Source organism: Erinaceus europaeus, chromosome 2, assembly GCF_950295315.1.
Source record: "Erinaceus europaeus chromosome 2, mEriEur2.1, whole genome shotgun sequence".
NCBI classification, from domain to species: domain Eukaryota; kingdom Metazoa; phylum Chordata; class Mammalia; order Eulipotyphla; family Erinaceidae; genus Erinaceus; species Erinaceus europaeus.
This window is the reverse complement of record NC_080163.1, coordinates 162478289-162958202: the sequence shown is the minus strand read 5'-3', so window position 1 is coordinate 162958202 and position 479914 is coordinate 162478289. Positions and strand designations below refer to the sequence as shown.

The 479914-nt window shown below is 40.6% G+C and overlaps 4 protein-coding genes and 2 pseudogenes across 10 annotated transcripts; 3 read left to right on the top strand and 3 right to left on the bottom strand.

The window, feature by feature from the left end:
* Nucleotides 1–1371: 1371 nt before the first annotated feature.
* On the bottom strand, nucleotides 1372–136005 carry ABCC11 (ATP binding cassette subfamily C member 11). 3 transcript variants are annotated; one of them, XM_060185602.1, is made up of 30 exons: nucleotides 135830–135999; nucleotides 125522–125664; nucleotides 122504–122640; nucleotides 117501–117659; nucleotides 106242–106389; nucleotides 104359–104592; nucleotides 100772–100945; nucleotides 99634–99781; nucleotides 98935–99083; nucleotides 95419–95526; nucleotides 93652–93888; nucleotides 91214–91285; nucleotides 82846–82970; nucleotides 81267–81339; nucleotides 77934–78137; nucleotides 76190–76324; nucleotides 76009–76105; nucleotides 72803–72901; nucleotides 70625–70728; nucleotides 68358–68555; nucleotides 44206–44432; nucleotides 43946–44083; nucleotides 42493–42679; nucleotides 28691–28780; nucleotides 25695–25884; nucleotides 15350–15509; nucleotides 6557–6635; nucleotides 4958–5071; nucleotides 3222–3386; nucleotides 2639–3114 (listed from the first exon to the last, which is right to left on the bottom strand). In XM_060185602.1, exons 2-30 carry the CDS (start codon nucleotides 125618–125620, stop codon nucleotides 3022–3024), a joined length of 4143 nt encoding a protein of 1380 aa, XP_060041585.1. In that variant the 5' UTR covers nucleotides 125621–125664; nucleotides 135830–135999; the 3' UTR covers nucleotides 2639–3021. The 3 variants fall into 3 exon arrangements, with proteins under 3 accessions (XP_060041587.1, XP_060041585.1, XP_060041586.1); XM_060185604.1 differs by lacking the exons at nucleotides 2639–3114; nucleotides 3222–3386 and adding an exon at nucleotides 1372–1601 and having other exon boundaries at nucleotides 135830–136005; XM_060185603.1 differs by lacking the exon at nucleotides 43946–44083.
* LONP2 (lon peptidase 2, peroxisomal) lies at nucleotides 130421–243582 on the top strand. Of its 2 annotated transcripts, XM_007533677.3 has the most exons (15): nucleotides 130422–130808; nucleotides 140996–141230; nucleotides 161470–161601; nucleotides 163795–163917; nucleotides 167476–167639; nucleotides 168695–168789; nucleotides 173293–173551; nucleotides 188500–188641; nucleotides 198671–198821; nucleotides 200415–200541; nucleotides 202307–202440; nucleotides 225284–225426; nucleotides 237784–237991; nucleotides 238404–238594; nucleotides 243168–243582. In XM_007533677.3, the coding sequence occupies exons 1-15, from the start codon at nucleotides 130576–130578 to the stop codon at nucleotides 243387–243389; spliced, it is 2559 nt and encodes an 852-aa protein (XP_007533739.1). In that variant the 5' UTR covers nucleotides 130422–130575; the 3' UTR covers nucleotides 243390–243582. The 2 variants fall into 2 exon arrangements, with proteins under 2 accessions (XP_007533740.1, XP_007533739.1); XM_007533678.3 differs by lacking the exon at nucleotides 161470–161601 and having other exon boundaries at nucleotides 130421–130808.
* Nucleotides 235158–298345, bottom strand: SIAH1 (siah E3 ubiquitin protein ligase 1). 4 transcript variants are annotated; one of them, XM_060185605.1, is made up of 5 exons: nucleotides 259289–259845; nucleotides 255818–256630; nucleotides 254908–254955; nucleotides 245216–245313; nucleotides 235158–235548 (listed from the first exon to the last, which is right to left on the bottom strand). In XM_060185605.1, exons 1-4 carry the CDS (start codon nucleotides 259377–259379, stop codon nucleotides 245237–245239), a joined length of 1029 nt encoding a protein of 342 aa, XP_060041588.1. In that variant the 5' UTR covers nucleotides 259380–259845; the 3' UTR covers nucleotides 235158–235548; nucleotides 245216–245236. The 4 variants fall into 4 exon arrangements, with proteins under 4 accessions (XP_060041588.1, XP_060041589.1, XP_060041590.1 ...); XM_060185606.1 differs by lacking the exon at nucleotides 259289–259845 and adding an exon at nucleotides 298214–298345 and having other exon boundaries at nucleotides 235169–235548; XM_060185607.1 differs by lacking the exons at nucleotides 235158–235548; nucleotides 245216–245313; nucleotides 259289–259845 and adding an exon at nucleotides 298214–298240 and having other exon boundaries at nucleotides 254604–256630.
* On the top strand, nucleotides 275423–276563 carry LOC103123050 (3-hydroxyacyl-CoA dehydrogenase type-2-like; annotated as a pseudogene).
* LOC107523104 (alpha-ketoglutarate dehydrogenase component 4-like) lies at nucleotides 276759–277066 on the top strand (annotated as a pseudogene).
* Nucleotides 298346–466582: 168237 nt separating the features above from the next.
* Nucleotides 466583–477973, bottom strand: LOC107523103 (small ribosomal subunit protein eS27-like). Its single transcript, XM_060185601.1, has 2 exons — nucleotides 475515–477973; nucleotides 466583–466855 (listed from the first exon to the last, which is right to left on the bottom strand). The coding sequence occupies exon 2, from the start codon at nucleotides 466776–466778 to the stop codon at nucleotides 466620–466622; it is 159 nt and encodes a 52-aa protein (XP_060041584.1). The 5' UTR covers nucleotides 466779–466855; nucleotides 475515–477973; the 3' UTR covers nucleotides 466583–466619.
* Nucleotides 477974–479914: the final 1941 nt, after the last annotated feature.

Sequence of the window (479914 nt, the reverse complement as noted above, 5' to 3'; positions counted from 1 at the left end):
TTGTTCAGTACCAGTCTGTTTTGATGATGATGGTCTTATATAGTTTGAGATCTGGGAGTGTGATGCCTCCATTTTGTTTCTTTTCCTCAAGATTGTTTTAGCAGTTCTGGGTGTTTTGTGGTTCCAGATAAATGACTGCAGTTTATGTTCTATTCTCTTAAAGAAGCTTGGTGGAACTTTAATGGGTATTGCATTGAATTTGCATATGGCTCTGGTGAGAATATTCATTTTGATGATATTAATTCTTCCAATCCATGAGCATAGGATGTCTTTCCATTTCTTCATATCAATTTCTATTTCCTTGAGTAGTGACTCATAGTTTTCAATATACAAGTCTTTCAGTTCTTAGTCAGATTTATTCCTAGGTATTTTATTGATTTTGCTGCAACAGTGAATGGGAGTAATTTCTGGATATCTTCTTCTTCTTCAGATTTAGTGTTTGCATAAAGAAATGCCACTGATCTTTGTACATTGATTTTGTAGCCTGACACCTTGCTATATTGCCTATAACTTCCAGTAGTTTTCTGCTGGATTCTTTAGGTTCATTTCTGGCTTTTATTGCTGGAACTTGGTAACTGAACAGCTTCACTCTTCCTGGCAGCATTTTTCTTTCACTTTCTTTTTCTTTTTTATTTGTTTTATTTTGTATTTGTTTTTGTTGTTTTATTTTTTTTTTTTTAGAGTTTTGGTTGTTTGTTTGTTTACCAGAGAACTGCTCAGCTCTAGCTTACAGTGGTGTGGGGGATTGAATCTGGGATTTTGGAGCATCTTTGCATAACCATTATGCTGTCTACCCCTTCCCTTTCCCTCTTCATTTTCTCTTTCTCTCTTTTATTATTTTATTTATTTGCATATGTTATTTATTAATTAATGAGAAAGATAGGAGAGAGAGAGAAAGAACCAGACATAACTCTGGTACATGTGCTGCCCAGGACCAAACCCAGGACCTCATGCCTCAAGCACCTTTGGGTCCAGTGCTTTATTCACTGCACCACCTCTCTGAAAACCTATTTTATTAGTTTTTTAGTAAAGTGAGAAATAGAGGAAGAGGGAAAGCAGGGACACCTGTAGTACAGCTCCACTATTCATGAGGCTTCCTCCCTACAGGTGAGGGCCTGGGGCTCAAATCTGGGCCCTAGGGCATGGAAATCTAAGTGCTCTACCAGGTGTGCCAACACCTACCTCCCTATTTAAATTTTTTTTTAGAATTTTCCATTTTACTTATTTTTAAAATTTTTGTTTATAAAAAGGGAACACTGACAAAACCTTAGGATAAGAGGGGTACAACTCCACATAATTTCCATCACTCTGGAAATTTCCATCACTCCTTATCCCATCCCCTCCCTTGATAGCTTATTCTTTATCCCCCTGAGAGTATGGACCCAGGTTCATTGTGGGTGCAGAAGGTGGAAGGTCTGGCTTCTGTAGTTGCTTCCCCGCTGAACATGGGCATTGGCAATTTGATCCATACTCCCAGCCTGTCTCTCTCTCTTTTCCTAGCTGGGCAAGGCTCTAGGGAAGCAGAGCTCCAGGACACATTGGTGGGGTTGTCTGCCCAGGGAAGTCCAGTTGGCATCATGGTAGCATCTGGAACCTGATGGCTGAAAAAAGAAGTAACATATAAAGCTGAACAAATTGTTGACTAGTCATGAACCTAAAGGCTGGAATATTGCAGATGAAGATTTGGGGTCTCCGTTTTGGAAACAGCTAGTAGGTCTATTTTAGTTATATTACAAAGGTCCCAGGACTATACTAGTTTTTTCCTGAGCCTGACATCTGATACACAGGTGGACCCAAGTTGTTTTCTGGCCTATTTAAATTTCTATAACTAGAGTTGGGCAACAGTGTCCCCGGTTTGAACACACAGGTTACAATGCTCAGCAACTGGGGCTCAAACCTCGAGTCCACAGCTGCAGAGTGAAAAGCTTCACAGACTGTGCATCAGTGCTGTAAGTGTCTCTCTTTCTATCTCCAATTTCCTTCTTGATTTCTGTCTAATAAATCAATAGAATATTAAAAATATACAAGCAGGTAGAGGAGGAGCAACAAATACTCTCCTATCTAGTAGGCATAAATCAACTCTTTATTCTGGTCATCTGTATTCCTCCTACTCCATGAACAAGCATGGGGGACACAGCTGGTATTTGAGACCAGTCCTGTCTCCACATTCATTCTTCCTTCATTTGGCAAACACGCCCCAGTTTTACCGTGGAAAACCACTAGTACCAATCACTCCACAAGATTCAGGGACACTGACCCCACCCAAGTTCCAGGGGCCACTTGTATTCAGCAGGATGGAACATGATTAGCTCAGTTTTTTTTTTTTTTAACAGTGGGACCATAAAAGGAATCCCTGGGGGAAAGAGACCTAGGTGCTAAGCTTGTGGGACAGGATGTGAGGGGAGAGCTGTTGGCTGCCATGCTGGGAAGACCAGAAAGTACAGCCAAACAAAAGAAAATATAACCAAGGGAAGAGAAGTGGTCTACAGAACAGACATCCTTTTGATACCGACAACCAGCCCGGGACTCTTTCTGGACCATTCCTTTGCATGTGTCCCTTTTCCAGAGACAGATGGAGGAAGTTTCAGCTTCTTGTCATTAAAGGGAACCAAAGTAAACAGCAGAGCAAAGAATGTAATCTTTTTAAATGCTTTTATTTTGTACAAAGTCAGTACACCATCTGCAACACTTTTGTCAAATCAGAAAACAATAAGAAGATTTACAATATTATGAAATGACTCAATATATGAGTTAAAAGGAGATCAATGATCATTTGACTCTATGGTCTCAAATGGAACTGAGGCTCTCAGGTTTGGGGTAGCACAGAGGAGCAGATTCCATGGCTTGATCCCTCTGTCTCCTTTTCCATCTGGTCACCATGGCCCATGTCAGTCCTATTTATCAAGAGAAGCAGCAGCTTGGAAAAAGCCTACAAGGCTTGTGACTGTGCTCTGGGGACCTCACTGAGCTCAGTCTCCATCCGCGCTGAGCCTCCATTTCTCCTTAACTCTCCATTTCTCCTTAACTCAGCGAAGAGCCGGCTGTTGCCAGTAGGGCAGCAAAGATTGACCCAGGCCGCTTCCGCAGGACCACAGGGCTATCAAACTCCAAAACCTGGGAAGTAGACAAAGAAGCTGAGCTCAGTCTGAAAGTACTGCAGTTTCCCTGGAGGACTGGCCTGGACATCTGCCCTCCCAGCAGCCCAGGGACGCAGCTCTCACCTTCCCGTTGCCCATAACCATGATGCGGTCACAATTGAGGATGGTGGTGATGCGGTGAGCAATGACCAGCACCGTACAGCCCTGGAAGCCCTTACGGATTGTGCGCTGGATCAGCGCTTCAGTCTCTATGTCAATGGATGCCGTGGCTTCATCAATAAGGATGATCTGGTGGGCACAAAACAGGGGTGAAGATAGCCTCCTCGAACCCCAATCTCTGTGGTTAGTCCTGGTTCTACCAATAACTTATTAAGTCCCTGAATTTGGAAAATGAGAGATCTAAACTGAATTCAAAATCCATTCTGAGTGCATCACAGAGAGAATTTTGGTCAGCTCTCTAGACCAAAGAGCGAGCTATAGTTTATTCAAGAACGTAGTTCTTGAATAATATTTTTTTTTAAAAAAGTTCCAGTGTAAACTTCTTTATGAGCTGCCCATTGCCTGAATTAGCACAGAGTAATACCCCCCAGAGGGTTCATGTACACTGAGGAAAGACATGACATGCTGTCATCAGTCCCTAGGCAGACAGCTCCCATTGCTGTCACTTTTTTGTGTATTTGTCTCATTCAGGATATGCATTGTGAAAATGTAGTTAGCACAGAAGGTATAACTGCACAAATATGACCATGCAGCATGAGAGTATAACTACAAAAATATGACCATGCAGCATGAGATAATTTCTAGAGAGCTTCACAAGTAATTCATAAATGAGGTGGTACACCATAAGGTGACAACATCTTTGGAAAATACAGAGGAAAAAAAAAAACTTCAGCACTAGTGCTAAGGAACTGAAATGAGGAACAGAATGTATTTGTTGCAATTCCTGCCATTCATGTTTCTTAAGGAGCGGGAAACATCCTATCACATCTGACACTATCCTTGCTCTAGCCCCCCCCCACCTGAGACAGTCTACTCTTTGCCTATAGTCTGCACCAACATTGGCTTCATCAACCATTAATGAGCAATGATATGTGTGTGCACATATATGAGTGAGTATGAAGGGGTGAGCCAATACCTATCCGTGTGTGTGTGTGAGAGAGAGAGAGAGAGGGAAAAAGAGAGATGGATGGATGTGTATGTGCCTATGCAGGTACATGTACAAATGTGGAGATACATGAATGAGCATGGAGGTGTGTACATTTATATGTGAGAGTGTGGATGGGCTTGTGTGTGTTCGTGTCTGTATGTATGTGCAATGTGTGCATGTGCAGGAAGTGTGGGGGCTGTGATGCCTGACTTACAAGGGAGATGGCTCAATATTAGCTATCCCAGGTAGTTAGATGCCTGAAATGGCTTGTAAAGTGATTGGAAAACTTTAAGAAGCAGTCAAAGGAAATTTTATAAAAGTATGCAATTTGTACTATAGCAACCAGCATCAGACTCCTAATCCTAATAAAAAAAATCAGAGCTTTATAAAAGCAATTGCACTAGAGGGATAGCTTCCCAAGTATGGCAAGTGTTTCAATGTATGTACAGTCCAGGTATGAGGCCCAGTATTACAAGGAAGTTCCATGGTGTCTCTCCCTCTCTGTCTCTCTACCTGACTGAGGCTATCTATCTGAGGTTCTCTATCTGAGTAATCTGAGAATCCCAGCCTCAGAGTGCCCATCTGCCTTACCCCCCCCCCCCACACACACACACACACAATGTCCCTCTCCTGTGATGGCAGAGGGAAAGACAGCCAGTTTGGGACTCCAAGCTAGGCATTACCCAAGACTTCTCCGCCCCTGAGGACTCACCTTGGGGTTGCGGAGGAGGGCCCGAGCAATACAGAGAAGCTGCCTCTCCCCCACTGAGAAGTTCCTGCCATCCTCCATCACTTCTGCATGCAGTCTCTGGGGAAACTTTGAGATCTGTGACATGAAAAGGAACATGAGCCATGTAAGCTCATTGGGTACACAAGCCACTGTGCAGTGACACCTAACCTGACCCCCAAGGGCCCTTAATGTCACATTTTCTGACCCTCCTCCCCCATCTCTATTCTCCAGGTTCTAGTCTTTCTCCTCCCTGCCTGCTTCTACCCCATCCAACACACACACTTTTCAGAGTCTCAGCATACACTGTTCCTGCTCCGGAATTATTTTCTCAAAGATCTCTAGCCGCTTTGCCAACATTATATCCTGATTCAGATGTCCCTTTCCTTTGAAGGTCATTTCTGAGTATTGACAAGTGACTGCCCCAGGAGAACACATGCATTGCCACATGGGAGTGCCTACAGAGAAGAAGCTTCACAGGCAATGGAGTAGTACTGCTGTATCTCTCCATTTCTCTGTGTCTCTCCCTCTCTCTATCTCTCTCTGTCTCACACCCTCTATCTAGAAGAAAGAAAAAAAATGGCCACTGGGAACAATGCTGTCATGTAAGCACAGAACTCCAATGATAACCCTGGTGACAGAAATAAGTCTTGCATGGAAGCCCCCATATAAAAGATTTGCCCCCACCCCAATGAAGGGGCCTTCTGTCCTATAACTGCTATCATAGAATGTACCTCTATCAGAAAGTATTTCATGTGTTCATTTGTTTGTGCCCTTTTTCTCCCATGGAATAGAAGTAAGGGAGAACCCTATTTGCCTTTTTTGGGTATCCTCAACCTGCAGTCTGACTCACTGCTGGTATTCTAAGTGCTGTCAGTCTTTATTTAAGAATACCAAAGCAAAAAAAAAAAAAAATCCCAAAGCAGGTGGGAGAAGGAAGTGGCACACTGAGTTAAGCACACACAGTATGAAGTGCAAGGACCAGTACAAGGATCCCGGTTCAAGCCCTCAGCTCCCCACTTGCAGGGGGTTAGCTTCACAAGTAGTGAAGCAAGTCTGCAGGAGTCTATCTTTCTCCTTCCATCCCCATCTTCCCCTCCCTTCTCAATTTCTCTCTGTCCTATCCAAAGAAAAAAAAACCCAAAGAAATAATGAATTCACTTCCTTGGCTTCATCTTGGATGGAACTTGAAGGCATTATGCTATGTGAGATAAGCCAAAAAGAGAAGGAAAAACACCAGATGATCTCACTTATAAGTGTATCTTAAGAAACAAGGCTAGAAAAGGAAAACAAAAAGCAAAAGTTGAACTGGGTGGGGTATATTGCACCAAAGCAAAGGACTCTGGGAAAGGGAGTGTTTTGAAAGGGTCTTGTGGTGCTGATGTATCCATGTGTCATTAACTATACTGTGTACCATTAACTACCCCAGTAAAATGAAAAAAAATCCCAAAGCAGCCCATACCAACATTTAATCCATGCCCTAAAGCAGAAATATCCAGAATCCTGAGTGAGGGAGCCAAGAGAACTAGTACTCCTATTGAAGGGCTGGGCTAAGACCAAGAATTGGACCTTAGAGCTACTTACTGTCTTAGTAAGGAAGGTCTTCTCCAAAGCATCCCAGATCTGCTGGTCTGTATAGCAGTCAAAGGGGTCTAGGTTGAATCTGCCAAGGGAGATGGAAAGAAGGCTTCACCAATCACACCGCACCACAGACTGAACACTTGTCCTAAACATGGCAGGTGACCACAAATGGTGATGCCTGCATAGCTGGGTTTAGAGAATCCAAGAAACCACCACACTGGTCATTTCTGTGTCTTCAATTCCCTGTGCTGGCAGCAGTCCCAAAAATTTGTTTAGAAGATACTTGCTCCCAAGCCCTCAATCCCAAATGGTTCACATGGGACTCTACCACAACTCCAAAGTAGAGCAAGTGACTCAGAACTAAGTAAGTCAGTAAACAGCAATCCTTGATCACAGTGATTCATTTGGGAGTGGGACAGTAACCAGGGAGTGTGCCTCAGGAAGCTTAAGGCAGTCATTGAAGAAGAGACTTGCTCCTTCTCATGACTGAACAGCAAAAGCTGCCACCATATTACTTCTTGGTATATGGTAGACTGTTGGGTAGTATGCCACCTCCCCCTGGCTTCTGCTTAACCATATGCCTATATAGGGATTTACTGATCCTATTCAAAGCTTTGGTCTATTTACATGAATCACTTTTACATTTACATAAAGCACTCCCTCCAGGGCATTGGTGGTTCAGTGATAGGATTCTCGCCTGTTCCGCCCCCTCCTTGTCACACTCTGATTTTCACCAGTCACTTTTCTCTCCACCCTCTCTATATCACATCCTGTTTCCACCCTACTTGGAGAGTATAAAAACAGCTGCTCTTCTGATTAAAGACACTTGGAAATTGCTTTCCGGCTCCGAGAGTTCCAGAGTGTATCTCCTGTGGAAGTTAGTGCGGCACGAGTTCCTGATCCCTCTCCCATGCAGCAACCTAGATCGGCTCCAGTTGAGTTCTCTCCAAGCCAGAGAGCACTAGCTCGGGAAAAAGTACCCTCAGGCTATCCCGGCAGTAGACCACCTGGGACCACAACAAAACAGAACTAGAACTACTTTGGGAACCCACCATATCACCAGAGCATTCAGAGACCACAATTCTGCCCAGACCTCTGGCTCTACCCAGTTGAGAAATTTCTCTAAAGAGCAAAGAATATTGTAAGGGGGGTCAAGTGGTAGTGCAGTGGGTTAAGCACACATGGTGCAAAGTGCAAGGACCAGCACAAGGATCCTGGTTTGAGCCCACGGTTCCCCACCTGCAGAGTGGTTGCTTCAAGAGCAGTGAAGCAGGTCTGCAGGTGTCTTTCTCTCCCCCTCTCTGTCTTCCCTTCCTCTCTCAATGTATCTCTATCCTATCCAACAGTGATGACAGCAAATAACAACAGTAATAATAATAACAATGATAAACAACAAGGGCAAAAAAAGGAAAAATGGCCTCCAGGAGCAGTGGATTCGAGTGCAGGCACCAAGCCCCAGCAATAACCCTGGAGGAAAAAAATAAATAAAGAACAATTCCTTATCAAAGATCACCTGAGACTGCAATAAGAGGAGATTGGGACTACTCTGAGAACCCAGCAAGTCACCAGTGAGTGAAAACACGCGTGGCTCATGGACAGAGAGAAGCCTAAGGAGAGATTCCTGGAACTACTCCCTAGTGTCTGGTAACTATCTGGCAGTCTGCCAGTTGAGGAGCCACTTCCAGTCTATTTTTAACCAACAAAAAGACTGAAGAGACTCACCAAATGCAACTGTGAGTCTCCATTTGCTACTGCCCTCAGTGGCTGGAGCAGCAGCAAGGAGGCTCTGTGTTGACATCTGAGGCAGAGAACTAGCCAGGAGAAGATCTACACTGCAGTGGTCTAACAGTGGAGCTGTATAGTAGAAGCCTTTCCACATTGTTCTCCTGATGAGAACATGCTGAATAATTGCATCAGAACCTACAGACTATAAACGGGATTTGCTTAGAAACTCACAGGGCCCAGCAGTTGCTTGGCTTGGCAAAGAAGTGGAATTGAGCCTTGAGCTTTGGATCCTTGGGGTTTGGGGGTCTCTTTACATAACCACTGTGCTATCTCTCTCCCACCCTTCCTTATCTCTTGGACAGGAATGAGTGATTAAGCTAAAAAAAAATGGGAGTTGGGTGGTAGCGCAGTGGGTTAAGCACGGGTGGTGCAAAGCACAAGGACATAAGGATCCCAGTTCGAGCCTCCGGCTCCCCACCTGTAGGGGAGTCACTTCACAGGCGATGAAGCAGGTCTGCAGGTGTCTATCTTTTTCTCTCCCTCTCTGTCTTCCCCTCCTCTCTCCATTTCTCTCTGTCCTATCCAACAACAACAACATCAATAACAACAACAATAACTACAACAATAAAACAACAAAGGAGAATAAATAAATAAATACTAATTTTTTTTTTTAAACTGACTTACAGGTAAAAAGCCCTCAGTCTACCATAGCCTATAGAGAAGAAAAAAACACAAAAGAGGCTTTAACAACCACTTTGCTTCAACTAAGGGACTGAGATAACATTGAAACAACTGTTAATGTGAACTCTTTAAGTACCTTACTTAGACACAAGTCAATCCAGGCAAGAGTAGACTGAAAAGGACTGAGAGAAGGACCTCATACCACACTATAATAATGGTTAAACCAAGGAGAAACATTAAAGAAATGAACAAGTACAAAAGTCCAGCTAGAAGCCCCCCAACAGTAGAAGCATAGAAGAATTAGATCAATATATAAATGTTAAATAAGGAATTAGTCATGGGAGTGAGGAATGAGTTTGAAAGAATTGTCATCAGAAATGCAGAAACAACAGATGAGACTCTGAAAGAAAGCACTAGCTATCTCAGGGTAATTACAGAATGGAAAGATGAGAAGGCTAAGCTAAGAGCACAACTAGCTGAACAAGCTAATACAGTATCAGAACAGGGTAACAAAAAGGCTGAGGTCTGGGGCCCTATTCAGGGAGTCCTGAAATTCCCAAACAGACATGATGGGCCTAGACCTTGAATAAATCCCTTTCTCCATTGTTATCAGTCATCCCTATCAGGAACAACAAAACAGACCCCTTGTGGGCCCCATAGGACCTTGCCCTCAGCTTGGATCAACAACAGTAGAGAATATTCCATCCTCTGAAGGGAGGCTGGACAACATACTCTATGCTACACCTGGAAGATGGGTCCTGATATTGGGGCAGCTTGGAATGTTCCTATTCATGACCACAGAATGTGAGCTCAGATACACAGTGATGCAGAGGTCACATAGTCTCCTAAGCTGAATATGGGCCCCATCTCACATCAAATCAGTGGGGTTTATAGTCAAGAATATTTATACCTCTTTCTCATATTTGGGAGCTACTCTCTTCCCTGATCCAGCTTTCTGGTCCATTTTCCAGCTATGACATCATCTCCCCAGACAATAACTAGGATCTACTAGCATTTCAGGCTCAGGGAAAAAGAAATAATAAATTCTAGTATAGCCACAGGCCCTTTGGAATATAACTAAAATATGTCTACCAGCTTCTACAAAACAGAGACCCCCCCACACACACACACCCCAACCCTTCATCTGTACTACTCCAGCCTTTAGGTTCATTATTAGTCAACAACTTGTTCAGCTTTATATGTTGACTCTCTTTTCAGTCACCAGGTTCCAGATGCTAGCATGATGCCAACAAGACTTCCCTGGACAGACAATCCCACCAATGTGTCCTGGAGCTTTGATTACCCAGACACCTGCCCCACTAGGGAAAGAAAGGGGCAGGTTAGGAGTATGGATCAACCTGTCAATGCCCATGTTCAGCAGGGAAGCAATTACAGAAGCCAGACCTTCTGCATCCCACAATGACCTTGGGTCCATACTCCCAGAGGGTTAAAGAATAGAAAAGTTGTCAGGGGAGGGGATAGGATACGGAGTTCTGGTGGTAGGAACTGTGTGGAGTTGTATCCCTCTTATCCTATCATTTTATCAGTGTTTCCTTTTTATAAATAAATAAATAAATGAAGCTAAAGAAAAAATAGTTGAGTTAAAGAAAACAATAGAGGGGAGAAAAAATAGAATAAATGAGGCAGAAAACTGAATTAGCAAGATTGAGGATGAATTAGAGAAAACAAAAAAAAGAAGCAAGAGACCTCAAAAACAAAAAAAAGAAGCAAGAGACCTCAAAGAGAGATTAAGAGATACTGAAAATAACAACAAAGAGATATGGGGTGACTTCAAAATAAATAATATACGCATTATAGGTCTACAAAAGTAAAAAATAGAGGAAGGGGAAGAAAGCATTCCACAGGACATAGTAGATGAGAACTTCTCTAGTCTAGACAACATAAAAGACATAAAGGTTCAAGATCCTGGAGGGTCCCAAACAGAATTAACCCAGACTTAAAGACACATCATATTTAGACTGGAAAGGAATAAGGATAAAGAAAGGATCCTGAAGGCTGCAAGAGAAAAACAGAGTCACCTACAGAGGAAGCCCTATAAGATTAGCAGCAGATTTCTCCACACAAACACTACAAGCAAGAAAAGAATAGCAAGATATTTGTTGAGGGTTCAATGAGAAAGGCTTTCAACCAAGACTACTGTATCCTGCTAGACTGTCATTCAGACTAGATGGAGGCATCAAAACTTTCTCAGACAAGCAACAGTTGAAGGAATCAACTATCATGAAGCCTGCCCTGAAAGAAGTTCTGAAAGGTCTCCTATAAACAATCACATCACTATACACATGCCATATATCAGAACACTCTAAAAATCTACAATAATGGCATCAAAATATCTTCACTCTATAAAAGTAACAAATGTCAATGGACTGGATTAACCTATTAAACGGCACAGAGTAGGAAGACAAATCAGAAAACACAACCCAACCATATGTTGTCTGCAGGAATCCCACCTAACTCAACAAGACAAACACAGGCTCAAAGTGAAAGGTTGGAAAACAACCCTACAAACCAATGGACCACAAAAACAAGATCAGGAACAGCTATGCTCATATCTGACATGATAGACCTTAAAATAAATAAATTTAAAAAAATAGGGATGGGGAGTCAGGTGGTAGCACAGCATGTTTAACACAGGTGGTGCAAAGTGCAAGGACTGGTATAAGGATCCCAGTTCAAGCCCCTGGCTCCCCACATGCAGGGGGGTCACTTCACAAGTGATGAAGCAGGTCTGCAGGTGTCAAGAGAACTTAATGATTATCAACATCTATGCACCCAAGGAGAGGTCATTTAAATATAACAAACATCTACTAAAAGAGCTACAGCAATATATTAACAGCAACACAGTAATAGTATGGGGACTTAATCACCCCACTCTCTCAACTTGAAAGATCATCCAGGCACAAAATCAGTAAAGAAACAAAGGAGTTAAATGAAGAGATAGATAAACTACAACTATCGGACATTTTCAGAGTACCATTTTCAGTCCATCTTGGATGGAGCTTGAAGAAATCATGTAAAGTGAAATAAGCCAGAAACAGAAGGATGAACATGGGATGATCTCATTCACAGGCAGAAGTTGAAAAACAAGATCAGAAGAGAAAACACTAACTTGGACTGGAGTTGGTGTATTGCACCAAAGTAAAAGACTGGGGTGGGTGGGTGAGTGGGGGGAGTTTATGTCCTAGAACAGGATGGCAGAGGACCTAGCTGGGGTTGTATTGTTGTGTAGAAAAATGAGAAATGTTATGCATGTACAAACTAATGTATTTACTCTTGACCGTAAGACATTTATCCCTCAATAAGGAAAAAAATGGAGTATATGGAACACCCCATGGAAAGAAGCCAAGGCAGAGCTACAGGCAAACTAGGTCACCTTTGAATCTCCAGATGTTGTGAGCAATAGAATTCCTTCAAGCTGGAGCCAGGTAGTGATGCACCATCAGATTAAGTGCAACCATTACCCCATGCACAAGGACTGGGTTCAAGTCCCCAGCCCCCACCTGCAAGGAAGAAGCTTCACAAATGGTGTCTCTCTGTCTCTTTGCTCTTATCTCCCCCATCCCTCTCAATTTCTCTCTATCCTATCAAAGAAAAAAAAAAGGAGAGGTATGGCCCCTGGATTTTTCATTCAGGTACTGAGCAATAATCCTAATGACAATAAAAAAGTAATCAATTTTTTAAAGTCTTTCAAGCTTAAACGATTTGGTGGTGGCGGTGGTTGCATGTGTATAAATACTTACAATTTTGGATTAATTTTACCTATACAATTTAGTGACATTAAAGACAGAGTCCGATGACCATTCACTAAAACTAATCTCCCTTCCTACCTAACACCCAGCCAACCACTCAGCTCTCTAAGTATAAATTTGCTTACTCCAGATACTTCATTAAGTATAATTTCATGATGTTTGTCTTTATGCTTCTGACACTTCACTTAACTTCATGCTTTCAAGGTCTCTCAAGGTTATCACATATATCAAAATTCCATTTCTTTTTACAGTTGGATGATATTCTATCATATGTATAGATCACACTATATTCATTCATCTAGTGGTGGACCCTTGGGTTTTCACCTCTGGCATGAACAAATGTGGCATACAAAACTGGTATGTAAAAAGCTGTTCAAGTCTTTGCTTTCAGTTCTTCTTTCAATTACATACCTAATACTGGAATTACTGGATTATATGCCATTTCTATATTCAACTTTTTAAGGAACTGTTAAATTACTTTCCACAGTGATTGTATCACTTAATACTCCCACTCACAATATTTGAGGACTTAAGTTTTTCCACATTCTCACTGGCACTCATGATATCCCTAATTTATAGCCATCTTAGTAGATAGGAAATGGTATTGCACTATGGCAAAGTGAGTTTTTCTTTCTTATTTTTTTTTAGCATAAAGAATCCAAACTGATAATCCAGACAACTCTTATGCAAGTATCTACCTGGACTGTACACTCATCAGCTTTGAACTTGCACTTGGACTATGCAGCATTACAAACACCCCACCCCCCACCCCACTGTATAGCCATGCAGTTTGACTGAAATCTGTTCTTAAGCTCTGTTTATCATTCCCTGGTCCCAGCAGCCATGCACATTTGGCATGGAGGGCTAGACTATGTTAGAGAGGCAGTAGGTAGAATGTCTTATTTACTTGACATTTTTATTTATTTTATGTTGCCAAGGTTATCACTGCCTGCACAGCTCCACCATTCCTGGTAACCATTTTTTTCTTTTTCTTTCCTTTATTCATTTTCTAAAATTTATTTATGTATTAATGAGGAAAGGGAGAGAGAGAGAACCAGAGAACCACAGCATCACTCTGACACATGCAATGCTGAGGATTGAATTCAGGACTGTGGCTGAACTACCATCTGATCCCAAATATTCATATATTTTGTCACTTTTATACTAAGACACAATATTTGGTCAAGTTCTATATTAACACAGAATTACATCACTGCTATTATATCACTACTTCCTGGTTCTCCCTTAATTTCACCATCATTTTTTAAAACTCTGTGCATATGATGCAGTCTCCCTGAAAAGATTTTCACCATTTTCTGCTAGGCAAACTCCTACTTATCTGTTAAGACCTTGCTCAAATATCATCCCTCCTCTGCTCCTCTGTAAATATTTCTAGACTTTCCCAGGAAGAATTACTGATCCCACTTCTGGACTTCTTAGCTCTTCATATCTCTGATATAGCAATTACCTCCTTGTATTTTAGTTTGCCAAGTATAACACCTCTATAGTCCCCACCAACTGTGGACTGTGGACTCCTGGGCAATGATCATTCACCAACGTGTCCTCAACCCCTAGCACAATGTCTGGACCTGGAGGAGACTCAGAAAAAGCCAAGTTAAAGTAGATGACATGCTGAAGGAATAAGAAATGAGTGGTAGAATGGATAAAATAAATAATCAGATTCTGGGATCAGTCTGTCCTCTAAGAATGTTCCTTAAACATCCCTGAAGTCTAGGGAATCTAGTTTCCATTGATAGCAGCAGTCTCCCTCATTAACCTGGCCCCAGGGTTCTACAAGGTTAATGTGGACTATCAAGCACAAATGCCCATGTGAATGTTCAGTCTCTGAGTTGACTTCTGAGGAAAGAGATGTGTGGAGAAGATGATGGAAGATCCAGTGCTAGCTGCATTGATAACTGAGATACCTCCATCCTTTCTTGATTCTTCACCATTTGGATTGTGTGTCCTGTTAAGTAGCACTTCCAAAGGTCTGTGGGCTTTGTACAATTGAATGGAAAGGAAATAGTGAACCACACCCAGATGCAGAAGAGAATAAGCCACAGTACAAATGCATAACTGAACTGAAATATGACTGAGCCCATCTGATTCTATTTATTTATGTATTTATTTATTTATTTTGCCACCAGGGTTATCACTGGGACTCAGCGTCTGCGTGATTCCACCATTCCTATTGGGCTTTTTATTTTTTTTAATATAGAGGATGAAATACAGAGAGAAATGGAGAGAGAAACTGAAAGAAGAGACACTGCAGGACTATTCCACTACTCTTGAAGTTTCTACCCTGCAGGTGGGGAGAAAGGGCTTAATCCTCAGAGTACACAATTTCATGTGCACTCTACTAAGAGAGCTGCCACCTGCCTCCACCCCTCAGTCCGGTTTTTGTAAAATAGAAATTATGCCTTGCTTTGTCTTAGGACATGGTTGTTTTCAAAATGTTCTTGTGTATATCAAAACCTCATTCAATCCTCAGGGATGCTGCAGTGAGGTGGGTCAGGCTGGTATGTGTGGCTCAGAGTACAAGGAAGATTCTATGGCCCAGAAGTTGGGGTCTGGCCACCAGTTAACCAGGATCAACCCAGACCTATGCCCTGTCACTCACCTGATGGTTCCTGACAGCAGGATGGGATCCTGAGGAATGACCGAGAGCTTGGACCGCAGATGCTCTAGACTGATACTGCAGATATCCACACCATCAATGAGAATCCGACCTGCCCAGGGCTCTACCAGGCGGAAGAGAGCCACCCCCAATGATGACTTCCCTGGAGGGCAAGAAACAAGGCAGTTCAACTTCCTGAATCTGCACAAGGGGCAGCACAGACCATATCATGGATACACTCTAGTTGTATTTCCTCTCCTTTCTGGCTCAATCTTTTGTCATCATGAGCCCTAAGAGAGTTGAAGAGGTCTGGAGTCTCCAGATCAGAGGCCTCAAATAAAGCTGTTGAATTTAATCCAAGACACACAGATTCTTTCTATTTCTCCAGTTGTTTGCCAGTCTTGGAAAAACTGCAAAGGCTCTATGGACCAAAAATGCAAACTTCAGGCTTCTCCCGAAAGTTCTCTCTGAAGCACTACTCTCAGTAGTGCTCTATGCCCCCAAGTGCCGAGTGGAGCTGCTACCTCCAGCCAGAACAGTGCTCCAGTCGGCACCACTTCACTCCCCACCCCATGGTATTACACCCAGGCTCATGGTCCAGTGTAAGACCTCAAAGGCATTTGATTTTTCAACCTCTGGTCTGAAGGATAAGGTCAATGAGAGTGGAAGCTGTGTATCCTGTTCATCTCTATGTTCCCTTTGCCAGGCAGATAGTAGATACTCAATAAATATCTGCTGCTCTGAACACAGGGGTGTTTATATCCTTTTAATTTCATGCTTTCTTGCCTTTAGATAAATGTTTAAGGGTGGTATCACTGGGTCATAAGTTATTTACATTTTTGTTGCATTATTTACAATAGCCAAAAAATATGGAAACCAAATGTCCAGTGAAAGATGATTAGATGTGGAAGATATATGATATGCAAATCAACAGGATACTATTCTGTAAACAAAAAAAAAAAGATAAGATTGTGTCTTCTAGGGCAAAATGGATAGAAGTGGAAGTAAACTTGAAATAAAGCTAAGTGAGGGTGGGGGGAGATAGCATAATGGTTATGCAAAGAGACTTGCATGCCTGAGGCTCCAAAGTCCCAGGTTCAATCCCCTCACCACCATAAGCCAGAGCTGAGCAGTGCTCTGTTGTGTATGTGTGTGTGTATCTCAAAAATAAATACAATTAAAAAAAAAAAGCTGGGGGGCAAAGCCAAGATGGCAGCATGATGACATTTCCTGACTATCTCTCTGCAAAGCAGCTGCTTAAAACCAGGGAATTCTGAGTAAGGGAAAGATTTCCAGGCCAGTGGAGGAGGAAGAATACAGGAGGAGTCAAAGTGGAACCAAAGAGGAAAGCCGCATATAGGCTGGAACGGGCTACAGAAAGGACAACCCACATTGAGCAGAGTAATTGTGAGTTTAAAAGTATCCCTCCTACCCTATGGTTTTGTTAATTTATTCTTTCTTAAATAAAAAACAAATTTTAAAAAAAAGTATCCCTCTGGGATAGAGAATGGGAAAGCTATCAGAGGAGGGGATGGGATATGGAGACCAGATGGTGGGAATTGTGTGGAGTTGTAGCCTTCCTATCCTATGGTTTTGTTAATTTCTCCTTTCTTAAATAAATAAATAAATAAATAAATAAATAAATAAATAAATAAATAAATAAATAATAAAAAGTATCCCTCTGGGGAGTTGGGCAGTAGCACACCGGGTTAAGCGCAGGTGGCGCAAAGTGCAAGGACTGGCATAAGGATCTGGGTTCGAGCCCCCGGCTCCCCACCTGCAGGGGAGTCACTTCACAGGTGGTGAAGCAGGTCTGCAGGTGTCTATCTTTCTCTCCCCCTCTCTGTCTTCCCCTCCTCTCTCCATTTCTCTCTGTCCTATATAACATCAATAGTAACTAAAACAATAAAACAACAAGGACAACAAAAGGGAATAAATAAATAAATATAAAAGTGTACAGCTCCTCCAACTGCCCTCCCAACCCCCTCACTCCAGAGGGATAAGGGAACCAGCTACAGACAAAAGAGGTGTCCTGTGGAGACAACCTCATTCTCAAGACTCCAGGCTCAGCCAGGAGACATCAGAAAGAGTCATTTTTTTGTTGTTGTTTGTGGTCTTTTGTTGTTGATGTTGCTGTTGTTGTTTTGTTTTTTCTATTTCTCTCCTCAAGGGGGCTGGAACTCTTTCTAATTGGTCAACTTCCTTGACGGATCTTTTGCCTCTTCTGGGAATGTGAGAATATTCTGCTTTAGCTATCCTTTCTTCATTCTTCCTTCTAGCTCTTTAGTTTATGTTGCTTTTTGCAATTGTTTTTGCTTTATTTAGGAAGGCAGGGAGGTTTTGGATAGCCAATTTGGAGTAGTTTAAAGAGTAAATTGATCTTTAGGTTTTTTTTTTAATAATTTTTATTTATTTACTTATTCCCTTTTGTTTTTCTTGTAATTATGGATAGGACAGAGAGAAATGGAGAGAAGAAAGAAAGACGGGGAGGGGAAACAGACACCTGCAGACGTGCTTCACCACCTGTGAAGCAACTCCTTTGCAGGTGGGGAGCTGGGGGCTCGAACCTTATGTGAGTTCTTGTACTTTGCGCTTTTTATTGTTGTTGGATTTTTTTCCTTTTTTTTTTTTGTCTGTTTGTTTTGGGTTTTTTTGTCTGTTTGTTTTTTTCATTGCTATTAATTTATTTTCCCTTCTTATTCCTTTGACCAAAATCAGCCTTGGATGTTGGTGCATTGCATTTACTGACTGTGCTCTCTATTGTGGTAGTAACTTTTTTCTCTTTTCTTTCCTCTCTCTCACTCTCTCTCTCTTCCTCTTGTTTCTTTTTTTTTCCTGCTATCAAATTTGAAAAATCTTAGCCTTTGCTTCTGTATTTGCTATATTCACTTGTGCTTATCTGTGACCTATCTTGTGCAAGAAGGCTTACATGGTAAGGTTTTTCTTTCTTTATTTTTAATATTTATTTATTCCCTTTTTTTGCCCTTGCTGTTTTATTGTTGTAGTCATTACTGATGCTAATGTTGTTGGATAGGACAGAGAGAAATGGGGAGAGGAGGGAAAGACAGAAAGGGGGAGAGAAAGATAGACACCTGTAGACTTGCTCCATGGCTTGTGAAGTGACTCCCCTGCAGGTGGGGAGCTGGGGCTCAAACTGGAGTCCTTACCTTACCCGGTCCTTGCACTTTGTACCACCTGCGCTTAACCTGGTGCGCTACAGCCCGACTCCCTGGTTTTTCTTTCTTTATCTCTCTCAATCTCTTCCTTTATTTTCTCTCCATTCCAACAATCTCTTAAATTTTTGCTTGATTTCGGTAATTTTATGTTCTTTCTTTGTATTTTTTTCTATTATTGTTGTTGTTTTCTTTTTTGCTTTTGCTTTGTTTTCTTCTGGGAGGGGAAAATCTTAGCTAACTGATTTTGGTCAAACTGTATTAATTATCACTTTTAATATTGTTGTATTTGCTGAGGTTTATGATCTCAGTTGTAAGATGTCTTTAGTTTAGTGGGGTCTTGCTTCATTCAACACAACAAGTTAACATAAATAGCCAAAGCACAAAGCTATAAAACACACATTTTTTAAAATATAGTCAAACCCAAAGCAGTTAAAACACCTACCGCAATGAATAGGACAGGAGCCAAAAAAAATTCCAAGTAAGCCAGAAGCAACTAAAAATGAGGAAAATATCCAAACACTAATTGACCTACTCATCACAGGAATAGGGACAACTATTGAGGAAAACACACTCAGAAATGGGGAAATGACAGATGAGACCCTCAAGGAAAAATAGTAGCTACCTTGAGGTAGTTAGAGAACTGAAAGCTGAAATAGCAGAGGTAAAAGGGCAGCTAGCAAAACAAGCTATCACTGTAACTAAGCAATGAAACAAAAGACTGAGATCCTAAAAGGATCCTAAAAGCTGCAAGAGAAACAAAAAGTCACATAAAGAGGAAAAACCATAAGACTATCAGCAGACTTCTCCACACAAACTCTAAAAGCTAGAAGAGAATGGCAAGATATCTATTAAGCTCTCAGTGAAAAGGGGTTTCAGCCAGTCCTTCTATACTTTCATTCAGACTAAATGGAGGTATAAAAACCTTTTCAGAGATGCAACAGTTAAAGAGGCAACTATCACCAAGCCTGCCCTGAAGGAGGTTCTGACCAACCTCTTATAAACAAGAAAATCACAAAAAAACTTCCTATGTCAGAGCAAACAAAAAATGTTGAATAATGGCACTGCAATACCTTAAATCCATAATATCAAATAATGTTAATGGCCTAAATTCACCCATTAAAAGGCACAGAGTAGAAAAATGGATCAGAAAACACAACTCAACCATATGCTTCCTGCAGGAATCCCACAAGACAAACACAGACTTAAAGTGAAAGGATAGAAAACTATCAGAAAAGCTAATGGACCACAAAAAAGACAGGAACAGCCATTCTCATCTCTGACATAATAAACTTCAAATCAAATAAAGTAATAAAGGATAGGCAAGGTAATTATATAGTGATCAGATCAATCAACCAAGAAGATTTAACAATTACTAATATTTATGCATCCAATGACCATCTAAATACATCAAACACTTACTGAAAAAGCTAAAAAAAAAATTCATCAATAGTAATACAGTAGGAGGAGGAGACTTCAATATCCCACTCTCACACTTAGAACAACTAAGCAGATAATCAACAAGGAAACAAGGGAATTAATTGAAGAGATGGATAGACTAGATTTCCTGGACATTTTCAGAGTTCTTCACCCATAAAACTGGAATACACATTCTTTTCAAATCCATACCATACATCCTCAAGGACAGACCACATGTTAGGCCACAAAAACAGTATCAACAAATTAAAGAGCACTGAAATCATCCCAAGCATCTTCTCAGACCCAGCTGCATAAAGCTAACACTCAAACAACAAACATAAAATTACTAAAAGCCACAAAATTTAGAAACTCAACAACATACTATTTAATAACTTCTGGGTCAAAGAGGAACTCAAGCAAGAAATTCAAATCTTAGAAACAAATGAAAATAAAGACACAAGTTATCAAAATACTTGAGACAAAGCTAAAGCAGTACTTAGAGGGAAACTCATAACCATATAAGCACACATTAGAGAACAAGAAAAAGCTCAAATAAATAACCTTAAAGACTTAGAAGAAGAGGAACAAAGGAACCCTATAGCAACCAAAAGGACTGAAATCAATAAACTCAGAGTAGAAATAAACAACATCAAAGATAAGACAACCATACAAAAGATCAATGAAGCCAAATGTTGGTTCTTTGAAAAATAAAAAAGGGGGGGGAGAAGACTCAAATAAATATAATTGTAAACAATAGAGGCGATATCACAACAGACACCACAGAAATCAAAAAAATTATGCAAAGCTTCTATGAACAACTATACGTCACCAAGCTAGAGAATCTGGAAGACATGGAAGAATTCTTAGAAACATATACCCCTCCAAAACTGAACCAGGAAGAACAAAGTTTAAATGGACCAATCACAGACAAAGAAATCAAAACAGTTATTAAGAATCTCTCCAACAACAAAAGTCCAGGACCAGGTGGCTTAACAAACGAATTCTACAAAACCTTCAGGAAACAGTTCATACCTATACTTCTAAAGCTCTTCCACAAGATCAAAGAAACAGGAACATTCCCACTTTCTATGAAGCCAACATCATCACCCAGATACCAAAAGTAGATAAAGAGACAACAAAAAAGGAAAATTACAGACCAATATCTCTGACTAACATAGATGCTAAAATATTGAACAAGACCCTAGCCAACCAGATACAGCAGTATATCAAAAAGAATGTCCATCATTACCAATTGGGATTTATTCCAGGAATGCAAGGCTGGTTCAATATACATAAGTCCTTCAATGTCAAAAGCAAAAACCACATGATTGATTCAATGGATGTAGAGAAAGCTTTTGACAAAATCAAAAATCCTTTCATGATCAAAACACTACAAAAACTAGGAATAGATGGAAAATTCCTTAAGTTAATCGAGTCCATATACAGCAAACGTACAACCAACATCATCAACGAACAAAAGCTGAAAGCATTCCCCCCTCAGATCGAGGACTAGACAGGGCTGTCCATTATCACCATTACAATAAGTATTGAAAGTTCTCACCATAGCAGTCAGACAAAAGAAAGGAATAAAAGGAATACAAATTGAAAGGGAAGAAGTCAAACTTTCCTTATTTGCAGGTGACATGACAGTATACATAGAATAACCTAAGGAATCCAGCAAGAAGCTTTTGAATATCAACAGTAAGGTGTCAAGCTACAAAATTAGCATTCAAAAGTCAGTGGCATTCCTCTATGCAAACACTAAGTTAGAAGAAGAAGAAATCCAGAAATCAATTCCTTTTACTATAGCAACAAAAACAATAAAATATCTGGAGTAAACCTAACAATTGAAGTTAAAGAGTTGTATACTGAAAATTATGAGTCACTACTCAAGGACATAGAAAAAGACACAAAGAAGTGGAAAGATATTCCATGTTCATAGGTTGGAAGAATTAACATCATCAAAATGAATATACTACCCAGAGCCATCTACAAATTTAATGCTATCCCCATAAAGATCCCAAACAAATTTTTAAGAGAATAGAACAAATGCTACAAATGTTTATCTGGAACCAGAAAAGACCTAGAATTGCCAAAACAATCTTGAGAAGAGGAACAGAACTGGAGTTATCACAATCACAGATCTCAAATTGTACTATAGGGTCATTGTCATCAAAACTGCTTGGTACTGGAACATGAATAGACACACTGACCAGTAGAATAGAACTAAGAGCCTGAAAGTAAGCCCCAACACCTATGGACATCTAATCTTTGACAAAGGTGCCCAGACTATTAAATAGGGAAAGCAAAGTTTTTTCAACAAATGGTATTGGAAAAAAATGGGTTGAAACATGCATAAGAATGAAACTGAGCCACTATATATCACCAAACACAAAAGTAAATTCCAAGTGTATCAAGGACTAGGGTGTTAGACCAGAAACTACCAGATACTTAGAGGAAAATATTGGCACAATTCTTTTCTGAATAAATTTTAAAGACATCATCAATGAAATGAATACAATTACAAAGAAGACTAAGGCAAGTATAAACCTATTGGACTACATCAAATTAAAAAGCTTCTGCACAGAAAAAGAAACCACTACCCAAACCAAGAGACCCCTCACAGAATGGGAGAAGAGCTTGCCAAACTCAACCACAAGAAAACAAATAACCCCATCCACAAAAGGGAGGAGGACACAGACAGAATATTCACCACAGAAGAAATCCAAAAGGTCGAGAAACACATGGAAAAATGCTCCAAGTCTTTGATTGTCATAAAAATGCAAATAAAGACAATGATGAGATACCACTTCACTCCTGTGAGAATGTCATACATCAGAAAAGGTAACAGCAGCAAATGCTGGACAGGTTGTGGGGTCAAAGGAACCCTCCTGAACTGCTGGTGGGAATGTCAATTGGTTCAACCTCTGTGGAGAATAGTCTGGAGAACTCTCAGAAGGCTAGAAATGGACCTACCCTATGACCCTGCAATTCCTCTCCTGGGAATATATCCTAAGGAACCCAACACACCCACTCAAAAAGATCTGTGTACACGTAAGTTCTTAGCAGCACAATTTGTAATAGCCAAAACCTGGAAGCAACCCAGGTGTCCAACAACAGATGAGTGGCTGAGCAAGTTGTGGTCTATATGCATAATGGAATAATACTTAGCTATTAAAATGGTGACTTCACTATTTTCAGCCGATCTTGGATGGACCTTGAAAAAAATCATGTTAAGTGAAATAAATCAAAAACAAAAGGATGAATATGGGATGATCTCACTCTCAGGCAGAAGTTGAAAAACAGGATCAGAAGAGAAAACACAAGTAGAACCTAACTGGAATTGGTGTATTGCATCAAAGTAAAAGACTCCGGGGTGGGTGGAGGGGAAGAATACAGGTCCAAAAAGGATGACAGAGGACCTAGTGGGGGTTGTATTGTAATATGGAAAACTGGTAAATGTTATGCATGTACAAACTATTATATTTACTGTAGAATGTAAAACATCAATTCCCCAATAAAGAAATAAAAAATAATTAGAAAGGGGTGAGAAATCACTTAATAAATACATTTTATTTATTTTTTATTTAATTTATGTTTTGATAGAGACAAAGAAAAATTGAGATGGAAAGGAGAGAGAGACCTCAGCGGCCAGGCTGTGGTGCACTTGGGTAAGCATACATAATACACAGCACAAGGACTCATACAATGATCAAAGTTTGAGCCTCCAACTCCCCACCTACAAGGGGGTTGCTTCACAAGCTGTGAATTATGTCTGTAGATGTCTTTCTGTTCCTCTCTATCTCTCCCTCCCTTCTCAGTTTCTCTCTGTCTTACCCAAAAAGTAGAAGAAAAAATGGCTACAGGAGCTGTGGATTTGTAGTGCAAGCACTATGCCCCAACAATAATCCTGGGAGTGAAAAAAAAAAGGTGGGGGGAGAAAGAGAGAGAAGGACCTGTAGTGTTGCTTCCCACCCTCTAGGTGGGGGATAGGAGCTTAAAATTGGGTCCTTATAAACTGTACTATGCACTCTCTACTGGGTACACCACCACCTGACAACCTTACTTTGTATTAATAAATAAGTGATCTTTAAAAACTTGACACTAAAAACAAAACAACAACAAAAACAGGAGCCAAGCGATGGTGCATCCAGTTGAATACATGCAGCAATGTACAAGCACCTGGGTTCAAACCCCTGTCCCGACCTGCAAGGGGGAAGCTTCATGAGCTATGAAGCCATAATGCAATTATCTCTCTTTATCTCTTCCTCCCTTTTTAATTTCTCTCTGTCTCTAAAAAATAAAAAAGTATATTAAAAAAACTATAAAGAATGTACTTGTGACCTGGAGGTAGCTCAGCTGGTAGAGAGCAGGACTTGCATGAATAAGGTCCAGAGTTTAATCCCTGGCACTGTATATGCCAGAACAGTGCTCATAGCTTCTCTTCTTTTCCCTCTGTCTCATGAAATAAATAAATAAATATTTTTAAAATATTTTATTTATTTATTCATGAGAAAGACAGGAGGAAAGAGAGAACCAGACATCACTCTGGCATATGTGCTGCTGGGGATTAAACTGAGGACTTCATGAATGAGTGTCCAGTGCTTTATCCACTGCTCCACCTCCCAGACAACAATAAATAAATATTTTTTAAAAGTCAAAGCACTTAGGCTGCAGGGACAGGATTTGGTAGCTGGTGCTGAAAGGAAAACTTTGATTACATTCTTGCCCTGGATCTGTGCCAGTAGCAACTGGCAACATGATAGAACATAAAAACAAAACAACTAAGTAAAAGGGTTTACTAGAAGCTCCTCTCCTTGCAATAACTCGAGTCCTACACAGCATCCACAGAAGCAAAGAATTACAAAGGCTCTTGTCATTCCAGGAGGACCACCTGAAGGAGGCAACTCTGAGCACATGGAGTGGGGAGGCAAGAGCAAGAAGGTCTGAGCAGTGTCTCTGAACAAAGTCTTTGAACAATACAAGGAAGGGGAAAGAGTGGCACCTGGACCATCCTCCCAAAATAATAGGAAAGTAAAGGAAGAAAGGAGTTCAGGGTAGGGCAAAGAGGAGGAAGGTGAAGAAGTGCAGGCTGATAAGAGAGGTTTAAGAAATGGGGAGGAAGACCAAGCAACAGTGTACCCAGTTGAGTGCACATGCTAGCATGCTTAAGGACCCAGGTTCAAGCCTCCAGTTCCCACCTGCAAGGGGAAAGCTTCACAAGAAATGAATCAATGCTTCAGGCATCTCTCTCTCCCTCCCTCCCTTCTCAATATCTCTCTGTCTTGTCAAATAAAAAAGAAAGAAAAAATACCCAAGTAACATCACATAGACACCAAGACCCAGTGACAACCCTGGTGGTAATAAAAAATAAAATAAAAGCAGGGAGGAAACAGGTTCCAGACTCACTGCCTGCACTTCCCCTATTTGAAGATGTTGGCCTCAGAGTCCAGACCACCAGCACATTTCAAGGACCCACCAATCCAGTTGCCCTGTTTAACCATCCCTTTTCTAACCTCTTCCTATAATCATCACATATGTTTCCTTTTCGAGTGACTTGTTTAACATTTATATCCTCTGCTAAAAACCCAAGACAGGAGAACTGTGGGTTCTGTTCACCAGTGGACTAGACTTGGACAAAGTGAGAGCCCATAAACACTGGTGGGGTCAACAAGTAGAACAAACACATGCCCTTCCATAGGCCCTATAGCGAAAAGCCAAAATGGAGAACAGAATGCCTGGGACCCTCAGCTCACCAGAGCCTGTCCTTCCCACGATGCCCACCACTTCCTGGCTGTGGATCTCCAGGTTGATGCCACGGAGGACGACTGGAGTGTTGTCTCTGTATTTCATCTGATAATCCTGGAAGGTAATCTCCCCATGCTGTGGCCATCCAGGGGGACAGCTCTTGTCTTTCATGTGCACAGCAGCCTCAGGGACACACATCTGATATTTTAAAGAAAGAAAAAGAAATCACTAGTCATCATCAATCCCTGCTGATCCACTCATCTCCAGCTGCTAAGTGTGTGACCCACATTGATTTCTCTGCACCATGGTCAAGTCTCCGTGTGACCAGAGAAATAGACCAGACCTCCTCACCTGAAATGCATATACTTTTCCCCCAGAAGAGTGAAAACCCATATACCTACTTCCTTGTTGGAGACCTTGGTATTTTCTTTTTTTAAACCACTGAATTGAGAAAATGATATTTTACAAGAGTATTGTCACAGAAGGTTCTCTTCCCCCAAATCAGGTGTCAGTGTACCTCACCCAACCACCTAGTTGTCGCCACTTTCTACCATTAGGTACTGGGTCTTTAACCTTTTCTAAATCTCCCCCCTCCCCTACTTTTGAGTCCTGGAATCTACTGAAATAGACCAAAGTTCAATGTTTTACTCTGTAGGCCCCCCCTTTTTTATTTGTTAGTTTCCTAAGTCTATCCTATAAGTGAGATCATCCTGTAACCATCATCCTTCTGACTTACTTGACTTAGCAAAATTCTCTCTAGTTCATCAGTTTTGTTTGTTTATTTGTTTGTTTTGTTTTTTGAAACAAAAGAGAAGATTAGAGAATTTACTATGTGAAATACTAAAGAACCAGAAACTAGAATAAGGACAATAAGGCTAATTGAACTCTTTGAGGCATGTTTTAGAGCTAAGACCTACTACCTTTTCCCAAAATGGAGACGCCAATTTTCATCTTGCCTTTAGGTTCATGATTAGTCAACAATTTGTTCTGCATTATATTTTAACTCTTTTTCAGCCACCAGGTTCCAGATGACACCATGATGCCAATCAAACTTCCCTGGGCAGATGACTCCTACCATGTGTCCTGGAGCCCCACCTCCTCCAGATCCCTGCCCCACTAGGGAAAGAGAGAGACAGTATGGGAGTATGGATTGACCTGCCAACATCCATGTTCAGCAGTGAAGCAATTACAGAAGCCGGACCTTTTACCTTCTGCACCCCATAATGACCCTTGGTCCATACTCCCAGAGGGATAAAGGATAGGATAGTGAAACTATCAAGGGAAGAGACTGGATATGGAGCTCTGGGGGGTAGGCAATGTGTGGAAATGTACGCCTCTTATCCTATGGTCTTGTCAATGTTTCAATTTTATAAATAAAAAAAGAAAAAGAAAAAAAGAAGTAAAGGGGTTCAGGCAATAGTGTAGCAGGTTAAGCATACATGGTGCAAAGCGCAAGGACCAGCGTAAGGATCCTGATTTGAATCCTGGCTCCCCACCTGCAGGGGGGTCACTTCACAGGCGGTGAAGCAGGTCGGCAGGTGTCTATCTTTCTCTCCCCCTCTCTGTCTTCCCCTCCTCTCTCCATCTCACTCTGTCCTATCCAACAACAATAACATCAATAACAACAATAATAATAACCACAACAATAAAAAAACAACAAGGGCAACAAAAAGGGAAAAAATAGTCTCCAGGAGCAGTGGAATCATGGTGCAGGCACTGAGCTCCAGCCATAACCCTGGAGGAAAAAAAAAAATGAAGAAGTAAAAAAAGAAAAAGGAAGTAAAAAAAAGAAAGAGGCCACTCGACCACTCTATTCATCCTGAGAGGCAGGCATTTTAGATACACTTCACAGACAAGGAAATACAGACTCAAACAGGTGAAATACCTAGTAAGTTCACATTGCTGATATGTGGGCTCAAGCCCAGAACTGCCTGACCCCAAGTTCATGACTCTGCATCAAGCACAGTTGGGAGGAAAGATCACTGGAGAAGAAGCAGGGTCACCTGTCTCAAATCATAACAGTGTCTCTCAATTGTCACCATGTCAAAGCCCCTCAAATCACAAATTTCCATTCACATAGGAGAAGCAGGAGGCCTGGCTTTAGAGGGTTCTGGCAGCCTCTGGCTATGTGATCTTTAGCAAGGTTTTCAGCATGGTCAAGTCTTAGTTCCCTCTTCTGGCCAATGGGGATAATACTTTTTTACAGGGTCAGCAAAATAGTTCAGATCATATACTATTTGCCAGGTGTGAGACCCAGATTGAAGCCTTTTCCCCCCACCAGCATTGAAGGAAGCTTCAATGCTATGGTCTCTTTCACTCTTTCTCTCTCTGCCTGTCTCCTATATGCATATATCTGTGCATAGGTATATATGTATTTGTTTATACATGTATATATGTGTATATGTATATGATCTTGTGAGTCCACAAGATAACCTACATAAAGAGCTTAGCACAGTGACTGAGCCATAGAAAAGACAAGGCCATAATAAAACTTAACATGATCCAGTTTTTCCATGAACCAGGCACTAGGTAAATGCTTTATATACTATGTCATGTAATCTTTGTAATGACCCAATGAAGTAGATGCTGCCATCTTTCTTATTACAAAGATGGGAGATGAAGGCACTAAATACATTTTCCAAGGTGGCACAACCGATTCAAATGGCAAAGCTATGATTTGAACTTATGCAGTCAAGCTCCAAAATCTGTGTTCATAATCACTATATGATATAAACAGAAAATGATAATAATAACCATTGCTATTAGTATTTTTATCATTTCTTAGAAGGGTAGATTACCCCCTCTACATGAGGGGTGAGTTATTAAGTTTTGAATTACTTCAGAGACATAATATACACAGCTTTTAGAATGATGGAAAAATAAGCCAGGAACTTCTGTTGCCTGTTTGGGGGGAGGGGGTGCTAGAACTGGCAGAGGCCATAGAAGGCCTGTGTGGATCAGGCCTTTCAGAGTTCCCTACATCAAACCCAGGCCAGAGACCCACCTTCATGTACTGTTGTATTTTCTCCACATTTGTAAAGTATGCCTCTGTCTCTGAACTGATCCGGGTAGCAGCCTGGAAGTTGGATGCTAGCTGAAATGAAAGAAAAGCATCAGGATTTTGAGAGGTTCCTTTCTAGGCACTCAGATTCTCAGGACTCATAAAAGCCTTTCCATGCCCCGACACCCTCCCCAAAACCCATATACCAAAGTAATCTCCTTCACAAGAATGGAGCAAGTGCTTCTGGACCTCAGAGCCCCTATATGAGTTTAACTGCAGCTACAGTGACAGTGGGATGTTCAGTGTAAGAGTCCTACCAACATAATTCCACCTCAGGTATTCAACTTAAAATCTTCATCAAAAGTCAACAAAATACCTCACTTGGGTAGCATGTTGGTTTATCATGTGTGTGATTCAGGTTCCAGCCCAGTCCCCACAACACTACATTGAAGAAACTTTTGGCCTCTCTCTCTCTCTCTCTCTCTCTCTCTCTCTCTCTCCAAGCACAGCTTAGAATCACACAAGATGCAAGGCCCTGGAAGCAACCCTCAGCTAATGGAAAAAGTAGTCGGTAGATAAAGGCATGCACCTCTCCACCTCTGGGGGATGATGCAGGGAGCATCCTACATGCCTTTGAAGAGAGCCCAGTATATAATTGACCCTGGGAACAATGACCTCAATAACAGTCTCCAATGCCCATGTTCAGTGGGGAAGCAATTACAGAAGCCAGACCTTCAACCTCCTGCATCCCACAATTGTTGGTTAGCTAATTCTGCTTCTAAGACCCCTTCTGTTGCATTGCTTAACACTGTGCTCTATTTACATAATCACTGCTTTACCTGAGACCCGCCCTGCCTACAGGGCATTGGTTTTATCCCCATTGGTTAGATGCAAGCTTGATACAAGCGCTTTTTCCTTCTCCCCACCCCCTACCCTACGTATTTCCTCCTCTGATCTGACACTTCCGTCTCAGGAGACATAAAGGACAGTATTTTCTAATGAAGGGAGATTAGACAGATTGCACTGCATTCTCGCTCATCAATAAAGATTGAACTGCATCCAGCTCAGCCATGAGTCCCTGGTCGTCTGTCTCCCACCTGACAAGCTAGCCCAGCACACAATGACATTGGATCCATACTCCCATAGGGTTAAAGAATAGGAAAGCTATCAGGGAAGGGGGTGGATACAGAGTTCTGGTGGTGGGAATTGTGTGGAGTTGTACCCCTCTTATCCTATGGTTTTGTCAATGTTTCCTTTTTATAAATAATTTTAAAAAAAGAAAGTACCACCAAAAAAAAAGAAGAAGAAGAAAAAAAGAAAATGACTAGGGAGAAGAAAGAGAAGGTTAGGTTGAATGGGTTTTGGGCCATGGGGTATAATGGTAGAAATGGATCTGCATTGAGGACTAGATTGTTTTGCAGACACTTATCATGGAGAGATGAGAAATTGAAGCCATGTGTCAACAACTGCACTGTATATAAACAAGAAAGCTCCCAAAAAATGACAAGTGTTAAAAAATAAATAAATGAAGTTCGCGGTAAATGGCAGACTGAGAAGCTGCTAGTGGCTTGAGCTCTGACCACATTTCCTGGAAATGGTAGGATTTTCTGTCTTTAGTAGGCCAGTCAATAAGGGGTCCTAGCAGTGAAACCAAGGAGGTGACTATAACTTAATTTGGGTTGAAAAATAGAGTAAAAAGAAAGGGAAAATTTTTTTTTCTTTTAAATTATTATTCCCAAAGCGCACCTCCTCCCCCTCACCCCCCCTTAACCAGTCCCTGGGAACCGGCTCCTAGCAGGCTCCCCTGCTGAGCTTCTTTCTTTAGCAAGATTCCTGTCCCACCAGGGAGTATCATTCATTCTAAGTCTATTCCCTTCTGAAAACTCTGGCCTTTTTTCTTTCTAAATAGCCAACCAGCTGCCTCTGCACAACAGCTCCACTCCCTCCCCCCCATAGCCAATTAAATAATAAAAAATAAATAAATACTATGAAAGGAAAGGTCTCACCCAAGTAATGAAGCTGAAGGGTTGTCATTCCACAAGTGAAGTCTCTGGACACAGTCTGAAGTCAAGCATGTTGAGGTGGCAATCGTTGTGTTGGTTAGGTTGTGATCGACAGATGCAATATTATTTGATATGGATTGGGAGAGGCATACAGGAAAGTGGGCCCTATCCAATGGTTCCAGGACTGGGGGAAGTAGAGTCTCTATAGTGGAGATGTGAGGTTCCTGCTATCTTAGGGTTCAAAAAGAAGATCGATAGTTAATGTTATCATCACATTATTTGGTAATTGGGTTAACTTTGAAAAGTCCTTTTGTTAGGGTTTGCTGTACAGTACCCAGTATCTTGTATTTCCTTTCATAGTATACTCTAATTCCATCTCAGGTGGTTCACTTTCTAACAAAGTCCCAAAACCTAGATATACACCAGTTTCTGTGAGAGAGAGCATATGTTCACACGTATCCGTAAACTACTGCAAAATATATACATGAAAGCAGAAGTACACTAGAGTTTGCAGTGAGTATCCCCCTAACACTTCCTCTCCACTATTCCAAGCTTTGGATCCATGATTGCTCAACAACTTGTTTGGCTTCGTATGTTAACTCTCTTTTCAGTCACCAGGTTCCAGATGTCATCAGGATGCCAGCCAGGCTTCCCTGGACTGAAGACCCCACCAATATGTCCTGGAGCTCCGCTTCCCCAGAGACCCACCCTAGTAGGGAAAGAGAGAGGCAGACTGGGAGTATGGACCGACCAGTCAATGCCCATGTTCAGCGGGGAAGCAATTACAGAAGCCAGACCTTCTACCTTCTGCAACCCACAATGACCCTGGGTCCATGCTCCCAGAGGGATAGAGAATGGAAAAGCTATCAGGGGAGGGGGTGGGATATGGAGAATGGGTGGTGGGAATTGTGTGGAATTGTACCCCTGATACCCTATGGTTTTGTTAATTAATACTTTCTTAAATTAAAAAAAAAATAACTGCTAATTTAGTGGTCTAGGAGATGGTTCAGTGGATAAAGCACTGGACTCTCAGCATGAAGTCCAGAGTTCAATCCCCAGCAGATACATGTACCACTGATATCTGGTTCTTTCTCTCTCTACTCCTATCTTTATCATTAATAAATAAAATCTTTTTAATAAATAAATAAATAACTCTTTCCTTTCACCACTTTTTATTACTGTTCTTTTTCTTATATTTTTTTTTCTCTCTTTTTTTTTCTCATTCTTGTCATCCTTTCTTCCTTAATCCTACAGCTTTCTGAATTCACTGATACACGTTTGGGAATTATTTAGGGGAAGAAATCTGACACAGAGTGGACTCTCTCTGTGAGTATCTCTGCTCAACTTCCTTTCCTCCTTTAGCTACCCCTAGAATAGACAGTGAATAGTAGATTTGAATAACTGTCTATTCCTGCTATCCTTGTCTAGTCCTGAGGGTTTTTTTTTTTTTTTGTCTTTCTTATCAATCAGCTGCCAATGCTCAGGAGGCTTAAGGCAATCTGGGACAGGTTTTTTTTTACCCTGCTCTATTTTATTATTAATATTATATAAAGGCATATATCATATATCCCTCACCTTTAGGTTGATCAGAATTAACTCTTAGGGTATCTTTCATTGCTAGGGTAGTGGGCATCTTATCTATTGTGAGAGGAACTTGTCTTGTTACTCCTGCTTCCTCTACAGACTCTCCCCTTCTTTGTCCTCCTAGCTAATTAAAAAATAAATAAAATAAATAAAATAAAATAAAAAGTAAAGTAATCAATTAAAAAAAACTTTCCTTTCACTGCTCTTTAATTAGAGCTCTTTTTCTTATCTTTTTTCTGTCTCTTGTTTCTCTTTTTTTTATCTTGTCATACACTTCTTCCTTCTTCTTTGCCTTTCTGAATTTGTGAATTATTTTGGGGAAGAAATATGACTCAGAGTTGACTCTCTATGTGTGTCTCTGCTCTACTTCCCTTTTTCCTCTTGTTACCCCTAGAATATACAGTGGATAGTAGATTTGCATAACTGTCTACTCTTGCTATCTCTTCTTTCTTTTCTCTTTCTTCTTCACTTGGACTTGGTTGCTATTTTATCACGGACTGGAGACATTGTTTCACTAACTGGTAGTAATTAAACTGCTTCAATACTTACTTCAGTTGCTATTGGAATTCCTGAGGTTGGTGAGTGCAATTGTCATAAAGGTATTTAGTACAGTGTTGCTTGTACTCAAGACACAACAACTGAGGAACAACAGAGCATAAAAATAAGAAACACATAAATAAAAAAAAATGGGTAGATCAAAAACAAATAAAACTGCTACTCCAATGAATGAAGACAAGAGCCCAGAAGAAACTACAAATCAGCCAGAAGTAACCACAGATAAGAAAAGTATGCAAGCAATAATAAACTTATTAATCACAGAAATGAAAACAACATTGGAGGAAAGGAATGGCAGTATTAGGGAAACAACAGTTGAGATCCCCAAGGAAAATACTAATTATCTTGAGGCAATTAGAGAACTGAAAGCTGAAATAGCTGTAATGAAGAAAGAAGCTGAGGCAAGGGAAAAAAGACTAACAGAAGGAGAAAACAGAACTAGTCAGACAGAGGATTAGTTAGAGAAAATGAAGAAAGAGGTGAAAGAGCTTAAAAAGAGATTGAGAGACACTGAAAACAACAACAGAGACATATGGGATGATCTCAAAAGAAGTAACATTCATATAATTGGCCTGCCAGAGGAAGAAAGAGAGGAAGGGGAAGGAAACATTCTAGAGGAAATAATAGAAGAAAACTTCCCAGACCTGAATAGCAGAAAGGACATCAAGATTCAAGAGGCCCAGAGAGTTCCAAACAGAATCAACCCAGACCTGAAGACACCAAGTAACATCATAGTCACAATGAGAAGGAGTAAGGATAAAGAAAGGATCCTAAACGCTGCAAGAGAAAAACAAAAAGTCACATACAGTGGAAAACCCATAAGATCATCTGCAGACTTCTCCACTCAAACTCTAAAAATCAGAAGAGAATGGAAAGATATCTATCAAACCCTGAATGAAAAAGGGTTTCAACTAAGGATAATATATCCTGCTAGGCTTTCATTCAAACTAGATGGAGGGATCAAAACCTTCTTAGACAAACAACAGTTAAAGGAAGCAACCATCACCAAACCAGCCCTGAACGAGGTTCTAAAAGACCTCTTATAAACAAGAACATCACCATAATACTTGCAATATATCAGAGCAAACGAAAATTTATTTTGAACAACGGCACTACAATACATAAAATCCATATCAATAAATGTCAATGGCTTAAACTCACCCATCAAAAGGCACAGAGTGGGGGATGGATCAGAAAACATAACCCAACCATATGCTGCTTGCAAAAATCCCACCTGTCACAACAAGATAAACACAGACTTAAAGTGAAAGGATGGAAAACTATCATACAGGATAACAGACGACAGAAAAGGGCAGGAACAGCCACTCTCATCTCAGACACAATAGATTTTAAATTAAATAAAGTAATAAAAGATAGGCAGGGACATTACATAATGAATAGAGGATCAATCAGCCAAGAAGACTTAACAATTATTAACATCTATGCACCCAAAGAGGGACCATCTAAATACGTCAAGCACTTATTGAAAGAATTTCAAAAATACATCAATAGTAATACAATAATAATAGGAGACTTCAATACCCCACTCTCACACATAGACATATCAACAATGCAGAGAACCAACAAAGATACAAGAGAATTGAATGAAGAGATTGACAGACTAGACCTCTTGGACATTTTCAGAGTCCTTCACCCCAAAAAACTGGAATACACCTTCTTTTCAAATCCACATAACACATAATCAAGGATAGACCACATGTTAGGCCATAAAAACAGCATCAATAAATTCAAAAGCATTGAAATCATCCCAAGTATCTTCTCAGACCACAGTGGAGTAAAACTAACATTTAACAACAAACAGAAAATTATTATAAGTCACAGAATTTGGAAACTAAACAACATACTCCTTAAGAACCACTGGGTCAGAGAGTCACTCAAGCAGGAAATTCAAATGTTCCTGGAAACAAATGAAAATGAAGACACAACCTATCAAAATACTTGGGACACAGCTAAAGCAGTATTGACAGGGAAACTCAGAGCCATACAATCACATATTAAACACCAAGAAAAAGCTCAAATGAACGACCTTACTGCACACCTCAAGGACTTAGAGGAAGAGGAACAAAGGAACCCTAAAGCAACCAGAAGCACAGAAATCACTAAACTTAGAGCAGAAATAAACAACATCGAAAATAAAAGAACCATACAAAATATCAGTGAAGCCAAATATTGGTTCTTTGAAAGATTAAACAAAATTGACAAACACCTAGCCAGACTCACCAAACAAAAAAGAGAGAAGACTCAAATTAATAGAATTGTAAACAATGGAGGAGATATCACAACTGACACCACAGAAATCCAGAGAATCATGTGAAACTTCTATGAAGAACTATACGCCACCAAGCTAGAGAATCTGGAAGAAACTGAACAATTCCTAGAAACATATGCCCTTCCAAAACTGAACCAAGAAGAACTACAAAATCTAAATGCACCAATCACAGACAAAGAAATTGAAACTGTTATTAAGAATATCCCCAACAACAAAAGTCCTGGACCAGATGGCTTCACAAACGAATTCTACAAAATTTTCAGGAGACAGTTAGTACCCATACTTCTTAAGGTTTTCCATAAGACTGAAGAAACAGAAATACTCACTTCCACTTTCTATGAAGCCAACATCACCCTGATACCAAAAGCAGATAGGGACAGAACAAAAAAGGAAAACTACAGAGCAATATCTCTGATGAACATAGATGCCAAAATATTAAACAAGATCTTGGCCAACCAGATACAGCAGCATATCAAAAAGATTGTTCATCACGACCAAGTGGGATTCATCCCAGGAATGCAAGGCTGGTTCAACATCTCTAAGTCAATCAATGTCATTCACTACATCAATAAAAACAAAGCCAAAATCCACATGATTATCTCAATAGATGCAGAGAAAGCCTTTGACAAAATCCAACACCCATTCATGCTCAAAACTCTACAAAAAATGGGAATAGATGGGAAATTCCTCAAGATTGTGGATTCTATATATAGCAAACCTACAGCCAACATCATACTCAATGGACAGAAGCTGAAAGCATTCCCCCTCACATGAGGGACTAGACAGGGCTGTCCACTGTCACCGTTACTCTTCAACATAGTATTGGAAGTTCTTGCCATAGCAATCAGGCAAGAGAAAGAAATCAAAGGAATACAGATTGGAAGGGAAGAAGTCAAGCTCTCACTATTTGCAGATGATATGATAGTATACATAGAAAAACCTAAAGAATCCAGCAGAAAACTACTAGAAGTTATTGGGCAATATAGCAAGGTATCAGGCTACAAAATCAGTGTACAAAAATCAGTGGCATTTCTTTATGCAAACACTAAATCTGAAGAAGAAGACAACCAGAAATCACTCCCATTCACTGTTTCAGCAAAATCGATAAAATACCTAGGAATAAATTTGACCAAAGAAGTGAAAGACTTATATACTGAAAACTATGAGTCGCTACTCAAGGAAATAGAAATTGATAACAAGAAATGGAAAGATATCCCATGCTCATGGATTGGAAGAATAAATATCATCAAAATGAATATTCTCCCCAGAGCCATATACAAATTTAATGCAATACCCATCAAAGTTGAACCAAGCTTCTTTAAGAGAATAGAACAAACACTACAATCATTTATCTAGAACCTGAAAACACCTAGAATTGCCAAAACCGTCTTGAGGAAAAGAAACAGAAATGGAGGCATCACACTCCCAGACTTTAAACTATATTATAAAGCCATCATCATCAAAACAGCATGGTACTGGAACAAAAATAGGCACACAGACCAGTGGAACAGAATTGAAAGCCCAGAAATAAATCCCCACACCTGTGGACATCTAATCTTTGATAAGGGGGCCCAAAGGATTAAATGGAAAAAGGAGGCTCTCTTCAATAAATGGTGCTGGGAAAATTGGGTTGTAACATGCAGAAGAATGAAACTGAACCACTTTATCTCACCAGAAAGAAAAATCAACTCCAAATGGATCAAAGACCTGGATGTCAAACCAGAAACATTCAAATACTTAGAAGAAAACATTGGTAAAACACTTTCCCACCTTTACCTCAAGGACATCTTTGATGAATCAAACCCAATTGCAAGGAAGACTAAAGCAGAAACAAACCAATGGGACTACATCATATTGAAAGGCTTCTGCAAATCCAAAGAAACTATTAAACAAACAAAGAGACCCCTCACAGAATGGGAGAAGATCTTCACATGCCAGACATCAGACAAGAAACTAATCACCAAAATATATAAAGAGCTCAGCAAACTTAGCACCAAAAAAGCAAATGACCCCATCCAAAAATGGGCAGAGGATATGAACAAAAACATTCACTACAGAGGAGATCCAAAAGGCTAACAAACATGAAAAACTGCTCTAGGTCACTGATTGTCAGAGAAATGCAAAGTAAGACAACACTCAGATACCATCTCACTCCTGTAAGAATGGCATACATCAAAAAGACAGCAGCAACAAATTCTGGAGAGGTTGTGAGGACAGAGGAACCCTTTTGCATTGCTGGTGGGAATGTAAATTGGTACAGCCTCTGTGGAGAGCAGTCTGGAAAACTCTCACAAGGCTAGACATGGACCTTCCATATGATCCAGTAATTCCTCTCCTGGGGTTATACCCCAAGGACTCCATAACACCCAACCCAAAAGAGGTGTGTACTCCTATGTTCATCGCAGCACAATTCATAATAGCTAAAACCTGGAAGCAACCCAGGTGCCCAACAACAGATGAGTGGCAGAGAAAGCTGTGGTATATATACACAATGGAATACTATGCAACTATCAAGAACAATGAACCCACCTTCTCTGACCCGTCTTGGGCAGAGCTAGAAGGAATTATGTTAAGTCAGAAAGATAAAGATTATTATGGGATGATCCCACTCATCGACAGAAGTTGAGTAAGAAGATCTGAAAGGGAAACTAAAAGCAGGACCTGACCAAACTGTAAGTAGGGCACCAAAGTAAAAACCCTGTGGTGAGGGGTAGACATGCAGCTTCCTTGGCCAGTAGGGGGTGGGATCGGGTGGGAGGGATGGGTCACAGTCTTTTGGTGGTGGGAACGGTGTTTATGTACACTCCTAGTAAAATGTAGTCATATAAATCACTGGTTATTTAATATGAGAGGGGAAAAATTAATTGTATGTCTCAAAGTTTTTCAAAACGCAAACTGAGTCTCTTTAATATGTAGGCTGTGTATTTGATATGCGGACTCTCTCAAAAGCTTAGACCAAGTAGATCAGAAGCAACCAATAGCACAGCTATATACAAGATACTGGGTACTGTACAGCAAACCCTAACAAAAGGACTTTTCAACTTTAACCCAATTACCAAATAATGTGATGATAACATTAACTATTGATTGTCTTTTTGAACCCTAAGACAGCAGGAACCTCACATCTCCACTATAGAGACTCTACTTACTTCCCCCAGTCCTGGAACCATTGGATAGGGCCCACTTTCCCGAATGCCTCTCCCAATCCATATCAAATAATATTGCATCTGCCGATACAACCTAATCAACACAATGATTGCCACCTCAACATGCTTCACTTCAGACTGTGTCCAGAGACTTCACGTGTGGAATGACAACCCTTCAGCTTCATTACTCGGGTTAGACCTTTCCTTTCATAGTATACTCTAATTCCATCTCAGGTGGTTCACTTTCTAACAAAGTCCCAAAATCTAGATATACACCAGTTTCTGTGAGAGAGAGCATATGTTCACATGTATCCATAAACAAGTGCAAAATATATACCTGAAAGCAGAAGTACACTAGTGTTTGCAGTGAGTACCCCCTTCCTCTCCACTATTCCAACCTTTGGGTCCATGATTGCTCAACAATTTGTTTGGCTTTGTATGTTAACTCTCTTTTCAGCCACCAGGTTTCAGATGCCATCAGGATGCCAGCCAGGCTTCCCTGGACTGAAGACCCCACCAATGTGTCCTGGAGCTCCACTTCCCCAGAGACCCACCCTACTAGGGAAAGAGAGAGGCAGACTGGGAGTATGGACCGACCAGTCAACGCCCATGTTCAGCGGGGAAGCAATTACAGAAGCCAGACCTTCCACCTTCTACAACCCACTATGACCCTGGGTTCATGCTCCCAGAGGGATAGAGAGTGGGGAAGCTATCAGGGGGAGGGGGTGGGATATGGAGATTGGGTGGTGGGAATTGTGTGGAGTTGTACCCCTCCTACCCTAGTTTTGTTAATTTATCCTTTCTTAAATAAATAAAAATATAATAAATAAATAAATAACACAGTCTTAATAAATAAATAAATAAATAAATAACACAGAACTCTGCCTTTCCTGTCTCTCTCTCTCTCCTGCTCCCTCAATCCTAATTATATGGAGCATATACCAAATAGTCTGCCAGAACCTAAGTCCTTGTTTCAGGTGTTCCTTGAGGGAAATCAGCGTAAGGAATTCCAGGAACTCCTAGAAATCAAAGGCACCACAGATGAGGAAATGGAGACCCAGAGATAGGAAATGATACATACAGAGGCTAGAATACCCCTGGCCCATTATAGGAGAAAACTATGCAAAGGATGCTGGACAAGAACTTTATTTGGTAGTCATTCAACACTCTGATGATGGCCTATGTGCAAGGTGCTTGGGTCTCATATCTCAACATGCAATAAACACATGCCCTGCCCTAAAGGAACTTTTTGTCAGAAGGAGAAACAGGCAGGTCAACTAAAGATGCCTGGACCACCTGGCACCAGTGCTACTTTTTTATTATTGTTGTTCATTTAGTTATCTCTGGCATTCGGTGACTACACCATTCCTGGAAACATTTTCATTCCTTTTTTTTTTCCTTTCCTTTCTATAGAGACAAAAGGAAAAAATAGAGAAAGAGAAAAATAGAGATACCTGCAGCACTGCTTTACCACTCATGAAGCCTCTCCCCTGGAGGTAGGGACTGAGGATGTAAACCTGGGTCCTTACTCATGATATGATAAGGTTTGCACTCTACCAGGTGCACAAACACATGATAGAGCACATACATTTTTTAAGGAGACATAGTATTTAACAGTTTACAAATCATTCAGAAATGTGTTACAAATAGAACGGAATAATGCCCAGAATGTAGGACAATAGCAGGTTGCACTTAGGGCCCTGTGTACCATTGGGCCACATCTGAAGGAAGGTAAGGAAATGCCATATGTAAGTTCAAGAAGGTGATTATGAAATGATACAAAGGCAGAAGAAAGAGACCTAAAGCAGGCTGTGAGACCAGCTTTCTTCCACTCAGTCTATCAGTCACAGGTGACTGCCTAACCTAAGAATGCCCCTGTCTCTCTGCTAGCACACCCTCCACTGTTTTCAGGTATCTGTCAACCTGCTGCTCCAGAGAGGCCTGCTCAGTTCAGACCAATCATGTGAGTTCCTCTCCTCCTGCTTATGAGATTTTTTTTTTTTCACTTATGTGCTGTTACACAATTCTGGCCACTGAGGCATGAGGAAGAGTCCGATTGGGAGTACTGGGACACATATGAGAAATTAGTCCATATTCTTAAAAAGAATATATGGAAATATGTAGCAGCACCTTCCAACTAGATAACTGATAATTTCAGACTTGATGTATACTTAATGTCTAACTCAGTACCTATAGAGCTCTAGTCCCAGTAAGTTATCTGCTTTTTTCCTCAAGCATGCATGGAGTTAAAAGAGTGAGAGTTGTTAGAAGTGATAGCTCCTCAGTTAATCCATAGCTTCTGATATGTGAAGGGAAAAGAATAGCTCACTGAGACACAGTAGCCATAAACATAATGAGATGGGAAAGGGGTGTAAATATTGTTGACTGTAAACCCCATTTATTTCATGTGATCTGGGGCCCATAATCAGTTTAGGAGCCAATGTGACCTCTGCATCCTTCTAGATCTGAACTCACATTCTTTGGTCATGAGTAGGAACATTCCAGGCTGCCCCATTATTGACCTATCTTCCTCAGGTATAGCATAGAGTATGGTGACCATGCCCCCTTTGGAGGATGGAACATTGTTGATCTGAGTTGAGGGAAAGATCCTATGGGGGCACACAAAGGGGTCTATTGTGTTGTTCCTGGTAGAAATGACCGATAACAATGGAGAGAGGGATTTACCCAAGGTCTAGGCCCATCATGTCTGTTTGGGCATCTCAATAAGAAGTGAGTGAGTGAGGTAGAGGTGTGATCAGAGAAGAGAGCACATGCCTGCCAGTCTGCAATTCAGACTTCATACTTTAGGTTTAGCATATAAGAAGACAGGAAGGTCTCTGAAGGTTCTGAACAAGGTAGTAAGATGAGTAAAAGTGCAATCCAGAAGGAGTGAAGGACTGCCTACGGGGCTGGGAGGTTTTTACCCAGGACAGAGATGAAACACTAAACAAGTAGCAGACAGTGACAAGTAGCTAGAATTCAGGGTCCTTGAGGGGCAAATTCATACCTCCATGTAGTGTTTCTTTTTTTTTTTAATTTTTATTTTATTTATTTATTCCTTTTTGTTGCCCTTGTTGTTTTATTGTTGTAGTTATTATTGATATCGTTGTTGTGGGATAGGACAGAGAGAAATGTAGAGAGGAGGGGAAGACAGAGACGGGGAGAGAAAGACAGACACTTGCAGACCTGCTTCACTGCCTGTGAAGGGACCTGCCTGCAGGTGGGGAGCCGGGGGCTCGAACCGGGATCCTAACTCCGGTCCTTGAGCTTAGCGCCACCTGCGCTTAACCCACTGCGCTACAGCCCGACTCCCCATGTAGTGTTTCTTATTGATTTCCTGGAGTGGGAAGACCTTTGAGCAAGTGCCTGTGTGCTCGCAGGACATCCTGGGAGAGATGAGCTTCTGCCCTCTTCTTTCACTGGTCCAAGACAGTTTTATCTCTGATTCCATGATCCCTCCAAACCAAAACCTGCCTCTGACTCTCTATGACTGTGCTCTTGAGCTGGGCCCAGGCCAGTAGCCTATGAAGCTGAGGTAGGGCTGGTGAAGTAACTCACTTGGATAGTATGCTGCTTTGCCAAGTCCATGACCCAGGTTCAAGCCTAACATCAACCACATTGAAGGAAGCTTGGGTACCCATGGTCTCTTTTATTCGCACTCTCTGCTACTCTGTATACAAAATTTTAAAATAAATACATTTTTCACCTGAGGCAAGCACTCTATGTCAAACACAGTCTGAGAGACACTGGATGCCTGCTTCTATAACTGCCTCTCCAGGTAAATCAAAAAGCCTTGACTCCTGAATCTGAGCATGAACAGAAAAGTGAGAAGACACCAAAAAACAGGAAACCAAAAATGTAGCCTTCTTGTCCTAATGCTGCTTCAAACACTGTCAACCTTCCCCTTTCTGGACCTCAGTGTTCCCATCCATATGAGATTAAGGTCTTATGCCTGTGGGCTCCCCTTCAATCCTAATTTTCTATGATTTCCACTGAACACATCTCAACACAGATTTCCTAGTTCAGAAGTGACAACAAGAAAGTAGAACAAATGAGCAAAGTCCAGGTCAAGCACTTGACTCATAAGACCACTGCAAATTGTCAAAACTCAAGGTATAATAAAAGTCTCATGGACTATCTCTGAGTCTGCCCACAATCTGTTCCTCTGAGAAGAGAGTAAGCAAGGAAACCCCCTCATTGTTTAAGAGCCCCTCCCCATCTACCTACCTGCAAAACAATGCTGACAGCCAAGGCTTTATAGGTATAGGGAGCAGAGGAAATGCCAAAAACCACGAACAAGGCCACGATCAAGGTCACCAGGTTGGTTATGAACTCCAGTCTCAATGCCAACCATCGTACGCCAACCAGAAACATGAACATATAGTTGTTCTGTGTATCAGTCAACATTTTATACCTATTGAAGAAAAGAGAAGCTGGAAGTCATTCTCACTTATCTGACCCAGCACCTCCTGGGGTAGACACGGGTTGCCTCTTCCAGTGACTGCCCCACCCCCTTTCCACCAGTATAACCTGACTTTTCTGTGGGAGATGCTACCCCAGCCCTTTGGCAGTTGTGGAGTTGACATGACCCCACTTCTTGGAGCAGATTCTCGTTGGTTTAAGCCAATCAGCACATGTGAGCTTGATGCTTAGGGCATGAATTAAGTTATCAAAATTGAGCCAATGCAAGTATATAAACAACAAGACTTGTGAGTGAAGGGAAAGAAACAGCCCTCCATAGGATCTAATTACCCCAGAGTAAGGCTGGCTATGTCAGTCTTACTGATGTCTTATCCCCAGTGGGTCTGAGCACCTGGTGGGGTCTCAGTGTTAACTAAAGGCACTACACCAGGGTTCTCAGTCCTGGTATCTACACAGGCCTTGTGGGTGCCACAGGGAAAGCTGGTGCTAGGACTCATTCAATAGGCAGATTAACTAAGCTCATGCATTGGCCACACTCAAATTCCTCCCAGGCTTTAAAGTCAGCTTACATTCTTCCTTCTCCCCAAAATTTGCCCTGGCACCCCAACTGCAGTTCATCTTATTCTTCTCTTATAATAGCTTATCTGCTCTTCCCTTGTGCCTTCTACCATAAGAACAAGGGGAAAAAATAAAGCCTCTCTGGTTCTTGTCTTCCACCAGTCACAAGTTCTACATGGCACAGTAAAGACCATGCTTGATGGCTCTTTTAAGTAGATTGGAAAAAACCTGTCTGACACGACTCAGCAGTAATCTCAGGAATTTTTGTCTGTTTGAGTCAATAGATTAGTAAGATGTGAATAGTGGAGGAAATTCTATTATTAACAAAGCTGTTATTTATTTCATTAAAAATGAGGGGACTGGAGTGCTGATGCAGTTATAGCTTTTTTACTATTGATTATATTAATATATGCATGTGCTATCCACAGGTCTTTAAGGCCTGCAAACATGTCCTACATCGCTTTATTATTATTATTATTATTATTATTATTATTATTATTATTATTATTGTGAGCATCATCTTACAGATGAAGTCGTAGAGATTCAGAGTAATAAACAAAATAGCACAAAGTCCTCTCCTTCTGCAGAAGATGACCCTATTTTGAGGTGTTCTGTTTCTTACCTTCCTACTTTCACTCACCCCCAGACTCTCCCTTTCCCCCACCCCATAGCCATGGGCAGATGCAGCAGCAGGACTCACTTCCTGATGAAGCCTTCAGTTTTTCCATAGACATGAATGGAGCTCAAGCCATCCAGAGAGGTGAGAATGTGAGAACATACAGAAGAGAGGCTGTGGTTATCCATCCTCTTAAACACACTGATGGCCCTCCTGAACACCCTGCATGAATGAGGGTGCAAGTGAGTGACCTGGGCCATCCACCTCTGGGACAATCCCATTTTAGGCTGATTCTCACACCCCAAGTTATAAACCCTAGTCACAAGCAAAAGAGGCTAACTCACATATAGTAAATGAGGCCAATAATCATTATTATGGCCATAATCAGCAACATATACGGAGACAACAGAATGACAATCAGTGCAGTGGACACCACCACTAAGGTTAGGAGCAGACACTGTTCTGTAACAATGGGCAACAATTTATCCAGCTCGTCCAAGCGCCCTGAAAAGCAGTTCAGAAGGTGGCCTGTTGGGATTGTGTCAAAGAAACTCATGGGACAGCACAAAACCTGCAGAGACAAAAGGATGTCAGGTCATGATGGTAGCTTTCAGTCTTGCTTGGGACTTTTATCCTTAGGCTCTGAAGAGATGCCAGCTGCAGCCTGAGGAGTACCCTGGAGAGGCAGAGTGAAACTGTCTGAAAGCACAGACTCCAGATTCAATCTGCCTGAGTCTCAGTCCTGCCTGACTCCTCCACCTGCTGTCCTGTTGTTGGGACACAAACGCAGACTCTGAGCATCTTGTCCATGTTTCAAGTCCAGGTTGAAAAATTGAAAGTCCAGGTTGAAATAATTGGCATAGCTGACATCAGCCTACAAACATAGTACAAACTTAACACAAACCCACATGGGACTGTGGGTTCATCAGAACTTACTTAACTGCCAGGATGCCAGAAGTCATTCTCTTTTCCATCCTCTCTGTTCCTGCAAACTCAGCTGAAGCTTTCTTTTCCTGTGTGCTTTCCTTCCCCTTGGACCCTGGCCACGCCACCTCTCCCAGGAGACTGAACATGTGTAGCCAAACTCTGGTAACTAATTTATGAACTCATAGGGCTGGCCTAGTCTATCTCTGTCCCATTGCCTATTTTGCTATATCTAAATAACTGCCATGTAATAAACCTTTGCTTGTCTTAAACCCATGCCAAGCTGTGCCCAATGTATTTTATTTTTTAATTACAATATCCTGTGAACTATGGACATTTACTTAGTCCCTCTGAGCCTCAATATCCTTGCTTGTAAAAAAGGAATGGTAGCCATGTTGTATCAAGTTGTGGTAAGACTTGCACAGTTCTGCACATGTATTGAAAGTCTCTAGATTGCTCAACTGAAAAGGGTAAATTTTATAGTATATAAACTATATAATAATAAAGCTGATACATCTTAATAATATATCTATTTTATAAAAGAAAGAGATTTGTAAATTGGTCCAACCCCTGTAGAGAAGAGCAATCTGGAAAACTCTCTGAAGGCTTGAAGTGGACATACCCTATGACTTTGCAATTCCTCTCCTGGGGATACATCGTAAGGAGTCAAATACACCCATCCAAAAAGATTTGTGTATACCTATGTACATAGCAGCATGATTTGTAATGGCCAAAACCTAGAAGCAATCCAAGTGTCTAACAACAGATGAGTAACTGAGTAAACTATGGTATATATACATAACAGAATATTACTCAGCTATTTAAAATGCTGATTTCCATGTTAAGTGAAAAAAATTCAGAAACCGAAGGATGAATATGGGATGATATCACTCTCAGGCTGAAGTTGAAAAACAAGATCAGAAGAGAAAACAAAGGAACCTGAACTGGAGTTGGTGTATTGCACCAAAGTAAAAGACTCTGGGGGAAGGGGGGAGGGTACAGGTCCAAAAAGGATGACAGAGGAAACTAGGAATACCAAAGGAGACCACCTGGGACCCAAACAAGACAGGACTAGAATGACTTCAGGAACCCACCAAATCACTGGTGAGTGCAAACACATGTGGCTGGTGGACAGAGAGGAACTTAGGGAGAGATTAAGTGGCTGGTAACAATCCAGCAGTTTGTCAGTTGAGACACCACCTCCAGTCTGTTCCACCAACAAGGGGACAGCTGAAGGGAGGAGAGGACTCCACTGAGACTCACCAAGTGCAACTTGAGTCTCCCTTGCTACTGCCATCAGAATCTGGAGCAGCTGCAAGGAGGCCAGTTCTGACACCAGGGGACAGAGAACTAACCAGGAAACTCAAGAGAAGACCTATACCTAGGTGGCATAGCAGTGGGGCTGTGAAAGTCACTTTGCATAACCACTAGATTATCTCTGCCACACCCTGCTTTATCTCTTGCTCAGCAGTCAGTGATTAAGCTAAGAAGCCTAGTTGTAGCTTAAAAGCTTTCAGGCTCCCATAGCCTACAGGGAAGAAAAAGCACAAAGAAGCTTTTAAGCCACTGAGCTCCAAATCAGGGACTAAAATATTATTGAAACAACTATTAACTTCCACAACTGTGAACCCTTTAATTACCCTTCTTGTCAATCCAGGAAAGAGTGATCAGTAATTTGAAAAATACTAAGAGAGGGAACTCATAACATAATATATAAAATGGCTAAAAAACAAGAAGAAATATTGGAGAAATGAACGAGGACAAGAGTCCAGCTAAAAGCCCCCCAAAGGGTGAAGCACAAAATAATGAGGGCAACATCCAAACACTAGCTAAGGAAATAATCACAGGAGTAAGTAATGAGTTTGAAAGAATTGTCATCAGAAATGCAGAAACAACAAATGAGACCCTGGAAGAAAACACTAATTATCTCAAGGCTATTAGAGAGCTGAAAGCTGAAATAGTTGAGCTAAGAACACAACTAGCTGAACAAGCTAAAACAGTATCAGAATAGGGTAACAACACAGATGAACTCCAGAAAACAGTAGAGGGGAGAGAGAATAGAATCAATGAGGCTGAAGACAGAATTAGCAAGATTGAGGATGAATTAGAGAACTAAAAAAGAAGTAAGAGACCTCAAAAAGAGATTAAGAGATGCTGAAGACAACAACAAAGACATATGGGATGACTTCAAAGGAAACAATATATGCATTATTGGCTTACCAGAGGAAGAAAGAGAGGGAGGGGAAGAAAGCATTCTTCAGGCCATAATAGCTGCTGAAAACTTCTCTAGTATAGACAACATCAAAGACATAAAGGTTCAAGAAGCCCAGAGGGTTCCCTAACAGAATCAACCCAGACTTAAAGACAACAAGACACATCATATTAAGAATGGAAAGGAATAAGGATAAAGAAAGGATCCTGAAGGCTGTAAGAGAAAATAAAGAGTGATCTACAGAGGAAAACCCATAAGATTAGCAGCAGACTTCTCCACACAAACACTACAGGCCCAAAGAGAATGGCAAGATATCTATCAAGAGCTCAATGAGAAAGGCTTTCAACCAAGATTACTGTATCCTGCTAGACTGTCATTCAAACTAGATGGAGGTATAAAAACCTTCTCAGACAAGCAACAGTTGAAAGAATCCACTATCACCAAACCTAACCTGAAAGAAGTTCTGAAAGGTCTCCTATAAACAGTCAGACTACCATAAATAGGGCATCTATCAGAACACTCTAAAAATCTACAAGAACGGCATTGAAATATCTTCAATCTTTGATATCAGTAAATATCAATGGCCTGAATTCACCTATTAAAATAAACAAAGTAGGGAGATGGATCAGAAAACACAACCCAACAATATGCAGTCTACAGTAAACCCACCTAACAAAACAAGACAAACACAGACTCAAAGTGAAAGGATGGAAAACTATCATACAGGGCAATAGACCACTAAATAGGGCAGGAACAACTATTCTCATATCTGACATGATAGACTTTAAAATAGATAAGATTAAAAAAAGATAGGAATGGACACTACTTAATGCTCAGAGGATCAGTCAATCAAGAGGACTTAACAATTATTAACATCTATGCACCCAATGAGAAGCCATCTAAATACGTCAAACGTCTACCAAAAGAGCTACAGCAATATATTAACAGCAACACAGTCATAGTAGATAGAGGACTACAATCCCCCACTCTCTCAACTTGACAGATCATCCAGGCAGAAAATCAATAAAGACATAAGGGAGCTAAAAGAGGAAATAGATAAACTAAAACTACTGGACATTTTCAGAGTCAATCATCACATGAAACTGGAATACACATATTACTCAATTCTACATGGATCATTCTCAAGGATAGACCATATGTTAAGCCACAAAGACAGCATCAGCAAATTCAAGAGCATTGAAATCATCCAAAGCATCTTCTCACACCACAGTGGAATTAAAATAACACTTAACAATCAACAAAAGATAAGTAATATCACCAAAATGTGGAAACTCAACAGTAGACTCCTTAACAACTACTGAGTCAAAGAGGAAATAAAGGAAAAAATCAAAATGTTTCGAGAGTTCAATGAAAATGGAGACACAAGATATCAAAATATTTGGGACACAGCTAAGGCAGTATTGAGAGGGAAGTTCATAGCCATACATACACACATTAGGAGGCAAGAAAAAGCACAAATAAACAGCCTGATTGCACATTTTACAGATCTAGAAGAAGAGGAACAAAGGAACCCTAAAGCAACCAGAAGGACAGAAATCAATAAAGTTAGGGCAGAAATAAATAACACTGAAAATAAGAAAACCATACAAAAGATCAACAAAAGTAAATGTTCGTTCTTTGAAAGAGTGAACAAAATCAACAAACCTTTAGCCAGACTCACAAAACAAAAAAGGGAGAAGACGCAAATAAATCAGATATTAAATGAAAGAGGAGATATCACAACAGACACTGCAGAAATTCAACATACCATGTGAGGATTCTATGAACAACTATATGCCACCAAGCTAGAGAACCTGGAAGAAATGGACGACTTCCTAGATACCTATGAACTTCCAAAACTAAGTAAAGAGGAAGTAGATAACATGAACAGGCCCAACACAGCTAATTAAATTGAAACAGTTATCAAAAATCTTCCAAAAATAAAAGTCCTAGACCAGATGGTTTTACAAATGAATTCTACAAAACTTTCAAAGAAGAACTAATACCTCTACTTTTAAAAGTCTTCCAGAAGATTGAAGACACTGGAATACTCCCTTCCAGCTTCTATGAAGCCAACATCACTTTGATATCAAAAGCACATAGGAACACAAGCAAAAAAGAAAACTATAGACCAATATCTCTGATTAACTTAGAGGCTAAAATATTGAACACAATTCTAGCCAACAGAAAACAGAAGTATATCAAAAAGATTGTTCATCATGACCAAGTGGGGTTTATCCCAGACATGCAAGGTACGTAAATCAGTCAACATGATCCACCACATCAATAAAAGCAAGACCAAAAACCATATGGTTATATCAATAGATGCATAGAGCCTTTGACAAAATACAACATCCCTTTATGATTAAAAAAAACTACAAAAAATGGGAATAGATGGCAAATTCCTAAAGATAGTGGAGTCTATATATAGCAAACCTACAGCCAACATCATACTCAATGATGAAAAACTGGAATCATTTCCCCTCAGATCAGGTACTAGACAGGGCTGCCCACAATCACCATTACTATTCAACATAGTATTGGAAGTTCTTGCCATAGCAATCAGGCAGGAGCAAGGAATTGAAGGAATACAGATTGGAAGAAGAGGTCAAACTCCCCCTATTTGCAGATGACATAATAATATACATAGAAAAACCTAAGGAATCCAGCAAGAAGCTTTTGAATATCAACAGGCAATACAGAAGGTGTCAGTGTTAATACATTAACATTCAAAAGTCAGTGGCATTCCTCTATGCAAACACTAAGTTAGAAGAAGAAGAAATCCAGAAATCAATTCTTTACTATAGCAACAAAAACAATAAAATATCTAGGAGTAAACCTAACAATTGAAGTTAAAGAGTTGTATACTGAAAATTATGAGTCACTACTCAAGGACATAGAAAAAGACACAAAGAAGTGGAAAGATAGTTCATGTTCATGGGTTGGAAGAATTAACATAATCAAAATGAATATATTACCCAGAGCCATCTACAAATTTAATGCTATCCCTATCAAGATCCCAAATACATTTTTAGGAGAATAGAACAAATGCCACAAATGTTTACCTGGAACCAGAAAAGACCTAGAATTGCCAAAACAATCTTGAGAAGAGGAACAAAACTGGAGTTATCACACTTCCAGATCTCAAATTGTATTATAGGGCCATTGTCATCAAAACTGCTTGGTACTGGAACATGAATAGACTACTGACCAGTGGAATAGAGCTGAGAGCCCATAAATAAGCCCCCACACCTAGGGACATCAAATCTTTGACAAAGGTGCCACATTACTAAATGGGGAAAGCAGAGTCTCTTCAACAAATGGTGTTGGAAAAAATGGGTTGAAACATGCAGAAGAATGAAACTGAGCCACTATATTTTACCAAATACAAAAGTAAATTCTAAGTGGATCAAGGACTTGGATGTTAAGCCACAAACTATCAGATACTTAGAGGGAAATATTGGCACAACTCTTTTTCTGCAAAAATTTTAAAGACATCTTCAATGAAACAAATCCAATTAAAAAGAAAACTATGGCAAGCATAAACCTATGGGACTACATCAAATTAAAAAGCTTCTGCACAGAAAAAGAAACTATTACCCAAACCAAGAGACCCCTCACAGAATGGGAGATCTTTACATGCCATACATCAGAGAAGAGGCTAATAACCAGAATATATAAAGAACTTGAAAATCTCAACAACAAGACAAAAAATAACCCCATCCAATAATGGGGGGAGAACATGGACAGAATATTTACCACAGAAGAGATCCAAAAGGCAAAAAAACACATGAAAAAATGTTCCAAGTCTCTGATTGTCAGAGAAATGCAAATAAAGACAACAATGACTTCACTCCTGTGAGAATGTCATACATCAGAAAAGGTAACAGCAACAAATGCTAGACAGGCTGTGGGTTCAAAGAAGCCCTCCACAACTGCTGGTGGGAATGTAAATTGGTCCAACCTCTGTGGAGAACAGTCTGGAGAACTCTCAGAAGGCTATAAATGGACATACCCTATGATCCTGCAATTCCTCTCATGGGGAAAAGGAAACCAACACACCCATCCAAAAAGATCTGTGTACACATATGTTCTTGGCAGTACAATTTGTAATAGCCAAAACCTGGAAGCAACCCAGGTGTCCAACAACAGATGAGTGGCTGAGCAAGTTGTGGTATATATACAATGGAATACGACTCAGCTATAAAAATTGGTGACTTCATCATTTTCAGCCGATCTTGGATGGACCTTGAAAAATTCATGTTAAGTCAAATAAATCAGAAACAAAAGGATGAATATGGGATGATCTCACTCTCAGGCAGAAGTTGAAAAACTGTATCAGAAGAGAAACACAAGTAGTACCTGAACTGGAATTGGTGTATTGCACCAAAGTAAAAGACTCTGGGGTGGGTGGGTGGGGAGAATACAGGTCCATAACGGCTGACAAAGGGCCTAGTGGGGGTTGTATTGTTATGTGGAATATGGAGAAATATTATGCATGTCTAAACTATTGTATTCACTATCAAATGTAAAACATTAATCCCCCAGTAAAGGAAATAAATAAATTAAATAAACAAATAAAAACAGTGATTTCACCTTCTTCACCCCATCTTGGATGGAGCTTGAAGGAATCATGTTAAGTGAGGTAAGTCAAAAAGAGAAGGATAAATATGGGATGATCTCATTCATAGACAGAAGTTGAAAAGCAAGATCAGAAGGAAAAACATTTAGCAGAACTTGAACTGGAGTTGGTGTGGAGAGGAGGGGGGTCCTGGATCATAATGGAAGAGGAGGAACTAGGGGGAGTTGAATTGTTGTGTCAAAAACTGGAAAATGTTATGCATGTATAAACTATTGTATTTTGCTGTCTACTTTAAACCATTAACCCCCCAATAATAAAATTTTTAAAAAGACGGGTGGGGGCTGAGGGTTCAGGTCCTGGAACATGACAGATAACAAAGGAGGACACAGTGGGGGTTGAATAGTTATGTGGAAAACTGGGAAATGTTATGAATATATAAACTATTGTATTTTAATGTTTACTATAAACCATTAGTCTCCAGCAATTTAAAAACAAATTATTTTTTAAAAGAAAGAAAGATATATACATAGATAGATAGATAGATAGATAGATAGATAGATAGACGGACGGACAGACAGACAGATACTAGAGCACCACTTCTGTATATGCAATGAACCTGGGACCTTCACCATGCAGCTTCTGAGCCACCTCCCAGTCTCAATTATGTTGGTAATCACAGAATAAAAGAATAAAGGAAGGAAGGGAGAGAGAAGGATGGATGGGGAAATGGAGAGAAAAAATAGAGGAAGAGTTAACGCACTGGAAGTTATCAAAACACTACTTGTCCTTGATATTAATTCTATTAATACCAGCTTTTATTATTTTCTACAGATGGATCAACAACCCCCCTCCCAAGATCACCAAATATTAATAGCAAACAGTTGGTTATAATTGCTTAAGTTGATGTCTTGGGTAGAATTTTTTTATCTTTTTCTTTAATTTTTTTAATATATATAATTTTATTTATTTTTGGGTAGAAGCAGAGAGAAATTGAGAGGGCAAGATGATGAAATACTATGCAGCTATTAAGAACAATGAACCCACCTTCTCTGACCCATCTTGGACAGAGCTAGAATGAATTATGTTAAGTGAGCTAAGACAGAAAGATGTAGATGAGTATGGGATAATCCTATTAATCAACAGAAGTTGAGAAAGAAGAACTGAAAGGGAAACTAAAAGCAGGATCTGACTAAATCTAGAGTAGGGCACCAAAGAAAAACCCTGTGGTGAGGGGGAGGGTGGACATTTGGCTTCCCAGGGAGGCAGGGAGGTGGGGCTGGATGTGTGGGATGGGACACAATGTTTTGTTGGTGGGAATGGTGTTTATGTACACTCCTACTAAATTGCAGTCATATAAATCACTATTTAATTAATATGAGAGACCTTCAACCTTCTGCAACCCACAATGACCCTGGGTCCATACTACCAGAAGGATAGAGAATAGGAAAGCTATCAGGGGAGGGGATGGGATATAGAGATCTGGTGGTGGGAATTGTGTGGAGTTGAACCCCTCCTATCCTATGGTTTTGTTAATGTCTCTTTTCTTAAAGAAATAATTAAATAGTAATAATAATAAAAACTGCTACCATAATGAATCAGGACAGGAGCCCAGAAGGAACTCTAAATCAGTCAGAAGTAACCATAGATAAGAAAAGTATGTAAGCAACAGTAAATCCAATACTCACAGAAATGAGGACAACTATGGAGGAAAGGGCTATCAGAATTAGGGAAACAATAGATGAGACCCTTAAAGAAAATACAAGCTACCTCAAGGTAATTAGAGAAATGATAACTGAAATAGCTGAGCTAAAAGAATTATTATATTAGCAGAACAAGCTAATATTATAACTGAACTGAACAAAGAAGTTGAGGGAAGGGAAAACAGATTAACAGAAGCAGAAAACAGAATTAGCTGGACAAAGGATGAGCTAGAGAAAAAAAGAAAGACGTAAAAGAGATCAAAAAGAGATTGAGAGACACTGAAAACAACAGAGACATATAAGATTATCTCAAAAGAAGTAACATTGATATAATTGGCCTACCAGAGGAAGAAAGAGAGGAAGAGGAAGTAAATATTCTAGAGAAAATAATGGAGGAAAACTTCCCAGACCTGAACAACAGAAAATACATTAAGATTCAGGAGGCCCAGAGAGTGCCAAACAGAATCAACCCAGACCTGAAGACACCAAGACATATCATAGTTACAATGAAAAGAAGCAAGGATAAAGAAATGATCCTAAAGGCTGCAAGAGAAAAACAAAAGGCCACATACAGAGGAAAACCCATAAGATTATCAGCAGACTTCTCCACTCAAACTCTAAAAGCCAGAAAAGAATGGCAAGATATCTCTCAAGCCCTGAATAAAAAAGGGTTTCAGCCAATGATGATATATATATATATATAGACTTTCATTCAAACAACATGGAGGAATCAAAACCTTCTCACACAGACAACAGTTAAAGGAGGCAACCATCACCAAGACTGCCCTGAAAGAAGTACTAAAAGACCTCTTATAAACAAGAACATCACTACAATACTTGCCATATGTCAGAGAAAATAAAGAATTGTCGAATAATGGCACTAAAATGCATTCAATCCATAATATCAATAAATGTCAATGGATTAAATTCACCCATTAAAATGTACAGAGTGGGAGGATGGATCAGAAAACAAAACCCAACCATATGCTGCTTGCAAGAATCCCACCTGACCCAACAAGACAAAGAAAGACTTAAAGTGAAAGGATGGAAAACTATCATACACACGAATGGACCACAAAAAAAGGCAGGAACAGCCATTCTCATCTCAAAAAAATGGCAGGAACAGCCATTCTCATCTCAAAAAAAAGGCAACACCATTACATAATGATTAGAGGATCTATCAACCAAGAAGATTTAACAATTATTAACATCTGTGCACCCAATGAGGGACCATCTAAATACATCAAACACCTATTGAAAGAACTACAAAATACATCAATAGTAATACAATAATAGTGGGAAACTTCAACACCCTACTCTCACACTTAGACAGGTCAACAAAGCAGAAAATCAAGAAAGAAACAAGAGAATTAAATAAACGGATGGACAGACTAGACCTCCTGACATTTTCAGAGTCCTTCACCCCATAAAACCAGAATACACATTCTTTTCAAATCCATAGAGCACATCCTCAAGGATAGACCACATGTTAGGCCACAAAAAGAGTATCAACAAATTTAAGAGCATTGAAGTCATCCTAAGTATCTTCTCAGAACACAGTGGAGTAAAGATAGCTTTAGGCGACCATCAAAAGGCAAGTCTTCATTAGGCCCTTGATAAGGCTGCTGGAAGATAAAGCATGGGAAAGGACCCCATGGCCTTTAATTGAACCTGTAACTTCCCCAGTTATGTCTGCAAACATTAGCAGAAAATTCTGACCTGGCCTTGGCTTTGCTAGCTGCTGAATAAACCCAAACATAGAGTAGGAGTTCATAAACACCAGGTGCTGCTTGAACTTATGTAACCGCTTGCCTATTGTTTAACTGGTGCTGTGAAGTATATATATGTATGCTTAAAACCAAATAAACTCATTGTGTCTTTGGCACAACCCTCCCTGCCCCCAGCTCTCGTTCCTCCTCTCAGGACTCCTGTTCGACCTTGCCCCATGCAGGACGTGGTGGCGAGAGATAACATTCAACAACAAACAGAAAATTACTAAAAGTCACAGAATTTGGAAACTCAATGACATACTGGTTAAGAACCACTGGGCCAGAGAGGCATTCAAGCAAAAAATTCAAATGTTCCTGGAAACAAATGAAAATGAAGACACAAGTTATCAAAATATTTGGGACACAGCTAAAGCAGTATTGAGAGGGAAACTCATAGCAATACAATCACATATTAGAGAACAAGAAAAAGCTCAAATAAACTACCTTACTGCATGCCTTAAGGACTTAGAGGAAGAAGAACAAAGGAGTCCTAAAGCAACCAGAAGGACTGAAATCACTAAAATTAGAGCAGAAATAAACAACATCAAAAATAAGAGAACCATACAAAAGATCAATGAAGTTAAATGTTGGTTCCTTCAAAAAGTAAAAAAGATTGACAAACCCCTAGCCAGACTCACTAAAAAAAAAAAAAAAAAAAGGAAGAAGACCCAAATAAACAGAATTGTAAACAATAGAGGAGATATGACAACTGACACCACATAAATCCAGAAAATCATGTGAGAATTCTGTGAAGAATTCCATGCCACCATGCTAGAGAATATGGAAGAATTCCTGGAAAAATATACCCTTCCAAAACTGAACCAAGAAGAACTACAAAACCTAAGTGCACCAATCACAGACAAAGAAATCAAAACAGTTATTAAGAATCTTCCCAACAACAAAAGTCCTGAACCAGATGGTTTAACAAATAAATTCTACAAAATTTTCAGGAAACAGCTAATACCTAAACTACTTTTTTTATATTTTTTTATTGGGGAATTAATGTTTTACATTTAACAGTAAGTACAATAGTTTGTACATGCATAACATTCCCCAGTTTCCCATATAACAAAACAACCCCCACTAGGTCCTCTGAATCCTTCTTGGACCTGTATTCCCCCACCCACCCCAGAGTCTTTTACTTTGTCGCAATACACCAATTCCATTTCAGTTTCTACTTGTGTTTTCTTTTCTGATCTTGTTTTTCAACTTCTGCCTGAGAGTGAGATCATCCCATATTCATCCTTCTTTTTCTGACTTATTTCACTTAACATGATTTTTTTCAAGGTCCATCCAAGATAAGCTGAAAATGGTGACATCACCATTTTTTACAGCTGAGTAGTATTACATTGTGTATATATACCACAACTTGCTCAGCCACTCATCTGTTGTTGGACACCTGGGTTGCTTCCAGGTTTTGGCTATTACAAATTGTGCTGCCAAGAACATATGTGTACACAGATCTTTTTGGATGGGTGTGTTGGTTTCCTTAGGATATATACCATGAGAGGAATTGCAGGATCATAGGGTAGGTCCATTTATAGCCTTCTGAGAGTTCTCCAGACTGTTCTCCACAGAGGTTGGACCAATTTACATTCCCACCAGCAGTGTAGGAGGGCTTCTTTGAACCCACAACCTGTCTAGCATTTGTTGCTGTTACCTTTTCTGATGTATGACATTCTCACAGGAGTGAAGTGGTATCTCATTGTTGTCTTTATTTGCATTTCTCTGACAATCAGAGACTTGGAGCATTTTTTCATGTGTTTCTCAGCCTTTTGGATCTCTTCTGTGGTGAATATTCTGTCCATGTCCTCCCCCCATTTTTGGATGGGGTTATTTGTTTTCCTGTGGTTGAGTTTGGCAAGCTCCTTATGTATTTTTGTTATTAGCTTCTTGTCTGATGTATGGCATGTAAAGATCTTCTCCCATTCTGTGAGGGGTCTCTTGGTTTGGGTAGTGGTTTCTTTTGCTGTGAAGAAGCTTTTTAATTTGATGTAGTCCATAGGTTTATACATGCCTTAGTCTTCTTTGTAATTGGATTCATTTCACTGAAGATGTCTTTAAAATTTATGCAGAAAAGAGTTCTGCCAATATTTTCTTCTAAGTATCTATAGTTTTTGGTCTAGCATCCAAGTCCTTGATCCACTCGAAATTTACTTTTGTATTTTGTAAAATACAGTGGTTCAGTTTCATTCTTCTGCATGTTTCAACCCATTGTTTCCAACACCATTTGTTGAAGAGCCTCTGGTTTCCCCATTTAATAGTCTGAGCCCCTTTGTCAAAGATTAGATGTCCATAGGTGTGGGGCCTAAACTGCTAAAGCTCTTCCACAAGATGAAGAAACAATAACATTCCCTTCCACCTTCTACGAAGGCAACATTACCCTAATACCAAAAGCAGACAGGAACACAACAAAAAAGGAAAACTACAGACCAATATCTCTGATGCACATAGATGCCAAAATATTAAACAAGATTCTGGCCAACCGGATACAGCAGTATATCAAAAAGATTGTTCATCACGACCAAGTGGGATTTATCCCAGGAATGCAAGGCAGGTACAACATATATGAGTCAATCAGTGTCATTCACCACATCAATAAAAGCAAAGCCAAAAACCACATGCTTATCTCAATAGATGCAGAGAAAGCCTTTGACAAAATCCAAAACCCATTCATGTTCAAAACACTACAAAAAATGGGAGTAGATGGGAAGTTCCTCAAGACAGTAGAGTCCACATAGAGCAAACCAAAACCATACTCATTGGACAGAAGCTGAAAGAATTCCCCCTCAGATTGGGGACTAGACAGGACTTTCCATTATCACCGGTACTCTTCAACATAGTATTGGAAGTTCTTGCCATAGCAATCAGACAAGAGAAAGAAATCAAAGGAATACAGATTGTAAGGGAAGAAGTCAAGCTCTCACTATTTGCAGATGATATGATAGTATACATAGAAAAACCTAAAGAATCCAGCATAAAACTACTGGAAGTTATTAGGCAATATAGCAAGGTGTCAGGCTACAAAATCAATGTACAAAAATCAGTGGTAGTTCTTTATGCAAACACTAAATCTGACGAAGGTATCCAGAAATCACTCCCACTCACTGTTGCAGCAAAATCAATAAAATACCTAGGAATAAACCTGACCAAATAAGTAAAAGACTTGTATGAAAAGTATGAGTCACTATTCAAGGAAATAGAAATTGATACCAAGAAATGGAAAGACATCCATGCCTATGGATTGAATGAATTAATATCATCAAACTGAATATTCTCCCTAGATCCATATACAAATTTAATGCAATACTCATCAATTTCCACCAAACTTCTTTAAGAGAATAGAACATAGACTACAATCATTTATCTGGAACCAGAAAACACCCAGAACTGCCAAAATAGTCTTGTGGAAAGAAACAGAAACGGAGGCATCACACTCCCAGATCTCAAACTGTATTATAATGCCATCATCATCAAAACAGCCTAGTACTGGAGCAAAAACAGGCACATAGACCAGTGGAACAGAATTGAAAGCCCAGAACTAAACTCCCACACCTATGGACATCTAATCTTTGATAAGGAGGACCAAAGTATTAAATGGAGGAAGGAGACTCTCTTCAATAAGTGATGCTGTAAAAACTGGGTTGAAACATGCAGAATAATGAAACTGAACCATCTTAACTCACCAGAAACAAAAATCATCTTCAAATGGATCAAGGACATAGATGTTAGACTAGAAACTATCAAATACTGAGAGGAAAACATTGGTGGAACACTTTCCCACCTAAACCTCAAGGATATCTTTGAGGATACAAACCCAGTAGCAAGGAAGACTAATTCAGAAACAAATCATTGGGACTGATTGAAAAAATTCTGCAGAGCCAAAAAAACTATCACACAAGCAAGAAGACCCCTCACAGAATGGGAGAAGATCTTCACATGCCATACATCAGACAAGAGCCTAATCACCAAAATATACAAAGAGCTCAGCAAACTTAGCACCAAAAAAGCAAATGACCCCATCCAAAAATGGGCAGAGGATATGAACAGAACATTCATTACAGGAGAGATCCAGAAGGGTAACAAACACATGAAAAATTTCTCCAGGTCACTGACTGTCAGAGAAATGCAAATAAATACAACATTGAGATAACACTTCATTCCTGTGAGAATGGCATGCATGAAAAAGGAAAGCAGCAAGAAATGCTGGAGAGGCTGTGGGGACAGAGGAACCCTTCTGCACTGCTGGTGGGAATGTAAATTGGTCCAGCCTCTGTGGAGAGCAGTCTGGAGAACTCTCACAAGGCTAGACATGGACCTTCCTTATGACCCAGTAATTCCTCTCTTGGGAATATACCCCAAGGACTCCATAACACCCAACCAAAAAGATATTTGTACACCTATGTTCATAGCAGCACAATTCATAATAGCTAAAACCTGGAAGCAACCCAGGTGCGCAACAACAGATGAGTGGCTGAGAAAGTTGTGGTATATATACACAATCGAATACTATGCAGCTATTATGAACAATGAACCTGCTTTCTGTGACAGACCCATCTTGGATGGAGCTAGAAGGAATTATGTTAAGTGAGCTAAATCAGAAAGATAAAGATGAGTATGGGATAATCCTACTTATCAACAAAAGTTGAGATATAAGAACAGAAAGGGAAACTAAAAGCAGGATTTGACTAATTCTGGAGTAGGGCACCAAAGTAAAAACCCTGGGATGAGGGTGGATATTTGGCTTCCCAGGGTGGTGGGGGTGGTTGGTGGGTGGAATGGGATACAGTCTTTTGTTGGTGGAATGGTGTTTACGTACACTCCTATTAATTTATAGTCATATAAATCACTATTTAATTAATATGAGAGTGGAAAAATTGATAGTATGTCTCAAACTTTTTAAAGCACAGACTGAATCTTTTTAATACATAGGCTGAGTCTTTTACATGTTGACTCTCTCAAAAGCCTAGACCAGGGAGAACAGAAGCAACCGGTGGCACAGCTATATAAAAATAATGTCAAAGGACATAAAGTATGGTGATGTTGGGCATTATACAGCTAATCCTAACAAAGGGATTTTTCAAAGTTAATCCAATTGCCAAATAATGTGATTATAGCAATAATTATCTATTGTCTTCTTGAACCCTAAGACAGCAGGAACCTCACATTTCCACTACAGAGCCTATATTTCTCCCAGTCCTAGAACCTCTAGGGTGGGGTGCAGTTTCCTGCATGCTTTTCTCAATTCATACCAAATAATATTGCATCCGCTGATCCCAACCTAATTAATGCAACGAATACCACTTCAGCATGCTTCACTTCAGACTGTGTCCAGAGACTTCAGGTGTGGAATGACAACCTTTCAGCTTCATTACTCAGGTGAAACCTTTCCTTTCATAGTATTCTCTAATTCCATTCCAGGTGGTTCACTTCCTAACAAAGTCCCCAAAGCTAGATATAGACCAGGTCCCATAAGATAGAGCATATGTTCACATGTATCCATAAACTAGGACAAAATATATGCATGAAAGCAGAAGTACACAATAGTCTGTAGGGAGTACCCCCCAACACTTCATCTGCGCTATTCTAGCCTTTAGGTCCATGATTGTTCAACAACTTGTTTAGCTTTGTTTGTTAACTCTCTTTTCAGCCACCAGGTTCCAAATGCTAGCATGATGCAGACCAGACTTCCCTGGACAATGTGTCCTGGAACTCTGTTTCCCCAGAGTCCCAACCTACTAGGGAAAGAGAGAGGCAGGCTGGGAGTATGGATCAACAGTCAACACCCATGTTCAGCGGGGAAGCAATTATAGAAGCCAGATCTTCCACCTTCTGCATCCCACAATGACCTTGGGTCCATACTCCCAGTGGGTTAGAGAATAGGAAAGCTTTCAGGAAAGGGGATGGGATACAGAGATCTGGTGGGGGGGGGGGAATTGTGTGGAGTTGTACTCCTCCTATCCTACTGTTTTGTTAATGTCTCCTTTTTAAAATAAATAAAAAAATCAATATGATGGCCAGGCAGATACCTAGTCATGAAGATTCGAAAGAGCTATCAGAGAAAGAATTTAGGATGTCACTGAAATTTGAATACATACAAAGTTCTTGATTTATTATAGAGAAGTGAGTTTAAAAAAGAAATCCATGACCCTCAAAGATTCACTGGATAGGAAAATGGAAAACATAATAACAGAGCTATACGGTGTAAGGGACACTTTGAATTTATTTCAGTATCAAATAGTAAGTCAAAGAGATAGGTTTACCTATGCAGAAGTAAGAACATCAGGAATAGGAGACAAAATGACCATTTTAATGATCATCTTTTTTAATTATATAATTTTCTCTCTGTACTTGTATAAATTCTTCCTACATCTTTTTTCTGTTTTTCTTTTTTAAGTTAGTTATTAATAATATGTTATAAGACTGTAAGATTAGAATGTACAGTTCCACAACATACCAACAACCAAAGTTTAACATCCCCACTCTCCCAGCTCACAAATTATGTTTTTCTAATCCTTCTTATAATATATTATATTTTGAGTTAATTTTATTTGCTATTAATTTCTGAAAATTTTCTATTTACCTTTTTAATTATTTTATACATCTACCAGTACCACTTCTGATTTACTTCTTCCTCTTTTTTTCAATTTATTTATTGGGGAATTAATGTTTTACATTCAATAGTAAATACAATAGTTTGTACATGCATAACATTTCTCAATTTTCCATCTAACAATACAACCCCACTAGGTACTCTGCCATCCATATGGCCTAGCATATAGTCTATCCTTGAGAATGACCCATGTGGACTTGAGTAGAATGTGTATTCCAGTTTCTTGGGATGAATGACTCTGAAAATGTCCAATAGTTCTAGTTTATCTATCTCCTCATTTAGCTCCCTCATGTCTTTATTGATTTTCTGTCTGGATGATCTATCAAGTTGAGAGAGTGGGGAGTTGAAGTCCCCTACTATGACTGTGTTGCTGTTAAGATCTTGCTGTAGCACTTTCAGTAGATGTTTGATGTATTTAGATGGCTTCTCATTGAGACACAGATGTTAATAATTGTTAAGTCCTCTTGATTGACTGATCCACTGAGCATTAAGTAGTGTCCATCCCCATATTTTTTAATTTTATTGATTTTAAAGTCTATCATGTCAGATATGAGAATAGTTGTTCCTGCGCTTTTTAGTGGTCCATTGGCCTGTATGATAATTTTCCATCCTTTCACTTTGAGTCTGTGTTTATCTTGTTGAGTTAGGTGGGTTTCCTGTAGACAGCACATTGTTGGGTTGTATTTTCTGATCCATCATCCTACTCTGTGCCTTTTAATAGGTGCATTCATTGGCATTTATTGATATCAAAGATTGAAGATATTTCAACACCATTCTTGTAGATTTTTAGAGTGTTCTGACAGATGGCCTATTTATGGTGGTCTGACTGTTTATAGGAGACCTTTCAGAACTTCTTTCAGGTTAGGCTTGGTGACAGTGGATTCTTTCAGCTGTTACTTGTCTGAGAAGGTATTTATGCCTACATCTAGTCTGAATAACAGTCTATCAGGATACAGTAATCTTGGTTGAAAGCCTTTCTCATTGAGCCCTCGATAGATATCTTGCCATTCTCTTTGGGCCTGTAGTGTTTGTGTGGAGAAGTGTGCTGCTAATCTTATGGGTTTTCCTCTGTAGATCACTATTTTCTCTTACAGCCTTCAGGATCCTTTCTTTATCCTTATTCCTTTCCATTCTTAATAAGATGTGTCTTGTTGTCTTTAAGTCTGGGTTGATACTGTTAGGGACCCTATGGGCTTCTTGAACCTTTATGTCTTTGATATTGTCTATACTAGAGAAGTTCTCAGAAGCTATTATGGCCTGAAGAATGCTTTCTTCCCCTCCCTCTCTTTCTTCCTCTGGTAAGCCAATAATGCATATATTGTTTCCTTTGAAGTCATCCCATAGGTCTCTGTTGTTGTCTTCAGCATCTCTTAATCTCTTTTTGAGGTCTATTACTTCTTTTTTTAGTTCTCTAATTCATCCTCAATCTTGCTAATTCTGTCTTCAGCCTCATTGATTCTATTCTCTCTCCCCTCTACTGTTTTCTGGAGTTCATCTATTTTGTTACCTTGTTCTGATACTGTTTTAGCTTGTTCAGCCAGTTGTGTCCTTAGTTCAAGTTGTGTTTCAGCTTTCAGCTCTCTAATAGCCTTGAGATAATTAGTTTTTTCTTCTAGAGTCTCATTTGTTATGTCTGCATTTCTGATGAGAATTCTTTCAAACTCTTTACTCATTCCTGTGAGTATCTCCTTAACTACTGTTTGTATGTTGACCTCATTATTTGCTTCAACCTTTAGGGGCTTTTAGCTGGACTCTTGTCCTGGTTCATTTCTCCAATATTTCCTCTTGTTGGTTTAACCATTTTATATATTATGTTATGAGTTCCCTCTCTCAGTACTTTTCAAATTACTGATCACTCTTGCCTGGATTGACTTGTGTTTAAATAAAGTAATTAAAGAGTTCACAGTTGTGGAAATTGACAGCTGTTTCAATATTATTTTAATCCCTGAGTTGGAGCTTAAAAGCCTCTTTTGTTCTTTTTCTTCCCTGTAGGCTATGGGAACCTGAGGGCTTTTAAAATATAAGTATGCTTCTTAGCTTAGTCACTGACTCCTGACCAAGAGATAAAACAGGGTGGGACAGAGATAATCTAGTGGTTATGCAGGGAGACTCTCACAGCCCCACTGCCACTGAGGTATAGATCTTCTCCTGAGTTCCTTCATTCTCTGTCCCCTGTTGTCAGCACAGGGCCTCCTTGCCAATGCTCCAGATTCTGAGGGAAGTAGCAATAGAGACTCACAGTTTCATTTGGTGAGTCTCAGGGGAGTCCTCTCCTTCCTTCAGCCAACCCCTTGGTGAAACAGACTGGAGGCGGTGTCTCAACTGGCAAACTGATGGACTGTTACGAGCCACTTAATCTCCCCTAGGCTCCTCTCTGTCCATGCACCACACATGTTTGTACTCACCAGTGATTTGGTGGGTTCCTAAAGTCATTCTAGTCCTGTCTTATTGCAGTCCCAGGTGGTCTCCTTTGGTATTCCTCTACTTCTTCCTTTTTGACTAACCACCTCTAGATATCTGCCTATCTCTTCCTTAACATATACATTTTTATTTGCCATACATTAATTTACATCAGTTAAAATTTGTATTTTACAATATTTTGTGTTAAATGTTGTCTACTTTGCAGCATATTTTTAGCTTATTTTCTATTTTCTTCACATATTGGATATTATTGCCTATTTTTTTATAACCCATAGTATCTTGCCTAAGTGTGATGTATTCAATTTTTGTATTGCTTACATTTATATGAAATGGTTTTTCTGAGATAACAAATTGTAAGAATGACAGGGTGAGGTGGGTGGGAGGAAACATTAACCAGTATAGCATTTAAAACTTTGCCATATATGAAGGCTTGAGTTTAATCCATGCTACTATAAGAGAACACCATGGAAGGCACCAGGGGAGTTTCATGGATAGTGGAGCAGTGCTGTGGTATTTCTACTGCACCTTCCCTCTCTTTTTTACACTCTCTTCATAACATAAAAAGAAAGGATCGACAATTATGCAAATCTACTGTCCACTATAAATACTAGGGATAGAAAGGTGAGAAAGGGAAGTAGAGAAGAAACACACATATAGAGTCCACTCCAAGTCAGATTTCTTCCCCAAAATAATTCACAAGCGAGTATCAGTGAATTCGGAAAACAAAAGAAGGAGGAAGGAAAAAAAGAATAAAAAAAAAGAAAGAAGAAAAAAAGAAGAGCAGTGAAAGGAAAGAGTTTTGTTTTGCTTTTTTTTTTTTTTACTTAGCTAGAAGGAGGGGAAAAAAGGAGAGTAGAGAGAAGATACAGAGAATAACAAGTTCCTCTCACAATGGATAAGACACCCAGTCACCTAGCAATGGAAACAACAACAATGGTTAATTTTGGTCAACCTGAAGAAGGTGGATGGGAAAGGGACACATGTATAGAACAATAGTAGTAATAAAATAAAATAAAATAAAATAGAGTAAAAGAAACCCCTAACAGTCAGTCTGCAGCTTATACTGCTTGATTGGATGCAGGCAGTCTGAGTAAAGACAGCCAATTTTAGGAAGTATCAAAAAAAAAAACAAAACCCGGGGAGTCAGTCAGTAGCACAGCAGGTTAAGGGCATGTGGCACAAAGCACAAGGACCAGCATAAGATCCCAGTTCGAGCCTCTGGCCCCCCACCTGCAGGGGAGTCGCTTCACAAGTGGTGAAGCAGGTCTGCAGGTGTCTCTCTTTCTCTCCCCCTCTCTGTCATCCCCTCCTCTCTCCATTTCTCTCTGTCCTATCCAACAATGATGACAACAACAACAATAAAAACAACAAGGGCAACAACAAAAAGGAGATAGATAAATATTTTTTAAAAATCTTCAAAAAAAATTTTTAAAAACCTCCAGGTAGTCTTTCCCAGGCAAGGATGAGGCTCTGATTGGTCAGGTATTTTGTCACTCAAATAGAGTTCCAGCCACTTTAAAAAAAGAAAGAAGTTAAAGGAAGAGGCTTAGAATGACACCCCTGATGAGCCAAGAATCTTGGTAAAGAAAACAGCTCAGCAGGGAGCTTGCTAGGATCAGTTGTGCTGCCCCTGTGGGCTGGGGGGGGCAGGGATAGGGCTCAGAAATAATCAAAGGATTTTCCTTTGTCCCCCTAACCTCCCTTTGACAGCCCAAGACAGAGTTATGGGACTGTATTTTGGTGTAACTCTGACCAACCTGTGTTCACCCTCCTATAGATAGCCCAATATCCTACCAGATCCAGGGGATTCTGAGGTTGTAAGCTGCTACCTCTTAGAGATCATGGCAGCTGAGCAACCAGGCAGGAGCAAGGAATTAAAGGCATACAGATTGGAAGAGAAGAAGTCAAACTCTCTTTATTTGCAGATGACATGATACATAGAAAAACAGATACATAGAAAAACCTAAGACATCCAGCAAGAAGCTTTTGGAAATCATTAGGCAATACAGTAAGGTGTCAGGCTACAAAATTAACATACAAAAGTTAGTGGCATTCCTCTATGCAAACACTAAATTAGAAGAAGATGAAATTCAGATATCAATTCCTTTTACTATAGCAACAAAAACAATAAAATATCTAGGAATAAACGTAACCAAAGAAGTAAAAGACTGGGAGTCGGGTGGTAGCACAGCAAGTTAAGTGCAGGTGGTGCAAAGCGCAAGGCACAGCTCAAGGATCCCGGTTCAAGACCCTAGCTCACCACCTGCAGTGGCATCGCTTCATGGGCAGTGAAGCAGGTCTGCAAGCGTCTTTCTCTCTCCCTATCTGTCTTTCCCTCCTCTCTCCATTTCTCTCTGTCCTATCTAACAAGACAACATTAATAACAACAACAATAGTAACTACAACAACAGTAAAAAGACAAGGGCAACAAAAGGGAAAATAAATAAATAATTTTTTTTTAAGTGAAAGACTTGCATACTGAAAATTATGAGTCACTACTCAAGGACATAGAAAAAAACACAAAGAAGTGGAAATATATTCCATTTTCATGGGCTGGAGGAATTAACATCATCAAAATGAATATACTACCCAGAGCCATCTACAAATTTAGTTCTATCCCCATCAAGATCCCAAACACATTTTTAGGAGAATAGAACAAATGCTACAAATGTTTATCTGGAACCAGAAAAGACCTAGAATTGCCAAAACAATCTTGAGAAGAAAGAACAGAACTGGAGGTATCATACTCCTAGATCTCAAATTGTACTATAGGGCCATTGTCATCAAAACTGCTTGGTACTGGAACATGAATAGACACACTGACAAGTGGAATAGAACTGAGAGCCCAGAAATAAGCCTCAACACCTATGGACATCTAAACTTTGACAAAGGTGCTCAGACTATTAAATGGAGAAAGCAGAGTCTCTTCAACAAATGGTGTTGGAAACAATGGGTTGAAACATGCAGAAGAATGAAACTGAATCACTGTATTTCACCAAATACAAAAGTAAATTCCAAGTGGATCAAGGACTTGGATATTAGGCCACAAACTATCAGATACTTAGAAGAAAATATTGGCACAACTCTTTTCCACATAAATTTTAAAGACATCTTCAATGAAACAAATCAAATTACAGAGAAGACTAAGGCAAGCATAAACCTATGAGACTACATCAAATTAAAAAGCTTCTGCACAGAAAAAGAAACCACTACCCAAACCAAGAAACCCCTCATAAAATGGGAGAAGATTTTTACATGCCATGCATCAGACAAGAAGCTAATAACAAAAATACATAAGGAGCTTGCCAAAGTCAACCACAGGAAAACAAATAACCCCATCCAAACATGGGGGGAGGACATGGACAGAATATTCACCACAGAAGAGATCCAAAAGGCTGAGAAACACATGAAAAAATGCTCCAAGTCTCTGATTGTCAGAGAAATGCAAATAAAGACAACAATGAGATATCACTTCACTCCTGTGAGAATGTCATACATCAGAAAAGGTAACAGCAACAAATGCTAGACAGGTTGTGGGTTCAAAGAAGCCCTCCTACACTGCTGGTGGGAATGTAAATTGGTCCAACCTCTGTGGAGAACAGTCTGGAGAACTCTCAGAAGGCTATAAATGGACGTACCCTATGATCCTGCAATTCCTCTCATGGGGATATATCCTAAGGAAACCAACACACCCATCCAAAAAGATCTGTGTACACATATGTTCTTGGCAGTACAATTTGTAATAGCCAAAACCTGGAAGCAACCCAGGTGTCCAACAACAGATGAGTGGCTGAGCAAGTTGTGGTCTATATGCACAATGGAATACTACTCAGCTATTAAAAATGGTGACTTCATCGTTTTCAGCCCATCTTAGATGGACTTTGAAAAATTCATGTTAAGTAAAATAAATCAGAAACAAAAGGATGAATATGGGATGATCTCACTCTCAGGCAGAAGTTGAAAAACAAGATCAGAAGAGAAAACATGAATAGAACCTGAACTGGAATTGGTGTATTGCACCAAAGTAAAAGACTCTGGGGTGGGGGGATGGAGAATACAGGTCCAAAAAGGATGACAGAGGATCTAGTGGGGGTTGTATTGTAATGTTGAGAACTGGTAAATGTTATGCATGTACAAACTATTGTATTTACTGTAGAATGTAAAACATTAATTCCCCAATAAAGAAATTATAAATAAATAAATAAATAAATAAATAAATAAATAAATAAATGGTCAAGGTTGGTATCTGGTCATGCCCAGAGCCCTGGCCCATACCTTGCTGAAGAGCTTGTTGTGCAATGTTGTGGATGCCTTCCTTGTGACCTTGGTGAAAGCTCCAGAAAAACAGACCCCTAAACAGGCTAGGATCAGTATACTGAGGCCATATACCAGTTGGTAATAAGTCAGTTGAGGGTTGTCCAATATGTCACCTGGGTCTGCAGTGGTCCAGTTGCTCTCTTGACTGTTTTTGATCTTTAAGAAAGAACAAGGAATATCATACAATAAGAAAACTATCTGAGGGGCCAGGCAGTGGTGCACCTGGTTAATCATACATATTACAGTGTACAAGGAGCTGGGTTCAAGACCATGATCCTCACCTACAAGAGGAAAGTTTCATGAGTGGTAAAGCTGGGTTACAGGAGTTTCTCTCTCTCTCTTTCCCTCTCCCTCTACTTCTCCCCCCCCCCCAGTTTCTCCATCTCTACCAAATAACAAATAAATAAAAATATAAAAAATAGAATAATAAAAAAGGGAAACTATCTTATTCCCCACCTCCAGTTCCTGGCACAAAATCTCTAAAACCTATGTGACTGACTAAGTGACAGAGTACTGTGAGTATCTCTTGCCCTAGTAGCTTGTCTTTAACTTCATTTCCTAACACACACGCCAGTTCTAAGAGCATTTGAGCCTCTGGTGCAATGAAACTGTCTTTTTGTAGATAAAGAACAGACTAGACTAAGGAACACGGGTGATCACCAGAATGACCAAGCCATGAGACCAAGAAGCTTGAAACATTCAGCCTCATCTTCACCCTCTGGGGATGGAATTGGAGGAGGGATAAAGAAGCTTCCTCTTTTGTAAAATGGGGATGGTGACACTGAAGGTGGTTTTGAAAAGCAACTGATTAGCCCAGCACCTAATATCTGGGAGGTACAGAACTCAACAAAGAACAACTCCATGGAAAGCCCTGCACTAAGAGACTTGACTATGGTTAGGAATAGCTTAACCCTTCACATACACCCCCATTAAAATATCTGCCTGAAAAAGCTCAACTCCTGTCTATTTGTTCTAACTAGCAGCTGCTAGTAGTCCCTGACCATCTGTTGCTCACAACTATGAATACGGGCTCCTTGCAACTGAACAGCACCTCTCATTAGGATCTGAGGACTTTCCCTTTGAAATGTAATCTCCAGGCAGGAAGAACAGGGCCCCAGTCACCCATCTCCCAACTTATACATCTGCCAGTTAATAGACACAGCTGAGTGAACACATTTGTGGGCAACAACCATTTCATTTCAGACCTCCCCACAACCACTGTCCCCTGAGAACATGAAATCACCTCTGCACAAGTCAAAATGGAGGAGGCTCAGTGCACCCAGGTCACAGGTTCAAACCCTGGCTACCAATATGCCAGAGTTGAGTGGTGCTCTTGTCTCTCTCTCCCCCATATCTATATCTTTCTCAAGGAATATATTCCTTGAAAGAAATCTAATAGCTCTTTCTCTTGTGGTCAATAGTGAATAGAATCTGTTTCCCCTGCTCTAATTAATGTTTAGTCTTACTTATCTTGGCATGGCTTCTAGTCCACAAGAAGGAGTGTAGAGGAATATTTTATTTGTTTTTGGTGGCACTAGATTCTCACATGTAAATATGACTATCCTAACATCCACATTTTTATCCTTCCATATCTCAGAGGTGGGGGGAGAGAAAGAGAGACCACAGCACTAGAGCTTCCCTCAGTGCTGTGACTTTCTTGTGTTGTATCAGGATTCAAATCCAGACCTTGTACATGGCAAAACATATGCCCTCCTTCCTGGCTGAACCATTTTTAGCTTCACAGAAGCATATTATTAGTTAGTAGTTAGTTACTAGAACATTGCTCAGCTCTGGCTTATGGTGATGCTAAGGATTAAACCTGGACCCTTTGGTAACTCGGGCATGAAAGTCTTTTTGTATAATCACTGTGCTATCTCCCCAGACCCAGAGGTATATGTTAAATAAAGCAGTGAAAGGCAAAATAGCTTTCCGAGGAAAGTCACCAAGGTGTGCTGTAAAGCATGCAGTAGAAGGGGGTTGTTCAAAGACAGAAATATCTTGGTCTCAGTTTCTCCTGTGAATACAGGAGGCCAAAGTCAAGAGGGAGCCCTCATATTCTGCCCATCAGAGATGCTCTCTGCACAACTTTTGTCAACTCAGCATTGGGAGGCACTGGGCTTGCCATGGGGGATCAAGCCTGTGTTCTGGCCACGTGAACTCTTGATGATAAGAAGCCCCTTTCATGAAGCTCAGAGAAATAGCCCACAAACCAGCAAGGTACTCACCCCTGAGCCCTGCTCCAACCAGTGGCTCAGCCACCAGAAATTGAAGGTTGTGAGGGAGACAATCAGCACCATGAGAAGGAAAACCAAGACAGTGACCATATAACCTAGAAATGAGAGGGAGGCGACATGCATCTGCCACAGAAGGTACACAGCATTTTCTGGGCTCTCCCTGACTTCTATCCTCTTTACACGTCTTGGAGAACTGCAGTCAGTCAGGTTTCAAGGCCAGAGTTTTAGGTTTAGATCCTGGGTTCACAATTTACAGGTGAAGATAGGTGACCCTGAGCAATGTGCCACATGCCTATGACAATCCACTTCCTTCCCTGTGAAATGGTGAATGTCTACCAAATTAATAGGCTGCTTTGAAGACAATGTGAAGTAATATGTGTTCAATGTCCAGCCCAGTGCCTGGCATACATAAAAAAAAGTTCATGCCCCTTATGCAAGCACATAGGCTTAAACCATTTGCAAATATGTACTAAATGTCAGACATCAGGCTTGCTTGTTTTTGTTCCTGCTTCATTTGTCTGGGCTTTTGTGTAGATAAAGACAGAAGTAGAGAGAGAATAAATGCGACCACGGTGGGGGGGCGCGCAGTAGTGCAATAGGTTAAGCGCTCATGACACAAAGTGCAAAGAACCAGATTAAGGATTCCAGTTTGAGTGCCCCCCCGACACTCCCCACCTGTGGGGGATCACTTCACAAGCAGTGAAGCAGGTCTGCAGGTGTCTTTCTCTTCCCCTCTCTGTCTCCCCCCCCTCCATTTCTCTCTGTCCTATACAATATGAAGGGCAACAAGGGTAACAAAATGGGAAAATAAAAATGACCTCCAGGAGCAGCGGATTTATAGTGCAGACATCAAGCCCCAGCGATAACCCTGGAAGCAATAAATAATTAAATAAATAAATAAGATAATAGCACTGAAGTTTCCTTCAATGTGATGGGGGCCAGACTCAAACTTGGGTCTCACACACAGGCATCTGTTCTTGAGTTAAGAATTTCTGTCCCCCTTTACCAAATCTTCAACAGTGGAAAAATTTGCCTGACTTCAAAAAGCTGGTGAATGGTAGATTAGGAACTCAAAAAGTGAAGAATAGGATAGCCCCAGACATGTTCCTCCTCTAGCACTTGCCTCCTGTCCCAACTTCAACCCAACTATCTGTCTGTGTGTTATGTCCATTCTCCTTTCCTGAATTCTAGTCTGCCTTCAAGCCCCACCTCTTGGTTGAAGACATCTGAGATTACACTTGTCTCCCTCAGTATCTGGTGAATATAATTGCTATAATTCTGGTTAGATTCCAGGGTTGGTTCTTGGGTGACTTTATACCCTCTCCTCTCCAGAACCCATTACAGTGCCCCATCCTGTGAAATCTACTAGGTTCCTTGTAAATACAGATCAACTGGCTACTTGACCTTTTAATGCATTTACCAAACAGATACTGCTCCCCTGCTCCTGCCAGGCCCTGGGTTATTCTCTGTAGAGGAAGGTGTAGGGGTGATGATCTTCTATGTACGATCTACCTCTCCTTCCCCCAGACAGGGAGAGAAAGGAACAACTTAAAGAGGGTCCCAAAGTCAACAAAGAACCAGGTGTTTGTAAGAAGTCAAAATTACTTTTGAAAATCCTTTAAGCTACTAAAGCAAGTAGATTACTATATATTTGGTTTTCAACTTACAATTTTGAACCTCTGAATAGCCATCTTCCTTAAGAAATCTGTTTTAATAGACACCAAAATAAAGGGGGCTAAGAGATAGTTCCCGCAGTAGAGCATACAATTTACCAAATAGGAGCAAAAGGTCTAGAGCCCATAGTCACCACATGGGAGTATCATACAAAGGGGAAGCTTCAGTTGAACCCAGGTCCTTTGACATACTAATGATTATGGATCTGCTTTATGAGGCCACTGCCAGCCAGGTCCCCAGATATATTTTAACAAAAGTATGCATGAGAACATGGCTTCTATCATTGACTATGCTAGCAGAGTCACTAGAATAGCTTGTGACTGGATATACAATTTCAGTCCACAAAGGTTTGATGCCTCTCTCTGCATCCCTCAACGTCATGTGGCCTTTTGATGCCTCTCTCTGCATCCCTCAACGTCATGTGGCCTCACACAGTCCAATCTGATCCAGTTTCCAGGGCAGGGATAGTCTGGGGGAATCCCAGGCCAACTGTACCTCCAGCAGACTGGATGTAGTGGTGGTATATTCTCCATCTCAGGGACATATTTTCCATCTTCTCCTTCTTCAAGTTCTGGTTTTCCAACACTAGGTCAGCTAAAAGGAAAAAAGATAGAATATGCCTCCAGTCACCTGCAGCTCCCTCCAAGGTCAAGAGTCCCCCTGCTCTTGATTTTCCAACTTTTACTATATCCTTATTTTCCAGTTGCAGTCCCCTCCCCCACCTTTGACCTAATTCCCAGAGTCCACATAGGAGGATCTCATCTCCAGTCAGTCAGTAAATCCCAGAAAGTCTGAGAACTGGAAGGGCTGAGAGAGAAACAGAAGAAAATGAAGAAGATACAAACTCACAGCTAACAAGCTTCTCAATTGGGAGAAGCTGAAAGCTTTCCCCCTAAAATTGAGAAATACACAAAGATATCCACTGTCAACACTATTATTTAACATAGTCCTGGAGTCCAAGCCAATGCAAGCACACAAGAAAAAGTTATCAAAGGAAGAAGAAAAAAAAATGGGCTATCACTATTTGCTAATGGCATGATACTATACCTAGGGAACCCTAAAGACTTCACCAAAAACTACTGAAAATAATAAACAAATTCAGTAAAGTATCAGGATACAAATAAATACATGTTTGAGTTTTTGTGGCACTTCTACAAACAAATGAGGAGTCAGAGGATGAGGAATTGAAGGATTCAGTCCAATTTACAATAGAATCTTAGGGGCCAAGCAGTGGCACCCTTGGTTAAGCATACACATATTACAATCGAATCCAAAAAGAAAAAGTGCTTTGGAATGAATCTCACAAAGGAAGTGAAGGATCATTAAAATGAAATCTACAGAACACTGTTAAAAGAAATCATGACACAAAGAAGTAGAAAATCCCTTCTTGCTCATAAATTGGAAGGACAAATGTCATAAAATATTACCAAAAGCAACCTACAGATTCAATGAAACTCCTATCAAAATCCCAATGACATTCTTTAAGTAAATTTAGCAATTTATCCAAATTTTGTGTGGAATCACCAAAATTATGAATAATCAATGTACTCCTGAGGGAAAAATAGGGGGGAAGGGAATGAATATATCATGCTCCCCAACTTCAGTTTATACTACAAAGCAACAGTAATTAAAACAACATGATACTGGAATCAAAATGAACGCTTGAACAACTGGAACAGAGTTGAGAGCACAGCCACTTAAAACACACAAGGGGGCCAAAAGGAACCAATGGGGAAAAGAAGGTTTCTTCAACAAATGGTCTTGTTTCACTTTTCTACATCCATATGTAGAAAAGTGAAACAAGACCTCTACTTGGCAAAACTCAGCTCAAAATGGATCAAAGACCTGGAACTATAAAATACATAGAAGAAAACATTAGGGAAACATTGAAGGATCTTCACATCAAAAATATATTTGGAGACTTAACCTTATGAAGGCTTATGAAATAAAAATAAGATCACATAAATGGGGCAATAGCAAACTAAAAAGCTTCTACATATTGAAAGAAAACTATACAAAGATAAGCAGGCAACCCAGTAAATCGGAGAAAATATTTATATTTATACAGCACACATCAGACAAGCAACTGATAGCAAACATCTACAAAGAACAGGTACAGCTCAACAAAAGGATAAAATTAATAACCCAGTAGAAAAGTGTGCCAAAGAACTAAATGACAGTTTTCTAAAGAAGAGATACATCTAGCCCACAGATATATGAATACTCCACTTCACTTATTATCAGAGAAACACAAATCACAACTACACTGAGATTCTACCTCACACCTGTTATAACTGCCTATATCAACAAAACAGGAAATGGTAGGTGTTGGAGAAAAGGGGGCTATTACACTGAGAATGGGAATGCAAACTGGTGCAGTCCCTTTGGAAGACTATATGGAGAGTTCTTAAACAAATAAAAAAGATATGACTTTATGACTCAGCCACACCACTCTTGGGTATTTACCCAAAGGACACGCAAACACTTAACCAAAGGGATATATGCACCCTTATATTGACAGCTGCACTATTCATAATAGCCTAAGAGTGGAAGTAGCCTAAAGTGAAGCACAAGGACCAGCATAAGGATCCTGGTTCGAGCCCCTGGCTCCCCATGTGCAGGGGAGTCACTTCACAGGTGGTGAAGCAGGTCTGTAGGTGTCTATCTTTCTCTCCTCTCTGTCTTACCCTCCTATCTCCATTTCTCTCTGTCCTATCTAAAAAAGATGACATTAATAACTACAACAATAAAACAACATGGGCAACAAAAGGGAAAATAAATAAATATTAAAAAATTGTAAAAGAAGATGAAGAAGTAGTAGTAGTTGTTGTAGTAGTAGTAGTAGTAGTTATGGAATATATGCTCCATTGGATACTACTCTGCAAACTTTGAGACAAAATGGATAGAACTGGGGGATGAATAATGAATATACCTAGCAAAATAAGTAAAAAAGTGAAAGACTAGATGGTTTCACTCATATATGGAATCTAGAGAACTGAAACACATGAACTTGAAAAAAAAAAAAAGAAAAGAAGGAAGGAAGGAAGGAAGGAAGGAAGGAAGGAAGGAAGGAAGGAAAAACAGAAGCTTCTAAAAGGCCTCTAAGACCTTGTGAGAACCAAAGTGGTTCTCATTGGGGAGGTGGGCACACAGAATTTTAGTGGTAGGTGCTGTGTACAACTAAACTGTATAATCTTATAATCTAAACCATTATTAATCACAAGTTTAATTTTTTTATTTGACTTGGAAAAATAAAAATTTTAATTAAATAAAGTTTTAAAATGCAACTTTAAAATAAAATAAAGGTCTTTCTGTTTGGCTAACCTATCTCAGAGAAGAGCAATATTACAAACTCCTATATATCAGTAACTAGGCCAAATTACTTTCTGATTTCCAGTTTCCTTTGTTAACCAATTCATAATGTTCAGACACCTTACAAAGTCTTAAATTTGCATCAATCCAAGCCAAAGGTATCTCCTATCATGATTCTGCTCCACCTCCTCATTTCCTAGATCCTTCATGCCTCCTAAGCCCCATGACCCTCAGTTCCTTGCATCTGTAGCCTGTGAGACAAATATCTAGGATTCTAGATATGAGACACATGGGTCAGTCTGGGGTCTAAGAGGAAATGGCAGACACTGCAGGGAATGCACACAGACAAGCATGTACATGCTCCCACCCTGCTCCCCCAGCATCATTACCAGTATCCTGACTGACTGGCTCTTCCCGACAGGTGATGTGGGGCTGCCTTTCCACCTGCGGCGCATCTGATGTCTGTGCTGTGTCCTGAAATCTGTCCTAAGGAGAAAAAACAGTCCAAGAATGAAGGGGTGCACCTTCCCAGAGGAGTAGGATGGGGGTGGGGTGGGAGGTGGTAATCACCTGTGTGGCTTTCCTAGGCACCTGCTGGATGAGTTGGGCATATCGTCCCTTTTTCTGCTTTAACTCAATGTGAGTTCCTTTTTCACAGATCTTCCCGTCTTCCAGCAAAACAATTTGATCACAAAACTCTAAATACTGAAGAGTCAGAAGAAATAAAGTTTTTTACTTAGTATGCAAAATTCTGGGTGATGATAGGAAGAAAAGGGGACTGTCATAATATATTGGTGGTGGGTGTCACAGATTGATGTAACTGCTCTGAAAAATAATTTGAAAAAGATCTAGCAAAATAAAAGAGTTTTGAATAATGAGGAACTAGTATTAGCTTTGTGACAATTATCCTCTCAAACATATGCTTAAGGATATATGTGAAAAGATACGCACTAAAATATACTGCACATTTTGTTTTTGCTTCTTTAATGTTTGTTTTTTTTTTACTTATGAGAGGGAGGGAACCACTGATCAGCTTTAGCTTATGGTGGTGCTGGGGATTGAACTTGGAAACTCAGAGCCTCAGGTCTTCTGCATAGCCATTACACTATTTACTGCATGTTTTGTAAAAGTGAGAAATAGTGAAACTAACCTAGAGAAAATATTAGTGTGTTCAGGTATTAGAATATTATACTAGTGGGAATGAAAAATTATAGAAAAAATCTCAAAAAGTACCCAATGAGGAGTTTTGGTCTATACTCCCAGAGAGAGATAAATAATAGGGAAGTTTTCAATGGGGGGATGGGATACAGAACCCTAGTTGTGGGAATTATATGGAATTGTACCCCTCTTAGCCTACAATCTTGTTAATCATTGTTAAATCACTAATAATTTTAAAAAATAAAGGAAATCTCAATAAGATAACATTGGATAAACAATGAACTTCAAAAGGGCAAAATACACATAATTTTACAATATGCAAGGACATATTCAGACATGTCATAAAAATATAAAGGCTAGGCATAATAACCAACAATGTAAGAAAAGCAGGAAGGAGAAAACATTATTCAGGAGGGAATAATATTTTGTTTCATCTGGGTGGCAGATACATGGGCTTTTACCACATCATTTTCTATACCCTTCTATGTCTTGAATACATCACACCAAAAAAAATAATAATGGGACAAAAAGATTAATAATAATAATAAATATCGTTGAAGGACTTGTGAGAAGTAATCCCTAGGAGCTAGAGAGATGGCATAATTGTTATGCAAAACAACTTTCATGTCTGAGGCTCTGAGGTCCCAAGTCCAATTCCCAGAACCACCATATGCCAGAACTGGGCAATGTTCTGTTAAGAAGAAAAAGTGAAAGAAAAAGGAGTGGAAAGAGGTGGAGGTGGGGAGGAGAGAAGAAATGGTCACTGCATTGCACTCATAAAATGTTTTAAATAACAGAAACGTTAAATATTGTTTTGTAGAATTTACCAGCTTATCTTTTCCACACAGACAGCTGAAGAAAATTCAAGTTCTTTACAAAAATCTAATGCATAGAGACCTGGATTCAAGTCCCCAGCCCCCACCTGCAGGAGGAAAGCTTCACAAGCCATGAAGCAGCACTGCAGGTGTTTCCTTTCTTCTCCCCTCTCAGTCTCCTTCTGTCTCAATTTTTCTCTGTCTTTATCCACTAAATAAATAAATTTAGCTGCTATCTATAGCACCTAATTTGGGGTGGAAAAGTGATGGCTAGTCTAGAACACAGGGCTGGAGAATTTACATTGTTTGTCAGTCCCAGCCTGGGGCCCAGAAGGCTTTACCTGTAGCTGGTGGGTTACCAGAACCACCGTCTTCCCCCTGAGTGTCTTCTGAATGCACTCCTCAAAGATATGCTTCCCCACATGAGCATCCACTGCCGACAGGGGATCATCCAGCAGATAGAGTTCACGGTCAGCATAGATTGCACGAGCTAGGCTGATTCGCTGCTTCTGTCCCCCAGAGAGGTTGATGCCCCGCTCCCCAACCTATGAACAGGCAGCCAAAGGTAGAGAGTGTTAGAAGAAAGGTATAATTCATGTACTAGAAATAGCTGGGTGGGCAGATGTCACAGGCTGATCACCTCAGTATTCATACCCAGACATGTCATTGCACTTTAAAACTGTTTCAAAGTTTGTCTTCTAAAAGACGAAGAAACTCCAGTTAATTAAAAACATGTAACTCATAATTCAATTATAGTTCATAATAATTGTTGGGAACATGTGTAAGCCTGATAGAGCTTAGGGAGAACCGCCCCCATCTTTGGATGGAGGTCTGAGAAGATAACCTCTTGGTAAGTCTCTCTCAACCGAGGTGAGCATAAGGGGGGAAACTCAGACTTGCTTCTTTCCTTCTTGACTCTCAGGCCCACAGAAACCCCAGTACTTCCCTCCATTAACTGCAGACCACATGGCCGCAGATTCACTTATTCAAAGTCACCTTCTGGTCACAGAAGAACACACCTTATCACACACTTCATCACACACCTCAGACCCCAGACAAGAGAAATTCCAAACTATATGGCTTTTTGACATTCATCTTCTCTCTGTCTCACCCTACGGGTTTAAACCCTATGCTTCTCTCAAATACCTTTGGATAATTAAGTTGCTTGTGTCATGGAAAATAACTGTCTTGTATCTCATCAATTCCTGTCATACCAGCCCCCTATCTTAGGGGCATGCTGACTGTTAAGAAACATGTAATTTCTGACATATTTCAACAATAATTACCTCCATTGCTTTTCTATTTAACTCATGTCCACTTTGCTAATAAACAGACTCTAGGATTCTGGGATTCTAGGACTCAGATTCTAGGCACACTAAGAGTCCCCTGGTGTCTTTTACTTCGTGTCACCCCTGTCGTGAGCGAGAAAGAACCAGCCCGTTATCTTTCCCCTGGAGACCACCCCGCTGGAGAGGGAGAGAGATACCCCCCCAAATAATACAATTTCTTTTTTTCTAAATCCATCAACTTTGCTGTCTGGGAGGTGGCACAGTGGTTAAAAGCCTTGGACTCTCAAGCATAAGATCCCAAACTCAATCCCTAGCAGGACATGTCCCAGAATGATGCTCTGGATCTCTTTCTCTCCTCCTCCTCCTATCTTTCTCATTAGTAAATAAAATATTTTTAAAAAATAAATAAAATCCATAAACTTCTCAGGGGGGGTCTATTAAACCTCTAGCAACTGGGACAATAAAAACAATCACTCATCCCTGAGAAGCAGCACTACCTTCCATCTTATTCAAGTTGTAAAGCTCCCTTGACTGCAATCATCCATGGGCTGGACTGGCCGCCTGGAAGGCTAAGATGATTTATAGTATACACAGATGCTTACCAAGAACAGAGCTGTGAAGGTCAGAGTGAGTCCTACTGCAGCTGTCATGGGAAGGCCAAAAGACACCATATGTCAGAGTCACAGGCAATAACAAATAACCAAAACGACTCTGCAGGGCATTTGGCTCCCCATGAAGCACAGCACTTTCGGCAGATGCATCTCACTCAGTCAGTCTTTGAGGACCAGGAGGCTTGAATCTAAGTTCCTAACTCAGCTCAACCATAAACTCTGCAGGACTCTGCAGAGAAGGAGCTGAGCTTAAGGGCTATCAGAAAGCTATCTTGCCACTGTTTTGCCTCCAATTCACCACTGTGTCACTAGTTACTTGACCAGGCTAAGGCTCCTTCCCACTTACTCAGTCAGAAAATACTAAATTCCTACTGTGTTCTTATAAAGATAAGCTAACACTGACTCCACGCAGGTTTAACATTGCTAGGCAAGGGAAATTCTAGACAGTAAGCACTTTTATATATCAATCCTTCTAAAACTCAAAATAACCGGGTGAAGTCAACACTCTTCTTTTTGATGCCATTTTAAGACCAAGTATCTCAGTCTTCCTGCTGATGAAACAGTCATGAATGAAACAATTGAGCTGTCTGCCTTTAAGGATTTATACCCCATATTTAAATAATAGTAATAATAAAAGTGACCTCCTAGACTTATCTAAGGCTCACCTAAGACAACGCATTCAAGTTCTTGGAGCAGAACTTTACACATAGAAAGTGCCCAGCAAACTCAAGACACAACATTGTGTTTGTCTTAGAAAACTCTTATGGAGAGACAATCTGGGAGTATGGATTGACCTGCCATGCCCATGTTCAGTGGGGAAGCAATTACAGAAGCCAGACCTAGACCTCCCACCTTCTGCACCCCATAACAATCCTGGGTCCATACTCCTAGAGGGATAAAGAATAGGAAAGCTTTCAAGGGAGGGGACTGGATACAGAGTTTGTTGGTGGGAATTGTGTGGAATTGCACCCCTCTTTTCCTATAGTCTTGTCAATATTTCCATCTTATAAATAAAAAAATTTTTAAAAGGCGATTCTTATGGCCAAAAAATGCAAGGCACATGCTAGGTGATCTTACTAATAGGCAGAACTTAAGAAACAGTGACAAAAAGAGAAAACACAAAGTAAATATTGTACTGGGTTTGGTATTGCACCAAAGCAAAGGACTCTTGGGAAGTAGGGCTGGGAGAGGAGGTGAGGAAGGAGAGGAACTTTGAGGTCTTGGTGAATGATGATGGAAATCAACTTACATTAGGGAGTGAAAATATTTTGCAGACACTGATTATGGAGAAATAAAAAATTGTACTAATATATCAACTAATATATCACTAAATTTCCAATAAAATATTTTTTTCTAAAAAAGGATCTTATGTATTAGAAATGGCTGCAGAGGAGGAGAATGAGGAGTTAGTGAAAAAGGCAACACTGAGAAATCAAGTGGATGGTGGTTCAGTAGGTATAGACTCAAATGTGTGAGGTAGATGTGTGAGCCAAAGGGACTGGATAAGAAGTTCTGCCCTTTTCCAGAAAGAGTTGAAGATTATTTCTGATCCTTGTGAGTAAGAAGCCTCTCTTCGAGCTCCCACATTAGATGAGCCCTAACTTCTGTCCTGCCATGGGGTAACTTTGAGGTACCAGCTGTTCAAACTCCCTTGGTGAAAAAGAAGAGCTTCAGTCCTCTACCTACCCAGGGAGATAGATCCCAGAATGCCTCTGCAAAAGCATCATCACGACAGAGCCAGGTGATGCTTGCTTCCTGCTCGCCTCCTACTCACCTCTGTCATGTCTCCAAAGGGCAGAATTTCCAAGTCCTGGTTCAGGGAGCAACAGTGGAGAGCCTGGAGGTAGCTGTAAAGGATAAGGGACAAGGCATAGCACCTCAGACCCTCAGCCTTCTCAAGTCAGAAAGGAAACTTGGAGTTTGTCCTACATTTAGTGGAAAACCACTGGGGATTTTTTCCATTTCCTTCTCTCATTCATTTCCTTTAAGCTCACACAGGCACTTAAGAAATATTTGAACAGAACACAAAAGAAAATACAGTGAAAAGTAAGCTTTTCTTACATCCTTGACACTCAGTAGTACATACTATTACAGTTTTTCTATTTCTTCTGTCTTTATTCAAGAATAATCTAGTCGTATAAGTCTGTGTGGGGTTTATATAAGCTGAATTATTTAACTAGTGGCCTAGTGCTGAACATTTGGGTTATTTGCTACTCTGGATCATGCACTGTAAATACACTTGAAGATGGATTTTTCAGCAATGGGTGACAAGATATTTGCATTAAATTACTAGCAAGTATATTTGCAGAGTTGGAGAGCTAGTGATTTATTTTTTAACTTTAAAATAGTTATTTCAAGATCACTTTCAGTCTGAAAGCAATGCAGTGACAAGATAAAGGCTGTGTTGCACGTGGCTTCCCAGGAAACTGTACGCAGGCAGAATAGAACTGAGCCTAGAAGACTGGAGACAAGGCCCTAAGGGGAGGGGTAGTGGAAAGTTCAAGTAAGAACTCACAAGAATGAAATTGCAGTAGAGATAGAAAAGAAGAAATATGAGAAATATTAGGGGGCAGAAGTGTCAAAAGGTGGTAGCTAATTAGAAGTGGAGGCTAGGAGTCGAGCAGTAGTGCAGTGGGTTAAGTGCATGTGGCACAAAGCGCAAGGACCGGCGTAAGGATCCCCACCTGCAGGGGAGTCACTTCACAAGCGGTAAAGCAGATCTGCAGGTGTCTCTTTTTCTCCCTCTCTCTGAATTCCCCTCCTCTCTCCATTTCTCTGTCCTCTCCAACAACAATGACATCAATAACAACAATAATAACTACAAGAATAAAACAAGGGCAACAAAATGGAATAGATAAATAAATATTTTTTTAAAAAGAAGTGGAGGCTAGCAGCAGAGACGACATCAGGCTTGCTGGAGTGTGCAGTTTTAGGATGACATTCAACTGACTTGGGCAATTTGTGAAGAGAACCAGAAAGGTTGGGAGCTGGACAAGCGGGTTGCTTGGGATTTGGTACTGGACCAAAGGACAAGCAGTTGGAGATAGCAAATTATACACTTCGATGCCCCCCCCCATTCATCTGGGTCTACCTAAAAAATAATAAATAAATAAAATGTTGCCTGAAAGTAATTGATTTCAAATCTTGGTTCTGTTATGTTATTTTGGGGAGTAAATCAGATCACCTCTTGAGGTCCCAGTTGACTCATCTAAAATGGAAACGTGGTGATGCTTGTAAGTGAGCACATGGCAAGCATCAATAGTTGCCAATTTATTAGTAGTATACAGTGATATAGGACCCTCCCCAAACAGGTATATACTTCTTATCCCTCCCTGCCCTTCCCAGAAGCTTACCGTGCCTTGTCATATGGGTCTTCCATGAGGATATTACTCCGGATGCTCCCCTCGATGATCCAGGCCTGCTGAGGAACATAGGCCAGACTTCCATGCACACTCACAGAACCTTCCAGCAAATGCATCTGTAGTAGAGGGAGTTCATCCTCAGGACGAAAGAGGCTAAGAGACAGACCTGGCTCAGCGGTCCCAGTGCTCAGGGCCACAGTGACCTCCAGGACCCTGAAGAATTATCCTATGTAAATGAGACTTCAACCTGATCATGCCAAACCCACCAGTAAATCTGAGAGAATTGCCCTGAGAATATTAGAGCTAATCCAGACCAGTCCTTTCTGTAACTGAACCAAAAGTTTGTACTGCAGAAATCCATACTTGTTTTCTCTCTCATTTCCCCACTCTCAATGCCCAGCAAGAAGTGTTCCCATACTCTATGTGGTGAGATGGAAAGATATAGAACATTTTCACCCTGGACTATATATCACAGGATTATTACTAGTATTCTTAAATATAACAGTGTCATCAAGACTAGACTTTTTTTTTAAAGATGTTCTCATTTTTTGGACATCATGAAGTACTTAGGGAAAGTGCCCTGTCTATAATTTGAAATAGTTATCCAAAATACAAAGCTGCATAGAAAAAACAAATAAGTGAATGTTGTTAGTGGTTAAATCTTAAGTGGTGGATGCATACATCTTTAGTGTCTTCCTGCTTGCCTGTATGGTAAATTTTAAAACACACACAAAGAGAATACTGGAGACCAAGATAATTAAATAGAGAGGACCTGTATCTTATATAACTCATAGGTTTCAGTATACAAGTCTTTAACTTCTTTTGTTAGGTTTATTCTCAATATTGTATTGTACTTTCTGCCCTGATTCAGCTTTCTAGTCCTATTCTTAACGCTTACACCATTTTCCCAAACAATACTTTTAGTCTATCTGCATGTTACCTATCAAACTCAAGCAAAAATTACTAAAGTCATGGCTGTTTGAATCATACCTAAAATAGGCTTCCCAGTTTCTTTCCACACAATTATCTCTAGCTTGGTTTGCTCTACTTCTACCTTTGAGTTCCTGTTTATTGAATAATTTGCTTTATTCTCATACTGCCTTTCAGCCACCAAGTTGCAGATGCTACTATGATGCCATCCTAACCTTCCCAGGCAGACAACCTCAACAATGTTTCCTGGAACCACACCTCTCCACAGTCCTACTTTACTAGGAAAAGATAGAAACAGGATGGGGGATATGGATCAACCTGCCAACATCCATGTTCAATGGAGAAGCGATTATAGAAGCCAGACCTTCCATCTTCTCCACCTCATAAAAAATTCTGGTCCATACTCCCAGAGGGATAAAGAATAGGGAAGCTTCCAATGGAAGATATTGGACACAGAACTCTTATGTTGGGAACTGTGTAGAATTGTACCCCTCTTATCTTACAATCTTATTAATCATTATTAAATCACTAATAAAAAATTAAGAGTGGGGGAGAGGGTTCAGGTCCTGGAACATGATGGCAGAGGAGGACCTAGTGGAGGTTGAGTTGTTATATGGCATACTGAGAAATGTTATGCATGTACAAACTATTGTGTTTTGCTGTCAACTGTAAACCATTAATCCCACAATAAAGAAATTTTTAAAAAATTATTATTAAGAAAAAGAAATAGAGTGGTACACACAGAAATAGAAGAACATTCCTTATTCCTGGATTAGAAAAATTAACGTTATTGAAATGGACCAAAGCCATCGAAATTTCAGTGTAGTCCCTACCAAGATCCCAATGCCATTTTTTCAAGGAAATTGAACAACTTGTGCAAAGACTTGTGTGGAACTACCAAAAACCATGAATAGCCAAAGAACTTCTGAGAAAAAAGGAAAAATATGGAGATGCCACACTCACCAACTTCAGTTTACACTATAAAGCAACAGTAATCAAAGCAGCATGATACTGGAATTAAAAAGCCCAAAAATGAGCCCACACATATACAACCACTTCTAATTACAGAAATGCAAGTTGCAGCTACACTGAGATACCATCTCATACCTGAGAGAATGGCTTCCATCAACAGATCAGGAAATGATAGATGTTGGCAAGGTTGTAGAGAAAAAGGAACTCTCCTATACTGCTGGGTGGAAATGCAAACTGGTACAACCCCTTTGGAAGACTATGGAAAGTCCTTGAGCAAATAAAAATGGTATTACCTTATGATCCAGCAATACCACTCTTTGGCATTTATCCAAAGGAAACAACACTAATTTGAAGGGAAATATGCACTGCTATGTTCATAGCTGAATTATTCACAATAGCCAAAGTATTGCAGCAGCCTAAATGCCCACCAACAGATGACTTGTTAGTGTAGTTATCAAAGGGGAGGCAAAGCCTAGATAGCAGCTTGCAGACAACACTAGGAATGAGTTCTGCAAGGAGGCTGCTTTAAACATGGGAATTTCAGGTGAGGATTTGAGGGCCAGTGGTGGAGGAGGAGTGTGTATGTGGAGGGGTGTCAGGCTGGAACCAAGGAAGGGCCTTATAACCCACCCTTGGGCTGGCAAATGGAGGCCAAAAAGGACAAAGGAAGAAGGGATTGGGGGGGGGGGGGTGTGTGGATTCTGCTATTTCTCTCTGCACTTCTTCTCCTTGCCCCAAGACCAATCCCAATACCAAAAAGGTAAGGCAGCCAACTGTTCCCTATAGAGCTCCTATGGAGCTAGTTTCTTTATCAAGATTCCAGGCTCTGCAGGCCAGTTGTCAAAAGGGGGGCCATGGGGGGGGGGGAGGGAAGAGTTATTTCCCCAGGCAAAGGCTTTTTTTTTTTCCTTCTTCTTTCTGAAGGGGGCTGGAGCTCTGTCTGAGTGCCTTGGTCTTGCATGGGTTAGATTACCTGCCTTTAAGGGAAGAGAGTAGCTCCCAAATATGGGAAAGGTGTATAAATATTGTTGACTATAAATCCCATCGATTTGATGTGGTCTGGGGCCCACATTCAGCTTAGGAGCCTCCGAATCCCTGTAGATCTGAGCTCACATTCTGTGGTCATAAGTAGGAACATTCCAAGCTGCCCCAATATCAGGACCCATCTTCCTCAGGTGTAGCATAGAGTATAATGTCCATCCTCCCTTGGAGGATGGAATATTCTCTACCATTGTTGATCCAAGTTCAGGGCAAGGTCCTATGGGGGCCCACAATGGGGTCTACTGTGTTGTTTCTGATAGAGGTGACCTGTAACAATGGAGAGAGGGATTTATTCGAGGTCTAGGCCCATCATGTCTGTTTGGGAATCTCAGGACTCCCTGACTAGGGCCCCAGCTGATATGGTGTGGCCTGATAGAGACTAAAGAGTCATCATTAAAGTATGCCAGTCTCTTGCCCTTATTCAGCTTTTGCAGTCTTTGCTTTGATTAGGTTAGTTTTGGAGTGAGTGAGAGAACCATAATAGGAAGTAGGTGAGGAGGGTATCTAAGTCTAAGTAGACACTATTTCATTATGAACTTTATACTGACTCACTACAGACTATTGTGTATTTTTGCTTTCAGGTAGTTATTTTGCCCTAATTTATAGATATATGTGAACATATGCTCTATCTCATGGGACCTAGTCTATATCTCGGTTTTGGGATTTTGTTAGGAAGTGAACCTCCTAGAATGGAATTAGAGAATACTATGAAAGGAAAGATCTCACCAGAGTAATGAGGGTGAAATGTTGACATTCCATGCCTGATGTCTCTGGACACAGTCTGAAGTGAAGCATGCTCAGTTGGCACTCATTGTGTTGATTAGGTTGGGATCAGCAGATACAATATCATTTGGTATGAATTGAGAGAAGCATGTAGGAAAGTGAGCCCCACCCCAGAGGTTCCAGGACTGGGGGGAAATATAGGCTCTATAGAGGAAGTGGGAGGTTCCTGCTGTCTTAATATTTAAGAAGACAATAGATAGTTATTGCTATAATCACATTATTGGGCAATTGGTTTAACTCTGAAATATCCCTTTGTTAGGATTTGCTGTATCATACACAACCTCACCATAATTTATGTCCTTATTTCCCCTTTTCTTTCTCTTCCCACTATCTAGAATTTATAGTTGACAGTTGATTTTTGTAATTATCTATTCTTGCTTTGTCTTTCTTCTTTTTTTTTCTTTTTGTTTTATTTGTTTTTGTTTTTGGAGTAGAGATGTTGCTTAGCTAACTGGTTTGGTTGAACTGCATTAATCTTTGCTTCAGTTGCTATTGTTGTACTTTCTGAGGTTTGTGACTTCATTTGTGAAGTTTAGTGTAGCTTATACTCACACAACAACTGAAGGACCACAGGACAGAAACACACAAAACCACACTAGTAAAAAAAAAAAAAAAAAAAAAGTTAAATCTATAGCAACTAAAACAGCTACCACAATGACAGGAGGCCTAAAAAAACTCCAAATAAGCCAGAAGCAACTAAAAATGAGGAAAATATCCAAACATTAATTGATATGTTAATCACAGGAGTGTGTAAAGCTTTTGAGGAAAAGGCTATCAGAAACAGGGAAACTCATGTTAAGTGAAATAAATCAGAAACAAAAGGATGAATATGGGATGATCTCACTCTCAGGCAGAAGTTGAAAAACAAGATCAGAAGAGATAACACAAGTAGTACCTGAAATGGAGTTGGTGTATTGCACCAAAGTAAAAGACTCTGGGGTGGGTGGGGGAGTGAGTACAGATCCAAAAAGGATGACAGAGGACCTAGTGGGGATTGTATTGTTATGTGTAAAACTGGGAAATGTTATGCATGTACAAACTATTGTATTTACTGTCGAATGTAAAACATTAATCCCCCAATAAAGAAATATAAAAAAAGGAAAATAACAGATGACACCCTCAAAGAAAATACTAGCTACCTCGAGGTAATTAGAGAACTGAAAGCTGAAATAGCTGAGCTAAGAGACCAGCTAGCAGAACAAGCTATTATTGTAACTGAGAAAAGTAAAAAAAAAAAAAAAAAAAAAAGCTGAAGAAGGAAACTGAGTGAAGGGAAAGCAGATTAACAGAAGCAGAAGACAGAATTACCCAGACAGAGGATGAGCTAGCAAAAACTAAGGAGGTAAAAGAGCTAAAAAAAAAAAAAAATTTTAAAGAAGTTACCAAACATATATTCTATAACATGGTACTCTGCAATAAAAAAAAAGATGATATTCTGTTCTTTAGGACAAAATGGATGGGATTAGAGGTAAATATGCTTAGAGAAATAAGCAAAGAAATGAAAGACAACTACTGGATGGTTTCACTTCTATGTGGAATCTAAAGATTTGCTACACATGAACCTTATCAAAAGAAGAAAAAGCAAATAAACTGTGTCTAAGACTTATGAGAACTATAGTGGTTATCTTTTGGAGGTGGGAGTATAGGGATACAGACCTTTGATGGTAGGTGTGGTGTTGGAACTATGCACTGCACTCATAATCTTTTACTGTACCACTAATAACAAATAAATAAAATAAAATATAAATAATGAAATAATATGTCTAACAAAATAAATGAAGCTGATATGAGAAAGTTATATAACAATATTATGAGAAACATTTACATTATGAGAATGTCAGAAGGATAAGAGGGAAAGAGACAGATTCTTATCTGTCTATCTTATCTTATCTATTTGAAGAAATAATAGCCAAGATATTCCGCAAGCTAAAGAAGGAGATAGATAATCAGGCCCAGGAATCTCTTAAGAATTTCAGACCTAATAAATCCAGACCAAAGCACACTATACACAAAATAATTAAAATGGCAGTGATCAAAGATGGGGAATTTTAAAAGCAACAAAATAATATCAAAGAGTTACTTGCAATGAAACCCCCATCTGACTATAAGCTTATTGCACAACAGAAACTCTAAAAGTCAGAAAGAACTAGCACAATGTATTCAAAGCTTTGAATGGGAAAGACTGTCACCCAGGAATACTCTATTAAATTAGGTTACCACTTAAGTTTGAAGGAGTGAGGTGACGAAATTTCCTGACAAACAATAGTTAAAGGAATTCATTGCCATTAAACTGCCCTTGCAAGAAATGCTAAAAGGACTTATATAAAAGGAAAATACTGAGTTATCTTACTAATCTGTGGGAAATGAAACATAGCAAGAGAAAACAAGCAAGGGTTATGCAGACAAACCTTTGGACTCAGACTGCAGAACTGAAGTTGCCAAAGGGGATATGTGGGGTGAGGAGCCGCAAGGGTGGATGGAGTCCAGTGGACTTTGGTAAACAGATTTTAGTACTTTGGTTGTGGGTGTTGTGTGGCAACATATTTTAAAGGGATGTGAAATTGTACTTCTAAAACATTCATAGGCTGATAAACCAAGGTTGCCTCAAAACAAGTAAAAGATTTACAAATTAATAAAAATAAAATGGAATAAAAGTCACACATGTTCCTTAAGAAGCAATGACCCACCACTTAGCAGAGGACCTCAGAGCACCATGATCATTTCTCTTTCTTATTTTAAATATTTTATTTCTGATTTGGAACCAGGTTTTAATAAATGATAATGAAACATTAAAGTAACATCCTTTTGAACAGTGTTGGGTTAAATGAGAAGGATGAATATCAGATGGCCTCACTCCTAAGTGGAATTTGGGAGACAGGGACAGAAAAGGAAAACACAAAGTAAAACTTGGACTGGAGGTGGCATACTGTACCAAAGCAAAGGACTCTGGGAAGAGTGGAAGAGGGCATTAGTAGGGGGGTGGGGATCAGTTGTGGTCCTAAATTGGGCATGAAAATATTTTGTGAATACACATCACAAAGAGCTGGGAAGTTATACCCATGTGTAGAAAAACTGCTGTAAATCATTAACCACCACCCCCAATAAAATAGAAAATAAAGTAAAAATGAAATGAACATGTTTTTGTTGTGCCTTATAGGAAGGAAGATGACAAGCCACTGTACACATAGAAAGATAACCTTGAATTGAAGCCACCAGGAAGTGTAACTGTGCTGAAAGGCAAAGTCGTTGCACTGGATGGAGCTAAGTGTCAACCCTGGCTCCCTGTCTATACAACATTAGGCAAGCCACCTCTGGGGCCATCATTTTCTCATCTGTAAACTGGTCCTAATGACTGTCCTTTATTATGGGGTTCTTATAAGGCATAGGATTCTATGTGAAAATATTATTAAGACTATTTTTTTTCAGAATGGATTCTTCTGTCAGTTGCAAAGACATTGGAGCATGTCAGACTGCTGTACAAGGAGATAACTGCTGCTGACATGACCACATTTCAAGAAGGTAATGACTTTGGCTGGATGCATTCAAGAGAACAGACTCAGAGAGGTGCTGAATAATGGAATAGCATTTATTAGCTCTCTCAACAAAGTAGGAAGGAGGAACAATGTACAAAGTAAAAGAGGGAAGAGAAGGTAGCATAATAGTTATGCAAAGAAACATTTATGCCTGAGGCTCCAAAAGCACAAGTTCAATCCCCAGCATTACTATAAGCCAAAGTTGAGCAGTACTCTGGAAGACAGAGAAGAGGAAGAGAGGGAGAAGAGGAGGAGGAGGAGAGAGGAAGAGGAGAAGAAAGGAAGAAAAGAAAAAATGTGAAAAAACCCCGACAGGATGAGACTGGCTGAGAGGAACTGGTAAGAACCCCCACCATCAGCCACAAAAAATGATCATAAACACATAGCAGGACTGATTACTATTTTCCTACTTTAATTAATTAATTTAGAGGCAGAGAAAAATTGAAAAAGAAAAGATAGAGAGGGAGAGAGAAAGAAAGACACCTGCAGCATAGCTTCACCACTCATGATGCTTCTCATCTGTATGTGGGGACTGAGGGTTTGAACCTTAGTTCTTGCACATGGTAACTTGTACACTCAACCGAGGGCACCACCATCTGGCCTCAGGATTGGTGACTATTTTAAGGTGTTATTCATTAAGATGTCTATATCATGTAAATTCTACTGTCCCAAGCTATCTCAGAGAACATCCTCTCCCCTATCCCCTTCCTCCTTTTCCTTCTATGTATCATTCCCAGTGCTGCTGTCTCAATAACAGACACATGCCCCACTCTAGTTTGGCTTCCAAAGTGGTTTCTATTGTCATACTGAATGTTGAGACAACTGCACCTTCATCTTGACAGCCTGTCAATTACCAAGCTGAGTGGGGGAGCACAGAGAACAGGTGGTGCTGGATCTCCAGGTGATTCTCAGATGAGGAGGAAGCACATTTATAACTCATTGCCTCACAACACATGCTCAACCACTTTTAGTTTACAAACATTGTATTGACTCAGAACCCTTTGGGGGGGGGGGGAAAATGATGGTTTACAAGGGGCACTGGAACGTGACAGCATCTGGATGGCCTGTGGCTGGGTATGCACCCGTCACAAGTCACTTACCTCCCCCAGGATGGCTGACAACAGGCTGCTCTTGCCACTCCCTGTGCGGCCACAAATTCCCAACATCTTCCCCTGCAAAGTCAGGATCATAGACAGGCATTGGGATAGTATAACCCTTCCACTCACCTAAAGGGGGCTCTGCCAATTAAACACAAAATGTCAAATAAAAAAGCAAAATAACCACATACCCAAAGGCCCCTCAAAACTATCAAAACTTAAGAAGTAATCTCAACAGAAGAAATGTTCATAGGAGAAATGCAGAGGAGTTCATGGATTGGTCCCTTTGGGCAAGAAATTAAGGTCATATAGTCAGCTAGTCTACTCTATGATCTTAGGCAAGTCACTTAGCCTTCCTATCAGTTTCGTCATCTTTAAAATGGAGATAGTAGAGACAGGTTCACAGAGTCCATGTACACATTCATTCATTCATTCATTCATCCATCCATCCATCCATTCATCAAATAAATGTCTGAGTTTTATATATATATATGTATGTATAATATACATATGATATATATACATATATATATGTCAATAAGCTAACACTCAAGCTGGAGGAGACAAAGCATAAAATAAACAAATAGTGTCAGATAGTAACACATGATATAAGTAAAATGGAATTGGCATGAAAGAGAACTAGAGTTTGGAGTGGGTTGGATAGAGTATACTTTTGCAAGTAGCTGGCATTGCAGCTGATCTCTGGATGGCAAGAGGGAGTCAGATATGGGAAGTCTGAAAAAATAGCCTTACAATCTATGGAAGCAACAGGTGCAAAGTTCCTGTGAAAACAAGGTTTGCTGTCAGTTCTGTAAGACAGCTAGTATACATGGTATAAAGAATCAGGGAAAAGAATCGAAATGTAAGGGCAATGCTCATGGAAACTGAGTTCTATCCTAAGGATGGCAGCCACGTTGCTGAAGGGCTTAAGCAGGAAAGTGTCTTGAAAAGGTGGAAAGAAAGTCAGTAGAGGAATAGGGAAGTCCTGAAGGTGTCTGGGGCTAGTACCCAGTAGTGGTAGTGGGGTATGGAAGGATTGCTTCAGGGTGCAAGGGGAGAGGTGGCTGGTTCAAGGAGAGACAGGAGGGTGAGGACTGAATTGGTGGGAGGAAATTAAGTTTTGACTTCCAGGTCCTTCCCTTCTAAAAGGATGATGGCACCAACTAAGATGGGATGATTTCACCTAATAGATGTGTTTGAAATGCTTTGTAAGCATTAAAAGGATGTGTTTTCAAAGCAGAACTTGGACTGAATTTGGTGTATTGCACCAAAGTAAAGGACTCAGTTGTTGGGGGGGGTATTGTTCAGATCCTGGAACATGATGGGGGAGGAGGACCTAGGTGTTACGTGGAAAACTGAGAAATGTTATACATGTACCAACTACTGTAATTTACTGTATACTATAAGCCATTAATAGAAAATTAAAAGAAAAATAAGTGAAGAGGAGATGTTTGTTTATTTGTTTGTTTTTAAGATTTATGAGAGAGAAAGAGAGAGAGAAAGACCAGAGAAACACTCAGCTCTGACATATTACAGTCAGTTTTAGGAGTTGAATCTGGGGTCTCAGTTATGCAGGTTGTATATTCTAAGACTGAGATATCTCCCAGGCCTTAAGAGAAAAATATTAAATAGGTATTTGAGTCTAGAACTCAGTGGGGATTTCAGCATTATAAAGCATAGTACGGTGGGGTACAGAGATAACATAATGATTAAGCAAAAGTCTTCTATGTCTGAGGCTCTAGGGGTCCAGGTTCATGGCACCTTCAGAGCTGAGCAGTGCTCTAGTTAAAATTAACTAATTAAACAAATTTTTAAAAAGAAAGAATGAAATAGCACAAAGATAAAATTTAATGTCATGGATGAAGTTGGCTGCTAAAGGAGAAGGTATAGACTGATAATGAATATTAGGTACTAGTATATGTTCTTATATAGTCATATCTATTTTAGCCATATCTATAATATTGATCAATATCTATATCATCATTAATATTAACATTATCATCTGTCACAAGATATTAATAGATAACAGAGAAGAAAAGATTGTAGGCAAAATTAGGGCAGAGCAAGGAACCTCTTTGCAAAAATTCATCAGAGAAGGAATGAGATAAGTACAGCTCACAAAACAACCAAATTGAAACATATGAGACAGTGCTTGACACATACTAGAAATTTAACAAATTTTGTTTCCTTCTCTCTTTCCTGTCCAGGCCCTGGAACTCAGCACATATGCTATGCCCTACATACAAAACACACTATTTTGTGTCTTTTTGCTATAAAGTGATTTGCAGTGATCAACTGATTCACACTGAAAGACTTTTTAGTGGGAGATTTGGAAAGTGCAGTTTTCAGTCAATGAAATGGTAGGATATGAGATCACATTCCAAGCTTGAGGCTCTAAGTGTATAATATCTGGCCAGGCTATACAGTTTGGACCAGTCTACCTTTGATACCACCAGATTTATCTTGTGTAACTTTGAACTCAGACAGTTCTCTCTGGCATCAGTCTGAGCCCCGTTCACCCCAGGAGTATGTCCATTCCTCTCTGGCTCTCCTGCTCCATTGGCAGTTCCAGGGCAGATCTTTTTCCATGACAAGGTGGCTTCCTCCAAAGCTAGCACTTTGTTGGGGTCTTTCAACTCCTGAACATATAAAACAGGACTCTGCTGGAGGAAAAATTTCTGTGCAAACAAAAAGAGAGGGAAGGCAGAGGACATGAGTTTTTTAGACCAATAGAAATATATGCTATTTTACTGGCCTACCCTTGAGTTGGGTTTATAAACTTTGCTTTTTAATCGTTTTAAATTTTATTTATTTTTATTGCCACCAAAGGATAAGCTTTGAAAGAGATCTAGTGGTCTGGGATGTAGTCCACTGGATAATGTGTCTATTGAATTTGATTTATTATAATATTTGAGTCAAGGCATGCAGTTATCACTGAGAATCACTTGGGCTCATCTATCCCATTTAATTAGCCGGGAACTTGCTTGATTAGTTGTTTTTAGTAACAGGATGAATATCCATGAGTCTATTACTGAAGTAAAGAGTCATAATTCTACTTACAATGAGATCCCTTTCACATCTCATTCCCCTATTTGGTGTGGCTGAGAACCTCCATGCCCTCCCATACATCCCCCTCAGGTAGCTGCTGTCTCAAATTTTAACTAACAGTTATTTCCACTAATGAAGTATACATATCATAAATATTATAATACTATTAAGTAAAATTTGAGAAGTGCCCTGGCTTAATGTGTCAGTATGGCAATCACACATTTGGAAAGGAGTTTTTTTTTTAATTTTTCATTTATAAAAAGGAAACATTGACTAAACCTTAGGATAAGAAGGGTACAACTCCACACAACTCCCACCACCAGAACTCTGTATCCCATCCCCTTCCCTGATAGCTTTCCTGTTCTTTAACCCTCTGGGCTTATGGACCCAAGGTCATTGTGGGATGCAGAAGGTTGAAGGTCTGGCTTCTGTAACTGTTTCCCTGCTGAACATGGGCATTGACAGGTGTATCCATACTCCCAGCCTGTCTCTCTCGGAAAGGAATTTTTAGTGTGTGTGTGTGTGTGTGTGTGTGTGTGTGTGTGTGTGTGTGTGTGTGTGTGTGTGTGTTTAGCCTTCCCCTCTCTATTAACTATTTAACAGTGTAAGGACATGGAAGAACAAATTCAGAAGGATATATGCCCTCTATGTTTCTATCTGCTTTATTCACAATAGCCAAAAAAATATGTAAACAGTTTAAATGGTCAATGACTAGGTCAAGAAGTATCTACACAATATAACAATGAAAAAAAAAGATGAAGCTATATCACTTGGAACAAATTGGATGATTGTAGGTGATTATGCTAAGTGAAATAAGTAAAGAAGTAAAAGACAACTGCCAGATGGATAGGAATGTTGACAAGCTGGTTTATAAGGGACAAAGACAGGGTATTCTCACTCCTAAAAGCTTTATTAAATTTTCAGTCTTTGATTCCATCTGTGCCATTTAGTGCTTCTTATTTCTTTTTTTTCTAACCAGTAGCACCACAGGAAATGTAGTTTAGAGGCCCTGGCATAGAGTTCATGGAGTTGGCCAATTCCTCTTTACCCAGCCTGGACTCTGCCTTGGTCAGAGTTCACATGCAAGAGGAACACCATGGGGATTGGAGGCAAAAATAGATTAAAGCAAATGGTAGTTAGTTAGTACTCTGACTACTCACCTTGAACCTCTCCATTGCAGACCTGGAATTGGTAAGGCCTTTAACAGAAAAGGGTACTAGGAACACAATTAGTCTCATAGAGTTGTAGATGGCCATCGTGGTAAAGACCTGGATGAGGAGGAGAAGTGGTGGTGAGGGATTGGACCCCTGTCCCACCCCTTCTCATTGATGAAACTCCCACTCCCAAGCCTCAAGCCACAGAACCAGATCCTGTGCCTTGTAATATATACATCCTTCATATGGCAGGAATCAAGTGGTATTTGGGGGAGACTGGAAAAGTGCATATGTCTTAAAGTTTCTACATCTGAAGGTCTCATTGTAGCTTAGCTACCAGGTGATTCTGTGACTTTGAGCAGATCACTTCCTCACCCCATTACCACCCACCACCTCCATAAGCTCAGTTTCTCCACTGACATAGTAACAGAAATCTTGATGTTAGGAGACATTGAGAAAATACATGTTAAGTGGGCCAGGTGATGGCACACCAGTTTGAGTGTACACATTACAGTGCATAAGGACTCAGGTTCAAGCTCCCAGCCCCCACCTGCTTGGAAAGAGCTTCACAAGTGGTAAAGCAGGGCTGTAGGTGTCTCTCTGTCTCTTTCCCTCTCTGTCTTCCCCTTCCTCTCAATTTCTAGCTATCTCTATACAATAAATAAATAGAGATAATAAAAAAAAATTAGGTCTTTAAGAATGACCTACATTAAGCAACAACCTATGTACAGGGGCCTGGGTTCAAGCACACATTCTCCACTTGCAAGGGGAAAGCTTCACAATGAATGGAAGAATAGTGCTGTGGGTGTTCCTTTCTCTCTCCCTCCCTGCCTACTTTCATATCTCTGTATGTCTGTCTGTCTGTCTGTCTGTCTATCTATCTATATTTCTATCTCCCTACCTCTCTATCTCTATCAAAAGAATAAGGAGGTGGGGCAGGAACAGGAGCAGTAGGAAAAGGAGAATAAAAGAATGACAGGAGCAGTGGATTTGTTGTATAGTCACAAACCCCAGTAATAACCTCAGTGGCAACAAAGTGTTGGAAAGGATGTGGAAAAAAACAAATTGTTAAACTGTTGGTGGGAATACAAACTGATACAGTCTCTTTGGAAAAGGGTATGACCAGGCCTTAAACAAACATAACCAGAAATGCTTTATTACCCACTAATACCACTCTTGGGCATTTCAAGACTAATTCAGAAATATAAATACTAATTTGAAGGGACATATATATGCTATGTTCATAGCTGCATTGTTTACAATAGCCAAAATGTCTAAGAAGCCTAACTGCCCACAAACAGATGAATGGCTAAAGAAGTTGTGGGATATATATGCCATAGGATACTATTCTGCAACTATAAAAGATGATGTTGTATACTTCGGGATAAAATGGATGAAACTGGGGATGATTATGCTTACCAAAAAAGAAGAGAAAAACAACTACTGGATGGTTGCACTCATATATGAAATCTAGAGAACTGAAAAACATGAATGTGCAAATACATATATATTTTTTTAAAAAAAGAAAATACACATTAAAAGAGCTTGTAATATTGTTGTGGTAAAGATGATATTTATTAGGGCCATCAGGAGGCTCACATAGTAGAGCAAACACATCACAATGGGATAGCACCTGGGTTTAAGCTCAGGTGCTATATAGGAGCATCTGCGGGGGCGGGCAGTGCTACAAGTATCTCTTCTTCCTGTCTTTTTCTCTCTGTCTCTCACCCTTAATCTAGAGGCAAGAAAAAAAAAGGTCATTAAGAGTGGTGGAGTCATATAGGCACAAGCCCTAGTGGGAAGGGGGGGAGGTGACATTTTTTCTCCCTTGCCTTAGCAGCTCTTTTCTATTTTAATATTCATAATCTCCCTATGCTTAAGTCTAATCCATGTTTTGCTCTACCAGATGACAGCAAACCACATTCAGGTCTCAAAGTCTCAGAATGATACCTCCTGGAGGTACCTTGGAGACATTCTCATATAAATCCCATCTCTACCCCTAACTTCTTCTTATATACTCTTAAGACAAACTACAGAGAAGAAATACTCTGACTTAACCTGAGTAGTGCATATACAGTGAGACCCCAAAATCCCAATGTAAGGTTTCTTTAGACAAGCCCCTGCTTTCACTGACCTAACTCATGGGACTATCTCTGATGCATGTCTGGGCCAAACACAGGTGACCACTGTCTAGAGCATACATGAGCCTGTGGTTGCAGACTATGAAATGCTACAAAGAGAGAGAGACAAAGAGATAGACAGGCACTCTTCAGGCACAGACCCCTAGCCTTCAGAATTGGATTTGAATTCCTCCAAGAGAAGTACCCTGTCTGATTCTCTTCAAAAACGTGAATTTTTTTTCTTTTTTATTAAAGGTTAGAGAGAGAGAGAAAGAGACAGAGAGAGAGAGAGAGAGAGAGTCACCAAGATTCCTGTAGCACTGTTTCACTGCTCTGAAGCTTCCCAGCTACAGGTGGAGACTGAGGGCTTAAACCTGGATCCTCACACATTAGCATGTGTGCTCTACCTGGGCACCACTTGTGCCCCCCCCCTTAACTGTTCAACTTTGGCTTATGATGGTGTGGAAACTGAACTTGAAACCTCAGAGGCTCAGTCATGGGAGTATTTTGCATAATCACTGTACTAATCTCCCCAGCCCAAGAACTGGGTTTCCTAACCTTACAAGGAAGCTGTCTTTTCTCAGGGCCAGGGAAGGACCACAAAGAGTCAGATAGACCTTTTCTGATTTAAAGTATACTTTCAGGATCCCATTTAGGTACCTGAAAAACTTCTCAAGCTAGAATTCTAATGCTCAAGGTACATATTTATTGCACTAAGAATTTAATTTTTTGTTAATATATTTATCAATATGTTTATTGGATAGAAAAAGAGAAACGGGGATAGAAAAGGTGAGAGACATATGTAGCACTGCTTTACTGGTCATGAAGCTTCTTCTTCCCTTGCAGGTGAGGACTAGGGGCTTGAATTCAGGTCCTTGCACACAGGCTCAGTCGGTTGTGCCATCACATGGCCCCACATTAGGGATCTTAATGACACATTCTACCTCCTGCATCCCCAGATTACAAAGTCTCTCTTCCTCTGACAGTTGCTATACAAGGATGTCTGTTTCTCAGAGAGGTTGAGATAAAAGAAAGTTTGAGGACGTACCACTGTGGAGACAGCATAATATTTGTACAAAAGACTTTCATGCCTGAGACTATGGTTCAATCCCCAGCGCCATCATTAGCCAGAACTGATCAGTGCTCTGCTATCTCTCTCTAAGTCTTTATCTCTCCTCTTCATATCTTTTTGTCATTAAAATAAATAAATATTTTTAAAAAATAGAAGAAGAAGATGAAGAAGAAAGTCTGAGTACCCTAATAGCCTAGAAATTCAAAAATCAAATTACAGTATTGATTTGCAAACCTTTCATACCTTTGAAGGAAATGAGCTGGAAAGAAGCCCAGGAGAAAACTACCATCATTGTTAGGAGAAAAAAAAAAACACTTCCAAAAGGCTTACAATTATGGGTGTGAGTTTCCATTGTAAGAATGTGTGGATGAGGAACATCAGTGTGGTGGCCACTGTGGGGGTGATGAACAAGGTAAGAGTGGTCAGGCTTTGGACAAATCCACACTTCTCCAACAGCTTCCTTTCCTCCCTTCTAAGGTCTGGAAGGCAAAAAAGAATGCATTGAAATTTACAAACTTTTCCCTTAGATTTTTCCTTAGATTGAGGCAGAGGCAGAGGCAGAAAGAGAGAGAGAGAGAGAGAGAGAACGAACAACACTAAAGTTTCCTTCAAAGCACTGGAGCCTGGGCTAAAACCTGGGTTGTGCATATGACAAACTAGCATACTATTCCACCTGCCCAAGAAATGCACTGAAACTGGTGCCACAAAGTGGCACATCTGGTTGAGCACACACATTACCATGTGCAAGAACCTGGGTTCAAGCCCCTAGATTCACTCACAAAAGGAAAAGCTTCAGAAATATTGAAGCAGAACTTCAGGTGTCTCTCTCTTTCTATTTCTCCTTCTCTCTAAATTTCTCTTCTATCAGATTAAAAAATAAATAAATAATAGAAATGCACTGAAATTAGCCACAAACACAGTCTTCTAAGAGCACAGAACTTCTAATCACAAAAAGCAGGCTAGAAACTGCCCACAAGGTGAGAAGCATGGTCCACTATGATTCTGAACATAAAACCAGGTATTCCATACCTTTAATTATGGTGGCAAATGGCTTCTCCCACATGTACATTTTAATCAGCTTCACATGAGTAAGCACTTCACTGGTCACACGGATGCGCTGGTCGCTGACCTCAGATGTACGTTTCTGTATGTTTATAGCTATTCTGGTCAGGAGTACCTAGTCAGGAAGCAGCACAGTTTCTTTAGACAAGGACAAGAGAATTCAGCTCTGAAAGGACTCTGAACTAGAAGTGCTTCCAAAGGCAAACTCCAGATGCAGACTGAGTACCTGGATCTCATCCTATGCATGCTCTTTGAGCCCACTCTGGTCCTAAGGTCCAGGTTGGAGCAAATGTTTTCCAGTGGAAGCTTCTCCAGGATACCATACATAGGGAAACCTGCCTTGCTAGTCCTGGGGGGTCTTTCTTTCTTGAATCTCAAGCTAAAAATAGAAATGACTGCTCTGCCATTGAAGCAAGTTAACAATTGCAGTCACCTTTTGTTCAGAATAGCAGTACTGAGGGAGGCAAACATTTGCTACCAATAATTCAAACATACAGGATCCAAGAATCACTGACTGTCTTGCAAAAAGTATACTTCGCTTGAATCTTTTGATAGCAAATTTACTTCCCTTCCCTTGTTTATACTGTTTGTTTTTAGTCAAATGTCAAATGTCAAATGTCATCCAGATTTTTCCTATACCTGATGTCATCTGCACAAGCACATTCTAGTAATGAAATCATTCACAAAAGGGATGATTTAGTGAGGGAGTCCCTTGGAGAAGGTATGAGGTGGTGGCCCAGGAGATATCTCAGTGAATAAAGTGTTGGATTATCAAGTATGAGGTCCCAAGTTGGACACTCAGCAGCATATGTACCAGAATGATGTCTGGTATATCTCTCCTCCCTTCTCTCTAATTAATAAGAAAATAAAATATAAATAAATAAGGAGGCATTAGGTAGACCTCTCATAGCCATCCACCTCTGATTTATTAGGCCAGTGTTATAGGCCAAGAAAAGTTTGAGGCCAGAGTTGAAGCTATATCTTAACCACCATGAATGAAATGAACAGCCAACAGTAGTCAACATTCCAACTCAGAGGTACTGCAGCCTCTAGAGCCCTGAGTTCTGGGGAATGTCCAGCTTCAAAAGGGTGACACAGGGGTTACCTCCATTGGTATAATCAGGAGATAGCATAAAGTGGTAATGAATGCAGTAGGTCCAAGAATCCAGTAGGAAGTGATGCTAGAGGCAATCAGTGTGGAACTGGCCAGCAAGAACAGGGGGCCATAGTACACTCCTTCAAACAGGTAGTTTATATCACTGGTGAAGAAGCTGATGACCTGTAAGACAGCAAGCCCAAGGCACAAGATCACCTGTCAGGTACCCAGAGGAGTGAAATGTGTTGTCACGACTGAACTCACCATGCTTTCCCCTGGCAGAAGGCTTGAGAGCAGGGAAGTAGAGCAAGACACAGCAGATTCACAACTCATATTTTGCTATTCTATTGCTACTAATACTATTAATTTCCAGTTGCTTATAGTGTTCTATTCTACATCTATTCTATTCTGTCCATTCTTCTACTACTACTACTCATAATAACTAAAATTTTTGGTTTAGTTTTGGTGGTGGTATTGGTCACATAAAAAATGCCTAAATTGGGGTGAGGGTATAGCATAATGGTTATGCAAAGAGAATTTCATGCCTGAGGCTCTCAAATCCCAGATTCAGTCCCCCACACCACCATAAGCCAGAGCTGAGCAGTGCTCTGGTAAAAAAAAAAAAAAAAAAACTAAATTATCAATTTTTAACTTTCTTTAGATTACTTTAATTATAGGACATTAAATTTTCTACTCTATTTATTTATTTATTTATTTATTTTGCCAGAGCACTGCTCAGCTCTGGTTTATAATGATGATGGGGACTGAACCTTAGACTTTGGAGCCTCAAGCATGAAAGTCTCTTTGTATAACCATTATGCTATCTACCCCCACCCACAACTGAATTTTTAAAGCAGGCAAGAGCTGAGTCTTTCCTTTTCCCCCTTCTTTTTTACTGTGAATTCTTCCACCTAGTTACTTCCCTATATATACTGTTCAGTTCAGTGTTAAATTAAAACTGATATTCAAAATCAAGAAATCTTAATCTGAAACCCCTAAGAAATAACTTATTCATAACCTTAACCAGACCTCCTTTCAGTGTCCAGGATGATGCTCCTTTTTTAAAATTTATTTATTATTAGTGATTTAATATTGACTTACAAAACTGTAAGATAATATGGGGCATAATTCTATATGGTCCCCACAACCAGCGTTCTATGTCCCTATGCCTCCACTAGAAACTGCAGTAGTTCTCCCAAGTTAACCAATAACTACAGATTCTATAACTATCTATTTATGTCCACATATGTATATTTTTCACATTTCTTAATGGTTCTACCTTCACTTCCTTTCTAAGTCACCCATATACCTATTACCACTTCTGGGTGTCTTTTTTTTTTCCCTTTTCTCCCTTAGATAAGAGAAATAGGCTAAGTCTTTAAAAATGTTTAAAGCAGGATAGGCAGAGAGCATAGTGGTTATGCAAAAAGATTTTCCTGCCTGAGCCTCCAAAGTCTCAGATTTAATCTTTCCATCTTTCATCTTGTATCTCTCTCACTCATTAAAATGAAACAAATATATTTTAGGGAAAAAGCTAAATCGATTTTTTAAAATGTCTGAAACACATTCCGTGGTAACATAGAAACTTTGGTGGCAGGAATGGCAAGGTGTGTGTGTGTGTGTGTGTGTGTGTGTGTGTGTGTGTGTGTGTGTGTGTGTGTGTTATGCTCCTAAAATCTTATAATACTGTAATTTAATACTCAATAAATTAGAAATAGAAGAAAATAATAAAGTTAATCTATAGTTATTAAAGTATTTAGAACAGCAAAACAAGTGTATTCAAGGAGCATAATTTGGTACTTTACAGAGCAGCTGCAGAATATCTATTAAAATTAATTATTGTCTGCTAGCAAAATAGTTCACTTAGTACCTTACTTTGCCATGTGTGTGATCAAGGTTCAAGTCTAGTCCCTAGTGGTGAAAAGTGTAAAAGCAAAGGAAACTTGGTGCCATGGTGTCTTTCTCTCACTCTATCTCTCTGTCTTGCTCCATCTTAAAAAAAAAAAAAAAAAAGCCAATTTGGACTAAGGGTATGGATTGACCTGCCAACATCCATGTCCAGTGGAGAAGTAATTACAAAAGGCAGAACTCCCACCTTCTGCACCCCAAAAAGAACTCTGATCCATACGCTCAGATGGGTAGATGATAGGGGCTCTGAATCCCAATTTCACCAGGACCCAAAGCATTTGTCACGAGGAATCTTGTTTTTGTACCATCATGAAAGGGAAAGAAAATCTAGAAAACACCAGAGGAAATCAGATACTGTTTTCACTTATCAGAGAAGGGGAAAAAAAAAAGAAAGGGCACTGGGAAGTAGTAATGGGTGTAGGTGTCACTTAGGAAGGAAGTAAAGCAGCAATGTAAAAAAAAAAAAAAAAAAAGGCAGACAGATAATTTGGGACTTCAGAGCCTCAGAAAAGGAGGGTCTCTTTATATAACCATACACTATCTACCCCTACCTTGGGTGTTTGGTTTTTGTAATCAATTTTTTAAAATTATAGAACCAACTCTAGAAATATTTATGTGAGCACCTACCTCCATTTCCAGTTCTAAATAGATCATCTTATTGATTCTATGAAATTCTTGAGAAATTGGATCTTATATGCAACAAGTAGTCAGAGAAAAAGTGTATAGAAAAGCATATAGGGAAGCAGGTAAGCATCAGAGGTGAAGGTCTTGTAAGTGAGACGGATATATGCATTGGATTATGGGGCCAGGTCCTGCAGTTTACCAATCATCTGGCTTTGAATAAGTTTCCTGCCCTTTTCTTACCTCCATTTCCTTCCTTGTGACAACAAGAACAGAAACTTCCCCATAAGAGAGACTGAAGTAAGTAAAGGACTTACAATACTGTCTGGTTTAGAGAAAGTTAACATCCACAGTGATGACTTTCCTAATATATTGAGTTGCTGCAAAAGTAATGACACATTTTTGCATAGAAAGATATGTCACAATGACAGCCCAATATACAAGGAGATCTCCCAGTGCCATGGATCTTTTAAGAGCAAGAGGACAGGACAGATCTCATGTTCAATGCCTAGTAGAAATGAATAAAAAATTACACAGTATAACACTCTGGCTCACTACCTTTTTGTACAAGTTTTATATGTACTAACTCATTTAATCATGTGAGAACAATTTTATGAAGTTTTTTCTGATATTATTATTTTACAGATTCAGAGGAACTAAACAAGTTGTGTAAAGTCGCAGAATTAATTAAATGTGTGAGAATGATAATCACAATAACAAAAGCAGTCAATTTCCCATGTTAAAACCAAAGTTTAGAAAATACTCTCACATGACAGCATTGGTTAATTGAGAATATATTTTTGGACATGTGTTTGATAACATTCAGAAGCTAGGTCTCTTGAGAGAGAAGTGTCTCCAAAGAGGGCTCATATTAGAGGGGTGGGCAGAATTGTGGTTGGTAAGGAGTGGAGCTAGAAGATGATTCCAAAGATACTATCATGAAGGAGTGGACATCTGAACTGAGCCTGGAAGGATGAATGGAATTTTGAAAAGTAGAGTCCTGGTATGATATGAGCAAAGCCTCCAGGAGGAAGTCAGGAAGTATACCCACATGCAGCCCCACTCACCTCTCCTGTGGTGATGTGTGCTAAAGACTTAAATTGCATTAGTTTTTCAAAGGCAAAGGAGGAGACAGCTGCCCGAAACCGAATGCCTGTGCGCTGGTTGATGATCCAAGTTGAACATAGACTCAGAGACTTCAGACACTCGATGAAAAAGAGAGCTAAGCAGAGTCCCACTCCATAGGCAACACTTCCCAATTGCTCTTCAGAATAGTCCAGGATCTTTGGTAAAACCAGCATCTGAAAGGAAAACAGGTGTTTAGATCATTCAGACCTCCCAACCCTCCTTTCAAGAAATGCATGTCAAACATGAGCTGTGTGCAAGAGGTCTTTGGGTCAATGTCAAAGGCTTGTTTAACTGTCAAGTTAACTCAAGCTCATTCTTCCATTACAGAGATCTTAGTTCAGTGGTAGAACATTTAGGAGCCTGACTGACCCAGTCTAAATTCCAGCTCCTCTACCTCACAGCTGGTCCCAATAAGAAACAGAAAAAACACAAGAGGTAACTGAACAATTAGTAAAGTGATTATTTACATGAATATAGGCAAAATTTAGGCAATCTAGCAAGGGGTATATGTACAACAGGTAGCAGCAAAAATGCCTTACCCCACCAAGCCCAAAGGAGGATAGGGAGGTGACTAGAACACAAAAGGAGAAAGTTCTAACAGAAATGGCCCCTAACAAGTCTCTTGTTGCTAACTTCCAGTGACAGGGAAGGATGCAATGAGGGAAATTAATATCCTGATCTCTTTTTTGTCTTCCCTCCAGTCCCTAAGTAGTGTCTCCTATGGGTCAAACTCAACCAGAAGCAAGGGCCAAGGAGGACTCCATTAATGTAACTGATGCAGGTGGAGCACTAGATGCATACAAAGTATAGACAAAGGTAGAGAGTAAATCTAGAGGGACAAATGAAGTCTGTCCAAGGCACTCTAACCTAAATTACTTTTTTTTATTTTTCTCCTGGATTTGCACTTATTCTCCTCTTAGCTGGTAAGGGCACTGCCCCCCCCCCCCCAGTGTTCTTCTGAAAAGATTCTCACTTACCCAGCCATTAAAGTGCCCTACTCTTCACAGGTCAACCAGTGAGCAGGAGACCTCAGCTAGGGCAGTCAGACTCATTCCCTATAATCAGAATTTTGAGCTGAGCAACTAGAGAGTGAGAAACAATAAATGCCCATTCACTCTAAGCAAAACACTTTGGGGAGACTATTACTCCCTGCTGCCCACATTCTCAGAGTTGCTCAACTAGTTCTCAAAGCAGCAACCTGTACTGAGGCAGGTCATATTCTAACAGCTTTATGTATTTAACTTATTTATTTAACTTATTTAAATAATAACATTTCTTACCCTGTGAGGTAAGAAAAATCTCCCTCTTGCACATCAGAATTTCCATGAGGTTACCCCTGAGGGTGTCATGAGGTCCCCTAAGACACAGAGAATGTAAATAATGTACCTCAAATACTGACCAATTAAGTGCCAGGGACACTTGTAACCCACAAGTAACTAGAAAAAGCACAGTCTTATCTGTTATTAACTCTACTATACTGTTCCCACAAGATCTTCATTTTTCTTTCTTTTCTTTTTTTTAAGATCTTCATTTTTCTTTCTTTTCTCTTTTTTTTAAGATCTTCATTTTTCTTGTTAGCAGCTAAGAGATGCATATTTCCCCATTCCTTACATGGCCTTAATCAATATCTCTCTCCCTCTCTCTCTCTCTCTCAATGCTGGTCAGCTCTGGCTTATGGGGATATGGGGTATTAAACCTGGGACATTAGGGCCTCAAAGCAAGAGAGTCTTTTTGCAGAACCATTATGCTATCTATCCACCACCCTTGAACATGATAATCTCAAAAGGCAAATTTCCACAAACTTCATTAATCCACTACTTACTGGCCCTAGTACACTTGCCACAGAGAAGCAGCAGCCCATAAACACACCAAAAAGAACTCTGGTTCTCTGGAACCTCAGCATCACTCGAAGCATTGAAGCTTTTTCAGTCCCATGCTTTGAAACTTCTTCTTCCCAAAGTTGGCAGAGCCTTGAAAAGAGGAAAATTGAATCAAGTGAAATCTCCTTGCACCTATTACCCAAAAGTCCTGTCTCTAGCTAGCTTGAAAGTTTGGTACAAAAAAGACCTCTTATAAACAAGAACATCACTATAATACTTGCAATATATCAGAGCAAACCAAAAAAATTTTTTTTAAAAAATGGCACTACAATACATTAAATCCATAATATCAATAAATGCCAATGGCTTAAACTCACCCATCAAAAGGCACAGAGTGGGGGGATGGATCAGAAAACATAACCCAACCATATGCTGCTTGCAAGAATCCCACCTGTCACAACACGATAAACACAGACTTAAAGTGAAAGGATGGAAAATTATCATACAGGCTAAAGGACCACAAAAAAGGGCAGGAACAGCCATTTTCATCTCAGACACAATAGATTTTAAATTAAATAAAGTAATAAAAGATAGGCAAGGACATCACATAATGATTAGAGGATCAATCAGCCAAGAAGACTTAACAATTATTAACACCTATGCACCCAATGAGGGACCATCTAAATATGTCAAGCACTTACTGAAAGAATTTCAAAAATACACCAATAGTAATACAATAATAGTGGGAGACCTCAATACCCCACTCTCACACTTAGACAGATCAACAAAGCAGAGAACCAGCAAAGATAAAAGAGAATTGAATGAAGAGATTGACAGACTAGACCTCTTGGACATTTTCAGAGTCCTTTACCCCAAAAAACTGGAATACACCTTCTTTTCAAATCCACATAACACATACTCAAGGATAGACCACATTTTAGGCAACAAAGACAGCATCAATAAATTTAAGAACATCGAAATTATCCCAAGTATCTTCTCAGACCACAGTGGAGTAAAACTAACATATAACAACAAACAGAAAATTATTAAAAGTCACAGAATTTGGAAACTAAACAACATACTCCTTAAGAACCACTGGGTCAGAGATTCACTCAAGCAGGAAATTCAAATGTTCCTGGAAACAAATGAAAATGAAGACACAATCTATCAAAATATTTGGGATACAGATAAAGCAGTCACTGAGAGGGAAACTTATAGCCATACAATCACATATTAAACACCAAAAAAAGCTCAAATGAACGACCTTATTGCACACCTCAAGGACTTAGAGGAAGAGGAACAAAGGAACCCTAAAGCAACCAGAAGGACAGAAATCACTAAACTTAGAGCAGAAATAAACAACATCGAAAATAAAAGAACCATACAAAAGATCAATGAAGCCAAATGTTGGTTCTTTGAAAGATTAAACAAAATTGACAAACACCTAGCCAGACTCACAAAACAAAAAAGAGAGAAGACTCAAATTAATAGAATTGTAAACGATGGAGAAGATATCACAACTGACACCACAGAAATCCAGAGAATCCTGCGAAACTTCTATAAAGAACTATACGCCACCAAGCTAGAGAATCTGGAAGAAATGGAACAATTCTTAGAAGCATATGCCCTTCCAAAACTGAACCAAGAAGAACTACAAAATCTAAATGCACCAATCACAGACAAAGAAATTGAAACCGTTATTAAGAATCTCCCCAACAACAAAAGTCCTGGACCAGATGGCTTCACAAACGAATTCTACAAAACTTTCAGGAAACAGTTAGTACTCATACTTCTGAAGCTTTTCCATAAGATTGAAGAAACAGGAATACTCCCTTCCACCTTCTATGAAGCCAACACACCCTGATACCAAAAGCTGATAGGGACAGAACAAAAAAGGAAAACTACAGAGCAATATCTCTGATGAACATAGATGCCAAAATATTAAACAAGATCTTGGCCAACCGGATACAGCAACATATCAAAAAGATTGTTCATCACAACCAAGTGGGATTCATCCCAGGAATGCAAGGCTGGTTCAACATCCGTAAGTCAATCAATGTCATTTACCACATCAATAAAAGCAAAGCCAAAAACCACATGCTTATCTCAATAGATGCAGAGAAAGCCTTTGACAAAATCCAACACCCATTCATGCTCAAAACTCTACAAAAAATGGGAATAGATGAGAAATTCCTCAAGATAGTGGAGTCTATATATAGCAAACCTACAGCCAACATTATACTCAATGGACAGAAGCTGAAAGCATTCCCCCTCAGATCGGGGACTAGACAGGGCTGTCCACTGTCACTGTTACTCTTCAACATAGTATTGGAAGTTATTGCCATAGCAATCAGGCAAGATAAAGAAATCAAAGGAATACATATTGGAAGGGCATAAGTCAAGCTCTCACTATTTGCAGATGATATGATAGTATACATAGAAAAACCTAAAGAATCCAGCAGAAGACTACTGGAAATTATTAGGCAATATAGCAAGGTATCAGGCTTGAGAAAAAGAAACAGAAATGGAGGCATCACACTCCAGACCTTAAACTATATTATAAAGCCATCATCATCAAAACAGCATGGTACTGGAACAAAAATAGGCACACAGACCAGTAGAACAGAATTGGTAGCCCAGAAATAAATCCCCAAACCTATGGACATCCAATCTTTGATAAGGGGGCCCAAAGGATTAAATGGAAAAAGGAGGCTCTCTTCAATAAATGGTGCTGGGAAAATGGGGTTGTAACATGCAGACGAATGAAACTGAACCACTTTATCTCACCAGAAAGAAAAATCAACTCCAAATGGATCAAAGACATAGATGTCAGACCAGAAACAATCAAATAATTAGAGGAAAACATTGGTAAAACACTTTCCCACCTACACCTCAAGGACATCTTTGATGAATAAAACCCAATTGCAAGGGAGACTAAAGCAGAAACAAACCAATGGGACTACTCAAATTGAAAAGCTTCTGCATATCCAAAGAAACTATCACACAAATAAAGAGACCCCCCACAGAATGGGAGAAGATCTTCACATGCCATACATCAGACAAGAAACTAATCACCAACATATAAAAAGAGCTCAGCAAACTTAGCACTAAAAAAGCAAATGACCCCATCCAAAAATGGGCAGAGGATATGAACAAAACATTCACTACAGAGGAGATCCAAAAGGCTAACAAACATATGAAAAACTGCTCTAGGTCACTGATTGTCAGAGAAATGCAAATTAAGACAACACTAAGATACCACCTCACTCCTGTAAGAATGGCATACATCAAAAAGGACAGCAGCAACAAATGCTGGAGAGGTTGTGGGGACAGAGGAACCCTTTTACATTGCTGGTGGGAATGTAAATTGGTCCAGCCTCTGTGGAGAACAGTCTGGAAAACTCTCAGAAGGCTAGACATGGACCTTCCATATGATCCAGTAATTCCTCTCCTGGGGTTATACCCCAAGGACTCCATAACACCCAACCAAAAAGAGGTGTGCTATGTTCATAGCAGCACAATTCATAATAGCTAAAACCTGGAAGCAACCCAGGTGCCCAACAACAGATGAGTGGCTGAGAAAGCTGTGGTAATATATACACAATGGAATATTATGCAGCTATCAAGAACAATGAACCCACCTTCTCTGCCCCATCTTGGACAGAGCTAGAAGGAATTATGTTAAGTGAGCTAAGTCAGAAAGATAAAGATGAGTATGGGATGATCCCACTCATCAACTGAAGTTGAGTAAGAAGATCTGAAAGGGAAACTAAAAGCAGGACCTGACCAAATTGTAAGTAGGGCACCAAAGTAAAAACCCTGTGGTGAGGGGTAGACATGCAGCTTCCTGGGCCAGTGGGGGGTAGGAGTGGGTGGGAGGGATGGGTCACAGTCCTTTGGTGGTGGGAATGGTGTTTTTGTACACTCCTAGTAAAATGTAGTCATATAAATCACTAGTTAATTAATATGAGAGGGGGAAAAGTAATTGTATGTCTCGAAGTTTTTCAAAACACAAACTGAATCTTTTTAATATATAGGCTGTGTAACTGATATGCAGACTCTCTCAAAAGCCTAGACCAAGTAGATCAGAAGCAACCAATAGCACAGCTATATACAAGATACTGGGTACTGTACAGCAAACCCTAAGAAAAGGACTTTTCAAAGTTAACCCAATTACCAAATAATGTGATGATAACATTAACTATCGATTGTCTTTTTGAACCCTAAGACAGCAGGAACCTCACATCTCCACTATAGAGCCTCTACTTCCCCCAGTCCTGGAACCATTGGATAGGGCCCACTTTCCCGTATACCTCTCCCAATCCATATCAAATAATATTGCATCTGCCGATCACAACCTAACCAACGCAACGATTGCCACCTCAACATGCTTCACTTCAAACTGTGTCCAGAGACTTCATGTGTGGAATGACAACCCTTCAGCTTCATTACTCGGGTGAGACCTTTCCTTTCATAGTATTCTCTAATTCCATCTCAGGTGGTTCACTTTCTAACAAAGTCCCAAAACCTAGATATACACCAGTTTCTGTAAGAGAGAGCATATGTTCACACGTATCCATAAACTACTGCAAAATATATACCTGAAAGCAGAAGTACACTAGAGTTTGCAGTGAGTACACCCCTAACACTTCCTCTCCACTATTCCAAGCTTTGGGTCCATGATTGCTCAACAATTTGTTTGGCTTCGTATGTTAACTCTCTTTTCACCCACCAGGTTTCAGATGCCATCAGCATGCCGGCCAGGCTTCCCTGGACTGAAGACCCCACCAATGTGTCCTGGAGCTCCGCTTCCCCAGAGACACACCCTACTAGGGAAAGAGAGAGGCAGACTGAGAGTATGGACCGACCAGTCAATGCCCATGTTCAGCAGGGAAGCAATTACAGAAACCAGACCTTCTACCTTCTGCAACCCGCAATGACCCTGAGTCCATGCTCCCAGAGGGACAGAGAATGGGAAAGCTATCAGGGGAGGGGGTGGGATATGGAGATTGGGTGGTGGGAATTGTGTGGAGTTGTACCCCTCCTACCCTATGGTTTTGTTAGTTAATTCTTTCTTAAAAAAGGGGAAAAAATTTCCCAATGTAACAAAAAATAGAACAATACAGGGAGTCTACCCAACTACCAATTTCCCAATATCAAGAACTACTGGGGGCAGAGAAAATAACACAACTGTTTACGCAGTAGATTTTTTTCATGCTTGAGGCACTAGGAGTCCCAGGTCCAATTCCTAAGCCAGCGCTTGTCAGTCTGTTGGTTTAAAAACAAATAAGAGGTGCTTACTTTGGCAGCACATATACTAAAAAACAAATAAGAGGTGGTCAGGTGGTAATGCACCGGCTTAAGCATACATCGTGCTAAGTGCAAAGACTGTCATGAGGATCCAGGTGTGAACCCCAGCTCTGCACCTGCAGAGGGGTCACTTCACAAGTGGTGAAGCAGGTTTGCAGGTGTCTCTCTTTCTCTCCCCCTCTCTCTCTTCCCCTCCTCTCTCAATTTCTCTCTGTTCTATACAACAACAATGACAATAAGAGCAACAACAATAACAGCAACAATGGAAAACGATGGCCACCAGGTGCAGTGGACTTGTAGTGTAAGCACAGAGCCCCAGTGATAACCCTGGAGGTAAAATAAATAATAAATAAAAACAAATAAGAAGAAAGTCGGTGGAAAAGGAAGGGAAGGGGAGGGGGGAGGGGGGAGAGGAAGAAGAAAAAGAGAGGAGAGAAAATGAACATGTCTACTTTTTTCTTAGCTTTTCAGATGAAGCATTTGATGTAAATCTAAGACAGCATATTCATCATTTTATTTCATCTATAAGTGCTTACAATATATATCTTCCAAAGGAGATCTGTAAGCCATAATAACAATAATTCATTGTGACCCTTAATACCCAGTTTGTATTAAAAGCTCTCTAATATTTTGGAAATACAGTTATAAATAGTTGGTCTGAATGAAAATTTAAACAAGGTAAAAAAATGTCTAGTAGGGCTTTTTGCTTTTGCATTTTAGTCTGGAACATATAACCATCCATCCTCAACATTTTCTGTAACTTGTTGAAGAAACTGAGTTATTTATGTTGCAGAACATCCCACAGTTTGTATTTCACTAATTCTACCCTTGTAATGTTGTCTGACATAACTTTCAACCCCTTCTATTTTCTATTAAACTACTAGAGGCCTAACAGAATTCAGTTAGCAAGAACATTTATCAAGTAATGTAGCATACTTCCTCTGGAAAAGGAAAATGGAAAAGATCAACAATGCTTGGTGTCTCACCTAGCAAAGCTGAAGTGTGGGAGGCTAGGAAGTGGTGCATGGTATAGAGCCAAGACATAATCATGTGTGAGGACCTGATTCAAACCCTTGGCTCCTACCTTCAGAAAGAAGGAAACTTCAAGAGTGGTGGGGCAGAGGTGCAGTTGTCTTTCCTTCTCTCTATTTCTCTGTACTACCCTCTCAACCCTCGCCCTCTATCAAAAAAAAAAAAAAGGCAGTCTTGCAAAAGATAAATATAAATAAAGTTGAGGCATGCCAACCTAATATGCCCATTACCAACTTCCCCATCATTACTGACTCTTCCACTAGGATGGGAAAAGTGGGTTTGTTTTGTTTTTTCCTAATTCTATCATTCCTCCTGCATTTAACAAGATGAATTTTTTAAATAAAGAAATGACTTTCCAGGGGCCAGCAGTAGCACAGTGGGTTAAGTGCACATGGTGCAAAGTGCAAGGACTGGCGTAAGAATCCCTGTTCGAGGCCCGGCTCCCCACCTGCAGAACAGTTGCTTCTTAAGAGGTGTCTGCAGGTGTCTTTCTCTCCCCCTCTCTGCCTTCCCCTCCTCTCTCCATTTCTCTCTGTCCTATCCAATAACAACAACAGCAATGGCAACAATAACAGTAAGGACAACAAGGGCAACAACAACAAAAAAAGAAATGATTTTCCTCATCAACTATTTCATTATCCTGAAATAAGTTGAAGGAATAGTCCAGAGTTTTAAAAAATCTCACTTAATGTACAAAATCAGATTCATAAAACCCATAAAGTTGATTCACAAAGGAAAAAGTCAAATCAGAGGAGGGTGCTCAAAAGACATCCCCTTTTGCCAAATAATGCATATCCCTATTGAAAGTGTGTTATTATATCAATTGAAGCAAAACAGGATCACTATGAATCTTTATTTTAGGAAAAAAATACACGATATATTAGTAAAGTATCAAAAATATGATTATGAAAAAAATTAAAACTTTGTTAACTTTCTTGTACTTGTTATTTACTTGAAATATGTAGAAGCAGATATTGTGAGCTTAGGACTTCCAGAGTCTAATCTGATGCTTAGTATTCTTAGAACCCACCCCTTGGGCATCCACAATGCAGTCTATCAGTGTGTCTACTCTTTAGTCCTGTCCAGTTGTGGATGTTTGTGGCAGTCTATAACAAAGGAGACAAGTAACATAAGAATCTTGCTGTCCTCCAGGCTGTTCCTTCCTCCATAAGTTATAAAATGGTCACCACAATCAGATATTCATCTGGGGAACCTGGATCTTAGTTCAACAAAGCAAAAATGTTCCCTTAATAACTGCATATGCGACTGGGAGTATGGACCGACCAGTCAACGCCCATGTTCAGTGGGGAAGCAATTACAGAAACCAGACCTTCTACCTTCTGCAACCCTCAATGACCCTGGGTCCATGCTCCCAGAGGGATAGAGAATGGGAAAGCTATGGGGGGGGGGCGGGTATGGAGATTGGGTGGTGGGAATTGTGTGGAGTTGTACCCCTCCTACCTTATGGTTTTGTTAATTAATCCTTTCTTAAATAAAATAATAAATAAATAAATAACTGCATATGCTAGGGAAAAAATCTTTTCTTACTATGCCAGAGACTCAATCATATACTCTGCTTTACACATGCTCTTAGGACAACCTTTTCTCATACTCCTTTTTATTTCCAGTAGAGAAACACAAGAGAGTGAGAGACATCACAGTGAGCTTCCCAAGGTGCCACTGCATTCCCATGTGGTGGGTACCAAGGGTCAAATGAGGGCCAAACATGTCAAGGTATGCCCCCTACCAAGCAAGCTATCTTCTGGCCATATACTAAAAGATACTATTTATTGCTTGTGGTGTGTAAGCCAAAATGTGAGCTCAGTGCTTACACACACACACACACACACACACACACACACACACACACACACACTACTCCTAGCAAGCTCTAGTGTGAATTCTATTTGAATAATCCACTCAGAGCCTACCACAACTCTCCCAGCAATGCCATAAACTACTGGTTCATGACTACCCGATTCAGAGTAAAAAGAATTTACTTGAATTTTTACCTCTTCCATTCACTACATATGTAGTAAGATTGAGGAAACATCATAACCTGACTCTTAATCTTCAGTTTCTTCAGTTGTAAAATGGAGATTAAAATGTTGGCCCTGATGGGACAGGACACACTCTTTTGGTGGTGGGAATGGTGTTTATGTACACTCCTATTAACTTGTAGCCAAATAAATCACTATTTAATTAATATGAGAGGGGAAAATTGATTTAATGTCTCAAACTTTAATGTACAGACTATAGGCTGAGTCTTTGAAACGTTGACTCTCCTAAAAGCTTAGACCAGAGAGCAGAAGCAACTGGTGGCGTTCTTTATAAGATATATAATCAAAGAACATAAATTATGGTGAGGCCATGTATGATACAGCAAATCATAACAATGGGATTTTCAAAGTTAACCCGATTGCCAAATAGTTTGATTATAGCAGTAACAATCTATTGCCTTCTTAACCCTAAGATAGCAGGAACCTCCCACTTTCTCTTTAAAGCCCAAATTTCCCCCAGTCCTGGCACCTCTAGGATTGGGATCACTTTCCTGCATGCTTTTCTCAATTCATACCAACTGATACTGCATCTGCTGATCCAAACCTATTCAATGCAATGAGTACTACCTTGGCATGCTAAACTTCATAATTCGTCCAGAGACAACAGGCATGGAATGTCAACCCTTCAGAATCATTACTCGGGATACCTTTCTCATAGGACTCCTTAACTCCATTTCAGGTGGTTCACTTCCTAACAAAGCCTCAAAACCTAGATGTAGACCAGAGCCTATGAGACAGGGCAGATGTACACATGTATCCATAAATTAGGGCAAAATATATTCCTGAAAGCAAAAGTGTACAATAGATTGCAGTGAGCCAATAAATGAAGCAGGCAAGTAGAAAGACCTAAAAAGACATCATAAAGTTCATAATGAAATAGTGTCTACTTAGACTTAGATACCTTCCTCACCTACTTCCTTTTACACTTCCCTCAGTCACTCCAAAGCTAACGTTATCAAAGTAAGGACTACAAAAGCTGAATAAGGGCAAGATACTGGCATACTTTAACGATGATGCTTTAGTCACTATCAGGCCACCCCATGAGCTGGGGCCCTAGTTGGGGAGTCCTGCGATTCCCACATAGACATGATGAACCTAGACCTCGAATAGATCCCTCTCTCCATTAACACTGGTCATCTCCATCAGAAACAACATAATGGACCATTTGGGGGGCCCCCACAGGACCTTGCCCTCAACAATGGCAGAGAATGTTCCATCCTCTGAAATGGGGTTGGATAACATACTCTACTTATCACCTGAAGAAGATGGGTCCTGAAATTGGTGCAACTCGGAATGTTCCTACTCAGAATAATCATAGAATGCAAGTTTGGACCTGCAGTTATGTAGAGGTTACATAGGCTCCTATTCTGAATATGAGCCCCAGATCAAATCAATGGAGTTTATAGTAAACAATATTTATACACTTTTCCCATATTTGGGAGCCACTCTCTTCCCTGATCCAGCTTTCTAGCCCTTTTTCCATCCATGACATCATCTCCTCAGACAATACTTTGGGACCATCTGCATGTTAGCTATCAGGCTCAGGCAAAAACTAGTAAAGCCATGATGACCCCCTTAGAATATACCTAAAATAGACATCATCACCATCACAATTCTTCATATTTTTATTGTTTTATAATTATAGGGCATCTTCTTGGCTATTACTACCTTCAACCATCATGAAAGAGTTATAATGAAAGGCTAAGTAACTTGTCTGACACTACTGATATTCTGACCAGTATCTGATATTATTCAATAGGCTCTCTTTGAAATTTTCTTTCCCTCACCCCCACCCCACTGAAATAAGTCTAAGAAGTAATAAGTCAAATTTTAATGAGATTCTATACTTAATGATGAACCAATGCCTTAAAAAAATTAATGTACTTTGTAAATGCCTGAGACTTGACTATAATAGGCAACATTTCATAAACTCCCCCAACCACTGGATGTTATCCCCTGGGATAACCACTTCTTGGGACACACTTGGAAAGAACTCTGGTTACTCTTACAAAGTAGCTAAGGATGGAAGTATAAGTAGCATATCAAATCACCTACTCATTTGGTCTTTGTGAAGTGGGTGGTATAAGACAATTAATCACCCAACTCATTAGGGATTAAGAGCTTGTACTAATTAACCCAAAATATAATGATCAATGGCCTAACTCAGCAAAATCACCGAGCCAGAAGAAAATGTAAATGGAGCTAGAAATAATAACTTTCTTGGAGTCCTGTGCTCATATATAATATATGAATTTTTGTTCTGAAAAATATTCATGTATATTTTAAAAATCTCTATGAATAAGAGAAAGTCCATGTGCATAACACGATTTCAGAAGATACCTGTGCCCCAGGTTAAGAACATACATGCTAAAGAATGTTAAAATGTAGGGGGCCTGGCAGTGGTACACCCAGTTAAGCATACATATCACCATGTGCAAAGATCCAGGTTCTAGCCTCTGCTTCCCACCTGCAGGACTAATGCTTCATGAGTGGTGAAACAGGTTTGCAGGTGTCTATCATTCTCTCTCCATCTTTATCCCTTTCCCTCTCAATTTCTCTCTGTCCTTTCAAATAAAAATGTCAAAGGGAAAAAAGGGGGAAATGGCTGCTGGAAGCAGTTTTACAGTGCAGGCATGGAGCCCCAGTGATAACCCTAGTGGCAAAAAATGGACTTAATAAAAAAATGTTTTTAAAGAATGTTAAGATGTTTTAGAGTATCATTGCTACAATGGAGAAAAACTAAGATTCTTTGGATGTCTGGAAATGAGCCCCACCAACTACTCTTAACCATCTCTGGTCACCAATCTAAAAAGATATGGTCTCTATCCAACCTGGAAACTTGTTCAACTTGACATTTACCTTTGGCCATTTTTGGATGAGGCATCTTGTACTGACAGCTGAGGGATGGTGCATTCATCTAATCTCTTCTGTAAACCTTGAATCATGAATGGGGTAATCCATGATGACGTTAAGTAGGAGAACAGGCCAGCATCATCCAGTGGGTGAGCAGAAGGAAACCTAGCAGAAAAACCAGAAGCAGTGTGTTCACACATGTGACACAGGCTCTTATAGAAAATTAAGTTAAGGACAATATATGGAAAGGATGACTTCATTTGTGTAAAAAAATAAAATGTGTGGAGTACTACTCAGGGAATCCTTGGATCTCATCATAGATATATATGATGGGCCTAGACCTCTAACAAATCCCTCTCTCCACCATCAATGGTCATCTCCATCAGGAACAGCATTGTGGGCCCTCTTGAAGGCCTCTACAGAACCTTGCCCTCAATATGAAACAACAGTAGTAGGATCTGCCACACTCTCCAAAGGGATACTGGTTCAGCATACTCTGCCACTTAAGGAAGACTGATCCTGAAATGATTGCAGCCTAGAATGTTCCTAGCTGTGACCATGGAATGCAAATTCAGACCAACAGGAAAGAAGAGCTTGCACAGGCTCCTGTGCTGAATAGGGCCCCAGATCAGACTGATGAAGTTTATAGTTAGTGGCATTCATATACTTTTCCCATATTTGGGAACTACTCTCTTCCCTGATCCAGCTTTCTAGTCCTATTCTCAGCTCTGACACCACCTCCCCAGACAATACCTTTAGCCACCTGCAAGTTAGCTGTTGGGCTCAAGCAAGAATTAGTAAAGTCAATCTGTAGTTTATAAAGTAATGCTGGAGGAGGTGAGGCTACAGGGCAGCAGCAGCTGTGTTTCTTTATTCTCCTCTCTCAGGTCAACTAGGAATACCAAAGGAGATCCCCTGGGACCGCAACAAGACAAGAGTGACTTCAGGAACCCACCAAATCACCAGTGAGGGCAAACACGTGTGGCTTGTGGACAGAGAGGATCCTTAGCAAAGACTGAGCAGCTGGTAAACAGTGCAGCAGTTTACCAGTTGAGGCACCACCTCCAGTCTGTTTTTGTTGTTAGAGTTCGGGGCTCCAGCTGCCCAGGCTAGCTTCGCGATGGTAAACAGAAACTCGTGGACACACACGGCTGGGCCAGGAAGCTGTATTTCTTTATTCACGAACAACGATTCATAAACTAACCCAAACTAATGACCACACAGATCTGTCCTGCATCCTTCTCCTCTGGCGGCAACGCCAGGATTCTGGAACTACGTAGCATAGGGGGCGGGGAGAAAGAGGGCCCGCAAAACTAGCAGGGGCCATACTACAATCTCCCAGAGGCGGGGGTGGGGGGTGAGACCAAAACCAATGTGAAGCATACAACATGTTTTACCAACAAAAAGACCACTGAAGGGAGGAGAGGACTTCCCTAAGACTCACCAAATGTGAGTCTTCATTGAGACTGCCCTCAGAGGCTGGAGCAACAGGGGAGAGGCCCTGTGCAGACAACTGGGAACAAAGAACTGACCTGGAAACTCAGGAGAAGAATGACACCTCGGTGGTCTAGCAGTGGGGCTGTAGAGTGGGAGCCTTTCCACATTGTTCTCCAGATAAGAACATGGTGAATAATTGCATCAGAACCTACAGACTATAAACAGGACTTGTTTAGAAACTCACAGGGGGAGTCGGGCTGTAGCGCAGCGGGTTAAGCGCAGGTGGCGAAAAGCACAAGGACCAGCATAAGGATCCCGGTTCGAACCCCAGCTCCCCACCTGCAGGGAAGTCGCTTCACAGGCGGTGAAGCAGGTCTGCAGGTGTCTATCTTTCTCTCCCCTCTCTGTCTTCCCCTCCTCTCTCCATTTCTCTCTGTCCTATCCAACAACAATAATAACTACAACAACAAAACAACAAGGGCAACAAAAGGGAATAAATATATATATAAAGAAACTTACAGGGCCCAGCAGTGCTGCCCAGCTTGGCAGAGAAGCTGAATTGAGCACAGAGCATGGATCCTTGGGGTGTGAGAGTCTCTGGCTGCATTGATTTAGTTGAGGTCAGCAGAGGTAGTATGACATGGTAGGGAATAAAGAAGAGAAGCACAAACAAATACAAGCTAAGTCCCAGATGTTCTTGGACTGGGACAAATATAGATTTTAAAGAAAATGAGGAAGGCTCCTTGCTGTCTTAGACTTTAAGAAGGCAATAGATCATTATTATTGTGACCAAGTTATTTGGGAGCTCAGTTTACTTTAAAAAATCCATCGTCAGGATTTACTGTACCATACAAGATCTTACCCTGATTTATATCATTTAGTGTTATTTACACAGAACTATATTTCAGATTCTGACAGGACCAGTTGCTTCTCTTGTCTTCATATCATCCACCCCACCCCCTCTTCTAAATAAGGTAAAATCTTATCCTCCAAGTCTCAGCTAATGTGTCACTCAAAATGGATAGAGTTATCACTTGCCTTTTGTCATTTGGTACCCCCAAACTTTCTAACACAGTCTTCAGTTTATAATACCATGTTTATTTAATGAGCTTACATTACTAGCTTATTGGTTTTTTCTTTTTTTCTCCCCTGTGTGTGGGACACATTTGGGAAAGATCATGTCTGTCTTACTCACTGCTTCATGGACCAGCTAGCAGAGTCCCCAGAACCACAAGTGCCCAATGATGCTTGTTTGTGGGGCTATGTGTAAGCTTGATAGAGCTTAGGGAGAACTCCCCCATCCTTGGATGGAGGTCTGAGAAGATACCCTCTTATTAGTCTCTCTCAACAGAGGTGAGCAAAAGTGAAAAACCATCTCTCAGACTAAGTTCTTCCCTTCTTGACTCTCAAGCACATAGAAACCTCAGTACCCCTTTCCATTAACTGCAGGCCACATGGCCACCTACTTTAAGATTCATTTACTCAAAGTTCACTTCACCTTCTGGTCACAGAAGAGAACAGACCTTATCACACACTCCCTCATACACCTTGACCCCAGACAAGAGAAATTCCAAACTATATGATATCCATCTTTTGATATCCATCTTCTTTTGATATCCATCTTCTCTCTGTCTCACCCTACTGGTTTAACCCCTATGCTTCTCTCAAATACCTTTGGATAAATAAGTTGCTTGCGTCATGGAGAATAACTGTCTTGTATCTCATCAATTCCTGTCATACCAGGCCCCTACCATAGGGGCAAGCTGACCTTTAAAAAACCTGTAATTTCTGACATGTTTGAAATATGTTCTTTGTTTGGTTTTCTATTTAAACTCATGTCCACCTGCCAATAAACGAGATTTGAGATTTGAGAGCACATCATTTCTCCCCGGTGTCTCTACTTCATTTCGTCCCTTGAGCAAGCGAGAGAGAGCCGGTCCATTGCCTTCCTGCTGGTGTCACCCTGCGTGAACGCCAACACTTGTTGAATGACTAAAAGCATGTGGTCACTGTGCCCTACTCCCCATGTGCCTCAGGCTACTCCATAGGTATTTGGCTGTGGTGGTTTATGTGTGGGGATGGAATAACCATGACTGATATCTCACAATGCATAGAAATAGATATATGTGATCTAGGGCCCATATTCAGCTTAGGAGCCTATGTGACTTCTGCATCACTATATATCTGAGCTCACATTCTGTGCCCATGAGGAGGAACATTCCAAGCTGCCTCAATATCAGCCCATCTTCCTCAGGTGTAGCATATAGTATGTTGTCCAGCCTCCCTTCAGAGGATGGAACATTCTCTGCCATTGTTGATCCAAGTTCAGGGCAAGGTCCTATGGGGGCCCACAAAGGTGTCTATTTTGTTGTTCCTGGTAGAAATGACCTGTAACAATGGAGAGAGGAATTTCTTCGAGGTCTAGGCCCATCATGTCTGTTTGGGAATCTCAGGACTACCCAATTAGGGCCCCAGCTTATGGGGTGGCCTTATAGTGACTAAAGAGTCATCATTAAAGTATGCCAGTCTCTTGCCCCTATTCAGCTTTTGCAGTCCTTGCTTTGATAAGGTTAGCTTTGGAGTGACTGAGGGAAGTGCAATAGGTAGTAGGTGAGGAGGGTATCTAAGTCTAAGTAGACACTATTTTATTATGAACTCTATACTGACTCACTGCAGACTATTGTGTACTTTTGCTTTCAGGTATGACATTGATGGGGTTTACAGTCAACAATATTTATACAACTTTCCCATATTTGGGAGCTACTCTCTTCCCTGATCCAGCTTTCTGTTCCTTTTTCCAGCCATGACATCATCTCCCCAGACAATAACTTAGATCCACCTTCATATAAGATTTCAGGCTCAGGGGAGAAAAAAGAAAAAAGAAAAGAAAAAACTAGTATAGCCACAGGCCCTTTGGAATATAACTAAAATATGCCTACTGGTTGTCTACAAATGGAGGACCCCCCCCTCCCCAACTCTTCATCTGCACTACTCCAGCCTTTAGGTTCATGATTAGTCAACAAGTTGTTTGGCTTTATATGTTAACTCTCTTTTTAGTCACCAGGTTCCAGACGCTAGCATGATGCCAACCAGACTTCCCTGGACAGACAACTCCACCAATGTGTCCTGGAGCTCCGATTCTCCAGAACTCTACCCTACTAGGGAAAGAGAGAGGCAGGCTGGGAGTATGGATTGACCTATCAACACCCATATTCAGCAGGGAAACAATTACAGAAGCCAGACCTTCCACCTTCTGTATCCCACAATGACTTTGGGTCCATAATTCCAGAGGGTTAAAGAACAGGAAAGCTATCAGGGGAGGGGATGGGATACGGAGTTCTGGTGGTGGGAACTGTGTGGAGTTGTACCCCTTCTATCCTATGGCCCTGTCAGTGTTTCCTTTTTATAAATAAAATGAAATAAAATAAAATAAAATAAATAAAAAAGAAATAGATATATGACTGCATCCAGACATGATTATACAATGTTTGAATGGGTCTAAGTATGAGAGTATGAGGGTTACAGCCCTCGTGGGTAGTAGGAATAACCTTTCTCACCCTCTCAGGACTCACCTAGATTTGGGACGGAAGGGAATCATGGTTCTCCAGGCTGCCTGGTACTTCTTCCAAGGGGGAATGTTTACCCTCATGGGCACCTCAGGCTTCCTTGCCTCCTGGCTCCTAGGACTGTCTTCAGCAGTGTGTGTTTTCTTAGGAAAGAAAAAAAACCAAAAGAACATTAGCCTCAGGCCCAACAAGCACTGTCCTGAAAAAGTATTTATTAGCTCAAGGAAAACAGCTCTTTCCACACCCAGCTTTATAAAGAATAACTGTTGGGGTCAGATAAAGAGACAAAAAGCCATATGGTCCCATTTATATGTGGCATCTAAAAACATATGGGAAAAAAGTATCACAAGGACTGAGATCAAATTGGCAATTTCAGGAGGTAGTGGAGATGGGTGAAGGAAACTTAAATAAATAAATTCTAGGGAGGGGCTGGATGGTGGCGCACCTGGTTGAGCGCATGTTACAATGCACAAGGACCTAGGCTTGAGTTCCCGGTCCCCAACTGCAGGGGGAAAGCTTCAGAAGTGATGGAGAAGTGCTGCATTTGTCTCTCTGTCTCTCTTCCTCTCTATCCATCCCTTCCCTCTCTATTTCTGGCCTAGAGATAAATAAAGATAATAAATAAATTTTTAAAAATTATATTAAAAAGAGTAATCTTTGAAAAAAAAATTTACCGCTCCAGGTAGCCCTTAAAAATAAATAAATAGGGGCCAGGCGGTAGTGCAGTGGGTTAAGCACACATGGCATGAAACACAAGGACCAGCATAAGGATCCGGTTCGAGTCCCCAGCTCCCCACCTGCAGGGGGCTAGCTTCACAAGCAGTGAAGCAGGTCTACAAGTGTCTATCCTTCTCTCTCCCTCTCTCTTTCCCTCCTCTCTCAATTTCTCTGTCCTATCCAGCAACAACAGCAATGGCAACGATAACAGTAACAACAACAAGGGCAGCAAAAAATGGGAAATAAATAAATAAATCTTATGGATATAACAACATGATAAACAGATCATATTAGTGGCTAAGAAAGTTGTGATATATACACAAAAGAATGCTGTGCAGCTGTTAAAAGTGATGGTGTCATCTCCTTTATCATATCTTGGCTAGAAGTTTAAGGAAACAAGTGAGATAAGCCAAAAAGAGAAAGATGAAAACCTATAGACCTGGCTTCACTGCTTGTGAAGCGATGCCCCTGCAGGTGGGGAGCTGGGTGCTTGAACTGGGATCCTTATGTGGGTCCTTGTGCTTCGCACCACATGCACTTAAGACACTGCTACAGCTCCCCCCCTTTTTTTAACCAAAGCACTGGTTAAGAAAATAATAATAATTCAAAATAATCTCACTCATAGGTGGAACTTAAGAATAAAAGAAAGAGGGGGGAGGGTGTAAGTTGTCTAGAGCAGTTTAGAACTTTGTTCAAAAAATTAAAAAGTATTGCTTAGTTTTCATTTAACACATGGACTTGGGCTAAGTGAGTTCAGATGCTATGCTGGCCTAACTCACTACATGCTCACTACCCACAGTGACTTAGGTAGTGGGTAAAACCAGTGGGCAGATTCAAGAACGTGAGCACTTCCATTTCTCATGTATGTGGTGAACCAGGATCTGTGATAGGAGAAGCTCAGTCCTGAAATGTTCTTTAACACATGAAAATTAAAAAAAAAAAAAGAATAAAAGAAAGAAATGGAAACACAAAGTAAAACTTGGACTGAGTACAACATATTGTACCAAAACAAAGGACTCTGGAGAAGGAGAGAGAAGGCTTTGGGGTCCTGCTGTATGATACCAGAAAAGGACTTACCTGGAAGTGACAGTGTTTTGCAGATACTTGTCATGAGGGAAATGAGAAATTGTACCCATATCTTAACAGCTGTACTATAACCATTAACCCTCCAATAAAATGATTTTAAAATATGCTAACTAATAATACTATGATTTTAAAATATGCTAACTAATAATAATATGATAACTAATAATACTGCATAGCATATTTGAAATTTTCTGACAGCAGTCCTTAACAGTTCCTATCATTAAGAAATATTATTGTTTAAATAGTTGTGTCTTGTGGTGATCATTTCACAGAATGTATAAATGTAGAACCATTATGTTATGCACCTAAAGATGAAATAATGCTGTATGACTATTATACCTAAGTTCAGAAGGAAAAAAAAATGGCTGCTAGGCATATAGTAAGCCCTGGGCAAAGAGACAGAATAACCAGGTCCCATCCCTGGCTCTGAGGTCACCCCACTTTCCTGGACTTCTATGTGTCAATCAGTACTATAAAAGAGAATACAAGGTAAGTCACATTCTGAATATGAGATAGTCATCCTCTGAAGGTAAACCAACATTTAAAAAAAAGGAAGCCCCAAAATAGTTCCGAAAAACTGGAAAACAACAAAAATAAAAACATATCATTTCCAGAATGTCATACAGAATAAATAATAATAGTTTTTAAATATAGCAAGGTCATTACAGGAAAAGATTCAGAATGATTACGTCAGGCACGGAGAGTTCAGGAACATGACAGGGAAAGACTAGTTGCTGAATGTGACTGTCAAGCTCCAAGCTGGTGTATTGGCAATGATTTTTAGTTACTTAATATACTAGTGTAATATAAACAAATACACAGATATATAAGGAAGAGGTGACAGAAATGTGCATGAACTATAAGGGCTATCTAATTATGAAACCTAAAATCCATTAAATAAAAAAAACCTAAAAGTTGAACAAATATAGAGCCAAACTCTTTGACCTAGTTTATGGCTATTGAGAATACACTGTCTTCTTAGTTTGCCATAAATTACAGAAGCCAGACCTTCCACCTTCTGCACCCCATAATGACCCTGGGTCCACACTCCCAGAGGGATAAAAAATAGGAAAGCTATTAAGGGAGGGGATGGGGTATGGAGTTCGGGTGGTGGGAATTGTATGGAGTTGTACCCCTCTTATCCTATGGTTGTTGTCAGTATTTCCTTTTTATAAATATTTTTTTAAAGAAAAAAAAAGGGAAAAAAGAATATCTACTTACATAGCTGAGTCCTGAAACCATGTCATTACCCAAGTCCAACCCTAGATTCACAAGACCACCAGAAGAGCTTAGAGCTATGTCTGTCTTCTTCTTGGTCATTTTCTGTTGTCTTGACAATTTTCAGCTTTCCAGAATCAGAGGATCTGAAAAGACAGCAAGTAAGAAGTACTTTAGATTCAACCCAGAGCAGCCAGGATTGGGGTCCAGCATCCTACAAAGAGTGTGTTGGGACCGTGCAGAGGCACAGGCACAGGCCCTCACAGCACCTGCTTTTTCCTCTGCCTAGAATGGACTGAGTTCTCTCTCTTCTAAACAGGTCTCAAGTCAATAACAATTAGGAATAGCTCCTATAACTGCTAGCCCCACTGACAATTCTGCAACCTTGGGCCAGACCAATATCCTTTGATATATCCAAGGCCTGCTTCTAAAACCATCTTTTCTTTCATAGTCTAGTTGATAACTATCCATTTCTGTAAATTATGTAGAGTTCATTTCCTGCACTGAAGGAACAAGGACAATACCATAGCTGCCTTGTTTTCTGGCTGCCATGAACCAGACCTGGACAAAGACACATGAAGATAAAATTGGCAGGATTGAACAGGAGGCCTTTGGGCTAGGACTGATATGTTCCTTCTAGACATTTCATTCATTACACAAAGGTACCTAGTGAAGGGAATGGGACAGAGGACTGGTAAAAGCAGCAAATTCTAGATTGCAAGTCATGGTTCTTGGCAAGGAGATAAGCCAGTGACTTTCGGATAAGTGTTTGTGATTATGAAGTAATCTTTGGTTTCGGATAGTAAGTAAATATAATTCTGATATGAAGTTGCTTTATGTTAATGATGATAAGGTAAATGAACATCACATATTTAAATATGTTGACTAGATCGTCATTCATTTGTCAATGAATGACCTGAGTAATTCTGCTGAATAATTTTCAAGATGGGGGGGAAGGTGGGAGGGAGTGGGAAAAGGGAAGAGGACAGGAGAGTCTGGGCAGCTCATGATGGAGTATGTTTGAGGCTCTGGGTTTGTTCCCAGTAGTACAGTAAAAAATAATAAGGGGCCAGGTGTGGCGGCACACCAAATTAAGAGCTCACTTTATATTATGCAAGGACCCAGGTTCAAGCTCATGGTCCCCACTTGCAGAGGGAAAGCTTTACAAGTGGTGTAGCAGGGCTGCAGGTGTCTCTCTGTCTCTCGCTCTCCAACTTCCACTCCTTTTTCAATTTCTCTCTGATAATTAATAAAAATTAAATAATAATAAAATAACAAAAATAATAATACAACTTAAAACAATAATAATTAAAATAATAAATATTATTATAATAATAAAAATTAAAATAATAATAATAGGACCAGAAAATATATCAGCCTTAGAACACAGGACTTACATATCTGAGAACTAAGAGACCTTAGGTTCAAATCCTGGCACCACCACATGCTAATTTGAATGGTGCTCTGGTGTCTTTCTTATTTATCGTACAGAAATAATAAGCAATAAATAAATAAGCAAATACATAAATTAAATAATTAGTGGACAGAGTATATGAGATCTTATAATACTAGCCCTAGTTATTTTGTCCTCATTAACTAAGTGCAGGCTCATATGGAAAGCCACTTTCTTTTTTTATTATTTAGCATCATTCTCTTTTTTAATTTTAATTTTTTATATTACAGAATTATATGTCGACAGGGCTTTGAAGCCACACCATTCCCACTACCAAAGTTCTGAATCTTCACTCTCCCCATAGCAATCCATCACCGTTCCCTTAAAGTTTTAGACATGGGCCAACCATCTTCTCTACAACTATCTGTCCATATTTATACATAGTTGCCCCTTCTTTTTTTGATTCAATCTTCTCTGTGACAGGTGGTAACAAGCTGTTACATTGGAACCCCCTTTCTGAATTAGATTTTAAATTTCTTAAGTTTCTCCCTTTTAGTTTTAGGATTTTAGTGTTAAGTTCCTTTTTTCTCTTAAGAGTTAAGCTGTCTACTGAGTGAAGTAGAAAGTCCCTTGCCCTTTCCCCTAGAAAAACAGAGCTTAATCAGTAAACCACAAGCTGGTTGCTAGAAGACCCTGCATACGGGCAAGGCTTATCAGGACCTTTGCACGGAATGTGGTTTACCGGGTGGTCACAGTAGAAGGTGGGGGGATGTGGTGACCATACCCGTCTAAATCCTATTGGATATGTGATCTTGCTATGTTTGAAATAAGCCCGTGCTTTGCTTTGAATGGACCCCGCTTTTTGCTTGGTTTGAAATGATTGGATTCCGCGTTTTCTATGGGATGTAATTGGGTGTAGATTGATAAGGTGATGTGTTCCCCTCCCTGAGTGTATTCTGAATTCCTATAAATTGTGTGGTTTGAGCCCTGTTCGGGGTCGAGCTTGGTAGACTGCTGCCAGTCACCATCTCGGCCCGGATTTGAATTCGTCAATAAACATCTTTGCTTCCTTACAGTGGATGGTAGTCTGAGTTATGCTTGCTAACATTCTCTTTCCCTCTAAGGACTCATGACATCATAACTACTTCCACATGTCCATCTCTTCCTTCTCTCTCTCTGGGTGCTGATGGAGCTGCAGTGCAGAGTCTTCTTATATTCATCCTATCACTTCTTCCCTGCTGGGAGTACGGATCAGGTTGTTTATGAAAGCCACTTTCTTAGAGTAAAATAAGTCAGGTTTTTTTTTGTTACCATGAAGCTGTCAGCTGATTTAAAAACTTGGTTTATTCCCACAGCTACAAAAACATGCAGCAGGTTTCATAGGTATCCTTCTTTTCTAGATGGGAATTTGCCCAGGAAACTCATAACAAGGAAAAGTGAACCAAATGAAAATTAAGAAAAGGCAAATATATATGATGGGCATGTTTACAGAACACAAATTGCTTTTTTTTTTTTTTTTTTACCAGAGTATTGCTCAGCTCTGGTTTATGGCAGTGTGGGGAAATTAAGCCTGGGATTTCAGAGCCTCGGGCATGAGAGAGTCTCTTTGCATAACCATTATGCTATTTACCCTCACCCCAAATTGCTCATCTCAACATAATAAACTCAAACACCAGTTTGAGCCACCTCCTAATCTCTTAGCAACCTCTTCTAGCTCCTTGACAAACTAGGGGAATTCCCTCTAGTACTTCCTTTGACAGCCCTTGAAAAGTTCCCTAGGGGTCAGGCAGTGATGCACTCGGTTGAGCACCCATATTACAGTGCCTAAGGATCTGGTTTAAGTCCACAGTCCCTCTCCTCTCAATTTCTCTCTGTCCCTGTTCAAAAAATAAAATAAAAACATAAAAATAAAAATGTTCCCTGGACTACTAATTTCCTCTTGGGAAGCTTAAATATAAAAAACTCATAAGTACAAATCAAAGTAAAATGTACTGAAATAATTACAAAGTTTACACAAATTAGTGGCAAGGCCATTACTGGCCAGGGTGGAGATCAGAAAATAACTGAGAGCAAAATAGAGAGGCAAACAGATTCTTCCATCCCTGTGTCTTCACTCCTGGGAACAACAGCCATGATGATAAACTTGGTTTTGATACAATTTTGCAGATGGCAAAACAACGCAAAGAGTGGAGCAAGATAAGGGCTTTCTGAAGGAACTTTCTATTTGTTTTTACCACTACCCAGCAGCATATAATGCCAAAAGCCAAACGTACATGTGAGAAGGCAGGAAAGGTGCCCCAGTCAAGTATCAGAAGAACCTGCAAGGCAGGTCCTAAAAAAGTTTAAATAACTCATTCCCTGTGCTCCTTAACTTTTCCTGCTCTTAGATCTATTTTCCTTTCCCTAGTTCCAATACCTTCATCATGTAATCAAAACAAAAAACACCACAAATGAGGTAAATAACTAAGAAAATCATATCATTTCTATGACCTTCCTGCCAAAAAGGAAGGATGCCAATCTTGAGAAAACATCAGATAAATCAAATCGCGTGTCATTCTATAATATAATGGCACCCCATAAGCGCATGTTACCACGTGCAAGGACCCTGATTCAAGCTCCTGCTCCCTCACCTGCAGGGGAGGAAAGCTTCATGAGCAGGTCTGCCTCTCAATCTCCCCTCCCTTCTCTATTTCTCTCTGTCCTATCAAATAAAATAGACAGGAAGAGAAAAAAATGGGGGGCCGGGTGGTGGCATACCTGCTTGAGCGCACAAATTACAATGTACCAGGATTCAGGTTCTCCCTATAGGGGGAAAGCTTTGTAAGTGGTGAAGCAGGGCTGCAGGTGTCTCTCCACTTCTCTCCCTCCCACTTCCCTTTCAATTTCTGACTATTAAGACAACAAAAAAATAAAAAAAGAAAACAGACTTCCTAGAGTGGTGGATTTGTAGTGTTGGCACAGAGTCTGAGGGATAACCCTGGTGGCAAAAAATAAAAACAAAACATGTATATTTATCTGTATATGTATATCAGCACAGTATTCTTCAGAGGCAACAAGATTATAAGAGAAGAGGTTCAGGAGCCCTCAGAACTAAATGAAAATTGGGGTCTTGGACCAGAAGGGGAAAAAAAGAAAAGAAAGGAAAAAAAAGGACATTAGTGCTGTAACTGGGCAGATTTAAGCAAGATTTATAGATTACCTAATCACAGTGATGTGGCGTCGTGGGTTTGAAAATGACTATGATTACACAACATGGTAGCAGGGGAAACTGTGTTAAAGGTACTTGGAACTTCAGGGCTGTATTTTTGCAACAACTTTGCACATCAAACAATCAATCCGAACTAAAAGTTACAATCATTTCAAACGCCTATAATTGAACCCCGATTGTCCTGCCAAACACAGCACAGAGAGGGGCAGCGCTATGCTTTGAGCATATGCTTGGTGACAAGTCCTAGAGAGAAAGATCACAAGCGGGTCGCGGGTCTTCCCCGGCTACTCCGGCAGGGGGTGCTGCGGGGCGCGGCGGCGTCTGGCCCCGGGGGCGGGCCGTAGTGCGGGCCGGAAGCGGCGGCGCGCCGGCGTCCGGGAGCCAAGGTCGCGGGTGGCCGAGCGCAGCCACAGACCCTGGTCTTCGGGAAGCGCCGCAGCTCCGACGGCCGTCGCCATGTCGTCCGTGAGCCCCATCCAGATCCCCAGCCGCCTCCCGCTGCTCCTCACGCACGAGGGCGTGCTGTTGCCGGGCTCCACCATGCGCACCAGCGTGGATTCGGCCCGCAACCTGCAGCTGGTGCGGAGCCGCCTGCTCAAGGGCACGTCGCTGCAGAGCACCATCCTGGGCGTCATCCCCAACACGCCCGACCCCGCCAGCGACGCGCAGGACCTGCCGCCGCTGCACAGGTAGGCCGGCCGCCCCGGCGCGGTCCCGCCTCCCAGCGCCCCTCGCGCGCCCCGCGGGGTCACGCTGCCGCCTCGGGACGTTGACGGGAGCGGCGGCCGCAGGGGCGGGGCGGGGTGGGGGGGCGTCGACCCTTTGCAGCTGTTGGCGATTCGCCTTGCGAGCCCCGCCCCCAGGTCGTCGGACGTCTAGAGCTGGACGCTGACATTCCCAGGCCCGTCTCTGTTTTTTTTTAAATTTTTTTTATTGTTGTTATTATTATTATTGCCTCCAGTCACTGGGGCTCGGTGCCAGCACAACCGCTTCTGGCAGCATTGTTTTCCCCCATTAGGACAGTCAGAGGGGATAGGAGAGAGAGAGAGAGAGAGAGATGGAGAGAAAGAGAAACACCTGCACACCTGCTTCAGCGCTTGCGAAGCCAAGCGGGCCCCGGTGCAGGTGGGGAGCCGGGGCCTCGAACCGGGATCCTTGTACTGGTCCTTTCCCTTTGCGCCATGTGCGCTTAACCCACTGCGCCGGCTCCCGACTCCCTCTGTTGTCCTTTATTCATTTATATATTCACACCCCCCCTTGCTTTCCCCTTCCAACTTTGCTTCTCCTCTCTCCTCACCCCACCCCACCCCTATTTGAGATAGTTTTGCTGGGCCCCATTTCCCTCTTTCCTTTATTTTTCTTATTAGTGATTTAATATTGGTTTACAAAACTACATGTCCACAGGGGTATAATTTCACGCCATTCCCACCACCAGAATCCTGAATTCCACCAATTCCTCCACTGCAAACCACCGCAGTTCTCCCAAGGTTTTGGGACGTGGGTTAACTGTCATCTCTGCAACTATCTGTCTAGACTTGTACATAGTTTTTGAAAATATTTTTACTTATTGGACAGAGACAGACATTGAGAGGGGGAGATAGAGAGGGAGAGAGACACTTGCAGCCCTGCGTCACCACTCGTGCAGCTTTGCCTCTGCAGGTGGAGACCAGAGGCTTAAACCTGGGTCCTTGTGCACCGTAATGTGAGCGCTTAATTAACCAGGTGCGTCCCTGCTTTCCTCCTCGTGGGCCCCGTTTTTTCTTTTTTCCTTTCCCACCCTCAGCTTCACTGGCCTTCCCTTTCCCCTCCACTGCGGGAGACCTGCCTGCGTTCCCGCCCCCCCCACCCCCCCCACCCCCGCCTCGCCTCTTTGCCCTCTGCTGCTAGCTGTTCCACCCCCCCCATCTTTTTGAGCTTCTCATCTTTGCCCTTCTTCTGTCCTAACGTTTATGTTCCTTTTTTTTTTTTTTTTTAAAAAAAACTTTATTCATTTAATTTAATTTGATAGGGTAGAGAGAAACAGAGGCAAAGGGAATGGAGGAGAGAGAAAGAGACACCTGCAGTACTGTTTTCCCACTCATGAAGCAGGTGGGGACTGGGGGCTTGACCCCATGACATGGTTACACATGCACTTAATCAGGAGAGCCACTGCCCAGCCCTTAGTGTTTGTTTTCTTTTGCCCCAAGTTTACCACTAGATTGCCCTACACTGCAGCTTGACTTTTTTATCTGTTATTTCACAATTAGCAACAACGACAGTTAAGTGAAAAAGGGGACCCTGGTGGTAGCACACTAGCAAAGACCTGGGTTCAAGCCCCCTTTTCCCACCTGTGCGGGAGGCGGCTGGGGAAAGCTTTGCCGGTGGTGAAGCAGAGCTGCAGGTATCTCTGTCCTTTCCCTCTTGATTTCTGATTGTCTCTATCCAGTAAATAAAGATGATTTTTTAAAAAGTTAAGTGAAATCATGTGAATATCTACCTGGCCCTATGCTGTCCTACACTGCCTCTCATTTAAAGGCCACAGTGTAGGGCAATTTAGTGGTAAACTTGTAGCCACTAGTCACACTTGAAATGTGGCTCTCCCCACAGTGAGGTACTGGCCTGACCACTTACCTGGGTTTGCTGGGATTCCTCTGATTTTAGCAGTGCAAAGGAAACCCTTTAGTTTCAAATCAGGCTATCTGGGTAGTGTACTGTAATTGTAAAAATGTTTTGTTGATAATGCATTCTATTTACATTAAATATCTAGGGAGCAAAGACATACTCAGTGAATAGGACACATGCACTGCCATGCCTACAACCTTGGTTGAACCCCATCACCACATGAGTGGTGCTGTGGCACTGAGCGAAGCTCCAGTGTTGTGGTGTCACTTTCTATATGAATGAAAAAGTCATCTGGAGTGGTAAAATAGTGCTTGTGCCCCAGTTTCACACACAGACACACAAAAATAAGTATGTTGGAATGGTAATATTTTAACTAGTTTGGGTTAAATCACATTAACATTTCTCCTGTTTCTTTTTTATGAGAGAGACAGAGCACCACTCAGGTGTTGCATCTGTGGTGCTGATGCTTGTACCTGGGATATCAGTCGTGCAAATCCTGTGCTTTAGCATTGAGTATCTCCCGGGTCCATCATCTGCTTTTTTAAAAAATTACTACTAATATCTTTTATTTATTGGCTAGACAGCCAGAAATCCAGAGGGAAGGAGGAGATAGAGAGGAAGAGAGACAGAGAGACACCTGTAGCACTGCTTCACCACTTGAAAAACTTTCCCCTGCAGGTGGGAGACCGGGGACTTGAACCTGGGTCCTTACGCATTATTATTATTTTTTAAAAAATAATTTATTTCTTTATTGGGGAATTAATGCTTTACATTCAACAGTAAATACAATAGTTTGTACATGGTCCTTACGCATTATAATGTCTGCGCTCAACCAGGTGCGCCACCACTCGGCCTCCTAATTCTTTTTTACTTTATAGCTTGAATTCTAAAATTATTTATGTAGCTCACACTGTGTTTCTATTGGACAGTGGTGGTATATATATTATGTATAATATATATGATATATAATATGCATATATTATATATTATATAATAAGCTCTCAAATTTTATTATTGGGGCCTGGCATTGGCACACCTGTTAAGCATACACATTGCAGTGCACAAGGACCCAGGTTAAAGGCCCTGGTCCCACTTGCAGGAAGAAAGCTTCACATATGTTAAAGCACAGTTACAGGTATCTCTCTCTCTCCCTCTGTATCTCCCCTTTCCCTCTCAGTTTCTCTGTCTCTATCCAGTAATAAATAAGTAAAATTAAATATATATATGTTATATTCTTCAAATTCACTTCTCAAAGTACTTGCTTCCCATCCTTAACTCAAGATTTATTTTTTATTTTTATTTTTTACAGAGCCAGAGTCTCGTCCATATGCAGTTTCACCCCTTTCTCCCCCTTAATTCAGATAGAATGAGCAAAATATACCACAATACCGGAGCTTCTTTTAGTACCAGGGCACATCCATGTGCAGTCAGGGCTCAGATTTCTAGAAAGAAATGTGCCTTATCCAGTGAGCTGTTTCTCCAGCCCTGAGGTGTGTTTGATAGAGATTTCCTCATTACATGCAGTTACCATTCTCCAAATAATGGCATCCTGACTCTGAATGGATTTGAGGGTCTAGAAATGCCTTATTTTTTTTTAATTTTTATTTATAAATGGAAATGTTGACAAGACTATAGGATAGAAATGCCTTATTTTGGGGAGCCGGGCGGTAGCGTAGCGGGTTAAATGCATGTGGAACAAAGCGCAAGGACTGGCATAAGGATCCAAGTTCAAGCTCCTGGCTCTCCCACCTGGAGGGGAGTCACTTCACAAGTGGTGAAGCAGGTCTGCAGGTGTCTTTCTCTCCCTCTCTCTGTCTTCCCTCCTCCTTCCTTCCATTTCTCTCTGTCATATCCAGCACCACCAACAACAATAACTACAACAGTAAAAAAACAACAAGGGCAACAAAAGGAAATAAATATTAAAAAAATGCCTTATTTTTGGGAGTCGGGCTGTAGTGCAGCGGGTTAAGCACACATGGTGTGAAGCACAAAGACCAGCGTAAGGATACTGGCTTGAGCCCTCGGCTCCCCACCTGCAGGGGAGTCACTTTACAGGAGGTGAAGCAGGTCTTTCTCTTTCTCTCTGTCTTCCCCTCCTTTTTCCATTTCTCTCTGTCCTATCTAATAAAGACATCAATAACAACAATAATAACTACAACAACAATAAAAAAACAAGAAGGGCAACAAAAGGAAATTCATAAATAGAAAAAAAAATTAAATGCCTTATTTTTAACCCAGAAGCTTCCTGCTACTTTTTTTTGGTCCTCTACTGCCAGGGTTATTACTACTGAGGCTCAGTGCCTGCACAATTCCATAGTTCCTGATGACTGCCTTCTTTCTTTTTAATAGAGGTTGAGAGACAGATGGAGAGAGAGAGAAAAAGAAACACCTGCAGTACTATTCCATCCTTTTATCAGCCTCTCCCCACCCACATATGGGAACCAGGGGCTTTTAGCCAGGTAATATATATATATATCCATATCCCATGGTAATATATGCACTCTGCTGGGTAAGCCACCACCTAGTCCCATCACTACATTTTTTTTTTTTAACAGAGTCCATAATTTCAGATTCTTACTGGAGAAGTGTAGCTTTTTCCACTCCTCCAAAAATAAAACTTTGCATTTGCCTTGCTTTTCCCAACCATGGGAAGCATTTTGACTTCTGATCTTGCTTTGTTTATTGCTTGAGTGGAGTTTACTTTTCTTTTTACTTCCCCCATTGTGATGGGTCATGTGATTTTTTTTTTTTAATAAAAAGATATGTTACAGTTTAGTCAGTAAACTAGCTTGCATTCATTGAAAATTTTATATAAAATTCCAGTATTGAAGACTACCAGACCATTTAATTATCCTATAAATATTTGCTACTTGAAGTCTATTTAGAACTGTTGGGACTGCATTGCTTAGTATTAAGTTTCAATGTGTTTTATTTCAAGTGAGAATTCTTAAATTGAGAAATCAAGTTTACTTAAAAAATAAAAAAGCTTTAAGAGTGCAATTGTTGAGTTGTCCATAACATTTTAAGAACAAATATAGAAATAATCCCTGAAAGCATGGCCTTCCATAACATTCTTTTCCCATACACCAATCTCTCCTTCCCCGTTTACCTGCTTCAGATGGTTGTAGTGCCCCAAAAGGAAGAAGAGCTGCCCTACTGGTGTCTCTTGTCTCTCTATACTGTTCAGGTAACACTGCTTCAGTCAGCTGCAGCAGCTGAAGTAACTGGTTCCTCTGTTTCCTTTACCACACAAAGTAATCTGACTATATGTTGACTTGCCTGAAACATTTATAAGTTTTGAACTGTACGGTTCCTTCCTGCTTATTAGCATTGCACAGTTCCTTCCTGCTTATTAGCATTGGAAGCATTTTGGAGCTGTTTAAAGGAAGAGCTTTGGGATAGCCCTGCAGTGTAGAACTTGGCTTCCAATCTGTATTATTAATGACTCCAGAGTAATCCCTTTTTTTCCTCAGTAAAAATGAATACTATATAAGTAAACACTATCTGTATACTATCCTTTCATGCATTTCAAGATGGCTACCCAGTCTTCAACCTCATAATGTTCAAGGTACATAGCTACATTTCCTCATAGTGCTGATTAATTCTCAGTCCCTTTTCAGTACCTGCTGCTTTGTATCTTGAGTTTTATTGGCACTTATCTAACAAACTTTAAAGTACTTTGCAGTATTACTCTTAAATGTTAATATTCCTAGACATTGAAGAACTTTTACCCAGTAATAATAAAATTTTAGTATTGTACATGAGCAAATATGCAGTAGATATTTCTAAGATTTTACTAAACTGGCACTTAATCTTTTAGAATAAGGGCTATCTACAACTGACATTTCAAGTGGCAGTTCTTAAATTCAGAAATAAAGCACTTTTGCACAAGGATCAGAAATCCTAGGGCAGGTCTGGGAAAATAATTAATCTAGGTAGTGTACTTGCTTTGCCTCTTGTCTGACCAAGATTGTAGCCCGACCTCTACTGCATTGGAGGAAGCTTCAAATAGCCTCTCTATTTGAAGAAGTTGGCCTAGAGCAGTAAGGCTGAGGAGGACCAATAAAGAAAGAAATTCCAAAACAACTGAAACCTTTTTTGCTGTAGAACTTGAGACTATCCTAGTAACTTTCTTTCTAGTGTCTAAGTCACTACTACTCTTGATAAATTTTGCCAAAAATCACAAGTTTTTAAGGTAACTAAGAGAATGAGACACAACTTTAAAAAAAAAAAAATCAGTGGTTCTTCCCTATGTTTGAATTTTGGGGAGTTGGGCGGTAGCGCAGTGGGTTAAGCACAGGTGGTGCAAAGCGCAAGGACCAGCATAAGGATTCCAGTTCGAGCCCCCAGCTCCCCACCTGCAGGGGTGTTGCTTCATAAGCAGTGAAGCAGATCTACAGGTGTCTATCTTTCTCTCCCCCTCTCTATCCTTCCCTCCTCTCTTCATTTCTCTCTGTCCTATCTGACAATGATAACATCAACAATAATAACTATAACAGTAAAACAACAAGGGCAACAAAAGGGAATAAATAAATATTTTTTTAAAAAAATTGAACTTTGGTAATGGCACACTTCGTATAGTGTGTGCACTATACAAAGTATAGTACCTGTGCAAGAATCAAGGTTCAAACCCCAACCCTCCAGTTGTGGGAGGAGCTTCATAAGCAGTGGAGTAATACTGCAGGTGTCTCTTTCATCCTCTATGCCCCCCCATCTTTCTCAACTTCTATCTTTGTCAACAAAAGAAAGTAGAAAAAGGGGGGGGGGGGGGAATGTCCACCAGGTGGTCCGGGAAGTGGCACAGTGGATAAAGCATTGGATTCTCAAGCATGAGGTCCCAGGTTCATCCCCCAGCAGCACATGTACCAGAAAAAAAGTCCACCAGGAGTGGTGGATTTGTTGTGTAAGTACCAAATGCCAGTGGTAACTGTGGTGGCAATAAAAATAGTAATAAATGTAAAGAAATGTGTAGCTTTTATTTCAGAGCCTTGGTGATATCTTCATGAACACAGTGTCATTAAGATGTGAATATTGTACACTAAGTAATAGCTGTGCTTTCCAGGATATCAGCTATTTATAAGTCATCTTTATAAATTGGTATTTTTAATAATTTTGCTGACACCTAATTAGGTTCCCACTGTTATTTAAAATCCTTATAACTCTGAGTAGTAATTCAACTTGCTCACCCTTTTTGAATCAGTTACTCATTTATAGTAAGGAAATAGTGGCTGAGGAGATGGCTAAGGATGTGCAGTACAGGGTTTTTAGCTGTGAGGCCCCATATTCAGTCCTCTGCTTTGCTCTGTTTTTCAAAAATAAATAATGTATTTTTATGGTGAAATAGTGCTACCTTTCTCACAGTGGGGAAAGGCAATATATAATAAGATAATACATGAAAATCTTTTGTAAACTAAAAACAATAAGTCAGTTTGCATTATCACTTCCCAGGTGGATAGTGAGACATTGAGATATTATTATTATTACTGAGTGTTACTGGATAGAGACAGAGGGGGCTTGAACCCAGGTCATTATACATTGTAATGTGTGCTCCACAGAGTGCACCACTGCCTGCCCCTGTAAAGCACATACTAATAATTACAATATTTTAAACAAAATTAACTTGATGTAAAATAATGTTTATGACATAGAAGTAAAGCTTTTGATTAATGGAATATTTATTTTATACCTACTTGTATGTATAAAAACTAGAGTTCAATATGCAGTAGAACTCGTCCAGAGTAACACTAAACAGAATCTTTTTCACAGACTATTCACTGAACATGTCTGTGACTAGGTACTATTTCTAATTTCACTGATATATTTTTTTTATGTTCTTGCTAAAATAATAAAAAAAAATTCTTTACAGTTAAAAGTGGCTTATCAGGTTGTGTGTGTGTGTGTGTGTGTGTGTGTGTGTGTGTGTGTGTGTGTGTGTGTAAAATAATGAATTGCAAGATGGTAAGATTACACACCCACCACCAAAGTTCACAAATCATGTTTTTGTTTTTTTCTTTTTTCCTTTATTGGGAGATTAATGTTTTGTATTTGACAGTAAATACAATAGTTTGTACATGTATAACATTTCTCAGTTTTCCACATAACAATACAACCCCCACTAGGTCCTCTGTCATCCTTTTCCAGGACCTGTACTCTCCACCGCACCCCCCCCTCCCACCCCAGAGTCTTTTACTTTGGTGCAGTACACCAACTCCAGTCCAGATTCTGCTAAGTGTTTTCTCTTCTGGTTACAGATCATGTTTTTCATTGAACAAAATGCAGTTGCAAGTCATTTAAAGTAAAAAGTAATTAGCATTTAAAACATTATGTATTTTATCTTGCTAGGAAAGACAGTTTAAATTAATTTCTCTTCACTTGGAACAGTTTTGTCTCACATTTAACAAAAAAACTTTTTTATTTACTTACTTTTAGCACAGCACTGCTCAGTTCTGGCTTATGGTGGTACTGGAGACTGAACCTTTGATGCCTCAGACCTAAAAAATTTCTTGCATAACCATTGGGCTGTCCCCTCAGCCCATCAAAAATTTCTTATTTACTTTATAAGAAAACTAATTTTTAGTCCCACCTTTACTTGGTGACATAGCCCATATAATTAAATGTCTCTCCTAACTGGAAGATTATGTTTTTCTCCTCTCACTGGTTTCTCCATATGTTCTAGTTCATAAACCGCTTAGGCCAGGGATTCAGGTTTTTTTGTCAGTTGATATTTTGTGTAGGCAGAAACTTGTGATCTCATTCTGCTCTATTGTATTGATAAGAATCATCACATCAATTATAGTCTTAGTTGATCTTTCATCAGTTTAGGTATTTCTAACTTTCTGATGCAGTCTGAATTAGTTTTCTGAAAATGAGAGATAAATTGACTAATGACTAAAAAAAAAAAAAGGCTGCCACAACACAAATAACTCAAAGCAGTAGGTAATTGCCAAATCATCTCAAGCCTTTTACGTTCCTGATGTTTTCACACTGGATTTTCCTGCTACTTAGTAAAAGTTATTTTATTGTTTAGATTGATTTTTTTCCCCTTATAATATAGTGGTAGAGGTAATATGATCAGGAAAAATGGATTTAGCTCAGAGTGAGTGGTAGAAGGAAGCATATTTACACATAATCTACCAAATGAATAAATTCTCATGGATTAATCAAGAATTGTTTGTATATTTAGGTAATCAAGGATAAGGGAGATAACAGCCTGTTAGGGTATGCCTTTAGGTCCCAGGGGCTACAGATTCAGTCCCCAGCTCCACTTTATGAAGGAGCTGAGCAGTACTGTTTTCTCTCTTCCATTCTCTATTTTATTTGTCTAATAATAGATATACTTTTTTGAAAATACCTACTGTATTTTATGTGATTCTGCATGTTTGAATGGTCAAGTGCAATATATTGGTATTACCATTTCAACAGGGTGTTAAGAACTATAGTCACTTTTACTGTAGTTACTTTTCTGAAATTATAACTTTTATGACTGATGGGAGAAGTTACAATTTTAGTTTGGGATATAGAAGTGTCTTCTGAATGTGCATCCATTTTATGTAGCTTTGAGTGAGAATTCCTTTCTGTGATTTAAGTTTATATATGATGTGGTCAGAATTATACATTTTGATAATTAGTATTAAATAAGGTCAGAAGATAACTAGACTTATATGCCTTCTTGATTTATTCTTGAGAACTAACTCAGTAGTCCATAACTGTGGCCTCTGATATGTAAGCTTCACACTTATAAAGTCAATGTATATTCCCAGATTGTGATGAAAGTTTATTATAAGGTTGATATTTAGAAGTTTCATAGATTGGGGAAAAAAAAATGATATGATGCTAGTAGCAGTATAGGTACTGAAAAAGATTTCTTTAATTTATACCATCTGTTTAGGATGTAAATATTCATACTAATAATTTCTCACATGTGATATTGTCTCATTCCCAGTTGGCACAATTAATTTAACCCTTATAACTGTTTTACCTGTTTGCATGCTTAATTAGTCCAATTGTTTAGAATTTCTACTAGAGTCATAAGAGGTGCTGCATAGAACACCATGATTTGCTTTGTCCATGGATGATTTGGTAGAGACTTAACAGACCAGTGTACTTAATGTTAAATTAAACAGAAGTGATTGAATTACACTGCAGATGTTCTTTGTGTAAAAAGTTTCTCAAAAAGGCAATTTTTTTTTGTCTGTTTTGCTTTTGCTTTTTTGAGGCAAGTTTCCATTCCACCTTACTGAACATTTGTAATAAGAATGTTTTGTGTGTTTTCCAGGATTGGGACAGCTGCACTGGCAGTTCAGGTTGTGGGCAGTAACTGGCCCAAACCTCACTATACGTTGCTGATTACAGGCCTATGCCGGTTCCAGATTGTACAGGTCTTAAAGGAGAAGCCATATCCTGTTGCTGAAGTGGAACAATTGGACAGACTTGAGGAGTTTCCCAACACCTGTAAGACTAGGGAGGAGCTTGGAGAGCTATCTGAACAATTTTACAAATATGCAGTACAAGTGAGTTGCTTTTGTTTTATTTTTTCCTTAAATTTTATTTTTCTTTTGTTCCATTGCTGTCCTGAATTGTTATGAATTAGTTGATAATGAAGCTTTAGGGCAACATGTGTCTAAATGATTCAGTCATGTTTATTTCAGTTTGCTTATGTCTGGCCTTGTACTAAAATCATTCTAATTTTTTTATATATATAAAAAGGAAACACTGACAAAACCATAGGATAAGAGGGGTACAACTCCACACAATTCCTACCACCAGAACTCCGTATCCCATCCCCTCCCTTGATAGTTTTCCTATTCTTTAACCATCTGGGAGTATGGATCCAAGGTCATCGTGGGATGCAGAAACTAGTATAGCCACAGGCCCTTTGGAATATAACTAAAATACATCTACTAGCTGTCTACTGAATGGAGACCCCCACCCCAACTCTTAATCTGCACTATTCCAGCCTTTAGGTTCATGATTAGCCAGCAACTTGCTTGGCTTTATATGTTAACTCTCTTTTTAGCCACCAGGTTCTAGACTTGCCTGGACAGACGACCCTACCAATGTGTCCTGGAGCTCCGCTTCCCCAGAACCCTGCCCCACTAGGGAAAGAGAAAGGCAGGATGGCAGTATGGATCGACCTGTCAACGCCCATGTTCAGCACAGAAGCAATTACAGAAATCATTGTAATTTTTGTTGTCTCCAAATCACACAATTATTGAACCTAAATATTGCATAAAATGAAACTAGCTAACAGAAGCCATCTGTCATCAGGATATCTAGGCATAAAATTAGATATTTTGGTGGTTCAGAAGTCTAGGTGACTGGTAATAACTATGAAAGAATAAGTCTGTGGAGACTTGATTTCAAATATGGTTTATCTACAGTGTTAGAAGCAAGCACACGTTAGATATGTATTAAATATATTTCATTCCTTTAATTCTGTGCTTTAGTTTTTGGTTAATTCTACGTTGAAAAAGCAGAAAACTCCTCTCTACTCCATTTTCTTTCAAGCTTACGGAAATATATTATAAAATGTAGTCTGCTTTTTAAAGTTTTTAATATTTATTTATTGGGTAGAGACATCCAGAGTTCAAGAAGGAAGGGGGAGATAGAAAGGGAGAGAGACAGAGAGACACCTACAACCCTGCTTTACCACTTGCAAAGCTTTCCCCTTGCAGGTGGGGACTAGGGGCTTGAACCCTGGTCCTTGCACATTATAACATGTGCGCTCAACCAGGTGCGCCACCACCCAGCTCCTTGTAGTCTACTTATTTAATGTAGTACCAAGGAACTAACCCAAGGCCTCACTTATGTGTTCCACTACTGAATTAAGATGGCCCATTTTTCTAAATACATATGTATATATATATATATATATATATATATATATATACACACACACACACACACACACATACATGTACACTTTGTTGGGTGAATAATGTTTTACAAGACAGTTGTGGTCACATGTACAGTTTCTTATCTCCATGTGAGAAGTGCACACCATACCCACCACCAAACTGACATTTTCCTCCACTGTAATGTACTGATCCCCACTCCCATTTTTGCCTTCTCCAGCCTTCCCACTTTAGAGTCCTTGGATATGCTACAATAGACCATAGTTAGTCTAAAGCTTTACTCTTTATTTTCTCTTTCTTTGTTTCTTAAGTCCCACCTAGAGCATAAGTGTTTGTTTGTTTGTTTGTTGTTATTTAATAACACAAGATAGAGAAACAATTAGAGCATCACTCTGACACATGGGATGCTGGGAATCAAACGTAGAACCTGATGCTTCCAAGTCTGTCCTATTCGCTGTGCAGCCTCCAAAATCTCCAGATTATAAGATTTTTAATTTTTTTATTTTTTGCCATCAAGGTTGTTGCTGGGGCTTGGTGCCTGCAAGACAGCTTCACCTCTGCCAATAGCTATCATTTTTCCTTCTTTCCTTCCTTCCTCCCTCCCTTCCTTCTTTCCTTTTTACTTGATAAAACAGAGAAATGGAAAGGGAGGGCAAAAAGAGAAGGAGAAAGAGAGACACTACTCAACTGCTTGTGATGCTTCCTTCATGGGGACCAGGTCCTCATGTAAATTAATGTGTGTACTTTACCCAATATGCCACTGCCTGGCTGGCCCCTGATTATAAGGTTTTTATGTGGTTTTAGAGACCAGCAAAGCCCAGATTATAAAATAGATTTATGTATTTATTTATTGTAGCTGATGCTTCCCTGCTAACTTTTCTGGCTTTTTTTTTTTTTTTTAGTGATTTACAAAATTTTATGAGATAATAGGTGTCTAATTCCACACTGTTCCCACCACCAGAGTTCTGTCCCTATTCTCTCCATTGGAAACTGCTATAGTTCTCCCAAAATCACAGATATGGGTTGACTATTACTTCTGTAACTGTCTATATTTATATATACTTGGCCATTTTTTATTTAAATATTTATTAGTGATTTAATACAGTTCCCACCACCAGAGTTCCATGTCCCATCCCCTCCATTGGAAGTTTCCCTATTCTTTATCCCTCCCTGGGAATAAAGACCAGAATTCTTTATGAGGTGCAGAGGTGGAAGGTCTGGCTTCTATAATTGCTTCTCTGCTTGACATGGACATTTGTTTGCCCATGCTTTTCTGTGATACTGCCTTCTCTTTCTAAGTCATACCTACACCTATTACTATCCACCCCTTTTTCTTCCTTTTCTGGGTCTTGATGGAATTGGAGTTCAGAGCCTTCTGGTCATCTTCCCCTAACATTTCTCCCTCTCTGGGGTATGGACAAAAATTCTTTTTATTTTTTATTTTTTTATTAGTGATTTAATTCAAGATTGTAAGATAATAGAAGTATAATTCCATACAGTTCCCACCACCAGAGTTCTGTGTCCCATCATCTCCATTGGAAACTTCTCTATTCTTCTTTATTTTTAATTATCTTTATTTATTTATTGGATAGAAACAGCCAGAAATTGAGAAGGGAGGAGAGAGACAGACAGAGAGACACCTGCAACACTGTTTCACCATTCGAAAAGCTTTCCCCCTGCAGGTGGGGACTAGGAGCTCAAACCTGGGTCCTTGTGCATTGTAACATGCTCAGCCAGGTACACCCACCCAGTTCCAAAGCTTCACTATTCTTTATCCCTCTGGGAGTATGAACCAAAAATTTTTTTGGGGTGCAGCAGATGAGAGTTCTGGCTTCTGTAACTGACTTCTGTAATTGCTTCTCTGCTGGACATGGGCATTGGCAGATTGATCCATACCCCAAACCTGTTTCTATCTTTCCCTAGTGGGATAGGGCTCTGGAGAGGTGAGTTCCATGTCCTGGTGAGGTTGTCTGCCCAGGGAAGTCAGGAAGGAATGATAGTAGCATTTGTGATTTGGTGGCTGAAAGACAGTAAGCTATAAAGCAGGACAAAACAATAAAGTTGAACAAGAAAAATAAACCAGAAAGTAAGAACAAAGCAGATGAGAATAGGGATTTTAAGATAGAGAGAAGCTAGGTAGTCTGTTAGTAGTGGGCCATTGCAGTAGACCACAGTTGGTCTAAATTTCACCCTGTTCGCCATCTCCTTTTTTTCCCCTTAAGTCCTTCCTGTGAGTGAGATCATGCAGTACTTACCCTCTCCTTGGGTCTTATCTCACTGAACATAATTCCTTCAAGTTCCATCTCAGATGTGGCAAAAGAGAAGCACTTACAGTTTCTTACAGTTGAATAGTATTCCACTATGTATTACATATACACCACAATTTTCCTGAGGACTCATCTATCACTGGACATTTAGGCTGTTTCCAAGTTTGGACTTTTATAAGTAGTGCTGCGATGAACATAAGTCAGATAGGTGTTTTCATGTTCTGTAGGTGTATTAATAGTAGTAGTTGCTGGTTTGTATGACAGATCCATTTCTAGTGATCCAAGGAATGTCCAAAATACTTTCCACAGGAAAATATATTCCTACCAAGAGAGTAAAATTACTCCTTTTTCACTATCAGTACTTGTTTCAGTCTTTTTTATGTATGACATTATCACAGATGTGAAATGATACCTCATTGTTGTCTTGATTTTAATTCCTCTGATAATTAGCGACTTAGAACTTTTTTTTTTTTTTTGCCTCCAGGGTTATTTCTGGGGCTCAGTGCCTGCACCAAGAATCCACTGCTCCTGGAAGCTATTTTTTTTCCCTTTAGTTGCCCTTGTTGTATCATTGTTATGGTCATTATTATTGTTTTATTGCTGCTGTTGTTGTGAAATGGAGAGAGGAGGGGAAGACAGAGCCGGGAAAGAAAGATAGACACCTGCAGACCTGCTTCACTGCTGTGAAGCCACCACCACCACCACCACCCCCGCAGGTGGGGAGCCAGGGCTCGAACCAGGATCCTTACGCTGGTCCTTGTGCTTCGCACCATGTGCACTTAACCTACTGCGCTACCACCCAACCCCCGACTTAGGACATTTTTTTTCACTCACTGGAGCTTCACTGCTATAAGCCAACTTTTTCATCATAGGATTTTTGTTATTTAATTCTTTTATTTTACTTACATTTATGTATTTCTACATCCTCAAAAATGTACTTCTTTAGTAGCTTCCTGTTTTTCTTTATAACTTGCCTTTATTACTCTTTATTTTTTTATCTTACCATTTTACTGTGGGGGGTAATGGCTTACAGTACAGTTGTTTACATATGGATACAGTTTCTCATCTCTCTGGCATAGAAGTGTGCAAAACACTCTTTTTATTTATTTTTTATTTAAGAAAGTATTAATTAACAAAACCATAGGGTAGGAGGGGTACAATTCCACACAATTCCCACCACCCATTCTCCATATCCCACCCTCTCCCCTGATAGCTTTCCCATACTCTATCCCTCTGGGAGCGTGGACCCAGGGTCATTGTGGGTGCAGAAGGTAGAAGGTCTGGCTTCTGTAATTGCTTCCCTGCTGAACATGGGCGTTGACTGGTCGGTCCATACTCCCAGTCTGCCTCTCTCTTTCCCTAGTAGGGTGTGTCTCTGGGGAAGCTGAGCTCCAGGACACATTGGTGGGGTCTTCAGTCCAGGGAAGCCTGGCTGGCATCCTGATGACATCTGGAACCTGGTGACTGAGAAGAGAGTTAACATACGAAGCCAAACAAGTTGTTGAGACCAAAATCATGGACCCAAAGCTTGGAATAGTGGAGAGGAAGTGTTAGGGGGATACTCACTGCAAACTCTAGTGTACTTCTGCTTTCAGGTATATATTTTGCAGTAGTTTACGGATACGTGTGAACATATGCTCTCTCTCACAGAAACTGGTGTATATCTAGGTTTTGGGACTTTGTTAGAAAGTGAACCACCTGAGATGGAATTAGAGTGTACTATGAAAGGAAAGGTCTCACCCGAGTAATGAAGCTGAAGGGTTGTCATTCCACACATGTAGTCTCTGGACACAGTCTGAAGTGAAGCATGTTGAGGTGGCAATTGTTGTGTTGGTTAGGTTGTGATTGGCAGATGCAGTATTATTTGATATGGATTGGGAGAGGCATACGGGAAAGTGGGCCCTATCCAATGGTTCCAGGACTGGGGGAACTAGAGGCTCTGTAGTGGAGATGTGAGGTTCCTGCTGTCTTAGGGTTCAAAAAGACAATCGATAGTTATCATCACATTATTTGGTAATTGGGTTAACTTTGAAAAGTCCTTTTGTTAGGGTTTGCTGTATAGTACCCAGTATCTTATATATAGCTGTGCTAGCAAAACACTCTTGACCACCAACTTAGATCCATTTCCATCATCATGTTCCAGAGTCAACACCTTCCCTCTCCTTACCCAGAGTCCTTTTCTTTTGTGCCATACACCATACCCAGTCCAAGTTTCACTTTGTGTTTTCCCTTTCTGTCCATATATCTTAAGTTTCACCTATAAGTGAGATCACTTTGTATTTGTTCTTCTCTTTTAGGTTTATCTCACTTCACATGATTTCTTCAAGCCCCATCTAGGTGAAGTAAAGGAAATAATTTCATAATTTTAATAACTGTAATATTCCATTATGTATATCTTCAGTAGCATCCTTTTTTTTTCTTTTCCCTCCAGGGTTATTGTTGGGGCTGGGTGCCTGCACCACTGCTTCTGGAGGCCATTTTTTCCCATTTTGTTGCCCTTGTTGTTGTCCTTATTGTTATTTTTGCTGTTGATGTCATTGTTGTTGGATAGGAGAGAGAAATTTAATGTAGAGAGGAGGGGAAGACGGGGGTGGGGGAGAGAAAGATAGACACCTGCTTCACTGCCTGTGAAGCAACTCCCCTGCAAGTCGGAAGCTGGGGGTTCTAACTGGGATCCTTACGTGGGACCCTGTACTTCGCGTCACATGAGCTCAACCAGTTGCACTACCGCCCGACCCCCCCCCCCCTTCAATAGCTTCCTAACTGGTCTCCTTCTAGATTCTTTTGTCCCTGACCCATCCTTTTCAGTAGGTCTTTCTAATGAAAGTTTGAGTCATATCTCTTCCAGGTTAGACTTCAGTATGTATGGAATAAAGCTCAAATCCTTTAGTATAACTAAGACCCTTGACAACTATAGTTCCTCCCATTTGTACCCATAATTCTAAGCAAAGTATACATCAAAGTCCTTCATATCTTATTATTTTATATCCCAATGGTTTTGCCTTCTGCTCTTGTGGCTAGGAAGGCTTTTCTTTGAATTTTCAGATCAATATACATAGGCTGTTAGTGCTCCTTTGCCAGGGTCTCTGTAATCCCTGATAAATCCATGTTAATCAAAACTTATTAGAATGAATTGAAATTTACTTAGAATCTATTTCCCCTTCCAAATTCATCCCTGCTAGAACCATCTGTACAGAGCAGTATATTCTATCTGGCACATACTTTGTATGCAATGCATGCTTGAGAGTGAATTTTAATTGTAACGAGTCTTCAAATTACATTTTTCCACTTTTCACACATGAACAACTTTATCATAATTCTCTTGACACTAGCCAAGTTATAAGTAAGTTCCTAAATTACAGTGCTTTTTTGAGACATTACTGTTATATCAAATTGTATTTGTTTCTCTAATGAGGATTTAGTATATCATTTTGAATGAATTACTCTTGACTAAGTTTTGCTGTGATGAGTACTAGACTAGAGTTTCATCTCAAAATATGCTTCTGTTATGCTGAGTCAAGTAGAGCAAATGTGGCATACTTCTTTGGTAGTTTTAATTGTCTGCCCAGAAGGAACTGTAAGAGAATTGCTTTTTTACTATAAACCTGGGTCATGAAGCCTGTGACTTATCTCAAATGTTTAACAACAAAGTGTGTATATGTTTAAGGATTTATGTAGAGAGAAGGGGAAAAAGTAATAAAAAGTTGGAAATTGTTGATAATATAATCTGTAGACATTTCTTAACACTGTTACAGTTTTCTATAAATTTAATTATTACATGTAAAATTAAATAGTAAATATACAAAGTTTTGGAGTGGGGCAGTAACAAGTTCTTTAAAAATTTTTTTTTGTTGTTAGTGATTTAATAATGGTTTATAAAATCATAAGGTTAAGGGGTATAGTTACACACCACAGCTCTGTGCTTCCCCCCACCACCACCAAAGATAACTACCATAGTTTTCACAAAGTTTTTTTTTTAATTTCCTTATTGGGGAATTAATGTTTTACATTCAACAGTAAATACAGTAGTTTGTACATGTTTACATTTGTACATTTACCAGTTTTCCATATAATAGTACAACCCCCACTAGGTCCTCTGTCATCCTTTTTGGACCTGTATTCTCCCCCCCACCATCCACCCCTTCACAAAGTTTTAGCAACAGTTTGACTACATTTCCCCCTTTAATAAGTTCATGTATTTAAATTCTTTATATTGAACATATGAATAAATCATTGAGTAGTTGCCTTTCAGTGAAATGCAGGTCATTTGGTAGCATACAAACTATAGCAACAAGAATCCTTGAATACCAAATTAAAGAACCTTAAGTTATTATATATGATAAGACTAGAAAAACTGAAAAAATATAGAGAAAAAATTAAAAAGTGTTAAAGAGAAAATTATATTTTAAAAGATTTAGAGGACTATATGCATGTAAATTTATTATATAGTTTATATCCTGTAAACTATATGTAAATGTATTTAAATGCATCTAAGAGACTCTTTAAACTGTTTTTGTCTCATTGTTCTTTGCTTGAACATCATCGATCTGTTTCTTTCCTTTCATAGTTTAAAGTTGTCTCATGTTTCTGTGGCTATTATTTCTGGGTCTGCTTTACTATCTTTTACCTTGATAAAAGTTACATTTTCTTTTTTTTAACTTTTAAAATTATTTTTGTTTACTGGATAGAGACAGTCAGAAATCAAGAGTTTAGGGGGGGAGAGAGAGAGAGAAAGAGAGAGAGAGAGACCTGCAGCCATCCTTCACCACTTGCAAAGGTTTCCCCCTGCAGGTGGGGACCAGGGGTTTGAACCTGGATTATAACATGCACAGCTTAACTAGGTGAGCCACCACCTGGCCCAGATAAGAGTGACATTTTCTTTGTTTCTTTTTCTGTGGCACTCTTTTCAGTAACTCTTATAAGGAAGGTCTGGTAATGGCAGATTCCTTTAGGTTTTGTGTGTCTTGTAGTGTTTTGATTGCTACTTCATATTTTTTAATTAATTTATTTATTGCCTCCAGGGTAATTTCTAGGGCTCAGTGCCTGCACTACAAATCCACTGCTCCTGGTGGCCATTTTTTCCCATTTCGTTGCTCTTGTTATTGTCATTATTTTTATTGTTGCCATTGCTGTTGCTGTTGTTGGACAAGACAGAGAGAAATCGAGAGAGGATGGGAAGACAGAGGAGGAGAGAAAGATAGACACCTGTAGACCTGCTTCAACGATTGTGAAGCAACCACCCCTGCAGATGGGGAACCAGGGTCTTGAACCAGGATCCTTATGCCAGTCCTTGTACTTCACACCATGTGCGCTTAACCCGCTGAGCTACCACCCAGCCCCAGATTTTTAAGTTTTTTTACTCTTGTTGAGTTAATGTTTTACAGTCAACAGTAAATACAGTATTTTGTACATTTCTCCATTTTCCACACAATACAACCCCCACTAGGTCCTCTGCCATCCTGTTCCAGGACCTGAACTCTCCGCCCCAACCATCCTAGTCTTTTACTTTGGTGCTGTACATCAACTCCAGTCCAGGCTCTGCTTAGTGTTCTCTCTTCTGATCTTGTTTTTCAACTTCTGCCTGAGAGTGAGATCATCCCATATTCATCCTTCTATTTCTGACTTATTTCACTTAACATGATTTTTTCACTTAACATGAGGTCCATCCAAGATCAGCTGAAAACAGAGAAATCACTGTTTTTAATAGCTTAGTAGTAGTATTACATTGTGTATATATACCACAACTTGCTCAGCCATTCCTCTGTTGTTGGGCACCTGGGTTGCTTCCAGGTTTTGGCTATTACAAATTGTGCTGCTAAGAACATAGGTATACACAAGTCTTTTTGGATGGGTGTTTGGTTCCTTGGGCTATATCCCCAGGAGAGGAATTGTAGGGTCATAGAGGAGGTCCACTTCTAGCCTTCTGAGAGTTCTACAGACTGATTTCCATAGTGATTGGACCAATTTACACTCCCACCAGCAGTGCAGGAGAGTTCCTTTGACCCTACAACCTCTCCAGCATTTGTTGCTGCTGTCTTTTCTTGTGTATGACATTCTCATTGTTGTCTTTATTTGCATTTCTCTGACAATCAAAGACTTGGAGCATTTTTTCATATGTTTCTCAGCCTTTCAAAACTATTCTGTGGTGAATATTCTGTTCATATACTCTACCCATTTTTGGATGGGGTCATTTGTTTTCTTGTTGTTGAGTTTGGCAAACTTTATATTGGTTATTAGCTTCTTTTCTGATGTATAGCATGTAAAGACCTCCCATTCTATAGGGGTCTCTTTGATTGGATATTGGTTTTTTTGCTGTTCAGAAGCTTTTTAATTTGATGTAGTCCCATAGGTTTATTCTTGCCTTAGTCTTCTTTGTAAGTAGATTCGTTTCATGAAGGTTCCTTTAAAATTTAGATGGAAAAAAGTTAAGCCAGTACTTTCTTCTAAGTACCTGAAGTCTAACATCTAAGTCCTTGATCCACTTGAAATTTACTTTTGTGTTTGGTGCAATATAGTGGTTCAGTTTCATTCTTCTGCATGTTTCAAACCATTTTTTTCCAGTTCCTATGTTCAAGAGACTCCGCTTCCCCCATTTAATAGTCCGGGCACCTTTGTCAAAGATGAGATGTCCATAGGTGTGGGGGCTTACTTCTGGACTCTCAATTCTATTCCACTGGTTAGTGTTTCTATTCATTTTCCAGTACCAAGCAGTTTTGATTATAATGACTTTACAATACGATTTGAGATCTGGGAGTGTGATGACTCCAGTTCTGTTATTTCTTCTCAAGATTGTTTTTCTAGATCTTTTCTAGTTCTAGATAAACATTTGTAGCTTTTGTTCTATTCTAAAAAAAAAAAAATGTGGTTGGAATCTTGATGGGGATTGCATTAAATTTGCATGTGGCTCCGGGTAGTATATTCATTTTAATAATGTTAATTTTTCTAGTGCATGAACATGGAGTATCTTTTCATTTCTTTATGTCTTTTTCTATTTCCCTAAATAGTGACTCATAATTTTCGGTATCCAAGTGTATCACTTCTTCAGTTAGGTTTATTCCTAGATATTATATTGTTTTTGTTGCTATAGTAAAAGAAATTCATTTCTGGATTTCTTCTTCTTCCAACTTAGTGTTTCCATAAAGGAATATCACTGACTTTTGTATGTTAATTTTGTAGCCTGATACCTTACTATATTGCCAAAAGCTTCTTGCTGGATTCTTCAGGTTTTTCTATGTATATTATGTCATCTGCAAATAGGGAGAGTTTGACTTCTTCTCTTCCAATCTGTATGCCTTTAATTCCTTGCTCCTGCCTGATTGCTATGGCAAGAACTTCCAACACTATGTTGAATAGTAATGGTGATATAGGGTAGCCGTGTGTAGTACCTGATCTGAGGGGGAAATGCTTCCAGTTTTTCACTATTGAGTACGATGTTTGCTGTAAGTTTGCTATATATGGACTCCACTATCCTGAGGGATTTTTCATCTATCCCCATTTTTGTAGTGTTTTAATCATAAAGTGATATTGGATTTTGTCAAAAGCTTTCTCTGCACCTATTGATATAACCATGTGGTTTTTGGTTTTGCATTTATTGATGTGGTGGGTTACATTGATTGATTTATGTATATTAAACCAACCTTGCATTCCTTGTATAAACCCCACTTAGTTCATGATGAACAATCTTTTTAATATACTGCTGTATCCAGTTGGCTAGAATTGTGTTCAATATTTAGCATCTATGTTCATCAGAGATATCAGTCTGTAGTTTTCTTTTTTGGTTGTGCCCCTGCTTGCTTTTGGTATCAGAGTGATGTTGTCTTCATAGAAGCTGAAAGGGAATATTCCAGTGTCTTCAATCTTTTGGAAGAGTTTTAAAAGTAGAGGTATTAACTCTTCCTGGAAGGTTTTGTAGAATTCATTTGTAAAACCATTTGGTTCATGACTTTATTCCTGGGAAGGTTTTTGATAACTGTTTCAATTTCTTTGGCTGTGATTGGCCTGTTCACATTTTCTAGTTCCTCTTTATTTAAATTTGGAAGTTTGTAAGTATCTAGGAACTCATCCATTTCTTCCAGGTTCTCTAGATTGGTGGCATATAATGTTCATAGAAGCCTCACACAATATGTTGGATTTCTGCTGTGTCTGTTGTGATATCTCCTCTTTCATTTATGATCCGATTTATTTGGGTCTTCTCCCTTTTTTGTTTTTTGAGTCTGGCTAAAGCTTTGTCTATTTTGTTTACTCTTTCAAAGTACCAACATTTAGCTTCATTGATCTTTTGTATGGCTTTCTTATTTTCAATGTTTTTTATTTATTCCCTAACTTTAGTTATTTCAGTCTTTCTTTTTACTTTAGGGTTCCTTTCTCCTCCTCCTCCTCCTCCTCCTCCTCCTCCTCCTCCTCCTCCTCCTCCCCTTCTCCTTTCCCCTTCTCCTTCTAAGACTTTAAGGTGTGCAATCAGGCTGTTTATTTGAGCTTTTTCTTGTTTCTGAATGTGTGCTTGTATGACTATGAATTTCCCTCTCAGTACTGCCTTAGCTGTGACCCAAATATTTTGATAGCTCATATCTTCATTTACATTGAACTCTCATAACATTTTGATTTCTTCATTAATTTCCTCTTTGACCTAGTAGTTGTTAAGTAGTGTACTGTTGAGTTTCCATATTTTGGGACTTTTACTAATTTTTTGTTTGTTGTTAAGTTTTAATTTAATCCCTCTGTTGTCTGAGAAGCTGCTTGGGAAGATTTCAATGCTCCTGAATTTGTTGACACTGTCTTTATGGCCTAACATATGGTCAGTCCTTGAGAATGACCCATTTGTACTTTAATAGAATGTGTATTCCACGTCTACAGCCATACTACCCTGAACATGCCTAATCTTGTCTGATCTCAGAAGCTAAGCAAGGTCGGGCCTGGTTAGTACTTGTATGAAAGAGTATATATTCCCAGTTTCTTGGGGTAAATGGCTCTGAAAATGTCCAATAGTTCTAGTTTATCTATCTCTTCATTTAGCTCCCTCATTTCTCTATTGATTTTCTGCATAGATGATCTGTCATGTTGAGAGAATGGGGTGTTGAAGTCCCCTACTATGACTGTGTTGCTGTTAATATAGTGCTGTAGCTCTTTCAGGAGATGTTTTATGTATTTAGATGGCCTCTCCTTGGGTGCATAGATGTTGACAATTGTTAAATCCTCTTGATTGATCCTCTGAACACTAAGTAATGTCCATTCCTATCTTATTTTATTTATTTTAAAGCCTATTGTGTCAGATATGAGTATAGCTGTTCCTGCCCCTTTTTGTGGTCAGTTGGCTTGTATTATAGTTTTCTATCCTTTCAATTTGAGTCTGTTTGTCTTTTTGAGTTAGGTGGGATTCCTGCAGACAACATATGGTTGGGTTGTTTTTTCTGATCTATCTTCCTATACTCTGTGCCTTTTATAGGTGAATTCAGGCCATTGATATTATAGAATGAAGATTTTTTAACACCATTATTGTAAATCTTTAGAGTGTTCTGATATATGGCATATTTATGGTGATCTGACTGTTTATAGGAGACCTTTGAGAACTTCTTTCGGTGCAGGCTTGGTTATAGTTGATTCTTTCAACTGTTGCTTGTCTGAGAAGGTTTTTATGCATCCATCTAGTGTCTGAATGCCAGTCTAGCAGGACACAGTAGCCTTGGTTGAAAGCCTTTCTCATTGAGCACTTGACAGATATCTTTCCATTCTCTTCGGGCCTATAGTGTTTATGTGGAGAAATCTGCGGCTTATCTTGTGGGTTTTCCTCTGTAGGTGACTCTTTGTTTTTCTCTTGCAGCCTTCAGGATCCTTTCTTTATCCTTATTCCCTTCCATTCTAAATATGATGTGTCTTTAAGTCTGGGTTAATTCTGTTTGGGACCCTCTGGGCTTTTTGAACCTTTATGTCTTTGATGTTGTCTATACTAGAGAAGTTCTCAGCTATTTTGTTCTGTAGAATGTTTTCTTCCCCTCCCTCTCTTTCTTCCTCTGGTAGACCTATAATGCGTATATTATTTCCTTTGAAGTCACCCCATATGTCTCCTAATCTCTTTTTGAGATCTCTTGCTTCTTTCTTAGTTTTCTCTAATTCATACTCAATATTTCCAATTCTGCCTCTTTTTTTTTGCCTCCAGGGTTATCATTGGGGCTTGGTGCCAGCACTACGAATCCACTGCTCTTAGAGGCTATTTTTCCCATTGTTGCCCTTGTTGTTACCCTTATTGTGGTTGTTATTGTTATTATAGCTGTTGTTGTTGATGTCTGCACTATGAATCCACTGCTCCTGGAGGCCATTTTTCTTTTCCCATTCCGTTCCCATTCCGTTGCCCTTGTTGCCCTTCATATTGTATAGGATAGAGAGAAAATGAGAGAGGAGGGGAAGACAGAGGGGGAGAGAAAGATAGATACCTGCAGACCTGCCTCACCACTTGCAAAGCAGCCCCCATGCAGGTAGGGACTAAGGGCTTAAGCCGAGATCCTTATGCCAGTCCTTGTGCTTTGTGCCGTGTGCACTTAATTGGATGTTCTGCTGCCTGGCCCCAGTGATTTCTTTCTTGTTTGCCAGAAATTCCAGCTGTTTGCCAATGAAATTTGTTGAAATGTTTTGTCTTAGTTTTGTTTGCTCATTAATGAGATTTTTTCATTTATTTTTACTATTTTTTGTATCTTTTATTAGTGGTTTAATAATGATTGACAAGATTGTAGGATAAAAGAAGTACAATTCCCACCACCAGACCCCATCCCCTCCATTGGAAGCTTCCCTATTCTTTAACCCTCTAGGAGTAATGGACCAAAGATCTCTATGGGGTGCAGAAGGTTGGGAGGTTGGCTTCTGTAATTGCTTCTTCATGGGACATGAGCATTGATAGGTTGATCTATACCCTCAGCTGGTTTCTATCTTTCCCTAGTAAAGAAGGACTCTTGGGAGGTGGGGATCCAGGACTTACTGTTGAGGTCATCTGCCCAGGGGAAGTCAGGTTAACGCCATGGTAGCACCTGCAGCTTGGTGGCTAAAAAGCATTAAGATACAAAGCAGAACAGATTAATAACAAGATATTAAACAGAGATTCTGAGGCTCAGACATTAAAACTTGTGGAAGTCTGATTTTTAAAAATACACATAGTATCATGCCCCGACCAGCAGGGCGGTGAACAGGGGCTAGGAACCTAAAAGACCTGGAATGACAGGGACGCGAGACACAAAAGAATGACAGCAAGACAAGTTTCTGATCAAGCTGCAAAATTTTATTGTGTTCACAGGCATTATAAGACTTTGGGGAAGGAGAGGGAATGCTGGAGGGAGAGGATGGGGAGCAAACTTCAAAGCGGAATGTTCCTTGCAACAAATGGCCGAAAACATGTTTGTTACCACAACTGTGTGTTGACTCACTTGATTACTGATAAATGGTTTACCTGAGGGGAAATGGCCTGCCCAGGGGGGAATTAACACTTGTCTCGAGGGATTCCATTGTTTCAAAGCTTATCACCTATCAAGCAGGGAAATGGCTCCTGGCATATCCTCCCTTTGTTATAATTTAAATTGAGGCAGGAAATTGGGGGTGAGGAGCGGAGACCCTAACAGCAGGTTTGGTGGGCATAACCAGAGGGGAGAAGTATTGATCCGATTCGTCCCGCGGGGTGAATGCAAAACCAATCTTCCCGCATCTTATAAGGCTCTCGGTGTCTTTTTGGGGAGGGGAGGCAGAGCCACGGTTTCTAGGGAAACAATTTTTTGTTGTTGACACCAACCTCCATGCAAATCAGGTTTGCTTCATGGGGGACTCAAAGGCGGACGATAGGGTCCTCCCCCTGCAGTGCTTTGCCTTACACCCCTTACTGGTGTCCTTGCCCTGCCAAGGTTGGATGTCTCGATGCATAATTCTGAGTTTTATGCCATCCGAAAAGGGGGTCTGTCATCCTCAGGTTCAGCCAGGCCTCTATCAGCCAAATCAAGTCTGTGATAATGTACTTGCAAAGGTTTTGATGCCAAGGAGTCAATCTGCCGTTTTATAAAATCAGTAATCTTATTAAAAATAAAGGGTCTTAAGGTAACCATTAACAAAAGACTAGTAAGGGTCCCATAAAGGGCTCTGTAGTGACTCAAGACTATTTGTGGTGGAGTCTATAACCTGTTGTAATTTGTTAGAAAATTCATGGGAGGAATATATAGAGTGTCCTAGCATGCCACCAGCAAGTCTAAGGGAAGCAGTCAGTGGATGTGATGTCCAGGGGAAGAAACAGCACGTCTGGTCTGGTCAGCGCCAACTGATGAAATTTTTCTTCTTCATAGAGGGTCAGCTGTGGAACAAGCAAAACTAGGAGGCAAGGACCAGGTAGAGAAGAATTGACAGGAAAATATAGGATGGTGTTGTACCAAAACACAGAGGAGGTACATACACATTAGAAGTCAAGGTGAGGTTCCTTGAACATCGAGGAATATTTTGAGAAAAGTGAGCAGTCAATAAACATGTAAGGATGAAGTCAGCAGTGGTAGGTCAGCAGAAAGAGAAGACTTGGATAAGCTGGTGAGGTTAGCTAACTATATACTGCATGGCGTCCTTTGTGGTAAGGACTTGCCAACAGGGACTCTGTGGATTTTGCAAGAGCAATAATGTCATCCACCATAATAAAAGGAAAACAAACATGGACATCCAGTGTTGAAAAAAGAGAGAAAGGAAATATGTCTCTAACTGGAAAGGTGGGTGGCTTTGTCAATGAGATATAATAAATGGACAATTAGAATTTTTGTAAATATTAAGAAGGATTAGTATGTTACTTCATTGACACTTTAGCCAACTGAATACTGGGGGGTGCATTTCCCTTCTTTTTTTTTATTAATTAAACTTAAGGGTTTTAGTTTTTCTTGTTTGAGCTATAGCCCACATAAATTTGGAAAAAATACCAACTGAGAAAGAAAAAAATGTTTTTGTTTACTAAACATGGGCAGGTGAATCACATCAATCTGCCAGAGAGCATTGGCTTTTGTCAATGGAGATTAATCTTAAAATTCTGAATAGCAAGATCTTAATTAAACAATGCAGGAGTCAGTAAAGTGCTCTCACTATGGCAGGTCAAGTGTTACAATTTTAAGAGGCTTGTAAAAAAAAATGAGAAAAATTTTAGGATATGAGTGACTTTAGGAGTCATCACACACCCATAAATAAAAAATGAAAAATGTTTAGTTTTAAATCTTACCATGTGAGCAGTCAGTTCTTCATGTGCAGATGTACCTATAATTATTTACTTAGGGAGAGAAGTTGTACCAAGTTAATTGATGATCTAATGGTTAGAATTGGCTTGAGGTTTTTTCATATGATTTTAGAAGGCTCTTTATTAGAATATACCAATATGTTATAGAAAGTCAATACCTAATGTGTTGACATGATAAAATGTTTACCATTTTTTAGCATTATTTTAAACTGATTAGACAGTTTAAGCACACTATTATAACTTTAGTTTACTAAGATCTTTACTCATCACAAGGCTATCATGAGTAAGCATAGATATAAAACTCTTAATAGATTTTGTTCCTTAGAACTCTAATATGGCAACTTAAAAGGCTAAAATAAACCTCATAGTTTAAATGTTCAAAATAATAATTTTGTTAAATCAGGATTTGCCAAAACAAATCTATCAGACCAGAAGCACAATGTATTACCTTAATTTATCAAGAATAAACCTCTGGCAGTGTCTTAAAACAAACCAGTTAATTTTTAAAAGCAGAAAGATATAAAGAGGAAAACCAGAGCAAAAGCCTCTGGCATGTAAATAATTAACATAACCATTGTGTTATCTTTTACTAACCCAAGCCAGTCTTAAACAATTTAAAGTAAAATGTTAAACTTTGTTTGTTAGGATCTTTGTTTATCATAAAGCTGTCACACCCTTAGGGCAGCTATGAACAAGGGTGGGTACACAACTTAATTGATCTTTCACTTTGATTTGGATAGGTAACTTAAAAAGCTAAAATAAACCTTATAGCTGAAATGTGTAAAATAAATTTTTACTGTTAAAGTTTCTTTTAGATGACCATTTTGCACCAAATAATTTTGTTGAATCACATCTGTTGAATGAAAATTTTTTATCAGGCCAGGAATATGTTTAACCCTTTTTTTCCTGGCAAGGCCACTGCTCTACACTGACTGGGTTATTAGAAAGCCAGTTCAAACATGGAATTAACAAATTAACAAACAGTGGCAGTTGGTATTGGGGTGCTGGTAATATTTACAATTCTCACAAGAGTGAGAGAGACTGTAGAGGCATTTTACCCTGCCTAGATATTTCAGAAAATCTTTTAACTAATGAATTGATGCTGATATTAGCTATCAGAAGGACGAAACTGTCCTATATTTTACTTTGGTAAAGGTGTGCCAACTCTATGAGTCGGGATCTTTAAAACCACATTTAGCTTAACTAAATCTTATTTAAAACTTAAAACAAACTTTAGTTACTTAGGGGTTAACACACATTAATGAAAACAAGGTTAGCACAGACTTAAAACATACATTCTTGGTGAAGAGAAGAATTTCCCTTTGAAAAGCGGCTTTTGGATTTCTAACTCACTGCCACCCAGGAGGGGCATTTGTGGCTAGGGAATGATTGACTGGAGTCTTTGCCACTCTGTGGAGCAGGAGCTCTGTGCCATGATTGGCTGTGCGGGCGGAACAGGCGGGCTCAGTTTACCGCCGCGCAGAGAAAAATCTTTGAAATTCTTTTTCTAGGCTAAGGTACATTTTACAGTTTTAAAGAAACAAATCATTAAATTTTTATCAAAAGTGTGTACTGGTTTTTTGACTAATAGTAAGATAATGCCAAATCAAGAGCCCACAGTTCTTTAACTAATTGTATATGTTCTCGTTTTTCTTCTACTAATTATCTAAGGGAAGCTGTTTTTTGTGCTAGTTGAGTTTTAGCCTTGGTGGTCTAATCAGTATTATTGGCCAACTCAAGGACCAGAGCACAAAACGGAGGGGCAGTGGTGTAGGGAGGCAGTCTGGACAAGGAAGAGCATAGGGGTTAGGGTTAGCCAGTGTGAGCCTGGCTCCGAGTAACAGGGAAAGCCAAAACCGGTTTTGATTTGGATGGTTGTTTTAGTTTTAGTTTTAGGGATTGGGTTTTTTGGTGAGGCTAAAAGGTAAGTTCTTCTGTAACTGCAGCTATTTCTTTCATTAATTGAAGCTGCTCTCTCTGGTCAGCAAGGACCTTGCGGAGGGTGGAAATTCCTGTAAGGGCTCCTAAGCGTGCCCGCCTGACGGAGGGATTGTCAAGAAGAGGGTCAGGCTGGAGAGCAGGGGCATAAGTGTTGGGAGGGAGATTAAAGGGAGGAGGACACCAATCGGGATTGTAGTATTTGGCAGCCTCTTTTTGTAGCAAAGCCTCATCCTCCACGGGAAGTGCTTCAGGAGAGGGAGGTTTTGTAAAACTGGATAGAGGCAGGGGAAAGAATGCTGGGTTTCATTCTCATGTGAATTAGCAATAGGAGGGTCAATAAAGGGAACTTTAGTAAGTGCGGAGGAACCTATAGGGAGGGGGACAGGGCTTTTACTTTCATCGGGTTCTGGGAGGCTTTTATTTTGACTGGGTACTGGGGGATCAAGATCAATAATCACAGAAGGGCATGGGGATGGGGATTTTGTCCTAGACAGCGGACTAGAAAGTTGCCGGAGGACCTTTTCACCCTCTGTAATAAGGTTTTTAATATCAGGGTGGTTATTATAAATTTTTAAGATATCATTAATTAAATTCCAGTAACAAAAGGCAGAAACAGGTACACGTTCAGGACCAAAAGACTGATAGTGATCATTAAGACAGTCACCAATTCTCCTCCAAACGTTTCTCATTATAGTGCCTTCCTGGGGGAACCAGGGGCAAATATTTCCAATATAATCTAAAAACTTCTTTCTTTCTTTTTAACCCTAGTTCCTCGTGTCTTGAGTGACTCCTTGAGTCCTTTAATGAATAAATCTTGTTTGCTAAATTCATGTCCCATGGTTTTGCTTACCTCAGCTGCTGTGACACTCTCCTCCAGATGCGACTCACGGTCGGGTATTTCCGTGGCGATCTATACGAGTCTTTGCGTTACCCCCTCGGCCGCGATGACTCAGTGAATTCGGGTAGGCCTACCCTCTCGATCAGCGGAGTTCCTAGGTCCAGAAGGCTTCTTCGCCCCACGTACGGGCGCCAGAATGCCCCGACCAGCAGGGTGGTGAACAGGAGCTAGGAACCTAAAAGACCTGGAATGACAGGGACACGAGACACGAAAGAACGACAGCAAGACAAGTTTCTGATCAAGCTGCAAAATTTTATTGTGTTCACAGGCATTATAAGGCTTTGGGGAAGGAGAGGGAATGCTGGAGGGGGAGGAGGAGGAGCAAACTTCAAAGCGGAATGTTCCTTGCAACAAATGGCCGAAAACATGTTTGTTACCACAACTGTGTGTTGACTCACTTGATTACTGATAAATGGTTTACCTGAGGGGAAATGGCCTGCCCAGGGGGGAATTAACACTTGTCTCAAGGGATTCCATTGTTTCAAAGCTTATCATCTATCAAGAGGGACATGGCTCCTGGCAGTATCACATTCATTAAAATACTTTTTGTTTTCCTTGTAGTTGGTTGAAATGTTGGATATGTCTGTCCCTGCAGTTGCTAAGTTGAGACGTCTTCTAGATAGTCTTCCAAGGGAAGCTTTGCCAGATATTCTGACATCAATTATCCGTACGAGCAACAAAGAGAAGCTCCAGGTACAGTGTTCTCTTCTAGAATGTGAGTTGTTTGGTCATCTTTTATTTGGATCTAGGCAGAAAAATTTCTCCTCCTTCAAAAAAATCTGGCAGTTTACAGAAATAGTTAAAATGCTTTTACACTGGGGGTTGGGCAGTGGCGCAGTGGGTTAAGCGCATGTGGCGCAAAGCGCAAGGACCTGCGTGAGGATCCCAATTTGAGCCCCCGGCTCCCCACCTGCAGGGGAGTCGCTTCACAGGCGGTGAAGCAGGTCTGTGGGTGTCTATCTTTCTCTCCCCATCTCTGTCTTCCCCTCCTCTCTCCATTTCTCTCTGTCCTATCCAACAACGAACGACATCAACAATGGCAATAATGATGACCACAACGAGGCTACAACAAGGGTAACAAAAAGGGGGAAAAATGGCCTCCAGGAGTGGTGGATTCATGGTGCAGGCACCAAGCCCAGCAATAACCCTGGAGGGGGAAAAAAATGCTTTTACACTCAAATTGACTTTTAAAAGTGATTTTTTACATTTTTTGGTATATATAAAATTCTTATTCATATAACCAATTCTATTAGTTTGTAAATTTATGGAAAAATTAGTTAGAAAAGGTAAATATGTATTTAAACACATGGAGCTGTGACTTTTGCCATATATATGGACTTTTATTAGAATTCTTTATGATTGCTGATTGCTATTTACATATATCACATGTATGCTACATTATCTGTAATTTACTATTTCTGTTTCTTTTTCATTTATTTTACACTTGAAGCAGACTTATCAGATAGAGAGACATAGAGACAGAGGGGAAGATACCACAGAACCAAAACTTCATCCAGTGCAGTTTTTATTCCTTTAAAGTGAAATGAGTTTTAAAGATACTTGAAAAACAATCTAAGTGTAGAGTCATCAGTTTGTAGTTTTTCTCAAAAAGAAAGTTTCCATGCTCGCTTAAAATTTTTTTTTCTGCTTCTGGTAGACTTTTTTTTTCCTCCTCAATCTCAGTCTCATAGACAAAGAGGAAAAGAGAGGCAGAGCAACACCACAGCACTTGCTGCTGCTCATGCGGCTTTCCTTTTGTTTGAGTCCTAGGTGCTGCTGGGGGCTCAAAGTCAGGTCTTTACACATAGTAAAGTGTATGCTCTACTAGGTGAGATATCTCTGGCCCTTACAGTATTTTAAAGCAGTCTGCTTCACACTTTTTTTTTAATTGATTGAGTCTATGTGTCTATGGGAGGGAGGCCAGAGTACTCACTGCTCTTGCATGTTGTTCTCTGGCATGTGTAGTGCTGGGGCTGGGGGCATCAAACACATGCAAGTCCTGCATTCTACTTACTGAAACATCTCCCCTCAGCATCTAAGCAGGCTGCTTTATTGAATCTTCCTAGAAAATTCAAGTTAATTTTCATGAAAATAACTCTTTATCAATTTATTTAATATTTAAGTTCAGCAGTTTTAATAGCAGGTGGTACTACTACAAGTTCGGTATAAACTTTCATTTTAACTGTAGAAGCTGAAGAGAACAGAATTAAAGAGTAGTCTGGTTGATGTACTAGCAAATATGTCTTACTGAGAGAATACAGAGCATATTTAATCAGGCAAATTATTAGTGGAGTTGTCATGGGGTGCTTCTATTTACTTACATCTATTTGTATAAGAAAAAATTTAATATTTTAACCTAGAACCTACTTAGACCTATTATGTAATATAGACGTATTCTGAGCATTGAGAATAATTGCCAGAAAAAAGTTGAAGTTATATGTATGTGTACTCTAGCTCTTGGAACAATACGTATAGCTTCATTTTAAAATAAAGGTCAAGATATTTTTTCTTCCCCCAATCTTTTTTGAACTTTTATTATCTTCATTTATTGGATAGAGATAGCCAGAAATCTACAGGGAAGGTGGAGATAGGGAGAGAGACAGAGAGCCACCTGCAGCCCTGCTTCATCGCTCGCAAAGCTTTCCTGCACAGGTGAGGAGTGGGGGCTTGAACCCAGGTCTTTGTGCATTGTAACATGTGAGCTCAAGCAGGTGCGTCACCACCCAGCCCCCCTCTTTTTTTTTTCCCTTTGGGTTTCTGGTGTTTATCCCTAATGACATTACTGATTTAATATAATTAAAGTTGTCTTTTTTTTTGCTTATCAGTTTTAGTTGTGATTCTTTTATTTAGACATGTTTTTGAGAAAGACTCAACTGATTTCCTTAGATTTTAGATGCTGTCAGTCTAGAGGAGCGGTTCAAGATGACCATACCACTGCTTGTCAGGCAAATTGAGGGCCTGAAATTGCTTCAGAAAACCAGAAAACACAAGCAAGATGATGATAAGCGGGTAAATATTTCTTTAAATCTATTTCTTCGAGTCCTCAGTTATTTTTATGTCAAGGCTTCAAAGTCCCAGGTTCAGTCCCCTGCACCATCATAAAACAGAGCCAGTCAGTGCTCTAGTAAAAATTAATTAATTAATTAATTAATTGCAATAGAGAAAAAAGAACAAATTAATTGTCTTATACCACTCAGGTGAATGTAAACACGGATTTTTATTTTCTCTTTAGACCTTCTCCTCCCCCTTCCAATTTAAAAAAAAATGTGAGCATTCATTTTTTGTTGTTTGTTTTGTTCTGGTAATCATCAGGGAAAAATTCACTGCCATTTTTTTTGCTAGACATAGTCTTGCTTTTCAATATTTTAAAAACTAGTGAAGAACTGATGAGTATCTTTGAATTTGACTTTATATTTAACTGCATATAATATTAAAAGCACAATTTACCCACACACACACACACACAAAAAAAAAAAAACACTATAGAAGTGTTCTCTAAAGACTGTTAAGTTGTCAGAAAAGTCATGACATACTTTCTGTGTTTTACACGTAATTATTGATTTATAAAATTATGAGATAATGGGTATAATTTCATAGCATTCCCACCACCAGAGTTCTGTGTTCACATTCCCTCCATTGGAAACTGCAGTGGTTCTCCCAAGATCACAGATATGAATTGATTTATTTCCATAACTCTATATTTATGTATATTTGCCCATTTTTCTATGGTCCTGCCATATCTTCCTTTCTAAGTCACAACTACTATTTTTGAGTGCCCTTCCTTCCCCTCTCCCCCTCTTGTCTCTCTGTATCCTGATGGAATTGGAGTTCAGAGCCGTAACACTCAAAACACTTTTCCTCCTCTGGGGTTATGGACCAAAATTCCTTATGCGGTGCAGAAGGTAAGAGTTCTGGCTTCTATCATTGCTTCTTCACTGGACATGGACATTAGCAGGTTGATTCATACCCTCAACCTATTTCTGTCTTTCCCTAGTCGGGTAGGACTCTGGAGGAGTGAGGTTGCAGGACACATTGATGGGTCTACCCAGGAAGTCAGGATAGAAGCATCTGCAACTTGGTGGCTGAAAGGCAGTAAAGCAGGACAAAATGCTTAATAAGCAGTAACCAAAAAGTAGGAATAGATTAGATGAGAATAGGAATTTTATGATGGAGAGAAACTAGAAAATCTGTTTTAGGTATATTCCTAGGGACCTATGACTTTAGTAATTTTTGCTTGAGCCTCATAGCTCACATGTAGGTGGGCTCCAAATATTGTCTGGGAAAATGGTGTTAGAGTTGAGGATAGGGCTAGAGAGGTGGACTAGGGAGAGAGTAGCTCCCAAGCTTGAATAAAATACATAAATGCCTGTTTGGGCGCCATATGCCAGGCTAGCTTCACGGGCGGGAGACAGGGACTCATGGCTGAGCTGGGAAGCAGTGCAACCAATCTTTATTCATTAGAAAATTCTGCGCTTTATATCTCCTGAGGTGGAAGAGGATGTACATAGGATAGGGGGTGGGTAGAAGGAAAAAGCGCACGAGGAAGTATCAAGCTTCCATCTAACCAGTGGGGATTAAACCAATGCCCTGTAGGCAGGGTGAGTCTCAGGTAAAGCAGTGATTATGTAAATAGATCACAGCGTTAAGCAATGCAAATGAACCTAAGAACATAACATGATGAGCAAAACAGAAGGGGTCTTAGAAGCGGAATTAGAAGCATACCAACACATAAATACATATATATAACTGTTTACCTCATCGATCTGACCCAGGGCCCATATATATTCATATTTAGCACAGGAGCCTGTGTAAACTCTGAGTCCCTGTCAGTCTCAGCTCATAGCCCATGGTCACAGCTGGGAACATTCTAGGCTGCATTCATTTCAGGACCATTCTTCTTCCAGTGGCAGTTTAGGCTGGCCCAGCCTTCTTTTGGAGAGTAAGAGCAGTCCCTAGCATTGCTACTTTATGAGGGCGAGGTCTTGGAGAGGCATACAAGAGGGCTCATGATGACATTCCTTATGGAAGTAGCCAGTGATGGTAGAGAGAGAGAGGCCCATATTATCTATGTGAGAATCCAAGGATTCCTTGACTAGGGCTCCAGATGATAGGGTAATCTAGTATTGACCAAAACAGTGATCAATGAGCTAGTTTCTTGCCCTTATCTAGCTTTTGTAGACCTTTCTTTATTTTAGTCAAATTATTTTTAAGCACTACAGGAAGTTTTGAAATGTGGTAGATTATGAAGAATAAAAATAAAACCATTTGACTTGACAGAGATGGTTACTAGATTTCAAAGAAGAAATTCAGCATGATGAAGACAAAGTAAATCTTCTAAAGTATTTGGGGAGGAAGAAATAATAGTGATTAAAGCCATTTTATGCAAAAGCAGAACATTGTAAGGAGGAAAATAAATAATATAGAAACTTGAAGGTTTGGGATAAGATAAAGTAATTTGAAAGGAGGAAAACCTTTCTATATGTTGAAGACAAAAGAAAATAAAGCCAAAGGTAGAAAAGCTAAAAGTCTTAGAAATTTTGTAATGGGGACCAGGTGGTAGTGCACCTGGCTAAGCACACACATTATAGTGCACAAAGACCCGGGTTCAGGCCCCTGGTCCCCACCTGCAGGGGGAAAGCTTCACAAGTGGTGAAGCAGGGCTACAGGTGTATTTCTGTTTTTCTCCCTCTCTCTTTCCCTACCCTCTCAAATTCTGTTTCTGTCAAATAATAAATAAAATTTTAAAAAAGAAATTTTTAACGTAGAAGGAAAAGTGGAATTTATTCAGTTGTCAAATGGTAAGTAGTAGTATATATCAAGAAAATAATAACTATAGTTATAGCCCAGGTATTATTACCATGTTTTAATTACTTCTAATAGCCAGTTCATTAAACTTTTTGATAGTGTTGTAGGCATGTACCATAGAATTACATCTATCTCATCCTGGTTTATTTTTAAATTCTTCTACTTCTACATATGCATGTGCCTCTTAGTACCATTCAGAACTTAAGTTCCTAAAGATTAGCAGTCAGAAATAAGAAAGTCAGAAATAAGAAAGGCTTATTCAGCACCAATTACAAACTTACACGTTATGGTACTTTGTTTCCCTTTGTGACATATATGCAGGTTCAGTAATTTTTTATTAATGATTTACTAATGGTTTACAAGATTATAAAATTACAGGGTTATAGTTCGACACCATACCCACCACCAAAGTTCTCTGCTCTCACCTTCCCAGTGGTAACCACCATAATTCTCAGTCAGTTGGATTGTCGAAAAATTTATAATGTACTTTTTTTTGCATAGAAAGGACATATGGTTGCCCCCCTTTTTTGTACAAGTTCATGTGTTTCAGTCCTCTTTATTCTACATATAAGGAAACTTTCCAGTTAGTTGTTTTTCACCTCATTAATTCAATAAAGATAATCTCAAGTTCCATCCCGCTTATCCTGTAGAACACAATATTATCTTTGTAAATTGTGGAATAAGTATTTCATCGAGTGTATGCCCCTTAATGTCTTGATCCAGTCATCTGTGACAGTTTTGTTCTGTATTTTTTTTTTTTAGGTTATAGCAATACGTCCTATTAGAAGAATTGCACACATCCCAGGTACATTAGAAGATGAGGAAGAGGATGAAGACAATGATGACATTGTCATGCTAGAGAAAAAAATACGAACATCTAGTATGCCAGAGCAAGCTCACAAAGTCTGTGTCAAAGAGATGAAAAGGTAAATTAAAGAAGGCACAAACTTGTTGGTATGTCCATTTTACTTTTTTTTCTTTTAATATCACTGTTAGGAATGAACTGAGAACTTCATGTATGCACTTAATCTCTAAGAATCTCCCTGCCCCCCCTTTTCTTTTTTCTTTTTCTTTCTGTTGTTTTATTAATGATTTAGCAGTGATTGATAAGATAGTGGGATAAGAATGGTACAATTACATATAATTCCTTCCACCAGAGTACCATGCCCCATCCCTTCCATTAAAAGCTTCCCTATTCTTTATTCCTCTGGGAGTATGAACCCAAGATCTTTATGGGGTGCGGGGTGGGAGGTCTGGCCTCTGTAATTGTTTCTCCACTGGACATGGGCACTAACTGGTCGATCCTTACCCCCAGCCTGTTTCTGTCTTTCCATAGTTGGGCAGGGCTCTGGAGAGGTAGGGTTCCAGGACACATTGGTGAGGTCATCTATCCAGGGAAGTCAGGTTGGTGTGCAGGTAGCATCTGCAACTTGGTGGCCAAGAAGCATTAAGATATAAAGCAAAACAGATTGCTTAATAATCAGGAGCCTGAAAGTAAAAAATAATAGCAGATGAGATTTGAGGTCTTCATGTTGGAAGAAGCTAGGAAGTATATTTTAGTTACATTTCAAGGGGCCCATGACTTTACTGATTTTGCCTGAGCCTGACAGCTAACATGAAAGTGGGCTAAAAAGTATTGATTGTCTTGGTTAGGCTGGGAGTACAGATCGACCTGCCGATGCCCATGTTCAGGAGAGAAGCAATTTCAGAAGGCATTCCAACTTTGGCACTCCATAATTATCCTGAGCTCATACAGAGGGATAAAGAATAGGGAAGCTATCGGGAGGGGATGGGATACGGAATTCTGGTGGTGGGCATTGTGTGGAAATGTTGCCCCTTTTATCCTGTAGTCTTGTCAGTATTTCTATTTTATAAATAAAATTTTTTTTTAAAATATCTGGAGGTAGGGGAGAGGGTGTGCTTGATTGTTCTGCTTTTGTGGAATTCTTGTTTGTGTTTGCTTTATATTCTTTCTCCACAGACTGAAAAAAATGCCTCAGTCAATGCCAGAATATGCTCTGACAAGAAATTATCTAGAACTTATGGTGGAACTTCCTTGGAACAAAAGTACAACTGGTGAGCCTTAGTACCCTGTTACAGTCTTGATTATGAAAGCTTATTTATATCCTATTGAAATACTCCCCATTTTATTACCTTACTAGTATATTAGTTTCTTTTTTTCAGTGCTAGGTTCTCACACATGCATAATTTCACTGCTTCCAACTACTGTTTCATTCAAACAGGCACAGAGCTTCTCCCAGTGTCGTGACACCTCTTATAAGGCATGTGTCCTATCTACTGAGAAATCTCTCCTACCCCCATGTTAGTTTCTGGTTACCTAGGTCTTGGAATCAGACAGGAAAGTAAGGTGCTACATGAAAGTGCCTATTATAGATTTTAAAGAAAGTTAAGATTTTTCTGTAATTGGAGAAATACGTGCTATGCAGTACTAGTAGCCAATTAGACATTACATTGTTGTGGTATGACCTGTTTGTCAAGAGCTTAAGAAAACTAGTGGGAGACGGGCGTAGTGCAGCAGGTTAAGCACATCTGGTGCAAAGTGCAAGGACCGGTGTGAGGATCCTGGTTCGAGCCCCCAGCTCCCCACCTGCAGGGGAGTCGCTTCACAGGCAGTGAAACAGGTCTGCAGAGGCAGTCGGCTGGTAGCACAGTAGGTTAAGCGCACGTGGTGCAAAGCGCAAGGACCTGTGTAAGGTTCCCAGTTCGAGCCCCCGGCTCCCCACCTGCAGGGGAGTCGCTTCACAGGCGGTGAAGCAGGTCTACAGGTGTCTGTCTTTCTCTCCCCCTCTCTGTCTTCCCCTCCTCTCTCGATTTCTCTCTGTCCTATCCAACAACGATGACAACAATAAAACAACAAAAGGGAATAAATAAATAAATAATAAAAATAAATTTAAAAAAAGAAACAGGTCTGCAGGTGTCTATCTTTCCTCCTCTTTGTCTTCCCCTCCTCTCTCCATTTCTCTCTGTTCTATCTAACGATGATGACATCAATAACAACAATAATTACAACAGTAAAAAATAAGGGCAACAAGAGAATAAATAAGTAAATAAATAAAATATAAAAAAAGAAAACTAGTATTCAGTAGATTGAGTTAGTTGGCAGTAAGTGACAAATATAATTACAAAACACAGTACATTTGCTTTTTAAAAAAATAAGTTATCAGGGCCAGGTGGTCGTGTACCTGGTTAAGGGCACACATTATAGTGCACAAGGACTGGGGTTCAAGTCCCTGATCCCCACCTGCAGGGGAAAAGCTTCACAAGTTGTGAAGTAGGGCTGCAGGTGTCTCTGTCTCTCTATTGCCCCCTCCCCTCTCATTTTCTCTGTCTCTAATAAAAAATAAATAAGTAAATAAAACTTTTTAAAAAATAAGTAGTCATATAAAGACAGATTAGCAGTAGAACAATTTCATCATTTGGGGTTTGCATCTTTTCCTTACAAGAACCTAATTAAAATCTTTTAATTTTCTAGGGCCACATGGTGGCGCACCTGGTTGAACACATGTTACAGTGCACAAGGACCTGGGTTTGAGCCCCTGGTCCCCACCTGCAGGGGGAAAACTTTTTGAGTGGTGAAGCAGAGCTGCAGGTGTCTCTCCCTCTCTAGCTCCCTCTAGATTTCTGACTGTCTCCATTCAATAAATAAATAAAGATAATAAAAAATTAAGAAAAAGATTTTTAAAATATTTTAATTTTCTTTTTGTATTTAAACAGAAATTTTCTTTATCAAGAACATTTGATACCAACTTTCCTATGTATTTTCTTTGTATTTTTTTCTTGTGCTAGCAAGGATTCTTTTTTTTTTTAAACTGAATGTTTATTATTTTTGGGTCCTCTTTTGTCATGTTTACAAATAAGGTTTATTGAGTTAAACAAACAAATTGATTACCCAAAATAATATTGGCATGAAAGTAGCTGGCAATAGTTAACTTTTGAAAATTGAACAAATATATTACCCTGGTTAATTAAAATTTCTGTGTTGTTTTTTTTAATGCTAGAGATCTTGAAAATCTCAGGCCAAAAGTACGCATTTATGCCCCACATAAAATGTTATGTACCTGCCAGATTTCAAGATATTGAAAATTTATTATTTAAAAAGCTTTGTCTTTTCTAGTACTGAATAAAAACAAATGTCTTTATGAGGGCCCAGAAAGAAGCATATTATAGAATGGGGAGATAGCATAATTAAGCTATGCAGAAAGACCTTCATTCCTAAGGCACCAAGGATCCCTGATTCAATCTTCAGCACTACCATAAGCCAGAACTGAGCAGAACTCCAGTTAAGAGAGAGGAGAAGGAAGAGGAGAAAAAAGAGAGGAAGAAGGGAGGAAGAGGAAGAGAAGTAGCAGCAGCACAGGGATCAGGTGGTGACACACATGGTTGAGCACACGTGTTACAATGCACAAGGGTTCAAGCCCTCAGTCCCCAACTGCAAGGGGAGATCTTCTCAAGTGGTTAAGCAGTGCTGCAGGTGTCTCTGTCCCTCTCCGTCTCCCCCTCCTCTTAATTTCTGGTTGTCTGTATCCAATAAATAAGTAAAGATAATAAAAAATAAAAAAGAAGCAGCAGCATACTTAAGTAAATGAACTGTGCTGGGGGCAATGTTAAGATAACTTAGCCCCTTTTTAATAAAAAATTTTTATTGGATTGTTTAACATATAAGTTCATATAAGATGAAATTTGCTTAATCAGCTTCCTTTTGTCCCGATGGTCTTCAGATTTCATTTCTATTGCATATCTATTATATGCATATTGCATATAATATTGCATATCTATATATTGCATATTTATTATATCTATTATAATGCATATCTATTATATCTATTATATCTATATCTATTGCATTTCTATTGCATATCTATTCTTAGGTTCTTGTTTTGACTAGTAAGTACATTCTAATTTATACGGATTCTTAAAGACTTCTTTATAAGTTTGCATTTATTCCATTCTCTTGATTATGATTTTGTTTTTTTATTATAGCCTGAATGTTTGTATATATAAAGTTAACCGACTAATTCACATTTTATTTTCTCTTAAGTTCTCGGAATCTGTAAATTTCATTAAAGTTACACTGTCGGGGTGGTGGGCACTGGTATACTCAATTGAGCAACACACATTACCATGCTCAGGGACTTGGCTTCAAACCTGTCCCCCACCTACAAAGCAATTACGCAGTACTTCAGGTCTCTCTCATTCTGTCTTAGTCTCTATTTCCCCTTTTCCTCTCAATTTATCTCTTGTCCTATCAAATAAAAGAGAGAAGGAAAAATAAATATTTTTAAAAGATTAAGTGAGAAAAATAGAGGTTCATGTGAAGACTTAGTTATAGGGATGCACAGTGCAGCATGCTATTTAACTATGAAGGTTTGTAGCCATCATAAATAGTAGTATGGAACTAGTCAAATTAATTTAGATAATTAAATAATATAATACAGTTAGCCACTAAAAGTACATTTGATCCCGGCCTATAATAAGTGAAAAAACATTTTACAAAACTTGAAGGCCTCATATAAACCCATATTTAAAAAAAAAATAGGTAAGCACCTACATATGTAGGTGCACACAAAGAACCTTGAATAATGCATGTAGCACAAAATAACACATACTAAAATGAAGGTAGTCCTGGGGTGTGGGATTATAGCTGACAAAAAAAGTAGAAATTGTGTAAATATTGTTTAAAAGAATTATAAGGATAAATGTAAAATTTATAAAATTGTAAATTATTCAGTTATGCAAAAAATATAAATGAATTTTTACAAATAAGGAACTAGAATATATCTAGAAAATAATTCCAAATGCAATGATTTGAGTTTTTAATTGTGTGGTTACATCTACTTCGAAAGGTATTAAATCCTTTTTTTTTTTAATGTTTTATTTATTCCCTTTTGTTGCACTTGTTTTATTGTTGTAGTTGTTGTTATTGATGTCGTTGTTGTTGGATAGGACAGAGAGAAATGGAAATAGGAGGGGAAGACAGAGAAAAAGGAGAGAAAGATAGACACCTGGACACCTACTTCACCGCTTGTGAAGTGAGTCCCCTGCAGGTGGGGAGCCAGAGGCTCCAACCAGCATCCTTAACGCTAGTCATTGCACTTTAAAGTGCCACATGCGCTTACCGGCTGCTCTACCGCCAGACTCCCTAAATCTTCTTAAGTGGTAAAATGAACTCTTCTTCTCCCTGAAGACTCATAGAGAAGGGTCTGTCCCTGTAACATCTTCTTTACTTTTTAATGCATAGCCGAGGGCTGAAGCCAGGTCTTATTGCTGGGTCGTTTTGATGGCCCAGTTTTTAATTCATATTTTGGGAAGGCAGAGAAACATCAGGTCACCACTCTACCATCTGTGAAGCTATGTCTTTCTTGCTGTTACACAGTTACAGAGCTCAGACCATGAACTCACACATGGCAAACATTCCTCTCATACCATGTGTATCTTCTAAGAAATACTGATGTAAAAAAAAGAAAGAAAAGAAATGCTGGTCTCTTGCTGGGCTTAAAAGGAGTGCTTTACACTTTTTTATTTCCTCACGTTATTTCTGTTGGACTTCTTATGTGACAGACCATCTGGACATTCGAGCAGCCCGGATTCTTCTGGATAATGACCATTATGCCATGGAAAAATTGAAGAAAAGAGTGCTGGAATATTTGGCAGTTCGACAGCTGAAAAACAACCTAAAGGGTCCCATCCTTTGCTTTGTTGGTCCTCCTGGAGTTGGTAAAACAAGTGTGGGAAGATCAGTGGCTAAGACTCTAGGTCGAGAGTTCCACAGGATTGCACTTGGAGGAGTGTGTGATCAGTCTGATATTCGAGGACACAGGTAGAATCTTTCATTTTGACCTCCGATTCTCCTTTTTTAAATTAACTACAGCCCCTGCAAAAATCAAGATTTTGTACATTGTTTTCCTTAAGAGTTATTTGTGGCACCTAGAATAGAAACAATGTTCAGTGTGGGAGTAGATAGCATAATGATTATGCAAAGAGACTCATGCCTGAAGTCCCAGGTTCAATCTTCTGCACCTAAGTAGTGATCTGGTAAAAAAAAAAAAAAAAAAGAAAGAAATTTAAAAAAAAAGGTTATTGATAATAGCTAGCCTAGAACTTCCTGCCATAATGGTGTGTCCAGAGTAACTTTGTTATGTGTATGATGACAATGGATAGTGAGACTGTTTTTTTCTTACTTTGCCACTTTGGGCTGACTGTTTTAGATAGTCAAAGTCAGAAAAAAGGAAAACACCATAGTTCTGAAACTTACTCCGAATTCAGGTGGGGGACAGGCTCAAACCTGGGTTGTTCAGATGGCAAAACAGGCACATAATACAGGTAAACTATTTTGCCAGTCCTAGTTATTATTTTAGCTATGATTTTTCAAGAGGACATATTTAGATCAACAAAATTTACTGTAACTTGTTAGAAAATTCAACCTAATTTTAAATAATCTGTTCTCAGTATGATTATTTAACCTGTGTGGCAGAAATATGGAAAAACATTTTTTTCCTGCTGGTGTTCTTTTGTTTTTTCTTTATTGCCACCAGGGTTATTGCTGGGGCTTGGTGCCAACACTTCAAATCCACTACTCCCTATTTTTTCTTTTTTTTTTCCCCTTTCATTTTTTATTAGATAGGGCAGAGACAAATTGAGAAGGAGGCAGGGGTGAGAGGAGCAGAGAGTAAGATAGACACCTGCTTCATAGCTTGTAAATCATCCCCTATGCAGCTTAGGAGATTCAAACCCAGGTCCTTGTGCACATTAACATGTGCACTCAGCTAGGTGCACCACTGCCTGATCCCCTGTTCGTGTTCTTATAAATGTTGTTGACCTTAAGCAAATCTCTAAAATTTTTACTAATTGAGATATAATTTGTTCATTTTTTAAATGACCATATTTTTGTGACTATTGCTGAAATTGAATTTAAAGAAATAATAATTTCTGTGTATCTTATAAAAAGCAATTTGTGTATTTCCTTAAGAGTGTGTGGGGGGCTGGGTGGTGGTGCACCTGGTTAAGCGCACATGTTATAGTATGCAAGGACCTGGTTTCAAGCCCCCGGTCCCCACGTGCAGGGGAGAAGCTTCACGACTGGTGAAGCAGTGTTGGAGGTGTCTTTCTATCTCTCTCCCATTCTATCACCCCCATCCCTCTCAATTTCTGGCTGTCTCTATCTAATAAATAAAGATAATAAAATTTTCTTAAAAAAGAGTGTGTGTGTGTGTGTGTGTGTGTGTGTGTGTGTGTGTGTGTGTGTGTAACCTTTCTATAAATGTACATAATATGTGATTATGGCTAAAAGTATTTGAGGGGCGGGGTTAGATAGTATAGTGGTTATATAAGCAGAGTCTCATACCTGAGGCTCTGTAGTCCCAGGTTCAGTCCCCTGTAACACAATAAGCCAGAGCTGAGCAGTACTCAGGTAAAAATAGTTTTTTTTTAATTTGCTCCCCCCCTTTTGTTGCTTTTGTTGTTTTATTGTCGTAGTTGTTGTTGTTGATGTCATCGTTGCTGGATAGGACAGAGAAATGGAGAGAAGAGGGGGAGAGAAAGATAGACACCTGCAGACCTGCTTCACTGCCTGTGAAGCGACCCCCTGCAGGTGGTGAGGCAAGGGCTTGATCCAGCATCCTTACGCCGGTCCTTGCACCACCTGTGCTTTTAACCCACTGCACTACCACCCAACCCCCATAAAGTTTTTAAGTATTTGCATTTGTCTCTAAATCATTCTTTGAAACCTGTTTTTTTCATATACTTTACTGATAACTACTTTCTAGTCATCACTGTAGCAGATGTTTTATTAAACATTACAGTAGCCTGGCATTGTGCTATTACTGACTTACTCCCACTTACCCCCTAAATTGTCAGAGCCTGGAGAAATTTGTTTTTTGGAAGCCTCTTGGAAGCAGGTGGAGAGTAGGGTGTGGTGACTAAGGAGAAGAGAGATTGAGAGCAGTGTGTCTGTTTATGTGAGATACAAAGAGAACCAGAGGTGGTGAAAAAAACAACAGGATTTAGCATAGCTTTGGGGTGGAGTTTGTCAGAACAAGAGGTGCCATGTGACAGTTGAGGCATTTTGGAAACACCCAGGTCTTGGCATTTAAGTACTGGTCACATGCTCACAATTAGAGTTCATGCAAAGTTTTGTTTTTCATCAGCCTCTGAGTAGGCACCACTGTTCTGTAGTTTTAAAATAGCCAGGGAAAAACAGAGCTACTTTATATCTTTCTTGCTTTCTTGATTTTCTTGATACTCTGTCACTTACTTTCTTATATTGCCATAAATGAAGCCCCAGCTTTTTGCTGAAAATATCTGTTTATGTAAAGGAAAGTCTTAGTGAATAGGAATTGAATTTTAGAGCTAAATGATAATGAAGTAAAAAATAGAAATTACTGACTTGGTTTATATTTATATCTTAAAATAGGGAAATAATAGTGGTCTTATTAAATTTTAACTGCTTATTTTTCTTCATGTTGATTTTAGTATCTTAAAAAATAGTTATGTTCATGTTTTATATTACCGAATGCAGCATTTCAGTCTCCTCAACAGTTCTCATTTGGGTTTATATCCCATTGGATTTTTTCTGTCCACTTTTATAAGTCATAAAATTCCTGTTCCCCTCAGTTTTTCAACTTGATGTTTGTATATTTAAGTACTATATTTAAATTATTTTAATCAACTCATAGGAACTCAGTATAAAGTAACAAATTTTTTGGCCAGGTGGTGGCGCCCCTGATCCCTGTTTGCAGGAGGAAGCTTCAAGAGAGGTGAAGGTCTGCAGGTCTGAGATAAAAGTAACATTTTTGATGGGGTCGTCTGTCCAGGGAAGTCAACAGATGACCCCATCTATGTGTACTGGACTCCACTTCCTCAGAGCCCCACCCTATTAGGGAAGGAGAGAGACAGACTGGGAGTATGGATCGACCACTCAATGCCCATGTTCAGCTGGGAAGCAATTACAGAAGCCAGACCTTCCACCCTCTTCAACCCACAAGACCCTGGATCCATACTCCCAGAGAGAAAGAGAATGGGAAGGCTATCAGGGGATGTGGAGATCGGGTTATGGAAATTGTGCGGAATTGTGCCCCTCTTATTCTGTGGTTTTGTTAATGTCTCCTTTCTTAAATAAATAAAAAAAAGTAACATTTTTTTAGGATGAAGATTTCTGAAATTGTGTTTACATGATAACTTTTTTTTCTTTTTTTTTAATTATTTTTCATATAAGAAAGGATAAATTAACAAAACCATAGGATAGGAGGGGTACAACTCCACACAATTCCCACCACCCAATCTCCATATCCCACCCCCTCCCCATTCTCTATCATAGCTTTCCCATTCTCTATCCCTCTGGGAGCATGCACCCAGGGTCGTTGTGGGTTGCAGAAGGTGGAAGGTCTGGCTTCTGTAATTGCTTCCCCGCTGAACATGGACGTTGACTGGTCAGTCCATACTGCTTCCCCAGAGACCCACTCTCTGCTTCCCCAGAGACCCACTAGTAGGGTGGGTCTCTGGGGAAGCAGAGCTCCAGGATACATTGGTGGGGTCTTCAGTCCAGGGAAGCCTGGCCGGTATCCTGATGGCATCTGGAACCTGGTGGCTGAAAAGAGAGTTAACATACAAAGCCAAACAAATTGTTGAGCAGTCATGGACCCAAAGGTTGGAATAGTGGAGAGGAAGTGTTGGGGGGGAGGGGTGCTCACTGCAAACTCTAGTGTACTTCTGCTTTCAGGTATATATTTTGCACTTGTTTATGGATACGTGTGAACATATGCTGTCTCTCACAGAACCTGGTCTACATCTAGGTTTTGGCACTTTGTTAGAAAGTGAACCACCTGACATGGGATTGAAAGGAAAGGTCTCACCCGAGTAATGAAGCTGAAGGGTTGTCATTCCACACCTGAAGTCTCTGGACACAGTCTGAGCTGAAGCATGTTGAGGTGGCAATCCTTGTGTAGATTAGGTTGTGATCGGCAGATGCAATATTATTTGATATGGATTGGGAGAGGCATGTGGGAAAGTGGGCCCTATCCTAAGGTTCCAGGACTGGGGAAAGTAGAGGCTCTATAGTGGAGATGTGAGGTTCCTGCTGTCTTAGGGTTCAAAAAGACAATCGATAGTTAATGTTATCATCACATTTTTTGGTAATTGGGTTAACTTTGAAAAGTCCTTTTGTTAGGGTTTGCTGTATAGTACCCAGTATCTTGTATATAGCTGTGCCACCGGTTGCTTCTGATCTACTTGGTCTAGGCTTTTGAGAGAGTCCGCATATCAAATACACAGCCTATATATTAAAAAGACCCAAGTCTGTGTTTTAAAAACTTCGAGACATACAATTACTTTTCCCCCTCTCATATTAATTAACTAGAGATTTATATGACTACACTTTACTAGGAGTGTACATAAATACCATTCCCACCACCAAAAGACTATGTCCCATCCCACCCACCGGCCCAGGAAGACACATGTCCACCCTCCCCCTCACCACAGGGTTTTTACTTTGATAACCTACTTTCAATTTAGTCAGATCCTGCTTTTAGTTTCCCTTTCAGATCTTCTTACTCAACTTCTGTTGATGAATGGGATCATCCCATACTCATCTTTATCTTTCTGACTTAGTTCACTTAACATAATTCCTTCTAGCTCTGTCCAAGATGGGTCAGAGAAGGTGGGTTCATTGTTCTTGATAGCTGCATAGTATTCCATTGTGTATATATACCACAGCTTTCTCAGCCACTCATCTGTTGTTGGGCACCTGGGTTGCTTCCAGGTTTTAGCTATTATGAATTGTGCTGCTATGAACATAGGAGTTGGGTTGGGTGTTATGGAGTCCTTGGGGTATACCCTAAGAGTTAATTCTGGTCAACCTAAAGGAGGGGGGGAAAGAGATACACCTTTATATAATATTAATAATAAAATAGAGCACGGTAAAAAACCTGTTCCAGATTGCCTCAAGCCTCTTGAGCAGAGGCAGCTGATTATTAAGAAAGTAAAACAAAACAAAACAAAACAAAAAAAACGGGAAAAAAAACCACCTCAGGAATAGACAAGAATAGCAAGAATAAACAGTTATGCAAATCTACTATCCACTGTATATTCAAGGGGTAGCTAGAGAAGAAAGGGAAGTAGAGCAGAGATACAGGCTGAAAGAGTCCACTCTGAGTCAGATTTCTTCCCCAAAATAATTCCCAAACGTGTATCAGTGAATTCAGAAAGCCGAAGGAGGAAGGAAGAAAGGATGACAAGAATGAGAAAAAGAAGAAAAAAGAAGAAAGAGAAAAGAAAAAAGATAAGAAAAAGAACAGTAATAAAAGAGCAGTGAAAGGAGTTTTTTGTTTATTTACTTATTTATTATTATTTAATTAGCTAGGTGGGGGGAGGAGGAGAGTAGGTTGGGGGAGGTAGAAAGAGTGAAACAAGTTACTTTAGCAGTGGATAAGACACCCAGTTCCCTAGCAATGGAAAATACACTAAGAGTTAATTCTGGTCAACCTGAAGGAGGGGGGAAAGGGATATGCGTTTATATAGCACTGATAATAAAATAGAACAGAGTAAAAAACCTGTCCTGTCTTCAGCTTGGATGGCTCCAGATTGCCTCAGGCCCCCTGAGCAGAGGCAGCTGATTGTTGAGAAAATAAAGCAAAACAACAGACAAACAAAAAAAAAAACCTCTGGCGGTCTTTCCCCGTCTGAGTAAGGCTCTGCTTGGTGGAATATTTGTAGCTGGAATTGGCCACATAGAAGAAAGGCCAAGGGTTTCAGAAAGGAATAGAGTTGGAATTGGAATGACACCCGCTGGTGGGACAGGAATCTTGGTAAAGAAAAAGAAAGAAGCTCAGCAGGGGAGCAGATCTCTGGCCCCCAGGGACTCTGGACCCCAGGGTTCAGGGGTGTGCTTTGGGAATAATAATTTTAAAAAAATTTTTTCCTTTCTTTTCACTCTATTTTTTTTTTTAAAGATTTTGTTTATTTATTAATGAGAAAGGTAGGAGAGAGAGAAAGAACCAGACATCACTCTGGTACATGTGCTGCCAGGGATTGAACTCATGTTTGAGAGTCCAATGCTTTATCCACTAGGCCATCTCCTGGACCACACTTTACTCTATTTTCTAACCCAAATTGAGTTATAGTCACCTCCTTGTTGTCACTGCTAGGACCCCTTATTGACTGTCCTGCTAAAGGCAAAAAATCCTACTGTTTCCAGTAGATGTTGTCAGAGCTCAAGCCACTAGCAGCTTCTCAGTCCGCCATCTTCCGGAATCCCCCATAACTTGCTTTTCATGAGCTGTTCCTTGATTAAACATTATTGTGAAACATCTCTAGTTACTGCTGATACTAACTTTTTGGAAGGAATAACTTTACTAGCTATATGTTCAGGTAGCAAAAGTAGGTAATTATAAGAAATTCTTGACTTAGTTTTCATATGCATCCTAAAATGGTGATATTTCAAATGAACTGTTTTCATAATTAATCTCTCTAAGGGAAAAATGACTGAAACATTAGCATACTAAACATAGCATTTAGTACTTTTCAGCATAGTGTCCCAAACATATTTATAGATGGCTCACTATCCTCCTTATTGCCTGTATTTAACTTCTCTGCCTTTCTCTTTTGATAACCATTATACTATCTACCCTTGTCCACCTTCTCTGCCTTTTCTAAAATTAGGTCAAGACCTCAATCCAAAGCTTGCTCAAATATTAAATGCAGTCAATTATGACCCTATTTTTCCCTAAACTGGCATCTTATTGTCTGTTGTGTTCTTTAAATGATTAAATAGTAGGACCCCTTGATATTTTAACAAATAACTGTAAAGATAAAAAAAAAAAAGCTGTAAGCTCTGTGGAGTTGGAGCTTTATTTTTCTTTATATCTCTTTGTACCACTTCATGCCATTTAGCAGAGTGCTAAACATGTTGAGTATTCTCTGAATGCTTTGTGAACTCAAGTAAGTTTAAAACATAATTACATTGTAGTATTCATGTAATCCTTTAAATGATTACATCCAGACAAATAAGAGTATAAAAAATCTAGGCATGGGAGTTGGTCAGTAGCGCAGTGGGTTAAGTACAAGTGGCACAAAGCACAAGGACCAGTGCAAGGATCCCAGTTTGAGCCCCCAGCTCCCCACCTGCAGGGGAGTCACTTCACAGGTGGTGAAGCAGGTCTGCAGGTGTCTTTCTTTCTCTCGCTCTTTCTGCCTTCCCCTCCTCTCTCCATTTCTCTCTGTCCTAGCCCATAATGACAACAACAATAATAACTACAACAATAAAACAAGGGCAACAAAAGGAAATAAATAAATAAATAAATATTAAAAATAAATATTTTTTGTGAGGCCCCCATAGGACCTTGCCCTCAACTTGGATCAACAATGGTAGAGAATGTTCCATCCTCCGAAGGGAGGATGGACATTATACTGTATGCTACACCTGGGGAAGATGGGTCCTGATATTGGGGCAGCTTGGAATGTTCCTACTTAAGATCACAGAATGTGAGCTCAGATCTACAGGGTTGCAGAGGTCACATAGGCTCCTAAGCTGAATATGGGCCCCAGATCACATCAAATCGATGGGATTTACAATCAACAATATTTATACACCTTTCCATATTTGGGAGCTGCTCTCTTCCCTGATCCAGCTTTCTGGCCCTTCTGCCAGCCATGACATCATCTCCCCAGACAATAATTAGGACCATCTGCATATCAGATTTTAGGCTTAGGCAAACTAACAAAAAAACAAAAAAAAAAATGAGTATAGCCACAGGCCTTTTGGAATACAACTAAAATATGCCTACTAGCTATCTACAATACAGGGATTCCCCCCACCCAACTCTTCACCTGCACTATTACAGCCTTTAGGTCCATGATTGGTCAACAATTTGGTTGGCTTTGTATGTTAACTCTCTTTTCAGCCCCAGGTTCCAGACGCTAGCAGGATGCCAACCAGACTTCCCTGGACAGAAAACCCCACCAATGTGTCCTGGAGCTCTGCTTCCCCAGAGCCCTTCCCCAATAGGGAAAGAGAGGCTGGGAGTATGGATCGACCTATAAACACCCATGTTCATCAGGGAAGCAATTACAGAAGCCAGACCTTCAAGCTTCTGAATCCCACAAGGGCCTTGGGTCCATACTCCCAGAGGGTTAAAGAATAAGAAAGCTATCAGGAGGGGATGTTATATGGATTTCTGGTGATGGGAATTGTGTGAAGTTATACCCCTCTTATGCTGTGGTTTAGTCAGTGTTTCCTTTTTATAAATTAAAAATTTAAAAAAAAGAAAATTAAAAAAAATCTAAGCATGACTACTCTAATATTTGATTTATTTAGACATATTTTTCTTTATTTAGACAAGACTATTTTTAGTTCTTAAAAGTTATTTTTCTTTTTTTGAGAACATCTAGATTTGTCTTAAGGTTTCTTTTTACAATTTGAGAAATAATAGAGGCTTAGTAGAAAATTTGAGTTTTTTAATACCCTTATGTTTTTCTACCATGTAAAGATAATCACTTTGAATATTTTATTTCCTGACAAAACTTTATATATTATTAAATATTTATTTATTTATTATTAGATAGAGACAGAAAAAATTAGAGGAGAGAGGAAAATAGGGAGAAAGACAGAGAGATACCTGCAGTCCTGCTTCACCACTTGTGAAGCTTTCCCCCTGCAGGACCAGCAACTTGAGCCTGGGTCCATGCTCACTGTAATGTGTGCGCTTAACCGGATGTGCCACCATTTGACCCCCAGAACCTTTTTTTTAATTGCTACTGGGGGGGGGGTATAATTGGAGCTAGGTGCCTGCAGTACAAATCCACTGCTCCCAGTGGCTACTTTTTCCCTTTATTTACTTTTTTTCCTTATTTTTATTTGATAAGACAGATATAAATTGGATTAAGGAGAGAAAGATACAGATATGAAGACTGACCTGCTTCACCACTCCTGAAGCACCACCACACACACACTCTCCATAGGTGGAACGTGGGGCTGGAACCCTGGTCCTTACACTTGGTAATGTGGGTGTTTAGCTGGGTACTCCACCACCCAGCCCTCTTACCAAAGCTTCATAGACAGCTTTTGCCTTTATTTTAAAAGGCAACAGAATTATAATCCTACCTTTTGCATTTAACATTATAAAATAAATATTTTCATATCTTCTTTGCAGATAACATTTTAATAAATTGTATAATAGTCCATAAGAAATCCTTAACTGAGTAGGCATAAAAATTGGTGATATCTTATCTTTTCCCATTTTTTTCCACATAAGAAAAGAAGTGAACTGAGATGCATCTTATACCTGATATTTAGATATTATTGGCAGTGAGTAACTGACCAGCCTTTTAGATTACATTAAATTTGAAGATATTTAGAGATAAGGCAAAATAATAAGAGTGTTAATCACCATGGGGTTATATATATTATATACATAAATATACATATATTAAATGCATGTACATATATAGTGTATATTATTAATTTGCAGTCATTTTTCGAAGTATAAGTCAGACTTTTTCTGGAAAATAAAAAAATGCTGATCTTCTAAATTAAGATTTGGAGCTATGTAAACACACTTTTGTTTTTGCATATCTTATTCAGTAATTGAATAGCCTTGATAAGCTTTGAAATACCTGCAATAACAACCAAAAAAAGTGTAACTGTATACATTTTAAGAATTAGCTTGTGTGCTTCAGTTTTAGGGGAAAATTCTAGGTAATCATCTATTCAGACTGAACAGTAAGTAATTGAAGTAGTATGCTCTTTATGAACATTGCTACATTGTGTTGTGCTTTCTTCCAAATGTCTTGTTATGAGTAAGGACATAGAGAAGGATAGTATTTTGCCCTCAGAAAAATGAGAGTTTACAAAGAGTGCCTGGCAGTGCAGCTGGTTGAGTGTACTCATTTCTATGTGTACACACATTTCTAAGGGCCTGGGATCAAGCCACTGGTCTCCACCTTCAGGGGAGAAGTTTCACAAGCAAGGTTGCAGGTATCTCTTTCTCTCTCTCTTCTTTTAATTTATCTTTTCCTAACAAGGAAGAAAAAAGAATGAAAAGAAAAAAAAGCCACTGGGCGTGGTGGATTTGTTGTGCAAGCATTGAGCCCCAGTATAACCCTTGTGGGGGAGAGGATAAAAAAAAAAATTTAAGTACTGTTTTCATTTATTTCCTATACATATAATTTCTCAGGAGAATATTACCATGTGTTAACTTGTTCTTTAAAAAAAATGTTGCTTTTGTTTGATGACATTGAAAGAAACATTTTATTTAATGCTACATTTTTCACCATTTGATTCATATCCTAACGATTTATTCAGATGGCATTCTGTATTTTGTCAGTGAAATATACGTGCTAGTATGCCTTCTGGCAGAAGACAAACACATTATAAATATTTTTTTTTGTAAATTATAGGTTCTGTGTTATTAGGTGTCCTCTTTGACCTCTACCCTAGTGGTAAACATTTGTGAGAATGCTAAATATGCTTCAGGAACACTAATAGCACTAAAAGTGCTTGATGATGTGAAAAAATATGAGTTGCTTCCTTAAGGCCCTCAGAAACATAAGAGTTGTAAAAAGGTGCTGCTGCTGGTGGTGGTGCTACTTGTTGAGTGTACTCATTACTGTGTGCTAGGACCTGGCATCAAGCCACACTGGTCTCTACCTTCAGGGGAGAAGTTTCACAAGAGATTGATGTATTTATTACCCAAATACAGATATAACTGATTTCTGCTTTTTTTTTTTTTATCTTTTTACCAGAAACCAGAAGTGAAAGAAATGACTGTTGTTAATCATTACAATTAACGTCTTTCAGATGCTTACTATATGTCAGACACTACACTGAGGACTTTACTTATTATGTTCCCTCATATACTCCAAGTGTCTGGTACCTCTTTTGCAAATACTGAAACAGATTTATATAATTTGTCTGAAGTCTCATTCAGAGTCTTGCTTGACCTTAATAGTAATGATAGAATGGTACTTGGGTATGGCATGGTTGATGTAGTGTCCTTAAATAGCAGCAAGCCTGTGTTTGAGGGAAAAAAAAATCTTAGAGCTCTCTACTCTTTTCTACTCTTTAATAAGAGCCATCATACTCTTAGCATCAGAATACCTTCAGACTCCTTAGAGGAGGTATACATTTGATACCCTTGAATAAAAACTAGGTCATAAGTATACATCAGATGAATTGTAGAATCAGTAAAGCTTTAGACATTACATTTATTTAAAAGAGCACTTTGTAAGAGGTGGTTAAGAAGGGGCTGGGTGGTGGTGCACCAAGTTAAAAGCATGTGTTACAGTGCACAAGAAGCCTCAAGTCCCTACGCCTCTCCTCCTCTGTGTCTTCCCTCTCAATTTCTCTGTCTCTGTCAAATAAACACTTAAATATTTTTTTAAAAAAGGGTTTCAGGAAAAGTTTCTTAGAATTACTTTAATTTACACAGGTAGAGACTTTTTAACATGTTTTTTAAATATTTATTCCCTTTTGTTGCCCTTGTTGTAGTTATTGTTGATAATGATGTCATTGTTGTTGGATAGGACAGAGAAAAGTGAAGAGAGGAGGAGAGGGGAAGACAGAGAGGAGGAGAGAAAGACAGACACCTGCAGACCTGCTTCAGCACCTGTGAAGTGACTCCCCACCAGGTGGGGAGCCAGGGCTCGAACCAGAATTCTTATGCCGGTCCTTGCACTTAATGCCACGTGTGCTTAACTCGCTGCGCTACTACCTGACTCCCAGGTAGAGACTATTTTAATGGCAGGAAGGCTCCATATTAACAGTAAAAAAGCATACAGGGAATAGGTTTTTTTTTTTCTTTTTAAAAATTTTTTAACTTTATTTTCCCTTTTGTTGCCCTTTTTTATTGTTGTTCTTGTTGTTGATGATGATACCGTTGTTAGATAGGACAGAGAGAAATGGAGAGAGGAGGGGAAGACAGGGGTAGAGAAAGAGAGACACCTGCAGACCTGCTTCACCACCTGTGAAGCAGCTCCCCTGCGGGTGGGGAGCTGGGGGCTCAAACCTGGATCCTTACACCAGTCCTTGTGCTTAACCTGCTGCGCTACCGCCCAACTCCCTGGGAATAGTAAGGTTTTGATTGTGGATATAACAAGAAAGTAACAAATTAAAAAGTTTTGTAAGGGCTAAATTCCGAGGGAAAGTGAATTCTAAAGGTATTTGGATCTTATTTTGTAGGCTTAGTTAAGCAGTGGAGATTTAGGAGAAAAGTCAGGCTTGCTTATAGTGACTAGTATTCAGAGTTCTATTTCTTAAGAATGGGCATCTGCTTAGAATATCTTCTGTCTGACTTTAGGTCTAGACTTGTCGGTGCATGTTTTTGAAATCTGTCTATCAAAACCACTAAGGAAAGGAACAAACTTAATTACAACAAGAAATAACATTAAGAGGCTTTGAGAGTTTTTAAAAAGCCCCTTACTGCTCTTAAAACCACATAAGATCCTGTCAGGTCTCTAATTTCACTAGAAAAATAATTTCAGAGAATTTACTAATTTTGATTTTTGTCCTACCTGTGTTCAGTTCTGAAATCCTGAATGTGTTAATTCTTTACTGTAACAAAACAGTGTTTGTTGTATCTGGTTCCAGTGCCTTGGTCACTTCCCAGATAAAAGACATTCCCATGATATTTTTTAAAGACTTTCTTTGCCTCTTTAAAGGTCACTCTACTTATTCTGTCCGACTTTCTAGCAGTCATGTGGCAGAATTGAGAACTTCTCCATGAATTGGCTTCGTGCAGATTATGTGATAACTGCTACTGTTAAATACTTATATCATTGATCAATTTCCTCTAGAAGTTCACCCTTTTTTATGCCTGTTCATTAACAACAGCCTTTGCTCTGCACACAGCTTAGACAGCAGGGTTATAATTATAGTTAGTGAGTTGCTGCTTAAGATAAAATTTTACTTTAAAAAAGGCAGATTTTCTTCAGTTTGACAAACATTTGTGTTTTTTTAATATTTATTCCCTTTTGTTGCCATTGTTGTAGTTATTGTTGTCATTGTTGTTGGATAGGACAGAGAGAATGGAGAGAGGAGGGGAAGACAGAGGGAGGAAAGAAAGACACCTGAAGACCTGCTTCATCACCTGTGGAGAGACTCCCCTGAAGGTGGGGAGCTGGGGGCTCAAACCGGGATCCTTATGCCGGTCCTAGTGCTTTGCATAACATGCACTCAACCCGTTGCGCTACCGCCCAACTCCCCAAACGTTTGTTTTTATTTCATCCTACTCTCTTAATTCTATAGATGATTCTTTTCCAGATAAAGCAGCCTCTAACATTTTAATGCACAACAAGACAAACTGACTAAATGGAGATGTCAATTAGATATCAAGAATGAATACAGTTTTATCCAAATGGCCAAAATTCATTGGATTTTGCGAGTTTTATTGAATTCAGATCCTATTACCACAAATACTACCTCTAAAAATGAAAAGTTTGGATTTTTTTGTTTTGTTTATGTTTTAAGTATACATCAGATGAATTATAGGATCAGTGAAGCTTTAGACATTACATTTATTGAAAAGATCACTTTGTAAGAGGTGGTTAGGAAGGAAGGGGCTAAGTTGTGGTGCACCAAGTTAAGGGCATGTGTTACAAAGCACAAGGTTCAAGTCTCGAGTCCCCATGTGTGGCTGATTTTTAAAAATGTTTGTTTGTTATTATTGGACAGAGACAAAGAGAAATTGAGAGGGGGGGAGAGGTAGAAAGGGAGAGAAACAGACACCTGCAGCCCTACTTCACCGTTTTTGAAGCCTTCCCTGTGCAGGTGGGGACCAGGAACTTGAAAATGGGTCCTTGCTTGCAGTGTAGTGTGTGTGCTTAACCAGGTGCACCACCACCCGGCCCCCTTGAGTGACTATTTTAATCACTTTTAATTTCCTTCATGAAGAAGATGGTGCATAAGCCAGATAGTGGTGCACCTGGTTGAGTGCACACATTTCCATGTGCAAGGACTTGGGTTCAAGTTCCCACTCCCCACCTGCAGGGTGGGGGACACTACAAGTGGTGAAGCAGTTGTCTGTCTCTTTCTCTCTGTCCACTTCTCTCTCCTTTCTCAATGTCTCTCTGTCTCATCAAATAAAAAAGAAAAGAAAAAATGAATGCCAAGAGCAGTGGATTCATAGTGTTCTCATTGAGAACCAGTGATAACCCTGGTGGCAAAAAAAAGAAGAGGATGGATGGATGGATGGATGGATGGATGGATGGATGCATGCCTCAGACCAGGGAAATAGAACAATGGTTAAGCAAAAGCTTCATACTTGACACTCCCAGTTTCCAGGTTCAGTCTCCAGCACCATCAAAAGCATGAGCCAAGATAGGAGCTGGGAAATGGAGTCCATGTGTAGACAGCTGTGCTATAAACCATTAACCTCCTCATAAAATAGATTTTATGAGGAGGGGGGGTGATGATGCTTCAACCAACTCTGGGCAGCAATCTCAGTATGTTATAGTTGGAAGTCAGTGAGTGGTATAAACAGGGCACTCTGAAAAATTGAAAAACTGAGAATCAGATTCATTGGTAACTATGACAATAGTGGTTTTCACTTTCTCTAACTGGCAAATATAATATTTAGTTCCAATATCCTTGGTATCTTGTAATCAGAACTAGAAGAAAATCAGAATCGTTTATTTAGATATAGAACTTTAAAAAAATTTTAGTACTTCACTGCTATATTACTGTGATAACTGACTTTTCAATCCTGAAATTTGATTCCTAAATTAATACTGTTCTTTCCTTTTGACATCTCCTTGTTAATTTGCTGCCTGTTCTTTTTATAGGCGCACCTATGTTGGTAGCATGCCTGGTCGTATAATCAATGGCTTAAAGACAGTTGGGGTTAACAACCCAGTCTTCCTACTAGATGAGGTTGACAAACTAGGAAAAAGTCTACAGGGTGACCCTGCAGCAGCTCTGCTTGAGGTAAGGTTCAGAAAAATCACACTTGAAAAATATAGATGAGAGTGGTCCGGGAGGTGGCATAGTGATAAAGCTTTGGGCTCTCAAGTATGAGTTCGATCCCCAGCAGCACATGTGCCAGAGTGATATCTTGTTCTTTCTCTCTCCCCCTATCTTTCTTATTAATAAATAAATAAAATCTTTAAAAATATATATATATATAGATAAGAACAGATAATCATGTCCAAGTGACAGATACATTGCTATGAGTTTAATCATGGAAAAAAGTTTGACAGACTAAAATTTGAAGCAGATTGGTAAAATATCTTAGGATATTTTTTTCATTCCTTCACTAATAATTCCTCTTATTTTGATTTTATTTTTTAACATTTATTTATTCCCTTTTGATGCCCTTGTTGTTTTATTATTATAGTTATTATTGTTGTTATTGATGTCATCATTTGTTGGATAGGACAGAGAAGGGAAGAGAAAGATACACACCTGCAGACCTGCTTCACCACCTGTAAAGCGACTCTCCTGCAGGTGGGGAGCTGGGGGCTCAAACGAGGATCCTTATGCTGGTCTTGCACCACGTGCACTTAACCTGATGCAGTAGCCCGACTCCCATTTTGGTTTTATTTTTACTTTTATTTTTTCCAAATAGTTGAACAAAAATTTTTGTATCTTTATTATTTAGAGATCTTTGATTCCACAAGGTTACTACAAAAACAAATCCTTGGATTCTCCTTTTCTATGCTGTAAACCTCTTTAACTTTTAATTGATTATCTCAGTTTTCAAAATAGCTTAACTATATTAATACTTTATCTTCATTTTCTTCCCTTTATGGGGGAGATTAGCAGTAAAATCCAGTAGTTGGTACATATGTAACATTTCTCAGTTTTTCACTTAACAGTCTAACTCCCGTCTAGATCCTCCTCTGCCATCATGTTCCAGAACCTGAACACTTCCTCCTACCCCAGAGTCCTTTAATTTGGTGCAATACACCAACTCCAGTCCAAGTTCTACTTTGTGTTTTCCCTTCTGTTCTTATTTTTCAACTTCTGTTTATGAGTAGGATCATCCCATAGTCATACTTTTCTTTCTGACTATCTCACTTAACCTGATTCCTTCAAGCTCCATTTAAGATGAGGTAAAGAAGGTGAATTCATCGTTTTTAATAGCTGAGTAGTATTCCATCGTATATACCACAACTTACTCATCTGTTGTTGGAAACCTGGGTTGCTTCCAGGTTTGGCTATTACAAATTATGCTGCTATGAACATACACAGATCTTTTTGGATGGGTGTGTTTGGTTCCTTAGGATATATCCCCAGAGAGAAATTAGATCTTTTTCAGTTTGGGGCATTATCTACTCATTTCCTTCTATAGATGGAAATTTTGCTTCTTTATTCCCTCTGCCCTTACTATATTATTCTTATATACCCAGTCTCCAAAATATTTATCCTGACTTTGTTAATCAGTACTGAGTAATTACATCATTATGATGTATAAGTGTTTTCTCCCATCTTAGTTATATGATCACTACTTTACTGACATAATTTTTTTGCTTTCTGTATACAATTTTTGAAATTATTTTTTAGGTTTATAATTGTCTTGTTTTTTCTGTCTACTTTTACCAGTTAATATAATTCTGTTTGAGACTTTAAAACACTAGTTACTTCATCTTCTGTAAGCCTGACTTTCTTTTGTGTAGTTAATTGAGTAGATAATTGAGTACGTAAGTGAAGTAGGGAATAGGAGAGGAGAATTTAGGTCTAAGTAGTAAATATTGTAAATTAGTGAATATTTCTAAGTAGTAAATATTCCCTAATGCCTGACCTAAGAAATCTTCTGGGGGGTCAGGCGGTAGTGCAGTGGGTTAAGCGCACATGGTGCCAAGCTAAGGATACCAGTTTGAGCCCCCGGATCCCCACCTGCAGGGAAGTCGCTTCACAGGTGGTGAAGCAGGTCTACAGGTGTCTATCTTTCTCTCCCCCTCTATCTTCCCCTCCTCTCATCGTTTCTCTCTGTCCTGTCCAACAACAAGAACAACAATAACCACAATGATAAAACAACAAGGGCAACAAAGGGGGGGGGATCAAATAAAAAAATTAAAAGAAAAAAGAAAGAAATCTTCCTCTCTGCTTTGCAGTTGTGTATGGGGTAAGTACTAAAACATGTCTTCTTTAATTAAACAGATAGTTTGACCTTTCCTTCCTGCCTTGACATAGCCTCAGTATCTACTGGTGCTAAGCATTTAGGGCCTTCTCATGTCTTTCTTAGTCATACTTATAGTCCCATGCAGCCACATGGCTAAGTTCCCAGAATTGTTTCAGATCTTTTTTAGTCTCTTAATTTTTCCTTTTAATTTTTTTCAGCCAGGCTATTGTCAGTCCCAAGCTTCAGGAAACTTTAGTGTTAAATAGTTGCCGCTGATAGTTTTTAACAAATGTTCTGGGGCCAGGGGTGTTTACCCAGAGTGTTCTCTGACACTTACTTCTGCATTTAGTTTTAAAGCTTTGCTTGTCTGAATTTAGCCCTTTTTTTTTTTGTTTGTTTGATTTTCGTATATCTATAAAAATACAGTTTTATAGTCAAGGTTTGTGTCATGCCTGTATATTTTATATTATATGATGTTGAACTGTTTATGCCATACCAGTAGCTATCCAGAGGTTTAATGGAATTAAAGCTAATAAAAATTTTAATAAGATTATATTGGCTTTCCATTGGTTTTCCAAACATTTGATATTACAGCTTGATATTTCAATGTATGTATATGCCTCACCATACCAACATTGCAGTTCTAGTGTCATTCTCATTATTAGGTTAATCCCTTCTGTCTTTCCTCCTCTTTCTCTTTGGTAACCTTCATGCTTTTATAGACATAAGTATTCAATGGAATGCTATTCATCATAATTTAGTATATATCACAAATTTCTTTATCCACTTATCCATTGATGGACATTTGGATTGCTTCCATGTTTTGGCTACTGTATATAATAATGCTGCTAATATCATAGTGATATATCTTTCAAATTAGCATTTTTATGTTCTTTGCTGATCCTATGGCACTACTATTTTGAATTTCTAAATAATATTCAAATAGTGGTTACATGACTGTCCAGTCCCATCAGCAGTGCAGTTTCTTTTTCTTCACACCTCCTCCAACACATGTATTTTTTACATATGTAATTCTCACAGATGTTACAGGCTATCTCATTGTGATTTTAATTGGCATTTGCTTCTTACTTTCGATCTTTTTTTTAATTTCTGTATTGGGGAACTAATGTTTACATTCAACAGTAAATACAAACTGTTGTTTGTACATGCATAATATTCCTCAGTTTTCCATATAATAATACAAACCCCACTAGGTCATCTGTCATCCTATTTGGACCTGTATTTTCCCCCACACCCACCCCAGAGTCTTTTACTTTGGTGCAATACGCCAATTCCAGTTCAGGTTCTACTTGTGTTTTCTCTTCTGAACTTGTCTTTCAACTTCTGCCAGAGAATGAGATCATCCCATATTCATCCTTCTGTTTCTAACTTTTTTCACTTAACATGATTTTTTTCAAGGTACGTCCAGGATTGGCTGAAAATAGTGAAGTCACCATTTTTAATAGCTGAATAGTATTCCATTGTGTATATATACCACAACTTGCTCAGCCACTCATCTGCTGTTGGACACCTGGGTTGCTTCCAGGTTTTGGCTGTTACAAATTGTACTGCTAATAACTTATGTGTACACAGATCTTTTTGGATGGGTATATTGGGTTCCTTAGGATATATCCCCAGGAGAGCAATTGCAGGATCATAGGATAGGTCCATTTCTAGCCTTCTGAGAGTTCTCCAGACTGTTCTCCACAGAGGTTGGACCAATTTACATTCCCACCAGCAGTGCAGGAGGGTTCCTTTGACCCCACAACCACTCCAGCATTGCTGCATTTACCTTTTCTGATGTATGATATCCTCACAGGAGTGAAGTGGTATCTCATTGTTGTTTTTATTTGCATTTCTCTGACAATCAAAGACTTGCAGCATTTTTTGTGTTTTTCGGCCTTTTGAATCTCTTCTGGGGTGAATATTCTGTCCATGTCCTCTCTCCATTTTTGGATGGGGTCATTTGTTTTCTTCTTGCTGAGTTTGGCAAGCTGTATGTATACTTTGGTTATTAGCCTCTTGTCTGATGTATGGCATGTAAAGATCTTCTCCCATTCTGTGAGGGGTCTCTTGGTTTGGGTAGTGGTTTCTTTTGCTGTGCAGAAGCTTTTAAGTTTGATGTAGTCCCATAGGTTTACACTTGCCTTAATCTTCTTTGTAATTGGATTCATTTCATTGAAGATGTCTTTAAAATATATGCAGAAAAGAGTTCTGCTAATATTTTCCTCTAAGTATCTGATAGTTTGTGGTCTAACATCCAAGTCCATGATCCATTTGGAATTTACTTTTGTATTTGGTGAAATGTAGTGGTTCAGTTTCATTCTTCTGCATATTTCAACCCATTTTTTCCAACACCATTTGTTGAAGAGACTCTGCTTTCTCATTTAATAGTCTGGGCACCTTTGTCAAAGATTAGATGTCCATAAGTGTTGGGGCTTACTTCCAGCCTCTCAGTTCTATTCCACTGGTCAGTGTGTCTATTCATGTTCCAGTACCAAGCAATTTTGATGACAGTGGCCCTATAGTACAATTTGAGATCTGGGATTGTGATAACTCCAGTTCTGTTCTTTCTTCTCAAGAATGTTTTGGCAAGTCTAGGTCTTTTCTGGTTCCAGATAAACATTTGTGGCATTTGTTCTATTCTCCTAAAAATGTGGTTGGGATCTTGATGGGGATAGCATTAAATTTGTAGATGGTTCTGGGCAGTATATTCATTATGATGATGTTAATTCATCCAACCCATGAACATGGAATATCTTTCCACTTCTTTGTGTCTTTTTCAATTTCCTTGAGCAGTGACTCATAATGTTCAGTATACAAGTCTTTCACTTCTTTGGTTAGGTTTATTCCCAGATATTTTATTGTTTTATTATTAAACAGAACTGATATCTGAATTTCATGTTCTTCTAGCTTAGTGTTTGCATAGAGGAATGCCACTGACTTTTTTTGAATGCTAATTTTGTAGCCTGACACCTTACTGTATTGCCTGATTATTTCCAAAAGCTTCTTGCTGAATTCCTTAGGTTTTTCTGTGTATACTATCATGTCATCTGCAAATAGGGGGAGTTTGACTTCTTCTCTTACAATCTGTATCTCTTTAATTCCTTGTTCCTGACTGATTGCTATGGCAAATACTCCAAACACTATGTTGAGTAGTAATGTGATAGTGGGCCTGATCTGAGTGGAAATGCTTCCAGTTTTTCACCATTGACTATGATGTTGGCTGTAGATTTGCTATATATAGACTCCACTATCTTCAGGAATTTGCCATCTATTCCCATTTTTGGTAGCATTTTGATGATAAAAGGATGTTGTATTTTGTCAAAGGCTTTCTCTGCATCTATTGACATGACCATATGGTTTTTGTTCTTGCTATTATTGATGTGGTGTATCACATTGATTGATTTAAGTATATTAAACCAACCTTGCAGCGCTGGGAAAAACCCGTTGGTCTTTTTAATATAATGCTACATCCTGTTGGCTAGAATTGTGCTCAATATTTTAGCATCTATGTTCATCAGAGATACTGGTCTATAGTTTTCTTTTTTGGTTGTGTTCCTGTCTGCTTTTGGTATCAGAGTGATGTTAGCTTCATAGAAGCTGGAAAGGAGTATTCCAGTGTCTTCAATCTTCTGGAAGACTTTTAAAAGTAGAGGTATTAACTCTTCTTTGAAGATTTTGTAGAATTCATTTGTAAAACCATCTGGTCCAGGACTTTTATTTTTGGGGAGATTTTTGATAACTGTTTCCATTTCATTGGCTGTGATGGGCCTGTTCATGTTATTCACTTCCTCTTTACTTAGTTTTGGAAGTTGGTAGGTATCTAGGAAATCATCCATTTCTTCCAGGTTCTCTAGCTTGGTGGCATATAGTTGTTCAGAGAAGTCTCGCATGATAATGTTGAATTTCTGCAGTGTCTGTTGTGATATCTCCTCTATAATTTACTATCCGATTTATTTGGGTCTTTTCCCTTTTTTGTTTTGTGAGTCTGGCTAAAGGTTTGTCAATTTTGTTCACTCTTTCAAAGAACCAACATTTACATTTGTTGATCTTTTTATGGTTTTCTTATTTTCAATGTTATTTATTTCTGCCCTAACTTTAGTTATTTCTGTCCTTCTGGTTGCTTTAGGGTTCCGTTTTTCTTCTTCTAGATCTTTAAAATGTGCAATCAGGCTGTTTATTTGTGCTTTTTCTTTTCTCCTAATGTGTGCTTGTATGGCTATGAACTTCCCTCTCCGTACTGCCTTAGCTGTGTCCCAAATATTTTGATATCTTGTGTCTTCATTTTCATTGAACTCTTGAAACATTTGGATTTCTTATTTTATTTTCTCTTTGACCCAGTAGTTGTTAAGTAGTGTATTGTTGAGCTTCCACATTTTGGGGCTATTATGAATCTTTTGTTGATTGTTAAGTGTTAGTTTAATTCTACTATGGTCTGAGAAGATGCTTGGGATTATTTCAGTGCTCTTGAATGTGCTAATGCTGTTTTTGTGGCCTAACATATGGTCTTTCCTTGATAATGACCCATGTGGACTTGAGTAGAATGTGTATTCCTGTTTCTTGGGATGAATGACTCTGAAAATGTCCAATAGTTCTAGTTTATCTATCTCTTCATTGACTCCCTTATTTCTTTATTGATTTTCTGCCTGGATGATCTGTCAAGTTGAGAGAATGAGGTGTTGAAGTCCCCTACTATGACTGTGTTGTTGTTAATATATTGCTTTAGCTCTTTCAGTAGATGTTTGATGTATTTAGATGGCTTCTCATTGGGTGCATAGATGTTGATAATTCTTAAGTCCTCTTGATTGACTGATCCTCTGAGCATTAAGTAATGTCCATCCCTATCTTTTTAGATTTTTCTTTAATTAATTTATTTATTTTAAAAAGGAGACATTAACAAAACCATAGTACAAGAGGGGTACAACTCCAGACAGTTCCCACCACCAGATCTCCGTATCCCATCCCCTCCCCTGATAGCTTTCCTATTCTTTGTCCCTCTGGGAGTATGGACCCAAGGTCATTGTGGGATGCAGAAGGTGGAAGGTCTGGCTTCTGTAATTGCTTCCCTGCTGAACATGGGCCTTGACTGGTCGATCCATACTCCCAGCTTGCCTCTCTCTTTCCCTAATATATGGTGTTGGTCTGCGAAAGTGGAACTCCAGTACACATTGCTGAGGTCGTCTGTCCTGGGAAGTCTGGTCGGCATCATGCTGGCATCTAGTAACTGGTGGCTGATGCTAGAGAGGCTGTGTGGACAGAGGAACCCTTCTGCACTGCTGGTGGGAATGTAAACTGGTCCAGCCTCTGTGGAGAGCAGACTCTCACAAGTCTAGACATTGACCTACCATATGACCCAGTAATTCCTCTCTTGGGGATATACCCCAAGGACACCATAGCACCCATCCAAAAAGATATTTATACACCTATGTTCATAGCAGCACAATTTGTAATAGCTAAAACCTGGAAGCAACCCAGATGCCCAACACCAGATGAGTGGCTGAGCAAGTTGTGGTATATATACACAGTGGAATTCTATGCAGCTATTAAGAACAATGAACCCGCCTTCTTTTTTAATTTTACTGATTTTAAAGTCTATTGTGTCAGATATGAGAATAGCTGTCCCTTCCACTTTTTGTGGGCCATTCGCTTGTATGATAATTTACCATCCCTTCACTTTGAGTCTGTGTTTGTCTTATTGAGCTAGGTGGGTTTCCTATAGACAGCATATTTTTGGGTTGTGATTTCTGATCCATCTTCCTATTCTGTACCTTTTCATAGGTGAATTCAGGCCATTGACATTTCTTGATATCAAAGATTGAAGATATTTTAATGCCATTCTTGTAGAGTTTTAGAGTTTTCTGATATATGGCATATTTATGGTGGTCTGACTTTTATAGGAGACTTTTCAGAACTTCTCTCAGGGCAGGCTTGGTGATAGTTGGTTCTTTCAACTGTTGCTTATCTGAGAGGGTTTTTATGCCTTCATCTAGTCTGAATGACAGTCTAGCATGATACAGTAGTCCTGGGTGAAAGCCTTTCTCACTGAGCACTCGATAGATATCTTGCCATTCTCTTCTGGCCTGTAGTGTTTGTGTGGAGAAGTCTGCTGCTAATCTTAAGGGTTGTCCTATGTAGGTGACTCTTTGTTTTTCTCTTGTTGCCTTCAGGATCCTTTCTTTGTTCTTATTCCTTTCCATTCTAAATATGATGTATATTGGTGTCTTTAAGTCTGGATTAATTCTGTTTGGGACCCACTGGGCTTCTTGAACCTTTATATCTTTGATGTTGTATATACTAGAAAACTTCTCAGCTATTATGTCCTGAAGAATGCTTTCTTCCTCTCCCTCTCTTTCTTCCTCTGGTAAGCCAATAATGCATACCTTATTTCTTCTGAAGTCATTCCATAGGTCTCTGTTGTTGTTTTCAGTATCTCTTAATCTCTTTTTGAGATCTCTTATGCCAGGCTAGCGTTGCCGGAGAGGGAACAGACCAGGAACTCGTGGCTGAGCAGGAACGCAATGCAGTGTCTTTATTGATCAGAGACAGAGCCTTTATATCTTTTGAAACGGAAGTGGCAGGTCGGAAAAGGAAATGGCTAGGAGAGGGAGTGGAGAAAAGAATAGAGCTCGAAGGTAGAAAGCCTCCATAGCAGGTGTTGCGAAGCTTCTAACCAATGGGATAAACCAATACCCTGCAGGCAGGTCGGGTCTCAGGCAAAACAGTGATTATGTAAGTAGACCATGGCATCAAGCAATGGAGCAGAGGGGAGCTAGCATACTGCCCAACACTCTTACTTCTTTTTTTGTTTCTCTACTTCATCTTCGACCTTGCTAATTCTGTCTTCAGCCACATTTATCTATTCTCTGCTTTTATTCTATTCCCTCTACTGTTTTCTGGAGTTCATCTATTGTGTTACCCTGTTCTGATACTGTTTTAGCTTGTTCAGCTAGTTGTGTTCTTAGCTCACCTGTTTCAGCTTTCAGCTCTTTAATAACCTTGAGATAATTAGTGTTTTATTCCAGGGTCTCATTTATTGTTTCTGCATTTCTGATGACAATTTTTTCAAACTCTTTACTCACTCCTGTGATAATTTCCTTAAGTAGTGTTTGGATGTTGACCTCATTATTTTGTGCTTAAACGTTTGGGGGGTTTTTAGCTGGTTCATTTCTCTAATATTTATTTCTATAATGGTTTTTCCTGGTTCATTTCTCTAATATTTCTTCTTGTTGGTTTAACTGTTGGTGGGGCTGTCTGCCCAGGGAAGTCTGGTTGGTACCATGTTAGCATCTGGAACCTGGTGGCTGAAAAAAGAGTTAACATATAGAGCCAAAAAAAAAAAAAATGTGGACTATGAGTTTTTTCTTATAACCTTATTAGTTTGTTCATATGTGAAATTCCCTTTGCAGTTAATAATTTGCATTAATAATGTTTGAGAAAACATATACTAATTATTTTACCTGTTATCTAAGAAAGTTTTGATGCTCTACACATTTTGTGTGTGTGTGTATTCCCAGAGCTGTTAAGATAGTGTGCTAACAAAAGGGAAACTGGTTTTGTAGGATTGGTAACTTTTTTATGACCATTTACTGTTTTATTAATAAATAGAACAGAGCTTGAAAGGGTAGGGCTTGCTTCTTTGTCCTGTTGTCTCTTTAAAACTGATATTGGATGTTGCATTTTTTTAATTCATGATTTATATAAGTTACAAACTAAATAGGGCCATGTTTCATTTGTTTTGTAAGTTTGGGAAATGATGTTTAAGTTTTGGCATTATCTCTGTTTTCCAAACTATATTAAACAGAAATATCAACTTAACTAGTGTTTAGTGTTTTAATTTATATAGCTTTCTGTTTCACTACAATTTGTTAATATTTTCTATTTTCCCATAGGTGTTGGATCCTGAACAAAACCATAACTTCACAGATCATTATCTAAATGTGGCCTTTGACCTTTCCCAAGTTCTTTTTATTGCTACTGCCAACACTACTGCTACTATTCCACCTGCCTTGTTGGATAGAATGGAGATCATTCAGGTACCAGGTACTTAACTCGTTTGTTATTTCTTGCCTTCTGGGTAGAACCCTTTAAAATTGGTGACTTGGGAGTCGGGCAGTGGTGCAGTGGGTTAAGTGCATGTGGCACAAAGTGCAAGGACTGGCGTAAAGATCCCAGTTCTAGCCCCTGGCTCCCCACCTGCAGGGGAGTCGCTTCACAGGCAGTGAAACAGATCTCTAGGTGTCTGATCTTTCTCTCCCCTTCTCTATCTTCCCCTCCTCTCTCGATTTCTCTCTGTCATACCCAACAGTAACAACAACAGTAAACAACTAGGGGAACAGAAGGGGAATTTTTTAAAAAATTTTTTGAAGAATAATTCTCATAATCTAAATACTAATCTGAAATATGTTTGTATTAGTGACTGTTAATTGGAAAACTTAGTTATTTATGAGCCTCACTTTATACATACTTATAAGACTAAAGTGATGAGATATAATTGCCTAGAAATTCCAAATTAAGGCAGAAAATCTGTAAGGTACAGTGATGTGAAGTGAAATAATCAGGACAACTGCTGCAGAGGTGAACTTATGAAGTTACCTTCTCCCTTTAGGATTGTTTAGTTTATGTTACCACTTTTCTGTGTTTCTTTTTATCATTTTTCTGCTTAAAAGATGCCCTAGTAATTAATCTTTGCTTGCTAAATGGAAAAGGAACTATCACTATAGGGGGAAATTTTATACTGTATTTAAAAATAAATCTCATTAAGACTATCAGTAGGAACATAAAGGCTTTAAAATACATAAATTACATATATAATTCCAACATGTGTTGGGGAAATCACACCTAGGAACATCTTAGTTTTTATTTTGCTGCTGAAATAAATAGGATTCTTAAAACAATCCCTTTGCAGCTCTCCCTTTTAGAAATCATAGCTTGTTTGTTTCGGTAACTTTGTCATAAGCTTTTTCAAATATGTCAAATTATCCTTTAAAATAGGTTTATTATTTCCCTACTAAGTAGTAAAATTTTAGCACATTTAAGGAGGCAATTATGCTTCAGGTTTGACTGAGTTTTAGTTGTTTTTTTTCTTCAGATATATCAGTTAATCAGAAGACTTTTAAACATTGTGCATAATAAATGCTTGTCTTAGTTGTAGTAGAGCTGAAAATTTTAACAGTTGTACATTGGAAATTAAATTTCTTATTCTGATTGTTTTCTGAGTTAAAAAAATGCTGAAACTCACCCCAAATTCAATATCCATTGCATCTGCATTTCACAAATTTTATTTCATTCAAAAACATAGAACTGCAGAAGCTTCATGAATAATCAGTTACAGGGGGTTCAGGCAGTGACTCACTGGGTTAAGTGCACATAGTATATGAAGTGCTAGGACCCATGCAAGGATCCCAGTTCAAGCCCCCACCTCCCCACCTGCAGGGGGCGGTCACTTCACAAGCAGTGAAGTAGGTTTTTGCAGGTGTCGATCTTTCTCTCTGGGGTCCCTCTCAATTTCTCTCCTATCCAAAAAAATTGAAAAAATGGTCACAGGAGTTGTGGATTCATACAGCAGGTGCCAAACCTCAGTGATAACCCTGGAGATGAAATAATAATTATAAATTAAGATCACTTCATTTCCAGGGTATACACAAGAGGAGAAGCTAGAGATTGCCCACAGGCACCTGATCCCAAAGCAACTGGAACAACATGGGCTGACTCCTCAGCAGATTCAGATCCCTCAGGTTACTACTCTTGACATCATCACAAGGTTAGTCAACAATCCTAAGGCTTCAATAATGCTTCAGTCTGAAAGGGAGATTATTTTACTGGCAATTTACAGCATATATCAGTATATATTTTCTCTCCCTCTCTTCCCTTCTCCTCCCGTCAAGCTCTTGCTGTCTCCCCTCTACCCTCCCAACATTCACAACAAGCAGTTCCATAACTGCTGATTTACACAAGGCTCTGTGTTAAGCAGATATTCATAGAGAAAGCATTTCCTATATTTTCATAGCTAAGGAACTCAGTTGAGCCAGAATTTAAACATTTCCATAATAGCAGTATAAGGGAAGAACTTGATAAATCAAGACTAAAAACCACAGAAAATATTGAGCTGCTTTTTATACCCAGGATCTTGAAAATTGTTGAGTTCGCTTACGAAGATGCTAGTTTCAGACATCTGTCAAATTACTTGTAGTCTCTTTGAAAGACTATGAATCCTTGGAGTGCTCATCTTTGGAATTAACACAGGCACAATAGAGGAGCATTAGCTCCTGTAGTAAACATTACATAGATTATCTGAGTAGAGTCTGCTTACTCTCATTTATAGCTTGTACTTGAATGGAAAATATGCCCTGTTGAGAATTTATCTCTACAATATCCTCTTAAAGTTTTTCTGGTTCAGCATTACAGATCCATTGCATCATCTGGCAGATTGTGTCAGACTTCCAAACATCCTACATGCAATGCTTTCCCAGTAACTGCTATTTTTGAGAGATAATGATCTCTCCATTTGAATTTGTGTTCCAGTTTGGCCAGTTCCAGAAACTGCTTTTTAATCTAAGACAGAGTTCTTATGGGAGGAAGTTTATACACAAAACAGTAAAACTAAGCCTAATCTGGGAGTTGCTTTTCTTAATGTTTGATTTACTATGTTCATAAGGTTAAGAGAAATGAATAAAGTGGATTATATATTGAAGTGTTCCAGCAGTGTCAGTATTTCAGATAATACCCATAGATGCCTTTTGATAACTTACAAGTCATTTAACCTTTTCGATAGCTTCATCTGTAAATTCATAGCCTATTTGAATGACAATAACAACCCCAAAGACATGTTTATTTGTATTTTTCAGTTTTTGCTTAGAGAACTATTTCTTTTTAATATACTGATTAGTTCAAAATATAAGATTATCTGTTAAGGAAATTTCTCTGAGCAGTTTTAATATTTAAAACATGACAAATATTTGCTATTCCAAGTAAGTTACTGAATTTAGCAGTTTATCCCTTGTTTTTTCTGTTTTCACTGGACTTTCACTACTAGTCTGTTTCAGAAAGAAAAACAGTGAGTAAAAATGAGGGAGAAAGGAAAAGATGCCACAGCACCAAAGCTTCCCACTGGAGCTTGGGTCATGAATGTGGCAAAACAAACACTCTCCTGGGTAAACTGTCTTGGCAGCCCAGTTTTTTACTTTTTCCTGTTTTCATGTAGCCTGTTGTAGTCATATACAGACCCATAATGTTGAAGAGAAGAGGGAATCTTAGAAAGTATATGTATCCTACTTCAATTCTTTTAAGTTTTAGAATGCTTACTCCTGACTGCTCCTTGGAGAGGAAATGTAACTGTTACAAAGATAATCTTTATATTCACCTTCTTATAAATATCTAGTTCTGCCACATCAGAGCACCTGGAATCTAAGTATAATTCTTCATACAGGCCCAACATAAGAAATTTGCTGTCAGGCCCACATCCAATAAATGTTCTCTTCAATACTTTTTACCTGCATATATGTATATCTTTTCTTTTTTAATGACAGGTATACCAGAGAGGCAGGAGTTCGCTCTCTGGATAGGAAATTTGGTGCCATTTGTCGAGCTGTTGCTGTGAAAGTGGCAGAAGGAGAACATAAAGAAGCCAAGTTGGACCGTTCTGATGTGACTGAAGGAGAAGGTCTGTGATCTTGATTTGATGTTCTTTGGCTCGATGGCTAAAAGTGAATGACCAAAAATGTTGGTTTTGATGGAGTTGTATTGGATAGCTCTTGCAGCAATGACAGACATACTATTTAATTGTGTTTTATCAGGAAGAGTGCCTTTTACAAATAGTGTAGTTTTAGTTCTGTGCTAATGTTTTAAGGATGTAGTTAATTTCTCCAGGTTTATAATGGTGATGCACTTTGTATATGGCTTCTGGTGTCTTTCTTTTTTTTCTGATTCTAGATTATATCTTTATTTATAATTCAAAAAAAGCTATTATAGCAGTGAAAACTCTTAAGTTGTCCTTTTGTAATAGCTTCATATGTAAAATTTGTTTTTGTCACATACTTTTTAAAAAAAATTTTAATATTTATTTCCTTTTTGTTGCCCTTGTATTTATTGTTGTTGTAGTTATTATTGTTGATGTCATCGTTGTTGGCTAGGACAGAGAGAAACGGAGAGAGGAGGGGAAGACAGAAAAGGGGAAAGAAAGACAGACACCTGCTGACCTGCTTCACCGCCTGTGAAGCGACTCCCCTTCAGGTGTGGAGCCGGAGGCTTGAACTGGGCTCCTTATGCAGGTCCTTGCACTTAGCCCACTGTGCTACCACCCGACTCCCTTTACTTTATTTTTTATTTGGTAGAGATGGAGATAAATTGAGAGGAGTGTAGGAGGTTTAAAGGGAGAGACAGTGACACCTGTAGCCCTGCTTCACCACTCATGAAGCTTTCCCCCTGCAGGTGGGGGCCAGGGCTTGAACCTGGGTCCTTGTGCACTATAATGCACGCACTTAACCAGGTGTACCACCACCTGGCCCCTCTCATTACTTTCTTTGATAGGTTCACAACTAAAATGCAGTTTAATTTTCTTTTTTTCTTAAGTAGGTGGTGACAGGGAAAGGAAGATGAGTATTTTGATACTAAGTAATCAAATATGGGTGGATGTACCCAGTTAAAAAGATTTTTTTAAAGAGAAATTTGAAGCTAAGAGATAAACTCACCTAGTTGACTGCCATCCTCTTCCTTCTCCGCCTCTTCCTTCCCCTTCTCTTCTCTACCCCTCTCTCACCTCCCACCTCTTCTCCTCTACCTCCTCCATTTATCTTACTTACTTTGGGGGGTGGGGAGAGAAAGCGAACAGACATACCAGAGCATCATTTGGGCACATGCAATGCCAGGGATTTAATTTGGAACCTTGTTCTTATGAGACTAAAATTCTCCCACTGGGCCACCTCCTGGGCTTCCTAGTTAAAATGTTTTAACTTCTTACCTCAGAGCTATACAAAACATGAATTCATCATTCTATGCTGCTTCACAAGTTGCTTTAAAAAGCATAACTTCTATATAGAGAATGATTTTTCTTTCAGTGTAAAGAGATTTCTTAGATGTTCTACCATTTCCACAATTCTTTCTAGAAAACAGTGTGAAGAGCCATAACTATAGAAAAGATGCTTTTTTTCCCCCTCTGTTGCTAAGCAGTAGTACATTTAATAGCTGTATTATTAAAAGACTAAGCTCTCACATAGTACTCCTATCTTCATTGATTTCATAGTCTCCAGAGAATAAACAACCATCTCCTGTTGAAAGACAGATAGCACAGCACAGAAACTGCCCCAGATCCATGGCTCAGGCCTAGACTGCACATATAGTAGAGTAAGTCCCTTCCTGATGGACTTTCTCTCCAACCCTTCCATGTGCATTTTAGAAGTCTCTGTTTTCTAAAATATTGTCGGCATTTCTTATCATTTCTTGTCTTTTTTATTATTTTTGTTCTTAATTGGTTTATGTATTTTATTAATTTCAAAAGAATATAGAGAGAAAATTTAAAGATAAACACAAATTCAGAACACTGTTTCAAAAAATCAGAGTTTCCATAACATTCCTTTGGTTAGTGATCAAGAATGGAGTCCAAGGGGCCAGGCGGTGGCATACCTGGTTAAATGCACACATTACAGTGTGCAAGGACCCGGGTTCAAGCCCCTGGTCCCCATATGCACTGGGAGAGGCTTCACAGGTGGTGAAGCAAGGCTGCAGGTGTCTCTGTCTTTCTCCCTCTCTTTCTCCTCTTCCTCTCTCAATTTCTGGCTGTCTCTATTGAATAATAAATAAAATATTTTTTTAAAAAAGGAGTGTTCCAATCTTTGTTTTAATATTTTTCAGTAGTAAAGTTTTATATCTTTTACTTTATATATGTATATTTTATTGCTTTATCTTTTTATATTTATTATAAATGGAATTTTTTATTTTCTCTTTTTTTTCTTAGCCTATGAGAATACTATACGACCTATATGCATCAAACTTGCCAAGTTGACATACTCATTTTACCTGTAGATTAATTTAGATTCTCTATATACACTACCAGTCTTTCCATATACAAATAATGTCAGTTTTTACTTCTTCCTTTCTGATCACTATGATTTTTAGGTTCATGTAGTCCCTAATGCACTAGGTAAGAACTTTCAGGAAAATGTTGAATGGAGTTGATAACAGTAAACAAAATAGATGAGAATAAAACCTCTGTTGAATTTATCAGCCTGAAGGTCTTTGGGCCACCATTTACTACCTAAGTGATTATTATAAAAGCTGCTTAAGTTGAGTAGGATTCTCAATAGCTCCCTAGTTTGAGTCTAATTTGACTCATAGATCACATCACAACATTCCTTAGTAAATACTATGCCTTGCCTGTTTGTTTTCCAGTGCATAGGAAAATAGGAGCTGTAAGTTTGAAAAAGGACTAAGTGGTTGGGTGTTATGAGTCACAAACAAAATTTGATGTCAGTGAAAACATGCCTGCCCTCTCATGATAAATTCCCTGGAACTCTGGTTGACCACAAAACACTGGACTGGCCGGCCATGGATTAAACTCTGACAGTTTCTACAGTTCAGTCTAAATCTGTTTCACTAGGTTGCATTTTGGTGTGTTTGCCTGGTATGTTTGGCATGTTTGACAGTGAAATCTGCCTAATGTAGTAATGTAGTGGAAGGAAATACATCATATTCTTTTTTTTTCCCCAACTGCTTCACAGCTAAATACATCAAAGTAAACTACTAAGATTTGACAGTACTAGTTCTCTTTATATATAACTTTATAACTCTCCTCCTTCACCAGTTTGGACTATTGTCAAGAAACTGTACTTCTAAAACATATATGGCATTATAAAAAAAATTAACTCAATAAAAATAAAATTATTCTGTTTTTAAAAAATCTGCCGTGGTCCAGGAGGTGGCACAGTGGATTCTCAAGCATGAGGCCCTGAGTTCTATCCCCGGTAGCATGCACATGTACCAGAGTGATGTCTGGTTCTTTCTCCCCTCACATCTTTCCTCACTAATAAACAAATTAATTAAAAAAAAAAAAAAGTCTGCCTGGTGGAGGAAAGGAAGATGCCATGCCACGTAAGCAAGATTATTTAGTACCAATGAGTCAAATGCCTTAGGAGAGAGCAAAGCATATCAAAGAATTTGTATGCCTGCTTCTAACTCAGTATTACGTGTTAGTCACTTCATAGCCCACTTACTTCCTAGGTCAGCTCTTCTCTAAATCTTATCAGACCCAGGCCTCCAAGAGGAATCAGTTTGTGTTGAGCTACTCACTGAATTCTTTGTTGTAGCTTTCTGTCACTGATTTCTCAAACCCATAGCTTGTTTTATGATAGTTATTTTAAGTGTGGCTCCTTTTAATCAAAACAGGAAGTTGTTCCTGAAGGAACTGTGTTTTTTGATCCTTTCAGTTTTGTTCTTTTTTATACTAGTTGTTTCCAATTCTGAAGCTTAACCTTTTTTCTTTTTTCCTATCTTGAACACATTTCTAATGTAAAATAATACTACTGATACATATATTTTAAGAAAGTAACATTTGATTTTTGTTTAACATTTTGTAAATTCTTTTCCCTTTGACTTCTTGGAACAGTTTTTTTTAACTTATTACAGTGTCTGGTATCTCTTATCTTTTCAATTTTACATTGGTTATCTAGTCCTTATAGCCACTTAAAAGGTTACTTTAGAGAGAATCTGCTTCTTGGCTCACTTGCAAAGTTGTCAAGAAACCTTAGTTCTTTGATGACCATTGACCCATAACCCTTAGTTTCTCTCCATGTTTACATCATGGCCACCAGCTTCCCCAGAGAGTGACATGTGAAAGGGTGAAACAGAGGGACCAAAACAGATGCTACAGTCTTTTATAATGATTTTGCCATGTTTTGTTGTCACACACACCAACCCTGGTATGGATGAAAGGTAGCACTACAGAGGGGGTGTGAATCAGAAGGTAGGGATCATTGGGGGCTCATCTTGAAGACTGACTCATAGATTTTTGTCTTTGCTTTAAAAAAAAAAAAAGATTTATTAATGAGAAAGATAGGAGGAGAGAAAGAACCAGACATCACTCTGGTACATGTGCCAGGGGACCGAACTCAGCACTTCATGCTTGAGAGTCCAATGCCATCTCTGGGACCACTGTTTTTGCTTTTTTGTTTCAATAAATTGTTTTAAATATGTAGACATAGAGAGTTAAATAGTGTCATACACTACGTAAAAGAACATGCTGTAGTCTTTTACCGTAATTTTTTTTTTTGGCCTAAACACTTCTGTGTATTTCATTTCTGTGAATATACCTCCCTTTCTGAGAGTTAAAGTAGTTTAGCATTCTAAAGAAAACTTATGATGTGGGTGGTTAATATAGATGGTAGATATTTCTGTGCTGCAGACACAGTTAAGAATAACTGGGAGGTCAGGCACTAACTCACCCAGTAGAGTGCACATTGTATACATGTGTGAGGACCCAGGTTATAGTCCCTGGCCACCACATGGGAGTGGAGCAGTAATGTGGAGTTTCTCTCCCCCTACTTCCATCCTCCTCTCTCTTAAAAAAAATCTGGGAGTCAGGAGGTAGTGCAGCGGGTTAAGTGCATGTGACGGAAAGAGCAAGGGGCATAAGGATCCCGGTTTGAGCCACCGGCTCCCCACCTGCAGAGGAGTGGCTTCACAGGTAGTGAAGCAAGTCTGCAGGTGTCTATCTTTCTCTCCCCGTCTCTGTCTTCCCCTCCTCTCTCCATTTTTCTCTGTCCTATCCAACAACAACGATGACAATAAAACAAGGGCAACAAAAGTGAATAAATAAATAAAATATTTTTTAAAATCTGTCAGGTATAGTGACAACTGCACACAGTTGGGGGGGAGGGGGGTATCAAGGAATGAGGGGGCCTGAGTAGGGGAGGACTATAATACTCTGTTGGGAGGGCCTTGAGGGTTGCACCACAAGCAAATGAATGTTGTTTTTCTGTTTGTTTTTTTACCAATAATTGAAACAGCTTAATTTGTCAGCTTTTAATTTAAATTTTGTTGATGTTCTTGTCTGATTTGTTTTTGGACATAAGATGTTGCTAGCTCATTTTACTGAAGCAAGGATAACTGGGTAGTTTCCTGTCACTTGGTTCGAGTTACATGTAAAAGTTATAAAACATTTTGACCTAAATCTGTCATCTTCCTTTCTGACTAGAATTAGTGTATACACACACACACACACACACACAAAGAGAGAGTAATCTGTGTATGTGAGTCTGAACCTCCAAACCATAGACCAGATTCTATGCCATTTATTTTAGATTGTTATGATACACAGAAATCAGATATTTGTTTTATAAAGACATGGCTTGCGTTTCATGGGGGAGGGGGGTAGGCCTTTGGAAAAAAAATGTGACAATTCACAATGTTGGTATTATTATGTAGTCTGAATTCAAATTGACCTGCATTTCCTGATCTCTAAGCAGTACAATTTTGAAATTATCTGCATATTCTTTTTAGAATTTGCTAATTTAAAAGGCTAACATAGTTTAATAGCTACCCCAGTCTCAGACACTTTAGCATCAGGATTTTCCTAAACCAACGTTAACATTTGTGCTGTTGAGTATCCATTATACTTAAGCTGGTTTCTTTTTTATTATTATTATTCCATTTTGTTGCCCTTGTTGCTTTATTGTTGTAGTTATTGGATATGACAGAGAGAAATGGAGGAGAGGAAGACAGAGGGGGAGAGAAAGACACCTGCAGACCTGCTTCACCGATGAAGCGACTCTCCTGCAGGTGGGGAGCCAGTGGCTATAACGGGGATCCTTACGCTGGTCCTTGTGCTTTGCGCCACTTGCATTTAACCCACTGCACTACCTCCGACTCCCGCTGGTTTCTTATTAAAGGCACAGATTGTACAGATTGGGGTTGGATGTTTGAATTTAGTGTTGTGCTTTTAGGATTTAATGTTATTTCATCTGTTCATACTTTCTTTTGATAGTATTACTGGTTTGGGACATATTATAAGATGTATTTATTTTCGTGAGACAGAGCAATGCTCTAGCATATGTGCTGTCAGGGATCACACCCAGGGCCAACATGCTACTCTTCCCCTCTAACCAGTGAGCCTTCCTTTGACTGCCAAATAACAGCTGTAAATAGTCAAAGGGACTTGGGGAATTAATACATTGGTAGGACACCAGACTTTCATGCCTGATGCACCAGGTTCAATCCCTGGCACTGTCTTTTTGCCTGGGCTGAGCAGTACTCTAGTCTTATTAAAATAAATAAGCAATATATGATCACAGGTGCCAAACTACAAATGTAGTCCATGAGGCAGGTAGATATATGAAATATGTTTAGATGTGGAGTAAAAGCTGTTTTAAGTGCTAAGGAGGGCACTGAATTTATCATTGAAAGCTTCATTATCTGTTGAGTAGATATAGCTTTTTAGAATTACTTTTAGTGCATTGAGAGAAATGGTTATTTACTTATATTTCAAAATTAATTTGAATGGAATAGCAAAAGGAAAAAAATTCTTTTCCTTCCAGGATTATTGCTGGGGCTTGGTGCCAGCACTATGAATCCACTGCTCCTGGCAAGCATTGTTTCCATTTTATTGGCTAGGACAGAGAGAAATTGAGAGGGGAGGGAAAATAGGAAGAGAGAAAAATATCAACTATCTTGCAAGAAATAATAAACACCAGTTATAATTTTAGTATTTCATTTCTTTCAAAGTAAAATCAGTTATGAAATCCTTAGCTGTTCTTAAATGAAAGTCATAGAGATCTTTCTTTTTTCCTTAAAGTGTCACAAACTATATATGCAAAAAATTGAGATGTAAACAGTATTCCTCTTCATTGACTCATGCCAGCTAGGTGTTAATATACTCTTATACCTCTTATGCAAAAGCTCAGTAAACCAGTCTTCAGTTTCTTTTCTTTGCCTCTTTTTTTTTTTTAACCACAGCACTGCTCAGCTCTGATTTATGGTAGTGCTAGGGATTGAACCTGAGACATTGGAGCCACAGACATGGAATTTTTTTGTGTATAATCAGTATGCTATTTATCCAGCCTCAGTCTTCAAATTTCTTTTTACTCCTACTTCAAAACGCAGGGAGCTCAGTGTGATATGGTTCAACTTTCAAGAAAAACAATGTAATCTTTCAGTACTAATTTTGTTGTATAATTAATTTTTTCACTCTCTTTTTTTGGCACGAGGATGGCTTTTTCATTCTTTTTACTTTAAAGAGAGGAAAAGTGAAAGAGACAGAGAAAGGGAGAGACATCATCACAGTACCTCTGCACCACTAGTGGAAGTTTTCCTGGTGCTTTAGTGTTCCCATATGGAGCCAGATTTCAGCCTTTAGGCTTCATATGTGATAAGGCACACACTGTACCAACTGAGCTGTATCCTGCCTCTTTTCCTTTTGTTTCTTAGAATTTATTTATTTTGGGCTGGGGAGAGAGCATGATGCTTATGCAAAAGGCTCTCATGCCTGAGGTTCTGAATTCCCAGGTTCAATCCCCAGTACCACCATAAGCCAAAGTGCTGGGGCTCACATGGGGTGGCTCCAGCCAGGAGGCAGCTCACCGATTCTCCCTCACTAGCTGAAGGGCTCAGCGATTCAGAAAGGAGACATCGGGGAGTATTCTGGTACAAACACTCGTTTATTGGAAGGTGGGTTTGGGTTAATAAAGAAAGTTAAACAAAGAACAAATTACATCAGAATTCACAGGTTTCTTAAAGGTCAGCTTGCCCCCTATGGTAGGGGGTGGTATGACAAGAGTTGATGCCATATATAAAGGTCAAAACAATTAGTCTCCTGATACAGGCATTTAACTATCCAATGGCATTTGAGAGAAGAATAGGGGTTAAACCAGTAAGGTGAGATAGAGAAGGAAGAACAAGGTTTGATGTAAATTAAGGACATCAAAGGACACTAGGAAATAAGATTTTGGGTGCTTTTCACTGTCTTGTGTTAGGGGTGTGTGACAGGATGTGTTCTCCTTTGTGATCAAAAGGTGAAGTGGATGTGTGAAATTTGAGTGAGTGAATCTTAAAGCAGGCAACCATTTGGCCTGACAGCAGGGGGAAACTAAGTGTGAGAGGCCTGTAGGATTTCTGTGAGCTTGAGAGACTAACAAGAAGAAACTGAGTCTTGGAGACATTTCGCTTTTGGCTCATCTCTGTAAGGAGAGAGGCTAACAAGTGGGGTGTCTTTCCAGACCTCCATCCAAGGATGGGGGGAGCTTCCCTAAGCTCTACCAAGCTTTCACATAGTCCCACACCAGAGTGGAGCATTGCTCTGATCGGTCAGTGTCTCTCTCATAGAAATAAATAAAAATTATTTTTTAAAAAGAATTTATTTCATGAAAGAGGCCAGAGTGTGGCTCTGGCATATGCAGTGCCAGGCACCAAACCATACACATACCTGTCGGGAAATTATGAGGACGTGGTAGAGCCTGGCAGGGCTTGACCTGAGGAGTGTGTCTATCCTGTCAGTCTCTCTCTCTACCGAGAGGTTGAGCAAGAAGGGACAGTTGTAACCCCAAAGGTTTGCCCCGTCTTATCAAGACTACCTGCCTCACAGAGCACCCTGCATTCCTGATACTATGGCCTATATACATAATCATTGTTTTGCCTGAAAGATCCCCACCCATTCCATTCCTTTCTACCCTCAAGACCCTCCCTGCCTCCAGGGTATCATTAACCCTACCAGTTAAAACCCTCGCAACAGTTGCTAAGGAAGTTTCTACTTTTCTTTGCCTTTCTCCACCCCTTTCCTAGCCATTTTCCATTACCGACTTGCCATTTCTGGGTCTGCCCTTTAAAAAGCCTTGGTGCTCTGATCAAAAACCAGATTTGCATTGCCTCGCTGCCACGTGTTTGGTTCCTGAGTCATCTCCCTCGTGTCGCTGAGTGAGTAGCAGCCCAGGCTGGCTCCAGTCAAATTCTCTTCAACCCAGAGAGTACATGCCTGGGAAGAGGCACCCCCATGCTAGCCCAGCATTTGGCGGCCGAACATGGGGCTGGTAAGTACACAGCCACTTGGCTCTCTGCAGGCTCACGTTTATGAAGGCACTGCAGTTTTTTTTCTCCCTCTTCTTATTTTCCTGAGAACCCTCTGTCACGGATAACCTTCCTCCTTATCAAGAGGATACCCAAGTCCTCTACTCCTTTTCCACTAGGCACTTTGTCTGTTTCTGGGACATTTTGCTCTGATCCACACCTTGGTTCTTCTTGACCATGATCGCAACTTTCAGGAGATATGCAGGGCCACCTCCCAAAAAGACTGAGGAAGTTCCCCGTAAGACTTCCCTGGCTCCCCCTCCTGTGTCTCCCACAGAGAGTGCCAACTCTAACTTGGAAAATGGCCCCAGTCTAAGGGATCTTGATGCTGCGATCCAAGATTTAAAGGAAAAGGTTATTCTGCTTGCCCAGCACCATACATGCCTTCTAAAGAAAGCAAAACCTCCCGAGCCTGTCCCCCCACCTGCCCCAATCCTGACCCCCCCTAAGCCCTCTGCACTTTACCCAGCAGCTCCCTTTTCAGCAGACACACTCTGGCTGCCCCTGCCACTTCTGCAGCTCCTCCTACTGCGACTCCACGCCCCGCCGCTATGCCGCTGTCAGACACAGAATACCTTTGCCGCCTTCATGATGGAGCTTTCTCTGTGGACCAAGACCACACATTCCCAGTAAATGTTAGCCCCAATAGACAGAGACCTCAGGCGTGGAAACCATATGCCTCCACAGATCTTAAGTAACTTCGTCAAGCTGTTAAATAGGATGGAGTTCATGCTCCATGGACCAAATCTATTTTACTAGGACTTCTCCAGAACCTTAACAGTCCCCAAGACTGGAGGGATGTAGCTCGCTCTACACTCTCAAGCCTACTCTTCCTTCAATGGGAAGCCTTTTTCAGGGATGAATGTCTGCAGCAACCCCACAGGAACAGTCAGAACAAGCTTAAGTGGGATTTTGAGGCCCTTTTTGGAATAGGACATTGGGAGACAGGTCTCCAGCAGTCGGAAGCGAAATTTCCCCCTGGATATTTTGATCAGGTACGCCTCTGTGCATTACAAGCGTGGGAGCAGTTAACACCCACCACGGGAGTAGCCTCAGCTCCCATTCTCTCCCTTCACCAAGAACCTGATGATTCCCTAGCTAAATTCATTACCAGGGTCCAGTCAGGTTTGGAGAGAAAGATTCATGATCCTGACGCCCATTTCCTTCTGCACTCTATAGTCTGGGACAGGATACTTCCTGATTCTGTCAGGCATGCCTCAGTCTTAAAGATGAGCACCCTGGACAGATGGATTGTGGCAACTCAAGAGATATTCTAAAACCCACCAAGCTCTAGCCATGGCACAAGCCTTTGCTGCCTCTTTAGAGAAGCAAAAAGGGGACTGCTTTAGGTGCGGTGCTTCTGGCCATTGGCGGAATGAGTTCCCCAATCCAAGGCATAACTTCTGCCTCCAGTCAGAATCCCAGAAGCTCTGAATGCCTTCTCCTAGATGCCAGAAAGGTTTTCGTTGGAGGAAAGATTGTTGGTCTAAGTTTCATAAAAACAGTAGCGTCCTGCCGCTTTCACCGGAAGTAGGGATGCCTCAACCCGACATCCAAAAGGAACCCAAGACATAGCACTTAGTGCTTTATGGACCACTCCTGTCTTGGAAAAGAGCCATCCTGTGATTACTATTAAAATTGGCAGTGTCTCCTTTAAGTGCTTGACACAGGATCTGATAGGACCATTTTGAAACGATCAGAAGTACCGCCTACCTGGCCACTCCTCCCTGTCCCTCACCTTGCTGGTGTGGGAGGGCACTCCCAGGCTTTCGTAACAAGAGAATATTATGTCTGGGAAAATTCTGATGGTGTTAAAGGACGCATCCTTCTCCTAGTGGTGGAGGTCAGTACCAACCTGTTGGTATTGCTTTGGTCCCCTTCCCCCCATCTCTAGTTGATTGTGGTTTAGTCCTGCTAGTTTTGGCGGGCCCGCTTGTCCCCGCCCCAGGAAGAAACCCCAACAGAGTTCGAGAGTGACAGAGTTCGAGAGTTCTTGGCACCGCCGTGGGGGAAGGAGGCAGGAGAGTTCTGTTTGGTGATTAGTTTGGGTTAGTTTGTGAATCGTTGTTCCTGAATAAAGAAATACAGCTTCCCTGCCTAGCCGTGTGTCTCTGGTCATCTCTGTTACCCACCCGTGAAGCTAGCCCGGCCAGCTGGAGCCTCCAAAAATAAACAACACCAACCTGCTGGGAAGGGATTTGTTGGAAGCTTTTGATGCTGTCATTTCCTATGACGCTGTTCTCCCAGAGTGTCGCTCTGATTTCATAATCCCCCCTAGTGAGCTCACAGCAGATTGCTGCGTTAACACCGTTAACACCGATGAGAAAGAGACTTGTCCCTCCTGGCTGTTACCTAGGCAACACCCCAATTCTTTTAGCCACTGCTCGTAACAAAATTCCCTGCCTTGACTGGCTTTATAATATACCTGTCTGGGTGGAGCAGTGGACCTTAACCAGGGAAACCTTAAAAATTCTAAAAGACCTTGTCCATAAAGAATTATCTCTCGGTCACATCCAACATTCCTGCAGTCCATTGAACATTCCTGTTTTCATCTTCAAAAAGCACTCTGGCAAGTGGTGGCTTCTCCAGGACCTCAGAGCGGTTAACTAAACCATGCAGGTTTGGGACTCTCCCCAGAGGGGCTTGCCTCTCACCACTGCCATCCCTGCTGGGGCCCCCATAGTTGCTATAGACTTACAGGACTGCTTCTTCTCCATTCCCCTCCATCCGCGTGATTGCAGATGCTTTGCATTCTCTGTCCTTTCTGTCAATAACTCAGGGCCAGCTACGAATGGATGGTACTTCCCCAGGGGATGGCCAACATCCCCACCATATGCCAAGAAGCCATTAAAGCCGCCCTTCTTCCATATATTTGTGAAGGTCTTAATATTTACCATTACGTAGATATTTTTATATGGGATAAACCAGACACAGATCCCTCAGCCCTGCGTGACCTTCTCATCCCCGCCTTAATGCAGGCCGGCCTCAATATAGCCCCTGAAAAGGTACAACTAGTTCCTTCAATAACCTTCTTAGGCTCAGAACTCTCTCTAACCCAGGTTCGCTCCCTAAAATCCTGTATTGCATTCCCTTCTGACCTCACTCTTGCTTCTCTACAGAGTTTCCTTGGTAACCTTAATTGGCTCAGGCCATGGCTGAATCTTCCCACTAGTACCCTTCAGCCATTCTTTGATTAAAGGGAGACAAATGTCCAACTTCCAGACGTGCAGTAACCCCCACAGCTTCTTCAGCCCTAGATAAGATTAATCGAGCACTCCAAGACATGTGTCTCACAAGGTTCTCCCCCTCTTCCCCTATAAGCCTCTTAATCTTCAACTCTTCCCCGACACTTGTTGGGGCCCTCTATCAGAGCCACAGTGTGCTTGAGTGGCTTCACACCCCTAAAGGTGGAACCCCTCACCTGATCACTGAAATTGATGCCCTGGCATCCATGATCCATCAGGGCAAAGACGGGTCCACACAGGTTTTTGGGAGAGAACCAGACACCATTGTCATTCCTTTTTCCCTGTCAGATACAGAATGGCTCCTACATCATCATTCCCACTTAAGCCATAAGCTTAATGGGGTTCCCAGGACAATTAGATAATCATTACCCTCCCAACAAATGGGTAGCTTCACTGCCCCTGTTGCCTCTATTGGTGCCTAGACTTCTCCCATGCCCCCATTCCTTCTGCCCCCACAATTTTCACAGATGGTGGCAAGAAAGGAGCTGCTGGCTTAATATATTACCCAGATAATATATGCCCCACACCTCTTTCTGTTGCACTCCCACCCCCTCCCCACTGTATAAAGAACTCTACGCTGTTTTTCTAGCTTTAAAGGCTGTACCTGGACCCTTTAATCTGTTTTCTGACAGTATCTACACTGTCAACCTCTTCCCTTGACTCATCCACTCTTATGTTAAACTGGATAACAACCCACTCTGCCCTCTTATACAAATCACCTCTGTCCTCTGCTATCACAACCACTCACTATACATCCAACATCTCCGCTCTCACAGTCCTCTCCTGGCCCCCTGTCTGAAGGTAGTGCTGCAGCAGACCGCCTTGCCTCCATAGGAATTTTCTTAACCTCCGCCTCTGATCCTGATGACCTTCATTCCCTGATCCATGTCAACCTTAAGGATCTTAGGGCCCAATTCTCTAATGCCCCCCATCACAACTAAAGTGCATTCTTGCCACCTGCTCTACCTGTACACATTGTAACATGTGTGCTCAACCTGTTACACCACCACCTGGCCCCATGAGAAGCAATTTTTAAAAATAAAAAAGGGAAGCAATTAGTGACTATAAATTTTTTATTGATGAATGTACCACAGTTTACTTATTCATATTCTAATGCTGAGTTTATATCAGATGCTAGTTTTTATATCAGATCTAGTTTCAGAGAGTAGATTTATATAGTAACTTTTGTTTGCACTTTTGCTACAAGAAATAGATTTGAATATTTGAAAAGTTTTCAGTATATTTTAAGGTGATTTTTAAAAAGTATTCCCTTTTGTTGCCCTTGTTTTTTATTGTTGTAGTTATTGTTGTTGTTGTTGGATAGGACAGAGAGAAATGGAGAGAGGAGGGAAGACAGAGAGCAGGAGAGAAAGATAGACACCTGCAGACCTGCTTCATCACATGTGAAGCGACTCCCCTGCAGGTGGGGAGCCAGGGGCTCGAACCAGGATCATTACACCAATCATTGTGCTTTGCACCACATGCGCTTAACGTGCTGGCTACCGCCCAGCTCCCGAGTTTTCAATATATTAACAAATGGTTTTCCTGAGAGTGAACCCATTTATATTACCTGGCAACATTGTTTGACACCTCTTCTTTGTTGCTTGGTAAAATGGTTATTTGTGTGTTTTATCACTATGAGCTACAGTTTTATCTCAAGAGAAATGCATTAAAAAAAGAAAGTACATAGTTCTATAATAGTAGAATTTGTGAAAAAATACCCATATTATGTTGAGATGTTTACTTTTTGTTTTGTCTTTCTTTTTTATTTATTTCTTTATTGGGGAATTAATGTTTTACATTTAACAGTAAATACAATAGTTTGTACAGGCATAACATTCCCCAGTTTCCCATATAACAATAATGTTTTGTCTTTCTTGCCCTAAAAATGTTCATCTTGGGAATCAGGTGGTAGCATAGCAGGTTAAGTGCACATGGTGCAAAGCACAAGGACCGGAGTTAAGGATCCCAGTTCGAGCTCCGGCTCCTCACCTGCAGGGGAGTTGCTTCACAGGCAGTGAAGCAGGTCTGCAGGTGTCCATCTTTCTCTCCCCCTCTCTGTCTTCCCCTCCTCTCTCCATTTCTCTCTGTCCTATCCTACAATGCTGACATCAATAACAATAATTACAACAAGGGCAACAAAGGGAAAATAAATATTTTTCAAAATTTTTTTTTAAAAATTCATCCTGGGGAGTCGGGCGGTAGCGCAGGAGGTTAAGTGCAGGTGGTGTGAAGCGCAAGGACCAGCATAAGGATCCTGGCTCCCCACCTACTGGGGTGTTGCTTCACAGGCAGTGAAGCAGATCTGCAGGTATCTATCTTTCTCTCCCCCTCTCTGTCTTCCCCTCTTCTCTCCATTTCTCTCTTTTCGATCTAACAATGGCAAGAACAATAATAACTACAACAATGAAAAATAAGAGCAACAAAAGAGAAAATAAATTAAAAAAAATTTTTTTAAAGTTCATCCTGGGCTGGGAAGACAGCATAATGGTTATGCAAAAGCCTTTCAGTCCTGATGCTCTGAGGTCCCAGGTTCAATCCCAGCTCTACCATAATCCAGAACTGAGTAGTGTTCTGGTATCTCCTCTCTCTCTCTCTATCTTTCCCTCTGTATCTACACTTATAATAATAAACTAAATAAAATATTTAAAAATAAAATGTTCATCTTACTTGAATGTTACTATAAGGCAAAGCCAACAATGAATCCTAGAATCTTTGCCCAGCTTCTGAATTCTTGTTGACTTCTAAAGAAAGAGAGTATGGCACTGGAGTTGAGAATGAAAGCTTATGCACAGAACTTAGTGGGTTCAGCTATATTCTGGATTTCCATAAATGGCATCTATATGAAATACTTTGTTCTGTTTTTAATTGCTTGAGGTAAGGAGTTCCTGGAATTAAACCTAGTGCATTTGTGAAATGTCGGGCAGCCCCCCTGCTCCATCCCCCATTGCTGATAGTATGACCTATTTACATAATCATTGTTTTGCCTGATCTATCTTCTTTCTACCTCGAGACCCGCCCTGCCTGCAGGGTACATTAATCCTGCCAGTTAAAACCCTAGCAACCATTGCTACGGAAGCTTTCTACATTCCCTCTCTTTTTTTCTCTCCACCCCCTTTCCTAGCCATTTCCTTTTCCGACTTGCCACTTCCGGTTCTAAATATATAAAAAGCATTGTCTCTGATCAATAAAGATACATTGTGTTCCTGCTCCACCACAAATTCCTGTTCTCTCTCCCTCGAAGCTAGCCCGGCATTCTGGTGCCCAACATGGCGCCCGCCCCCCCCCCCCCCCCCGTCTTCACACACAAGCAGTAGACGTACGAAGGCACCCCAGATAAGAATACGGCCTTAGCTCTCTGCAGCCTCCTGTTTTACGAAGGCACTGTGATTCATCCCTCTTCTTATTTTTCTGAGACCCCTCTGTCATGGGTGACCTTCCCCCTTATCAAGATGAATCCCAAATCCTCTACTCTTTCTTTGCTAAACAGGTTTTCTGTCTCTGGGACATTTTGCTCTGGTCCTCACCTTGGTTCCTCTTGACCATGTTCGCAGCTTTTAGGAGATATGCAGGGCCCCCTCCCAGAAGGACCGAGGGCAACTCTAATTCGGAAAACAGCCCCAGTCTAAGGGACCTTGAGGCTGTGATCCTAGAGTTAAAGGAGATGGTCATTCTACTTACCCAGCACCATACATGCTTTCTACAGAAAGCAAAGCCTGCCCCAATCCTCACCCACCCTAAGCCCCCTGCATTTCGCCCAGAGGCTCCCATTTTGGCAGACACTGGCTGCAGCCGCCACTTCTGTGCCTCTACACCACTACCGGACACAGAATATGTTTGCCGGCTTCATGACAGAGCTTTCCCTCTGGAGCAAGTCCACACATTACCAGTAAATGTTACCCCCAGTAGACAGAGACCTCAGGCGTGGTACCCATATTCCTCCACAGATCTTAAAGAACTTTGTCAGGTAATTAAGGAGGACAGAGTTCAGGCTGCATGGACCAAATCCATTTTACAAGGCCTTCTCCAGAACCTACACTCCCAAGCTCGATCTTCCTTCAATGGGAAGCATTTTTAAGTGACAAATGCCTGCAGCAATCCCACAGGAATAGTCAGAACAAGCCTAACAGGATTTTGAGGCCCTTTTGGGGGTGGGATGCTGGGAGACAGGACTTCAGCAAGCAGACGGGAATTTTCCCCCCCCGGCTATTTTGATCAGGTACGCCTCTGTGCATTACAAGTGTGGGAGCGGTTAACACCCCCCACGGGAGCAGCCTCAGCTCCCATTCTCTCCCTTCGTCAAGAACCTGATGAATCCCTAGCTAAATTCATTGCCAGGGTCCAATCAGGTTTAGAGAGAAAGATTCATGATCCTGACTCCCATTTTCTCCTCCTATGTTCTATTGTCTTGGATGGCATGTTTCCTGACTTCCGTCAGGCATGCCTCAGTCTTATAAACGAACATCCAGACACGTGAATAGTGGCGACTCAAGAGTTATCTTCTAAAGCCAACCAAGCTTTAGCCATGGCACAAGCCTTTGCTGCTGCTTTAGAAAAGAAAGGGGGCTGCTTTGGGTGCAGCGGTCATGGCCATTGGCAAAGTGAGTGTGCCATTCCTAGGCATGACTTCCGCCCCCAGCTAGAATTCCAGAAGCATCGAACGCCTTGTCCTAGATGCCATAAAGGTTTTCATTGGAGGAAAGATTGTTGGTCTAAGTTTCATAAAAATGGTACACTCCTACCGTTTTTACTGGAAGCAGGACAACCCTCAGCCTAGCGTCCCCAAAAGGAACCCCAGAGTGTCACTCTGATTTTGTAATACCTCCTTGTTCTCTCTGAATATCTTAAGCTTGCTATCTGCCCCCTCTGCTTTCAGTTGTGTTTTGTAAGAGAGTGATTTGAATGACTGAAATTTTTGTATGACCCATTTTTCTCAGAGTACTCTGAAACTTAATTGACTTTATATAAAAATGCCAGCCATGATTTCTGGAGACGTCCAGAAACAGTCCAAAAAAATCTGTTTTTTCCTTTACTGATTTTTTTTTAAGTCTTAGAATAAATGTGAAACATTCATTCTTAAACTGTGTGAATGGAAATGGTTCAAATAAGACAGTGCAGATCTAAATTTGTGTTTGACATGATATGTCTTCTAAACAAAAGTTTTTCTCCTCCTGTATGTTAAAGACTACATGTTTATGTGTGTATTTGAAGTTTGGCAAACATTAACTTTAAGGTTAAAAGTGTAACTTTGAAGCTACGTTCTTTCCAGGCAAAGTTAAATGAAGGAGTTTTCAACACAATTCTTATAAATTAAGTGAATTACAGCTGTCAGGTCTTTACATGAAAAAGCATCTGCTCATATGGAATCCCCGGAAAACCATCTGGACCCCTGCACACTCTGACATCCCCCACTAGATGGCACGACTACAGCGTCCCCTCCCAAACCCAATGATGTGACCTAACATGATCTAAAGAACCTGATTCACAAACTCCAAGGACAGAACTTTCTTACTGCCTTTCTCTCGCCCATCACTGTCTGCCCTTCTTGCTTCTTCACCTGTCACGTTTTGACAGTTTCAGCTCACTCTCTACAGAAAAGCAAGATTCCAGTGGCTGTCCTCCCCCATCGAGATAGACATGTGGCATTTTTTCCCCTGGTCATTGGCATTGGACTGTTGGTTTCTGTTTACCCCTACAGTTCTATTCCCCTGACAGAAATGGTGTCTTTTACAGACATTTACCCATTTAGCTATAGCCATTAAGAAAGGGAGATGTTGGGAAATTGTGAGGATGTGGTTGAGCTTGGCAGGTCTTGAACCTGAGGGGTGCATCTGTCCTGTTAGTCTCTCTCTCTACTGAGAGATTGAGCAAAGAGGGACAGTAGTAACCCCAAAGGTGTGCCTCATCCTATCAGACTCCCCGCCTCACAAAACACCCCGCATTCCTGATACTATGGCCTTTAGATAAAAAGTAAGGGGGAGATGTCGGGCAGCCCCCCTGCTCCATCCTCCATTGCTGATAGTATGGCCTATTTACATAATCATTGTTTTGCCTGATCTTTCTACCTCAAGACCCGCCCTGCCTGCCAGTTAAAACCCTAGCAACCATTGCTACAGAAGCTTTCTGCATTCCTTCTTTTTTTTTCTCCACCCCCTTTCCTAGCCATTTCCTTTTCCAACTTGCCACTTACGGTTCTAAATATATGAAAGTGTTGTTTCTGATCAATAAAGACACATTGTGTTCCCACTCTGCCATGAGTTCCTGGTCTCTCTCCCACGAAGCTACCCCAGCAGTGAAACACACATACACTGCCACTGAGCTACCAATCCCCATGAGATAAACTTTTACTAATTTGTTATGGTGATGGAGTACTATAATCTGTAAAATCTTGTATTCCAGTGGTCAGGCGGTAGCACAGTGGGTTAAGCACACATGGTGCAAGGCACAAGGACCAATGGAGGTATCCTGGTTTGTGCCCCCAATTCCCCACCTGCAGGGCAGTCACTTCACAAGTGTGAAGCAGGTCTGCAAGTGTATTTCTCTCCCTTTCTTTGTCTTATCCTCCTCTCTCCATTGCTCTTTGTCCTGCCCAGCAACAACAACAACAAGGGCAACAAAAGGGAAAAATAACCTCCAGGAGCAGTAGATTTGTGGTGCAGCAAGCCCTAGCAATAACCCTGGTAGCAAAAAAAGAAAGAAAGAAAGAAAGAAAGAAAGAAAGAAAGAAAGAAAGAAAGAAAGAAAGAAAGAGACTCTTATTCCCTTACTCTCACTTTGTGTTACATAAAGTTCAAAGAATAATTATTCTTTTTTTTTCTCCAAATCATCTTAGCAGGAAAGTAATGATTTATAGGACAGTTGTTGACATGAGTATAGTTTCTTACTTCCCCGTGATAGGTGTCTGCACACTGCTCCCACCACCACCTGAAGTCCCTTTTCACCATCCTGTACCAGGTATCCTATGTCTTCTCACCTCTGGCCTACCTCGAGTCTAGAACCTTTTGCTTTACTTTAATACACTACACCCAGTTATACTTTCTTTCCTTGCTTCTTAAGTACCCGCTGCAAGTGAAGTCATCCAGTATTGGTCCTTCTTTCTCCTTCTGACTTATCTCACTTAACATGGTTCCATCAAGTTCCATCCAAGATACTGAAAAGAAGAAAGGTTTTGTCATTTCTTCAACTTAAGTAGTATTCAGTTGTGTCTAAATACAAATTTCTTATCTAGTGTTCTTTTCTTGACTGGAGCTTTACTCAGTTCACTAGGTTTGTGTTCTAATGATGGAAATCTTCAAAGCTTAGCTTCAAAGATTAGCTCTAAATTAAGATTTTCATAACACAACTGCTGTGTCTAAAATCTAGAGTAAATGCCATGTTTTATAAGTTCTAGTTACATTAGAAATATTAGGTTGTTGAAAAGGTCATGATATGTTTTCTGTTTGGTTGGTTTTTGTTTTTTAATCAGAGCACTGCTCAGCTCTGGCTTATGGTGGTGCAGGGGATTGAACCTGGGACTTTGGAGCCTCAGGCATGAGAGTCTGTTTATATAGACATTATGCTATGTACCCCTGACCATGACGTGCTTTTCTATGCAAAAGTGCATTATGACTTTCCTGACAGCCCAATAGCTATCTTTTTTTAAAATTTTCTTTATTGGGGAATTAATGTTTTACATTCAACAGTAAATACAATAGTTTGTACATGCATAACATTCCCCAGTTTCCCATATAACAATACAACCCCCCACTAGATCCTCTATCATCCTTCATGGACCTGTATTGAAAATAAATCAAGGGGCTGGGTGATGGTGCACCTGGTTGAACGCACATGTTACAGTGCACAAGGACCCGTTTGAGCCCCCATCCCCACCTGCAAGGGGAAAGCTTTGCGAGTGGTGAAGCAGGGCTGCAGGTGTTTGTCTTTCTCCATTCCTGTCACCCCTTCCCTCTCAATTTGTGCTATCTCTATCTAATAAGTAAATAAAGGTAATTTAAAAAATTAAATCAAGCCAGATGTCTTTTTTCAATATTTTTAATATATATATTTTTTCTTGTTTTTTTTTTAATTTTATTATCTTTATTTATTTATTGGATAGAGACAGCCAGAAATCGAGAGGGAAGAAGTGATAGGAAGAGAGGTAGAGAGACCTGCAACACTGTTTCACCACTAGTGAAGCTTCTCCCCTGTAGGTGGGGACCGGGGGCTTGAACCTGGGTCCTTGCCCACTGTAACATGTGCACTCAACCAGGTGCACCACCACCCAGCCCCTTTCTTGTTTTTTTTTTTAATATTTACTTATTTATTCATTTTTGTTGTCCTTGTTTTATTGTTGTAGTTATTATTGTTGTCGTCATTGTTGGGTAGGACAGAGAGAAATGGAGGAGGGGAAGACAGAGAGCAGGAGAGAAAGACACCTGCAGACTTGCTTCACCGCTTGTGAAGTGACTTCCCTGCAGGTGGGGAGCCGAGGCTCGAACAGGGATCCTTATACCGTTCCTTGCGCTTTGCGCCACGTGCACTTAACCCCCTGCGCTGCCACCTGACTCCCTATATGTTTTCTTTTTTAAACTTCTGTTCATTTCAAGTTTCTGGCTATACATTGAAGTGGTGTCTTCCTTTACTAGAAGTGATATTACAACAAGTAATATGAAAAGTAGTCAGATAAGTCATCTCAATCTCTGTGTCTGGGTGCAGGCCAGAACAAGTCAATATTTTACTAAGATGGTAGTCAGTTAGGCTTTTAGGTGGGTGAATGAAATAGCTCATCATTACAGGGATTTCAAACAAGGCTTCATATTCTCTTACCTTGATACTACTAATTGTATTTGCTTTTCTTAGAAAGTGATAACCCGGGGGTCAGGCAGTAGCGCAGCGGATTAAGCACACGGGGTGCAAAGCACAAGGGTGGTGTAAGGATCCTGGTTGGAGCCCTCAGCTCCCCACCTGCAGGGGGCTCACCTCACAAGTGGTGAAGCAGGTCTGCAGCTGTCTTTCTTTTTCCCTCTCTGTCTTCCCCTCCTCCCTCCATTTCTCTCTGTCCCGTCCAACAACAGGGACATCAATAACAACAACAATAATAACCACAACGATAAACAACAAGGGCAACAAAAGGGGGGGAAATAGCCTCCAGGAGCAGTGGATTCATAGTGCACCAAGCCTCCGCAATAACCCTGGTGGCAAAAAAATTAATTAAAGAAGAAAATGATAACCCCAAAGTTGAGCTATATGTTAACAGAGGCATTGCTGTATGGGTCTGTTATTTTCTACTATGTGCGCTTAACCTGGTGCACCACCACCAAGCCCTCAGGTCTGTCATTTCTAAGTTCACAATGCCTATCAGAAAATGGCCCAAGGAGAGCACAAACTCATATGCCCAGGTTCTATACCCAGCACTGCATGTGCCAGAACTGAAGCCTCTCTCTCTCCCTCTCATAAAGGTAAATAAATCTTTTTCACAAGAAAGAAAATGAGACACCAGAAGGGACATTTGAAAAAGGAATTCAAAAGTTTGGGTTATGTTGATGTAGTATAATTATAGAAGGCAATTTGTTAACATTTGATTCTTCAGTATCTGACCTATAAAGGCCATTAGTTGAGTAGTGCCAGGCACCACTAATGGTTGAGGGGTATAATGGTTCAGAAGACAGCTGTCAGGGCACTTTTGTTTTATTTTATTTTTGCCTCCAGGATTATTGCTGGGACTCAGTGCTGCTCTTGGAGGCCATTTTTTCCCTTTTGTTGCCCTTGTTGTTTATCGTTGTTGTTATTGTTGCTATTATTGCTGTCGTTGTTGGATAGGACAGAGAAATCAAGAAAGGAGGGGAAGACAAAGAGGGGGAGAGAAAGACACCCGCAGACCTGCTTCACTGCTTGTGAATCGACCCCCTGCAGGTAGGGATCTGGGGGCTCGAACTGCGATCCTCAGCAGGTCCTCAGCACCACCACCCAGTCCCCACTGCTGGCACTTTAATGGAGACAGCAAGCAAATGATTGTAAATTGACAGGGCAGTACATTATATCACCCTCAAAGGGTTTTTGAAAGCTGAATTCTGCCTGAATTCCAGAGATAAGCAAGGTAAATTTTTGTGCCTTAAATACATGAAGATGATTGAATGTTTTTAACTACCCATTGTGTTTCTATTTGATAGCTCTCGCTAAAAAATTTCTTAAACCTGAACATCTCCTGAAATTTCTAAGTAAATTTTTCTCTCTTAGGTTGCAGAGAACATATCTTAGAAGATTCCAAACCTGAATCTATCACTGATGCTACCGAGTTGGCACTACCACCAGAAATGCCAATTCTGATTGATTTCCATGCTCTGAAAGACATCCTGGGGCCTCCGATGTATGAAACGGAGGTGAGTATGCTCACTGCTTTGTTGATACCCACCATTTTATTCTAGTGCTTGCTTACTAAATTAGAGGAAAAGTAGTTTTAGGTGTTTTGACAGTATGAAGTTTGTCTTAAACATATATTTATGTTATTTATTTAATATATGTCTTAAACATATATTTATGTTATTTATTTAATATATGTCTTAAACATATATTTATGTTATGAATTTTACTTTACTGATTTCATAATCTACTTATTTTTGTAGTGTCCGGCTGTGTGTATGTGTGCATATTCCACCACTTTGGGTTTTTTTTTTTTTTTTTGCATTATTTTTATTTATTGGATAGAGACAGCCAGAAATTGAGAGGGAAGAGAGTGATAGAGAGGAAGAGAGACAGAGAAACACCTGCAGCACTGCTTTACCACTTGCAAAGCTTTCCCCCTGCAGATGGGAACTGGGGACTCAAACCTGGGTCCCTGAGCACTGTAACATGCACTCATCCAGGTGCATCACCACCCAGCCCTATTTTATTAGTTTTTTCAAGATAGGTGGGAAAAGGGGGAAGCACCATAGCACCTCTCCACCATCTGTGGGACTTCCTCTGGTGTCTTGGTACCCCCATGTGGTCCTCGGGTTCAAACCCTGAACATGCCATACTGCATGGTAAGGTATGCACCTCACTGAGTGAGCTATCTTCCAGCCCCTGGCATTGAATTTCTCTGTATAATGTAATGGCATAACTATTGCACAGAATAGGAGATCCTCACTATCTGTATCCTCTTTCAGAAGGAAAGACTTTGCCCTCTGCCATCCAGCTCCATTTTAAGAGCAATGTCTTTGACTTTTCTCCTTGGAAATTCTATATTCCTGTTTCATATTATCTGTTGATAATTAATGATCACTGTTCTACCAAAAGCCTGGGATCAAAAGATGAGCAAACAACCTAATACAAAATGCCTGGAAATGTGAGCTTAGCATTAGCTTCCAACTGCTCTAAGTGCAGATACAGATAACATCTTTCAGTAATCTGGTTTTGTGTTAATAGTTGCATCTCAGTTAAACCACATACAGGTCTACCCTTGTTTCCATCTTTATCCCCTGCTTGTACCTCACAGCAGAATGCCAACCACAAAAGACTTGGTTGGGACTGAGTTGAGGCAAAAAGATAAAAATAGGGGGTCAGGTGGTAGTACAGTGGGTTAAGTGCACATGGCGCAAAGCGCAAAGACCGACCTAAGGAACCTGGTTCAAGCCCCCTGCTCCCCACCTGCAGGGGAGTCGCCTCACAGGCGGTGAGGCAAATCTGCAGGTGTCTTGTCTTTCCCCCCTCTCTGTCTTCCCCTCCTTTCTCCATTTCTCTCTGTCCTATCCAACAACGAGGACATCAATAACAATGATAATAATGGCCACAACAATGATAAAACAACCAGGGTAACAAAAGGGAAAAAATGGCCTCCAGCAGCAGTGAATTCGTGGTGTAGGCACCAAGCCCCAGCAATAATCCTGGATGCAAAAAAAAAAAAAAAAGATAAAAATAGATGTTTGAATCTCTGGCTGTTGAAGCATTATGATATACTTCACAGGATGAGCATTTATAGGTCAGTTACTAGAAAGACTTTGTACTAGACTGTTGAACTTAGTTCAGTTTCTTTACCATTACCTCCTTTTTATTAGCTTAAGGGGGGAAAAAAAATCTTATAGTCTTAGAGTTAAGATAAACAGTCCCCAGACCCATCTTGTTTATGTTAGTGCTTAAGCTCTGAACTAGTCATTAAAGCTGGTGAGCTCTTCTCTATGAAGATCTCGGTTATTGAGAGTAGAATCAGAGACATTATTTTGGCTTTTGGATTCTTCAGATTCCATGGGTTTACACTTTGAAGTAGTGAAGAATAGAAGCAAATTTGTTGTTGTTGTTGTTGTTGTTGTTGTTGAAGTAAGCAAAATCTGCCTTTCTATTCAGAGAGCACTCTGATTTTTGTGAGTAAAGATATAAACAAGTTCTGACTCCTCCATGTCCTGTGAATGTTTTTCTCTAGACTTTCCAAAATAGTATATGCAAGTAGTTCTGTGGGAAGTAAAAGTAGAGCAACAAATTTTAAAAAGTGAAAGATTTGATGCATGTTTCTAGACCCGTCCTTCCCAGCCATTTCTGGTGCTCTCAAGTTTGGAAGCAGTGCTGGAATTCTTAGAGCTTTTGGCAGAGAGCTAAAAGAAAAAAATGGGAAATTTTATAAACATTGCTTAACAGCTGTTTGTTAATATTTAAGAAAGCCATGTTGCTTTCTTATAACATCAGAGCTACTACATGTGAACCCTGTCACCAGTACAAATCTGGAAGGTAGACTGCTATAGTCATTTTGCCATGTACAAACATCTTAGCCTGGACTCTACTTCTAGTATACCATCAGGCACAAATTACTTAACCTCCCTCTGCGTACATTTTTTTTTAATTGGAGGAACTAATGGTTATAAGTTGTTGATGCATGTGTAAACTTTTCAGTATTCTGCAAAACAGTCACTCTTACCTCCAGCCTAGGTCCTCCTCCACCATCATCTGCATCAGTTTTTGCATGTATGAAATTAAAATCTGTAAAACATTTTTTTTCTTTTTTTTCAATTGCCACCAGAGTTATTGCTGGGGCTTGACGCCAGTACTATGAACTACTGCTCCCTGTGGCCCAAATTTTCCTTTTTTTTTTTTCTTTCTAACTTTTTTTTAAGTAGAACAGAGAGAAGTTTGAGAGTTGGGGGAAGATGGAGAGAGGAAGAATAAGACACACCTGCAGACCTGCTTCACCAGTTGTGAAGCATATCTCCAGCAGGTGGGAAGCAGGGCTGAAACCCAGTTTTTGTGCTTGGCTGTATGTGCATTTAACCAGGTGCACCACTGCCTAGCCTCCTGGAAAACATTTATTTATTTTATTTTTATATTTTAATTTATTTATCTATAAAATGGAAACACTGACAAGACCATAGGATAAGAGGGGTATAATTCCCATCACCAGAGCTCTGTATCCCATCCCCTCCCCTGATAGCATTCCTATTCTTTAACCCCCTGGGAGTCTGAACCCAGGGTCATTATGGGGTACAGAAGGTGGAAGGTCTGGCTTCTGTAATTGTTTCCCTGCAGAATGTGGCATTGACAGGTCGATCCATACTTCCAGCCTGTCTGTCTCTCCCTACTGGGGCAGGGCTCTGAGGAAGCAGAGCTCCAGGACACATTGGTGGGGTCATCTGTCCAGGGATTCCGGTTGGCAATATGGTGGAACCTGGTGGCTGAAAAGGAGTTAAGATATAAAGCCATATAAATTGTTGATTAATCATGAACCTAAAGGCTGCAATATTGCAAATGAAGATTTGGGATCTCCGTTTTGGAAATAGCTAGTAGGTCTATTTTAGGTGTATTCCAAAGGGCCCATGACTTTATTAGTTTTTGCCTGAGCCTGATATGCCAGTGGAAAACATTTCTTTATTGTCTGTGAAGGTTGTCGTTGTGCTATGGTCCAAGAGGTGGTACAGTGGATAAAGTACTGAACTCTCAGGCATGAGGTCCCAGGTTTGGTCCCCAGCAGCATATATACCAGAGTGTCTGGTTCTTTCCTCCTGTCTTCCTGATTATAATAAATAAATAAATCAGGTTGTCACTGTGCTAGGAGTCTTTCCAAAGGGAAAAAAACTTAGATTACATGAATCATGTAAATTTGTACCATCAAACAAATTTCTTCCCTTTCTTGCTAAAAGAGAATCTGTGGTAGTTTAAAAATGAGGATCTGGGGTGAGGGTAGATAGCATAATGGTTATGTAGAGAGACTCTTTTGCCTGAGGCTTTGAAGTCCCAGCTTAAATTCCCCATACCATCATAAACCAGAGATGATCAGTGCTCTGGTTTTAAGAAAAAGAAAAAAAAAAAGAGAGAGAATCTGCTGTATTCCAGATTTTCATTTATTTTTCTTACTACTAGGCTGCACTTTTCTGAAAAGGGAGAGGTTGACTTGGGCTTCCTTTTTATTGTTTATTTATTTATTTATTTATTTATTTAAACCTTTATTGGATAGAGAGGGAGAAGAAAAGAGACACCTACAGCATTGCTTCACCATTCGCAAAGCTTTTCTCCTGCAGGTGGTGACTGGGAGCTCGAACCCAGGTCCTTGTGCACTGTAACATTGTGCACCACCACCCGACCCCGACCTAGCCTTTCTGACTGCAGATACTTTGGAAGACCCTATACAAATGACACTGATTAACCCACAGTTGTGTTTTTCTAGTAACAAATGGCAAAAAGGGTCAAAGTATTTAAATAATTTGCAAGACACACCTGTGCCCAAATTAAGATTTGGCTACAGGCCTAAATGATTTCAAAGTCAGCCCAGAACTCCAGGATTATTGCTGGGGTTCGGTGCCTGCACTTTGAATCCACTGCTCCTGCAGTAATCTTTTTTTTTTTTTTTTCTGGATAGGGCAGAGAGAAATCAAGAGGGGGAGGGAAAATAGAGAGAGGAGGAGAGACAGACAACTGCAGATCTGCCTCACCACTTGTGAAGTGACACCCCCCCACACACAGGTGGGGAACTGGGGCCTCGAACTTAGATCCTTGGTACAGGTCCTTATGCTTTGCACTATGTGCGCTTAACCCAGTGCACCACCACCAACCAGGCCCCAACTCCATAGTCTCTTCTTTGTGCCCTCCTAGATAAAGAATGATCACTGGGGAATGTTGGGATATATGTTTAAGTAACCAAGGTATCTTTTGGTGTTTTTTTCCCTTTTTGTCATTAATTTATTTATAAAATAAAAATTATCGACAAGACCATAGGATAAGAAGGGTACAGTTTCACACTATTTCCACTACCAGAGTTCCGTATCCCATTCCCTCCCTTAAAAGCTTTCCTGATCTTTATCCCCCTGGGAGCATGGACCCAGAGTCATTATGGGGTGCAGAAGGTGGAAGGTCTGGCTTCTGTAATTGCTTCTCCACTGAACACAGACCTTAAGGTTTCAAATCAGTAACCTAATTGAATTTTAACAGTGGGCTCTTTTGGTTTTTTTAATTTAAATACCTGTATTCTCCATGAAGGTAAATGTCTATGGCCTGTCATTTCTCTAAAAAGTTTGATTCATTCAATAAATATGTAATAAATAACTAATATGTATTACTAACAATATAGCAGTAAAAAGACATGGTATGTTCTCTGCCTTCACAGAGCTTGCTTAGTAAAGAAAAAAAATTAAGCAACAAATTATTATAAAATGATGCAGTGTACTGGGGAAGCAGCATAATGGTTATACAAACAACTATCATCTTGAGGCTTTGAACTCTCAGATTCAATCCCCAGCACCACCATAACCCAGAGCTGAGCAGTGCTCTGCCAAAGGGTGTGTGTGTGTGTGTGTGTGTGTGTGTGTGTGTGTGTGTGTGTGTGTGTGTGTGTGTGTGAAGGTTGCACAATAGTTAAAGCATTAGACTCTCAAGTGTGAGGTCCTGAGTTCAGTTCTGTGCATTTCATATGCCAGAGTGATGCTCTGGTTTTATTAAAAATAAAATACATGGTCTGCAAGGTGGTGCAGTGGATAAAGCGCTGGACTCTCAAGCATGAGGTCCCGAGTTCAGTCCCTAGCAGCACATGTTTCTCTCTCTCTTCCTATCTTTCTCATTAATAAATAAATAATTTTTAAAAATAATAATAAAATACACCTTAAAAAGAAAAGACAAACAGAGTGATACTGAGAATGAGTAGTTATTCTAGGTATATCTGAAATATATTTTAGAAGCATGGTACATTGTCCCTGGGGTGGGGGGAGAACTACAGTATTATTCATGCCCCCAGTGTTTCTGACAATGGCCTCTCTGACACTTTTCTGCCCAGCAAACTTTTTTTTTCCTTTTTAACCAGGGCACTGCTCAGAGCCTTTGCATGAATGAGAGTTAGTTATTTGCATAATCATTACACTGTCTTCTCATTTTTTTTTTTTCTTTAGCTAGAGACAGAAGAGGTGCAGGGTAGGGTAGAGGGGGTGAAAGATCATAGCACCTAAGCTTCTTCAATGTGTTGTAGTCTGAGCTCAATGGAGATCATGCACAGGGCAAAACAGCACACTATCCAAGTTATTTTGCCACTCATTTTAAGACTGCTCTCTCTCCCCTATGGCACCCACCCCAGCTCCCCAGATAAGGACCATTATTTCCTCAGGGCTCTCCGTAGATAAAAACACCATGTCAGTGCTGTGCCCTGTTGTACTATCATACAGGAGTATAATTGTCTCTGCCTGGTGTCCTTAGATGGTTAATCAGTTCTGAGAGAGGTTCACTTTCATGGCCCTCTGATCTGTAATGGAACCTGGTTCAGGTTACTGGGGAAACACTGACAACTGATTGTAAAACTCCAGCTCCCTCTGACAGCAATGCAATAGTAAATAAAATACCACATTGGTCTAGACTTGGAAGGGTCACAAAGATTTGTACTTATTTGCTATTCCAATCAGTTATCACTATAATGCAGAGGAATGAGTGGTGTGAAGTTCAATGATGAGATACACAAACACTGCTTGAACACTGCTGTCATTGGTTGCACTGTAATCAAAATATTTCAGACACTTCCTCAATGTGCACATTCACATGATTGATAGTATTATTACTACAGAAGAAATTGACCATTTCTTCAAAGAAGAGTCAGATAAGAAAACTGAAGTACAGGAATATGCCAGTGGAAAACTGAATGACAAAAATAAATTTGAGAAACTCGTGTTTCACTTTTAACATCACTGGAGAAAGCATTCCAACCTTCAATCTAGAGCTGCCTTGGCTAATACAGTCAACAATTCTAATCCCTAATGAGATTAGAAACTGATAAAACTACTGGCACACATAAACATGAGTTTTGAAAGTACTGTTTTGAATTACTTAAGAAATACTTTAAATATAAATCATTCTATGTGTAAAGGAGTATAAATGGCTAGAAAATGTCTGCATTCAAGAGCAAGAAAGAGGGTGAGTCTTATCTCTTGGATTCCCATAATTTCTGAAGAAAAAATACACAGAAAATAGGTGGTTTGTTTTTAGCTTCAGAAATGTTACTTTTTAAAAAATATATATTTATTTATTCCCTTTTGTTGCCCTTGCTGTTTTATTGTTGTAGTAATTATTGATATCATTGTTGTTGGATAGGACAGAGAGAAATGGAGAGAGGAGGGGAAGGCAGGGGGGGAGAGAAAGACACCTGCAGACCTGCTTCACCACCTGTGAAGCGACTCCCCTGCAGGTGGGGAGGTAGGGGCTCGAACCGGGATTTTTAAGCTGGTCCTTGTGCTTTGCGCCATGTGCACTTAACCCACTGCGCTACCACCCAACTCCCTAGAAATGTTCTTTCCAAGTATAAGAATTAAAAACTCATTACTTTAGATCACTCTGAGCTTATTCTGATAGTAAGCCATACTTCATGCCCCAGGTATACTGTTAGGTTACACAGATTTGTCATTAGCCCTGTCTCCAGGTTAACAGTAGAACATTTAACTATCAAGTTAGAATCAAGTGACTGTGAGCCTGGATTCTTTTGATTAGCAACACTTGATTAGCCATCTCCATGTCCTTTGAAGTAACGATTTATCAGCTATTTCTGCCCTAAATACCAAGACTCTCCAAGAAGGGGGAAGGGGATTTTGGAAACTGGCTTGGTTTCTGAATGCCACATGATAATCATCAGGAATATTACTGATGTTTTGTTGGGGGATATTTTTGGTATTATTCTCACCAGTGAATTTTGAGAATTCAGTAGTTTAAAAAAATGTTCTTATAGCTAGTATAATTATGCCAGTTATGTCTAATGCCTTTTCTATTATTATGTGACTCATCTATTGAGGATTAATTCTCCAGGATTAGTTCACTTAGCCCTAGAAAGGAGCTAGAGGGAGTCAGGCGGTAGCGCAGCAGGCTAAGGAGCACGTGGCTCAAAGCGCAAGGACCGACATAAAGATCCCGGTTCAAGTCTCCCGCTCCCCACCTGCAGGTGAGTCACTTCACAGGCGGTGAAGCAGGTCTGCAGGTGTCTGTCTTTCTCTCCCCCTCTGTCTTCCCCTCCTCTCTCCATTTCTGTCTATCCAACAATGACGACATCAGTAACAACAGTAATAACTACAACAATAAAACAACAAGGGCAACAAAAGGAAATAAATATGTTTTTAAAAAGGAGCTAGAATTAAATGAAGAATCCCTGGCAAATTCCCAACCAATTCCTAATTAGAAATTAATGAAGTATAGACAACTGATTTCCTTTCAAGAAGAAAACAGAGACCAGGCACCTAGTTGAGTATACACATTACCATACAAGAGGACCTGGGTTTGAGCCCCTAATCTCTACCTGCAGGAGGAAAACTTCACAAGTGATGGAGCAGGCTAAAGGTGTCTTTCTCTTTCCCTCTCTTTCCCCCTCACTTTATTTTTGTCTCTATCATAATAAATGAAAACAAGTTACATGAACAGTGTTCTACAGTCATTTCTGTTTTCCTTACGTAGTACCAATTGTATATTACTCTTTCATATTTTCTCTCAAGTAGCATAAGTACCAAAATGAAAAGACTGATGTTATCATTTTTTAAATATTTATTCCCTTTTGTTGCCCTTGTTGTTTTATTGTTGTAGTTAGTATTGTTATTGTTGATGTTGTTGATGTCATTGTTGGATAGAACAGAGAGAAATGGAGAGGGAACGGGAAGACAGAGGGGGAGAGAAACATAGCTGCTTCACCTCTTGTGAAGTGAGCCCCTGCAGGTGGAGAGCCAGTGGCTCGAACCGGGATCCTAACACCAGTCCCCTTGCGTTTTGCGCCATGTGTGCTTAACCTGATGTGCTACCGCCCAACCCCCAGCATTTATTTTTTTAAAGCCACTTTTTACAATAGGCTCTTATGTTCACTGTTAAAAAGTAAGTGCCCAGTGAATTACCAGATAATGTTTTGGAGTAAGCTTTAAGATCAGGAATTTTGGAGCCTGGGGAGGTGGCTTACTGATAAAGGTGCATGGCTGATGTCCTGAGTTCATTCCTTGGCACAATATAGAAACAAACAAACAACAACAACAAAAAGACAAATACCACAAATGGCAGAGTGGTTACTTTCATGCCTCTCTCTCTCTTATATGTGTGCTCACTCACTGTCTTTCTCACTCACACACACACAAAAAAAATCAGAATTTTCTTTTTTTTTTATTTTCCCTTTTGTTGCCCTTGTTTTTTTATTGTTGTTGTTATTGACATCATCATTGTTAGATAGGACAGAGAGAAATGGAGAGAGGAGGGGAAGACAGAGAGGGAGAGAGAAAAACAAGAACCCTGTAGACCTGCTTCACCACCTGTGAAGCGACTCCTCTACAGGTGGGGAGCTGGGGGATCGAACTGGGATCCTTAGGCTGGTCCTTGCACTTCACACCACGTGCTCTTAACCTGCTGCGCTACCACCCGACTCCCCAGAATTTTCTTTATTTAAGCTGCTTGGCCAAGAATAAATATCAGTGACCCAACCCTTTAACCAGAAGTCAGACCACAGACTTTGTGCTTTGCAGTTGGAAGTTACCTGTCAACAAAAAAAAAAAAAGAACCTCACATTTGGTTGGTACTGGCTTGGTATATTGAGCTCAGTTCCTCTGACACAGATCACTTCTATAGGATAAGAAATTGGGAGTTTCAAAGGGTTCAATAAAAATTAGTAGGGGTTTTTTTTGGGGGGGGTAAAAAAAAAAACCAAAGTATATGTGTTGCCTGAAATCAAAGTTGGGACTTCATTCTTTTTTTTTTTTTTTTTATTTAAAAAAGGAGACATTAACAAAACCATAGGATAAGAGGGGTACAACTCCACACAATTCCCAGCACCAGATCTCCGTATCCCATCCCTTCTCCTGATAGCTTTCCTATTCTTTATCCCTCTGGGAGTATGAACCCAAGGTCATTGTGGGATGCAGATGGTGCAGAAAGTCTGGCTTCTGTAATTGCTTCCTCGCTGAACATGAGTGTTGACTGGTCGATCCATACTCCCAGCCTGCCTCTCTCTTTCCCTAGTAGGGTGGGTCTCTGGGGAAGCGGAGCTCCAGGACACATTGGTGGGGTCATTTGTCCAGGGAAGTCTGGTAGGCATCCTGCTAGCATCTGGAATCTGGTGGCTGAAAAGAGAGTTAATACAAAGCCAAACAATTTATTGAGCAATCATGAACTTAAAGGCTGGAATAGTGCAGATGAAGTGTTGGGGGTACTCACTGTATACTATACACTATTGTGTACTTTTCCTTTCAGGTATATATTTTGCCCTAGTTTATGGATATGTGTAAACATAGGCTCTATTTCATGGGACCTGGTCTATATCTAGGTTTTGGGACTTTGTTAGGAAGTGAACCACCTGGAATAGAATTAAGAGAATACTATGAAAGGAAAGGTCTCACCTGAGTAAAGAAGCTGAAGGGTTGTCATTACACACCTGAAGTCTTTGGACACAGTCTGAAGTCAAGCATGCTGAGGTGGTACTCGTTGCATTGATTAGGTTCTGATCGGTGGATGCAGTATTATTTGGTATGAATTGAGAGAAGCATGCAGGAAAGTGCGCCCCACCCTAAGGTTCCAGGACTAGGGGATATATAGGCTTTATAGTGGAAATGTGAGGTTCCTGCTGTCTTAGGGTTCAGGAAGACAATGGATATTGTTATAGTCACATTATTTGGTAATTGAGTTAACTTTGAAATAATCCCTTTGTTAGGACTTGCTAAACCATAGTTTGTGTCCTTTGACATTATTTGTATATAGCTGTGCCACTGGTTGCTTCTGTTCTCCCTGGTCTAGGCTTTTAGTCAACATATCAAAGACTCAGCCTATGTATTAAAAAGGCTCAGTCTGTGCTTTAAAAAGTTTCAGACAATTTTCCCCTCTCATATTAATTAAATGGAGATTTATATGACTACAAATTAATAGGAGTGTACATAAACACCATTCCCACCACCAAAAGCCTGTGTCCCATCCCATCCCTTCCGCCACGTCCGGAAGCTGAGTATCTACCCTCACCCTCACCCTCACTCCAGGGTTTTTACTTTGGTGCCCTACTCCAGATCTTTTTCTTTTTTTTTTTCTGTCTTTTCAATTATTATCTTTTGTATTAAACTATTTGGTTCATCACTTTATGCTTATAATCTTCTATGAGTGACACTCAACTTGAAGTATCATTGGCTCAGCACCATAGGCCTCTGAGCTCATGGGAGCAAGATGTCTAGGCAACTATTTAGTATTTTGTAGTGTCTCTGCAACAGTAGCCAAGAAAGTAAAGATAAATGTCCATGAAGTAAAATGTTTTGACCTCTGAAGCAAACTTTTTTTTTTCTTTTTGCTACCAGGGTTATTGCTGGGGCTTGGTGCCTGCATGGTTCCACTCTTCCCAGTGGCAATATTTTTCCTATGTATTTATTTTAATAGAGTATAAATAAAGCAAAGGAAAGACATCTGCAACCCTGTTCCACTACTTAAAAGGCTTTACCTCTGCAGGTAGAGTTCATACTCAGGACCTTAACCTCTACTGGATGAGGCATCAGACAGCCACAACACTTTTTAAATATGTGACAAAGAAAAAAAGATTTCTACATTCTGAATCACTCATGATTACCTAAAAATAAAGGCTGGTTCTGGAGAACTTGAAAACATGTAACCTAGTAAACATTTATAAAATAAAGAAATAAAATGTCTGGGTTTAGTCCTTTAAAATTAGGCATGCATAACCATAACGAGATGTGGCTTCTTTTTTCTTTTTCTTTTTTTTTTGCTTCCAGGGTTATTGTCGGTGCTCCGTGCCTGCACTACAAATTCACTGCTCTTGGAGACCATTTTTTTCCCCTTTTGTTGCCCTTGTTGTTTTATCATTGTTGTGGTTATTATTATTGTTGTTGTTGTTGCTGCTGTCCTTGGATAGGACAGAGAGAAATCAAGAGGAGGGGAAGACAGAGAGTGGGAGAGAAAGATGGACACCTGCAGACCTGCTTCACCACCTGTGAAGCAACTCCCCCCGCAGGTGGGAAGCTGGGGGTGGGGGGATCCCTACGCCAGTCCTTGTGCTTCGCACCACATGCGCTTAACCCGCTGCGCTACCACCCGACTCCCTAGATGTGGCTGTTCAGAATCAAAATTATTCACACATATTTTAAAGTTGCTTCTGGTAAGTGTCAAAAAGAGTCTGGGGGGGGGGCACAGAAAGCCATATAGTAAGTGGTGTGACTAGATAGAAATCATGTGAGCGGCTAAGTACTTTCAGGTGTAGTATTAAAAACTTAATCCTTCCTTGAGAGAAGCAGATCTTCACATCATAGTATAAGTAGGTTATTCAGCCTGAGAAGACCTAACTCATTTTCCTTCTTTCTCTCAAGGTATCTGAGCGATTGAGTCAACCAGGAGTGGCTATAGGTTTGGCTTGGACTCCCTTAGGTGGACAAATCATGTTTGTAGAGGCAAGTCGAATGGATGGTGAGGGTCAGTTAACTTTGACTGGCCAACTAGGGGATGTCATGAAGGAATCTGCCCATCTTGCCATTAGCTGGCTCCGCAGCAATGCTAAGAAGTATCATCTGACTACTGGTAAGTGGCCTGGCTGTATCTGGGATGCAGTTGTTGGCACAGAACCTCTGGATCACAACCCAGGAAAAATGTCATAGTTCAAAAACAAAGATTAAGGTGAACTTGAAATTATCAATTACCTTCTGTAAAGTGCAAACCTTTGGTTTGATCTCCTGTAAAATTCTCCTCTGCACTGGCTAATACCCAAACTAGAAGCTGACTCCAAGGGTTTGTCTTGTTTTTATTCCTACTGGGAATGAGATCAAGTTATTCTTACACAAACACCTCCACTCTGATTGTACTATCCATTAATATTTTGAAGGATTCATTTACCCAAAACATTCGTTTTTGTCTCTCTGATTTTTCCTTTTTTAGGAGAAAAGGAAAACAGGTTTGCTTTTTCTACATTAAAATCCTGTTTTTCTTTTTAAAGCTTCTGGAAGTTTTGATCTTCTTGAAAACACAGACATCCATCTGCACTTCCCAGCTGGAGCTGTCACAAAAGATGGACCATCTGCTGGGGTTACCATAGTAACCTGTCTTGCCTCACTTTTTAGTGGGAGACTGGTACGTTCAGATGTAGCCATGACTGGAGAAATTACACTGAGGGGTCTTGTCCTTCCAGTAAGTATAAAAATTCTACTTCTATGACTTTAAAATTTTAGCTAATTATATTTTTAATTGAAGTATTGACTTGTCTTCTCCTTAGAAATAACATATATTCTTTTTTTTAAACAAAAAGAGGTTTTTTTATTTATTTTAATAAAAGAGAAAGATAGACCACTGCTCAGCTCTGGTTTATGGTGGTGGTGGGGATTGAACCTGGGACCTTTAATGCCTCAGGCATGAGAGTCTTTTGCATAACCATTATGCTGTCTCCCTAGTCCTCAATTTTTTTACTATCACTAAATCATATGTTTATATTTTTATTAAATAAAACTAATCATTTTTTGGTTTTCCCTTTTGAGAAAGAAGACTTGCTAAGAAAAAAAAAACACATTGTGGTCATTAAAAATATATCAGCTGTTCAAAGATTTGTTCTGGCTAACATATTACCAAATATATAAATATATGGCTTATATTTGAAATGGATAGTGGCTATTTTTTTTTTTCCTCCTCTAGGGTTACTACTGGGGCTTGATGCCTGCACTATGAATCCATTGTTCCTGGAGGCTGTTTTTTCCCCTTTTGTTGCCCTTGTTGTTTATCATTGTTGTTATTATTATTGTTGTTGTTATTGCTATCATTGTGGTTGGATAGGACAGAGAGAAATGGAGAGAGGATGGGAAGACAAAGAAGGGGAGAGAAAGACAGACACCTGCAGACCTGCTTCACCACTTGTGATGGGGAGCCGGGGGCTCAAGCCATGGCCATGATCCTTACACTGGTCCTTGTGCTTCGCGCCACGTACACTTAACCTACTGTGCTACTGCCCGACTCCTGATAGTAGCTATTTTTTTTCTTTTTGTTGCCCTTTTTTTTTAAAATTTTTTTATATTTATTTTCCCTTTTGTTGCCCTTGCTTTTTATTGTTGTTGTAGTTATTATTTGTGTTGTTGTTAGATAGGACACAGAAATGGAGAGAGATGGGGAAGACAGAGAGGGGGAGAGAAAGATGGACACCTGCAGACCTGCTTCACCACCTGTGAAGCGACTCCCCTGCAGGTGGGGAGCCGGGGGCTAGAACCGGGATCCTTATACCGGTCCTTGAGCTTCGCGCCACATGCGCTTAACCCACTGTGCTACTGCCCAAATCCCGATAGTAACTATTTTAAAAACATAGGCCAGTTCTCACTTTCCAAAGTTTTTGTAAGAACGCTTTGTTCTCCTCAGAGGAGTTGGGTGGTATCTTAGATTGCTATAATAGTTAATACCAACTTAGATTGCTATTAACTAGATCTGTAGAAAAGTAACTATTATATTTGGGCTGGGTGGTTGCACACCTGGTTAAAGTGCATGTTACCATGTACAATGACTTGAAGTTCAAGCACCTGGTGCCCACCTGCAGAGGGAAAGATTCACAAGCCATGAATTAGTTCTCTTTCTTCCTCCCCCCTTCTCCCTTTCTTCTTAGTTTTTCTCTTTCCTGTCAAATAAAATAAATTTTAAAAAATAACTAGTATAAAATGGAAACTGTAGTGAAGATTAGTCATGTCTACTTGTTAAGATTTTTTGAAAACTTTCATGCATATGGGGCTTTGTAGCTTCAGTCCATTTCCTGAGCTACTTATAAAAACACTGATAAATGCATATGACTGTATAGGATCGTGTAGGCTTCTAAGTCATTAGTTAGTCTGCCCCAAAATTTTGACAGGTGGGAAATTTTTTTTTTCTTCGTACCTCAATGGTAAAAGTAGATCACAAAATCACCAACTAAGATTACTAGAAGTGCTCTCAATCAGAAACTCATATTATGTGTGTGGGGGGTGCACCTGCTTGAGTGGACCCAGGTTCAAGCCCCTGGCCCCCACCTGCAAGGGAAAGCTTCATTAAGTGTTGCAACAGTGCTGCAGGTGTTTCTCTCCGTCTTCCCACTCTCCTCTCAATGTCTATCTCTACCCAAATAAATAGTCATATTCTAAATCCTACATAGGACTTGTAGAACTTTCCTCAAAAAAATGACTGTTCTTTTGTCTTCATTTTACTCAGAAGCTGTTGCGTTCCAAGTGGCAGTAGAGGTCTGTTAATACTAACAGTGCTACTGAAAGGAAATGAACAAGTTCTGTGATAAACTCTTTCTTCAGTTTCCTAATTCAAGATGGTAGCTGACTAGACAAGGAATAGATTCTAACACTCAGAAATGAGGAGGGTGTTGTTCAATCAGCTTCTGGAAGGAAGAAAGAAGTATCTTGGTTGATGAAACCAGAACTGCAGAAAGAAGTCAGCTTTCAGAAAGAATCTGGGGAAAGCATTAACTTAGGACCAGAAAGTGAGAGGAGCAGAAAAGAGATGGTAAACAAAGGCCAGGGACTCAATGAAATCTCTACAGAACAAATGGTTCTTCCAATTGAGTTGGTCTGCTGCTCTTAGAGTCAGTAGCACTTCACAAGGATTTCCTTACTCCTGACAGAGGAACATAAGCCACAGCTAGATGTAGGAAAGTCTTCAGCTTTATATAAGCATGAGTGAAAGGAGCAGCATTTAAGAGAAAAACTTTGTAAGGGCAGAGGAAAAAAAAATTCAAACACAGACCTCTTTGCCTGGGAATATCTTAGCAGTAGAACACAGGACTTGCACGAGTCCTAGGTTTGATCCCCAACACTGCACACGCCAGGGCTGAATTGTTCTTTGGTCTCTTATAAAAAGTAAATATGGGTTTGGGGAGTGTGTGACCCTCTTGGACTTAAAAGCATGGGCTTGGAGTTGGTCAGACTATTTAGAAAGACAAACTATTTAGAAAGACAGATTCCAGTTGTGGCAGAGAGAATCGGAAAGAGCAAACTGTCAATGAAATAAATCATGGAGTATTACCACAAATCTAGGGTTCTTAGACTGAAAAGGCTCACACCACAACACATTGGACTCTCAAGCATAAGCTTCCAAGTTCCCAGTCCCCAGTGTCACATGTGCTGTAGTGATGCTCTGGTTCCCTCCATCACTCACCTCTCCCATTAGTGAATTAATCTTTTTAAAAAGAAATCACCTAGAAGATTTCATCTCATGACTTTTCAGATCACCCAGGAAAAGCTTTCTCATCAGTGATCCTAAAAGTGCATGATATACTCAAAACTATGAGGCAAAATGATTTTCAATTTAGTCTTGCATACACAACCTTACTGTCAGTCAAGCATGAAAGCAAAATAGGCATTTTCATATATGCTTATCTTCTACTCTTCCTGAAGAGGATACTTTGAAATTGTACTTCAGCAGTGTAAGTTAAAAACCTGGAAAGCTAAGGGCAGTGGGCTACGATGACAGCTGTGCAGGATGGCCTAGAGTGGCCAGTCTGGATTGCGACAGTTGGAGGGCTGCAAGGAGGCTGTCTCCAATAATGATTACATGTCCTGAGTGGTATGGCTGAGAGCTCTTTGTTATCTGTCGCTGCCTAATATACCACACCAAGATAGTAATGCTAATCTAACACTTCTTGTGGGAGGGGAATACACCCAGGTTTTCTAGGACTCTTCTGACTTAGGGTATCTCATCTGAAAGTTCATTGGGACTGGAGTATCTGCTTCTAACCCAGTTCACTCACAGCTAGCAAAAAGTGACCGTGGTTGATAAGAGCCCCCAACTCCTTACCTTTTTGAAGGGACCACTGAGGGCAATTTTTCTTTTCTTATGAAAAAGAGAATGAACGTGGAATGGACCACATGCATATGTGATACTGCTGAACAGCCTCCCAGGCCGCGCACGCGTGCGTGTGTGTGTGTGTGTGTGTGTGTGTGTGTGTGTGTGTGTGTGTGTGTGTGTGTGTGTTTCTGTTGAGAGGCAGAGAGAGACACCACAGCATTATAAGCACCATTCATGGTGTTTTCATGTGATGTTGGAATTCAAACCCAAGGCCTTGCACATGGAGGGCTCACGCTCTACCTTTTGTCTTCTCACAAAACATAGTTTAAAACCACCACAAAAGCCTAGATAATTTTGGAGTTTATTTTCAAGTGACATAGAGATCATTATTTTAAACCTCTCCAAACAAACAGTGAAACAGGTCAGTAGGTGTCTTTTTCCCTATCTTCCCCTCCTCTCAATTTCTCTCTGTCCTATCAAACAATATATATTTTTTTGAAAAAATGGCCACAGGAGCAGTGGGTTCATGGATTCATAGTGCAGGCACCGAGCCCCAGCAATAACCTTGGAAGCAAAAAAAAAAAAAAAACCTATCCAGAAAAAATTATCTTGCACACAGCTGAGCTCTATAGGAATGGTAAATCTGGATAAATGACAGTTCTTTTCCAGAATCAATCTATAGGCAAGATTTAGAATGTAAATATGTTGCCTTGATAGTAAAAGATAAAGGATTTTTAAAAATAGAAGAGATACTCATTCTCATCAAAAATTTAGAACTTCCCCCCCATCAAAAGGTTTAATGTAACACTAACAATGTAAAATGTAGGCTGCTATCTGTTAACTCTTTCAGTGACCTTTTCTAGCTCATATTCTAACAATATGGAAGTTCATTGAAAGAAAGATGGTGGTTTCTTCACAAGCTGAAGATGCTCAGAAATCTTAATAATGTTCTTCTCTCCTTTAGGTGGGCGGAATTAAAGACAAAGTGCTGGCAGCACATAGGGCAGGCCTGAAGCGAATCATTATTCCTCAGAGGAATGAGAAAGACCTTGAAGAAATCCCAGGGAATATACGACAGGATTTAAGTTTTGTCACAGCAAGCTGCCTAGATGAAGTTCTTAATGCAGCTTTTGATGGTGGCTTTACTGTCAAGACCAGACCTGGTCTCTTAAATAGCAAATTGTAGGCTGAAATCTCCACTTTTTAGAATTCTGAGTTAAGAAGTGCCAAAAGGTACTGACATGGTTGATCTTGATTATACCCCCATAAGGGTACGCAAAATGCCTAATTTGTGAACATTAATCACAACAGATAGAAAACTCAGCTGGTGGCTAGTGTTTATTGCAGAATTGTTAATTTAATAAATTAATAAAATTGAAGCCGTCTTATCTTTTTTTTATATTTATTTTCCCTTTTGTTGCCCTTGTTTTTTGTTGTTATTGTAGTTATTGTTATTGATGTCGTCGTTGTTCGATAGGACAGAGAGAAATGGAGAGAGAAGCAGAAGACAGGGGGAGAGAAAGATAGACACCTGCAGACCTGCTTCACCACCTGTGAAGCGACTCCCCTGCAGGTGGGGAGCCAGGGGCTCGAACCAGGATCCTTATGCCGGTCCTTGCGCTTCGCACCACATGCGCTTAAACCACTGCGCTACTGCCCGACTCCCCCGTCTTATCTTTAATGGGGTCATCAGTGTTTCTGAAAAGGTAAAGGACAGTGTAATTCTTGGCATGGTCCCAAGGACAGAAGCATCTGAGAATTTAGAAAGTTAAATTCTCCAAGCCCCATCAAGAGACCTTTGGAATCAAACTCTGGGAAAGGGAACCATAAATAGATTTCAGTAAGCCTTCCAGGTGACTCTGACTCATGGTAAAGGTCAGGAACCATTGTTATGGTTCTGTTAACCCATAGCCTTAACAGGTTGACCTGTAGATTTGCCATCTTGAGGAGAGTCCAGTCCCCAGAGGGAGGCAGCCTTCCATCTTGAGATGGTCTCTGTGCTTGGTATCCTGACTCCTGCCATCTCCTCTTCAGACCTTGTTTGCTTATTTACAGCCCAGACTCTCAAAGCCTCCCTTTTGAGTTATTCAATCCCAAGGATTGAATAACTGTGTAATCAAGCTCTTCTACTCACTAGAGCTAATCACGTGAAATTTGTTATCTGAAGTTTTCCTCATCTGTACCAGCGTTACTATGAGAGTTAACTTAGAATTCAACATAAAACAGCACTGAACTAATTCAGTCAGTAATGGACTGCTGGATCTTTTATTACATGAACAGATACAGTTTTATAATGCACTTGATGTCTTGATTGTGAGTGGGATCTACAAGTTATCCAAAATACTGTCCTCATACTTGTTTCGTACAGCCAGGAAGTGGCTTAGTAGAGTCCAAGTTCTGTCCCCTGTACTTTTTTTAATTTTTAAAAATCTGAATGCATTTGGGAGACCAGGTCCAGACCATCTGGAGAGTAATTTCAGTATTGTGCAAGCGGCATAGAATGTACTTGTGCCTTACCATGCACAAGGCCCTGGACCTACATGGGAGCACCACTGGCAGCATCAATGGAATTCCATTGATGGTGGAGCAGTGGCTGTGATGTCTTTTTCTGAAAGAAAAGAATGGGAAAGTTGGCTCGGGATCAATGAATTAAGCATATGCCAAGGCCTTCACTTTGCAAAACCAAACAAAAGAAAAAACCCTGATGGCATTGCCATCATTGTATATGGAGTACACTCACTGAAACATGAAGTGGCAGGCTAGCGGTGGTGCAGCCAGTAGAGCACATGTTACCATATGCAAGGACTCGGGTCCAAGCCGCTGTGCCTGCTGACGGGGGAAGCTTCATGAGCACTGGAACAGTTCCGCAGGTGTCTTGTTTCCCTCCCATCTCTGCTCTATCAAATAAACAAGCCCAACAACAGTGGATTTATCATGCAGGTGCCCAGGCCTAGATAACCCTGGTGGCAAGAACAGTGTATATATAGAAGTCAATCAGTTAAGATAGCTCACCTGGATAGAGACCCTGCTTTGTCATGATATGACTCTGTTTAGATCCAGCCCCCACTGCACTGGGGAACTGGAGAAAGCTCTGGTGTTGTGATAGTGTCCTCTGGAAAAAAAAAAAAAAAGTTGGCTCATAGTAGAGAAGTCTTGACATCAACCAAAAAAATGAACACATTACTATTCCTAGCAATAAGCTTTTTCTGAGTACCTTATGTAAGTGGATGTATACAGCATGTCCTTTTGTTCTGATGTATACTTCATGTATATGTTTTTTGTTTTTAACCAGAGCACTGACCAGGGACTGAACAGGATCTGAACAGGAACATTGGTAGCTCAGGCATAGATGGTGTGTGTTCTCCCCAGCCCCATGTTGTAGTGAGTTATCAGAATTGCAGTTCTCGATGATTGTATAGGCTGCATTTTACTTACTCATCTGTTGAACACTTGTTTCCACCTCTTCACTATTGTGAACACGTGTATGAATATCTTGAGTTCCTACTTTCAAGTTCTTTGGGGAATATACACATAAATCAACCCGTATCTTGGTTAGTTTTCTTCCTGTATAGTTTTCCACCACAGTTGCACCACTTTGACATACCCATCGGCTCCAGTTTCTCTTATCACCATTGCTCATTGTAACCCAAAGATCCCTTTTATCACACTCAGCTACATTATTTAAATTGGAAATGCTGATTTATATTTAAGTTCCAATTCAGTAGACCCAGGTAAGACCTTAGAATTTAGCAAATTTTAGGAGTCGGGCGGTAGCGCAGTGGGTTAAGCGCAGGTGGCGCTAAGCACAAGGACCAGCGGAAGGATCCCGGTTCGAGCCCCCGGCTCCCCACCTGCAGGGGAGTCACTTCACAGGCGGTGAAGCGGCTCTGCAGGTGTTTGTCTTTCTCTCCCCCTCTCTGTCTTCCCCTCCTCTCTCCATTTCTCTCTGTCCTATCCAACAACAATGACATCAATAATAACTGCAACAACAAAAACAAGGGCAACAAAATAAATTGATTAAAAAAAAGAATTTAGCAAATTTTAAATGGTACATGCTATTTATACACTGGCTTTTCTTCACTATTAAGACTGAAATTTTAAGTGCCTTGGTAATTAAGTTCTGTATTTCAGGCACACTATTTTTACTTTAAACAGGTCCTCTGGTAGTATTAACATGCTAAATGTGTTTTAATGATCAGGGTTAAAAAAAAAATACTGTGTGCAACAGATTTCCTTCTTTCCATTTCTTCCCATGACATTAGCCAATGTTTATCCTCTGATTATAATAATTATAATACTGATTATGAGAGAGAATGAGAATGGGTCCCACTCCAGTGCTATCACTGTGTGGCAGTGGCTACATAAAATTTGGAAGTGGGGGTTGCTCAGGGAGAGGGGGTGGTTCCAAATTTCTCTCTGCTGGATAGTAACTAATGTGTACCACCCTGTGCTAGGTAACTGGTGTATATTTAAGCCTTTTCAAAGTCAGAATGATAGCACTAGGAATTTTGGTGGTGGGTGTGGTAAGACATGCATGTAAAGGTGTGTAAGGGCTGGCCTAGGAGGTGACAGTGGTAGAACTGGATTTGCAAGCTTGAGGTCTTGAGTTCCATTCCCAGCACCACATATGCCAGAATGCAGCTCTAGCCTTTGCAAATCTTGTGTTTTTATATATGAGTTAAATAAATCTTTTCAAAAAAATATTTAAAAATGAACTCGGGGATCAAGCGGTAGTGCAGTGGGCAAAGCACAAGGACCGGAGTAAGGATCCCGGTTTGAGCCCCCGGCTCCTCACCTGCAGGTTAGTCCCTTCACAAGTGGTGAAGCAGGTCTGAAGGTGTCTTTCTCTCCCCGTCTTCCCCTCCTCTCTCCATTTCTCTCTGTCCTATCCAACAACAAACAACATCAACAATAACAATAATAGCCACAAGGCTACAACAACTAGGGCAACAAAAGGAGGGGAAAAAATAGCTTCCAGGAGCAGTGGATTCATGGTGCAGTCACTGAGCCCCAGTAATAACCCTGGAGGCAAAAAAAAAAAAAAAAATGAACTCAGACCTACTGCTGAGCAGGTAGTTCAGCTGACAGAATGCAGAACTAGCACACCTGAGGTTCCTGACTCAAATCCAGATGTGACATGTATAGGAACAATGCTGTTTTCTCTCATGTAAAAAGTCTTTAGACTTTTTTTTTAGCATGTCTGTAGGATTAACTGCAGACATGTTTTTATGAATGAGCTGAAATCAGACAAAGGAACCTGACCTGCAAAGAATGTTGTTTGTTTTCTTCCCCAAATTTATCTTGTAAGTACTGTTAAATGTAAACATCCAAGGTTTGCTTTCAATTTTAAAAGGGAGGGGAATACGAAATTTCAAGGGAGTCAGGCAGCAGCACAGCGGGTTAAGCGCACGTGGCTTTGCAAAGCGCAAGGACCGGAGTAAGAATCCCAGTTTGAGCCCCTGGCTTCCCACCTGCAGGGGAGTTGCTTCACAGGCGGTGAAGCAGGTCTACAGGTGTCTATCTTTCCCCTTCTGTCTTCCCCCTCCTCTTTCCATTTCTCTCTGTCCTAACAAGGACGACATCAATAACAACAATAACTACAACAATGAAAAAAAAGGCAACAAAAGGGAAAATAAAAAAAAAAAATTTCAAGAGAGGAGAAAGACACCTTCAGACCCGCTTCACTGTTTGTGAAGCGACCTTCCTGCAAGTAGGGAGCTGGGGCTCGAACCAGGATTCTTTTGTGGGCCCTTGTACTTCGTACTATGTGTGGTGTGCTTAACCCAGTGCACCAACACCCCTCTCCTCCCCACCAGGTTTGCTTTTAAAATAAAAAACTAGAGAACTAGAGAATCAGACATTCACTGCAAAGGTTTAAATTCAAGACCTCATATTTTTCTTAATATTTATTCCCTTTTGTCGTCCTTGTTTTATTTTGTAGTTACTGTTGTTGTTGATGTAGTCATTGTTGAATAGGACAGAGAGAAATGGAGAGTAGGGGAAAACGGGGAGACAAAGACAAGACACCTGCAGACCTGCTTCACCATTTGTGAAGCGACACCCCTGCACGTGGGGAGCCTGGGGCTAAAACTGGGATCCTTACACTGGTCCTTGCGCTTTGCGCCATGTGCGCTTAACCTACTGCACTACTGCCCAACTCCCAGGACCTCATGTTTCTAATCATGGCATCACCTAGGCAACCCAAATTTTACTTTAATGAAAATCTTTTCACTATTTTGGCAAAAATTCCTCACTTGGATCCTGTGCTTTGACTACATGCACAATCCTATTTCAAGCCCCACCCCCACCCCCACAAAGAAAGCTTCATAACTGGTTTTCATTTTGCATCTATCTAAAAAGCAAAAAGAAAGCCTCATCCTCACGAAACTGCTATTCAGCAACTTAAAATCAAAACTACAAAGTATGTTCATAGCCTTTTTGATGATAATCTAATGCTATGCTAAGAGATCTGCAATGGCCATTGCAGTTAATAAAACATTCCCAGTGGACTCACACACCTGAGTTTGATCCCCAATATCCCGTGTGTCAGTGATGATCAAGTTCTTTTTCCTTCTCTCATTGATAGTCAAGTTTATATTCCCTATGCAAGCCTATGGGAATTCCATTTATAATAATGACATCATCAAAGATAATTCTTAAAAACTATTTTTAAATATTTATTTTAATGAGACACACCAGTGCACTGCTCAGCTCTGGTGATACTGGGAATTAAACCAGAAATCTCAGAGCTTTAGGCATGAAAATTGTTTGTATAACCATTATGTTGTCTCCCCAGGCCACATTTTTTAATGTGCTTTGGTCCAGACCCAGGATCTCATACATATGCTCTGCCCAGTCATTGAGCCACTTCCCAACCCCAATTGCTACCAAGATTAGGGAAGGACACCAAAGCATTGCTCCATTTATTTTTTAAATACTCCCTGTTGTTGCCCTTGTTTTATTGTTGTAGTTATTGTTATTTATGTCGTTGGATAGGAGAAGAAAGAGATGGGAAAGACGGAGAGAAAGATACCTGCAGACCTTCAATTGTGAAGCAAATCCCTTGCAGGTGGGATCATCCATGGCTTTTGTCACTGGTGCTGGGGACAGAATGCAGGGCCATGCGTGGAATAAATGCAATTCTACCTGCTAGCAACCTCCACTGTACAGGAGGAACTAGACAAGAGTAAAGTCACATAAATATCAATAGATACTTGTAGGATAAGAGTTCAAACCTACTTAATTTGAATCTGGGACCACAATGGGACCAGATTTTAGAATGTGCTTGACGTAAGTTAAACAAATTTAGGGGGTACATTTTTTAGAAAAATTAGATTATTTTGATAAAGAGCTAAGTAGCCCAAGGATCATAAGCAGGAAAGCACCAAATAATGCTGCTTGGAAGAATGCACTGGGTAGGTGGAGGGAAGGATAACAAGGATCCCAAGACATAAGTTCTGTGTCTTTCTTCTTAATTACATGCGACTATAGTACTAGTGGGTAGGTCAGACAGTTCATCCTATCACATACTTCTACTCTAGTGCAGCAGTTACAGACTGCCCCCCAGGTGTGTTCAGCTTAACCCAGTGATTTAACTTGGTCACTTATCAATTTTTTTTTCTAAATATTTATTGGAGACAGAATCCCAGAGGGAAGGGGGTGATAGAGGAGAGACACCTGGCAGAACTGCCTCACCACTTATAAAGCATCTCCATCTCCTGTGCAGGTGGAGACCAGGAGTTTGAACCTAGGTCTTTGTGCATAGTAATGTGTGTTCAGTTGGGTGGACCACCACCTAGCCCATTTATCTTCTCAGGAATCTGAATAAAAAACATACTTCATAGCATAATGGTTATGCAAAGAGACTCTCATGCCTGAGGCTCCAAAGTCCCAGGTTCAATCCCCCGCACCACCATAAGCTAGAGCTGAGCAGTGCTCTGGTTAAAAATAAATAAATAAAAACAAAAAAACATACTTCTATCATTACTAGAATCACTGAAGATGTAAACTGAATATAGAGAATTGGGGTGGCTGTTTAGGCCTTAGAAAGTCATACATAGTAAAAATAAAAGGAAAGGCAGGGACAGAAGAGACAGCTCACCACATGAGAGCTACACAGCACAGCACCTGAGGATAATCCAATACTGTGGTGTTTCTCAGATGATGGGGAGTGGTGAAACAGCACATGAGCAAGGTCCCACTTTCACACACAAAAAATAAAATGTATCACTAACATATTAAACTGCCCATGATTGAACAGGACAACTTTAAGCTTAAGAATATAAAAGCAAGAGTAAAGTTCAAGAGTATAAAATCTATTCCCATCCTATACAGACTAAGAAAAGAACAACCTTGGGGGTGTTTATAGAAGAAACAGAATGTTGATAGCAAAGGCCAAAAGACAGCTCGTAAAATCTCAAATGAGCCAAGAATATAGGTATAGATATGAATATCCCTCCAGGCAAAGAGAAGATGATTTAAAATTTAACAGGTTTTTAAATGTCAACCTATTAGCTGCCAAGCCCATAAAAAATACTATCTTATAATATTAACTATTGATTGTCTTTTTGAACCCTAAGACAACAGGAACCTCACATCTTCACTATAGAGCCCCTACTTCCCCCAGTCCTGGAACCCTTGGATAGGGCCCACTTTCCCGTATGCATCTCCCAATCCAAACCAAATAACATTGCATCTGCCGATCACAACCTAACCAAAGCAACGATTGCTACCTCAACATGCTTCACCTCAGAATGTATCCAGAGACTTCACGTGTGGAATGACAACCCTTCAGCTTCATTACTCGGGTGAGACCTTTCCTTTAATAGTACACTCTAATTTCATCTCAGGTAGTTCACTTTCTAACAAAGTCCCATAACCTAGATATACACCAGTTTCTGTGAGAGAGAGCTTATGTGCACACATATCCATAAACTACTGCAAAATATATACCTGAAAGCAGGACTACACTAGAGTTTACAGTGAGTACCTCCCTAACACTTCCTCTCCACTATTCCAAGCTTGGGATCCATGATTGCTCAACAAATTGTTTGGCTTCATATGTTAACTCTCTTTTCAATCACCAGGTTCCAGATGCCACCAGGATGCTGGCTAGGCTTCCCTGGATTGAAGACCCCACCAATGTGTCCTGGAGCTCAGCTTCCCCAGAGTCACACCCTACTAGGGAAAGAGAGAGGCAGACTGGGGGTATGGACCGACCAGTCAACGCCCATGTTCAGCGGGGAAGCAATTACAGAAGCCAGACCTTCTACTTTCTGCAACCCTCAACAACCCTGGGTCCATGCTCCCAGAGGGATAGAGAATGGGAAAGCTATCAGGGGAGGGGGTGGGTTATGGGGATTGGGTGTTGGGAATTATGTGGAGTTGTACCCCTTCCTACCTTATGCTTTTGTTCACTAATCCTTTCTTAAATAAAAAATTAATAAAAAAAAAATACTATCTTAATTTGTGTATATTAGCAAAACATGAGGTCACAATGAAATGGCAAATTCTTCACTTGCTCAAGTGTTCATTGGAACCTCTCCCCAAAATGGTAAGTTATCAAGACCTTTACGTTTTAAAGTATCTTAACAAAACCAGGAAACAGAAATGCTCAGACAGTATAAATAACCCAACTTTTTTTTAGCATAGATAAAGCAAATATTCAACAGGAGAAAATTATAGCCAGTCCTCACAAGTTATCTAATGTGGTGCTTCTCCAAGATTATTAAAATAATGGGCTATTATTTTTGTCATCACCAGGGTTTCATTTCATTGCTTCAGACTCACTTTTTCAGATAAGACAGGAGGAGGAATACACAACAAAGAAGTTTCTTCAATATAGTGGGGGCCAGGATCAAACCTGGGTCACATAAAGATAAAGCAAGCACACTATCTAGGTGAGCTATTTTGCCAAGCCTCATGTAGTGGTATTTTTTTAGTTATATATATTTGATAGAGACAGCCAGAAATCGAGAGGAAGTGGAGAGGGAGAGGGACAGACACCTGTAGCCCTGCTTCACCACTTGTGAAGCTTTCCCCCTGCAGGTGGGGACCAGGGGCTTGAACCTAGATCATTGTGCATTATAACATGCGCTCAAGCAGGTGCACCACCAACACCGGCCCCTGGTAGTGTGATATTTAAATGATCATGTTATGTGTGAAGGTGCAAGGGAGTCACATGATCAAAAATTACCTACTTTAAACCAAATTTAAATATATAGAAATAAACAAAAGACTAGAAAAATTGAAATGCTCTGGACTGAGGAGATTAGTACAAAGGACTCCATGTGGGAATTCCTAGGTTTGATCTCCATCACCACAAACAAAAACAAAATTAATGAGCCACTGTCCAGTCATCTCTAAATTAGATTGCAGATTTCCATTGTATCATTTTCTTTTTAAAAAAAGTTTTTATATTTATTTTCCCTTCTGTTGCCCTTGTTTTTCATTGTTGTTGTAGTTACTGTTTTTGATGTCATTGATGTTAGATAGGACAGAGAGAAATGGAGAGAGGAGGTGAAGACAGAGAGAGGGAGAGAAAAATAGACACCTGCAGACCTGCTTCATTGCATGTGAAGCGACTCCCCTGCAAGTGGGGAGCCAGGGGCTCGAACCGTGATCCTTACACCTGTCCTTGCACTTTGTGCTACATGCACTTAACCCGCTGCACTATTGCCCAACTCCCTGTGTTTATCATTTTCCAACTTTCAGTGTGCACATAAGTTTTATAATCAAAGAAACAATTTAAAATAGTTTAAAAGCAAAATTATTTACTTCTGCAAAATATTTAATATATTAAATGAGGGGGAGTCAGGCGGTAGCGTGCAATGGGTTAAGTGCAAGGACTGGCTCAAGGATCCCAGTTCGAGCCCCCAGCTCCTCACCTGCAGGGGAGTAGCTTCACAGGTGGTGAAGCAGGTCTGCAGTGGGTGTCTATCTTTCTCTCCCCGTCTTCCCCTCCTCTCTCCATTTCTCTTTGTCCTATCATACAACGACATAAATAACTACAACAACAATAAAAGACAACAAGGGCAACAAAAGGGAAAATAAATAAGGAAATATAAAATTTTTTTAAATTAAAAAAATATATATATTAAATGAGGATTCTAAAAAATGATTTTCAAAACACATGCCTACAGACAATATGCCCAACAGTGGACCTCTTTCACCACACAAGTGCTTATACAAAAGCATTATTACCAATTCAAAAAATAATGTGCAAGGGTAGAGATAATGATTATTTCCTTTAAAATGATTACCATAAATAATGTACTATTATCCAGTGGTGGAATAAAGGGGAAGTGAAAATTAATTTTAACTGACTTTTCTAAGTTTAGAATAAACACACACCACATAAAGGCTAGGGAGTAATACAACCAGTTGAACATATGTTACCATGTGCAAGGACCTAGTTCAAGCACCCTCCCCTCCCACCTACAGGGAAGAAGCTTCACTAGTGTTGAAGCAGTGCTGTAGGTCTCTCCCTCTCTCTCCCTTTATAAGTTTCTCCATGTCCTATCAAATAAATGTTTTTTTCAGTTTTTTTTTTAATATTTATTTTATTTATTTATTCCCTTTTTGTTGCCCTTGTTGTTTTATTGTTGTAGTTATTATTGTTGTTGTCATTGTTGGATAGGACAGAGAGAAATGGAGAGAGGAGGGGAAGACAGAGAGGAGGAGAGAAAGACAGACACCTGCAGACCTGTTTCACCGCCTGTGAAGCGACTCCCCTGCAGGTGGGGAGCTGGGGTTCGAACCCGGGTCCTTGTGCTTTGCGCCACCTGCGCTTAACCCGCTGCGCTACAGCCCGACTCCCTCAAATAAATGTTTTTAAAAATTATGAAACACACAAAGTAAAATTATCTTTGGTCATTCAGAGGCAATTTCAGAATCCTGCCAGGTGACTCAGAAAATGAGCGACAACTATATGTGGTGCTGGTTAAAGAAATAATAGCAGCAGCTATACTTATTGGGTGCTTATTTTGTGCAAAGCTTATTGTTCTAGGTAACTTACCTGTACCCCACTTTAACCTTTTGAGGTAGCTACCATCATTAACCCCATTTCATGCACTAGGAAAGTGGCTTCAAGCTAAGAGGGTTGGTTACCAGAGCTAAGACTGGCATGTGGAGCTCTGGAATTCTAGCTGCAGTGCCCACACAATCACTGGACTATACAGGTAAGAGTTTCTTTGTTTTGTTTTAGCCATAACCAGCATTTAATTTAGGCTCCTAACTGCTGTGAAAATCATAATATAAGCAAGAATGAGGAAATAAACAAGACTATGTCTATTTAAAACTTCAAAATACCGTAGCTTGCTTTCTGCTATAAAGTACAAAACTAAAATGGAAAATAATTTTGGATTTTATCAAACTTAAAACTAAAGCAGACACATGAGAATTTTTTAACTTGCCAGATAATCTTTTAATGAGAATTATAAAAGACCAAAAACATTTTTTTTGCAAACTGCCCTTTTTATAAACAAATGATTTGCTTTTAATTACAAATACTGTGTAAGATGATGCCTTCTTTTGCAAAACTAATACAAGAACAAATTTCAAATGTTGATTTGTCCAATATGTTTGGGGTGAGGGAAACTTGATTTTTTTCTTTCAGTGTTTTTTAAAAAAAAATCAGTATCCCCCTTAGCCTTTAAAATAATAAGTCTGAAAAACTCAACTGGAGAAGAAAGACTATCCCATACCTGCTTCAAATAGCATCTGTAAATTCTTCCCTTTCCTTTCTGGAACTCCTATAGTCACAAAATAGCTGAATTTAAAATATTTCTAATGAGCTGATTAAATGGGGGGGGGGGTGTAATGTACTGAACACATGTATAAACTTTACCACAAACAATTATGCATATCAAAAAGACACTAACTTTAAAAAGGTACAAAAAAAAGTGAGGAAAAACCTGAAATTAAGAGAAAAGAAAAGTCAAATTTATTTAATGAAAAACTAGAATAAAAATTAGCAAATACACACAAAAATATATATATATATATACACACACAGCAGCACTATGTATTGACTCACAAAGGGATGAGAAAGCAATGGTCCAAGACCACTCAACATGGCTTGTAAGTTAAGGGGGGAAGAGGGAATCAAACATCCACACTCACACATGCTCTCTCTCTCTCTCTCTCTCTCTCTCACACACACACACACACACACACACGCAATACCCCAATATTTTCAACAGTACACTCAATCTACAACAAACACAAATTCAGAATTATTTTACAATGCTTCCTTTCTTAATACAAAAGATGCCCGTATCTTGGGTGTGTATATGTATGTGTGTGTGTGTGTATATATATATACACACACACACACACACACACATATTTATTTATTTATATTTCAGTGGTTTACTGTTGACTTACTTCTTAAATATATTAGTGTTACTACATGCAACTGTTTCCTGTATTTAACAGCCTTTCCTTTTATTTACCTTCATCTGTCTAGCTTCTTCCTACCAAAAGTTTCAGGCTGGCAGGCAGATGAGTGCCTTATTCTCTGTGAAACTGAATGCAAAGGTTTTAAACACTGGCCAGAAAATGTTTGATTGCCATTTCAACACATGGAAATAGTTACATTGATGCCTAAGTTGCCATTTTCTGCAAAAAGCTGTGCAATGCTGGTGTCAAAGACTAGGCAGTCACTATTCATAATGGCTGTTGCAATTCCCTCATGAATAGATCGAGGAGTCGCTTCCCAAGTCAATCGCCGCCTATGACCATTTAACTCAAGTCGATAAGCAAAATTTTCAGCTTGCTTGCGTGTTCCTATCAGCTGTACAATTGCAAAGAACTGCTGATGACCATCATATTTTTCCTGTTTCTCTAAAACTAACATAAAGTGAAAACCAAAACAGGACTGCATCATCACCCAGTCAACAGCACCAGGAAGATTAATGTCTGTAGCAAGGAAAACGATATCCTCTCCCTGTAGGGTTGTAATGGACTTATGCTGATGCATCAGATGGGGCATTACAGCATCCAAAGAGCCTTGCCATTTACAGGAAGCACCAGGGCACGGGCAGGAATAAGGCCTAAACTCACAGAGCTCTTCATGGTCTGCTTTTTCTGTGTGCGGCAAAGTTATTTCACATCCAGAAGAGGCATATTTACAAGGGAAAAGTACTGAATTGGCCACTTTCTCCATAGCCAAGTTGCGAATGGATCCCAATGGGCCCCGGCAAGTTGGACAACATGTGAGCTTTGGGCGACAGTTGCTACAAACAAGATGGCCACTCTGACACTGAAGAATTGGTGGTAACACATAGTCAAAGCAGACTGGACACTCAAAAAGACTCGCCAAGTCATTGTTGGATGCAGTTGTGCCAGTCAGAGCAGGCACCCTCTGGGATGGTGTACACTTGGAAGTTCCAGTAGGTAGTGCTGTTGCAGTTTGCCGGCTCATTTCTGTAAAAAAAAAAGGGGGGGGGGATGACAAAGTAAATAAATTACATATATACTTGTTTTATTATAATGTTTCCATGCCAGTAATACTTAAGGTACCATGCAAAATTGCTATTAAGAAAGTACAAGGGGAAATAAGAAAACATAAAATTACATGGGCTCTGATTATTACGGGTTGTATAATGGAAATCTCTTCAGTATTACAGAATACATTTAGAATTCTTTCTTTAAAAAAAAAAGTTAACTGTATGGATGTGTTATAAAATCTATACACACCAATGTCCATAGCAACAGTTTTTAATAGCCCAAACTTGAAAGCAGCCCAGATGCCCAACAATGAATGAATGGCTAAGGAAGTTATAGTACAGCACATATACACAATAGAGTACTATGTAGCTGTTAGAAATAATGAGGTCATCTCCTTTTCAATAGCGTGGTCAGAACTTGAAGGCATCATGTTGAGTGAGACAAGCCAGAAAGAGAAAGACCAATACCAAGTGATCTCACTTATAAGTGGAAGTTAAGAACAAAGAACAGTAAGGGGAAACTTGGACTGGGTGTAGCATATTACACCAAAGCAAAGGACTCTTAGCAAAGTGGGTAAGGGTTGTTAGGATCCTGTGTGTGTCCTACACACCAATCATAGAGGGATGAGATTATGTCTATGTGTTAAAGATCATACTGTGAACTATTAACACCCCCAACAGTTTTTTTTTAAGAAAAAGGAAATAAATGCTGAAATAGAAACTGAACAACCTAAGAAAAGTTGTATACATAAATTAAATTCATCAAATTTGTTTTGGATTTCTCCTCCTTCCAAGTGTTCAATTCCTCTACTTGATCTACTTCTTTTCTGAGTCAGTTCTTCATATCCAGTTACAGCTACTCAACTATATATGAACTTTAATTCCTCCAAATGGTGAGCAGTTATCTGTTCTAGTGGGAATGGAGGAGGGTTGCAATGGGAGGCTTTACTGCCACTCTATACTGCCACTCTATCATCGAGTAAGTCCCCTCCTAAGACTTGAACATCAAAATCTTTATAGTTACAAATAGTTACAATCTTGTTTCCTACTTTACAGTATTCCCTGAAAGGAGGATAATGAACCATCCTCAAACATTTTCAGTTCTGCATTTAATTTTATGCAAGAACCAGCATATATTAAGTAAATTATGCGGCCAGGTGGTGGCGCACCTGGGCGCACACATTACAGTGCTCAAGGACCAGGGTTTAATAAGCCCCTGGTCCCTACCTGCAGGGGGAAAGCTTAATGAGAGGTAAAGGAGGGCTGTAGGTGTCTCTCTGTCTCTTTCCCTCTCTATCTCCCCCTCCCCATCAATTTCTCTTTCTATCCAATAATAAAATTAAATAAAAAATTTAAAAAATAATTTTCCACTTCATTCTACAATAAATCAGATATAATATGCAAAGTTGGAAGAAATCAGAAAAGAACAAACGTGATATATCATAACTTTGGGGGTGAATGTATTTAAGCTGTATCAAATATAGTAAGGGAGCTTTTGCCACTAGTTGGGATGGCAATCTGTTGATGCTGTAAAGAATGTACCCCTAAAGAACTATACAAACCTGTGTATGTATAAAATTAAGATTGTAATGCATTCTCAATTATAATTTTGTTGCACAAAGTTTAGCTTTGAAAACAACAATGGTTACTAACATGATCAATGTGTATCTAGACAGACATGTTAAATAGGAATCACTGGTGGAAAAGGGGGGGAGTTATGGAGTTATATTGTCACTGAAAGACTACTATAAAGTTAAAAGAAGACAAGTATAGCAGAATTCTACTATAATATAGCTCATCACAAAAACTTAACATTGATTTAGATCTTTTGATGTCCCCATATCAAACCAGATCTATCCCAACAAAAGAACTATTAAAAAATTGTCGTTTCCCCCCAAGAACTTTAAAGATGATGATCCTGGCACTGGATATTCTTATAAAGGCAGCATTTCCAAAAACACCAATCTGTATGTTGTATGCCTATTCTATGGTTCATTTTGCTGTTCACTTAAATGAGCAACACAATCATTGCAAAGCATTTCTTTGGGCACAGTCTTAAGTCACCAGTGCCATTCAGATCACTAAACCCCAAAAGTTAATCACACTAAAGGGCAACCTAAATTTTTACTGCAAATAACGTAACTTATTAAGCAAAAAAATGTATTTTAATTTCATGACCTAGCAAGGTAGTTGCATATTTATTATCATCAGTAAGCTCAAGCTCATGTTATAATGTTATCTTTAATATTTGTCCAAACACTGTAGAAAATAATTAAGATTCCTATTCGAAGTGTAGTAAACAAGTATTTCTTGTGAATGGAGGTTTTACAGAACAGCAACTGCTATACAGCCCCCTAAAATTCCGAAGATGGAATCCAGCTCTTATCTTCAAATCAAAGAATCACCTCACCATAAAGAGTCCTGCAGCTAGAAAGTACCAGGGACTCAATATTCCTGGACAGCCCTGCAGGAATCATGATGTAAACTGAAGTTTTGTTGAAACTAAGAAAAACAGAGCAACAGATCAAAAGAAACCACAAAGACTTCAATTATGCTGCAGCCTGATCGTGTAAGAGTCCACTGGTTTAACCAACTTACTCCGTTTTCACAGTTTAAGCAACCCAGTTTATAATACCTTTTCTTTTCCTTGTCCCGGATGCTGGTAAACATGTGTGTAAGATGTCCCTCCAGGAGTACAGAAAAGGCAAGGCCGACTTCCCAGTCATGAGAAGTAAAAGTGCTCATAGCCTTTCCTCAAGCAGACAATCTTGTAACTGAAGCTGCTCCTGGCCACCTTCTGTTCCTAAGCATTTCCAAAATAAAGTTTTTTTTTTAAATCAAAGGGCCCTCCATTCACTCCTCAGAAGTCCTGTTTACCAAGACAGAGAAAGGAAAATGTGTTCGAAGGAGTCGGTCTACACTTCCCAGGGAGCATCTCCAAAAATGGTAGCCATGGCGGAGGTGTCCTGTATGAGGCCTAAAGCTTCTTCTGTCTGACGTGTGTCTTCCCTAGAGACACGAGGCGCAGACCAGCTCCGGGAAAGGTCGGGGCTATAGGCTCGGCAGCAGGGGCTGGAGAAGATGCACTCTCAGAGTCAGTTGGAGAAGCTACCAGGAGCTGCTGCTGCAGCGAAGCTGGGAAAACTCCCAGCAGCAGGCCCGCCTGCCCTAGGCTGGCCACACCCAGCACCCAGAGCGGAGACTACATTGCGGGGCGGAGCTGCTGGTGATGCAGGGGCAGGGCTGACATGCTGCCAACCCGCCCCAACAAGCTGGGTGAGGCTCTGAGGCAACACAACTCCCGACACTTTCGTCCGGAACTCTCAGCAAAAGCCCGAAACCTTTGGTCCGACTCTGCAGCATTTCCACCAGCTTACTTTTGGTTGAACATGCCAGTTTTGAAGGCCAAAATAGTCAAATATCTGCAACTTGCTATGATTTCAATCTAAACACTACACAGTACTGTTGCAAGAAATATGGCGGGCGAGCCAGGCACTGCTGCACACAACCTATTTACCTTGTAAACAAGTTTGTAATAGGATGTAATCATTTGCCCAATTCATTTTTTTTTTGTCGAGCTCAACTATTTAATTCTAACCCACTCCTCCATATCTATCCCTGTGGGCATCATATTTTAAAACCCCCCCCTCCTTTTCCTTTGAAAACATTCTGTCTGCAGTGAGAGTAGTAAACACATAGTATTAAACTCCTACTTCAACCTCCAAATTGAGATTGCATTCTCTTCTAACTCTGGGAAAGCCATTTTAAACAGCCTTATTAAACAGAGTAGCGTGTTTTGTTTTTAAAACAAGCATTACCCTTGCCCCATAAAGTTCAGGGCCCAAGATTCGTATTGCATCAGCTAGTGAATTCAGAAGTTTAGCCTGTCATTACAGGGCAGACTATAAATGCAAGAACTGAGATGTGAAGCCTTGCAGGTTACCCACTTTTCAGTGACAAATTTTAACTCTAGCTATTTATCCACTTTATTATATAGTATGCTCAATCACCTCAAACTTATTTTAATACTAACCTATTCAAGAAATAAAAATTAAATGATATAGTCTCTCCCATAGACAAATCTTTCCCACTGAGAGGACTTCAACACTGTAGTCAGTGTTACCTACATTTCTACTTTTCAACACATATCCATTCTGGACAGGTCCCAAGTTTCTAGGTCAGGAAAATGCAAATATCCTAAGCAGGTAAATTCTCCAAACAGAAACAAGACAGAACCCAGATGTATGAAAACAAGAGAATGACTGATTCCTCAAATGAAATAAACTAGGGGGTTGTAGGGGGTTGCAAACTAACAAACTGTACAGAGCCTTACAGCACAATCTGAAAGGCAGGAGAGGAAAAAGTAGCACTGGGGTGTGTGAGATGGTTTACTTGGATACTGTACTTGCTTTATCTGACACAAGTCTCAAATTCAAGCCTGGCCCCCACCTTACTGAATGTTGGAAGCTTTAGTATTTCTTTTCTTTTTAATACATATTTAAAGATTTGTTACCTAGTGGGGGTTGTATTGTTATTTGGAAAACTGGGAAATGTTATGCATGTACAAACTATTGATTGTATTTACCATCGAATGTAAAAACATCAATTCCCCAATAAAGAAATGAAAAAAGAAAAAAAAAACTAATTTCTTTGCAAATATTTTGAATTCTAAAAAATGTTTTAGAAATAAAATGCTGCAAAATGTTAAAAAAAAAAAAAAAAGATTTATTTGTTAATAATAAAGACCCAGAACATCACATTGGCACATGTGATGCCTGGGAACAAACTCTGGAGCCCTTGCTGTAATCACTGTCTATTGTTGTATTGGGTTTGATTTTTGAAGATTTCATATGAGAAATATTACTACTATTAATACCACCTGAGAGGAAGAAAGAAGCTAGAGCAGCACACGCAGCACTAGGAGCCTCAGACAGGTTAATCCTGTGCTCTACCAGATGCACTTACTTCCCCATTTTCAGTGTTTGTCTTTATCTGAGAAAGTAGGCCTGGGGCAGTGAAGCCCTAGTGACAAGAACAATAGAAGCATTATAGTCATCTACACTTTTATTCATATCTATTCTTCACTGTTTGATCATCTTTAAAACTGGGGTATTTCTAGCTTTTTGAATGGAGATGTGTATAACTGTGTATCAAAGATGGTACATATTATAAAATTCACTGGAGACCTCCACAGTTAATTGCCCAAAGTCAACTAGTAGGAGATAACTATATAGATGGATTCCCAATACACTCTTAGAATATGTATCAAGCTGCCATTTAACTAATGTTAGCACATAAATCTTAATATCCCTAAGCCTTGTAAAATACAAGGTTTTAACAGAGTGTATATCAAGTCAAACAAATCCATAGAATCCAACGTTAGTAGTGAAACCCCAAGACTCAGTTAACTATTACCTATAATTTCTAAAGGGATGTCAGCCCAGTCTGATATAAAATTTAAATAGATTTTCATCTAAATAAAAACATTTTAAAAATCACCTTTCCAGAGGGCCAGGTGGCGGCACACCTGGTTACAAACATTACAGTGCACAAGGATGCAGGTTCAAGCCCCTGGTCCCGATCTGCAGGGGGAAGCTTCACAAGTGGTGAAGCAGTGTCTCTCTCCCTCTCTATCTCCCTTCCCCCTTCTCAATTTCTGTCTCTATTCAGTAATAAAATTAAACAAAAATATTTTTAAAAACAGCCTTTAAATACTGTGTCTAGGTAATTCACAGCATTTTCCTTTACCACTTAATATACTTCCAGGAGAAACAGACTTAAACTTTTGAATCTTTTGTGTAGACTTTTGTTTCCTTTCATAGAAAGACTGACCAAGAATTTCTTTGATTAGTCATAATCTCATGCCTGCCAACTCTTAAGTAGTACACAGCAATGTTGTTACCATTTTCCTGTCATTTTCAACTGTTAACCAGAGCAGGTTTTAAAGATGTCCGTATCTTAATGCCTACAGCTGAACCTGTGAACATACTGTTAAAGCAGTCAACAGGAAATAGTCACTTACAAAAGTTTAAAATAAAGAAATGTAGTTTGACACAGAAAAGGAATCAGAATGGACTGTAAAAGTCAAATAGAACATATATGGGAATTTCCATGTGAGAGATGTCCGGGCTTGGATCCCAAGCACTTCATAATGCCAGAGCTGAACAGTGCTCTAGTGTCTGTCTCATGAAATATACACACACATACACATGGAAGGTAAAAGGTTGGAGGAAGGTGCTTGAGAAATCAGGGACACTATACATCAAATAACAAATGGAAGGAGACTGGTGACTTTTAACTACCTTTCTTTACTACAAAGGCGGCAATAAAAAAATTTTAAAAATGAGGGAGCTAGGTGGTGGCGCAGCCGCAAGGGTGGGCCTAAAGTTCCGAGTTCAAGCCTCCAACTCTCCCCCTGTCTTCCCCTCCTCTCTCCATTTCTCTCTGTCCTATCCAACAACAACGAAAGCAATAACAACAACAATAATAACTACACAAGGGCGATAAATAACAAGGGCAACAAAAGGGGAAAAAATAAAAAATAAAGGGGCCATTTCACATACTGTAAACAAAATAATAAAATAACCATTGCACTAAGGGCAAAAGTTAAGTTTACTTTACCTGGATTCCAAAGTAATCCAAGCTGGAGGTGTTCTGTAAGTATCTGGCTTCTGAATAGTCCCTGTGCTGTTAATGTCCCTTTAAAAAAATTAAAAATTAAAAAAGAGACTACTTTATGGGGGCCAAGTGGTGGCGCAGGGGGTTAAGCGCACATGGCATAGAATGCAAGGACTGGCGCAAGGATGCTGGTTCCAGCCCCTCAGCTCCCCACATCGCTTTGCAGGCAGTGAGGCAGATCTGTAGGTGTCTTTCTCTCTCCCTGTCTTCCCCTCCTCTCTTGATTTCTCTCTATCCTACCCAACAACAACAACAAAAAAAATGGGGAAAATGGCCTCCAGGAGCAGTGGATTCGTGGTGGTCACTGAGCCCTAGCAATAACCCTGGAGGGAAAAAGAAAAAAAAACTACTTTATAAAAATTAGTCTGAGAGGGAACTTTGGTAACAAGGAGTCAAAGTAAATAAAACTTGTACAAACAGTGAAGCAGTGCTAGGGGTGTCTATATCTCACTCCTCCCCTCTTAATTTCTCTAGTTCTATCACATTAAAAAAGTTAATAAGTATAAAGACAGAATAAAATTTTACTACTCCTCTATTATTTCTCCAAAATTATTCCTGAAGAGAGAGGGAAGCAGCACATTAGAGCTCGGGACTTGCATGTCTGAGGCCCCAAAGGACCCAAATTCAATGCCTGGTGTCACGATGTGCCAGAGATGAGTCCTGTTCTCTATCTCTCCAGTTCTCACACAAAATGAACTATTTTTTTGAGCCTAGATGATGGTGTACCCAGTAGAACATGACCATGTACTAGGACCCAGTTTCAAGCCCCCCCCCCCGTCCCACTTGCAAGAAGGAAGCTTCACTAACGGTGAAGCAGTGCTGAAAGTGTCTCTCCTCTCTTCCCTTCCCTTCCCTTCTCTCTCTTTCTCTCTCTCTCTGTCTCTCTCTCCTCTCCCCCTCCCTTCTTTACTCCCTCCCCCTACCCTCTAATCAAAAGAAATATGGGGAACTAAGTGGCCACTAGGAGTTGCTGTGCAGGCATGGAGTCTCAATGATTATCTTGCTTAATTGATTAACTACTTAATTAAAAACCAAGGCTATTTGTCATAAAGTAGTTCATGAATTTGCTGCCTGTATCAGGAATCAATGTTACCCACTGACTTTTATTTTACCTTGCCAGAGTGGCACTCTGGTCCCCACCCTGCCATCACCAGTAAATAAACTACTAAAAAGTTAAAAATAAGTGGCCCAGAAGGTGGCACAGTGAATAAAGTGTGAGGTTCTGAGTTAAATCCCCAGCATCACATATGATAGAGTGATGGTCTGGTTCCACCACTTTTTTTCTCTGGGGAAATAAAAACATCTCTCTGCCACTCAAAACATTTAAGCTTTCCTCCTCTTTTGAAAGGTACTTTCTACATTTTACATTATGACAGGAATATGGAAAAACTGGTTATTCAAGTATATTGTTAAAAACTACTTATATTTTGAGATCATCTGGGACCACAACAAGGCAGGGCTAGAATGACTTTAGGAACCCACCAAATCACCGGTGAGTGCAAATACATGTAGCTCGTGGACAGAGAGGAGCCTAGGGAGAGATTAACTGTCCAGCAGTTTACCAGTTACTAACAAAAACAAGGCTGAAGAGAGGAGAGGATTCCCCTAAGACTCACCAAATGCAACTGTGAGTCCCCACTGCTACTGCCCTCAGAAGCTAAAGCAGCAGGGGAGAGGTCCTATGCTGATACTGGGGGACAGAGAACCAGGAAACTCAGAAGACCTTGGTGGCCTAGAGGTAGGGGGGGTGTGGTGGGAGCCCTTCCATGTTGTTCTCCTGACAAGAACATAGTGAATAATTGCCTCAGAAACTATAGGCTATAAACGGGACTTGTTTAGAAACTCACGGGGACCAACAGTGCTGCCCAGCTTGGCAGAGAAGCTGAATGAGCCTGGAGCTTTGGATCCTTGAGATCTGAGTCTCTTTACATAACCACTGTATTATCTCTCCCCAACCCTGCTTTATCTCTTGGTCAGGAGTGAGGGATTAAGCTAAGAAGCCTACTTAGAGTTTAAAAGCCCTCAGGCTACCATAGCCTGCAGGGAAGAAAAATGACAAAAGAGGTTTCCAAAGCCACTGTGCTCCAACTCAGGCATTAAAATAATATTCAAACAACTGGCAATTTCCACAACTATGAACCCTATAAGTACCTTACTTAGACACAACTCAATCCAGGCAAAAGTGGTCAATAATTTGAAAAGTACTGAGAGAGGGACCTCATAACATACTATATAGAATGGTTAAGGGCAGGCGTAGATAGCATAATGGTTATGCAAACAGACTCTCATGCCTGAAGCTCCAAAGTCCAAGGATCAATCCCCTGCAACAGCATAAGCCAGATCTGAGCAGTGCTCTGGTAAAAAAAAAAAAAAAAAAAAAATGGTTAAACCAACAAGAAGAAATATTGGAGAAATGAACCAGGAGAAGAAGAGTCCAGTTAAAATCCCCCCAAAGGGTGAAGCACAGAATAATGATGCCACCATCCAAACACTAGTTAAGGAAAGAATTACAGAAGTGAGTAAAGAGTTTGAAAGAATTGTCATCAGAAATGCAGAAACAACAAATGAGACCCTGGAAGAAAACACTATCTCAAGGTTATTAGAGAACACAACTAGCTGAACAAGTTAAAACAGTATCAGAACAGGGAAACAAAATAGATGAACTCCAGAAAACAGTAGAGGGGAGAGAGAATAGAATAAATGAGGCTGAAGACAGAATTAGCAAGGTTGAGGTTGAATTAGAGACAACTCAAAAAGAGATTAAGATATACTGAAAACAACAAGAGAGACCTATGGAATGACTTCAAAAGAAATAATATACACATTATTGGCTTACCAGAGAAAGAAAGAGAGGAAGGAGAAGCAGAGGAAGAAAGACAGGGAGGGAAAGAAAGAATTCTTCAAAACATAATAGCTGAGGACTTCTCTAGCCTAGATAACATAAAAGACATACAGGTCCAAGAAGCCCAGAGGGTCCCAAACAGAATCAACCCAGATTTAAAGATAACAAGATACATCATATTTAGAATGGAAAAGAATAAGGACAAAGAAAGGATCCTGAAGGCTGCAAGAGAAAAGCAAAGAGTCACCTACAGAGGAAAACTCATAAGATTAGCAGCAGACTTCTCCACACAAACACTACAGGCCAGAAGAAAATGGCAAGATATCTATCAAGTGCTCAATGAGAAAGGCTTTCAACCAAGAATACTATATCCTGCTAGACTGTCATTCAGACCATATGGAGGCATAAAAACCTCAGACAAGCAACAGTTGAAAGAATCAACTATCACCAAGCCTGCCCTGAGAGAGGTTCTGAAAGGTTTCCTATAAACAGTCAGACCACCATAAATAGGCAATATATCAGAACACTCTAAAAGTCTACAAAAATGGCATTAAAATATCTTCAATCTTTGATATCAATAAATGGCAATGGCTGGCCTGAATTCAACTATTAAAAGGCACTAAGTAGGAAGATGGATCAGAAAACAGAACGCAACAATATGCTGTCTACAGGAAACCCACCTAACTCAACAAGAGACACACAGAGTCAAAATGAAAGGATGGAAAACTATCATACAGGCCAATGGCCCACAAAAAAGGTCAGGAACAGCTATTCTCCTATCTGACATGATAGACTTTAAAATAAATAAAATTTTAAAAGACATGGATGGACACTACTTAATGCTCAGAGGATCAGTTAATCAAGAGGACTTAACAATTATTAACATCTGTGCACCCAATGAGAAGCCATCTGAATATGTCAAACATCTACTGAAAGAGCTACAACAATATATTAACAGCAACACAGTCATAGTAGGGGACTTCAACACCCCACTCTCTTGACAGATCATCCAGGCAGAAAATCATTAAAAAATTAGGGAGTCAAATGAAGAGATAAACTAGAAATATTGGACATTTTCAGAGTCATTCTCCCCAAGAAACTGGAATACACATTCTACTCAACTCCACATGGGTCATTCTCAAGGACAGACCATATGTTAGGCCACAAAGACAGCATCAGCAAATTCAAGAGCATTCAAATCATCCCAAGCATCTTCTCAGACCACAGTGGAATTAAACTAACACAATCAACAAAAGATTAGTAATAGTCCCAAAATGTGTAAGCTCAACAGTACACTACTTAACAACTACTGGGTCAAAGAGGAAATAAAGGAAGAAATCAAAATGATTTGAGAGTTCAATGAAAATGAAGACACAAGCTATCAAAATATTTGAGATACAGCTAAGGCAAGTACTGCGAGGGAAGCTCATAGCCATACAAGCACACATTAGGAAACAAGAAAAAGCACAAATAAACAACCTAATTGCACATCTTAAAGACCTAGAAGAACAACAAAGGAATTCTAAAGCAACCAGAAGGACAAAAATAACTAAAGTCAGGGCAGAAGTCAATAGCACTGAAAATAAGAAAACCATACAAAAGATCAACGAAAGTAAATGTTGCTTCCTCGAAAGAGTGAGCAAAATAGACAAACTTTTAGCCAGATGCACAAAACAAAAAAGGGAGAAGTCCCAAATAAATTGGATCATAAAAGAGGAGATATCACAACAGACAACGCAGAAATTCAGTGTAATGTGAGGCAACTATATGCCACCAAGGTAGAAAACCTGGAAGAAATAGACAATTTCCTAGATACTTTTGAACTTCCAAAATTAAATAAAGAGGAACTAGATAATATGAACAGGTCCATCACAGCTAATGAAATTGAAACAGTTATCAAAAACCTTCCCAAGAATATAAGTCCTGGACCAGATGGTTTTACAAATGAATTCTACAAAACCTTCAAAGAAGAACTAATACCTCTACTTTTTAAAGTCTTCCAGAAGATTGAAGACACTGGAATACTCCCTTCTAGCTTCTATGAAGCCAACATCACTCTGATACCAAAAGCAGACAGGGACACAACCAAAAAAGAAAACTACAGACCAATCTTTGATGAACATAGATGTGAAAATACTGAACACAATTCAAGCCAACTGGATACAGTAGTATATTAAAAAGACCAAGTAGGCTTTATCCCAGGGATGCAAGGTTGGTTTAATATACATAAATCAACCAATGTGATCCACTACATTAATAAAAGCAAGACCAAAAACCATATGGTCATATCAATAGATGCAGAGAAAGCCTTTGACAAAATACAACATCCCTTTATGATCAAAACACTACAAAAAATGCGAATACATGGCAAATTCCTGAAGATAGTGGAGTCTTTATATAGCAAACCTACAGCCAACATCATACTCAATGGTGAAAAACTGTCAGCATTTCCTCTCAGATCAGGTACTAGACAGGGCTGCCCACTATCACCATTACTATTTAACATAGTGTTGGAAGTTCTTGCCATAGCAATCAGGCAGGAGCAAGGAATTAAAGAGATACAGATTGGAAGAGAAGAAGTTAAACTCCCCCTATTTGCAGATGACATGATAGTATACATAGAAAAACCTAAGGAAGACAACGCCACCAATGTGCCTTGGAGCTCTGATTCCCCAGAGCCCTTCCCTTATAGGGAAAGAGAGAGACAGGCTGAGAGTATGGATTGACATGTCAATGCCCATGTTCAGTGGGGAAGCAATTACAGAAGCCAGACATTCAACCTTCTGCATCCCACAACGATCTTGGGTCCGTACTCCCAGAGGGTTAAATAGGAAAGCTAACATTGGAGAGGATGGTATACGGAGGAAAGAGAGAGACAGGCTGGGAGTATGGATCGACCCATCAACACCCATGTTCAGCGGGGAAGCAATTACAGAAGTCAGACCTTCAACCTTCTACATCACAAAATGATCTTGGGTCCATACTCCCAGAATGTTAAAGAATAAGAAAGCTATAAGTGGAAGGGATGTTATACGGAGGTCTGGTGGTGGGAATTGTGCGAAGCTGTACCCCTCTTATACTATGGTTTTGTCAATATTTCCTTTTTATAAATAAAAAAATTTAAAAAAAGAAAGAGAAACCTAAGAACTCCAGCAAGAAGCTTTTGGAAATCATCAGGCAATACAGTAAGGTGTCAGGCTACAAAATTAACATTCAAAAGTCAGTGGCATTCCTCTAATGCAAACACTAAATTAGAAGAAGTTAAAATCCAGAAACCAATTCCTTTTACTTATAACAACAAAACATCTCGGAATAAACCTAACCAAAGGAGTGAACGACTTGTATACTGAAAATTATGAGTCACTACTCAAGGACATAGAAAAAGACACTAAGAAGTGGAAAGATATTCCATGTTCATGGGTTGGAAGAATTAACATCATCAAAATGAATATACTACCCAGAGCCATCTACAAATTTAATGCTATCCCCATCAAGATCCCAAGCACATTTTTTAGGAGAATAGAACAAATGCTACAAATGTTTATCTGGAACCAGAAAAGACCTAGAATTGCCAAAACAATTTGGAGAAGAAAGAACAGAACTGGAGGCATCACACTCCCAGATCTCAAATTGTATTATAGGGCCATTGTCATCAAAACTGATTGGAACATGAATAGACACACTTACCAGTGGAATAGAATTGAGAGCCCAGAAGTAAGCCCCCACACCTGTGGACATCTAATCACTTTTATTTATTGGATAGACACAGCCAGAAATCAAAATGATAGGGTTAGATAGGGAGAGAGTCAGAGACACACTTGCAATACTACTTCACTACTTGTGGGGCTTTCCCCTTGCCGGTGGGAGCTGGGGGCTTGATCCTGGATCCCTGCACATTGAACAACAGTAAAGTGTTTCTAATATGTTTGTAATGGGGGTGGGGGTGGGGCTAAAAAAAGAAAGGGTCAGCAAGACAGCTCCCCCAGAAGGGTACCTGTTTTGCCATTCACTCTACCCATGTTCAAATACAACCAACCCCCACCTCACTGGAGTAAACTTCAGTGCTGTGGTGTCTTTCAGTCTCTCCCTCTAACTAAAAAAGTTGGTGTAGAGCAGTGTAAACCAGCAGAAAACAAAACAAACAAAAAAGCAGACATCATAAAGGAATATTCATGAACTTCTCTTAAGAAAACTACCTGGGGGCCAACAGATGGCTCACTTGATAAGGGTCCAAACTTTGCCATGTGTGAGGACACAGGTCTGAGCATCTAGTCATCACAGGTGAGCATCTAGTCATCACATGTGAGCCCCACAGAAAGGGGAAGCTTTACAACAAACCAAGTTGTCGTTCCATCTTTTTTTTTTAAAAAAAAAAGTCCACCCTAGTAAATTCCTGGAGACGGGGGAAAAAACACTAATAACTGATGGGAATAGAAAAATCAGACCAATCTGATGAGTTGAAATAAGTTAAATTTAGATATAATCCTGAGGCGATGGCAATATAATAGTAGCACACAGAATTTGCAGGCCAAGAGGTCCAAGGTTAGCCCCACCATATTCCAGAGTTTTCCTTTAGAAACAGTGGTCTGGGCACCAGGCAGTGGTGCACCCAGTTAAGAACACACATAGTACTAAGCGCAAGGACTCAATGATCCGGGTTCGAGCCCACACTTCCCACCTGCAAGAGGGACAATTCACAAGCGGTGAAGCAGGTCTCCAGTTGTGTCTGTCTTATCCCTCTCTATCTCCCCCTCCCCCTTTCATTTTCTCTCTGTCCTATCCAATAAAAAAGAAAATATGGCCACCAGGCACCAAGCCCCAGAGATAAACTGGGGGGGGGGGGGATGAGATGGGTGGTTCTATTACCAGAAGGATTGACTTTAGTCCACAATAATACTGTTTGAATGCTGGATGGTGACACACAGTAGAGTGCACAAGTTTCTATGGTGATAACTTGGTTTAAGTCAGGTGTACCAGTCCTGGCACAGGACTAGTCCATCCTGGTACCAAGCCCTGAAAACTAGCAGTGTTTCTACAGCCCTTTCCCTGATGAAAGCTTTTTTGCTCTGGATAAGGTAGAGTGAAGCTGGCTTCCTTCTGGATTCTGAGAATTGAGTATTGTGGTTCTTGTGGTGGCTCATTCAACAGAGCACACATTACCATGCGTAAGAACTTGAGTTAAGGCTCTCATCCCCATCTGCAAGGGGGGAAATTTCATGAGCAGTGGGATAGTGGTTATAGGTGTCTCCTCTGTATCGCTCTCCCCAGCAAACAGTGGTCCAGCTGTGCAAATAAAAGTTTTGTATTTAATTTTCATGTCTCTCATTCGAATTCAAGTTTTGATCAATGGTTTTGTTCTTGCTGCTGTAATAATCTCAAGAGGTTCCAAGGTATAAGAGAAAAAAAAATTCCATTAATAATTAAAAAAAAAACTGCTCTACTTAGTAATATGCTGGTGAAGGATTGCCCAAGGACAGCTCAATTTAGCCACTTGATTTCATATTTAAGCATTCTAATGGCCTTCCAGGTTTAACTCTCCAGAGCCTGCTTATAGATCCTGTGTTCCAGAGATGTCCAGTCTCTATGTGGTCCTCTATGTGGGCTTAAATTTGGGTCTTTGAACATGACAACATATGTTCTACCAGGTGAGCTACTACTTATGAACTAAATTAACACTTTTTTTAAATTGCTGGAGCTACTGGGAAGAGAGATGCTCAGCCAGAACAGCATCAGATTTTCAACTAGGATAGCAGATTTTTATGTCTGAGGATGCCAGTTTGATTCCTGGCACTGTATATATTGGAGTGTTATGGTGGCTTTTCTTTCTCTCTCCTCTGCCTCATGTGAAACTCCCTCTCTCACATATAATAAAATATATCTTAGAAGACAAATTTAAAAAATTGCCGGAGGACCAGCAAAGTGCAAGACCCAGGTTTGGAAGGAAGATTTGGTGCTGTGACTTCTTTCACTCTCTCTGCCTGACTTTTATCTAAAATTAAATCTGTACATTGGACTTAAAAACCAGAGAACCCAGAGACGATTCAGTACTAGAGTACATATATTTATGTTAGGCCCTGGGATCACTCCTTGTTGTACCATAGAATGAACAGTATTCTGATCTCTTCAGTTAAAAAAAACTCAAGATGGTAACACCAAGTGATAACCCACACAGTAGGGCTAGTCTTGCATAAGAACACACATTCAAGTCTTGGCACCAAATGGGAATACCACAATAGAGGAAGCTAGGAATTAAGTGTTTCTCCCAGTGTGTCTGTCAGAAATGAAAAGAATAAAAAATGGCAGACTGGAAACAATGGAATCATGCATGAGACCTGGCTTCACTATAAAAAAAATAAAATAAAATAAAGATAAACCACAGAGAAAACATTTCCAAAATGCATACTTACATATAAAAAGAAGCTACATTGTCACTCCAGTAATAAATGGATTAAAATGAATAATTAAGAGCTGGGCAGTGGCACACCTGGTTAAGCACACACAGTATAGTACTCAAAGACCAGAAATCAAGTCCCCATTCCCCACCTGCAGGAGAAGTTTCACGAACAGTGAAGCAGTGTTGCAGGTTTCTCCCTCTCCCTTTTTCCCTCCCCTCTTAATGCCTGTCTCTATCCAAAATAAATTAATTAAAAAACAAAGAAAAGGTTCTACATCCATAGTATATCTGGTGTTGTAAATATTTTTGGATTTGAATAGATGTGTAGTTTTTAATTTGCATTTCTCTGTTTGTTTATTCACTTAATTGCAATAAGATAGAGACAGGAGATGAGGGTCAGAATACTGGTAAGCTCTGGCACAAGGTGGTGCCAATGACTGAACCTGAATCCCTAGGGACCTCTGGTATACATGCTGGTACTTTTACAGGCTGGAATATCTCCCTAACCCTTCAATTATATTTTAAAAATAATAACAGAACAATGTGGTAAGTATATTTGTATGCTACCAAAAAAAAAAAAAAAAAAACAATTCTACACTATCCTTTAAACTTTCCAAATACTTGTTTTGTGATATCAGTGTTCCATATATTTAATAGTAAATACTAATTTCATTTTTTAGTAATGAAATACTTGATAACAACTCAAAAATGCAATGTTTCAAGCTCAAGACATGAAATCCTACTTTGACTCTTCATTTTTATCTGGGCAAAATTACAATATCTTAAAAAAAATTACAATATCTTGGGTCTCAAGTAATACCAGTAACAGATTTTTGGACATTAACGGAGATCAAACATGTGGGAACATGTTTGATGGTATATTAACATACTGCAATGAATTACTAAATAATTCATTCTGACAAATATGAATTTCAATAATTTCATCTGACAAGTACAGTTGGTAGATCTTCACACACATTCAGAATAAAAATGAAAGTATATTAAAATCAGCAAAAAACATGAAGAGATGCTACTATTAAACTAGATGGAAAAGCACAATGCTTGAGAGAGAAATTTAAAAAGTCACATTAGAATCTTAATGATTGATGGCTATTTAGTAAATTTGTAGGAAAATGATGGAATTTAGGGGAATGAAATGATATATTAAACTTATAGGACCTTGTTCAAATTAAATTATATTCCACTGAAATAGTTACCATCTGTGTATACGGAAGCACTGCATTTGAAACTCTTGATCAGGAATCATTGTTCAAGTAAGGATGTAACACATGAATTAGCTTATATTCTATTTTTCCTCAAACTTAGGTTCTATTATTTTGAAGGGTATGTACATTTCTCGCAGGAATTTTCTGTTTTATGTCCCTGTATTCAATACTGCAAGCAACAGCATTAACACGTTTTGAATCCACTAAGTAATGTACCTAAATGGCCTCAATTTGCACTTAATCTCACAATGGCTCCAAGTTGCACTAAAGTGCTCTAATCATGGCAAGCTACGGATAAAGCAGAGCCTAATTCATAAATGATACATTTGTGTAAACAAAATCCAAATGGCATCACAGTTTACACTGAAGTACTTATATGTTGGTGATAAAATTTTTTTAAAATATTTATTTATTCCCTTTTGTTGCCCTTTTTTATTGTTGCAGTTACTGATGTCGTTGTTGGATAGGACAGAGAGAAATGGAGAGAGAAGGGGAAGACAGAGAGGGGGACAGAAAGAAAGACACCTACAGACCTGCTTCACCACCTGTGAAGTGACTCCCCAGCAGGTGGGGAGTGGGGGGCTTGAACCAGATTCCTTACACCAGTCCTTGCGCTTTGCTCCACGTGTGCTTAACCCGCTATGCTACCGCCCGACTCCCAGTGATAGAATTCTGACAGAATTCAGGTATACCATCTGCAGCCTAATGATTTCATAGCCCACACTCTTCTAAGACTTCAATTAAGCAAGACAGTATCCACTACCTCAGTAAATCAAGATTAATCTACAATTGTTTATACTCAATCAGCAAGTTCTACATTATTAGCAGCATCTCACAAGAAGTAATGGCTGCTGACAGGCTTTATTCATTGACTTCACTCTTTATTTTCCTACTTTACCAATTACTCCTCAGTTTCCTGTACTGATTCCCTGCTCTTCTCCCCAAACTTGAAATGAAAGCTGTCAACAGATCTTCTTTTTAGATGTCATCCATATGCCATAGACTTCAATAAATACCCACCACACCACACCCCCAGCAACTTGTATCCAGGTAATAATTAAAACAGTGTTCATGAAACCTATACAATATGGTAATATGTTCTTATTACACTGTCATTTCATTTCCTACTTCTTTCCCCTAACTGCAATAGCCTCCTTGCTCCATAATAGTAGGTTTTACACCTTTGCCTGAAAATATCTTTCTCCTGGGTAGCAAGCAATATAACTATTAATTTCTTCCAAACTTTCTTTTCTTCTCAATAAGACCCATCCTGCCCCGTTTAAAAAATAATGACCACAACTCTGTCCACTAACCCCTCCCATTAAGCACTCCTAATCATTGCCCATTCCACGCCTCTCCATTCTGACAAAATATACAATTCATTTATTGTTTATTTATATTATAGTTCTCATCTGGATTTTGGGGAGGCCAATGATATATATCAAAAGCTTGAAATGACACATAGTAAAGGTTTAATTAATATTGGCCCAGTGAATAAGTAGATCAGAAAGCAAAACAGTTTGATGCATTAACATTTAAAAACTAGATGCATCAAAGCTAAGCTTTTAAAGTACAAAGAAAAGGATTATCATACTAGACTTTCATGCCCAACCAATTTATTCTGAAAGTGTTGAGAGAAGAACAAGGATGCAATGTTTCAAACAATTACTTTGGATAGGCTACTGGGAGGAGAAACTCAATAAAAAGGAATGAACCAAAAGACTTAACAAAACAAAAACAGTTATGTGAAAACTGAGAAATGTTATGCATGTACAAACTATTATATTTACTGTCAAATATAAAACATTAATCCTCCAATAAAGAGATCTAAAAAAAAAAAGACAGAAAAGAAAAGCAGAAGGAACATTGAGAATGATAATGACAACTTTACACTAGAGGAAGATGAGACTTCTAAGAAACTCAAATATACTGTGTAGTGTGAAGGGTCTAGTCGCTATAACAACAGGAGGAACCTCAGGTCTATGTCTGGCCACTGCAGAGCGACTGGTGGGGCAAGGAGCCACTTCTGGACCTGCCTAACTCAAGTGGGGAGGTCCAGGCCAAGAAGTAAGGGAAAAGTTGTGCCTTTACCCCATTGACATGACTTCAGAGAAAGAAGTGTAAGCAGTCCTCAATTTTGCAAAAACAAAGTTTGGCCGTGTGGATGTGGCAATTAACTGTGCTGGCACTGCAGTGGCCATCAAAACATACAACTCAGAGGACTTTCAGCGAGTTCTCAATGTGCATCTTTCAGGTACCTTCAAGGTAATCTGCCTGGTAGCTGGTGAGATGGGCCAAAATGACTCAGACCTAGGAAGCCAAGGTGGAGTCATCATCAACACTGCCAGTGTGGCTGCCTTTGAGGGCCAGGTTGAACAAGCTGCATACTCTGCTTCCAAAGGGGACAAAGTGGGCATGACACTACCTATTGCTCGAGATCTGGCTCCCATTGGCATCTGAGTGATGACCATTGCTCCTGGCCTATTTGGCAGCTCTCTGCTAACCACTCTACCAGAGAAAGTACAAAACTTCCTGGCCAGCCAAATACCCTTCCCTAGCCGACTGGGTGACCCTGCTGAATATGCTCATCCAGTACAGGACATCATGGAGAACCCATTCATCAATGGAGAGGTCATCTGGCTAGATGGGGCCATTTGCCTGCAACCTTGAAAGGTTGCTGAGGCGCCAAATGGGTACTATTTGCAATAAACATAGAAAACACAGCAAAAAAAAAAAAAAGATTAATGGGGCTAGGCAGTGGTGCAATTGGTTAAGTGCATACACATGCATAAGGACCTGGGTTCAAGGCCCTAGTCCACATCTGCAGGGGAAATGTTCCATGAGTTGTTAAGCAGTGCTACAGATGTCTCTTCCACACTAACCCTCTTCCTTTTCAATTTCTCTGTCCTATCAAATAAAGAAATACATTTTTAAAAGAATTAAGAAGGAAGCTTTTCAGGGGGTCATGATGGGCAGCAAGATGGCGTCTGCCAACCGGGTCATTCAGGTAGTCAAGCCACATACTCCATTAATAAGGTTTTCTGATAGAAGAGACAATCCTAAACCCAACATGTCAGAAGCTTTGGAAGCAGCAGGACTGCCATCTCATTCTTCAGTTTCACAGCATTCGAAGGGAAGTAAAATATCTGACTGGTTGATGCATCAGGGCCCACCAGACACTGCAGAAATACTAAAAACATACCTTAGAAATACAGAAAGAAATTTGTGTCTCAAGAAGAAATGGAATATATCCAACGTGGAGGCCTAGAATAATCAATGACATTGTGGCTACTGTTGATCATCAGACAAAAGAACAGTCTATAATAAAGGACTTCCAAAATGACAAATTATACATTAAGCAACTTTAATAAATATTCTGTTAAAAGAAAATATAGGAAATTGAGAAGGACCTTGTACCTCCTAATTTATGTATCTTGGTTAGCTTATCCACAAGCTTACCTAATTATTTATGTACTTCATACTTATTAAAGTGTGCATTTATAAATGTTAGTCTTTAAAAAAAAAGAATTAAGAATTACAAGGAACACCAAAATTAAATAGTACAGGGCAAAAAATAACCTGGTTACTACATGGTGCAAACTGTAAACAGCTTTATAAATATAATAATGCAAACACAAAAATTTGATATTACGAGCAGGAATGGATAAGGTATACATGTAAAATGGGAAGAAGTGCTAGTTCCACAACAAAAATTCAACAGATAAGACCTAAAACTAGAATCTGAAAGTATAACAGTGTTATTTAGAGGTAACAAAGGTAAATACAGAAGCAATATGCCCAAAAAGGTAACGTTTAGAAAGTAGCCTCTGGAAAGGGACACCTGAAGAATAAGGATATGAAGTTTTTAACAAGCCTTATAGAAAAATCTGATTTGAAGTGTGTACATATTCTTTAGGGGGGAAAGGGGGGGTTAAAAAAAAAAGTGGTACTAGATCATCACAAATTGTGCATGTTACTCAAGAAATTAGGTAATTTGTGATCAGAAACTTGACTCCAACTACTGGCAAAGATATGGGAAAATAGATTCTGCTACACTGTTGGGAATACCCACTGTGAAAATGTGCTCTTTGACACAGCAGTTTTTCTTTTGAAAAGTCCAATTTATACACTAGCGAAGGTGTACATAAATAGTGCCTCCAGAAATTGTTTGCAAGAGCAATGAACTGAAAACAGTCCTATGATATGAGTAATTTAAATTATGGTCCACATTTGTAGAAAATATGTGCTTCTATTAAAAGAGACAGGGACAGACCAATTCATCCATACTAACATGTAAGAATCAAATTGTTGAGGGCGGACTTCTGGAGGCGGAGCTTCTCACCTCGCCTTGCCCCGCCCCGACCCGCCTCTCCCAGATCAACTAGGAATACCAAAGGAGACCACCCCAGACCAAAACAAGACAGGACTAGAATGACCACAGGAAGCCAGTAAATCACCGAATCTGGAGCAGCAACAGGAAGGGACACCAGGGGACAGAGATCTAACCAGGAAACTCAGAAGACCTATACCTCAGTGACATAATTGAGGGGCTGTGAAAGTCTCTTTACATAACCACTGGATTATCTCTGCCACATCCTGCTTTATCTCTTGGTCAGGAGTCAGTGATTAAGCTAAGAAGCCTATTGATAGTTTAAAAGCCCTCAGGCTCCCATAGCCTACAGGGAAGGGAAAAAAAAGAGAGGCTTTTAAACTACTGAGCTCCAACTCAGGGATTGAAATAACTGTTAACTTCCACCACAGTAAACCCTTTAATTAACTTACTTAAACACAAGTCAATCCAGGCAATAGTGTTCAATAATTTGAAAAGTACTGATAAAGGGAACTCATAACATAATATATAAAATGGTTAAAACAACAAGAAAAAATATTGGAAAATCGAACCTGGACAAGAGTACAGCTAAAAGTCCTCCAGAGGGTGAAGCACAAAATAACGCATTCAACATCCAAACATTAGCTAAGGAAATAATAACAGGAGTAAATAATTTGAAAAAATTGTAATCAGAAATGCAGGAACAACAAATGAGAATATGGAAGAAAATACTAATTATCTCATGGTTACTAGAGAGCTGAAAGCTGAAATCGCTGAGCTAAGAATGCAACTAGCTGAACAAGCTAAAACAGTATCAGAGCAGGGGAACAAAATAGATGAACTCCAGAAAACAGTAGAGGGCAGAGAGAATAGAATCAGTGAGGCTGAAGCCAGAATTAGCAAGACTGAGGATGAATTAGAGACAACTAAAAAAGAAGAGATCTCAAAAAGAGATTAAGAGATGCTGAAAACAACAACAGAGTCCTATGGGATGACTTCAAAAGAAACAATATACACATTATTGGCATACCAGAGAAAGAAAGAGAAGGAGAGGAAGAAAGCATTTTCCAGGCCATAGTAGCTGAAAACTTCTCTAGACAACATCAAATATATAAAAATTCAAGAAGCACAGAGGGTCCCAAACAGAATTAACCCAGACCTAAAGACACCAAGACATATCATACTTAGAATGGAAAGGAATAAGGATTAAGAAAGGATCCTGAAGGCTGCAAAAGAAAAGCAAAGAGTCACCTACAAAGGAAAACCCATAAGATTAGCAGCAGATTTCTCCATACAAACACTACAGGCCAGAAGAGAATGGCAAGATATCTATTGAGTGCTCAATGAGAAAGGCTTTCAGCCAAGAATACTATATCCTGCTAGACTGTCATTCAGACTAGATGGAGGCATCACAACCTTCTCAGACAAGCAACAGTTGAAGGAAGCAACCATCACCAAGCCTGCCCTGAAAGAAGTTCTGAAAGGTCTCCTATAAACAACCAGACCACCACAAATAGGACATATATCAAAACACTCTAAAACTCTACAAAAATGGCATTAAAATATCTTCAATCTTTGATATTAATAAATGTCAATGTCCTGAATTCACCTATTAAAAGACACAGAGTAGGAAGATGGATCAGAAAACACAACCCAACAATATGCTGTCTACAGGAAACTCACCTAACTCAACAAGACAAACACAGACTTAAAGTGAAAGGATGGAAAACTATCATACAAGCCAATGGCCCACAAAAAAGGGCAGGAACAGCTATTCTCATATCTAACATGATAGACTTTAAAATAGATAAGATTTAAAAAGATAGGAATGGACACTACTTAATGCTCAGAGGATCAGTCAATCAAGAGGACTTAACAATTATTAACATCTATGCACCCAATGAGAAGCCATCTAAATACATCAAACTTCTACTGAAAGAGCTACAGCAATATATTAACAGCAACACTGTCATAGTAGGGGACTTCAACACCCCACTCTCTCAACTTGACAGATCATCCAGGCAGAAAATCAATAAAGACATAATGGAGCTAAATGAAGAGATAGATAAACTAGAACTATTGGACATTTTCAGAGTCATTCATCCCAAGAAACTGGAATACACATTTTACTCAAATCCACATGGGTCATTCTCAAGGATAGACCATATGTTAGGCCACAAAGACAGCATCAGCCAATTCAAGAGCATTGAAATCATCCCAAGCATCTTCTCAGACCACAGTGGAATTAAACTAACACTTAGCAATCAACAAAAGATTAGTAATAGTTCCAAAATGTGGAAGCTCAACAGTATACTTCTTAACAACTTCTGGGTCAAAGAGGAAATCAAGGAAGAAATCAAAATGTCTCGAGACTTCAATGAAAATGAAGACACAAGCTATCAAAATATTTGGGACACAGCTAAAGCAGTACTAAGAAGGAAGTCCATAGCTATACAAGCACACATTAGGAAACATAAAAAGCACAACTAAACAGCCTGATTGCACATCTTAAAGACCTAGAAGAACAACAACAAAGGAACCCTAAGCAACCAGAAGGACAGAAATCACTAAAGTTAGGGCAGAAATCTGAGCTCACAATATTTTCACACTCAATACCTGGGGTCAAAAGGAAACATCAGAAACCCAGAAGGTGACTCAGCAGCTAAAGTGCAGAATTTGTATGTGTCAGGCCTAAAGTTCCATCCCTAGCACAGCATATGCCAAAGAGGGGTTCTGGGGAGTCAGACGGTAGGACAGTGGGTTAAGTGCACATGGTGCAAAGCTTAAGAACTGGCGTAAGGATCCTGGGCCCCTGGCTCCCCACCTGCAGGGGAGTCGCTTCACAAGCGGTGAAGCAGGTCTGCAGGTGTCTTTCTCTCCCCCTCTCTGTCTTCCCCTCCTCCCTCCATTTCTCTCTATCCTATCTAACAACAACAATATCAATAACAACAATAATAATAACTGCAACAATAAAAAACAAGGGCAACAAAAAAAAAGTTAGGGCAGAAATAAATAACATTGAGAATAGGAAAACCATACAAAAGATCAACGAAAGTAAATGTTGGTTCTTCGAAAGAGTAAACAAAATCAACAAATCTTTAGCCAGACTCACAAAACAAAAAAGGGAGAAGACCCAAATAAATCTGATAGTAAATGAAAGAGGAGATATCACAACAGACACCACAGAAATTCAACATATCATGCGAGGCTTCTATGAACAACTATATGCCACCAAGCTAGAGAAACTGGAAGAAATGGACAATTTCCTAGATACCTACAAACTTGCAAAACTAAGTAAAGAGGAAGTGGGTAGCATAAACAGGCCCATCACAGCTAATGAAATTGAAACAGTTATCAAAAATCTCCCCAAAAATAAAAGTCCTGGACCAGATGGTTTTACAAATGAATTCTACAAAACCTTCAAAGAAGAACTAATACCTCTACTTTTAAAAGTCTTCCAGAAGATTGAAGACACTGGAATACTCCCTGCCAGCTTCTATGAAGCCAACATCACCCTGATACCAAAAGCAGACAGGGACACAACCAAAAAAGAAAACTACAGACCAATATCTCTGATGAACATAGATGTGAAAATATTGAACAAAATTCTAGCCAACCAGATACAGCAGTATATTTAAAAGATTGTTCATCATGACCAAGTGGGGTTTATCCCAGACATGCAAGGTTGGTTTAATATACGTAAATCAATCAATACGATCCATCATATCAACAAAAGCAAGACCAAAAACCATTGATATGGTCATATCAATAGATGCAGAGAAAGCCATTGACAAAATACAACATCCCTTTATGATCAAAACACTACAAAAAATGGGAATAGATGGAAAATTCCTGAAGGTAGTGGTGTCTATATATAGCAAACCTACAGCCAACATCATACTCAATGGTGAAAAACTGGAAGCATTTCCACTCAGATCAGGTACTAGACAGGGCTGCCCACTATCACCATTACTATTCAACATAGTGTTGGAAGTTCTTGCCATAGCAATCAGGCAGGAGCAAGGAATTAAAGGGATACAGATTGGAAGAGAAGAAGTCAAACTCTCCTTATTTGCAGACATGATAGTATACATGGAAAATCTTAAGGAATCCAGCAAGAAGCTTTTGGAAATCATCAGGAAATACAGTAAGGTGTCAGGCTACAAAATTAACATTCAAAAGTCAGTGGCATTCCTCTATGCAAACACTGAGTTAGAAGAAATTGAAATCCAGAAATCAATTCTTTTTACTATAGCAACAAAAACAATAAAGTATCTAGGAGTAAACCTAACCAAAGAAGTGAAAGACTTGTATACTGAAAATTATGAGTCACTACTCAAGGAAATTGAAAAAGACACAAAGAAGTGGAAAGATATTCCATGTTCATGGGTTGGAAAAAGTAACATCATCAAAATGAATATATTACCCAGAGCCATCTACAAATTTAATGCTATCCCCATCAAGATCCCAAGCACATTTTTTAGGAGAATAGAACAAATGCTACAAATGTTTATCTGGAACCAGAAAAGACCTAGAATTGCCAAAACAATCTTGAGAAGAAAGAACAGAACTGGAGGCATCACACTCCCAGATCTCAAATTGTATTATAGGGCCATTGTCATCAAAAATGCTTGGAACATGAATAGACACACTGACCAGTGGAATAGAATTGAGAGCCCAGAAATGAGGCCCCACACCTATGGATATCTAATCTTTGACAAAGGGGCCCAGACTATTACATGGGGAAAGCAGAGTCTCTTCAACAAATGGTGTTAGAAACAATGGGTTGAAACATGCAGAAGAATGAAACTGAATCACTGTATTTGACCCACATAGTCAACGACTGCCACCTCTCCAGATTCAAAGGAGGTCTCGAAACTTTACATCAGGCTCAACCTGATGCTGTTGACTGGCTATGGAAGAAGGGCAAACGCTAGAAGAAGAAGAACTGTATTTCACCAAATACAAAAGTAAATTCCAAGTGGATCAAGGACTTGGATGTTAGACCACAAATTATCAAATACTTAGAAGAAAATATTGGCAGAACTTTTTTCTGCATAAATTTTAAAGACATTTTCAATGAAACGAATCCAATTATAAAGAAGACTAAGGCAAGTATAAACCTATGGGACTACATCAAATTAAAAAGCTTCTTCACAGCAAAAGAAAACACTACCCAAACCAAGACACCCCTCACAGAATGGGAGATCTTTACATGCCATACATCAGACAAGAGTTTAATAACCAACATATATAAAGAGCTTGCCAGACTCAACAAGACAACAAATAACCCCATCCAAAAATGGGGGGAGGACTTGGACAGAATATTCACCACAGAAGAGATCCAAAAGGCTGAGAAACACATGAAAAAATGCTCCAAGTCTCTGATTGTCAGAGAAATGCAAATAAAGACAACAATGAGATATCACTTCACTCCTGTGAGAATGTCACACATCAGAAAAGGTAACAGCAGCAAATGCTGGAGAGGGTGTGGGGTCAAAGGAACCCTCCTGCACTGCTGGTGGGAATGTAAATTGGTCCAACCTCTGTGGAGAACAGTCTGGAGAACTCTCAGAAGGCTAGAAATGGACCTACCCTGCAATCCCTCTCCTGGGGATATATCCTAAGGAACTCAACACATCCATCCAAAAAGATATGTGTACACATATGTTCTTGGCAGCACAATTTGTAAGAGCCAAAACCTGGAAGCAACCCAGGTGTCCAACGACAGATGAGTGGCTGAGCAAGCTGTGGTATATATACACAATGGAATACTACTCAGCTGTAAAAAATGGTGACTTCAACGTTTTTAGCTCATCTTGAATGGACCTTGAAAAAATCATGTTGAGTGAAATAAGTCAGAAACAGAAGGATGAATATGGGATGATCTCACTCTCAGGACGAAGTTGAAAAACAAGATCAGAAAAGAAAACACAAGTAGAACCTGAAATGGAATTGGCATGTTTCCCCCAAGTAAAAGACTCTGGGGTGGGTGGGTGGGGAGAATACAGGTCCATGAAGGATGATAAATGACATAGTGGGGGTTGTATTGTTAAATGGGAAACTGGGGAATGTTATGCATGTACAAACTATTGTATTTACTGTTGAATGTAAAACATTAATTCCCCAATGAAGAAATAAATTTAAAAAAAAAGAATCAAATTGTTTAAATGGATGGATTGGGGGGGGGAAAAGCAAAAGAACACAGTATTATTCACGTTCAAAGAAAAACAGTTTAGATAGTAACTAGAAAGGCATTTGAACTGCGTAACGTGACCTGACGGCTTCAAGTCAGGATCATAGGAGAGAGATGTCAAATTATTTAGTTCCAGAAGTCAAGAGAATAGAGACAAGACCTCTGGACTACAAACACACAAAATATCAGGAACTCAGGATACAATACACTGCTTTGCCATGCATTTTGCCATATTCGAATCCAGCTGCCAACACAATAAACCAAGCTTTCGTTCTGTCTCCTCCTTTAAATAACATCAATAACAACTGTAGACAGAGATAGCAAATATCAATTTCATTTAGTACTATAAAGTTCTCACATCTCTAATTGATAATAATCTTATGTGGATTTAAGTCAGACCACGGAAATTAACTGTTTACCATCTGCATAAAATTTTGATGTACCACTGGCTAACAAAACTTTAAAATTTCAGGGTACACAACTCTATGTAAGACCTACTACACCGGGAGTCAGGCGGTAGTGCAGAGGGTTCTTCTTCTAGCGTTTGCCGTGCAGAGGGTTAAGTGCACATGGCACAAAGCGCAAGGACCAGCATAGGGATCCCGGATTGAGCCCCCGGCTCCCCACCTGCAGGGGAGTCGCTTCACAGGCAATGAAGCAGGTCTGCAGGTGTCTATCTTTCTCTTCCCCTCTCTGTCTTCCCCATCTCTCTCCATTTCTCTCTGTCCTATCCAACAACGACAACAATAAAACAAGGGCAACAAAAGGGAATAAATAAATATTTAAAATAAAGAAAAAGACCTACTACACCGACCACCTGATGTTCCAGTACCATCACACTACCAAAAATAAAAATATTTATGGCTATAAAAATAAATGTAAAATACAGAAACTACATAAAAGTATCTATGATAGTAAATTTCCAATCAGATTATGAATAACTGTGAGGGAGGGAGAGTTGCATCTCTTTATGTGCTTCTCAAATATTCCATAAACCATATAAATTGTTTTAGTAGTAAAAAGGTTGAACCTTAAATGTTTAGTGCATAATTTGCACCCTACATGTTCCTGCTAGTGAACTGAATTACATAAGCAAATTGAAACATTAAATCAAGAGTTGATTTGATCTACTGCTTTCCTAAGATTGTTTTAAACAATAAATTAATTTTAAGAAACAGACACCAGGTCACTGTTCTGTCAAGTGTAGCACCAGGGATCAAACCTAGGATTTCATATACACAACACATGTACTGAGTCACCTTACCCAATCACAGATTCATTTTTTCTAAAATGCCTCAAGTAGGCTGATACTTATAGTAGGAATCTTTAAGGATGACTGACTGGCTCATTTATTTGTAACCAACTACACATCAACAGTGAAAATGTATCATAGAGTATCATCCAGAATACCAGTTGTTCTGAATTCTTTTTTTTTTTTTCTCCTCCTCCAGGGTTATTGCTGGGCTCGGTGCCTGCACCATGAATCCACCACTCCTGGAGGCCTTTTTTTCTTTTCCCCCCTTTTCTTGCCCTTGTTGTAGCTTCGTTGTGGTTATTATTATTGGCCTTGTTGATGCAATTCGTTGTTGGATAGGACAGAGAGAAATGGAGAGAGGAGGGGAAGACAGAGAAGGGGAGAGAAAGATAGACACCTGCAGACCTACTTCACCGCCTGTGAAGCAACTCCCCTGCAGGTGGGGAGCCGGGGGCTCGAACCAGGATCCTTACGCCGGTCCCTGCACTATGCGGTTCTGAATTCTTTTAATTCACCTAGCTACCATGTAAGTATGATAACCACTACCCCTAGGTTAAGTTGAGGTATAATGAGCTCAGAGAACAATGGCATGTTGCACCAATCCCAATAGTCGGGTGGCTGCATACAGGTTTGGAGACTTCAGACAGCCAATGCACTCATTCCCCTAATTTATCTTTCACTTACTCCTTTGCCTCATGTTTTAAAATCTTCAGAGCTACTGATCTTAATTAGGTTATTTCAGCCCATATACTCATCAAGATATCCATGTACAGTAAGTAATATAAATTGTCATCTGTGCGCTCTCAGCAACCATGAGAATTTACAATTCATTCCATTAATGCTTGCCTAGATAAGTAAGAGAGAGAGAGAGAGAGAGACAGAGAGAGAGAAAGAAAGAAAATGAAAGGGCAAACCCATGATTCTGCTTCCAGTCTATCAACTTTTGCTCCAGCTGGGTACCTCATGCTCCCCATATGACTCCATGAATTCACTACATCTTTTTCTTACTTGCTCTGCATTGACCCTACCACACCACCAATATGGATACATGCAATCTTGTAAATAGAAATTTTAGTAAAAGTAAAGTCTAGTTCAATATTCTTGTGGAGTATGACAATGTCAGATTTGGGTAGGAGTGATAGTCATTATCCCATACTCTGCTCAGGCACACCTACTTCATGAAGAGCATTACGCAGTCCATCAATGACAAAACACTAAGAATACTATGCTGTCACTGACCCTAAATCTGTTTCTCTACTTGGAACTGAACATAGACTTGACATTCTTCAACAGCCTATACCCAGAGATTCAACCTGAGTTGAATTTGAGTGCTATGAAATTTTCCAATAATAGAAAACAACTCTTCTACTCTCAATACTGGTGTCAATTCCCTGGGCACATAACCTTGTCAATGTGTCCTGGAACCGCATCTCTCCAGAACCCTACTAGGGAAAGATATAGACAGGCTGGGGGCAAGCCAGCATCCAGGTCAGAGGAGAAGCAACTACAAAAGCCAGAACTCCTTCCTTCTGCACCTCAAAAAGAATTGGGGGGGGGGGGGCCTAGATGGTAGCACAGCAGGTTAAGCGCACATGGCACGAAGCGCAAAGACCAGCATAAGGATCCCAGTTAGAGACCCGGCTCCCCACCTGCAGTGGAGTAGCTTCACAAGCGGTTAAGGAGGTCTGTAGGTGTCTATCTTTCTCTCCTGCTCATCTTCCCCTCCTCTCTCAATTTCTCTGTCCTATCCAACAACAATTACAACAATAACAGTAATAATAACAACAATGATAAACAAGGGAACAAAATGGGAAAAATGGCCTCCAGGAGCAACGGATTCATAGTGCAGGCACCAAGCCCCAGCAATAACCCTAGAGAGAAAAAGAAAAAAGAAAAAAAAAAGAATTTTTGGTTCATGTTCCCAGAGGGGGAAAATGTCAGGGGAAGATGATCAGAGGGCTCTAAAGCCCAATTTCACTGAGACATAAAACGTTTGTCACCGGAACACTTTGTTTTTATTTTTTTTTTTTTTCTCTGCCTGCAAGGCTGTTGCTGGGGCTCGGTGTCAGCCCTACAAATCATCTGCTCCTCACATAGCCATTTTTTCCTTTTTTTCTATTTTATTCTATAAAACAGAGAAGTAGCTAGAAAGGGAGATAAAGATAGACACCTATAGACCTGGTTCACTGCTGTAAAGCATCCCTGCTGTGGGTGGGGAGCAGGGGCTAGAACCCAGGTCCTTGCGCTTAACTGGGTGTACCACCACCAGGCCCTGGAATCTTTGTTTTTATACCATCACTGAAAGGGAAGAAAGAATGGACAACGCCAGAGGAAGTCAGGCACTATTTTGCTTATCTGAGAGGGAAGAGGAAAAGGGAAGGACACTTGGAAATAGTAATAGGTGCAGGACTTGGAAAGGAAGTGAAGGCTGAGCCACAGAAGGGAATGAAATTAAACAAAATACAGATAGATATACTCAAGATATAGATATAATATAGTCAAGCCATATCTGTGCCCTCTGTAGAACTACTGCAGTATCTGCTGGAGGGAGGTGGTGATACAGAACTCTGGTGGTGGCAATGGTATAGAATTATAGCCCTATTATTTTGCACATCACTATTAAATCTCTAATTTAAAAAAAAAAAAGGAAAAAATTACTAGTGTCACTATCACACTCAACAAATCTCAGTCTACTTAATGGTCTCTACACAATCAGTGGTTCGAGGTAAAATACTCTTTACAACAGCCTATACAGGGAGTCCGGCGGTAGCGCAGCAGGTTAAGTGCCCATGGTGCAAAGCGTAAGGACCAGCATAAGGATCCCGGTTTGAGATCCCAACTCCCCACTTGCAGGGGAGTCGCTTCACAGGAGATGAAGCAGGTCTGCAGGCGTCTATCTTTCTCTCCCCCTCTCTGTCTTCCCCTCCTCTCTCCATTTCTCTGTCCTATCCAACAATGACCACATCAAAAACAACAATAATAACTACAACAATAAAACAATAAGGGCAACAAAAATAAATTAAATTAATATTTTTTTAAAACAGCCTATATAAGGGGAAGTGAGTCTGTTTAGCTATCTCATAAAACAAAAACTACTTTAAAAAAAACCCTGCATGCTTCCTATGTAGTTTATACTTGTTTAAAATGATACTTATTAATTATAGGAAAAAAATTTTCCTGATGATTTTAGAGGATCAACCCACCAAGTAAAATCAAAATAATACTGCCTGCAGAAATAAGCTCAACTATTGATATCCACATTAACAAAACATTTGAAGCTATCACTAATGAAGTTCAATCAATATCCTTGATTTCCAAACCTTCATCCCTTTACAAAAAAAACAAAAACAAAAACAAAGCCACCTTGAACTTTAGCTAAATTCAAAGTTAATGATAAAACACAAAGGACAAGAAAAGTGGATATTATTTCATTTAATTAAACTGGTCCTTCAAAAGGAGAGTCCTTAAAAAGAAGGAGGTTCTTGTCTGTTTCTGTAGTGTAGTGGTTATCACATTCACCTCACAAAGAAGATTCTACATTTATTTAACCCTACCAACCATCACTGGCTAGATCTATCAATTTCATAATAATGCTAATCAGTATGATACAATATTTTCAATAAATACAATACTGACATTATTTTCTTCTAATTTTTTTATTAGTGATTTAATAATGATTGACAGATTGTGGGATAAGAGGGGTACAATTTCACACAATTCCCACCAGAGTTCTGTATCCCATCCCCTCCATTGGAATTTTCCCTATTCTTTATCCCTCTGGGAGTATGGACCCAGATCATTATGGGGTGCAGAAGGTTGGAGGCCTGGCTTCTGTAATTGCTTCTCTGTTGGACATGGACATTGACAGGTCGATCCATACCCCAAGCTTGTTTCTATCTTTCCCTAGTGGGGCAGGGCTCTGGGGAGGTGGGGTTCCAGGACACACTGGTGAGGCTGTCTGCCCAGTGAAGTCAGGTTGGCATCAAGGTAGCATCTTCAACTTGGTGGCCAAGAAGCATTAAGATATAAAGCAGAACAAATTGTGTAATAACCAGGAACCTAAAGGTAAGAATATAGTAGACAAGATTTGGTATCTTCGTGATGGAAGAAGGAAGTCTATTTTAGGTATATTCCAAGGGGTCCATGACTTTACAAATCTTTGCCTGAGCCCGACAGCTAATATACAGGTAGGCTAAAAGCTGGTGTCAGAGTTGAGAATAGAACTAGAAAGCTGGATCAGGGCAAAGTAGTTCCCAAATATGGGGAAAGTATATAAATACCGTTAACTATATGCCCCACTGATCTGACCTAGGGCCCATGTCTATTCATATTTAGTACAGGAGCCTGTGTAACCTTTGTATCCCTGTCAGTCTGAGCTCACATTTCATAGTCATAGCTAGGAACTTTCTAGGCTGCACTCATTTCAGGACCATTCTTCCTTGAGTAGCAGAGTATGTGACCCAGCCTCCCTTTGGAGCGTGAGGCAGTTTCTACCACTGTTGTTCTACACTGAGACCAAAGCTCTGTAGAAGCCCACAAGAGGGTTTATGATGTTGTTCCTAATCTCTTCTCATTTTTAAAAGAAAATATTTGTCAGTATCTGCTTTGTATAGGTTATTTCTCCAAAGGTTTTCCCTCCAATTTTCTCTTTCTAGTTTCAAATGTGTCAAGCCCCTGATGTTCAAAACAAAACATACAAATGTTCAACTTGAACGGACAATCTCTAATCTAAAAGACAGTCTCTGTCAGTATCATTCTGGTCACTACAGTTCAAGTTCAGAAAAATAGGCCCCAAGTGGGCTATCTTGCCCCTATGTCCTTAATACAGATTCCTAAAGACTCATGGAGAAGAAAAATGTAAAAGTAATGGGGCAAGTGGTTCTTCAGCTGACAACATTGCTAGGGAGAAATAAAACAATAGTGAAAGAGAAGAACTGTGCCATGATAAAGCATTGGACTCTCAAGCATGAGGTCCTGAGTTCAATCCCTGGCAGCACATGTACTACAGTCATATCTGGTTCATTCTCTTATCTCCTCCTCCTCTCGCAATAAATAAATAAAAGTATTTTTTAAAAAGGGGGGAGGAGGTCACGCAGTAGCTCAGCAAGTTAAGCGCACATGGCGCAAAGCATAAGGATCCCAGTTCAAACCCCCGGCTACCCAACTGCAGGGAGCTCGCTTCACAAGTGGTGAAGCAGGTCTGCAGGTGTCTTATCTTTTTCTCCCTCTGTCTTCCCCTTCTTTCTCCATTTCTCTCTATCCTATCCAACAACAATGACAGCAATAACAGCAACAATAATAATAACGACAACACCGATAAAACAAGGGCAACAAAAGGGGAAAAAATGGCCTCCAGGAGCAGTGGATTCATAGTGCAGGCACCAAGGCCCAGTGATAAACCTGGAGGCAAAAAAACAAACAAACAAACAAACAAACAAACTGTGCTGCATCATTCATATAGCGGGCAAAATCAATTAGTGGTAATGAAGTCAAGGGGTAGTTTTCTTACAAGGTGGTAGGAAGTAATTTATATGGAAAAAGGAGGCTTCTGGCTCAAATGTTCTACTGATCTGGGAGCTGGTTACAACAATAAAATTCATCAAGATCTATCTATCTATATACATATACATATGCATGCATTTTTTTACACATCATATGTGGCTATAGAGATAAAACATGCAAGTCCTACTAAGCACAAACACTTCTAATTTGAGCACTTTTCTGTATTTATGTTATTCAATAACTAAAGTCTGTGTTTAGAAGTAACAGTAATTCTTCTCTAGAGAATTTCCTGGGAAGAATAAAAGGCCAGATATCATAATTGGCTAGCACTTCATAATACCTTTCAGCGCTTCAAAGTCTCTTTCACATATTCATAGCACAGTATTCACTAACTATATAAAAATCCTCAATTGATGGCTTCACCTAAGATTCCATGTGAAAATACAAGAAGAATCTGTTGATTTCCTTCACTAGATCCTGCACTTGGGGATTAACCTCAGAAGTCAAACTCCTTTTATTACCTTTCTTATGTTACAAAGATATCTGATTTTCTCCACCAGATCAAGTCCTCTAATACTCAAATATGCCAGATATGTTGATCAAGGTAGAAACCAACTAATTTCTTTCCTTACCTCTTATATTTAATATTCAACAAGTCATATTAATTCTGTCTGTAAAACAGATCTCCGGTTCACCCATCTTCTCTTATCTTCATTACCAACACCTTAATCCAGATAATAACTATTGCCTGGTCAAAAAAGAATGGTGTTCTAACCAATCAATTCTCCAAACAACAGCTGAAACTGTCTCAAAAGTTTAAAGTGAACTGTTAACTCCTTTAATTAGAAAGGTTTGGTGGTTTATCACTCCAATCTAAGATGTTCTACCTTTCATTCTTCAAAGGGTTAGCTCATATTTTTATCATAACTAAAACTTGACCACTTCAGCTAGAAGACTTCCCAGTGAACCTACTCTCCACTCCAGTACTTCTGATTCCTTTGCAGTATAAACCATAATTGGTAACTGTATTTTCTTCACTAGAATGAAATGCTATTCTTTAGAGAAATTAAACTACTCAATTATTCTTTTAACTAAGCATTTCTATGATAGCATGCTTTTAGATACAAAAACAGTATTTCTGCTCTCCTGGAGCTTTAAAGCCACAAACTAAAATAGTAAGTGACAAAGCCAAGTGACAGGTCTGATTCCTGCATGTATGTTCTCTTAACCATGCAACATAACTGGCACTCAACAGTAAAATTGTTTAGTGTACATGAGCTAGCAGAAATCAGGGTTTGGAAAGATAAAGTAGTAGATAACACAGATATTTGTAAGATCAAATACAATCATGAGGGAGTCAGGCTGTAGCACAGTGGGTTAAGCGCACTATGGTGCAAAGCGCAAGGACCAGCATAAGGATCCCGGTTCAAGCCCCCAGACCCCCACCTGTAGGGGGGGGGTCGCTTCACAGGCAGTGAAGCAGGTCTGCAGGTGTCTATCTTTCTCTCCCCCTCTGTCTTCCTCTCCTCTCTCCATTTCTCTCTGTCCTATCCAACAACAAAGACATCAATAATAACTACAACAATAAAACAACAAGGGCAACAAAAGGGAATAAATATATATTTAAACAAAATACAATCATGAGCAAAAGCATAGGAATGGGGGCAGGGGGCCAGGCGTTGGCACACTTGATTGAACGCACATATTACCATGCACAAGAACCCAGGTTCAAGCCCCTACTCCCCACTTGTTGGGGGTATGCTTCAGAGTGGTAAAACAGGTCTTTCTCCATCCTTCTCCCCTCTCAATTTCTTTCTGTTCTATCAAATAAATTTTTAAAAAAGGAAAGAAAAGATGGCCGCTGGGAGCAGTGGATTCTTGGTGCTAGCATGGAGCCCTAGCAACAACACTAGTGGCACTAAAAAAAAAAAAAAAAAAAAAAAAAACTGAGAAGAAAAAAAGAATGTTAAACTACACAGTATTCAAAAAACAAAAAGAATCCAGAGTTTCACTAGACAGAGCAAAGAGAAGATGGAGTTAAAAGTGAAAATGCACATTAAAGACATGGTTTCAGTAATTGAGTAGTATTTACTGAGCACCAACTAAGTGTCAGTGTTAAACTCTAGATAAACATGGGTGATTAAGACAAGGATTTAGCGGAAATTACAGTCTCTTTAGGGAGGCAAAGTAATACAGTTTCGAGGAGTACACATTACAAAGAGGCCAAGCAGAGTGTGCTATGGGAAAAAAAAGAGATGACATCAAATTCAAGGTGGGCAGTCCAGAATGAGCTGAGATTATAAAGCTCAGTGAAAAGAGAAGTTGTTGAAAATGACAAATAAGTAACAAGACCCAGCTCAGAAGGGGCTGTGTATTTACTAAGCAAAGTGAGTATGGACATCCTTACTGAAGGTCAGATTTACATATCAGAAAGCTTCCTTAAAAGACAGTAGCAAAAACTGACATCAAGTTACAGAAACTAAAAGTAGACCACTTAGAATGGAAAAGGAAAAAAAAGTATTGAATACAAATGTAAAAATGGGCAAGAGAAGCAATGCCAGGTTTGAGTACTACAGAAAAAAATCAAAACTTGATGACTAACTGGATGTCAAGGGCAAAAGCTTTAGAGAGCTGAAAACAAATAAGGTTTTAGCTTTTGACAGGTCAATTTGTAATACACTGACAAATAATGTCAGAAAGATGATCTGCCAATACCTGCAGAGATAGTTAAGATAAGCTAGAAAGAGGGTGAGCAAGACAGCTCACCTGGACAGTGTGCCTGCTCTGCCACGTGTACAACCCAGGTTCCAGTTCGGCCTCCACAATACTGTAGGAAATTTCAATGCTTGAGCTTTTTCCCTCTCTCCCACCATCTCTACCTAGAGAGATTTAAAAGGTGGTTCAAGAAAAAAGTTGGGTTTGTGGTCCAGAAGGTAACACAGTGGATTAAGTGTTAGACTCTCAAGCATGAGGTCCCAAATTCAGTCCCAGGCAGCACATGTGCCAGAGTGATTTCTGGTTCTTTCTTTCTCTATCCCTCTCAGTAATAAATATATTTTTTAAAAAGTTGATTCAGAGCAGTGAAGTCCCAATGACAGCAACACCAAAAGGAGGAGGAAAAGGAGAAGAATGGTGTTAATATACACTCCTATTAACTTACGGTCTTTAAAAAAAAAAAAAAAGAGTGGTCCGGGAGGTGGCGCAGTGATAAAGCTTTGGACTCTCAAGCATGAGGTCCTGAGTTTGATCCCCGGCAGCATATGTGCCAGAGTGATGTCTGGTTCTTTCTCTCTCCTCCTACCTTCCTCATTAATAAATTAAATCTTAAAAAAAAAAAAAAGAAAAGAAAAGAAAAGAAAAAGACAAAAGAGAGAAGACGAATAGTGATACAGAGCAATTTTAAGGCAATGAGAGTTATTATGTGCCAAAATAGTGATGAATATACATTACACATTTGTCATAACCTGTTATACACAATACCAAGAACAAGCTATAATGTAAACTACAGCCCCTCCTTGTCAAAAGAAAGGTATCTCTGGTCTGGGAGGTGGCGCAGTGGATAAAGCATTGGACTCTCAAGCATGAGGTTCCAAGTTTAATCCCAGTAGCACATATACCAGGGTGATGTCTGGTTCTTTCTCCCTCTCCTCTCTCATTTTTCTCATTAATAAACAAACAAAAAAAAACTTTAAAAGAAAAGTATCAAGTATATATAAAATGGGCAAGGTGTGTATGGGAAATCTCCACTTTCCTTTCAATTCTGTCGTGAACCTAAAACTGCTAGGAAAAAATACTTTTAAAAAATGTCCCATGGGGTGGGGGTAGATAATATAATGGTTACTCAGAGACTCTCATGCCTGAGGCTCTGAAGTCCCAGGTTCAATTGCCGCCCCCCCCAAATACCATAAACCAGAGCTGATCAGTGCTCTGGTTTTAAAAAAAAAAAGTCCCATACGTGGATTTAGATTTCAACAAGCAAAGTGTGTCATCAACATACAGACAATAGTAATCAAGTACTCAAATAATGTACTGAGCCTAAGCACTGCAGATATGAAAAAAGGGGGGGGGGGGAAGTATACCCTGTGTTTCTGGAGCAGATGCTCTACAGCAACCATAGCTATGGAAAACCAAAAACTTAAAAGGCCTTAGAAAAACTGCTATTAGGGCCCGAAGATAGCTCACCTGGTAAAGTAAATGCTTTACTGTGCCAGAGGCCCTGGGCTCACAAGCTCAGCCCCACATAGAATATAGACACAACAAAGGGGTTTTATGGGTAGTAGAGTAATGCTTCTGCAGCTCTCCCTCTCTTCAAGTAAAAAAATAAAATAAAAAACTGGGGCCAGGAGGCAAGCACAAGACCAAGTTTATTCCCCTAACACTACATTAAAAATAGGAAGAAAAACCACTGCTAAAAAATAAATTACTAAAGATACTTGCTATGAAAATGAAAAATGTATACCCCAGTTGTGGGGGTTGTTTTGGGTTGGAGAGGGATGGAACAGAAAGCCTGGTTTTTGCTTCCCTCTACATAAAGACAGAGAAATGGGGAGAGAGAGAGTCACATACACCAAAGTAACACTGCATCACTCCTAAAGCTGCTGCCCCTACAGTAGCTCCCATGTAGTGTACAGAGCCCAAACCAGGGTCTTTGTGCATGGTAACAGGTGAGCTCTACTTGGTGAGCCACCGGCTAGTCCCTGAATCTGATTTTTCCCATGGATTTTGTCTGAAGTGAAATTAACACCCAAATTATCCAGAATTGAAAGCATTTTACAAAGTGTGTACAGATATTCCCCAATTATAACCAAAAATATGTAGCAATATCTTTAAGCTTTAAACAAATACCTTAATCTTGAGAAAATATGAATAAAACCCTTTGAGTTATCACTCTGCAAAGTCACCAGTCTGTTACCTTCACTGTGTAAGACAAGTTTTTAGAAGACCCATACACTGTAATTAAAATTCTAGTCTTCACATTGTTATTGCTGCCATAGCTAAATATATCCCAATTAGGTTTTACCTAATATTGGTTTTAATTATAGATTGTAGGGTAGCTTTGTAAGTTTTATTTTATTTATTTCATCTGAGTGCAAATGATAGAAAAAGTCAGAGCACTACTTCAGTCACTGGATAGAATCAGGAACATCAGGTATTCAAGTCCAGCTGAACTATCTACCTGTATGTTCCTATGTTGTGACAGAAACACTGAAAACAGAATCACTGGAACCAATTCTACAATGTAAAAAGGAAAAAACGAACAAAGCAAAATTTAGGGGTTCAAAGAATCGGTTCATATCTGCATAATCACTTCAAAATCCAAAACCTAATTGTGATAGAACTCTTACTAACCAAAATCCTCTCTTCCACAATTGACTCTCCTTGACAAAACTGCCAAATCATTACAATTATCACATGACTCTTTGCTCTACAATACTGTCCGTAAGAGATGATGCCATACCCACCTATTACTTAAAATGGACTCATTCCACTATTCTAGGCTAGTTTATACAAGTTCCTTTAACTGCACTGATCCAAAAATGTCAAAGCGCTGAAAGAAAATCATTTCAATCTATTTGATTTTTTAAATTTCATATCACACATCTATTCGTTTGATTTCCTTACTACAAAAACGTCCAAATCCATTATTTTAGAATGTCAACTTATTTAAACCTTTTCTTTTCATAGGCACTAACAAAATGAGCTGAAAGAGAAACTCAAAGACTAACAGACCACAGTATAATTTGATTTAATTTACTCATCACTCCAGAAGTTTAGTTATTAAATAGGAGACAGCAGCTTCCTATGAGCACTTACAAGGGTACTGACCCACGAGTCAAAGCTAGTATCATCACATCAATTCTCCCAACAAGCCTAAGTAGTAGGTAGTCATTACACCCAATTTGTAGATAAAGAAAATGAAGATCAGAGAAGTATCTTGCCCAAGGTCACAAACCGGTATGGCAGGAATGGAACCCATGCTAGGAGTCTAAACTTCACAGTCTATGCTCCTAAACATTCCACTGTTGAGTTAACAATCCCTCCTTGACGCCCGCTTCTCAAAAAAAAAAAAATTAAATTAAATTAAATTAAAATTAAAATTTAAAAAAAAAGCTCAACTTCAAGGAAGCGACGGTGGGATGATCACTCTCCTGTAACCCAGGGGGCTCCCGACTCCCACGCCTTTGACAAGTCGGCTGCACACTCCTGATTTCCCAAGCACACAAACCAGGCTTCTGTGGATGTTAAACCAAAGCCGCATCTTTCCAGGAACACGAAAAGAACCTGCGCAACGCCGTGGCCCGGGTCATTCACATCCCCAAGTTAGAAAACAGGGAGAGTCGAGTCCAGGACCCGAACTGGCCGGCAAACAAAAGCCAGGAAAGCTTCTGGTTACAAGTAATAATGATAATTAATAAATAAAAAGCCGAGGCTTCCCCGGCAGGCCATTCACGCGCTGTCCTCGCTCACGACATAAACAAGGGAGGAGGAGGCTGCATTCTCCCTGCCGCACAATGAAGCCTCACCAGGCTGGGATCGGCGGCCGAAACCAGGCGGCCCGAGGCAGCCGGCAGTCCCCGGAGTCGGGGTCGGGGTCCGGCAGGGGCGGCCAAGGACTAGCGAGACGCCCCGCCCGAGTCCCGGGGGCCGGGCCGGCAGGGCGGGCGGGCGGAGAGGGGAGGGCCGGCCTCTGCCCGCACTCAGCTGACCTCCGCCATGTTGGCCGCACACCCTGGGACCCTTCACAACAAAGGCAGCCACCCCGGGCGCGGGGGGCGCGGGGCCCGCAGGGCGCCTCCCCCGGCCGGGCCCGCCTCTCGGGCGGCGCGGAGGCCCTTCCCCGCCCTCGCCCGGCGGCGCGGGCAGACCCCAGCGGGCCAGCCGGCCGGGGGCGCCGGGGGCGGGGGTGAGCCGGCGAGCCCGGCAGGCAGGGCCGCGCCGGGGAGGGATGGAAGGAGGGGCGGGGGTGGCGCTGGGCCGCCGGGCTCGGGCCGAGACAAAGGCGCCCGGCGCCGGGGGCTGCCCGCGGGGGCCCGGCCCGGCCGCCCTTCCCGCCCGCCGCCATTACCGGGCCCGGGAACCGTCCTCCCTCGGAGCCCCCCGCGGCCGGCTTCTCCTTCCAGCCCGGGCCCCACTTACCTGAGGGCGGAGAGCGCGCCTCGGACTCGGACCCGGGCCCTGGCTCAATCGCGCTCCGTCGCCGCCGCCAACCCCTGCCACCGCGGGTAGCTCCGCAGCCTCTGCCTGGTGCGGTGCCGACTCGGACGGGACGGGACGCCCAGGGCCGCAGCCGCTCGAGAGCGCGCCCCGCAACGGCCGCCCCGGCTCCCCCCGGCCGCCGCCGCCGCTGCCGCCGTTTCGCGCGTCCTCGAGCCCGCCGCGCGCTCCCGCTAAATACCACACACTGCGGCGGCCGCCATGAGGAGGCGCGGCCCCGCGTGCCGTGAGCCTCGGCGGGGCGGGGCTTGGAGGGAGCGCGCAGGCGCAGAGACTGTCGCGCGGCCGGCGGAGAGCGGCGGGAGCATCGTGGTCCCCTGCCGCCCGGGCGTTTGCCGGCACTCGAGCTCCTCGCCTGCGGTTGCTGCCAGTGAGTGCCGCGCGCCTATGCGCGTCACGCGCCGGCCCGGCCCCGTGAGAATCGGGCGCTCGCTCGCGGCAGCGTCTGGGCCCCTCCTTGCGCGGCCCCCGCAGGCCTTTGTTCCGGGACCCGAGGGTCGTCCGGCGGGCGGAACGCGAACCGGCGAATCGCCGCCGTCCCGACTTGCAGCTCCGCCTGTTTTGTTTGCGACTTTCGCCCTGCGCTTCCGTGAGCCCTTCCCAACTCGCTCCCGAAGGAAGAGCAGCCGCGGGCCCGGCCGAGCCGGGCCTCCGCCCGGGACCCCAGCCCTGGGGTAGAAGGGCAAAGCCCCTCCTCGAGTTTTGAGCTGCTCCTCTGCAAAAGCGGGACGAGTTTCTAAGGCTTATTGTGGTTGAAAATTGGAAACACGCCTTGGCCCGTGTGTCCACACTATTCTGGAAGCTCAAGGAGACTCCCGTCTTCATTTCTCTATTTAAAGAAGAAATGCCATTGATGGGCTATAATGGGTTTTGCTGAGTGAGCGCCGATATCTAAAACATTTACGAACTCCAAGTTAGAACCCCTAGAAAAATAGTATTCCACATTTAAAAAGCAAAAAGATGCTTTTGTAAATGAGCATTTTAAAAAACAGTGAACTGTCTACCTCCAGACTCCCATGGAAAATACTTTTTTTTTTTGGCTCGAGTTTTTATACAAGTACTCCACTGAGAACACTCAAAACTCTTCATTTATAAAACAGACACAGAATCAAGAGTTACCTTGGCTATTAATTACAAGCTGCTAATATCTGACTTCCACCAATGTCTAAACAGTTGAAACTTCTACTTCTGTTCCAAATTTGTCGTGAGCAAGGAATAAGAGCAAAGAATTACTCGGAGAGCGTGTCGGGGTTAAGCAATAATTCTTTACTTATTTTAGATGCCAGAGAAAGGTCACACAATTGACACAACACACAGTCAACCCGATACCTCTCCTTAATAGCTGTTTGCAGGTAAGACTCAAAAAGTGGTCACCATCTGTTGTGTTGCCTGACTGAAGGTCCTTCGTTGACCGGATGAGCAAGGGTCTCTGGATGCTGGGGAAGCAGTTACTTAGCATCCCAGTCAGTAACCATGAAGGTGCTTCATCCAGCTGGTTTCTGAGCCTTTACTTATACTTAGCTTGCCTCTGGTTTCAAAGTTACATTTCCATTGGCCAATCAGGTTCAGGTTATCTTATGTGTATACATATGTCTCTGTCTTTATGACACTATGCAGGTGCACTATGGTTACTATAGTTACTAGGGTTACATGTTCACTACAAAATTTCATACTACCTTATTGTATCTGTCCTTTCTTCTGGAACCCTTAAAGGGTGCTTAATCAAAACTGTTTCTTGAAGTCGGGAAATTAAAAAAAGAAAGGGAGTCAGGCGGTAGCACAGCAGGTTAAGCGTAGGCGGCACAAAGCTCAAGGACCCGCATAAAGATCCCTGTTAGAGCCCCGCCTCCCCCACCTGCAGGGGAGTCGCTTCACAGGTGGTGAAGCAGATCTGCAGGTGTCTGTCTTTCTCCCCCCCTCCCCCCTCTTCCCCTCTTCACTCCATTTCTCTCTATCCAATCCAATAATGATGACAGCAATAACAACTACAACAACAATGAAAGACAACAAGGGCAACAAAAGGGAAAATAAATAAATATAAAAAAAGAAAAGAAAAAAATAAAAATAAACCCACCATGTTCTTTGCTTAAGATACAATATCTTGGTCCCCATATGAGTAAGTTTTGTGTCATATAATTATTTTTTTCCCAACAACACTGAAAATTTTAACATGGGCATGCATCACAGTGTGAGCAGAGTATTCATTCAGGAACTAAAATCTTTAAGCATCTTAAAAATCAGCTCAATATCACTGGGATTATTCTGTAATCACTGGTCAGCCAGTGTTTCACTAAGTCGTGGTGGGAGGCTGGTGAGGGGTGGGGGGCCCTCATAAGCTCGGCTCAGAATTAAGGAAGGATCCCACCTCCCTGTCTGGCTTTCCCACTAGCTCTGTCACACACCCCTTCCCCCAGGCATGAACATTTGTTCAGACTTGCTTTCCTTAAAGACTTTTCCTCCAAGACTGCACCACCCAGGGCTCAGTGGACTCCTTCCTGCTGCCAGGATGCTTGGCTGGTGTGGTCAGATCATACAATTATTTATTGTAGTTTTTCGTGTTATCATTTACTCCTTCCACACAAAGGTTCTAAACATGCTCTGTCAAGGACTGTGCCTGGTCATGGAACTGAGGCAGGCAGAAAACATCCATTCATTCTAAAGTTTATTAATTCAGCCAATGCCAGGTACCATGGTAGGTTCTGGGATTACAAACTCATTAGCTTTATATCTATGGAATATGAACAGTCCAGTGAGAGACACTAGCAGACTCACAAGTTTGTCACTCCAGTTGTGGAAAATATACAGAACAAAGGGGAAAAAAAGAAGAAAAGAAACACCTGCTTGATGCTAGAGAGGTGTGTAACTGACCAAGTATATAAAGAGATATATGACTGAGGAACCCACAGGATTAGGGACCCCAAGATAGCTCACTGGGTAGAATGTTTGCTTTCCTAGATTTCAGTCAGAGTACCACCACATGGAGCTTCAGAACACCAACAGAAACTGCAGGAATAGTGGTATAGTACTTCTTGCCCTCTCTCTTAGGAAAAAAAATAATTAAAAAAAAAAATTAACCCTTGCTTAGTACCCAACCTGCCCAATCCCAGGAATTGAAAAAAAAAAAAAAAAAATTGGAACTTGTATTTTTTTTCCCTTTGGAAGAGAAGGGTGAGTGAAGGAAGGAAGTAGGAGAGTAGAGGATATGAAGATGTGATATAAATAATGATGCTGGAGAAATCAGTGGAGTTCAAAGAGTACTATTCTTTATGGACCAAGTCACCCAAATGACATGAAGGCAAGGCCAAGAAAGAATTCACTGAGGGATAAGGCAAAGAACTCAGTCTTTTCTATACAGTAGGTATTTTCCAGGGGAATGTGAAAAGGCCAACTCTAAGTACCCTAGCTGAAGGCACAATCAGAAAAGTATGGTTGTGTCCAAGACTGGCCAAAGACTGACCAAGAAGAACATTCCCTCTGAACAAGAATCATCTGGAATCAGAAGGTGACTCAGTACTAGGGCATACACTAGGCATGCATGAGGCCTTAGTTTCAAACCCCTGCACATTAGAGAGAGAGAGACAGATTTGGTTGGACAATATATGTAGCATTGAAGCAAAGAGCTAGCAGCAAACATGGAAATAGGGTCTTGTAGAGACAACTGGGTCTGGGGTGGAATCAGTCAAATTTAGGGAGGGTGGCTTGTGATTGAGAATGAAGAGCTGAGGGGAGACTTCCGGAGGCGGGGCTATGAGCAGCAGCAGATCTGTTTCTCTTCTCTCCCCTCCTCTCCTCTCCCAGATCAACTAGGAATACCAAAGGAGACCACCTGGAACTGAAACAAGACAGGACTAGAACGACTACAGGAACCCACCAAATCACCGGTGAGTGCAAACACACGTGGCTGGTGACAGGAGCCTAGGGAGAGACTAAATGGCTGGTAACAAACAGTCTGATGCTCTGTCAGTTGAGACACCACCTTCAGTCTGTCCCACCAACAAGGGGATAGCTGAAGGGAGAAGAGGAGTCCCCAGAGACTCACCAAGTGCAACTCTGAGTATCCATTGCTATTGCCCTCAAAATCGGGAGCAGGGACATCGGGGGACAGAGATCTAACCAGGAAATTCAGGAGAAGACCTATACCTCCGTGGCATAGCTGTGGGGCTGTGAAAGTCTCTTTGCATAACCACCGGACTATCTCTGCCACACCCTGCCTTTTCTCTTGGTTAGGAGTCAGTGATTAAGTCAGAAGCTCTCAAGCTCCCATAGCCTACAGAGAAGAAGAAGAAGAAGAAAAAAAGAGGCTTTTAAATCACTGAGCTTCAACTCAAGGATTAAAATACTATTGAAACAACTGTTAACTTCCACTACTGTGAACGTTTAATTACCTTACTTAGGCACAAGTCAATCCAGGAAATAGTGATCAGTAATTTGAAAAGTGCTAAGAGAGGGAACTCATAACATAATATATAAAATGGGTAAACCAACAAGAAGAAATATTGGAGAAACTAACCAGGACAACAGTCCAGCTACCCAAAGGGTGAAGCACAAAATAACGAGTTCAACATCCAAACATTAGCTAAGGAAATAATCACAGGAGTGAATAAAAGTTTGAAAGAATTGTAATCAGAAATACAGGAACAACAAATGAGACTCTGGAAGAAGACGCTTAACTATTTCAAGGTTACTAGAGAGTTGAAAGCTGAAATAGCTGAGCTAAGAACACAACTAACTGAACAAGCTAAAACCGTATCAGAACAGGGAAACAAAATAGATGAACTCCAGAAAACAATAGAGGGCAGAGAGAATAGAATCAATGAGGCTAAAGACAGAATTAGCAAGATCAAAGATGAATTAGAGACAACTAAAAAAGAAGTAAGAGATCTCAAAAAGAGATTAAGAGATGCTGAAAACAACAACAAAGACCTATGGGATGACCTCAAAAGAAACAATATACGCATTATTGGCTTACCAGAGGAAGAAAGAGAGGGAGAGGCATTCTTCAGGCCATAAGAGCTGAAAACTTCTCTAGTCTATACAGCATCAAAGACATAAAGATTCAAGAAGCCCAGAGGGTCCCAAGATTAAAAACCCATAAGATTAGCAGCAGACTTCTCCACACAAACACTACAGGCCAGAAGAGAATGGCAAGATATATATCGAGTGCTCAATGAGAAAGGCTTTCAGCCAAGAATACTATATCCTGCTAGACTGTCATTCAGATTAGATGGAGGCATCAAAACCTTCTCAGACAAGCAACAGTTCAAGGAATCAACTATCACCAAGCCTGCCCTGAAAGAAGTTCTGAAAGGTCGTCTATAAACAGTCAGACCATCATAAATAGGACATATATCAGAACACTCTAAAACTCTACAAGAATGGCGTTAAAATATCTTCAATCTTTGATATCAATAAATGTTAGTGGCCTGAATTCACCTATTAAAAGACACAGACTAGGAAGATGGATCAGAAAATACAACCCAACAATATGCTGTCTACAGGGAACCCACCTAACTCAACAAGACAAACACAGACTTAAAGTGAAAGGATGGAAAACTATCATACAAGCAATGGCCCACAAAAAAGGGCAGGAACAGCGATTCTCATATCTGACATGATAGACTTTAAAATAGATAAGATTAAAAAAGATAGCAATGGACACTACTTAATGCTCAGAGGATCAGTCAATCAAGAGGACTTAACAATTATTAACATCTATGCACCCAATGAGGAGCCATGTAAAAACATCAAATGTCTACTGAACGAGCTACAGCAATATATTAACAGCAACACTGTCATAGTAGGGGACTTCAACACCCCACTCTCTCAACTTGACAGATCATCCAAGCAGAAAGTCAATAAAGACATAAGGGAGCTAAATGAAGAGATAGATAAACTAGAACTATTGGACATTTTCAGAGTCATTCATCCCAAGAAACTGGAATACACATTTTACTCAAATCCACATGAGTCATTCTCAAGGATAGACCATATGTTAGGTCACAAAGACAGCATCAGCCAATTCAAGAGCATTGAAATCATCCCAAGCATATTCTCAGACCACAGTGGAATTAAACTAACACTTAACAATCAACAAAAGATTAGTAATAGTCCCAAAATGTGGAAGCTCAACAGTACACTTCTTAACAACCTCTGGGTCAAAGAGGAAATCAAGGAAGAAATAAAAATGTTTCGAGACTTCAATGAAAATGAAGACACAAGCTATCAAAATATTTGGGACAGTACTAAGGCAGTACTGAGAGGGAAGTTCATAGCTATACAAGCACACATTAGGAAACATAAAAAGCACAACTAAACAGCCTGATTGCACATCTTAAAGACCTAGAAGAAGAACAACAAAGGAACCCTAAAGCAACCAGAAGGACAGAAATAGTGAAAGAGTGAACAAAATTGAAAAACCTTTAGCCAGGCTCACAAAACAAAAAAGGGAGAAGACCCAAATAAATCGGATAGTAAATGAAAGAGGAGATACCACAACAGACACCACAGAAATTCAACATATCATGCAAGGCTTCTATGAACAACTATATGCCACCAAGCTAGAGAACCTGGAAGAAATGGACGATTTCCTAGATACCTACCAACTTCCAAAACTAAGTAAAGAGGAAGTGGATAACATGAACAGGCCCATCACAGCCAATGAAACTGAAACAGTTATCAAAAATCTCCCCAAAAATAAAAGTCCTGGACCAGATGGTTTTACAAATGAATTCTACAAAACCTTCAAAAAAGAACTAATACCTCTACTTTTTTTTTATATTTATTTTATTTATTTATTCCCTTTTGTTGCCCTTGTTGTTTTATTGTTGTAGTTATTATTGTTGCTGTCGTTGGATAGGACAGAGAGAAATCGAGAGAGGAGGGGAAGACAGAGAGGAGGAGAGAAAGATAGACACCTGCAGACCTGCTTCACTGCCTGTGAAGCGACTCCCCTGCAGGTGGGGAGCCGGGGTTCGAACCGGGATCCTTATGCCGGTCCTTGTGCTTTGCGCGACCTGCGCTTAACCTGCTGCGCTACAGGCTGACTCCCTAATACCTCTACTTTTAAAAGTCTTCCAGAAGATTGAAGACACTGGAATACTCCCAGTATTCTATAAAGCTAACATCACTCTGATACCAAAAGCAGACAGGGACACAAACAAAAAAAGAAAACTACAGACCAATATCTCTGATGAACATAGATGCTAAAATACTGAACAAAATTCTAGCCAACCGGATATAGCAGTATATTAAAAAGATTGTTCATCATGACCAAGTGGGGTTCATCCCAGGCATGCAAGGTTGGTTTTATACATAAATCAATCAATGTGATCCACCACATCAACAAAAGCAAGACCAAACACCACATGGTCATATCAATAGATGTAGAGAAAGCCTTTGACAAGATACAACATCCCTTTATGATCAAAACACTACAAAAATGGGAATGGATGGAAAATTCCTGAAAATAGTGGAGTCTATATATAGCAAACCTACAGCCAACATCATACTCAATGGTGAAAAACTGGAAGCGTTTCCACTCAGATCAGGTACTAGACAGGGCTGCCCACTATCACCATTACTATTCAACATAGTGTTGGAAGTTCTTGCCATAGCAATCAGGCAGGAGCAAGGAATTAAAGGGATACAGATTGGAAGAGAAAAGGTCAAAGTCTCCCTATTTGCAGATGACATGATAGTATACACAGAAAAACCTAAGGAATCCAGCAAGAAGCTTTTGGAAATAATCAGGAAATACAGTAAGGTGTCAGGCTACAAAATTAACATTCAAAAGTCAGTGGCATTCCTCTATGCAAACACTAAGCTAGAAGAAATTAAATCCAGAAATCCATTCCTTTTACTATAGCAACAAAAACAATAAAATATCTAGGAGTAAACCTAACCAAAGAAGTGAAAGACTTGTATACTGAAAATTATGAGTCACTACTCAAGGACATAGAAAAAGACACAAGTGGAAAGATATTCCATGTTCATGGGCTGGTGGAATTAACATCATCATAATCAATATACAACCCAGAGCCATCTACAAATTGAATGCTATCCCCATCAAGATCCCAAACACATTTTTTAGGAGAATAGAACAAATGCTACAAATGTTTATCTGGAACCAGAAAAGACCTAGAATTGCCAAAACAATCTTGAGAAAAAAGAACAGAACCAGAGGCATCACACTCCCAGATCTCAAATTATATTATAGGGCCGTTGTCATCAAAACTGCTTGGTACTGGAACATGAATAGACACATTGACCAGTGAAATAGAATTGAGAGCCCAGAAGTGAGCCCCACACCTATGGACATCTAATCTTTGACAAAGGGGCTCAGACTATTAAATGGGGAAACCAGAGTCTCTTCAACAAATGGTGTTGGAAACAATGGGTTGAAACATGCAGAAGAATGAAACTGAATCACTGTATTTCACCAAATAAAAAAGTAAATTCCAAGTGGCTCAAGGACTTGGATGTTAGACCACAAACTATCAGATACTTAGAAGAAAATATTGGCAGAACTCTTTTCCGCATAAATTTTAAAGACATCTTCAATGAAATGAATCCAATTACAAAGAAGACTAAGGCAAGTATAAACCTATGGGACTACATCAAATTAAAAAGCTTTTTCACAGCAAAAGAAACCACAACCCAAACCAAGAAACCCCTCACAGAATGGGAGAAGATCTTTACATGCCATACATCAGACAAGAGTTTAATAACCAACATATATAAAGAGCTTGCTAAACTCAACAACAAGACAACAAATAACCCGATCCAAAAATGGGGGAAGGACTTGGACAGAATATTCACCACAGAAGAGATCCAAAAGGCTGAGAAACACATGAAAAAATGCTCCAAGTCTCTCATTGTCAGAGAAATACAAATAAAGACAACAATGAGATATGACTTCACTCCTGTGAGAATGTCATACATCAGAAAAGGTAACAGCAGCAAATGCTGGAGAGGGTGTGGGGTCAAAGGAACCCTCCTACACTGCTGGTGGAAATGTCAATTGGTCCAACCTCTGTGGAGAACAGTCTGGAGAACTCTCAGAAGGCTAGAAATGGACCTACCCTATGACCCTGCAATTCCTCTCCTGGGGATATATCCTAAGGAACACAACATATCCATCCAAAATATCTGTCTGTGTACACATATGTTCTTGGCAGCACAATTTGTAATAGCCAAAACCTGGAAACAACCCAGGTGTCCAAAAACAGATGAGTGGCTGAGCAAGTTGTGGTCTATATGCACAATGGAATACTACTCAGCTAATAAAAATGGTGACTTCACCGTTTTCAGCCGATCTTGGATGGACCTTGAAAAAATCATGTTGAGTGAAATAAGTCAGAAACAGAAGGATGAATATGGGATGATCTCACTCTCAGGCCGAAGTTGAAAAACAAGATCAGAAAAGAAAACACAAGTAGAACCTGAAATGGAATTGGCGTATCACACCAAAGTAAAAGACTCTGGGGTGGGTGGGTGGGGAGAATACAGGTCCAAGAAGGATTCAGAGGACCTAGTGGGGGTTGTATTGTTATATGGGAAACTGGGGAATGTTATGCATGTACAAACTATTGTACTTACTATTGAATGTAAAACATTAATTCCCCAATTAAAAAAATCAGAAATAAAATAAAATATTAAGAAAAAAAAAGAATGAAGAGCTGAAACTGATAATGATCTGGCAGAAATAGGGTTAGCTGCCATTTTTAAGCATCTATTCCAGGCACATGCATTATCTCTCTGCAGTCCTCACAAAACTTCATAAAGTAGAACCATTATTTTCTCCACTTTTTTTTTTTTTTTTTTTTCCTCCTCCAGGGTTATTGCTGGGCTCGGTGCCTGCACCATGAATCCGCCGTTCCTGGAGGCCATTTTTTTTTTCCCCCTTTTGTTGCCCTTGTTGTAGCTTCGTTGTGGGTATTATTATTGCCCTTGTTGACGCAATTCGTTGTTGGATAGGACAGAGAGAAATGGAGAGAGGAGGGGAAGACAGAGAAGAGGAGAGAAAGATAGACCCTGCAGACCTGCTTCACCGCCTGTGAAGCGACTCCCCTGCAGGTGGGGAGCCGGGGGCTCGAACCGGGATCCTTACGCCGGTTCCTGCGCTTTGCGCCACATGCGCTTAACCCATTGCGCCACCGCCCGACCCCCCCATTTTCTCCAGTTTATATGAGGTAATTGAGGCATAAAAGGATCTAGTATTTTGCCCAGGGTCATACAACAGAGTCAGGATTCATACCCAATTTGTGGCCTCTTCTAGGATTTCTGACTAGGCAAATAGTGATATATTTGAAGCATTTAAGAATACAGGGTAAGGGCTGGGAAGGTATCATAAAGGTTATGCAAACATGCCCAAGGCACCAGAGGTCCCAGTTTAAATCCCCAGCATCACAATAAGCCAGAGCTGACATAATGCCCTGATAAATAAACAAATAAAAATATATAGTGTGAAATCTCAGTGGACTGTAATTTGTTGCAGCAGATCTGGAGACTCCATTGGGGGAGGAAGGTATTAAAGGGAAAGACTGGGGACCTGGTGTCTTATGGTGAAGGAGGGCGGGAGGTTTTTATGCATTGACACTTATCCTGTGGAAATGTGAAACTGTACCCATGACAACAATCCTGTAAATCAACATATGAAATTGGGAAAAACAGAGAGAAAGAGAGAGAGAGGAGAAACATTTAAGGAGGCAAGGTAAATTCTTGTATGGGAAGGAGGAGCTATGAAATGCTTAGAGCACATGCTTAATGCAGCTTCAAATAGTGGTCCAGGTCCTGGAAAGGAGGTTACTAGTTCCTCAAGGGGAAGAAACTATGTAGGACCTCAGAGAATAAGCCCCAGAGGGGAATGACAGTAAAACCAAGTAGTGTTCTTTTTCAAGTGACCATTTTGAGGTTTGTCAATCTTAGTTCAAGACTAGACTTTACAAGCTGTAATTATAGAACACATCTCTGACATTGTAAAGGTCTCAACAAACTGCCAAGCTACAAAAATGAGTAGACATGAAGCAAACACATGGGGCATCCAAATGTGTAGGCCAAAAAGAGCAGTAGCACATCTTGCCAGGTTAGGTTCTGTCCACATAAAGAAAAAAATAAGTGTAATAAAAAATACCCCTGGGTAAAAAACGAAACAAATGAAAAAACAAAAAACAAAAAACATTGCATTGATGACAACATGCACTTGTGCCTACATAATCCCATACCAGTTATATGTATAATTGCCCAGCATATGATAATGTTTACACATGTCATAGTATTCCCAGTCACACTTAAATAAAACAGTAGCTTTCTTCTCACATTGTTTGGAAGAAAGTTATAACTCTTCTATAGATGGGAATTCTGATAGTGTTAATTTCACTCCAGTTTGAAGGTAAATTCTCTGTTTCCATAGGCAATGCTCTACGAATTACCATGTGATCTTGAACTAGACAGTAAAGAATTCAATGTTAACACAGCACTGGAGTGAGATGTTGATATTCCTTGCTTCTCAGAACCTACATACAGTCAACAGACAAAAACAAACAAACAAACAAACAAAAACTTGCAAATATGGCATTAGAGTTTCAAATACTCTGCTTAACCCAAACCACTTTGTGGCCACTCATATCCCAGTCTCTTACCCAATAGCATTCTGTCCATCTGAAAATGATTATCTCTGGCCTATTGCTGACAGAATTCTTGAGATCACTTATCAATTGGTGAATCCTTATAAGCAAAGCAGTAAGGTGCCCAGGACAGAGTGTGCCACAGAGGCTTCACATGCTTGTTGGTCTCCAAGTGTTAGAGGGTATGAGCCACATGGAAGCAGCTTCTGCCTCTGGAATTGTTGCACTTACTTTTCTTGGCCTGGTTTGTGGTCTGTGCCTGCTCTACAAGAATCTAAATCACCTTTTCCTGCTGCCAGCTTCCTTTTATACTAAACTAATCAGATTAATTGCGTCTCCACTAATCTTAACTACATTTGGGAGGAGCTTAATCTGATTTAGCTCATTGTAACTAGAGGTATTAACTGCTATATGCAAGAATACCACTAGTACTACTTTTTTATTTTTATTTTTTTTGTGTGTTTAATTGGCTTATTGAGAGAACCAGAGGGTCACTCTGGCATAGGCAATACTGGGAATCATACCCAAAGCCTTGATGTGGGGGAGGGGGGAAGGTAGAGCACAGGATTTGCATGCACAGGATTTACTGGAGTTTTTGTCTTCTATTTCTGTCTCTCATTTGAAATTCTCCATGTATCTAATATGAAATAAACACATCAAAAAAAGAAGAAAAAGTGTGACTTTAAGTATGGAGGCCAATAGGAATATACATAGCCCCACTGTAAAGTAACTCAACACCAGAGGCTGGGTGGTGGTACACCCAGTTAAATGCACATATTACCATGCACAGGGACCTGAGTTGAAGACCCCACTCCTTACCTGAATGGGAATGCTGTACAAGTGGTGAAGCAGGTCTACAGGTGTCTTTCTCTCTTCCTTCATATCTCCCCCTTTCCTCTCAATTTCTCTCAGTCAATAAAATAGAAAGGAAAAAAGAAAAAGTAACATCTTTCCCTGATTTCATGAAAAGTTTATAGAAAAGCATTTTATAAATTCTAACACCAATACAATATTGATGGATTTTCAGAGCATGTGCAGAAAATATTTCAAGACAGTTAGCCTTCTTGGTCAGCAAATCACAACTCCGTCTAGTCCAATGGACCATAAGCAAAGAACATTCACTTACCAAGTCACATCTTTGGCACGTTATTATACTTAATTTAAGATGCATATGAATTAATGTGTATAATTTGTTTGTATTTGTAAGTATACTGAAATGTATAAATGTTTAAGTTTCATATTGCCCCTCCAATATAATACAGTACACTAAAGTACAATACAATATAATGCTTAGTAACATTATAAAAGCTCATTATAAAAGTTCCAAAAGCTCAAACCTTTAGCTTCATTTAGCATAGCTCTCCCTCCTCCCAATCCACTCTGTTTTCAAAACTCAAATCCTGTCTCTAAGTCCTTGTCCTCCTGTTGCTCTAATTAATAATTTCCTGTGTGGGTCTCCACAGCCCTTGAATTTCTAGAAGACCCATTTCTCAAATTTCTCTTCCATTAAATCTTTTTTTGCTTGATGGATGTGATCGTGCTGTTCAAGTCATACTATCTATCCTCTGTATAGTCAAAGCAAATTTTTCTTTACATGGGTTATTCACAATCTCAGATCATGCTGTTTACATTTGCAAAAACAGCAATCACAATATGGATGGTTTCTGAGTGCCAATACAACAGAAGACCAAACTCATGGTTCATGGGATCTCATACCTAAAGGAGAAAAGGTAGTTCATTAATGTTTCCAGATAATTACAGATCTCTCTTGTCCAGGGAACTGCTGCCCTCTCCTATTAGACTGTTAACACCCTTTTTTTTTTTTCTCTCCCCCTTTCTTTTTTTTTTTTTTTTGTCCACTTTTTTTTTTTTTTAAGAAAGGATTAATTAACAAAACCATAGGGTAGGAGGGGTACAACTCCACACAATTCCCACCACCCAATCTCCATATCCCACCCCCTCCCCCGATAGCTTTCCCATTCTCTATCCCTCTGGGAGCATGGACCCAGGGTCATTGAGGGTTGCAGAAGGTAGAAGGTCTGGCTTCTGTAATTGCTTCCTTGCTGAACATGGGCGTTCGTTGACTGGTTGGTCCATACTCCCAGTCTGCCTCTCTCTTTCCCTAGTAGGATGGGTCTCTGGGGAAGCTGAGCTCCAGGACACATTGGTGGTGTCTTCAATCCAGGGAAGTCTGGCCGGCATCCTGATGACACCCATGTTAACACCCATTTATCATTCAGCTTTGGTGGACAGGTCTGAAGACATTCCCTTTCAAGCTCGGCTCTGCCACCAGCTAAAGCGGAGAACCTTGCTTTACCTGAATCTGAAAGGCACTCCTCCCTCCCAAATAGATTACTATCAGCTTTGCAAAGGAAAAGCAGGTCCCTGACATGTCAGATACGCCTGCAGCAGAGCAGAAACAATGTTTTCTTTATCAGACACACCTAAGCCAGTCATGCACTGTCTAGGGCTGGTAAATGTATGAAACAGCATCCAAAGCAAATTGTACCGAACATGGTAGAAAAATAAACTGGAGATACATTATTACCATCCATGAAAGTGATTGCAGAAAAATTTCAAAGCCCAGATGATCAAAAATATGTATTGGTCATAACCTTTCTTACTCAAATTTAATCTGTTTCATCAGAGAAAGATTATACACAAGGCACTAGATTTTGCAAGAAGCTAGGTACTAGATTTTGCAAGAAGCTTTTGCTCTTTTTTTGCATCTAGATATTTATGTATGTGGTGGTCTGTGTGTATAGGTGGTGTTAATTTTTCTTTCCAAATGTCAGTTTAAGTGATACAACCTTGACTACCCCCCAATACACATGTTCCTAAGAGTACAAATCTCTTAATAGTAATCAGAATTTAGACTTCCAAAAATCTGTATGTTGAGCCTTTTTACTAAAGAATATAGAAATTCCTTTGAAGGCAGGGACATGCCACATTCACTGTTGTTTCCCAGATTAGGCCTAACACAGTTCTGGGCACAGAAAATTCTATACATTTTTTTTTCCACAAATGAGGAAGTAATAAACAGGAGCACATCCTTAAAATTCTGGCTACCTATGAGATCTATTTACAGTGCTTCCTTTTACATATTTTCATTCATCATTTGCAGATATGTATTCTTCCTTTCCTGAAAAGACTAGCATTAATGAACTTCTACCATGTGCTTAACTTTGCAGTTAATTTAAAACTAATAACATGTGATGAAAGGGAGTGATATATAGATAAGAGAGGATAAGTGACTTTCCAAGGACATATATAGTAAATAGTGGAGTGAAAGTTAACGCCCAAGTCTACCTAGCTCTAAAGACTTTCTTCTGAGCTCTTCTCCTTTCAAGTAAGATACACCAAGCTGTAAGGGTTTGTACATTAATCCTTTTTCAGAGCACTCAAGTCTTTTATGGTAATTTTAGTGCAAATTTTAAACATACATTTAGGCAGGTATAAGTAATAAAAGTACATGAGCAACTGCCTACACTCTCAAATTAAAAATTAGGTTGTCGGGAGCTGGGCAGTGGCGCAGTGGGTTACGTGCACATGACACGAAGTGCAAGGACCGGTGCGAAGATTCTGGTTCAAGCCTCTGGCTCCCCACCTGCAGGGGGTTTGCTTCATAGGTGGTGAAGCAGGTCTGCAGGTCTCTATCTTTCTCTCCCCCTCCCTGTCTTCCCCTCCTCTCTCCATTTCTCTCTGTACTATCCAACAATGATGACAGCAATAACAACAACAATAATAACAACAACAACAATAAACAACAAGGGCAACAAAAGGGGAAAATATGAAAAATAAATAATTAAAATTTTTTAAAAATTTGGTTATCTGGTAGAAAACTCAGTGGACAGAGTAAAGGATTTTCATGTGTGAGGTCCTGAGGTTAATTCCCAGAATATGCCATAGTGATTCTCTGGTTCTCTCTCTACCAAGTACATAAGTCTTTTTTTTTTTTTTTCTTTCTCCAGGGTTACTGCTAATGCTCGGAGCCTGCACTAACTAATCCACTACTTCTGGAGGCCATTTTTTTCCTTAAAAAAAATATTTTTATTGGATAGGACAGAAATTGAGAGAGGAAGGGGGATAGAGAAGGGGAGAGAAAGATAAGACACCTGCAGACCTCCTTCACTGCTCATGAAGCGACCTCCCCTGCAAGTGGGGAGCCGGGGGCTCAAAGTCATTGCCTGGGTCCTTGTGCTTCATACTATGTATGCTTAACCCAGTGCACCACTCCCCAACCTCCCATAAATCTTCTTTATAAAGTCAAAAAATAATTGGGGTTGGTGGTGGTTGACCTCATAGAACATTACCAGGCATATCCAGTTTCAAGCCTAGTCCCTACCTGCAAGGGGCACGCTTCACAATCACTAGAGCAGTTCTACAGGTATTTCTCTCTATATATCTCTCTATCTCCTATTACTTGCTTTTTGTTTGTTTGTTTCCTCTTATCCACTGTCAAACACAAAGAAAAAGTAGGGATAGACAGCATAATGGTTTTGCAAAAGACATTTATGCCTTGAGGGCCCAGGTTCAATGTCCAGCATCACCATAAACCAGAGCTGAGAAGTGCTCTGGTGTCTTTATATATATATATATATATCTGTGTCATTAAAATAATCACTTAATAAAATGTTTTTTTAAAAAGGAAAAGTAGCCACTGGGAATGGTGGATTTGTGTAAGGGCTGCAGCTATAACTCTGGTAGAAAAAATAAGTTAAAAAATTGAAAATTGATCTTGAAAAACAAGATCAAAAGAGAAAACACAAGTAGAACCTGAACTGGAATTGGTGTATTGCACCAAAGTAAAAGACTCTGTGGTGGGTGGGTTGGAGGGGGCGGAAATACAGGTCCAAAAGATGACAGAGGACCTAGTGGAGGTTGTATTGTTATATGGAAAACTGGGTAATGGTATGCATGTAAAAACTATTGTATTTACTGTTGAATGTAAAACAATAATTCCCCAATAATTTTTTTTTTAATTGAGTATATCAGGGAGATGAGAAATTGTACACATATGGCTGCCAGCAACCATTAATTCCCCAATAAAGTGATAAAAATAAAATGGAAGCAAAATGTTCAACTCAGAAAAAAATTAAGTGACCATTAAAACCCCTTAAGTTGCAAAGAGCTAGTGGGAATGGGGATCTAGATGAAAATCAGGTAGAGGAGAGGTAGACTAAATGTTATAGAAAAACATTTTAAAGGGATAGCAAAATAACTCACTTGGATAGAGCTCTGCTTTACTATGTGTGTGACCCAGGATTAAGACCAGCCCCTCCCCCCAGACTGAAGGATGCTTCCGTGCTGTGATCTCTTTCACTTCTTCTTTGCCTCTTCTCTGTGTCTATCAAAAAAGATATTTTTAATCATCTTTTTTAAAAAATATTTATTTATTTTCCCTTTTGTTGCCCTTATTTTTTTATTGTTGTTGTAGTTATTAATGTTGTTATTGTTAGGAGAGAAACGGAAAGAGGAGGGGAAGACAGAGAGGGGGAGAGAAAGACACCTGCAGATCTGCTTCACAGCCTGTGAAGCGACTCACCTGCAGGTGGGGAGCCAGGGGCTCTAACCAGGTCCTTGCGCTTCATGTGAGCTTAAGCTGCTGCGCTACCCCTCCCCCACTCCCCCCAAATATTTTTAAGATAATATAACGGTATTATTTTTATCTTTAGAAACAATAACAACTTTCCCCCCCCATTTTGTTACCCTTGTTGCTGCCCTTGTCATTATTGTTATTGTTGCCACTAATGTTTTTGTTGCGGGACAAGACAGCGATATGGAGAGAGAAGGGGGAGACAGAAAGGGGGGAAGAAAGATAGACACCTGCAGACCTGCTTCACCACCTGTGAAGTGACCCCCCTGCAGATGGGGAGCCAGAGGCTCGAACCGGGATGCTTACCATGGTCCTTGCGCCATATGCGCATAATCTGCTGCGCTACCATCCGACCCCCAACTTTTTTTTTAAGGCCAGAAGCAACATCTTTGAGTAAGGTTACAGACTTAGAAGCCTAATGTACAACATTAGACTTGAGAACAGGAGTAGATAGCATAATAGTTATGCAAAGAGACTCTCATTCCTGAGGCTCCAAAGTCCCAAAGCACCACCATAAACCAGAACTGAGCAGGTGAAAACAACAACAGGGAGTCTGGCGGTAGGGCAGCGGGTTAAGCACACGTGGCGCAAGGACCCGCAGAAGAAGCACGGTTGGAACCCGGGTTCCCCACCTGCAGGGGAGTCGCTTCACAGGCGGTGAAGCAGGTCTGCTGGTGTCTATCTTTCTCTCCTCCTCTGTCTTCCCCTCCTCTCTCCATTTCTCTCTGTCCTGTCTAACAAAGACGACATCAGTAACAACAACAGTAATAACTGCAACAACAATGAAAAACAACAAGGGCAACAAATGGGGGGGAAAAAAAGAAAACAATAACAACAAAAACTACTAGCAAAATTAGACTTGACTATGTTAGTGACCTTAGACAATTTAACTTTTTTCTCATCTTTCTCACCATTAAGAATAGTCTTATTTAAGGGCAGGGGAGACAGCTTTATGGTTACACAAAAAGATTTGCATGCCTGAGCCTCCAAAGTTGCAGGTTCAATCTCCCATACCACCACTAGCCAGAGCTGAGCAGAGCTGAGCAGTGCTCCAGAAACAAACAAAATGTACTTAATTTGATTGTGCAAATTAGACAAGTTGATAAATATAAGCCATATAGAACAGGGTGTAGCGTCAGTTAACAGAAGGGAGTTCGAAGGTGGAGACTAAGATATAGAACCATGTCCCTCCCCCACCAAACAATCAAAATCTTATCCCTAACACCCTGTGACTATTCAGCATTACTGTCTCAGAAAAAAAGGGCAGGGTGTGAGGGGGAGCTTTGCAGATATGATTGATTTAAGGACCTTGAAATGAGATTATCCTGCACTGACTGGAGAGCCCAAAGTAATCAAAAGGGCTTTTATAAAGGAAAAAAAAAGACAGGAAAGTCAGCCCAGACATGTGGAAGGGAGGAGGGGTCAGAGTGTCATCACCTAAATGCTATGGCAAGGAATGCAGGTGGCCTCGAGAAAGCTGAAAAGGCAAGGAAGTGGATTCTTCCCCCAGCATTCAGAAGGAACCCGCCCTACTGATACCTTGACTTTAAACTCAGTGAGTCTGACTTTAGCTTTCTGACCTCCAGGACACTCAGATAATACAAGTGTGTTACTTTAAATCATTGAGTTTGCAGTAAATTAGAAACCAGTACAGACACAAAAGGAAGTGCCAGCTCCCAGTCAGTATAGATTGAAAAAGAAGTGAGGTTCACTGAGAATGGCATTCTTTCTAACAGCACAGAACATCTGGAAACAAAGTAAAAAATGTCCCTGGGCAGATTTGCCAACAAAGTGAAGGCAGAAGGTGATCTGCCTTATTTAGTCATGTTTAAACAGAAGAGGCCATCAGCGCTCATTGAACTTCATGTTTGCATGCATCCAATCTCACAATCCTTTTAGTCCCTTGGTTCTATTGAAAGAATGCAACTGTCTACTAATATTTCAGTGGAACTGTCCCTATACATTTGAACAATTGATTCTTAGTAACTGTTCTTTTGATAGCAAGAAATATCTTCTCTCAGTTCATTTCTTCACAGGAACATTGATTAACCCAGCTGACATTCCAGCATGGGGCTGTGTGTATTCATAGACACACTTCTTTTCTTTCTTTTAATAAAAACGTAGCTCTCAAAGATATCCTGAAAAAGAAGCACTTAGGCTTACAACATTACAGCTTTAATGAGCCAAGAATTCTATTTTTTCCCTATTACACAGAACAATAATTCTTAACAGCTTAAATTTTCAAAGCACTTCACAAGCATTTAATTAATCCTCTCCACTGCCAGGGAGAAGGAAACTGATATTCATAGTATCTCATCTTGACATCCTTTAATTTGGCAAGTTTTCTGCTGGCTTTGAAAAAGTGTCTTGCACCATGAAGGTTATTTGGGCCACTGTTGCTTAATCGGTCCTTCTTACCTAATGAAACCTGGTAATCGGAGCAGTTTAAATTGTCATCTCATCAGAGCTAGATAGGGGGAGGGGAGATTGCTTTGAGCCTGGAAGAGAAATGGCAGTGATTCCCCTCAGAGAAATGACAATGCTCATCTGTACTGAACCTTTGAGATGGGGCTCGTGATTAAAGCTTGTTGCCAATTGCATCAGAGCCTGATTCACTCTGCGGAACTGGGTCATGATGTGTATCATGAGGGCCTTCTCAAAACTCAGCTCTCCTGAGACCCAGAGAGAATCAGCAGTTGGATTTCACTGTTTTCTTTGCTCTCAGATGTGTGGGAAACATTTAGAAGCCCTACTTTTCTCACTATTCAGAACAGCTTCCTGCCCAAGGTTTCCCTCAGACAGAGCAGCCATGCAACCTTACTGACCAAACCCGACTGGCCACTAGCTGGTCCCCACAGGTGTGGCCTTTTCCCTCCCTGGCCTTCTACCAATCCCACTCCATTTACTCTAATTTCATTTCACTCTTCCCCTCCATTATGTCAGCTACCACAGTAGCCCAGATGATGTCAAATCTCATGTTCAATTCCAGGAAACAAGACTGAAGAACTGTTTGCTGAGTGTGTGTTGTGTGTCAAGCTCCTAAGCTAACGAAGGTCCTGGGCCTCAAAAAACTTGAATATACATAATCCTTTAAGTATACTTGCCCAAGTAACTATAGCATTTGTACAAAAATGGTGGTACCAACACACTGAAGTTGAGAGTAATGAATATTATGTGTGTGAGGTCATGATAGAATAAGAAATACATGTTTTATCTTCATCCTTGAAACAGCTATGTTATAATGAGATCCTATTTCTCTTCCTTTTTGCCTTTCTCTCTGGGCATTCATATGTAGGCTTGATTACACCCTTTATAATGTCCTGGTAATAGTAAGTCAGTCCTTTTTCCAGTTCTTTGAGCAGTTCTAATACATTTCAGCCCTAGAAGGAGGAGACAGTGGGAATCTCTAACTGTAGCCAAGGGAGACAGAAGTGTGAGCACCCCAGGGCAAAGTGACCCTTGAACCTTTGGAGTCTGATAATGGCTCTGGGTAGTATCATCCAAACTAAATTATAGGACCCCTGATTGGTGGTTAGACAGTTGGAGAACAGGTTGTTGGGATGGGGAAAAAAAAATACACGCTTGGTATCAGAGTGTTTTTGAGTATAAATAACTCAGAGTGGGTATTCCAGACTAAAGGACTGAGCAATGTTCAGGGCATGTGTATGAGTACGTGTGAATAAGCAGAAGCCCAGTGGAGCTGGGTCCTGGCAGAGATACAGCTGGGCAGTGAGGCTTAGCCAGGTCCTAGAACTTTATGGGTAATAAACATTTTTTATTATGTTGCCCCAACTTTGGTTATTCTTGACCCACTGCCTGTTCTCCAGATCCACAAATCATCTCTACTCTTCTTTGTATTATTCTTAAATCAACTCAGTTTTAGGTTTAGATTTAATGACTATGCCAGGGATCAGCAAATGCTTGTGTAGAATCTAGTCCAACCTCTGCTTTTGTATCACCAGTCAACTAATAGGAATTTTGTTTGTTTGTTTTTACCAGGTCACTGTTCTGCTCTAGCTTATGGTGGTGCCAAGAATCAAACCTGGGACCTCAGAGCTTTAGGCATGAGAGGTGTGTGTGTGTGTGTGTGTGTGTGTGTGTGTGTGTGAAAGAAATCAAAATAAGAATAATAACTTATGATGCAGCAAAATTATATGAAAACTAAATATTTCATCTATTAATAAGGGTTTATTTTAATGGTTTTTTTGGGGGGGCTGCCCCACCATTTAAGTACAGTTTATTGGTGCTTTTGTGGAGCAGCAAAGTTAAGTAATTATAACATAACTCACTTATGGTTCACTTAACCTAATATTTAAAATATGGCCCTTGTTGCTGGGTTAATAGCTCAACTGGTAGACCATTGGACTTTCATGCCTGAGATTCTTGGTTTGATCTTTAGCACTGTATAGCAGTGCTCTGGCTTCTCTCTCTCCCTGCCTTCTTCCCTCTGCCTCATATGAAACTTTATTATATGTAATATATAAAATAAGTTTAAAGTCCAACCTTTTACATAAATATTTTTCCAATCTCTCATATAGTATAGATACATGCTTTGGAAAGTTTTCCTGGGCAGGGGTGGACAGCATAATGGTTATGCAAAAAGACACTCAAGCCTGAGGCTCCATAGTCCCAGGTTTGAATCCCTGCACTACTGTAAAGCAGAGATGAGCTCTGGTAAAAACAAACAAACAAACAAACAAACAAAAACTCTGCTTGTTTTCATATGATGATTGTCTGATATAAATTGAAAATATTGAGTAATGAATTACCTGGTTGTACAACATCATGTGTTTCATTCAGATTAGTGAGACAAAGCCTGGTCCTACCCTTATATAAACTATGGAATATCTAAACATGAACACATTCATCAAAATCTATGTATTTTTCTATGAGTTTGTATTGCTTAAATATAACCTTTTAATAATACCTAAAGTAATTTTAACTTGGTATTAGTAGAATATAATCAACAGATTTAATCTAATCAAAGAGTTGTCCTTGGTCATAAATCAAAATTAACTAGAAAAAATGAAATTAAAACCAGAAGTACACACTTAAGCGACACTTTGGGCGAGTTCTCACTTGTCACATACCTACTTTATGGCAGGTACTCTTTGCTAAATACCTTTCTATGGAATGGTAATGATTGCAGGTACAATGTAGCTTATGATTTAATGTGAACAAGGATGAATACTTTGTAAACATTTCATTTAATCTTCAAGATGCCTGATTGAAAATAACTGTAGTCATGGTCCAGGAGATGGCACAGTGGATAAAGCATTGGACTCTCAAGCATGAGGTCCTGAGTTCAATCCCCAGTAGCACATGTACCAGAGTAATGTCTGATTCTTTCTCTCTCTCCTCCTATCTTTCTCATTAAAAAGTAAATAAAAATCTTTAAAATAAATAAATAAATGGGGATCGGGCGGTAGCCCAGCAGGTTAAGCACACATGGTGCAAAGCACAAGGTCCAGAATAAGGATCCTGGTTCGAGCCCCTGGCTCCCCACCTGCAGGGGGGTCGCTTCACAAGCAGTAAAGCAGGTCTGCAGGTGTCTATCTTTCTCTCCCCCTCTCTGTTTTCCCCTCATCTCTCGATTTCTCTCTGTCCTATCCAACAACAAAGACATCAACAACAACAATAATAATAACCACAACAACCATAAAACAACCAGGGCAACAAAAGGGAAGAGAGAATAGCCCTCAGGAGCAGTGGATTTGTGGTGTAGGCACCGAGCCCCAGCAATAACCTTGGAGGCAAAAAAAAAAAAAAAAAAAAAAGAAAGGAAGGAAGGAAGGAAGGTAGAAAGAAAGAAAGAAAGAAAGAAAGAAAGAAAGAAAGAAAGAAAGAAAGAAAGAAAGAAAGAAAATAACTCTAGTCAACTGTTGGAGATAAACAAAAACTCAGGCTCATAAAGGTAAAGCAGCTTGCCCAGGGCTATACCTGTAGTAAGTGACACGCGGGATTTCATCTCAGGTCTTGAGACTACAAGCTGATCACAGACTAAACATTAAAGTATCTTCATCTCATATGCTGTGGAACCTGGGGTGCCATGAGGGAAAGTCCAATCCTAGGTCTGTAATCAGGAGGAGACTTCAGGAGGCTTCCAGCTGGGAAGTCCTGCCATAAAGGCTCCATCTGCAGGCTAAGCTGGGAGGACTAGACCTGGAGATGTACCAACTGGTAGGCTGTCATGGTGGAGTGATGACAGAGTGGTGGTGGTAAAATCCAAAGGGCTTAGAAAAATGGACATGTGGGGGTGGAGAGAGAGAAAGGTCAGAGTACTCAAGGTTCTGAATCTTAGTGATTGCGAGATAATGAGCCCAGGGGGCAGGGTAGTTAATTGTAGACATGGCATCACCAGATGGGAAACTGCAGTAGACAGGAGGACATATAAGAATGGAAGCATATGGAAGCATATGAGTTAGGGATTATCTCTTCCCTCAAGGAGATGGTTAAAATCATAGGAGCTAATGAGATTTCCAAAGGCAAGTGTACACAGAGATACAAAAGGGCACTAGGGAATGCCGATGTTTAGAGAAGAATAGAGGTAGGGCCAGAGGGTGAGGAACAGGAGCAGTGGAATAATGAAAGAGCAAATGGGAGATAGGGTGCTAGGGGGGCCAGGTCACAGAACTGGTAGAATAACCCTTTAGGAGTGAAATGAACTTTTAAAAATGTTGGAGCTGGGGCTAGGTAGTGGTTCAACTACTAGAGTGCACAAGGACCCTAGTTCAAGCCCCTAGTCCCTACCTGCAGGAAGAAATCTTCACGAGTAGTAGAGCAGTGCTACGAGTATGTCTCCTTCTCCCGGTCTCTATCCCTCTCTACCTAAAAGAAAGGGGAAAATGGCTGCCACCAGGTGAAGAAGAAAGGAAGGGAGGGAGGGGTTAAGGGAGGAAGGGAAGAAGGAAAGAAGGAAGGAAGGAAGGAAGGAAGGAAGGAAGGAAGGAAGGAAGGAAGGAAGGAAGGCAGGAAGGAAGGAAGGAAAGAAAAGAAAGGAATAAAGGAAAAGAAAAGAGAGGGGGCCAGGCGGTAGCTCAGCAGGTTATGCGCACATGGTGTGAATTGCAAGGACCCTTGTAAAGATCCTGGTTCAAGCCCTTGGCTCTTCACCTGCAGGGGGGTCACTTCTCAGGTGGTGAAGCAGGTCTGCAGGTGTCTATCTTTCTCTCCCCCTCTCTGTCTTCCCCTCCTCTCTCAATTTCTCTCTGTGCTATCAAAAAAAAAGACAAGAAAAGAGAAAAGAAACTAGAGGGTTAGGAAATATCTTAAGTCCTAGCACAACATAGGGACTGAACTCTATGTATGATAGAGCTAGCTGTGCTATGGTGTCTCTGTCTTGGTCTGTCTGTCTCTCTTCCTCTCAAATAATTAAAAACTGGAACTGGGGAGACTACTCAGTGGTGTTATGGTACATGCATGAGACCCTGATTTTATTTCTCAGTGAGCAACCAAAAAATGTTGAGTTAAATCTCTATATCCCTGTGCGTGGATTAAATTTTGTGACCTGTTTCTAACAAAATGAAATGTTACTTCCAATACAGGTTACAAAATGGCATTTTGACTTCTTTCTTATTCTCTCTTTGGAATCACTCATTCCAGGGTGTGTAGCCGCTTGGTCATGAGGACACTCTACTTAGCTTATGAAGATGGTACGCAACCAAGGTCTGTTACCTATAGCCAGTGAAGAGCTGGGTTCTCCAGCCAACAGTCTTGCAAATGAATCTTGGAAGTGGGTCCTCCAGCCCAAGTCTAGCCTTCAGATGACTGCAGCCCTGACCCAAAGCTTGACTGTCAACTCTTGAAAGCCCCAAATTAAAAGCATCCTTCTAAGACACTCCCAAACTCCTAACAGAGAAAGTGATTAACAGTCCATTGTTTGAAGTTGTAAAATGTGAGATAGTTTGATGTACAAAAAGCTAGCTAAGGAAATCAGCAATAGGGAGTCGGGCGGTAGTGCAGTGGATTAAGCGCAGGTGGCACAAAGTGCAAGGACCGGCTTAAGAATCCCAGTTTGAGCCCCTGGCTCCCCACCTGCAGGGGAGTCGTTTCACAGGCAGTGAAGCAGGTCTGCAGGTGTCTGTCTTTGTCTCCTCCTCTGTCTTCCCCATCTCTCTCCATTTCTCTCTGTCCTATCCAACAACAATGACATCAATAATAACTACAACATTAAAACAAGGGCAACAAAAGGAATAAATAAATAAATAAATAGAATAAAAAAGGAAATCAGCAATACAATCATCTAGGGCATGGAGCACTAGGTCCCCCCCCCCCTTTTATATCCTGAAGTATAAATCTTAAAGAAACATCAGGGGCTCTTATTTCAGTTATCCAGAGAGAAGGAAGAGTAAGACAGAGCTTACTCAAAGATCCATATTTCCAAATTTCACAAAGTACAGTATCTCTAGCCAGAAACAACTGCTGAGCCAATCATCCATACATCATTGTCCATTATCTCATCGCAAAAATATAAGACAGGCACTCACTCAGATCTAGGTGAGTGGGTTGTCAGCACAACATGAGACAAGCGTATGATGAGACAAGTAAATGCATGAGCAGTTTCAGACACCATCAGGTGTTCTGGAAAAAAATAAAAGTGACAGTGAGATTGACTGGTTGGGGGAGTCAGGAGGATTGAAAGTAAGCAACAGACTTACCCTCTCATTAAGGGACCAGACTGAGGGTACAACTGGAACCCCAAACACATCACTAAGTATGAATCAAGCTATCAGACTGTTAATGAAAATAGGCCTATTTTCCTATGTGGACAATGAGTCCCTAAAAAAAAATGTTCAGTGTAAATCTGCAAATTTTCTCAAAGTTCTACACTGCAATGTAGAAGCAGAGTGCCTGCTTGACCTTTAACCCTCCTCTGACTTTCCTCTCTTCCCACCCCTCCCCCAGGCTCTGCTCAGTACCTGTGAGGCCACTGAAGTGTAGTCAGTGGCCCCATTTTATCCTTACATCCCTCCCCTACACATGCCTATGAAGTGATCTCTTGAGGCTGTGTCCTCTCTCTAGAGTACAAAATGAGGGAAAGGTGCATATGGCCCTCTGGAGCAGCCTCAGGAACCTGGAACAGAGGGATCTAAGCTCCCAGTAGCTACAGTATGTTCCAGAATGGGGGCACTGAGTGGTCATCTCTCCCTCATGCCTTCATCCACACACCTGAGGGGTATGGTGAGAAGAGGGTTGTAGGTAGTTGATTAACATATTTTCAGGTCAGAGGCTTGAGATGTGGCCACTTAGGGGGATTGGGAGTAGGAGTGGAAGGGAAGTATTCTACCACAAGTGATAATCCTAAAGAAATAATTTATCTGAGAAGATAATTTTCAATAATGGGGTTACATGTGACTAGTTAAAATTAGATTTTTAAAAATTATTCCTTGGGGCCAAGCAGTGGCACACCTGATAAAGTGCACATGTTACAATGTGCAAGGACCCAGTTTCATGCCCTTGGCCTCCAGCAGCAGGAGGAAAGCTTCACGGTACTGCAGGTCTCTCTCTCTCATCTCTCTCTCTCTCTCCTCTCTCTCTCTCTCTCTCTCCTCTCTCTCTCTCTCTCTCTCTTCCCTCTCAATTTCTCTCTGTATCAATCAATTTCATAAAAAATAAAACATTTCAAAAATATATTCCTCAGTACATTAGCCACATTTCAGCAATGGAATGCTCACATTTCACTACTGGCTACAATAATGGGTGGCACAGGATGTCAGAACATTTTTACCAAGTCAGGAAATTATGCTGAACAGAGCTGATTGAAAAGAAATGAGCTCCTGGCAGTGAGAATGGTACATTCAAAGGTCCTGGGAAGGACATGGTCCCCTGAGGTACAAGAGGATGTGACCCACATTAGGCACAGAAACCCAGCATTTCTGTGTTCCTGATCTCTCACGGAATCACAGACTAATCATTGACTACTAGACTCAGAAAATGGCTTTGAAGATCCTGGGCTATCTCACCCCTCAAACGTTGATCCAATTTCAAAACAGCTAGGATATACCCTGGTTCTCTATCAGTTGACTAGCCCTCCCTTTATATCTCATTGCCTTCTGTACCAGGAATGTCAGTTCTCTGCCAGGCCATCTCCTCATTTCCAAAGAGTTCTCCTTTCATAAAATCTTTCCAGTTCTGCTGTGTCTGACCTGATGCTAATTTCTCTTGTACACAGGGACACAATAATAAGTATACAATTTTAACAGCACCCATTCATTTTTGTTCTTTAGTTTTTTTAAAGATATATTTATTAAGAAAGAGAGAGACTGACCAAGAGAGGCCAGAGCACTGCTCCAGCATGTGCCATAGACAGTCAAGCCCAAGGCCTCAAGCATGCAAGTCCTGTGATCTGTTGCAGAGCCACCTCTCTGTTAAATGTCTGTATGTTTTGTCTCCATTACTAAGTCACATAGACATTGTGATTTCTCTGTGTTTGTTTTCCCCATAGCACAAAGCAAAAGATTACTGAAAAGTTTTCAGTGAAGGGAAAAAGGAAGAAAGGTAGGTAAGAGGAGAATAGACAAAAACTCGTAATTTCAGGCTGACTGGTGAGTGCTAAGTATCTCTGGCAGTGAAGCAGATCTGATAGGAACTTGCTTGTGTGTTGTGAGTTCTGCTAAACTCTAGGCCCTTCCTACAAACCTTCATAGAATACTTTCATTTTTTTAAAATTGCCACCACTATAACTAGCCTTCCCCCCTTACTATCTTCTTTAATAGGACAGAGAGAAATTGAGAAAGGAGATGGGAGAGAGAAAGAGAGATGCCTGCAGACCTGCTTTACTGCTTATGAAGTGCCCTCCACCCCTGCAGTGTGAGAGGGGCTGGAACCCAGGTCCTTGTGCAGGGTAATGTGTGCACTCAGTCTTGTGTGCTACTCCCACCCCCATCCCCACCTCTTCTTTCATCTTTACTTTGTCTTAGGCAACTCCCTAAGAGTGTATGTTCTGTTCCTTCTGTGTGCACACTTCTCTCCTTTTCCTCTTCCTCTCCCCTCTCCCCTTCCTCCTCCTCTTTCTCTCTCTTCTTTTTTCTTGCCACCAGGATTATCACTGGGACTCAGTGCCTATACATCCAATCCACCACCCCCAAAAGCGATTCCCCCATCTTCTCTCCTTCCTCCCTTTCTTCCTTCCTTCCACCCATCATAGAGAAATTGAGAGGGTGGGCACCCTGGACCTTGGGTAGAGTAATGTGTTTCAGTCCTTGGTCCCCACCTGCTGGAAGAACCTATTTATCCCCACTTCCCTCTCAATTTCTCTCTGGGTATCAAGAATAGGTCAGTATACTTCACACTTGACACCCTTGCTGTCATGTCAGCAGGGGAGAAGTAAACCTAGATCTCCTGATACTGAGACCACAGAACCAATGTAAGGAAGCACATTTGTGAACCTGGGTAGTGAAAGGACAAAGCAAATAAATGCTGGCCCTGCCTGCTCCCCTGGCTGGGCCCTCACAAAAGAGTTCATTGAATTAACTGACATAGGTCCTGCTAGGGAACTGACAAAACTTCTGGAAGAGTTGAATTTCTATGACTAATTCCCTACCTGGGGAATCTCAGATATCTTCCCTTCCATATAGTAATGTGGCCAAGCAATGGGCAATGACCTTGAAAAGACCCCTAAACCCCAGCCCACTGAAAGCTTTGGCTAGTTAGTACCTGCTGAATTTCCCCACCTGTGAAATGAAGTTTGATTGACTAAAGAAGTTTTGGGGGTTGGGTGGTGGCATACCCAGTTAAGTGCACATATTACCATGCACAGGGAACTGGGTTCAAGCCCCCACTCCCCATCTGCAGGGAGGAATGCTTCATAAGGGGTGAAGTAGGTCTGCAGGCCTCTCTCTATCTCTACCTCACCCTCCTCTCAATTTCTCCCTGTCCTATCCAATAAAATAGAAATAAGAAAAAGAGAGGGAGAGGGAGAAGGAGAGAGGAGAGAGAGAGAGAGAAAGAGAGAGAGAAAGAGAGAGTACTTTATGGGATATATATTCCATGAAATATATGATATTGTGTCCTTGGGGACAAAATAGATGGAACTAAAGGAGATTATGCTTAGCAAAATGAATAGAGAGATAAAAGATAACTACCAGATGGTTTCACTCATATGTGGAATATAGAGAACTGATACACATGAACTTGCAGAAACAAAATAAAATAAAAAACAGAAGCAAGCAAACTGTTTCTAAGAATTATGAGAATTATGAGAATTCTCATAATTCTTGTGAGAATTATGGTGGTTATCTTTGGGAGTGGGAGGGTGGGGACACAGAACATTGGTGGTAGGTATGGTATGGAACCATATATACTATAATACTACAATCTTGTAACCCACTATTAATCAAAAATTAAAAAAACAAATAAATAATAAAAATCAGTGGTAGAAGAAGAAGAGGAAGAAGAAGAAAAAGTTTGGCCCAGGAACTCTTCTTTTCCACCAGTATTTTGTGCATAGACACAAATCTTTATTAATTTTTTTATAAATACATCTATGAAAGCCTTTAATTAACTCATTTTTTTTACTTGATAGGACAGAGAAATTATAAAGGGAGGGAGAAATAGAAAAGGAGAAGGAGAGAAAAAAGAAGACAGTTGCAGCTTGTTCCACTGCTCATGATGTCCCCTCCCCACACACACACAGGTGGGGTTCAGGAGCTAGAACCCAGGTCTTCACTCCTGGTTACTTGTGCCCTTTACAAGTTGCACCACCACCCAGCCCTGTAAATCTTTATCTTTATTGTTGGTAGAACAGGAGCCTCACACACACTCAGCTTCACTGCTCTAGGTTGCTTTTTTCTTTCTGTTAAAGAGATGAGGGGTGGGCAGAGAAGAACACGACAGTACCAAAGCTTCCTCCACTGCCAGGACTTGAACGTGTGCCATGTACATGGCAATGTAGGCACCCTACTGGCCCTCTAGAACTAGAGGCAAATTTTTTAAAACACGGAGAGAAAGAATAAACTGTTTAGTAAGGCTGCACCTACAACGTACCTGCTACTTTATATAAATGACTTAATTCTCAGCCGTAGTAGGATTTTTGTCATCTTATACATTGTTGTGCTTCCACTTTAAAAATGAGGAAATAAAGTTCAGGAAATGTCAATTACTCAGTGAGGTCTTTACGATAAGCAATCCTTCACACTGAGATCTTCCTGGGTCCAAAGTCCATCTCTTGGCATCACTTTGCCACACTATCACCTTTTATTTCTTTACTGCTTTCTGTTACTAGTCACTGACTCTGGCAAACTTGCTGGAAATGATAAGGTGACATCTTTCTGCTCTCTACCAGGCATCAGTCTGTGTTTTGTACTGATATTTCACAGACTTTGCTCTCCAACCTTTTTCTCTGGACCACTGAATCTCCGTTTGACTACAGACATGGGTTGAATTCCACTAGGGGCCAGGTACAGTACTGAGAGCTCTCTACCTGCTCCCATGACCCCAACTGCAAACGGATGCCATAGGCACCACTGAGACCTGGGAGGTGGCACAGTGACTAAGGTGTTAAACCTTCAGGCATAATGCTCCCACATTAGAATCCTAGCATTGTGTGTGTCAGAGTGATGCTCTGGTTATCCTTCCTCCCCCAAACAAACAAACAAACAAATCTTTAGAAAAAGACACCACTGTGATTTCCAGTTTGTAAAAGATAGAACAGAAAGGTTAAGTAACACATCTGTGGCTGCACAGCTGGTTGAGGTAGCAATCCAGACTGTAGCAGCATTTGAACACTACAGTGCTGCCCCCACCCCTGTGTTATCCTCCATAACCCAGAAAGGACCAATATGTTTAAAAAGCCCAAACAAGGAACACCTGGTAGATACTGGGTTTATACAAATTGGCTGCCATCTGTTGGCTCTGATGCTTGTTGGTTAACTTCAAACTCCAGCAAAAGCTATAACCTGGTTTGACGAAGACAGTTTTCTTTCTTTCTTTTTTTAAAAATATTTATTTTCCCTTCTGTTGCCCTTATTGTTTTTTATTGTTGTTGCAGTTATTATTGTTCTTTTTAAATTTTATTTTATTTTATTTATAAAAAGGAAACACTGATAGAACCATAGGATAAGAAGGGTACAACTCTACACAATTCTCACCACCAGAACTGATGGAAACAGTTTTCTATGGGTGTCTTAAGCACACAGAAACATGTTCATCCTCTTTCTGGACTCTTTTCAAGGATGTCTGTTAGTGTTAATCTTTGAAGATAAATATTTCTCTCCAGAGCAAAGAGCAGGCTTGCTGGACAGCTAGGAAGACAGAGAAAGGGGCTTGCTCATTTGCCCATTTTAAGAGACATGGGTTCCCAGAGGTTCCTTTTTTTCTTTCTCTTTTTTTTAAGATTTAATTAATTTATTATTGAACAGGAAAGAGAGAGAAAGAGAGAGAGAAAGAGAGAGAGAACCAGATCATCACTCTGGTGCATGTTCTGCCAGGGACAGAACTTGGATTCTCATGCTTAAGAACCCAACACTCTGTCCACTGTTACCTCCTGAACCACTTTTATTTTTTCTTCTTTCTCCCTTTCTTTCCTTTTTTATTGCCACCAGGGTTATCACTGGGGCTTAGTGCTTGCACCACCAATCCACTACTCCTAGTGGCCATTTTTTTCCCTTAAAATTCTTTTTATTTGACAGGATAGAAAGAAATTGAGAGAGGAGGGGGAGAGAGGGAGACAGAGAGACACCTGCAACACTGCTTCACCACTCGTAAAGTCCCCCCCCCACACACACACACCTGCAAGTAGAGACCGAAGGCTTGAATCTAGGTCCTTACACATGATAATGTGTGTACTCAACTGGGGCCACCATCACTTGGCCTCCCAGGACTCCTTTCCTACAATGCACCTCACTGTGTGCACGTGTTATCTAACTCCCATCCCCCTGCGAGGAACTGGAGATTGGGAAACAGACACAAGAGAATGCTGGTGCTCTACTACTGCTATTGCTATGGAGAATAAAGTCGTTTTAGCTCTGATCCAGGAGTCTCACATCTACTTCCAACATCTATGGAACTGCGACAAAATCACTAGCTAGCTTGTGAGTAAGGTAAAATCCCCACCTTTGCACAGTTCTTGACAAGCACAGCCAAGTGCCATCACTTCGCTCATGTTCTCGGCATCTCGGCAGCATAGAGTTACAACAGCCCTGAAGTCTGTGCTATTTCTGGGGGCTAAAGTTGCCAGGGAGTTTATTTAGAAGCTGTCAGGACACTCTAAGGGATCCCATTAACATTGCAGTAGGGATGAGCTTCACTGCACAAAGATGTTGCCAATTTTGCATCAACCTCAGAACAAAGGGAAAAAAGTGAGGTTTAGTGGGCACTTTGCTCTGGCTTTGTGCATTTCTGCTGGTCACATCATCACTGTGCCTCAGCTGTGGCATGAAGGTGACACCTATCCCTGTCCTTACATAATCCCTACCTGGGATGCGGAGATCTCTGTTCCCACGTTGCATATTATGATAGTTTATAATTGGTAGAGTAATCTTCTTTTTTACTTTCTTTTTTTAAAATTATTTTAAAATTTTTTAACCAGAGCGCTGCTCAGCTCTGGTTTATGGTGGTGTGGGGGATTGAACCTGGGACTTGAGAACCTCAGGCATTAATGTTTCTTTGCATAACCATTATGCTATACCCTCACCCTTTATTTACTTTATTTACTTACTTATTTATACCCAATTTCACCTCTCCTGGCTCTACTCTTTCATTCAAATAGATGGAGAAACAGAGAAAGAAAGATCAAGAGACACCACAGTATTGGAGCTTCCTTCAGTGCCGTGGCATTCCCATGTGGTGCTGGGGCTAGAACCTAGGCTGTGTGTAGGCCCCAGAAATATGATTTTATAATAGGCAAGAGTTTTTATTGTCTATGTATATGCAAGAGAGAAGGACACACACACACACACACACACACACACACACACACACACACACACACACGGAGATAAAACCAGTATACCATCCATCATTTTATCTGGTGCTACAGTTTGAATCTAGAGTGTGTACTCTGCTTTTTTTTTTCTTGGCCCACTGAGGCATCTTTTTAAAAAAACTTATTTATTTATTTAAAAAAGAAGACATTAACAAAAATGTAGGATAGGATGGGTACAAATCCACACAATTCCCACCACTAGATCTCCATATCCCATCCTCTCCCCTCATAGCTTTCCTATTCTTTATCCCTCTCGGAGTATGGACCCAAGGTCATTGTGGGATGCAGAAGGTGGAAGGTCTGGCTTCTGTAATTGCTTCCCCAATGTGCTCTGCTTTTGACCTACCTTCCTGGCCTGCAAAGACTTAAAATTTTAAAAGCTACTTTAAATTAATTAGTGCTACTATAGGGTTGTAGGGGAATAGTTTGGCATCTATATATGTAAGTCTCAATACACCCACCATAAAGTCCCAGTGCCACTACACCAAAGAACTTCCCCTTTTCTTCATCTTTCCCCTGATAATCACACAGACCCTAAGAGTTAGATTTGGTATTATTCCTTTTTTTCCCCAAGTTAGTTTACCTTAGTTATTTATCTTTTTTAAAACTCTTTTTATATTTATTTATTCCCTTTTGTTGCCCTTATTACCTTATTGTTGTAGTTATTATTGTTGTTATTGATGTTGTCATTGTTGGATAGAACAGAGAGAAATGGAGAGAGGAAGGGAAGACAGAGAAGGGGAGAGAAAGACACCTGCAGACCTGCAGGTGGGGAGCCGGGGTCTCGAACTGAGATCTTTAGGCTGGTTGTTGGGCTGCGTGCCACATGCACTTAACCTGCTGCGCTACTCCCTCCTTAGTTATTTATATTCTACATGTGAGTGAGACCATCTGGTAGTTATTTTGCACTTCCTTACTTATTTCACTTAGCATAAGTCCCATCCATTTTTCTCTTGATGGCATGAAGTCCTCTTTAAGGGCTGAGTAGTATTCCATTGAATATATGTTCCATGACTTTTTAAAAAACATTTTTATTTATTTATTATTGGATCGAGAGAGAGAAATTGAGAGGGGAGGAGGGAAATAGAGGGATAGATACAGAGAGGCACTTACAGCCCTGCTTCACCACTCGTGAAGTTTTTTCCAGGGACTTGAACCTGGATGCTTGCACCTGGGTTGCACACTGTAATGTGAGCACTTAACCAGGTGCGCCACCGCCTGACCCCTGTTACATGACTTTTTTTTATTAAGTCATCAATCAAATGACATTTATGTTGATTTTGCATTTTAGCTATTGTGAATACCACACATGGGTACAGATATACTTTTGAAAGAATGTGTTTATATCTGTCAGATTAATGCCCAGGAGTAATTTTTATCTCTTTGAAGACTCTAGATATAGTTTTCCATAGGGACTTCAGTACATCAGAGTCCCTTGCCAGCACTTGTTGTTTCCTATATTTTAGAATATATAACATTCTCACAGGTGAGAATTTTTTTAATTTGCATATCCTGTCCATCGGAGAAGCAATTACGGAAGCCAGATATTCCACCTTCTGCACACCATAAAGATCTTTGGTCCATACTCCCAGAGGGATAAAGAATAGGGAAATTTCCAATGGAGGGAATGGGATGTGGAACTCTGGTGGTGGGAATTGTTTGAAATTGTACCCTTATTATAACACAATCTTGTCAATCACTATTAAATCACTAATATAAAAAAATAAAAATAATACTTTGCAGCTATTAAGAACAATGAACTCACCTTATCTGACCCATTTTGGATGGAGCTAGAAGGACTTATGTTAAGTGAACTAAGTCAGAAAGACAAAGATGAATATGGGATGATCCCACTCATCAACAGAAGCTGAGAAAGAAGAACAGAAAGGAAAACTAAAACAGGATCTGATTAAATCGACAACCCTTCAGCTTCATCACTCGGGTGAGACCTTTCCTTTCATAGTATTCTCTAATTCCATTACAGGTGTTCCACTCCCCAATAAAGTCCCCAAACCTAGATACAGACCAGGTCCCCTGAGATAGAGCATATGTTCACACGTGTGCATAAACCAGGGAAAAATATATACCTGAAAGCAGAAATACACAAAAGTCTGCAGACACTTCCCCAACACTTCATCCACACTATTCCAGCCTTTAGGTCCATGATTGTTCAACAATTTGTTTGGCTTTGTATGTTAACTCTCTTTTCAGCCATCAGGTTCTGGATGCCAGCATCATGCCGACCAGACTTCCCTGGACTGATGACCCCACCAATGTGTCCTTGAGTTCTGCTTCCTCAGAGCCCCACCCTACTAGGGAAAGAGAGAGGCAGATTGGGAGGAGTATGGATCGACCAGTCAATGCCCATGTTCAGCGGGGAAGCAATTACAGAAGCCAGACCTTCCACCTTCTGCAACCCACAACGACCCTGGGTCCATACTCCCAGAGGGATAGAGAGTGGGAAAGCTATCAGGTGAGGGGATGGAATATGGAGACCGGGTGGTGGGAATTGTGTGGAGTTGTACCCCTCCTATCCTATGGTTTTGTTAATGTCTCCTTTCTTAAATAAATAAATAAATAAATAAAATAAGAATGAAAAGGAAATTAAAAAAAAAAGAACACATGGTGTTGAGCATTTTTCATATTTCTAAGGGTCACTTGTGTGTCTTATCTGGAGAAGTGACTATCTGAATATGAAATATATATATATACATATATATATATATATATATATATATATATATATAATTTCTTTCTTTTTGTGTGTGTGTGTCCAGGGTTTTTGCTGGGGCTCGGTGCCTGCACTACAAACCCACTGCTCCTGGAGGCCATTTTTCCCTTTTTTAAATATTTATTTATTTTTCCCGTTTGTTGCCCTTGTTTTTTTATTGTTGTTGTTGCTGATGTCTGTTGTTGTTACTAATGTCTGATATAGGACAGAGAGAAATGGAGAGAGAAGGGAAAGACAGAGAGGGGGAGAGAAAGATAGACACCTGCAGACCTGCTTCACCGCCTGTGAAGCAACTCCCCTGCATGTGGGGGATCAGGGGCTCAAACCTGGATCCTTACACTGGTCCTTGCACTTTGTGCCACATGCATTTAACCCACTGCACTACCGCCTAACTCCCCATTTATCTCTTTTGTTGCCTTTGTTGTTTATCATTGTTGTTATTATTATTACTATTGCTATCATTGTTGTTAGATAGGACAGAGAGAAATCGAGAGAGGAGGTGAAGACAGAGAGGGGGAGAGATAGATAGACACCTGCAGACCTGTTTCACTGCTTGTGAAGTGACCGCCCCTGCAGGTGGGGAGCTGGGGGCTTGAACCAGGATCCTTATGTCAGTCCTTGCGCTTCATACCATGTGCACTTAACCTGCTGCGCTACCTCCCGGCCCCCCCCAAATATTTTTAAACATTGGAAATAAAATGTAGGTGTCAGGCGGTGGTGCACCTGGTTAAGTGCACACATTACAATGCACCATGAAGTGGATTCAAGCCTCTGGTCCCCACGTGCAGGGGGAAAGCTTCATGAGTGGTGAAGCAGGTCTGCAGGTGTCTCTCTGTCTCTCTCCCACACTATTTCCCCCTCCTTTCACAATTTCTCTCTGTCTCTATTCAAAATAAATAAATAAAGATTAGAGAAAAATTAAAAAAAAAGAAACGAAAATGTAATTCATTATAATGATAACAAAGGAAATTTCAGAATCTGGTGAACATGTCAGAAATCAGTTCCTTTTCGTCTTCCTCTTCTATGAAGAGATTCATTTCTTCACTGTGTGTGGAGAGAGCTACAGTTGAACTGAGAAAGAAAAAAAAGAAAATCAGAGCTTTTAAAAATTAATTAACTTCTCCAGGAAGGACTCAGGCCAATTAAAAACAAAATGGAAATAAATAAACTCGCTTAGGGGTCAGAAGATAGTTCACATATCTTCTGTTGTGGGAAGTGGGCCCAGTGTCCGGGAAGTCCAGGCCATTGTTTCCAAGAGAGTCTAAGTGGGTAGACCCGAAGTCCTCCCCCTTCCTGGGTAGCGACTATGGCAGGTTCCCCCTGACCTCGTGAACTAATGATAGATGGCTTTTCTGGATGGGGGTTACCTTTCTATATATGCCACCCTGTCCCCTTAAAACAAAGGCCATGAATTACTGTGTATTGTGTCAGGCCAACTTGAAAACCGCCACAAATGTCCTGATCTTACTCAGTTGCTCCCTCTCCTCCTGCCCTGAAGTGTGTGTAATTTTTTAAAAAATATTTAATTAATTTATTTATTCCCTTTTGTTTCCCTTGTTGTTGTTCTTATTGTTGTAGTTATTATTATTGTTATTATTGTCATCGTTGTTGGATAGGACAGAGAGAAATGGAGAGAGGAGGGGAAGACAGAGAGGGAGAGAGAAAGATGCGCCACCTGAGCTCAAGCCACTGCACTACCACCCGACTCCCAATTGCCTGTAATTTACTCCCAGAGAAATATTGTGTTATTGAGCTAATGACCAAGCCTTGTACAGTAACTTTCCAGTTGTGACCAAATACTTTGTAGGGGCTGGGTGGCGGCGCACCTGGGTGAGCACACGTATTACAATGCACAAGGACCTGGGTTTGAGCCCCCAGTCCCCACCTGCAGGGGGAAAGATTCATGAGTGGTGAAGCAGGGCTGCAAGTGTCTCTCTCCCTCTCTATCACCCCCTTCCCTCTTGATTTCTGGCTGTCTCTATCCAATAAATAAAGATAATAAAAAAATTTTTAAAAAGATGTAACTGCATTGTGTTGCATTGTGTTTGGGTTAATGATTACCTTAACCTTCTTTCTGGGCTATGAGTATATTTGCTTGAATCTCCCTAATTAACGAGTTGACCCTCTGAGGCTTCTCCTGGAGCTGGATGAGTCTGGCGAGGCTTCTTGCTCTCCGCACACATCACCCTTGACACCAGGGCCATGCTGTCATGGCCACCAGTGGCCCCCCAGGGGCCACTCTGATCCTCCGCCATCACCGCTGGCCAGGGAGGTGGAGGACCTGGAGCGACCCGAAGGGAGTGTGTCTTGCCATATGTACAAGCAGCTCAGATTCTCTCTCTTCCTATCCCCCTTCTCCCTATATATGTATTATATATATGTTTTATTATATAAACATATAATAAAAAGAATACAATAAATATATAATAAAAGGAATGAAAACATCAGCATGGGAGTTGTGCAATTGCATTCATGTGTGGCCCTGGCACTGTCAAAATCATCAAGGCTGGGTGGTGGTACAGCCATTAGAGTACATAGTTTCTTTCTTCTTTTCTTTTTTCTTTTTTTTTTAAATATTTATTTTATTTATTTATTCCCTTTTGTTGCCCTTGTTGTTTTATTGTTGTAGTTATTATTGTTGTCGTTGTTGGATAGGACAGAGAGAAATGGAGAGAGGAGGGAAAGACAGAGAGGAGGAGAAAAGATAGAAAAGAAGAAAGAGGGAGTCGGGCAGATAGACACCTGCAGACCTGCTTCACCGCCTGTGAAGCGACTCCCCTGCAGGTGGGGAGCCGGGGTTCGAACCGGGATCCTTATGCTGGCCCTTGTGCTTTGCGCCACAGCCCGACTCCCTCTTTCTTCTTTTCTATCTTTTCTCTCCCTTCTTTTTTTTTTTTCCTCACTCTTTCTTTTTCCTCAAAAAGTAAACTGACAGAAGTGTCTGTTAAGTAGAATTTAGGAAGACCTTATCAGGGGAGATTAACCCCTGATTGACATAAGAGGCTCACAAATGCAGTAGTTGGGGCAGTAGCTCACCCAGTAGAGTGCACATGTTACCATGTATAAGGACATGGGTTCTAGCCCCCAGTTCCCACCTGCAGGGGGGAAGCTTCACAAACAGTAAAGCTGGTCTCTCTTTCTCTCCCTCTCTGAGAGAAAGAGAGAGAGAGAGAGGAGGAAAGACAGAGAAAGAGAGAGAGAGAGAAAGGAGGAAAGACACTGCAGTACTATAGCATATGCACTTAACCAAGTGAGCCACCACCTGCCCCCTAACACTGCAGCATTGTTTAACTGCTTGTGAAGCTTCCCTCCCGCAAATGCTCCTATGTGGTGGCTTGGGGCTCAAATCCAGCTTCTCAAGCATAGTAGCATGTGTGCTTTACTGGGTAAGATACTTTCCACTCTGCACCATTATTATTATTATTATTATTATTATTATTATTATTATTTTGTAAGCAGAAGTCAGGGAAGTGACATAGTGAGAGTACAGAATTTGACTAAAACAACAAGGGCAACAAAAGGGAAAATAAAAAATTAATAAACCTTAAAATAACAAAAAGAACTTGACTGAGTGTAGTCTGGAAGGTGGCACAGTGGATAAAGCATGAGGTTCAGAGTTTGATCCCCAGCAGCACATGTACCATAGTGATGTCTGGTTCTCTCTCTCTCTCCTCCTATCTTTCTCATAAATAAATAAATAAAATATATATATTTTAAAAGAACTTGATTGAATGGGGTCCCAAGTTCTATCCCTGGTGTTACATGCTTTGGAGTGGTGCTCTGGTTCTATTTATATATATATTTTTTGTCCGTCTACCTTTAAAAAATTTTTTATATTAACTTTATTTATTTACTTATTGGATAGAGACAGCCAGAAATCAAGAGGGAAGGGGGGAACAGAGAGGAAGGGAGACAGAGAAACACCTGCAGCACTGCTTCACCACTCATGAAGCTTTCCCCTTGCAGGTGGGGACTGGGGACTCGAACCTGGGTCCTTGTGCATTGTAATGTGCACCCAACTGGGAGCGCCACCTGTTCACCTTTGTCTCCCTCATTAATAAATAAATCTGATTTGTTTTACTTTTTATTTTTTTTAACTTTTCAAAGCAAATGACTTAATGTAGTTAATCTGGTAATTTTGTTAAAGTAGCTAGTCATTTAAGTTCATTCTTTTTCTAGAGCTAATTGCTCTAAATATAAGTCTTTAAAAAAAAAAGTATGAGTCAGGCGGTAGTGCAGCTGGTAAAGCGCAGATGGCACAAAGCACAAGGACCGGTATAAGGATCTGGGTTCCAGCCCCCGGCTCCCCATCTGCAGGGGAGTCGTTTTACATGTGGTAAAGCAGGTCTGCAGGTGTCTTTCTCTCCCCCTCTTTGTCTTCCCCTCCTTTCTCCATTTCTCTCTGTCCTATCCAACAACAGCATCAATAACTACAATAAAAAAAATAAACAAGGGCAACAAAAGGGAATAAGTAAATATTTAAAAAAAATTTTAAAAAAGTCATAAGAAAAAAAAGTTCTGCACCTGACTGGAGAGAGAGAGAAGTTTATCAGTTACTTTTGTGAGTCAACCAGGCTGCTGTTCCACATACTAATTACCTAACCTGCAACAACAAAGCAGAAGTAGGCCAGGGGTCATGGATATGCTTGAGCAAAGCTTAAAAAAAAAAAAAAAAGCTGCAGAGTAGTGAGAGCCTTTGCCCTGTCCCTGTCTGGTGCCATTTTAGCCTTCCTGTGCCATGAACAGCCAGTGAGGTGGTTCCCTTCGGGCCCTTCAAAGTTCAAAGACGAGAGAAGTATAGGATATGAATTCTGACTTGGAAGCCTACAGCGTGGCCCATGAGTCTCCTCTCACTGTTCTTGCCCCTTCTTGGTGCTCACACAAGAATTTTGTGATGTCCCTCTGCCCCTCCTAAGTGCTAATTACAGATGTGTGTATACACATAGGACTGCTCTGGCAAGACCCAGGGCAGCCTCTGCAGATAGAATTACCTTTGCTGACAAGGTGGGTAGTCAGGGTGAAGTCACAGTTATGCAACCCTCACCTCACCCAGTCTTTCCACTGAAAAGGAACTTAGCAACTGAAGCAAATTTGCTTAGCTCAGAAAATTATCTATCCCGGACAGTCCGTTAGAACCATCTGTGTCTACCAGCCTTCAAGGGGAGAAAGGGGATTCATTAGAACAGAAAGAGGCACACATTAGTTGAAAACAATTACTGCAAGAGCTGGGTTGGAGAAGGCTGCTGAAAGAGCTCACTTGGATAGTACACTACTTTGCCATGTGTGACCCAGGTTCCAGCCCAGACTCCACTGCATTGAAGGAAGTTTGGTACTGCTCTCTTTCTGCCTGTCTTTAACAAGAAAGAAAGGAAAGAATGAGGGAAAAGAAGGAAAGAAGGAAGGAAGGAAGGAGAAAGGAATGGAGAAAGAAGAGAAAGAAAGAAAGAAAGAAAGAAAGAAAGAAAGAAAGAAAGAAAGAAAGAAAGAGGAAGAGAAACTCAAAAATTTATTTGTGGTCAATAGAACCAGAGAAGATGGCTGGTATATGTGATGTTCTTTTTTTTTTTTTTTAATTTTCTTTTTCTTTTTATATATATATTTATTTATTCACATTTGTTGTCCTCATCATTTTATTGTTGTAGTTATTATTGATCTTGTTGTTGTTGGATAGGACAGAGAGAAATGGAGAGAAGAGGGGAAGACAGAGAGGGAGAGAGATAGATAGACACCGCCTGTGAAGTGACTCCCCTGCAGGTGGGGAGCCGGGGCTCGAACAGGGATCCTTAAGCTGGTTCTTGTGCTTTGCGCATATGTGATGTTCTTAAAGGTTTGTAAGCTGGTATCACTATTTGGTAGTACTTTTTTTTTTTTTTGCCTCCAGGGTTATTGCTGGGGCTTGGTACCTGTGCTATGAATCCACTGCTCCTGGAGGCCATTTTTTTTTCCATTTTATTCCCTTGTTGTTACCCTTGTTGTTGTTGTTATTATTATTGTTGTCATTGCTGCCATTGTTGTTGGATAGGACAGAGAGATATTGAGAGAGGAGGGCAGACAGAGATGGGGATAGAAAGACAGACACCTGCAGACCTGCTTCACTACCGCCTGTGAAGTGACCCCCCTGCAGGTGGGGAGCCAGGGGTTCAAACCAGGATCCTTATGCCATTCCTTGCACTTCACGCCACGTGTGCTTGACCTGCTGCGTACTGTTTTTGTACAGGTGAGGGGCTGACTCAAGAAAAAAGCCTCTCTTTCTGCTCATCATAACTCAGAGGGACCAGAGACCCAGGCAAGGAGTGACTGAGATTTGAGCAGTGCTATCAGTTTTTGCTTGTTTTGAAAACACACACACACACACACACACACACACACACACACACACACACACATATATGGTTGTGAGTGAGAGAGAGAGGGAGAACCAGAACATCACTCTGGGAACTGAACTCAGGACCTGATGCTTGCAAATACAGCTTTTCACCTCTGTGACACTTGCTCACAGCTTCAATAAAGAAAAAAACAGTTGTCAAATGGAGCCAGAGTAGCATCTATGTGTATGAGGTCCCAGCTAAATGGTGCTGTGATCTCTCTTTCTCATAAGAATAAATACAAATATTTTACTTTATTGAGAATGTTAATGGATTAGACTACTAAATATTTTTAATAATATTTATTTATTTATTTATTTTTCTTCCTCCATAGTTTGTTTATTTATTTTGGATAGAGATAGAGACATCAAGAGGGAAGAGGAGATAGAGAGGGAGAGAGAGAAATAGACATGTGCAACTCTGCTTCACTGCTTATGAAGCTTCCCCCTGCAGGTGGGTAGAGGAATTGAACCCAGGTCCTTAACCAGGTGTGCCACCTCCAGCCCTTTCCAAATACATATTTTGAAAGAGAAAATTTGGCCAGCAGAAGAATTTACTTGAATAGTGTGATGTTTTGCCATGTGCACAACCTGGGTTTGAACCCAGCCCCCACTGCAGTGAAGGAAGTTTTGGTGCTGTGGTTTCTTTCTCACTCTCCCTCTCAAGAGGCCACTTTCTGTTTGAAAAAGTGAAAAAAAAAATCAGCTTGAGCCAGGTAGATAGCATAGTGGTTATGCAAAAGATTTTCATGCCTGAAACAATATATTTCTAATTTCAACCCCCAGCACCACTATAAGCAGAACTAAGCAATGAAGAAAAAAAAAAAAAAAGAGTTGTCAAATGATAGCCCTTTGGAGTGGTAAGTTCTGAATACAATCTTCCTTCGTTTTTCTTTTTCTCTTTCATTTTTTCCCTTTTCTTCTCTTTCTTTCTCCCTTTATTTCTTCTTTTCTTTCTCACCAGAGCACTCTTCAGCACTGGCTTATGGTGGTATTAGAACTGAGCCTGGGTCTTCAGAACCTGAGGCATAAAAGTATTTTGCTTAACCATTATGCTATCTGCCACACCACTGTAAATTTTAAAAGTATGTACTTATTTATTTTATTTGATAGGACAGATAGAAATTGTGAGGGAAGGGGAGACAGAGAGGGGAACACATACACACACCTGCAATACTGCCTCACCGTTTGTGAAGCTCCCCTTCTGCAGGTGTGGCCTGGGGCCTTAAACCAAGTGTGCCACTGCCCAGCCCCCCTACTGTAAATTTTTAAAGCTGCCAGTCAGATGACCCATCAGGTTTATTGGGCCTAATCAGTGGGTAAATGAGTAGGAGAGGCTTTGGTGAGTAGAGATTTTATTTTTTGTACTTGTAAATGTAGCTGTAATTTAGGGGAATGGATACCATTTGAGGATAAGGTGATAAAGAGGAAATGAGTGATTCCAGTAAAACACCAGGTCCCAATGAAACAAACACGTCTGAAGGCATGAAACAGCATGGGAATTCATGAAAGTGATAATAGATGTCTTTGTGGAGAATAGAATGTGTGTGGGGAAACAGCTGGAGTTGAATTCAGGTGAGATGTGGGGACATACCTGTAGGAGGTATAGAGTTCTTGCCCTTCCTTCCATATAACACACACACACACACACACACACACACAAAACACACGCGATAAAAATTGAGAGGGAAGGGGGAGAGAGGGGGAGAGAAAGAACACTGCTTACAAGTGGACCCCTTACAAGTGGAACCCCTTACAAGTGGAGACCAAAGGCTTGAATCCAGATCCTTGAGCATTATAACATGTTCTCTCTAAGGGGTTCACCACTGCCTTGTCTCCCTGCCTTTTCTTTCTTTCTCTCTTTCTTTCTTTCTCTCTTTCTTTCTTTCTTTCTTTTTTTCTTTCTTTAATTTTTTATATTTATTTATTTATTTTCCCTTTGTTGCCCTTGTTTTTTATTGTTGTAGTTATTATTGTTGTTATTGTTGTTAGATAGGACAGAGAGAAATGAAGAGAGGAGGGGAAGACAGAGAGGGGGAGAGAAAGACACCTACAGACCTGCTTCACTGCTTGTGAAGCGACTCCCCTGTAGGTGGGGAGCCAGGGGTTTGAACCGGGATCCTTATGCCAGTCCTTGCGCTTTGCACCATGTGTGCTTAACCCGCTGTGCTACACCTGACTGCCTTTTCTTATGTGTGTTAAAGTCATCAGAGAGTCTAAGCAAGTGAGTATTCATATTTGATTTGTGTCTGAGCAAGAGTATTCTGGCTGCTTAGTCCAGAAGGGGTTGGGGGAATAACAATGCTATTGAGGGACTAGAGACCCAGCTGAGGGATAACTGAGATTTGCCCTTAGTTTGAGTGTAGAGAGGAAGTCTAATAGAAAGGGAGATAAAGGGGGAGTTGGGCGGCAGCGCAGCGGGTTAAGCGCACATGGCGTGAAGCACAAAGACTGGTATAAGGATCCTCATTAGAGCCTCCAGCTCCCCACCTGCAGGGGAGTCGCTTTACAGGTGGTGACGCAGGTCTGCAGGTGTCTCTCTTTCTCTCCCCCCACAACATCAATAACTACAACAACAATAAAACAACAAGGGCAGCAAAAGGGAATAAATAAAAATAAATAAAATAAAAAGAAAGAAAAGGAGATAAAGGAAGAATAGAGGCACTTAAATGAACTGCTTGAGCACCAAGTGGATTTATTTTTTTAATTATGGATAGAAACAGAAAGAAATTGAGAGGGATGGGAAGATAGAGGAGAGAGAGAGAAGACACTCAAGGGTCCATTTCACTGCTCGTGAAGCTTCCCCCCTTGCAGGTAGGGACCAGGGGGCTGGTGCACTGTAATATGTGCACTCAACACACTCAATTAGGTGTTCCACCACCTGCCCCCCCCCAAGTAGGTTTATTTATTGATTGGTTGATCTGGTGAAGACTGGAGAGGTAGAGGCTTATGATGGGGGGAGTGGGTAAAACACAGGACTTGCAGTCTTTAGGCGCTGCAAAAAATGTGCTTACAAGATTGGAATGGTAGGAGGTGGTTGATTGAGACATCAACTAAAAGTTTAGTTTGGAATGCTTAAAAGTTTACTAGGAGCTTAAAATATGTCCCAGACAAATCTAGAGAACAATTGGTAAGTGCTCACAGTGAACTAGATGCTGTGCTCTCCAGCTTTAACCCCTGCCTAGGGACCTCTTACCTGTCAGTTTAACCAGGCTGTGCTAGTCAATCACCTGTTCTCCTGGATGCCCTTGGCCACCTCCTTTTCTTCCAGCATGGTGACCCTCCTTCAGCATGTGGGGAATTAAACCTCTACAAGACAGTTACCTCTGGGGGGTTATTGTGTACTTTTATGCCTTTGACTTTTTGTGTATGGGGCCACAGAACTATGATGGTGGGTGCAGTATGGAATTGTTTTTACTGTAATCTTACAATCTTGTAAACCACTATTATTCACAAATAAATATTGGCTTGTGGGAAAAAAAAGTGTGTTAAAAGTAATGTGGGCATATTATAAAACTTGAAATGCTACAGAAACATTAGAAAAAGAACAAAACCTAGAAGTGAGAGTCCCTCCTAACACCACACACACATGGTCTAACCAACAAGAACTGGGACCTGAAAGTGGTACACCCTTCCCTAATAATATAGGGGCTGCCAGTAACCAACTAGGACCTGGAAAACACCCTTCAGTGAGTCACTGAAAGCTAAGAAGGCCTGAAAGGGAGAAGCTAAGAAGGCCTGAAAGTACAAGAAGGTGCAGAGACCGCAAAGTCAGGAGGAGGAAGGCCGGCTGTCCAATCAGCCCATGAGCAGGAAATTGCTTCAGGGCTACTGACCAGGGCAAGTGTGAGGAAGTTTGTAGTTATTTACTTACTTTTGTTAACATAATAATAATAATAAATTACCACTTACATTCATGTGAGGCTTCACTGCTGCCAGCCAGCTATTTTATCTGTTTTCAGGTAAAGAGATAAAGAAAGGGCCAGGGATAGAGAAAGAAAAAGAGGGAGAGAGGGAGAGGGAGACACCATAGCATTGAAGGTTCCTCGAATGCAATGAAGGTCCAGCTGCAACCTGGTTTGCCTGGTACTGTGTTGATTTCAGGACTTAAAGTCTTTTAATAAAGACAATACCAGGGCCGGGTGGGGGTACACCTGGTTGAGCGCACATGTTGCAATGTGCAAGGACCCGGGTTCGAGCCCTTGTCCCCACCTGCAAGGGGAAAGCTTTGCAAGTGGTGAAGCAGGGTTGCAGGTGTCTTTCTGTCTCTTTCCCTCTCTGTCTCCCCCTTCCTCTCGATTTCTGATGGTCTCTATCTAATAAATAAATAAAGATAATAAAAAATTTAGAAAAAGACAATACTACCATATCTAGATATATGCAGATGGAAACATACAAATATTTAAATATATATTGGGATGTTGGAAAAGTCATGACACATTTTTGCGTAGAAAAATACATCATTGCTTTTCCAGTAACTCAGTATATCCCGTATTTCAAAGCATCTACAGGGAAAAGGGGAATTTACTACCATATTGCTGTCCTACAGCCTCCCAAGACAATAATTATTACCAAATATGTTCTATTTTTTTTAAAAAAAAGGTTCTTCACGTGGATAATTTATCACTTTGCCATGTGTACAACCCACATTTGAGCTTGATCCCCACAGAACTGAAGGAAGCTTCTCCTTCTCATGCCTTTTTGCCTCTCTATCTCTATCTAAAATAAATAAATAAATAAATAAATAAATACATACATAAAATAAAAGTGTATGTTATGAGAAAGAAATCAGAGCACCACCACACACGTAGCACTGGAGATTGAACCTCATGTGTACAGGTCCTGCAATCCATCTACTTAGCTCCTTCTGACCAGATACCCTTTTTTCCTTCCTTCAGAAACAAATTAATCTTTAATTTTATTTATTTATTTTATTCATGGTTTAATATATATATTTTTGGATTGATCAGCAGCTTTATTTAGTTTATTAGAATCATAGAAGAGAAAGAACCAGACACTCTGGTACATGTGCTGCCGGGGATTGAACTCAGGACTTCATGCTCCAGTCCGATGCTCTATGCACTGTGCCACCTCCCAGACCCCACGACCGGCAGCCTCATTTCATTGAAGCGAGGCGGGGCTCCCCCACCCCCTCACCTGAGGTTTCCCGGTCGCGACTTCCGGCTTGGGGCATCCGGAGTCCTGCAGTTTTTTGTTTTTTTCCCTTGGTTTAATATGGATTCACAAAATTACAAGGTAACAGGGGAACAATTCCACACCATTCCTAAGACCAGAGTTCTGTGTCGCTATTCCCTCCACTGGAAACTGCAGTGGTTCCCCAAAGGTCACAAATACGGGTTGACTATTAATTCTATAACTGTCTGCCTTCCTATCGTCTGTCTGTCTATCTATAATTTTGCCTATTTTTCCTATGATCCTACCCTTTCTTACTTTCCAGGTCACACTTCCACCTATTGCTACTTCTGAATGCCTTTCCTTTTCCCCTCTTCTCTCTCTGGTTCCTGATGGAATTGGGTTTCAAAGCCCTCTTGTCATCTTCCCCTAACATTCCTCCCCCTCTGGAAGTATGGACCAAAATTATCTTAGGGGTAGAGAAGGTAGGAGTTCTGGCAAAGCAAATTCTAACTCTACCGCTCCTACTGGCTACATGACCCTAGGGAAGTTTGTTTATTTATTTATTTATTTATTTATTCCCTTTTTGTTGCCCTTGTTGTTATATTATTGTAGTTATTGTTGTTGTTATTGATGTCCTTGTTGTTGGATAGGACAGAGAGAAATCAAGAGAGGAGGGGAAGACTGAGAGGGGAAGAGAAAGAGAGACACCTGCAGACCTGCTTCACCGCTTGTGAAGTGACTCCTCTGCAGGTGGGAAGCCCGGGGCTCAAACCGGAATCCTTACACCAGTCCTTGTGCTTGGTGCCACATGTACTTAACCTGCTGTGCTACCACCCGACTCCCCCCCTTTTTTTTTTTTTTTGGTTGCTGTTGTTTGTTTGTTTTTTGCTTCTCTGGGCTCCATTTTCTCATCTAAAAAAATAAGACTGATAGCTCATCTGTTTTATAGGATTTTTTTGTTTACTCATTTTTACTTTTTAAATTGTTGTAAGAATTATGGCTGGAAACAGCAAAATAATTCTATCATTTCTTATGGGCTTTTTTTTTTTTTTTAAATAGAGACAGAAATTGAGATGAAGGGGGGAGATAAAGAAAGTGAGACGCCTACAGCACTGCTTTACTACTCTTAAAGTCTCCCTCCTGTAGGTAGAGATTGTGGCCTTGACCTGGGTCCTTGCACATGGTAACATGTGTGCTCTACTGGGTGTGCCATTGCCCAACCTCTTAATAGAATTGCTTTTCTTTTTCCCTAGGATTCTTTTTCATATATTCTGGATGGGGGGATTAAATTTATTTTATTTATCTATAGTAAATACAGTTGTTGGTACATGGGGAAATTTTCTTAATTTTCTACAATATATTCTAACCCCTAGCCTAGCTCTTCCTCCACCATCCTGCACCAGGACCTCAAAGCCCTACCTCCACTCATCTGTTGTTGAACACTTAGTTTGAACTATTACAAATTGTGCTGCTGTGAATATAGGTGTACACAGATCTATTTGGCTGAGTGTGTTTGATTCCTCCTTAGGCTACATCCTCAGGAGAAGAATTGCTGGGTCATGGGGTAGGTCCATTTCAAACCTTCTGAGAATTCTTCAGACTGCTCTTTATAGGAGTTGGACCAATTTACATTCCCACGAGCAGTGTAGGAGGGTTCCTTTGACCCCGAAACCTCTCCAACATTTGTTGTTACTATTCTTTAGGAAACAGGGTGAAGTGGTATCTCATTGTGTATTTGCATTTTTCTGACAATCAATGACTTCGAACATTTTTTCATAAGCCTGTTGGCCTTTTGAATTTCTTCATTGGTGAATATTCTGTTCATATTTTCTCCTCACTTTTGGAAGGTTTTTTTGGTGCTGAGTTTGGTGAGCTCTTTATATATTTTGGTTATTAGCTTTTGTGTGATGTATGACATATACAGATCTCCTTCTGTGAGGAGTTCCTTTGTTTGGGTGGTGGTTTCTTTTGCTGTGTCAAAGCTTTTCAAGTGGATATAGTACCACTAGTTTAATTTCGTTTTTGTTTTCCTTGAGCTTGCACTTGAATCATTGAAGATGCCTATATAATTTAATGAAACAGAGTTATGCCAATATTTTCCTGTAAATATTTTATAGTTTATGGTCTAACACCAAATTCTTCATCCATTTGGAGTTTACTTTTGTGTGTAGTGAAATGTGTTGGTATGCATGAGACCCCTTCTGTTTCATTGGTTTAATACCCCCTGCTTAACACTGTATTCTATTTATATAACCACTGTATTCTATTTACATAACCACCGCAGGGCATTGGTTCAATCTCCACTGGTTCATGATATGTTTTTGCTCTGCCCCCTCTCCTTGTCACACTCTGATTTTCACCAGTCACTTTTCTCTCCACCCTCTCTATGTCATATCCTGTTTCCACCCTACTTGGCAAGTACATATAAAGACAGCATTGTGAGTTTTACGGTACTTTAGTTTAGTTTAGCTTAGCTCAGCTTAGATTGTGCTGCATCCTGCATGAATAAAGAGATACTGCCTACAGCTCAACCATGAGTCCCTGGTCGTCTGTTACCTGCCCGTGAAGCCAGCGTGGTGAAAACAACTAGCCCGGCAAAAACAACAGAAATGTAGTGGTTTGGTTTCATTCTTCAGCATGGTTCAACCCAATTCACCCATCAGCAGTTGCTGAAGAGAATCTCCTTCCTTTATTTAATATTTTGGGCCCCATTATCAAAAATTAGATGTCCGTAGGTATGGAAACCCTAATAAGATTTTTAAGTGAGGCATTATAGATGCTTATAACAGTGCATGGTTAATAAATCTTTTTTCCTCTCTGATCTCCTTGGTTAGTAAATATTAACAGTAACACTTAAGTTTTATCTAGCTAGGTTGGATAACTAGGAGAAGTGGAGACTGGAAGGGGACAAAGATGGTGGGAAAGATACTGGGCATATTTTGAAAGCCCCTTTATTTTCTTTTTGTTTGTTTGTTTATTTGTGTATTTATTTGATAGGACAGAGTTAAATTGAAAAGGAGATAGACAGTGAGAAAGAAAAAGAGACACCTGCATCACTGCTTCATTGTTAGTGAAGCTTCCTCTTATGTAGGTGGGGACTGAGTGTTTGAACACAAGTCCTTGTGCATTGTAACACTCAAGGTGTACCACCACCTGGTCTGAAAGTCTTCTTCATTTCATATCAAATGGTTGGAACTTCTCTTCTGTAAGTGCATTTCATGGTTCTAAAGAGAAACCACAAACATCAAAAGGTCTATGCTAGAAGACCAAGAACTTGGAGATGCCCTCCACAGACAGAAGAACAGACTGGGACTGCTGAGGCCTGGACAAAAATGTGAGCTCTAATGGGCAGGTGTGGAAAAGTGGCATCACCTTTGTTTGTACTCTCAATGAAAACTGGCTTTTCAGGGATTGAATGAGATGAGGGAAGCCAGACAGGACACAAGCACTGAGTCAGTGCTAGCTGGTACCTTTTTCCTGCAGTCAACAAATTCCTTCTTTCCTCCCTTCCATCTTTCTTTTCTTCCTCCCTCCCTCCCTCCCTCCCTCCCTCCCTCCCTCCCTTCCTCTTTCTCTTTCTTACTTTGTGCACTTAACCTGCTGTGCCACCGCCCAGTCCCTCTTTCTTTCTTTCTTTCTTTCTTTCTTTCTTTCTTTCTTTCTTTCTTTCTTTCTTTCTTTCTTTCTTTCTTTCTTCCTTCCTTCCTTCCTTCCTTCCTTCCTTCCTTCTCTTTCTTTCTTTCTTTCTTTCTTTCTTTCTTTACTTCTTTCTTTATTCCCTCTATCTTTTCTTCTCCTTTTTTTTTTCTTTATTGGAGAGTCATTGGATTACAGTACAGTTGTACAGTTGTTGGCACATGGTACAATCTCTCATCTTCCTATGATAGATCTCCTGCAGGGAGTAAAGCAGGTCTGCAGGTATATTTCTCTCCTCCTCTCTGTCTTCCCTTCCTCTCTTGATTTCTCTCTGTCCTATAGAACAACAACAACTATAATAACTAACAAGGGCAACAAAATGGGAAAAATGGCCTCCAGGAGTAGTGGATTAATAGTGCAGGCACCGAATCCCAGCGATAACCTTGGAGGCAAACCCCCCTGCTCCATCGCTGATGCTGTGGTCTAGTTACATAATCATTGTTTTGCCTAGACCTTCCCTGTATGCAGGGTATTGGTTAATCGCACTGGTTAGAACCTTTGCAACAGCTGCTATGGAAGCTTTCTACCTCTGCGCTCTTTTCTCCACCCTCTCTCCTAGACATGTCCTTTTCCCACTTGCCAATTCCGGTTAAAGATATATGTATAAAGGCGTTGTCTCTGATCAGTAAAGGCACTGCATTGCGTTCCTGCTCTGCCATGAGTTCCTGGTCCTCTCCCATGTCGCTGAGTAAGCAGAAGCCCAATATGGCTCTGGTCAAGTTCTCTCCAACCCAGAGAGCACGTGCCCGGGAGGAAACACCCTCACGCTAGCCCAGCATGAAACAGTCTACTTTCATTTCTTTTGACCATGTGAAAACCATTCTTGACTTGTGCATGATACAAAAACAGGTGTTGGGCTGGTTTTGGCCCTGGAGGGTGGTGCTTTGTGTAGTACTGGGACTAATCAGAAAGGCATCCCTGGGTTTTCCAGCCCCAAGCATTGTCTAAATCCTCTCAGAAGATTTTAGTTGAATGGCAGTGAATGCTGACCATTCAGGGAAGGGGTAGCAAGCAGAGGGAACAGCATGGCAAAGGTATAACATAGCTGCAGGGGAGAGGACAGGGAGGGATGGGACACAGAAAGATGCCTGGGGACAAACCATGAGGGTTTAGATGCATCTCAGTGATGTAGCCTCTGTCCTGTGGGAAATCTGCAGACATGCAAGGTTTTAGGCAGAAAACAACATCCAGAATTGCATCATAGGACATGAGGTGGAAGATGGAAAGAGCAGTAAGGAAGCATGCAAACCATTCAGGGCCTGGACAGGCAAGGGCAAAGGGACTAGGAGAAGAGAATTCATATATAAACTAGATGCACAGGAAGGGTTGTCTTTAATCATCAGGGAAATGCTGAGCAGAACCACTGTGAGATACTATTTCACACCCATGGCTATCATAAAAATAGGTATGAAGTGAAACCCTCCTATGATGCCAGTGGGAATGTGAAATGGTGCAGCCACAGTAGAAAGAAAACAAACTTAAAAGGATCCAGCAATTCCATTCCTAAATTTATACCAAGACATTTTAAAATAGGTCTGAACAAAAGCTTGTACATGAATGTTCAGTTTGGATATACTATTTAAGAAAAAAAAGAATTATTGTTATTATTATTTTAGCTAGAGGCAGATAAAGAAAATGAAACAGACCATAGCACTAAAACTTTCTTTAATGTGATGAGAGCTGGATTTGAACCTGAGTTGCACACATGGAAAATCAGCACACTTTCCAAGAGAGTAGGCCTATTTATTATTATTATTATTATTTAAGATTTTATTAATTTATTCATGAGTAATGATAAAGAACCAGACATAACTCTGGTACATGTGCTGCCAGGGATTAAACTCAAGACCTCAAGCTTGAGAGTCCAATGCTTTATCCACCGTGCCACCTCCCAGACCACCTTATTTTATTACTATTATTATTGTTGTTATCAATAATACAGCTCTAGGGAATGAATTCATGACTTTGCACATGTGTGATGCCACTGTTGAGTGGATTCCTAGACCCTGATTTTCATTTTTTTTTTTTTACTTAGAGAGATAGAGAGGGAGATACAGACAGAGGGAGAGATAGGGAAAGAAATGCCATAGTATCACTCCATCATTCATGGAGCCCTTATGTGGTGACAGGGCTTCAATTCAGGGTCTCACCCATGGTAAGGCATATACTCCACTGGATGAGCTATGCCCTGGCTCCTATTTATTGTGTGGGATAACCAGATCATCACTCTGGCATATGTGGTGCCAGAGGTTAAAATTAGGACTAGATGTTGCTCAGTTTAGGAACATGTAGATCAAATCTGGGGCTTCCATTCTTCAAGTCCTGAACTTAACCACTGAGACATCTCTATGGACCTCTATATTATTATTATTATTCACTTAGAGAAGGAAGGAGAGACAACTTAAACCACTCTGATGTAATGCCAGGGTTCAAACCCAAGGTTTCATGCATGGTGAGGTGCATGCTTTACTAAGCAAGCAAACTCCTGGACCCTCTTTGATCATTTTATTTTAGGGTAAACCAAATTAAAATTATTTTTATTAATATTTATTTATTTATTATTGAAGGTTTAATGGTTTACAGTACAGTTTTGATGCTGGGTTTAGCAATTCTGTACATCTTCTAGATATGGCTTATTGATTTTTTTCCATTGATTTTCTTTCTTTATAAAAATATTTTATTTTATTTTAATAAGAAAAAGACATATAGGGGATGGGTGGTGGTGCATCTGGTTGAATGCACATGTTGCAATGTGCAAGGACCCAGGTTTGAGCCACCAGTCCCCACCTGCAGGAAGAAAGCTTTGCAAGTGGTGAAGCAGTGCTGCAGTTGTCTCTCTGTCTCTTTCCCATCTCTACCACCCCTTTTCCTCTCGATTTCTTGTTGTTTCTATCCCATAAATAAATAAGGATAATTAAAAAAAGACACATATATGTAGAGGGATGGATGGAGGGAAGGAGGGAGGGAGAGAGAGACCAGAGTACTACTTAGGCTTATGGTGGAGCTGGGTATTGAACCTTGGACATCAGAGCCTTAGGCATTAAAAGCTCTAGTATAACCATTATGCTGTCTTGTTAGGCCCTTCCACTGGTGTTCACCTTCTTCATAATGTCTTTTGAAGCACTCAAGTTTTTCACTTTCAAGAAGGCCTGCTTTTCTATTTTGCTGCTTGTGTTTTTGATGTCACATCTAAGATCTCATCACTACCTCATGGCTCTCAAGCAAAAGAGGCAATATAAATCAAAGTTCCACAATAGAATTACGGTGGCATCAGTGGTTAGCTAGCTATCTTTTCATAAAGAAAATAGTTGAGGGCTGGGGTAACAGCATAAAGGTCCTCAGGTCCCAGGTTCAATATCCAGAACCACACTAAGAAAAGATGATGAGAACATGGTTTCAAAGGCAAATTACAGCAGCTAGGAAGGTAACTGAACAGGTAGAGAGCAGGATTTGTATGTGTGTGAAGTCCCAGGTTCCATCCCAGGTACTGTGTATATTGGAGCAGAGCAATGCTCTGGTGTCTCAGCAAATAAAATGACATTTTTCTAGACAGTTGCAACATTTAGTCTATGTTAGTACATCTTAACTCTCCAAGGTAGGGTACATATCCCAGTGGGGAGATGCAGACAGTCTGTCTGTCACCAGAAGTGAAGAAGCCTCCTTGACCATGGCATTCTCAGTAGAGGCCAGATGGACAGTCATACTTCAAGAGTCCCAGAGGGTGGGATAGAAGAGCCACTCAGCTTCAGATACCAGTAAAATGCCACCAGGCACTGCCTGGACCAGAACAACCCTTCTGTCCTTTTTAAGACTGAGTGATCCTACATACCAGGGCACCATCTTGGGGGACAGAAGGAGCTACATCTCAAATGATCTGTGAAATTATAGTTTGAGTTACAACATACTACCTAGGTCACAGTTTTCCTTCTTTACTCTCATCTTTCTGGAGGGCAAAGCCTCACTGGGCACTAAATAGCTAATAGTGCTCAATCTTAATCCTAATCCTACCTCTCATAAATACTTTAAAAAAAGAAAAAAAACTCCTTTTGTCAAAGCCACTCAGCTTGTGACATTTTATTATGAAAGTGCCAACAAATTAATATACCCACTGTTTCACAAAGGTGCCCTTTCTGAAAAGCTATAGAAAAAGGTGTTACTCCCAGTACTGGCAGAAACCCACACCCTTGTCCTATCTTTGTTAAATATGAATGGGAGAACTGGGGAGATAGTTTAATGGTTATGCAAAAGATTTTAAAAAAATATTTATTTTATTATTTATTTCCTTTTTGTTGCCCTTGTTTTTATTGTTGTTGATGTCATCGTTGTTGGATAGGACAGAGAGAAATGGAGAGAGGAAGGGAAGACAGAGAGGGGGAGAGAAAGATAGACACCTGCAGACCTGCTTCACCACCTGTGAAGCAACTCCCCTGCAAGTGGGGAGCTGGGGCCTTGAACCAGGATCCTTAGGCCAGTCCTTGCACTTTGTGCCACGTGTGCTTAACCCACTGCGCTACTGCCTGACTCCCTATGCAAAAGATTTTAGCTAAAGCCTGAGGCTCTGAGATCCCAAGTTCGACCTCTAGCATTACTATAAACCAGAGCTGAGCAGTGTTCTGATCTTTCTGTATCTCTGACTCATTAAAAAGTGAATAAATGGGTGGAGAGTAGATAGCATAATGGTTATGCAAACAGACTCTCATGCCTGAGGCTCCAAAGTCCTAGGTTCAATCCCCCATACCACCATATGCCAGAGCTGAACAGTGCTCTGGTAAAAAAAAAAAAAAGAGAGAGAAAGAAAAAGAAAAAATGCACCTATGGGCATCTAATCTTTGATAAGGGGGCCCAAAGGATTAAATGGAAAAAGGAGGCTCTCTTCAATAAATGGTGCTGGGAAAACTGGGTTGAAACATGCAGAAGAATGAAATTGAACCACTTTATCTCACCAGAAACAAAAATCAACTCCAAATGGATCAAAGACCTAGATGTCAGACCACAAACAATCAAATACTGAGAGGAAAACATTGGTAAAACACTTTCCCACCTACACCTCAAGGACATCTTTGATGAATCAAACCCAATTGCAAGGAAGACTAAAGCAGAAACAAACCAATGGGACTACATCAAATTGAAAAGCTTCTGCACATCCAAAGAAACTATTAAACAAACAGAGAGACCCCTCACAGAATGGGAGAAGATCTTCACATGCCAGACATCAGATAAGAAACTAATCACCAAAATATATAAAGAGCTCAGCAAACTTAGCACCAAAAAAGCAAATGACCCCATCCAAAAATGGGCAGAGGATATGAACAAAACATTCACCTCAGAGGAGATCCAAAAGGCTAACAAACATATGAAAAACTGCTCTAGGTCACTGATTGTCAGAGAAATGCAAAGTAAGACAACACTAAGATACCACCTCACTCCTGTAAGAATGGCATACATCAAAAAGGACAGCAGCAACAAATGCTGGAGAGGATGTGGGGACAGAGGAACCCTTTTACATTGCTGGTGGGAATGTAAATTGGTACAGCCTCTGTGAAGAGCAGTCTGGAAAACTCTCAGCAGGCTAGACATGGACCTTCCATATGATCCAGTAATTCCTCTCCTGGGGTTATACCCCAAAGACTCCATAACACCCAACCAAAAAGAGGTGTGTACTCCTATGTTCATAGCAGCACAATTCATAATAGCTAAAACCTGGAAGCAACCCAGGTGCCCAACAACAGATGAGTGGCTGAGAAAGCTGTGGTATATATACACAATGGAATACTATGCAGCTATCAAGAACAATGAACCCACCTTCTCTGACCCATCTTGGACAGAGCTAGAAGGAATTATGTTAAGTGAACTAAGTCAGAAAGATAAAGATGAATATGGGATTATCCCACTCATCAACAGAAGTTGACTAAGAAGATCTGAAAGGGAAACTAAAAGCAGGACCTGATCAAATTGTAAGTAGGGCACCAAAGTAAAAACCCAGTGGTGAGGGGTAGACATGCAGTTTCCTGGGCCAGTGGGGGGTGGGAGTGGGCGGGAGGGATGGGTCACAGTCTTTTGGTGGTGGGAATGGTGTTTATGTACACTCCTAGCAAAATGTAGACATATAAATCAGTAGTTAATTAATATGAGAGGGGGAAAATCAGTTGTATGTCTCAAAGTTTCTCAAAACACAAACTGAATCTTTTTAATATATAGGCTGTGTATTTGATATGCGGACTCTCTCAAAAGCCTAGACCAAGTAGATTAGAAGCATCCAATAGCACAGCTATATACAAGATACTGGATACTGTACAGCAAACCCTAACAAAAGGACTTTTCAAAGTTAACCCAATTACCAAATAATGTGATGATAACATTAACTATTGATTGTCTTTTTGAACCCTAAGACAGCAGGAACCTCACATCTCCACTATAGAGCCCCTACTTCCCCCAGTCCTGGAACCCTTGGATAGGGCCCACTTTCCCGTATGCGTCTCCCAATCCAAACCAAAAAATATTGCATCCGCGATCACAACCTAACCAATGCAATGATTGCCACCTCAATATGCTTCACCTCAGACTGTGTCCAGAGACTTCACGTGTGGAATGACAACCCTTCAGCTTCATTACTCAGGTGAGACCTTTCCTTTTATAGTACACTCTAATTTCATCTCAGGTAGTTCACTTTCTAACAAAGTCCCATAACCTAGATATACACCAGTTTCTGTGAGAGAGAGCTTATGTTCACACGTATCCATAAACTACTGCAAAATATATACCTGAAAGCAGTAGTACACTAGAGTTTGCAGTGAGTACCTCCCTAACACTTCCTCTCCACTATTCCAAGCTTGGGATCCATGATTGCTCAACAAATTGTTTGGCTTCATATGTTAACTCTCTTTTCAACCACCAGGTTCCAGATGCCACCAGGATGCTGGCCAGGCTTCCCTGGATTGAAGACCCCACCAATGTGTCCTGGAGCTCAGCTTCCCCAGAGACACACCTTACTAGGGAAAGAGAGAGGCAGACTGGGAGTATGGACCGACCAGTCAACGCCCATGTTCAGCGGGGAAGCAATTACAGAAGCCAGACCTTCTACCTTCTGCAACCCTCAATGACCCTGGGTCCATGCTCCCAGAGGGCTAGAGAATGGGAAAGCTATCATGGGAGGGGGTGGGTTATGGAGATTGGGTGGTGGGAATTGTGTGGAGTTGTACCCCTCCTACCTTATGTTTTTGTTCATTAATCCTTTCTTAAATAAAAAATTAAAAAAAAAAGAAAAAGAAAAAATGAATAAATAAAATATTTTTAAATTAATGGGATATCATTACTCACTGTTTTCTGAGGAAAGAAGCATAGAATGAAATTGCCAAAATTAAAAAAAAAATCAAGCACCAGGGAGGAAAAAAAAACCCTATATTAAAAAAAACAAATAAACAAAAATTATTTAGGAAGCAGGCAATGGCTCCCTGAGTAGATAGAATAGGGACCTGAGTTCAAGCCCTTAGTCCCTACCTGCAGGAGGAAACCTCACTAGTGGTGAAACTGTGCTGCAGGTGTCTCTTTTTCTCTCCCAACCCCCCTCCAATTATTCTCTGTTTCTATGGTGAATAAATAAATAAATAAATAAACACCATTTAATGAATATGCCTAAGGAGATTCAGGATGTTATGACATCAACAAAGTATAAAAGAGGTTTATGAAGGAATAGTTGGAAAATAAGAATACGCTTTTAAGAATTAAAAAGTACTGCCAAAAGAAGATAAATTATTAAAAGATGGAAAGTGTTTAATAAAATAAATTATTAAAGGATAGAAAGTAACAAAAAGAACTAAGGAGAAAGAGGCAAGCACAAAAAGAGGCAGAAAAAGAAATAGCAAAAGAAGAAAATTTTTCAGAGCTCAGTAATGGCTTCATTTTTATTTTTAATTGAAAGGTCTCACACAATGAATGGAAAAGATCCTAGTGAAATGTCAGAATATTAAAGAAACAGAAAGTTCCCAAAAGCTTTTAAAGAGACAAAACAAGTCAGTTAAGAAAGAACAGAGATCAGTCTGGTGTCAGACTTCTTAGTAGCAACCCTTTCACAGTTATGAGAAAAATACAGTTTGAAACTAGATTTCTTTACCCAGTCAAATATCTGTCATATAGGAAAACAAAATAAAAAACTATTTCCAAACAGGCAAGGTCTCAGAAAAATTTAACTTTCATAACACTTCTTTCTATAGAAGCTATTTGAAGGGGTGTGACGGTAGTACAGCAAGTGAAGCGCACATGGTGTGAAGCACAAGGACCCACTTAAGGATCCCTGTGAGTACCTCCTAACACTTCCTCTCCACTGTTCCAAGCTTTGGGTCCATGATTGCTCAACAAATTGTTTGGCTTTGTATGTTAACTCTCTTTTCAGTCACCAGGTTCCAGATGTCATCAGGATGCTGGCCAGGCTTCCCTGGACTGAAGACCCCACCAATATGTCCTGGAGCTCCGCTTCCCCAGAGACCCACCCTACTAGGGAAAGAGAGAGGCAGACTGAGAGTATGGACCAACCAGTCAACGCCCATGTTCAGCGGGGAAGCAATTACAGAAGCCAGACCTTCTACCTTCTGCAACCCTCAATGACCCTGGGTCCATGCTCCCAGAGGGATAGAGAATGGGAAAGCTATCAGGGGAGGGGCTGGGTTATGGAGATTGGGTGGTGGGAATTGTGTGGAATTGTACCCCTCCTACCCTATGGTTTTGTTAATTAATCCTTTCTTAAATAAAAAAAAAAAAAAAGATCAGAAGAGAAAACACTAAGCAGAACTTGGACTGGAGTTGGTGTATCGCACCAAAGTAAATGACTTTGGGGTATGTGGGGGGAGAGGTTCAGGCCCTGGAACGTGATGACAGAGGACCTAGTGGAGGTTGTATGTTATACATGTACAAACTTGTATATACTTTCAACTGTAAAACATTAATCCCCCAATAAAGAAATTTAAAAAATAATAATAATAAAAAAGGATCCCTGTTCGAGCCCCTGGCTCCCCACCTACGGGGGGATTGCTTCACAAGCAGGTCTGCAGAAGTCTATCTTACTCTCTCCCTCTCTATCTTCCCCTCCTCTCTCAATTTCTCTCTATCCTATCCAACAACAACAACAGCAATAACAACAAGGGCAACAAAAATGGGAAAAATGGCTTCTAGGAGCAGTGGATTTGTAGTGCAGGCACTGAGCCCCAGCAATAACCCTGGCGGTGAAAAGAAAAAAGAAAGAAAGCTATCTGATGATCTGTAGATCAGTAAGTAGTGAAAAATAAGACAATAGGGGCCAAGATCTATTTAAGCAGGGTAGTAAAAGGAAAACAAGATTTTTCTAAGAAGAAAGCTAGTTCAGCTCTGAGAAGAAAGATGGAGGGATTCTGGATAGAGGCATCTGGAAAAGTGAAAGATAATGGTTAAGGATTTTTATTTAATGTAAGAATATGATAGAAACATCTGAGGGTGGGGGTAGATAGTAAAGTGGCTATGCAAAAAGACTGTCATGCCTGACGTTCCAAAGTCCCAGGTTCAATTCCCTGTACCACCATCAGCCAGAGCTGAGCAGTGCTCTGGTAAAAAAACAAACAACAAAGAAAAAGGAAAAGAAAAAAAAAGAAAGAAAGAAAGAAAGAGAAAAGAAATATCTGATACAAGTAGTACAAAAATTATATCAACTAAAAGTTCTTATTAAGAAAAAAAAAGCATATGAGCCTACTGGATACATGGAAAAAACCCAATAAAAACATAATATCTCGGATAAGGTCAAGAGACAAGCACACTTTAATAATGGCTCTTTTGGTCACTACCAGGCCATCATCCCATCATCGGGGGGGCCCTACTCAGGGAACCCTGGGATTACAACATAGATATGATGGGATTAGACCTCTAACAGATCCTTCTCTCCACCATTGCTGGTCATCTCCATCAGGAACAGCATTGTGGACCTTCTTTGGGGTCTCTACAGGACTCAATGTGGCTCAACATTGGTAGGGACTGCCCCACTATCTGAAAGGAGGCTGGGTCAATATAGCTGTCACTTGAGGAAGACTTGTCCTGAAATGAGTGCAGCCTGTTTCTAGCCATGACTATGGAATGTGAGCTCAGACCTACAGAGTCAGGGATGCAGAGGTTACACTGGTTCCTTGCTGAATATAAATAGACATGGGCCCCAGATCAGATTGATGGAGCTTATAGTTAACAGTATTTATATACTTTTCCCAGATTTGGGAGCTGCTCTCTGCTGTGATCCAGCTTTCTCTTCCTGTTTCCAACTCTGACACCATCTCCGCAGACCTGCATGTTAGCTGTTGGACTCAGGCAAAAGTTAGTAAAAGTCATGGGCCCCTTGGAATATACCTAAAATAGACTTCTTAGCTTTTTCAAAAATGGAGACCCCAAATCTTATCTGCTATATTCTTACCTTTAGGTTCCTGATTATTAAGCAATTTGTTTTGCTTTATATCTTAATGCTTCTTGGCCACCAAGTTTCAGATGCTACTGGGACACCAACCTCATTTCCCTGGATAGATGACTTCACCAATGTGTCCTGGAGCCCCACCTCTCCAGAGCCCTGCCCAACTAGGGAAAGATAGAGACAGGCTGGGGGTATGGATTGAGCTGTCAACACTCATGTCCAGCAGAGAAGCAATTACAGAAACCAGACCTCCAACCTTCTGTACCCCATAATGACCTTGGACCCAAACTCCCGGAGGGATAAAGAATAGGAAAACTTCCAGTGGAGGGGATGGGATATGGAACTCTGGTGGTGGGATGTGTGAAATTGTACCCCAATTATCCTACAGTCTTGTTGATCATTACTATATCAGTTTTTTTAAAAACAACAACAGAATAGCTCACCAAAATGACTCTAGTCATCTTCTTGAATAACTTCACCTAAAGGTTAGGGGTCTTAGGTGTGGGGGAGGTGGGTTATGGGAGGTCACCAGGAAAGGCACAGAAATAAGCATGACTGTTAAGCAGATTTGAGTTGTTGCTTTCTCCACAGATCCGGCTAAAGAGATTAAGTCTTCTGGTAATGAGACATGCCTGCAAATAGATGTTTCTTTTTTCCTTGAGTCTGTTCATGTCTCTTACAAAAAGGCAACCTCTGCTCAGCTTTTAGAGGACCCCCACCTACCCAGTTAATCTCTTGTCAAAGAAATATATTGGGGGAGGGCAAATTTTATTCTCCTCCACAATATTCAATTCTATGGCAAACTGTAATGCATTTTTATTACAGAACCCTATTTATCTAGCTCTATGCAAATTCTCATTAATTCCTTCATCTTCTCTGTGCCTTGTAGTTCTTACAGTTGTCAATGGATATAAACTGACTTTAAAAGCAAACAGTATAAAAAATGATACTGTACCCTTTGGGACAAAAATGGATGAAACTGGACTGTGATTGTGTTTAGTGAAATAGGTCAAGAGGTGGCCAAGTGTTCTCAGCTCCTCTGCCCCTCCAATCACACTTTGGGTATTCTCCTTCATTAGTTGTTGGGGACTTAAAAATGACTCATTCATATCACCTTGTCCTTGACATGAGGCAGGTGCCTGGTAGACACTCAAGGAATAAATGTGAATGTATGACCTTTCCTCTTTCCCCTCTTCAGCCCTGGGTCTCATCTCTCTACTCTGCATCTGCAGTTCAATTCCCCACTTAGAGATGAGGAAACAGACCTGAGTGACACCAGTCACTCAGGAAGTGACACCAGTCCAGTCCCTAGCCCGAGTTTCCTGTTTCCCTACCTGGTAGTGTTTGCCATACTGCTTATAGCAGCACCACCATTAGTGAAATGGAAGTGTGATGTTTAGCCCCAAGGACCTTGTGTCCTCCTTCAGAGAAGACCCTTGAGACCTGTTGCTGTGGGAAAGGAGGAAGTATGGAATAAAGATTGCTTCCTTCCTTGGCTTCTGTGGATTGAGGCCCTGATCCCTGCCCTGGAGCTGTGTTCTGAGGGCTGGGAGTAGCAAAGTAACAGCACTGAGTGCAATGGTAGCAGAGGTTAAGGACTTTCATAACCCAACTCTCATGACTTTTTCAGGCTCTGCCCTGGAGTTCACATACAGCTCACTGTCTTCCTATTTTGGCTCTTCCCTCCTCTTTTTCTCCTCTGCACCTAGTGCTTCAGGCTATTTTCTCAGTTGGAGCTAGCCTTTCCTCTCAATTCAAAAATTGCAAGCCTGGTCTTTTTCTTTCTGATTTTTTAATTTTTTTTATCTTTTTAGTATTATCTTTATTTACTTATTGGATAGAGACAATAAGAAATTGAGAGGGGAGGGAGGTGATAGAGAGGGAGAGAGACTCACAAAGCTTTCCCCCTGCAGGTGGGGACTAGGGTCCCAATCCAGATCCTCAGTAACATGTGCACTCAACTAGGTGCACTACTACCCAGCTCCTACCTTTTTAAAATTTTCTTTTTTGTACCAGGACCACACACACACACACACACACACACACACACACACACACACACACACACACAACTTCACTGTTACACATTTTTCATTCAGAGAGACCTTTCATGTGCTGCCAAGGTTCAAACCTAAGCTATACACATAGCAAATCACACATCCTATCCAACAGCTATTTTTCTTGCCTAAGCCTGGCCTGTTATTTACATCCACCTTAAAGACAACTTGCTCTGAGAAACTGACCCTGACTCCCTCTTCATACAGTTTGCTCAAACCTCTCCTCAGGCATTCCCTGAGCTATTCTCTATCTGGATCTGTTGTTTTTGCCGGGCTATGTTGCTTTCTCCGGGCTGGCTTCACGGGCAGGTAACAGACAACCAGGGACTCATGGCTGGGTTGTATGCAGTAAGTATCTCTTTATTCATGCAGGACGCAGCACAATCTATACCAAGCTAAGCTAAACTCAACTAAAACAAACAATGTTGTCTTTATATATACTTCCCAAGTAGGGTGTGAACAGGATGTGACATAGAGAGGGTAAAGAGACTAGTGACCGGTGAATATCAGGGTGTGACAAGGAGAGGATCAGGGTGTGACAAGGAGAGGGGGCGGAGCAGGTAAGAATTTTACCAGGAAATCACTAATGCCCTGGAGGGAGTGTGGTGCTTGTTAATAGTGGTTATGTAAATAGAATGCAGTGTTAAGCAGGGGGGATTTAAACCAAATGAAACAGAAGTCCTTTCATGCATACCAACATGGATCTACAGACCTCTTCTTCAGCCTGCAGACTTCTCAAGGGCAGGAGTTATCTGTGGCTTCTGGGGCACTCAGGAATCCCAGCATGCAGCAGGTGCCTCTTCACATGTGGGGTGCACAAGCAATAAGACTTCCAGTGACAATCTGGAAGGGAAACAAAGTCCAGGCAGCACCTCCGATCAAAAGTCCAGAAACTCTTTTGATAGAACTCACACCCAACCACCTCCTTCCTTTTCCACCTTCTAGTTTGGCTATTGTCCTCTAACTTTCATATCAGCACACTTATAGCCCCCCTCTTGCCCACATCCTAGGATGTTCCCCCCTGCCCCTTTATCTGCAGACCCTGGCCTCACCAGATGATTATTTTGTCTCCCTCGGTATTATTCTGGCAACACTAGGCACCAGCAGCTGTGTGACCTGGAAGTTTTACTTCACTTCTCTGAGCCTTGGTGCTCTCACCCCTGAGTGTCAGCTGAATTAGGTGGCAAATCAGGTGGGTTGGGACCTGAGGAGGCCGAGCTTGGTGCTCACCCAGCAAATGCTTACAGAAATAGAAGGAGGAAATGCCCCCTAGCTTTAGCATTTCTTGCTTCTCTCTGTTCCAGAAATTTACTCCAGAGTCAGTCCTCCCTCCTTATTTCACTGTCTGGTGAGTCCTGCCTTCGAACATCTGCCACATCTGGCCAGCTTGTGGTCTCATCCCACCAGCCCAGCCCTCCAGAACACCAAGAGCAACTGCTGAAAGATTCTTAAGCCATACTCATCAAGTTCTCTGCCCAGATTGTGGGTAAAATCCCCAGACAGCAAACAACTACTGTCTCATTGTCTTAAAATTTCCTTTTCTCTCTTTTACTTTCTTCTCCATCTTTTTGTTCTACCACTTGAGGCTTAGTGCCTGCATAACTCCACTGTTCCTGGTTGCCTTATTTTTTCCTTTTTGAGTGAGACAGAGAGATAAGAGAGGGAGAGAGACCAGGAGAAGGAGAGACACCGCCCTACCACTTTTGAAGCTTCCCCCCTTCAGGTGGACCAGGGTCCTTGCACACGGTAGTGTGTGCACTCTGCTGGTGAGCCACCACCCAGTCTCATATTATTATTGTGTTGTTATTAATTTCTAACGATATAAATAGGGCTGGAGAAGTGGCTTAGCAGTGGAGCACATTCCTTCCATGTGTGAGGTCCTGGACTGGATCCCTGGCACTGTGTGTGACAGGGCAATGCTCTGATTTCCATCTCATACAAACAAAAATATCCCTTTCTCCCCATTTCTCTGTCTGTATCAAAAAACAAAAAGAAAACCAAGGAAACATCTTCCAGGAGTCAACAAAACAAAACAAAATAAAAAAGCAAATATCTTACATGATAGAGTCATCATGTAGGCCCAGAAAACAGCAATAATTAGGACTAACCCTAATGACAAAACAAACACAAAACAAAGCAACAACAATAGAAAAAGAAAGAACATTTCCAGTGAAGATAACCCCAAAGTAAAAATAGCATGTAAGTAATGATGTGTCACAAATGGGGAACTTCTTTGGGTGTCAGGCAGACCCAACTTTCTGGCCTTGTAGTAGATCCTTCCTAGCAGTGTAGACTGACAATGCATTAGCTCCCCCATAGCAAAGGGGCCCTCCAGATGCTCACGACTGCTTTGGCACCTGCCGACTCTGTTCTCTGCCTGGCTTTCCCAGAGCTCCTCGATGGTCTCTCTCTAACCACACCCTGTTTCCAAGGAGGCAAAGCACCAGACTCCAGCCTGGGTCTTACCCTTCTGCTTCCACCTGAAGAGTTAAGTCCCACCTACACATAAAAGTAGAAGCTGTGAGCACACAAGCCTGCCAATTCTCAGCGGCACCATTCAGAAATAACAGAGGGAATTAGGTCTCATAAAACTGGCTATTAAGTGGTTCTAAATTAAGTCCCGCTGTGTGATCTGCTTCTTTACCACTCAGCTGTTAATGAGAGGTCCCATTGGATGAATGAAAGGCACTTTTTGGATCAGCAGCAGAAGGGAGTTAGTCCCCATAATGCAGGCGCCAGAACAGACTAATTGCTCTGAGGAGGAAGCAAAGAGGCCAGCCAAGGACAGGACTGTTGACCAGGTTTCTGGAGCCTGAGGAACTGTTGATCCTACTCCTTCTCCTTATCCCTCCTTCTTTATATTCTATCTGTGATTTCAAGTGAGTGAAGCTGAAGGTCATAGCTTTAAGTTATTTGCTAGTGCCCTCAGTAACTTATTTGTGTGAAACATCTCGCTGGTCAGTGCGCCAATGCTTAATTAGTTCACTGCTCTCTGGCTGCTTCTTGATGTCAGCCAGAGCCCAGAAATTCCACTAGGAGCAGGGTGGGAGTGGGGTGGATTTAATACAAGAAATTGGCTGCAAGGAAAATGGGAGAGAAGATGAACAGGGTAGAGCAAAAGACAACTCTGCAATTGCAGGAAGCCTCTTACATCAAAGCTGATGAGTGGAAGTGAGCATGTCAGTGCTGGGTCAGCCCTTGCACTGTCTCTGGGGGGCTGGCCACGGGGACAGCCTTTATCCAAAGGCTGTCCTGGGGCAGTTGGAGGCCACATCAGGACTGACTTCTGGGAGTTGGAACCATAAAGGACACGCAACTACTGTTGAAGATGCCACCTGAGACAGAGCAAGAGGGGAGGAAATAACCTCAGCTTCTCTCCTGTATCTTCCACTAGTATTTCCCACTAAGCAAAAATATCTGGAAGTCTCACCTGCAGACAGCCCATGAAATGCAACAGAAGAGTGGAAAGACAGAAAAGATCTGGGAACAAATAATAGCAGACATTTTCAACAAGCCAACTCCACTAGATGAAACAGGTAAGAAACAGATAGCAAGGAGAGAAAAATGACAGAGTGGATCATTCCTTTCAAAGCCTTATGGTGGCGTTTCACAATTACAGGACATACTACTTAGATTATGTTGCTAAGGAAGGTAGCTGTGTGACTAGGTATCAGGGAGCATTTAGTGAGTGAGAAAGTTAGTCTTCATATACTGCTAGTGGGCATGTAAATGGGTCCAACCTCTACAGAGAACAGTTTGGAGACTTCCCAGAAGGATAGAGATGGACCTACCCTATGACCTGGCAATTCCTCTCTTGGGAATTGATCCAAAGGAAACGGATTTCTTTACACTAATATGTTCATAGCAGCACAAGTTTTTCACTTTTTAAATTTGTGATTAATAATGGGTTATAAGATTATAAGATTAGTGTTCCACATCACACCCACCACCAAAGTTCTCTACCCTCCCACCTTTGTTTCAGTTTTTTTTTTCCAAGTTCATGTTTATCAGTTCTCTATAGTCTTCATATGAATGAAACTATCCAGTAGTTGTCTTTCATCTCTTTACATATTTTGCTAAGCTTAATAATCTCCAGTTCCATCTATTGTGTCCCAAAGGGCACAATATTATCTCTCTCTCTCTCTCTCTCTCTTTTTTTTTTTTTTTTTTTAATTTCAGAGTAGTATTCCATGGAGTATATATCCCATAGCTTCTTCTTTTTTTTTATTTAAAATATTTATTTATTTATTCATTCCCTTTTGTTGCTCTTGTTGTTTTATTGTTGTAGTTATTATTATTGTTGTTATTGATGTCATTGTTGTTGGATAGAACAGAGAGAAATGGAGAGAGGAGGGGAAGACAGAGAGGGGGAGAGAAAGACAGACACCTGCAGACCTGCTTCACTGCCTGTGAAGCGACTCCCCTGCAGGTGGGGAGCTGGGGGTTCAAACTGGGATCCTTATGCCTGTCCTTGCGCTTCATGCCATGTGTGCTTAGACCGCTGTGCTACCACCCCACTCCCCCATAGTTTCTTATCCAGTCATCTGTCAGTGGTCACTTAGGCTGCTTTCACTATTTGGCTATTGAGTAATACATAGATGAACCAAGAGGTGCATATATTCCTGCAAATTAGTGTTTGCATGTTCCTTAGATAAATGACAAAGGGTGATATTACATTGCAGCACAATCTGTAATAGTACCAGCTTGGAGACAATGCAAATGCTCAGTGATAGATAAGTGATTGAGAAAGTTGTGATATATACACACAATGGAATACTACTCAGTTTCTACGAATTATGAAGTCATCTCCTTCACCTTAGAGTTTGAAGGAATTATGTCAGGTGGGATAAGCCAAAATGAGAAAGATGAGTACCAGATGACCTTAATGAAAGGTGGAACTTAAGAAACAAGAACAGAAAAGACAAAAAAGGAAAACAAAGTAAAACTTGGTATATTGCACCAAAGCATGGGGATCTGGGGAAGGAGGGGAGGGGTGTGGTGGAGTGTGGGGGACTTTGGGGTCCTGGTGCATGATGGTGGAAAATAACTTAAGTTGGGGGTGAGAGTGTTCTACAGACACCTATCATGGGGAGATGAGAAATTGTACTCGTGTAATCATCCATTAACATCATCCTCCCATAAAAAAGTTTTTAAAAAGTAGTCTTCCTTCAGTTCTCTTTTCAACTATCTGATGGCATTACAAAAAATCTCTATTTGCTACTAAGTGGTCTTTAACATTTAGAAAGTGCTAATATCTCCTTTTAACTTCAAAAGTTGGTGACCTCAGGTGTCAACCTGTAGCTGGTGGAAAAGATACCCTTTGCCCCGCCCACTCACCTCCCAGCTGTTGCTGTGTTGCCTGCTAACAGTTTGCAGCTGCAGCCTTCTCTTTCCTGTAGCTGCACTTGGAAACAGGAGGGAGTTGAGGCCAGCATCATCAGTGGCCCAGCTCTGTGGGCCCCTTCATGTTGCAGAGCTCCAGAAGAAGGCTAGAATGAGACTTCAGCTAAACTTACAATTTGCTTATCCTCTTTATTGCTTCATCATCAAGAACATCCCCTTCAATAAACCACCTGCACAAAAATCTTCATTCCAGATTTGACTTGTAGGGAATTTTAGAAGCCAGTTAAACATATCTATCATTTAATTACTTTTATTTATTTAACTTTTTTTTAACCAGAGCACTGCTCAGTTCTGGCTTTTGGTAGTGCTGGGAACTCAGTCTGGGACCTAGGAGCCTTAGTTTGAAAAGTCTTTTTCATAACAACTATCTTCCCAGCTTGAACACACACACACACACACACACTTAAATACATTTATTTATTGAATCAGGACAGAGAGAAATTGAGAGGTGAGGGGGAAAACAGGGAGGAAGGGAGAGAAAGGGAGGGAGAGAGAGAGAGAGAGAAGGAGAGAGAGAGAGAGAGAGAAAGAGAGGAGTCCTGCACCACTGCTTCACTGCTCAAGCTTATGCCCCTGCAGGTGGGACTAGGGACTTAAACCCAGGTCCTTGCACATACTAATGTGTGCTTTACTGGGTGTGTCATTCCTGGCCCCCAAATGCAAAGATTTTCTAAAAATATCCTTTTAAACATTTAAAAAAAATCTTTAAAATTTTTAATATATATTTTTTCTTTTGTTGTCCTTGTTTTTTTATTGTTGTAGTTATTATTGTTGTTGTTATTGATGTCATTGTTCGATAGGACAGAGAGAAATGGAGAGAGGAGCAGAAAACGGGGAGAGAAAGACACCTGCAGACCTGCTTTACCGCCTGTGAAGCAACGCTCCTGCAGGTAGGGAGCCCAGGGCTCGAACCGGGATCCTTACTTAGACCAGTCCTTTCACTTTGTGCCGTGTGCGCTAACCCTCTGCACTACCGCCTGACTTCCTTAAACATTTTTTAATCTGGTTGATCTAATGTATACTATAAAAGTTTTCCATTTATGGTAGTTATGGACAGTTTCACTTTTAAAAAGTCTCATTAATATTTTTTATTTCAAGAATGTTAAATGAAAAGTAGTATTTGTCATGCCCAAATGTTCATAACAGCTTCATTCATAGTTGCCCCAAACTTGAAACAATACAAATGTTCTCCAACTGGTGAAGAGATCAGCAAATTAAGGAAAATCCACACTCATCAATAAAAATAATGATTGATATGTGTATCAACTTAGATGAAACTCAAAAGTATTAAGAAACATTACAAAAAAAAAAAGTCAAGATACTGTAAGCTCCTCTTTTTTTTTTTTTTTTTTTTTTTTTACCAGAGCACTGCTCAGCTCAGGTTTGTGGTGGTGCAGGGGATTGAACCTGGGACTTTAGAGCCTCAGGCATGAGAGTCTCTTTGCAAAGCTCCTCTTATAGTGAATTTATACTGGACCTGGTGTATTGCACCAAAGCAAAGGACTCTGGGAAAGGAGGGGATGAAGAGAACCTTGAAACCATGTTTGTGATTGATGGTGTTCTGCAGAGAACTTTCAAGGTGATATGAGAGATTATACCAGTGTGTAAACCATCAACCACCCTTGAGCCCCTCCAATAAAAATGATGATGAAATAAAAGTTAAAGCAAGTGGAACAGAAGGCAAATTAGTGTTGACCTGCAGTCATGAGAGGGATTGGAAGGGACTTCACAGGGCAGAAGGAAAGATTGTATGTAATGATAATAGTCTGTGTGACATAAACATAGAGGCTGTTGTGGAGAGCAGTCTGGAAAACCCTCAGAAGGCTAGAAGTGGACCTACCCTGTGACCCTGCAATTCCTCTCTTGGGGATATATTCCAAAGAATCAAGTACAACCATCCAAAAATATTTGTGTATACTTATGGTCATAGCAGCACAGTTTGTAGTAGCCAAAACCTGGAAGCAACTCAGGCATCCAACAACAGATGAGTAGCTGAGTAAGTAGTGGTATACATACACAATGGAATATTACTCAGCTGTTAAAAATGATGAATTCACCTTCACCTCATCTTGGATGGAGCTTGAAGGAATCATGTTAAGTGAGATAAGTCAGAAAGAAAAGGATGAATATGGGATGATTCCGCTTCTAGAAGTTGAAAAACAAGATCAGAAGGGAAAACACTTAGAACTGGACTGGAGTTGATGTATTGCACCAAAAAGACTTTGGGGTGGCAGGGAGAGCTCAGGTCCTGGAACATGATGGCAAAGGAGGACCTAGTGGGGGTTGAAAGTGCCAAATCCTAACCACTAGACCACCAGGGAAGGCATGGTTGTTGAATGTAGAAAACTGGTAAATGTTGTGCATGTACTAACGATTGTATTTTACTGTCAACCATAAACCATTAATCTCCCAATAAAGAAACTTAAAAAAAAGAAAATTTCTGGCATAAAAATAAATAACATAAAGGCTACTATCATGTTCTATAAACTGTCACTGCATAGACAGCATACTTAAAAAAAATTAGCAAGGGGCACAGTTTAAAGGGATGAATGTCAGGCCTTAAAGCCAGCAATATCCGCATGATGGTGCTGCTATCCCTAAGGAACAAGAAACACTGCAAGAGGGCTGGTTGCAGGACGCACCCCAGGACCCATAATACAACATGGCGGAATCTGAAAAATCTGGTTCACAGAGCCCTCTCTTCCCCCCCTTCTCTGAATATCTTATACTATAACTGGCCAGTTGTGTTTTGTGTGTGAGTGAGCTGAATGACTAAAAAAATTTTTTTGAGTGAGTTGAATGACCAAAATTTTTTGTACAACCCATTTTGCTCAGAGTACTCTGAAACTTAATTGACTATATAAAAATGCTGGATGCAGCCATGGTTTCTGGAGACATCCAGAAACAGTCCAAAAAAAAAAAAAAAAAACCTGTTTTTTTCCTCTTTTGATTTTTTTTAAGTCTTGGTATAAATGTGAAACATTTAGTCTTAAACTGTGTGAGTAGAAATGGTTCAACTAAGACAGTGCAGATCTAAATTTGTGTTTAAAATGATATATCTTTGTAACAAAAGTTCTTCTCTTCTTGTGTGTTATAGACTACATGTTTATGTGTGTGTTTCAAGTTTGGTAAACATTAACTTAACAGTTAAAAGTGTAACTTTGAAGCTACATTCTTACCAGGAAGAGTTAAATGAAGAAGTTTTCAACACAATTTTTATAAAGGTAAAATTAATTTGCTAAAGTAACTGAGTATTTAAGGTAAAAGTCTAAATATTTAATGTGATAATTCATCTCCAAAATTAAAATACAAATTCTCTATACAGGACATTTTTGTCCCCAAAAGGGTCCCCAAAAATGCCCTGTAAACTGGTCTTGTGGAAATTAATCCACAACAAATCTGGCATCAACCTGACATTGTAAATGTACTAAAAAAAAACAAAAACAAAAAAACATTGTCACTAACGTGTTAACTCTCTAAGTAACCTGAGTTTGTTTAAAGTCCAAAGTAAAAAATAGTTAAAAATCAATATATTTTAACTAAATTTGGTCTGAAGATCCTGATGTACAGAGACTGCTATATGAAGTCACATAAGATGACCTTTAAACAAAATTATGATACTTAAACCAATTATAATCATTGAGTTATCAATTATAGTAAGCTTCTAACTTGTTAAAAGTTATTTTTCTTCACAAGTAATTGATTACTAATATGTCAAAGCCTTCACATGAAGAAGCATCTGCTCATATGGTAAGACATTAAACTATATAAGAAGTTCCCCCATATACAACTTAAGTAAATTAACAACAACATTAATATATTTTTCTACACTTAACTGGTGTATCTCATTTCGCCACTATAGGTCTGCCTTTGTCAGACAACAATTTAAAGACTTTTTTTCCTTTATAACATCACCCATGCCACAGACATCCCTTACAACCCCCAAAGACAAATGGTTGTTGAGAAGGCCCGCCAAACACCTAGGCCCAATTAAGTAAAGAAAAAAAGGGGATACATCTCCCCAATATTCAGTTGGCTAATGCACCAACTACATTAAACCTCTTTTAATATCTATAAAAATTCGAACCAGATGCCCTGCTAACCACGGGAAGCAGATTTGTTTGTGTTTCTTTCATAGGAACCCCTGGAAAATCATCTGGACCTCTGCACACTTTGACATCACCCACTAGATGGTACGACTACAGTGTCCCCCCCTGAAACCAATGATGTGACCTGACACAATCTGAAGAACCTGATTCACAGACTCCAAGGACAGAACTTTGTTACTGCCTTTCTCTTGCCCATCACTGTCTACCCTTCCTGCTTCTGCTTCACCTGTCACATTTTGGTGGTTTCAGCTCACTCTCTACAGAAAAGCAAGATTCCAGTGGCTGTCCTCCCCCATTGAGATATACATGCAGTGTTTCATCCCCTGGCATTTCTTCCCCTGTTCGTTGGCATTGGACTGACGCTTCTATTGGACTTGCTGGTACACCTTTGGACACTCCCTTTACACTGATGGACTTCTCAAGGACTGACTGTAGCAGTCCATGGACTTTGCAGCCAGCTATCTTGGGACTCTGCAATGCCAGATCACCCCTCTTGCTCCTCGGCCTATCAGGCCCCCACTCCTCCGCCTATCAGGCAGCACCCCCTTTCTTCCCCATCAGGAAGCCCCTCTCTGCCTACCAGGCCTCTCTTCAGTCTCACGCTGTCCCTTGCTACTCTTACTTATCACTCCCTGTCTTATTCCAGTTCTTTTAAAAATACCTGCACGATATCATTTAGGTTTCTTCCCAACAGGTTTCTGTTCACCCCTACACTACAATTCCTCTGTCAGAGATGGAGCCTTTTACAGACATTGACCCATTTAAATATGGCCATTGGAAAGAGGGAAATGTTAGGAAATTGTGAGGATGTGGTTGAGCTTGGCAGGGCTTGAACCTGAGGAGTGTGTCAATCCTGTTAGTCTCTCTACCGAGAGGTTGAACAAAGAGGGACAGTAGTAACCTCAAAGGTGTGCCTCGTTCTATCAGATTCCCTGCCTCATGAAGCACCCCGAATTCCTGATACTATGGCCATTAAATAAAAAGAAAGGGGGAGATATCTGGCCTTAAAGTCAGTGCCTCCCTGCTCTGCTCCATTGCTGACACTATGGTCCATTTACATAATCACTGTTTTGCCTGAAAGATCCCCACCACATTATCCCCTCAGGGTATTGCTAATTCAGTTAAAACCATCACTTTCTCATGAATAAATAAATAAAATCTTTAAAAAAAGGATCAAGCTGAGAGAGGTGGAATGACTTTATATAGCAAAGATGCCTGTTCTGAGAGTCTCATAACTGTTGACTTTGTACCAAGTCAGCTTGGCCAAATATCATTCATCACTCTGAACTATATTTCATCGGATTAGATGACTTCTTTTTGCAAAAAAGAGTACTTGTACTAATATTTACCTTGCAACTTGTAAGATTATATGAAAATCAGGTAATGATATTGAAATTAGAAAAAGCAAATCCCCAGGGAGAATATGAGTGAAATAGCTATCCTTTTTTTGAGCAACCTGGTTGGACCAGTGAACTTGCTCCTTAGCTCTGGTCTTTAACTTCTCTCTGTGGCCACCTCACTCTAGCAGGAGGCAACTGTTAGACTCAATACTCTCTTTAGATATTTGTTTAGAGAGTTTTTAAAATTTAGATTCAGACCACTTACCTTTCCATTTAAAATTTTTTAAATTAAAAATGTATTTATTTAATGGTGAGACAGAGAAATCCTGAGGAAAACGGAAGATAGAAATGGGGAGAGAAAGAAAGACACTTGCAACATAGCTTCACCACTCACAAAGCTTTGCCTTGCAGGTGGGAGCCAAGAGTTTGAACCCAAGTCCTTGTAAATGGTAACATGTGTTCCCTATCAAATGTGTCCAGGCCTGTCCCCCCTTTTTTAATATGCTAAGAAATTCATTAATTTGAAGTATATATAGTCAGGTATATATCCATCAAATCACTCAATTGGTATTAGTGAGTTGTTACAATGAACAGACTGCTTTCTTGGCAACAACAAAGGCTTCATATACTTAGTTATTTCTCCCCAGTGTTAACTCACTTCACATTTATTCCCCTGTGGCCATGGCTGAGTATTTGAATACATATGTATGTAAGGTGCTTCTCTAGCCTCTAGCTCATGGCCTGGGCACACCCCAGAATCCCTTCCCAGTTCTGTCACCATGAAGTCACTCAACCTTTCCTCTACCAGAGGCAGGGAAGGCACACAAATCATGTGAAACAGTGGGGGAATAGATAGTACAGTTGAGCAGTAAGGCACTCCATGACTGGTCTGGGCTCTGGTCCTGGGCAGTTTGGAGGAGTCAGCTCTCTTTGGTGGCTACTCCCTTGGTGGCACCCTGGTGCACCCTTTGCTCACCTCTCTCCCACTTACAGCATGGTGGTTAGTGGCAGTGAGGCGACTGTGTTTTATTCAGAACAGATTCAATACATAGTAGGCATTTCAATAGGTATTGGTTGCCTCACATCCTCTTTCAACTTTTCAGTGCAAGGGAGTCTTCCAGGAGGAGGGGACTTTTCAGGCAGATTTTCTGAGGAAGTATGATGGGTGTTTGTATAATGGTATGAAGAGACACTCATATAAAGGGCGTGGCAGTGGTGCAGTGGGTTAAGTGCACATGTTACAATGCCTGGGTTCAAGCCCCTGGTCTCCCCCTGCAGGGGGAAAGCTTTGTGAGCGGCAAACACTTTGTGAGTGCTACAGGTATCTCTCTGTCTCTCTTCCACTCTTCATTCCCTCCCCTCTCAACTTCTGGCTGTCTCTATCAAATAAATAAAGATAATAAAATTAAATAAGAGAGATATTCATATTCATTATTCATTATTTATTCATATTTACTGGGTGTGTAAGCAAAGCAAATCTGGTGAGTGTGCAATGTGATGATGTCGAAAGGGAGTCATCTTAAATGGCTAAGACTCTGGGTTCTCAGTGGGCTCTGGATGACGTGTCCAGCTCTGGAATGTGAAGAGAGTGCTTCTGAAATCCACAGACAATGATGTTTCTGTGCTTCTCCCTTAGCTTAGCCTGGGGCCCAGCAGCTGGCAGGGGTTCAAGTACCCCACCCCTGGAAGTACATACCACAGATCCTCTGGAAGCCTGCCAAGGGTGGGGGGACATCCCTGGCAGCAAATGGTGAGAACTCCCTGTCTCAAAGAGGAGGTTGTAGAGCAATGCCAATCACCTATAGAGCAGGCCCGAACTGGGGCATGCCTAAGTCTTTCTCTGTTAGTGGGTATGCCTCACAAGTGGCTCCCCGGTGTGAATGTGGGGAGGTGGGGGTGAAGCACTATTTATCTTTTGAGTGACAGAATGGAAGGGCCTCTTTGTTTTCCCATATGACAGAAGAATTGCTAGCGTGTTGTTGAATCATTCCCCATTTCTCCTTGTTTCTCCTTGTTTCCATGGCTTGAAATTGCCAGCATTTCCCTTTTTCACTTCCTCTCTGTACATGGTCTTCCTTTAGTTTTAGTTTTGAGTCCATGATGCTAGTTTTTCTTATCAATTCCACAGGCCACAGGGAAGAAACAATTCAGTCACAAATAATTAAAGTCAATACTTCTTGAGGGCTACGTATGGCACAAACGTGGGCGAAGGTACTTGCATATGCACCTACTACCCTAATCCTTACACGCTTTCTTTTACTTATTTGTCTTTCTTTTTTTATACTTATTTATTTATTCCCTTTTGTTGCCTTTGTTTTATTGTTATTGATGTCGTTGTTGGATAGGACAGAGTGAAATGGAGAGAGGAGGGGAAGACAGAGAGGGGGAGAGAAAGGTAAACACCTGCAGATCTGCTTCAGCGCTTGTGAAGTGATTCCCCTGCAGGTTGGGAGCTGGGTGCTCAAACGGGGATCCGTATGCCATCTTTCTTTCTTTTTGTCACTACATTTATTGCTGGGGGATCGGTGCCTGCATGAGGACTCCACCATTTCCAGCAACCTTTTATTTATATATAGAGAGATATTGAGAGTAAGAGACAGAGGGAGAAAGAGACAGAAGTTGGGGAATGTTACGCATGTACAAACTATTGTATATACTGTTGAATGTAAAACATTAATTCCCCAATAAAGAAATTAAAAAAAATAAAATAAAAAGAAAGTGACAGAAAGAAGGAGATATCTATAACACTATTCCACTGTTCATCAAACTTTCTCCCTTCAGATGAAATTTGGGGGCTTGAACTCGGGCTCTCAAACATGGTAATGTGTGTGCTTTACCAGGTGAGCCACCACCTGGCGCTCTCTCTCTCTCTCCCTTTCTCTCTCTCTCTCTCTATATATATATATGTAAGTGCCATGAGCATCCTCATTTCCCAGATGAGGAAAATGAGGCACTGTCTATATAAATCACCTCTTCAAAGTTATCAAGTGGTAAAGCACTGAATTAGAGCCCAGTATAGGTCTGGGGAGACAGTATAGTGGTTATACAAATGGATATCATGTATAAGGCTCTAAGCTCCTAGGTTCAGTCCCCAGCACTGCCATAAGTCAGAGTTGAGTAGTTTTCTGATTAAAGTAAGTAAATATCTAACATAAACATTAAAATCTCTAGCAAAGTAAGCTCCTATTTCTGGGACAGACAAAAATACTATTCCTTTTCAACTGATAAACAATTAGGAGATGAGAATTTTGGTGGTAGCTGGAGGAAATAAATATTTTTGGGGGGCTAGGTAGTGGTGCATCTGGTTAAGTACACATATTAGCTAACATAAGGACCCAGGTTTGAGCCCCTGCTCTCCATCTGCAGGGGGTCTGCTTCACTAGAAGTGAAGCAGGTGGTCTGCCGGTGTCTCTCTTTCTCTCCCTTTCTCTATCTCCCCATCATCTCATAATTTCTCTCTGTCTTATCTAATTAAAATTAGACAAATGGTCTCCAAGACCAGTGGATTCATAGTGCTGGCACAGAGCTCCAGTGATAACCCTGGTGGCAAAAAAATTATATATATATGTATATATAATACTATATTATCTTTGTGTATATTATATCTATCTATATATTATATATCTATATCTGTATCTATAATCTCTCTCTCTATATATTATATATATTGCTTGGTGGCAAAAGATTATATATGTTATATATACACGTATATGTAGGTATATATATTATCTTTATTTATTGGTTAGAGACAGCCATAAATCAAGAGGGAAGGGGTAAGAGAGAGGGAGAAAGTTTAGAGACACCTATAGCACTGCTTCACCACTCGCAAAGCTTTCCCCCGGCAAGTGGGGACCAGGATCTCTAACCTAGGTCTTTGCGCATTATATAACATGTGTACTCAACCAGGTGTGCCACCACCTGGCCCCTGGAGGAAATACTTTTTAATGTAAGAGATGGATCTGAACATTGTTTCATATTGGGGCCCAAAAGCAAGATAGTTTTTCCCCATCTGTAATATTCTATCTTCAGAGGATACAGAAGCCAGCTACTAGATAGGACTTGTAATCTCTGAGCACTAGAGAGAGAGAGCCAGAGGGGACAGTGACAGACCTGTAGGTTTCCTGATCCAAACTGCTCCCACAGATTGTTTGTGTCCATGGCCATGTCTATAACCCATGCCCACTGCTCAGGACGTAGCACTGTGGGTGGGTGCAGCAAGGCCACTTTCAGAGAGCTTGGTCATCCACCAGAAACCATGCTGGGCAAGAGCTGTAGCAAAGAGCTGGAGAGGTTTTGTGCATTTGTTTTGTTTTGATCCTCAGGGAGGGAACCAAAGGAAGAAGCAAATATCTGGCAAATACTCCAGGGCCTCAACAAAGAGGAATCCAGACCCACCCTGACTCCTTTTGCTCCATTCATCCAGGCAACTAAGTCCAGACTTGCTAGAAGCCTCCGGAAAGGATGTGATGAACATGGGAGAACAATGTTCTTTCCTGGCTTTTGAGTTTCAGAAGGCTTTGCCTTTAGACAAACAGGATAAACCTAACACTTAAAGATGGGGGCTAGGGGTGGGATGCCATTCCAGGACAGAGGGATTCTGTGCTGGGGGGAGGGGTCAGAAGCAGAGGAAAATTGCTGCAATGAAAGCTGATGGTGTTTCCCCTCAGGGCTCCGTGCTCCAAGCCTCAAATTGAAGGCTAAACTCTCAGTTGTACTGTGGGGCCAAAGAGCAGAACTGCCAGCGCCACTTCTTGGGAAGGAATGTGGGAAGCAGTAACCCACAAAGAAGGGCTGGGCTACAGGCAGTTTCCAAGAGTGGGGAGCCTTGAAATTATGCCAGGTGTTCTAATATTGAGAGAGGCCCTTGGCCTACAATGCTGAAAAGAGGGTGTCTCCCATAGCAAACTATGAGGAGATGGGAGGAGAAACCCTTGATAAGTTCCCCAGAAAGGTGGTCCTGTAGATGGCACAGTGGATAAAGTGTTGGACTCTCAAGTATGAGGTCCTGAGTTTGATTCCTGGCAGCACATGTACCAGAGTTATGTTCTTTATCTGGTTTTTTATCTCTCTCTCTCTCTTCCTCTCATTAATAAATAAACAAATATATATATGTTTTAATACATATATATTTTTAAAAGTTCTCCAGAAAGTACAGGTAACCCCCAGGAAAGAGCTAAGGACCTCAAGTTACCTGAGCTGACATGCCATTTAGCAAAACAGTAGGTAAAAATAAAATTAAATTAAGACTATATATATTCCAGGAGATGGCACAGTGGATAAAGTGTTGGACTTTCAAGCATGGGGTCGCAAATTCCATCCCCAGCAGCAGATGTACCAGAGTGATGCTCTGATTTCCTTTTTCCTCTCTTTTCCTGTCTAATTAATAAATAAAAATCTTTTTTTTTCTTTGCCTCCAGGGTTATTACTGGGGCTTGGTGTCTGCACCATGAATCCACGGCTCCTGGGGGCCATTTTTTCCCTTTTGTTGCCCTTGTTGTTTACCATTGTTGTTATTATTGTTGTTGTTGCTGGATAGGACAGAGAGAAATTGAGAGAGGAGGGGAAGACAGAAAGTGGGAGAGAAAGAAAGACACCTACTTCAAAGACAGACAGGTCTCTGCTTCACCACTTTCAAAGCGACCACCCTGCAGTCACATGGGGAGCCTGAGGGTCAAACCGGGATCCTTAAGCCAGTCCTTGTGCTTTGCACCACATGTGCTTAACCTGCTGTGCTACCAATGACCCCATAAAATCTTTTTTTAAGTCCCATTTTATTACAGTAGGAAGTCTCATACTCACTGCCCCCAACCCCCACACATACATACACACACAAGTTTGCAAATTGAGGGGCTGGCTGACTACATACTGTGTAGACAACATAGTACTGGGTCTGGGGCGTGGTCTACGCAGTAACAGGTCTCTCACCATCTAAGGGCCTTTACTGATTCTGAATCCCACTATGGGCTGCACACTGAGCTTCCCAGTGAAGGTCCTTGTTCTTTGGGTGTGATAACTGCAGGTTGCTTCCCTCCTCCCTGTGTTCAGTTTAGAATTTCCAGTCTTCAAAAAGTAAACGCTTGGTTGGGGAGGAGGGCAGAAGATGGGTCCATAGTAGAGCACAAGACTGATTTGGCCCTCAACACAGTATATGCCCAATCTGAACAGTTGTCTGGTGTCTCTGTCATAGAAGTAATTGGGAGGAGTGCTGGGCGGCAATGTAACCAGTGGAGAATACACATTACTATGCTTGATGATTCAGGTTCAAGTTTTTCCTTTACAAGCAGTGAGGCAGTGCTGCAGGCATCTTTCTTTTTCTGTTTCTCTCCCTCTACCTCTATTTCTCTCTCACACACATAAAAAAAAATGGCTGCCAGGAGTAGTAAAGGATGTACAGGCATTGAGTCCTAGCAATAACCTGGGTGGAAAATAATAACAATAATAATTTTTAAGCTAAAATGGGCCTAGAGAGCTTAGCTTGTTGGAGCACTGACTTGCTGCCTATGGAGACGAAGATATAGATTCAATACACGGTAAGGCCTTATTTTATGCCAGAGCTAAGCAGCAATTTGGTCTTCATTCTTACTTTTTTCTCTCTTTCTCAATTTATAAAACTTTAATAACAATAAAATTAAAACTTGAGAAAAAGAATAAATGTCACTTCTTTCTTCCTTCCTTCCTTCCTTCCTTTCTCCCTTTCTTTCTTTCTTTCTTTCTTTCTTTCTTTCTTTCTTTCTTTCTTTCTTTCTCTCCCCACCAGGGTTACTGCTGGAGCTCTGTGTTGGCACTACAAATCCACCTCTCCCAGTGGCCAATAGGAATTTTATTTGACAGGACAAAAAGAAATTGAGAGGGGTGGGGGAGATAGAGAAAGAGAGAGAAGCATTCCCACTGCAGATGGGGAGCTGGCAGCTGGGGCTTGAATCTGTGTTCTTGAATGAGTCTTTGTGTTTTGTATACTTAACTGGCTGTGCCACCACCCCAAAAGAATAAATGTCTAATACTGAAGTTCAGTGAAGAGGCTACTCAGCTTCCCCTCAAGGCCTGCCATCACCTAGCTGCCACTGCTTGCTCAACCTTCCCAGTCTGATATGGCCTCTCAGAAGACACTCCAGCAGCTTACTGGCATGTTCTAGCTGCGTATTTTTTTTATTCAGCTTTAATTCCTGGACTCAACATTTTTGAGACAAGTAGCCTTTGATGTTTGGCTCCAACATTACTTCTTTGAAGTTTCCCCAGGGATGGCTTAAGTACAACCCTTTAGTGATTTCACTCTACCAGGCACCAAAGATCAGGATGGCTCCTATAATAGCCTGCTGGATAGAGGTAGAAAAATAGAGGGAGGGCAGGGGTAGATAGCATAATGGTTATGCAGAGTCTTCTCATGCCTGAGGCTCCAAAGTCCCAGGTTCAATCCCCTTCATCACCATAAACCAGAGCTGAACAGTGCTCTGGGAGAGAGAGAGAGAGAGAGAGAGAGAGAGAGAGAGAGAGAGGGAGAGGGAGAGAGAGAGAGAGAGAAAGAAAGAGAAAGAGAGAAAGAGAGATGGACAGACACAGAGGGAGCAACCACAAGAAAGCTCCATCATTCGTGGAGCTTCATTCAGTGCTCTGGTGCTTCCACGTGGTCTTTTTCATGGTAAACAGGCAATTTACTGAGTGAGTTATTTACTGGCTTCAAAAGCCTTTAAAATTAATTAATTGTGGGGAGTCGTAGCACGAGTTAAGCGCAGGTGGCGCCAAGTGCAAGAATCCTTGTAAAGGATCCCGGTTCAAGGCCCCCGGTCCCCACCTGCAGGGGAGTCGCTTCAAAGGCAGTGAAGCAGGCCTGCAGGTGTCTTTCTCTCCCCCTCTCTGTCTTCCTCCTCTCTCCATTTCTCTCTATCTTATCCAATAATGACGACATCAATAACAACAACAATAGTAACTACAATAATAAAACAATGAGAGCAACAAAAAGGGAATAAATAAATATTTTAAAAAATTAATTAATTGTGGGAATCGGGCAGTAGCGCAGCGGGTTAACCGCACATGGAGTGAAGCGGACCAGTGTAAGGATTCCTGTTCGAGCCCCTGGCTCCCCACCTGCAGCCCCACCTGCAGGGAAGTTGCTTCACAGGTGGTGAAGCGGATCTGCAGATGTCTTTCTCTCCCCATCTCTGTCTTACCCTCCTCTCTCCATTTCTCTCTGTCCTAACTAACAAAGATGACATTAATAACAACAATAATAACTACAACAATAAAAATAATAAGGGCAACAAAAAGGAAATAAATAAATATTAAAAAATTAATTAATTGTTATGTGGTTGAGATGTTATGTGGAAAACTGGGAAATGTTATGCATGTACAAACTGTTGTATTTTACTTTCAACTGTAAACCATTAATCCTCCAATAAGGAGATTTAAAAAAAAAGGAAGAGGTGAAAAATAAATTAATTAATTTTTATTTTTATTGCTGCCAGGGTTATCGCTGGACTCAGTGCCTGCATAACAAAACCACCGCTTCCAGCAGCCGTTTTTCTGTTTATAAAAATTTTAACAATTTTTATTTGACAAAACAGAAATTGAAGGGGAGGGAGAGAGAAAGAGAGACACCTGCAGCACTGCTTCATCACTGATGAAGCTCCCCCCATCCCCTGCCCCTGCCACCCCCTCCAGGTGGGGACTGAGGAACTTGCACCTTGAGTCCTGTGCTTAGTAACTCGTAACCAAGCAACCAGTCAACCAGGTGCACCACTGCTTGACCCCTCTTTTTTTATTTAATTAAATTAAATTTCTTGTCACCAGTGTTATTGCTGGGGTCTTGGTGCCTATATAAAGAATCAACCCCTCCCAGCAGCCATCAGTTTCCTTTCATTTGATAGGACAGAGAGAAATTGAGAGGGGAGGGGTAGATAGAGAAGGAGAGAGAAAGAGAGACACCTGCAGCACTGCTTCAGTACTCATGAAGCTTTCCCTCTGCAGGTGGAGACTGGGAGCTCAAATCCAGGCCCTTGCATTTGAACTCTAATATGTGTGCTCTACTGGTTCTGCCACCACCTGACCCTTTCTTAAATTAATTATTTATTTTCCTCCAGGATTATTGCTGGGGCTCAGTGCCTGCACTACAATCCACTGCTCCTGGAGGCTATTTTTTTTCCCTTTTGTTGCCCTTGTTCTTTATCATTGTTATTATTATTGTTGTTGTTATTGCTGTCATTGTTGTTGGATAGGACAGAGAGAAATCAAGAGAGGAGGGGAAGACAGAGAGGGAGAGAGAAAGACAACTGCAGACCTGCTTCACCGCCTGTGAAACGAACCCCTGCAGGTGGGGAGCCAGGGCTCTAACTGGAATCCTTACGCTGGTCCTTGTGCTTTGTGCCATATACGCTAAACCCGCTGTGCTACTGCCTGGCCCCCTTAAATTTATTTTTTAAAGAATTATTTTATTGCTTATTAATGAAAGAATCAGAGAATCATTTTGGCACATGTGATGCCAAAATGTCAAAATGTGATGTCAAACTTTGTACCCCACACTGTGAAGTCCAACATTTTATTCACTGTGCCACTTCCTGAGCCACTCAAGGACTTTTCTGAGCTGGCAAATGCCATTTATTGGGAACCTTACACTGAGAGTGACTCTAGGGCAAGTGCACTGAGTCTGATTCAGTTTCCCAGCTATAATGCCAGGTCCTGGATAGGAGCTCCAGAAACTTACTCAACAACTAAGGGTGGGGGTCAGTATCTGGTAATATCAGGCTCAGGCTCAGAAGCCAGAGAAGCCTAGGGCCATGTGGCTTTAGATAAGCTTGCAGCTTATCAGCCCTCTTGTTGCTATCAACTGAGGTTCTTCACCAATATTCCAAACATCTCTACCCCTCCCCCAAAGTATTTAAAGTATTTATTTTGTTATTCTTTTTTTTTTTTTTTTGCCTCCAGGGTTATTGCTGGGGCTCAGTGCCTGCACTACAAATCCACTGCTCCTGGAGGCCATTTTACCTCATTTTTGTTGCCCTTGTTGTTGTTATCATTGCCAGATAGGACAGAGAGAATTTGAGAGAGGGGGGAAGACAGAGAGGGGGAGAGAAAGACACCTGCAGACCTGCTTCACTGCTTGCAAAGTGATTCCCTTGCAGGTGGGGAGCTGGGGCCTTGAACTGGGATCCTTATGCCAGTCCTTGCACTTTGCACCATGTGTGCTTAACCTGCTGCGCTACCATCCAGCCTCCTATTTTGTTATTCTTTCATGAGAAAGAAAAAAACAGAGCACTACTCAGCTCTGCCTTTAGTGATGCCAGGTATTAAACCCCAGAACATCATGCATGCAAGTCCAGCATTCTACCTGTCTAACCACCTCCCTCCCTCCCTGCTCTTCCCACATCTTTATTATTATTATTATTACTAGTGATTTGATATTGATTTACAAAATTATGAGATAGCAGGGATATAATTCCACACCGTTCCCCCACCAGAGTTCTGTGTCCCCGTTCCCTCCACTGGGAACTAGTAGTTCTCCCTAGGTCACAGGTATAGGTTGACTACTATTTCTATATCTATCTATATTTATATATATTTGCACATTTATTCTATGATTCTGTCTTCCTTTTTTATTTAAAGATTTTTTTATTCCCTTTTTGTTGCCCTTATTGTTGTAGTTATTGTTGTTGTTGGATAGGATAGAGAGGAATGGAGAGAGGAGGGGAAGACAGAGAGGGGGAGAGAAAGAAAGACACCTGCAGACCTGTTTTACCGCTTGTGAAGTGATTTCCCTGCAGGTGGGGAGCCGGGGGCTGGAACCGGGATCCTTACTCCAGTCCTTGCACTTTGCGCTGCATGCGCTTAACCCGCTGCGCTACCGCCCGACTCCCCTTCTCTTCCTTTTGAGTCACATCTATACTTATTACTACTTCTAAATGTCCTTCCTTTTTTCTCTTCTCTCTCTGGTCTTGATGAAATGGGAGTTGAGAGTCCTCTGATTATCTTTCCCTAACATTTCTTCCCATCTGGAAGTATGGACCAAATTCTTTTTGGGGTGCAGAAGGCGGGAGTTCTGGCTTCTGTAATCAATTCTCTGCTGGTTATGGACAAGGGCAGGTGGATCCATACCTCTAGCCTGTTTGTGTCTTTACCTAGTTGGGTAGGGCTCTGCAGAGGTGAGGTTCTGGGACACAGTGGTGAGGCTGCCTAGGGAAGTTAGGATAGAATCATAGTAGCATCTGCAACTTGGTTCTGTCCACATCTTAACCTTCCGTTTATTTATTTATTTATTTATTTATTTATTTATTTATTTTCTAACATTAAAAAGATAGTGAAAAAGACCACAATACCTTCAATACAGTGAGTACCTGGCTCAAACTTGGGTTGTGCAAATGGCAGAGCAGCACACTATTCCAAATGAACTGTTTTGCATACCATATGACCAATATTTTGTAAGACCTTCTTTTAAGAAACATTATTTATTTATTATTGGATAGAAACAGAGAAAAATTGAGAGGGGGAGGAAAAGCTTCACCATTCATGAAGCTTCCCCCCACCCCGGAGGTGGAGACCAGGGGCTTGAACCTGTGTCCTTGTGCATGTAAAAGCTTCTTTACTGTTCAGTTGGGGAAATAGCTTAATGATTATACAAAAGGACCTTCATGCCTGGTCCACCAAAGGTTTCAGGTTTACTCCTCAGTACTACCAGGGGCAAGGGTTTAGCAGTCGTCAATTAAAAAAAAAAGAAATAAACAAAAACCTTCTTTACTGCTCTGAAGCTAAATATACATGATATAACCAGGCTACATGCATCACATATATAGAGAACTTAAAGTAACTGAATATAATAAGCTTTTAATTTTACTTATTTGATAGAGACATAAATCGAGAGAGAAAGGAGAAAGAGAGAGAGAGAGAGAGAGAGAGAATTTCAGAGTCACTATTTCACTGATTGTGAAGCTTTCTCCCTGCAGGTTGGGACTGGGGGCTTGAACCTGGCTCCTTGCATATTGTAACATGTGCACTCAACCTGTTATGCCACCACTTGGCCCCCAATAATAAGTTTTTAAGCATGTAACTGTCCTTGCCCAACTACACTGGCAGAAAGAATGAAATAGATGCTGGCCTTTGTATATTGTTCCTTTGTAGCTTCATGTTTTGATGAGTCAAATATTATGAGCTGCAATGCTATTGGACATACAGTTTTCTGAGATATCTGGCTTGGCACAAAACAGCATTTCTTTCTTTTATTTGCATAGGTGCTATAATCCCAGAAAACATAATATAGGCTAAAACTTCCAAACTGCTTGGTGCTTATATTGAAATGTATAAATTGTGGGTAAAACATGATTAAACTGAAAACTCAAAACAGCTGGTTTGCAAGGCTGCTTGGAGCTATGGTTGGGAGTGTAGAGAGAGTTATTCGGCATTCATTATGATTAGCCTCCTCCTTCCTTACTCCCAGGTTTGCTTTGCAGATGAAACCAGGGCACAGAGAGATAGAACAGTCTTTGAACTTGCTATAGGTTGAGCCTGACCTGAGGATATGGCTCCAAACCTGTGGAGATTCCAAACCTGTGGCCCTGCCTCTCCCAGAGGGCTCCAGACCCCAGTGTTTGGAGTGCTGCCCTCCAAGATGTCCCTTCAGGGCTAGTGTAACCAGGTTGGTGTATCATGATTATCATCATCATTATTATTATTTTGTCTTAAAAAATAAACTGAAGCATGTTGAGGTGGCAATCGTTGCGTTGGTTAGGTTGTGATCGGCGGATGCAATAATATTTGGTTTGAATTGGGAGATGCATACGGGAAAGTGGGCCCTATCCAAGGGTTCCAGGACTGGGGGAGGTAGGGGCTCTATAGTGGAGATGTGAGGTTCCTGCTGTCTTAGGGTTCAAAAAGACAATTGATAGTTAATATTATCATTACATTATTTGTTAATTGGGTTAACTTTGAAAAGTCCCTTTGTTATGGCTTGCTGTACAGTATCCAGTATCTTGTATATAGCTGTGCTATTGGATGCTTCTAATCTACTTGGTCTAGGCTTTTGAGAGAGTCCGCATATCAAATACATAGCCTATATATTAAAAAGATTCAGTTTGTCTTTTGAGAAACTGAGACATACAATTGATTTCCCCCCTGTCATATTAATTAACTACTGATTTATATGTCTACATTTTGCTAGGAGTGTACATAAACACCATTCCCACCACCAAAGGACTGTGACCCATCCCTCCTGCCCACTCCCACCCCCCACTGGCCCAGGAAGCTGCATGTCTACCCCTCACCACTAGGTTTTTACTTTGGTGCCCTACTTACAATTTGATCAGGTCCTGCGTTTAGACACCTCAGACTGTATCCAGAGACTTCACGTGTGGAATGACAACCCTTCAGCTTCATTACTCGGGTGAGACCTTTCCTTTTATAGTACACTCTAATTTCATCTCAGGTAGTTCACTTTCTAACAAAGTCCCATAACCTAGATATACACCAGTTTCTGTGAGAGAGAGCTTATGTGCACACGTATCCATAAACTACTGCAAAATATATACCTGAAAGCAGAAGTACACTAGAGTTTGCAGTGAGTACCTCCCTAACACTTCCTCTCCACTATTCCAAGCTTGGGATCCATGATTGCTCAACAAATTGTTTGGCTTCATATGTTAACTCTCTTTTCAACCACCAGGTTCCAGATGCCACCAGGATGCTGGCCAGGCTTCCCTGGATTGAAGACCCCACCAATGTGTCCCGGAGCTCAGCTTCCCCAGAGACACACCTTACTAGGGAAAGAGAGAGGCAGACTGGGAGTATGGACTGACCAGTCAACGCCCATGTTCAGCGGGGAAGCAATTACAGAAGCCAGACCTTCTACCTTCTGCAACCCTCAATGACCCTGGGTCCATGCTCCCAGAGGGCTAGAGAATGGGAAAGCTATCATGGGAGGGGGTGGGTTATGGGGATTGGGTGGTGGGAATTGTGTGGAGTTGTACCCCTCCTACCTTATGTTTTTGTTCATTAATCCTTTCTTAAATAAAAAATTAAAAATAAAACTGGTTTATGGGCTGGGAAAAAAAACACAGTGGTTATGCAAAAAACTCATACCTGACTCTTTAAATCCCAAATTCAATCCTGGACACCACCATAAACCAGAGTTAAGCAGTGCTCTGGTAAAAACAAATCAACCAAACTGGTTTATAATTGCTATCAAATTTTATTTATTTATTTTTACCAGAGCACTGTTTAATTCTGGTTTATGGTAGTTTGGAGGATTGAACCTGGGAATTTGGAGCCTCAGGTTCAATCACAGACAACCGTTATGCTCTCTCCTCCTTCCTTCCCCCCACATCAGCTATCCAGTTTTAAGGACATATGACTGGGTAAAGAAATAATGAGTTTAAAGTGGGAGAGAATAATATAATGGTTAAGCAAAACTTTTATGCCTGAGGCTACAAAGTCCAAATTCAGTCCCCGGTACCATCATAAACTAAAATTGAGCTGCACTCTGGCTTAAAAATGTCTTCAAAGTTGTGAAGAATATACTTAATGGAATACTACTCTGTAATAAAAAAGTTAAGATTTGGAACAAAATAACTGGAACTGGAAGTAATTATGCTAGATGAAATAAGTAAAGAGGTGAAGGACCACTGCTGGATGATTTTGCTCATTGTATGATATAGACCACTAAAGCAAATAACTTGGAAAAAAAAAAAGGTGGTGAAGTCTCTTGGACTTTGTGAGAACTGTGGTGATTCTGGCATGTGACAGGAGCACAGATCTGGTACAGGGTGTGGTGACTCACAGATACCCTAAGTGAGTGTGAAGTTATACCCCTGATGTCTTATAATTTTGTTTGTTTATTTATTTAGTCTTATAATTTTGTAAAGCACAAAGGGAGGGGGGCACTACTCTCATGCCAGTAACTATTTGCCAAGATGTAACACTAAATTCTTCCAGCCTGTGTGTGAATATTAGTATCCCACTTTGCAGATAAATAGCCAGAATCTGGGGGTCATCTAAGGCCACATGGCTGCAGGGATCTCTGAGTCTGATGCTATTCCATTACTACAGAGCTTCCATGTGAGATTGCTTAAGGAAAATAAAGGCTTTTACTATGAATCAGTAACCTCGTGGAAAGGATACCTTTTCAGGGCTGGCTTGTTCTATTGGAGTTTATATAAAATGGAAAGTTTAAGCACCCCACCACCTCCATTCCCCTTAGAGATGCAAGCCAAAACTCAGTTTGTCTATAAAAAGTACTCCAACCATCAATCATTGCAGAAAAGGATGGGCTGGGTAGGAGAAAATAAGAAACCACCAGGGTTTATGGGCCCCAGATCATATCGATGGGGTTTACACTTAACAACATTTATATACTTTTCCCATATTTGAGAGCTACTCTCTGCCCTGATCCAGCTTTCTGGTACTTTTTCCAACTGTGACACCATCACCCCCAGGCAATAGCTTAGGTCACCTGTATATTGGTTATCAGGCACAGACAAAAACTAATTGGGTCATGGGCCCCTTAGAATATACTCAAAATAGGGAGTCAGGCGGTAGCACAGCGGGTTAAGTGCATGTGGCACAAAGCGCAAGGACCAGCATAAAGATCCCAGTTCGAGCCCCCGGCTCTCCACCTGCAGGGGAGTTGCTTCACAGGTGGTGAAGCAGGTCTGCAGGTGTCCATCTTTCTTTCCCCTCTCTGTCTTCCCATCCTCTCTCCATTTCTCTCTGTCCTATCCAGCAACAACAACAACTACAACTACAAAGCAACAAGGGAACAAAAGGGAATAAATAAATAAATATTAAAAAAAGAATATACCCAAAATAGACCTACTAGCTTTTTCTAAAATGGAGACCCCAAATCTCCATCCACAATATTCTTGCCTTTAGTTTTATGATTAGTCAACAATTTGTTCTGCTTTCTGTCTTTACTCTTTTTTTTTTAAAGATGTTATTTATTTATTAATGAGAAAGATAGGAGGAGAGAGAAAGAACCAGACATCACTCTGGCACATGTGCTACCAGGAATCAAACTCAGGACCTCATGCTTGAGAGTCCAAAGCTTTATCACTGTGCCACCTCCTGGACCACCTTAACTCTTTTTTTAACATATATTTTCCCTTTTGTTGCTCTTATTTTTTAATCGTTGTTGTAGTTATTATTGCTGTTGTTATTGATGTCGTTGTTGTTGGATAGGACAGAGAGAAATGAGAGAGGAGGGGAAGACAGAGAGGGGGAGAGAAAAATAGACACCTGCAGACTTGCTTAACTGCCTGTGAAGGAACTCCCCTGCAGGTGGGGAGCTGGGGGCTCAAACCAGGATCCTTACACCAGTCCTTGTGCTTTGTGCCACGTGCACTTAACCCACTGTGCTACCACCCGACTCCCTCTATCTTAACTCTTTTTCAGCCACCAGGTTCCAGATGCTACCATGATGCCAACTGGACTTCCCAGGGCAGACGACCCCACCAATATGTCCTGGAGCCCCACCTCCCCAGATCCCTGCCTCACTAGGGAATGAGAGAGACAGGCTGGGAGTATGGATCAACCTGCCAACACCCATGTTCAGTGGGGAAAATATTACAGAAGCCAGACTTTCCACCTTCTACACCCCATAATGTCCCTGGGCCCATGCTCCCAGAGGGTTAAAGAATAGGAAAGATATAAGGGGAGGGAATGGGATATGGAATTCCAGTGGCAGGAACTGCATGGAACTGTATCCCTCTTATCCTATGGTCTTGTCAGTGTTTTCATTTTATAAATAAAAACTAGAATTATGCCCCCATTACCTTACAATTTTGTAAATCTCTTAAAAAGAAAACCCTGAGGAATACAACAACCAAAAAAGAAAGAAATTGAAAAGGTGATAGAATCAAAACAGAAAGAAAGAAAGAAAGAAAAGAAAGAGAGAAAGAAAGAAAGAAGAAACCACCAGGGGAGCAGAAAGTCTTATGCAAAAGATTTTCACACCTGAGGCATCTGGTTCAATTGCCTCACCCCCACACTTCTAAAAACCAGAATTGAGCAGTGCTCTGGTTAAAAACAAACAAACAAAAAAGCAAAGGCACATAACCTTGCCACCAGGAATTCCTTTTTGATGAAGTAGGTAACAGCAGAGTGTGAATAATTTTCTAGACTATATAGGAGACAATACATGGGTTTATGTAGTTTTAGAGATAATATTTAATACACTATCATTTAAAGCATTTTTTTTTCATAATTTTGCACATTTACTTTCTCCTTTCAAAATTTCTTTCTCTTTCCTCTCTTCTTCTCTTTCTTTCTTTCTTTTACCACATATGTCCTGCTGGGGATTGAACTCAGGACCCTCATGCTTGAGAGTCCAATGCTTCATCCATTGTACTACCTCTTGGGCCATCATTCTGTATATCTTCTGTGTTTATATAGTCATACAGAGTGGAATAAGAACCCACACTACATAAAATTTAGTTACAATTAGCTTGGTCAAGTGGAGGGTGGATTTGTCATCTTTAACTGGGCATCATATGCCTGGTTCTTCACCTGTAATGAGGTGACTGGCATTGAGGTTCACTTTACAACTCATGAATCAGCTTTCCCCAGGTGTACCCTCTTCTAATTCTAGCAAACTTTCAGTCAAGTCAGTTGATGTTGTTTCATTAGCATCTTACTGAGAAGGAAACTCAGTTTTGTTTTTTTGTTTTGTTTTGTAACTTTATTTAACAATTAATATTTAGTTTTCATCCACATGTACTGTAGACAGGTACATAGGTAACCAGTGTATATAGCTTGTTTGGTGAATCTTCATCCTCATTGCGTTTTCTGGACAACCATACCTGGATGCGGTAGGGGACATTCCTTATTCCTTTAACCCAGACAGCTTTGTTGAGCCTGGTGTCAATGCACAGATCTGGAGTGCCCATCTCCTTCATGGCAAATTTTGGGATCTCTTTGAGTGCCTAAGGAGCACGTTTCTTGAATCCCACACCATGGATGTGCTTGTGGATGTTGATGGTGTACTCCCATGTCACCACCTCGTTGATGGCAAAGTGGCCCTTCTTTTTCGGGAGCCATTCTAATAGCCTAGACAGGAAAAGGGAAACTCAGTTTTAAAAAGAGTCTGGGAGTTGCCAGCTAGAAAGACACCAAGATCTGACACAGTTCCAGTGTTTTCCCTGCCTGCCACCCTTGTCTTCTTCCTGAGTGTTGTCAGGTACATTCAGTGAACTCTAAGCAAATGATTTCTCAGCAAAGCCACTGGCTTCTGGCTGCAGCCCCTCCCCCCTTTGGAAGGTTAAGAATGTGGGCAGAGTCCCAGGTGGCCTTTGGGGATGAGCATTGCATAGACCCTGGGGAACCCCTCTTGCCAGCACCTGTGGTTTCTGCTGTCTCTTAGCAACAGTTGGTGGTGTCCACAATAAAGGGACCAAAATGAGGCTGGATCCCATTTCAGAGCCTCAGGGTGGAGGTTTGCATCTTCCTTGCTTGCCAACTGGGTGTTCCTGAAACCAAGGTCAGCCTAGCAGGGCACAAGTAGGGGCTCTCTGCCCTCTCTGTTCCCCCAAATTTTCTGGGCACTGCCTGAGGTCTAGGCAGCAGAGGGCTAATCTGTTTCTCCCAAGCCTTCCAGCCAGGCGCCAGGGCATGAGGTGTCAGAGCCGGAGCACTCCTGGCATTCTAATCCACCAAGGATCCCAGCAGGTGCCTGGTATCAGGGGAAATGACTTCATAGCTATAGACTTGTCCAGCAAACCACTGCCTGGCCTTAAAGGTCCCCCAGCGTAGTTGGTACCTGTTACCCAAGCTAGATGGTCCCTCCCCTGCTACAGACAGAAGGGGGACCCTCCAGAGCAGAAGGGAGCTAAAGGTGCTGAGAAAGAAGCCAGGATTTTTGGATGGGGTAGGTGAGATTCCAGAATTTCAAAGTAGCTTTGTATGAGGGCTCAGAAAACTAGAACACTTTCTTTATTATTGTTGTTTTGTTTTCCCCTCCTTGGGCTGATGGAGAACTAACTGCTGGGTGCAGGGATATGTGCTTTGGTTAGAGCGACCTTAAAGGGTACACGTTACACAGACTCCACCTTCTTGGCCCCCCTTCTCTCGTGAAGAGTGAGTTCTGTTTTGTCCATTTCTCACAGCTGAGGAAACTGGACTGGACAGATCATTTGCAGTTCATCCAGTGTCAAAACCAAAGCTGGGCAGACAGAGTTTGTTCTCAAACGCAGATTTCTCAGGTTCTCTACCATAACTCAAAGCAATCATCAGCCAGTTCTGGACATTCAAACCTTTTTCTTCCTTTGGTATGAATGGGGTCTTGCATATGCACAAGTTCACAGTTATGGGCTATCCCCCCCACCCCCCGCTTCAGATAGAAAAATGGAAAAAAGGAGGGAAAAGAGGGAGAGGAGAAACACAATAGCACTGGAACTACCCCCTTGGTATATGTGGTCACGAACCCTACCTGCAGGTGCTTCTAGTCCATGGTGTCAGGGGCTTGAATTGGATCCTTGTGCATAGTAATGTGTACACTTTGCCAGATGAATCACCTCCCAGAACCCTATTAAGCACCTTCAAGTGAACCCAGCTCTTGGTTGGAGGCTGTAGAGAATTCAATTGTTCTTACCTCAGCAGAGAAGGAGTTAAAGATTAAGGAGAAAATGAGAGGGTCAGCAAGATAGCTCACTTATATTGAGCCCCTGCTTTGTCATGTGTATGACCCAGTTTCAAGCCCTGTTCCCACTGCACTGAAAGTTTTGGTCCTGTGGTGCTTCTATCTCTCTATCTTTATCTGAAAAACAAATCAACATGAGTGATGAAACCCTACTAATAACGAGAGAGAGAGAGAAAGAGAGGAGAAGGAGGAGGAGGAAGAGGAGAAGAAAAAGTAGGAGGAGGAAGAGGAGGAGGAAGAGGAGGAGGAGGAGGAGGAGGAGGAGGAGGAGGAGGAGAAAAGGATAGTGGAAGATCATGGCACACCTAGTTGAGCATAATGAGCAAGTATCTAGCTCCAAGCCCCTGGTTCCCACCTAGAAGTTCTCTCTCTCTCTCTCTCTCTCCTTATCTTCACCTTCCCTCTTGATTCTTCTGTGTCTCTATCCAAGAATAAATAAATAAGTAATGAGAGTAGAGTACTGGTTATATACCCAAGGTTTAGCAATACCTGCTCACTGGAGGGACCTGCTTATGAACTGGCTATGTATGTGGATTTCCAGGAATAGGAAAAATGATAAAGTGTCTCTGCGGGAACAGAGGAGACGCTGCAGAGTCTCAGGGAATACAGCCAAGTTCCTAGCAGGTACACTGGAGACTAAAGCAACCCAGAGGGTGTGTTCAACCTGTGCAGGAATTTGACAGACCGGTAGGTGGCGCAGTGGATAGAGCACTCCTTTAGGCATGAGGTTCTGAGTTTGCTTCACCGCATTGTAGGTGCCAGAGTGATGCTTTAGTTCTCTCCTCCTTTCTCCCTTTCGTTAATCAATAACTAAGCCTGCAGCCTATGAGGTGGCACAGTGCCTAGAGTATTGGAGCTAAAAGCATGAGGTCCCGAGTTTGATCCTGGGTATTGCATAAACAAGAATGGTGCTGATTCTTTCTTTCTCATTCTAATACTTAAATGCATCTTTACAAATAAGTTAAGGAAGCCTTGGTGCATATGCCCCCTGGCTGACTAGAGCAGTGATCTCTTCCAGGATTCACAAATAGGCTCTGCTGAGCAGTACATGGGAGTTCCTGGTCAGGGTCATCGGACAGCCCCCACTCGTACTCTCTGCCACCACCATCCAGGGCCCCTGGAGGAAGGGTGGCCCAGAAGCCCTTTCTTTCCCTGAACCCGGGTCTGGGTGCTCTGCCTAGGTCTGAGAGGGGAGCTGGCTGGCTGCCCCAAATGCCTGCCCCAATAGGTTTTTCTCAATGCCTTAGTTTCTTCTCAGATGCCATTTCTTTATAGAGGAGGCCAGGAAGCCATGTATGTGTGTGTGTGTGTTGGTGAAGAAGAGCAGGAGAAAACTCACCTCTCCCTTTGGAAGAAAGTTCTTCCAATGACAGCCTCTAACTCAGCAGGGCTAAGGCTCAAGGGACCCTGGGAGAGAGAATACAGCTAGCTCAGCAGAACTGCAGGGTCCAGACTCAGTAGAACTGCAGCATCCAGACTGGCTCACTACTGAGCAGCTTTAGGGATATGGAGCAAATCACTCAACTTTCTGAACATCAGTCTCCTCCTCTATAGATAGGAATACATCATGTCTACTTCAGAAGGTAGTTCTGAGTATTTACAAAAATATTTATTTAGTTGCCAGGGTTATCACTGTGGTTTGATGACTGCTTGAAGATGACTACCACTCCAGGTGGTTTCTCTCTCTCTCTCTCTCTCTCTCTCTGTCTCTCTTTTTTCTGTAGGGACAGAGTAGCAGAAGGACAATAGATTAGGAGAGATGAGAAGGATGAAGAGAGAGAGAGAGACCTGCATCACTCACTACTCTATATCTTGTGAAGTTTCTTCCCTACATATGGGGACCAGAGGCTTAAACCTGTGTTCTTGTGCATGCTAACATACTTGCACTACCATCATCCCCTTAAACATTTGTTTATATTTATTTTTTTTAATTTCTTTGTTGGTGGATTAATGGTTTACAATAAACAGTAAAATACAATAGTTTGTACATGCATAACATTTCCCAGTTTTCCACATAACAGTGCAACCCCCACTAGGTCCTTCTCTGCCATCAGGTTCCAGGACCTGAACCCTCTCCACACCCCCCAGAGTCTTTTTCCCCCATTATTATTTATTTATTGGGGGATTAATGTCTTATAGTTGACAGTAAATACAATAATTTATACATGCATAACATTTCAGTTTTCCACATAACAATACAACACCCACTAGGTCCTCTGTCATCTTGTTCCAGGACCTGAACTCTCTCCCCACACCCAAAGTCTTTTACTCTGGTGCAGTACACCATGTTTTTTTGTTTGTTTGTTTGCTTTGCTTTTATCACTGCTCAGCTCTGGCTTATGGTGATGAGGTGGACTGAACCTGGGATTTTAAAGCCTCAGGCATGAGAATCTCTTTGCATAACCACTATGCTATCCACCCCTGCCTAAATTATTTATTTTAATAAGAGACAGGGCACTGCTCAGCATTAATTTATGGTGGTGCAAAGACTTAAGCCTGTGACCTCAGAGCCTGAGGTTTGAAAGTCTGGTGTACTACTGCTGGCACTTTCTCTTGAGTCTTCATTGTGAGTTTTTGATGAGAAAATACCCTTGAAGTAACCATTAGGTTCTCAAAACAGTATCCATTTCCTGGCCAGGTAGGTGGTACATAATGAGAACTCAGGAAGTTGTCTGAAGAATCACTTTTACAGTTTCTCCCATCATGCAAGTATTTGTTCTATACCAAGAGAGTTAGTTGGGATCTTGACTCTTGGGAAAAGGAGGTGAGTCTTATGATGGGGGTAAGGGAAAGACTGTAGAGTTCTTTGGAGGGGCTCAATCTAAATTTGAAGTGTGGACAGTGAGATTTAGCATGGGACCTCAAGACAGCTCTCTGTGGGACTGAGCTCATGGACTTTCTAGTAACTTTCCCTTTGTATTAACAGTATATCCTTATTTAAAATATAATTTCAGGGTTGGGGAGAAAACATAATGGCTATGCAAAAGACTCTCATGCCTGAGGCTCTAAGGTCTCAGGTTCAATCCCCAGCACCACCAGAAGCAAAAGCTGAGCAGTTCTCTGGTCTCTGTCTCTCTCTGTATCTCTAATTAAAATAAAAAGTAAACCAAATGTTTTTAAAAATTTTAATAATTTCAGTGTTATTTTCTTCTAAAAGTAGTGTATGTTCATCAACATATATGTTGAACTTATGGTATACCATATATACATGTGTCTTAATTCATTGAATTTGCAGTCTCCCTTCCTTCCTTCCATCCTACATTTCTTCTTTTCCTTCTTCTTCTTCTCCTCCTTCTTCTCATTGTCCTTCTCCTCCTTCTCCTTCTTCTTCTCCTCCTCCTCTTCCTTTTTTTCTTTCTCTCTGTCATTCAATTTTGATTAGAGACAGAGATAATTTGAGAGGTGAGAGGGAGAAAGAGACATCTGCTTCACCACCTAAGAAGCTTCAAGCTTCCCTAGTGAAAGTTGGGCCCAGGGGCTTGAACCCTGGTCCTTGTACATTGTGATGTGTGAACTCAAACAAGTGCACCAACACCCAGCCCCTGCACAGTAATTTTTAAAGATTTATTTATTAATGAGAGATAAGAGATGAAATGAAAGAGAGAGACACAAACGGAGAGACAGAGAGAAGGGATCATTATCTGGCACATGTGATACTGGGATTTGAACTTGGGACCTCATGCTTGAGAGTCCAACACATTATCGATTGCATCACCTCTGGACCATTGCACAATAATTTTATGAATTGGATGCTATCAGTCTCTCTTTTCATTTTATTTATTTCTTTATTGGGGGATTAATGTTTTACAGCTGACAGTAAATACAATAGTTCGTACATGCAGAACTTCTCAGTGTCACTCTCTTTCTTTTATAGACAGTTTAACTGAACCGTGGAGAAGTTAGGTAACTTTCTCAGTCATGCAACTAAGCAGCAAAAGAACTGGGATATGAGTCCTGGCAGTCAGTCTGGTTTCAGGGTCCCATACCTAACTGCTACACCATCATGCCTTATTGTACATATGTGTGAAAATGCAAAATATGGTTGGAAGCCCTGGCAGCAAAGAAAAGAAGATGCAAATAGGTAAAAACAACAACAACAACAAAACAGTTCTTTGTCTCTTGAGACAGGAGCTGTGATTGCCATAGTAGTGAGCAGTTACACACACAGTATTAAGAAAGACAAACTCATGTTAAGATTCTAGTTTTCCTTTTATGGACAGTGTGACTTTGACCTAGAAAAGATGACTACAACAATAAAACAGCAAGGGCAACAAAAGGGAATAAATAAATAAATATTTTTAAAAAAGATTCCATACAGTTCCCATAACCAAAGTTCTGTGTCCCGTCTCCCCCATTGGAAACTTCCCTATTCTTTATCCCTCTGGGAGTAAGGATCAAAATTCTTTATGGGGTGCAGAAGGTAGAAGGTATGGCTTCTGTGATTGTTTTCTCCTCTGGACATGGGCATTGGCAGGTTGATCCATACCCCCAGCCTGCTTCAGTTTTTCCCTAGTGGGGTAGGGCCTTGGAGAGGTGAAACTTCTGAACACAATGGTAATGTCATCTGCCCAGAGAGGTCAGGATGGAATCATAGTAATGGTACTTGGTGCAACTTGGTGGCTGAAAGGTGGTAAGATATAAAGTAAGAAAAATTGTTTAATAAACAGGAACCCAAAGGAAGGAATAAAGTAGGTGAAATTAGGGGTCTTCATGTGGGAAGAAGCTAGGAAGTCTATTTAAGGTCTGTTCCAAAAGGCCCATGACTTTAGTAATTTTTTCCTGAGTCTGACAGCTAACATGTAGGTAGACTAAAAATGTTGTGTCAAAAGATGGTGTCAGAGTTGAGAATAGGACTAGAAAGCTGGACTAGGGCAGTGAGTAGTTCCCGAACATAAGGAAAGTGTATAAATACCATTAACTTTACCCCATCAATCTGACCTAGGGCCCGTATATATTCACATTTAGCACAGGAATACTAGGACAATTTAGAGATTGTTTATTACATGACAGCACAAAACAAAATATAAAACCAGATGTTAAACTATGACATTGCCTCTTTATAATATAAAAAGATCTATTTATAAATATCTATTTAGTACAAAGTAGACACCAGTGAAAATGGAAGTCTACCAAAGAAAGATTTAAACAATACCACTTAAATCTCCTTCAACATAAATTTTAGTGTAAATATATATTTATAATTTTAAAATTATAAATAATTATAAATTTAAAATTACACTTCTTAAATTTATAAATTTCTGCAACTTTGATAGTACATTTTCGCCAGGAATTGAAAGGGTAGGGGGAGGTAGAGAGGGAAAAAGAGAGACACCTGCAAGCCTGCTTCACCACTCACAAAGCTTTCCCCCTGCAGGTGGGGATCAGGGACTTAAATTCATGCCCTTGTGTATTGTAACATGTGCTTAATTAGGTGTACCACCACCTGGCCCCCTCTCACTATGACTTAAAAAATATTTATTTATTACTGGATAGAGACAGAGAGAAATTGATAGGGGAGGGGGAGACAGAGAGAGGGAGAGAGACAGAGAGATGCCTACAGTCCTGCTTCACCACTCATGAAGCTTTCCACCTGTAAGTGGGGACCTAGGGCTTTAACCCTATTCTTTGAGCACTGTAATGTGTGTGCTTAACCAGGTGTGCCACTACCTGGCCCCCTCTCACTTTGACTCTTAACTGGAGTCTGTCTGGTGATTACAAATAAAAAGCCTTTTCTATAAGTTTTCTGACTGCTGAGTTGTCAGTCTTTTTCTTACAGATTTGCAGTTCTTTCTGTATTTTGGATATTGACCTTTGTGGGTTATATGTATTATACAAATCCTTTCCCACTCCATTACTTGTTCTTTCACTTTCTAAATAGTGCCATTTGGTAAACGGACATCCTTAAATGTAATCATTGGTGATCTGAGAAGGCTTTACTCCTTTTAGTCCAGATCTCATTCACCAGATTTTCCTTTTCCATTTTTTGGGGAGGTGGGGGGTGGGATGGGGAAGGAGTGTTGGCCTCTTGTTTGTACTTTCTTGATAACACTGGCAACACCTTGGATGACTGTGAGGTTAAAGAATGGCTTTTGATGGACTTTGACATATGCCCTGGGGAGAAGGGTTTTTCCTTTTGAGTGAGTGCTAAATCAGGTCAGATACCAGTGCTAAGAATGGGCTTTTCCAGGGAACTGTCAGCAGTTGAATAGAAACAGATTTCTGGGTTGGGTTTGGTTGGGAGCTTCAGACCTGTTCTAACTTCTCAAGTGACTGAGACTTAAGTGACAGGTTTAAACAGCCACAATGGCTAGGAAACTGCTGGTATTTAAGTCTACCCTGGATCTAGGCAGTGGATACAGGGGTGCAGGGCAGGCTAGAAATACTATGAAACTCATTACCCCCCCTCAAGATTCAACCTTTTTTTTTTTTTTTGGATATATGAGCTCCTACATTGCTGCAAACTGTTAGTTAATTCTCAAAGTTTTGAAAAAGTTGATCTTTTAAAAATGATTTTTCCCAGTATCTCCATTTCTTTGGTTGGAGAATGTCCTACCATTCTGGAAGTGATTCTCTTTATCCTGTATTTAAATTCCATTTATGCTTTAAACATGATAAAATATTATTTTTATTGTTTTATCCAGTAGCCTTTCATTTATATTTAACCATACACTTATCTTTCTGTTCCTTATCATTCTTTTTTTTAATTTAGTTATATTTATTTATTTATTTATTGGATAGAGACAGCCATAAACTGAGAGGGAAGTGGGAGAAAGAGAGGGAGAGAGTGGTTCGGGTGGTGGCGCAGTGAATGAAGCACTAGGCTCTCAAGCATGAGGTCCTGAGTGCGTTCCCGGCAGCACATGTACCAGAGTGATGTCTGCTTCTTTATGTCTCTCCTCTTTTCTCCTTAATAAATAAAATATGAGAGAGAGAGAGAGAGAAACATCTGCAGACCTGCTTTACTACTCGCAAAGCTTTCCCCCTGCAGGTGGGAGGTGGGAAGCGGAGGCTTGAACCCAGTTCCTTGCACATTATAATGTGTGCATTCAGCCAGGTGTGCCACCACCTGGCTCCTGTTCATTTTTTAAAAAAATTTTTTTATTTAAATTTTTTTATATATAAAAAGGAAACATTGACAAAACCATAGGATAAGAGGGGTACAGTTTCACACAATTCCCACACCAGACCTCCATATACCATCCCCTCCACTGATAGCTTTCCTATTCTTTAACCCTCTGGGAGTATGGACCCAAGGTCATTGTGGGATGCAGAAGGTTGAAGGTCTGATTTCTGTAATTGCTTCCCTGCTGAACATGGGTGTTGACAGGTCGATCCATACTCCCAGCCTGCCTCTCTCTTTCCCTAGTGAGGAAGGGCTCTGGGGAAGTGGAGCTCCAAGGCACATTGGTGGGGTTGTCTGTCCAGGGAAGTCTGGTCGCGTCCTGCTAGCATCTGGAATCTGGTGGCTGAAAAGAGAGTTAACATACAAAGCCAAACAAATTGTTGACCAATCATGAACCTAAAGGCTGGAATAGTGCAGATGAAGTGTTGGGGGGGGAGGGTTCTCCATTTTATACATAGCTTGTAGGTATATTCTAGTTATATTTCAAAGGGCCTGTGGCTATACTAGTATTTATTTTTTGTTGTTGTTTTTTTTCCTGAGCCTGAAATCTGATATGCAGGTGGATCCTAATTATTGTCTGGGGAGATGATGTCATGGCTGGGAAAAGGACCAGAAAGTTGGATCAGGGAAGAGTGTAGCTCCCTAATATGGGAAAGGGGTATAAATATTACTGTAAACCCCATCGATTTGATATGATCTGGGGCCCATAATTAGCTTAGGAGCCTGTGTGACCTCTACATCCCTCTAGATCTGAGCTCACATTCTGTGGTCATGAGTAGGAACATTCCATGCTGCCCCAGTATTGACCCATCTTCCTCAGGTGTAGCATAGAGTATGTTGTCCATCCTCCTTTCAGAGGATGGAACATTCTCTACCAGTGTTGATCCAGGTTGAAGGCAAGGTCCTATGGGGGTCCACAAAGGGGCCTATTGTGTTGTTCCTGATAGAAATGACTGGTAACAATGGAGAGAGGGATTTATTTGAGTTCTAGGCCCATCAGGTCTGTTTGGGAATCTCAGGACTCCCCGATTAGGGTCCCAGCTGGTAGAATGGCCTGATAGTGACTAAAGAGTCATCATTAAAGTATGCCAGTCTCGGAAGTCGGGCTGTAGCGCAGCGGGTTAAGCACAGGTGGCGCAAAGCACAAGGACCCGCATAAGGATCCTGGTTCGAACCCCGGCTCCCCACCTGCAGGGGAGTCGCTTCACAGGTGGTGAAGCAGGTCTGCAGGTGTCTATCTTTCTCTCCTCCTCTCTGTTCCCCTCCTCTCTCCATTTTCTCTCTGTCCTATCCAACAATGACAACAATAAATAACTACAACAATAAAACAACAAGGGCAACAAAAGGGAATAAATAAAATAAATATTAAAAAAAAAGTATGCCAGTCTCTTGCCTTTATTAAGCTTTTGCAGTCCTTGCTTTGATGAGGTTATATTTGGAGTGAGTGAGAGAAATGTAATAGGAAGTAGGTGAAGAGGGTATCTAAGTCTAAGTGGACACTATTGCATTATGAACTTAATACTGACTCACTACAGACTATTGTGTATTTTTGCTTTCAGGTATATATTTTGCCCTAGTTTATTTATACATGTGAACATATGCTCTATCTCAGGGGACCTGGTCTATATCTAGGTTTTGGGACTTTGTTAGGAAGTGAGCCACCTGGAGTGGAATTAGAGAATACCATGAAAGGTAAGGTCTCACCTGAGTGATGAGGGTGAAAGGTTGGCAATCCATGCCTGACGGCTTTGTACACAGTCTGAGGTGAAGTATGCTGAGATGGTACTCATTGCATTGATTACGTTGGAATTGGCAGATGCAATATCATTTGGCCTGACTTGAGAGAAGCATGCAGGGAAATGAGCCTCACCTCAGAGGTTCCAGGATTGGGAGAAACATAGGCTCTATAGAGGAAGCAGGAGATTCCTCCTGTCTTAGGGTTTAAGAAGGCAATAGATAGTTATTGAAATAATCAGATTGTTTGGCAATTGGGTGAAGTTTGAAAAATCCCTTTGTTAGGATTTGCTGTATCATACAAAACATCACCGTAATTTATGTCGTTTGACATTATTTGCATATAGCTATGCCACTGGTTGCTTTTGTTCTCCCTGGACTAAGCTTTTAAGAGAGTCAACATATCAAAGACTCAGCCTATGTGCTAAAAAGACCCGGTCTGTGCTTTAAAAAGTTTGAGACATTCAACCAATTTTTCCCCTCTCATATTAATTAAATAGTGATTTATATGACAACAAATTGATAGGAGTATACATAAACACCATTCCCACCACCAAAAGACTGTTTCCCATCCTTACCCTCTGCCCCATGAAGCTGAACATCCACCCTCAGCCTCCACCCAGGGTTTTTACTTTGGTGCCCTACTACAGATTTAGATCCTGCTTTGAGCTTCCTTTTCTGTTATTCTTTCTCAACTTCTGTTTATGAGTGGGATCATCCCATACTCATCTTTATCTTTCTGACTTAGCTCACTTAACATAATTTCTTCTAGCTCCACGCAAGATGGGTCAGAGAAGGTGGGTTCATTGTTCTTAATAGCTGCATAGTATTCCATTGTGTATATATACCACAGATTTCTCAGCCACTCATCTTTTGTTGGGCACCTGGGTTGCTTCCAGGTTTTAGCTATTATGAATTGTGCTGCTATGAACATAGGTGCACACATATCTTTTTGGTTGGGTGTTATGGAGTCCTTGGGTTATATCCCTAGGAGAGGAATTACTGGGTCATATGGAAGGTCCATGTCTAGCCTTGTGAGAGTTCTTCAGACTGCTCTCCACAGAGGCTGGACCAACATACATCCCCCCCAGCAGTGCAGAAGGGTTCCTCTGTCCCCATAGCCTCTCCAGCATTTGTTGCTGCTGTCCTTTTTGATGTATGCCATTCTCACCAGAGTGAGGTGGTATCTCAATGTCATCTTAATTTGCATTTCTCTGACAATCAGCAACCTGGAGCAATTTTTTATATGTTTCTTAGCCTTTTGGATCTCCTCTGTAGTGAATGTTTTGTTCATATCCTCTGCCCATTTTTGGATGGGGTCATTTGCTTTTTTGGTGCTAAATATGCTGAGCTCTTTATATATTTTGGTGATTAGTTTCTTGTCTGATGTATAGCATGTGAGGATCTTCTCCCATTCTGTGAGGGGTCTCTTTATTTGTGTGATAGTTTCTTTGGCTGTGCAGAATCTTTTCAATTTAATGTAGTCCCACTGGTTTCTGCTTTAGTCTTCCTTGCATTTGGGTTTGTTTCATCAAAGATGTCCTTGAGGATCAGGTGGGAAAGTGTTCCACCAATATTTTCCTCTAAGTATTTGATAGTTTCTGGTCTAACATCCAGGTCCTTGATCCATTTGGAGTTGATTTTTGTTTCTGGTGAGACAGGGTGGTTCAGTTTCATTCTTCAGCATGTTTCAAGCCAGTTTTCCCAGCACCATTTATTGAAGAAAGCCTCCTTCCTCCATTTAATACTTTGGGCCTCCTTACCAAAGATTAGATGTCCATATGTGTGTGGGTTTAGTTCTGGGCTTTCAGTTCTGTTCCACTGGTCTGTGTGCCTATTTTTGTTTCAGTACCAGGCTGCTTTGATGATGATGGCCAGTGGAACAGAATTAATCTGGGATTGCGATGCCTCCATTTTTGTTTCTTTTCCTCAAGATTGTTTTGGCAATTCTAGGTGTTTTCTGGTTCCAGATAAATGACTGTAGTTTTTGTTCTATTCTCTTAAAGAAGCTTGGTGGAACTTTGATGGGTATTGTGTTAAATTTTTATGTGGGTCTGGGGAGAATATTCATTTTGATGATGTTTATTCTTCCAATCCATGAGTATGGTATGTCTTTACATTTCTTGGTATCAGTTTCTATTTCCTTGAATAGTGACTCATAGTTTTCAGTATACAAGTCTTTCACTTCTTTGGTCAACTTTATTCCTAGGTATTTGATTTTGCTGAAACAGTAAAGGGGAGTGATTTCTGGATGTCTTCTTCTTCAGTTTTAGTGTTTGCATAAAGAAATGCCACTGATTTTTGTACAATGATTTTGTAGCCTGATACCTTGCTATATTGCCTAATAACTTCCAGTAGTTTTCTGCTGGATTCTTTAGGTTTTTCTATGTATATGATCATATCATCTGCAAATAGTGAGAGCTTGACTTCTTCCCTTCCAATCTGTATTCCTTTGATTTCTTTCTCTTGCCTGATTTCTATGGCAAGAACTTCCAATACTATGTTGAAGAGTAATGGTGATAGTGGACAGCCCTGTCTAGACCCCGATCTGAGGGGGAATGCTTTCAGCTTCTGTCAATTGAGTCTGATGTTGGCTATAGGTTTGCTATTTATGGACTCCACTATCTTGAGGAATTTCCCATCTATTCCCATTTTTTGTAATGTTTTGAGCATGAATGAGTGTTGGATTTTGTCAAAGGCTTTCTCTGCATTTATTGAGATAATCATGTGGTTTTTGGCTTTGCTTTTATTGATGTGGTGAATGACATTGATTGACTTATGTATGTTGAACCAGCTTTGCATTCCTGGGTTAAATCCCACTTGCTTGTGATGAACAATCTTTTTTATATACTGCTGTAATGGTTGGCCAGGATCTTGTTTAATATTTTGGCATCTGTGTTCATCAGAGATATTGGTCTGTAGTTTTTCTTTTTTGTTGTGTCCCTATCTGCTTTTGGTATCAGGTTGATGTTGGCTTCATAGAAGGTGGAAGGGAGTTTTCCTGTTTCTTCGATCTTGTGGAAAAGCTTTAGAAGTATGGGTATCAACTGTTTCCTGAAGGTTTTGTAGAATTCATTTGTTAAGTCATCTGATGCAGGACTTTTGTTGTTGGGGAGATTATTAACTGTTTTGATTTTTTTGTCTGTGATTGGTGCATTTAGATTTTGTAGTTCTTCCTGGTTCAATTTTGGAAGGGCATATGTTTCTAGGAATTCTTCCATTTCTTCCAGATTCTCTAACTTGGTGGTGTATAGTTCTTCATAGAAGTTTTGCATGATTCTCTGGATTTCTTTCTTTCTTTCTTTCTTTCTTTCTTTCTTTCTTTCTTTCTTTCTTTTTAATTTATTTTTATTTAAGAAAGGATTAATTAACAAAACCATAGGGTAGGAGGGGTACAACTCCATACAATTCCCACCGCCCAATCTCCATATCCCACCCCCTCCCCCAATAGCTTTCCCATTCTCTATCCCTCTGGGAGCATGGACCCAGGGTCATTGAGGGTTGCAGAAGGTAGAAGGTCTGGCTTCTGTAATTGCTTCCTCGCTGAACATGGGCGTTGACTGGTCAGTCCACACTCCCAGTCTGCCTCTCTCTTTCCCTAGTAGGATGGGTCTCTGGGGAAGCTGAGCTCCAGGACACATTGGTGGGGTCTTCAGTCCAGGGAAGCCTGGCCGGCATCCTGATGGCATCTGAAACCTGGTGGCTGAAAAGAGAGTTAACATACAAGGCCAAACAAATTGTTGAGCAATCATGGACCCAAAGCTTGGAAAAGTGGAGAGGAAGTATTAGGGAGGTACTCACTGCAAACTCTAGTATACTTCTGCTTTCTTACTTTGGTGCCATACTCCAAACTCAGTCAATTTCTGCTTTGCGTTTCTACTTCTTCTTCCTTTTTTTTTTTTTTTTTTTTTACATGCATAACATTCCCCAGATTCCCATTTAGCAATACAACCCCCACTATTTCATTCATCATTTTTCATGGACCTGTATTCTCCCCACCCACCCACCCACCCCAGAGTCTTTTACTTTGGTGTAATACTCCAATTCCATTTTAGGTTCGACTTGTGTTTTCTTTTCTAATCTTGTTTTTCAACTTCGGCCTGAGAGTGAGATCATCCCATATTCATCCTTCTGTTTCTGACTTATTTCACTCAACATGATTTTTTCAAGGTCCATCCAAGATCGGCTGAAAACAGTGAAGTAACCATTTTTTACAGCTGAGTAGTATTCCATTGTGTATATATACCACAACTTGCTCAGCCACTCATCTGTTGTTGGACACCTGGGTTGCTTCCAGGTTTTGGCTATTACAAATTGTGCTGCCAAGAACATATGTGTACACAGATCTTTTTGGATGGATGTGTTGGGTTCCTTAGGATATATCCCCAGGAGGGGAATTGCAGGGTCATAGGGTAGGTCCATTTCTAGCCTTCTGAGAGTTCTCCAGACTGTTCTCCACAGAGGTTGGACCAATTTACATTCCCACCAGCAGTGCAGGAGGGTTCCTTTGACCCCACACCCTCTCCAGCATTTGCTGCTGTTACCTTTTCTGATGTGTGACATTCTCACAGGAGTGAAGTGATATCTCATTGTTGTCTTGATTTGCATTTCTCTGACAATCAGAGACTTGGAGCATTTTTTCATGTGTTTCTCGGCCTTTTGGATCTCTTCTGTGCTGAATATTCTGTCCAATTCCTCCCCCCATTTTTGGATGGGGTTATTTGTTGTCTTGTTGTTGAGTCTGGTAAGCTCTTTATATATGTTGGTTATTAAACTCTTATCTGATGTATGGCATGTAAAGATCTTCTCCCATTCTGTGAGGGGTCTCTTGATTTGGGTAGTGTTTTCTTTTGCTGTGAAGAAGCTTTTTAATTTGATGTAGTCCCATAGGTTTATACTTGCCTTAGTCTTCCTTGTAATTGGATTCGTTTCATTGAAAATGTCTTTAAAATTTATGCGGAAAAAAGTTCTTCCAATATTTTCCTCTAAGTATCTGATAGTTTCTGGTCTAACATCCAAGTCTTGATCCACTTGGAATTTACTTTTGTATTTGGTGAAATACAGTGATTCAGCTTCATTCTTCTGCATGTTTCAACCCATTGTTTCCAACACCATTTGTTGAAGAGACTCTGCTTTCCCCATGTAATAGTCTGGGCCCCTTTGTCAAAGATTAGATGTCCATACGTGTGGGGCCTCATTTCTGGGCTCTCAATTCTATTCCACTGGTCAGTGTGTCTGTTCATGTTCCAGTACCAAGCAGTTTTGATGACAATGGCCCTATAATATAGTTTGAGATCTGGCAGTGTGATGCCTCCAGTTCTGTTCTTTTTTCTCAAGATTGTTTTGGCAATTCTAGGTCTTTTTCTGGTTCCAGATAAACATTTGTAGCATTTGTTCTATTCTCCTAAAAACTGTGCTTGGGATCTTGATGGGGATAGCATTAAATTTGTAGATGGCTCTGGGTAATATATTCATTTTGATGATGTTAATTCTTCCAACCCATGAGCATGGAATATCTTTCCACTTCTCTGTGTCTTTTTCAATTTCTTTGAGTAGTGACTCATAATTTTCTGTATAAAAGTCTTTCACTTCTTTGGTTAGGTTTATTCCTAGATATTTTATTGTTTTTGTTGCTATAGAAAAAGGAACTGATTTCTGGATTTCAATTTCTTCTAACTTAGTGTTTGCATAGAGGAATGCCACTGACTTTTGAATGTTAATTTTATAGCCTGACACATTACTGTATTGCCTGATGATTTCCAAAAGCTTCTTGCTAGATTCCTTAAGTTTTTCCATGTATACTATCATGTCATCTGCAAATAAGGAGAGTTTGACTTCTTCTCTTCCAATCTGTATGCCTTTAATTCCTTGCTCCTGCCTGATTGCTATGGCAAGAACTTCCAACACTATGTTGAATAGTAATGGTGATAGTGGGCAGCCCTGTCTAGTACCTGATCTGAGTGGAAATGCTTCCAGTTTTTCACCATTGAGTATGATGTTGGCTGTAGGTTTGCTATATATAGACTCCACTATCTTCAGGAATTTTCCATCTATTCCCATTTTTTGTAGTGTTTTGATCATAAGGGGATGTTGTATTTTGTCAAACGCTTTCTCTGCATCTATTGATATGACCATGTGGTTTTTGGTCTTGCTTTTGTTGATGTGGTGGATCACATTGATTGATTTACGTATATTAAACCAACCTTGCATGTCTGGGATAAACCCCACTTGGTCATGATGAACAATCTTTTTGATATACTGCTGTATCCGGTTGGCTAGAATTTTGTTCAATATTTTCGCATCTATGTTCATTAGAGATATTGGTCTGTAGTTTTCTTTTGTGGTTGTGTCCCTGTCTGCTTTTGGTATCAGGATGATGTTGGCTTCATAGAAGCTGGCAGGGAGTATTCCAGTGTCTTCAGTCTTCTGGAAGACTTTTAAAAGTAGAGGTATTAGTTCTTCTTTGAAAGTTTTGTAGAATTCATTTGTAAAACCATCTGGTCCAGGACTTTTATTTTTGGGAAGATTTTTGATAACTGTTTCAATTTCATTAGCTGTGATGGGCCTGTTCATGTTATCCACTTCCTCTTTACTTAGTTTTGGAAGTTGGTAGGTATCTAGGAAATCATTCATTTCTTCCAGGTTCTCTAGCTTGGTGCCATATAGTTGTTCATAGAAGCCTCGCATGATATGTTGAATTTCTGCAGTGTCTGTTGTGATTTCTCCTCTTTCATTTACTATCGGATTTATTTGGGTCTTCTCCTTTTTTTGTTTTGTGAGTCTGGCTAAAGGTTTGTCGATTTTGTTTACTCTTTCGAAGAACCAACATTTACTTTCATTGATCTTTTGTATGGTTTTCCTATTCTCAATGTTATTTATTTCTGCCCTAACTTTAGTAATTTCTGTCCTTCTGGTTGCTTTAGGATTCCTTTGTTGTTGTTCTTCTAGGTCTTTAAGATGTGCAATCAGGCTGTTTATTTGTGCCTTTTCTTGTTTCCTAATGTGTGCTTGTATAGCTATGAACTTCCCTCTTAGGACTGCTTTAGCTGTGTCCCAAATATTTTGATAGCTTGTGTCTTCATTTTCATTGAACTCTCGAAACATTTTGATTTCTTCCTTGATTTCCTCTTTGACCCAGAAGTTGTTAAGAAGTGTACTGTTGAGCTTCCACATTTTGGCACTGTTTCTAATCTTTTGTTGATTGTTAAGTGTTAGTTTAATTCCACTGTGGTCTGAGAAGATGCTTGGGATGATTTCAGTGCTCTTGAATAGGCTGATGCTGTCTTTGTGGCCTAACGTATGGTCTATCCTTGAGAATGATCCATGTGGATTTGAGTAAAATGTGTATTCCAGTTTCTTGGGATGAATGACTCTGAAAATGTCCAATAGTTTTAGTTTATCTATCTCTTCATTTAGCTCCCTTATGTCTTTATTGATTTTCTGCCTGGATGATCTGTCAAGTTGAGATAGTGGGGTGTTGAAGTCCCCTACTATGATTGTGTTACTGTTAATATATTGCTGTAGCTCATTCAGTAGAAGTTTGATGTATTTAGATGGCTTCTCATTGGGTGCATAGATATTAATAATTGTTAAGTCCTCTTGATTGACTGATCCTCTGAGCAGTAAGTAGTGTCCATTCCTATCTTTTTTAATCTTATCTATTTTAAAGTCTATCATGTCAGATATGAGAATAGCTGTTCCTGCCCTTTTTTGTGGGCCATTGGCTTGAATGATAGTTTTCCATCCTTTCACTTTAAGTCTGTGTTTGTCTTGTTGCGTTAGGTGAGTTTCCTGTAGACAACATATTGTTGGGTTGTGTTTTCTGATCCATCTTCCTACTCTGTGTCTTTTAATAGGGGAATTCAGTCCATTGACATTTATTGATATCAAAGATTGAAGATATTTTAACGCCATTCTTGTAGAGTTTTAGAGTGTTTTGATATATGTTCTATTTGTGGTGGTCTGGTTGTTTATAGGAGACCTTTCAGAACTTCTTTCAAGGCAGGCTTGGTGATGGTTGCTTCCTTCAACTGTTGCTTGTCTGAGAAGGTTTTGATGCTTCCATCTAGTCTGAATGACAATCTAGCAGGATATAGTATTCTTGGCTGAAAGCCTTTCTCATTGAGCACTCGATAGATATCTTGCCATTCTCTTCTGGCCTGTAGTGTTTGTATGGAGAAGTCTGCTGCTAATCTTATGGGTTTTCCTTTGTAGGTGACTCTTTGTTTTTCTCTTGCAGCCTTGAGGATCCTTTCTTTATCCTTATTCCTTTCCAATCTAAGTATGACATGTCTTGGTGTCTTTAGGTCTGGGTTAATTCTGTTTGGGACCCTCTGGGCTTCTTGAATCTTTATGTCTTTGGTGTTATCTAGACTAGAGAAATTTTCAGCTATTATGGCCTGGAGAATGCTTTCTTCCTCCCCTTCTCTTTCTTCCTCTGGTAAGCCAACAATGCGTATATTGTTTCTTTTGAAGTCATCCCATAGGACTCTGTTGTTGTTTTCAGCATCTCTTAATCTCTTTTTGAGATCTCTTACTTCTTTTTTAGTTGTCTCTAATTCATCCTCAATCTTGCTAATTCTGTCTTCAGCCTCATTGATTCTATTCTCTCTGCCCTCTACTGCTTTCTGGAGTTCATCTATTTTGTTGCCCTGCTCTGATACTGTTTTAGCTTGTTCAGTTAGTTGCCTTCTTAGCTCAGCGATTTCAGCTTTCAGCTCTCTAATAACCATGAGATAATTAGAATTTTCTTCCATATTCTCATTTGTTGTTCCTGCATTTCTGATTACAATTTTTTCAAATTCTTTACTCACTCCTGTTATTAGCTAATGTTTGGATGTTGAACTCGTTGTTTTGTGCTTCACCCTCTGGAGGACTTTTAGCTGGACTCTTGTCCTGGTTCGAGTCTCCAATATTTTTTCTTGTTGTTTTAACCATTTTATATAATTTAACAGTTTTTTCAATCCCTGAGTTGGAGTTCAGTGGTGTAAAAGCCTTTTTTTTTCCCCTGTAGGCTATGGGAGCCTGAGGGCTTTTAAACTATCAATAGGCTTCTTGGCTTAATCACTGACTCCTGACCAAGAGATAAAGCAGGGTGTGGCGGAGATACTCCAGTGGTTATGCAAAGAGACTTTCACAGCCCCTCAGCTATGCCACCGAGAGGCATAGGTCTTCTCCTGAGTTTCCCGGTCAGATCTCTGTCCCCTGGTGTCCCTCCCTGTTGCTGCTCCAGACTCTGAGGGCAGTAGCAATGGAGACTCAGAGTTGCACTTGGTGAGTCTCGGGGGAGCCTCCTCCTCCCTTCAGCTGTCCCCTTGTTGTGGAGCAGACTGGAGGTGGTGTCTCCACTGACAAACTGTCGAACTAAGCAGCCACTTAATCTCTACTTAGGCCCCTCTCTCCTCTCTGTCACCAGTCACGCGTGTTTGTACTCACGGGTGATTTACTGGGTTCCTGTGGTCATTCTAGTCCTGTCCTGTTTTGGTCCGGGTGGTCTCCTCTGGTATTCCTAGTTGATCCTGATTCTCTGGATTTCTGTGGTGTGAGTTGTGATATTTTCTCTATCATTTACAATCCTATTAATTGAGTCTTCTCCCCCCCCATTTTTAGTGATTCTGGCTAGGGGTTTGTGAGTCTTGTTTAATTTTTCAAAGAACCAACATTTGGCTTCACTGATCTTTGTATGGTTCTCTTATTTTTGATGTTGTTTATTTCTGCTATAATTTTAATGATTTCTGTCATTCTGGTTGCTTTATGGTTCCTTTGTTCCTCTTCCTCTAAGTCCTTAAGGTGTGCAGTAAGGTATTTTATTTGAGCTTTTCCTTGTTCTTTAATATGGCTATGTGTTTCCCTCTCAGTACTGCTTTAGCTGTGTCCCAGATATTTTGATAGCTTGTGTCTTCATTTGGCTATGTGTTTCCCTCTCAGTACTGCTTTAGCTGTGTCCCAGATATTTTGATAGCTTGCGTCATCATTTTCATTTGTTTCCAGGAACATTTGAATTTCTTGCTTGAGTGTCTGACCCAGTGGCTCTTAATCAGTATGTTGTTTAGTTTCCAAATTCTGTACCTTTTAGTAATTTTCTGTTTTTTGTTAAATGTTAGCTTTACTCCACTGTGGTCTGAAACGGTACGTGGGATTATATCAATGCTCTTGAATTTGTTGATGCTGTCTCTGTGGCCTAACATGTGATCTTTTCTTGAGTATGTACTGTGTGGATTTGAAAAGAATCTTTATTTAATTTTTTTTTGGGGGTGTGAAGAACTCTGAAAATGTCCAGGACGTCTTGTCTGTCCATGTCTTCATTTAATTCTCTTGTTTCTTTGTTGATTCTCTGCTTCGTTGATCTGTTTAAGTGTGAGAGTAGGGTGTTAAAGTCTCCCACTATTATTGTATTACTATTGATGTATTTTTGTAATTCTTTCAGTAGGTGGTTGATGTATTTAGATGGTTCCTCATTGGGTGCATAGATGTCAATAATTGTTAAATCTTCTTGGCTGATTGATCCTCTAATCATTAGGTAATGACCTTGCCTATATTTTATTACTTTATTTAATTTAAGGTCTATTGTGTCAGAGATGCCTTTTCTGTGGTCCATTAGTTTGTAGGATAGTTTTCCATCCTTTCACTGTAAGTTTGTGTTTGTCTTGTTGGGTTAGATGGGATTTTTGCAAGCAGCATATGGTTGTGTTGTGTTTTCTGATTCATTCTCCCACTCTGTGCCTTTTAATGGGTGAGTTTAATCCATTGACATTTATTGATATTATGGATTTAATGTATTGTAGTGCCATTATTCAACAATTTTTTTATTTTCTCTGATATATGGTAAGTATTATGGTGATGTTCTTGCTTATAAGGGATTTTTTAGAACCTCTTTCAGGGAAGGGTTGGTGATGGTTGCCTCCTTTAACTGTTGTTTGTCTGAGAAGGTTTTGATGCCTCCATCTAGTCTGAATAAAAGTCTAGAAGGATATATTATCCTTGAAACCCTTTTTCACTGAGGACTCTATAGATACCTTGCCATTCTCTTCTGGCATTTAGAGTTTTAGTGGAGAAGTCTGCTGAAAATCTTATGGGTTTTCCCCTGTATGTGACTTTTTGTTTTTCTCTTGCAGCTTTTAGGATCCTTTCTTTATCCTTACTTCTTCTCATTGTAACTATGATGTGTCTTGGTGTCTTCAGATCTGAGTTGATTCTGTTTGGGACTCTCTGGGCCTCTTGAATCTTAATATCCTTTCTGTTGTTTAGGTCTGGGAAGTTTTCTTTTATTATTTCCTCTAGAAATTTTCCTTCCCCTTTCTCTCTTTCTTCCTCTGGCAGGCTGATTATATGAATGTTACTTCTTTTAAGATCATCCGATATGTCTCTTTTGTTGTTTTCAGAGTCTCTCAATCTCTTTTTGAGCTCTTTGACCTCTTTCTTAGTTTTCTTTTTTTCTTCTTCTTTTTTAATTGGGGAATTAATGTTTTACATTCAACAGTAAGTACAATAGTTTGTACATGCATAACATTCCCCAGTTTCCCATATAACAATACAACCCCCACTAGGTCCTCTGAATCCTTCTTGGACCTGTATTCGCCCCACCCACCCACCCCAGAGTCTTTTACTTTGGTGCGATATGCCAATTCCATTTCAGGTTCTACTTGTGTTTTCTTTTCTGATCTTGTTTTTCAACTTTGGCCTGAGAGTGAGATCATCCCATATTCATCCTACTGTTGCTGGCTTATTTCACTCAACATGATTTTTTCAAGGTCCATCCAAGATCGGCTGAAAATGGAGAAGTCACCATTTTAAATAGCTGAGTAGTATTCCATTGTGTATATAGACCACAACTTGCTCAGCCACTCATCTGTTGTTGGACACCTGGGTTGCTTCCAGGTTTTGGCTATTACAAATTGTGCTGCCAAGAATATATGTGTACACAGATCTTTTTGGATGGATATATTGTCTTCCTTAGGATATATCCCCAGGAGAGGAATTGCAGAATCATAGGGTAGGTCCATTTCTAGCCTTCTGAGAGTTCTCCAGACTGTTCTCCACAGAGGTTGGGCCAATTGACATTCCTACCAGCAGTGCAGGAGGGTTCCTTTGACCCCACAACCACTCCAGCATTTGCTGCTGTTATCTTTTCTGATGTATGACATTCTCACAGGAGTGAAGTGGTATCTTGTTGTGGTCTTTATTTGCATTTCTCTGACAATCAGAGACTTGGAGCATTTTTTCATGTGTTTCTCAGCCTTTTGGATATCTTCTGTGGTGAATATTCTGCCCATGTCCTCCCCCCATTTTTGGATGGGGTTATTTGTTGTCTTGTTGTTGAGTCTGACTAGCTCTTTATATGTGTTGGTTATTAAAATCTTGTCTGATGTATGGCATGTAAAGATCTTCTCCCATTCTGTGAGGGGTTTCTTGGTTTGGGTAGTGTTATCTTGTTTCAGTCCCAGGTGGTCTTCTCCTTTCTTAGTTTTCTTTAGCTCATCCTCTGTCTGGCTAATTCTGTTTTCTGCTAGTCTGTTTTCCCTCCCCTCAGCTTCTTTCTTCAGTTCAGTTATAGTATTAGCTTGTTCTGCTAATTGACCTCTTAGTTCAGCTATTTCAGCTTTCAATTCTCTAATTACCTTGAGGTAGCTAGTATTTTCCTTGAGGGTCTCTTCTGTTGTTTCCCTAATTTGGTAGCTCTTTACTCCATAGTTGTCTTCATTTCTGTGATTATTAGGTTTACTATTGCTTGCATACTTTTCTTATCTATGGTTATTTCTGACTGATTTGGAGTTGCTTCTAGGATCTTGTCTTGATTCATTGTGGTTTCAGTTTTATTTGCTCCTGATTTAACCATTTTTTTATTGATGTGTTTTTTTAAATTTTTCTGTTCTGTCTTGCATCAGCTGTTGTGTTTTGAGTACAAGCCACACTATACTAAATACCTTTATGACAAATGCAGTCACCAACCTCAGAAATTACAATAGTTACTGAAGCAAGGATTGATGCAGTTTAACCAATATCAATTAGCAAAACAACTCCTCCAGTCCAAGAAAAAATAGCAACCAAATCAAAATGAAAGAGAAAGGAAAAAAAGGAAAGCAAGAATAGACAATTATGTGAATCAACTTTCCACTGTAAAATCTAGGGATAGCAAGAGGAAGTAGAGAAGAGAGAGACACACACAGAGTCCACTCTATGTCAGATTTCTTCCCCCAAATAATTCACAAATGAGTATCAGTGAATTCAGAAAGCAGAAGGAAGAAGGAAGAAAAGAAGACAAGAAAGCAAAAACAAACAAACAAAAAAAGAGCAGTGAATGGAAACAGTCTTTTTTTTTTTTTTTAATTAGCTAGGAAGAGGAAAAAAGGGAAGAGTGGATGGAAGAGGCAGAATGAAACAAGTTCCTCTCATAATGGATAGGACACCCAGTCAGCTAGCAATGGAAAAAACAATAACAGTTAATTTTGGTCATCCTGAAGAAGGAGGGGGAAAAGGGACACGCATATATAAAATAGTAATAATACAATTGAATAGATTAAAAAACCCTAACAGTCAGTCTGCAGTTTAGCCGGCTCAGGATTAGCTCAGGCAGCCTGAGAAAAAACAGCCAATTGTGAAAACAAAACAAAACAACAACAACAAAAAACCTCCAGATAGTCTTTCCCAGGCAGGGGTGAGGCTCTGATTGGTCAGATATTTTGTCACTCAAATAGAGCTTAAGCCACTTAGGAAAAAGAGAGAGAAGGAAATCAAATATGGAAAGGATTGGAATGCCATGCCTATTGAGCTAGGAATCTTGGTAAAGAAAAAAGCTCAGCGGGAAGCCTGCTAGGAGCAGCTCTCCAGCCCCTGGGGTGTGGTTATTGGGTAGGGGGGAGAGGTGCACTTCAGAAATAATCAAAAGATTTCCTTTCTTTTTTGTCTGTTTTCTAACCCAAGATTGAGGTGTAGTAACCTTCTTGGTGTCACACTTCTTCTTCTAGCGTTTGCCCTTCTTCCGTAGCCAGTCAACAGCATCAGGTTGAGCCTGATGTAAAGTTTCGAGACCTCCTTTGAATCGTAGGAGCCCTTAATCACTGTCCTGCCAGTATCCTACCCTATCCAGCAGGCCGCTGTTATTGGATCAAATCCAACAAGTCACCATCTTGGCTCTGCCTCCCCTGTTCATTCTTACTTGCATGATTTTACCTCCATCTTTAATACTCTCTCCCACTTTATAAAAAAAACAAAAAACCTTTAGTATTTTTAAAAAATTTTTTTAAATATTTATTTTATTTATTTATTCCCTTTTGTTGCCCTTGTTGTTTTATTGTTGTAGTTATTGTTGTTGTCGTTGTTGGATAGGACAGAGAGAAATGGAGAGAGGAGGGGAAGACAGAGAGGAGGAGAGAAAGATAGACACCTGCAGATCTGCTTCACCACCTGTGAAGCGACTCCCCTGCAGGTGGGGAGCCAGGGTTCGAACCGGGATCCTTATGCCGGTCCTTGTGCTTTGTGCCACCTGCGCTTAACCTGCTGTGCTACAGCCCAACTCCCTAGTATTTATTTTATTCCTATTTGCTAGAAGTGAATTTTTCATCTTTGTTTGACTAAAATCATATTTAGTTTACCTTCATTTTAAAAAGACTTTTTCATTGAAAAAGTTCTAGGTTGGTAATTATTTTGTTTGAACTCCATAAAGATGTCATTGAATTGAGGGTTCCATAATGTCTGTTGAAAAATGCTTAGTCTTGTTGTTATTTTGAAAATAATGCATCTTTTTTCCTTTCACTGCTTTTACGTTGTCTTTGTCCTTGATTTTCAGCTTTTTCAGTCAGATGTGTTTTCCTTTGTATTTATTCTTCTTGATATTCATGGAGATTCTAACACCAAGTTGATGTTTTTATTACTATTACGATGTTTTTATTACTATAATGATGTTTTTATCACTATAGCTCTTCAAATATCTCTGCTTTCTTTTTTCCTCTCATTCTGGAATTTCAATTTCATGTATGGTTTGCTCTTTCGTCACATCCTCTGTCACTTATTTTTTTCACTAAGTGCCAGATATTATGTATAAGTACTTTAGAGACAATTAAAGGCTCTTCCAATGTTACTTACTCACTTTTAAAAAAAAATATTTTTATTTATTTATGATGATAGGAGGAGAGAGAGAGAGAAATAACCAGACGTCACTCTGGTACATATGCTACTGGGGATTGAACTCAAGACCTCATGCTGAGTCCAGTGCTTCATCCATTGCGCCACCTCCCAGACCACCCAATGTTATTTTCTTCTGGAAAGATTTTACTTTTGCCTCTAATAAACAGTTGGGAAAAAGGCAAATAACCTGAATCCAGTTTGAGCCTGATTTGATTTGAAACCAAATTTTAGTCTTCAGAAGAGTCAGACTATTTTCATTACATCTTAGTTCTTAGGGTGCAGCTCTTCTGGGATAGTACTTGAACTCTGGGGTCTTTGCTAGTTTATTGTAAGCTCTGAATCACAACTTTCATTTTCATGGAACAAGCTACTGCAAATGTCTCAGCTTCTTAGTCTTCCAGGTTAATCTGTTTATGAATCAGCTAAAATCCCAATGAGAAGTCTATGAATCTCTTAACTTTATGACTAATAACTCAAGAAAGAATTAGGCATCGTGTTAGGATTACTCCCTTTCCTTTGACATTTTGACTCTTTAAATTCTAGCTCTCTTTAAATATCAATAAAAACGTATATTTATTGCTAATAGGGTTATAATGGGGACTCTGCCTGCATGGTTCCACCACTCGTAGCAGTCATTTTCTTCCCCTTTTCTATAGAAGTGAAAGACAAAAGGATAAAGAAGGAGAGAGAGAATGAGAGACAGAGTGAAAGAGGAACACCTCTTGACCATTTGTGAAGCTTCCCTTCTGTTGGGAAGATCCAGGGCCTTTTCATGTGGTAATATGTGTGTTCTAGCATGTAAATTACCACTCAGTCACTAAACAAACTTTTTGAACTTTATTTATGAAAATTTGTAAAATAGTGTAGAGTTCTTTTATACCCTTCATCCAGATTCCCCTAATGTTAACATCTTCCCCTGCTAAATTTTTCAAAGCTAGCAAAATTAGCACTGAGACAATGCTATTAACTAATCTACAGACTTGTTGGTTTTTGTTCAGACTAACTTATTCAGATAAAAAGCAACTGGTAGACAACTGGAAGTAGTGTGTGGTCCTCTTTCCTTTTGCAGCCATCTCTGGTGCCCCAGTGACCAAAATGAGGTTTCATTCCCTTTGTGATTTCTGACCGGAGCAAGAACTGTAAAAGGCATTTCAATGCACTTTCCCACATTTGCAGGAAGATTGTATCTTCCCCTCTTTTCATAGAATTGAGACAAAAGTACAACATTTGATCCATGCCGATACAAAAGGATGATGAAGTCCAGGTTGTTCGAGGGCACTACAAAGGGCATCAGATCGGCAAAGTAATCCAAGTTCACAGGAAGAAATACATCATCTACATTAATTGAGGGCAGCAAGAGAAGGTAAATGGCATGAATGTCCATATAGGCATCCACCCCAGCAAGGTGTTTATCACTAGACTAAAAAATTCAACAAAGACTGCAAGATCCTTGAACACAAAACCAAGTATCCCCAAGTAGGAAAGGAGAAGGGAAAATATAAGGAAGATTATGCATGTACAAGCTGCTGTATTTACTGTCAAATGTAAAATATTAATTCCCCAATAAAGAAATAAAAACATTTTTTTAAGCTAGCCCAGTCCGGCAAAGGAAGAAACCACTGAGAAGATGGAGGGATGAAGTCATTTTATATGCAACTTTTATTAAAAAATGCTAAATGGGAGGTCAGGCGGTAGTGCAGTGGGTTAAGTGTACATGGCGTGAAGTGCAAGGACAAGTGCAAGGATTCTGATTTGAGCCCCAGGCCTCCCACCTGCAGGGAGGTTGCTTCACAAGCAGTGAAACAGGTCTGCAGGTGTCTATCTTTCTCTCCCCCTCTCTGTCTTCCCCTCCTCTCTCCATTTCTCTCTGTCCTATTCAACAACAACGACAGCAATAACAACAATCAACAATAACAATAAACAACAAGGGCGACAAAAGGGAAAAAATAGCCTCCAGAAGCAGTGGATTTGTAGTGTAGGCACTGAGCCCCAGCAATAACCCTGGAGTGTTGTTGCGGTGGTCTGGTGTCGGGCTGCACCGCGGAGAAGAGAGCGGACATCCAGAGCAAAGGGGTACACAAATCTTTATTATAGGATGGGGGGGTTTGGTTCAGACCACGTGGAGCCAGCCGGCAATGGCCGACCACGGGGGGAGAGCAGGGAGCGAGACCTCAGAGAGGGAGAGCCGAGAGCCCAGAGAGAGAGAGGGGAGGGGTGAGGGGGCTTTTTATTGGGCGACAACCAGGGGTGCCGTGTAGGGCCAGGATTGGTTGAAAGGGGGCACTCTAGGATTTTGCGGGGCATAGAAAAACCTGGGGGCGGAGTCTGCATCAGAATAACTCCTCAGCAACATCTCCTCCTATCCCTTTATATCTAAATGGACACAGTAAAGAAAAACGGAATGGAGCAGGCTTAAATGTTTTAGAGGAATGCCATGCTCAGGTGGGAAGATGTAGGACTTTCTGTGGAGGAGGGAAGGCTTAAATGGCTGCGAACCTTGTGAGATTTATCCGTCCTCCTGTGCTCAACCCCTCTTTAGAGAGAGAGACTTACCTGGAGAGACTCATCTCATAGGTTTAAGCGCAGCCTGCTCAACCATCTCTTCACAATATCTCTACATCTTTTCTATCTTTCTATCTAGTAATTGCATAAGATGTACAAAGTCTATAAAAGACTATCATGGGGCAGAAACCTTTTGGGCATAAGCCTAAATGATATAACAAAATAGGAAGGGACAAGTAGGGGAGTAGTAAAAGCCAGTGTGGTGTGAAGGGAAGGATTGGTGTGTAAAGGAACATTCCCTGCTTGGGTGGGGAAAGGGGCAAGGGTACATAATGAGGGGGAGGCGGGAGGCATGACCCACCAAACAGAGGGGCTATTTTGCATTGTATAGTCCTCAAGGCAACAGTCTGTAAAGTCTATGAATTACTCAGGATAAGTCTATGAAAAACCAGCAGCGTGAAGGGAAATAAGCTGCTTCAAAATTGTGTAAAATGTATATAGGGTATGTCAGAAAGTCCGATACAAGTCTCAGTCCGAAGTAGATGTATAGGGGAAGAATTGGCAGGGGATGCAACGCTGCATGAGGGAGGTCAGCCGCTGGAATGTTGCTTTTCTGTAGATAGCTAGCTGGAACTGCCAACACGTGACAAGCAGGTCAGAAGCAGGAACGGTAACCAGGCATGAAGAAAGTTCTGTCCTTGGAGTCTGTGTATCAGGTTCTTCAGATCGCGTTGAGTGACATCTAGGGTTTCGGGGGATGTGCCACGGTAGTCGTGCCATCTAGTGGGTGATGTCAGGGTGTGCAGGGGTTCAGATGGTTTTTCCGGGATTCCTGTGAAAGAAACACAAACAATCTGCTTCTCCTGGTTAATTTGAACTTGTAACAAGTTATAGGTTTGTTATAGTTGATACCTCGATGATTATAATTGGTTTAGAATCTCTTTATGATTTTATTTAAAGGTCATCTAATGTGACCTCCTGTAGCAGCCTCTACTGCAGGATCTTGAGACCAATTTTAGCTAAAATATGTATTTGAAACAGACTCAAATTGCTTAGAGAGTTAACGCATATTCGTGACAATGATTTCAACGTTTACAGTGCCAGATTGATGCCAGATCTGTTGTGGATTAGTTTCCACAAGATAGTTTACAGGGCACCTTTGGGGGCCCTTCAAAGGTGTCCTGTATATAAAATTTATATAGTTTAGTTTTGGGAATGAATAGTCACGTTGAACATTTAGACTTTTACCTAAATAGTAAGTTACCTTAACAATTAACTTTTACCTTGTCTGGTAAAAGTGTAGCTGTAGGGTTACACTTTTGACCGTTAAGTTAGTGTTACCAAACTTGAGACATACCCATAAACATTTAGTTATAACAAACTGGAGGAAAAAGAACTTTTGTTATAAAAACACATTATTTAAAAACAAATTTATATCTGTCATTAGTCACACAGTTTAAGACTAAACACTTACATATATACCAAAACTATATATAAAATTCAAAAGAGGGAGAAAGAAAAAAAAATTTTGGAATGTTTCTGGACGTCTCCAGAAACTTTGGCTGCGTCCAGCATTTTTATATAAGGCCAATTACCTTTTAGAGTACTCCAAGCAGATGGGTCATGCAAACAAAAAAAAAAAGGTTTTTTTTGTCATTCAACACACTCACTCACAAAAACAACTGGCCAGTTATAACATAAGACATACAGGGAAAGGGTAGGAGAGAGGTCTCTGTGAGCCAGATTTTGTAGGTTCTGCCATGTCGTATTACGGGTCCTGGGATGTATCCTGCATCTGGTCCTCTTGTAGTATTTCTTGTTCTTCAGGAATAACAGCGCCATCCTGTGGGTATTGTCGGACATGGCGGGCAGGAACCCAGACAGGTTTAGAGAAATTTTGAGGGAAAATGCATGCGAAACCCCTTCCCATGGTCAATAATGGGTCAGGCCCTTTCCAAATTTTATCGAGTGGGTCTCTCCATTTGACCTTAATAGATGGGAGGGTAGATGGTGTTTGCCAGTGAAGAATAATAGGGGGAAGGCCGAGTTATTGTAAATATTAAGGAGATTTAACGTAGTTAAGGCTTTTGCTAGCTGGATATTGGGGGGATATGTACCTTTATCTTTATTTAGTTGAGCCTTCAGAGTTTGATGGGCCCTCTCGACAATGCCTTGTCCCTGTGGATTGTAGGGAATGCCCGTGGTATGAGTAATATTCCAGAGGGAACAAAAATCTTTAAATTGTTTGCTTGTAAACATAGGTGAATTGTCTGTTTTCAAAAATAATGGGAACCCCATAACGGCAAAACAAGAGAGCATATTGCTTACAAGCTTTTTAGCACTTTCTCCTGTCTGAGCTGTAGCCCACATAAATTTAGAAAAGGTATCAATTGAGACAAACACATATTTTTGTTTGCCAAAGTTTGGTATGTGGGTGACATCAATTTCGGTAGAGCATGAGACTCTTAATCTCAGGGTCGTGGGTTCGTGCCCCACGTTGGGCGCCAGATGTTGTTGCGGTGGTCTGGTGTCGGGCTGCACCGCGGAGAAGAGAGCGGACATCCAGAGCAAAGGGGTACACAAATCTTTATTATAGGATGGGGGGGTTTGGTTCAGACCACGTGGAGCCAGCCGGCAATGGCCGACCACGGGGGGAGAGCAGGGAGCGAGACCTCAGAGAGGGAGAGCCGAGAGCCCAGAGAGAGAGAGGGGAGGGGTGAGGGGGCTTTTTATTGGGTGACAACCAGGGGTGCCGTGTAGGGCCAGGATTGGTTGAAAGGGGGCACTCTAGGATTTTGCGGGGTATAGAAAAACCTGGGGGCGGAGACTGCATCAGAATAACTCCTCAGCAACACTGGAGGCAAAAATAAATAAATAAATAAGTATTTTTAAAAACCTGCTAAATGAGAAAAAAAAAAGCAACAGATACAGGTAGAGAGGAAATGGGAAAAACTCCACAATTCTACACACTGAAACTTCTCCCCCAGTGTGGTAGGGGTCCAGGCTTAAACTGGGGTTGTTCATCTTGGCTTTCCTTTAATTCCATTTGGTCCAGAGCAGAGCTGAAGATCTTGTGGTTCAGCTTCTTACCTCTTGAAATTTTGTTTTTCTAGTCTTCCCACAAAAGGAAGATGGGTTGATACCAAAAGGGATGAGATGAGATGGTGCCTTATTCACACCTAGATGCTCCCTAAGATAATTAATTCTGCTTGATTTTTTTTTTTTTGTAATATGGATTTTGACACAGAGAGAGAGGAAGAAGGAGAAGGAGGAGGAGGAGGTGGAGAAGAAGAAGAAGGAGGAAGAAGAAGAAGAAGAAGAAGAAGAAGAAGGAGAAGAAGGAGAAGAAGGAGAAGAAGAAGAAGAAGAAGAAGAAGAAGAAGAAGAAGAAGAAGAAGAAGAAGAAGAAGAAGAAGAAGAAGAAGAAGAAGAAGAAGAGAAGCATCAAAGGTTCCTTCAATGCAGTGAAGGGGGGCAAGGTGGTGGCACAGGTCACCATGCGCAAGGGCTCAGGTTCAAGCTCCCACTCTCCACCTGCAGGGGTGACTTTTCTTAAGTGGTGTAGCAGCTCTTCAAGTTTCTTTTCTCTTTATTTATAAAATGAAAATATTGACAAGTCCATAGGATAGGAGGGGTACATTTCTATACAGTGCCCACCCCCTATCCAATCCAGAACTCCCTATTCAATCCCCTTCCTTGATAGCTTTCTTATTCTTTATCCCTCTGGGAGTATGGATCCAGGGTCATTATGGGATGCAGAAGGTGGAAGGTCTAGCTTCTGTAATTGCTTTCCCGCTGAACATGGGCATTGGCAGGCTCATTCATACTCTCAGCTTGTTTCTATCTTTCCCTAGTGGGGCAGGGATCTGGGGAAGCAGAGCTCCAGGACACATGGTGAGGTTGTCTGCCCAGGGAAGTCAGGTTGGCATCATGGTATCATCTGGAACCTGGTGGCTAAAAAAGTTAAGATATAAAGCAGAGTAAATTGTTGACTAATCATGAACCTAAAGGCAAGAATATTGCAGATGAAGACTTGGGGTCTCCATTTTGGAAAAAGCTAGTAAGTCCATTTTAGGTATATTTCAAGGGGGGCATGACTTTACTATTTTTTTCCTGCACCTGACATCTAAATACAGGTAGACCCAGGTCTGGGAAGATGGTGTCATAGCTGGAGAAAGCATTAGAAAGCTGGATCAGGGAAGAGAGTAGCTCCCAACTATGGGGAAAGTAAATAAATATTGTTAAATGTAAACCCCATCAATTTGATCTGGGGCCCATATTCAGCACAGGAGGCTATGTAACCTCTGCATCCCTGTAGGTCCAAGCTCATATTCTATGATCACGATAGGAACATTCCAGGGTGCACTAATTTCAGGACCCTCTTCCTCAGATAGTAGGTAGAGTATGTTGTCCAGCCTCCCTTCGGAGAACAGAGCATTCCCTACCATTGTTGATCCACATTAAGGGCAAGATCCTATAGGGGCCCACAGAGGGGTCCATTATATTGTTCCTGATGGAGATGACCAGTGACAGTGGTGAGAGGGATCTGTTTGAGGTCTAGGCCCATCATGGGTCTTCAAGTTTCTATCTGTCTCTTTCCCTATCTATCTTTCCCTCCCCTCTCAGGAGATAGAGAGATAGATAGATAGATAGATGATAGATAGATAGATAGAGAGAGAGAGAGAGGGAAGGAAGGAAGAGAGAGACAGAGAAAGAGAGAATAGAAAAAAGTGACTTCCAGGAGTGGTGGATTTGTAGTTCTGGTGCTGAGTCATAGTAATAATGATGATAGCAATACAAACAAACAAAAAAAAGTCGGTGAAGGTTGCATTTGAACTTGTGCACATGGCAAAGCAGCACACTGTCCAAAAGTGAGCAATTTCTCTAGACTCCTAAGATAAATAACTTTTAATGTTCACTAGGTCTTTCATCTGCTCTTCAGGAAAGAATTTCAGATCACGGATACAATCAGGGCATTAAAAGAAAGTTTATTTAAAAAAAAGGGAGGAAAATACACTCAGAGATACATGAGTGAGCTAATGAAGGCTATCTGCTTTGTGGTTAGGGATTTGCTGGATCTATATAGGTTTTTCTTAGTCCCCTCCTCCCTACAAACTGCCGTAGTTAAGTCTGCTTGGATGACTATGAACAGGCGTTATTTGGCCATTTGTGATTGGCACCTTCTGTTTTGTGAATATACTGGGCAGTGAAGGATTCCAACGGACTTGACCCAAAAAGACCTGCCCCTGAAGATCAGGGATTTCTAGCTCTTCCATATTCTTTCAGCTTGGCATCATCTGCAGTCCCTCTGGGCAGAATTTCTACACAACATGATTTAAGCCATTTCAGGTTTGACCTCTATTTTCTTGTCCTTCTACTCTCATACCAACAATATGATAGTGTTGAGAGTTGAGGTTTTGGGAGGTAAGGTTTGGATAAAACCACGAGGACTATGAGATTCATATCCACATAAAATTAGACACCAGAACACAGAGAGAAGGTGGTTATCTGCAAGCCCGGAAGAAGACTCTTACTGGAACAGAATCTTTCTTCGTTTTGCTCCTAGATTTCTAGCTTCCAGAACTGCAAGCAATAAATGTTTATTATTTCAGTTCCATAGTGTATGGTATTTTGCTATAATAGCATGGATTAAGATAATTCATGCCATCCACATGGCATTAGCTTGGTGAGCAATGTCTCTAATAAAGTGATTAAAGTTAAAGTGGTTTCTGGCAGATTTATATATTCTAAGTTACCATTACCCCTATTACTATGTTCTTTGGAAGTGAGGCTCTAAGAGTAGTTCATCTTCATGGAGAATACAGGTACATGTAAAGGGACATGTATCTATTAAATTTTTACATTTATTTATTTATTTATTTATTTATAGGACAGGGAAATTGAGAGAGGAAGGGGGATAGAGAAGCAGAGAGAAAGGCAGACACCTGCAGACAAGCTTCACTTGTGAAGCTTTTCCCCTCTAGGTGGGGATGGGAAAGCTTGAACTCAGGTCCTTGTGCTAGGTAACATTTGCATTCAACCAGTGTGACCTCACCAAGTTTCTAGGATACGTATCTAATGCAAAATTCTGTGTGGAGAATTTAAGCTTTAAACAGATTTTCACTTCTGTTTTCTTTCATTAAAAAAATATTTTACTTATTTATTTTTGAAAGAGAGTTGGGGGGGAGGGGACAGAGCATTGTTCAGCTCTGGCTTATGGTGGTGTTGGGGATTGAACCTGAGACCTCAGAACCTCAAGCATGAAAAAAAATTTAATATTTATTAATTTATTATTGACTAGAGATGGAAAGAAATTGAGAGAGGAGGGGGAGACAGAGAGGGAGAGAGATGCCTGCAGCCCTGCTTCCCTACTCATGAAGCTTTCCCCCTGTAGGTGGGGACCAGGGGCTTGAAGCTTATGTACTGTAATGTGTGCACTCAACCAGGTGCACCACTGCCTGGCCCTAAGCATAAAAATCTTTTTGCATAAGTCCCAAAACCTGGGTATAGACCAGGTCCCCTGAGATAGAGCATATGTTCACACGAGTCCATAAACCTGGGAAAAATATATACCTGAAAGCAAAAGTACACAATAGTCTGCAGTGAGTACCCTCCAACACTTCATCTGCACTATTCCAGCCTTTAGGTCCATAATTGTTCAACAATTTGTTTGGCTTTGTATGTTAACTCTCTTCTCAGCCACCAGGTTCCAGATGCCAGCATGATGTCGACCAGACTTCCCTGGACAGACGACCCCACCAATGTGTCCTGGATCTCTGCTTCCCCAGAGACCCACCCTACTAGGGAAAGAGAGAGGCAGGCTGGGAGTATGGATCGACTAGTCAATGCCCATGTTCAGCGGGGAAGCAATTACAGAATCCAGACCTTCCACCTTCTGCAACCCACAACAACCTTGGGTCCATACTCCCAGAGGGATAAAGAATGGGAAAGCTATTGGGGAGGGGATGGGATATTGAGATCTGGTGGTGGGAATTGTGTGAAGTTGTACCCCTCCTATCCTACAGTTTTGTTAATGTCTCCCTTTTTAAATTAATTAATTAAAAAATCTTTTTGCATAACCATTATACTATCTCCCCAGTCCCAACTTTTATTTTCATAAGTCAGTTTTTCTACTTGTTCTCAGAGCAAGTGTCGATCCAATGTGAACTAGTTAGTTGTGACAGTCTATGGCCATACCACCCTGAACACGCCCGATCTCGTCTGATCTCGGAAACTAGTTTGTTGTGGCTAGAAACAAAAATCTATTATATTTATGGAATTAATATGTGTATATAAATAAAATTATTAGCTGTGGCTATTTCTGGCATTTATGGCAAGTGGGATGACATAACTGTGGAGGAGATTCACTTTCTACAATTATAAATCATCTTTGTATTTTATAATTTGTAATCATCCTATTTACAACCAGTGAAAACAATGTTGCTTTACCAATTATATAAAAACTACAGGGATGAATGCAAGCTCAGACCTACAGGAGTACAGAGGTTACACAGGCTCCTGAGCTGAATGTGGGCCCCAGATCAGATCAGATAAGTGGGGTTTACAGTTAATGGTATTGATATACTTTTCCCATGTTTGTGAGCTACTTTCTTCCCTCTCCAGCTTTCTAGTCTAATTTCTGACACTATCACCCCAGACAATACCTTTAGCTTTTAGCTGTCAGGTTCAGGTAAAATTAATAAAGTCATGGGTCCCTTGGGATATACCTAAAGTAGATTTCCTAGCTTCTTCCAACATGAAGACTCCAAATCTAATCTGCTATATTCTTACCGTTAGGTTCCTGATTACTAAACAAATGGTTCTGCTTTATATCTTTTTTTTTTAATTTTCCCTTTTATTGCCCTTGTTGTTTTATTGCTGTAGTTATTATTTTCATTGTTGTTCGACAGGACAGAGAGAAATGGAGAGAGGAGGAAAGGAGAAAGACACCTGTAGGCCTGCTTCACCACCTGTTGAAGTGACTCCCCTGCAGGTGGGGAACTGGGTGCTTGAACGGGACCTTTATGCTGGTCCTTGCGCTTTGTGCCACCTGCGCGTGACCCGCTGCACTACCGCCTGACACTCTCTGCTTTGTATCTTAATGCTTTTCAGCCACCATAATGCCAACCTGACTTCCCTTGGCAGACAGCCTCACCACTGTGTCCCGGGACCCCACCTCTCCAGACCTCTAATCCCCCACCTCTCCAGAGCTCTAATCCCCCACCTCTCCAGAGCTCTAATCTAATTTCTCTGGAAAGAGAGAAATTAGATTAGAGCTCTGATTGACCTGCCAACATCCATGTACAGCAGAGAAGCAGTTACAGAAGCCAGACCTTCCACCTTCTGCCCCCCATAATGATCCTGGGTCCATACTCCCAGAGGGATAAAGAATAGGAAAGCTTCTAATGGAGGGAATGGGATGTGGAACTCTGGTGGTGGGAACTATACCACTCTTTTCCAATGGACTTGTCAATTATAATTAAATCAATAATAATAATTTAAAAACCTACATGAGCCTTCATCTTTCCTATTATGATCCATGATTATGGATCACTTTAGCCCTGAATCACCAAAGTGAATCTCATCTTTTCTTATGAGCTGCACTCTCAGTATATTTTGGGCACAAAGAACTAGAGTCTTAGTATGCACACCCAGGGTCTGGAGTATTAATTCTGGTCCCACCCCTGATTGACTGAGTGATCTTAGTCAATGCTTATCTTTTTGTGCCTCTTTTCATGTGGATTTATAAAGGTAATAATTATATCTATCTGTGGGGAGTTTGTCAGGAATCGATGAGAAAAATGACTGTATAATGCTGTATAATATCTGACCTGCAAAAAGCTCAATTCAGGTTAACTATGGTTATTATTGGAGACTGTAGGTTCAGAGGGTAAAGTCATGCACTTAGTCATTCCAGTACTTTCTCTTTCTGTATTCTCCTTTAGAGTCCTATTCTTATGGATCTTTGAGAGATAATTTTCTGCATTAGTGCAGTTTTCCACATTGACTCAGCAATATTACTATTTATGTAAGTAAAATGATGGAGTCAGGAACAGTCCCAGGTCCAAAGTACTTGCTTTTTATGCCCTCACTTTGTTTTATAACAGTGAAGGTTTTCTTTTCTTTTTTAATCAAGCAGACAAGCCGGCCAACACTCTCACCATCTAGAGTCAGATCTGATCCCCTGAATACTTGGATCTGAGCCCAGTACCTGGAGGTTGTCAGGCTGTGTTACTGAGGATGCTGACAAATATGAAATCAGCAGGTGCCAAGACAGATTACACCCCATGTGCACCTTAGTGCCAGGCACCTGGAGATCAGAGGGAGATGTAAAGCACCGAACACCCTTTGCAATATGATTAGCTGATTAGTTGACTAGGAGCTCATTTTATTCCTATTATGGGAGGTAATCAAGCACTGTTTGGTTGTGTTAGATGGTCCAGCTAAATAAAGACATCAGTGACCACACATACATGAAATGCATTTGCATTTCTAATGGACTGAAATTTATAATTTTGTTTTCCAGCATGAAGCATTACCTTCTTTCTTTGTTATATTCTTGACTCTGGGTTTCATCCAACCAAATAAGGTTTCAGGGCATAAAATGAGAGAACTGAATACTAACTGGAGGTTAAGAATCTGGGTTTTTTCTGTCTGCCTCTGAAGAATATAGACAAATCTGTTTTGTTTCTGGCATTGTGCTAGTAGTTTTAGATACATGACTTCATTCCCTCCTCCCCCTAGTCAGTGAGGTCACCATTATTTTGTCTAAGCCCTTGAGCTGATTGGTCATGATTAGATTCAGCTATAACATTTGTCCAGTTGTTGTTCCTGAATAAAATCATTTACTTTTCTTCTTATGAGTTCATTAAAAGCAAAAATAGTGGGGTTTATTATTTTTTGTCATTATCTGTCTCCTAAATATGAGATTTTAAATCTAAGATTGTTTGGTAAACATGATCATTATGTTTCTTATTTATTTATTGATAGAACCAAGAGAAATTGAGAGAGAAGTGGGGAGAGAGAGAGAGAGGGAAAGAGAAAGAGAGGCACCTATAACACAAATGAAATTTCCTCCTTGCTGGTGGGGGCCAGGGGTTTTGAACCTGGCTTCTTATGCATGGTAATGCATATGTTCAGCTGGGTGTACCACTTCAACTATCATCAAGCCTGCCCTGCAAGAAGTCCTGAAAGGTGTCCTATAAACAATCACATCACCATAAACACACAATATATCAGAATACTCTACAAGTCTAGAGTAATAGCATTAAAGTATCTTCAATCTATAATATCAATAAATGCCAAAGGCCTGAATTCACCTATTAAAAGGCACAGAGTAGGAAGGTGGATCAGAAAACACAATCCAACCAAGAATCCCATCTAACTCAACACGACAAACACAGACTAAAAATGAAAGGATGGAAAACTATCATACAAGCCAATGACCCACAAAAAAGGGGAGGAACAATTGTTTTCACATCTGACAAGATAGACCTTAAAATAAATTAAATTAAAAAATAGGGATGGACATTACTTAATGCTCAGAGGATTAGTCAATAAAGAGGACTTGATAATTATTATCATCTATACATCCAATGAGAGGCCATCTAAATACATTAAATATCTACTGAAAGAGCTACCACAATAAGTTAACAGCACCACAGTAATAGTAGGGGATTTAAACACTGCACTCTCTCAACTTGACAGATCATCCAGGCAAAAAATTAATAAAGAAATAAGGGGGTCTTCCAGAAATGGGGCTACAGAGCAGCAGCAGCTGTGTTTCTCTCTTCTCCTCTCCCAGGTCAACTAGGAATACCAAAGGAGACCACCTGGGACTGCAACAAAATAAGAGTAGAACAACTTCAGGAACCCAACAAATCACCGGTGAGTGCAAATACGTGTGGCTCGTGGAGAGAGAGGAGCCTAGGGAGAGATTAAGTGGCTGGTAACAGTTAAGCAGTTTACCAGTTGAGACACCACCTCCAGTCTGTTTCACCAATGAAAATACGGCTGAAGGGAAGAGAGGACTCCCCTAAGACTCACCAAATGCAACTGTGAGTCTCCATTGCTACTGCCCTCAGAATCTGGAGCAGAGGCAGGAAGGCCCTGTGCTGACATCAGGGGACAGAGAACTAACCAGGAAACTCAGGAGATTTATACTTCAGTGGCCTAGCATTGGGGCTGTAAGATTCTCTTTGCATAACCACTGGATTATCTCTGCCCCACTCTGCCTTATCTCTTGGTCAGGAGTCAGTGGTTAAGCTAAGAATCCTACTTATAGTTTAAAAGCCCTAAGGTTCCCATAGCCTACAGGAAAGAAAAAGAACAAAAGAGGCTTTTAAGCCACAGAGCTCCAAATCAGGGATTAAAATAATATTGAAACAACTGTCAATTTCCACAACTGTGAACCCTTTAGTTACCTTACTTAGAAACAAGTCAATCCAGGCAAGAGTGATCAGTAATTTGAAAAGTACTGAGAGAGGGACCTCATAACATACTATATAGAAGAAATATTGGAGAAACTAACCAGGACAAGAGTCCAGCTAAAAGCACCCCAAAGGTTGCACAAAATAATGAGGTCAACATCCAAACACAAGTTAAGGAAATAATCACAGGAGTGAGTAAAGAGTTTGAAAGAATTTTCATCAGAAATGCAGAAGCAAAGAATGAGACTCTGGAAGATAACACTAATTAGTTCAAGGTTATTAGAGAGCTGAAAGCTGAAATAGCTGAGCTAAAAACACAACTAGCTGACCAAGCTAAAACAGTATCAGAACAGGGTAACAAAATAGATGAACTCCAGAAAACAGCATAAAAAAGAAGTAGGAGACCTCAAAAAGAGATTAAAAGATACTGAAAACAACAACAGAGACCTATGGAATGACTTCAAAAGAAATAATGTATATATTATTGGCTTACCAGAGGAAGAAAGAGAGGGAGGGGAAGAAAGCATTCTTCAGGACATAATATCTGAGAATTTCTCTAGTCTAGACAACATAAAAGACATAAAGGTTCAGTAAGCCCAGGGGGTCCCAAACAGAATTAACCCAGACTTAAAGACACCAAGACACATCATATTTAAAATGGAAAGGAGGGAGTCGGGCGGTAGCGCAGCAGGTTAAGCGCACGTGGCGCTAAGCACAAGTACTGGCATAAGGATCCCGGTTCAAGCCCCTGGCTCCCCACCTGCAGGGGAGGCACTTCACAAGTGGTGAAGCAAGTCTGCAGGTGTCTGTCTTTCTCTCCCCCTCTCTGTCTTCCCTTCCTCTCTCCATTTCTCTCTGTCCTATCCAACAACAACAACAACATCAATAATAACTACAACAATAAGACAACAAGGGCAACAAAAGGAAATAAATAAATTAAAAAGAGAAAAAAATCCAAAAAAATAAAAAAAATTAAAATGGAAAGGAATAAGGATAAAGAAAGGAAGTTGAAATAGCTGAGCTAAGAACACAACTAGCTGAACAAGCTAAAACAGTATCAGAACAGGGTAACAAAATAGATGAACTCCAGAAAACAGCAGAGAGCAGAGAGAATAGAATCAATGAGGCTGCAAGAGAAAAACAGAGTCACATACAGAGGAAAACCCATAAAATTAGCATCAGACTTCTCCACACAAACACTACAGGCCAGAAGAGAATGGCAAGATATCTATTGAGTGCTCAATGAGAAAGGCTTTCAACCAAGAATACTGCATCTTGCTAGACTGTCATGTAGACTAGATGGAGGCATCAAAAACTTCTCAGACAAGCAACAGTTGAAGGAAGCAACTGTCACCACGCCTGCCCTTAAAGAAGTTCTGAAAGGTCTACAGTCAGACCACCATAAATAGGCCATAGATCAGAACACTCTAAAAATCTACAAGAATGGCATTAAAATATCTTCAATCTTTGATATCAATAAATGTAAATGGCCTGAACTCACCTACTACAAGGCACAGAGTAGGAAGATGGATCAGAAAACATAACCCAACAATATGCTGTGTACAGGAAACCCACCTAACTCAACATGACAAACAAAGACTCAAAGTGAAAGGATGGAAAACTAACAAAGAAGCCAATGGCCCACAAAAAAGGTCAGGAACAGCTATTCTTATATCTGGAATGATACAATTTAAAATAAATAAAATTTGTAAAGATAAGGGTGGACACTACTTAATGCTCAGAGGATCAATCAGTCAAGAGAACTTAACAATTATTAACATCTATGCACCCAATGAGAAGCCATCTAAATACATCAAACGTCTACTGAAAGAGCTACAGCAATATATTAACAGCAACACAGTCATAGTAGGAGACTTCAGCACCCCACTCTCTCAACTTGATAGATCATCCAGGTAGAGAATCAATAAAGAGATGAGGGAGCTAAATGAGGAGGTAGATAAACTAGAACTACTGGACATTTTCAGAGTCATTCACCATAAGAAACTGGAATACACATTCTACTCAAGTCCACATGGGTCATTCTCAAGGATATACCTTATGTTAGGCCACAAAGACAGCCCCAGTAAATTCAAGAGCATTGAAATCATCCCAAGCAACTTCTCAGACCACAGTGGAATTAAACTAACATTTAACAATCAACAAAAGATTAATAGTAGTCTCAAAATGTGGAAGCTCAACAGTACTCTCCTTAACAACTACTTGGTCAAAGAGGAAATAAAGGAAGAAATCAAAATGTTTTGAGAGTTCAATGAAAATGAAGACACAAGCTATCAAAATATTTGGGACACAGCTAAGGCAGTACTGAGAGGGAAGTTCATAGCCATACAAGCACACATTAGGAAACAAGAAAAAGCACAGATAAACAGCCTGATTGCACATCTTGAAGACCCAGAAGAAGAAGAACAAAGGAACCCTAAAGCAACCAGAAGGACAGAAACAACTAAAGTTAGGGCAAAAGTAATAATATTGAAAATAAGAAAACCATAAAAAGATCAATGAAAGTAAATGTTGGTTCTTCAAAAGAGTGAACAAAATCGACAAACCTTTAGCCAGACTCACAAAACAAAAAAGGGAGAAGACCCAAATAAATTGAATGATTTACCCAAGTAAATGAAAGAGGAGATATCACAACAGACAATGCAGAAATTCAGCATATCATGTGAGACTTTTATGAACAACTATATGCCACCAAGCTAGAGAACCTGGAAGAAATGAACGATTTCCTAGATACCTAACAACTTCCAAAACTAAGTAAAGAGGAACTAGATAACATGAATAGGTCCATCAGAACTAATGAAATTGAAACAGTTATCAAACAACTCTCCAAAAAGAGATGTCCTGGACCAGATGGTTTTGGAAGTGAATTCTACAAAATCTTCAAAGAAGAACTAATACCTCTACCTTTAAAAGTCTTCCAGAAGATTGAAAACACTGGAATACTCCCTTCCAGCTTCTAAGAAGCCAACATCACTTTGATACCAAAAGCAGACTGGGACACAACCAAAAAAGAAAACTACAGACCAATTATCTCTGATGAACATAGATGCTAAAATATTGAACACAATTCTAGCCAACTGGATACAACAGTATATTAAAAATATTGTTCATTATGGCCAAGTGAGGTTTATCCCAGGCATGCAATGTTGGTTTAATATATGTAAATTAATCAATGTGATCCACCACATCAACAAAAGCAAGACCAAAAACCATATGGTCATATCAATAGATGCACAGAGAGCCTTTGACAAAAAAAAATCACCTTATGATCCAAACACTACAAAAAATGGGAATAGATGGAAAATTCCTGAAGATAATGGAATCTATATATTGCAAACCTACAGCCAACATCATACTTACTGGTGAAAAACTGGAAGCATTTCCCCTCAGATCAGGTACTAGACAGGGTTGCCACAGTGTTGGATGGATGTTCTTGCCATAGCAATTAGGGAAGAGCAAGGAATTAAAGGGATACAGATTGGAAGAGAAGAAGTCAAACTCTCCTTATTTGCAGATGACATGATACATAGAAAACCTAAGGAATACAGCAAGAAGCTTTTGGAAATCATAAGGCAATACAGTAAGGTGTCAGGGTACAAAATTAGCATTCAAAAGTCAGTGGCATTCCTCTATGCAAACACTAAGTTAGAAGAAGAAGAAATCCATAAATCAATTCCTTTTACTATAGCAACAAAACAATAAAATATCTAGGAATAAACCTAACCAAAGAAGTGAAAGACTTGTATACTGAAAATTATGAGTCACTACTCAAGGAAATTGAATTATGAGTCACTACTCAAGGAAATTGAAAAAGATACAAAGAAGTGAAAAGATTTTCCATGTTCATGGGTTGGAAGAATTAACATCATCAAAATGAATATACTACCCAGAGCCATCTACAAATTTAATGCTATCCCAAACAAGATCCCAAATGCATTTCTTAGGAGAATAGAACAAATGCTACAAATGTTTATCTGGAACCAGAAAAGACCTAGATTTGCCAAAACAATCTTGAAAAGAAAGAACAGAACTGGAGTTATCACACTCCCAGATCTCAAATTGTATTATAGGGCCCTTGTCATCAAAACTGCTTGGTTCTGGAACATGAATAGACACACTGACCAGTGGAATACAACTGAGAGCCCAGAAATAAGCCCCCACACACCTATGGACATCTAATCTTTGACAAAAGTGCCCAGACTATTAAATGCGGAAAGCAGAGTCTTCTCAACAAATGGTGTTGGAAAAAAATGGGTTGAAACTTGCAGAAGAATGAAATTGAACCACTATATTTTACCAAACACAAAAGTAAATTCCAAGCGTATCAAGGACTTGGATGTTAGACCACAAACTATCAGATACTTAGAGGAAAATGTTGGCACAATTCTTCTCCACATAAATTTTAAAGACAACTTCAGTGAAATGAATTCAATTACAAAGAAGACTAAGGCAAGCATAAACCTATGGGAGTACATTAAATTAATAAGTTTCTGAACAGTAAAAGAAACCACAAACCAAGAGACCCCTCACAGAATGGGGAAGATCTTTATATGCCATACATCAGACAAGAGGCTAATAACCAAAAGATATAAAGAGCTTGCCAAACTCAACCACAAGAAAACAACTCCATCCAAAAATGGAGAGAGGACATGGACAGAATATTCACCGTAGAAAAGATTCAAAAGGCTGAGAAACATGTGAAAAAATGCTGCAAGTCTTTGATTGTCAGAGAAATGCAAATAAAGACAACAATGAGATACCACTTCACTCCTGTGAGAATGTCATACATCAGAAAAGGTAACAGCAACAAATGCTGGATCGGTTGTGGGGTCAAAGAACCCTCCTGCACTGCTGGTGGGAATGTAAATTGGTCCAACCTCTGTGGAGAACAGTCTGGAGAACTCTCAGAATGCTAGAAATGGACCTACGCTATGATCCTGCAATTCTTCTCCTGGGGATATATCCTAAGGAACCCAACACAACCATCCAAAAAGCTCTGTGTGCACATATGTTCTTTTTAAAAAATATATTTATTTATTTATTTATTTCCTTTTGTTGCCCTTGTTGTTTTATTACTAAAGTTATTATTGATGTCATTGTTGTTGGATAGGACATAGAGAAATGGAGAGTAGGGGAAGACAGGGGGGGGAGAGAAAGACAGACACCTGCAGACTTGCTTCAACCGCTTGTGAAGCGACTCCCCTGCAGGTGGGGACCTGGGGGCTCCAACAGGATCCTTCTGCCAGTCATTTGCTTTACGCAACGTGTGCTTAACCCACTACGCTACCGCCCAACTCCTACACATATGTTCTTAGCAGCACAATTTGTATTAGCCCAAACTTGGAAGCAACCCAGTTATCCAACAACAGATGAGTGGCTGAGGAAGTTGTGGTATATATACAGAGTGGAATACTACTCAGCTATAAAAAATGGTTACTTCACTGTTTTCAGTCGATCTTGGATGGACCTTGAAAAAATCATGTTAAGTGAAATAAGTCAGAAACTGAAGGATGAATATGGGATGTTCTCACTCTCAGGCAGAAGTTGAAAAACAAGATAAGAAGAAAAAACACAAGTAGAACCTGAACTGGAATTGGCATGTTACACCAAAGTAAAAGACTCTGGAGTGGGCAGGGGGAATAATACAGGTCCTAAAAGGATGACAGAGGACATAGTGGGGATTGTATTGTTATATGGAAAACTGAGAAATGTTATGCTTGTACAAACTATTGTATTTACTGTTGAATGTAATACATTAATTCCCCAATAAAGAAATAAATAAAAAAGAAACAAGGGAACTAAATGAAGAGATAGATAAACTAGAACTATTGGACATTTTCAGAGTCATTCACCTCACCTGGGTGCACCACTGCCCAGTCCCATATGATCATGATTTTGGCCCACAGTATATATCCTACATAAATCCTTTCTTGCCCCCTTCTCTCTTTGTTGCATGTCTCAGTACTTGTGAACATTTTTTAATGTTATTTTTTTATTGGATAAAGCTAGGGAAATTGAGAGGGTAGAGGGAAGCAGAGGGGGAGTAAGAAAGAGGGAAAATTGCAGCATTGCTTTACTACTCATGAAGTTTCCCCCCTGCAGGTGGGGACTGGGGGCTTGAACTTGGGTAGATGCATGTTATTGTGTGCACTCTTAGGTGTGCCACTGCCTGGCCCTGGTGTACTGTTTTTATGCACAATATTTCTGATATCAAAAAGCTCACCTCTCCAGTACTCTAATTGTGTCCCACAATTCAATTAAGTGGTGATGCTGTCTACCCAGAGCCTGCTACAGAGCCCTCAAATTAAGGGCTTGGGAGTCGGGCGGTAGTGCAGCAGGTTAAGCACAGGTGGCACAAAGTGCAAGGACCGGCATAAGGATCCCGGTTGGAGTCCCCGGCTCCCCACTTGCAGGGGAGTCACTTCACAGGCGGTGAAGCAGCTCTGCAGGTGTCTATCTTTCTCTCCCCCTCTTTGTCTTCCCCTCTTTTCTCCATTTCTCTCTATCCTATCCAACAATAATGACATCAATAATAACAATAATAACTACAATAATAAAACAACAAGGGCAACAAAAGGGAATAAATAAATAAATAAATAAATATTTAAAAACCTTAAAAAAATTTAAGGGCTCAGTTCCACCTCACTGCCCTACTTCAGATGAAAGTCCCAGGCTATCACCAGTACTGGTGACCAGCTGCCTATCTAGCTAGGGGCTTCCCACAGTTCCCTCTTCAGGTTTAATAATTCACTGAAACAATTTACTGAACTCAGTAAAACCCTTCACTTATCTTTACCAGCTTATCACAAAGGATTATGGACCTCAAAAATGCAATGGGGACCTGCAGATTTGATATGGGCAGACAGAAGGTCTTCATGGAGAGAAAAACACACACTTCCCTTCCCTCCCACAGCTGACCTACATAGTTTCTCAGTTCTGCAGGAAAAGGAAACAGTGAGAGAACACATGGCATCATGGGTTCTTTAGTCTGCCTGCTTATGCCTGAGAGGCCTTTAGCCTCCTGATCTCATTTAAGTAATGTGCTGAATAATAATAATAATAGTGTGCTGATCACGTGATTCCCCTCAAGAAGAGCCTATAGAAAAAAATACATAAGGCCAAACACAGAGAGAGGCATTGCTCCAAAGCAACTTGATGTCCACAAATCTGTAAGATCCCTGAACACACTGTTTAGGGTTTTTATCAACATTCTGTTATATAGACATGCTCCATCAAATTTTTAGCCATCAGTGATTAGCAGTGTCCAGCATTCTCCCAGCACCTGAGGTTGGAGGGTGAGGCTGATACTGTTGGTCTCTCAGTCAACTGTCATATTGGTAGAGTAGAAAATACCCTTATGAGGGCAACAAAAGGGAATAAATAAATATTAAAAATATTATCAAAAAATAAAATACTCATACTAAAAAAATTACTCTTATGCATTATAATGCACAAGGATCTGTATTCAAGCCCTGGATCTTCATCTGTGTGTTTGTAGGGACTTTCATGGGTGGTAAAGTAGTACTGCAAGTGCCTCTCTATCTCCCCATCTCTCAATTTATGTCTCTGTCCAAAATATGTAAATAAAGGAAGGAAGAAAAAAAGGAAAGAAGGAGGGGAGGAAGGAAGGAAGAAAGGAAGGAAAGAAGGAAAATACTATTGGCACTCTGGGGATTTCAATGGTTTGGTGAGCTCTGTTGGAGGAAGCTGGACAACGATCAGTTAATTACTTTTATTAGATCGAAGCTGATTTCCTCTAGTTAGAAAGAGAAAGAGCACACGAGGCAGGGGCTCTGTAGGTGAGGTGCTTTGGATTCTGCTTCATACATCTTCACAATAGTCTTCTCTGTTCTTTAGGAATGCTGTCTTCTTTTTTTTTTTTTTAAATATTTATTCCGTTTTGTTGCCTTTGTTTTATTGTTGTAGTTATTATTGTTGTTGTTATTGATGCCATCATTGTTGGATAGGACAGAGAGAAATGGAGAGAGGAGGGGAAGACAGGGGAAGGATAGACACCTGAGACCTGCTTTACCACCTGTGAAGCGACTCCCCTCCAGGTGGGGAGCCGGGGGTTCAAACCAGGATCCTTACTCCAATCCTTGTGCTTTGCACCATGTACATTTAACCTGCTGCGCTACCACCCCACTCCCAAGGAATGCCTCTTCTAAGAAAACTAGAAGGTTTGACTTGCTCTATTCAGGGGTTCATGAACTAAGAAGTATCCTATCTAACAATCAGAAGTGTGCTTGTTGGCGTCGCATAAAATTTAAGGTTTCTATAGACAGAAGAAGAATAGGTAGAACCAAGAACCTAATGGAGGGGGTTATTTCATATAAGGTTGCTTTCCTTTTGGAAAAGCAGTGGGATCTCATCAGGCATATTACCTCACAAGTACTAGTTAGAGAAGTTCAGACTCCACTCTTGGGAGAAGTTGAAACTTTAATTAGTATTAACTCTTGGTGGAATTTGTATGAGACTCCATTTTGGGTCTCTCTCTCTCTCTTTCTCTCTCTCTCTCTTTCTCTCTACCCTCTGCCTCCCTCTTTTTCTCTCTCTTTTAGTTGGTACCTCACACATGTGCAATTGCACTACTCCTGGGCCACTTTTTTCATTAAGAATGCAAGACAGTGAGAGAGGGAGAGACTCCACAACGTCAGAGCATCTCCTTGTGACATGGTACTCTCATGTTGCGTCTGGGCTTGAGCCTCGGCTGCACCCATGTTTGGCAGGGCTGGCTCAGGGCTCTCTGTCATTCCTTTTAACACTACTTCCTGTACTTTCCATTAAAACAAACCAACATGTTCAAATATCTTATAAAGGCCTGCTTCCAATATACAAGCATATCAATGAGAAAATGTTGAAATAAAGTTCATCTTATAAAAGTAAATGTAAGGAAACAAGAATTCATAGTCTTTTCTCCCTCTCATTTCCATGTTCTCCTTTATAGAAACATTTTCCAAAGTGATGTCCATATTCAATCTTTCATTCAAGTCTTCTTTTTTCTTGCTTAAACATACTTCCTTGTGATATTGACCTCTCTCATTCCATCAGAATTGCTTCAAAGTTTCTTGTTGTTCCATACAATCACCCTCATTTTATTCAGTTAGACAATCTATGTTTCCCTTTCATCAGGGCCTCAGGGCCTCCTGCACAGGTTCCTCCACCTCTTCCAAGCCTCCCCACCTTATTTTGAAGAGAGAGACAGAGAGAAGGGAGGGAGACACCAACCACAGCTCTGGCTCTCCCTCTAGTGCCGTGCCACTCCCAAATAGTGTAGGGACTCAAACTCAGACCCAGAAACCCAGACCCAGAGTACAAGATGTGTGCCCTACTGGATAAGCTATGCTTCTGTCTATGGATTCCATTTTTTTCTTGCAAGATGTTGACTTCTAGAGTGACACAGGAAAGTTAGGCATCTAGATACACTATTTATGTCCTGGAACCTCACACTTATAGAAGCCCACATCACAGGGAAAGATAGAAACATGCTGGGGGTATGGATCAATCTATCAATATCCATATTAAGCAGAGAAGCAATTACAGAAGCAAGACCTTCCACTTTCTGCATCCCAAAAAGATGCTCCATACTCCCAGAGGGATAAAGAATAAGGAAGTTTCAGGGGTTAGCTGATGGTGCACCTGGTTGAGCTCACACATTACAGTGCATAAAGACCCAGGTTCATGCCCCTGGTCCCCACCTACAGAGGGAAAACTTCACAAAGCAGTGAAACAGTACTGCAGGTATCTGTCTCCTTCTCTATCTCTCCCTTCTCTTTCAATTTCTGTCTCTACCTCCCTCTCAACAAAAAGAATAGGGAAGATGAGACACAGAATTCTGATGGTGGGAACTATATGGAATCACACCCCTATTATCTCACAATCTTGTAAATAATTATTAAATCACTAATAAAGTATTTTTAATAAACACAAAAAAATTTAAAACAAACACAAGCTGATAGAGCAGACTGGTAGTTCCTGGAAGGGAATGGAGGTTGGGGCAAAATAGGTAAAGGGGACTGGTTGTGTAATGATGGATGGAAAGTAAACTCTTGGCTGTGAACATAAGAACAGTATAGTGTAGACTGTGTCTGTATATATTATAAGAATGCCTGAAACCTATGTTATGAACCAATATTTCCTCAGTGCTTACAGGACATCTCATAGCTTATTTCAACCTTCTTTTTCTCTGTTTCACTTTAGGTTGCAGTTGTAGTTGTTTATTTGTTTGTTTCTTTGCCTCACCAGATTGTAAACCCTCATATTTATTTTTGGTTACTATTATATATTTTTGTTCCATAGCAGTTACGTGAAATGAGTAGGTAAACTTTTTTTTGTTATTTTAATTTATTTATAAAAAGGAAACATTGGCAAAACCATAGGATAAGAGGGGTACAACTCCACACAATTCCCACCACCAGAACTCCATATCCCATCCCCTCCCCTAATAGCTTTCCTATTCTTTATCCCTCTGGGAGTATGGACCGAAGGTCATTGTGGGATGCAGAAGGTAGAAGGTCTGGCTTCTGTAATTGCTTCCCCACTGAACATGGGCATTGACAGGTTGATCCATACTCCCAGCCTGTTCTTTCTTTCCCTAGTGGGTCAGGGTTCTAGGGAATCGGAGCTCCAGAGCACATTGGTGGGGTTATCTGTCCAGGGAAGTCTGGTTGGCATCATGCTAGCATCTGGAACCTGGTGGCTACAAAGAGAGTTAACATATAAAGCCAAACAAGTTGTTGACTAATCATGAACCTAAAGACTGGAGTAGTGCAGATGAAGAGCTGGGGGTGGGGGTCCTCTGTGGGATATTTTAGTTATATTCCAAAGGGCCTGTGGCTATACTAGTTTTTTTTTTCCCCCTGGGCCTGAAATCTGATATGCAGGTGGATCCTAGTTATTGTCTGGGTAGATGATGTCATGGCTGGAGAAAGGATCAGAAAGCTGGATCAGGGAAGAGAGTAGCTCCCAAATATGGGAAAGGTATATAAATATTGTTGACTATGAATACCATCGATTTGATGGATCGGTAAACTGTTTTGTCTGTTGAGTCAATGAATGAACCTGTTGTAGTATATATTTACAACTTTTTTTTCATTTGAGACATTCAATCAATTTTCCCCTCTCATATTAATTAAATAGTAATATATGAAATTTACAACTTCTTTCTTTTTTAATTTTTTTCCTTTATTGGGGGAATTAATGTTTTACATTTGACAATAAATACAATAGTTTGTACATGCATAACATTTCTTAGTTTTCCACATAACAATACAACCCCCACTAGGTCCTCTGTCATCCTTTTCCAAGACCTGTATTATCACCCCCACCCACCCCAGAGTCTTTTACTTTGGTGAAATACACCATCTTTAGTAACTTCCTCTTTTAATACTACTCAACTATAAGAAAATATGAAATAGTAACTTTTGATCAGGAGAGGATTGTGCTAAGTGAAGCAAGTCAGAAGGAAGAGAACAAATATGAGGGATGCATAGAGACAAAGTAAAAGAACAGACGAAAATCAAATGAAAACAAACCCTTAGACTTATCACAGAATTGAGCTCACCAAAGACAGAGAGAGGAGGAGAGTGTAATGATGGTGGGGGCTTAGTGAACTTTGGTGGAGTGATTCGCACTTTGGTGGTGATTCTGATGTGATAGGAAGTCGTCCTCCTTGTAAAATAGCAAGGGCCCCTTGGAATATACCTAAAATAGACTCCTTAGCTTCTTCCAGCATGAAGACCCCAAATCTCATCTGCTATATTCTTACCTTTAGGTTCCTGATTATTAAAAAATTTGTTATGCTTTCTATCGTAATGCATTTTAGCCACTAAGTTGCAGATGCTACCCTGATGCCAACCTGACTTCCCTGGGCAAACAACCTCAACAATGTGTCCTGGAATGTCACTTCTCCAGAGCCCTGCCCCACTATGGAAAGATAGAAACAGGCTGAGGATCCATGTTTAGCAGAGAAGCAATTATAGAAGCCAGACCTCCCACCTCCAGCACCCCATAAAGAATTTTGGCCCATACTCCCAGAGGGGTAAATAATAGGAAATCTTCCAATGGAGGGGATGGATATAGAACTCTGGTGGTGGGAATTGTGTGGAATTGTACCTTTCTTATTCTAATAGTTTGTACATGCATAACATTCCCCAGTTTTCCATATAACAATACAACCCCCACTATCAACCCCCACATATAACAATACAACCCCCACATATAACAATACAACCCCCACTATCATCTTTTTTGGACTTGTATTCTCTCCCCTACCCACCCCAGAGTCTTTTACTTTGGTGCAATATGCCAATTTCAGTTCAGGTTCTACTTGCGTTTTCTCTTTTGATCTTGTTTTTCAACTTCTGCCTGAGAGTAAGAGCATCCCATATTTATCCTTCTGTTGCTTACTTATTTCACTCAACATGATTTTTTCAAGGTCCATCCAAGATTGGCTGAAAACAGTGAAGTCACCATTTTTTATAGCTGAGCAGTATTCCACTGTGTATATATACCACAACTTGTCCAGCCACTCATCTGTTGTTGGACACCTGGGTTGCTTCCAGGCTTTGGCTATTACAAATTGTGCTGCTAAGAACATGTGTGCACACAGATCTTTTTGGATGGGTGTGTTGGGTTCTATAGGATATATCCCCAGGAGAGGAATTGCAGGATCATAGGGTAGGTCCATTTCTAGTCTTCTGAGATTTCTCCAGACTGTTCTCCACAGAGGTTGGACCAATTGACATTCCCACCAGCAGTGCAGGAGGGTTCCTTTGACCCCACAACCAATCCAGCATTTGTTGCTGTTACCTTTTCTGATGTATGACATTCTCACAGGAGTGAAGTGGTATCTCATTGTTGTCTTTATTTGCATTTCTCTGACAATAAGAGACGTGGAGCATTTTTTCATGTGTTTCTCGGCCTTTTGAATCTCTTCTATAGTGAATATTCTGTCCATGTCCTCCCCCCATTTTTGGATGGGGTTATTTGTTTTCTTGTGGTTGAGTTTGGCAAGCTCTTTATATCCTTTGGTTATTAGCCTCTTGTCTGATGTATGGCATATAAAGATTTTCCCCATTCTGTGAGGGGTCTCTTGGTTTGGGTAGTGGTTTCTTTTGCTGTGAAGAAGCTTTTTAATTTGATGTAGTTCTATAGGTTTATGCTTGCCTTAGTCTTCTTTGTAATTGTATTCGTTTCATTGAAGTTGTCTTTAAAATATATGCAGAAAAGAGTTCTGCCAATATTTTCCTCTAAGTATCTGATAGTTTCTGATCTAACTTCCAAGTCCTTGATATACTTGGAATTTACTTTTGTATTTGGTCATATATGGTGGTTCAATTTCATTCTTCTGCATGTTTCAACCCATTTTTTTCCAACACCATTTGTTGAGAAGACTCTGCTTTCCCCATTTAATAGTCTGGGCACCTTTGTCAAAGACTAGATGTCCATAGGTGTGGGGGCTCACCTCTGGGCTCTCAATTCTATTCTACTGGTCAGTGTGTCTATTCATGTTCCAGTACCAGGCAGTTTTGATGACAAGGGCCATATAATACAATTTGAGATTTGGGAATGTGATAACTCCAGTCCTGTTCTTTCTTCTCAAGATTGTTTTGGCAAATCTAGGTCTTTTCTGGTTCCAGATAAACATCTGTAGCATTTGTTCTATTCTCCAAAAAAATGCATTTGGGATCTTCTTTGGAATAGCATTAAATTTGTTGATGGCCCTGGGTAGTATATTCATTTTGATGATGTTAATTCTTCCAACCCATGAACATGGAAAATCTTTTCACTTCTTTGTATCTTTTTCAATTTCCTTGAGTAGTGACTCATAAATTTAAGTTTACAAGTCTTTCACTTCTTTGGTTAGGCATATTCCTAGATATTTTATTGGTTTTGTTGCTATAGTAAGAGGAATTAATTTCTGGATTTCATGTTCTTCTAACTTAGTGTTTGCCTAGAGGAATGCCACTGACTTTTGAATGTTAATTTTGTAGCCTGGCACCTTACTGTATTGCCTGAGGATTTCCAAAGTGATGATGGCTTCATAGAAACTGGAAGGGAGTATTCCAGTGTCTTAAGTCTTAAGTCTTCTGGGAGACTTTTAAAAGTAGAGGTATTAGTTCTTCTTTGAAAGTTTTGTAGAATTCATTTGTAAAACTATCTGGTCCAGGACTTTTATTCTTGGGAAGGTTTTTGATAATTGTTTCAATTTCACTAGCTGTGATGGGCCTGTTCATGTTACCTAGTTCCTCTTAGTTTTGGAAGTTTGTAGGTATTTAGGAAATCGTCCATTTCTTCCAGGTTCTCTAGCTTGTTGGCATATAGTTGTTCATAGAAGCTTAGCATGATATGTTGAATTTCTGAGGTGTCTGTTGTGATATCTCCTATTTAATTTATGAATCAATTTATTTGGGTCTTCTCCCTTTTTTGTTTTGTGAGTCTGGCTAAAGGTTTGTTGATTTTGTTCACTCTTTCGAAGAACCAACATTTACTTTTGTTGATCTTTTGTTTTCTTATTTTCAATGTTATTTATTTCTGCCCTAACTTTAGTGATTTCTGTCCTTCTGGTTGCTTAGGGTTCCTTTGTTCTTCTTCTTCTTGGCCTTTAAGATGTGCAATCAGGCTGTTTATTTGTGCTTTTTCTTGTTTCCTAATGTGTGCTTGTATGACTATGAACTTCCCTCTCAGTACTGCCTTAGCTAGGCTGTACTCATTTCAGGACCAGTATTCCTCTAATGGCAGGATAGGATAACTCATCCTCCCTTCAGAGAGTGGGTCAGTCTGTACCATTTCTAATTTATAGTGAGGACATGGTCCTGAGAGGCCCACAAGAGGGCTTAGGGAATAGACTTAGGGAATAGACCTAGGGCTTAAGTGGGGTCTAAGATAACATTAACTTCAACTGTGTTTACTTGTTTGATAATTCTGTTAAAGGTCAGTAATTGTTAGTTGATGAAATGGAAGTAGGTAGTTGTGTTTATTAGGAAAGGACTCACTAGGTTACTGGAGTTGGAGGTTGACATCTTGGAGTCTGTGGATACAGACTGAAGTAAATCATGGCCTGGTGGCATTGGTTGCACTGCTTTAGTTGAAGTCAGCAGAGACAGTATCACAGGGTGTGGAATCAAGAGGTGAAGCATCAAGAAATAAAAGCAAAATCCCAGAGGTTTCAAGACTGGGACAAATACAGATTTCAAAGAATCATTTTGTTTTACTATATGACACACATGACTGAAATCATACATATATATATATATATTTTTTTTTTTTTACTTATGTCACTTAGCACATGTTCAAGTTTCATCTGTGTTGCAAATGACAAGATTTCACCTTCCATCCTTCTTTATGGCAAAGAAATGTTCCTTACATGTGCATGGATATATTTCAGCCTGTGTTTTTCCTTTCTGATTATTTTCAATTTGATTTCTTTAGGTTTTCCAGTGAGGTGTGGTCAAGATGACTTAGTTTTGGCCAGTGAGACTCAGGTAAAAGTTTGATAGAGGATTGGGAGTAAGAAGGCCTAATAACATTTAAAAAAATTATTTATTTATTTATGAGAAAGATAGGAGGAGAAAGAAGCAGACAGCACTCTGGCACACATGCTGCCAGGGATTGAACTTAGGACTTCATGCTTGAGAGTCTAATGCTTTATCCACTGCACCACTTCCCGGGCCACCAAATACTAAGAACATTTATTCTTTCTTAATAAAAGGTAGCTAATAGAGTTCTTGTTTCTTTTCTGTTTTACTCTTCCTTCTCTCTTGGATGCAGATGTGATATCTGGAGCTACAGTAGCTTTTTTATATTCAAAAGGAGACAAGTAGGAATGTAAAAACTAGTCTTTTAACAACAGTACAGAGAAAAGTAAAAGGGTGTCTGAAGTTTCTTTTTTTTGCCAGCTAAATTAATAATAATCAGTACTTATTAAGTGAGAAAAAAGACATCCTCTTTGTTTAACCTCCTGTTGTCAACTCTGTTATTTGAATGAAATGCAACCAGAACCACAATAGTTAGCAAATATAATGAAGAGTGAAAGTAAAAATAGTAGTGTATTCACAAAGTGGGGCAGTGGAAGAGAGTAGTAAAAACAAACCTCTCATCTCTCATAATAGGAAGTCAAAGGAAAATACATATGTATGGGTATATATCTCAAGAGGATTGAAAACACTTATTCACACAAACAATTGTACATGAATGTTCATAGTAGTGCTATTCATAATAGCCTTAAAGAAGAAACAACCCAAAAATAGGAGGAAGATGGCGGACTGAGAAGCTGCTAGTGGCTTGAGCTCCAACCACATCGACTGGAAAAGGTAGGATTTTCTGCCTTTAGAAGGCCAGTCAATAAGGGGTCCTAGCAGTGACACCAAGGAGGTGACTATAACTTAATTTGGGTTAAAAAATAGAGTAAAAAGAAAGGGAAAATTTTTTTTCTTTTAAATTATTATTCCCAAAGCGCACCCCCTCCCCCCACAACCAGTCCCTGGGGACCAGAGATCTGCTCCTAGCAGGCTCCCCTGCTGAGCTTCTTTCTTTACCAAGATTCCTGTCCCACCAGGGAGTATCATTCATTCTAAGTCTATTCCCTTCTGAAACCTTTGGCCTTTTTTCTTTCTAAGTAGCCTACCAGCTGCCTCTGCTCAGGGGGCCTGAGGCAATCTGGAACCATCCAAGTTAAAGACAGGACACGTTATTTTCTCTGTTCTATTTTATTATTAATACAAGATAAACACGACCCCTTTCCCCCCTCCTTCAGGTTGACCAGAATTAACTCTTAGTGTATTTACCATTGCTAGGGGACCGGATGTCTTACTCACTGCTAAAATAACTTGTCTCACTTTTACTACCACCTCTACCCATTCTCTCCCTCCCCCCCACATAGCTAATTAAATAATAAATAAATAAATAAATAAAAACTCTTTCCTTTCACTGCTGTTTTATTACTGTTCTTTTTCTTATCTTTTTCTTTTCTCTCTCTTTCTTTTTTTCTTCTTTTTCTCATTCTTGTCATCCTTTCTTCCTTAATCCTTCAGCTTTGTGAATTCACTGATACACGTTTGAGAATTATTTTGGGGAAGAAATCTGACTCAGAGTGGACTCTTTCTGTGTTTATCTCTGCTCAACTTCCCTTTCTCCTTTAGCTACCCCTAGAATATACAGTGGATAGTAGATTTGCATAACTGTCTATTCCTGCTATCCTTGTCTAGTCCTGAGGGTTTTTTCTTTCTTTCTTTTTAACAATCAGCTGCCTCTGCTCAGGAGGCTTGAGGCAATCTGAGACAGGGTTTTTTAACCTGCTATATTTTATTATTAATATTATATAAAGGCATATATCTTCCCCCCTTCCTTTAGGTTGACCAGAATTAACTCTGAGGGTATCTTTCATTGCTAGGGTAGTGGGAATCTTATCTATTGTGAGAGGAACTTGTGTCGTTACTCCTACCTCCTCTACAGACTCTCCCTTCTTACTCCTCCTAGCTAATTAAAAATAATAATAATAGTAAAATAAAAAATAAAGTAATCAATTAAAAAAACTTTACTTTCACTGCTCTTTAATTACAGCTCTTTTTCTTTTCTCTTTTCTCTCTCTTGTTTCTCTTTTTTTTTTCTTGTCACACATTTCTTCCTTCTTCTTTGTCTTTCTGAATTTGTGAATTATTTTGGGGAAGAAATCTGACTCAGAGTGGACTCTCTATGTGTGTATCTCTGCTCTATTTCCCTTTCTCCACCTGCTACCCCTAGAATATACAGTGGATAGTAGATTTGCATAACTGTCTATTCTTGCTATCCCTTTTTTCCTTTCTCTTTCTTCTTCACTTGGACTTGGTGGCTATTTTTTCATGGACTAGAGACATTGTTTGGCTAACTGGTAGTGATTAAACTGCTTCAATACTTGCTTCAGTTGTTCTTGTAATTCCTGAGGCTGGTGATTGCATTTGTCATAAAGGTATTTTGTACAGTGTTGCTTGTACTCAAGACACAACAACTAAGGAACAACAGAGCATAAAAATAAGAAACACATACATAAAAAAATGGGTATATCAAAAACAAATAAAACTGCTACTCCAATGAATGAAGACAAGAGCCCAGAAGAAACTACAAAACAGCCAGAAGTAACTATAGATAAGAAAAGTATGCAAGCAATAATAAACTTATTAATCACAGAAATGAAAACAACATTGGAGGAAAGGAATGGAAGTATTAGGGAAACAACAGTTGAGACCCCCAAGGAACATACTGATTATCTTGAGGCAATTAGAGAACTGAAATCTGAAATAGCTGAAATGAAGAAAGAAGCTGAGGGAAGGGAAAGCAGACTAACAGAAGCAGAAAACAGAATTAGTCAGACACAGAATGAATTAGAGAAAACTAAGAAAGAGGTGAAAGAGCTTAAAAAGAGATTGAGAGACACTGAAAACAACAACAGAGACATATGGGATGATCTCAAAAAAAGTAACATTCCACAACTTGCTCAGCCACTCATCTGTTGTTGGACACCTGGGTTGCTTCCAGGTTTTGGCTATTACAAATTGTGCTGCCAAGAACATATGTGTACACAGATCTTTTTGTGTTGGGTTCCTTAGGATATATCCCCAGGAGTGGAATTGCAGGGTCATAGGGTAGGTCCATTTCTAGCCTTCTGAGAGTTCTCCAGACTGTTCTCCACAGAGGTTGGACCAATTTACATTCCCACCAGCAGTGCAGGAGGGTTCCTTTGACCCCACACCCTCTCCAGCATTTGCTGCTGTTACCTTTTCTGATGTGTGACATTCTCACAGGAGTGAAGTGATATCTCATTGTTGTCTTGATTTGCATTTCTCTGACAATCAGAGACTTGGAGCATTTTTTCATGTATTTCTCGGCCTTTTGGATCTCTTCTGTGGTGAATATTCTGTCCAAGTCCTCCCCCCATTTTTGGATGGGGTTATTTGTTGTCTTGTTGAGTCTGGAAAGCTCTTTATATATGTTGGTTATTAAACTCTTATCTGATGTATGGCATGTAAAGATCTTCTCCCATTCTGTGAGGGGTCTCTTGATTTGGGTAGTGGTTTCTTTTGCTGTGAAGAAGCTTTTTAATTTGATGTAGTCCCATAGGTTTATACTTGCCTTAGTCTTCCTTGTAATTGGATTCGTTTCATTGAAAATGTCTTTAAAATTTATGCGGAAAAAAGTTCTTCCAATATTTTCCTCTAAGTATCTGATAGTTTCTGGTCTAACCTCCAAGTCCTTGATCCACTTGGAATTTACTTTTGTATTTGGTGAAATACAGTGATTCAGTTTCATTCTTCTGCATGTTTCAACCCATTGTTTCCAACACCATTTGTTGAAGAGACTCTGGTTTCCCCATATAATAGTCTGGGCCCCTTTGTCAAAGATTAGATGTCCATAGGTGTGGGGCCTCATTTCTGGGCTCTCAATTCTATTCCACTGGTCAGTGTGTCTGTTCATGTTCCAGTACCAAGCAGTTTTGATGACAATGGCCCTATAATACAGTTTGAGATCTGGCAGTGTGATGCCTCCGGTTCTGTTCTTTTTTCTCAAGATTGTTTTTGGCAATTCTAGGTCTTTTCTGGTTCCAGATAAACATCTGTAGCATTTGTTCTATTATCCTAAAAAATGTGATTGGGATATTGATGGGGATAGCATTCAATTTGTAGATGGCTCTGGGTAATATATTCATTTTGATGATGTTAATTCTTCCAACCCATGAACATGGAATATCTTTCCACTTCTTTGTGTCTTTTTCAATTTCTTTGAGTAGTGACTCATAATTTTCAGTATACAAGTCTTTCACTTCTTTGGTTAGGTTTATTCCTAGATATTTTATTGTTTTTGTTGCTATAGAAAAAGGAACTGATTTCTGGATTTCAATTTCTTCTAACTTAGTGTTTGCATAGAGGAATGCCACTGACTTTTGAATGTTAATTTTATAGCCTGACACATTACTGTATTGCCTGATGATTTCCAAAAGCTTCTTGCTGGATTCCTTAGGTTTTTCCATGTATACTATCATGTCATCTGCAAATAAGGAGAGTTTGACTTCTTCTCTTCCAATCTGTATGCCTTTAATTCCTTGCTCCTGCCTGATTGCTATGGCAAGAACTTCCAACACTATGTTGAATAGTAATGGTGATAGTGGGCAGCCCTGTCTAGTACCTGATCTGAGGGGAAATGCTTCCAGTTTTTCACCATTGATTATGATGTTGGCTGTAGGTTTGCTATATATAGACTCCACTATCTTCAGGAATTTTCCATCTATTCCTATTTTTTGTAGTGTTTTGATCATAAAGGGATGTTGTATTTTGTCAAAGGCTTTCTCTGCATCTATTGATATGACCATGTGGTTTTTGGTCTTGCTTTTGTTGATGTGGTGGATCACATTGATTGATTTACGTATATTAAACCAACCTTGCATGCCTGGGATAAACCCCACTTGCTCATGATGAACAATTTTTTTGATATACTGCTGTATCCGGTTGGCTAGAATTTTGTTTAATATTTTCGCATCTATGTTCATCAGAGATATTGGTCTGTAGTTTTCTTTTTTGGTTGTGTCCCTGTCTGCTTTTGGTATCAGGGTGATGTTGGCTTCATAGAAGCTGGCAGGGAGTATTCCAGTGTCTTCAATCTTCTGGAAGACTTTTAAAAGTAGAGGTATTAGTTCTTCTTTGAAAGTTTTGTAGAATTCATTTGTAAAACCATCTGGTCCAGGACTTTTATTTTTGGGAAGATTTTGGATAACTGTTTCAATTTCATTAGCTGTGATGGGCCTGTTCATGTTACCCACTTCCTCTTTACTTAGCTTTGGAAGTTGGTAGGTATCTAGGAAATCATTCATTTCTTCCAGGTTCTCTAGCTTGGTGGCATATAGTTGTTCATAGAAGCCTCGCATGATATATTGAATTTCTGCAGTGTCTGTTGTGATTTCTCCTCTTTCATTTACTATCCGATTTATTTGGGTCTTCTCCCTTTTTTGTTTTGTGAGTCTGGCTAAAGGTTTGTCAATTTTGTTTACTCTTTCGAAGAACCAACATTTACTTTCATTGATCTTTTGTATGGTTTTCCTATTCTCAATGTTATTTATTTCTGCCCTAACTTTAGTAATTTCTGTCCTTCTGGTTGCTTTAGGATTCCTTTGTTGTTCTTCTTCTAAGTCTTTAAGATGTGCAATCAGGCTGTTTATTTGTGCCTTTTCTTGTTTCCTAATGTGTGCTTGTATAGCTATGAACTTCCCTCTTAGGACTGCTTTAGCTGTGTCCCTAATATTTTGATAGCTTGTGTCTTCATTTTCATTGAACTCTCGAAACATTTTGATTTCTTCCTTCATTTCCTCTTTGACCCAGAAGTTGTTAAGAAGTGTACTGTTGAGCTTCCACATTTTGGCACTGTTTCTAATCTTTTGTTGATTGTTAAGTGTTAGTTTAATTCCACTGTGGTCTGAGAAGATGCTTGGGATGATTTCCGTGCTCTTGAATAGGCTGATGCTGTCTTTGTGGCCTAACGTATGGTCTATCCTTGAGAATGATCCATGTGGATTTGAGTAAAATGTGTATTCCAGTTTCTTGGGATGAATGACTCTGAAAATGTCCAATAGTTCTAGTTTATCTATCTCTTCATTTAGTTCCCTTATGTCTTTATTGATTTTCTGCCTGGATGATCTGTCAAGTTGAGATAGTGGGGTGTTGAAGTCCCCTACTATGATTGTGTTACTGTTAATATATTGCTGTAGCTCATTCAGTAGAAGTTTGATGTATTTAGATGGCTTCTCATTGGGTGCATAGATATTAATAATTGTTAAGTCCTCTTGATTGACTGATCCTCTGAGCAGTAAGTAGTGTCCATTCCTATCTTTTTTAATCTTATCTATTTTAAAGTCTATCATGTCAGATATGAGAATAGCTGTTCCTGCCCTTTTTTGTGGGCCATTGGCTTGAATGATAGTTTTCCATCCTTTCACTTTAAGTCTGTGTTTGTCTTGTTGCGTTAGGTGAGTTTCCTGTAGACAACATATTGTTGGGTTGTGTTTTCTGATCCATCTTCCTACTCTGTGTCTTTTAATAGGGGAATTCAGTCCATTGACATTTATTGATATCAAAGATTGAAGATATTTTAACGCCATTCTTGTAGAGTTTTAGAGTGTTTTGATATATGTTCTATTTGTGGTGGTCTGGTTGTTTATAGGAGACCTTTCAGAACTTCTTTCAAGGCAGGCTTGGTGATGGTTGCTTCCTTCAACTGTTGCTTGTCTGAGAAGGTTTTGATGCTTCCATCTAGTCTGAATGACAATCTAGCAGGATATAGTATTCTTGGCTGAAAGCCTTTCTCATTGAGCACTCGATAGATATCTTGCCATTCTCTTCTGGCCTGTAGTGTTTGTATGGAGAAGTCTGCTGCTAATATTATGGGTTTTCCTTTGTAGGTGACTCTTTGTTTTTCTCTTGCAGCCTTCAGGATCCTTTCTTTATCCTTATTCCTTTCCAATCTAAGTATGACATGTCTTGGTGTCTTTAGGTCTGGGTTAATTCTGTTTGGGACCCTCTGGGCTTCTTGAATCTTTATGTCTTTGGTGTTGTCTAGACTAGAGAAATTTTCAGCTATTATGGCCTGGAGAACGCTTTCTTCCTCCCCTTCTCTTTCTTCCTCTGGTAAGCCAATAATGCGTATATTGTTTCTTTTGAAGTCATCCCATAGGACTCTGTTGCTGTTTTCAGCATCTCTTAATCTCTTTCTGAGATCTCTTACTTCTTTTTTAGTTGTCTCTAATTCATCCTCAATCTTGCTAACTCTGTCTTCAGCCTCATTGATTCTATTCTCTCTGCCCTCTACTGCTTTCTGGAGTTCATCTATTTTGTTGCCCTGCTCTGATACTGTTTTAGCTTGTTCAGCTAGTTGCCTTCTTAGCTCAGCGATTTCAGCTTTCAGCTCTCTAATAACCATGAGATAATTAGAATTTTCTTCCATATTCTCATTTGTTGTTCCTGCATTTCTGATTACAATTTTTTCAAATTCTTTACTCACTCTTGTTATTATTTCCTTAGCTAATGTTTGGATGTTGAACTCTTTGTTTTGTGCTTCACCCTCTGGAGGACTTTTAGCTGGACTCTTGTCCTGGTTCGAGTCTCCAGTATTTTTTCTTGTTGTTTTAACCATTTTATATAAGTTAACAGTTTTTTCAATCCCTGAGTTGGAGTTCAGTGGTGTAAAAGCCTTTTTTTTTTTCCCTGTAGGCTATGGGAGCCTGAGGGCTTTTAAACTATCAATAGGCTTCTTAGCTTAATCACTGACTCCTGACCAAGAGATAAAGCAGGGTGTGGCAGAGATAATCCAGTGGTTATGCAAGGAGACTTTCACAGCCCCTCAGCTATGCCACCGAGGTATAGGTCTTCTCCTGAGTTTCCCTGTTAGATCTCTGTCCCCTGGTGTCCCTCCCTGTTGCTGCTCCAGATTCTGAGGGTGGTAGCAATGGAGACTCAGAGTTGCACTTGGTGAGTCTCTGGGGAGTCCTTTCTTCCCTTCAGCTGTCCCCTTGTTGGTGGAGCAGACTGGAAGTGGTGTCTCCACTGACAAACTGTTGAACTGTTAGCAGTCACTTAATCTCTCCTTAGGCCCCTCTCTCCTCTCTGTCACCAGCCACGCGTGTTTGTACTCACGGGTGATTTACTGGGTTTCTGTGGTCATTCTAGGCCTGTCTTGTTTCAGTCCGGGTGGTCTCCTTTGGTATTCCTAGTTGATCCGGGAGAGGAGATGAGAGAAAGCGATCTGCTGCTCGTAGCTCCGCCTCCGGAAGTCGAATCTGGTGGTTCACTTTCTAACAAAGTCCCAAAACCTAGATATACACCAGTTTCTGTGAGAGAGAACATATGTTCACACGTATCCATAAACTACTGCAAAATATATACCTGAAAGCAGAAGTACACTAGAGTTTGCAGTGAGTACCCCCCTAACACTTCCTCTGCACTATTCCAAGCTTTGGGTCCATGATTACTCAACAATTTGTTTGGCTTTGTATGTTAACTCTCTTTTCAGCCACCAGGTTTCAGATGCCATCAGGATGCCGGCCAGGCTTCCCTGGACTGAAGACCCCACCAATGTGTCCTGGAGCTCAGCTTCCCCAGAGACCCACCCTACGAGGGAAAGAGAGAGGCAGACTGGGAGTATGGATCGACCAGTCAATGCCCATGTTCAGCGGGAAAGCAATTACAGAAGCCAGACCTTCCACCTTCTGCAACCCTCAACGACCCTGGGTCCATGCTCCCAGAGGGCTAGAGAATGGGAAAGCTATCATGGGAGGGGGTGGGTTATGGAGATTGGGTGGTGGGAATTGTGTGGAGTTGTACCCCTCCTACTTTATGTTTTTGTTCATTAATCCTTTCTTAAATAAAAAATTCAAAAAAAATTTGTTTTCTTGTGGAATTTATTTGTACTGTGGCTGATTATGAAAAATCTGCAATCCCAGACTTTTATTTTATTTATTTATTCATTTTTTAATTTCCTTATTGGGTGTTAAATGTTTACAGTCGACAGTAAAATACAATAGTTTGTACATGCATAACATTTCCCAGTTTTCCGCATAACAATTCAATCCCTACTAGGTCCTCCTTCACCATCATGTTCCAGGACCTGAACTCTCCCCCCCACCCCAGACTTTCAATTAATTGATCCTAGTGAATCTGTAGTACTGACCACTTACAGGCTACCTTTCCAACTCAGAAGAAAATGATTTAGACATGTGCTTGTCATATGCTCTGGGATGCCAGCACTTTGATGAATGTTTGATAAAAGAGTGAACATAGAAGAGTGTGAAACAAGGTGGGGTGGTAGTGCAGTGGTGCAAGGACCTGGCTTAAGGATCCCTGTTTGAGCCCTGGGCTCCCCACCTGCAGGGGGATCACAGGTGGTGAAGCAGGTCTGCATATGTTTATCTTTCTCTCCCCTTCTCTGTTTCCCCTCCTCTTTTGATTTCTCTCTGTCCTATCCAACAACAACAGCAGCAATGGCAACAATAATAATGACAACAAGGGTAACAACAAGGGCAACAAAATGGGAAATATGGCCTCCAGGAGCAGTGGATTTATAGTGCAGGCACTGAGTCCCAGCAACAACCATGGAGGCAAAAATGAATAAATAAATCAGAAAAATTAAAAAAAAGAAGAGTGTGAGACTGTGTATATCTCCTCCCACTGATTCCAACTCTACTTTAATTTACCTGAGGCTCCTCCTCCTCCCTTTCCTCCTTCTCCTTCTTCCAAACAAACCTATTCAGTTTCTGGTTTAACCTTTCACTACTAGTGAGGACTTGGGTCAGTTAGCAAAGCTTTCAATCTCACAAGTATCTCTTTATTTTCTTTTTAAAATTTCTTTATTGGGGGTTAATGATTTACAGTTGACAGTAAAATACAATAGTTTGTACATGTGTAACATTTCCCAGTTTTCTGCATAACAATACGACCCCCACTAGGTCCTCCTCTGCCATCATGTTCCAGGACCTGAACCCTCCCCTCCACTCCAGAGCCTTTTACTTTGGTGCAAATACACCAACTCCAGTCCATGTTCTGCTTAGTATTTTCCCTTCTGATCTTGTTTTTCAACTTCTGTCTATGAGAGAGATCATCACATATTCATATTTCTGTTTCTGATTTATCTCACAACATGATTCCTTCAAGCTCCATCCAAGATGAAGTGAAGAAGGTTAATTCACCATTTTTAATAGCTGAGTAGTATTCCATTTTGTTTGTATACCGCAACTTACTCAGCCACTCATCTGTTGCTGGACACCTGGGTTGCTTGAAGGTTTTGGCTATTACAAATTGTGCTGCTATGAACATGGGTGCTATGAACATGCTATGAACAAATATTTTTGGATAGGTATGTTTGGTTCCTCATAAGTCTCACTATCCCATGATCCAAAAGTTCAGCCCCACGAAATAAACATTTATCAGCAGAGGTGTAGGTTACTCATATGGCTGTAGAGGAGTCTAAGGTTTACCAGATAGCTGAGTCACTTGTGTTCAGGTCCAAGAGAGGCAGCCATGGCAAGCACCTTGAGCACCCTCAGCCGAGATCGTCTGAGCAGGAGAAGCAGGGGCCAAAAGGGCCAGACTTCTGGCTTTCTGTACTTAAGTTCATTTGATCCACCTACAGTCCCTGTGTGTTTTCACAGATTGTTGTATGCTCTGTAACCAGGCTGATGTCAGCTGTTTGCTGTGTCCAACTTACAATTGTCGGACAGTATACTGCAACAATACCTGATGTGAGGGGGAATGCTTCCAGTTTTTCATCACTGAGTATGATATTGGCTGTAGGCTTGCTATATATATAGACTCCACTACCTTAAGTAATTTTCCATCTATCCCCATTTTTTTTGCATCATTTTGCTCATAAAGGGATGTTAGATTTTGTCAAAGGCTTTCTCTGCATCTGTTGATATAACCACATGGTTTTTGGCCTTGATTTGATTGATGTAGTGGATCGTGTTGCATCATATAGTAAAACAACCTTGTATTTCTGGGATAAATCCCACTTGGCCATGATTAATGTACTGCTATATCTGGTTGGCTAGAATTTTGCTCAATATTTTTGTATTTATGTTCATCAGAGATATTGGTCTGTAGTTTTCTTTTTTCTTTTTTGTTGTATCCCTGTCTGCTTTTGGTATCAGAGTAATGTTGGCTTCATACAAACTGGAAGGGACTATCTTCATTACAGCTATTTCAGCTTTCAGTTCACTAATTGCCTCAAGGTAGTTAGTATTTTCCTTGAGGGTCTCATCTGTTGTTTCCCTAATACTGCTATTCCTTTCCTTCAAAGTTGTTTTCATTTCTGTGATTAATAAATTTATTATTGCTTGCATGCTTTTCTTTTTTTTATTTTTATTTTTTTTATTTAAAGAGTTTGTGAACTCTTTTTTTTTAATATTTATTTTATTTATTTATTCCCTTTTGTTGCCCTTGTTGTTTTATTGTTGTAGTTATTATTGTTGTTGTCATTGTTGGATAGGACAGAGAGAAATGGAGAGAGGAGGGGAAGACAGAGAGGAGGAGAGAAAGACAGACACCTGCAGACCTGCTTCACCGCCTGTGAAGCGACTCCCCTGCAGGTGGGGAGCCGGGGTTCGAACCGGGATCCTTGTGCTTTGCGCCACCTGCGCTTTGCATGCTTTTCTTATCTATGGTTACTTCTGGCTGATTTGTAGTTCATTGTATTAGCAGTTTTATTTGCTCTTGATCTACCCATTTTTAATGTGTTTTTTATTTTTATGTTTTGTTGTTCCTCAGTTGCTTTGTTTTATGTACAAACCACACTATACTAAATACCTTTATGACAAATGCAATCACCACCCTCAGAAATTACAATAGTAACTAAAGCAATGAATGAAGCAGTTTAAATACCAGTTAGTCCCACAATGTCTCCAGTGCAAGAAAAAATAGCAACAAAATCTAAATGAAAAAGAAAGAGAAAGGAAAAAAGGGATAGCAGGAATAGACAATTATGCAAATCTACTGTCCATTGTAGATTCTAGGGGTAGTAATAGGGGAAGGGGAAATAGAGCAGAGACACACACAAAGAGGGTCCGCTCTGAGTCAGACTTCTTCCCTGAAATAGTTCACAAATAAGTATCAGTGAATTCTGAAGGCAGAGGGAGGAGAAAGGGAAAAAAAAGAGAGAAAAGAAAAAAGAAAAGGAAACAGGAAAAAAAAACAGTGAAAGGAGAGTTGTATATATATATATTTTTTAATTGGCTTGGAGGTGGGAGAAAGGTGATAGTGTATAGAGGAGGTATGAAAAGTGAGACAAGTTTCTCTCACAGTGGGTGATAATTCTTGTTGTCTAGCAATGGAAAGTATACTAAAAGTTAATTTTGGTCACCTGAGGGGGGGGAAGGGATATGTGTGTATATATAATAGTATTTGTAAAATAGACCAGAGTAAAAAGTCCAAGCAGTGGTTCTACAGCTTGGCCAGCTCCCTGTTAGCCTATGTACATTGAGTCTAGACAACTGACTGAGAAAGAAAACACAATACAAAACAAACAGGAAAAAAGAAAAAAAAACTTTCAAGCTGTCTTAGGCTGGGGTGAGGCTTGCTTGATTAGCTAATTGTCACTTGAACGGGTCTAAGTCCCTTGCTCAGAGGAACAACAAAAATAGCCTAGAAATTTGGAAGCAGGGTTTAATGGCACCCCGGGGGGCCAGGAATATTGGTAAAGAAAGGAGCTCCACGGGAATCCTGCTAGCAGCAGCTCCCTACCCCTGGGGTCTGGTTATGGGGAAAGGGGGGCTGAGAGAAATAATCAAGAAATTTCCTTTCTTTTTGCTCTAATTTTTAACCCAAATTGAATTATAATCACCTCCCTGGTCTACCTTTAGGATGCCTCCTTGCTTGTCCCGCTGAAGGCCAGGATTTCAAGGCTTTCTAGCAGTTGATGTCAGAGCCCACGGGTGCTGCTGCTTTCCAGTCGCCATCTTGACTCCACCTCCTGGAAGGGAATATCTTTTGGAAATATTTTAGGAACTTCTAGGAGGCGTGGCCATGGAATTACTGGGTCCAAATCACCTTTCCTCCCAAAATAACAAATAAATACAACAAGAGGTCCAACTGAAGTCATAATCTACAGTTGAAAGTTCTGCAGCCTCAGGTGGGTGCTGGCATGCAGTTGGAGCAGAAAGGGATTGGGGTATGAGTTGAAGAACAGCAAAGTCAAATCAGAGCTCTGGGAGGCACAGGTGTTGAGCTGTGCGGTTTTGGCAATTTCACTTTAAGCACAGCAAGCAAGTAACATTGTTCCTAGTGCCAGAAGAAAAGATACAGGGGCTTAAAACCTCTCAGTCTTTAACTCAGATGGGCTTTAGCCTTCTGAATTCAAGACAAGGACACAACACCCCACTCTTTCAACTTGACAGATAATCCAGGCAGAAAATCAATAGATACATAAGGGAGCTAAATGAAGAGATAGATAAACTAGAACTACTGGACATTTTCAGAATCATTCATCCCAAGAAATTGGAATACACATTTCACTCAAATCCACATGGGTCACTGTCAAGGATAGAACATATGTTAGGCCACAAAGATAGCATCAGCCAATTCAAGAGCATTGAAATCATCCCAAGCATCTTCTCAGACCACAGTGGAATGAAACTAACACTTATCAATCAACAAAAGATTAGTAATAGTCCCAAAATGTGGAAGCTCAACAGTACACTTCTTAACAACTTCTGGGTCAAAGAGGAAATGAAGGAAGAAATCAAAATGTTTCTAGAGTTCAATGAAAATGAAGACACAAGCTATCAAAATATTTGGGACACAGCTAAAGCAGTCCTAAGAGGGAAGTTCATAGCTATACAAGCACACATTATGAAACAAGAAAAAGCACAAATAAACAGCCTGACTGCACATCTTAAATACCTAGAAGAAGAACAACAAAGGAACCCTAAAGCAACCAGAAGGTGAGAAATCACTAAAGTGATTAAGACTAAGGCAAGTATAAACCTATGGGACTACATCAAATTAAAAAGGTTCTTCACAGCAAAAGAAAACACTACCCAAACCAAGAGACCCCTCACATAATGGGAGAAGATCTTTACATGCCATACATCAGATAAGAGTTTAATAACCAACATATATAAAGAGCTTGCCAAACTCAACAACAAGACAACAAATAACCCTGTCCAAAAATGGGGGGAGGACATGGACAGAATATTCACTATAGAAGAGATTCAAAAGGCCAAGAAACACATGAAAAAATGCTCCAAGTCTCTTATTGTCAGAGAAATGCAAATAAAGACCACAATGAGATACCACTTCACTCCTGTGAGAATGGCATACATCAGAAAAGATAAGAGCAGCAAATGCTGGAGAGGGTGTGGGGTCAAAGGAACCCTCCTGCACTGCTGGTGGGAATGTCAATTGGTCCAGCCTCTGTGGAGAACAGTCTGGAGAACTCTCAGAAGGCTAGAAATGGACCTACCCTATGATCCTGCAATTCCTCTCCTGGGGATATGTCCTAAGGAACCCAACATATCCATCCAAAAAGATTTGTGTACACATATGTTCTTGGCAGCACAATTTGTAATAGCCAAAACCTGGAAGCAACCCAGGTGTCCAACAATAGATGAGTAGCTGAGCAAGTTGTGGTATATATACACAATGGAATACTACTCAGCTATTAAAAATGGTGACTTCACCGTTTTCAGCTGATCTTGGATGGACCTTGAAAAAATCATGTTGAATGAAATAAGTCAAAAACAGAAGGATGAATATGGGATGATCTCACTCTCAGGCCGAAGTTGAAAAACAAGATCAGAAAAGAAAACACAAGTAGAACCTGAAATGGAATTGGCGTATCGCACCAAAGTAAGACTCTGGTGTGGGTGGGTGGGGAGAATACAGGTCCAAGAAGGATTTAGAGGACCTAGTGGGGGTTGTATTGTTATATGGGAAACTGGGGAATGTTATGCATGTACAAACTATTGTACTTACTGTTGAATGTAAAACATTAATTCCCCAATAGAAAAAAATCAGAAAAGAAAAAAAAAAGAAAAGAAGTAAATAAATATATAAATTGACTAAGGATCTCATTGAATAAAGCAACTTGCCAAATACAATTTACTGGGGGCCCTGGGTGTTGGGCCATGTGGCCCCAGTTGAGATCACTTGGCTGCTTGTAGCACCTTGGTCATTGTCTGAAGCCCACTGGGCCTGTTTTCCCATCTGCACAGTTGTCTGGGGTTCTCATCACCTCTTGCCTTCTGAATAATGCCCACAACAGAGATGGGATTCCACACTGGTAAGGGTCAGTACCTGGCAGTTCCCTGCCCAGGACAGTGCCCAGGAGGTGGATGTCTACACTAGCTCTGAGAGGGCTTGTACTCGTTCTTCCCACTGAGCTCTGACCACCCATGGGGCAATGTGCTCCTGATATCAGTCCCATCGTTAGGCTTCCTCAGGCCTCCATCACTTGGCTTATAGTCCACTGTTCAGGACCCAAACATCCTTGCTAATGCGAAGATCCAGGGACTGTGTCTGCTCTCCGCCCAGAAGCTGCACATGAGTCAGGAGCTGCTGGCTGGTTTGTGGTCCCAACAAGCTCTCCTTCCATCTGGGTCTGCCCATTGTCTCCCTGTCTGCCTCTGACTAGAGTTGCAGACTGAGGACAAATGGTTTCCTTTCCTTACATCACAAAACACTCACCCCAAACAGGACAGAAACAACAACAACAAAAACCCTCCTTGCCTTGTATAATCCTCCAGGAACTTGATCTTCAGGTGCAAGACTGAGGAGGATGCAAGATTGATTTGCTGAGCTCCTCCTTCAAGAAGAATGCTTCTCCCTCCCAGCACATGAGTGGCATACCACGGCTTTAACCTCTTTTCTGGAGGAGGGACTCAGCTCACCTCTTATCATTGACCCCCCCATCACTAAATATCTGTCTAGATATCTGTCCACTGCCTTGTGCTAAGCACAGGAAACACCATTATGGAGATGCAAGTTCTTAGGTTTTAGAGAGAGTTATTTGATCATAATGATCATAAAGGAAAGCCCTGTTCTTTGTGCCCATTCTCATCAGAAAGATGCATTGAGGGGCTGGAGACATAGCATAATGGTTATACAAATCAACTTTCAAAAAAAATTAAAAAAAAAACAACTTTCATACCTGAGGCACCAAAGGTCCTAGGTTTTATCCATAGCACCACCATAAGCCAGCACTGATAGTGCTCTGATATAAAATAAAAATAAGAAATTGATCAATTAATTTGAAAAGAGATGGACTAAAGACTTTCTTAGTGCCAGGCTCTGAAAATAAAATAAAATAAAATAGAGACATTCTTAGTACCAGGCTCTGTTCCACTATTAAGTGGAACAGTGTCAGAAAAATCTCAGCTGAGGTCAGGGGGTCAGCTTGCCTGGGCTAATTTGGAGGAACAGTCTACCAGGAAACAGGAACAGTTAATCAGGAAAGTTAGGAGGGAGCCTTAGATGGTTGGAAGGTAGTGAGTGCAGCCCAAGGATGGAGAATAGCGAGTGTGGGTGGTGGTGGTGATGCTTCCTGGTGCCACCTGCTTGTCCCTTTCCACTGGTCAGATTTAAGCTTCCCAATGTACTCTTTTCACTTCCTGCTTTGGGGTTCCAGAGAGGCATCTGCATGGGTTTGTGCAGCAATGTGGGAGGTTCTGAGGTGTGGGTACTAGAAAGCTGAGGAAGTGGCTTCCGATTTCTGGTTCAACATGTAAGCAGTTTAGAAGGCACTACTCTGTCCTAACAAGGAAAGAGTTTCTAGATCTGCGGAATAGAAGTCAGGAGCTGAGATGCTCAATGCAGGGATCCAAAGGATCTATGTCCCCACCACTGGCTCTTCCAGAGGAAGGTGGCTGGGGCAGCATTCAGGGGAATCCAGTGTATGAAGTGGAAAGGTTACCTGGAAAACCTCAGCCAGGCTGTGCCTGTGGGAAAGTTCTGGCTGACAGCTCTTCTCGGATGCCTTTCCTGCCCCATGTGTGTGCTGTTTTCTTTAAAAGAGACACCTGGAATCTCAAAACACTCCTACCAAACAGAACAAAATAAAAAAAAAAAAAAAAAACTCCCTGTCTTGAATAACCCTCCCTCGATGAAATAGGTGCAAGGTGTGACTTGGCTCCAGCTCCAAGGGTGTAGGGTGGTGGTAGGAGCTGGCAGTTAGGAAAGGATGTGCAGTAGAGAGAGTGCATGCTCAGGAGTGGCCCAGTGGAGCAGCTTAGGAATGGCTCTGTAGATTAGGTCTTGGACTTACAAGAATGGGGTGCCGAGTTTATTCTCCAACATCTTATATACCAGAGTGATGTTTTCTTTCCCACCTCCTCTTGCTAATAAATCCTAAAGAAGAGAGTGTGTATGGACTTTGGGGTCAGATCAATTAGGCTGGAATTCTGACTGTTACTTAGCCTCCACCCCAAGCCTTTGATCTGCAGTGAGAGGGGGAACCACCTTGTGGATCATCAGACTCCTGGTAGGCGCTTGACAAGTGAGGAGCTGTTGTTGGTTGCAAAGACAGAGTCTCAGTCCACCAGCATTGACGTGAGAACACCAAGCACTTCAGTCCCCCCTCCCCGCCCAGCGAGCAGTCCCTGTGGTGTTGTGTAGTAGCACTAAAGGGATAGTAGGACCTTCGATCAACTGTAGAGGGGATGGTCAGAGAGAGAAAGGCAGTAAATCCTTTAGAGAAAGTATGGCAAAGACAGATGGGCAGTCAAGATGTTAGAGACAGGGTCAGGCAGTAGCACCATCAGTTAAGTAAGTGCACATGGAGTAAAACACAAGGACCGACGTAAGGATCCCAATTTGAGCCCCCAGCTCCCCACCTGCAGGACGGTCACTTCACAAGCTATGAAGCAGGTCTGCAGGTGTCTATCTTTCTCTCCCCTTCTCTGTCTTCCCCTCCTGTCTCCATCTCTCTCCTATCCAACAACAGCTACAGCAATAACAGCAATACTAATAACAATGATAAGCAACAAAAAAGGGGAAAAATAGCCTCCAGGAGCAATGGATTTGTAGTGCAATAACCCTGAAGGCAAAAAAAAAAGATGTTAGAGACAAAATTAGAGTAGGGCAAGGCCTACACTAACAACCACATGGAGATTAGAGAATCACAAAAATTCCTAGGTTTTCTCACCTGCCAGCACAGAGGGAGAAAGGGTAGTGGGGCTTTAGGAAGGGAAAAAGAAGGCAATGTCTTAGAAGAAAGGACACACCTTGAGTATAGGACCACTAGACAGGGGCTAGGTTATTTAAACAGATGGCCAGGTTGGGATATAGAAAGCCAGAAAGAAACCAGTCAGCTGCCATTTTTCTCTAATGACCCTCAAGTGGTTGTACATGAATCATGTCTTATTCTTTTAATAAAATTTGTGTTGCCTGATCCACTAGGTCCCTCAGTTCTTTCTTAAAATTTTTTTTTGTTTAATTACCTTTATTTCTTGAATAGAGACAGCCAGAAATCAAGAAGGAAAGGGAATATAGAGTAGAGAGAAACCTGGGGGCTAGCGGTGGCACAGTGGGTGAAGCACACATGGTGTGCAAGGACTGGTGTGAGGATACTGGTTCGAGCCCTTGTCTCCCCACCTGCAGGGGGTGGTAACTTCACAAGTGGTGAAGCAGGTCTGCAGGTGTCTGTCTTTCTCTCCTCCTCTCTGTCTTCCCTTTCTCTCTTGATTTCTTTGTCCTATCCAACAACAATGACAGCAATGACAATAATAATAACAGTGATAAACAACAAGGGCAACAAAAGAGGAAAAAAAGAGAGAGAGAAGGGCAACAAAAGAGAAAAAAAAGAGAGACCTGCAGCACTGCTTTACCATTTGCAAAGCTTTCCCCTGAAGGTGGGGACCAGGGACTCAACCCAAGTCCTTGTGCATTGTTAACATGTGTGCTCAACCAGGTGCATAAACCCCACCCCTCCCCACCCCCCATTTCTTTTTGGAAAACTACCATGATGAACTAGATGTTATGGCAATGACACTTGGGTCTCTCTCTCTCTTTCAACTGAAAGGAATAAATCTGAAGCCACTCAGAAATCTGAAGCAAAGTCAGGGCCTATTGGTGAGGTTTGACTGGGAGCCCAGAGCAGAATTCCAGCTCAGGATGTACCATGCTAAAGACCAACTCTGCCCTGAGCCTGGGAATCTGACTCTGGCTCTTCACACAGTCACCCCACAGGGCAAAGAAATAACCAGGTGGCCTCCCAAATTCATCTATCTTTTGAGAAGCTATCTGTGGAACAGACTCCCATCAGCTAAGAGCCCTGGAATGTCTGAACCCATGCCCAGATTCAGGTTTGCAGGAGCCTCGTGTTTTCCAAGAAAGGAGCTTCAGTCTGGCACCTGTGTGACATATGGGCAGGTGATTTGCAGGGGTGACCCAGTGGCAGGAAGAGCATGCTGGGTTTTGTTTTAGAAGCACATGTGGGAGATAAGAAGAGGCAGTTATCAGTGTCGCAACTCTGGCTGGCAGGCAGTTGGGTGGGCTATCCCTGGGTGGTGGCTGTCTGCATGAGGAGCAGGTGGTGACACTATGCCCTGCAGACTGGGAGTGGCCCCCTCATTGCTCAAGTGTTCCTGCAACATCGTACTAGTTGCACACTGAATCTCTTATCTAGTGGACCGGGAGGAGCCTCAGAGAGCTGTGAGGCCTCCTCTCCCCTCCAATTTTGGGGAAACTGTTTGCTAAAGGCAATGCAGTACCAGGGTGATAGACTTGAACATGGAGCAGGAAGCTGGTCCTCACTGATATCAATACTGCAGACTGTCCTGGGGCATCCCCACCCCCACTCCTCCCCCATCCTCAGTGTGCGGTCATGCCTGTGATGTACCTGAAGCCCAAGGGAGGAAATGACTAGCTTGTTTTTCAGACCTAGATCCTCACAGAGGCTTTGCCCTGAGGTCTGCTAGCAGGGTGGCATTAGCTGAGGGGGTAGGGGATGGGCTGTGGACATTGGGGGTAGGAAACAGCAAGAGGCTTGGCACAAGAGTTGGGTCTGAGGCCAGCCATGGTGCACCTAGTAGAGTGTACAAGTTACCATGCTTCAGTCCCCTCCATAGCACCATCTAAGAAGGCTGGGAAACCAGTGAGGAAAAACAGGTGTCATGGAGCGGGATACAGGCAGCCACCTGGACTCTAGAAGAGTCCCCAAGGAAACAGACAGCAGACCCCCGAGTCACCACAGCCAATCCTAACCAAGAAATCTCCTGGTGGAGCAAATTCACAGGCCTTTTATGAGTCACTCAGCACTCAGGAGTTGGGAAGACTCAACAGTAAAGGAGCAGGATGGAGATGAATTGGGACACAAGCAAATGTCAGCAGTCACCCCCCCCCCCCACCCCAGTAGCATTTGTGGAGGAAGGTACAAAGGGATCATATGAAGCCAGAGTCATGTGGAGGGTGTGTGCCCAGGGTGAAAGGGGCTGAGTTTTATGTTGCCTTACTCATCCCTGGATCAATCCCTTACACAATCCTGGAACAGCCTGTTTTTGCATCTGTGGGCAGAGCAGCTGAGGACCTGTGCTCCCTTGGTCTTGGAACACAATAGGATTACTGCCTTCCAGTGGGCTGTGTGTGTGTGTGGGTGGGTAGGGATGCGGGGAGCAGGGATTTTGGAATGTCTAGACAGACATGAAAGATTTAGAATGCCCTCTCTCTCCTTCATAAATAATTTTATTTTAGCAGTGGAGGAGATGGCTCAGTGGGTGGCACACAGGACTTGCATTCATGTAGTCCCAAGTCTGATCCCTGGAATCCTATGACTGGTGTGATACTCTGATTCTCTCTTCCTCATTAAGTAAATGAACAACTTTTTGTTTTAACATTTAATTTATTTATTTTATCCAAAATGTGTTTGTTGATACGGCTTCCCATTCATCTTGGTTCAGGGTGCTTTTAGTTCTGTTTCTGTCTGAAGGAGCATCCCTTTGTAAGTCTTGCTCTTCTTCTTGTAGGCTGGCAGAGGACAGTGGAGCAGCCAATGCACAAAATTACCCTTTGTGCATGACTAAGTGCAATGGTGATGTTACTGCACCCTGGACACTTGACCTTCATGAAGAACTGAGGCTCTGCACCAAGCACCGCTTCTTGGGCTTCCACATCTCCTCTTCAGGAACAAGATGGAGAAGGTCCTTTGCCAGACAGGATAGAGATAGAAATTGAGAGAGAATGGTGGTGGGGAACACTGAAATCAAATGTTCTTAACTTTAGGCTTAATAGCAACTCAGTATCTGAAAGACTCCATCTCCAAAGTAAACAGGATCTGGGCCCCTAGGGAAGCTTACATCCTAGATGAGGAATGAGCTATTATTCAAACTAACACAGAGATAGACATGACCATGGTAAGAAAATTGACACAGCTCTATTGTGTGATACATGTGGATTCAGCCAGAGGACTTGGAGGCTGGGGGCTACATTTATCTGAGGCTCAGGAATCTCCTTTCTGAAGTGGTCCTGCCTCTGTGCGGTATCATCCAGTGTTCCTAGAGGAGGCAATTGGCTGGCAAGTTTCCACACTGGGTGGCAACTTACCAGACCTGAGTGGGCACCAAGCCAGGATGGAACATCACAGGTGGGCAGGTCACTTGAAGGGGCCAGGGGTAAAGGACTGTCACCTGCTGGGATGGTGTTAGTTAAAAGACAACTGGGTTTGGAGCAGCTTAGTGAGTGCAAGGAGACCAGGCAGTTGGAAGCAGGAAGAGAACAGTCATGTCACCAAATTCTGGAACAAAGGGTGCTACTGACCCCATGCCACCTGAGGGCATCCTTATTTACCCTTGAGAGCCCAATCACACTCTCCATCATCGCCTCTGCCTTGCCCCACAGCACAGGTGGAGGTAGCAAAGGGGAAGAGGTGGAGAGAGAGTCAAACCTGGCAGCCCACCCTGAAATGCAGGGGATAGCTGAGGCTGCAGACAAGGGGATTGGTAAGGATGAGGGAGGTGGTGGTTATTGTGGGGAGGATACTGCTTGTCTGGGAAATTAGAGAGTGCCAGAGACCTGGGGTGGCAGAAGCCTCACCTGTCTCAGCCATCACTGGTCAAAAATGTCCCATGTTTGGTGTTTCTCTCTCTCTCTCTCTCTCTTTCTATAAACTTCATGGTTTTACACTTGAAATTGGTTCATTTTGAGCTAACATTTGTTTACAACATGCAATATGGATGAAGGTTATTAGTTTTGGCTTATGGGTGTTATTGATGTGTCTTCTGCACTGAATCATAAAGGAACAAACATTTAGAGGCTCAGACAACACATATTTATGATCACATGATTTCTGTGGGTTGGGAGTTACTGCCCCTTAGCTAGATGCTCCCCAGGCATCACTGGGCTGCATTAAGGGTATTGGCTGGGCTGTGTTCTCATCTGGAGGTTTAGCTGGAAAGAATCCACTTCACAGTTTCATCACTTTGCCAGTGTAATCCACTTTTCAGCAGCTGTAGCATAAGTCCTGGCTTCTTGATGTCCGTCTTTAGCTCCCAGAGGCAGTTCCTTGTCATCTGGTGTTCAAATACAACTGCTTCCTCCTCTAAGCCAGCAAGGTAAGTCTTAGGAGCAGGTGACTAGCTGGATAGTCTAACACAATGTAACATAATCATGGGAGTAACAGCCATTGTTTTTGCCATTTTATGTTGCTTAAAAGCAAGTCACACATCCTACTCACACCAGAACAGAGAGGATTACATGAGCATCTGAATATTAGATAACAAAGGACATGATGTATATATGGGGGGAGGTATCTGAGACTCTCTCAGTCAGGTTAATGAAAATGACTATCCTCTTTTCATTGTCTTTGTGTATTTGCAAACAATCAGTTGATCATGTTTATGTGGATCTGTTACAGGATAGACTTTTTTTCTGACTCCAGGGTTATTCCTGGGACTTGGTGCCTGCACTACAAATCCACTGTTCCTGGAGGCTATTTTTTCCTTTCTGTTCCCCTTGTTGTTTATCACTGTTGTTATTATTGTTGTTGTTATTGCTGTCATTGTTGTTGGATAGGACAGAGAGAAATTGAGAGAGGAGGGGAAGATAGAGAGGGGGAGAGAAAGATAGACACCCGTGAAGTGACCACCCGCCCCCCCGCATGTGGGGAGATGGGAGCTTGAACCAGGATCCTTACAAGACTAAGATTATAGTGTATAGTTCCACATCTCACCCACAACCAAAGTTCTGTGCCCCCAGCCTCCCAACAATAACCACCATAGTTCTCACAATCAGGTCATGTATCTATCTAATCCATAGATGGAAGAGTCAGTTATTTTTGCCAGTAACCCTCTGCCTCAGTTCCATAGATGTCTACAAAATCTGGGAATCAGTTTATTCAATTGTGTTGTTATTTTGCAAAAATGGTCTTTTAAATATTTTGGTTCCTCTACTTTTCCACATAAATTTTAGGATACATTTTTATCAAGAATAAATAGTTTTTTAAATCAAGAATTGTGCTGGAAGTTTTTTTTTTTTTGGGGGGGTACTTGTACATGGCTCCTGGGCCAACTTTCAAAAATTATTTTTGTTTCAGATAGATAAGAGAGTACAGCACCATGCCATCTGTGCAACGGTCCTCCCCACCCACACCATGCTGTCCATAGTGCTCCCACATGGTTCCAAGGTTCTCTCTTAGGACCTCGGGTAATGTCCTTGCTCTGGTGATTTATCTATGAGAATCATCTCCTCCTCCTCACTGAAATTTCAGTTGGGATTAAAGCATTTAAGATGGGATTTAAAAAATGACTGGATCATTTTAAGTGAAATAAGTCAGAAATAGAAGGATGAATATGGAATGATCTCACTCACAGGCAGAAGTTGAAAAAGAAGATCAGAAGAGAAAACACAAGTAGAACCTGAACTGGAGTTGGTGCATTGCACCAAAGTAAAAGATTCTGGGGTGTGTGGGTGTGGGGGAGAGTTCAGGTCCTGGAACAGGATGGCAGAGGACCTAGTTGGGGTTGTATTGTTATGTGGAAAACTGGGAAATGTTATGTATGTACAAACTACTGTATTTACTGTCAACTATAAAACATTAATCCCCCAATAAAGAAATGAAAAAATGATTTGTCATAACTTTTTTGAGTTAAGTTTTATTTTTTAATTTTTTTCCTGTTGGGCCCCTTAGCTCTGTGGAAATTAAAAAAAAATTTAAGTATATATTTATTCATATAAATAAAGGAAGGAATATAGGAAGAGAGAGGAAGAACCAGACATCACTCTGGTACATGTGCTGCCAGGGATTGAACTCAAGACCTCATACTTTAGAGTTCAATGCTTTATCCACTGTGCCACCTCCTGGACTGCAGATCTGTGGAATTTTCTATTAATGACTTAATAATAGTTTACAACTTTATAAAATTAGAAGAATATTGTTTGACACCACACAAAGTTCTGTGTTACACACACACATACCTCCAACCGTGTCCCCAGTGACTTACATATTTCTCACAAAGTCTTAGAGACAATGTGGCTACTCATTTGTTGGCAAGTTCATGTGTTTCAATTCTCAATGTTTTACAAATAGGCAAGACCATCTGGTAGTTGTCACTTACCCTTTACTTACTTCACTAAGCATAATCACACCCCCAGGTCCATCCATTCTGTCCCAAATAATACTCTATCATTTTTTTATACCCTATAATTTCTTAAGCCAGTCATCAGTCAACAGGCATTTAGGCTGTGTCCACTCCTTAGCTAAAGTGAATAATGCAGTTATGAACATAGGGGTGCATATGTCTCTATGAATGTGCCTTTTTATGTCCTTTTGATATATGACATATAGTTTTTAAAAATTTTGATAGCTAGATTTTCTTGAGATATCATATGGCATTCAGAACTCAGTTCTCAACTCATGGTCCCTGAGAAGCCATCCAGAACCCTGTCTTCAGAACGTCTAGTCTTTGTCCTCCTCTCCTTCAGGGTGAGTGCTTATTGGGGTGAGGAGTTGCTCCCTGTCTCTCTCCCCCAGGGAGCTCCATGAGGGCAGTCTGTGCCCTTTGGTTTATGCCACACCTGCCACAGTGTCTGGCACGGAGTAGATGTTTACTAAATGCTCACAGAACAAATGGACATCTCTCCAGGACTGTAGCTGATGAGCCTCTTATAACTCTCATATCCTCCCTCCTGGCAGTCTTCCACCTTTGCAGTCTCCTCAAGGACTGTCTGTGGTAATGTGAAAAAGGCCTGGAAACCTGCTAGCTCCCAATAGGAGAAAAATGCTCCTTAGAGCTTATGGCAGGCCTTGCCTTGGAACAAGACATGGTGGCTTCTTTTCTTTTAAATATATGCTTATAAAATAAGGCATTATTTATATGCAATAAAATGCCCAGATCTTTTTTTAAATTTCTTTATTGGGGGATTCATGTTTTACATTCAACAGTAAATACAATAGTTTGTACATGCATAACATTCCCCAGTTTCCCATATAACAAAACAACCCCCACTAGGTCCTCTGTCATCCTTCTTGGACCTGTATTCTCTCCACCCACCCACCCCAGAGTCTTTTACTTTGGTGTGATAAAAATGCTCAGATCTTAACTGTTCATTCAATGCTTTCTTTCTTTCTTTCTTTCTTTCTTTCTTTCTTTCTTTCTTTCTTTCTTCCTTCCTTCCTTCCTTCCTTCCTTCCTGTTTCTTTTTCTTCTTTTCCTTCTTCTTCTTCTTTTTCTTCTTCTTCTTCTTCTTCTTCTTCTTCTTCTTCTCCTTCTTCTTCTTCTTCTTCTTCTCCTTCTCCTTCTCCTTCTCCTTCTCCTTCTCCTTCTTCTTCTTCTTCTTCTTCTTCTTCTTCTTCTTCTTCTTCTTCTTCTTCTTCCTCTTCTTCTTCCTTCTTCTCCTCCTTCTCTTTCCCCTTCCCCTTCTTCTCTCCTCCTCCTCCTCCTTCTTCTTTTTTGTCTGTGTGTGTACCAGAGTCTCAAGCATGAGCAATTAAATTATTCCCAGGCTGACTTTCCCATTTTTCAAAAACTCAGAGAAATAAAGGTTAAGGGGGAGAGACATCACAGCACTAGAGCTCCCCCTGGTGCCGTAACACTCCCATGTGGTGCTGGGACATGTTCTACTTAATGATCTGTCTTCCAGATCCTTGAGAATTATATACATATACAAGCACCACTCAGCATAAGACATACGCATCTCTATAGATAGAAAGTTCCTTTCGGCCCCTTTCCTTTCCACCACTTTCTATTTGCTATTTTCCTAAAGAGGTTCTGCCTGTCTTAGAACTTCATACAAATGGACTCATGGGGTACTCCCTGTGTCTGGCTTTTCAACTCATCTTCCTGCCTGGGAGGTTCGTCCATTCTGTTGCATCAGCTGAAATTGAATACCTCCTGATTACTGTTCCATCACAGCTTGGTTCCACAATTGTTTTCACCTGTTGGGAAGTGGGCTGCTTCTGGTTTGAGATATTTGGAATAAGATTGCTATAAATATTCATCAGTAAGATTTATTTATTTATTTACCAGTGCACTGCTCAGCGATGGTTTATGGTGGTGCATGGAATTAAACCTGGGACCTCAGGTTCTCAAGCATGAGAGTCTTTTTGCATAACCATCATGCTATGACCCCAGTCCTGTACAGCTAATGAGGTTTTTGTTTTGTTTTGTTTTGTTTTTTAATGGGCATCGGATTTCATTCTCTTAACTAAGCACCTAGGAATAATGGTGCACCCACATGGGCAGCTGGGTATGTACTTTTATTTATTTTTTTTTAATTTCTCTATTGGGGAATTAATGTTTTACATTCAACAGTAAATACAATAGTTTGTACATGCATACATTTCTCAGTTTTCCACATAACATTACAACCCCCACTAGGTCCTCTGTCATCCTTTTTGGACCTGTACTCTCCCCCCCCACCCACCCCAGAGTCTTTTACTTTGGCGCAATACGCTAATTGCAGTTCAGGTTCTATTTGTGTTTTCTCTTCTGATCTTGTTTTTCAAGTTCTTCTTCTTTTTTTAAAAATAAGTATATATTTTATTTTCTTATAAATAAAATTCAATGACACAGTCCTTTTTAAAAATATGCTTCTATGGTACATGAAAACATATGTCTGAATTTTATTGTCACAAAAATGTTTGTTATTTTGGGAAACCACTCTGTAATTCAGCATTCTTTGAGTAACAACTCAGTCTTATAATGTTTTTCAAGTTCTGCCTGAGAGTGAGATCATTCCTTAATAGTTATTTTTATTGCCACCAAGATTATGGCTGGACTCAATGCCTGCACAATGAATCCACTACTCCCAGTGGCAACTTAACCCCCCTTTTTCCCTTCTTCTGTGTGACAGGATGGACCAGACCTGCTTTACTACTCATGAAGTGTCCATCCTGCAGGTGGGAAGCAGGGGCTTGAACCCCGGTCCTTGCACATGTACATTTAACTAGGTGCATCACCATGGGGTTTGCTACATTTGTAGGAAATTTCTGACCTGTGGTCACAGGAAGCCTAAGCCTGTTTCTCCTGCCCAAGGCCACCTCTGCTCTGGAGAAGGAGGAAATACAAGCATCAGCAGGCTGGAGCTGTTAACACTTTTAGCATCCCTTACTTGTCCATCTGAGATACTGACATTTGTCTAGGGAGGGGAGGAACTTCTCCAAGGCGCATCTGTGCAACTGCACAGGGACAGAACTGAACTGAGACTTGAACCCACTCTGGCCAGTCCTTGGAAAATAGAGATACCAGGTCACCCTGATAAAAAAAAGCATCCTCCATTTCCTGGGGACACGCGCCAGTTGAGTGGACTCAACTGTATTCCTAAACAATCTCATATGCAGTAGATAGCTTTGCCATTGGTTAAATCCGGAGTTCTCTCCCACCTCAGATGCCAAAGGTAACACCTCTGGAAGGCTATGAGAAGTTAGAGGTAGGAGCTGCATGTGCTGAGTTCCACTAGATTGAACACTCAGCACTTCTCAGAGTCGCTTTGTCTTTCCTGCTCTCCCCCCTCCTCCCTCTCCCTCTCTCAATTTCTCTATTGGGGGATTAATGGTTTACAGTCATCAGTAAAATACAGTAGTTTGTACATGTGTAGCATTTCTCAGATTTCCACATTTCCATTCACCCCCCACTAGGTTCTCCTCTGCCATCATGTTCCAGGACCTATCTTTCCTGCTGTTGGCATCTCAGTCAGCACCACCGAGGGCTGAGTCTCTTTGGGTCACCATGTCAAACTGACACACTCAATTTCTGGCCAAGAAGGGGCAGCAGTGGGCAATGATCACGAGAGTTGCTGGTCCTGCTAAATCTCATACCCTCTCCACCAAGAGGCTGGGTGTGACAACATGGTGGAAGGGCCCCTTCCACAGGGTACTAACTCCACAGCAGGTTGCAGCCTCCTCCTCAAACCCACGGCCACTCCAGAAATAGAAGAGGGAGTTCTGGGGAGCAATGCCTGGAGTCACTTTGACCCCACACCTTTCAAAAGTCACTTGAGGACAATAGGCTTCTTGCACTATAACTGACTTTCTAGTCTTCTTTATTTTTCACCTGGTGCTTGGTGCCCACACCAGGAAGCCACTGCTCCTGGCGGCCATTTTTATTGGATAGGACATTTCTATTGAGTGGGGAAGGGAAGATAGAGAAGAAGATGGATACCTGCAGACCTGCTTTGCCACCCCTGGAACATCCCCTCTGAAGGTAGGGAGCTGGGGGCTTGAACCTGGATCCTTGCACTGGGTCCTTGCACTTAGAACTATGTGTGCTTAGCTGGGTGCACCACTGCCTGACCCCCCCTTTTTTTTTTCCTTTTTCTTGTGTGGTGTTGCGGACTTGTACATATGTGACCTCACTGCTCCTGGTTGCTTTATAAGCACATCAAGAGACAGAGACCAGCAGAAGGACTACATGAGGGATGTGACAATTCAGGGTAGTGCAGGAGGGACATGATGAGAACCACTAGTCTGTCTTTGGAACATTTCCCCGGAATGTTGTGCTCAGTGGACTGACCTGGGCATGAGAAGAAACAAGCAGCTCAGGATTATGGGGGCTGGATGCAAGGGGATATTGGTGGCCAGAGCCAGACACCCAGTCTTAAGTACAGACTGCAGATTGCAGAGGGGAAGCCCTCTTTGTCCACTGTGCACAGTTGTCCCTAGGCCTCCAATTGAGTTCATGCTACACTTCTCCTTTTGATGTCAGGTGAAGCCCACCACTGAGGCCTCGATCTGCCTTGCTTAATTACATTCCAGATCTTCCCTCCCTCCCAGGGCCACTCCCCTTCTGAGTACTCCCCTCAATAAACCTCCTCTATGAGTCCACAGGTGCCTCCTGAGATCCTTGTGACCAACTTTAGGGCTTGAACTGTCAGCTGCAGCTCCCTGAGAGTCCCAGCTGTCCCCCTTAGAATTTCACCTCCTTCGATCCAGCAACATTGCAACAAGCTTGCTCAGAATTAGAGCAGCTCTGCCACTTAGACTGGACCCAAGTAGCTCTGGTCTCAGATGGCTGCCCAGGTCTGGGCTTGGTTTTAGACACTGGAAAGGGAGAATGCCTATAGCATAATAGGGGGTGCTCTACCAATGATCTGAGAGTCCTCAAATGTGGACAGTGTCCCCACCGTGTCCCCACAGTACTGGTGCATGCATGGTACTCAGTGAATGTGAGCTATCTTCATATCTCTGGCAGACCTGTTCCTCCACTCCTGCCTGGACGAGAGGCAAGCAGTGGGGCAGACTGACTGACACATCCCTTGGGTTCCACCTTCTGCAAAATGGAAGCGCCCATGAGATCTTAACCTTAGGAGGGTGGGCTGGCAGGTCATGAAAGGTTTGACACGCACACCTTCTACCCCACATCCACTCACCCCAGTGGCTGCTGGATGAACTGATATGTGTGAGTTGGAAAGTCATTCCGGGGGAACTTCCTGGCAGAATGGATTTGGAGCTGATGCTGAAAGAACTGCCTTTCCCAGGCCTCACAGGACTCTGGCTGCCTGGGTCTCAGAGCAGGGTGGTCCTGTAACAGGGTGGAAACTCAAGTATAGTTTATACACTGGGGCTAGGACATCTAACAAAGGGAAGGGTCAACCCCTAGGCCATTCATAGCAATCTGAGGCCAGAACCTGAGGAAGATGGCAGCAGGGTTGGGGACCTCTACCCTCTGCTCCTGTAACAAGCATCCAGGGGACAGCCTGAAGGGGCTGGATACAATTACCAAGCTCAGGGGTACTGAACAAGACCCCAGAACGCAGAATGCATGGCTAGTCTTTCAACTGAATAAAAAAGCTTTTTTATTTATTTATTGGGTAGAGACAGTCAGAAGTCAAGAGGAAGGGGGAGACATCGAGAGAAAGACACCTGCAGCCCTACTTCACCACTTGCAAAGCTTTCCCCCTGCAGGTGGGGACTGGGGCCTCTAACCTAAAGCTTTTTTTTTTTTTTTTTTCTAGCTGCTTTTGCAAGTCACAATTTTGAAAGAGAAGGAAAAAGTACTCTTTTTCTTGGAAAGCTATTCATATTAGAGGTTAGGTTTCTGTAGATTTGCTCTTCAGAGTTGCATTCTAGGTTTGCGTGTGTGTGTATGTGTGTGTGTGTGGTAGGGTGGGGGGCACTGGCTAGTCAGAGTCCTGGGGGAGGTAGGGCCCATCTATTTCAATGCTTGGCAGGTCTAAAAAATGCCAAAAGGCCATGGCTCTTCATATGAATCAGGGATGGTGCAGAGATGCCTTGGAACTCAGCCTTAGGTTCTCATTCTCTTTCTTTTCTTCCTCCCTTCCTTTCTTCCTTTTTTTTTTTTTTTTTTAATTTTTACTATTAGAGACAAAGAAGGTAGAGAGGGAGGAGAGGGAAGAGAAAGACACCTGTAGCATTGTTTCACTGTGCATGAAGCTTCCCCCCAACAGATGAGACTCTGGAGCTTAAACTAGCTCTCCTTTCCTCTTCTCCTCTCTTCTCCTCTCCTCTCTCTTCCCCTCCCCTCTCCTCTCTTCTCCTCTTTCCTTTCATTTACCTGCCTGCCTGCCTACCTACCTACCTACCTACCTACCTACCTATCTACCTTCTCTTACTAGAACACTGCTTAGCGCTAGTCTATGGTGGTGCTGGGGATTGAATTTGGATTGAATTTTAGGTGCCTGAGGCATGAAAGTCTTTTTTCATAACCATTATGGTTTCTCTTTAACCTCCCCCAGCCCTCATAGTTAATGTGTATGTTCTACTAAGCACACCATCTCCACTCCACCCCACACCTTTTTTCTTTTCTTTTCTTTTCTTTTCTTTCTTTCTTTCTTTCTTTCTTTCTTTCTTTCTTTCTTTCTTTCTTTCTTTTTAAAAAGAATCCTGGCATATACAGTGCAAGGAAAAAAGGAAAATGATAGAAGTTTTCTTACAGCCCCTGGAAGTCCAGTTTGTTGTTACCTGCAAGGGGAGGGCACAGGTGGGAAGTGGATGGGGAAGGGTTCTAGGGAGTTGAGAAATTAGTCTTGGCCCTTCAAGGTGCAGACAGAGGGCCAGAGGCACTCTTAAGAGAAGTCTTTTTATCAGGCATTGAAGACCCCAGCCCTCATCCTGACTCTGAGTACACTACAGGGATAGACCTGGGTTACAGGGAATAGTATGCCCTGCTCCTCTTCTGCAAGGGCTGAAGTAAGAGTGGTCTGCAGGCTGGAAAGTGGGGCTCCACCATGGTTTCCTGTCCATTTGCTGTTCCCTCTTCTGGGAATGATATCCCATCCACAGCCCCTGTACCCCTTGCTCCTAGTCACACATCTATTTTCTGATGTCCGGGGCTGTCAAGAGCCCAGCCCTTCTGTAATTTAGTGTTCTGAAAATCTGACTGGAGGCTGACTTAATGGTTGGGGTTTCTTGTCATTCAGTGGAGGAATGGAGTGTGATGTTCTGGGTTCAAGTCTGGGCTCAGAAGGGCAAAGGACTTCTTTGCCTTGGTTTCTTTGTCCGTAATATGGAGAAACAATGTGGCTGGAACTGGGTGTCCAGTATAAAAGGACACCTGAAAGGGAGTGTGGGAAGCTGTGGGGGGAGGTTCAAGGCTTGTGACACAAAGTTATTTCCTGTTGGACAGCAGTCAGTGTGAGTGGGCCCAGGACCTTGTAGCAGCTGGTGGTGGGGAGTGGGGGGAGGGACACATGCAACCCTAGCAAAGGGGCCTTTCTGGCTGGTTCCCCTTCCCTCCCGGCACCATTCCTGCATACAGTAGGGGTGCTGTGGAGCCTGATGACCCCTTGAGGGTCTGGCAAAGTTGAGAGGGACTTGTTGGTATTGCCTGCAACTCTCTGAGGCCAGTTGGGGGAAGCCTTCTCTTGCTTGTGGCCTTTTTTGGTGGCTGAAACTTTAGACTGATCCAGGAGCCAGACTGGTAGGCAGGCAGAAAATTGCATTCTTCTCAGAATGAGCCTGGGGTGGGGGTGGGGGATGTCGCTGGGGGAGGGCAGGCCCCCCCCCCCCCACAGGCTTCCAGGGTGTGGAACCAAACAAGGCTCCCTGGGTACATGGTGGGGTTTGGAAAGGAGGGTCATAAAGGCCAGAGCCTTTGGTGGGAAGTCCGGGGCCTCTGGGAACTTGTGGGAGGATAAATCAGAGAGGGGAATTCATTGTCCTTACTCTTCTAGCTCCAGCACGACCTGTCACCACTTATGGCCTGAGCAAATCCCTCCTCCTCAGGCTCAAGCCCCAGTGACTTCCACTGGCCTGGAAAAAAGAGGTCAAAAGGACTGGAACTTCCACTGTGAATTAAGCTGCTTTCAATTATAAGAAACAAAGTGTTTTACTGAATTGCATCTCTCTGAAGTAGAAGGCAGATGTGATGCACAAGCAAGTTCACTCTCAACAGCTTCTGCAGGGCAGGGTAGCTATTTTTTTTTGGTGATTTTAAATTTTAATAGTTTTTTTTTCACTTATTTATTCCCTTTGTTGCTCTTCTTGTTTCACTGTTGCAGTTATTATTGTTGTCGTTGTTGTTGGATAGGACAGAGAGAAATGGAGAGAGGAGGGGAAGACAGAGAGGAGGAGAGAAAGATAGACACCTGCAGACCTGCTTCACCGCCTGTGAAGCGACTCCCCTGCAGGTGGGGAGCTGGGGTCTTGAACCGGGATCCATATGCCGGTCCTTGCACTTTGCACCATGGGCGCTTAACCCGCTGTGCTACCGCCCAACTTCCATTTTCAATAGTTTTAAGATAAACTGAGGAGGAGGAAGGGCAGAGTGAGAGAGACAACTGCAGTACTGCTTCACCACTTGTGAAGCTTCCCTCCTGCAGGTGCTGAAAAGGGGCTTGAACCTGGGACCTTGCACATGGTATCATGTGCACTCCACTGGGTATTCCTCTTCTTGGTCCCCGATCTTCTTAAAAACTGCTTTTGTCATAAGCCCAAAGGAACACTTCTTGGCCATGGGCCCCACTATGCAACAGGGCTTTGTTCCATGGCCTCCCTCAACCAGCATCCCAAAATCTCAGTTCTGTTCACTTGGTGGGAGGAGCTTATCCATCTGCCAGGTTATTTCTGGAGGAGTTTTGCTTTTGGGGAGGAGGAATGGTTGATGGGACCAAAATCTAGAATCCTAGACATAGGTGCTTTGAGAACTACAAATCTTTTAGCATCTCAACATCTTAAGCCTTCTTCTACAAATCGGAGAGACACCAGAGCTGAGAGGGTGCAGTGAGGCAGATTAGGCTTGGAACATGTGCTGTAGCCACCATTAGAAATCTGCTTTCCCACACATCCTGGCCAGGCAGTGGTTTCCTTCCTGGCCAGGACACCTCAAGGTTCTCTTATGAGTTAAAGGGGCAGTATCCTCTCTAGCACACAGACACTTTCTCAGTCCAGTTGGGGCTCTGAGTAGGGTGTCAGCATCTCACCACAGTCCCTGCTGTCAGTCAGTGGGACAGAAGGGGTGTTATCAGAATTTGGAGGATGGGTGGCTGAAGAGATAGCACACCCCAGAGTGTGCCAGTTTTGCCATGAATGCAGCCCAGGTTCCAGCCCTGGCCCCCAGAACCCTGAAGGAAGCTTCGGTGCCAAGATGTCTCTCCCTTTCTTGCTATTTGAAAAAAAGTTGGCTCAGAGTGGTTAAGTCCTGGCAATGAAAGCAACACAAGAAAAACAATTTGCAAGATGAGCTCTTTAGAGGATTTGGAGGCAAGGCCCATCTGAACTTTGGTCAGGAGCAACTTGGCTGAAAAAGTTACATAATAGTTATAGACTACTCAGAGTAATAGCAGTTGCCTAGCAGGGTTGTCCTGTCTGA

Bases quoted from the DNA above. Each gene is read 5' to 3' on its own strand.
- ABCC11 (XM_060185602.1), bottom strand. From the start codon at position 125,620: ATGACCAAGAAGAAGACAGACATAGCTCTAAGCTCTTCTGGTGGTCTT. The intron at 42,680-43,945 runs GTGAGTCCTGCT...TTTCTTCAATAG, and splicing joins ACTGAAGGCTTCATCAGGAA to GTATAAAATGTTGACTGATA. The intron at 28,781-42,492 runs GTAGGTAGATGG...CTTTCATTTCAG, and splicing joins CTGTCAGCATTGTTTTGCAG to CTAGCATCCAACTTCCAGGC.
- LONP2 (XM_007533677.3), top strand. From the start codon at position 130,576: ATGTCGTCCGTGAGCCCCATCCAGATCCCCAGCCGCCTCCCGCTGCTC. The intron at 198,822-200,414 runs GTACTTAACTCG...CTTCATTTCCAG, and splicing joins GGAGATCATTCAGGTACCAG to GGTATACACAAGAGGAGAAG. The intron at 225,427-237,783 runs GTGAGTATGCTC...CTTTCTCTCAAG, and splicing joins CTCCGATGTATGAAACGGAG to GTATCTGAGCGATTGAGTCA.
- SIAH1 (XM_060185605.1), bottom strand. From the start codon at position 259,379: ATGACTGGGAAGTCGGCCTTGCCTTTTCTGTACTCCTGGAGGGACATC. The intron at 254,956-255,817 runs GCAACTTAGGCA...TTGTGACTATAG, and splicing joins ACAGCTTTTTGCAGAAAATG to GAGTTCCAGAAAGGAAAGGG. The intron at 245,314-254,907 runs GTATGGGATAGT...TTTTTTCCAGAG, and splicing joins ACAGATGCTATTTGAAGCAG to GACACTATCACAACACCAGA.
- LOC107523103 (XM_060185601.1), bottom strand. From the start codon at position 466,778: ATGAAGGTCAAGTGTCCAGGGTGCAGTAACATCACCATTGCACTTAGT.